This window comes from Bufo bufo, chromosome 3 (assembly GCF_905171765.1).
Source record: "Bufo bufo chromosome 3, aBufBuf1.1, whole genome shotgun sequence".
In the NCBI taxonomy this organism is placed as follows: Eukaryota; Metazoa; Chordata; class Amphibia; order Anura; family Bufonidae; genus Bufo; species Bufo bufo.
In genome coordinates, this window is record NC_053391.1 from 546,081,694 (window position 1) to 546,658,409 (window position 576,716).

Genomic DNA, 576,716 nt, shown 5'->3' on the forward strand with positions numbered 1-576,716 from the left:
AGGTGAAATATTTTGACTCAAATTTATGACTATCATGAAGTACAATGTGTCACGAGAAAACCATCTCTGAATGACTTGGATAAATAAAGGCGTTCTAAAGTTATTACCACATAAAAGTGAGATATTTCAGTTTTGCAAAATTAGGCCTGGTCAGGAAGGGGGCAAATGGCCCAGATGGCAAGTGGTTAATATTTGCTATATGTTCTGAGACATGTTTTTTCAAGGTCCTCTTTGTCCTGCCTACGTACAGTTTTTGACATGGGCACTCCAATACATATATTATAGCTGTTGAGCTAAAGGAGTCAAAAATTATTTTATTTTTTGTCTATAGGAGTTTGATTTGCATATGATTTCTGAGGTTTTCTTTTGGAATGATGTAGTCCTGCAGTTTGACATTTTCCGCACCTAAAGAAGCCTACTAATTTCACCCATTCTTGGCCTTAGGTTGTTTGATAGTTGGTGCAATTTTTAAACCCAGATTCGGAACTTTGGTAAATGTTATCTTAGGTTTTGTGGGGATTAATGATCCTATTATTTTGTCATTTTGTACATGGTGCCAATGTCTATTAATTATGTTCAGAAATTTTTCTATATTCTGCATTATATGGCAGAATAATTCGCATTTGGTCATCTTCTTGTGTAGTTTTACTTTCCCCTTTCATTGTAAAAAAGGTTATTCTCTCCATTTCGCGTACGTTGTTTAAAGCAGTGTTCAATACTATTTCTGGGTATTTTTTATTCAAAAACTGCTGCTTCATATGAATAGCTTCTTGTTCAAATTGACTCTCGTCTGTACAATTTCTCTTAATTCTACGGAACTGTCCCTGCGGTATATTGGAGAGCCATTTTGGAAGATGGCAACTTCTGTGTAGTATACAGCTATTCTTTGCTGTGTGTTTTTGAAAGGGTTTTTGAAATGGCTCTCCAATATACCACAGGGACAGTTCCGTAGAATTAAGAGAAATTGTACAGACGAGAGTCAATTTGAACAAGAAGCTATTCATATGAAGCAGCAGTTTATGAACAAAAAATACCCAGAAATAGTATTAAACACTGCGTTAAACAACGTACGCGAAATGGAGAGAATAACCTTTTTTACAATGAAAGGGGAAAGTAAAACTACACAGGAAGATGACCAAATGCAAATTATTCTGCCATATAATGCAATAAAATTCTTAACATAATCAATAGACATTGGCACCATGTACAAAATGACAAAATAATAGGATCATTAATCCCCACAAAACCTAAGATAACATTTACCAAAGCTCCGAATCTGGGTTTAAAAATTGCACCAACTATCAAACAACCTAAGGCCAAAAAGCCGACTATCCAAGAATGGGTGAAATCAAAACTGCAGGACTACATCATTCCAAAAGAAAACCTCAGACATCATATGCAAATCAAACTCCTATAGACACAAAATAAAATAATTTTTGACTCGTAGCTCAACAGATATAATATATGTATTGGAGTGCCCATGCCAAAAACTGTACGTAGGCAGGACAAAGAGGACCTTGAAAAAACGTGTATTTTCGAGTTTGATTCCACTATACCCAGAGGCCTCAATGCGGAATTTGAACTCTTTAGTTTTCTGTGAGGTTTTTGGGTGGGTGCCACTCACTGACGGATAACCCGGCTGTTATTATTACCAGTCGGGTTTTCCCTTGGTGGAGGGTTCCCACCCTCCCATATACTTCTTGAATTTCTCAAATGATTCACTCACCTAGAAGAAAAATGAAATAAGAAAGAATTTTTTCAGCAATTTTTTTTCAAAATCTTTTCACAAAAAAATATAAAAATTTTAGATGATTTTTTTTAGGGAGGTTTTGAAAAGTTTTTGGAGTAATTTTTTTTTAGAATTGTTTAAAATCTTTTAAATTAAAAAAAACATACTCCTGATTGGAGTCGGGAAGGAATTTTTTATCCCCCTAAAGTGAGGAAAATTGGCTTCTACCTCACAGTTTTTTTTTGCCTTCCTCTGGATCAACTTGCAGGATAACAGGCTGAACTGGATGGACAATGTCTTTTTTCGGGCTTATGTACTATGTTACCTTTTTGCACTTTAGAGAAGATTTTCAATAATTGAGAAATTTCCTTATGAATGAATCATGAGGATGAAATATAGGAAGAAATCGCATGTAAATCGCACGAAAACAACATAAAAACCGCATATAAGCAAAATGTTTTTATTTATATATTATAACTTTATTACTGATTACCAATTTTTTACTATATTTTTTATCTATCCTTTATGAATTATCATCTATTGCATGATGTTACTCTTTGTCAAACCATGTTTTATATCCTGTATGAACTAAGCCAACCCAGATCCACATTTTCTAAACAACTTTAGATCTTAACAACAGATCAGGTGAACTATATTCAGTTGTTTAGAGTTGATAGACGTACCCTATATAAGCCAACATGGAGTGTATAGCCCCCACTCACTGATTAAGGGACTACAGGTCCCGAAACACATTTGAGGAAGTTGGGGACTAACCTTTTTGCTTGCAACCAGGATAAAGAACTATTGGACTCTATTCTCAACCCCACAAAATACAAAGTGGATTGATGAATTCATGTGAATAATTGTACAGAAGCACTATACTCAATCCATTGCATTATTTCCTGGCTACCATCACTTTAGACCGTTACTACGCCGATCACGTGTAGTGGGAATCCCAGTGAGGTCAGCGCTGACGTCGGTACTACGCTGAATTACGCTTCACAAACAGAGCCTACGAGCGCTGCCTCACCCCACGTGGAACGCTGAAGGTCTACACACAGGCACGTACAGCAAACGGAACCTACGGGACTGCGAAGGGGGAAAGAAAACTTCTGGAGAGGTAAGCGCCGAGTACCGAAGAACGCGCGGGACGCCGCGTCTAGGTACAACGGCCTAAAACCCACCTACCCCTGCATGTAAGTCCTTCATTAATTGTTTGTTGCTGATGCTTTAAAAGTATCTCATCACTGGATATATGGGTGAATTGACTTCGCTATACCCCATAAGTGCTGGTACCCTTATTTTTCAACTCCATTAGGCTACTTTCACACTTGCGTTCGGAGCGGATCCGTCTGGTGTCTGCACAGATGGATCCGCTCCTATTATGCAAACAATGGTATCCGTTCAGAACGGAGCCGTCTGCATTATATTTCACAAAAAAATCAAAGTGTGAAAGTTAGTCAGACGGATTCGTCCAGACTTTGCATTGAAAGTCAATGGGGGACGGATCCGTTAGAAAATTGCACCATATTGTGTCAACTTCAAACTGATCTGTTCCCATTGACTTACATTGTAAGTCTGGACGGAACCGCTTGGCTCCGCACGGCCAGGCGGACACCCGAACGCTGCAAGCTGCGTTCGGGTGTCCGCCTGCTGAGCGGAATGGAGACCAAGCGGAGCCAGACAGGCATTCTGAGCGGATCCGCATCCACTCAGAATGCATTGGGGCTGGACGGATGCGTTCGGGCCGCTTGTGAGAGCCTTCAAACGGAGCTCACAAGCGGAACCCCGAACGCAAGTGTGAAAGTAGCCTTACAAAGTCGATGCTGATGCTATACAAATTTCTGCCTAATGGGAAGAATTGATACAGTTTTTTGGGGTGATAACCATACTGACCTCACGGGCCACTACAGTCGCCCTTTAACTCGGATTTCCTTTGATGCTGACTTTACCAATCTTGTTGTTACAACTGTCCTATGGACATTGATTCAACTCAGAGCTCCATATATGTGTTTTTAAAGATGGCAGATTGATAACTCCAGATTGGTAACTTCATATGACTATTGCTGCTATAGAGACATATGAATGTCTTAGTGGATATCAACCTTAGTTCATATATGCTGCTACGATCTACTTTTTTTACTTTATTTTACTATATTTATGTTGTGTGAATTTAACATTTTATTTTAGTCATTAAATACGTACTCCATATGTAAGAGTGCCTGCTAATTATTTGTTTTTTTAATAGTCACTTTTTATAAAATTTTAACAAAAGGCATTACAAACACACCATTGAAAGGCAAATCACACAGAAGCAGTACATAGATCAGCATGGGATTAATCACGACAGTGTTCTGTTAGCCCATTGCACAGGTCATCAGCGGATAATAGCAAGATATTGTGAATAGCACCCATCAGAATATGTCTTGAAATAATATAGAGTACTGCATACACACACTCACCTTCATCAGCCAGAACCCAGATATCGCAGCCACCTAAGGCATCAGCGTTTGGGTACTAATCCAGGGATCCCAGATTTTCATAAAACGGTCTGGGGTTCCTCGACGTTCATAAATAAACTTGTACATCTCAAGGTCAGCATTGATTATTTGTATCCATTGCTGCACCGTAGGACTCTTAGGGGGTTTCCAATTAAGGAGGATGGTTTTCCTTGCATAAAACAAGAGAATCCTGTATAGTTTCCTGACGGATTTGGTGGGAACAACCTCATTAGCTATCCCCAGCAGACTCGTCAGCTGAGTACAGACATTGGGAAAGCCCAGTTTGTCGTTAATATAGGCATGGATCCCTTCCCAGAAGCTATATATGACTGGACACTGCCAGATCATATGTATTAGGCAGCCCTTTTCATGCCCACACCTCGTACATTGCGGATCTGGTAATTTACCCATTTTGAATAGTCTCTCAGGGGTATAGTATATCCTATGGAGCCACTAAACTTGAATCAATTGATCCCTAGCGTTTACCACAGTAGACCTTCATGTATGACCAATTTCCTTAATATGTACATCATCTAGAACTGCTACGTCTCTTCTTCACTTGACCAATGAATTATCAAGGGGAGAATCCTGCAGCATCATTAGTGACGCATAGAGAGCCGACACAGGATTGACTAGAGGAACCCTCCTGATTGCTGCTTCTATCGGGCCACACTCCAGTTTTAGAGGTTCTCTACCAAATTGCGCTTGACAAGCATGTCTGAGCTGAAAGTATCTGAACAGACTATGTTGGGGAAGATTAAATTCTTGCTTCAAACTACTAAAAGATCTAAACAAGCCTTTCTCGTATAATTGGGTGAGGTAATGCACCCCCTTTTGAGGCCAAAATTCGAACTCTACTAACGAGCGCAATTCCGGCAGGCCTCTATTTTTCCATAGAGGCATACAGGGTGACCAAGTAGGAATATTCTCTCTAGAAATGTTCACCGGACTCCATTTGACCCAGATCTTCACTACCGCAGCCATAGATTGGGTATAGTGTTCTGCCGAGCCCGCCCCTCCCCTGTATGCCAAATTTGTAAGTGCTTCAAAGGATCCCATCAATGCTGCTTCCAGCACCACCGCCGGATTGCCCGAGTCTGCCCGCACCCACCAAGCCATGTAGCTCAACTGTACAGCCACATAGTACATGTACATATTTGGCAAAGCAAGACCTCCCTGTAGGAAGGGTTGCCTGAAGGGTGTGTTTCGCTATTCTGGGAGAGGATTTGTTCCATAGAAAAGGGGTAATTGCTTTATCCAGTGTAGTGAAATGCTTCTTGGGGAGAAGCATCGGGGTAGCCCTATACAAGTATAGCAGCTTTGGGAGGAGAATCATTTTTATAATGTTGATACGCCCAATAAGGTTCAGAGGTAAGTTCTCCCAAGCCTCTATTTTCTTAGTAAAATATTGCATTGTAGGAACAACATTTAGGTCATAAAACTTCGTCACCTCTTTGTGAATGACAATCCCCAAATATGTAAATTGCTCAACAACCTGAAGCCTAGAATACAATGAGATATGAGTTGGAACAAATCTATCAATTGGGCAGAGACTTGACTTAGCCCAGTTCACACGAAGTCCCGAAAAGCTACCAAAATGGTCCACAACCTGTAGAAGGGTATCTAAGGACTTCCCTGGATCAGCCAGGTATACCAACATGTCGTCAGCATATAGCGAAAGTTTTTCTGTAATCCCCATTTCCCAACCTTCTATATTTGAGTCAGAAGAAATGAGTATCGACAGAGGCTCCATTATTAATGCAAATAATAAGGGGGAGAGAGGGCAGCCTTGTCTTGTGCCTCTACCTAAAGGGAAGGGATCCGATGTATACACATTCACTCTGACTCTTGCTGAGGGGGATCTATAAAGCATCTGTAGCCAGCGTAAAAATTTCCCAGGGAACCCCATGCGCTCTAACACTGCCCACATAAAGTCCCACTCTACTGAGTCAACTGCTAATTATTTGTTAATTTATGTCCTATTCTTGTTCATTTTGCGGACAAGGTTATTACATTTCTAAAGGATTTAAAAAAGAAATGGTGGCATGCTCTTGGCTGGTATCCATGTTTTGCAGATCCGGTATTTGCAGACCGCAAAATGGATACGGTCGTGTGTATGAGCCCTAAGTTCATATGCATACATATTGGTACAGCTTCTCATAGCAAGAGTATGGTGGTCTAGTGCATTTCTGTAATAAAATGGTCAAACTTTACAAAACTATTAACAATTATTGCAGTGTTTGCTGAGAGAAGTAGGATTTTCACATTCTGGGTCTTGTAGAGACCATGGATTCAGATTTTATTGCCAGGCAAAAAAGTTTCATTGTTCAGAATTTTGAGGTTAATTGATTTAAAGTATAATTGTTCATGAACCAAACTTCACTAGAGTTCTTCCATGACAAATACTCCTCAAAACAATGTGTCTTTATGGACTGTGTTCAGGGGCATAGTCAGGCTGGAACTGGTAAAGCCCTTCCATTAACCTATTGCCATAAAGGTTAGAAAAATAATAGTTGTCTAAAATATATCTGTATGCTGTAGCACTGACATTGGCCTTTACTTGACATAAGAAACCTGGCCCAAACCTTGAAAACTTGCCCAATGCCATAATTCCTCCTCAACCAAATTTACAATAGGCACTACGTATTCTGTTAGGTACAATACATTTCTTCTGGCATTGGTGAAAACTGGATTAATCCATCAGACTGTCAGATTTGAGACTTGATTCATCAATCCAGAGGAGAAGTTTCAACAGCTAAGAAACCACTGCAGCCAACTCTTGACATTGCACATAGCAATCTTAGGCTTGTGTGCAGCTTATTAACCGTGGACATCCACTTCATGAAGCTTCTGATGCACAAGTTCTTGTGCCGATGTCCCCTCGCTGTAAGTTTGCTTAGTCTAGTGCTTCATGACTGAGCTTTCCGTACCCCTAGATGCTTATGCTTCATAAGAATAGAACTTACAATTAAATGGGGCATCTAATCGTAGTTGTGCATTCAGCGCGACCCATACTATTACCAATTATTATTATTAAATATTTATTATAACCAATGATTCTGTGTGTTGATTCCATTGCTGTGTGATTGACTTTAGACACTTGTTTGCACTGGGTGTGGTTGAAACATATAAATGCAATGATGAGGTGGAATGTCCACATACTTTTGGCCATATAGTTTATTAGGTTTTTAATTACAGCAGCACTGTTGAGTTTTGGCATTTTAAAAGGTTTGATGCACTATAAAAATAAAATACACTTCATGTATCTATATTAGCATTAGTATCCTGTAAATTTAAGAAGAACACCATCTGAAGTTTGTTCATCTGGATGGAAATGTCAGAATAGAAACATAGAATGTGTCGGCAGATAAGAACCAATTGGCCCATCTAGTCTGACCAATATATCTGAATCCTATTAATAGTCCCTGGCCCTATCTTATATGAAGGATAGCCTTATGCTTATCCCATGCATGCTTAAACTCCTTCACTGTATTTGCAGCTACCACTTCTGCAGGAAGGCTATTCCATGCATCCACTACTCTCTCAGTAAAGTAATACTTCCTTATATTACTTTTAAACCTATGCCCCTCTAATTTAAAACTGTGTCCTCTTGTGGTAGTTTTTCTTCTTTTAAATATGCTCTCCTCCTTTACCGAGTTGATTCCCTTTATGTATTTAAAAGTTTCTATCATATCCCCTCTGTCTCTTCTTTCTTCCAAGCTATACATATTAAGGTCCTTTAACCTTTCCTGGTAAGTTTTATCCTGCAATCCATGTACTAGTTTAGTAGCTCTTCTCTGAACTCTCTCTAGAGTATCTATATCCTTCTGGAGATATGGCCTCCAGTACTGCGCACAATACTCCAAGTGAGGTCTCACAAGTGTTCTGTACAGCGGCATAAGCACTTCACTCTTTCTACTGCTTATACTTCTCCCTATACATCCAAGCATTCTGCTGGCATTTCGTGCTGCCCTATTACATTGTCTTCCCACCTTTAAGTCTTCTGAAATAATTACTCCTAAATCCCTTTCCTCAGATACTGAGGTCAGGACTGTGTCAAATATTCTATATTCTGCCCTTGGGTTTTTACGCCCCAGGTGCATTATCTTGCACTTATCCACATTAAATTTCAGCTGCCAGAGTTCTGACCATTCATCTAGTTTTCCTAAATCCTTTTCCATTTGGCGTTTCCCTCCAGGAACATCAACCCTGTTACATATCTTTGTGTCATCAGCAAAAAGACAAACCTTACCATCGAGGCCTTTTGCAATATCACTTATGAAGATATTAAACAAAATTGGTCCCAGTACAGATCCCTGTGGAACCCCACTGGTAACATGACCTTGTTTTGAATGTTCTCCATTGACTACAACCCTCTGCTGTCTGTCACTCAGCCACTGCCTAATCCACTCAACAATATGGGAGTCCATGCTCAATGACTGCAGTTTATTGATAAGTCTTCTATGTGGGATAGTGTCAAAAGCCTTACTAAAATCTAGATATGCGATGTCTACTGCACCTCCACCGTCTATTATTTTAGTCACCCAGTCAAAAAAAATCTAAGATTTGTTTGACATGATCTCCCTGAAGTAAACCCATGTTGTTTTTCATCTTGCAATGCATGGGATTTTAGATGTTCCACAATCCTATCCTTTAATAGGGTTTCCATTAATTTGCCTGCTATTGATGTCAGACTCACTGGTCTATAGTTGCTCGATTCCTCCCTACTACCTTTCTTGTGAATGGGCACGACATTTGCCAATTTCCAATCTTCCGGGACGACTCCTGTTACTAATGATTGGTTAAATAAATCTGTTAGCGGTTTTGCCAGCTCACCACTAAGCTCTTTTAATAATTTTGGGTGTATCTCATCAGGCCCCTGCGACTTATTTGTCTTCACTTTAGACAGCAAACTTAGAACATCTTCCTCTGTAAAGACACATGCATCAAACGATTTATTAGTCATCCTTTCTAGTGGAGGTCCTTCTCCTTTTTCTTTTGTAAAAACTGAACAGAAGTTTTCATTAAGGCAGTCGGCTAGCCCTTTATTCTCTTCTACATACCTTCCGTCCTTTGTTTTTAATTTAGTTATTCCTTGTTTTAATTTGCTTTTTTCATTTATATATCTGAAGAATGTCTTATCCCCTTTTTTCATAGACTGAGCTAGTTTTTCTTCTGCCTGCGCTTTAGAACTTCTTATAACTTGCTTGGCGTCTTTCTGCCTAATCTTGTAGATTTCCTTATCTTCATTGCTCTGGTTTTTTTTATAATTACAAAATGCTAGCTTTTTATTTTTAATGATTTGGGCCACTTCTGCTGAGTACCACAGTGGTCTCTTCCTTTTTTTGCTTTTACTGACAAGTCTAATGCAATTTTCTGTTGCCTTCAATAATGCACCTTTTAAGTAGTCCCATTTCTCCTGGACTCCATGTAATCCGTTCCAGTCTGATAAGGACTCATTTATGACTAATTTCATTTTTGAAAAGTCTGTTTTTCTAAAATCTAAAACTTTTGTTTTTGTGTGGTGGGACTCTTTCACAGTTCTTATATTAAACCACACTGACTGGTGATCACTAGATCCCAAGGTTTCGCCTACAATGACATCATATACCGAATCCCCATTTGTGAATACCAAATCCAAAATGGCCTCCCTCCGGGTTGGCTCCTCAACCACTTGTTGTACAGATAACCCCAGTAGGGAATTTAGAATATTTGTACTCCTGGTAGAACTTGGGCACTTGATAACTGCTAGCGGACTGAAAAGAATCTTTCCCCAAAGCACGAAAAATCTTCAGATAAACAATTAAATGCATTGCTAAATTCACAGAGATTTATTTGTATGTTTTTTTTTTTTATTTCTATTATGCAGCACATTCTAACTTTTGTGGGGTAAACTGATGAAAGCACAGGCCAGAAGAGAATACCGTTTTTGATCTGGTGCTCAGTTACAGGCCGCAATTATGTAAATACAAGGACGATGCCTGGCTATATACCAAGTTGTTTGAGCTTTTTTTTTTTTATATCAAAACTATTGCTTGCATGACCTATTTTGGAGATTTAGGGGCCTTTCAGCATTTGTAATCATCATATTACTTCTACTAAAATGCCATGGAATCGGAGACATCTCTCCTACCTTCTACATTGACTGTTATCCATATAAACAAACTGCAAATCACTGTGGTACAGGGAAACATGTTACAAACATGAGTACAGACTTTCACCATTATATAGCTCAGCAGAACAAATTCACCAGTGGGGAGGAAAGTGATACAGCTGCAGTACAGGTAAAACGCGAAAAATTTGAATATCGTGCAAAAGTCCATTTATTTCAGTAATGCAACTTAATGCAGCTTAAAATTAGAATTTTGCGAAAAGGTTCAATATTCTAGGCTCAAAGTGTCACACTCTGGTCAGCTAATTAATCCATACCCCCTGAGCAAAGGGTACCTCAAAATTGAGACTTTGGGGTTTCATAAGCTGTAAGCCATAATCATCCAAATTATAATAAATAAAGGCTTGAAATATCTCGCTTTGCATGTAATGAGTCTATCTCATATATTAATTTCACCTTTTAAGTTGAATTACTGAAATAAATTAACTTTGCACGATATTCTAATTTTTCGAGTTTCACCTGTACTTGAGTGGTCGAACCTAGTAAGAAAACCGAGCCCGGCTAAGAGTCTAACGTGTAGGGGGAGCTCCGGACTCTTCCCCGACGAGAGAAGGATCAGGCAAACAATTCTTCGCCCAATACATTAGTTCTTCTGGGAGATAAGCCGCCTTTGAAAGTGTCTGGCAGCACTTCTCTACTCTCTGCCGTCAAGAACACACACGCTCGGCTGAATCAAGCATGTAAGCATGCTGTTGAGACCTGTCGGTGGAACGATCTTTAGGCTGACAACTACTGAATGTGTATGGCCAGTATTACATCACACCAGGATGTGTGCAAGCAGGGAGAGAGCTTACATTTACAGAAACCATCAGAGGGAAGAAAATTTGGGTGTAACTATATCTAATACATGCACAGTATATAACTGCCTAAGGAGAGTCTGAAATGTTTTGTAATTGTAGCTATGACTGTTTGTATAGTGTGTATTGTGACAAGTAACACAGTAAATGCAAACTCATGAACTGAAAATATATTGTAAGTACAATAATATTTATTGGAAAACATTATTTTCAAGTATTTAATATAAAATTTGTGAACAATGCAGTTGAATATTCTGATGCATATATCGGAATATATTACATACCAATACAGAAAAAAAAACAATATTTTGCTCCATATTTACATCAGGAAGATAAATTTACAGTATATGCTGTCTTACTCTGGTCTGTGATTTGTATTAGAAAAATAATAAATTTTGTTTTTCTTTCAAGCAGTAGGCTCACACTGTTTAATCTCTCCTGGCAATACTAAAACCTGCTGAAACACCAAGATAAAAAATCTGAACTGAATATGCCTTATCATTGGCCTGTATATGGTCTGCAATTTTGGGCAAATGGTCAAATCTTAAAAGGCTTGGACATGCCAGATGAGAATTGTTTCACCCTACAATGACACATCAGGGTTACGTCGTTAAAGGGGACATGTTAAGAGCTACCCTAACCTATTATAGGGCATTCTGCCAAGTAACACAAAAGCAGGTGCATCTCGGTAAGGTAGACTTCAAGTATCTTCTCTGAAGGTCAGAGGTAGACAATCTGTAATTTATCTGTTTGCTGAACGCTTGGGTTCTATGTGGTGTATGGCAGAATGCCGGTTAACAGTGTCTTCTGTAACATCTGATAAGCTACAGGTTGCCTAAATGTGTGATAGAGTCTTAGGACAATTAAATAGAAAAAAAAAAACTGTGTTACTGTTCAATTTCCAAATTGTATCAACTTAAAATTCTTATGAGAAGAGGCTTAAAACCATTTCTGGGCCTATAAACTAATGGTCTACTGTGTACGTCACTTTCAGTAGTTGTTTGTCCTTCTAACTCTTCTATGCAACCATTAATACGGAACTACACATTTTCAGAGCTATCTAGATTTAAATGAAAAATCCAATGTAATTACCTGTACAGCAAAGAGTTCTATCACAATTCGGAAACAAAAGCGGAGGGACTTGCACAATGACATCTTCAATCACAAGAGCACATCACAGATGTAACTAAAGTTCAAGTTCATCGGCCTTGCAAAATGTCCACTGCCTAAGGAATACTTTATAATCTGCCATGCTACAGCATTTAGCTAAATGTCTCTACAACCATGCGAAGTCAAGTTGTTTTGATTCCCTCGAAGGCACAGAATTTCCATCGCTTTTCCAGTGTGGCTCCTACACCAGTGAATTCTTGTTTGAACATTTGAGGTAACCTCATGAGTAAAGACTCAATTTCATTAGCCGATATCTGTAGAAAGAGGAATACAAATTATTAACTGCAAATAGTATAAAGAGGGGAAGGCTAATTCTTACTCCAGGGTCTGTTCCATAGTGGTTTCATCAACCTAAAATTTTCAAAAACTACTTAAAATGGCATAAAAGAATAAAGTAAGAAATATTTTACCAATTCCTGCTGCTCCCATTTCAACGCTTCTCTGTATACTCCCTATAGCACTAAAATCAGCGGTGTTGACACATCACTGCTATGGGTAGAAATTAGATGCAGCCGTCTTTTGTACATGGTCTTATGCCATCACTGGAGGCCATTTTACAGATATAGGCAGGGACAAAGGAGGCACTGTAACGGGTGTGGCAAGGGATCTGTAAGATTATTTTTACTACTTTTATTATTTTATAAGTAGTTGTTCAAACATTTTGCGTAGCTGCACAAGCACCAGTATGGCACATACATGTCAGAGGTTGCCATGGAAAACAAATCACAAAGTGCAACTGTTGCTGATTTATTACATGATCGGCCGTTCCTATATATTTATCTGGTGATCTCCAGGAGAGATTTGATTTACGAAGGAGTGGTCTTCATGAGACAGCCACTTTAACCCAAATATTAACCTTGTCCATCTATGACCTTTTCATCAACAGGGCTGAGCACTTCTTCTGTGATCTTGAAATATATAATGCGTGCCCTCCTATGCTATGCATTTAAAGGGAATCTGTCACCAGCAACCTCCCTATCAAACTGTTTGCAGAGACACATAGCTATGGTTCACCTAATTAAAACGCTGTTTTAATTGTAAAAATTATGTGACACTGGCAGCAACAGTATTTAGGCTCCTGATGAGGTGGTTTCCACCAGAAACGCGTTGAGCCAGCGTTTATCTATATCCAGCTTTAGTAGACGACTAGAACATGTATTGGGCAGCGACAAATATATTTTATATGAGTCAGTGGTTGAGCATTATAGTTGAGCATTATACTAGGGCTGTTGGAGGATAATAGGTTGCTAATGAGTTACACTGAGGGTGAGAGCAGTGTTTATCAGTAGTGATTAAAACAGCCTATACCTCTACCCCCCTTAGTATATCATATAGGAGCAACAGTGTTGATACATTGTTATAGGTGCCTAGCTAGATCAACTGTCTGCATCACAGGCTGCTCCCAGGTTTAAATGCATATGGGAGCAACCGTGTTTGTATATACATTAGGGTTGTGTCGGGTACCGAATTTTCGATACCCAGTCGATACTTTTGCCTGGTATCGACCTCGATACCAGGATTTGCCTTTTTCCGATACTAGGCTTCGCTATTGCGCAGTCTAGTATTAGAGAACGAGGAGTGGGCTGCTCTCAGTGTGCTCCGTTTTCTCCTCAGCAGCACAGGGGAGAAGGAAGCAGTTTCTCCCTCCCCCTGTGCCGCTGCCACCAATGAGGAGAAAGGGGCGGGCGCACTGTACTACCAATGAAAGTAAATGTTTAATACATATCCCGGTAAGGTCGGGGAGCTTCGATTAGCGGCAGTTAACCTCTCAGGTGCCGCACCCACCTCCTGTATTAAATGTTAATTATATCATCATTGGTGGCGCAGTGTGCTCTCCTTCCCCTTCTCCCCAGTAGTAAAATCAATGGTGGCGCAGTTCTCCCCCTTCCCTCAACCCCCCCAATATTAAAATCATTGGTGGCGCAGTGCGCCCCCTCCCCTCAACCCCCCCAATATTAAAATCATTGGTGGTGAAGTGCGCCCCCTCCTCTCAACCTCCAGTATTAAAATCATTGGTGGCGCAGTGCGCCCTCTGCCCTCAACCACCCCCCAGTATTAAAATCATTGGTGGCAGTGGCCACAGGGTCCCCTCCCCTCCTCATTGGTGGCAGTCCTGGGGCTCAGATCAATTACCATGGCAGCCAGGACGCTACTCAAGCCCTGGCTGTTATCGTCAGCTCCCTGCTGCTGTGTGTACTACTTCACAGTGTGAAGTCCTATTCACCCTAATAGAGCTCTATTAAGGTGAATAGGACAAGGGATGAAAATATCCCAGGTGCTAGCCCCTAAGGGTGGGAAATAGTTAATAAAAAGTAGTAAAAAAAAAAAACAAACCCCATCAAAATATTAAGTACAAATCACCCCCTTTCCCAATTTGAGTGCCGTAACAGAAAAAATTTATAAAAACTGCGCGATTGTCCATTTTTTTTTTAGTCACCTTGTCCCCCCAAAAAATTAGGATCGGACTGTTCTATTATGGGCCGGACGTTTCATAAAATGCGGAATGCACGGGCCTTTTTTGGAGTTTTATTTTTTTTGCGTGGTATCGAGTATCGCAATACTTTTTTATGGTATCGAAACCGAATCAAAATTTTGTTATCGAAACAACTCTAATATACACATATGCACTCAGCAGTTAGTACCATAACAGCTCCTAAGTATGGTATGGTGTTGTTTATAGTAGATTAGAAGTGCAGTCTCCCCGATTTTAAGTAAAGCAATTATTTATTATGCTTGCATTTTACTCATTTTGGGCTAAAAAGCATTTTTTCAATTGATCTTTATTAAAAATATTAAGCCACTGTGTCACAAAGGGTTAACCGTTTTGCTAGCTGCATGAATGGTATTTTTTTTTACTTTCACTTTGTGCCAGTCATCTAATAAACCTCATCTCTAAATTACTAAAAAGCTCATAAACACTTATTTAAGCCACATTCTTAAGGAGGATAAGAACTGAGCTATAATTAGTATTTATAAGGTCAGAGAGCAAAGATAAGGAGCCCCTCAGGTGAGGTGGCTGACCGAGCAGAGAGAAAATTCAGATCCTGCTACTAGAGAAACTCAGCCCTGTACAGTGAAAGGGGCTCAGAATTTTTAATAAAGACCAATTGAAAAAATATAATTTTTTTTTTAGATTAAAATGAGTTCAATGCAATAACAATAAAAAAAAAATTGTCCCAAAGGTTTACATAGCCTTTAACTTAGTTTAAGAAATACTGGTACTGTAGTTTGTTGAAGACCATGTCTATAGTTTGGTGGCAATTTATTCATAAACTTCTAGCAGGAATAAAAATGGAATGGCACAACTTAAGAGTTATAAGATTAGATGCTCCAGAATTATCACATAAAGAATGTAAGTAGTTACTAAAACAGACATTGTGACAGGTCCTCTTTAACCCTTTCAAGAGCGGGTGATTTTCCCTTTTTTTTTTCATTTTGTATTCCCAGCCCTCCCAAAGTCATAACTTTTTAATTTTTTCATTCACATGGCCGTAAGTAGGCTTGATTTTTGCAGGACAAGATGTACTTTCTAATGGCACAATTTATTGTTGCATACAATGAGGTGGGAAGAAGAAAAAAAAAATACAAAATGGGGTGGGCTTATAAACAATAAAAACACCATTCCGCCACAGTTTTAGTTTATTTTTTTTCTTTGCACAGTTTCCTATGCGGTATCACTGACTGTTACTTTTATTCTGTGGGTCCTTATGATTACAACGATACCACGTATCTAGTTTTTCTTCTGTTTTAATTCTGACAATAATTAAAAACTTTGGAATGGCTTACATGATGACCATTAAATAAGGAAAAAATTGAGAAGTTTAGAGAATTTAGCCTTGGTTAAATGGAAAAAGGTCTTCACAGTCCAGAAACAAGTCTGTTCAAATTCACAATGTGCTTGGACAGACTGGCTAAATCAGGGCAAGTGACTATGCTACAATAAAACACAGTAGACAGTGAAATAATTGACATTATATCCAATAAAAAGATTTTTACCCTGGAGTCCAGTTGTTGAAGGTACGACCACAAGTATTCTATATTTGCTCCAAACGGATGGACATTTAGAAATGTTGAAATGATACCTGAAAGTCAATGGAACATATAGATTTATATAATGATGTATAGCCCTGCAGGAAAAGCTGGCACTTACTGAATATTTACATCAGCTGTTACACAAGGCTACATGTCCTCAGCTGGATTGGCACACTGGTATTTGGAGCCCAGCAAGAACAGCTGGTGAGCCACAGGCCGCCAATTTATGTCTTGTTTTAGAATAGTTCCAAACCGGAATATAACCTTGGAAAATTACATATGGCTGGCATCACAGACAAGATGAAGGGTTAAACAATGACCAAAATTGCTTCTACTAATTCCAATAATTCACAGGAGTGAACGGCTCTGCAGCCAGGTGACTGAGATAAAACAATGCAGAACAGTGTTTTTCCAATTCAGTCTGCTAGAAGCGCATTAACCATCCATTTAATGCTTGATTTGCCAATACAAAATTGCAGCTACTGGAATAAGGCAATTATCATTTTTCTTTCGTGTGGATGTTCCCTTGAGAAAATATTTTATAGAGATGTGTCAGGAAACACATTGACTTGAAGTTTCCCAATAATTACACTATTCATAGTCATAAAAACTATTTAATTCCCATTACAGCTAAATGGTCTTGTGAAGAAGGTGCGGTCCCCCATCAGGTAGTTACTTATAATGCACATAAACCATCAGATTATAAGGAATGTCAGGATTCCCAAAATATAACACAAATTCTAAGGAGACTAGTGGTGTAGATGTCGCCATAACAGTCCTCATGTAAGTAAACACTGCAGCACACATCAGGAAGGTGGAGCAACTTTTATGAACGTAACCAAAAACTGGTTATTTAAAAGGGTTTTCTGGGAGAAAGACAGTGTTGGCCTATCCATAGTCAGTGTTAGGGCGGATTCACAAGACCGCTCGTATGTCGGCCGCATCCCCTGACTGTATCATAGTCATTTATAATATAGTCAGTTCCTGATGGCGGGTCTATTTATACTGTGCTCACATCATCATGTGAGTACAGTACAACAGATCCACAATTAGGAACTCACGTTATCATAAGCAATGCCATAGTCGACACATGGCCTGAGTTTCCTGGACCAAGTGTGGTTGTGTGAATCAGCCCTTAGGGCCACTATACATATAACAAATGAAAGCAGCACTGTGGCTTGGTGAGAGTTGCACATCGCTAGCATCTCAACCTTGTAGTCCCTTCAGTGTAATAATAAATAAAAAAAAACAAATAAAAAAACTGCAGCACTGCAAAACTGAAGGAGTCGAAACGTTTCAGCATATGTGTGAAAAATTTACACTTCTGGTTGGGATTGGAGCAGCTTGCCCATGTTTGGCTGTGCCTTGGATAGATTAGTAAGAGCACCACGGACACCAATTACTGACAAGCAGGAGTCAGACTAATCAAGGATTAAAACCTACTTAGAACAGACCATTAATACTGTACTAGAAAAACCCTTTTACTTTATATTTCCCTTTGAATAGGCCATATGTGAAACCACAGAAAAAGTTAACATTATTGCATAATGAATTGCCTTCTTGGCTTTCTATGTCATTGGCTGCATGTCGGTTCGGTTCTTAAGAATCAGTGAGGTCGGATGGGGGGGCAGGTGTTGCAGCAGTACTATAGGTTTTATAATGTAGCTGTATTATGGACCTGTTAAAGGGCATCTGTCACCTATGAAACTGGCTGACCTGCTATACATGTGCACTTGGCAGCTGAAGGCCTCTGTGTTGGTCCCATGTTCATATGTGCCCGCATTGCTGAGAAAAATGATGTTTTAATATATGCAAATGAGCCGCTAGGAGCAACGGGGGCGTTGATATTACACCTAGAGGCTCTGCTCCTGCTGCAGTCTCTGCACTTTGAGAGAGGGTCAAACAGTGAAAACATTATAATGCCTGTTCCTGTGAATCAAAGTGCAGAGGGTCTGGCAATTGCAGAGAGAGCAGAGCCTCTCGGTGTAACGGCAACGCCCCCGTTGCTCCTAGCGGCTCATTTGCAGATGTTAAACCATCATTTTTCTCAGCAATGCGGGCACATATGAACATGGCACCAACACAGACGTCTTCAGCTGCCAAGTGCACATGTAACAGGTGCGCCAGTTTCATAGGTACAAATTTGCTGACAGATGCCACAGTGTGCAAATTGTGGTCCACTTTGTGAATTTTGTAATGACAGGCTTTGCTTCTATTTGTGAATTACTTATCATATGTGGTCTCTGCACACGTTCTAAAAACCGCAGTGAATGGAGACTTGGGTCATTGTTTCAGTACTGTCTTACCTATGAGCAAGGCTTCTTTCTCTGACTTCAGAACCTGTCTTTGTTTTTCGGAATCCTTCTCTTCATCATGATTTAACACCGCGACAGTGACAGTACCGTTTTCCTAAAAGTACAAAAGAGTTGCAGGTTTTGAGCAGTTCTTCAGCTTTTACTACAACATTTCTCCATGACATATGTGTGTGGCTGGCTGTTTATTTGTCCCTCTTACAAGATGAGCTGAAAGAAACTTTATTAGCGGAGGTCTGTAAATCTTACCGACATGATGTAAATGGTGTCTGGCTTGAGCAGCCACCTTTCATGGCGCTGTGAATTGGCAAGGAATGTTTTGCTACATTAATTAAACTGAAATAGGAGGCTCATAAACATAAGGGAGATTTATGCTTGAAGAGAATGAAAGGAAATGTAATTGAAATTTAAAAAATGAATTTCTCTATTGGAAATGCTTTTTACTCATTAAATTAATAATAGAACATCACATCCATTGTGCTAATGCAAATGGTATGCAAATAAGACAGTTAGTAGGGAATACATGAAACAAGAGTCTTTCAACAGAAGTAGGAAAATACAACCGCCATAATATATGCACAGTGACTGATGCTTTCTGTGGGACTTAGTGGAGGCAATGTCCATTGTCCTGTAGGTTTCAGTAGTGCAAACGGCAACAGATAAGGAAAACGCAGCCGTGTGGTGAGCACCTCCATCTTGGCAGAGTTTGTATGTTCTCTTCCTGCTTCCTCCCAAACCAACACTGAAATGGTTAATTGACTTGTTGTAAAAATGTGTTTGAATTAGACCTTAATGCATATGACCGCGGTGTGTTTTGCGGTCCGCAAATCGCGGATCCGCAAAACACAGATGGCGCCCGTGCGCGTTCCGCAATTTGTGGAACGGCACAGACCGCCTTCAATATAAATACCTATTCTTGTCCGCAAAGCACAGACCAGAATAGGACTGGTTATATTTTTTTTTAGCGGGGCCACGGAACGGAGCAACGGATGCGGACAGCACGCGGAGTGCTGTCCGCATCTTTTGCGGCCCCATTGAAGTGAATGGGTCCGCATCCGAGCCACTAAAACGGCGGCCCGGATGCGGACCAAAACAACGGTTGTGTGCATGAGGCCTTAAGGAGATAAGATTGTTGGTCCTGGACTTATGGTCCCTTTACACAGGACAACCATCTAGCAGATTATCGGGAAGTTAGAGTTCCTTCCCGACAATCTGCTGATCGCTAGCGAAGGAGAGCAGTGCATTTACATGCACCGATCTCCTCCAGAGTATGAGGAGGAGTGATCTCTAATGTTGTCACTTTTCCCCACTGAATCGTTGTTTCCCAGAGCCATTTGCTTGTTTCTTCGGGTAATCGGCGGTGCATTTACACTGCCAGATCATTGCTAACACTGATCAATTGTCAGTCCATGTAAAGGGCCCTTACAACCTCTATGTATATTGGATGCCTCAGGGAACATTTTAGTAGATAAAGCTGGCTATACATAACATAAATCTCTCTCCATTCCCCCATACGTAAGATCGGCTGAGCATGCATGTGATATGAATGGGAGATACATATGGTCGTGTCCATGAGCCCTTATACTGATGGCCTATCCTCTGGACCCCCGCCGATCAGTTGTTTGAAAAGGCACTGGCACTTGCAGTAGCGCTACAGCCTTTTTGCGGCTTAGCCTATGCCAGTGACGTCATGTTCGTTTGTCACATGGCCCTAGCAGCTCAGCATAATTTAAGTGAATAGGACTGAGCTGTGATACTAAGCACAGCTGCTGTACAATGTACTGTGCTGTGCTTGGTGGGATAAGAGAAGGTCGCGGCACTACTGTGAGCACCAGACCCCCACCGATCAGATACTGATGACCTATTCAGAGGAAGTGTGACAAGCCACCTGAGCTTCAGCTCAGGAACTCCCATAGAAATGAATGGAGCAGCCGCTCCAGACATTTCAGGGGAGCAGCATGGGGCCTGCAGGGGCCCTCGTACTTGTGATTGGTGGGGGTCCAAGCAGTAGGAACCCCGCTGATCTGATAGTTATCACCTATCCCGTGGATGGGGAATTACTTTTACCTACCGGAATACCCCTTTAAGTTCAATTGGAGATGTAAATATATATGTGTATGTATGCAGTAAGGTCCCCTTAGTGGCGGCTGCAAGTAGCCACAATTTCATCATTTGACTTTTTGGCTGTGTGGAGGGAAGCAGAGTATTTGAAGCTGGAAAAAAAAAAAATATGGGCCTCAACTAAATAGATAAATGATCAGTAAACATACGGATTGGGTAACTGTCAGATTCAATTCAGTTAGTAAATTACAAAATTTTCCCTATGATACACAGTGGAATCAGTGGCTGCACATGATATTGCAAACCATCCGTGTGATATTTAACTATTCAGTTTGAGGTGTTTTCTGGCAGCCAATGCAGGTGCATACAATGAATATCTAGTTGGACATGCAGATCATGTTTAACTCTTTTTGAACTTTTGCTATTGCGCAGTGTTTTCTGACTTCTGTGCTCTAGAGTACGGTCTGAAAACCCAATGCTGTCAAACACTTTCCTGAATCTTAAAGCTAGAGATCAATGCAGTGGATTAGCCACTGAATTATCCGGCAGCTGGTGAGCTCCTCTGTGCCCTGATTTCTTCTTCGCAGTCTTCCTTTGCCTGTTTACACTCCATAGCCATTCCCAGTGCAGCCATATTAATCTGCTGGCAAATGAAGCAATGTGCCTGTGCTGCATAGTTATCTATGGTTGTCCCAGGCCCGTGGCTCGCATGGCAATCAGTCATAAACACTGCATGCATCGTACAGAGTTATTTATCATCATAATCTGTGTGATTAATCATAAGTATGAAAATAATTCAAAGAACCAATGATTTAAAACTAATTACTAATCTGGCTGCCTTAACTAGCCAAAAATGTATTTGCCATTCTCATCATACCAGTCTAAAGTGGTATCTGGTTTCAGCCAATAAGGACACACAGGTTCTCTTCTGTACCTATCCGGCACTTGATTGTCCATCGCATGAATGACCGCAAGCTGACATTTTGAAAACAGGAACTGATAAAATAATTTTTCTTTGCTAAAACGGAATATCCCATTAATATCTTTGGATGCTAATAGGATGATGAGAGTGATGTTTCTTGTGTACTTCTGTATTTTTATTTGTCACGACCTGACAGTGATAAATCATCTGAATCAAATTGATCCTTGGCATAAAATAAAACAGATACCAGCGTGCAGTCTTCAGTGCAGACTGCCCATACCTTGACGTTTGATGACCAGGTCTATCGTGTACTGGATGGATATATAGGGAACTCAAGAATGTGGGGAAAAACTGTTAGGCTACTTTCACACTAGCGTTTGGGGCTCCGCTTGTGAGCTCCGTTTGAAGGCTCTCACAAGCGGCCCCGAACGGATCCGTCCAGCCCTAATGCATTCTGAGTGGATGCGGATCCGCTCAGAATGCATCAGTTTGGCACCGTTTGTCCTCCGCTCAGCAGGTGGACCCCTGAACGCAGCTTGCAGCGTTCGGGTGTCCACCTGGCCGTGCGGAGGCAAACGGATCCGTCCAGACTTACAATGTAAGTCAATGGGGACGGATCCGTTTGAAGATGACACAGTATGGCTCAATTTTCAAACGGATCCGTCCCCCATTGACTTTCAATGTAAAGTCAAAACGGATCCGTTTGCATCATCATGAACAAAAAAAAAAAAAATTATATATATATATATATATATTATTATTTTTTTGTTCATTGTAATGCAAACGGATCCGTTCTGAACGGATCTAAGCGTTTGCATTATAGGTGCGGATCCGTCTGTGCAGATACCAGACGGATCCGCACCTAACGCAGGTGTGAAAGTAGCCTTAGATGGTTTCAATATCTTTATTATTATATGGACATTTACACACTGTAGATAAGACTGAACCAGCCTTTTCATCAAAACTTTACCCATAGTATATAGGGAAGTAGTGTGCTTAGACAGGCTGTATATGACAATCACGTACGGATCATGTGTACATGCTCAAATCATATTTAGTGTAGAGTAAAAGCTATTAAAATTCCCAAAAAGGAAATCCAGTAGAAGTAATCTTCAAATACATCTTAGGCTTCCGATATCTTGGTTGCACGACGGCTGTTGCACTCAAGGATCTCAGGAAGGGTCGCAGTCTAGCACATAAATGAATAGGGTCGCAGTGCAACTTGCATGTTTGCCATGACCCCAAATACCCGGGTCACAGTCAAGATACATGTGCAGGTCGTGCTGCGACCCCATTCATTTCTGTGCGATCCTTTGGAGCAACACTGTCGCACAACCAAGACCACCAAGTAGCCGAACCCTATAATTAGTAAAATCTGTGGACCATCACAGACTTTTAGATTGAAAGTGCAAAACAAAGGGGTGTTTCTCAAGTCCAATCCTCAAGTATCCCAACAAGCTTTGAGGGCATCCCATAAGGAAAGCCCATGACAATTCTGGCAAAGACCTGGAAATAGTAAGGTAACCATAAAAATAAAACCTGTGGACTGTGCAGGAGGCCTGGAGTTGAGGTATACTACTTAATAGGGAACTTGAAAACACTTGTGTCAGCTTTCCAGAAACACAAATCTCAGGAGTGCCAAAGGCTTCTAAGCTCTCTATAGAGCCTTTCAACTGGAACCTGTCATGTTGAACATGGTGTCTTAGGCTACTTTCACACTAGCGTTCGGGGTTCCGCTTGTGAGCTCCGTTTGAAGGCTCTCACAAGCGGCCCCGAACGGATCCGTAGAGCCCCAATGCATTCTCAGTGGATGCGGATCCGCTCAGAATGCATCAGGATGGCTCCGCTTGGCCTTCGTTCCGCTCAGCAGGCGGACATCCGAACGCAGCTTGCAGCGTTCGGGTGTCCGCCTGGCCGCGCGGAGCCAAACGGATCCGTCCAGACTTACAATGTAAGTCAATGGGGACGGATCCGTTTGAAGTTGACACAATATGGTACAATTTCAAACTGATCCGTCCCCCATTGACTTTCAATGTAAAGTCTGACTAACTTTCACACTTAGAATTTTTTCTGAACTATAATGCAGACGGATCCTTTCTGAACGGATCCAAACGTCTGCATTATAGGAGAGGATCAGTCTGTGCAGACACCAGACGGATCCGCTCTGAACGCAAGTGTGAAAGTAGCCTTAGCTGCAGGCAGCATGTTGTAGCAGGAGGAGCTGAGCAGATTGATATATAGTTTTGGGGGAAGGTAGGGGCAAAATCAGAACAGACTGTATTTCATTCTGCTAGACTGGAGGCCACTGTCCGCCTCTGTCCCAAGCAGGCAAGGGCATTACTCCACTCACCGTGTGTGTATTGGGAGTAATGCTCAGTGAACCTCCTTTTAGCACTGCTAGTGGTAATTATTTCCTTTTGCTCCCTGCTTAGCTGCTGACTAAGGTTCCGATCAGTCTCCATATTTAGCTAGGCTGTGAATCCATCCCCTTCCTGAGCTTTAAGGTTATCTAGTCTCTAGTAAACAGTGATGGTGTGATGTCTTGTCCGACTACCCATGTACCGTACCTTGCCTGTCTACCGATTTTGCTCCGCGCCGCCTGCCCTGACCTTGGAACTGCTACCTGGACTATGCTCCCACCTTGGACTGTGTTCCGACTACACCTTTTGCTTGGGTCCTTGGAGCTTCACACCTGTGTCTCTGACCCCCGTGCAACAGCTGTCAGCTACAACAGGACTACTCCAGGAGGTAGCGGCCTGTTTGGTTACCTGCAGCAAAGTCCAGATCCCTGTAAAGGGGTTAAAGGGTGAATACTAGGGAACCACCATGACAATGCCCTTAGGTTTAGCCCAAAGTCAAACTGGTTAGTTGCTACAATGGGTCCATACCCACTGTCCATTACACACATTTAAATTCTGGCACATTTTGGACCTAGGTGATGGTCCCATAAGTGACAGCCCCCCCTCTATGACTGTGAATAAAGAGATAGCTGTCAATCACTGATAGGACCGCCTCCTTGACTTCATAGCCCAGAATGAGCAGGAATTTGAATGTATGAAATCACAAGTTTTACTGAATCTTTTCTCAAACAACTATGTATCAATCTGCTCAGCTCCTGCTGTATAACATGCTGCCTGTAGCTTACATTGCATTTACATGGTGAAAGGTTCCTTTAAATTCTTGGAAGCAGTGGTAGTAGGAGAGTAAAGACTTCAACAATCTGATCTTCTTAGTTAGATGTCCCCTTTAAAGTCACTTATAGGGCCAAAAATCCCTTTGTAAATCAACCAAGTGCTGTCTTCCTACTTTAATGCTCATAATTTATAAGATGGACTTGTCCTTTAAGCTTCAAGAACTTCCGATGTTTTTGTACAGTGTTTTCTCATAGCCACTGCTGATTAATGCTACTCATAACTATGTAATTAATAAACATGAAACTAGGAAACGAATAGAAACCTAATAATTGCATTTCAGAATAATGGATATTTTTGTACAAAGTGTATCAGTGCTACAATGCAGGCAGTTTATCTTCTCCCCCCTGTAACAAATCACAATGCAATGTCTGATTTATTTCCTTGGGTATCCAAAACAATGTCAGTGCAATGTTTCAGATGAGCAAGGCTTGCAAATGACAAACAATGCATATAATTACAGAGTCACGAAAACCATAAGAGGAATTAAAGTGTCAATGGGCAAAACATATTGCAGGAGAGAAGGACAACACCATCATGTGCTGACTGCTCAGGGGCGCCTGGTTTCATACTGAGGGTACTTACTTTGGTGAGGTAGTCGTGGTTATTGGAATCTGCAACTTCTTTGGTGTTTTTAAGCTGGAAACAAATATCAAACACAGGATTATTTTATCTGCACTAATATAGCAGGAATTCTAACAGGTATTACAGAGAAATAATATGCCATACTATATAAGTCTCAGTCTGGTAACCAGTTATATGCTGTATACTTTAGACACACTGGGTCTCAGGCATAAAACTGTTAAGTGTTGCCCAGAGCAACCAATGCATTTCTTCATTTTCTACTTGGTCCTGAAGAGAAGAACAGTGTGAATTTTCTTGTTAGGGCTCATTCAGACGGCCGTATGCTGTCTGTAAAAATGCGGATTTTTTTTTTGTGGATTAGATGCTGTCCCACTCAGTTCTATGGGGCCCTTTTCTTCCATTGCACGGCTCAGCAAAAAAATTAAACATGTCCTATACTTGTCACTGAAAATCAGGACATGGCCCTAATAGTCTATGAATCAGCAAAAAAACGGAATGCAATACTTTTTTTGCGGACATGCTGAACTGTCCGCAATAAAACAGATCCGCATTTTTGAGGACAGCATACGGCCGTCTGAATGAGCCCTTAGTAATGCTTGTAAGTTTTCAAGCATGAGACTCATATGCATGATCCCATGTTAGAAACGCTTCAGAAGGACACATCAGTCACTATGCGGAACTAACAACTCAAAGAAATACTGCACCCAAAGACTATAGGCATTAATCCAGAGTTCCTGGTGTAGTATATGGAGCCGGTGCCCCCAGAAATGTAAGAATTCATAACCATTAGGCTACTCGCACACAGGTTTCCAAACACAATTTTTCTTGCCGCAAAACTGCAGTGTAATACAATACCAGCAAAATGAATGAGATTTGACAAATCTGACAAATATATAAGGAAATCCAAACTCTCTGTCCCAGGAGGCCGTGCATGTTCCTCCTCACTGTGCTGTGGCCAGCTGTAAGCACACAGCAGACCCTCGGATTTCTGTCGCTGGTCTGCATTTTGCAAGCTGAGGATGTGGTGGGGGGGCTCAGGGGCTATCCACCTTGGCTTCAATCGCTTTACGGGCTTAATAAAGAATTCAGTGAATACCCAATTCAACAGTTTCTCCCCTTCAGCTCCAGAATACCCAGCCCTCTTCTTGACGGAAAAAATCTGCCATCATATAAACAGCATCACAGCTTTCCACTAAATACATACAAATTATGGAATGTGGATTTTTCCGCTGTTTGCGCTGTGAAATGTACACTAAAATCCATATAGACACTGTATGAACAAGCCCTGGAGCAGGGCCTCCCCACTCTACCTTTTCTGCAGAAGGACAAAAAGATCAATAATTCTTGCACCATTTACTAAACAACCAAAGATGGGGCCGATCAGAAAGAGATTAACCTGTTTGTTTTCTGCAGGATTTCTACTAAGACTGGTTTTAAATATATAACAAAAGAAGGCGGCTCTCCACTGGTTTTCTGGAGAAGGTGCTCTTGCTCAATTTGACTCACCCTTGTCAATTATAAATAGGTTTAAAATAAAGTAAATGGTGAGCAGGCACTCTATTTATGCGTTCATGGAAGGCAATTTTATTAAATGTTTAAAAATAGAATTATATAAGCATAAAAATATATACGCATAAAACAATGAGATAAAAATAATTCTAGCAGCAATATACACGGCAATTCATAAATAACAGCGATATCAATTGATAAATAGCAGTTGGAGGATAGCAGCGATGATAGCAGCAATAAATAAATAAATAAAAAGCAGGAATATCATTGGATTAGTGGCAATGGTTCCATGGGGATTGTTACATGGAACCATTGCCACTAATCCAATGATATTCCTGCTTTTTATTTATTTATTTATTGCTGCTATCATCGCTGCTATCCTCCAACTGCTATTTATCAATTGATATCGCTGTTATTTATGAATTGCCGTGTATATTGCTGCTAGAATTATTTTTATCTCATTGTTTTATGCGTATATATTTTTATGCTTATATAATTCTATTTTTAAACATTTAATAAAATTGCCTTCCATGAACCCATAAATAGAGTGCCTGCTCACCATTTATTTTATTTTAAGACTGGCTTTACCCAGGTAGAAAGTGCTGCAGATAGAGTAGGAATCTTTTTTTTTTTTTACATCATTTTTAGAACATGGCCATTGCAGGCCAATGCATCAAAATTGTATAATACCAGAGAACTCCATTAAACCAGTTTCCCTTATTACAGTTTTAAAGTGCACTGATAGCAAATATAAACCTTGACAATTAACCTTGCTCAGGACAAGCAGAGAATACTGTACTGGGGACACTTGAACACTTATATAACTATATGTCTCTCTTTAGAAAACACACAGTAAGGAAAGTTATAACAATCACCTTCTTGTTTGTAAAGCAAGAATTCACCTTTAGGGATCTTGTATAATTAAAAATTGCTAATTATGGCAACTATGTATAAATGGAAGCCTTTGAAAAAGAATGAGATGACCAAGATATGGGTATGGTTCAATTCTAGATGGCCATTTTATAGTCAAGTTTATTTTAAGGCCATTTATAAATCCATGAAACATAAAACTGCAACTATCCTTTGCCTTTATGAACAAAAACGTAAAAAAGTTTTTTCAAAGTGCCTCAAGGGACAAATAGGTTAGGTTACCCATCATGTAGAGATACAGGATATACTGCTGCCTGTATCTGCACATGTGCTTGGCATATTTAGTGACCCTCCGGTTTAAGAAAAATTATTTGCATCAACTGGGGAACGAACAGAACACTTACCTGGTGCCCTTCTATTCATCTTTTTAGCTGCAGATCCACCAATTTCCAAGCTCATCATCTTCCATCTAAGACGGCTGCTCCACTTCTCAGGTGCATCCTGTTCACATGAACAGTGCTGGCCAATCCAAGATACTGTAAGGGCAGGACAAGCAGGAAGTGTTTTGGGCTACCAATGCACAGTGTGCATCAGGTAAGTATTCTTGTTCGTTTTTTTTTTTCCTGAACCGGCGGGTTGCTTTAATGTTTGGTGTCTGAGCAGAAGCAGCTGTGATCAGCTAAGGAAGTGGTTATGTGGGTAAATAAGGGGACCAGCACATCGTAATATATATTACCTGGTAGGTATTACCTGGTAGCGCCTCCATGCTCTGGACACTATATATATATCTACACACACTAATTATATATATATATATATATATATATATATATATATATATATATATACACTGCTCAAAAAAATTAAGGGAACACAAAAATAACATCCTAGATGAATTAAATATTCTTCTGAAATACTTTGTTCTTTACATAGTTGAATGTGCTGACAACAAAATCACACAACAAATTAAAAAATGGAAATCAAATTTTTCAACTCATGGGAGGTCTGGATTTGGAGTCACACTCAAAATTAAAGTGGAAAAACACACTACAGGCTGATCCAACTTTCATGTAATGTCCTTAAAACAAGTCAAAATGAGGCTCAGTAGTGTGTGTGGCCTCCACGTGCCTGTATGACCTCCCTACAACGCCTGTGCATGCTCCTGATGAGGTGGTGGACGGTCTCCTGAGGGATCTCCTCCCAGACCTGGACTAAAGCATCTGCCAACTCCTGGACAGTCTGTGGTGCAACGTGACGTTGGTGGATAGAGCAAGACATGATGTCCCAGATGTGCTCAATTGGATTCAGGTCTGGGGAACGGGCGGCCCAGTCCATAGCATCAATGCCTTCGTCTTGCAGGAACTGCTGACACACTCCAGCCACATGAGGTCTAGTATTAGGAGGAACCCAGGGCCAACCGCACCAGCATATGGTCTCACAAGGGGTCTGAGGATCTCATCTCGGTACCTAATGGCAGTCAGGCTACCTCTGGCGAGCACATGGAGGGCTGTACGGCCCTCCAAAGAAATAACACCCCACACCATTACTGACCCAATGCCAAACCGGTCATGCTGGAGGATGTTGCAGGCAGCAGAACGTTCTCCACGGCGTCTCAAGACTCTGTCACATGTGCTCAGTGTGAACCTGCTTTCATCTGTGAAGAGCACAGGGCGCCAGTGGTGAATTTGCCAATCTTGGTGTTCTCTGGCAAATGCCAAACGTCCTGCACGGTGTTGGGCTGTAAGCACAACCCCCACCTGTGGACGTCGGGCACTCATATCACCCTCATGGAGTATGTTTCTGACCGTTTGAGCAGACACATGCACATTTGTGGCCTGCTGGAGGTCATTTTGCAGGTCTCTGGCAGTGCTCCTCCTGTTCCTCCTTGCACAAAGGCGGAGGTAGCAGTCCTGCTGCTGGGTTGTTGCCCTCCTCCGGCCTCCTCCACGTCTCCTGATGTACTGGCCTGTCTCCTGGTAGTGCCTCCATGCTCTGGACACTACGCTGACAGACACAGCAAACCTTCTTGCCACAGCTCGCATTGATGTGCCATCCTGGATAAGCTGCACTACCTGAGCCACTTGTGTGGGTTGTAGACTCCGTCTCATGCTACCACTAGAGTGAAAGCACCGCCAGCATTCAAAAGTGACCAAAACATCAGCCAGGAAGCAAAGGAACTGAGAAGTGGTCTGTGGTCACCACCTGCAGAACCACTCCTTTATTGGGGGTGTCTTGCTAATTACCTATAATTTCCACCTGTTGTCTATCCCATTTGCACAACAGCATGTGAAATTGATTGTCACTCAGTGTTGCTTCCTAAGTTACATTGTGTTGTTTAAGTGTTCCCTTTATTTTTTTGAGCAGTGTATACATATATCTGGTATAGATAATGAATAAGCCGCTTATAGGCTATAATATATATTAACCCTTTCATGACCAAGGGTCATTGATGCCTTAGTGTCCAGGTCAAAATTTACAAATCTGACATGCATCACTTTATGTGGTAATAGCTTTGGAACACTTTTACTTATCCAAGCCATTCTGAGATTGTTTTCTCGTGAAACATTGTACTTCACGATAGTCATATATTTGAGTCAATATATTTCACCTTTATTTATGAAAAAATCCAAAATGTACCCAAAATTTTGAAAAATTCACAATTTTCCAAATTTTTATTTCTCTGCTTCTAAAACAGAAAGTGATACCTAATAAAATATTTATTACTTAACATTCCCCATATGTCTACTTTATGTTGGCATCATTTTGGAAATGTAATTAAATTTTTTTAGGACGTTAGAAGGCTTAGAATTTTAGAAGCAATTCTTAAAATTTTTAAGAAAATTTCCAAAACCCACTTTTTAAGGACCAGTTCAGGTCTGAAGTCACTTTGTGGGGCCTACATAGTGGATACCCCCATAAATGACCCTATTGTAGAAACTACACCCCTCAAGTTACTCAAAACTGATTTTACTAACTTTGTTAACCCTTTAGGTGTTCCACAAGAATTAAAGGAAAATGGAGATGAAATTTCAAAATTTCACTTTTTTGTCAGATTTTTCATTTTATTACATTTTCTTCTTTAACACATTGAGGGTTAACAGCCAAACAAAACTCAATAATTACCCTGATTCTGCAGTTTACAGAAACACCCCACGTGGTCATAAACTGCTGTACGGGCACACGGCAGGGAGCAGAAGGAAAGGAATGCCATACGGTTTTTGGAAGGGAGATTTTGCTGGATTGGTTTTCTGAACGCCATATGTTTTTTATTTTTCTACCGATAGTCTTGTGCAGGGGCTCGTTTTTTGCAGAAAGTGTTGAGGTTTTAATTGGTACCATTTTTGGGTACATAGGATTTTTTGATCATTCATTATTACACTTTATGGGGCAAGGTGACCAAAGAATTGTCTGTTTTGGAACAGTTTTCATTTATTTATTTTTACAGCGTTCACCTGAGGCGTTAGGTCATGTGATAGTTTTATAGAGAAGATCGTTACGGACGTGGCAATACTTAATATGTTTATACTTTTTCTTATTTATTTAAGGTTTTACACAATAATAGCATTTCTGAAACCAAAAAAAATATGTTTTAGTGTCTCCATAGTCTGAGAGCCATAGCTTTTATATTTTTTGGGCGATTGTCTTAAATAGGGTATCATTTTTTGCGGGATGAGGTGACAGTTTGATTGGTACTATTTTGGGGGTCATAAGCCTTTTTGATCTCTTGCTGTTGCACATTTTGTGATGTAAGGTGACAAAAATAGCTTTTTTGGCAGTGTTTTTTTTTTTTTTTTAATGGTGTTTATCGGACGGGGTCTATCATGTGATATATTTATAGAGACGGTCGTTACGGACGCGGTGACACCTAATATGTGTATTTTATTTTTTTATAGGAAAAGGCAATTTCTTTTTTTAATTTACATTTTTATTTTTCATTTTTATTATTTTCACTTTCTTTTTTTATCAAGTCCCTCTTGGATCATGAAGATCCAGTGGGGCTTATGGCTGTACTATACTTTGCAATGCTCTTGCATTGCAAAGTATAATACTATTAGATGCCCTGTAGGTGGCAGCACCGGACGCTTTTGCAAACCATCGGGAGCTGCCATCACAGCGCTGCAGCCCCGATGTTTGAGAGAGGGAGCTCCCTCCCTCTATTAACCCCATGGATGCCGCAACCGCGGCATCTATGGGGTTACAGCAGAGTGTCAGCATAGAGCTGACACTCGCTGCTGATGGCGGCGGCTCAGGAATGGAGCCGCCGCCATCACACACAGCAGGGGGACCGGGGGCAGCGCTGGAAAGGAGGGGGGGAAAGGGGGTACGGCCGCAGATCAGAGCCTGAAACCGGCATTTTTTTCACTGCCGCGATCCGATTGGTTAGTCTGCACAGACTAACCAATCGGATCGATTGTCGGCAAGGGGCCACTCTGATTGGTCCCTTGCCGGCATTACTGGACTGTATGCTGTCCGTGACAGCAGCAGTGCAGGGGCAGAAGCTTTAATCCAAGCGCGGGAAGGGGTTGAGGTACATTTATCAATAATGTAAAGGTTTAGTTGCTCTGCAAATGCACAATCATGTTCTTGTGGTTTAAATATTTTTCCAATCTCCTTTCTACCATCTATACTAAATACAATTAAATATATTATTTTGCCGTCTCTCTTACACAGGATAAACAACAATTATATTTGAGGCTATTATTCACACACTGTGTAATTAGTGCTTTTAGCAGACACAAAATCGATTTGGAAACAATAGATTTGCTGCCTCCATTCATCCTTTTTCAAATGTGTAATCATTTTATTCAACTAGAGAATCAATTTAAAAAGTAATTTTTAACTTTTTTTATGCAAAGAACCAGGAGTATAGTGTGAGTAGAGAGCTGAAGTTTGGAGGAATAAACCATGGTAGTCGCTGGAACATACAGTTACTCTTTATTGAACTTCGAAACCATATACACTAATTAGCTTAAAAAAAAAAAGGATTTTTTGGACTATAGGATGCACCTCTAGTTCCCACTAAGCCACGCCACGATCTGGTTAGGCCACGCCCCCTCCACTCCTGAGCCAACAGGGATTGAAAAAATAAAGGTAAAAATCAACTTCTGTCAACTGTAGGGGTAGGAGGGAGGGTGACTTTCTCTCTGCAGATCACACTCAGAACGCACAGTGCTGCTGCCTTAGAGTGAGCTGTTCAAAAGGACACCGCCCCGATTCAGTAAAGCCTACTGTCAAGGGGGTGGGCCCCTGTGGAGGTCACTGTCAAGGGGGTGGTATGCTATGAAAGTCATCGTTAAAGGGGAAGGCTGCTATAAAGTTCAAAGTTAAGGGGGTGGGCAGCTGTGAAGGTCCAATTTTAAGGGACGGGGCACTGTGGGGGGGGGGGGTGTCAGTGTTAAGGAGTGGGGAGCTGTGGAGGTCACTGTTTTGGGGGCGGGGTGCTGTAGATGTTGCTGTTATAGTGGATAGTGTTGATATCTTTTAACGACACACAAACATTAAATGAAATAGATTAAATATACCCGAGTGAAGCCGGGTCCTTCAGCTAGTGTATAATATATACAGAACAGACCAAAAGTTTCTACACTCTTGGCATTCTCTTGATGAGCTTCAAGAGGTAGTCCCCTGAAATGGTTTTCACTTCACAGGTGTGTCCAAACTTTTGGTCTGTACTGTAAATATATATATATATATATATATATATATATATATATATATGTATATATACAGTACAGACCAAAAGTTTGGACACACCTTCTTATTCAAAGAGTTTTCTTTATTTTCATGACTATGAAGGCATCAAAACTATGAATTAACACATGTGGAATTATATACATAACAAACAAGTGTGAAACAACTGAAAATGTCATATTCTAGGTTCTTCAAAGTAGCCACCTTTTGCTTTGATTACTGCTTTGCACACTCTTGGCATTCTCTTGATGAGCTTCAAGAGGTAGTCCCCTGAAATGGTTTTCACTTCACAGGTGTGCCCTGTCAGGTTTAATAAGTGGGATTTCTTGCCTGCGTTGAGGAGAAGTCAGGTGGATACACAGCTGATAATCCTACTGAAAAGATTGTTAGATTTTGTATTATGGCAAAAAAAAGCAGCTAACAGTCTATTCAGTAGGATTATCAGCTGTGTATCCACCTGACTTCTCCTCAACGCAACTGATGGTCCCAACCCCATTTATAAGTCAAGAAATCCCACTTATTAAACCTGACAGGGCACACCTGTGAAGTGAAAACCATTTCAGGGGACTACCTCTTGAAGCTCATCAAGAGAATGCCAAGAGTGTGCAAAGCAGTAATCAAAGCAAAAGGTGGCTACTTTGAAGAACCTAGAATATGACATTTTCAGTTGTTTCACGCTTGTTTGTTATGTATATAATTCCACATGTGTTAATTCATAGTTTTGATGCCTTCAGTGTGAATCTACAATTTTCAGTCATGAAAATAAAGAAAACTCTTTGAATGAGAAGGTGTGTCCAAACTTTTGGTCTGTACCGTATATATATATATATATATATATATATATATTTATATTTATGTCACTTATAGCAGTCATATAAAAATACTATTCTAAAACTCGCTTATGAAGCAAATGCTCAAAGAAAAGTGACCAGTACAAGCTCCTTTTTTTAATAAGAGCATGTGTAAGATGTCACTGTGAGAATGTTTCACCGCTCATACTAAGTTCTCACAATTAACTTTTGTTCGACATACAGGATAACAGCAATAACAGTTCCATGATCTACAACTGGTTAGAGTGACCCTTCTGCTGTAACAGAACGTGTATGGTATCCATGGTGGAACAGAATATAGAAGCAGGAGTAATGGGCAGCCAATTAGTGAATGTTGGTAAACCTAAGAACTATGGGTTATATTTATCTCAGTGTTGTCTCAACAGTTAGACTAAATTGCATGAAAGAATACACATTTCCTATTAAAACATGGCTTTCAGTGACTGTCTTGTGTGTTCTATTCATAGCAGACATGCTTATGCATAAAACATTTTTACTTTAGCAGAGATCTATTTCTGTGTGCCATAAGCTCCATTATCTTTCACAGTAGGTAATGATATTAGAGCACTGGCGTACCTACCGCCCATAGAGGCAGACTATTCAGTTGCTATGGGGCCTGTGAGTTGAAGGGGCCCGGCCAGGCTGAATGGCCACGCCCCCTTTCTGACCTGAGTACACTGCTCCCTTCCTCTTTGCCCCTGCCTGCCAAATCGTGTAGTCCAATTTACTCTGCTGCTTCTCCTGCATGATCCACCGGTCATCATTACAGTTTGAGCAGCAGCAGAGCCCTGAGAGAGAGAGCGGCCCCGGCAGGGTTAGCAGCGCTTACTGCTCTGACCACTGTGACCTGCAGAGCCCGGCCGGAAAGGTATCTCCAGCATCCCACAGACACAGCAGACAGTCCGCACATGTGCTACAGGGTGGAAGGGAGGGGGACACAGTGAGTTTACACTGGGTCATTAGTGTGTGTATATATACACTCACCTAAAGAATTATTAGGAACACCTGTTCTATTTCTCATTAATGCAATTATCTAGTCAACCAATCACATGGCAGTTGCTTCAATGCATTTAGGGGGGTGGTCCTGGTCAAGACAATCTCCTGAACTCCAAACTAAATGTCAGAATGGGAAAGAAAGGTGATTTAAGCAATTTTGAGCGTGGCATGGTTGTTGGTGCCAGACGGGCCGGTCTGAGTATTTCACAATCTGCTCAGTTACTGGGATTTTCACGCACAACCATTTCTAGGGTTTACAAAGAATGGTGTGAAAAGGGAAAAACATCCCGTATGCGGCAGTCCTGTGGGCAAAAATGCCTTGTGGATGCTAGAGGTCAGAGGAGAATGGGCCGACTGATTCAAGCTGATAGAAGAGCAACGTTGACTGAAATAACCACTCGTTACAACCGAGGTATGCAGCAAAGCATTTGTGAAGCCACAACACGCACAACCTTGAGGCGGATGGGCTACAACAGCAGAAGACCCCACCGGGTACCACTCATCTCCACTACAAATAGGAAAAAGAGGCTACAATTTGCACGAGCTCACCAAAATTGGACTGTTGAAGACTGGAAAAATGTTGCCTGGTCTGATGAGTCTCGATTTCTGTTGAGACATTCAAACGGTAGAGTCCGAATTTGGCGTAAACAGAATGAGAACATGTATCCATCATGCCTTGTTACCACTGTGCAGGCTGGTGGTGGTGGTGTAATGGTGTGGGGGATGTTTTCTGGGTACACTTTAGGCCCCTTAGTGCCAATTGGGCATCGTTTAAATGCCACGGGCTACCTGAGCATTGTTTCTGACCATGTCCATCCCTTCATGACCACCATGTACCCATCCTCTGATGGCTACTTCCAGCAGGATAATGCACCATGTCGCAAAGCTCAAATCATTTCAAATTGGTTTCTTGAACATGACAATGAGTTCACTGTACTAAAATGGCCCCCACAGTCACCAGATCTCAACCCAATAGAGCATCTTTGGGATGTGGTGGAACGGGAGCTTCGTGCCCTGGATGTGCATCCCTCAAATCTCCATCAACTGCAAGATGCTATCCTATCAATATGGGCCAACATTTCTAAAGAATGCTATCAGCACCTTGTTGAATCAATGCCACGTAGAATTAAGGCAGTTCTGAAGGCAAAAGGGGGTCCAACACTGTGTTAGTATGGTGTTCCTAATAATTCTTTAGGTGAGTGTAGATATATATATATATACACACACACACACACATACATACACAGAACACTATTCACTGCTTACCACACAACAACCCCCCATAGACATGTGCTTTAAAATCTGGAAGGGGGGTTCACCCATTGCCTAATTACTAATAGCCTATTTCTAAGAAGGCAATGGAAGATAGGAGGTACTGAACCCCCCCCTTCAGAATTTGAAGCATATGTATGTAATATTTTGTGTGTGTGTGTGTGTATATATATTTATGAGAACCACTTACATAAATCTGGTACACTGTCCCACATTTACGAATGTTATTCCATCTAAACCTTGTCACAAAATGCGCCAAAGTCTGGCACAATTTGGGGCAAAATCCCCTCTATCTAGCTCACCAAGGGGGAGAGGCTTGAAAGAGGTGAGACCTAAGATGCAAGATTTTGGGTCAATATTTAGCACAAAATTCTTTTGCAAAGTAAGCTAACCAGTAGGGGGCATGAAGTTGGATAAAAGTGTCTAGCCATGCACCAAATTTATCATCCAGCCCAAGTCACTGTGATAAATCTGACGGATCTTTAGACTGCTATATCACCTTTAACATAGTCAGATGCTGCTGCTGCTAAACTAATGTTTCTTCAACACATCATGGACTATCAATATAATGCCACCATAAGGCCTCATGCACAAGACCGTAGGACATGTTCTGTGTGCGTCCCGCATCTGTATGTTCATTCTGTCCAAAAGACAGAACGTCTTATTTTTGGTTGCAAAATGCAAACTACAGATCCATTAAAGTCAATAGGTCTGCAAAAAAAACTAGTGCCATCACACGGACATCTGGATTTTGCAGATTCGCGTTTTGCGCACTGCAAAAGACATAAGGCCTAACAGTGCTATAAAGTCCCCACATAATAGCGCTATATAGTGTCATAAATGTCTATAATGTATTATGCACTAATAAGATGTTGTTCTACCTATTCAATTAATACGGGATGAGATCTGTTAAAAGTTAATCAATCACTGTCAATTAAGTTGAATGTCACCCTCTTCGTCTAGTCCGTTACTGCCCACATAACAAGCTGATAGTAAAAAAAAAAAAAAAGAACATACTCAAGTCAATAATAGAATATGATCCCTCGAGGTTTCATCTGTGATTTCTCTAAGCTCTGGGCAAGTTCTGCATTGAAGATTAGCTTTTTAGCCTACTCCATAAGGAATACGCCAAACTGAGTAAACTACATTATTTAATTACAAAAGTGGCACCTGCCCGGGGTCGGCCTGCTAGAACATGAACCTGCCAAACATCCACAGCACCACAACAAGAATATGTGCAAAAACTCATTTCAGGAGGTGCTACATCGTACTGTTTCTTGCTATGGAAGAGCGACTCTGTGAGTGATAAGCAACCCATTGAAAAAAAAAATGTGTGTAATTCATTGGAAAGATACAGCACATATATCATCATTATGGAACAGACAGTAAACAGGAGGCCGCATTTGACAAACTAATTGAACCTAACACTACGTGATTAAGTAAATTGCAATTGCTATCTTTTATGGTTGCTATAATATTAACCCTTCCATGCAGGGCTGTGGAGTTGGTAAGCCAAACTTCTGACTCCAACGATGGCGCCTGTATTTCATCACAGTCTGACTCCTTCATAAATGGGCAGTTATTTAGCAATATAATTTACTGTAGTTAAATGGCAACGCTGGACTTTTTCTCACCATCTTGTAATTAATCAGGTTACTTAGATGGAACATAAACCATATTTATTGGACTACAAATTCCTAAATTCCTGTAAGTAAATATGTAGTGCACTATGCATTTAATAACTGGAAAGCAATGCTATACACTTAATTAAAAACAAAATCTATGCATTCAATTTGTCACTAGAAAAAGTTAGACTATATGCTATATATATGTATGTCATGGAAATGCAGAGATTCATGTGCAAGTCTAAATGGGAATAAAGGAAACATTTAAAAAGTGTGGTTGCTTTTTGATGCTTGCCTTAAAGGGGTTGGCTGGGAACAAATAACTTGGTGCCCGCAGCCTACCTCCTCTATGGAAATAATCATACTTTCCTGCTACCTCCAGCTCCAGTCCTGTGCACTGGCTCCCATGTGTCCATTTTTCTGGTCTGTGGCTTGTTTACTTCCACTCCGACATGATCATCTGCTCCTCTGCAGCCAATGACTGGATTCAGCTGCGACGTGTCCACAAGAGACAAATCACTCCAGAAGCCAGTCATTGGCTGCAGCAGAGCAGGTGACCATGCGGTGGAGGAAGTAAACATTTACTGGAAGAGAGAGAAACAGGAGCCAGCATGCAAAAACAGGAGCTGAGTGTATCAGGTAAGTATGAATCTTTCCATAGCAGAGGCATACTGTAGGTTCTTGGGAAAGTTACATAATCTCAGATTTCACCTTTAATACCGTCTACCTGTTCTCTCTAGTGGTTCTGTAAAGGACAGGAGAGAACAAGGGAGAGGTGATGGCTGATTTTCTATCACAAAGAGAAGACCCTGCTTATCACCGTTTTTGATAAATAGGATCCTTATGTCGGAGTTAAGCCTCATGCACACGACCGTGGTGTGTTTTGCGGTCCGCAAAACACGGATGTCGTCCATGCGTGTTCCGCTATTTGCGGGAACGGCACGGACAGCCTTCAATATAAATGCCTATTCTTGTCCGCAAAGCGCGGACAAGAATAGGACATGTTATATTTTTTTAGCGGGGCCACGGAACGGAGCAATGGATGTGGACAGCACACGGAGTGCTGTCCGCATCTTTTGCGGCCCCGTTGAAGTGAATGGGTCCGCATCTGAGCCGCCAAGACGGCGGCTCGGATGCGGACCAAAACAACGGTCGTATGCATGAGGCCTTACACCGCAAAACTGTGGCTCCACTTAACAGGAATAAATGATCATTCATCAGGTGAGTTCATCTTTCATGTAGCACATTAAATCATCGTTTCCAGGCAGCAAATTGTGCTGTGTGAATAGCGATCTGCTGCCCAGAAACAATGAGTCTGTATTAGGATGAGAGATGGCAGTAGCGATCGTTCGTCCCCAAACCGTAGAGGCGATTGCTGTGTGTAAATGTAGCACTTCACTGAAGACCAGGCTACTATTGCGAAGGAACGGCCCCTTCCCAATAATTGCCTGCTCAGTTTGTGCATATAAATGCACCATTAAATTACTAATCATAAATATTTTAATGTTTTAACATTTTTAAACTTTTGTAAATTCCTATGAAAGTTATTAAATAAATTACACATTAATAGATAATTTTTTTAAAGCTGGAGTCAGAATTTTCCTATCAATTATGACTCCACAGCCCTGCTTCCATGACTGGGGTGTTTTGAGTCTTCATTCCTAGAGCAGTATTTCGCCTTTTGGAATTATGGAGAAATTTTTATTACTCTACCCCAAGAAATAGTCACGAGACCCAGTGGCAAGAAATACAGTAGGCCAAAACAACTAAAACGGATGACTATTGTATTTAGATTTCTTTTTTTTTTTTTGTACACATTATGTAATTATTTTATTTTATTTACTTATGGGGTCACGTTAGGGCACACAGTGAATTCAAGAAATATTATCCAGAAAACCATCAACTCAAATTTTTTTTTTTAATAAACAAAATTCATAGGTTGTTAACACATGATAAAAAATTGTGATGGTGTCGCTTTAGGGTACCTGCATATGATGCGGATAACATGGCGTTTTTCTGCACAGGTTTTCGTGCAGAAAAGCCACAGAATAATAGAGGACCAAAGAAGTGAAAGAGAGGAGTCAAAGACATGCTTTGTTTCTGTGCAGAAATTTACGTGCCGTGGGGATTTTGAAATCTGTAGCATGCTAATTGTAAGATTCGGCACCTTATGCAGAGTGGATTTCCCAAAAGACTTCAATAAGGTTGTTAACATACAGAAAATCTGCACCAAAACCTTGATAAATAGTGCAGATTTGTGTCATTTTTTTGGTGCAGACTTTCTGCATACAGATCTGCAACATGTGTAACCACCCTTAAACCTACCACTTGAATCATAGTGTACATAGTGTGCTACTAAGATTTACAGGATTTCATGCTAATGACCCATGATCTGAACCAAAAAAATTGACATGTTGGCTAATCTCTCAATTTTTAAAATCAGTTTTAGGGTTTAGTAAGACCGCAGAGTGCACCTGTCTTTGCTATTATTTTGTTATATTGATTATTACAGCCACATAATTGCTATCTTGTGTAGGATGTCTATTGTGGTACTTGTGGTTTGCTGCGGCCATCCTCCACCGTATGCATTTTTGCTGGGGATCGTCATTAGCAACGGGTCACAAGCTCAGGATTTGCTCCCCTGTATATATATGCACAACTGCATGTGGGTTTGAGCACTTCCTGCCTGTTTAATACCACGCCATTCTTTTTAGTTTGTATTTCTAGAGATGCCTGGAGGTGTATAAACTCCAATTTAAATGTGCCTGTTTTCCATCCACAGGCTATATTTAGGTGCACCTGTGAGGCCTGGGCCATATCAGCCAGTCTTAAGTGGGACTCGCAGACTCCTCCCTCCTCCCATTGCTAGCATGGTTACATGCTGGAGGTAACTGGTGAGTTGTTTGTGAGTCGGCCTTATGCTCCTGTAATTTGCCCACTGGCTCCTGGTATTGCCCACATGGCACAGGTAGGTGAGTGTTAGGTCCCGAGCTACTTGAGAAACCTTGGCGCGGTGCTCGGGCTCAGACATGTCCTACACCGTAGGACATGTTGGCTAATCTCTCAATTTTAAAAATCAGTTTGAGGGTTTAGTAAGACCGCAGAGTGCACCTGTCTTTGCTATTATTTTGTTAAATTGTTATATTGATTATTACATCCACATAATTGCTATCTCGTGTAGGATGTCTATTGTGGTACTTGTGGTTCGCTGCGGGCATCCTCCACTGTATGCATTTTTGCTGGGGATCGTCATTAGCAATGGGCCACAAGTGCAGGATTTTCTCCCCTATATATATGCACAACTGCATGTGGGTTTGAGCACTTCCTGCCTGTTTAACACCACGCCATTCTTTTCAGTTTGTATGAAAATGTTTTAATTTCCATCATATCTCATGGTTGCTTGTTTGATGTCTCAATGATGAATATTATCCCATATTTAATTCAGACACAGGTTTTTAAGCCTCCCCTTCACACATGAGAAGATTCACTATCATTGTTCCAAGTCTTTATTTGTAGAGGATCACTTTACAATGAGCTATAAAATGTCATTGTTATGTACTTTGTTAAGATCTTCTGGAAGCCTCTTATCATGGCACAGTATAGAAAGTTTGTGATGGTTGCAGAGCTCAATATATGGTGAAGATCAGATTCAACAGGGAAAGGCTAGATGATAAGGATGCTAATACAAATACTGGCCCAGATTTAGTAATGTGTCTGCATCAAAAATCTGTCCACAAAGTGGTGCATCTAGAATTCCTACACTTTTTCTGACAGCTTGACAAGAGTCTGGCTTTAGCAGAATGGGATGGGGCTTCATGGAAAAGATGTGCCACAGCTGCATCACAATCCTGGCATAAAAATCTAAGTAAGCCAACCAACAGTTGTATAGAGTCAGAGATAAGTGTCTATCCCTGCTCCACATTTATCATCCAGCCTGATCCACTTTGATAAATCTGATGCAGGTCTAGACAAACTCTCTAAGCTTCCACCATCTATTGGATTAGTAAATCTGGGCTACAGTGTCTTTACTCATGTCCAATTTCTTTAACATCACATTTTGTCTAAAGGACATAAATCATTTTATGTGACAAATTTGTTATAATATTGGAATGGGGCACTTCTTTTATTTGTTATACTAGTAGCAATAAATCTCACAATATGAATTAGTGTTGGTACATTATCTCCTTAGCCATGAGGGCTGCAGTTTACGAAAGTTTTATTGTTGAAAGAAACCGAATCTAACGAAACCTTAAACAGGAACTCCAGTGCATTATTTTTCAGATACATATTAGAAATTGTGTTGTGCTTCTAATTGTTTGTTTCACTTGTGTTTTATATTTTTTCCTTGAATTATACCATTCATTAAGAGCCCTACGGTAGTTACGCTTGGCAGCGCTGGTAAAGCTCATGTGCCTGTTAACGCAGCTGGCATGGCATTCTAAAGCAACACATTGGTAATAAACCAAAAAACGGGAATTATCATAATTTAACAAATGTGAATTCTGAATAGAATTTAGAAATAAACTTTACAAAGCCACTTTCCCAAAAGAATGTACATTTTTTGTACACATTTTTGCTTTTCCTTTATTATTTGTAAAAAATATAAACGTGTGAGGGGTGAGACTTAATCATGGACAATGGGGGCATATCGCTAGGAGGTGGAACCCGCACCTATATCGAGAACGGATCCCCGCAAGTTGGTGGCAGGAGGACTCCGGTCCGGCCACCACCAAGCCGGCTCCCCATAGAAGAGAATGGAAGCGTACCCCGCATATGTGGCCCCCCGCTCCCATTCATTTCTATGGGGCCGACTGAAATAGCCGAGCGCTCGCCAGCCCCATAGAAAATTAATGGAGGGTGGCTGGAAACCTTTAACATTATAATTTTTTCCAATTAACTCCTATGGACTGCATTGCTAGCAACAATAGAAACAGGTTTAATAATTATACTGAAACTGGAGTCTCCCATTAAAGTTCTCCAAAATGATAAATAGCTTCTTTTTTCACATTCTGTCCCACTATTAGCATAACATTGATTGTGTAGACTTTAGCATAAGTCTCTGGCTGGTTTTGACTCACCTGCTCCTTGAGAACATTCACGAGGGCATTTGCATGTGTTTGTTCCTCCTTGGCTTTCTCTAGCTCACTCTTCTTGTTGTTTAACTCCTCCTGCATGGCTACTAATTGCTGCAAACCAGAACACAAACAGAAAAGTCATTACCGTTTTATGCAAATTCATGCAACACTTTGCTAGTTTCTTAAATTGTTACTTATTCGCTTCACTTAAGTTCAATTCAAACTATTTCAAGTGTGCTTTTTAATACAAGTGAGAGACACAGCACTCTGCACTTCAGTCCTCTGGCGCGAAATGTATTTATCATTAATACTTTGCTGCAGTCATACACACTATACAAAAGAAATGCATGGGAACGATAAAGACAACATCAGATTTGGTTAAAGTGAACTATGTACCTCATGCATCCCTTTTTAAGGCTACAGACACCTTTGACTGTCTTTTCTTATTCTTCATTTGCTTCTTAAATGCAAAGTTAAGCAACTTTCTACATACAGTCTTCCTTTTAGTCCTGCTACCTCTGACTAACAATACTGTGCAAGAGTTTTAGGCAGGAGTGGAAAAAAAGCTGCAAAGTAAGGCTACATGTACACGACCGTATGTGTTTTGCGGTCCGCAAATTGCGGATCCGCAAAAAAAACACGGATGACGTTTGTATGGCATCTGTTTTTTTTTTTGCGGATCCATTGTAATAATGCCTATCCTTGTCCGCAAACTAGAAAAAAAAAAGACATGCACTATATTTTTTGTGGGGCTACGGAACGGACATACTGATGTGGACAGCACACTGAGTGCTGTCCGCGTTTTTTTGCGGACCCATTGAAATGAATGGGTCTGCATACTATCCGCAGAAAAAACGGAACGGACACGGAAACAAAATACGTTTGTGTGCATGAGGCCTAACGCTCATGTATATGGCCGAGGCCCCTCCTTTTTCTCAGTATAAGAGAAAGCAGCAGGGAGGGTGAACAGGTTATACACGGAGAGGGTCGGTGCATTTCAGTTTTCTGGGAGGGCATAACACAAATATTCTGCTGCATCAGTGTAGATAGGGAGGAAAGCAAGCGCAAGAGATATAGGGCACACAGGCTGTGTATAAGTGTAAAGACAGATGAGAGGACTTGTAAAATTAGAAATTGGCACAGATATTTTACTATGGTAGTGCATGAGGAGCAGATCAAGGATGTATTACTGTGAAAGACATGCCCAGATAAGTCTACTTTCACACTTGCGTTCAGAGCGGATCCGTCTGGTGTCTGCACAGACGGATCCGCTCCTATAATGCAGACGTTGGGATCCGTTCAGAACGGATCCGTCTGCATTATAGTTCAGAAAAAATTTGTGTGAAAGTTATTCAGATGGATCCGTCCAGACTTTACATTGAAAGTCAATGGGGGACGGATCCATTTGAAATTGCACCATATTGTGTCAGCTTCAAACGGATCTGTCCCCATTGACTTACATTGTAAGTCTGGACGGATCCGTTTGTCTCCGCACGGCCAGGCGGACACCCGAACGCTGAAAGCTGCGTTCAGGTGTCCGCCTGCTGAGCGGAACGGAGGCCAAGCGGAGCCAGACTGATGCATTCTGAGCGGATCCGTATCCACTAAGAAAGCATTAGGGCTGGACGGATCCGTCTGGGGCCGCTTGTGAGCCCCTTCAAACGGAACTCACAAGCGGAACCCCGAATGCTAGTGTGAAAGTAGCCTAAGTCTGAAACAGAAGAAGGTTGCAAACTGAGTATCAGTGGGGGTATGAAGGAATAAAAATTGCAGCCTGAAAATTAGTGCAATCTTTTTAACTTGAGGTAACCACTAACATACGGTATGAGGAGTAATCTTTCCATGTCAAAGTTGTCCATAGCTTTTAAAATTGATGAATCTAGAGGCATTCCAGTGCTGTACTATCATTTTCTACTTTTGTTTGTGTGTATTTAAGCTGGTCATAGATACAGCTGGCCTCCAGATATTCCAGAAGTTTTTTCCCCAAAGAAAATTGCTTTCAAGGTGTCATTGCCAAGTATCTATTCTTATCAAACGTCAATCTAACAATATAATCATTGTGTTAACAAAAAGTGAGTGTAAAACATTTTGTACTAACTAAAATTACAGTTTTATAGACCAAAACCGATGTTTTTTAGCCCTAACAATTATATCATTGGCAAGCATGAAATTACTTAGATTGTAAACAATATGTGTTTAACCTAAAGCCACGTTAGAAACATAGCTGTATAGTATTTATAGTACAATATTCAAAAAACTGTGCCATTTTTTGCAACCGGCTGTACAATGAGTTACTGCAGCTCTCAACATCACTTATACATGGTGCTTAAAGAATATTGATATAGTATACCGAAATAGGCCATCGATATCAGATAGGTGGATGTCTGATGGCCACCAGACCTATAAGCTGCTTGAAGGGGCTACAGAGCATTTAGAAGGGTCTGCCGTCTACATGGTAAAGGCAGTGCAGGGTAATCGCAGCTTTGACTATTCAAGTGCATGTACACAAGACCAACTACCCCGTACACTGAAGAGCCCCTTCAAAGAGCTGATTTCTAGGGGTGCCTTCAATATTCCAAAGTTGGAAGAAACCTTTAAACAGACTCAACTGAGGGTGACAGCCCGCTTTATAGAGGCAATCCTTGAAGTCAACAGATGATTCACTACGTCAGTTGTTATAAGTATAATCGGACAGCTTTATCAAAGGTTATACAACACTTTTCTGGTGTAAAAATAAATAAACTGCCAAGCCACATTTAGACCATAATTTGTGTTTTTTCCACAGAAAAGTTGGCACGTTTTAAGGGGAAGGGCCAGCCATGGCCTAGCGTATTGGTGTATATTGTAGCTCAAAACGATGCCAGCTTACAGCTGGTGTAAGCTTGATTTCGACAGCCTTTGGCTGAAGACTGCCATAGGAAATCAGAGTCTTCGTAACATCTGCCGCAGTATCTATTCCTACTGTCGTTAGGTATTTTATGACTAAAATGAATATAGGCAGTAATATATACTGTATCTATGCATTGTAATAAGATGCCCTTTTCTATTATTTACAGGTACTCTCTATAATAGTGCATTAGCCATAATTAGGAGAGTCAACAGGGTCAAAACTAACTGAAGATCTAGAAGCAAGAAACAAGTATAGCAGATTGTCAGATCCAAAGGCACGTCCTCCTCTCTAATACCTAAACTTATTTATCCCAGAGAGCATCCGCTTTAGCAGACAGCTACCCATCCACTTCTAACACGGTTTCTCAAGTGTTTGTGCATGGCCTGAGCAGCAGGCATCACAAAAGAGCATGACCAGACGTCTGGAAGGAAAGCAGAAGTAAGCCAGTAACAATCCTCTAGCTTTTGATAAAATATTGAGTCACAAGCTATTCTCTCAGTGCTACAATGCTGACGAAGAGGGGGTACTGCAATCACCACAAGCCTATTCCAACAAACGTCAAATGTTTTTATTTCCATCCAAGCGCTAATTATCCGGTACCAACTGTCTCTATATGAAACCCTGCTGAATTCTCTGATTAGTATTCATTTTGTTTCCAAGAACTGTATACAGAACTACAAGCAAGTCTCTCCAGATAAAATATGTATACTCTGCAGCTCATACACACAGACAGCTATCAAGTCCATTCCCTTGTTGCCCCATTTGGGCATTTATGTCATATTGATCGATATGTCATACATGGCTGATAGGTGTGGTGCCTCTTAACTCAAGAATGTGGACGCATTGTGAATGGAGGGGTGGCTGTGCAGCATCCTCTCTACTCACCGCTATGGGACTATGCAAGGGTGCTCTGCTAATTTGTGAATTCTCCTTGAGAGAACATCCTGCATGCACGACCACCTGCTACAGATCAGTGAGTGTGAACCCACTGTACCAACTAACCGGTTTGGCTTTAGGCTAAACCTTAAGGGGATTATTCCAGCTCTCCCCTGGTATTCACCCTTCAACTCAGGGTACAGAAAACGCATCAAGAACATAGGAAAACTGCAGGTATAGTCTGAACAGTCACCAAGACTAGAATGCCATCTTTGACTTGAATGGGGCTGAGCTGCAACTAGGCGACGTGACTGACGTACGGTGACATCACTGGCCTAGGAAAGGGACCTGCAAATAAAGCTGCCATTTAAAGAATTTCACAGAAATGTTTGTTTTCATAGGGGAAACTTAACAGGAAGGGAGAAACTTCAGGTAAAGCTCCGTATATTAGAAGATCTTCAGTGGAAGGTAACAAACCACCAGCATGGTTTTATTAACATGGCAACCTATATAGATTGCTTCACCCCAGAAGGAAATGACTTGGATATTTACAAGACTTTTCAAGAAACCAATAAGAGTAAAAACATGCTGTGGGAGATTTATCAAACTGGTGGAAGGGAAACTAGCTTCACTGCCCCATAGCAACCACTCAGCTTCCACCATTTTCCAAAGGAGCTCTGAAAAATGAAAGGTGGAATCTGACTGGTTGCTATGGGGCAGCTAAGCTAGTTGTCCTTTATATGTGCTTTTATAAATCTACCCATCTTTTTTTTTATTACATCTTGATTCAATACTTAAAGGGATTGTCCCATGAAAAATATTCTAGTGTTTTCAAAATACTTATGTAATCAAAAATTTAGCATAGCCACTGAGTTATTCAGTGATATCTATCTGTATATAAATGCAGCATAGGTCTATCAATACCTTGAATCCCTGTAGGGGTCCCTAACCAATGTTAAAATTTTTACTTTATTATTTGTTTGAAAACACACACTACAAAAAGAAAAACTCTATTAAAATTATCAGTGTCACAGTATAATATGGGATTTGATCGGAGTGGTGTGATGGCATTCACAGGGTGTGATTATATGCACAGTATTATTGTTCGGATCCCTTTATAGGGTATACCTCATCCCACCAATTGATGTGGGATAGTATTAACGCTGGCAATTGTTGGACAGATTAGTAGCCGTGGATCACAAAGGTACACTGGTGAAGATGTCTCTCCTGCCAAATTCCTCTATAACTGGTCCCTATCTGCAAGGTTACCAGCAGCTAACATTGTTGCTATTTTCTTATTGTAGCTGTTTGTATGACCGTGGGGCTATCAATGGTTCACCAGTCTCCTTTGCCACTGTCTACCCTCCTCTCTGGACTCTGCCAACACTGCACTGCGTCCTCTGTAACTTTCTCATAGGAGGTATGAGTAACTGCTGCAATCTACATTCCTATAGCCTCACAATCTCTCCTTGTATGCTCAGCTGCTCATCCGCAGCGTATTCACAGTAATTGCCCTTTAACTGCTCACTGTTTAAAAGTCGCTCTATACCACCCCTCCCGACATATTTCGCCACACACTGTGGCTTCGTCAGGGGATGCGGGGTATATGGGGTATACCCCGCATGTCGGGAGGGGTGGTATAGAGCGACTTTTAAACAGTGAGCAGTTAAAGGGCAATTACTGTGAATACGCTGCGGATGAGCAGCTGAGCATACAAGGAGAGATTGTGAGGCTATAGGAATGTAGATTGCAGCAGTTACTCATACCTCCTATGAGAAAGTTACAGAGGACGCAGTGCAGTGTTGGCAGAGTCCAGAGAGGAGGGTAGACAGTGGCAAAGGAGACTGGTGAACCATTGATAGCCCCACGGTCATACAAACAGCTACAATAAGAAAATAGCAACAATGTTAGCTGCTGGTAACCTTGCAGATAGGGACCAGTTATAGAAAAATTTGGCAGGAGAGACATCTTCACCAGTGTACCTTTGTGATCCACTGCTACTAATCTGTCCAACAATTGCCAGCGTTAATACTATCCCACATCAATTGGTGGGATGAGGTATACCCTATAAAGGGATCCGAACAATAATACTGTGCATATAATCACACCCTGTGAATGCCATCACACCACTCCGATCAAATCCCATATTATACTGTGACACTGATAATTTTAATAGAGTTTTTCTTTTTGTAGTGTGTGTTTTCAAACAAATAATAAAGTAAAAATTTTAATATTGGTTAGGGACCCCTACAGGGATTCAAGGTCTTGATAGACCTATGCTGCATTTATATAAATATCCCGAGGGTCTCTAAAAGGGACTTTGAATAAATATCTATCTGTATAGCAACACCTGCTATTTGTTTTCTTATTTCTTTGGGTCACTGAGAAGTTTGCACATGCTCAGTTTCATCCTTTAACTGCCTCCTGAGCTGTGATAGGGAGAGAGCTGCAGCAGAAAGGGCACACCCTGAGCTGTGATAGGGAGAGATGAGACGCGCCTCCTGAGCTGCAGCAGAAAAGACACTCCCCTCGAGCTGCCAGCTTGATATCAATCTAGCAGAGAAATGAATCAGGAGATCTCTGGATCCATGTCAGGTACAGGACTGGTTCTAGCTTTGTTAGAAAGGGATTGTCATGTACTATATGAGGTCTGATTTTAATTTTTTACATTAGTCATGGGAGAACCCCTTTAATGAAGATGATGGCCGTTTATTTCAGAACACTGACCACTGAAGAACTGTCTTTCACATTTTTATAATACCCATTTGCTGGTAGACACTGTAAACTAATATTAGGTGCAAAATTATTTTAGTCCATAGTACTTTTGTGTACCCAACTGTCTTTCAAGCCCCAGCCTGTCATCACTTCACTGCCTCCGAGCTACCCTAGAGTTCAGTTAAGGCACATGGACTCCCGGAGGATGAGCCTAATTTATGACGAGGCCTGCACATTGCAATAAATTAGGCGCATTCTCTGGAAGTACAGGGGATATTATGGAGCAGTGTAAAATGCTAGTCTATGATAAATTCCCCCCATATTGCCAAATAATAGTGGCCAGAGGAAATAATTTAGTGGACCATACTACCATCCAGAGACATAGAGGGGCACTTATCAACCTGCCTACGTCACCATTGTGGCATTAAAAAGTAGCAAATTATGGAGCATGCCATGACACTTTTCAAAACTAGCAAGAAAAGAGAGCAGGGCTTAGCAGGAAGGATGGGGCCTAACACGACCCACGGGATTTACTATAACTTAATAAATTAGGTGCATCTTACTCGAGTGCACAGGGGATAAAAACTGGCATATGGAAATCCCAGTATTGATAAATCTACCCCATTGACATTGTGCACAGGATCAGCCTTTCAGGACTTTTGAGGCCTGCCCCTTATGAACTTAAAGGGGTTATCCGGGAATTTATATTGATGACCTATCCTCTGGACCCCTGCTGACCAGCTGTTAGTAGAGGCCGGCGTGTCATTATCACCATGGCCTCTTCTGAGGTCATGTGACATCACTGTACATCAGTCACATGGCCTAGATGCAGCTCAGCCGCATTCAAGTCAATGGGGGCAGAGCTGCAATACCGAGCACTGCCACTATACAATGTACAGCGCTGTGCTTGGAAAGGTGCCAGGATCTGGCTGCACTCGCCAGAGATCTGGAGAGCATGGCAGCTCCCTGAAACAGCTTATCGACGGAGGTGCCAGGACTCGGACCTCTGACAATGTGATAATAATGACCTATCCTGAAGACAGATCATCATTATAAATTCCTTGATAACCCCTTTAACCATGCAACAAGAAAGGTCTCTTACTGAAACAGGACAACATGTCTATGTTACCCCAGACTACGACTTCATCAATGAAGAGGATCAACACCCCTTTATTTTCTTGACACCTGTTTGTGTGTCAGTCCTGTATGAAGCTTCATGGCCCGAGATTTCCCCTTCCTCAAATCCTCCGTCATCCATCACTGTCTATGATGTTTGACAGACGTCCCTGCGAGACTGTTAGTGTAGCATGCTGTGTGATATACAGCATAGGGACCCCCTGAGCTGTATGTTACACTGACTATTCTTTTTATTGTGTATGCCTTCTTCTAGTGTTATGCGGTTCAGAAAACTTCTTTGATCTCAATGGCGGACTTACCGGTATATTTAATATCATGTAACATTAATTATTTCCTACTGAGTAACTAGAAGGGGCCACCATTATAATGGAACAATATAAGGGCATCTTTAGGCTATGCCAGGCCTCCACGAGGCAGAAATCTTTTCATTAGCACAGTCAAACACAACATCACAACTTTACTTGCATTTATGCTGCACAAAAAACTATGTCGTTTTACCAGCCATTTTAACGAAAAGATATGTTGGAAGGCAAAACAGAGAAATTACTAACAGAGAATTTAATTTTGTATCGTAGTGCAAGTAAAAGATATTACACATTAAATTAAAAAATCATATTTCTATACATTATTAAGTATATTCAGAGTGTTAACTTGTGGTTTGAATCTAATAAAATCACAATCTAAAAAATAAATAAATAAATGTTACTGTATCAGCCAAAGCCATAAAAAGTAATAAATGGGAACAATTAGTAAGAAATGCAAAAACGTATTACATGTTGGTAGTTTTTCTTTTTAACCTCCTCAGAGCTTGTTTGGTATTACAAAACACAAATGACTATGACAGTATGTGAAGCAAAAAACACAGTACCCTTAATTAGAATCAATGACCGAACGCAAGAAACAAACAAACAGTAGACGGATCAGCTAAATTCCAGCAGAGCGCACCCTGCAGAGTAAAACTGCAATATGCATTATTAGCCACTGGTTATTCAGTGTACAAATGGCTTATAACCGGCTCTAGTTTAAGTTTTGTGGCTACTTGCATATCAAACACAGTACGTGAAACCTGGAGGATAAAGCAGCGGTACAATTCTGAGTTACAATTAAGCTTGGACCAAAGCTGCGGTCTCCAAACAAAAGAAACGGAACACCAATGCCTAAAGAAATGTACTGCACACTTACCCAGGAGAATATGTTCTGCTTGATTTCGATTTTTACCCAAGAAACTGGTCTACTCTTTTACAATGGAAAAATCCCTTGGAGTCTTCATATGAAGTTTTTCTCCCTGGATATACAATATAAGCTATAGTCTTTGAACACCTACCTCAAGTGAGCTGTCCTACTGTATATTACAGGGAAGCAAAGGATGGAAGGGGCAGCCGAGCTCAATATATACAGTTGTATACTACTTAATTATGTATTTACTATATAAAGCCGTATCGATACTTATTTGGACTTGCAGAGTAGGGGTGCATTAACAAGACCGTGTCCTTTTTGTGGATCCTCAAGACACAGACATCAGCCGTGTGAATCCCGCATCATAGTCCGGTCCTATTTACATCAATGGGTCCACGATCCGCATGATGCAAACAAAGATAGGACATGTCCTATTTTTTTTGCAGCGCAACCACAAGGACATGGAATCTTTGGCTGAAACATGTGGATCGCGGACCACTGAAGTCAAAAGGTCTGCACCGTGATGCGGGGTGCACATGGCTTGTGTCTAGGGTCTGCAGATCTGTGGTCCGCAAAACAGAGACAGTCGTGTGGATGCACCCTAAGGGTTCATGTCTTCATGTCTAATGAAAGAGGGTGGCCAAGATAAAAAAATGGGTAGAGATAAGGTTTTTTTTTTTGTTTACATTACCCTGTCTGCTGCTCTGTGCACATATTTTTTTTGGTCAATCACTCAGTTTGGGCAGAGGAAGCCAGAAGGCAGCATAATAAACATAACAGGATGCAGAAATTTTATTAACTTTCACTGATTTTCAGAGTTGTACAGCAAAATCTTGGAAAGGAAATTCTCAGCATCTACTAGCGTTCAGAAATCTTTTCTTAGAACACAATGTTGTGCCAATCCCGCTTTTCCTGCTAGAAATGTATGCACTGAGTACATGTCCTTACACATTCTGACCTGTCTAGTGCTTACAGTGTCTGTTTACTGACAAGAGGAATAATTTATCCATACATTTCCAGGAGGAATGGCACAGTGCAGAGTTCTACTAAAAGGAAATCCATGACCATTCACGGGAAATACAAGTATTTAGTAAAACAAAAAAGGTCATGAGAACTGGTAGGTACGCCTTGCATAAAACAGAGCTCACCAAGAGGGGGAGAGAGTCTTCAGTAAAGTTAATTAAAAACTAATATGCCGCTTCTGGTGCAGAACCAGCGTTTCACAAGGTTTATTTTTTATTTTTTTTTCTCAAGAAAACCACTTATGCTTCTTTTCCTCATTCAGAAGGAGTGTTCTTTGTGGAAAGAACCCTATTCAGTACCTACAGGTACTCAAAATCAATGTGCCTACCAACTGAATACATAAAAGAGAAAGCACAGGAGATCTGAACAAACTGCAGCTGAGATCTGGAGTTCTGGTGGTCGCTAAAGAAACAATGGCTTACTGGAGTGTAATAAAGTATAATTCTTTCATTTAATTTCAGCATCTTATATCTATTTCAGTAAATACTTATATTCTTCATAAAACAACAATTCTGGAGCATGGCTACATTCTTCTGCTATGTTATTCATACTAGAAATTTATGACTAAAGAAAAAAATCAGTGGCTCACCTTTGACCGATATATAGAAAAGGGCAGTGATCAAACTGACTGACTTGCCGAATATCAGTTAAAGAATTGATAGAGTGATCTGTAACACACTGTTGGCACTGCTCCTTGATTGCTATAATTGACATTAAATGTGAAGGCCCCATGCGTTATCGATAGATTACCATTAGGGTAGGGGATTAAATAAATACAATACTTAAACAGAACTAAATAACTGAGTTTTAGGGTGCATTCACACGTCAGTATTTTTACCTTTCCAGATAAACGTTCCTGTTTTTTGCGGATCCGAAAATCTGGATGACATGAGGATGCTTTTAGCATGTCATCCGATTTTTTGACGGATCCATTGACTAGAATGGGATGACGGAACGCAAAATCGGACAAATAGTAGGACAGGGTATATTTTTTTTCCAGGATCCGAATAACGGAACCCACGGAACGGAATCACGGAATCGGACACCACCATGAGTGCTCTCCGATTATTTGCGGATTCCATTGAAACTGAATGGATCCGCATAACGTTCCGTTTTTAATCGGAACGGATGCGTAACACACAAAAACGGACGTGTGAATGGACCCTTATAATTATCTTTATTTTATTTGCAAATGTATAAGAATAAATATTTGGTAATACAATAGGAATCCCTACTATTTATTGCCGGTGAGGGAGAATGCCAACAGTGCGTTACATATCATTCTATAAATTTATAAATAAATTGACATTAAAGGGTTTCTGTCACCTGAAAAATGGGTATTAAGCTGGCTGATGTTAGCGATGTGCTAATGTCGGCTGAACATAACTATATTAGTGCCATCTCACTGCCTGTTACACTAGATTGTCAGGGGCAGACATCGTTGGTCTCCTATTTCCCTATCTGCAGTGTAAATCTTGCGCCGTTCAGTATTCTGCGCATGCGCAGTGAAGAAGCTGGCAGTCGGCGAGCCCTTCACTCACTGCGCCGAATACTGAACGGTGCGAGATTTACACTGCAGACAGGGCTGGAAATAGGAGACCAACGATGTCTGCCCCTGACAATCTAGTAATGCAGGGCGTGGCCAGAGGTGGGAGAACGGAGCCTCTAGGAGCAGGGGCAATGCCCTCCGATCCTAGAGGCTAATTAGCATATTATAAAAGTTTGTTTTTCTCAATAACCGCAGCAGGCAGTGAGATGGCACTAATATAGCTATGTTCAGCTGACATTAGCACATTGCTAATGTCAGCCAGCTTAATACCCATTTTTCAGGTGACAGAAACCCTTTAAGGCGACACCAGTTGGGGGTGTGTCACTACATACTCATATTGTCCAATCAGTGCTGCCAGTACAAGACTGCAGAGTTACACAACCATTATTGCATATGGAATGCAAATATTTTCTAAATCCAACATATCAGGTGGGCTGATACAGGTCTTCTTTAACCTCTTCACACACTCTGATATAACTGTATGTCAGCAGTGTACGAGGGGTGTATGGAGTGCGTTTACAAGCTGATCCCATTCCACAGACGGCGGGCGCTGGCTGTGTGACATAGCTCACACCCAACTACAATGACCGGATTGGAGATAACGCCAATCCTGGTAATTTAACCCCTCATATATGTGGCCAATAGTAACAGCGGTATCCGAGACGTTAGACAGAGATAAGGTGATCCCCCTTTGTCCTCTGATCAGAACACTCATGGCAAAATTTTGTGGTTTTGATCAGTTACTTTGGCAGCGTGGGCCTTGTGAAGGCTCCCAGGCCTGCCCTAGGAAACTGCAGTTAAGCACTGCCTACAGCAGGGCTTAACAAGCTGTCAGTGAAAATCTCAGAGTGCGATAGTATACCCTAAGCAACCAGAGTCGGGCAGATTATTAGGGATGAATAATGACTTGTTCCTCACAATCTGCCCATCTAAAGGTGCGGCCGATTACCCAATGGACAAGCGAAATGCTTGTTTATTGAGTGAAACTGTCATTCGTGTAGGCAGGTAAATTATCGTTTCTGGGCAGCAGATTTTGGTGTCTAAACAGAAACAATGCATCTGCATGACAAGGGATCGCAATAGAAATCGCTCGTTCTCATACTGTTTGGGGGATCGCTTGGGGCAGGGCCGTCTTTAACAAGGGGCAAAAGGGGCAGCTGCCCGGGCCCAGTTGCTCCTGTGGGGCCCAAGGCAGCTGCCTCTTGAGCCCTGCTAACCACTGCCCCGAGTATCAAACTATCAGCTACACAGGGGGGTGCTTCCATGCCATGCCTGCCTGCCGGCACTCCAGGCAGCGTACTGTGAGAGCTGTGATTTTCTAGGACCTTAGATGACATCATCACCATGTGACCAGTAACCTAGCAATATTACTGGTCACATGGCTATGATGTCATCACAGGTCACCAGGAGTGTTGCTGCAGGAGAAGTTTCCCATAATTGTGGAGCTTTTTTTGAGAAGATTACATCAGGAAAAGGTGACAGGGGCTGTAATGCTAATATACTATAAGCTAATGTATAGTGGAGTGCTATAATGCTCTACTGTATACTATGGGGGTGCTGTATACTGTATATTGTGGGGTGCTTTATACTGTGGGGGGCTGTATATTTTGGGGTGCTGTATACTGTGCGGTACTGTATACTGTGAGGTGTGGTATTCTGTATAGTTTGGGGTGCTGTATACCGTGAGGTGCTTTATACTGTGGGTTCTGTATATTTTGGAGTGCTATACTTCTGTACTGTATAGTGTGGGTTGCTGTATAGTGTATAGTTTGGGGTGCTGCATAGTGTATAGTTTGGGGTGCTATATACGGTGAGGTGCGGTATTCTGTATAGTTTGGGGTGCTGTATACTGTGGGTGCTGTATATTGTGGAGTGCTATACTGCTGTACTGTATAGTGTGGGGGGCTGTATACCGTGAGGTCCTGTATACTGTGGGTGCTGTATATTATGGAGTGCTATACTGCTGTACTGTATAGTTTGGGGTGCTGTATACTGTGAGGTGCTGTATATTGTGGGGTGCTATACTGCTCTACTGTATACTGTGAGGTGTTGTATACTGTTTATTGTGGGGTGCTATACTGCATAGTGTGGGGTGCTGTATACTATAGGGTGCTACACTGCATACTGTGGGTTGCTGTATACTATAGGGTGCTATACTGCATACTCTGGGGTGCACTGTAACAATAGGGTGAACCGAGCCCCGGTCTTCTTCCTGCAGAGCGGTGCCCACTTCCAGCCTGAGCCCAGCTGCCCAGAGCACTGATCCTGAGCCGCTGGAGTCTTCAGAACTGGAAGTATTTATATCACTGTACTCTACCAGGTGTGTGGATTTTGTGTGTGTGTGTTGTGGTGGAGGCCGTGATTGCATGCTAGGGTGTGGGAAGGCGGGATCCAGGGGGCCCAAGTAAATTTTTGCCCAGGGTCCAATCAATATTAAAGACGGCCCTGGCTTGGGGGATCGCATGTAAATGCAGGGCTGAACAAGCAGTCAGTTCTCCGGAAGGAACACTTCCTTCCCAATAATCGGCCGCTTCTCAGTCCGTGTAAGGGTACTTTTACACTTGCGTCAAGTGGTATTGAGTTCCTGATCCGTTTTTCCGGATGACACCGGAGAGACGGATCCGGTATTGCAATGCATTTGTGAGACTGATCCGCATCTGGATCAGTCTACAAATGGTTTCCGTTTGCATACAAATTGCCGGATCCGGCAAGCAGTTCCGGCGACGGAACTGCCTGCAGGAATCCAGCAACGCAAGTGTGAAAGTATCCTAAATCCACCATAATGGTACTAAAAAGTACTGTGAAACCAAAATAGCAAACATTTTAAAAATTCAAATTGCCCTCTCTCAATTTTACATGTAAAAACAAAAAAGTTAAAATAATTGGTATCTGCACTTCTGAAAATGTACAAACTAATAAAAAAAAATATTTGCATAGTGAATGCTGTAACGGAAAAAAATAAAATAAAATCGACAATTTGTTATTTTTTTTATCGCCTGGCCTGCCCCTTAAAAAGTTTGAATAAAAATTGATCAAAAAGTTGTATGTTCCGCAAAATGGTAGTAATATTAACTGCAGGTTGCTCCAGAAAAAAAAACAAGCCCTCACACAGCTCTGTAGACAGAATTATAAAAAAAGTTAGGCTACTTTCACACTCTCGTTTTGGCTTTCCGTTTGCGAGATCCGTTCAGGGCTCTCACAAGCGGTCCAAAATGGATCAGTTTTTCCCTAATGCATTCTGAATGGAAAAGGATCCGCTCAGAATGCATCAGTTTGCATCCGTTTAGTCACCATTCCGCTCTGGAGGCGGACATCAAAACGCTGCCTGCAGTGTTTTTCTGTCCGCCATATGGTGCGGAGCAAGACTGATCCGTTTTCTCTGACACAATAGAAAACGGATCTGTCCCCCATTGACTTTCAATGGTGTTCATGACGGATCCGTCATGGCTATAGAAGAAATAATACAACCGGATCCGTTCATGACGGATGCATGCGGTTGTATTATTGTAACGGAAGCGTTTTTGCAGATCCATGACGGATCTGCAAAAATACTACCGTCACGATTATACAATCGTCTGCATCCGTTATGAATGGATCCGGTTGTATTAGCTCTAAAATAGCCAAGACTGATCAGTCTCTAAAACCATTTTAAGTCAAAGGGTGACTGATCTATTTTCTTATCAGAGAAAATGGATCCGTCACCATTGATTTACATTGTGTGTCATGGCAGATCTGTCTTGCTCAGCATCCCAGGACGCACTCAAAAACGCTGCTTGCAGTGCTTTTCTGTGTGTCATGGGAACGCAATAAAACGGAACGGAATGCATTCTGGTGCACTCTGTTCAGTTTTGTCCCCATTGCCAATGACTGGGGACAAAACGGAAGCGTTTTCGCCCGCTATTGAAATCCTATGCCAGAGTCATTAAGTCTTATGGGTGTCACAACATGGGGATGGAAAGAAAACAATATAAGCTAGACAAATTTGGTATTGATGTAATTGTACTGACCCACAGAGTAAGGTTCCTGTGTTAATCGTGTTAATTTTAGAGCACAGTGAATGCCGCAAAAACTTAACCCAAATAAACACAAATGGTGATTTTTTTACATGGAAAATTAAATTAAGGGATGAAAAAAAATAAAACTTGTCTTTCAAAAAACACGCCCTTATCCAGCTACTATGTGATCAAACAAGTAAGACATGATGGCTCTTAGAAAGCAGAGAGGAACAAAATTGGCTAGGTTCTAAGGGAGTTAAAACTTTACATAAAATCGGAAGCACAGTTTTCGTACTTCTTTTTTTAACAAATATCTTTTTATTGACATTTATGTATGTTATTCACAGGTTTATGAAGAAAAACAATGAAGAACAGAGATAAACAGATGAGCATACGCAGATGCTCCAAATGCAGTCCTACAACAGAAAAGGAATAGACAAGCTCTCTTCCTTACAGTTTTGGGTAAATATATACTGTCTCTGACTCCTTTAAAAAGAGAAAGTGGGAATAAGAACAAGAAACAAGAACCCGTGATCGATTATTTAAATGAAAGATTACATTCAAAGAGCTAAAATGGGTCGCTCATAGCCCTGAAACATTAGGCCAATCCCAGGATCTCTCCAATAGTAATGGTGAGGAGTATGATTGTGTGCTGTTATGATAGTTATCATAAGTATGAGAAACTAAGTGTTAGATCCCTTGCTAGAGAACTACAACAAACAAACGTTCCCAAACAGTTGGAGCAGTGGCGTAAGATATCCACTCATACGTCCAGAACCGTATTTCTGAAAGCCTTCCACGGATCCGATACACATTTGAATTTGGAGTGAGATCTGTTTGCCCAACTGGCCAATTCTTCCATGAGGCAGAGCTGATCCACCCTCTCTCGCTACTGGTTGAGAGAAGGGGGTACTGTACTAAGCCATAGGGTAGGTATCAGCAGTCTAGCTGTCTGCACTAACAATGTAGGGAGGTCATTGGCCTTCGGGGTCCAGCTCTCTGAGGGAAGCCACAACAGAACTGAGGAGGGTGATAGATTGATATTAGTGTGACATATAATATTTATTGTGCGTTCTATCTGGTCCCAATAGCCCTTAATCAGAGGACATGACCAAAAAATGTGATACAATGAGCCCTCCCCATCTAGGCATCTCCAGCAAGAACCTGTCTCTCTAAGTCCCATTTTAAAAAGCTTCCTCGGGTCGTTATACCAGCTGGTCCTGGTCTTATAAGAGTGTTCCTGAATTTGAATGCACCTTGAGAAGCAATGAGATCTAAGGTGTATCTGGTCGATCTCTATTACGGAGAAAGACCTACCCAGATCTTTCTCCCAAAGTTTAATGTAGGCCGGAGTGATCCCCTCATTCTCAGACAATAAAGTTTTATAAAAGAGGGATATGGCATGTCTGGGAATTTTGGTACTGCATATCAATTTCTCAAACCAAGTCATTGCAGACCTTGTTGCGCACCTAGATCGAAGGGATTGACATGATCTTTTGAAATCTGACTGGCTAATGAAATCGCCTTCCTTTATGTATTGGGCGCTGAAGTTGTTGTTTTTGTACGCTTTGATTGTTTTTGTACGCTTTGCTAATTCGGAGATAGTCGTTTCTTTGAGCAGGCTCCAGTAAGAGGGATGATTGGTGGTGTTGGGGTAAAGTAGAAAGGGGGTCAGAGATGAAGGCAAATTATGAATAGAGTCAGAAAAGAGTCCTGCTGGTGTGAATGGCATTGATGGTGTTGTATACCCCTTTTGTCAAACCTCCCATATTTGTTTGAGAAATCTGAACTCCCCAAAGGCCCGCTAATTGCCTGTCCGAGATATTAGCTAATTCTATACTGGAACCCAAGATCCTAAATTTTGGAACACATATTTGAAGCCATCTTTTCATCTGGACTGCTTTATAGTATGTTTTTATATCTAGAAGATTAAAGCCTCCGTGGATGCGATCCTTAACGATTCTATCATATGCTAATCTTGGTTTTTTACCCTTCCATAGGAAAGAGGTAAACAGGCTGCGCACCCTTGCAAAAAAGGAGTGAGGCAGGTATATAGGGACCATTTGAAGTAAAGAAATTTTGCCATAATATACATCTGTAACAGGTTTTTTCTTCCTAACCATGAGACATAAGGTAGAGCGAGAGAGTTCAGCTGATCCTTGACCTTTTGTAATAAGGGAGGGTAATTGGCTTGATATAAAGAGGAGAATTTTCTGGTTAGAAAGAGCCCAAGGTATTTGAGTTTTTCCGGTTGCCACTTAAAAGGGGAAAGAGGAGTTCAAGTGTTTTACCTGTCTTGTTGGTAGAGTTATATTCAATCCCTCGGATTTTGAATAATTAACTTTGAAGTTAGCTAGTACACCAAAGTTGTCAAATATATTCATAAACAGTGGGAGAGCTTGTGTGGGATTTGTAAGCATTAATAAGTCATCGGCGAATGCGGCACACTTATGCTCCTCTTCCCCAATTCTCAGACCCCCTGTATCTGGGTTGTCTCTTATTTCTTGCAACAGCGTTTCCATTACAATAATAAATAATGTCGGTGAGAGGGGACACCCCTGTCTAGTTCCATTACTAATGGTAAAGGGTTCCGAGAGCAGGCCATTAACACGGACTCTTGCGCTGGGGTTGCGGTAAAGAGACATCACCGCTCGGACAAAGGGTTCAGGGATCCCAAATCGAAGTAAAGCCGTTGCATAAAGAGCCAGTTGACGCTATCGAACGCTTTTTCTGCATCCATTCCTACGAGGATGAGGGGGAGCTTTTGTCAGTAGCTATTTTAATAGCATTTATTACCCTGCAGGAGTGAAAATTTCCCTCCCTACAGAAAACAAAGCCCGCTTGGTCTGGGTGTATAATCTTAGCAATTATCTTGGTTAGCCTAGTCGCTAACAGTTTGGCCCATATCTTCACATCCAAGTTCAAAAGAGAAATATGTCTGTAATTGCCACAGATGCTTTCATCTTTGCCCTCTTTAGGCAGTATGTTATTGTCTTCTCTAAAGCTTGCTTTGGAAGATGTTCTCCTGCAAGTAAGGCGTGACACCAGGATGTGATATGTGGGAGGAGGATTGGTAAACACTTTTTAGAATACCCGGCAGGACCTGGGGCCTTCCCTACTGGCATGGAGGTGATAATCTCTGAAATTTCATCTGAGGAGATTGGAGACAAAGTGTGAACCTTCCAGTTTTCGTACTTCTGTAAAATAAACTCAGTGGCGGATTATACCCTATGTAAAAACAGAATATTCTCGTCTATCCCTGCACAAAAGGTTAAAAGCAATGATGAGCCAAGAACAGAACTTAAAAGGGCTGTATCCCGCACTTTTGAGGTGTTCTGAGGGGAGCCGTGCTGTAAGAAAAGTGAAAGTGACAATTGCTTGCATTGATTCAACTGGATCACATACAAATATGTGACAGTGAAAAATGAATTTGGAAGATGTGTTTTGCATAACCAGCTTTAGCGAGAAAAATTAGATGCAGAAAATGCATTGTCTTTGAAATATTCCCTATGAAAATGAATTATAGCCACATTATGATAGAAGCACATTTTTGGACTTCTTTGATTAATGAGTATGCAGTCTTCCGTGAAGTAACATGAACAAACATTAAAATGGCCACTGCTGCTATCCCTCTACAGTATTGTCAAGCTGCTTTGAAAATTACCATTGCAGGGAGTGGGATTGTATAAGCTGTGGGCAAGTCTCAGAGTGATGCTAAATTCTAGTGGTGGGGTTTGTTATGAGCAAATAATTTCAAATTGTACACTCAGCAAAATAATCTTAAAAAGCCTACAATAGCATTAGTTTGCTTAAGGTCTCATGCACACGACCGTATCAGTTTTGCAGTCTGCAAATCGCAGATCCGCAAAACACAGATTCCTGCCCTGTGCATGCCACCATTTTTTTCCTCAAATTTGCTTAAAGGGGTTGTGTCACTTCAGCAAATAGCATTTATTGTGTAGAGAAAGTTAATACAAGGCACTTACTAATGTATTGTGATTGTCCATATTGCCTCCTTTGCTGGCTGGATTCAGTTTTCCATCACATTATACGCTGCTCGCTTCCATGGTTACGACCACCCTTAAATCGAGCAGTGGTGGCCGTGCTTGCACACTATAGAAAAAAGCACCAGCCTACGTGTGCTCCCTCGGTCTGGACCACTAGAGAGGCTGGCACTTTTTCCTATGGATGATAGATGGCAGGGTGGTTGTAACTATGGAAATGAGCAGTGTATAATGTGATGGAAAAATGAAACAAACCAGCAATGGTCTATCAGCAGGATAATGCACATAAAAATTCTTCAGGAATGGATTGAGGAAAATGGGAAATAGTGTTGGCTTGATCTCTAAATTCTGCAGATCTCAACTGAATTAAAGGGGTTCTGCAGCTGATGTCTTTACATGAGATCCCACAGGAAATCTTCAGGCATCTAGTGAAGTCCATGCCTCAAAGGGTCAGAGCTAGAGATGAGCAAATCAATTCCTGAACAGAGAGACTCCCCCCTTCTCCTTCGAGTGATGGGGCCAGACATCTCGCCGGGCCAGAAGTGTAGCCACAGATGCACAGTCAGCATCTGTGTTGCTCCGATAGTAGCTACAAAGGCTGTGCGCTTGCACCGCTACTCGGAGCAACTGCAGAGGCACGAGATAGACAGAGCCAGGCAAGATGTCTATCCCCGACAATAAAGGGGGACCGCCTTGAGCAGCGGGGCCAGCCCCTCACTATTCAATTCTATTTGCTCATCTCTAGCGAGAGCTAATTTGGTGGCATGGTGAGGGACCAACAGAATATTACGCGAGTAATTTTACAAGCTATAAGCCATGTTTATGAACCATGTTAGGAAAGTACAGATAAGGATACAAATCTAGCCAACATGGCAGCTCCCTAACTTATTCAGTGTGAAGCAGAGAACCTGTAAGGCTACATTCACACGTCAGTATTTTTCTATAATCCGATTTTCTGTCCGTTTTTTGCGGATCCGTTGTTCCTGAAAATGTTTCCGTATGTCATCCGTTTTTTGCGGATCCGCAAAAAACGGAAACATGTATAAATTTCAATAAGCAAATAAAGTTGTTTGGATTTCTTGAAAAAAAAATAAAATAAAAATAATATTAAAATTTCATTTCCAGGAACGGATTCCGTATAAAACAGATGACATACGGAATGACATCCGTATGTCTTCCGTTTTTTGCGGATTTATTGACTTTGTATTGTACCAGGATCCGATTTTTCAGGAAAAGAATAGGACATGTTTTATATTTAAACGGACATGCGGAACGAAACAACGGAAACGGACAGCACACATTGTGCTGTCCGTTTTTTTCCAGGACCCATTGAAAATGAATGGGTCCAGATCTGTTCCAGAAAAAACGGAACAGATCAGGAAAGAAAAAACGGACGTGTGAATGGACCCTTAGTCTGAAAATGCACTGAAACTGAAGGCTGTAGAAGAAAACTTTTAAAAGACCGACTGAAAAATATTATGATTTTTAGCCCAAAATAAGTAGAATGCAATAACAGAAAAATGCAACCAGTGGTGTCCATAGCCTTTAGTGCTGATGTGGGTTTAATTGGTATTTTGGTGGCAGACGTTCTTTACAGAACCGCTGACATGACCAGTACCTTAGGCTCATATATAACACAGAGTTTTTTAGATACATATTCCAAATTACAAGAGATTATCTTTGAGTAAAGGTTGAATCAAGAAGTGACATTTGGTTTTCCTAGGTGTTCGTGGGGCTGTATCCTGCCAATGCATTGTAGATCATTTATACCAGCACAAAATAAAGATTCACGAAATGTCAGCCAGCATATACAGTTCATGCTGAGAAGTAGTATGTATAACGCAGCAGCATTTTAAATGCCAGAATAAAGATAAAAGCACAGGTGGCTAGCTAACATAAGGAGCATTTCATCATAAAATAAAATTATCACAGGTAAACAAGAACATGTAGTTCTTTACTGTTAAGTTGTAAAAACTCAAATCAGTTTTTATTTAAATGGGGGCTCCAGTAAGAAAGAAAAGTTTTATGTTAATTTTTCATTTGTGCACACTGGCCCACATTTATTTAATGTGTCTGCACCAAAAATATATCTAAAAAGTGGCGCAAATTGGCGCAATCTGGTGTATCTTTAGAGACTTATTAGAGATCTCTGCCTTTTAATGAGTGGAGCTTCCCTGTATAGAAATTAGACACATGACTAGGATTGGGCGATATACCGGTCTTGGCGATATACCACAGTATTAGGAAACATCGATATGGCAATATCGCTGTTTCCTAAAAAAAACGCTGTATTTTGTGACGTCATAGAAGCGGTCATGTCCGCTGACCACTTCAAAACCTGCGTCCGCAGTTGCCCGCCCCTGAATGTTTGCATACCACCAGTACAATTACTGCCCGCAGTGGCCGCCCCCGGCTCCTCTTTGCTCCTATAATAAAGTCTCCGCCCACCGACATCTGACGTCGGAATCAGATGATGAGCGAGGCCACTGAGCAGCACAGGACAAGAGCGAGTGGCAGGAAAGTCTCTCAAGTTACTTAAAGACCGAGTCTGACCCCCACAGAGTTCACACCTTCACCTGCGAGTGGAGAGAGAGACCCTAATATATATTACAGCCGCCCCGACCCGAGTGGATAAAGGTGTAATGTCTGCCTACAACGGTGACCATGTATGTGTTCTGCTGCGGCCCTATCTGACTCTGGCCTACTCCTTCCTGCCTGCAAGCTGCACCGCACTACTGCACATTGAAATAGCAGGCATTAGGGAATGAGTCCTCATGAGTCCCTCCCCACTCCCATACATGACATGACCAACAAGAAGACATTACTGTATGGTGGCCACAAGACATTGTTATATTGGGGGCCACCATATGTCAGTTTAATATCACCTTGCGCCTGCCCCATACAGTAATGTTTCCTTGTGGCTTCCCCGATACAGTATAATGTTTCCTTGCGGCTGCCACATACAGTAATGTCTCCTTGTGGCCGCCCCACACAGTGCCCCATACAGTATAACGTCTCCTTGTGGCTGCCCCCATACAGTATACCGCCTCCATGTGGCTGCCCCTATACAGTATACCGCCTCCATGTGGCTGCCCCCATACGGTATAACGCCTCCTTGTAACTGCTCCGATACAGTATGATGTTTCCTTATGGCTGCCACCATACAGTATAATGTTTCCTTGTCGCTGCCCCAGACAGAACCCCATATAGTATAACGTCTCCTTGTGACTGCCCCCATACAGTATAACACCTCCGTGTTCCTTCCCCCACACAGTACAACGTCTCCTTGTGGCTACCTAAATACAGTATAACGTCTCCTTGTGGCTACCCCCATACAGTATAACGTCTCCTTGTGGCTACCCCCATACAGTATAACGTCTCCTTGTGGCTGCCCCCATACAGTATAACGTCTCCTTGTGGCTGCCCCCATACAGTATAACGTCTCCTTGTGGCTGCCCCCATACAGTATAACGTCTCCTTGTGGCTGCCCCCATACAGTATAACATCTCCTTGTGGCTGCCCCCATACAGTATAACGTCTCTTTGTGGCTGCCCCCATACAGTGTAACGTCTCCTTGTGGCTGCCCCCATACAGTATAATGTCTCCTTGTGGCTGCCCCAATACAGTATAACGTCTCCTTGTGGCTGCCCCCATACAGTATAACGTCTCCTTGTGGCTGCCCCCATACAGTATAACGTCTCCTTGTGGCTGCCCCCATACAGTATAACGTCTCCTTGTGGCTGCCCCCATACAGTATAATGTCTCCTTGTGGCTGCCCCCATACAGTATAACACCTCCGTGTGGCTGCCCCCATACAGTATAACACCTCCGTGTGGCTGTCCCCATACAGTACAACATCTCATGTTTCAAGTAATGAAGCATGACAAATCCTCCTTTTTATAAAAGGCACAATACCTATTAAAAAACATTCACTTGTTAACAGTAATGAATAATCCATCTCTTGAACCCTCCATGGAAGTTTAAACTGTTGATGAGGTCAAAATTGACTGGATTGTCTGTGTGTGACAGATCAAATTCCCAGTTTACTTGCATTATATAGTTGGAGAATTATATGTTACATTCTTTTAAGATGACTAATAACTCTTGTCAAAACAGAGTTGCTCCGACAAGATCTTCAAGCTTCCTTAAAGCACAATTCAACTTGCAAAACTGCCTCTAATCTAATAGAAATAAAATGGCTCACACCATGCTGCAGGATATTTAAAGAGCAGATCTCTCTTCTGCATGTTCCTATGATATGGCTTATGATAACCCCTGTCCAAATGCTTTATGAAGTCATTATGTATGTTAGAGTGTAGAAATAGTAAGTTAGTGGGCTTTCGCTCTGGCAGACCCAGCAAGTCCATGTATTACATGTCCAGCCATTTAGAGGTTGGAGTAAATGTATGATCACCAGGGGCTCCAGCAGTTGGTCCTGCCACATACAGTATAACGTCTCCTTGTGGCTACCCCCATACAATATAACGTCTCCTTGTGGCTGCCCCCATACAATATAACGTCTCCTTGTGGCTGCCCCCATACAGTTTAATGTCTACTTGTGGGTGCCACCATACAGTTTAATGTCTACTTGTGGGTGCCATCATACAGTTTAATGTCTCCTTGTGGCCCCCATACAGTATAATGTCTCCTTGTGGCCCCCATACAGTATAATGTCTCCTTGTGGCCCCCATACAGTATAATGTCTCCTTGTGGCCCCCATACAGTATAATGTCTCCTTGTGGCGAAGATTTCTTTTTATTTTAAAAGGGTATTTATCGAGAAATATATTGTTATCGCGATAAATTTCTTAATATTGTTATCGTGGGAATATTTTTGATATCGCCCAACCCTACACATGACCCCAGCATAAAATAGAGTACGCTTTTGTCTGAATCCACATTAGAATGGGGAAACCTGAGTGACTTTGAATAAAGCATGGTCATCTCTGCTAGGCTAGCCGGGGACAGTATTTCAAAGGCTACCAACTTGTAGGGTTTCCTCATGCAATGGTGTCAAAAGTAAACAGACAATGGTGTGACTAAAGAAAAACATCCAGTAAAAGGGGATACTGTGGATGTAACTCGTCGAAGAAAGGGGTCAGAAGAATTGTTCTGATGAACAGGTCAGTGCATAATCAAGCAAATTGCAGCTCAATACAACCTTAGTGCTCCAAGTAATGTGCCTGAATACATAACTCATTGTTCTTTTGCATGGATGGACTACAGGTGAAACTCAAAAAATTTGAATACCGTGCAAAAGTTCATTTATTTCAGTAATGCAAATTAAAAGGAATTGCATTAATGCAGCTTAAAATTTGAATTTTGTGAAAACGTTCAATATTCTAGGCTCAAAGTGTCACACTCTAGTCAGCTAATTAGTCCATACCCCCTGAGCAAAGGGGACCTCAAAATTGTGACTTTGGGGTTTCATAAGCTGTTATCCATAAACATACAAATTATAACAAATAAAGGCTTGAAATATCTCGCTTTGCATGTAATGAGTCTATCTCATATGTTAGTTTAACATTTTAAGTTGCATTACTGAAATAAATGAACTTTGCTCAATATTCAAATTTTTTGAGTTTCACCTGTATAGCAGTAGACAACCAGTTGAAGTGCCATTGCTGTCTAAAGGGTGCTTTACACAGGCAGAGAATTGTCCAAATAACAGCTAACAAGTGTTTGTAGGAATGCTCAGATTATCTGGAGGTGTAAAGGTGGCACAGATTACTCAATGAATAAACGAAACGCTTGTTCATTGGGTAAATGCATCTTTCACACGCTCACCTAAATTGTTGTTTGCTGGCAGCAGATCGTGCTGTCTAAACATGCTCTGCTGTTGGCAAACAATGATTCTGTATGGGGATGAGCGATGGCATTAGAGGTTGCTCCTCCCTATATTGTGCATACATGCACATGTAGCAGTCTCCCCAACTGACGAGCAAGTGCTTGTCGTGAAGGAACGCTTCCTTCCCAACAATCACCTGCTAAATTGTCCCGTGTAAATTGACTAAGGGAAGCAGAAAGTCAAGACTCCAGTGGGCAAAAGAATGCAGAAATTAGATCAGTGAGCAGTGGAAAAACATTGCCTGCTCAATTAAATCCAGATTTCAGTTGCACAAGGCAAATAGGAGAATCAGAATTCGAACTGATGAACCCTTCCCTATCTGGTGTCAACCGTTCAGGCTAGCAGAGATAAAGTAATGGTGTGGGAAAGTTTTCTTGACATACAGGACCTGGGTCATCTGATACCTGAACAGTAGGGCCTACATAAGCGTTGTGGTCTACTAGGTTCACCGTTCAGAGCAACTGTTTACCCTATGGCTGTAGGACACTTTCAGCAGGACAATGCACCATGTCACTAGGGTTGTTTAGTCATGGATTGGTTCCAGGAACATGATACTGAGTTTTCCTTGATTTAAATACTATAGCTCATCTCTCGGACAAGGTGTTGGGGCTATTCAGAGCATGTCAGCACCTCCATATAATCTGCATAAACTGAAAGAAGCTACTATGTCCACATTGTCCAATATTCCTGCAGAATGATTTCAAAACCTAGTGGAATGTATGGACAGAACAAACTGATGTGGTTCTGAAGGCCAAAGGAGGTCCGACGTGCTACTAGATAAGGGTATCTACTAAAGTGGCCATTCTGTTTGTGTGTATATAATACACAATACCTATTAAAATACATTCACTTGCTAACAGTAATGAATAATCCATCTCTTGAACCCTCCATGGAAGTTTAAACTGTTGATGAGGTCAAAATTGACTGGATTTTCTGTGTGTGACAGATCAAATTCCCAGTTTACTTGCATTATATAGTTGGAGAATTATATGTTACATTCTTTTAAGATGACTAATAACTCTTGTCAAAACAGAGTTGCTCCGACAAGATCTTAAAGCTTTCTTAAAGCACAATTCAACTTGCAAAACTGCCTATAATCTAATAGAAATAAAATGTCTCACACCATGCTGCAGGATATTTAAAGAGCAGATCTCTCTTCTGCATGTTCCTATGATATGGCTTATGATAACCCCTGTCCAAATGCTTTATGAAGTCATTAGGTTAGTGGGGCTTCCGCTCTGGCAGACCCAGCAAGTCGATGTATTACATGTCCAGCCATTTAGAGGTTGGAGTAAATGTATGATCACTAGGGGGTCCAGCAGTTGGTCCTGCCACAATCAGCTGATTGCCAGGCTGGGTTTACACGATCAGGTTTTCTGAACGTGCAAACCCACAGAGTAGAGTAGATTTACTAATCCAGTCTAATATTTACACAGTGTAAACTTAAGGAGTCTAAAGATCATTAGACACTTTTGTCTATCTTTCCAACACCTATTGAATGGTTTACTTGGTTAGCACCTGTGTGGAGGAATCTAATTTGATAATTTGATGTTTGATTAATTTTCTTTACCCTGGTCTGGGGTCTGAATTTATTTAGGAGTCTGGGTGATGGGTTGTGGAAGTGAGGGACAAAAGATGTTTTAGCAGGGAAGTCTCCAGTCATCAAGAGAAGCTGTCACTGAGGTCTGGGATGGAGGGAGAAGAAAAACATAACTGCATTAAGAAAATATGTCACCTGTGAGTTATAGGAGGACCTGTTGGATCTCCTGACATGTCTGTATTAGTAAGTACTTTGTACTTCCAATGAAATAATTCTGAGACATCTTTACTCAAAGCTTTATTAATGTTGCGACGTTCCTCCATTATGAATGTATGATGAAGGCCTGGTTTATGTGACAACATTTTGTTAATTGATTTCAACTATTCGTATTAAGCTACACCCATAGAACTAAGAAATAATCTGAATTCCATGGATTTTTGTGGGCAGCATTTGGTCATTCCATGATTTAAATAAGTAATCAGAGCTAAAGATAAAAGCAGTAGTGTTATAAAATGTCTGTGTAGCTCTAGTTGGTGGGTAACCATTCCCCTTGTCAATAGGATGTATCCCTACCCTATCTAAAATTATCAGCAATCAATTGACACTGTCAGACTCATGTTACGTAGCCCTTTGACCAGTGTCAGAGTAACACCTAGCTGTACATTCATTAATATATTTCTGGGAGGACAAACAGAGGAATGGCACAACCCAGAGTGCTCCAGAATTGTTTTGGTGCAGATGAAAAAGCAAGTTTATGCCTTTTCTTGACAGTGTGATTAGAGGTTTATGGATATATTCACACTAACCTGTCACTGATTCAGCAGTGGAAAACTACCTTTTTCCACTGCTAAATCCACATTCAAAACTCACCAACAGTTTCTCCACTGACTGTTAAAAAATCCACCCTGTACACACAGTGTAAAAAGATAGTTTTTTCAGTAGCTGATTTGAGGGGGGGGGGACTTGAGAAGTGACATGTTACTTCATAGAAGATTTGATTGTGGATTTAATAGACGTCAATGGGGTAGCAGAGAAACTCTTCTATTAAAAAAATAAATAAAAAAATCCTCTAAGGTAATATCCTTGTAAACACTCCTCTAAAATTGTCACCAAATTAGAAATCTGACACCAAAAACGGCCTGTTTCAGCCAGTAATCTGCTACCGATTTTTCGGTGTGACTTTTTCTTCTTGTGTTGACAGCATGGTTTAAATATTTAAGGGTAGCTATGGGGGTGACCAAAAAAAAACTACATTTTCTGCAGCTCACATTGAGTGCAGATAATTTTTCGTCATTTCAATCTTGGATCCATCCCTGGGACAAAAGCAAAATCTTTATGTTCTATGGCCAGACTTAGGCTACTTTCACACTAGCGTCTTTTCTGGATCCGGCAGGGTTCAGCAAAAATGCTTCTGTTACTGATAATACAACCATCTGCATCTGTTATGAACGGATCCGGTTGTATTATCTTTACAGGGATTCTGTCACCTCTCATAACACAAATTCAGATTTTAAACCAGGCATGCTCCACAGCTTACCTTGAATCGGCTGTGCTGTTCTATATTGTAATCCGTCCAGTAGTTTTGCAGAAAAACTACTTTTATAATTATGCAAATTAACCCTGAAGGTGCCCAGAGGGGCGTTATGTTCCCCTTTGTGTGCCCAGTAACGCCCCTCTTACAGTGCCCAAAACGCCTTCCTCCAGAATCCCTAACCGCCCACAGCGTCTCATCCCTCTCCTCCCCCTCCCTGACGGCCGAGCGAAGTCTCACGCAGACGCAGTACCCACTGAGGGCTGCGCCAGTGCGATTTGCTGGAGACTGAGGGAAGAGCGAGCATCGGACGTCACTGGGCTCGGCGCATGCCCAGTGACGACGATGAAGCTCCTGCCCTCAGTCTCCAGCAAATCGCACTGGCGCAGCCCTCAGTGGGTACTGCGTCTGCGCGAGACTTCGCTCGGCCGTCAGGGAGGGGGAGGAGAGGGATGAGACGCTGTGGGCGGTTAGGGATTCTGGAGGAAGGCGTTTTGGGCACTGTAAGAGGGGCGTTACTGGGCACACAAAGGGGAACATAACGCCCCTCTGGGCACCTTCAGGGTTAATTTGAATAATTATAAAAGTCATTTTTCTGCAAAACTACTGGACGGATTACAATTTAGAACAGCACAGCCGATTCAAGGTAAGCTGTGGAGCATGACTGGTTTAAAATTCGAATTTGTGTTATACGAGGTGACAGAATCCCTTTAACATACCGAAGACGGATCTGTCATGAACTCCATTGAAAGTCAAGAGGAGACGGATCCGTTTTCTATTGTGTCATTGTGTCTATTGATCCGTCCCCATTGACTTGCATTGTGGGTCATGACGGATCAGTTTTGCTCCGCATCCCAGGACGGAAAGCAAACAGCAGCATGCTGCGGTTTTCTCTCCGGTATGAGAACCTAACGAAATGCATTTTTGAAGCATTCCGTTCTGTTCAGTTACGTTTTCTCGACATTGACAAAAAATGGGGACAAAACGGAAGCGTTTTTTTTTCCGGTATTGAGACACTATGACGGATCTCAATACCGGAAAATATTAACGCTAGAGTGAAAGTAGCCTTAGACTTTAAAAGGCTAACTGATCTACACAGACACTGTGTATATAGGAGATACTGCATTACTCTTAATATGCATGGTATATGGAATTATTAGACTATGTAACAAGGCACATAGTACAGTTTGTTTTTACATTTCAAGGCTTACCTGTTGCATATTTTGCATTGCTTGTTGTAAAAACTGCAACTGCTGATCCTTGGTCAAGCTTTCTTCTGTTCGTGCATGATGTCCTTTTTCTTGTTTCAGAAGTTCAACTTCGTTCCTGTAGGCGTCTAATTGCCACCGTAGACTGTCATTCTCTTCCTTTAATGCATACGCTTGGGCAGCTAAAGCTAAGTTCACAAACAAGAAGAGCAAAGTTTAAGACAGAGGACACTTAAGAAGAGATGCTTTTAAGTCATTTCTACTGGAGTTCCAGAGATAGTGGAGCGCTATACCTGAACCTCCTATAAAAAAAAAAATAATGGACCAGCCGCTCTGTTCATTTTGTGGAGCTACATGGGGTCCCCATTCTCATGATCAGTGATTATCCCAGCAGTAGGACCCCCATTGATCTAATAGTTATTCCCTATCCTGTGGATAGGGGATAACTTTACATAATCGGAGCCTTTACCTGGTGTCAGGTGTTCCCCAAAAGCTAGTTTAGGTTGCCTTGATTACACTGTAGTCCACAGATTTTATAGCCTCTACAATGGGCTGGTAGCAGTAATTGGCATGACTAGGCTCTAATTTTCTATCATCAGTCAGTACACTGATGGGGTTTATATCATTGTTCTGAAGCATCAGTCAACAGTGGGCGCTCCTCTCCGGGAGAGAAGCGGAGCTGCTGGGAGGATCACAATGTAAGTATTGTCTTGTCCCTGTACAACCATCTCTCTTCTGCCACAGCGCAGGCACCATTACACAGGGTCATTAGTGCTTTCAATCAAAGGGGAGGAGGAGTGTAGCAGTGCTCCAATAACCACGCCAGCCCCTCTGTGCTCTTTTTTTTCTCTCATAAATATAAAAACTAATATATCACTGCAGCAGTTGATCCTATAAAGAAAAGACATATCAATTTAATCAGCATGATCAACCGTACCACGCAATATACCTCGTTTAATAAGGTTGATGATGTTGACAGAGGCTCTTTAAAGTCAACCTTTTTATATTAAAATATTGAAAGTGCCACAATGCCAGTAAAATAGCTTCCAGTTTATTTATTTTTTACTAGAGCTCCAGAGTCGAAGAAATTGTACAAAAGAGCACATTCTACGGCTCCAATTTTTTAATCCATTCCTGTGTGACTTTTTAAAAACTTTTTAAATCTATAAATATCTCACCCTCTTCAATCAAAAGGCGCATCTACCATAAAGTAGACAATATAGTGTATAATCAAACTGTTAAAACACACACATTTGTTTTGTAATGTTGCAGCACAAAGGCCCAGTCACAGAGGCCACTGTTGTGAAATGTACACACCTAAGGCTTTGTTCACATCTGCAATAATTGGATCCGTCAGGCTTCAGTCATGGGGACTGGCATTTTGCCAGAAAAAAATAGCCTGTTCAATTTTGTTTGTCATTTTTGGGGTCTACGACAGAGACTCAACGTAGATGTGAATGAAGCCTATATAGACGCTACAAAGCAAGCCATTAATGCATATAATTGCTTTAAACGTGTGTACACTATGGGGGTCATTTACTAATCTCAAACACGCCTAAATTAGGCTCATTTCAGGCGCAGATGGCGGCTCAACGGTTAGATGTGTCACTATCTGAGACTTTTCCCCGCTCACACCAGGTCTAAAATTGTGGGCCCCTATGCCTTTAACCAAAACTTGTTACAAGTTTTCATGTGTACAGATAATAAGAAAAGAACTTGAGATAAACTTTTATAAGATCCATCCGAGAACAAGTATTCTTCAATCTCTTTTATTTTGCTTTTTATATGATTGTTTTTCAGAACTATATTGTTTTTACAGCAGTCTGGATTTAAGAGAACCATTAAAAATGCGTACTCGTGCAGACACTTTATCTTTTCTTAGTACCAATAGCTTTAAGGCAGTCACCAGTTGAAGGAGAAATATAATGACTAAAACTGTATAAAAATGTAAATGCTGATATGAGAAAGTGTGGTGGTAACACAAGAACATTACCGCATTAGTAGCATTGAATGACACTTAAGTCATTTCCCTGGGATGCTCCATTTGGACTGTTTTCAATTTAAAATGGCATTTTTATTACCGTAACTGATAGCAGGTGTTTGTGAGAAAATCGATTAGTATGCAGGGATGGAAATTACTTCTCCCAAATGAATTGTGCAGTCTGTATTATAGGACAAAAATTGAGTGGCAAAGAGCAAAAGGCCATAAAATATGTCCCAGCGACACTATACATATAAATTATCTTGGTTAAGAAAACATATAGGAGATTGTGGTGTCGTTTCCAGGGACTGGGCTTCTTGCACTGTTATTTAGCTACTGATTATTTTCATGCAGTCTATCATTTTATAATACAATCTTGTGTTCCTTGGAAGACAGAATACCATTATGAAGAACAGATGTTCACAAAAGAAATACATTCGCTTCTTCTCACATTCTTTTCTTGAACAATGCCTCTGATTTCAACTTTGGATGAAGTCATCTCTTTTTCATGAAACACTCCAGCAAAGAATATGACCTAATAATTGATTGGTGGAGGAGTTCAAATTTACTTAGTCTCAGAACTATTTTCTGAACCAAAGATTTTAATAAACTACTCACAGTGACAAAAATAATAACGCATTGCTACAAAACTAGGCAAGTATTTTATGTCTCAGGTAGATATGTAAATGATTACAGGTGTGGTTTAATTAAACACCGGGTCTTGCCACAAGAGAGTGTATAAATGCTTCCTCAGTTGCCATAAAAAGGCCTCTCAGAGGCTACTTTTAGGTAGTGTTCCTCTTGTTGAGAGTTCGTTGACTACTATACATGGCTATAGAACACTCAGACATTTTGCCCAGTTGACAGACTTTGAAAGGAGCATATTACTGGACTGAGACAAGCAGGGTGGACGTTTTGACAAATTATCCGCCTTCTAGTCCATTCTGGTTAGAAGGTGTTGGGAGCAGTGGTTATGTGAGGGCGCACACATACAACCACGGTGAACAGGCTCCAGACGGACACCAGTAGAGAGGATCGTCTGAACTACAGACAAGCAGCGGTTCCCATAGGTTCATTGTCCACCATCCAGACACAGGTGGGACCTTTATTATACCCCCCTCCCCCCGTCTTTGCCCAGACCATTTCCAGCCACTGTCGCCTTTGTTTGCAGTGGTGTTATGAACAAGAAACCTGGATTGCTATGGACTGGAACAGTATCATCTTTAGAAATGAATCCAGGTAACGGTGACATTTGAAAATGAAGGGCTTCAACCCTGCCTTTGCTGAGGAACGACACCCTGCCCCAAGTGCTTGCTCATCTTATCACCCCTCTGCGCCTAATTAGGCCATTTATTGATGCCATGAGCCAGACGTTTACCAGCGTCCCTATCACTGAGCCAAATAAGTCGCACCAAACACACCAGAAACGTCAATAATGTTTACATTTTACACTGTCGCTATCTGGTCCATTCCCGATGAATAGACTAAAATATACAAACCGCTTCTCTAGCAATCCCCATTAAATGCTGCAGTAACCACAATAATGATTATGACTAGAGAGGAATATCTAATATATTTCAGACAGGTGGGAAAAAAAATTCTTCAGTCAGGAAAGACATGTTCACTCATTGACTATCAGTATGAACAATTCTTTTAAATTACCGTAGTTTATTAAAAAGAAAAAGAAAAAAAACAAAACACACACAACTGTATTCAGCCACTTTTCAGACAGGTGTAATACAGAGGCTTTTTTGTGCCCATAATATAGATACAACACTCAGACCTCCCAAGGTTAATAAGAACCAGGAGGTATACTCTAATTTTCTAATGAACTACAAGAGGTTTAGCTGTTCGGTCCATAATACAGGAGGATTAAACCACCCATATTATACCAGTCTAAAGGTTTACTAATTGTTTGCTGTATACAGTATATATTTTACACATATGTGGATGATGACCATATATTACATGGCTTCTGTTCCATTGTGTTTAACATAAGCTCTTGATTTATAGACTTGTGGCATATAACTTGTGCACATCTGTTTGGATGTGTGTTTTAGGTACAAAATTTGTTTTTTAGGTGCATTTAAAAAAAAAAAAAATTCCTGTTTGCCACAAAGTAAGGCCTCATTGCACACGACCGTATTTTTTCACGGCCGGCAAAATTGGGTGGTCCGTGATCGTTTTTTCATCCGTGGGTGCAGCACCTGAGGGGTTAATTGTGCGGATCACAGCCCCCTGTAAGAGATCGGGTGCTGCCAGGCAGTAGGGGGCAGTCATGTACACAGTTCGTAGTATATTCTAACTAGAAGCGTCCCCATCACTATGGGAACGCCTCTGTGTTAGAATATACTGTCAGATCTGAGTTTCACGATGTAACTCAAATCCGATGGTATATTCTAATATAGAGGCGTTCCCATGGTGATGGGGACGCTTCAAGTTAAAATATACCATCGGATTGGAGAAAACTCCGATCCTATGGTATATTAACTCCTGACTTTACATTGAAATTCAATGGGGACGGATCCGTTTGCAATTGCACCATATTGTGTCAACGTCAAACGGATCCGTCCACATTGACTTGCATTGTAAGTCAGGACGGATCCGTTTGGCTCCGTACGGCCAGGCGGACACCAAAATGACTTTTTTTTCATGTCCGTGGATCCTCCAAAAATCAAAGAAGACCCACGGACGAAAAAACGGTCACTGATCACGGAAAAACGGAACCCGTTTTTGCGGACCACAAAAAAAAAAACGGTCGTGTGCATGAGGCCTTACATGAAGGTAGATATGGCTGTCCACAGTCTGTTAAGGCTTTTCAGGAGTCAAGGACTGTAATCCCCATATTTTAGGTTACTTTTTTTTTCTCATTACCAGCTTAAAACCAAATTTTTGGTCTTTCCAGTTCTGGTGATTTTATGAAGATATGTACACATAAATGTAGGCATAAAAGGTATGTATGGACTCATGTTGAATATTTATTCTTTAGAGGTGTGGACCTTATAAGCGTTATGAAAAATTACACTTTGATGCAAAGTCGCATGAAGGTGTATGTGTGTATAAAGGGCAGAAGTGGTATTTTGACAATTGCTGGGTGTCTAGAAAATATATGGGTATGGGGGTTTAGTATGATTTATTCAATATATAATTTGGATGTTATTTGTACATGTCAAAACTGCAGAAATTGTCCTGGCTGCCAGAGGTGCAAAATGTCAAAACAACCCTGGCAATAAAAAGGATAAAGCACATAAGAGAACTTGGAAAACCAAGAATAATAACCAGGAATTATCAGCAGATATCTCTACTATGTTGCAAGATAGGCACCTTTAAAGGAACACATCAGGCTGGTTCCACACGACTGAGTTCAATGTGCTGAACTCGCAGCGTGTGTGAGAGCTTCAGTCCTGACCTACGTAGCACTGATAGGATCGTGTATCATTATATTGATCTATTATGCTATGTAACCCTTAGAGTTCTGGAATGTATTGAATAACACTGTATTTCCACTCTATTTTAGTAAATGAATGGAAACATGGAAAAATGATTCTAAAAAATGTGGGTTCTCTTGATCTTGTCTAGGAAAGATTCCCAAGTGGCAGATTCTAAATGATGTGTATACTGAAAATGTAAAGCCCCATCCCAACTCCAGCCATTGCTGCTAGTACTATTGCCATTATGTTATAGGCTAGGATGCTGTGGTGTAGCTATAAATGACTGGGCCCCACAACAAATCTTTGAACGGGGCACCCCAGCAACTTCTTCACAACCTCCTTCTCCCGTGCAATCCCCACTCCTGTGGCTAGTTAAGATCGCTCTCTCAGATGAGACCCAGCAACCGCTCAGTCCATTTCCCACAGTGTCTCTGTATATGTAATTTTATAATACTGTTGAGGGGCCCTGATGAACGTTTCTACGAAGGTGAATGGTTGTTCATCGAGTGAATTCATCTTTCATGCGGACACCTCAAGTACGGTTTCTGGGCAGCAGATCATACTGCGATCTGCTGCCCAGAAACAATTAATTTGCAATAGGATAAGTGATGGCAGTAGCTGTTGCTCGTCCTCATACAGTGGAGGTGATCTCTGCCTCTGAATACAGCTCTTCACCTCTAATGACGAACAGGCAGTTGTCGGGAAGAAAATGCTTCCTTCCCAGTCACTGTCTGCTGGTTGACGCAGTGTAAGAGCACCTTAAGTAGTATCAAATAGAAGATTAATCGATCCAGCTCTACCAGATAAGGAAGTTAGGCTACTTTCACACTAGCGTTTTGGCTTTCCATTTCTGAGTTCCGTCATGGGCGCTCACACGCGGTCCAAAACGGATCAGTTTTGCCCTAATGCATTCTGAATAGAAAAGGATCCGCTCAGAATGCATGTTTGTCTTTGTTCAGTCACCATTCCGCTCTGGAGGTGGACACCAAAACGCTGTCCACCTGGCGAAGCGGAGCCAAACGGATCCGTCCTGGCACACAATGTAAGTCAATGGGGACCAAGATGGATCCGTCATGGTTATAGAAGACATAATACAACCGGATCCGTTCATGACAGATGCATGCGGTTGTATTATTGTAACGGAAGCGTTTTTGCAGATACATGACGGATCCGCAAAAAAACGCGAGTGTGAAAGTAGCCTAATCTAGATATCCGCAACATAAAAACTTTGTGAAATGGAACTACTAGAAATGGGGTGATTGCAACATGCATTCAAGTACCCGTCATGACATCAGTGGCTTGGATAAATATACTGCTGGAAATGAAAAGATGGCGGTATTGAACAGCAGCAGAGCAGAAGTATAAGAATTACTGGTTTTCAGCATCATCAACCATAATTATAATGTGGATTATGCAGATTAAATAATCCTGGGGCTTCCTTAGTTCAGTTCACACAAAGACATAAAATTGCTGCATTCTGCTGCTGCCTCATTATTAATACTCACATATATCTGACAGCTCTATGACATTAGACGGAGTAGGAATATTATAATGTCCAGCAAAATGATGAAGCTGAATAGATAATGGGATACATGTCGGCCTCATTTCTAGAAAAAATGAATTACATTATCTTTTGGCCAATAATTTTAGTAGCAACTGGGTTGGAAAAAAAAAATACAAAAGTTCAGCGGGTTGTACTCCTGCAGCTTACTACTCTGCATATAATTACCACTAATGGCTTTTTTTTTTTTTTTTTACTGATATGGATTCAAATCTAGTGGAGAGTTGTAGCTCTGCCAGTAACAATAGCCTCTCTCTCTCTGGTTCCCAGTGGCTATAAAGATTATGTTCGGGAATAGAAGAATTAGAAGCTTTCCACTGTAGTAATATTACTATAATCGGTCCCTTTACAATCTTGCAACATGCTAGAAAACGGGGAGCTTATAGTTCACTTTCAATAGCTCTATAAAGGGGCCATATACAACACTCACAGGAGGCTGTTGATTTGTTGTAAGCATGTATAACAGCGTCTATCACCATATAGACAGAATACAGGCTGCCATAACATGTACTAACAGTTTTGTGGGAAAAGATTCAGCAAAACTTGCCTTTGGTTCATTCTGATCTTAACAGTCATGCGGATGGCAGGGTGACTTTAGGAAAAAGGTTAAAGCCTGACTAATCATGTTTACTGATCAATAAAAGAAATTCATATTCCTTGTAACTTGTGTTTTTCTCATGGAAAGCTGATAACCTGGGCCCTATGTCCTGGCGTGTAATTCACCATATCATCCATTAGTGTTTTGTGATAAGGAGCAAAATGGGAATTGCATGAAAAATATCATCAAGCACTGCTCAGTAACAGATGTAGCCGTACAAGACCAGACTCATTTTTCATAATGTACTGAGAAGCTGTCACTTTCAAACAAATCTCATTCTTACATAAGCAGCGGATGCTAATTTCGCTATGACTCAGTGATATGGTAGGCTGCCAATGTAAATAGTAAGGTGCCAATAGTCATTTCACTTTTTTTTTGCAGAAAGCTACGTTGATAAGGCATGGCAATGCCTTATTAAATATAACGAGCTGTGTGACAGCATGCTTCCCATTGCCCTCACTCGTCTTAGTATAGATGCATTGTAAACTATATTACATGCTCCAAATCTCATGGCCTAGTTTGCTGGGGGGACCTAGTGGTAAGGAGGCGAATCATGCATGTGGTGGGATCCACTCAGTAATGACAGCTCTCTGCAGCAATGGATGCGGAGTACAGAGTAGAGAATGTACATATACTGTTTCAGGGCAAGATGGGTCCTAGACAGATTTTAGGGACTGCAAGTCTAATAAAAATATATTAAAAAAATCCTTACTTGTAATGAAAGATTGTGCAATTAAGGGACCACAACAAGAGAGACAGTTCCAGGAACACTGCTAGGCAGCATTAAGTGCCTGCCATTATGTCTGGCTTTTCAATAACTATTTTGAAGCAAGCAGTTCATATTGGTAAACTATGGAGTTTATTTTCCATCCAACTACCCATTTTGCAATCTGACCTTGCAAAGTTACATCAGTGACACCTGCATTTTACAACACCAGAGGAGTGCTAGTTACCACTACAAGATATCGGAAGGTAATTTCATGCAATTTTCTCAAATACATATTGTTGGGCTCAGAGAGACTGCAATGGCGGCTTCACAAAAAGAACACTCTGCCTTTTCAGGCCGCTGGCCCAGTGAGTTGCATGTGCATTTTTTTCCTGTAATGCACAATGTACTTTTAACCCTTTCAGGACACAGCCTATTTTAATGTTTTTGTCCCCCCCCCCCCCCCATCTACAGCCCTTAGAAGTTATCTCCAATCCAGGTTCTTGAGACTGGGTGTCAGCTGCATTACACAGCTGGCACCTGCTCCATACATTCACTGCGCACCAGCGATGTACAGTTATTTTGTAGAGCGCGTAAAAGTTAATGCAGCATTATCAGTTTTATTATTCCTTCTGTTTTTTGTCTGGACATCCTGTGGTATGGTATGTGCACCTTTAAACCTTTTCTAACATGTTAATGAGAAAAAACAGAAGATGTTATCAGTGGCAGTATATGAGCCAAGGTTTCTTTTATTTCCTTACTCACTACAAATGTTATACATTGTTTTGTTCCTTATGCTAGCTCTTGGCTGGCGTGCATATACACAAATATACTGCGCCCAAAGCCTTCATACGAGGGGTTCTCTGGGTTCAGGACTAAACCCAGATATAAGCTTTTTTTTTATTCTTTTAATATATACCTGTGGAGCACCGAAGTATTTTCTTGCTCCGATGCTCCCCCTTGTCACACTGCATCGCACAGCGCAAGGTCTGTTTGTTTACTGCCGTTGACGTATCGGGCTTTGCATCATTATCCTAGGAGGTGAAGTCTTCCACCTAGCAGTGAGCCCGGTGATGTCACCATCACAGATGAGCGGTCTGGAGGGCTGCCAATGGCTGTTTTGGAGGCGGTACTTTTCAAATTTAGTCTCCGCCTAGCATAGTGATGAGAAGCCCGGTACATCACCAGCAGTAAACAAACAGACTTTGGAAATGCACTGATGCTCTACTCATACATCGTAAAAGAATAAAGAAGAGCTTATATCCGGGTTCAGCCCTGAACCTGGAGAACCCCTTTAAATATATTTGTTGCATTTCATAACTGCCTTTTTTCTAGATACTTGCACATCATGTAATTTCTTTTTTTGTGACAATTAAAAGGGGCTGTCCAGCCTTGGAGAAGACAGTCCCGTCTGGATCTGTGATCCTTAACATCAAAAAAAGGAGGCTCGTCTGCCCGCCACTGCTCCATTCCCTGTGACTGCTATAGACAAAGACCTCAGGAGTTATATTGAATTAAACATTGCATTACAGCTGTTATGTTCTGTTCAAGCCGATGTGACTGCTGAGGCCTGTGATTGGCTAGTACGGGAGCCAGCTGCTTCCTGGCACCGTGTGGTCTGGAAGTGTCTGGAAATAGAACAGCGGTGGGACTGTGGGCAGATAAGTCTGCTTTTTTTATGTTGCGGTGCACAGGGGATTGTTGGCTCCAAAGCCGGACAACCCTTTAATATATGAATTGTGTAGCGTTTTGGTGCCTTTTGGGCCTGAGAACCTGTCCTATGTGGTCTTGTTAAAGAAAAGAACGAATGCCATTTCAAAGTTTTATCCGTGTGCAAGAAAAATAGGATCCACTTTCAGAAAGATAATAATGCTTTTTCTCGGATCAAGAATGTAAGGAAAAAAAAGAAATGATCATTGTACTTTTAACACCGTCACTACCAGCGCTGTACATACACGGCGCTGGTGGGGTCTTTAAACATGGCGCCCGACCCACGTGCAGCGGACCCTACAATAAACCCGCTACTGTTATGTCAAAACTGTTTACATAAGGTCTACAGTCGTGGCCAAAAGTTTTGAGAATTACATAAATATTGGAAATTGGAAAAGTTGCTGCTTAAGTTTTTATAATAGCAATTTGCATATACTCCAGAATGTTATGAAGAGTTATCAGATGAATTGCATAGTCCTTCTTTGCCATGAAAATTAACTTAATCCCAAAAAAACCAAAAAGGGACAGATTGATCTTCTGCAGAAAGTATGGTGAATGGACTGCTGAGGACTGGGGCAAAGTCATATTCTCCGATGAAGCCTCTTTCCGATTGTTTGGGGCATCTGGAAAAAGGCTTGTCCGGAGAAGAAAAGGTGAGCGCTACCATCAGTCCTGTGTCATGCCAACAGTAAAGCATCCTGAGACCATTCATGTGTGGGGTTGCTTCTCATCCAAGGGAGTGGGCTCACTCACAATTTTGCCCAAAAACACAGCCATGAATAAAGAATGGTACCAAAACACCCTCCAACAGCAACTTCTTCCAACAATCCAACAACAGTTTGGTGAAGAACAATGCATTTTCCAGCACGATGGAGCACCGTGCCATAAGGCAAAAGTGATAACTAAGTGGCTCGGGGACCAAAACGTTGACATCTTGTGTCCATGGCCTGGAAACTCCCCAGATCTTAATCCCATTGAGAACTTGTGGTCAATCCTCAAGAGGCGGGTGGACAAACAAAAACCCACTAATTTTGACAAACTCCAAGAAGTGATTATGAAAGAATGGGTTGCTATCAGTCAGGAATTGGCCCAGAAGTTGATTGAGAGCATGCCCAGTCGAATTGCAGAGGTCTTGAAAAAGAAGGGCCAACATTGCAAATACTGACTCTTTGCATAAATGTCATGTAATTGTCGATAAAAGCCTTTGAAACGTATGAAGTGCGTGTAATTATATTTCACTACATCACAGAAACAACTGAAACAAAGATCTAAAAGCAGTTTAGCAGCAAACTTTGTGAAAACTAATACTTGTGTCATTCTCAAAACTTTTGGCCACGACTGTACATTTCCACATTTAGGAAAAGCAGCACATTTTAATTAAAATAATATAAAATCAATTCATCTTTTGCTATCCTTTTATGGCTGCATACAAAAGTGTTAAGCCAAGATCCAGGTAGCCACCAGTTCAGCTATATATGAGGAAGGTGCCATAATTACAGTAAAAGGCAATTTAATTGTAAGCGATGGCCGTCACTCCAATGTTCCTATTGTCATATAGATGATTACAGTAAAATTAACCCAGATCGACCAAAGAGCGTACACAACATACAGTTATGCTAGACATGCAACAATCTTAACCCAATAGCATTTCTTCAAATTGCTGCTTGACTACTTTTATGTCCTTCTGTATTATTTTATTTCACTCATATGCCCTAAAAAAATCATTACAGATACTCTATATCACAGTGTGACAAATAGTAACGCTTAATAACATCACTATGGATGAATTGGTTCCTTGGAAACTTCAAGAGTTTTGTTGTTGTTTTTTTACCAGGAAAGATGTATTAAACATTAGTATAATGTTTCTAAGCTAAGAAGTCTTTACTTAAATAAATTACATCAAAGTGTCCCATAGGCCACGATTATACAATGTGCTGTACCTATTAAAAGTACAATCGACCAGAATAATAGTGTGGAAGAGGCCGAATGGAAATGAGAAAAAAAATAAATCATCAATAGATGCCATTGCAATATATCATCAACATATGACCACTTTTCATCACTACCTTACTAAATATAAATAAAAATAAAAAATAAATAAAAGTTGTGAGTTTTACACAATTTGTAGGTATATTCATTCACATGTGGAAGATTTGTTGCAGACATTTGTGTAACTAAAAATCACCATCTAAAGAGGGTTGCTTTTGCAGTATGCACGTGGATTTCTCCAAGCCTCATTCAGATGTCTGGGAAAATTGCAAAAATTTCGGCAAAAAATCTTAAGCATGTGGATATACCACAAGACACATGGATGTAATAGAGGGAGAACTTAGGTCATCCAGAGAAATAAGCAATAGAAGTCTGCATGCCCCCTACATAAAAGAGTAAACACTTTGTTAACAATTATTATTTTTTATACACTAAAAACTGAAAAGTTTTGTGCATCAATAAGACAAAAATCATGCCCTCCCGCCCCAAAAAAATATTTAAAATAAAAAATCTCGATTTTGTAGCGTTTGCAGCTGGCAAGATTCACTGAGTGCGCAGCAAGATCACATTCAATATTAGGAAACAATAAAAAGTTGTGGCAGGCAAAAAGTTCTGCAGTCTGGGTGACTGGAAAGCCTGAGGGAGTAATGGGAAATGCATTTAAGGTTTTTACATAATCATATTAACAAGCCTGACTATGCCATGTTGTTATTGTGTAGCTTTTATTCAGCCACTGCAGCCAACTGCTGTACCATTATTAATGGGTTTTATGTAGAACAGAAGAATGTGACAGATGAACACGGACCTATCACATGGTATTTTAGGATTACTTCAATGAAACTATATAATTAGGATTTGCTGACTTTCTTTGCAAGATAACAAGGATTTCACACTATCTACTCAACAACACTGTTATGTGATCTAAATTAGATATGAAAAGTTGCTATTTAATATTTAGGTATAATTGTATTCATATTATTCCTTAAGGCGAGCTGTGTAGCTATCTTTTTCCATTCCCATTACTCAAGAATGAGCAAGCTTTTAATACAGAAATAGCTGTGAATAACATTCACTATGTAATATATATATATATCTACAGTGAGGAATAGAAGTATTTGAACACCCTGCAATTTTGCAAGTTCTCCCACTTAGAAATCATGGAGGGGTCTGAAATTCACATTGTAGGTGCATTCCCACTCAGAGATCGAATTAAAAATAAAAATCAGGAAATCACATTTTATGATTTTTTTTAAAGAATTTATTTGTCTTGCACTGCTGAACATAAGTATTTGAACACCTGAGAAAATCAGTATTAATATTTGGAACAGAAGCCTTTGTTTGCAATTACAGAGGTCAAACGATTCTTGTAGTTCTTGACCAGGTTGCACACACTGCAACAGGGATTTTGGCCCACTACTCCACACAGATCTCCTCTAGATCTGTCAGGTTTCGGGGCTGTCGCTGAGCAACCCGGAGTTTCAACTCCCACCAAAGATGTTCTATTGGATTTAGGTCTGGAGACTGGCTAAGCCACTCCAGAACCTTGATATGCTTCTTACGGAGCCACTCCTTGGTTATCCTGGCTGTGTGCTTCGGGTCGTTGTCATGTTAGAAGACCCAGCCACGACCCATCTTCAATGCTCTGACTGAGGGAAGGAGGTTCTTGCTCAAAATTTCATAATAAATGGCCCCATTCATCCTTAATACAGTGCAGTCGTCCTGTCCCCTTCGCAGAAAAGCACCCCAAAGCATAATGTTACCACCCCCATGCTTCACAAGTAGGGATGGTGTTCTTGGAATGCAACTGATCCTTCTTTTTCCTCCAAACACGACGAGTGAAGTTTAGACCAAAAAGTTCTACTTTGGTCTCATCTGACAAAATTACTTTCTCCCATGCCTCCTCTGGATCATCCAGATGGTCATTGGCAAACTTCAGACGGGCCTAGACATGTGATGACTTGAGTAGGGGAATCTTCTGTGCAATGCATGATTTGAAACCATGACGGTGTAGTGTTCTAAAGACAGTGACCTTTGAAACTGTGGTCACAGCTCTCTTCATGTCATTGACCAGCTCCTCCCTTGTAGTTCTAGGCTGATACCTCACCTTTCTTATCATCAGTGATACCCCACGAGGTGAGATCTTGCATGGAGCCCCAGTCCGAGGGAGACTGACAGTCGTCTTTAGCCTCTTCCATTTTCTAACAATTGCTCCAACAGTTGATCTATTTTGACCAAGCTGCTTGGCAATTGCCCTGTAGCCCTTTCCAGCCTTGTGGAGGTCCACAATTTTGTCTCTGGTGTCTTTTGACAGCTCTTTGGTCTTGCCCATGGTAGTAGTCTGACTGACTGTGGGGTGGACAGGGGTCTTTAAAGAGCTCAGACAGGTGCTACTAAGTTAGATTAATGAGTGGAGTAGAGGTGGACTTTTTAAAGGCACAGTAACAGGTCTTTGAGAGCCAGAATTCTTGCTGTTTCTCAGGTGTTCAAATACTTATTTTCAGCAGTGCAAGACAAATAAATTCTTTAAAAAAATCATACAATTTCCTGAATTTTTTTATTCTGTCTCTCAGAGTGGGAATGCACCTATAGTGTGAATTTCAGACCCCCCCCCCCATAATTTCTAAGCGGGAGAACTTTCAAAATCGCAGGGTGTTCAAATACTGCTGTTCCTCACTGTATATGAACCAAGTTAGGTTTGACACAAAACACAAACTTTTCAAATCAAATAAGATGTGTAAAAACAAAAACTATCACTGTACAGTGATCCCTCAAGATACAATGGCCTCAGGATACAATATTTTCAACATACAATGGTCTTTTCTGACCCATCCTAAGTTGAAAATAGACTGAACATACAATGTCTCAGTCTCAGATCCAACCAATCAAGGTCACTTCTCTAGTAAAATAGCTGTATTAGTTGCTAATTAGCAGCTATTCCTGACTGTTATATGTAAGGGCTTGTTTTATCTGTTGTAGTAATCTGCTTATTTTTCTTAAATCTTCATTTTATCTCATCTTGTATGACATTTTGGCACTTTGGAACCGATTACTCAACTTACAATGGTTTCAACATACAATGGTCGTCCTGGAACCAATAAATATTGTAACTTGAGGGACCACTGTATTCTTAAAAACGCTTTTCAGGTCACTAGAGCTGAAAACACAACCTCTTAATATAAGGCTACTTTCACACCTGTGTTCGGTGCGGATCCGTCTTGTATCTGCACAGACGGATCCGCACCGATAATGCAAACGCTTGTATCCGTTCAGAACAGATCTGTTTGTATTATTCTTTTTTTTAAAAGTCTAAGTCAAAACGGATCCGTCGTGATTTACATTGAAAGTCAATGGGGGACGGATCCGTTTTCAAGTGCACCATATTGTGTCAGTGAAAACGGATCCATCCCCATTGACTTACATTGTAAGTCAGGACAGATCCGTTTGGCTCTGCATCGTCAGGCAGACACCAAAACGCTGCACTGCTATCTCCTGGTTCTCTTCCTATTTCTCTGGTCACTCCTTTAGTGCATCATTGGCTGGCTCTATTTATTTTCCCCTTCCTATTGATGTTGGGGTTCCTCAGGGTTCAGTCCTATGTCCTTAACTCTTCTCTCTCAACACAGCCCCATCAGACAGACTATCAGTAGATTTGGCTTTCAGTACCATCTCTATGCTGACAAAACCCAACTATACACTTCATCCTCTGATATCACTCCTGCTTTACTCCAAAACACCAGTGATTGTCCGGCAGCTGTCTCTAAGATCATGTCCTCTCTGTATCTAAAACTGAACCGCTCAAAAAACGAAACTTCTTTTTCCCATTCTACTAACCCACCTAAACTTGATATTTCGATTTCGTTCTGTGGTACTATCAACTTCTGGGCAGCGAGCCCACTGTCTTGGTGTCATGTTTGACTCTGATCTTTTCTTTGTTCCCCCTATCCAGTCACTTGCACGCTTTTGTCATCTGCACCTCAAGAACATCTCTAGAATCCACCCTTTTCTTACAGTGGAAACAGCCAAAACTCTTGTTGCCTTGATTCATTCTCGTCTTGACTAGTGGAGTTTATTACTAATTGGTCTTCCTCTCACTAAACTCTCCCCTCTTCAGTCTGTCCTATATGCTGCAGATAGGTTTATCTATCTGTCCACCCATTATAGTGATGCTACTTGCCTATGCCAGTCACTTCACTGGTTGCCCAACCACCACAGAATACAGTTCAAGCTTCTTATCCTCAGCCACAAAGCTCTCCACAGTGCTGCCCCCTCCATACATCTCCTCCCTCATTTCCATCTACCACCCTACTTGTGCTTTCCACTCTGCCAGTGATCTAGAGATTAACATCCACCATAATTCGTACCTCTCACTCCCGTCTTCAAGACTTTTCTCAAGCTGCACCTGCTCTCTGGAACGCTCTGCCCTGGAATATCAGGTCAATTCTCAACTTCCCTACCTTCAAATGTGTCTTAAAGAAGAACTCCCGGCAAAAATGTTATTCTCTGACCTGTTAGAAAGTTACATAATGTAGTCTGTAATGAATGTAATTTTCTTACCAGTGGCTGTATTTGTGAGTTATCCCCTCCCTTATGCATCTCATCTGTGTCATGTGACCAGCAATCAGACTCTCCAACTGACACAGCATCTTATGTGTGGACAGGAAGACTTTCTCTAAGTATTCCTACGGAAGCCTCATTATCAGTCTCATAGGAATGAATAAAGAAGTAACTGACTACCTGCCCTGTGTCAGTTGGCGACCAGAGAGTTGGTCACATGACATCTCGCTTCCTAAACGGAATCTTCCTCCAGTAGAACCTCGCTCCCAAAAAAAAAAAAAACTCTTCAGACCTGAACTTGATCTTCTGACAGTCCTACCTCCAAAGCACTAGCACACGCAGATCAGCCTACACCACTCCTTTCAGTACAGAGATGTCTGGACTACTTAATATAATAATTAACTATCTTTTGTGTCACCCCCTCCTCCCTTTATAGATTGTAAGCTCTTGTGAGAAGGGCTGGGGGAAGAAAACAGCTGATAACTAGAGAACAAGGCATTTTTCTCCAATACGTCACAAAGTTTCATAGATATGCCTATACTATTGAATTATGCAAAGTTGTGTGAAACGACAGTGAACAATTCAAGAATAAGTTTGATTAACAGATAAATGATTAATTAGTATTTAGTTACTGAATATAATAAGTAAAAACTTAAAGGACCATGATTACATTATTATAGAAGAGAATACTGAGGGTTTCTGTCTACACAATGTCTTGGAATATTTCCACTTTTTTTGTATTTGCTGATTATTACAGGATAATGTAATATAGCTATGAGCACCAATTGGCTCCTAAATAAAGAATAAGAGAAGAAGAGGCTTATGATATATTGCTCTTAGCTGACTTCAGTTTGGGTGGACTCTTTTGGACCCAAGACTGTGTTCATGATCCAAGTAGTTTTGGCAGTCTCACACTGGCATCTGTTATTTTACTAGCAAGGAGAGCTTCAGAGAGAGAATTTCTTTAAGCTCCACACACAAGGCTACAAGTCAACGATGTACACGTTTTACATGGCATACACATTAGATTGGTGGCGGATCTATTGTGAAACTAATGAGATGGGAGAGGCATAAACTTCAGGATTCAAAAAATATATCATGTTGTATAGTCTGAGTGATTTATCATCACAAACTAAACAGGCCCGGTCTCTCTTTTTCAAGATGTAAAAGAAAGGAATTTATAGTGCAGTTGACTGAGCTGGAATGTAGGCCAAGAAGACTTGTGCAACTATAAAGGATATAGTATGTTATATCTATGCTGTATTTGCTACATAAAGAAAATATAAAGAATCTGCTAAAAAGTACAAAGCAGAACACTTTCTGTATAAATGTAATATAGAGCTTTCCCCAGAGTTTATTAGCGAATCTTATCCCTCATTCCAACTATATCTGGAAATGCATTGACTTTATAAGAAATAAAAGAGATGATACAAGAACATACAGTAGTATTACAGCCTATTATTGAATGTCAGAGTGATGCAGATCCCTGGGGTAATTGTATTCCTCAAGAAAACATTTCCATCTAGGAAACAATTTCATCCTCTCTCTGAACAGTGGTCTGCAGATAATTTAGCACCAGAGAGCACCTGAAGGCACACAAAATATAAATGGGGCAATACAAATCACAGGACATTCAGCAAAAAGCTAATTCTCTTGTACTTTTATGCACTCGTTCACATTACTGCAGTGGCCTAAGGCTACACTACTAGCATGTTATTTGGTAGGCAAGTTTATATAGCTGCTTCACTTATTCAGCATTTTTTTAATAAAACTGCACTTACTGACCTAATGTCACAGAATGTCACATAGTGAGGAAATAACTAACAGCTTTTAAAGGGGTTGTCCCATCTCAGACAATGGGGGCATATCGCATAGTGGGCTTCTGTCACCCCACTAAACAATTTAGTTTTTTTTGTGTACTTATAATCCCTATCCTGCCATATTGCCATACATTATGTTATTAATCATTTTCGTTCAGTAAATTTAGCAAAAAACGTACTTTTATCATATGCTATTTACCTTTCTACCAGCAAGTAGGGCGTCTACTTGCTGGTAGCAGCCGCAGAAAACCGCCCCCTCCTTCTGTTGATTGACAGGGCCAGCCGCGATCTCCTCCTCCGGCCGGCCCTGTCAGCATTTCAAAAATTGCGCGCCTGTGTTGATTCGGCGCAGGCGCTCTGAGATAAGGAGGCTCGCCTCCTCAGCACTCCCTCAGTGCGCCTGCGCCGATGACGTCACCGAAAGAGAAGACGTCATCGGCGCACTGAGGGAGTGGAGCCTCCTTATCTCAGAACGCCTGCGCCGAATCAACACAGGTGCGCGATTTTTGAAATGCTGACAGGGCCACCGGAGGAGGAGATCGCGGCTGGCCCTGTCAATCAACAGAAGGAGGGGGCGGTTTTCTGCGGCTGCTACCAGCAAGTAGACGCCCTACTTGCTGGTAGAAAGGTACTTAGCATATCATAAAAGTAAGTTTTTTGCTAAATCTACTGAACGAAAATGATTAATAACATAATGTATGGCAATATGGCAGGATAGGGATTATAAGTACACAAAAAAAAAATATTTGTTTAGTGAGGTGACAGAAGCCCTTTAACCATGGATTCCTCCGATGGAAACATTTAGGCTACATTCACACAACAGTCTGTATTTTGCGGTCCGCAAAAAATACGGATGGTGTCCATGTGACATCCATGTTGCATCTGTTTTTTTGCGGATCCATTGTAATAATGCCTATCTTTGTCCACATAACGGACAAGAATAGGACATGCTCTATATTTTTGGCGGGGGTACGGAATGGACATAAGAATGCGGACAGCACACTGTGTGCTGTCCGCATTTTTTGCGGACCCATTAAAATGAATGGGTGCTCATCCAATCCGCAAGAAAAATAGGAATGGACACGGAAACGAAATACGTTCGTGTGCATAAAGGCCTTATGCAAGGATACATTATCTACCACTTGCATACGTAGGCAGGTTTCCCATTCAGGGCTTCTATGACAGACATATCATTGGGTCTGTAAGGTTCCAGTAATTTTGATTGGGAAAAATAGAGCTGCAGCCTCGAATATCCTTATCATCAAAAATCAAGCGAACCCTGCTGGAACAGAGCCTTATATCGTTGGAGAAGTTTTATTGTATATTACAAAAATACTACATTACCATGATATATGTACAGCAGCAGCAAATCACATTATATAAAATGAAAGAACTTGCTGTGCTATTTATATATAATCGGTTAGCAAATGCATTTTTTTTATGATCAACTTTATTTTATTCCTACCGCAGTAACAAAATATATATAAAAATCCCCGAGTGCATCATAGTCGCACTGCAATTGTGCAGCTTTTGTCACATATCCTGATAATTGTCACAGCTATCTATGGTTATGCTGCTCGTACGCGTATTGTGAATGTGTATATTGTGCCTCCAGTACAACAGTATTTTCTCCATTACAATGCACTGATAATTTTACTCTGGGACAGCCCAAAAAAAAAAAAAAAGTATATTTCAACAGCATGTCAAAATGAAATACTAGGAGCGTTGGTAAAATGACAGTAAAATAAATGTAAATTTAGACTGCTGTCACAAGTGGCTGCCTGGCTCTGGGAAGATGTTAGGTTGCTATAGCATTTCCCATAGCAACTTGGTCGCTTATTGCATAAAAAAATGCTTCTGTATTCTAAAAGCCTGTTAAGAAAAAGGGATTACATCAATCATCCTATGTAATGATCCCACATAAAACCTTATCAGTCTAAAAACATAACAAATGTAATCTATATAATAGCATTGACGCTGCAGAATTAGAACACTGGATCCGGCTACCTCCCAATCTCAGGGAAATGGGAGCGATGAGACTTTCACTGCTATTCTTCTCAATTGCCTCATTGCAAGAGTCATTTTTGTAATGTGTGAGATGAGCTCAGTGTATTATATATAGGCTGCCGTATCACACATTATCTGCACTATGACTTTGAAAAGTAATTAGATGACTGCATACAGTTCCTCCAAAGCCATTGTGAGAAGGTAATGCACTTGGTAAGGTATTGCAAAGCCATATTCACACCATAGTAACTTTCATAAAATAATCAAATACAAAGGCCTTGCAAGGGCAAGCAACGTATCAGCGCTATGTAAGATACTCAATGACGCTCTCAATCAACCCCTCGAAAGGACAAATAAATTAAGTGAAGGAAAATGTTTAACTTCGACAACTTTATATCCCAACTAGAATACATTAGCTATAAAGTATGATGGTGTATATTGTTCTTTGATCTGGTCCAGGATAAAGGCACTATTATTTCAGATATCTGATAGGGCAATAAATATCACATAACTCACAACTGTGACATAGACAGAAAAGAAGACATCAAAGTGAAACTAAAGAAAGGCCAGGGTGTGTGTTCTAGAGCAGTATAGAACAAAAGTACTAGGTTTGTCTACAGAAAATATTTTATTTCCCTGGTACTGTTAAGTGTTTTAGTTCCAGCCTGTGAGTGCAGCTTAACGCTTGGTTTAAGGGCATATGTCAGCAGATTTGTACCTATGACACTGGCTGACCTGTTACATGTGCACTTGGCAGCTGAACACATCTGTGTTGGTCCCGTGTTCATATGTGCCCGCATTGCTGAGAAAAAGAAAGTTTAAATATATGCAAATGAGTCTTTTGGAGAAAGGGGGGTGTTGCCGTTACACGTGGAGGCTCCATTTTGTGTAATGGCAATGCCCCTGTTTCTTCTAGAGGCTCATTTGCATATATTAAAGCTTTTTCCTAGCAATGCGGACACATATGAACATGGGACCAACACAAATGCCTTCAGCTGCCAAGCGCACATACAACAGGTCAGCCATTGTCATAGGTACAAATCTGCTGACAGATGCCCTTTAACCTCTGCATCCCCATTCCCCTTCTTGGTCATATGAACAAAAAAAACTAAAATCACCACGATGCCAGATCATTACAATATAGACACTGGCAGTGCCCTATTGACAATGGTTTCCCATTGGGTTCATGCCATTTTACCAGAAAAAAAATAACACTGCATTCTGCACTAATTATTTTTTTAATGAAACCTCCGACACAGATGTGACACTAACCTAAGTTGGCCACAGACTTCACGTTCAAACACTCATTTAACATTTGCCATCGAGGGAGTGCCGATAGGCCTCCGTACACATTAGATGGTTGGTTTGTCGGCCAGTCCCGCTGATGGTTTGGCTGACATTAATCTTATGTTTTTGGCCAGTTCTATACCTTATTCAGATATTGTTAAAGGGCACATCCAGATGCAAGGACCTTCCTCTTCAATGACATTACTGAAGAGCTACAATTTCCTTGTGTTTTACTGTAACCAATAGCAACAGGAGGGGCGTGACAATGAGAGTGCACCCCTACTGCCTGACAGATATGAGAAGGAAGTAGAGCTTAGGAACACGGTAATGCAATCACACAAGCGGGAGAACAGACTGAAGCTCTGGAGACAAGTCCGACACCTACTGTCACAGGACTGGAAGAAACAGGAGACCTTTGGAGGGAAAGATTTTACACTTATTCTGGAGCAAGGTGAACATATTTTAAAGGTGTAGGTATGCCTCAGATAATGTATTGCAAAACTTTTAATTTTTTTATATTACTTTATGTAGAGTCCATTAACTCCATAGTAATGTATATACTGTATGCTGGAGTTTCTCACCTGACTCTTCCACTCTGGCTTTCTTGTTAGGGATATCACTGCTCTCATCGTCAGACATTTCCATCTCCTCTTCTCGTCGGATGCCCATTAGCTGCTCGCTTTGTGCATTTCGCAGTTCCTGCAAGAAATGATAAAATACAGGAACAAATAATAAATTCACATCATTGACTGTCAGACGAGCGTTGTGATGGCTGATCCTGAAAGTTTACAATTATCACCGATTTCATTCCTGAGCACTACAAACAACTACACATTAATGGGATGGGAAAAAGCGGGTTAGCACAACGTCAACTCTCATCAATAAGATCAACGTAAGGACGATGCGTTTCCATATAGCATATAGACAAATACAGAATTGAAAGACGTGCTATTTTAATGCAGACGCTTTACGAAAATAATCTCTCCCGAACGGTTAGCAACTGTTGATAACATGAAAGTAATAGTGCTAGGAAATAAGATAGCAGAAACTTTTTGTCTGTTGTTCAATTTAGCATGCAAATAAATCTAAATATGACTGATGATTCCACCTTTCATTTTCCAAAGCAACTCTGAAAAATGAAAGGTGGAATCTGATTGGGTGCTATTAGCAACTAAGTCTGTTTTCCATTACACCAATTTTGATAAATCTTCGTTACTATCTACTGTCTTAAACATATACATTACATTATTCTACAACCCGGGAGGGAAATTTTAGTATATGGGATTTTCGAACTAAGGATGTATTGCTGAGATATGAAAAATGGGTCTCATTTATCAAATCTATCAGAAAAAAAAATGTACCTTTGATGCATATGGCAACCAATCACAGCTCCTCTTTCATTTTACCCGAGCTGCTTAAGAAATGAAAGAGGAGCTCTGACTGATTGCTATGGGAAAATAAGACTTTTTTTCCCCCCTTTTGGGCAGTCTTAATAAATCTGTGTGTGTTTTGTGCCCAATATTGCAACTTCATGTGAATGGGGAGGACAAAAGTGGTGCTATTTGTAGGGGGGGGGACTAAACAAAAAAAAATTTTATTAAAAAAAAAACATTAAATTATTTTAAACCCACTTACAAATTGTGCCCAAAAGTGAAATCAAAATGTGATGTCTAATATTACGTCAATAATGTGTATAGTCCACCTGTGAATAATATAGTAGTAGATAAAAAATAAAATAAAAAAAAAAAATAAAACTAAATAGCCCTAGAAAAGCAGCTACCCTTTTAAGGCACAAATTCGGAGGACACAGAGTTCTCGAAGTAGTCTCCTGTCCCAGTGATAGACCTTAGATGAGTAGCCTCGTCCTTGTGAGAGAAGTATCACTGCTTTAGAGGGATGCAGTAAGACACATGAAGTGGACTGTGAGGAACGCGGTCCATAAAGCAAAGCAACAGGGCAGACATAATGTAGTGGCTTCACTTTAGAAGGTGCAGAGACACAGAAAGCTGATACCATCTCATTTGCTCCTAATAATGCTGCCAGGTTTAATGTAGGAATGCAGCATGCAGCTTTTCACCTTGTTGACATCTAATTTTTCTCCTGACAAAGGCCTCGCTCCCCAGAGAGACTTGCAGTTTGGCGTCTTTTAAGTCACGTGAGCAGAATCCCAATACGCTCCACATATAGCTTTTATTATGTGACAAATGTCACAGCAATTCCCATGAAAAATGCAGAAGGTGCTCCCACAAGACTTATTCCTGTTATTCGGTGAACACTGCCAGAGAAGGCTCTAATGAATGTTCAAAGGCCTATTAAATGGCATCTTGAGGCACAGTGGCCTGAAGCCCTAGCCTTCCTAATATAAATGTAGCAAACAGAATTTTCCTGAAATACCAGCCCATCTTATTTGCTGAATTCCCTTCAAAGGAAAATTGAGATTTAATAATTAATAAGTGACTACAACGGTGCATGCAAAGCTGGAGCGGAAGGGAGAAAAACACCAACGTGATTTCGTATATGTATTTTCTTCTATACTCCATTGTCAATAAAAAGATTGTATAAAGAAAAATACAATATGCACCTTTCTTACCATTTTAATGAGAAATGGCACGGTTTGGGCAACTTATGTGTCTTTTTATGTTCATTACTATCTTACGTTGATGTCCTTACTCATTCTATGAATATTTGATACTCTATAAATTCATGGATGAGAGCTGTTCAATGTGATGCCATGTAAAGATTTTTTTTTTTACGTCCCCCCCCCCCCCCAAAAAAAATAATAATAATCCATTAATGTAGAACAGAAGGGTGGTATAATAGCAATAAACACACTGAACATAAATAAAAAAATATTGTTTTCTAGCTCTCTACATAAAGCCAGCAATGTATAAAATTCACTTTTTCATTCTGGTTATAATGTCTACACCCATGAGCTGAAGAAACTCAAAGGCCAATTGAAAAACTTCGGGCTTCGTGATCTACTCTTGGTCAGTTAAAGGGGTAATCCAGTGTTCATTTCTTTATAGAACTAGAAAACATAATTTTTTCTGATATCCATGTATTTAACATTCTGCTCACATACCTTTTTTATGAGTGCAGTTGACCACACAATAGAATGGTTTAGCCCAAGGACCAGCAGTCCTATGTAAGGCATCCATGGGCTAATTCTCAGTCAACACATCATTTGACCCATGGATGTCAGTGTGTCTGTGTTACTGGATCAACACATAGGACATATCTATGTGATGACTAAATGGGACTAATAGTGAAATAATGTTTTAGTTTTTTTATTGTGGGATATGGCTAGGATCAGTGTGGGTCCTATCAGCCCATTACAGTTTTAGCACAGTGCCAGAACAGCCACTGCTTTGTGCAGGAAAAAATTCTGAAGGAGTTATAGTGCTCCTCAAGGCTCTTCAGCATCTTCACGCTAGCAATTAGTGGGGTCTGAGATGTCGGACCCTCACTGATCAATAAGCGACAGCATATTCTTGTGATAGTTCTTTAAGAGGACATAACTGATTACACCTTGTGTTCAATTAAACCAAAACAAATATCAGAGAGGTAAAGTGTAAAAACTATTTAATAAAGCCAAAAGACATTGTACTTACCTGTTAATATTCGGGTTCAAAAGTAAAAGCAGTTGCTGAACAGCAAATGGAAACTGGGTGACCGTAAAAAGTAAAGCGTATAACGAAATACACTCAAATTTATCAATGTGAAGGCTAATTAAACCACATGCATTCACAGACATATGCAGATGAAACACTGTAGATACAGAATAACCACGACAATCATGCATAGAAAGTTTCAGGCATAACAATGTGGTGTGGTATACAATAGAAGGATAATAAAGAGAACCTGTCACCACCATATCAGCCCCCTCCCCCAACTGCCACAAGTACCTTATAGTTTTTTTGCTCAAGTCCTCAATGATGTTAATTGTAAAGTGCTGTTTTTATTTTTGTTGAAAAACGTTTATATATCACGCGTGCCCCTCGCAAATTGTGATGGAGGTCAAGGGCATGATGGTGCTTTCACTACCAAGTCTCTTCACTGTTGCTGTCAGACAAGCTGCAGTCTCTTTGGCTTCAGAGGCTCACTGAGCAAGCACCACATTCCAAGGTGTGCGTGGTCCCGAGATGTGGCGCTTGCGCAGTGAGCCTCTGAAGCCAAAGAGACTGCATCAGGACAAACTGCAGGAACCAAGAATAATTGCTAACAGTGCTTGTGCAGGATTTTGGGTGTCTCACGTCTGATGTCTGCTGGTTTATAGATCCAGCAGTGAAGCAGCTGTCCGGGGGCATGGCAAGCTTGACTTGTGGTGGGAGCTCCACCCCCCCCATACCTTTAAAGGCACAATTTGCATATGGAACACAAATTTACAATTAACATGAATGGAAACTTGAGCAAGAAAACCATAAAGGTATTTGTGACGGGTTGTAGTTGCGGGCTGATGTGGTCCTCTTTAAACAAGAAGTGTATCGCATTTTTTTTTCTAAGAAATAAAGACAATTAATTGCTGATTTGGGTATAAGTAAATAAAAACAGGTGAGATTGCTCATTAAGAATCTGCATATGTTTGCATTTTTATCATACAGCATTTTACCAGAACTTTATAGAGTACTGCATAACCATTCAATATCAGGCATACTGTAAAAAGCTTAATGGTGGTCTCACAAACCTGCTTGGCCTCCAGAAGTTTAAGTTGAATGGTCTTCACGTCATCGTCCAACACAGAAAATACATCTCATGTCATGATAATGTGCAGAGCATTAGATGTCTTAAACCCACCTTCTTTTTCCTAGCGGACCACACACTCTCCATTCACCCCAGAAATGTTCACTTTGTGATGAAAGCGATGGATATAATGGTAACAAAGACACCCACCTCGCAGTGCTTCCGCCACATGTCAATATTCTTGCGCTGGGCTTTGGAGAAATGGTCCCATGCTTTTTGTCTGGAGGAAGCGTTGAAAACGGCCACAATCTGCTCAACTTCAGTGAACAAGGAAGTCAAACAAGACAAGCAATTTATGTTGTGGTCATTCCAGAGAAAGCAAAATAAAGACACATGCGGGTCCTATGGATCAAACACGTAAAGACTTCATCCATAGTCACCCAGTCATGTGTCTTTTGTACTTACATGGTTTTATTGTTGAAACTGAGTCCCTCAAGCGTCCAATACTTTCATTTACATACACTTAAACACTTCACATCAAAATCTTCTAAGTGATTAGTTACAGAAGAAAGTCTCAATTAATAAGAGTCAAGTGTAGTGACATTCATTTAATCAGTACTTTTCATGCTACTACACTGCCAATAATGACCCTCAGTAAATCAATTGTTTCTTTTATTCTCTGAAGATATTTAATGCTAATGTGGTTTTAAGCATCACCCACTTTCTACCAACACCCAATGTAGTAATCTACTACTCCTCTCTCAGCCCCAACCCACAGCTTCTTATTATAAAAACCTAACAACACTATTCTAGTGCAGTTTTAAGAGGGAAAATAGCTGCCTTCTGGTCTACCTCACTTCAAGGGGTTATCCAGGAATTAAGAAAATTAAAATACTTAAATATTACTTAATTATAAATATATTCCCAAATACCTTACATTAGTTATAGTGGTTTGTTTTGTTTAGGGAGCAAATATTAGGAAAAACAAAATGGCCACTGTTCTATTAGTACACACAGAACCTGTCCCAATCACACAGCAGGTTAAGTTACTTCACAACACTGAGCTATAGAGCTGCCTCATCCTCTATACTTGTCAGGGATTATTATCCTGAATACAGTTTAATATGGTCATCAGCTGAATCTCTGTAGGAATGGAGTTCATAAGCAGATGTGGCTAAATAAGCAGCAGCACTTGTATGCAGTCTCCATTACCACACTTTGTCCTGTCCATCCTCTGTACTTCATGTCTCCTCATGAACTCCATTCCCACAGAGATTCAGCTGAAGATCTTATCAGCTGTATTCAGGATCATAATCACTGACAAGCAAAGCAGAGAGGAGGATGAGGCAGCTCTTTACCTCAGTGTTGTGAAGTAACTTGTCCTCCTGTGTGACTAGGATAGGTTTTGTGTGCACTAATAGGACAGCGGCCATTTTGTTTCTCCTAATCAATGCTCCCTAGACAAAACGAGCCATTATAACTAATGAAAGGTATTTGGGAATACATTTATAATAAAGTAATATTTACTATTTTCATTTTCTTAATTCCTGGAGAACCCCTATAACAAGTGACTGCTTACGATACTGTGAAAACCAAGTCTTTTAAAGTCATGAGAGATCTTTTGGCTTAACAAGATGACTGGCACGAGGAACATGGGATCAAATTTTACCTGACACTTGAACCACATTTGTATATTAACTATTTGTTCCCTTAGGTGCTCTGCTTTCATTAGACTTCCGCTCTACTATCATCCAGGACTTTGGGGAGAGGGTTTTACACTAGTGGAGTGAACAGATGAGAGTGTTCTGCTGTTAATCATACCAATGTATTGGTGAAAAAAGACTGGTATACAGTACGCTCGTCTAGTTACTGTATGTAGCGCTCTGGGTACAACACCTTGGAAGCAAGCAACACTGTGAGAAGTAGAATACAATCGATTCAGGTTGATCTTGTCAAGGGCATTAGGTCAAGTATGTATTGTACATCAAAACAGATGCAACTTCCCCAGATTGCAGTTAGACATAATATCCTCTCACTGTTAAGGCCCCAGGAGAAAAACTATCTAGCTCAACATATGAGGCAGAATAAATATTGTAGATCATTTTTATTAATATGACATGGCCACCATTGCTCTATTCAACCTTCACGTTAATGCGTTCACACGCTTTAGCCATATTCATTGTTTGCATACTACACTTTTCATTCTTAACAGTAAAGGCCTGTCTGAATAAAGGTAAAAACATACCAAAAAAATCTGAAATTATCATTAATTTGCAATGATCTTGTCATCAGATAAAAACGTGGGGTGCAATAGGGCTTTATGTTGATAGACATATTCTCCAGATATGCATACATACACCAGATGTGTTCCTCTCTGTTTTCTTTTTTAGTATGTGTCGAGATGTGAAAATTAGATGCCAAGTATCATGGTGGAAGGGACAGATTTGAGAGAACGAAATGCAACCAAAGCTGTGAAATGCGTAGGTGCTTTACAAACAGCTAGCTAATACTTAGTAGCATATTCCAGAAATCTTGCCTTCTAACAAAAAAAACCAAAAAGAAAAACACAGAACCCTTATCTATGCTTTTTCATAGCAATTTTTGTATCAGTAATTTGGGGCTAAAATCTACAAACCTACATTTCTCCTAGACTAGCATTGCAGAGTGATGACCTACATGAGAGCAGACATATATGTTAAGCCCCTCCAGGGCTGTAGAAAAAGAACAGCTGCATGAAGCAGACGGTAAAAGTTCTTGGTACACAGAACAGATTTCTCGTTAACACAGGAACACGTACGACCATTTTTCTGAATGTGAATGGTATTTAAACTTTCCAATATGTTTTAAAGTTTAAGTACTTAACTGAATAGACAATTAGCAATTTCCTCACTGGTAGAAACCTAATGAATCTCAGTTTAACATTTCTGAAGGACTATGTGCAAGCTATGCAGATGTTTCACCTGCCTCATTTCCATTTGCTGCACCCAACTGACAGGCTGTTCTAGGTGGGAACTTAGGATCTAGGTATACGCAATGTGGTAATCATGTATTCAAAGGAGGCTCTTGTCTGGGAAATTGCAAGCAGTAAAGTATCATCTAATGGGCACAAAATGATCATTTGCCTCCCAGAGAGGACTTGTTTAGAAGACTGCTTAACAGCATTATTAAAGCAAGATATTAAAACCCAGAAAATAATTTAGCAATGTTTGACCCTTGAAACATGATGTATTGCCGTAATTTATTTCTATGTCATATGCAGCTCAACTCATCAGCTTTTTCTTGAGTGATACTTACGAGCATTCTGTGAAACTGAAACTGTCTGAATTTACATATTCCATTTGAGTACCAATACATTTAAATAGCAATTTGCTGCATATAAGAGACCAAGTGATATACTTGTAAACATTATCAGACATGGCCAGAATCTGAGAAACTTGGCACTATATACAGTATGTGCAAAAATAAATTCACTTGCTCACTTGTTACTGGCTATAATATAATCTATGCGGCCAAGAGTGGTGGTGAGCTGCATGGCTGGAGTATGCTCGGGTGTGCCACTCTCCAGATGTCTATCCATGCCACCTCACCCATAACTCTCGCTAGTCTGGCTGGAGTCCCTAGCACCTGAGGCAGCCAGATGAACCCCAAACGTATCCATAGAGGGATCAATGAGCAAGTGTTGGTGGCATAACTTGTTGGTGGGGCTGGCTGGCATGGCATTAGACATGGGTGCCTATGAAATACTCTGGCCAGGGAATTGAGAGAAACTCAAGACACTAGTTGACATTTCCCATCTCTTGCAACTTGCCCCTGAACTACAGATATGAAGAAGAATTCAATAGCTTTACAAGTGTATATGACAAATGCAAAAGCTTCTACAATTCCTTATATGCCATCATTATTCCTCATGTGTGTGTCCTGTAGACAGATAAGGCCTTGCCATTCTGTTAGCGACCCCTCAGAATAACCTTATCTATTCTTATGACCCAGTTGTAGACGTCTATTTCGGAAAAGTAAATGCCTTTTTTCTCAAAGCACAATTCAAAAGGAACAGAACAGCCTGTCTCCAGGGCGAGGATCAAAATATCTAAATATTATTTTCCAGAACAGACAAGGCAAACTGAGAGATGAATAATTTGATTCTGGCATTAATGCAAATTCCTAAGACTTTGAGATTGATGGTTTCAGGTCAATTTTACACAGCATCATTTTCTTGCCTTTAATCAGGTTTCCTTTCAGCACAAACATGTTATATTACGTTGAAGCATCCTTTGGCTTAATTATGGAACTACTACTCTAGTCAAGTGGATGAGGTTATCTTTTGATTCCTTCAAAAACATATTAGGAAAAAAAAGTTACTGATCATCAAATCCAAGGCATATACAGTTGCAAGAAAAAGTATGTGAACCCTTTGGAATGATATGGATTTCTGCACAAATTGGTCATAAAATGTGATCTGATCATCTAAGTCACAACAATAGACAATCGCAGTCTGCTTAAACTAATAACACACAAAGAATTAAATGTTACCATGTTTTTATTGAACACACCATGTAAACATTCACTGTGCAGGTGGAAAAAGTATGTGAACCCTTGGATTTAATAACTGGTTGAACCTACTTTGGCAGCAATAACTTCAACCAAACGTTTCCTGTAGTTGCAGATCAGACGTGCACATCGGTCAGGAGTAATTCTTGACCATTCCTCTTTACAGAACTGTTTCAGTTCAGCAATATTCTTGGGATGTCTGGTGTGAATCGCTTTCTTGAGGTCATGCCACAGCATCTCAATCGGTTTGAGGTCAGGACTCTGACTGGGTCACTCCAGAAGGCGTATTTTCTTCTGTTTAAGCCATTCTGTTGTTGATTTACTTCTATGCTTTTGGTCGTTGTCCTGTTTCAACACCCATCTTCTGTTGAGCTTCAGCTGGTGGACAGATGGCCTTAAGTTCTCCTGCAAAATGTCTTGATACACCTGGGAATTCATTTTTCCTTCTATGATAGCAATCCGTCCAGGCCCTGACGCAGCAAAGCAGCACCAAACCATGATGCCCCCACCACCATACTTCACAATTGGGATGAGGTTTTGATGTTGGTGTGCTGTGCCTCTTTTTCTTCACACATAGTGATGTGTGTTTCTTCCAAACAACTCAACTTTGGTTTAATCTGTCCACAGAATATTTTGCCAGTACTGCTGTGGAACATCCAGGTGCTCTTGTGCAAACTGTTAACGTGTAGCAATGTTTTTTTTGGACAGCAGTGGCTTCCTCTGTGGTATCCTCCCATGAAATCCATTCTTGTTTAGTGTTTTACGTATCGTAGATTCACTAACAGGGATGTTAGCATATGCCAGAGACTTTTGTAAGTCTTTACCTGACACTCTAGGATTCTTCTTGACCTCATTGAGCAGTCTGCGCTGTGCTCTTGCAGTCATCTTTACAGGACGGCCACTCCTAGGGAGAGTAGCAGCAGTGCTGAACTTTCTCCATTTATAGACAATTTGTCTTACCGTGGACTGATGAACAGCAAGGCTTTTGGAGATACTTTTATAACCCTTTCCATCTTTATGCAAGTCAACAATTTTTAATCGTAGGTCTTCTGAGAGCTCTTTTGTGCGAGGCATCATTCACATCAGCCAATGCTTCTTGTAAAAAGCCAACCCAGAACTGGTGTGTGTTTTTTTTATAGGGCAGGGCAGCTGTAACCAACACCTCCAATCTCATCTCATTGATTGGACTCCAGTTGGCTGGGAGTTGTAGTTTTGCAACAGCTGGAGGCACACTGGTTGGGAAACACTGGTCTAGGGGTTCACATACTTTTTCCACCTGCACTGTGAATGTTTACATGGTGTGTTCAATAAAAACATGGTAACATTTAATTATTTGTGTGTTATTAGTTTAAGCAGACTGTGATTGTCTATTGTTGCGACTTAGATGAAGATCAAATCACATTTTACGACCAATTTGTGCAGAAATCCATATCATTCCAAAGGGTTCACATACTTTTTCTTGCAACTGTATATGCTATAGTCTGACATGGCAGCATCATGCAGCATGCAGCATAAAGGTAAAACTAAAGGTGGCCATACACATTATATAAATGTTGGCTGAACATGCTGATTTCAGTGTGACCAGGCGACCATCTAATAGGTGATAGTTGGGCCACCCTCAAACACAACGGAAGATGAAGGCTCAGGCATTTTTCTTTACAAAGCTGCAATCAGACAGAACATCAACAGGTTTGTTTGTTAGTACCATCTCTATGCTGATGACACCCAATTTTATGTCACGACCCGGAGGCTCATATTGCAATCTCATTCTTTACTGAAATCCACAGCAGCAAAGAAAAAACCCACAAAAAATAAACCAACATACCATCCCAACAAGGGGTAACCCCTCCCACAGTCCAGTCCATAAATAGAACCTCGCACCGAAACTCTTCCTCTTTCTTTGCTGCTGTCCATGGCAGATAAGTATAACGTTATGGCACAGACCTATCGTTTTTTATACCCCATTTTTATTGCTTTTTTCCGAGGATTTTGTTACTTCAGGGGGGTTTGGGTTTTAGTTCCCATATTTTTCCGGTATTTCTAACTGTATATTTATATTGTTTTATTGCCCTTTGTTTCTGCTTTCTCCCCCTGGTTTTTCTTTATCCCCTGGGGTTAATTCCCTGGGCGGGATTTCTTGTATCTGGCCGCTTCCCCCCCTTCCTTTGTCTAGCTTACCTCGGCGCCTCCGGCGCCATTGCTTCTTGGTTCAAGCTCCGTGCGCTCCTCTTCCCGAAATCTCGCGAGTTGCGAGATTTCGGCTGCTGCTCCCGTCCTCTCGGCGGCTCCGGGATTCTCGGGCGCCATCTTGGTCATCTCTTCTGCGCGGCTTCATAGTGTTTGCCGCGAGGGGGGCGTGGTTGTCCTTGTTCCCGCGAGCGCCGGGGGCGGAGTCTCCTCATCGGCGCTATCTTACCATCAGTTGCTAATATCGCTGCGGTCATTCCGGTACTGTTTATCTCCTGGAGTGACTAACTCCCACCATGTCTTTGCCTGCGCAGGTCTCCCCCTCTGTGCCTTCCTCCTTGCAGGTTTTCTCTGCTTTGGTGCCTACCCCTGCCCCGGCAGGTACCATTGCCAGCCCCTCTCCTGCTCTGCCCCAGTCTTCTGCCTTGCAGCAATCTATTGCGGATGCTATTAGTAATGCTATGGGCTCCATGTCCTCCATTATCACCCAGTCTATCTTCCAAGCACTAAGGTCTCAGACCCCTGCCCCTATCCCTCCTGCCACTGATGCCTCCAGAAATACTAGATCTGATAGCTTAGCTCTATCAAAGGATGGCGTGCTTAGTTCACGCAAAAGAGCCTGCCCGCACCAGGCGGAAAAAGCGCGCCCCTGGAAGTCCGCTCGGGCTCAGCCCGTCCCTAGTTCCGACTCAGAGTTTGAGTCCGAGGAGGAGGCTTTGAGTGACGGCCAGAGTGCCTCTGATGTTGACCTTGAGGGGGTCCTAGTGGAAGATGAGGATTTCGTATCTGAAGCCCCTCTGTCACGCCCGTCAACTAGTGCGGCCCTGGAGGCCAATGTGTCGGCTCTTACTTCCCTTACGGACCCTTTGGGCGAACCCTTATTTGACCCAGACAGCTTACATCACCCGAGGTCAGCGGAGTGGTTGCCCACCCCACATGTGGCTCGTTATTTGGAGGACAGGGTTAGAAAGCCCCTGTCTAAGGAGACACGTAACAAATTGAGGGCGGAGTGCCCACGCCCCCTTGTCCCAAACAAGGTTTGTGAAACCCCCAATGTGGACCCTAAGATGGTCCAGTTTTTAACCCAAACTGGCTTTAATCCCCGCAGGGGCCTGGATTCAGCGCTACGTGCCTGCCAGGACAAGCTCTTGGATAGCTTAGGTCCCTTGACCAAAATTTTTGAGTTGGCTGAGACAGCCAGATCGGAGGGCACCCCCATTGACCCAGATGAGCTTCGTGGCTGGACCCAGCGCGGCATCTGTATGGTAGGAAACGTGAACTCTTCACTTTCCATTGAACGGAGGAAAGCTATCCTCATTAAGATTGAACCGAAGTTAGCTCCTGTTTGGTGACACCTTTATCAAAGACCTGGGCAAATTTGTTGGTGCTTTTACAGCCTTGGATAAGGCGCAAAGTTCCATGCGGAAGATATTTCATGGGAGAGTCTCTTCCAGGGCCGGCAGTTTCAGGGGCAGTCTGTCCGGCCGTGCCCACTTCCAGACCCATGGCAGCGGTCGAGGCCCTTTCAATCAACGCCCGGCGTTCCAGGACCAAAGACAACAGTCCTCGTTCTTTCCATCCAGAGGATCCTCCGGAAGATCCAGGTCCTCTCCGGGTCTCTCCGTCTCCTGGCGTGCAGAGTGTCGGGGAACAGTGGGACGTCGCTGGAATATCGGGGACGACTAGATTCCTCTTGGAGAACGCGTGGGCCCCCGGTACTAGACGGGCATATCGATCAGCTTGGGGTATTTTGTCTCGCTGGTGCGTGGGACGGAGTCTGGATCCCCTTTCGGCCCCTGTGACTGATGTCCTACAGTTTTTGTCCTCTCTGTTTGAAGAAGGTAAGGCGTATAGGACGATGAATGTCTTCAGGTCAGCAATTTCCTCGCCACCGGGGTTTTGCTGGTTGCCCAGTCGGTCAGCATCCTTTGGTTTGCCGTCTCCTCAAGGGCTCTCGCCTTTCTCGCCCTCCTAGACCTCGTTTCTCCACTTCTTGGGATGTCAGTTTGGTCCTGGTTTTCTTTTCTCGGTGGTCTCCCAATTCGGATCTATCGCTTCGTCAATTATCAGCAAAATTGGTGTCCTTGCTCTGTCTTATCTCTTGTAAAAGATGTTAGGGCTCTGGACTTCGATGCTCTTTCCTTTCCCCCGGAGGGGGTTTCCTTCAATATCTCCCGCCGCACCAAGACCAGCATAAAATCTGTTTATTATCCGGTGTTTCCCAGCTCTCTGCCCGGTGGAGTGTCTGAGGGAATACTTGTCTCGTACATCCGCTCTATGTTCTGCTCCTTCACCTCAGTTATTTATTCCCTTTCGCATACCGTTTCGCCCTGTCACTACTGTCACCCTGTCCTGTTGGGTGAAATGGATCCTTTCCTTGTCGGGTGTTGACACTTCGGTGTTCACGGCCCATTCGGTCAGAGGGGCCTCTGCGACTTCCATGGCGGTCGCGTGTGCTCGCCTGCAGGATATTCTGAGGTTGGCGGATTGGTCCAGGGCGTTTACATTCAAAGAATTTTATTTTAGGCCTCCTCCGCATGCCTTCGCTTCAGTGATTTCTACGCTTTAAACTTGCAATATGAGCCTCCGGGTCGTGACATAAAATTGCATGATTTTCCTAGTTTATGACGTAAAGTCATGATTTTATAAACGACACGGAGGCGAGTATTGCCCCTCCCGATTATTTATTTATTTAATAAAGAATTTTATACCCTCCCTGGTTTTTGCTGATATGTCCTTTTTCTCTCCAAGACACTGTTATTACTGAGTTTGCTTGCATTAACGCTATGTTTTTGTTATTTATTGCCATTAGTCCTTCTTCCGTTATCCTTTGGATTTGGATCTGGTCGATTACCATATACCTCTGTTTTTTCCCTTCCTTTTAGGCTGATACCCTGAGCTACTAATGCCGAGTGGTTTCGAGTTGCTGTTCCTTTCTTCCGGCTGTTATTGGTTCCGGTGGAGTTCCTGATTGGATTTTTCGTTCTGGTCTGTTCTTTAGAGTTTTCCCGTTGGAGCATGTTGGTGGGAGCCGTTCCAGCCCGGTTATGGAGAATGGAAGGTTCATCATTACAAAGAAAGAGTTAGAGTTCCGGTGCGAGGTTCTATTTATGGACTGGACTGTGGGAGGGGTTGCCCCTTGTTGGGATGGTCTGTTGGTTCATTTTTTGTGGGTTTTTTCTTTGCTGCTGTGGATTTCAGTAAAGGATGAGATTGCAATACTCGCCTCCGTGTCGTTTATAAAATCATGACTTTACGTCAAACTAGGGAAATCATGCAATTATATACCTCATCCCATGACATCACTCCAGCAGTCCTACTAATCACCAGTGACTGCCTGGCAGCTGTCTCTAAAATCATGTCCTCTCTCTAAGGCTACATTCACATGAACGTATTTTGTTTCCGTTCCGTTTTTTTTTTGAGGACCCATTCATTTCAATGGGTCCACAAAATTGTCCTGCTGTCCACATCCGTATGTCCGTTCCGTAGTCCCGCAAAAAATATAGAGCATGTCCTATTCTTGTCTGTTTTGCAGACAATGATAGGCATTGTTACAATGAAACCGCAAAAAAAAAAAACGGATCAACGCGGATGTCAGACGGACGTCATCAGTATTTTTTGCGGATCTGTATTTTGCGGACCGCAAAATACATACGGTCGTGTGAATGTAGCCTAACTGAAATGGAATCTCTCAAAAACTGAACTTCTCGTCTTTCCCCCATCTATTAACCTACCTTACCTTGATATTTTAATTTCAGTCTGTAGTACTATCATAACTCCTGGGCAGCATTCCCACTGTCTTGGAAATGTGTTCAACTCAGATCTTTCCTTTGCTTCCCATATTCAATCACTTGCATGCTCATGTCATGTGCAGCTCAAAAACATCTCCAGAATCTGCCCTTTTAACACAGCGGAAGCACCCAAAACTTGTTGTTGCTTTGATTTATACTCATCTTGACTACTGCAACTCATTCCCCTGACTAAACTCCCCCCCCCCCCCTTCAGTCTGTCCTAAATGCTGCAGCCAGGCTTATCTTTTTTGTCCAACCACTACAACAATGTCTCGAGCCTGTGCCCTCACCAAAAAGCTCTCCACAGCGCAGCACTTATGTACATATTCTCTCTTATTTCTGCCTACCAACCTACTGGTGCTCGCCATTCTGCCAATGATTTAAGATAAATATCCTCCATAATTCGAACCTCCTCTCACACCTGTCTTCAAGACATTTCTCAAGCTGCACCAGCTCACTGGAATCTACTGCACGAGACAATCAAGTTAATTTCCAACTTCCATAGCTTTAAATGTGCCTTAAAAACACATTTTTAGGCAGGCTTGCAATGTTCCCTAAACTGACACTTTCCCATTTACCACACAACCCCCTCACTCTTCAGAACCAAACACCATCATCCAACACTATTTCCCACACTCGGTGCACTAGCTCATTCAGCTCAGTCTGCACTACTCTATTTTGTACAAAGATGGCTGGAACACTTTAGAAAACAATCAGTTTTACCTTCGGTGTCACCCCCATTTCCTCATAAATCTTAAGCTCTTTCGAACAGGGCCCTTACTCCTATTATTTGAATTGTACATTAACTATTAATTCTGTGTTGTCTATTTTGATTTGTACGTGTACAAGCTCTACGGAATATGATGGCGCTATATAAAGTTTATTTTTACTAGCAGTACATGGATTTTAAGACTGCTTTGTGTATTTGTATAAAATGTCCAGCTGGAATATTTTTTTGCCTATTTCCCACAGACTTCAAACTACTGGGATGAAGCCAAATTCATTTCTTGGAGCTCTAAAGCGTTAAACATCTGTTATTGATGTTACTACTGACACCTAGCTATTTCCTGTTGTTGTCTGGAAACTGTTGTAACATATAAATGTTCACTATAATTTTATGTAATTTTTTTAAATTTGCTGTTTGTATATTTTGGTTACTTGTTATGCAAAAAAAAAAATGAAAGTAAGGGGCAAGAGTTTCCATCTCATCTTCACAGTGCTCGCTCTAAACACAGAAAACTCTGTTTTCTCAAGCTTTAATGTCCAAATGGTCACGTCCAAACTTAACATCCAACAACGAAAACGTTCAAGCAAACTTTATTGCATGAAAATTAGAGACCTACTATTACACTGCACCACTTGCTGAAGAACACAAGTCTAATTTGCAGTGATGCTCAAGCTCTTTTTCTACAGAAAAATACTGCAATCTGATACATCGGATACTTCAGCGAGAGATTCATAAATCAATAGAGGCCTCAAACTACTTTATGCCGCCAGTCAGATGCTTTTTAGTCTTATTAATGTAAAAGCAGAGCATCTAAAAGCTTGTTCCAGAAATTGCATTCACAGCATTATTATATTGATCTAACGTCAACTGGGAAATTAAAACTCTGCTATTAGAACGTTCAAGGCCATGTGAATGCAGTTCATAAGAGCTTTACCTTTTTTGAGAGGCAGCATGCAAACAATTACTAAAATTCCCAGGGAAAAAAATCCATAGAATTGCTAAGCTTTTGTATTGTTAAGCACATGTATTGTTTTTCATGTTCAATTTAGGGACGAAAATCAAGCAATCTAGTTGCCAATCTATATGCCCCACTAGCTTATTTTGAAAGAAAAACAGTGATGATCATTTAAAACATCTGATCTTGGCATGTGGGTGAAAGCATTTGCTTTGGGTAAATTGTGGGCCTTTGCAGCACCCCTCTGACTTTGGGTTTTATTCTAGTTTTCTATATATTGAGCTATGATCTGGTCCTATAATGGGTGATTTTTATAAGGTCACCTGAGCTACATTAAGCTTGCTTAAAGTAGTGTACATAATTTGAAGGTCACTTGATTGAGACTCTCACAGAAACATGACTTACCTTAATTCTGTTGTCCATCTTGATGTGGGCCCAAGTTAATTACAATTACTTACCCAAAAACTTAGAAAAGAAGCAAAAGAGGTACTTACATTGAGTAAGAATTCCTAGGAGCTCAGTTTTATAGATTTCCTTGGCTTCTTCCAGCTTTTCCTCATGTGTTGCCTTCTCATTTGTCAATCGTCGAACATGACTGTTTGCTGACTGGACCATAGAGTAGAACTGGTTTGCTGTCCTTCGATTCACCTCTCCTCTGTCTATCCAAGTTAGGAGAATAGAAATGGCTTCTAAGAATTTGTTGTCATCTGGAAGAAAAGGAAATCTTTTAGATACTTGGCCTAAGTTAATTATCTTCATACTGTATTGTGCATGACAGGGGTTAAACAATAGTTAAAGTGTTTTACACACAAATTGTATGCAATGTAAATGTGAAAGCCACAAAGACAAACATATGACACAACTATCTATATAAGTAATATTACTTTGGGGAGGTTTATCAAAACTGGTGTAAAGGAGAACAGGCTTAGTTGCCCATTGAGACAATGACACTCCACTTTACATTTTTTTTAGAGCTCCTTTGGAAAATGAACCAAGCTAGTTTTCCTTTATACCACTTTTGATAAATCTCCTCCTGTGTCCATAGTCTATATAGTTGCCTAAAACATAACATGCAATGAATTTAAGCCTAGCGTATAAGGGTGCCTGGAAGACTTCACACTTGCATCTTAATACACATCTAAGTATTGTTTATGTGTACATTAATTCTAGTCTAATTAAGATGTGATACTCCTAGAGCTGGGGGAATGAGAGGAGGACACCCAGTGTAGTACAAGGTGAAAGGTTCTAGATAATTTTCTAATGTTGTCAGGAACACACCACAATGTTCAGCTGCACTGATGCCTACAGAACCTAGACACCAGGCACTGGAAATTGAGAATAAAAGTAGTCAAAAGTTGCAGTCACAACACTATTTTTTTTTCAAAAGTATCTGTGACTTTTCTGTATAACCTGTATAGCTCAGCATCCACATCACTTTTCTAAATTAATTGGTGCTGACTTAGGGCCTGTGACAGCAACGTTTTGTTTGAATATGTGTGTATACTCATACACCTGCCAGTATCATAAGTAGAATATAGTGGGAGATAAAGTAATGTGGGTCATTCGAAAACAGTCAGCAATCAGGACTAGTTATATTTAGTGGCTTTGGCCTCCAGGTTTCATGGTGCTTATTCCCTAAATATATAGAACCTCTTTAAATTAAGTCTACAATTTATTTATAACAGTAGACATAGGTAAAAAAAAAACACAAAAAAAACAAACCACAAATTATATCTTAGAAGACATTATTTTATCATGACTTTAAAGGGGTTCTTTAACTTTTTCTTACGGATGACTTATCCTTTCAATAGGTCATCAGCATCTAATCAGCAGGAGTCCAACACCCGGGTCCCCAGTCGATTAGCTGATTGAGAAGTCTGTGGCGCTCGCAGTAGTGTCGCAGCATTCTCATTGCTTCCCGTGGGCCAGTGAAACACACAACTATGTCACGTGCCTTGGGCGCAGCTCAGCCCCATCAACTTCAAAAGGTAAAGAACTCCTTCAACTTCAAGACAAAGAAAATAAACCTATTTCATAAAGTGTGATGCCAGAGAAGGCTCCTCACATATTTCCTGCTGCTGTGCTTTTATTCATTGTTTTATTGTTAAAATAGTGAAAAAACGAATTCAAAAGAGAACAGTTTCAATTTAAAAGTATATTTTATGCCAATAGTGTTGGTGGCAAACAAGCTGCTGACACAAAGAACTGTTAAAAAACAAGATGAATTAAACAGGTAAAGTGCAGATTTAGAAGAGAGATGGAATGAAATCGTACAATTGATGTACATGAAAAAATATTTGCATTTTATTCTTGAAATGCCCTTCAAACAGCCACCTTTTGATGAAGATGAAAATGCTTTTTCTCATCATGGAATGGCTTGAGCTCTTCCTGCCTGGAACAATACGCTTGTAATGTGAATCCAACAGCTGCTCCATTATCTGGCACATATATGGGATTGCCTAATTAATTGAACCAAAACTAGGAGACAACTCTTTCTCTTGAAATTTACTTGGGCTATAAAATCCAGCAAAAGCTTCCTTCTGGGAGTCACTAACCTTCTTAAACTAGGGGAAGTAGGAATCTGAATTACATGAAGATAAGCAATGTAACTTTTCCATTTCTGATGGCAAAATTCTCAAATGAATGACCTGGGAAAACTGGGACGTATGGGAGTCTTAAGTACGTAGCCTTTTGCTCATTCATTGAACAGCATGGCCATAATTCAAATGTGAGGATAATGACGGTATATTTTACTAAATCCAATTTAATGTTTATCATTGGTTATCCAACTATATACATTTTAAGTTTCACAGACATCCTTATAGCTTCATCACTGCACTAACCAGTGTAAAAGAGATCTAGACATAAGGAAAGAAATATTAACCCTATAAAGATAACTGGTCTTAAACCAGATGGTCATTTTTTACAGTTTCTACAGAGATTAAAGGGGTTGTCCGGGCTTTTACTAGATCCGCCAATTTGATATTGATGACCTATCCTGAGGATAGGTCATGAATAGTAAAAGCCAGGACAACCCCTTTAATAGGGTTTGTGCAAAGGATAGGTTATCAATATCAGCTCTGCGGGGGTCAGGCACCCCTGCGATCAGCTGTTTGGGTTGTGGCGCTCGTTTACATGCACATCGTCTCGCTTGTAGCAGAAGTGCACTGTAATTGCAACCACTCATCCCATTCACTTGAATAAGACAAGCAGCTGTAACTAACCTGCACTACCACTACAAGGGAATTGGCGTGGAGTAAAACTTAGAAGAGGACACAGTGCTCGCATGAGTGCCACGACTGCTTTGAACACCTGATTGGCGAGGTTGCCGGAAGTCGGACACCTGCCGATCTCATATCGATGACCTATCCTGAGGATAGATCATCAATATACCACTACACAACCCCTTTAAACTACAGAAAAGGTCAAGTAAAACTGCATTGCTTCTATTGATCTGGAGTCAGAACCTGTTAATCCAGAGCGGTGTTACTACTGAGAATGGTCGACAACTTTAGATAGACACAACTCTGACAGTTTAGTTGACCTGTAATGTAGTAGAATAGATCGTATGCATGGGGAACTTGGGAGTGAGCTCCACCTTTATCAGCCACAGAAGTCCAGAATGCAAGAAAGGTCCAAGACATTGCGAAATACATTTTTCAATGATTTATTGCAGAGTATAAAAGCGCATAATCATGACATTTCAGCACACAATCCTCATCGACAGTGAGAAAGGCCTCTTTTACATGGGCGAGTTTTCCGCGCGGGTGCAATGCGTGAGGTGAACGCATTGCACCCACACTGAATCCGGACCTATTCATTTCACATGAAGGGTGATTTTCACGCATTACTTGTGCGTTGCGTGAAAATCGCAGCATGCTCCTCTTTGTGCATTTTTGACGCAACGCAGGCCCCATAGAAGTGAATGGGGCTGCGTGAAAATCGCAAGCATCCGCAAGCAAGTGCAGATGTGGTGCGATTTTCACGCACGGTTGCTAGGAGACGATCGGGATGGGGACCCGATCATTATTATTTTCCCTTATAACATGGTTATAAAGGGAAAATAATAGCATTCTTAATACAGAATGCATAGTACAATAGGGCTGGAGGGGTTAAATTATTTAACTCTCCTTAAACCACTTGTCCGCGCAGCCCGGCTTCTCTTCTGTCTTCATCTTTGCTGTGCAGTAGGAAAAGGACCCGTGGTGACGTCACTGCGCTCATCACATGGTCCATCACATGATCCATCACCATGGTGATGGATCATGTGATGGACCATGTGATTAGTGCAGTGATGTCATCAAAGGTCCTTTACCCAGGTCCTGAAGAAGAGAAGAGAAGTCGGGCTACGCGACCAAATGGATGAGGCGAGTTAAATAAATTTATGTTTTTTTAACCCCTCCAGCCATATTTTACTAAGCATTCTGTATTAAGAATGCTATTATTTTCCCTTATAACCATGTTATAAGGGAAAATAATACAATCTACACAACACCTAACCAAAACCCGAACTTCTGTGAAGTAGTTCGGGTCTGGGTACCAAACATGCCGATTTTTTTGCACACGCGTGCAAAACGCATAAAAATGTTTTGCAGTCGCGCGGGAAAATCACGCATTTTCCCACGACGCACCCGCATCTTATCCGGCCCCAAAACATGACGCCCATGTGAAAGAGGCCTAAGACCTGAGTACCAAAACCTTACAATATCTTCAGTGCTCCACAGTAAAGCATTGAAACATTTATCTGGTGGTGTCTTGAACCCTTCTTGTGTTGCAGGACACATTCTTTCTTTTTCCTACATCCTACTAGGTTCTGTTGTTAAATGTCTCACAATATGATCACATAGTAAGTTCTGTAAAGACACTGACTCTGCACTGAAGTTCTGAAGGATGCAGAACTGTGAATACAGATCCGGGCTGTCATACAGATTGCAACTCGTCCTCAGATAGCATTGTGGTAGTTGCTCTGCCACAGATGAATAAACCCAACTATGCTACATTTGCACATGCATTATAAAAATGGACATTCATAAAAAAAAATATATATACTAATTAACAATTTGTCCAACAAGATGTACCCGAAAAGTCCCGAAATAACTGACCACGAGTTCCAATTACAAACAATTGGTGGAGGAGAGTTGTCACCAAGACGAAAATGTCTTCATAAGGTACAAAACCATTTCCCCTTTTAAACATTTATGCTAAACCCCCATCATTCTTAGGGATACAACCAATCAAATTGATATTAACATAAAAGTTTTGATTTAAGAAAATTCTATTCCCTTCAGGATGTATTCAAATCTAAAATACTTAAGGTGATAATTCTTGCAGCCTAAATTGTAAATGAATTGAACCTATGTTTAAACATTTGCATAAATAGACCAGTGAAGAACATAATGTTACACAGATAGCCTTATAAAGCTCCTGGGGCTTCCCTGCAGAACAGCGAAGATTAGAGAAAGCTGTCCAGTCAACTGAGATGATCAGGACTAAAAGCAGATGATATTATTTGTGAAATGTACTTTGTGAGGCACACGCATCTCTAGTCAAAGCACAAGGGAAACGAGCAAGGCAAGAGATGCTGAGGGCAAGAAAAGAACCGCTCATAACGTAATACGTTAAGATGATGGATTCTGAAGGAGAAGAAGGTTTTGGTCCTTCTCCTGGGAAATGTTGTACAAGTATGGCTAGGCACAAGTCTTTAGCTCATTGACGTCCATGTACTAATATAATAATTCATGCCTCAGTATCTTTGTGTCAACGAGGGCTGAAAATATGTAGTTTGTCCCTTTTTTGGCTATGTGGAGTAGCGTGTAGATTCAGGTGCCTTTTCAAATTTGAATCCGTTCAAAGGAGCCGTCTTGCAAGATTTATTTGGCCAACAGGCTGCACATATACAAGAATGCCGTGCAAGAGGGTTGCCCAATGAGAAGGTAATCCCTAAGCTCTGTTAATGCATTACTGCTGCTATTAAGAATTAACTTCCATTAAAGAAGTGAAAAGCTGAACTAATGCTTTAAAAAGATATTGCTATCTAATAAAGTGGCGGCATATCACTAGGATATGCTATAATTTTATTAGATGCCAATACCCCTTTCAAAGCATGTGTTATCACTTTATGATGGGTGGGAGCTCAACTTCTGAGACCCACCTATCCTGAAAAGGAGGGAGCCACAGCGCTGGTTTAGCTCCAAGTTCCCTTGTAAGTTTTGCCTGCACCCTAGCACTCCCAAAAAAAGTGAAGGGGACACAAGGCTAGACCAGTGCTGTGTACCCTTCATTCTGAGTATTGAAGGGGCCCCAGGGGTCGGCCCCCAACAATCATAAAGTGATAGCATAATTTAGTGATGGGTGTGTCCCTTTAAGAGGTGGGTCCACCTAAGGAGACATCAGAAGGAAAATTGTATTCCGATTAGCATTTCACTACTTGGGTTTGTCAACCTATGATTTTTTTCAAGTTAAAAGCTGCATGTCCACATGTCCTAGTTACCTTTTATTATATGCTATCCATATAGGGTGGAATTTAGCCCTAGCATTCTGTAGTAACTTAACTTACACACTGCTTTTACATATAGTAGTCCCCCACAAAATAACCCAAGAGCATTTTTAGAATTAGAAAACATAAATGGAAAATAATGTTCTTCTTGTAAAACAGCAGCTCTTCAAATAATCTCCACTTGTTGTAATAATTCATACTGCAGTGAAGAATACTCTTACTTTACTGAACTTAATGACAAACAGACATATGACCATAATGAACCAAAAAAATGTTCTTAAGGGTCCATTCACACGTCCGCAAAATGGGTCCGCATCCGTTCTGCAATTTTGGGGAACGGGTGTGGACTCATTCCTTTTCAATGGGGCCGGAATGTGCTGTCCGCATCCGCATTTGCGGATCCGCACTTCCGCATCCGCAAAAAAATTGCGGACAAGATAAGGCATTTTCTATTATAGTGCCGGCGATGTGCGGTCCGCAAATTGCTGAATGCACATTGCCGGTGTTCGTGTTTTGCGGATCCGCAAAACACTTACGAACGTGTGAATGGACCCTAATAGTTAACTAAAATAGTTTCAAAATAGTGAGCCAATAGGTGCTGCCAATGTACAAGCACTTACCTTTAAGCTTCTCAGCAAGCACCGTGGCTTCATGTTCAGAATAATGCATGATTGAGGGCGGTGATGGGGGCCCAAAGTAATCTACTTCTAGTTTGCGCCGATGACGCTCTTCCCTTGCAAATAATCTCTGTTGGCATTCCCATTCATAAAAGTCATCTCTTGCTTGGGCAAAATCTACGTGTAAGCGACCAGAGTCCTTTTTGTCTGTGCTTGATCCTAGTCTCATTCGGTAACCTTTGAACAGCAAATTTCACACTTACAATGACATAACAGAAATGGTTTGATGTACATCATAACAGAATGACACCATTTTTACCAGCTTTGTTAAAAAAATTACAATACATTATACAATTCAGTTGAAGGGGTTGTCCAGGATTTGAAAAACCTAGCTACTTACTTATATAATAAAAAGCACCACCCCTGTGTCTCTGGGTTGGGTCTCATACTGCAGCGTGGCTCCTTTGGTGACTACGGGACAGAGCTGCATTCTCACACACAGAGGTGGTACTGTTTTTCAAAGAAAGTAGCTATGTTTTACTAATCCTTGACAAACCCTTTTACAAAATTGTCAACATTTTCATGAACAATGATTTTTCTGCCATAGTGGTCCTGATCAAACTTTATGGCCTGAAGCATTACACACTGGGTGCACAGGACATACCAAAATATATGTAAGTGCTGACTTTTCTTCTAGCAATTTGAAGGTTTTAGACAACCGCTTGCTCTTAGGCGTGCACTGGTATATTTTTAAGAAGGTGCTGGGTACCTATTCCTTTTGACCTAAAAACATTACTTTAAAAAAGATAATATAGCAGCAGACTTAAAAAAAAAAAAAAAAATCTTTTAAATGAACATCATTGAAATAATGTACAAGACATTAGTAATGGTGCAAGAACTACACCCATTGTCATGTAAAATTAATAGACACCGAGGTATCAGTTGAGTCTAAGGCCTTATTCACACAGTCAGTGTTCGTTCAGCGATTTCCATCAGTGATTGTGAGTCAAAACTAGGTGGGTCTAAAGATTGAACAGGTTAAGATATTTCCATTATACCTGATCTCTGTGGTGGCTCCAATCCTGGTTTTGGCTCGCAATCACTGATGGAAATCTATGACATGTGAATAAGGGCTAACCTTGGGCAGTAAGCTGGGCTGCCAAAGTCTGATCAAATTATGTGGAGAGAATTTGTCGAACCCTGCATTCCAGAATTCTGGCTTCAAAAGTTGCAAAATTAGATTTTTCAGATTATTTTTTTTTGTTTGTTTTGGGAAACTGGGTATGGTTATGTCACACACAGGGGCTGGGGTAGTGACCACCCTCACCCCTGTCCCTGCCTACTTGCCTCGCAAGTCCTAGCGACAAGGGACAACTGGTCGACAAACCCTTAGCTAGGATAGTGCAGGGAAGACAAAGAACACAAACAGAAAGGTCAAACAAGCCGCGTCAAAACCAAGAGAGCAGAAAAGGTACCGGAGGAGCAAGCAGAGAATCGTCAGGACAAGCCAAAGTCAAACCAGGAGAGCACGCCAAGACCAGAGGATGAGACGGATGGGAAATTGGAAGCCAAACAGAAACAAACAAACTAGGTGAGTATCATACAGGAAGGAGCTCCATAACAGGCAATCTGTGGCCAGCAGATTTAAAAATAGTGCACTAGTGGAGTCATGTGACGTGGCCACGTCACGTGACTTCCGAGTTCCAATGCAGCCTATACAGCCGAGCGATCAGCTCGGCACTCAGCCCCAATGAATGGGAACGGGCTACGCTGGGTGCGCTGATGACGCGGGCGTGCCTCAGCCGTCCCCGCCTCCTGGAACCACGTACAGAGCTCATCGTGACAGGTTAGCTTGTTTCTATAAGTTGTAAAAGTTGTCACAATCTTTTGCCAGTAAAGGAGTGGCATAGAAAGCTGACTAACATTCCAAGATAGAAGTGATGGACTAAAAAATGCAGTTATAAAAAATCTTGCAACACTTGATACATTTGGCCAATTTATAGCAATGTAGACTCTTGGAAAACTGACTTTTAAAATATCCCTTATGACAAATCTCCTCTATGTGTTTACATATACTCTAAACATACTTCTTTTAAAAAATCAAGCATTTGCAGGCTTGGAACACCGAATGATAAATCCTGAAAGCGCTGGAAACATATTGCAGGATTTGGGGAAAATTAGGTACATTTACAAATGCTTTAGATTTAGTGCAAACTTACAATAGTCAGACTAAAAATTGGATGCAAGGGGGTCTACAAGTCTAAGTTTAGACCATCTCTTAGGTGGCTAACTCGTGCCAGAATATTGCGCCAGATATTTGGTGCAGTTCTGGTGCACATTAGTACATCTTAAGCCACGGCCCTTTCAGCTAAGTCCCACCCTACTATAGGAGGTGGCAAAAAAATAAAAAAAGCATCTGAAGTTGTTCACTCCTTTTATATTGATAAACCATCAATATCTGAATGGAGTGGGTTCAATACCCTGGACATCAGCTGCTTTGCAGCAGCTCTGGAAGTTGGCACCAGAACTACACAGTTTACCACCATTGTGTAGAGGACAAAGGCGCCGCTCCTATTCACTACATTGGACAGAGCTTTGTAGTCCAGGTGCCGGAGCTAATCCAGATGTGGGCACGGTAGCTATGCCTGGCTGATCAGTGACAGGAGACTGGCATTTCCCCCATCAAGCCATTTATCGTTGTAAAAAACAAAAAAAAAGGTAATAAAAATAAAATAAAAACAACATTTGACATTGACAAGTACATAATAACTGCCTCTATAAAAATATCACATGATCTACACTGCCAGATGAACGCATTAAAAAAGTAAATAAAAACTATGCCAGAAATGCCATTGTTTTGGTCACATCGCTTCCCAAAAATCATAGTATCAAGTGATCAAAAACTCATATGTACCCTAAAATGCTACTAATGAAAACAATACCCCATTCCACAAAAAACAAGCTCTTACACAAGACCATCACCAGAAAAATAAAAAAATATGGCTCTCTGAAAATGGTGACACAAAAACATGATTATTTCATGATTATACTCCGCAAATGTGAGGTAGCATCCAAAAACGATTCCTTCAAAAGCTAAATGGTCCTCCTCTTGTCGAGTCCTGCCATGTACAGCAGTTTACAACCAAATATGGGATATTGTCGTGTTGGAACTACACTTAGGACACCTTCCCACTAATATAAGATATAACTTTTATTAATTTGCTTTAAAATATAAGCTTAAATCAAGCCCAGATCAAGTGGGTCTTATAGTACATACAAATAGTACACTTGTTATCCCAAATAATAGAACAAATCATGTCATTGCTATTACGCACGGTTAGTTGAGATCTCGGCACTTTGATACAGATATATGTTGTCGTGTTCAAGACAAAATGCATAATAAATTGTGGAGTTTTTTTTTTCTCCTGTTACCCCTTGTGAAAGTGAAAAATATGGGGCTTATGCAACAACTTATTGGAAGAAATTACATTTTCTAAATTCGCATTATACGCATGTGGGGTGAAAGCACTCACTACACCCCTAAATTTCCTTGAGTGGTGTAGTTTCCAAAATTGGTTCACTTTTGGGGGGGGTTTCCTCCATAGGGTTATCTCAGGGTCGAATCAAATGTGACATAGTACCCGAAAAACTTTCCAGCAAAATCTTCCTTCCCTTCTAAGCCCTGCAGTGTGCCCAAACAACAGATTTAGACCACACACTGTATGGGGTGTTTCTGTAAACTGTAGAATCAAGGTAATAAATACTGGAGGTTTGCTTTGCTGTTAACCATTTCTATGTTACAGGAATAAAATGATTGAAATGGAAAATCTGCTAAAAAAAATTGTAACCTCTATTTTTCTTAAATTCTTGGGGAGCCTAAAGTGAACACCTACAGTTTCTAAAATCAGTTTTGAATAATTTGAACGGGTATAGTTTCTAAAGTGACTTTGTAATTGAATTGGCCACTGAACTAAATTTTGGAAATTTTCTTGAAAAATTGCTTAAAATTCTGAGCCTTCTAAAGACCTAAAACAAATTAGAATTTATAAAATGATGCCAACATAAAGGAGACATATAATGAATTGTTAATTTTATGATGTGTCTGTCTTAAAAGCAGAGAAATTTAAAATTAATAGATAGCGAATATTTCCAAATTTTCTGAAAATGTGGCAGTTTTCCTTTTTTAAAAACATATCAACTCAAATTCACCACTGACATGAAGTATGATGTGTCAGAATCAATTGGATAAGTAAAAGCATTCCAAAGTTATTACCCCAAAGTGACGCATCAGATTTGCAAAATTGGACTTGGTCAGGAACGCAAAAAATGGCTGCCTGGAAGCAGTTGAAAATTTTGGCGCAAGGCCCGCGGGCCAGAATTCTGCTGCTTTTGCAATACTTGGTTGTGAGTGGCCCACAATGAAAGAGTGTGGGGAAATATCCTTATAAAAAATAACCTTTATATGATATACATTAAAATTTACACCTGAAGATGCATCACAATACAAAACATATAGTCAAGGGGTTCTAGGTGGATACCCCACTGCTGGTAGAGAAAAAAGACAAAACTTAGCACTGATACGCATAGGTGAATGCTAACAGTATAACCCAACCAACACAAGTATAACATGTATTGGGGTTCCAGACGGATACCCCACTTCTGGTAGGACAAGAATATTAAATGTAACTGCTGCGTCGGTGTGGACACAGACAGTCTTACCTGACCGACCAGATGACTAGGATCAGCGTGGTAGGGGAGTCAGGCCTGACGGAAGGGAGTGTAGACAGGAAATACAGTCATGAGAGTATGGATGCTGTGCCCTATATCACCCTATATACTTGGTAGGATTGGGGCCTGCTCCCATGCTGCCTGTCTACACAGAGCACTCGCCCTGAAAAGAGCGACCCCGTCCGGATACCTGTCCCTAGTTATGGACCTGAACCCTAGTCTAGTGAACAAACATAAAGAACACAAAGCGACTACAGGCCTCCCGACGTGGCACGTTTCTGTCGTGTCGACTCCTCAGGGGGATAAAATGCATGTAGAGACAAAACGAAAAGTATACCGTCTATGACCGCAAGTAGCAGTCAAACATATGCTGCAGTTGGACGGTTACATGAAAGACTAGACCCAAGGTTCAGAGTCAAAGTCTAGGGGCAGGCATCCATGGTGCAGGATTGCCGTGCTACAGAGGAATAAATGCTTCTCTGCTCCTTGGTGTGTAAGGATCTGGTGGTCCTCACTAAAGGTAGTATCCCTAATGTTAAGGGGGTTCATCAACCTATACCAGCCACACTGACACATACCTTCATGGTGTTTAAATAGATCCCCAGCGCGCCTCTTCCAGGGAGACCGCCCTGTCAGCATCGGCGTCGGCGTGTGACGTCATGCGCATGCGCCGTGACGCACCAGGCGCCGCCGCCGATACCACATGATTACGGCGACCAATCGGATCAGGAGGCGGAGGGAGAGAGCGGTTACCACGGAGAACATGTCAACACAAGGTAACCTCACAGTACGTCCCACGATGGAGGCGTCCGTGACAACGCTACAAAGCAAGATCGTAGCAAATTGAAACTGACATTTCTTGCAGATTCGCAGCATCAAGAACTAGATAGAAAGAGCTGGACACAATACCAGGTTGTTTTGGAAAATTGTGAATTAGTAGTATGTCTCCTATATGTGCATCCCTTCCAGAGGAATAGGATGCCACCATAGGATTGAGCATTACTATAGTTGAGGAGTAAGCTTAACCAATATCTATATAAAGCACCCATAGTCCAGCCTTTCATTCAGGCCCAGGGGTGCAGATGTTTTAAGGTGGAATATCCATCGGGATTCTTGCTGAAGCAGACATTTGTCCCAGTTGCCCCCTCTCACAGGCGGTTTGACCACATCAAAACCGAGGAACTTCAGAGAGGCTCTACCATTGTGCACAGTATGGACGTGTTTAGAGATTGGGGTATCTCTTTTGTGTGAGATGTCCCCCAAGTGCTCCCCTATCCGCCTCCTGAATTCCCGTATCGTTTTGCCTACATATTCAATTCCACATTCACACTGGATCCGATATATGACCCCTCTGGATTTACAGTTAATGAAATGCGGGATTGAATATGGCTTGCCTGTAACATTGCTCACAAATGACTTGCTAACCTGTATGCGTTTGCACGCTATACAATTTCCACATCTATAACAACCCACAGTTCTACATCGCAACCAGGTGGTCTTGGTGCGATCGGGTGCATAGTGACTATGCACTAGCTTATCACGTATGTTCGGCCCCCTACGATAGGTTATTTGTGGTTGGTCACCTAAAACGTCTTTTAAGTCAGGGTCCATTTTGAGGACTTGCCAATGGCGCCCCAAAATCTGCCTGACTTGTTTAGACCCCCTATCGAAGTTGGTGATGATTCTCATGACCTTAGTGGGTGGAGTGGATAGTTGATTGGAAGTGAGCAGTGAGCATCTTGGTCGGGACAGGGCTTTCTGGAATGCCGATCTCAACACAAAGTCGGGGTATCCCCTGGACAAAAATCTCGTCCTCAGATCAGCTGCTTGGCGAATAAAATCATGCTTGTCTGAGCAGTTGCGTCTCAGACGCAAGTACTGACCTCTAGGAATTCCACTCCTGAGTGGGAGAGGATGGTTACTCTCCCACCTCAGGAGGGAATTCGTAGAGGTGGCCTTCCTATAGATCGACGTGTCCAGTTCACCCTTCGCGTTCCTGGAGATTTTAATATCCAGGAATGGCAAAGTCGTGGGGTGCGACTCACAAGTGAAGTGCATGCCAATATTGTTCTGATTGAGATGCTGGACGAAGGCTTCAAAGGTCCCCTGATCTCCATTCCAGAGTATGAAGATGTCATCGATGTATCGCGCCCACAAGCCAATTTCATAAGTGTCAAGAGCCTCGTCTTCCTTAAAAACGATGGTCTCCTCCCACCAGCCCAGGAATAGATTAGCGTACGATGGGGCGCAGGGACTCCCCATCGCAGTACCCCTGAGCTGGTGGTAGGTCCTCCCATCAAAGGTGAAGAAATTACGTGTTAACGTAAACTCAAGAAGACGCAGGACAAATTGGCTGTGGGCGCGATACTGACATCCCCGTGACCGAAGGAAATGTTCTACTGCCCTGAGGCCCAAATTATGTGGTATCGAGGAATAAAGGGCCTCAACGTCAATACTAGAAAGGAGACAGGTCTCCTCCAATGTCAGACCCTCCAAACGCTTAAGGAGGTCGGTGGTATCTCTGACATGGGAGGGGAGAGCCGTGACAAACGGTGCCAATATCCGGTCGATGTAAATACCCAGATTCTGGTTAAGATTGTCCACCCCCGAAACAATGGGTCTCCCCTTCAGAGGACTAACCCCCTTATGTACTTTGGGGAGACTGTAAAATGTAGATTTACGGGGATGCAGGGGAAAGAGAAAAGCAAATTCCTCAGCATTAATGATATTGGTAGCTTTCGCTTCATCCAAAATAATTTTAAGTTCACGCCTATATCCCTCGGTGGGGTCATTATACAGAACTTCATACGTCCCTGTGTCTGATAGTATATTCCTACACATATTCTCATATTGCGCCGCGTCCATGACCACGACATTCCCCCCCTTGTCAGCGGGTTTGATGACTATGTGGTGGTCATCAGCTAATGAAGAAATAGCAGTGGTCACGGACTCGGCGCAGTTGGAATGATGCGTGGACACTCTGAGATCCTCTAGATCCCTGGTGACCCTGTTTAGGAATACATCTATACATGACACTTCGTTCGCAGTGGGTGGCATCTTGGTACTTTTCACTTTTAGATTAGTAAATGGACCGTTACCCTTGGTAGTGTCCTCATTGGAGTTCAAGGACTGTAATAGTTGTACATCCTTAAGTAAGTCAGTAGGAATCCCCAATTCAAGACATTGGCGACGGTCCATTAATCTAAAGTGTTTATGCCACCTTAACTTGCGAATAAATAAATTAATATCTTTGACAGATGCAAATTTTTTTTTTTCTCTACCAGCAGTGGGGTATCCACCTAGAACCCCTTGACTATATGTTTTGTATTGTGATGCATCTTCAGGTGTAAATTTTAATGTATATCATATAAAGGTTATTTTTTATAAGGATATTTCCCCACACTCTTTCATTGTGGGCCACTCACAGCTTTGAAATCTTGAAATATCAATGGGATTGTTGTCACAAATAGTCTCAATCAGATATTTTGCAATACTTGCTTAATTGTGCCATAGATGCTTTGGTCCCTTCTCAATCAGCTACAACCCATCAGTTTCAATAGGAACCAGTCATGTTCTAGTGACCTATTTGTTCCTCAAGATTTAATTGCAACTAACAAAGTCCAGGGAAAGTACAATAAATGTTGAAACCTAAAAATTGCAATATACAAGAAAATAATATTTTTCCACATCTTACAGGCACAGTGTTATCCAAGATTTTTGTTTCTTTTAAATTGCATTTTTTTTTATATAGCTTGACAATGTCCAAGCTAAATGAAATTCTGAGACCATAGCGTGAGCGATGCTGCTGCACATTTTCGGCTGTTCTTCTTCACAGTGCCAGCATCTTTACAGTTTGTGCTTTTAGTTATTCTGGCAACTGACCTTTCCACAAGCCACTTATGTTTTATTGCAGTGATATAATAAATGGTTTTCTTGGAAAAGATAATACAAATATATAAATAAAAGCCTTAAGACAAAATGTTGCTACAGGGCCATCAGAACTCATTTTTCCAATATTGAATGATACAGCATAAACAAATATTACCCTTTATTGCCAAACTTGTTCTGTCCTTTATGATACTAGACAGACAGCTGTGAGGTCCCACAGGGAATAAAAGCATTTTCTGATAACATGACCCGAGTGGTAGAAAGGACACAACTAATTTATCTCTACAATGTGTTGCCTTAAAAATAATAGCAATAGGTTTGGAACAAACCTTAAATTTGTCAAGACATTCTCTGCTCAATCAAGTGACAAGCCTCTCGGCATCCTAATGACGGCGTGATGGCAGCTGGCAGGACTAGGAGACTGGTATGCTTAAGCTTGATAAGTGGATCAGATGAGACTGCACATGGTTTGATAAACTCCGTAACACTTATAGAAATAACTTGCCGATAGGTTACTAATTGCATTTTCTACAGTCTCCAAGGCGACCGCACAATTCGGTTTTCTCCGAAGCATCACAGATTTTTATACATTAATTCAAGAAATGTGCCTATTATAACCTATGGAGACATGACTTTCCTTCCAGTCCACTCCACAGACAGCAAGGTCATCATTGACACCCCTGGTTTGTAAGAACATACAAATGGCTGCCTGAGAGATAAATTGCAAATTAACTGCAAATGCATTGATCACAGTACAACAAATGTAGGTGGCAAACTGGGGTTTCAGTTATGTTCCTTTCCTCTAGGTAACAGAAAGGTAGGAAAACATGAAGTCGCCTTAAAAATCTATACGACAAAGAAAATCAAAGGTTGCAGATGTTTCTCCATCATCCCTATTTATCAGAAGACTAGGAATACAGCAAGATAATCTTTTATAACATGTGGCATCAGAATGCATGCCCTTGCCACAGAGCAGATTTGATTTCACTAAAAGTGTGGCATCGCTCCAAGCACTACTGGGATGATATGTTTATAGAGAGATGCCAATCGAATATAAAGCCAGTCAAAATCCTAAATATGCCAACCTGGAAATGCTTCATTTCATTATACTAACCTTGACAAACCGATGTCTGGTGTTCCCTGCTCCAATTCTCTTTTGCACTAGCGTTACCATTTAATTAAAGGTTTACATTTATTCCAAATTACATGTGGGTGGATTTTTCTCCAAACGGAAACTTTCTGCCCAATAGAACAATCTGGTCTTTAAAGAGGTTATCCTAGATTTTCATACTGATATCCTATCCTCAGGACAGGATAGCAATACGAGTTCAGCTGGGGTTCAACTCCTTGATGAACAGCTGTTAGAGGAAGCCACAGTGTCCACCGGAGCTAAGGTAAGGACCATGGCCTCCTCACAGCTTATCAAGCAGTGCACCATCCATTGTATAGTGGCTGTGATTGGTATCGTAGCTCAGCCCTATTCACTTGAATGGGGCTGAGCTGCACCGAGGCCACATGACTGATGTACAGTGACGTCATTGGGCTAGAAAGAGGCTAGGTTCTCGAAGTGCTGCGGCCTCGTCACACAGCTGATCGTCAAGGGAGTTGGACCCCTGCCAATCTGATATTAATTCAATTATGCTACACTGGAAGGTATGGTGTTGTCCTCTGTTTCTCCAGTTGGATCTCATGAATGGGGAGGATGTGTACTGCCCCCTATAGATGAACTTTGAAGCCTCCAGATGACACTTCAAAAGCTGCATTTACAAGAGACGATAATCGGCCAGATTATCAGGAACGGACGTTCTTGTAAACTGTCGTTTGCGACAATCAGCTCGTGTAAATGTGCTGCTGATCACCCGATGAACGAGAAAAATGTTCATTCATTGGGTGATCCTGTCCTTCGTGCAGGCACCACTGATCATAAGTTCTGTGAGGCAGATCTTCGGTCTTAACAGCGATCTGCTTCCCAGAAACAATGATTCTGTATGAGGAAGAGGGGTCGCAATAGCCAACCCCCGTCCTCCCATGTAAATGCAGTAGTCTCTTTCACTGAGCAAACAGCCGACTGTCGGGAGCAGAACCATCCCGTGTAAATCCACCTTTAGGTGTAGATGTGAAGCTGTTCTACAATGGCTGTCATTATAATGTTTAATAGTGGTTGGACTTGAGACGTCCCTGTTAAAAAGGACGATCTTATAGTTGAAGTTTGTGAACATCATGAATCTTAATTGCATAGAATTATTATGTAGACATGGGATAGCACTTTCAATAGAATCGTTGACATATAGATACTGTATGTTGATACCTTCAGTAGTATATTATTTTTGTAGTGTATGGTGATAGCAGCACTTTATAGCTTTGTGATTTAAGCAACTGTATTGAAGTGTTATTTGGCCATTATGGCATTATTATTTGGGCACTACATTGCCAGCACTATTTGTTATGGTTACTTGTACATATGGGGATAGTGGGAAAACAAAGTACTGCAGAGGCCATCAACCAAGGTAAGGCTAAGCACGGTCTAAATGGTATGTCAGATGAAGTTTAAAAGTGCACATACTTATTTGCTTTACTACAGATTTGCTTGTATGCCTTGTAGAACTGCAGGGGGAACTAGTACTATGTCTCTGGAGAAAGATCGGGCTGATAGTATTCCTGATTGGTGTCCTAATTCTTCTAGAAGGAAGCATGTCCTACTTATATCGACAGGAGCATGTTGTAAATATATAATATGCATATAATAATATAAATAGCAAGAATTTATTATTTTTGTCTTTTATGTGATAATTATAATGTACAGAAATTCAGAAGGAACCCCTAGGGATATAATATGTTAGTGTTTCTTATTCACAGGAATGTTCTTTGTATCCATACAGAAAAAGCACAAAGCAAGCTTGGCTTCCTCATTATTGTCTGGAAAATTACAAAGATCTATTACAGCTTCTAAAGACAAATACTGAACCTCAGAGTCAGACACCTTTTGTAAAATGAAAGGAACAGTGAGACCTGCAACAGTTAAGGGCAAATCAAAACCTCTCTATAAAAAATGTGGTTAAAAATAAATAAATAATAAGGGGGTTAAAGGGATTGTTCAGAGGGTAAATACTGATGACCTATCCTCAGGAAAGGTCATCAATGTCAGATGGGCTAGGGTCCGACACCCAGCAACTCTCCTCCCACGATCAGCTGTTTGAAGAGGCAGCGGAGCTTGAGTGAGTGCCGCTTCCTATTCCAGATTACACTGTGCGTTGTCTCGAATGTATTGCCGCTGTGGTGTGATTACAAGTGATTCCACGTACACTGCTAGGCTGAAAATTGGTTTACCAGAGCTTCTCCTAGCAATAGTTAGTGAAAACCTCTGACCAAACACACATGCCATTCGCGTTGTGTCAGTAGTTTTTCACGAACCCTTAGATTTCATTGGGAATGTTTGGTCTGGCCCAAAGTAGTGCATGTCTTCATTGTTTTTAAAAAAAAGCACTGATGTGTGAATATGCACATTAATATCAGCGGATACACTGTTGTCCATGGAAAACACAAACGGCACTCATCTGTGTTTTAATGAAGTGCAAATAAGGCCTTAATGTGAAGTACTGGGAGGCGGCAGTCACATTGGAAGGAATAAAAATAATATAAAAAGGGAATCTGTCATCAGAAAATTACCTATTGTTTAAATCATGTGTTTATGTTAAACTTTTTTTTTTGTTTGTTTAAAATTTTTCCATACCACTATCTACATAAAAGAAAAATGTATATAATCCTGCAATTCAGTGTAAAGCCTAATGCCCACAAACTTATGTATTTAGCAAAATACAGTTCCAGTCATTGTGCCGTCTGGTCCTTAAAATTAGGTCCAAGGACCCACTGAAGTCAATGGCTCTGCAAAAAATGCAAATGGAACAAGGACAGCATCAGTATTTTGCAGACCACAAGATACATACGGTCACATGTACAGTTGTGTTCAAAATAATAGCAGTGTGTTTAAAAAAGTGAATAAAGCTCAAAACCCTTCTAATAGCTTTTATTTCCATACACACAAATGCATTGGAAACACTACACATTCTATTCCAAATCAAAACATGAAGAAAAATATATCAAGTTTGTGTTGTTCCTCTAAAAAAAATTTGAAGAAAAGTGAATATTAGACTGTTCAAAAAAAATAGCAGTGTCCGTCATGGATCTGCACTGATAATACAACCGCATGCATCCGTTCAGAACGGATCCATTTGTATTATCTTTAACATTGCCAAAACGGATCCGTCTTGAACACCATTGAAAGTCAACTGAATTTTTGATGTCACCCCACAAGTTTTCTATTGGATTAAGATCCGGGGATTGGGCTGGCCACTCCATAACGTCAATCTTGTTGGTCTGGAACCAAGATGTTGCACGTTTACTGGTGTGTTTGGGGTCGCTGTCTTGTTGGAACACCCATTTCAAGGGGATTTCCTCTTCAGTATAAGGTAGCATGACCTCTTCAAGTACTCTGATGTATTCAAACTGGTATGCGATAAATAGGCCCAACACCTTAGTATGAGAAACATCCCCATATCATGATGCTTGTGCCACCATGCTTCACTGTCTTCACAGTGTACTGTGGCTTGAATTCAGAGTTTGGGGGTCTTCTGACAAACTGTCTCCGGCCACTAGACCCAAAAAGAACAATCTTACTTTCAGTCCGTTCACAAATTGTCTCTTTAGGCCAGTCAATGTGCTCTTTGGCAAATTATAACCTCTTCAGCACATGTCTTTTTTTCAACAGTGGGACTTTGCGGGGGCTTCTTGCAGATAGCTTGGCTTCACATAGGCGTCTTCTTATTGTAACAGAACTCACAAGTAACTTTAGACCTTCTTTGATCTTCCTAGAGCTGATTGTTGGCCGAGTCCTTGCCATTTTGGCTATTCTTCTATCCATTCGAATGATAGTTTTTCGCTTTCTTCCACGTCTTTCAGGTTTTGGTTGCCATTATAAAGCATTTGCGATCATTTTTAGCTGAGCAGCCTATAATTTTCTGCACTTCTTAATATGTTTTTCCCTCTCCAATTAACTTTTTAATCAAGGTACGCTGTTCTTCTGAACAATGTCTGGAACGACCCATATTCCTCAGAATTTCAGAGAGAAATGCACTGTAACCAGCATGTACAACATTTGCTGCCTTCCTTCCTTAAATAAGGGCAATAATTGCCACCTGTTTTTCAAAGAATGAATGGTCTCACTCGAACTCCACACTGCTATTATTTTGAACATGCCCCTTTCAATAAGTGATTGAATTAAAGAGAGACAGCATCATGCAAGTCATGACTGTTGGGTCTGTTGGGTTTCTATTACTCTACTACACCTGCTAGAAAATTATTTGCCATGTAGAAATATAATTCTACCAAAAACAATGATTGATCAGGTTAGTGATGTCTGACTGCTATTATTTTGAACACAACTGTATGTAGCCTTATACGTAATCCAATTATTTCAAAAAAATACTGTAAAGTATGTTTTTATTTTACTGTATCCCTCTGTACAAGAAAGTTCAACAGACTGCAATTTCCTATACAGTAAAGAAAATAAAAAAAGAAGGATCCCGACACATATCGGCCCAACTTATGCTAAATGGAGGCTCTTTTGTCTTATGCTGGGTGCATTAAAATGAGGTGCCCGGAGGTATCCTAATGCAAACAACAAATGGGAAGAAACATTTTCAGTTCAGTTGTGGGCTTTAAAATTATATTTTCACTAGAGGATATATTTAGTATATTTTATTTTAGAGCGAACTGAAGCAGACAAGTCTAAATGACAAGGGCCCTCTGGGCCTGCACTAAAAGCTTGGAATATGTACATTTTAAAGGAAAACATCCCTATTGCTGAGACTTGCCATGTAACAAATCTTATTCTGCAATTTGCTCCTTAGCTACAAACTACAGACTGTCACAAAAAAAAAAAAAAAGTAGTCGTTTGCACTCTGATATGTTAAATGCGGTGTCAAATCTTAAGGGAAAGAAATATTTTCTTTGCAAAGAATAAGTGAAGGACAGGGCGGTGCTGCGGGCATGTATGAAATAAACCAAGGTCATTAGCAGGACAAAAATGAATGTAAGAGGGAAATATAAATTAAAGAAAGTTGCCAGAAATAGAATGTACTGTACCAGATAAGTAAATGGCTTTATCAACCATGAACTCTTCAGCAAATCGAATGTGACAGAAATTCTTCTTGCTTTTACGAATTGCTGTAATTTCTCCACATTGCTCAAAGACCTCCAGAATAATCTCATCTGAGGAATTTTCGGGTAATCCTCCAACAAACACAGTTTTACAACCTGGAGGCCGCTCTCTTGTAGAAGGTGGAGGCAAATCTATAGAGGGAAAAAAATTAAGACATGAAAGTTTAACTGAAAGGGTATAAATCATTAAGGAAAAAAATATGACCATAAAATCTAGATGTATATAAGATATAGTGCAGCCTGAAATTTACAAAAGCTGCATATTTCCATCCTGTGCTGGTTTCCCTTCACGTAATTTTTCTCTCTTCATGCCAGCTTTATAGACGTTTCATATTAGCCACCTATTATCTGTTTTACATCTGATTATTTATTTTTTTTGGGTGACAGATTGTGTCTCAATATATTGTTCGCAAATAGTAGTTGAATTTGGCTTTATCAAGATTTTGAAAAACTGTAACAAAACCACAATAGGGTTATCCAGGAAGTTGATACTGATGACCAATCATCAGGAGGTTAGAGTCCGGGCACCCCTGCTGTTCACCTGAATGGGACTGAGCTGTGCCTAGGCCAAGTGACTGATGAATAGTGACATCGCCACTCTAGGAGGAGGCCTAAGCACTCTTGGGAGCACTGCAGACTCTTTGAACAACTGATCGTCAGGATTTTCGGAAGTTCAGTGCCAATCTGACATTGATAACCTATCCAAAAGATAGGTCATCAATATAAAATTCCCAGATAGCCCCTTTAAACACAGTGAGTCTACAGACAGGGAAATACAGACCAAAGGCTGCGGAAAGGTGAAGATGCCACTTTCCTATAATAAATTACATTTGAAAAGTTTCATAAATTCAGGTATTAAGAATTGTAAGTACATAAGTAAACCATTCAGTAATAGAAAATAAGCTACTACATATTCCATTTACATTCACCAATGTACACATTACTTTTCTAGGATGTCTGTCAAACTGCTAATGACAATAGGGGAGATTTAATAAGGTTTAAAGTGTGAAAAACGTACTGCCCCAGTACAAAGGGCAATTACGGATGACGGATGGAAAATTCGGTGCATCATTAGGCTGTCCATATACTCTGTTTATACCACCTATTAGTTGATTCACTTTGTGCCACAATTTTGCACCAAAATTCTAGTGCAATTTGCAGCATGGTGTCACATCGTTAAGGGGTTGACCGACCTCAATAAAATAAAAAATTTGCTGATAGACCAGAAAAGGCATCATAAAAGAACACTCATTTTTATAAATTACTGTTGTTCCAGCATTGTGGCTCCCATCCACACAGGACCAGTGATGATGTCCTGCCCCATAATCACATGACTGCGGCAGTCAACCACTACCCTCACAGGTGAAAATTTTTGATTTAACAAGTTTCACCTGTTAAAACTGCAATATCGGTAAAAATGCATGTGGTTTTTTCAATACGGATTTTGTTGGCACCATGTAAACTCAGCCTTAGTCTAAACTCGAACGTGTGCGCCCCGTGGCCGTGCTGTGGCCCGCAATGCACGAACACCCACCGTGGGGCAGCCGCAGCGGATCGCGGACCCATTCACTTTAATGGGTCCACGATCTGGCCGTTTCACAAAAAGATAGGACATGTTCTATCATTTTGCGGAACAGAAGTACAGGACGAAACGCCATGGAAGCACTCCGTAGTGCTTCCGTAGGGTTCCGTTCCGGGCTTCCATTCCACATCTCCGGATTTGCGGAAACATTGAAGTGAATGGGTCCGCATACGTGATGCGGAACGCACACGGAACGGTGCCCATGTATTGCGAATCCGCAATACGGCCTGGGAGCACACAGGTTTGTGTGCAATAAGCCTCACTTAAAGAGGACCTTTCAACTGGCAAAAAATTGTTAACTAAGTATCATGATATATACAGCGGCGCCCAGGGATCTCACTGCACTTACTATTATCCCTGGGCGACGCTCCGTTCTCCTGCTATGCCCTCCGGTATGTTAGGTCACTTGGTTATAGTAGGAGGAGACTGCTCTTGTTCTCCCAGGCTGTGAGCTCTGCACTGCGATTGGCCAGCGCTACAGCCTGGGAGAAGGAGACGCCGAGGAGAACAAGGGCAGTCTCCTCCTACTATAACCAAGTGACCGAAGATACCGGAGGGCATAGCAGGAGATCCGGAGCGGCGTCCAGAGATAATAGTAAGTGCAGTGAGATCCCTGGGCGCCGCTGTACAGATCATGACACTTAGTTCAGAATTTTTTGCGAGATGAAAGGTCCTCTTTAAATAATCCAATTCTGTATCGCCAAATGTATGGTAATTTGATTGTGCCCTATGCATTAACCATCTATGTAACGTTCCTACTTCTGTTTAATTTGGAGGAAAATAAATTGTCTTCTATTCTCACATGTATTTTCAAAGGGGCATTATAGCAACTAAAGGGCTTTTCCAAGACCCATAGACAAGGTCATCAATGTCATCAGCGAGACTCCACTATTTTTTGCCTGCGAAGTTTGCTGCAGATCTGCCACAGATTTCACAAAATGTTGTGGATTTGAAAATCTGCATCATGTCATAAAATCTACATAGATGTTTCTGCTCTTCATGTGAAGGGGGTTTTGAAAGCCATATTCACATTTACCGTACTTTTATTTTATTGTGAAATTTCAGTGTAGAATCTGCACTGAAAAACAAATTCACTGTGACTGAACAGGTTTTCAAAAGACAGAGAAAACGACTGATATCAAAGGCAAAAGTGAAACTCTAAAGGCAAACAATCCATTAATAAACAGGGCAGCTATAACAAATAACACATAATGACAGTATTTCACAGAGTTTTTTTGGGAACAAAACATATTGTGTCAGCTGTAAATTTTTGCTTCCTAAACATATGCAAGAACAGGTGCAATTTTCTTCTTCTTCAACAACTACAAGAAAGCACATCTAAAAGGGGAAAAAAGCAGAACCAAAAAAAGAAAATACAAAGCTCTGACATTATGATGAAAAACTCTGCTGGTTATCGCCGCTGTCTTGTTTCAGATAAAACAACACAATGCTAGAACAGAGAAAAACATAACCTAACAACAGAAATGTACGTACTTGTCCTCGAGTGCCATAACATACATTTAGGTGAATTGAAAGGTCATCATTCATAAAACTACTTTTTTTTTTTTTTTAAAGAAATAAGGTGACTAGAGTTGAGCGGACACCTGGATGTTCGGGCTCGACCGAACTTCACAAAAAAGTTAGAGTTCGGGACTCGAACTTGACCCCGAACCCCACTGAAGTCAATGGGGAGCCGAACTTTGGAGCACTAAAATGGCTCTAAAAAAAGTCATGGAAAGGGCTAGAGGGCTGCAAATGGCATCAAAATGTGGTTAAGAGCATGGCAAGTGCTCTGCAAACAAATGTGGATAGGGATATGATTTAAAATAACACAAAATACATAAAAATAAAAAATAATAATCTGGATCTAGGAGGACGAGGTCCATACGGAGTAGGAGGTTGAGGAGGCGGTGTAGGTGGAAGCGGTGGTGGAGGAGGAGGTAGCCAACACTGTTTTTTGGTTTTAATAAAAAAAAGATTTTTGGTTTAAATTAGGATACACCCCAAAACAATGGGAAATATAACCTGTTATAACCCCCTCCAGCCGTGCTAAACTAACGTTCAGACAATACACTGGCTGCAGGTCAGACCAGCACCTCCAAGGCGTAAAGGGCAAGCTCAGGCCATGTGCCCAATTTGGAGACCCAGAAGTTGAAGGGGGCAGACCCATCAGTCAGTACGTGTAGGCGTGTGCATACATACTGCTCCACCATGTCGCACATCCCCGTGATGTCCACGATCCAATTGGATATCTGCTCTATCAACTTTCGATGTTCTTTTCTGCGCCTACCATGTTGATCACGGTTAGCAGCGAATCAGGGTTCCACGCCGGAGAGGGAGTGTGATAAACGGAGACCACAGCCAAGGGAGGTCAATGTATGAAATTAAATGTGATCGAGTGGAAATGTGAGACAAATTATTAAAGCCGAAGCTTCCAAGAAAAGGAGGGGGGTGCGGCAATTACCCACTCCCGACTCAGAGAGATAGTGACGATAAAAAACAATACAGGACTCTTAAGATGCCCTGTTATTGTAATAATTAATAAAAAATTATAGGGAATGTCACTGGGGTATATTGGATTTGGAAACGGGAGAGGCCCTGCTGCCGCTTTGCTAGATAACTTCTGCCTGATCGCACGTCCACGATCCATTTGGATATCTTCTCTATTAACTTTCGATGTTCTTTTCTGCGCCTACCATGTTGATCACGGTTAACGGCGAATCAGGGTTCCACGCCGGAGAGGGAGCGTGAAATACCACATCCAAGGGAGGTCAATGGCTCCAATCTGATCGAGCGGAAATGTTGGACAAGTTGTTAAAGTTGAATAATCGAATGAAAGGAGGGGGCGCGCGTCAATTAAATATGAATTTTTGAAATTTAAATCCCTGTCACCTATGCAGAGAAAAGGTTTTTCATCGCCAAAAATGGGTTCATGTCACCCACCAATGGAACAGACTATTTTAAAAAATTTCGGTCCCTGTCACCTATGCAGAGCAGGGGTTTATTCACGGCAAAAATGGTAAAATGTCACCCAAGAATGTAACAGACGAATTAGTGAAATGTATTTCCTTGTCCACTAGGTAGAGAAGGGGTATATCACAGCCAAAAATTTGTGAATGTCACCCAACTATGTAACAGAAAAATTTGTGAAATTTATTAACCTGTCCACTAGGTAGAGCAGGGGTATATCACAGCCAAAAATTGGTGAATGTCACCCGACAATGTACCAGACAAATTAGTGAAATTTATTAACCTGTCCACTAGGTAGAGCAGGGGTATATCATAGCCAAAAATTGGTGAATGTCACCCGACAATGTACCAGACAAATTAATAAAATTTATTACCATGTCTACTAGGTAGAGCAGGGTATATCACAGTCAAAAAATGATGAATGTCACCCAACTATGTAACAGAAAAATTTGTGAAATTTATTAACCTGTCCACTAGGTAAAGCAGGGGTATACCACAGCCAAAAATTGGTGAATTTCACCCGAAAATGTAAGACAAATTATTGAAATGACATAAAATAAAATACGTACAAATTAAAATAAATAGTCTTGATGTATGAGGTGGAGGTCCATATGGAGTAGGAGGTTGATGAGGCGGTGGACGTAGCGGTGTAGATGGAAGCGGCGGTGGAGGAGGACGAGGTAGCCAAAACTTTTTTTGTTTTAATTTATTTTAATATATTTTTTTAATTAGAGTACACTCCAAAAGAGTGGGAAATATAAAAAATACAACAATGAGCGATTGCGCTGTAGTATAACAATGGCTGGGTAAGGCTGGTATACATGTCTATTCTGCACAAGGTACGGACAAGTCCTGTGGGATACATGCCTGGTTCATTTTAATGAACGTGAGCTTGTCCACATTGGCTGTGGACAGGCGGCTGTGCTTGTCTGTGATGACGCCCCATGCCACGCTAAACACACGTTCAGATAATACACTGGCTGCAGGGCAGGCCAGCACCTCCAAGGCGTAAAGGGCAAGCTAAGGCAATGTGCCTAATTTGGAGACCCAGAAGTTGAAGGGGGCAGACCCGTCATTGAGTACGTGTAGGCGTGTGCACACATACTGCTACACCATGTTGGTGAAATGCTACCTCCTGCTAAGACGTTCCATATCAGCTGGTTGTTGTGGCTTGCTGACAAAGCTTTTCCACATTTCGGCCATGCTAACCCTACCTTCTGAGGTGCTTGTGGTGCCCCAGCTGCGTTGGCGACCTCTTCCTCCTCCTCTGCCTTCGCCTTGTGCTTCCACTGTGCCCCCGCTGTCAGGTGGCAATGCCACCAGCAGCGCGTCTACCAGCGTGTGCTTGTACTCGTGCATCTTACGATCACGTTCCAGTGATGGTATTAAGGACGGGGATCCAGCAGGGGATCTAACTGGGATCCAGCAGCGTGGACACCCAGTAATCAGCACAAGTTAGAATGTGGCCAACTCGGCGGTCGTTGCGGAGACACTGCAGCATGTAATCGCTCAAGTGTGCCAGACCGCCCAGAGGCAACGACAAGCTGTCCTCTGTGGGAGGTGTATCGTCTGTGTCCTCTGTATCCCCCCAGCCATGCACCAGTGATGCCCATGAGCTGGTTTGGGTGCCACCCTGCTGTGAACACGGTTCCTCCTCCTCATCCTCCACCTAGTCATCCTCCAGCACTGTGCCCTGGCCGGACAATTGTGTACCTGGCATTTGTGGGTGTAGGAACCCACCCTCGGAGCCATTTGTGAATGACTGGCCGGAAACCATATGAAATGATCCCTCTTCCTCCTCCTCCTCCTGTGCCACATCCACTTCCATCATTGCCAGAAGCGGTTTTTCAAGGAGGCATAGAAGTGGGCTAGTAACACTGAGAACGGAGTTATCGGCACTGGCCATGTTGGTGGAGTACTCGAAACAGGGCAACAAGGCACATTGGTGGTGAAGTGGTGCTTTTCCGCAGAGCGACTCATCCGTTCGTGCTGCAGCTGAAACTCCACTATCGCCTGCTGCTGCTCGCACAGCCTGGCCAGCAGGTGCAAGGTGGAGTTCCACCTTGTTGGCACGTCGCATATGAGGCGGTGAGCGGGAAGCCGAAGTTACTCTGCAGCCTTTCAAAAAGCGCCATTAACTCACCGAACCCGAACTTTTACTGAAAATTTCGGGTTCGGATCTGGGGTACAAAAATCCTAAAGTTCGGTACGAGCCCGAACTTTACAGTTCGGGTTCCCTCAACCCTAAAGGTGACGTCACACACAGCTATTTTTGTCAGTTTTTGATGCTGGTTTTTGAGCCAAAGACAGAAGTGGATCCATTAGAAAGGAGAAGTAAAAGTCCTTAATATTTCTTATTCCTTTCCAATCCAGTTCAATCTTTGGCTCAAAGAACTACATCAAAAATTGCCACAAAAAGCTATGTGTGACACCTCTCAAATGTCATCGTAAGGCTAGGGCTACATTTGTCATGTGACTTCTTGGCGCAGAAAGGTCGTGCAACATATTTATAATGATTGTCAATGGTGTCGCACTGTAACATGCTGCAACTGCAACACGACAGTCGCAGAAAATCCATCCAAGTTGGATTTTTGTGCGACTGTCGCATGTTGCAGTCGAAGCATGTCGCAGTGTGACACCATTGCCTATCATTAAGAAAAATGTTGCGTGACATTGGTGTGACATGAATGCTGTGCGACATATGTTGCAATGTAGTTGTACCCTTATCATCGTGCAACACATTTCGCCGTGTAGCCCTAGCCAAATGGGCAGTATTGCTCGGGGCACATACACACTTTTTGCAGCCTGTTTTTGGTAAATAATGTTTTTTTCTGATGCATTAGGACAAGTCCTCTCCTTTTAAGCAATATAGACACAATAGACAGTTGTCCCCCTTTTTTAAGCCAGAATCTCCGGCTTTGGAGTACTCATATACTCAAACTGAAGTACTCATATACTCAAACTGAAAAAAAAGTAAAAACCTAACATGTGATTCTAATTTTGTGATATATGTATTGTCTTGCCCATGCAATTTATTGTATGTTGGCGAGACTTCAACTGATTTAAAGACCCATTTAAATAATCATTGATACACATTGATACGCAAAAAACGTTTTTTTACCTTAAACATACTGAAAGGGATTTGAAATGTTGGATTATTGACCATGTGCCCATGCCCAGAAGAGGGGGAAATCGATCGAATCTTCTGAAGAAAAAAGAATTACAGTGGATCCATGTGCATAATTGTTTAAAGCCACATGGTCTTAATGTTGATTATAAAATTGGGAATGTTATGTGATAGGATAGTTTGCCCTCTATCCCAATTGGGTTTATCACCAACTCCTGCAAACTAGGTAGTTTTTTTTTTAGGACAAATATAGGTATTTACATTATGTAAAAAAAAAATTTATGTACTTTTCTATTTTTTGCAGTCAATACGCTGAGGAGAAGTGATGGATGAAGATGGAAGTTGGATATGCCTACCAGATGTTTTTTGGCGATAATTAAATTAATATTTTTATATGTATATGATCTACTTACCATACCCAGGTTGTGGCATTATTGTTAATTTGTTTTGTTTTGGTTGTTTTCGTAGTCATATTATTTACATTTATGGAGGAGATCCCTCTTGGGCTGATAAATAGGATCTTTGGAGGGACCGATTGCGGACTCCGCATTGGCGTGCACGGGTCTGTAAGATTTTTCATCCTAGTGGGAAGGTGATGCGTCCTTGATAGGATATATATCTCCTTCCCTGGGATCCGTTTTTGTATTAGCAGCCCGATTTTTGGACTCTGTGTGCTCCTCATACACGTCCCATACATCTTTGTAAATATGGACATAATATGGCCTACTGCCAGTTATAAACATGATGACAGTCAGAACTTCAAAAGGTAGCTGGACCATATGGAAACTAGTGTAACCATGGCACCTAGCAGGGCGCTGACCAAAAAACAATAATGAACATATATCAGAGAGACTTACCAAACAAGTAGTGTATCCGATCGGGATGGCGGTACACCAATGCGTGTTTCGGCGTGCCTTCGTGTTTTATTCAGGGATATTGAACATATTCATACAGGAGACTCTGCTATATACCACAGAGATTTGCGATTGGCATATATACAATATCACTATTTTTCATGTAGTGTACCACCGGGATGGTGTTTTCTTTCTGCTGCTACTTCTTTTTAACGGAACGTCTTATAGGTATGTAATCATGTTATTCAATAAAGCTTATACACTTTTTTGCATCTGTACCTTTGGCTTTGATTCTTGTAGGTTGTTGTTTTGTTAAAGGAGCTGGTACCTTTTTGTACTCTATAATAGTTGATCCCCTTTAAATTGCCGCAACATGTGTTGTATTGACTCATTGTAGTTTTGGTATGGGAATCAACGTTGGTCTTATATCGGTATTAATTTCAGTTATAAACATGGCGTATTTGGTCTAATGACAGTGGGCGCATGCACCTTTGACATTGAGGCCTTTTTCCTTTTTCTAATATGGCCGTCGGGGGAGAGCTGCCAATGTGCGCATGCTCTACAAGTGGTTCCCGTGTAAGTAATGTACGCAACCTCGGGCATGCACAGTGGATATGTTGACACGCTGAGTTCAGCGTATACATGAGGTCGCAATTCATTTGGTCGGTATGTTTAAGTCCACCTTTTCGTTACTCTTTTTAGCATATTTGAAGAACTTCACATGGTATTGCACAGGCATTTTATTGGATAATCATGTATGGACTATGGGAGATAATCATGTTCACATGTATTTTATGCAGAAGTAATGAATTTATTATGTACTGGTATCTAAATTATTTCCCTTTTTGAGGCTTTTTGTCATGTTTTTAGGAGATAATTAATGGACTTTTGTTCTTCAACAGTTTATTATCACTATTATGTTACTATGTTAGCAAGTGTACAAATTACCATGTGTTTTAGATTTAATGAACAATTATGGAATTTAGTAATTGGACACTTGTTCTTGGGGTATATACAATCACCTAAAGAATTATTAGGAACACCTGTTCTATTTCTCATTAATGCAATTATCTAGTCAACCAATCACATGGCAGTTGCTTCAATGCATTTAGGGGGGTGGTCCTGGTTAAGACAATCTCCTGAACTCCAAACTGAATGTCAGAATTGTAAAGAAAGGCGATTTAAAGGGCTTCTACCACCAGATTTTGTCCTATTTAGCTGACTGACACTAGCGATGTGCTAGTGTCAGCAGTCCATAACAGTGTTCTTACTTATCATCTGTCTGCTGCCGTTCACCTTAAAAACGTACTTTTATAGATATGCTAATGAGCCTCTAGATGCTATGTGGGAGTCATTAGCACCCCTTACCATTTCAGCCGCCCATCGCGTCCCTCCAGCCCGCCCCGCTCCTGTTGATTGACGTGAAACTTCTCAGTATCTCGTACCTATTCCCGCGCCTGCGCCGTGCGCTTCTGTATTCTCCCGGCGCCGGCTTCCTCACTGCGCCTGCGCCAACTACGTTACAGTGAGGAAGCCGGCACCAGGAGCGGGGCATTCACTCACTACGCCGAATACAGAAGCGCACGGCGCAGGCATTGGTACGAGATACTGAGAAGTTTCACGTCAATCAACAGGAGCAGGGCGGGCTGGAGGGACGCGATGGGCGGCTGAAATGGTTAGTGGACGGAGCCCTCTAGGTGCTAATGACGCCCACATAGCACCTAGAGGCTCATTATCATATCTATAAAAGTAAGTTTTTAAGGTGAACGGCAGCAGACAGATGATAAGTAAGAACACTGTTATGGACTGCTGACACTAGCACATCGCTAGTGTCAGTCAGCTAAATAAGACAAAATCTGGAGGTAGAAGCCTTTTAAGCAATTTTGAGCGTGGCATGGTTGTTGGTGCCAGACGGGCCGGTCTGAGTATTTCACAATCTGCTCAGTTACTGGGATTTTCACACACATCCATTTCTAGGGTTTACAAAGAATGGTGCGAAAAGGGAAAAACATCCAGTATGCGGCAGTCCTGTGGGCAAAAATGCCTTGTGGATGCTAGAGGTCAGAGGAGAATGGGCCGACTGATTCAAGCTGATAGAAGAGAAACGTTGACTGAAATAACCACTCGTTACAACCGAGGTATGCAGCAAAGCATTTGTGAAGCCACAACACGCACAACCTTGAGGCGGATGGGCTACAACAGCAGAAGACCCCACCGGGTACCACTCATCTCCACTACAAATAGGAAAAAGAGGCTACAATTTGCACGAGCTCACCAAAATTGGACTGTTGAAGACTGGAAAAATGTTGCCTGGTCTGATGAGTCTCGATTTCTGTTGAGACATTTAAATGGTAGATTCCGAATTTGGCGTAAACAGAATGAGAACATGTATCCATCCTCTGATGGCTACTTCCAGCAGGATAATGCACCATGTCACAAAGCTCAAATCATTTCAAATTGGTTTCTTGAACATGACAATGAGTTCACTGTACTAAAATCGCCCCCACAGTCACCAGATCTCAACCCAATAGAGCATCTTTGGGATGTGGTGGAACGGGAGCTTCATGCCCTGGATGTGCATCCCTAAAATCTCCATCCACTGCAAGATGCTATCCTATCAATATGGGCCAACATTTCTAAAGAATGCTATCAGCACCTTGTTGAATCAATGCCACGTAGAATTAAGGCAGTTCTGAAGGCAAAAGGGGGTCCAACACCGTATTAGTATGGTGTTCCTAATAATTCTTTAGGCGAGTGTATCTTGCTCACTTTGTCTGGGTTGTTTGTTTGAGAAAGGCTCTATTGTTGAGCCGAAACATTGCTGTACCACATGGGTGAATAAACTTTTTTGATCTATGCAGGGCTGTTTGTTTTTCTATTTATATATTGTATAAATTTATGTAGTTTGTAAGATTATGGATTTTTTTTAGCACGTAAATAATGTTGACATTTTTACATATGAATTTTGCACTTTGGAGATCACAATTATTTATAGATGTGAATCATGTATATGTAATATGATTATGGATATATATACACTTTTGTAACTTATGAATTGTTTTTAGCACTAATTACATGTATTGATTAATTAATTGTAATACCCCTTTATATACTGGTTTGGCACCATTGTTTTGTATCACTGCTTGAAAAAGGTTCCATGGAGAGAACCGAAACGTCGCATTTTTGTGAATAAAGCACATGTCACTTTAATGGATGTGCCACGGTACTCTTATTATATATATATAAATTAAAGATAGTCTCTCACCAATCAGGACTGTTTAGAATGGTTCGGATGTCTGTATAGCTCTTCCAATGTCATTTACAGATATACCTTTATGTTCTTACCAATCTTTTCAAGCTGCTGAAAAACAGATTTTATATAGTTATGCAAATGAGTTGAAAAGAGCACAAGGGGCTGTACTTATCTGTGCTGGAGCTCATCCACACCTTTCGAACGAAGCCCCACTCCTCCCACCCTCTTGTTCTCTTCACCTTCCTGCTTCAGCGATGTCATCATGAGGCTGCTGGAAATCTCAGGCAGGTGCACCCTTTTGTGTGCGCCTGTACCGTCTGTTATCTGCTGCTTGCTGCGGCTCAGGTGTACTGTGCATGCGTCTGCCTGAGATTTCCAGTAACCTCATAATGACATCACAGAGGCTGGGAGGTGGAGAGAACAAAAGGGTGGGAGGAGCGGGGCCCCATTTGGATGGGTGTGGCTGGGCTCCAGTACAGATAAGTAAAGCCCCTTAGGGTCTTTTAACTCATTTGCATAATTATAAAAACTGTTTCGGGGGCTAGAAAAGACTGATAGGCACGAAGTCATAAAGTATCTGGAATTGACATTAGGAGAGCTCTACTGACATCCCTACCATTACAAATGGTCCCGATTGGTGGCACACTGCCTTAAAAGGGATTTCCAGGATTATGATATTGATGGCCAATCTGTGGGATAGGTCGCCAATATTTGAACAGTGGGGGTCCGACTCCAGACACCCCGCCGATCAGCTGTTTGGATTGGCCATGGCTCTCCGGCCTCATCCCAGCTTACCAAACATAGCACCATACATTGGATAGCAGCTGTGTACGGTACTGCAGCTCAGGCTCATTCACGTGAATGGGACGGAGTTGCCCCTAGCCGATGAACGTGATGTCACTGATCTAGGAAGAAGCTCACCGGAGCACCGTGTTCTTTTCAAACAGCTGATTGGCAGAGGAGGGCTGGGAGTTGGACCCCCATGATCAGATACTAATGTCCTATCCTGAGGATACGCCATCTTTTAAACTTTCATTGCTTTAAAGGTCCCTTCAATTCCTGAACTGGTGGGTCTGTGCTTGCATCTTCTGATATCAAACATATGTTCTATAAGCAGATGGGAGTCAAACAATGTCACGATTATGCCAAGAGCCTTAGAAATATAGACAGGATACATGCTGCGGCAATGGGCGACTGTCAGATACAATGCTGCATCCCTAGGCAACAGCTGCGTGGCATCCTTCAATCTTGCTTCATAGAAAACAATGGAAAATTACTTGCAGAGCAACGAGAAGGCAGTAATTACTGTATCACCAGCCATCACTCTCTGTCACACAATGACAGGCACTGGGGTCCATTCCAAAGACGTAGCAAGTTGTAAAGTTCACTGGCATCTACACATAACAGTTCTATGAAACGTGAAGCTTGTGGGAGAGTAGGTTTGTCATGAATTAGTCAGCCCCTGTTATTATGTGCATGAGACTGGTAAGAGATGATATCATTAAAGGATTTTATACAGTGTAGCAACAAGGGTATAATAAAAATTCACATATACCCTTGGCTCCCATTGATATTCCCTGAAGTGGTTGTACTTAAAATAAGTTTTCAATCTCTGCCCGATTCTGACAATTAAGTCTTCCCTGGAATTAGAGTTTTCTTATGAATACAATTTGTACGTAGAATTGGGGAATCTACATCTGTAGTCTTTGCACAGAGCTTTTATACTTACTTTGATGCCTCTTCATTGGAATCACTAAGAATTGCAGAACCCCAGTGAGAGATTTCGTGGTCACATCAGAATAATAGGATTACAAAAAGCCTCTGGTTTGCATTTGAGGGGAACCAACCGTATGTCTACAGCGCTGCATTACAATTAGTGCTAGGGTCCCCCAGTGATGGGAAATTTTTGACATGTCTGACAAACACATCATAGAACCCACTATAAAGAACTTTTGGATGAATCATATTATTTTCCCCATTTTCAAAAGGCAACTGCTGGAAATTACCTAGGGTGTAACATGTGTTTCTTCTTTTTCGGAGAATGGAAAAAAATGGCTAAAGGGAGGCTACGTCCTAAAATAAAAAAAGAACCATTATTTTACTCTTCTCCAATGCATTACCGCTGGTGGTCCTCACCAGCAGGCTCGGACTGGCCCACAGGGGTACAGGGGAATCCCCCGGTGGGCCCCTGAGCAAGGTGGGCCCCTAGTCTCCCACCCCCTGCACAAGTGGCACATAACACAGTAGACTTACTGCACTACATATATACAGTACAGACCAAAAGTTTGGACACACCTTCTCATTCAAAGAGTTTTCTTTATTTTCATGAGTATAAAAATTGTAGATTCACACTGAAGGCATCAAAACTATGAATTAACACATGTGGAATTATATACATAACAAACAAGTGTGAAACTGAAAATATGTCATATTCTAGGTTCTTCAAAGTAGCCACCTTTTGCTTTGATTACTGCTTTGCACACTCTTGGCATTCTCTTGATAAGCTTCAAGAGGTAGTCCCCTGAAATGGTTTTCACTTCACAGGTGTGCCCTGTCAAGTTTAATAAGTGGGATTTCTTGCCTTATAAATGGGGTTGGGACCATCAGTTGCGTTGAGGAGAAGTCAGGTGGATACACAGCTGATAGTCCTACTGAATAGACTGTTAGAATTTGTATTATGGCAAGAAAAAAGCAGCTAAGTAAAGAAAAACGAGTGGCCATCATTACTTTAAGAAATGAAGGTCAGTCAGCCGAAAAATTGGGAAAACTTTGAAAGTAAGGGCTATTTGACCATGAAGGAGAGTGATGGGGTGCTGCGCCAGATGACCTGGCCTCCACAGTCACCGGACCTGAACCCAATCGAGATGTGTTAATTCATAGTTTTGATGCCTTCATAGTCATGAAAATAAAGAAAACTCTTTGAATGAGAAGGTGTGTCCAAACTTTTGGTCTGTACTGTATCTGTACGGTGGGCCACCGGCTGGAGGCAGAGGAGGAGGTAATAATAGGAAAGAAGTGCAGGCCAGAGGGCTGAAAGAGGTGTGTTTTTTCTGGGCACATCGGTGAGGGGTCCTGGGCACTTGCGGCATTAACGCCGCCCCTTGGCACTTGCAGAAGCTCATTAGCATACGTTTAAAAAGTGTATTTTTCATGATCTCGACGAGGGACACAGAAAAGAAAGGTACCATTGTAATGAGGGTCAAAGGAGAGTACAACCTGAACTGAGCGGTCTAAAAGGCTCAGATTAGGTGACAGACTCCCTTTAAGAGCATACTTTGAAAATAATTCATTAGAATCCCCTGACATACCATACACCTCTGACCAGGGGCTGTAACATACATCACTGCATAGGCATATGGTGAGAGGCCAAAAACCCACACACTAAAACGCTCAGATTAGGTGACAGACTCCCTTTAAACAGATCAATGCAAATAAACTGTTAAACTTGCATGACATATCATAATACACTCCCCAGCTGCTGTAGAACATCGGAATCCACACCTCAGCTATTGCAGAACCTCATAATCCACACCTCAGCTGCTACAGAATATAATACACACCACAGCTGCTGCAGAACATTATTACACACACCTCAGCTACTGCAGAGCCTCATAATCCACACCTCAGCTGCTGCAGAACCTCATAATCCACACCTCAGCTGCTACAGAAAATAATACACACCACGGCTGCTGCAGAACATTATTACACACACCTCAGCTACTGCAGAGCCTCATAATCCACACCTCAGCTGCTGCAGAACCTCATAATCCACACCTCAGCTGCTGCAGAACATCGGAATCCATACATGAGCTATTGCAGAACCTCCTAATCCACACCTCAGCTGCTACAGAAAATAATACACACCACGGCTGCTGCAGAACATTATTACACACACCTCAGCTACTGCAGAGCCTCATAATCCACACCTCAGCTGCTACAGAATATAATACACACCACGGCTGCTGCAGAACATTATTACACACACCTCAGCTACTGCAGAGCCTCATAATCCACACCTCAGCTGCTGCAGAACCTCATAATCCACACCTCAGCTGCTACAAAATATCATAATACACACCACAGCTGCTGCAGAACATTATTACACACACCTCAGCTACTGCTGAGCCTCATAATACACACCTCAGCTGCTGCAGAACCTCATAATCTACACCTCAGCTACTGCAGAGCCTCATAATCCACACCTCAGCTACTGCAGAGCCTCATAATCCACACCTCAGCTGCTACAGAATATAATACACACCACGGCTGCTGCAGAACATTATTACACACACCTCAGCTACTGCAGAGCCTCATAATCCACACCTCAGCTGCTGCAGAACCTCATAATCCACACCTCAGCTGCTGCAGAACCTCATAATCCACACCTCAGCTGCTACAAAATATCATAATACACACCACAGCTGCTGCAGAACATTATTACACACGCCTCAGCTACTGCAGAACCTCATAATCCACACCTCAGCTGCAGCAGAACCTCATAATCCACACCTCAGCTGCTAAAAACTATCATAATACATACCACAGCTGCTGCAGAACATTATTACAGACACCTCAGCTACTGCAGAGCCTCATAATTCACACCTCAGCTGCTGCAGAACCTCATTATACACACCTCAGCTGCTGCAAAACCTCATAATACACACCCTCAGCTACTGCAGAACATCATAATACACACCTGAGCTGCTACAGAACATAATACACCCCAGCTGCTGCAGATCATCATAGTACAATCCTCAGCTGCTGCAGAACATCATTACATACACATCAGATTCTGCAGAACATCATAATACACACCTCAACTGCAGTAGACCATCATGCGGCAGTATATAATACACTCCTTAGCTGCTGCAGAACATCGTTATAAACCTCTCAGTTCCTGTAGAAAATCGTAACACAGACCTCACGTGCTGCAGAACCTTATAATACACACCTTCAGCTGCTGCAGAACCTCATAGTACATACTTCTATATTTCATGTGTAAATACAACAGATGACAATCCATCTCAGTTTTGCTGTAACCGCTGATGAACGGACATGCTATGCAAACACCAAAATGTACATATAGAAACACTCCAGCATGCAGCGTAAGTAATAACACCGCATTTGTTGTTAATACTGGATTTTATAAACTGTTCATGAAATCCTACAGATTTTATTACTACTTTCTCTGGATGCTGGACTTTTTCCTCAACATTACATGCAGGTATATATTTTACACAAGCATATATACATACAGTGGACTATTATTAAGACCAGCATTTTGTACACCAGTCTTAAAAGGATTCTCCAAGATTTTGTGAAAAACCTCTTATGTGCTTAAAGCGAACCTTTCACCTGCATTTCACTTAATAAACTATCAAAAGTACCTTATAGATCATCCTCATTGTGTTATCATACAGTCTTGTCCCGCTTTTCTGAGATGTATATGCATGAAAAAAATCGCCTTATAAAGTACTCTTCTCCAGCTCCACAAGTCATGTTAGAAGTCAAGGGGGTAGCCCTTCCCTCACTCCAGGCTGTAACTCCCCTGCCCTAACCCTGCCTCTATGCAGTCTAATTGACACCCGGCTCAGTCGCCGGGACCGCGCTAGTACAGGCGGCGCATGCGCCGTCGGACTGAAGCGTGATCCTGTAACTGAATCGCGCATTCGCCGTCCCCGCGCGCGTGAGGAAGAGAAGACAGGCAGGCATCGGGGACGGCGCATGCGCGATTCAGTTACAGGATCGCGCTTGAGTCCGACGGCGCATGCGCCGCCTGTACAAGCGCGGTCCCGGCGACTGAGCCGGGTGTCAATTAGACTGCATAGAGGCGGGGTTAGGGCAGGGGAGTTACAGCCTGGAGTGAGGGAAGGGCTACCCCCTTGACTTCTAACGTGACTTGTGGAGCTGGAGAAGAGTACCTTATAAGGCGTTTTTTTCATGCATATACATGGCAGAAAAGCGGGACAAGACTGTATGATAACACAATGAAGATGATCTATAAGGTACTTTTGATAGTTTATTAAGTGAAATGCAGGTGAAAGGTTCGCTTTAACTGTGGAGGGAAGTTAGTTGCTCAGTACTTAGCCTCTGTCGTGACTCCACTATGGTTATGTGACCACTGGGCCTAGATGCGGGCTCTTCTGCACAGGTCCGTACTGGATGTGTTCCTTATTCTTTCTGTTCAGCTACACACTGTAAATGCAGCTGAGCAGAACGACTCAGGAATGCAATTGGCCAGTAGTCACATAAGGCAGTGGAGACGGTGGATTTGGCGGCACGATTCAGAGGTAATTAATGAGTAGACTATCTTCCCTCCACAAGTTCGCACACAGAACAATTTTCAGCAAAGCCTGGAGAACCCAGTCTCCATTCTCAAAATTATAAGGCAGACAGGGTCATCTCATGGTGATGTGTCCTCAAGTGGCACGTGACCCTGGGAGGGGGGCCCAGAGGACTAGACACAGCAGCTGGAGAGAGGAGTACAGAGGACTGGAGACAGCAGCTGGGAAGAGCAGTCCAGAGGACTGGGGACAGCAGCTGGGGAGAGGAGTCCAGAGGACTGGAGACAGCAGCTGGGGAGAGGAGTCCAGAGGACTGGAGACAGCAGCTGGGGAGAGGAGTCCAGAGGACTGGGGACAGCAGCTGGGGAGAGGAGTCCAGAGGACTGGGGACAGCAGCTGGGGAGAGGAGTCCAGAGGACTGGGGACAGCATCTGGGGAGAGGAATCCAGAGGACTGGGGACAGCAGCTGGGGAGGGGGGGTCCAGAGGACTGGGGACAGCAGCTGGGGAGGGGGGGTCCAGAGGACTGGGGACAGCAGCTGGGGAGGGGGGGGGGTCCAGAGGACTGAGGAAAGCAGCTGGGGAGGGGGGGTCCAGAGGACTGGGGACAGCAGCTAGGGAGGGGGGGTCCAGAGGACTGGAGACAGCAGCTGGGTAGGGGGGTCCAGAGGACTGGGGACAGCAGCTGGGGAGGGGGGTCCAGAGGACTGGGGAGAGGAGTCCAAAGGACTGGGGAGGGAGGGCAAAGGACAGGACATGGAGGATAGAAGATGGATGGCAGCTGAGGAGGGCAGAGGTCAGGAGGTGGAGGACAGCTAGTGGTGTTCCTTATGTATTACTTTCTGTGTCACTGTGCACCGTGTCCCTTCCCTCCTCCTGTTAGTGCCGACTACAGACCAGTCTCTTTAGCAGGAAGCTGACCTGCACTAACACTGCAGGAGAGGGAGGGGAGACAGGATCTGCCTGAAGCACAAAGCATAGAACCCTGGCTGCACTAAGAACCAGCGAGAACTAAGAAGTAGCTCCATTCATGATCCATGCTGGTGGTCAAGGCTTATCTCACTGCTCTAATATTCTGAGAATCTGGAGCAGTTTAGAGGAGGGGGTGTGCACCAGGCCAGTAAGACATTGGATGCAATCTTGACAATAGTGAGTGTGTGTGTGTGTGTGTGTGTGTATGTATATATATATATATATATATATATATATATATATATACACACACAGACACACACATACACACACACATACACAGGTACATATATGTATTTGCAGTAGCCATTGATTAAACAGTAAACCATACTACCCAGAGATTAAAGGGTTACAGTAGCTCATGAATACTTGAATGAGATGCAGTTGAGTGGGGCTTAAATCACCCTGAGAAAAGCAAAGACTGCATCAATGAATATTAAACTGGAGCCAAGGCGCTCCGTCTGAAGAAAGACCATCTTGGCTCAGTCAGACTGTGACGGATGGAGTCAGCTGGCAGGACTGCATATCATGCAGAGGGTACAGGGACAATGAAGGAGTGAAATAATTTTATCTCACTTTGCCCAAGGGAAAAAAATAGATTCTGGTCTCTTAGCAAAGGATTCATGGCACTCACATTTTATGTACATCTCACCAGACAGCATATGAATAAAAGAATGTAGCAAGACACGTAGGAGTTATCGAATGCTTTGTCTCCTATATACAGAATATTCATACTATGCAAAGTACACAGACAAAAAACATAAATGCACTCAGAAATGTTGAATTTCTGCAAAACTCAGCATGCAGTTATGTAAGTTATTACAGATGTGGTCTGATAAGACACTTGCCACAAAAGGACATAAAAGTTCTTCCCTCGCTGCCTCTCACAGGCTATTTTTTAGTGTACCTCTTGGTAAGAGATCGCTTACTACTAAACATGCCTCTACAACACACTCAAAGACATTTTGCCCAGTTGACAGACTTTGAGAGGGGGGGCATCACTGGACTGACAGAAGCAGCATGGTTCTTTTTACGAACTGGCCGATATCTAGGCCGTTGTGACCTAGCTGTTAGGAGGTGTTGGGAGCAGTGGATACGCAAAAACACACACATACAGCGAACAGGTTCTAGAAGGCCCAAACAGACCACCAGTAGAAAGAATTGTTTGAGCAGATGTTTTGTTGTCCAGCATCCAGACAGAGGTGGTGCCTTCTCTACCCGGACCTTTTCCAGGCATTTAGCAGAAGGAAATATGGTGTCAAGGTGTCGTTACGTTTCCTGCCATTGACAGACAGCTACTGTTGCCTTCATTTGCAGTGGTGTCATGAACGAGAAACCTGGACTGCTACAGAGTGGAACCGTATTGTCTCTAGAGACCACGTTTGCGCGGCCGCCACTCCCATTCACTTCTACGGGGCCGACAGAAAGAGCCGAGCCAGTGCTCGGCTATTTTTGGCAGCCCCATATAAATGAATGGAGGGAGTCTGCGCGTGCGCCCGCCACAACTTTGGTGGCTCCGTTCTCGGTGTAGGTGCAGGGTCCCAGAGGTGGAACCCGCACCTACCAGACAATGGGGGCATATCCTAGCAATATGTCTAAGATGGGAAAACTCCTTTAATATGGTAAAGCAAAACAAAATTATTATTTTTTGTTTTTAAATTTGAAAACACAAGAAAAACTATATAAATGTGGTATTATTCTAATAGTACTGACCTGGAGAACAGAGGTAACAGGTCAGTTTTAGGATAGGAAACAAAACCCATAAAACTGTGGCAGAATTTTTTGTTTTTATAATTCCACCCCATTTAAAAAAAAAAAAATCCAGCTTCCCACTACATTGTGTGCAATAGTAAATGGTGCCATTAGACAGTACAACTTGTCCCGCAGAAAAAAAAAAAAAAGCTGCATACATAGCCCAATCTTCTGTAAAACTAGTACAACAGTGCAGTCTGTAGAGGTATTAATTATAATATTAGTTAAATGCATCATCAGTAATTTACTAATATTACTACAAATACTACAAATATAGTAAAATAATGAAAATATGGAATAGATACATTGATTACAACAGCAGGTATTGTGTGAATACAGAATACGGAAACTATATTAGGGAACAGTCTCTTAACAGGAACCTTAGCAAAAAAAAGACTAGTGTGTCTACTCAATGTGTATAGTCCCTAAAGGTGTTGCTTGATTTAGAAAACCCAATGTCAAGATCCTTATTAAGACACTGCTCGTTAATAGTGGAAGTGTCTTAATCATGACCTTCATCAAATAGCCAGAGTGGAGGAGGACTACAAAGGACATCTCTCTGGAGGACCCAACATTTCTGTACAATACACACAGGCAGGTCGTTCAGTTCAATGGGCACCATGGAATGCTTCATCAATGGGCACTATGTGATGCTTTCCCCTTTGGTGGCGTGCCTGTAGGGCACCATATGTCCAACCTATTTTGAACAGCACTTCAACAAAAAAAAAAAGGAAAGTCCAGTTGCACAAAAATAGATTTGAGGGTACATTCACACAAACGTAAGCCGCCCATGCTGTGGACTGCAAATTGTTGGTTGGTACTTACTAGGATTTTGAGGAAAGAGGGTGCAGCTTTTACAGTGTATAATTTCTTTCACAATAGGCAGCTGTGTTGGTGGAGGTGGTAAGAGACCCATGCCAGCCATCATTGGATTGATTGGAGTTATGCCAGTCATCATACTCAGGCTTGGATCAAAGCCTGGTACGCAGAGGGAGTCTGCAAACAAACAGAATAGCAATACACCTTAGAAATAAAAGACGACATAATGCATAAGATTTAATGTCTCAGCTTAGAACATTTGGGAAAGTGCAGGCCTCCCAGTGTGTTATAAGCCATTTACTCATTGGGGGCAGAGCAGCTTGTAAATGCTGCATGCAGGGAAATCAAAGGGGATGCAATGTAATTAAAAAAACGTAACAAAATCAAATCCCTGCTAGAGACATCAGAAACTAGACACTGAGAACACATCAGCTTCTCCTCAACAGTTGTTTGGATTGGCACAGGGTTTCTCAAATTGTCTCACAGTTTCTTTACCCTGAATGCCCTTAGAGGAACACACTTGTAGCACCAAGGTGTCCAGTTTCTGCTCTGCCCTGAAATGCGTAACGAATGTTTTATGTGAGGAGGACCCACCAAGACTTGATATGCTGATACTTGAATATGAAATTCTAAGCTAGAAAGCTATTCAGCTTTACTCACATAACAGTTAAGTACATAGTATCACCCGCCGCTCTCCACTAAAACATTTCATGAGGCTAGCTTGCATTTAACTCTGCATTAACGGTGTGAGGAGGCAAGATACCAGCATCAAAGGTTATTATGATTCAGAAAACTTCTGAAGTACACTTGATCTGAAGGTCAACTGATTCATCTTCAACTCCCACAGTGGTGGTTACTAAAGTTAGTCACAGGGATTTACTCAAGCAAAACCTAATCTGTACGGATTGTTATCCAGCATTCTGGAAAGCAGACAAATGGACGCACCGCTATCCATGCCTTTCTAGCATGATCATCTTGATCAGAAGATGCTGAGTGGATATTATTCAAAACTTTTCTGGAGGTGTCAGAACACTTGGTCTTAAAGGGATTTTCCACCTTATAACTTATCCTCCAGGTCCTAAATAACCATTCGGTGGGTGTTTAACAACCCCACTGATGACCTGTTTCTGGCAGCATAAGAATGGACAAGCTGCTGTACTGCAGCTGAGCTCCCATTCGAGTGAATGGACCCCCACAATCTGATTTTGATTACCTATTTGGAGGATAAGTGGAGACACTTTCAGCTGAGCAATATGAATAATGTCTGTGTGCTGTCTATTGCTCTTGCAATCTCATTCACTTGAATGGCTGAGTCTTGCAGAAATATCAAACGTAAATGGGGCATGCTGCACATGTGAATTGGCTCACTGACCATAATGTGGACAGCTCCCAGATGTCAACATCGCTCATTTAAAAAACCCTTCGCTTACAAGCTGCCACATTTCCAGTTGTCTTCTACTTTTCCATACAGAGAGTACAAGTGAGCCGCACTAGGACAGTAGCTACGCTGTACTATCAGTGAGCACCATGCTTTGCCGAAAGCTGCACTGAGATTCCACACTTGCAAGCCATTTTAAACAGTGGCCAGATTTGTTAATGTGTCTGCGCCAAGTGGCGTAAATTGGCACCTCTATGGTTTCTACGCTCTTTTCCAAGATATTTGGGGCTTGGTGGTAAGGAGCGGGGCCTAAGATATGCCATTTTGCACCACAATTAAGACATAAAAATCTGTCTCAAAGTAAAGCCCCCAGTCATTTGAAAAATGTCTCCCTCTAGACCACATTTATCATCCAGCCCCTGTGATAATTCTGGTGCAGGTCTAGGCAGTTTGTCTGAGATTTCCGACATTCGTAAATTCGTAAATATGCCCCACTATATTAGCCAACAGTATTTGTAATTTTAGCCCGACGCAGGTTTTATGTTTTATGCATACAGAGGTTTAACACTAAAAGAAGTAAGCAGCATAAAAAGGCTCAAAGTATAATAAACATTTAAAATCTTTCTTCTAAGAAATGTTACTTAATCATACTCCTTAAATACGGTAATTAGCATTTAGCAGTTAGCAGTATTTATATAAAAACACAGTTTAGTCTAGATTATACTTATTACATTCGGGTTTTAAATTATGACTGAAAAGTGTATGGGAGGGCATACACTTCAAAACAAATTAACCTGTGAAGTTAAAAATGACTAACTACAAAAGTGAAATTAACAAAAAATAAAAAGCTGTCAGTAAAGCCTTACTGCTTGTGTGCATGTTGTGGCACTGTGCACAGACGAGGCTTACTGAGTATTCTGCATATTAGGTTCAGACTCCTTTTATCCCTACTAGGGAAGAGCGAATCAAATTCGTATGAAATATCTGAAGTCTATTTGCATAAAACTTTGTTCTAATACTGTACAGAGCAGGAGCTCCGTAGAGTATTAGAATGTATTGGCTCCGATGAGCCAAAATGATTGCTTTGCGAAGTCTCGCGAGACTTTGCACAATAACTTCATAAATTAATTTGTACTGTAAAAAAACATTTCCCGAACTTGGGTTCGGGTCCAAGGTACCACTTGGAACCGAACCCAAGTTCGGGAAATGTTTTTTCACAGTACAAATGAAGTTATTGCGCAAAGTCTCGCGAGACTTCGCAAAGCAATAACTTCGGCTCATCGGAGCCAATACATTCTAATACTGTACGGAGCTCCTGCTCTGTACAGTATTAGAACGAACTTTTATGCGAATAGACTTCAGATGTTTCATCCAAAGTCTATTTGCTCCTCCCTAATCCCGCTCATTTGGGCACATGCCATCCAAAGGTAGACATTGGACATATCCATAGGGTACAGTATAGCAACAAAAGTGGCAGAATACTCTTTAAAGGGAAGACGTCACGTTGAACATGGAGTGTGCTGCTGCAGGTGGCATGTTATAGAGAAGGAGGAGCTGAGCAGATTGATATATAGTTTTGTAGGAAAAGAGTTGGTAAAATCTGTATCTCATTCATTTAAATTCCTGCTCATTGTGGGCTTTGAAGTGAAGACGACTGTGATTGACATCCTTCCCTCTATGACTGTATCAGTGACTGACAGAGACAGCTGATAGGACCGCATCCTTGACTTCAAAGACAAGAACGAGCAGAGATTTAAATGAATGAAATACATGTTTTATTGAATCTTCTCCCACAGAACTATATATCAATCTGCTCAGCTCCTCCTGCCCTTTAACAAGCTGCCTAAGACTAGGGGATACACAACAACATTTGTCACGCAACATTTTGTCGCACCAATGTCGTGTGACAATGTTTATAATGATGGTCCATGGTGTCGCAGTTTGAAATGGATTTTTCTGCGACTGTCGCAGCATGTCACAGTGCGATACCATGGACCATCTTTATAAATATTGTTGCGCGACACATGTTGCAGTGTAGTTGTGCCTTATTGTCGCGCGACACATGTCGTCGTGTAGCCCTAGCCTAAAGATTACTTCACATTTTCATGGTGACAGGTTGCCTTTAAATAAACCTAAAGCAAAACTGTCTCTATAATGTTCCACCACTTGCTGTAGGTATGTTAACAGCCGCTCCCTCCCTCTCCTTGATTGACAGGGCCAGGCGAGATGACTATGTAGGAACCTAGCACTGTCAAAGAAAGGGCGGGGCTGACAGAGGAAGCAGGAGGAGCAAGGGTGCACAGACTGGCTTGGGCCCGCCCTCGGGGCATGTAACTGTTCATTTGCATATTGATTGAAAGCACTTTTTCTCCAGAATGAAGCAATGGTTTGGTAAGTGAAAGCTATCATTACATTCAGCTGAGCTAGTCCTACAAGGCATTGAGCCTTCTTTACAGTGAATTTCATGGTGACAGATTCCCTTTAACACTCTTAATAAACATGAACAGGTTGTGATACTAGCAGAGAACACTACCATACTCCACCGTTTTCACAAAATGACTCCATGGAGAATGTAAATGCAGCACACGTAGCATAGCTATCATAGATCAGCAATGCAGAGCATTATCTGGCTGGCTGGGGCAGGCAATGACTGCTTTCATACATAAGGCTCACTGTCTTTTACCAAGGTGCTGGGATACAATTTTCAGCCATACTAACTGTCTAGTGACAATAAAGCCAGCTTGTTTAATGCATCACCCTACAGAACGTGCAAGCATCTAGGCAAAGAGAGGTCGAATGTGTTTCAACAAGTGGAACATGTAAAGGTGAACCTTCAACAACTACCAATTCATTTAGGCCTTATACGGCAGTGACCGTGCAACTGTGACAGTCTATGGTCACACGTCCGTTTTACAAATAGATGCATTTTTCATGCGTGTGAAGAAAAACTGAGGAATAACACTTAACTGAACTTAAAGTGGCCCTGGAAAAAAAATCCTAAAATAGACCTCATGTTGTAGGAGGTCCACATTGACAGAAGGAGAGCAACACAAATAGGCAGTCAGCAACACCATAGCACAAAATACCGTCCCATCAGAACTGTATACCACAGAGCTGCACAATATATTGCCCCAAAAGCTGTCCCTCTGTGGTGGCCATCAATAGATGCCATGTTCTGTCCTCCTCCTCCAGTTGTCTCTGATTAAAATATGACACAGCTGAATTCAGGAGGGCATATGTGGTTGTTGGCCGGGTACATGAGAGCTCATTATGTACCCTGCCAGTGGCAGAGAGCAAGGCTTGGTCGGCTCCTTGGGCATTGGCCCACCGGGAAATTTCCTTGTGAAGTCTATGGCCAATCCTCCCCTGGACAGGTGACTGTGATATATGGGACTTATCGGGATGCTAATTGGCAGTTATATTGTTTTGACCCTAGTGCTAAGTTTTAGTAATACTATGACACTCCGGCATAAGGGTACTCAGGGCTGCCACCAGTTTGGAGACTTCAGGGCAACAAGTGGCTTCTGAGCACTGATCTAAAGGAAGGAAAGAATGTGGCCGAACATACAAATTATGGCTGCACACCGAATCATGCAGGTACACGGTGAGACAGGGTTTTATGGCAATTTACATGACTACTTAGTGATTCCAAGGCTCCATCAGAAAGCCTAACATAAGCAACAAATGTAACATTTCTCAGGGATAGAATTTTTCAGAAAATGCACATGTAATTTTAGCGTTAAACAGTTTATATGTATTCTTCATGTGATCGCTATACTAACAGCTGTGTCCACATACAATACAAATAACTGGAGCGGATACAAATCAACAGGATGCAGTTTCAGTGGGTAGATACTGTAATATCCATGGACACGTCTTAGGGAAACAAATATACCAGTCTGCATTGTCTGTCACTAACTTTGTTGGCACAGATAGAGAGGAACCCCTCATATCTAATAACAGGTATAAATTTCATGTAATGTTCGACTTAGTAACGCTGCCTATAAATAAAAGGACATGCCCCATGTGTGCTCCAGAATTACCAGTAACATTCCACCTCCCCCTCCCCCCACTGTGTCCCAGCAGTCATAACTTTTTATTATTTCAATTTAGCTCTACGAGACCTTGAATTCTGGAGGCCGAGTTGTTTTTTTTTTAGCAACCATTTTGGGGTAAATATATATAAAATCAAATCATAAATTTTTAAGGAGAAAGATAAAAACAAAAATGCAATTTGAATGTTATTTTGTGGAATTGTAAAAAAATTTTTTTACAGCATCCACTGTGTGGTAGAAATAACATGACATAACTTTATTCTGTGGGTCACTACAAATATGAAGTTGGAAATGTTTTTTTTTTCCAAATGTTTTTTTCTCCTATAAAACAGGCTGTAGGCTCCACCACTGCCCCCGGCCTCTCATCACAGCCTGCTGAAGGGGGAGGGCTGCAGGATAGCTCATTAGTATCAGATCCGTGGGTTCCAACACCCGGCACCCTGCTGATCATCTGTTTTAAGAGAACGCAACGCTCTCGTGAGAACTGCATCCTCTTCACTACTTATCTTTTCGCTGTCAACATCCTAGCAGCGAGAAGGTGTAATCACAGCCCCTCTCTCCCATTCACCTGCCTGGGAAAGAACAGTTGTAGTTAGACACTGTCGCATTCAAGTGAATGGCACAGAGGAGCTGCAATTACACTGCTCTCACCTGAGATGTCGATGGCAAACAGCTGATCTGATATTGATGACCTACCTTGAGAACAGGTCATCAATATAAGAAACCTGACAACCCCCTTAACATTCCTTGGCCCTCTCCTGGCTTATACCTCACCACCGAACAGCTAGTGTATATATTTCACTCACACACCACTTCCTCATTTCACCTCATTTCAGCTCTGTCCTAGGACCCCTGTCGCTACAGCATGGGGCAATTATTATTTTCTTAAATCAAAATCATTTTTATTGGTTATTAATAAAACTATTAATAAAATACTAATTTGTATACAATGACCAAGAACATGGGGCAATTTATCATTCAGTTTGCTCCAGAAAAGTAGCAAACACATGTTTGTGACTTTAAAAAAAATAAAAATAGCAAGGGCAGGAAGACAGGAGGGGGCAAGCCACCGCAACAAATGTGTTTTCGTTTACACCAGTTTTTTTTTAGGCGCATCCTCCGGCAGAGCAGGGGATATCAAGACCGGTGAAGAAATCTCCTCCATAGAGTCCAGTGGCTTTTAATACCAGTTCTGTGCTAAAGGCACTCACATTTATCTCCCTGGCCCATATGTATATTCAGAATTCCAATATCTTTATACTGGTACTCGGTCTCACTAAAAGCTCATTGCACGACACCAATGTGCTGTCAGCCTTTAGTGGAGCGGGAGCAGACAGGAGGAGCCCCTGCCCTGTGCTCGCTCCTCTAAAAGCCTTGCGTACCACATCAGTACAGACTTTTGGCAGTGCAGAATGAGGGCAGGGTGGGAGCTCGTATAGCACATCACTATGCAATTTAATGGATTAAATTAACATTAATGTTGCTCTGCATTTTAGCTAGCCATACAAATAAGGCAATTGTCAGCCATTTGAAAATGAAACCGTATATGACCCTTTGCAATGGCTGATGGCAGACTTCTGTCCATAGTAACATAGTACATAAGGCCGAAAAAAGACATTTGTCCATCCAGTTCAGCCTGTCATCCTGCAAGTTGATCCAGAGGAAGGCAAAAAAAAACCTGTGAGGTAGAAGCCAATTTCCCCCACTTTAGGGGAATAAAAAATTCCTTCCCGACTCTAATCAGGCAATCAGAATAACTCCCTGGATCAACGACCCCCCTCTAGTAGCTATAGCCTGTAATATTATTACACTCCAGAAACACATCCAGGCCCCTAAATGTGATTTTGCTTTTTTCCACCTAGTTCTTGTTGAAAGTACAATTGTTTGGCATGCTTGTTTAATTCAGCTGATCATTTGCCACTTTGTGCATGAGGATTGGGATTTTTTTTTTTTTTTTTTTACACTGACTCCTTCATTGCCCACTTTAGTTTTAGTGGGATGGTTTTTAGAAATAAACCCACAAACGATCAAATAGTCGAATTCTAAATCTCACATATTTGGTCAGCTTTAGGCCTCATGCACACGATACGCAAAAAACGGAAGCTGTCCGTGTGCCTTCGGCAATTTGCGGAACGGGCGGCCCATTGTAGAAATGCATATTCTTGTCTGCTAATTATTTTTATTTTTTGCGGGGCCACGGAATGGTGCAACGGATGCGGACAGCACACGGAGTGCTGTCCGCATCTTTTGCGGCCCCATTGAAGTGAATGAATCCGCACCAGAGCCGCAAAAAATGTGGCTGGGATGCAGACCACAAAAACGGTTGTGTGCATGAGGCCTTAGACTGACAGTCAGTGAATGCTAGAAGGGCAGGTAGGTTTCATACACCATAAGTGTTATATAAAGTAGGCTCTCAGATTAATATTTGCAGTTTAATGATCTCCTTATGGCCACCTCACATAAGTTCGGACACCCGGTTTAGTTGCCCTCTGACGTGAGGCAGAAAACACCAGAGGGGAACTGAAGCCAGAACTGATGCCACAGTGTTCTCATACATCCGCTGCACCAGTTATGATGAGGGATGTCGCACAGCGGCGGACAGAAAAACGCTGCATGCCGATGCACGTCCGGCACTATCAGCATATAGACAAAGTGCAGTAGACATACACTCACCTAAAGAATTATTAGGAACACCTGTTCTATTTCTCATTAATGCAATTATCTAGTCAACCAATCACATGGCAGTTGCTTCAATGCATTTAGGGGGGTGGTCCTGGTCAAGACAATCTCCTGAACTCCAAACTGAATGTCAGAATGGGAAAGAAAGGTGATTTAAGCAATTTTGAGCGTGGCATGGTTGTTGGTGCCAGACGGGCCGGTCTGAGTATTTCACAATCTGCTCAGTTACTGGGATTTTCACGCACAACCATTTCTAGGGTTTACAAAGAATGGTGTGAAAAGGGAAAAACATCCAGTATGCGGCAGTCCTGTGGGCAAAAATGTCTTGTGGATGCTAGAGGTCAGAGGAGAATGGGCCGACTGATTCAAGCTGATAGAAGAGCAACGTTGACTGAAATAACCACTCGTTACAACCGAGGTATGCAGCACACTTTAGGCCCCTTAGTGCCAATTGGGCATCGTTTAAATGCCACAGGCTACCTGAGCATTGTTTCTGACCATGTCCATCCCTTCATGACCACCATGTACCCATCCTCTGATGGCTACTTCCAGCAGGATAATGTACAATGTCACAAAGCTCGAATCATTTCAAATTGGTTTCTTGAACATGACAATGAGTTCACTGTACTAAAATGGCCCCCACAGTCACCAGATCTCAACCCAATAGAGCATCTTTGGGATGTGGTGGAACGGGAGCTTCGTGCCCTGGATGTGCATCCCTCAAATCTCCATCAATTGCAAGATGCTATCCTATCAATATGGGCCAACATTTCTAAAGAATGCTATCAGCACCTTGTTGAATCAATGCCACGTAGAATTAAGGTAGTTCTTAAGGCAAAAGAGGGTCCAACACCGTATTAGTATGGTGTTCCTAATAATTCTTTAGGTGAGTGTATATACCGGTGTTCAGCTCCTGGCCTAAAATATCTGTCCAGGCACAAATGATATATGTAAAGTGGGCTTTAGAGGTGATTGCATAAATAATGAGCACCATCTCAGGCAAGAGATTCACTGGATACGATTGTTAGGAGAACTGAGGCATGAGGCTGTCAATAATATAACGTGGCAATCAATGGAGCACAGTGGGACTCCAGTAATAATTCTACACAAATACATCCGATATATTAGTCTCTTTCACATTTTTGTCCATTTGTTATGCTACAATTTGACTCTGAGGGTTTAAGCTGTCAGGTTTCTTATGAAAATGCTATACTAGCTGAAGACAAAAATGTCAAGTGCAAATTCCACGATGAATACAATCCCCAGATTCATACATTTAGCTTCCTCTTCAAGTAAATAAATGATTCATCGCCAAATGTATTTTATCCCGCACATCACCATTTCTGAACTTAAAAGGAACATCCATACTGTTCTATGTAGCAGCCACAGAATATTAAAACTTAATGTGAATCTTGATTTTTATTTTGGATATAATATGGAGTAAGGGTACTTTTACACTTGCGTTAAAGTTTTCCGGTATTGAGTTCCATCACTGGGGTTCAATTCCGGAAAAGATCTGATCAGTTTTATCCTAATGCATTCTGAATGGAGAGCATTCCCTTCAGTATGCATCAGGATGTCCTCAGTTCAGTCACTCTTACAGCATGCCGCGGTATTTTCTCCAGCCAAAATTCCGGAACACTTGCCGGAATGCCGGATCCGGCATTAATGTCCATTGAAATATATTAATGCTGGATCCGGTATCAAGTGTTCTGGAAAACTGGATCTGGTTTCCCGATCTGCGCATGCGCAGACCTTTAAAAATGTGAAAATAAATAAATACTGGATCCGTTTTTCCGGATGACACCAGAGAGACGGATCTGGTGTTTCAATGAATTTGTCAGCCGGATTAGAAAACAAATGCTATCCGTTTGCATAAGGATTTCTGGATCCGGCAGGCAGTTCCAGCGACTGAAGTGCCTGCCGGAATCCAACAACGCAAGTGCAAAAAAATATTTAAGATAATTTTTATTTTACAAAGCAGCAAGTACTGTATAGACATTTCATATAACAAGGACACTACGCAACAAGGACTGAGTATTGCAAATGCCACAATTATTTACAGTCATAGGTTGTGCAGGATTCTACAAGACAATTCTGTTGAATGACAGACAACACTGAGTAAATCCTGTACTTTCACACTAGTGTTTTTCTTTTCCGGCGCTGAGTTCTGTCCTGGGGCTCAAATCCGGAAAAGAACTGATCAGTTTTATCCTAATGCAATCTGAATGGAGAGTAATCCGTTCAGGATGCATCAGGATGTCTTCAGTTCAGTCTTTTTGACTGATCAGGCTTTTCAGAAAACCGTAGCATGTTGTATTTTTACCTCCGGCCAAAAATCCTTTGACTGAACGCCGGATCCGGTCTTTTTCCCATTGACTTGCATTAACGCCGGATCCGGCTTTTGCATGTTAAACCCGAAAAATGTGAAAAAAAATTTAAGTCCATAAATGGCGGATCCGTTTTTTCCAATGCATTTTTTCATTGTGATCAAAATCCTGATCAGGATTCCAATGTAATCCGTTTTCACACGTTTTTCCAGATCCGGCGGGCAGTTCCGGTGTCGGTTGTGTGAAAGCCAAGAAATACTAAATCAACTAAATAAAAAATGGCACTTTTTCCTTTTACACTACAGTAATTCCTAGATAGCAAACCAGCAGGTTGTGAATCACCGATCACGGACAGGTCCTGAGTAGATTACAATGCCTCAGTCCACAACCTTAAAGTCAAAGGTCATCAAAGGTCAAGGTGAAGGATTTGAATAAATAACTGCTAATTGTTAACACCATACTCTACAGCGAGCGCCTCAGATTTAATTTACATGCTCCATTAGGGGGGAAACCTTTGCAGGCATACAATGTGCAAAAAGTTAAAATCATTATGTCGACATGGCGAATAATTAAAATAGGTCACACAATGTATTAAAAACATCTAGTACACCTTATATAGCTAAATTATTGAGAGTTGTTGGTATATTTTTGATTGTGTACAGACATCTTGCCAGAGTAGCTGTAAAAGGAGTTCAAACGATAAATGACTTACCACAGGCACCTATAGAGTCTACAAATGCATTGATCTCTATGGGAGTGTTATGAAATGAAGTCACTGTCCAGAGAGGGGGAGGATGTGATTTGTACCCACCACCTACTGCCAACGCTGTGATCCTGTATTATCTACCTCTAGCTTTATAATAGAGCTTTTGACTTTTATTGTAGGTGGACTCTGCAACTCCAATAGATATGCCACAAAAACAAAAGTTTGGAATACCCTTACATTTTCTGCAATGCATGCTACAGTAGCTCTTTTGTAGTAATGAACCAGACAACCTAGCCATTGTATCCACATCTATAAAGAAGTATTATTATGGTATTCTACCTTGGGCTAAAACTATTTTCTAACTGGTCTTTATTAAAAGTTTTCCCCTCTACAGCTTTCAGTTTCACTGTATACGCAAATTGTTACATCTCTTTTTAAGGGGTTGTCCAAGTTATATTTATTGATGACCTATCCTCAGGATAGGTCATCAATATCAGATCGGCTGGGGTCCGACACCCGGCACCCCCGCCGATCAGCGCTGCCTCCTCTTCACTTTTTACCTGCTAGACGTTGCATCTGCAGCGGTGAGCAGGTGTAATTACACTTGCATAGGAGCGATCCTTACCATTGAAATGAATAGGGCGGCTTAGGTGTAATTACACCTGCTCACCGCAACAGCGAGCAGGTAAACAATGAAGAGGAGGCAGATCTGGCAGCCTTCTCTTCAAACAGCTGATCGGCGGGGGTGTGGGCCCCCCGCCGATCTAATATTGATGACCTATCCTGAGGATAGGTCATCAATAAATATAACTTGGACAACCCCTTTAAGTAAATCCTGCTCTGAAGGCTTGGTCTATAGTACCATAAACACTACATGCACACGACCGTATGTGTTTTGCGGTCCGCAAAAAAACCCCAAAAACATTGTAACAATGCCTAAAACTGAAAAGAATAGAACATGTTCTATTTTTTTTTTTGCGGGGCTATAGAACGGATATAGTGATGCAGACATTTTTTGCGGACCCATTGAAATGAATGGGTCCGCATCCTATCAGCAAAAAAAACTGAATGGACATGGAAACAAACAACGTTCAAGGCAATGTAAGCCTTAAGCTAAGGGCTGTAGTACATTGGCCGATTGTTCAGCTAATGAACGCTCGTTAGTGATCCTCTTGTAGTGTAATACTGCCGCCGATTGCCCAATGAACAAACATCTGGCAATTGTGATTTTTAAGCATGCTTACAAATCAGCACTTGCCAGCGGCAGATTGTGCTGTCTAATAGCGATCTGCCGCCGGCAAACCACTAGCCAGCATGGGGACGAGCGATGGCATAGCGATCGCTCCTCCCCATGCTGCATAGGTGATCGCTGCATGTAATAGCAGCGATCTCCTTTCGCTAGCTAGCAAGCAACTGTCGGGAAGGAAAACTTCCCGCCCGACAATCGCTTTCTCAATCAGCATTTGTAATACAGGCTTAAATTCTTAATAGTTTGACAACAGAATGTTGAATTCTTTGTGTTAATAAATACAAAAGTATTATGGGAGTGATACCTTTTTTTGGCTAGTCAAGCCAGCAAAAATCATATTGCAAGCTTTCAGAGCACAGGGATTTTTTAGGCAAAATCACAAATGAACGACAGAAATAGGCACATCATTTAAGCCTTATTAGACCTAGCGATGCTACAGACGATTCCTTCCTGACAATTGCCTGCTCCAGCGGAGGAGACCTCTGCTATTACATGCAGCAATCTCCACCACAGCATAGGGGGAAGCAATTGTTAGGCCATCGATCATCCCCATGCTGTCTAGTTGATTGCTGGCAGCAGATCGTGATTAGACACCACAATCTACCACTGGCAGATTGTGATCTTTTAGCATGCTGAAAGATCAGGACTGACCAATGAAGGAGCGTTTGCTCATTCTTCGTGTAATCGGCGTCAGTATTACACTGCAGGATGATCGCTAATGAGCATTGTTATAAAACGCTGTCAGTGTAATACAGCCTAAGGCCTCTTTCACACGGCCGTTTTTTTTTTTCGTTTTGCGGGCCGTTTTTTGCGGTCCGTATACGGAACCATTCATTTCAATGGTTCCGCAAAAAAAACGGAATGTGTTCCGTATGCATTCCGTTTCCGTATTTCCGTTCCGTTTAAAGATAGAACATGTCCTATATTTGGCCGCAAATCACGTTCCGTTGCTCCATTAAAGTCTATGGGTCCGCAAAAAAACGGAATGCATACGGAAATGCATCCGTATATCTTCCGTATCCATTCCGTTTTTTTGCGGAACCATCTATTTAAAATGTTATGCCCAGCCCAATTTTTTCTATGAAATTACTGTATACTGTATTTGCCATACGGAAAAATGGAACGGGAAAACGGAACGGAAACGGAAACACAACGGAAACAAAAAAACGGAACAACGGATCCGTTTAAAACGGACCGCAAAACACTGAAAAAGCCATACTGTCGTCTGAAAGAGGCCTAAAGGTACTATTACACCAGAAGATGTCATACAGATCACGATAAACAATCTTAGATGTAGTGACTCGTTAACGAAAATTTTCGCTTATTATACACATAGATAACTGTTTGTACTGTCTGCGGCCGTTACTCATTTGCTTTTAAATCGTCCCTTGTAATTAATTACATGTAAAGACAGGGGACAGATGCTTAGTCAAAAGGCATGTATGAGACTGTTAGCGAGTAGACGACTACATATTATACAAACCAATCTATTAACAAGGGGCGATAATTTTTTTAGTGTGCTTAAAGATCACAATGGACGTGAAGAGAGTGTTTTGTTGCTAGTCTTTGAATAGTTAATACTTATTACATCACACGATTCTCGTTCATATTCGCTCGCATGCACGAGAATCTGTACGATATTCGCTCCGTCTAATAGGGCCTTTAGGGAGGGTTACAAGACATGTAGATGGGGAAATGCATAATTAAGAAAGAGCAATATACTCTGTAGTTTTGTTACAACTGGACAAGTGTAACATAGGTGATGAGTATGTAGATTAGGGATTTGGAACTGCACCGAGGGAGGTGTGAAACTTGTTTATGTAATGTAGCAGCTCATAAATCCAGGTGTTAGATTTATACCTTGGGTTAATGACGGTAATGTAGTCATCAGCTAAAGTTTTTCTGTGACCATCATTCTTTGAAGAAGTGCCAGTCTCTGATGGTAAAGAGAGGGCACTTCTGGCAAGGAGATTCCTTTTTATGCCAGAAGAGGTAATTCTGGAAACATTTCTTTTATTAGTTTGTTGTCTTCGCTGAATATAGGGTGGAGATCCGTCGCAATCTTCCTTAGGATCCTCATTTGGAGGCTGTATATGACTACTCATGGCACACTACTATTGTCCTCCTTTTGGCGCTATGTATTTGCTCATCTATAACCAGTGGATGATATCCCTGTTGCAGGAATGTATTCCTTAGTGACAGCAGGTGTTGCTTTCTGTCCTCACTGTCTGAACACATATGAATATATTGTGAGGCCTAACTGTAAAAGATCCCTTTACACGGGACAATATTACAGCAGATTGCCGGGAAGTAAGTGTTCCTTCCTAACAATATGCTGATCGCTAGCGGAGAAGAACGATGCATTCACATGCAGCAGTCTCCTCCAGAGTATTGGGAGGATCGATCGCTAATGCCATCACTCTTCCCCCATAAGGACTCGTCGTTTCCCGCAAAAGACTGTCCTTACATGGCATTATCTGTTGCCGGTAAACAATCATTTTTGCGTGCGCACAAACGATCCGAGTTTCGCTCGTTCATCAGATAATCGGCGGTACATTTACAACATGCAATTATACAAGGAATAAGCCTAGTACAGGCCATGGGTTATTACTTCAATGGAACGCCTTCCCCGATCTCCACCCGGGGGAGGCATTCCTGCCCTACAAGTGCACGCTTCCGGTTTTCAGACTCTCAGATGCCAGGGTCACATATAACACATTTGGAACTGAAAATAGCCAAGTGCTATTTTCTTTTCTCCCACTGAAATGAATGGAGGACGGCTGTGAATGCCTGGTGCGCTGTCCTGAACTTTGGCTGCTCTCTTCTAGAGATAGATACGAGTCCCGGAGGTGGGAACGGCACCTATCTGACATTGGTGGCATATCCTAGCAAATATGTCACCAATGTTTGAGGAGAGACAAATCCTTTAGGCAGAGGGTGGTATTTTTTGTCTGAGAGTTGCATGCTTCTTAAACATGATCTGATGTGTTCATAATCACAGGACCACCTTTATCTTCTAGTTTTATGATATCTTTATTGGATTTCAATGATTTTATTGCTTGCCTTTCTTCTACTCTGAGATTAGGTGTTACGGTCTGTTTGTCCAAAATATCAGATTTAACTTTTTTGTCAATGGGGACAAAATTGAACTGAACAGAATGCTCCAAAATGCATTCCGTTCCGTTTAGTTGCGTTCCCAGACCGGAGAGCAAACCGCAACATGCTGTAGTTTGCTTTCTGTCCTGGGGATGCGGAGCAAGGCAGATCCGTCATGACCCCCAATGCAAGTCAGTGGGGACGGATCAGTTTTCTCTGCCACAATAGAAAACTGATCCGTCCCCCATTGACTTTCCATGGAGTTTATGACGAATCCGCCTTGGCAATGTTAAAGATAATACAACTGGATCCGTTCATAACGGATGCAGATGGTTGTATTATCAGTAACGGAAGCGTGTTTGCTGAGCCCTGCCGGATCCAGTAAAAACGCTAGTGTGAAAGTAGCCTTATCAAAGAATTCTTTCAGTCATATCTGCAAAAAAAAAATCTTCCTTGTTGCAAAACTGAGTCTCATCAAGTTTTTTGTGGGACAAAATCTCAGTCCTTTAGATAACAAGGTTCTCTCTGTTGTGATAGGTTCATACTTAAAAAGGTTCACACCAGATTAAGGCGTCTCCAAATTCTTTTGTGCATTTTACTTTATTTCTGGTAGTTCGAGACCAGCTGTCATGCTAAGCCTGTTGAGTTTCTCTTCCTTGATGATGAGTGGATGCTGTAATTTGTGGTGGAAATTGCACAGTTCTTCTTTGACTAGATTAGAACCAGGTCCCTGTATTGTGTCAAATAAGGAATTAATCTCATATTGGATGGTTCTTATGGATTCTTATTGTAGCAAAGATCCAATGAGGATGTTTTGAAGTCTTTCAGATGATTTGTAACATAGTCACTGTGAAAAGTGAGTGTTGTAGGTATGTCAAGTTGGATTCCTAATCATAAGGCATTAGGGCTGTTTCACACAAGCACGTTTAGTGTGGAAATCCCACTGAGTGTGATTTCCGCACTGGACATGCTCGTATGAAATAGCTCTTAGGCAGGGTTCAGACCTGAGCGTATTTGATATGCGCGTTTAACGCGCGTTTTTGTTGCGCGTTTTTTGCAATAGTAGACGCGCGTTTGTGATTGACTGCAATGTCCTATGGCCACAAACGCGCGTCAAAACGCCCCAAAGAAGCTCAAGAACTTGTTTGAGCGTAGGGCGTTTTTCAGCCTGTAAACGCGCTGTAAAACGCTCAAGTGAGAACCAGGGCCATAGGGAAGCATTGGTTTTCATGTGTTGAGCGTTTTACAGCGCGTTTGAACACGCTGTAAAACGCTCAAGTGTGAACCCAGCCTTAGGCTCAGTTCAGACCTGAGCGTTTTACAGTGCGTTCCTACGCGCTGTAAAACCCTCAACAAGGAGAAACCAATGCTTCCCTATGGGAATGGTTCTCACCTGGGCGTTTTACAGCGCGTACGATCGCGCTGTAAAACGCCCGACGCTCAAACAAGTACATGAGCGTTTTTTTGGGCGTTTTTCGCGCGTTCCCGTACATAGACTTTCGGGAACGCGCGACAATGTGTGTTCACTTGTCTCTGTATGCGCGCTTGTAAACGCCCGTACAATCGCGCATACAGAGCGCTCCTTTCAGAACGCTCTGGTGTGAACCCAGCCTTAGGGATTAGACTCTCCTTTTGCATTTGGATAGGAAGAAGATTTTGTTTTTCAGTTTCACCAGTGTCTTCAGTACATTATCAGTTTGACAATAATTTTACTTAAATGACTGTTTATGAGCTGCTCGGAAAGTATAGATAAAAGGATACAGATCAGGTTGTCTGCAGATGCAGTAAACCGTAGGCGACAAACTGAAGAAAATATGTAATAAAATGCAAATCTATTTTTAGTCCAAGAAAAGTCGGCCGCGCTCCAAACCCCAGCACGGACCCCACAGACTTGAAAAAGGAGTGTACCAACTCTGAAACGCGTTGTCTATCAATAAAAGACCCCTTTATCTATCCACTGAGGTCGTGTATTTGCGCCAGAAGGTATCATTTGGTGCACCATCAATCTTTTTCCTATTGCAGTCCAAGAAAAGTATAATGCAATAATAAGACAAAAATTCCCCAAAAGGTTTGCATGACCTATAAGTGCTGCAGCAGCCACAAATATACTAACTAAAGGTATAAAACTACCAAAAATATTTCTGTAAGTGATGATCAATTCTTAAGGGCCCCTAGAAAGTCTTTCAAACAGTGAAAAGTAAGTCTGATTCTATATTGGATCAAATGCACAGATAGTATGTGGGCAATATAAATGTAAAACAGAAAATATTACAGATTGTTCTCATTTATGCATCCACAGGAGAACATGTTGAATTCATATATCCACTTGAATTAAGTGAGGAAATTCTTTCTGGTCACTGTTCCTTTAACATAGGCTGGAAAAAGGTAAAGATGATCTAGATTTTTCCAGAAGAGTGTTGGAGAGAGAAATAGAGCTAATAATAATTCAGAGCACAGGAGGAGATGAGACCATTAGCTCATATGTGATTGTTTTTCTTCCAGTTCAGGATGTTGGCAGGTGCAGGGCAGAAATAGCTGGGAACGCCAACAGCTCTCCTCTTGCTCATTGAGGCTTTTGGGAGATGTAGAAGATAAGAACAGTGTGCCACAAAATGCAGCTCTGGGGCACATCAAAATACAGAGGGCAGACCTAAGACATAGGACAACCAATTCTGCTTGGGGATTACTAGCCTGCACGCATTCTCTGGCCTGAATGCAATCACAGCTGGTAATACAGACCCAGAGGCTACAGCCAAGGTTAATGATAGAACAGAACTTACTCCCACTATATAACATTTGCCTTAAAGCAAAAATGTAGGATTACAAAAATATGAAGCCAGAAATGGACTAAATATGACAAGCTAAAACTGCCCCCTCCCTCATAATCTAATGGTTAAAAGTACTACGACAATATATCAAAACTACTAGAAAACAAATCCATAAACACTAGCCAATAACAGCAGGTGTTAAAGAGGTTTTTACAAGCAAAAATATTAGAACCATTATTTTCAGTTTTAGAAGATGCAATTTTTCCCCTAACAGTGGGTGGAAAATGGCAATGCATTTTACAAAGCAAATACTAATGAGTGCTTTCATTAAAGCATTTTACCGCTAAGTGGAGACAGCCATTTTTGCATAAGTGACAACAGGAAGTGGAGCAATATTTGTTATCTCTTTTGAATTAGTATCTCAGCTTTTGACAACCAATCAACTTGCGTTTTGTCAGTATATTTAAGCAATAACAATCTAACAATTTTTCCATCCATAAAATAAGAACTCAAAAAGGTAGATACCATCTTTAAGCTCTTATATGGTATATACAATGAGCTGATCTGTGAAAATTAAGCAGCCCATGGATATGCGTACTCTTTAATAATAGGGGGGGGGGGGGGGGGGAGGGAATCAGTAAAGAGGCAATTTACCAGTGGTCATCTAAGCAATTTAGTTCTCCTCTGGAAGAATAGAAAAGCGCCTCACTAAAGTCATCTACAGGTAGTTACCCTGTAAGTTAATATCTGACCTATTCAAAACTTTGATATGTCTATTCTTTGGCATATGACTAGACATTTTAGCAAAGTCAAAGTTTCCTCCAAAAGGAACAGACCGTTCAAAACTATTTAATAGGTCCAACATCGACTTGCAGGGTGGCAACGACACAGTTTGCTTCCTTAACTGTTCCCAAGGAGCACTGCCTGTAAGACTTCCTATACCAGCTGGTGGTCTCCGCAACTATAGGGCATAGTCTTGTATGATAACCAGCCTTACATACAAGTTGTGTTAAAGGGAACCTGTAATCATCTTTATGCTGCCCATACTAACGGCAGAATATAGTAGAGACAGGTGAGATGATTCCAGAGTTCTGTCATTTAAAAGTTAAAAGTAAGTGGTTGCCGAGAACCAACATCACAATCATTGCAGACTGGGCCTGGAAAGAGTCCCGGCCACCTGAGAAGAGTCCTGGTTATCCATGAATTCCTGCTCTCCTGCCCACCTGCTGATGACTGACAGTCTTCTACCTAGTTTTCTCCCTTTCTCTCTAGGAGAGAACTGCCAACCATCAGCAGATGGGGGAGAGCAGGAGATTATGAATAACCATGACTCTTCTCAGGTAGATTTGACTCTTCTCAAGCCCTGGTCTGCAATGATTATGATGCGGGTTCTCAGCAACCACTTACTTTTAGCTCATAAGTGACACACCGCTGAAATCAGCATTTCTGTCACTATTTTATGCTGCCCTCAGTGAGATTACCATAATGTTGATGACAGGTTATTATAAATTAGACAATTTAGGAAAATATACTCATTGAAAAAATGCACAATATTTAACAAGACTGGTCATTATTTGAAGAAACGCATATATCCTGTGCACGTCTTGTACAGCTACTTGCATATCTTCATTATACAGTATTTTGGCAAGAGGTCACTCATGTTGACATCAGCACTCTGGGATCCTGAGTAAAACAGATCTAAAGAGTGACAGTCACAAACACTGCGGAATCCAGTTCATACTATATTTAGTATTAGAAATAAGAAACACCGGGACTCGAGTTCAGTAAAGCATTGGCTACTTGTGTGTCATTTGGGTAACAGCAGAATGGCTTCAAATTTGAATAGGGTTGTCACTTACTACATCTTCTTCAAACACTGGCTGCTAGGACATCTCAAAACAAAGGCAGGTTTGTCAGACTGTTCGTATATCTTTTAAGGTCACTAATATGAACAAAGCATCACTGCCTCAGGCCTTTAACAATGCATACTCCTGTCCTAGGTGTGAAGCTAAAAAGGATTATCAGGATATAGGCGCTGTATACTGGAAAATCTGTACCCTGTTAAAGGGGTTATCCAATTCCTATAATGACCCCCAGAATTACCGGGCCCCTTCTCTAGAGCAGTGTTTCCTAACCAGTGTGCCTCCAGCTGTTGCAAAACTACACCTCCCAGCATGCCCGCACAGCCAATGACTGTCCGGGCATGCTGGGAGTTGTAGTTTTGCAACAGCTGGAGGCACGCTGGTTGGGAAACACTGCTCTAGAGCATACTTGCCTGCTTTCTCGGCACCCGTGTCCCTCCGGATCCCTGCATGGCTGCTGTTGCATCTCCCCATCGCGCAGATCAAAACATCCGGGGGAGCAGCCAATAGCAGACGGCCATGGTGACCAGCCTCCCTAGCATCGCATGTGACGCAGGGGAGATGCAGATGCTGCCGTGCAGGAATCTGGAGGGACCCTGGTGCCGGGCATTGTGGGGGTCATTATAGGGATTGGATAACCCCTTCAATTGCACCAGGAAGATTCCAAAAGCCTTATTTACACGTCAGTGATTGTGAGCCAAAACCAGGACTGGAGCCTCCATAGACATAAGGTATAAGGCCCCTTTCACATGGGCGAGTATTCCGAGCAGATGCGATGCGTGAGTTGAACGCATTGCACCCGCACTGAATACCGACCCATTCATTTCTATGGGGCTGTTCACATGAGCGGTGATTTTCACGCATCACTTGTGCGTTGCGTGAAAATCGCAGCATGCTCTATATTCTGCGTTTTTCACGCAACGCAGGCCCCATAGAAGTGAATGGGGTTGCGTGAAAATCGCAAGCAAGTGCGGATGCGGTGCGATTTTTCACGCACGGTTGCTAGGAGACGATCGGGATGGGGACCTGATCATTATTATTTTCCCTTAAAACATGGTTTTAAGGGAAAATAATAGCATTCTGAATACAGAATGCATAGTAAAATAGCGCTGGAGGGGTTAAAAAATAAATAAATAATAATTTAACTCACCTTAGTCCACTTGATCGCGCAGCCCGGCATCTCCTTCTGTCTCCTTTGCTGAACAGGACCTGTGGTGACGTCACTCCGGTCATCACATGATCCATCACATGATCTTTTACCATGGTGATGGATCATGTGATGACCGGAGTGACGTGACCACAGGTCCTGTTCAGCAAAGGAGACAGAAGGAGATGCCGGCTGCGCTATCAAGTGGACTAAGGCGAGTTAGATTTTTAAAAAAAAAATTTTTTAACCCATCCAGCGCTATTTTACCATGCATTCTGTATTCAGAATGCTATTATTTTCCCTTATAACCATGTTATAAGGGAAAATAATACAATCTACAGAACACCGATCCCAAACCCGAACTTCTTCTGGGTACCAAACATGCGTGATTTTTCTCACGCGAGTGCAAAATGCATTACAATGTTTTGGACTCGCGCGGAAAAATTACGGGTGTTCCCGTAATGCACCCGCACATTTTCCCGCAACGCCCGTCTGAAAGAGGCCCAAGGGAAAGATCTGCACATGTTCTGTGTTTAGAACCACACCTACTTTTGGCTCAAAATCACTGACCGAACTCAGACTGTGTGAATAAGGCATTATAAAAGGTGGGCAATGGGAATATATCAGAGATGGCAACTTACAGCTATCCCTGAATGCCCATACAAAAAGGGTGTATATATAGATTTATTTTCAATGTCAGGTTCCCATGTCACCATAATATAATTGTATGTCACAGATTGGCTTGCATTAAAGTGGTTCTCTGGTAACAATGCCATTTTACCAAGTGCCAACAGCCTGCCCCACCAATCTGATCCTCTGCACTGCATCTGTTGTCTACATTTTCCAGCCCCCCACTGTATTTTTTCCAGCACTACATGAGCATGGTCACGTGCTCAACTGCAGCCAAAGACTGACTTCAGTGGTAATTTGGCCCAAACCAGCATGTCACTGCTGAAGTCACTCCTTGGCTGCAGTGGATTATGTGGGCATGCTCATGCAGCGCTGGGGGGAAAAAAAACACATTGGGGGGACAGCAAGATGGAGACCCTGAATGTAGCGCAAAGAAATGGAGTGGCAGAAAGCAGGTCAGTATGAATCCTTAGCTTAGTGGGAAAGGCTGCTGGTACTTGGTAAAATGGCACTATGACTGGAGAACCACTTTAAACTTTCATGACATACAGTTACACAGTGGTGATTGTGTGAGCACAAGAGCTGTGCCAGCTTGATCACTGAGAGCTTGGCACTAATTTACAGCCAGGTCAGGCTGTAAGGGACGGCATTGTAGATAACTCATCTAAACCCCTAGATGCTGCAGTTGACATTGGCTATGGCATCTAGGTTGTTAGATAGAGGTAGGGGGCTCCCTCTGCTCTCACCATACCATGGATGCCAGCAGTGGCACTCAGAGCCCTCTCTCTGTGGGCACCCACACCCTGGAAAAAGTCTAAGGTCTACCAATATTCCTTAGACCTTTCCTGCCATTCATCAGCGCAGGGCGCACCATGAACAGCACAAGCAGCACCCTCAATGTAGGCAGGCCGTTATAGCCAAATGATAACGTACATGGAAGATATACTATATTGGACTGTAGTATTCAGGCTAAATTGCAGTGTTGGCACTTTGCTATAAATAAGTGGGTTTTGGGTAGCAGATTGGGCGCTCGGTCTCTAAAAGATTTTCCATCACTGCACTATACCATTGGGAATGTTGATAACAGGGTGCCTCCAGTGGGCACTGACAGATGCTTTGGTATACTGAATATACCAAAGCATTATATAAATTTTGTCTCTCTTAAAGTAGTGACCTAAAGCAACATTTTAATAGAATGTGTAATTCTTTTGACAAAGTATTAAAAAAAAAAAACTATTTTGCATTGGCATAAACTGTACTGAGCCCAAAACAAAGCCATTGAAAAATAAAACTCATCCCACAAAAAAGTGAACAAAAAAAATAAATAAAACGTTATTATTCTAACATAGATGAATAAATTCTGTGGGCATTAATGCAAAAATAGGCTTGGTGTCAAGAAGGAAGTTCAAAACAAGGAAAACAACTGATCATAGCACATGCACGCCGAGAGTGAATAGGAAGAAGATGGCACTCCAAATGCACTGGTGACATTTTGCAAAGCTTCTGTATATGCGCCAGGATTCCCAAGACAGCTGTTTCCTTCCAACTAGAAATCTCTTATCACAATGTTGTTTCCCTATAATTCACACGTGTGCTGAATCCAAGTCAACACGAGGATGAATTCCAGCAGTAGGTGGTTGTTGGTGTATTATGATTTTCATATTCTGAGCAAAGTTGAAATCAATCTAAGTTCCACTTTAAGTCTACGTATCTTAGGCTACGTTCATACTCACGTGGCACATGGGGTACTTCACCGACTTATACTGAGGTCTCCTAGATTCTGCTGCAGGGTCTCTCATTTGCCAGAATAAAAAACAGTGCTGCGTGAAACTCTCTCTCTCTCATCATAAGTAATGGAATATGAACAGAGCCTTATAAATGCTTAAAGAGCTGTGTATGTTATACCTGCTTTCCGAAGCAGGCTCCCGGCTTCTTTCCTCTTCAGCCTACCTTGCTCCGCTTGGGGCCCTGAATGTAAACTTCTGGTTTGCCGCAAGCCAATCGCTGGCCGCAGTGGTGACCTGCTCCCCTTGCGTCTCGGGACTATTTCATGTGACGGAAGGGGTGCAGGTCACCACTGCAGCCAGTGATTGGCTGCAGCAGTGCCTAGCCGGAAGTTTATATTCAGGGACACGAGCAGAGCAGCAAATTGCCGGGAGCCAGTGTTTCGAAGCAGGTAAGCAGGCTTCCATTGGCAGGTCTGCCCAGGAGGGGAGTTTTTGACAAACAAGCACAATCCCTTTAATGTAAAGGAACTACATGGATGCAATTCCCTAAAATTTTAATTAAAGGGAATCTCTCACCAATGTTAAATTCACGATTAAACCAGGCACACTGACAAGTAGGCCTAGCTCAGCTTTGTTTTGGAGAAAAAGCACTTGCAAATGAGCAGTTAAGTGCACCAAGAGTGGGAAAATCTGCAGCAATTCCGCAACATGAACATACCCTAAAAGTATGGCCACACAGTCAAGTTCCTGCATGCAGTTTTGGAGGCTAAAACCAGGAGTGGATTAAAAAAAGAGAAGTCTCATCTGTCCTGTATACTTTCTCTCCTTTTATGATCCACTCCTGATTTTGGCTTCCAAAACCGCAAGTAGAAACCTGACCGTGTGGTCATACTCTAAAAGTACCTTTTCTCCAGAATGAAGCAATGGATCGCTAAGAGACATTCAGCTGAGCTAACCATATGCAGGCCAATCATGAGGGCAATTATAGGGAAGGATTGCGCCTTCCCAATAAAAGCCCTGTGCAAAGGTGCCGCCACCAATCAGCCGAGTAATGACCAAACACTCGTTCATCAGTTGAAAGCATCGCTGGTGCAGTCACCCAAATCATCATTTCCGTGCAGATGATCTGCTGCTCAGAAACAATGAATGTGTTGGGGGATCAGTGATCCCTCTAGTGATTATTTGTCCTTCTACAGCAGAGGTGATTGCTGCATGTAAAGGCATCTTTCATCTCCTGTAACGAGCAGACAGTTATCAGGGAATGAACGGTTCATTCCCAATAGTTGCCTGCTGCTGTCGACCCATGTAAAGGAGCCTATAACCTCTAAGAAGAATTGAGAAACTGCAAGTAACGTTAAATAAGTCAGCTATCTATAGTCCTTTTCACATGGTTTCCTGCACTATATCAACAAAGGAACTGCAGAACAGTTCATATACCCATAACTTCACTTTGCAGCTTTACAGTATAAGCTGTGCTGCTGACAACTCAAACTCAAAAATCTGGTTCACTTTCACTTGGAAATCCCAAGCACCTAGCTTTCTAACATAAATCAACTGCACATTCCCAACTCAAAAATTAGATTGCTTTTGTACATTGCCAGAATGGCCGTAATACATTTTTGGAACCTTCCCCTATCTGTGAAAAATGACTGCTGAGAACATTGAACCTTTCTAGCATTCAACTGGCATTAGGAAGATGTATTCCTGAGCCAAAAATACAAACTAGTGGAGGAATAGATTGGATAATATAATTACAGTATAAATAATAGGGCAGACAGATCAACTTTTTACAGCCAAACAATTTCTCTTCCAAACAGTTTCCCTATAAATTTTTCTTTTTTAATTCCGCAGAAACATTTCAGCTCGGGTCGCTCCGGGGCTGGGTCCTAGCTCACCAATTGCGTGCCCTTTCCTCAACCCTGTTCACAAATACATCAATAAATTGGTCTATGCTCCATGTACTCGTAATATCGCAGAATTTCAATACAATAGCAAAAAAGGCAAAAGGAGCAAACATTTTCCCATCTAAGTAGCTACTTCTGATCAGCACGTTCAAATTCTCGACTCCCTGCCACTAACAAAATTAATATGGTTTATGAATTATTCACTGTACAATTAAAATACCATTTCAAACTACAGAAGGGTGCGACAAACCACAAAACCGCGGCAAAGTCAAGAACACAAAGGTAAGGCTGTTCATCTTGTATTTGCTGCTGTTCACAAACAGCCGCCCTATTTTTCATATGCATGGCGGCACTTTGATCCCGTTGCCACATCGTCTCGCGTCCGGCGTTTCAGGGCTGCTGAAGTGTTACTCAAACGGCTCTTTTCAAACAAATCCTACTATGACACTTAAGTAATATTTCAGTCTGTATTAAATCCACAACTACTTTTCTGCTTAGAATCAAGGCTCTAGTTACTAAAACTGTGTCCTCCCATTACGAATGAATGAGATATTCGGAAGCGACAGCATCAAATGAGAGGGCAAACAGTGGGATGAAGGACGGTATTACAAGTTCCTTTCATGCACTGCAAATTAATCATCTCCATACATATCTTCTATTCTCAACAGTTTGCCGTCTTATTTCTACACACACATTAAGGGAAAGGACCCTGGTAAAATATTCCACATTAAGATCCTCATTACACACTGCCCATCACTGACTGTGATCATCTGAATATAACACTAAAAATAGCTAATTCATGCGATTTTTCCCTCTAATGGGAAATATATATTTTTTTTTTTAAAGTTGTAAGTTTAGGACCAAGACCTGATTGATTCTGTTTTCTACTTGCGGTTTTGGAAGCCAAAATCAGGAGTGGATCATAAAAGGAGAGAAAGTATACAGGACAGATGAGACTTCTCTTTTTCATCCACTCCTGGTTTTAGCCTCCAAAACTGCATGCAGGAACTTGACTGTGTGGCCGTACCCTTAGGGTATGTTCATGTTGCGGTTTAAGACCAAGACCTGATTAATTCTGTATTCCCAACCAACGTACCCCAGCTGTGGCATCGAACCACCCAGACGCCAGATAACCTGTAGCCTACTTCAACAACCCTCCCCTTTGGCTATGTCCACATGTGAGCAAAATTTCTATGGCAAATCCGCAGCGTTGAACCAGCAAAGCGGATTTTAAGAAGTCTCATCCATATGTTACGTGAGAAAACAGGGGTGTAAAGTGACTAGCGGTGCAGATTTCAAATCTCCAGCTTGTCAATTTATGCTGTGGATCTCCACAGCATATAATACATGTGGAACTGAGGCAAAACCACAGCGGACATTTCCACTGTATTGTCAAGTGTCACGGATCAGCGGATGTGAACCCACTGTGCCACTGACTGGCTATGCTCTGGAGGGGCGTGACTAAGCAACTACCTGGTATTCACCAGAGCCTCAGATGGTGAGGATGGACTTGAGCCGTTAGGGTAGTTGCCAGGGGCTACTCCAGAGCAGCCACCAAGTCAGTGGCAGCTGGTCCAAGCAGACCAGAGGATACCTGGGTAGGTAACGCAAGTACAAGCGTAGTCAGGTGCCAGAGACTTTACCAGGAGCGACGATGCAGGACCGAAGGATAAGGCAGAGACGAAGTCAGACAGGCAGAGGATCAGGGCATGCGGCACAGTAACAGGTCAGGCAATCCGAGTCGGCAACAGGAGAGACGAATCAAACAGGCAGGGATCAGACGATAAGCGAAGTCCAGAAACAAGGTACAAGTCAGGAGCACCAGTGGTTGTCAGGCTCTATAGCAAAATACAAGGACCTTAAGGCCTCTTTCACACGGGTGTCACGTGTGAGGGCCGGATAGGACGCATGTGCGATTTTGCCTGCGAGTGGGGTGAGTTTGGTATGCGATTGAGTTGCGTTCTTCAGTTTTTTCCGCACGAGTGCAATGCACTTCACTGAAGTTCGGGTTAGGTATTCAGTAGATTTTAATATTTTCCCTTATAACATGGTTATAAGGGAAAATGATAGCATTCTTAATACAGATGGACGTCACCTGTATTCACGTCACCAAAGGTCCTTTTCCTCCTAGGTCATCAAAAAAGAAGAAAGACGACGAGCCAGGCAAGCGCGAACAAGTGGATGAGGTGAGTTTATTTATTTATTTTAACCCCTCCATTCCTAATTTACTATGCATTCTGTATTAAGAATGCTATTATTTTCCCATATAACCATGTAATAAGGGAAAATAATAATCGTGTCCCCATCCCGATCGTCACCTAGAAACCATGCGTGAAAATCGCACCGAATCCGCACTTGCTTGCAGATGCTTGCGATTTTCACGCAGCCCCATTCACTTCGATGGGGCCAGCGTTGCATGAAAAATGCACAATATAGAGCATGCTGCGAATTTCGCCCCAACGCACAAGTGATGCGTGAAAATCACCGCTCATGTGCACAGCCCCATAGAAATGAATGGGTCCGGATTCAGGGGGCGGGTGCAATGCGTTCACCCCACACATTGCACCCGCGCAGAAAACTCGCCCATGTGAAAGGGGCCTAACACTGAGGCGTCTGGGAAAAGGGCTGAACCACTTAAATACCTGCAGGAGAGCCAATGTTGGTCAACGAGGTCACCTAACCTAACCCAGCCCGCCCAGGGATGATGCGTGCCGCCGCTAGAGCAGGGTAACATGACCCCAGCCGAACTCAGGCTGTGTCCAGGGCTGAATAGAAGCTGTGGAGCGGAATCCTCAGAAGCAATACTCGCTCTTTACTCTCGTGTTGCATCAGTTCTTGGAATACAATACTCTGGACAATCAGATGCATTACCAATATCCACAGTTTTCAGCACACCCTATATAAACCAGCGTGGCCCTAGTGTATTAAGTTTGTTACTCGCTGATGTTTTTCGCTTGTACATAGTGTGTACAGTGATGAGGAATGTTACAATATATACAGATGACAATACACATTACAGAGTTGTCAGCAGATCCCACCACTGAATTTTGATGGAACTACTACTGTGTAATTGGGCTAGAGCACCTGATGTTTCCATAAGGGGAAGCACGAGTAGAATGTGTGCGGGATGAGTCTGACAACCACTTATTTTCTTCCACTCATTGAAATAAAAAGCTTGCTAAAGGAGATCTATAGGATTTAACAACTGTATGACCTATCCCTAGGATAGGTTATCCAAATCAAATAGGCAGAGGTCTCACCACCCGCTGAACAGCTGTTCGAGAGTTAGGAGCCAGAACTACACAGCTCTACCAAGTGGATGAAGGAGGTTACTACAGCACTGCTCCCACTGAAGAGAAACAAAACAATTGGCAGCCTGACACCTACTGGGTCCCGTTACTGCCAGATTACAGGACTTTTGTACTTTTATGCAGACGTTAATTTTTTTGAATATATACAGTATAATATGCATGATAAACTTTGCAGGTCTATTGTGTCCCATTTATCAAAATTGTCAAACAGAAAAACTTGCTTTAATGACTGCAGTAATCAATCACAACTGATAATAGCAATAGGCAAAAAAGCCAGCCAGACATGCAGTTAAACAGTTGTAGTAAAGGAGGTCCATTATTTGTCTCATGAGGGGGATCTCTGCTTGTGACTTGACTATTAGCCCATGTAAGAATGGATCCCAGTCTAGTACGTCCATGAATTACATGGTTGGCCATTCCTTTTAATTAGAGGTCAGTGAATTGCTCAAAATTCGATTTGAGTTCAATTACGCTGAATCCGTTGACCGATTTGCTTCGGGTCCAAAACTATTTTGCCTGAACGGAGAGTGCTTCAACTGGCCAGAAAATTTGTGCATTACACACTGAAGTCTCCTATGACTAGGGCTGAAACGATTCGACACAAAAAAATCCTTGGTGCAAAGTTTGTCATGTGACCACGGAGTGTGAGTGAAGCGCTTGCTATTACTCCCGCTCTGTGGTCTCCAGCTGCGCTCGGAATACTCACCTATCTAGCAGGGGGCCTCTGGACACTCCACAGCACGTCCATGGTCAATCGCTGCACTGACCTCCTGATGTATGCACGCCGTGACCCGATGCGCTGTGTGATGTCAGGCGCCGAGCAGCACGGAACGATGGAGTGTCGGCGGCGGCCCTGCTGGAAAGGTAAGTTGGTGCTACTAAGGCCGGGCGCCTGGAGTGCACAGAGTCATAGCAACCAATGAGGCTGTGCACTCCGGGTGTCAGGTGGAGCGCTGCTGGCACAAGGAAGGGGGGGGGGGGGGAGAAGAGAGCTGCCGGCACAAGGGGGAGGGGAGAAAGCTGCCGGCACAAGGGGGAGGGGAGAAAGCTGCCGGCACAAGGGGGAGGGGAGAAAGCTGCAGGCACAAGTGGGGGGGGGGGGGGGGGGGGGAGAGCTGATGGCACTGGGGTGGGGGCGAGCTGATGGCACTGGGGTGGGGGCACTCTGTACAGTAATTAAATGCAGCAACAACAACAAAAAACAACAACAACAAAATTGTACTACATCAAGAAGTTTCATCTAACCTGTCATGGACGGCAGATGCCAAATAGACATCTTTTTGACATTAATTAGCCCACAGGAATATATAGATGCGTTCAGTGTATGTGCTGCAAGATTTACTGTATGACATGGGTAAATAGAAAGAGCATGGAGTATACAGATTAATCCTGATTGATGAAAATTACACGACTCACCCCTAACGGAACCCCATATCAAAAACCATGGTAATGCATGGCGTTCTTATTTATCAAATACGCATGTCCACAAATGTGAGGGGGAGAAAGCTCAGTGAATACACATGCCGCATGTCAGGCATGAGCAATAGGAAGTGTATGAAAGTGTCGGCCATCTTGTATGTGCTAAAAAAAGAAAAGCAGATACTAAAATAGCGCATGTAAGACATGCGCAACAGAGCATATAACATGTGACAGCCATATTACACTGCAGGCTTGCGAAGAAGCTTCTAAAAGCTGGGCCACCATTTAAAGAGGGAATAATGACCACTCACACATATGAAGGCCACTGTGATCTTCAGTGCAGCAGAAATGTTTTAGTACCCTTCTCTAGATTTGTGCCTCCACACAATCCTGTGTCTGAGCGCTACAGGCAGTTCTTTCCTCCTAATGGCCTGGTTTTTGCTCTGATATGCAGTCAGCTGTGAGATCTTATATAGTCAGGGCTGTGTCTTTCCAAATAAAATTTGCAAAACATTCTAAAATTCTGTTTTCACTTTTTTTTTTATTATGGAGAATTAAGTGCAGATAAAATTTGATTTGATTTTAAATTTAGTTGACTTGACTTGAGTGATTGGGCATCAACTTGGCAAATGAGGTTCAATGTGGATAAATGTAAAGTTATCCATCTTGGTAGTAATCTCTGTGCTTCATATGTCCTAGGGTAGTGATGGGCAAACTGCGGCTCTCCAGCTGTTGTAAAACTACAAACCCCATCATGCCCTGCTGTAGGCTGATAGCTGTAGGCAGACTGGGCATACTGGGAGTTGTAGTTTTACAACAGCTGGAGAGCCGCATTTTGCCCATCCCTGGACGGGGATGTAACACTGGGAGAGTCACTTATAGAGAAGGATTTGGGTGTCCTTGTGGATGGTAGATTAAATAACAGCATACAATGTCAATCAGCTGCTTCTAAGGCTATTGTCATGCATTAAACGAGGCATAGACTCGCAGGGCAGGGATGTAATATTACCACTTTACAAAGCGTTGGTGCGGCCTCATCTGGAATATGCAGTTCAGTTCTGGGCACCAGTACATAGAAAGGACGCACTGCAGCTGGAAAAAGTACAGAGGAGAGCGACTAAACTGAAAAGGGGCATGGAGGGTCTTAGTTATAGAAGAAAGATTAAAAGAAGTTAATTTATTTAGTCTTGAGAAGAGATGTCTAAGGGGGGACATGATTAACCTATACAAATATATACCATAAATGGGCCATACAAAAAATACTGTGAAAAACTGTTCCATGTAAAATGCCCTCAAAAGACAAGGGGGCACTGCCTCCAACTGGAGAAGAAAAAGTTAAGTCTCCAGAAGCGTCAAAGCTTTTTTACTGTAAGAACTGTGAATCTGTGGAATAGTTTCCTCACAGGTGGTCACAGAAGGAACAGTGGACAGTTTCAAAAAGGGTTTAGATTAATTCTTAAAAGTAAATTACTAATATTTATGAAAAGTCATTTCCTTCTGGGATTCGCATCGTATATGGAAAGCCATTGCTACACTTCACTTTGGTGATGACACAAAGAATTAAATACTTGCTTTCCATCACAATTTACAGATGATTGCTGAGGATCCTAGTTTATTGTCAGGGAACCTTTTTTAACAAAAAAGTACTGCCCAAATCGGATAAATACTTTAACCCCTTCACTACCAGCACCCTACATGTACAGCGTTGTAGCGGTGGGCAACCATGGCACCCGCAGAAAGCGTCATATCTCCGCTGTTTCAAATAGAAGAGCTCTGCGGCTAATTACCGCGAGCGGCAATAATGCTGATTGCGGTAATTAAAGCCTTTAGATGCCGTGATCAAGGGAGTGGAACAAAACACGTAAAGCAGTGGTGGAATTGCGTTTTATTTCCAATGCCACCCCATTTTAAATTTTCTTACTGCTTCCCACTACATTGTATGCCATATTATATGAAAAAAGTACAACTTGTCCCACAAAAAATAAGCCCTCATACAGCAGTGTGAACGGAAAAATAAAAAAGTTAGGGCTCAAGAAACATAGGGAGGAAAAATAAAAACACTAAAAAATAATCATAATAATAATTACGGTATCCTATGGGTTAATGTATGTTTGTACTAAGGAGAGCAGGGATAGAAAATATTCCGGTATAAAAGCTAAAAAAAAAACAAGAGGTTTGGCAAGATAATTCTTGACAATATTTGACACACTAAAGGAAATCAAAAATGTATCCTCTGGATTTACAATACTTCTATGATACACAAAAGGTCAGTCTGCATAGATCTCCTCAGGGCATTACATCTTTGGCCCAAATCCTAATTAAAAGGCTGTAGACAGACATGCCATATAAAGCCAACAACCCTGTGCCTTATCAAAGAACCAACCCTGCACACCAAGGCTTTATTCCAGAATTTGGCACATTCTGGTTTCATTCTTTTTTGTAGTTAGTAAGCAGAACAGTGTAATACAGGATAACCATGGGGAATCAAATATTACATGATACAACTTATCATATTATAGTCCTATACATAGAAATCAGTCTGTAAAACAGGTTCAGTTATACAGCTGTATGCTATTTAGTCTACATTTCAAAACGCTGCCATTTGTTTTAAAGTCATCAAAATGCTGTTCCAGAATGTTTTGTCACACATCATTCTAAAATGTTATAGTGCAATGTGAGCGATTTCTTTTTCTCTTGTTGTCGCCTGGTAAATATTCATTAGGGGTCCAGCCATTGCCTTCTTGGAATATCTTAACCGTTTCCTCACTCTGCTTTCCTCATCTCACATAGATTTCCTGACACATGGCCATTTCTTTCAGAATTTGGGATCGAGAACCCAGCAGTAGACACCCCACCATTTTGTCTTATGGTTTACACTTCAATAGTTCCTATGCAGACCTATATGTTTCCAGACTACACAGTCAGGTTGCACCCACTTACTACTATCCCTACACATCTGGCGCATAGGAAGAAATAAAGCTAGCCGTATGCATCCAATGTATGTCGGCCAAACCTGCTTAATTCGCTGAGGCCATAATGTCAGTCCACCTGGATCTGGAGGCGCCAGCTGCTTGGAGGATCATGGGGTGAGAATCCTCTCATACCTGTGCAGTCCTCTCTCCCTTGTCCTGATGCTCCTCTGCCGGGACCCACATGTAATCCACAGCAATAAGTCATTCAGCATTATAAGTGGTTCCACACCGCTGGACCACCAATCACTAATTGTTACATTGTAAGACCACCACTCAAGAAGCTTTAACATATGGACGATATTGGGGTTATTTGAATACATGGCTTGACAACATGCATGCCTGGTTTAATGGGGTTGATCATGGTGAAGAAGCTTTTTAAGGCATTTTTCAAAGTAAAAAACAATTAGCGGAGTGGGAAGGGAAACAGTTGATAACATGAGAACTAGATATTTCTCACTAATAACAATTACTACAAATTTTCTTTTGGCCGCTTGCACTATTGGTTTAGGCAAAGTTGTGTGAAAAGCTAGTAAATATTTAAAAAGCAGTGCAAAAGTTAAAGCTTAATATTTGCAAAGTTCAACTTTTTGTATCTGAATTACGGTATGCTTTAAAGTGGCTCTAACTTAGGATAAAGCAGCCATATTAATAAATTCATGAAGAGCTTTACAATTTTTGTCAGAAACTAGGTGCTACAACTCCTTATATTTACATTCAGCACACTACATGACTTCCACCGGCTCCAAAGGACTGATATCCTTAGCAAATACACAGTAAAGGTCCTTTTACACATATAGATGATCACGCAGATTATCCGGAATGAAGATGATGCTCCCGATATCTGTCAGATCATCAGCAGAGATGAGGGCTGAATTTACATGCAGCAATCAAATCCATTGTATGGGAACAAGTGATCGATATAGAGTTCACTTGTCTCCATAGAGAATTGTTATTATTGCGCAGCAGATCTTTGTTTTGACGATCTTCTGCACAGGAACGATGACTTTCCATGCCGGCAAAACAACACAATAACCCAATGAAAAGAGGTTGTCTCATTTCAGCAAATGGCATTTATCATGTAGACAAAGTTAATACACGGCACTTACTAATGTATTGTGATTGTCCATATTGCCTTCTTTGCTGGCTGGATTGATTTTTCCATCACACTATCCACAGCTTGTATCCAGAGGTTATGGCCACCGCTGCAGCGCAGAAACGAGCTGGCCAGGAGGGGAGCTGCTCCCGTGGTCTCGCCACCAGAGAAGGCAGTGCTTATTCCTATAGTGTGTAAGCACGGCCGCTGGATTACATAACCCCTGGATACGAGCAGTGTATGGACAATCACAATACATTAGTAAGTGCCTTGTAATAACTTCTTTGACTACAAGATAAATACCATTTACTGAAGGGAGACAACGCCTTTAGTTTTGCCCAATTATAAAATAGAGAGTTTATTCAAATACTTGCAGAACAATACTTACAATACACGAAGATGAGAGATGCTCATTTAGTACTTATGTCTTGTTGAACCCTCCTTACGTTCTTATTTATTTGTCTTTATCTATTTTACAGAACACAATTACTGAACTCGCATAAAACACCGGAGCAATGTTATTTAGGATTTGTAGATTAGCATGGCCTTAATGCAATTCTCCATAGACAGCCTGAAGTAATATAAAGCCTCCTTGCTTTTAGCCATTATGCATCTGAATTTACTTCTCTGAAATTCTTTCCCCAGGGCATGTGGAGTTTCAGCAGAGTTCTCCTTCATGTTGTGAACTGAATGCGTAACAAGCCCGGCACAGCTAAGCCTTATAGTACTGCTGATACAAAGGCATTTAAACAGCATTATGCAAGATGCCATTTGATAAACTGTGGAACGTCTGCGTTAGTGGCAGTAGTGGCAACTATGGAAAAATTCCACATGCCAAATTACCTGTGGGATTATCATTATAAGAACTGATTTAAAGGGAACCTGTCATCAACTTTATGCTGCCCATACTAACGGCAGTATATAGTAGAGACAGGTGAGATGATTTCAGCGGTTTGTCATTTATAAGTTAAAAGTAAGTGGTTGCCGAGAACCAACATCACAATCATTGCAGACTGGGCCTGGAAAAGAGTCCCGGCCACCGGGCCACCTGAGAAGAGTCCTGTTATCCATGAATTCCTGCTCTCCTGCCCACCTGCTGATGACTGACAGTCTTCTACCTAGTTTTCTCCCTTTCTCTCTAGGAGAGAACTGCCAACCATCAGCAGATGGGGGAGAGCAGGAGATTATGTATAACCAGGACTCTTAAGTAGATTTGACTTTTTCCAGGCCCGGGCTGCAATGATTATGATGCTGGATCTCAGCAACCACTTACTTTTAGCTCATAAGTGACACACCGCTGAGATCAGAATTTCTGTCACAAATTTATGCTGCCCTCAGTGAAGTCAGCATAAAGTTGATGACAGGTTCCCTTTAAATACCAAACTCCTTTACAGAACCTATGCATTATATCAGAATGCCATGGTTTAATACCTAATGCTCATACAAGACTGTGTGCTCGCCTGTGTACAAATCTAAGTTGCATAAAGACAGAGGTGTATACCAGAGAGGCTAATGTAAGAGACCTGGTGATTGTTATTTATTTATTGTATGCACTATTCCCAATGGAGCTCAAAATCTACGGTAAGTTCCTTATTAGTATGTCTTTGGAGTGTGGGAGGAAACCGGAGTACCCGGAGGAAACCCACGCAAACATGGGGAGAACATACAAACTCCATGCAGATGTTGTCCAAGGTTGGATTCAAACCTAGGACCGCGGCACTAACCACTGTGCTCCCTGTGACTAATGTAATGTTTAAATATGTTTGAAACATACACTTTATTATATAGTTTTATGTATTTCCTATCCTCAGCACATGATGACAAAGAAAGGTATAGAGTAAAAATCAGATTGCTATATTGCAAATCTCGGGGCAGATTGACTTTGTTCATCTGCTAAAGAGGCCTTTTCAACAAATTTTGCGTTAACACTTATCTGCTCATGTTCATGTCCCACCCCTCAATAAATATATATACATACACGTATATGACACACTTCAAACACTGGGATAAAAAGAATGAACTAGGAAATCTGAACCCGAAAGGTGGCCATAAACATTAGCGAGAAGTTGGTTAATGGTCGAACAGCAGTTAATCATCTAATGAACGATCACAGGCGTCACAGGACACAGCCATACACATTTTAGTCCATATTGGCCGTTACTGTTCAAACTGTCCATACATGTTCAATGAAATCGAGAGATGGTTGAAAGATCATTTTAGGAACGTTCTTTCAAAGAAATGATTTTTTCTTCACGAACAGTCTTTCTTTGAACAAAATAACTTTCATCTATCGAACAAAAATACCAGAAGTGGCCGTCTCTTTTCAGACAATAATGGTCTGTCTTTAGCTGGCTAAAACTATTGTTCGTTGACCGACAACCGATGAAGGTTCGCTTTCGTCAACTTTAGAATAATATGAATAGGTACCTTAAAGGCGCCATTACACTGTCTGATCCTTTACCATCCATCAGGACTCATTTGCACTGCCCGACTACCGCAGACATTCCTCCCTCATTTAGTTCTGTTGATTATCGGCAATAGATCCCTGATTACACAAGAAGATGTGTTGCAGATAACTGGGCATCTTTTATCCTGATAAACAGCTAATCGATTGCTTGATTATATGGGCCAATTTTTGGAAACAAAAACGCTTGTTCCCGATAATTGGTAAAAAAAATGGTGCTGTCTAACAAGGTCCTAAACCCATGTTTTTATAACTTGCATTGCATCTCAGCTCATTAAAACCAAGTGAACACTCAGGTGGAGTCTGCATTCCTAGCTGTGTGAGGGCTGTTATGTGGATGTACCTGATAGACATGGAGAGGGTATAGTAGGGGAGAGAAAGCTGGCCTGATCGGTATTTACTTGTTTGCATTTTTGGGCTACAGGTCTGCATATACTACTATATTGGCTGTCTATGGATGCACCTTCCCATTAACCAGTTCCAGAAGGAATAGCTGCGCTGGAGCACAAGCTGCTGCATTAACAAGTGATGCACTGTGAAGGAGAATGTGAATATTCATGACCACGTGTAAGTTTAATTATTTGTGCTCGAATCTTCTTTACGGTCAAAGCAGAGAAATTATCCAGAGACGCTGGAGATAGATCGAGTACAGTAAAGGAAATACGGCATCGCAATAGTCAGCAATCAGAAAAGGGGAATTTTACAAGTTTAAATTCCCAGGGTTAATGAAGTTCTCGGCTGTGAAATTCACTGCAAAGCTGCAGAATTTAATCAATACCCAGCACACAGCTACACTTCACTTAACCTGGAAGGAACAATTACTATTCAGAGTCAAATGCTTTGTCAGAAACATGTCCTCTGTCATTCAAACTTTCTTTTCTACTTGCTTTCCACATCAATGAAGGTTTCTTCCACAGTGGCTACTTTGAAGCCTTCAAGAATTATATTCACATTCCTGTCACAAGGCACCAGCTCCTAAGGAACGGATCCATTACATGTTAATGTTTTTATAATCCCAAAGCTCTTGGTGTCAGGCTGAATATTCCTGAGGTTTAAATTATTTTCTGGTGTGAAGACAACGTCCCATGTGGCTCCCTGCAAGATCCGCATTACAGAATCAGCTCACAGGAGAGCAACGCTTTTCACCTTCTTATGCGCTGAAACTATTTAAAAAGTTAGCTGGTCCAAATACAACTAGACCAAAGTAATACTGTATATATTATAATCTAATAATCAAGAATGATCAATTCAGGAAACATAGATGGCTTTTATAGTTATAAGATTAGAAGTGAAACTACAACAGATGTTTAGTCAATCGACCCCACTAATCAGACATTGATGGCATATTTGCTATCAAAATGTCTTGGGCTGGAAGTACAGCTCCAGTTTTCATGGTCAATGACTGTGTATTGTCTTTAAATGTAGGTAGTATCCTGACTCAATGGTTAGCTAATGATTGGCTGAGCATCATATGTCCATGTGGACAGGGAGGGAAGGGGGCTGTGGCAAAACGGGAGCAATAGGGGATCATAAGGTATTTCTTTTTTTGGCATTTTATTAAACATTAAGTGGTGGGAAAAACCTTATAATGGCAATTGGACTGTCCTAAAAAAAAACAACCCTAAAAAATTATTATTGGGAATGGGCAGTGGCATGCCTAATTAGGATTCAATGTTGACTGACAATTCTTAGGGCCAGTTCACACAGAGTTCTTTGGCACTGCTTTTTCCCCATTCTGCCTCAAAATTGAGCCTTAAAAAATGCCTTAAAACACCCTCTAATTCATTTCAATGGGAAGCAGAACCTGCTTTGTTTTCGCCTGGAAGAAAAAAGCAGCATGCCCTATCTTGGGGCGGAATACATGCTGAATGTCCCATTAAAATTAATTGGAAGCCTAAAAAAAAGGCTACGTACATGTCGGTGCACTTTTTTTTGTGTGCGTTTTCCGCACCAAAAAGCAGGAGCTGAAAATGCAGTTTTGTGTTTAGACAACAATGTTATAAAATACACAAAAATATGGAAAAACTGCATGAAAATTGTCAACTTACCCTTACAGCTAAGCGTAAAGGGAGTCTGTCCCTATTAAAACGCAGGGTAATCTGCAGGCAGCATATTCTAGAGTAGGAGGAGCTGAGCAGACTGATATATAGTTTTATGGGGAAACGTGTAATTTATTAATTTAAAACTCTGCTCTTTCTATGCTTACATGTTACGTGGACAGTGGTACTGAGCGATTGACAGCCTTTCCTGTATGATTAGTCAATCACTGATCGAACTGCCCACTGGACTCCTAAGCATAGAAAGAGCAGGGGTTTAAATTAATAAATTACGCGTTTCCCCATAAAACTATATGCCAATCTGCTCAGCTCCTCCTGCTCTAGAATATGTTGATTGCTCTGCAGTTAAATGGTGACAGGTCCCCTTTAACATTATTATGAAAGATAATTCCTTAAAAAAGGTTTTCCACAGTGGCATACATTGCATCACGGCTTTGCTTGGTATCACGCTCAGCCCCATTCACTTCTATGGGGCCGAGTTGGGCTTAGGTCACATGACAGACGAACGTGTCGTTACTGGCCTAGGAAAAGCGCTGCTGCCTTCTCGAACAGCTGATCGGCAGGGATCCTGGGTGTTGGACATCCGCCGATCAAAAAAAAAAAAAACAACTCAGAAAACCCCTTTAAGCTGAGTGAAGTAGTAATCTTTCCCCCATAGGGAAAAATAAAGGCTGCTTGACACTGACTTTTATGTTGCTTTAAGAATATTCCCAGCACAAAGACAATCACACTATGAGATGCAAAATGCAGTGACTTTACATAACATTTTTCCCAAGTTGAAAAAGGTCCCCTTTTGTATCATTGAATAGTTATATTTCTGTGGAAGGACAAGTGAAATTGAGAGCACAGATTCCAGCACACATCTTCTTAATAGTCCTGGGTTAAATGTCAACACACAAAATCATGGCTTGAAATGGAAAGTTTAAAGACTTTATTATTGAGCAAGTGTAACAGTTCAGACGCTAATGAAGATGAATAGGCTTTCACTGATGATAGTGTTTAGTAAGCAGACACCACACAGCTGGCATCCAAGTTTTAGAACTTCATTTCCTCATTTCTATTGATGTCAATGGGTGACCAACAAAACATCATGTAAATGTAAATCAGTGGCTCTTGAATACAAAGTCATGGGCAGACTGGGAATTAAGGCTACTTTCACACTTGCATTCGGTGCGGATCCGTCTGGTATCTGCACAGACGGATCCGCACCTATAATGCAAACGCTTGCATCCGTTCAGAATGGATCCGTCTGCATAACTGTTTTTTCAGATCTGAGTTTTCACATCGTGAAAACTCAGATCCGACAGTATATTCCAGGCATCCTCAAACTGCTGCCCTCCAGCTGTTGCAAAACTACAACTTCCAGCATGCCCAAACAGCCAACAGGTATCCGCCTACAGCAGGGCATTGTGGGAGTTGTAGTTTTACAACAGCTGGAGGGCCGCTGTTTGAGGATGCCTGGTATATTCTAACACAGAGGCGTTCCCATGGTGATGGGGACGCTTCAAGTTAGAATATACTAAAAGAACTGTGTACATAACTGCCCCCCTGCTGCCTGGCAGCACCCGATCTCTTACAGGGGGCTGTGATCCGCACAATTAACCCCTCAGGTGCCGGACCCCCCTCCCTCCACAGTTTTAAATTCATTAGTGGCCAGTGCGCCCCCCCCCCTCCACTATTATAATCATTGGTGGCCAGTGAGGCCCCCCTCCCTCCCCAGTATTATATTCATTGATGGCCAGTGCGGCCCCCCTGCCTCCCTCCCCAGTATTATATTCATTGGTGGCCAGTGCGGCCTCCCCTCTCTCCCCGCCCCCCCATCATTGGTGGCAGCGGAGAGTTCCGATCGGAGTCCCAGTTTAATCGCTGGGGCTCCGATCGGTTACCATGGCAGCCAAGACGCTACTGCAGTCCTGGCTGCCATGGTTACTTAGCAATTTTAGAAGCATTATACTTACCTGCGCTGTCTGTGTCCGGCCGGGTGCTCCTCCTACTGGTAAGTGAAAGGTCTGTGCTATAAGCAATGCGCCGCACAGACCTTTCACTTACCAGTAGAAGGAGCGCCCGGCCGGACACAGGCAGCGCAGGTAAGTATAATGCTTCTAAAATTGCTAAGTAACCATGGCAGCCAGGACTCCAGTAGCGTCTTGGCTGCCATGGTAACCGATCGGAGCCCCAGCGATTAAACTGGGACTCCGATCGGAACTCTCCGCTGCCACCAATGATAGGGGGGTGATTTTAATTAGGGGGGGGGGGAGAGGGGAGGTCGCACTGGCCACCAATGAATATAATACTGGGGAGGGAGGGGGGCCGCACTGGCCACCAATGAATATAATACTGGGGAGGGAGGGGGGCCACACTGGCCACCAATGAATATAATACTGGGGAGGGAGGAAGGGGGGCCACACTGGCCACCAATGAATATAATACTGGTGGAGGGTGGGGGGCCGCACTGGCCACCAATGAATAATACTGGGGAGGGAGGGGGGCCGCACTGGCCACCAATGAATATAATACTGGGGAGGGAGGGGGGCCGCACTGGCCACCAATGAATTTTAAACTGGGGAGGGAGGGGGGTCTGGCCCCTGCTACCTGGCAGCACCTGATCTCTTACACGGGGCTATGATACGCATAATTAACCCCTCAGGTGCGGCACCTGAGGGGTTAATTGTGCGGATCACAGCCCCCTGTAAGAGATCAGGTGCTGCCAGGCAGCAGGGGGCCGTTATGTCCACAGTTCTTATATATTCTAACTTGAAGCGTCCCCATCACTATGGGAACGCCTCTGTGTTAGAATATACTGTCGGATCTGAGTTTCACGATCTAACTCAAATCTAATGGTATATTCTAACATAGAGGCGTTCCCATGGTGATGGGGACGCTTTCAAGTTAAAATATACCATCGGATTGGAGAAAACTCCGATCCGATGGTATATTAATAGGGACTCCTGACTTTACATTGAAAGTCAATGGGGGACGGATCCGTTTGCAATTGCACCATATTGTGTCAACGTCAAACGGATCCGTCCCCACAGACTTGCATTGTAAGTCAGGAAGGATCCGTTTGGCTCCGCGCGGTCAGGCGGACACCAAAACGCTGCAAGCTGCGTTCGGGTGTCCGCCTCCTGAGCGAAATGGAGGCGGAACGGAGCCAAACTGATGCATTCTGAGCGGATCCTTATCCACTCAGAATGCATTAGGGCTGTACGGATCCGTTCAGGGCAGCTTGTAAGATCCTTCAAACGGAACTCACAAGTGGAACCCCGAACGCAAGTGTGAAAGTAGCCTAAAAGTTGCACAATGTTGTAGGCGAGTCCAAATTGACAGAAGACAGGGCAACACAAGTAGGCAGGGCCAACATAAGTAGGCAGTGGTGGGAATACCATAGTGAAACAACAATATACCACACAAGCAGAACCAAATGCCACAGTGCAGCACAAAATACTGTCACTTGTTGCACAGTATTCAACTGTATCACCATCCTGAGGACATAGATACAGTTGAATTCAGGAGGGCAATTGCGGCCACTGTCTATGTGCATTGGAGAGAATCAGATCATTATGTACCTGGCTGGCGGCCGTGAGGTGGGCTTGGACGGCCCCCCAAGGCATCAGCCCACCAAGAAATTTCCTTGTAGGGTCTATGGCCAATACGCCCCTGTACGAAGTTATATTGTATTTGTGACATGGCTATATTAACATGAACATTTACATGTACAGTTGTGTAAAAATAATAGCAGTCAGAAATCACTAATCTGATCAATCACTGTTTTTGGTAGAAATTATATTTCTACATTGCAAATAATTTACTAGCAGGTGTAGTAGAGTAATAGAAATCCAACAGACCCAACAGTCATGACATGCATGCTGCTGATTCTGTGTAATTGAATCACTAATTGAAAGGGGCATGTTCAAAATAATAGCAGTGTGGAGTTCAATGAGTAAGGTCATTCGTTCTTTGAAAAACAGGTGGCAATTATTGCCCTTATTTAAGGAAGGAAGGCAGCAAATGTTGTACATGCTGGTTACAGTGCACTTCTCTCTGAAATTCTGAGGAAAATGGGTCATTCCAGACATTGTTCAGAAGAACAGCGTACCTTGATTAAAAAGTTGATTGGAGAGGGGAAAACATAAGGAAGTGCAAAAAATGAATGTGGACTTTTTGGGTCAAGTGGCCGGAGACAGTTTGTCAGACGACCCCCAAACACTGAATTCAAGTCACAGTACATTGTGAAGACAGTGAAGCATGGTGGCGCAAGCATCATGATATGGGGATGTTTCTCATACTACGGTGTTGGGCCTATTTATCGCATATCAGGGATCATGGATCAGTTTGAATACATCAGAGTACTTGGAGGTCATGTTGCCTTATGCTGAAGAGGAAATGCCATTGAAATGGGTGTTCCAACAAGACAGCGACCCCAAACACACCAGTAAACGTGCAGCATCTTGGTTCCAGACCAACAAGATTGACGTTATGGAGAGGCCAGCCCAATCCCCGGATCTTAATCCAATAGAAAACTTGTGGGGTGACATAAAAAATGCAGTTTCTGAGGCAAAACCAAGAAGAAGTAGCGAAGAACTGTGGAATGTAGTCCAATCATCCTGGGCTGGAATACCTGTTCACAGGTTCCAGAAGTTGGTTGACTCCATGCAACACAGATGTACAGCAGTTCTCAGAAACAGTGGTTATACAACTAAATATTAGTTAAGTGATTCAAAGGAAAGCTAAATCTTCAAAAAAAATTCTGTTTATATAGTGAATGTTTGAGTTTGTAAAGAATACAAACACTGCTATCTTTTTGAACAGTTAATATTAATTTTTCGTAAATTTTTTTTTATAGAGGAACAACACAAACTTGATATATTTTTCTTCATGTTTTGATTTGGAATAGAATGTGTAGTGTTTCCAATGCATTTGTGTGTATGGAAATAAAAGCTATTAGAAGGGTTTTGAGCTTTATTCACTTTTTTAAACACACTGCTATTATTTTGAACACAACTGTATCTGCTTTTACTGCAGACATCGACTTCTAAATAATAATAATAAAATGTATTTATATAGCTCCACCATATTTCGCGGCGCTTTACAAGTTGATAGGGTTCATGTACGAAACAAAAGTAACTTGCTAATATGCAACTGAAACACTAGGAGTCAGAGCCCTGCTCGCAAGAGCTTACAATCTATGAATCATACAGTTATTAACCTCCTCAGGACCGCCGTACGCAGGATTGCGTCTTTGCGGTGGGCCTGCTCTTCTGGGTGGACGCGCCGGCGCGTCCTCTCGCGAGACGCGAGATTTCCTGTGAACGCGCGCACACAGGAGCGCGCGTTCACAGGAACGGAAGGTAAGAGAGTTGATCTCCAGCCTGCCAGCGGCGATCGTTCGCTGGCAGGCTGGAGATGTGATTTTTTTAACCCCTAACAGGTATATTAGACGCTGTTTTGATAACAGCGTCTAATATACAGTGGGGGAAATAATTATTTGACCCCTCACTGATTTTGTAAGTTTGTCCAATGACAAAGAAATGAAAAGTCTCAGAACAGTATCATTTCAATGGTAGGTTTATTGTAACAGTGGCAGATAGCACATCAAAAGGAAAATCGAAAAAATAACTTTAAATAAAAGATAGCAACTGATTTGCATTTCATTGAGTGAAATAAGTATTTGAACCCCTACCAACCATTAAGAGTTCTGGCTCCCACAGAGTGGTTAGACACTTCTACTCAATTAGTCACCCTCATTAAGGACACCTGTCTTAACTAGTCACCTGTATAAGACACCTGTCCACAGAATCAATCAATCAAGCAGACTCCAAACTCTCCAACATGGGAAAGACCAAAGAGCTGTCCAAGGATGTCAGAGACAAAATTGTAGACCTGCACAAGGCTGGAATGGGCTACAAAACCATTAGCAAGAAGCTGGGAGAGAAGGTGACAACTGTTGGTGCGATTGTTCGAAAATGGAAGGAGCACAAAATGACCATCAATCGACCTCGCTCTGGGGCTCCAAGCAAGATCTCACCTCGTGGGGTGTCAATGGTTCTGAGAAAGGTGAAAAAGCATCCTAGAACTACACGGGAGGAGTTAGTTAATGACCTCAAATTAGCAGGGACCACAGTCACCAAGAAAACCATTGGAAACACATTACACCGCAATGGATTAAAATCCTGCAGGGCTCGCAAGGTCCCCCTGCTCAGGAAGGCACATGTGCAGGCCCGTCTGAAGTTTGCCAATGAACACCTGAATGATTCAGAGAGTGACTGGGAGAAGGTGCTGTGGTCTGATGAGACCAAAATAGAGCTCTTTGGCATTAACTCAACTCGCTGTGTTTGGAGGAAGAAAAATGCTGCCTATGACCCCCAAAACACCGTCCCCACCGTCAAGCATGGGGGTGGAAACATTTTGCTTTGGGGGTGTTTTTCTGCTAAGGGCACAGGACAACTTATTCGCATAAACGGGAAAATGGACGGAGCCATGTATCGTGAAATCCTGAGCGACAACCTCCTTCCCTCTGCCAGGAAACTGAAAATGGGTCGTGGATGGGTGTTCCAGCACGACAATGACCCAAAACATACAGCAAAGGCAACAAAGGAGTGGCTCAAGAAGAAGCACATTAAGGTCATGGAGTGGCCTAGTCAGTCTCCGGACCTTAATCCAATCGAAAACTTATGGAGGGAGCTCAAGCTCAGAGTTGCACAGAGACCGCCTTGAAACCTTAGGGATTTAGAGTTGATCTGCAAAGAGGAGTGGACCAACATTCCTCCTAAAATGTGCGCAAACTTGGTCATCAATTACAAGAAACGTTTGACCTCTGTGCTTGCAAACAAGGGTTTTTCCACCAAGTATTAAGTCTTTTTTTGTTAGAGGGTTCAAATACTTATTTCACTCAATGAAATGCAAATCAGTTGCTATCTTTTATTTAAAGTTATTTTTTCGATTTTCCTTTTGATGTGCTATCTGCCACTGTTACAATAAACCTACCATTGAAATGATACTGTTCTGAGACTTTTCATTTCTTTGTCATTGGACAAACTTACAAAATCAGTGAGGGGTCAAATAATTATTTCCCCCACTGTACCTGCTACCTGGTCCTCTGGTGGTCCCCTTTGTTTGGATCGACCACCAGAGGACACAGGTAGCTCAGTAAAGTAGCACCAAGCACCACTACACTACACTACCCCCCCCCCCCCCCGTCACTAATTAACCCCTTATTAGCCCCTGATCACCCCATATAGACTCCCTGATCACCCCCCTGTCATTGATCAACCCCCTGTAAAGCTCCATTCAGACGTCCGCATGATTTTTACGGATCCACTGATAGATGGATCGGATCCGCAAAACGCATCCGGACGTCTGAATGAAGCCTTACAGGGGCGTGATCAATGACTGTGGTGATCACCCCATATAGACTCCCTGATCACCCCCCTGTCATTGATTACACCCCTGTAAAGCTCCATTCAAATGTCCGCATGATTTTTACGGATGCACTGATAGATGGATCGGATCCGCAAAACGCATACGGACGTCTGAATGAAGCCTTACACGGGCGTGATCAATGACTGTGGTTATCACCCCATATAGACTCCCTGATCACCCCCCTGTCATTGATCACCCCCCTGTCATTGATCACCCCTCTGTAAGGCTCCATTCAGACATTTTTTTGGCCCAAGTTAGCGGAATAATTTTTTTTTTTTTCTTACAAAGTCTCATATTCCACTAACTTGTGTCAAAAAATAAAATCTCACATGAAGTCACCATACCCCTCACGGAATCCAAATGCGTAAAATTTTTTAGACATTTATATTCCAGACTTCTTCTCACGCTTTAGGGCCCCTAGAATGCCAGGGCAGTATAAATACCCCACATGTGACCCCATTTCGGAAAGAAGACACCCCCAGGTATTCCGTGAGGGGCATATTGAGTCCATGAAAGATTGAAATTTTTGTCCCAAGTTAGCGGAACGGGTGACTTTGTGAGAAAAAAATTAAAAATATCAATTTCCGCTAACTTGTGCCAAAAAAAAAAAAATTCTATGAACTCGCCATGCCCCTCATTGAATACCTTGGGGTGTCTTCTTTCCAAAATGGGGTCACATGTGGGGTATTTATACTGCCCTGGCATTCTAGGGGCCCCAAAGCGTGAGAAGAAGTCTGGTATCCAAATGTCTAAAAATGCCCTCCTAAAAGGAATTTGGGCACCTTTGCGCATCTCGGCTGCAAAAAAGTGTCACACATCTGGTATCGCCGTACTCAGGAGAAGTTGGGGAATGTGTTTTGGGGTGTCATTTTACATATACCCATGCTGGGTGAGAGAAATATCTTGGTCAAATGCCAACTTTGTATAAAAAAATGGGAAAAGTTGTCTTTTGCCAAGATATTTCTCTCACCCAGCAAGGGTATATGTAAAATGACACCCCAAAACACATTCCCCAACTTCTCCTGAATACGGCGATACCACATGTGTGACACTTTTTTGCAGCCTAGGTGGGCAAAGGGGCCCATATTCCAAAGAGCACCTTTAGGATTTCACAGGTCATTTACCTACTTACCACACATTAGGGCCCCTGGAAAATGCCAGGGCAGTATAACTACCCCACAAGTGACCCCATTTTGGAAAGAAGACACCCCAAGGTATTCCGTGAGGGGCATGGCGAGTTCCTAGAATTTTTTATTTTTTGTCACAAGTTAGTGGAAAATGCTGATTTTTTTTTTTTTTTTTTTTTCATACAAAGTCTCATATTCCACTAACTTGTGACAAAAAATAAAAACTTCCATGAACTCACTATGCCCATCAGCGAATACCTTGGGGTCTCTTCTTTCCAAAATGGGGTCACTTGTGGGGTAGTTATACTGCCCTGGCATTCTAGGGGCCCTAATGTGTGGTAAGGAGTTTGAAATCAAATTCTGTAAAAAATGACTTGTGAAATCCGAAAGGTGCTCTTTGGAATATGGGCCCCTTTGCCCACCTAGGCTGCAAAAAAGTGTCACACATCTGGTATCTCCGTACTCAGGAGAAGTTGGGGAATGTGTTTTGGGGTGTCATTTTACATATACCCATGCTGGGTGAGAGAAATATCTTGGCAAAAGACAACTTTTCCCATTTTTTTTATACAAAGTTGGCATTTGACCAAGATATTTATCTCACCCAGCATGGGTATATGTAAAAAGACACCCCAAAACACATTTCCCAACTTCTCCTGAGTACGTAGATACCAGATGTGTGACACTTTTTTGCAGCCTAGGTGGGCAAAGGGGCCCATATTCCAAAGAGCACCTTTCGGATTTCACAGGTCATTTTTTACAGAATTTGATTTCAAACTCCTTACCACACATTTGGGCCCCTAGAATGCCAGGGCAGTATAACTACCCCACAAGTGACCCCATTTTGGAAAGAAGAGACCCCAAGGTATTCGCTGATGGGCATAGTGAGTTCATGGAAGTTTTTATTTTTTGTCACAAGTTAGTGGAATATGAGACTTTGTATGAAAAAAAAAAAAAAAAAAAATCAGCATTTTCCACTAACTTGTGACAAAAAATAAAAAATTCTAGGAACTCGCCATGCCCCTCACGGAATACCTTGGGGTGTCTTCTTTCCAAAATGGGGTCTCTTGTGGGGTAGTTATACTGCCCTGGCATTTTCCAGGGGCCCTAATGTGTGGTAAGTAGGTAAATGACCTGTGAAATCCTAAAGGTGCTCTTTGGAATATGGGCCCCTTTGCCCACCTAGGCTGCAAAAAAGTGTCACACATCTGGTATCTCCGTACTCAGGAGAAGTTGGGGAATGTGTTTTGGGGTGTCATTTTACATATACCCATGCTGGGTGAGAGAAATATCTTGGCAAAAGACAACTTTTCCCATTTTTTTATACAAAGTTGGCATTTGACCAAGATATTTATCTCACCCAGCATGGGTATATGTAAAAAGACACCCCAAAACACATTCCTCAACTTCTCCTGAATACAGAGATACCAGATGTGTGACACTTTTTTGCAGCCTAGGTGGGCAAAGGGGCCCATATTCCAAAGAGCACCTTTCGGATTTCACAGGTCATTTTTTACAGAATTTGATTTCAAACTCCTTACCACACATTTGGGCCCCTAGAATGCCAGGGCAGTATAACCACCCCACAAGTGACCCCATTTTAGAAAGAAGAGACCCCAAGGTATTTCGTGATGGGCATAGTGAGTTCATAGAAGTTTTTATTTTTTGTCACAAGTTAGTGGAATATGAGACTTTGTAAGAAAAAAAAAAAATAAAATCATAATTTTCCACTAACTTGTGACAAAAAATAAAAAGTTCTATGAACTCACTATGCCCATCAGCGAATACCTTAGGGTGTGTACTTTCCAAAATGGGGTCATTTGTGGGGTGTTTGTACTGTCTGGGCATTGTAGAACCTCAGGAAACATGACAGGTGCTCAGAAAGTCAGAGCTGCTTCAAAAAGCGGAAATTCACATTTTTGTACCCTAGTTTGTAAACGCTATAACTTTTACCCAAACCATTTTTTTTTTACCCAAACATTTTTTTTTTATCAAAGACATGTAGAACAATAAATTTAGAGCAAAATTTATATATGGATGTCGTTTTTTTTTGCAAAATTTTACAACTGAAAGTGAAAAATGTCATTTTTTTGCAAAAAAATCGTTACATTTCGATTAATAACAAAAAAAGTAAAAATGTCAGCAGCAATGAAATACCACCAAATGAAAGCTCTATTAGTGAGAAGAAAAGGAGGTAAAATTCATTTGGGTGGTAAGTTGCATGACCGAGCAATAAACGGTGAAAGTAGTGTAGGTCAGAAGTGTAAAAAGTGGCCTGGTCTTTCAGGGTGTTTAAGCACTGGGGGCTGAGGTGGTTAACCCTTTCATGACCACGGGTCATTGATGCCCCAGTGTCCAGGTCAAAATTTACAAATCTGACATGCGTCACTTTAAGTGGTAATATCTTTGAAACACTTTTACTTATCCACGCCATTCTGAGATTGTTTTCTCGTGACATATTGTACTTCATGACAGTCATAAATTTGAGTCAATATATATCACCTTTATTTATGAAAAATCCCAAATTTACCAAAAATAAATAAAAATTAGCAATTTTCTAAATTTCAATTTCTCTGCTTCTAAAACAGAAAGTGATACCTCATAAAATATTTATTACATAACATTCCTCATATGTCTACTTTATGTTGGCATCATTTTGGAAATGTTATTTTATTTTTTTAGGACGTTAGAAGGCTTAGAAGTTTAGAAGCAATTCTTAAATTTTTTAAGAAAATTTCCAAAACCCACTTTATAAGGACTAGTTCAGGTCTGAAGTCACTTTGTGGGGCCTATATAGTAGATACCCCCATAAATGACCCCATTGTAGAAACTAGACCCTTCAAGTTACTTAAAACCAATTTTACAAACGTTATTAACCCTTTAGGTGTTCCACAAGAATTAAAGGAAAATGGAGAGGAAATTTCTAAATTTCACTTTTTTAGCAGATTTTCTATTTTATTAAATTTTTTTCTTTAGCACATTAAGGGTTAACAGCCAAACAAAACTCAATCTTTATTACTCTGATTCTGCGGTTTACAGAAACACCCCACATGTGGTCGTAAACTGATGTAAGGGCGCACGGCAGGGTGCAGAAGGAAAGGAACACCGTATGGTTTTTGGAAGGCAGATTTTGCTGGATTGGTTTTCTGAACGCCATATGTTTTTTATTTTTCTACCGATCGTCTTGTGCAGGGGCTCATATTTTGCAGAAAGAGTTGAGGTTTTTATTGGTACCATTTTTGGGTACATAGGATTTTTTGATCATTCATTATTACACTTTATGGGACGTGGCAATACCCAATATGTATACTTTTTCTTATTTATTTAAGTTTTACACAAGAATAGCATTTCTGAAACCAAAAAAATGATGTTTTAGTGTCTCTATAGTCTGAGAGCCATAGCTTTTTTATTTTTTGGGCGATTGTCTTAAATAGGGTATCATTTTTTGCGGGACGAGGTGACGGTTTGATTGGCATTATTTTGGGGGTCATAAGCCTTTTTGATCGCTTGCTGTTGCACTTTTTGTGATGTAAGGTGACAAAAATAGCTTTTTTGGCACTTTTTTTAATTTCATTTTTATGGTGTTTATCGGACGGGGTCTATCATGTGATATATTTATAGAGACGGTCGTTACGGACGCGGTGACACCTAATATGTGTATTTTATTTTTTTATTTTTTTATGGGAAAAGGCAATTTCTTTTTTTAATTTACATTTTTATTTATTTATTTTTACTTTTATTATTTTCACTTTTTTTTTATCAGTTCCCTCTTGGATCTTGAAGATCCAGTGGGGCTGATAGTTGTATTATACTTTGCAATGCTCTTGCATTCCAAAGTATAATACTTCCAGATGTCCTGTAGGTGGCAGCACTGGACGCCTTTGCCATGGCAACCTGGACGCCTTTGCCATGGCAACCTGGACGCTTTTGCAAAGCGTCCGGTTGCCATGGCAACCATCGGGTGCTGCAATCACAGCGCTGCAGCCCCGATGGTTGAGAGAGGGAGCTCCCTCCCTCTGTTAACCCCATGGATGCCGCAACCGCAGCATCTATGGGGTTACAGGAGAGTGTCAGCATAGAGCTGACACTCTCTGCTGATGGCGGCGGCTCAGTAATGGAGCCGCCGCCATCACACACAGCAGGGGGATCGGGGGCAGCGGGGATCGGGGGCAGCGCTGGAAAGGGGGGGGATCGGGGGTACGGCCGCCAATATTGAGAGAGGCTGGGGCAGGAGAGACTGAATGCGTGGGGCGGGGAGGGGGCGGACCGCATCAGGGCAGCTGCCTCTAGGAATTAGCTGCAGGCAGGGGGGGCACAGCCACAGATTGGGGGCACAGATCGGGGGGGGGGGGGGGGAGGTATTACGAAGACCCTACCTGATTTCATGCTCTGATCTGCAGAGCGCAGATCAGAGCATGAAACCGGCATTTTTTTCACTGCCGCGATCCGATTGGTTAGTGTCATGGTCTTACCTTCTTGCTGTTCTCCTTCGTTTGACATGTGCTGGCGGCCATCTTGGTTTCTGGGTTTCTTGTAGCCTCCCACCCTGCGGCTCCTCCTTCCCACTGGGAGGAGCTGGATGCCTAGCTCATATATATAGGAGGTCTGTGGCTTCAGTTCCTTGCTTGGTCCTCCTGTGTTCACATGCTTCTAGACTGCTGCTGCTTCTGGTTCCTGATCCTGGTTTCGTCCGACTACCCTGCTGGTTCCTGATCCTGGTTTCGTCCGACTACCCTGCTGGTTCCTGATCCTGGCTTTGTCTGACTACCCTGCTGGTTCCTGATCCTGGCTTCGTCTGACTACCCTTCTGGTTCCTGACCTCTGGCTTCGCAAAGACTCTGCTTCGGTTTCGCCATCCGTTTGGACTTTTGCTTTACAGCTTTATTTTCAATAAAGCCTTCTTATTTTCACTTATCCCTTGTTGTACGTCTGGTTCATGGTTCCGTGACATTAGGACCAAGCCATGAATTCTGACGGTACAGGGCCATCCTCGCTACCCACGCTGGTTGCCAGACTTGATCAGCAGGATCACCTGTTGGGTCAGTTCGCTGTGGCGTTGCAAACCCTGCTTGAACGCACGGCTCATTTCGCTCCCGTTGCCGATGGGTCGGTTGTCGCTCCTGGGCCCGCTCCTACTGCCGCTCCGGTTGTTGCGCCAGAGTCTACCCCGACACCTGTTGTTGCACCTGCTGTGTTTCGGGGCATGACCGGTTCTGCCCCTCTTCCACAGCGCTTTGGGGGAGAGCCAACTCAGTGCCGAGGTTTCCTTAACCAGGTGGGCATTTATTTCGAGTTGCTGCCACATGCCTTTCCCACTGAGAGATCAAAGGTGGGCTTCTTGATCTCGCTGCTCTCGGACAAGGCCTTGGCCTGGGCCAGCCCTTTATGGGAGAACAACAATCCGGTGGTTGCCGAGTTTTCCGGTTTTGTTGCTTCTCTTCGGAAGGTATTCGATGTGCCGGCTCGTGCTGCCTCTGCTGCGAAGCTCCTTATGTCCATCAGACAGGGTTCACGATCCGTAGCTGAATACGCCATTGAGTTTCGTACCCTGGCAGCAGAGGTGGGCTGGAATAATGAGGCTCTGGTCGCTGCTTTCTCTCATGGTCTCTCGGATGCCTTGAAGGATGAGGTTGCAGCTAAGGACCTACCAGTGGAACTCGAGTCTCTTATTTCTTTCCTGATTTTGATTGACACCAGACTCAGGGAGAGACCTTCCTTTAAGGAGAGCCTGCGGAGGTTTTCTAACAGATTGGCGCCTACGTTTGTTGTCCCACCCGTGCCTTCCTCTCCTCCAACGCCTCCTGGGGATGACTTGTCTGGGGGTGAACCCATGCAGCTGGGGTTTGCTCGCCTGTCCGAGGGGGAGAGGGTACTCCGGAGACGCGAGGGCCGATGCATGTACTGTGGTCTCGGTGGGCATTTTCGGTTGGCATGTCCGAACCGTCCGGGAAACGCTCGCACCTGAGATCCTGTCGGGGGCAGATCTTGGGTGGAGTCTCCTCGTCCCCGGTTTCCCGTGTTGACAAACCACTGATCACTGTTGTCCTCTCCTGGCTCGGGGGCTCGGTGACGACCCAGGCGTTGGTGGACTCTGGTGCCGGTGGTTTGTTCATTGATAATGTGTTCGCTGCCGCCAATTCCATTCCTCTGCAGGCTCGAGGTTCCCCACTGGCTCTTGAGGCGATAGACGGCAGACCCCTTCTGCCGCCACACGTGACTCATGAGACCCTTCCAGTGGGGATAGCCATTGGTGCCGTTCACAGAGAGTCGGTCTGCCTCCAGGTTATTTCGTCTCCACACTACTCGGTGGTCTTGGGGTACCCCTGGCTCCGGAAGCATAATCCGACTTTCGATTGGAGATCGGCCGAGATCCTCTCGTGGTCACCGCAGTGTGGGGCTAGTTGCATCCATGGGTCTGTCAAGTTGCTGTGTACTTCCTCGGACTCTCTGTTGCCTCCTGAATACGAGGAGTACCGGGATGTATTCGATAAGGTGCGCGCGGTTGCCCTACCTCCGCACCGCCCATACGATTGTGCCATAGAGTTACAATCTGGTGCCGTTCCTCCTCGTGGCAAAGTCTATCCACTGTCGGTAGCGGAGAATGAGGCCATGGAGGAGTACGTGAGGGAGGCGCTTTCACGCGGACACATTCGCAAATCCTCGTCCCCGGCAGGGGCTGGATTTTTCTTTGTGAAAAAGAAGGGCGGTGAGTTGAGGCCTTGCATCGATTACAGGGGTCTCAATCGCATCACGATCAAGAACGCTTACCCGATACCCTTGATTTCCGAGCTGTTCGATCGCCTTAAAGGGGCCACGGTCTTTACCAAACTCGACCTGAGGGCGGCATATAACCTGGTAAGGATCAAGGCGGGCGATGAGTGGAAGACCGCGTTTAACACCAGGACCGGTCATTATGAATCCTTGGTTATGCCCTTTGGGTTGTGCAATGCGCCCGCAGTCTTTCAGGAATTCATCAACGATGTTTTCCGTGACCTGTTGCAGCAGTGTGTGGTGGTCTATTTGGATGACATCTTGGTATATTCTGAATCCATGGAGGCCCACATTCTGGATGTCAGACGAGTGTTGCAACGGTTACGAGAGAACAAGCTGTTCGGTAAGCTTGAGAAATGCGAATTTCACCGATACCAGGTAACCTTCTTAGGTTACATCATTTCCGCTGAGGGGTTCTCCATGGATCCTGAGAAGGTTTCGGCTGTCTTACAGTGGCCCCAGCCCAGTGGTCTTCGTTCCCTGCAGCGCTTTTTGGGCTTCGCCAATTATTATCGGAAGTTCATCAGGGACTTTTCCATGCTAGCCAAGCCTCTCACGGATCTGACCAGGAAGGGCAGTAATTCCCAGGTCTGGCCGCTCGAGGCCATCCGAGCTTTTGAGGCTCTAAAGTCCGCCTTTGTGTCGGCTCCCATTCTGTCGCATCCCAACCCTGGGTTGCCCTTTGTCCTCGAGGTGGACGCGTCTGAGACGGGAGTAGGCGCCCTTCTGTCTCAGCGTAGAACACCAGAGGGTCCTCTGCTTCCTTGTGGGTTTTACTCCCGGAAACTGTCTTCCGCGGAGTGCAACTATCAGATTGGTGACAGGGAGTTATTGGCCATCGTGCAGGCCCTTAAAGAATGGAGGCACTTGCTCGAGGGTTCGGTGGTTCCGGTCCTCATCCTGACGGACCACAAGAATCTGACCTACCTTTCTGAGGCCAAGAGATTGACACCACGTCAGGCCAGATGGGCTCTGTTCTTGTCACGTTTTAATTACGTGGTCTCCTACCTACCCGGTTCCAAGAACATCAGGGCGGATGCCTTATCACGGCAGTACTCCGAGCTGTCCAGGGAGGAGTCGATTCCGACTTCGGTCATACCTCCGAATCAGATCTTGGCCGCCATTAGCACCAGCCTGACCTCTCCCCTGGGTGAGCAGATTTTGGCGGCTCAATCTGGTGCTCCCTCTGGGAGACCCAACGGCAGATGTTTTGTGCCTGAGGAGTTGCGCACTCGGTTGTTGCGAACCTACCATAACTCCAAGACCGCGGGGCATCCTGGAAAGAATCAGCTGTCCTGGGCTGTTTCACGTCTGTTCTGGTGGCCTTCCCTACGTTCCGACATCGCCGCATAAGTAGCGGCATGCTCCGTTTGTGCCCAGAGTAAGTCCCCTCGGCACCTTCCGTTGGGCCTTCTGCAACCCATAGCCACCGGGGAGCGCCCATGGTCACACCTGGGGATGGATTTCATTGTGGACCTCCCTGCATCCCGAGGCCATACGGTCATTCTCATGATTGTGGATCGGTTTTCCAAAATGTGCCACTGTGTTCCTCTCAAGAAGTTACCCTCTGCACAAGAGTTGGCCACGATTTTTGCCAGGGAGGTCTTCCGGTTGCACGGTTTGCCCAAGGAGATTGTGTCGGATCGGGGGAGTCAGTTTGTGTCCAGGTTCTGGCGCGCCTTTTGCTCCCAGTTGGGGATTCATCTCTCCTTCTCCTCGGCCTACCACCCTCAGTCCAATGGGGCCGCAGAACGATCCAATCAGGCCTTGGAGCAATTCCTTCGTTGCTATGTCTCCGATCACCAAGACAATTGGGTTGACCTCCTGCCTTGGGCTGAGTTTGCCAGGAACACGGCGGTGAACTCTTCCTCTGGGACGTCTCCCTTCATGGCCAATTATGGGTTCCAACCTGCCGTGTTACCGGAGGTATTCTCTCCCCAGGATATTCCGGCTGTGGAGGATCACCTTTCCGTCCTACGTGCTTCTTGGGTACTGATCCAGAAGTCCCTTGAGGTCTCTGCGCAGCGCCAGAGACTCCAGGCTGATCGCAGACGAGCGCCTGCTCCTTGCTACCAGGTCGGAGACCGTGTATGGTTGTCCACCCGCAACCTCAACCTTCGAGTGCCCACTCCCAAGCTGGCGCCTCGCTTTGTTGGTCCCTTCCGAGTGCTTCTCAGGGTAAACCCGGTAGCCTATGCCCTTGCGCTTCATCCTGGCATGCGGATCTCCAACGTGTTTCATGTCTCCCTGTTGAAGCCACTGGTGTGTAATCGTTTCACTTCCTCGGTTCCTCGGCCTCGTCCGGTCCAAGTGGGTAATCGTGAGGAGTATGAGGTGAGCAATATCCTGGACTCACGCCTGGTCCGCGGTCGGGTGCAGTTTTTGGTCCATTGGCGTGGTTATGGTCCAGAGGAGCGTTCCTGGGTTCCCTCCGCAGATGTCCATGCTCCTGCCTTGCTCCGAGCCTTCCACGCACGCTTCCCTCAGAAACCGTTCTTTACTCCGCGGAGGAGGGGCCCTTGAGGGGGAGGTACTGTCATGGTCTTACCTTCTTGCTGTTCTCCTTCGTTTGACATGTGCTGGCGGCCATCTTGGTTTCTGGGTTTCTTGTAGCCTCCCACCCTGCGGCTCCTCCTTCCCACTGGGAGGAGCTGGATGCCTAGCTCATATATATAGGAGGTCTGTGACTTCAGTTCCTTGCTTGGTCCTCCTGTGTTCACATGCTTCTAGACTGCTGCTGCTTCTGGTTCCTGATCCTGGTTTCGTCCGACTACCCTGCTGGTTCCTGATCCTGGTTTCGTCCGACTACCCTGCTCTATAAGGCACTTGTATTGAGATTGCCCATGCTGCCTAGTTTGCAGGCTTGATTCATTTTTCCATCAAATTATAAATGGCTGTGCTTGCAAAAACTGCCAGCCTTAGAGAACTCCCGCAGTCTTGGCAACTTATTTTCCTAAAGTGAACAAGCACAGCCACTGCTGCTGGATTGCAGGGTGCTCATAACTAAGGATGAGCAAATCGACTTTGGATGCTTCATCCGAATTCGATTTGCATAAAACGACGTTTTAATATCAGTTCCAAGGTACCACTACGGTACAAAGGTCTTTTACAGTAGAAATTAATTTCCTAAGTTATTACACGAAGTCTTGCGAGACCTTGCAAAGTAATAACTTCGGCTCTTCAGAGTCAATATGTTCGAATACGGTACAAAGTGCCCGCTCCTCACAATATTAAAACAAAGTTTTAAGCGAAGTCGATTAGCTCATCCCTAGTCATAACCCCTGGATAAGAGCAGTGTATAATGTGATGTAAAAATGAATCCAGCCACCAAAGGAGGCAATATGGACAATCACAATACATTAGTAAGTGCCTTGTATTAACCATGTGTACATGATAAATACCACTTGCTGAAATGAGACAACCCCTTTAAATAGTACATGCACATTTGCATGATATTTTTTTTTTTAGCATGTCAATTTTGCATCTACAGCTCCAATACAAATCTACGAGTCTCTGCACAAATAACCCTAATCCTGCAGTTGTGCTACACTTCCATGACTGCAGAGATTACATTGCAAGCCCCACATTGTGGACATATGAAGCATGCAGAAAGTATAAAATAATATCTGCCAGCAGATGCTAAATTACTATCTGCACATTATTAAGCGGTACAAAAAAATTATCTGTCTTTAGAGTACTGGACTAATTAAGGATATCACTGTTAAATACTTGATGCTGCTGAAAATAGCAGAATAGATATTTGTATGGGTGCTAAGGGTGCCACATTTTACAACAATTAAACAGTAAGATAATCTCATAACTCCAGCAACCATGCCCAGCACCTACTATATCTCAATAGGATTTCCTATTGAGTTACTGACACATCCAGACCTAGGAATTGTATTCTTAAAGTTAGTGTTATCCCAAGAAAGAGTATAATATTTAAGCAAGAGGGACTGTGAAGTCTAGAGCCCAAGGTGGAAATCACTATTCAAATACAGCACCATACCCCCAGGCTCTAAAGCTCTAAGTCACAGTGGGGAAATATTTCAAATAGGATATGTTGCATGTTACGGGAATATGCTAAGAACAAAACAAGAAACTGCAAACATAGGAAGTCTGATGTACTTAAGACACTGGCATAGCAGGCTGTCTTGGTTAAATTCATACACCGATGCAGTGCAAACAGATAGAAGAACAATGTGGGAGTAAAAATGATAAGAGATGCAGGAGCATTAGTAATGGCATGTCTCAGCCGGCGGGGCTGTTCTGCTTATTCACAGATTGTATATTAGGGGGAAGAAAAGAAAAACTAGTATAAAAAAATCTCATGATCAGTTAATAGATTTATAATGGTACCACATATCGGACCTGCAGGTGCCAGTAATACTGTAGCACAGTGACACTACTAGCACTCGTCTTCCATTATGTTTTTATGACACTACTGTATAGGGATCGACCGATATTGATTTTTTAGGGCCGATACCGATACCGATAATTTGTGAACTTTCAGGCCGATAGCCGATAATTTATACCGATATTGTGGGAATTTTCATTTTTGAGAAAAAAAAAAATTCCTACACAAATCTGCTGAAAATTAATATGTTTATTGTTAATGTGTATTTTTTTTTTGTTTATTGTTAATGTGTATTTTTTTTTTATAAATCTTTTTCATTTATACTTAATATTTTTGTGTTTTTTTTTTACTAACTTTTAACCCCCTTAGGGACTAGAACCCTTGTCCTATTCACCCTGATAGATCTCTATCAGGGTGAATAGGATCTCGCACTGTCCCTGCTGCTCTGTGCATAGTGCACACAGCAGCATGGAGCTGAACATGGCAGCCAGGGCTTCAATAGCGTCCTGGCTGCCATGGCAACCGATCGGAGCCCTAGGCTTACACAGCTGGGGCTCCGATCGGAGGAGCAGGGGAGAGGGGATCCTGTGGCCACTGCCACCAATGATTAATACTGGGGGGGCGCACTGCGCCACCAATGTTTTTACTATTGGCCGGGATGGGGGTGGGGGGCGCACTGCGCCACCAATGATTAATACTGGGGGGCTTGGGGGGGCGCACTGCGCCACCAATGAAGATAAGTCTATCGATCATTCATATACAGGAGGCGGGAGCTGGCTGCAGAATCACATAGCCGGCTCCCGACCTCTATCAGCGGTAGCTGCGATCCGCGGCACCTGAGGAGTTAACTACCGCGGACCGCAGCTATTGCTCATAGAGGTCGGGAGCCGGCTATGTGATTCTGCAGCCAGCTCCCGCCTCCTGTATATATGAATGAATGAAAGGCTTATCTTCATTGGTGGCGCAGCGGCCACAGCCCCGCCCCTCCTCTTATGTTCTATCCCCTCATTGGCGGCAGCGGCAGCAGCAGCACAGGGGGAGGAGACACGGCTTCCTTCTCCCCTGTGCTGTGGAGGGAACACAGAGAGCGCTGTCAGCAGCGCGTTCTGTGTTCCCCATACGTTATCGGTATATCGGCAAAATAGATGCCGATACCGATAACGTTCAAAATCCTCAATATCGGCCGATAATATCGGCCAAACCGATAATCGGTCGATCCCTACTACTGTATATACCCGGCATGTACATCTATCTATATAAATATTTTCTCAGACTTTTTTTTACCTAGAAATACTCATTTTATTTTAGAGAGGTAAAAGAAAACATCCATCATTTGTTACTTTAAAGAACCCGATACGGTGGGCGTACAATGTCACCAGGTACTAGGTCGTAGGCAGGGAAAAGGGAGCTGGTCACCTCCTAAAGCTTCCCTAAAATAGCCCTAGTCTCCTGGCTGTATGAGCCGCCTTCAATGGTAAGGGGGCTCATACCCACAAACCTAGAAGTCTAGGAATCCCTGCATCGCCCTCAACATCGTGACAGGGCAGAGACCTTCTGTTCATCCATCACCACGGATGAAAGGCGTCTCCAGCAGCCCAGTAGCTGACAGGGAGAAAGACAATGCAGCAACTGCCGCAGCAAAGATGGAAAAACCACACCAAAACAACCTGGACACCCATGCGGACACCGAAGCAAGGTGGCTCCAGGCAAGGCTGCTAATGTCTTTAGGTTCACCCCTCCGGGAAACCAATGGGACCCACTTTCAGAGGAGAAGATTAACAGGGGAAATGTCTAGCAGACATGCTGGACACAACATCAACAGACCAGACCCACACCAAACAGACACATAAGGATGGGTGGAGAAATGGAGAAGACATAGGGATGACATTGCTAAAAGACCTTGATGTCCAACAAGGTGGCCCTCAATGACTGGGCAGATGGAATAGCCACAGAATGGAGCATAGCTTCCAGCCCAAAGCAAGGCTAGAGCACAACTAACATCCAAGCTACAAGCAAAGGCTAAATAGCTAGAAGAGACCACACCCTGATCTAACCAAGTCAGGATATTAACCCCACACACACCATACAGCAGGGAGACACAACTTCAAGGGGATGTGCACGTGCAAACCGAAAACTACTCGCTGCCCCTGGCAACCAGTCTGCGCGGCAACCGCGTCATGGTTAAACCATACGACCGTGACACTGTCCTAGAATGATGGCAGGCCTGACTGCAACCACTATAATGGGGGTTGAGGTTCACTACTCTGCTGTACAATAGATGGTAATGATGCGATCCTGCCTATGATATGTCATCATGGCTGAGCAGCCTGACAGGAAAACTCATCAATATGTAGTATATGTAAGTGCCAGAGCGTTGTGTGTAGTGAGGCCTAGTCCCCTCACCGCCCTAGGTAGCTTGGCAAGTCCAGTTCACATTTTAGGACAGGTTGCTGGCAGCCATTTTAAATCACTCCTGGAGAACCCCTTTAACTGCACTTGATTAAAGGTTCTGAGATCATACTCAAACTTCTACTCTGCTGTATTAACAGCAGTTCAGCGCTATGCCACATTGGCAGAGGATACTGGTGTCTGGAAATGACCCACTGACATCTATGGAATAGTTTTTAGGCATGTTCTGTCACCTGTGCATGTAAGGAGAGGAGGGGAGATGTGACCTATATCTATTGTAAATGGAGCATCCTGTGTTATCTATCCATCTTGAGAAAGGCTCTATTGCTGAGCTGAAACGTCGCAAAAGATGAATAAAAGACTTTCTTTTTTACATTTATTGAAGTGTGCTACTTTTTTGCACCTTATACATTGAGATTTAGTCAAGTACCTTTGGGCTTGCACCTCGATTTTCCTTTTCTTGTTGCTGCCATTTTCTGCATTCTATCTATCCATCTATATAAAGCAAAAATCTGGCAGCACTACATCCAACTTTAACAAAAAAGGGTGCATGCCCGAAAAAGACTAGACTATTGCCCAATACACAAAGTAGCAAAAAGGCAGCTCTCCAAAATCAGTAAAAAATGAAGAAAATGCTTTTATTTACCCATGTGGATACGCAACTTTTCGGCTCAACACTAGATCTTTTCTCACGCAGTTATGCATGTGAACAGATCATATATATATATATATATATATATATATATATATATATATATATATATATACACATACATACATATACATAAATACACACACAAAGTGCATGTGCAATGAATCATGAATCAATATACATAATTAAACATAAAAAACAAAAGTAAAGTGCCATAAAAAGCGCATGGTGCCATAGTACATCATAATGTATTCATACAAATGTGCACATAATTATCATATCCCTATACATAATACAGTGAGTACACCAAATCCCATAACACCATGATTAATATGCATTACAAAACAGGATTACACCTGTATACTTCATATAAAAATGATTATTAAATGAATAGATCAAAAGATTAGGCTCACCAGGGAACAAACCACATGTGTGCACGCTGATAACGGCCTTCACCTGGCGCCAAGCGCATGTCAAGGAAAAATAGAGGAGGCATTTTTTTCTAATTTGGCACCGACATACGCTAATATGTATATGAGACATCTGGAGAAGCACGTCATCTATGTTTCCCACCATTTCTCCCACGTTACATTGATGACGTCTTCCTCATTTGGGTAGGATTTCTTGAATCCTTACTTTCCTTCCATACTTTTCTTAATGATATCAATCCTCGGGTCAAGTTTACTGTTGTATATTCTTTCAGTCATATAGAATTTCTCGACGCGACTGTAAATATACTGAATGGCAGATTACAAACTGAATTATTTACCAAACCTACTGATAAGAATTCTTTGCTTAGATATGACAGTTGTCACCCTAGAAATATGATTCGACATTTACCATACAGTCAATTCTTACGTGTGAAACGAATTGTTTCTGATGACACGATCCTTATGAGTACTCTTGATAATATGGTTCACAAATTTCGGAATAGGGCTTACCCCAATTCAATATTACAACCACAGAAAACCAAGGTACTCGCTCTTGATAGACAACAAACATTACAGAGGACAGTTAGACCCCCCTCTGGATCCAGGATTCCTTTTATTTCTACTTAGAATGAGCAGAGTTTGCGCATTAATTCTATCATCAAACGCCATCGGCCTATGCTCTCTAGGTGTGTAAAGGGTGTTCCTGAATGTACAATTCCTCCTTTATTCTTTTATCGTAGGTCCAGGAATCTTAGGGACCAACTGGTATCTGCTGATGTATCATATAATGTGAGCCCTACACAGACTTTATTGTCCATACGGAAATCTGGTTTCTTCCCTTGCTTGAGATGAGTCAACTACCGCCTGATTATCAAAAGGCAACCGTTTCACACATCCAGTCACGGGAGAGACATTCCCTATCAAGCATTTGTTGACATGTAACAATGATCACGTCATTTATGTACTATCTTGGCCCTGTAATTTACTTCATCTGGATGAGACTACCTTTGATTTGAAAACTCGACTCATCCAACATCGCTACACTATTCTCAAAAAGCATTAGGATTTACCAGTGCCCAAACATTTCTCTGAACACAAACCTAGTGAACATCAGCTGCGGTTTCAGATAATTGACCACGTCTCTCCCATTAAGGAGGGGTGACAATGGATCTTTAAATTACACACTTCGAAACTCACGGGACTCAATGTAGACTTTAAATTGAACACAATAACACGCTGATCTCCTTCACTGTAAACGTATGGTGGATGGCTTGTCCACCACTCCTGGTGCTCTCTCAATCAGCACTAATGTGTTAGCAAGTTTTTTGCAGTATATTTATTATAATTTTAAGTTAAACTTATTGTCTTTTTTTTTTCAAATATCCATGATTAATAATAATTTTTTCTTTTCCATCTGTTTTAGATGCGCCTTGACAACATTTGACTTGCCGGGGACGGACATAATTTTTATATTTAATGGATCTTTTATATATTTTTTTGAGGTGACATTTCTTGTCTGTAATGCATGAGGTGGCATATCTTTACGTATTTGTTCTATGGGTGGTGTGACATTGTGGTGCAAGCTAGGTATGAGTGTCTACTGGGGGGGCCTATAAGGGGGGTCGCTCCACACTTGTGGGGTTCTCCAACCATTTGGTTTTCTGACAGTTAGGGGCCGTCTCTCCAGTTTTGGAGTGTTGACCTCTCTCTTCACTTCTCTAGTAACGCCACATTATTTACACACCGTTACCATTTTAATGAGGAAACCCCTCTGTTTCTGGTTGACTTAAGAACCTAAGTATCCAGTATTATTTTCTATATATTCGTCTCTTTCCTATATTTAGTTTAATTTAAAATATGCCAGCCCAATTGCTCTACAAGCATGTTTGCACTTTTTCAAATAGGGTGTTAGCGCCATAGTAATAGCTAGGGCGCTTGTCAGTGAAATTGACTATAGAACAATTTGCCCTTTTGTTCTCCCTTTCCCAAGATGGCTGCTGCCCATTCCAGAGTGGCAGTGTGCATGTCAGACATGCTCAATACACTTGGGTTTCCTCTGCATCCTCTATTTTTTCTTTCTATTGGATTTTTGTTGCTTTTTGATTGCACTAGTAGCATAGTTTCATGCACTATTCTTCCCTAAAAAATAAAAATGAAGACCCATTATTAGTAACAAGTCATAAAACAACTATGAACAAAGCCTTATACATACGACTGAATCCCCAAATGTCTATTTAAATCTGTATGAACAATATGATCTGGTCACTAAGATCTTGCAGCAACCAAAGTTTTAGTCATATACAGTTGTGGTAGTGTGTGGGAAGGGGTTGAGGGGGTATCATGCAACATACAAGAAGAAAGGACATAAGATGGCCAGGATGCTCAGACTAACTTTTCACACATTCACCATAACCTTACAAAATGCCAAACACATGTATGTGCTATTTATCAATAGCAAATAATGAGGCAAGTTTTTTATGGAATTCTTATGAATCTAGCACATGGATGTTTGCTATAATGATTCTTAATGATATATTGTTAAAATATTTTGAAAAATAAGGAGTAATTTTTGGGCTTATTCTTGAAAATCCACTGTAAGTAATCGCATTGTAACCTCACAAGATCAAGCATAAAGTGAACTGAGAATACCCAGATGAAAGTATAAAAAAAGTGACACTTTAATGTCTCCTAGGAAATACAGTTTTATTAATTTTCAACCAATCAGGAAGATATGTGAGATTGTATCGGCTGTGGAAAATACAAATTGACAGCACTTTTTGATAATAGAAACACTTTCGGCGAACGGTGTGTCTGAGGTTCAGATACAATGTTTATCAGCATCATTCATCTGCACTGTCTCGCGGTATAAAAACATTGTACATTCTTATGAATATGATTAAATCCTGCATCTGCCTGCGACTTTTGCCCAAAAGAGCATTAATCACAATACTGATTCTCAAGCTGTGATTTTTGACATTCAATTTCTGAGCCAGTTCACTTTTATGCTTTCCGCATCCCCATTTCTTCCATTTATTAACTGAAGAGATGGAGAATTTCCCCTACTCTAGACACAATGCTCTGTAGTAGAAGGAAGAGGGTCAGATACACAGTGCTTCTTCTGTCTGGCTATCTTTCAAACCTATTTAATGCGGCTGTCTGTTACTATAGTCAACTCTGGCAGCTGAATTAATAAAAGGTGTCATACTATGGAAACATCTCCATATATTTCATGTATCATCTATGTGCAATGCCATGCTATGTTGGAAGGTATTTGCCTTGTGAGATGTCTAAAGAACTACGGTACATTAAGGTGGATTCAACCTCCGCTGTACAGGTATAATTTAGGCAAAAAGCACTTTCACTGGAGAACTTTTAGTTTTTTCTAATAGAAAAATTAGTTAAAACATTTAAAAAAAATCACTTATCTAAAGTTCTTTAAAGTAAGTTGCATAAAGGCCTTATACGGCCACATGGTCTGGTTTCCAGTTTAGGAAGCGATAACCAGTTGTGAATTCATGAAATTGGAGAAGTTGTATCTGTCCTTTATACCAATTCTCCTCTGATGATCCACTCCTAATTTTGGCTTCCAAAACTGCACCAGGAAACCTGAAGGTGTGGCTGTAACCTAAGCAATTTAAAGAGAACCCGTTGCGTCGTCATTTTTAGATTTCATAATTAAGTATTATATATAATAACAAATTATAATACCTAATAATTATAAATAATAACTAATCTGCGTTCTTGCCATATGTAAATAATCTTTTTCAAGTCAGTATTACAGCACCCTATTCCAGCCTCCTGCGCCACTATTCCACTCTCACGTCTTCCTGCTGCGTCCAGAACTCTCGTTCCAGTCTCACTCGGATTCCTCTGGTGCACCTTCTCTTGGGAGCGATGTTGTCAGGTGGGGGGACATGTATTTTTAATGCACAATTTTAATTTTCCATGACTTGTATCGGAAAATGGGAAAGAAATTGGGGGGGGGGGATTCCACAGTTCCGCCAACTTTTTGGGGTTTTGATATTTTATATTGCTTTCACTGTGCGCTAAAAATTACACAACGTCCTTATTCTGTTGTTCAATACGATTACGAAGATACCAGCTTTGTATAGTTTTTATTTCACTACTTTAAAAAAAATAAAAACCTTTGAAAAAAAAATCTCATTTTTCAGTGGATCATCATTTTCTGATAGTCATAACATTTTTTAATTTCCATCCACAGAGCTGTAAGTGGGCTTGTTTTTTTTGGCACAAACTGTCGTTTTTATTGGCACACGTATACCTTTTGATCACTATTATTCAATTTTTTTTGGAAAGACAAGGTGACAAATAATGTCAAACCGTGTTTTTATTTTTTCTCCATTACGGCATACACCAAGCAGGGGTGATATGAATTTTTTAAATATTTTTGCATAACTTTTAACCCCCTTAGCGAGGAAGAACCTGCAAACTTCTGATCGCTTGTCCCATAGACCATAATGGAGAACTATTGGATTCTGACGCTCTGCCTGCTAAGCTGTGCCTTGTGCACAGCTTTACAGGCAGTTTACCATGACAGGCCTGGGAACCTTCAGCAGGCCTGAGGCTATTACGGTAACCAATCGGAGCCCCACGATTTCACTGCAGGGGCTCTGATCGGGACTAACTCCACAGATGCTGTGATCGTTATTAACAGCAGCATGTGAGGGGTTAATGGGAATGTGTCATCAGAAAATGACCTGCTGTTTAAATCATTTTTTATGTTTAACATATTTCTAAAGAATTTTTGATGTTTTTAATTTTCCATGTATTCCATATATTTACACAAAAAGATAAAATCCTGCAGTTTACGCACTGGCCACCATGTCTAATAATTGGTGACACTTCTTGGCTTGTACAGATTACTTTACTCTAGTTAAACCATTCTAATCCTGTCTGTAATTATTAGGGGTGCACCGAAATTCCGGCAGCCGAAAATATCGGCCGAAAATGCATCTAATCCACTTCGGCCGATATTGTTACATATCGGCCGAAAATATGGGGTGTGGGATTTGTCACCCACCATCTGCGGGCGGGCGGTTTACTTTGTCACTGCATCTTTATTTTACCTTACAATCGTGACGCTCCAGTAACTAACAACTCTGCAGGCAGAGCGGAGGCCGGCGTAACGTCACTTACTCACGTGACGCGCCTGCTCCGCCTCCTTCATTCATAAAGTGGGCGGAGCAGGTGCGTCACGTGAGTAAGTGACGTTACGCCGCCCTCCGCTCTGCCTGCAGAGTTGTTACTGGAGCGTCACGATTGTAAGGTAAAATAAAGATGCAGTGAGTGATGCTGTGAGCAGCAGGGCTGGGGCTGTCATGGGTAGGGGGATCGGTCTATGGCACTGCTATGGGGAGGGGGGATCTGTGCACTGTTATGGGGAAAGGGATCTGTGGACTGTTATGGGGAAAGGGATCTGTGCACTGTTATGCCCATAACAGTGCACATATCCCCTTTCCATAACAGTGCACAGATCCCCCTCTCCATAACAGCGCCACCCACAGATCCCCCTCTCCATAACAGCGCCACCCACAGATCCCCCTCTCCATAACAGCGCCACCCACAGATCCCCCTCTCCATAACAGCGCCACCCACAGATCCCCCTCTCCATAACAGCGCCACCCACAGATCCCCCTCTCCATAACAGCGCCACCCACAGATCCCCCTGTCCATAACAGCGCCACCCACAGATCCCCCTGTCCATAACAGCGCCACCCACAGATCCCCCTCTCCATAACAGCGCCACCCACAGATCCCCCTCTCCATAACAGCGCCACCCACAGATCCCCCTCTCCATAACAGCGCCACCCACAGATGAATTTCATTCATGAAAAATAATTATTAATAAAATCATTTAAAAAAAAGTATTTTAAAAGTATTTGGGCAAAAAGGCAGTTTCGGTTTTCGGTCAAGGGCATCCTGAATTTTCGGTTTCGGTTTCGGACCAGAATTTTCATTTCGGTGCACCCCTAGTAATTATATCACCTCTGTGTATAGATAAGACAGGATCTTCCATTCACAATAGGTGATTGTCAAATTTTATCTATTCTTTCCTGGTACAATGACCTCTGCACAGGTCACAAAGCATGCCTAGAAAACTGTCCCATAGAAGTCAATGAGGTCTCCTCCTGACCATTGTGTCTATGGACCATGGTGACTGCTGTAAAGTATTTATCTAAAATGCTGTTTAGATGACGGCCCCCAAATCAAGTTCAGGAAATCTAATGAAAAAAAAAATCTACAATCAGAAAATAAAAACTGATTACAATCAGTGATGGCCAGTTCGCAGTGTTCTCCAACGAACACATGCGGGCTGCCATCTTTAGTAAGGTTAGACTCACCCGTCCGGCGATGCACAAGTAAGCCCTTACCTGTGCCAGTGCCTGTGCCGGGAGCCAGTCTGAAATCAAATGCGGTCACCGGCAGCAGGCAGTTCCGAGAACAGCCCAATGAAGGCCCCCGGCGGCTGTTCTTGGAACTGCCTGCTCCCAGTTACCGCATTTGATTTCAGACCGGCTCGCGGCACAGGTAAGGGCTTACCTGTTCATCACCGGACGGGTGAGTCTAACTTTACTAAAGATGGCAGCCCGCATGTGTTCGTTGGCGAACACTGCGAACTGGCCATCACTGATTACAATAAAAGATGTGTGTCAGTGTGGTTTTAACTGGAAAAAAATATAAGCAACACATTCCCTTTAATTAGTGTTTGCATCCCATAGCCCAAAAAAGGAATTCATTATAAGTTTAGGAAACAGAATGGTGGCACTATGCAAATAGCGTTTTCAAAATGAAACTTTTTTTTTTTTTTAATCACTTGCGCCCAGGCTCGGACTGCCACCCTGCCCGGACCCCTCAGGTTTCGGCTCCATCGTGGTTTGGCCACACTCTCTCGCCGTCTATCGGTCGCAGCGTGCCGTGCGTCATCTCCAGGGCAGTTAAAAATGGCGAAGCCTTTACCGGAGCCCGGCCGATACTTATGTGATAACTGTCCGGCAGACACCTGAGCCCATGTCCCGATGAGAGAGCCTCGGCAGGGGAAGAGCAGTTAGTGCAGGGGAGGCAGAGCGGGAGCACAGGTAGCGGCGCTGCACTCGCTGACAAGTGGATGAAAGACAATCAGCCCATCATCATTCCTCCTGCTGTATACAGCAGGGGACATGATCGGGCAGCGCAACATCCCAGGACACCAAGTGCTGCCAGGTCCCTGCACGGCCGGCTCTGCGGTGGTAAATGATGCGCTCTGCACTTATCCGCCAGGCTCAGAGTTTGTAATGGCTGCCAGCTGCAGCCAAGTTGGCCTCGAGCACGGCCATGAACCCAGCGGGGAGCTGCATACCTGCTGCCGTCATTAGGCCGGAGCTCCTGCTAGCCACAACTGGTGGCCATTCCTGCACCGTGCTCCATCCCTGCAGTTACCATTCGGCCATTTCTTAGTCCTTTCTAGGAAAGCTGGGTGACAGCCTGTATACCACACAGAAACCCGAGTGGCAGCTCCTAGGAGAGCTGTGTGGTATACAGGCTGTCTGTCACCCAGCTTTCCTGGTCTCCTGAAGAGAATATATCTCAGTATAGGAAGATTTAGATACGTTATCATATGATTTACCCATTCAGGAGTCTTGGAAAGCCGGGTTGCAGCTCCTATGAGAACTAAGACTACTGAATGGCCAAATCATCTGATGACTTCTCTATATGTTCCCGTACTGAGATATATTCTCCTCAGGAAAGCTGGGTGACAGGCTGTATACCACACAGTTCTCCTAGGAGCTGCCATAAGACTCCTGAATGGCCAAACCATCTGATGACTTCTCTATATGTTCCCGTACTGAGATATGTTCTCCTCAGGACTAGGAGACCAGGAAAGCTGGGTGACAATCCATGAGAGAGCTGGAAGCCCCTCAGTATTCCTAGGGTAATTCCAATGGAAATATTTTCCACAGAGGATTACCTGTTGTGGATTTATATCAGACTCTACATGTAGCGGGTGGATTTGCTGTGGAATTCAGCCACGATCAGTTACACGTGGTAAAATCATATATTACCACGGTGCGGATTTGAAATGTGCACAGTAGGTTCATTTCCGTGTGGATTTTATGAAGTGTGAGGATTTTTGGTAAAATCTTATCCATTTTGCTGGTATTTGCTGCAATACGCTGTAGATTTCATAGCTGCAGTTCTATGAGATGAATGATGAGCCCGGACCAAACATCCTGGGGAAGGGATCTCAGTTCTGTCAGCTGCAGCGCAGGGATTATACACACAGTGACGTCACAGCGCAGGGATTATACACACAGTGACGTCACAGCGCAGGGATTATACACACAGTGACGTCACAGAGCAGGGATTATACACACAGTGACGTCACAGCGCAGGGATTATACACACAGTGACGTCGCAGCGCAGGGATTATACACACAGTGACGTCGCAGCGCAGGGATTATACACACAGTGACGTCACAGCGCAGGGATTATACACACAGTGACGTCACAGCGCAGGGATTATACACACAGTGACGTCACAGAGCAGGGATTATACACACAGTGACGTCACAGCGCAGGGATTATACACACAGTGACGTCGCAGCGCAGGGATTATACACACAGTGACGTCGCAGCGCAGGGATTATACACACAGTGACGTCACAGCGCAGGGATTATACACACAGTGACGTCACAGCGCAGGGATTATACACAGTGACGTCACAGCGCAGGGATTATACACACAGTGACGTCACAGTACACGGATAAACACTGAAGAGATGCGGCACACAGTGACGTCACAGTACACTGATAATAAACAATGCCCATGTTGTTTGATTCTAGACTTCTTTATATGTTAATTTAAGAGGTGCTATGTTTGTCGCTGAAAATAAGGCTTTAAAAAGGTAAAAAAAAAAAAAAAAACGGCTCCTAACTTTTTTAGCTGGCTCCTAGAATCCAAGGAAATTTGTCAAGCCCTGTGTTAATGGTTATCCTATTTTAAGCAAAAACCATGAGGAGACCTGCAATATTTTAGGGCTGGGATCACGTTTTTGTGCAGGAGCAGAATTTCTAACACTTTATAATCTTGATCTACGTCTCAACATATATTTGGTATTATGACTGATATAGCTAGATATTCTTCAGTGGAATCGCTGCTGGTACTGGAATTGCTCAGGGTACTGAGGAGAAGGTCCCCGTCATGGCTGATTGAGCTTGATAATATATCTTACATTGTAGAAAGCAGGCAGCCATCAGCATGTGCACCATTAGGCACAAGTCAAGGAAAAATTTCTGCACCAGAGGTCTGCCACCTGTCGTGAAATCCGGCTCGGCAGCTATTCCTTTTACTCGTGTCTTTATTAAAGCAATGTATATTAGAAAGAGTCCACACCTCTGGTTTAGTCTTACCAGCACAAAGCCTTGTGATCATTACAGTGGAGAAGACAATACAGTGAGAAGGCAATGAGCATGACCTTAATATACACTTTCCAGACAGAAGAAAATTATGCACCGGCATAAAGGTCAGGTGGATGCTGGATCTCCTATTTACAATTTAAATAACCCAGCTCATTTCAGCCTCCTGCATGCACAATACATATTTATATACAGCAGCGAGGATCATACATATGTGGATGATACATATACAGACAGTGTGAGCGGGCGAGAGATTGTTTACTGAAGCTCAGTACATTTCTTCCCTGGAGACAGAACTTAATTTGGAAGTCGCTGTACCAAGTCACCTAATGAATATACAGCGTGAAACAGAATCCTCTTGTTACCTTTCGTCACTATATATGTTCCAGGAACTCAAAATCATCTCCTAAACAATAACTGTACAAATACTATAAAGACAGTCAATGAGTATAGCGTTGAAACACCAAATAACTGCTAATTGAGAAAATAATGCTTCTTTCAATGCAAGATGTCCAGTTTATTTGAGTCCCTTGTTATCTGGATGTGCTTTCACGCCAGCATCCGAGCTCAATGCTCCAGCTCCTGGCAGGAGGCTTCAGCCAATGGCCGCATTTTGCTTCTTCCAGCATGCATAGAAATGTGACTATAAAAGGCTAGTCGCCTTCCCCATATCCTCCCTTCCCGAGCGTCTTCCCTCTCCCCTAGTCCGGGGATACAGATTGCTTTTCATAACATTGTGCCCTGAAGAACTGTGCCTGACTCACTGGGCTGCGTTACAGCGGGCGCCATTTATTATCCTACAGTATCCCAGCCGTGAGAGCGCAAAAGTAGAAAGAAATTAAATGTCACTTTGTAGAGTCTGATCCCTTATATGTCAACTAGATTAGGATACTCCGTCAACAAGCGAGAAGTCTTACCTGAAACTAGCTGCTGCCCAGCCAGTCCTACAGGGACCATCCCGAGATTATTCATCGCAGTAGCCCACGCTGTGGGGTCGGTAACGGACATGGTGAGGTGGGTTGCATCAATAGATAAACTTCCCAGAGCATCAGCTGCTGCAGACAGGGAGAGAAGACACAGACAACATAACTGGCACGGGAGAGACGAGAGTGAAATCTATTTTGGCAAATGTCTCATGCACTGTGCACCGGCTTTACAGGTATTATGCACACTGTTCAGATTATTTATATCACGTGCATGAGCAAAGTGCTAGATGTGAGCAGTGTGCAACAGGATTAAGAAGGTCCAACAAATCCTGGAAATATAAAAGTATTGGAAATAGGCAGATATCTCTGCATGAACGACGAGAAAACCCTGCGGGACTATTATAGCGTCCATGGTGGTCATCATCTGTCTTTCCCAGAAACATTATTAACGTTTATTTCATAGTAACTTTCAGAGGGGATTAAATACATAACATATGAGCGTAGAATGTGCGTACTGAGTGACAGACTGGTACAGACGGAGACAGCTGTGGTATAAGGGCAGGTCTGTGGGTGTTAATATCTTATGTCCTGTACTCTGAAGGTACTGAGAGGTCCCCCTGAAGTAACAGAATGGGGGTCACTAACAGGTCTATGTCACTGGCACCTTAGGGTACTTTCACACTTGCGGCAGAGGATTCCGGCAGGCAGTTCAGTGCCAGATCCGTAAAAACGTATGCAATCCTGATCCGTCTGACAAATGCATTAAAATGTCGGATCCGGCATTTATTTTTTTTCACATTTTTTTGCGGTCTGAGCATGCGCAGACCGCAAAAACAGATCAGTTTTGCCGGAACACTCAGGGCCGGATCTGGCATTAATGCATTTCAATGGGAAAAATGCTGCGGTATTATCTCCGTCCTGAAAAGGCAAAAAGACTGAACTGAAGACATCCTGATGCATCCTGAACGGATTGCTCTCCAGTCAGAATGCATTAGGATAAAACTGATCAGTTCTTTTCCGTTATTAAGACCCTAAGATGGAACTCAATGCCGGAAAAGAATAACGCTAGTGTGAAAGTACCTTAGAGGAGGCTTATTGGTGTGCAATTAGATTATACACCCACCACTCATGGATAACAGGCCTGCGAATGGCATATTTCGCACTGGCGCAGACTTTCCCTGTCTAATATGTAGATAGTGTAAATTTAGACAGTGGTCTATGCTGGATGATAAATGTGACGCACCTTTAGACCTTTTTGTCTGACTTCATACCACCTATTAGTTGGCTAACCAATAGGTTTGCAGCATAATTTTGTGCCAAAATATTGGTGCATCTTACGCTACGCCCTCTTGTTGAGTGAGATGCAAAATATGTCTAACACACACAAATGTGGTGCAAAACTTTTACACTATTTTTAGTAAATCTACCTTATTGTGGCTTGAGGGCATCCCTTTGGGAACTGGTTCTTTAAATGGGTTGTGCAGTGCTGGTATATTGATGACCTTTCCTCAGGATAAGTCACCAATACCAGATCGGCGGAGGGGCTGACTCTCAGTCGGGGCTCTCACGTGAGCACTGCATCCTCTTCACCGTTTCACAGCATACCATCTAACTTGTAGTGGCAGCACAATGTAACTGCAACTGCTCGTCTCATTCAAGTGCTACACTGCCGCTGCAAGTTCGACAGCATGCAGTGAAACCACTGATTGGCGGGGATGCTGGGAGTCGGATGCCCGCTGATCTGTTATTGGTGACCTATCCTGAGGATGTCAAATATACTAGCTTTGCACAACCCCTTTAACTTAGCCTTGCAAGAATGGACTTATTCTATGATACGCTGTATAAAGTCATTTTGATCCCATTTTCCATCATTTCATTTGGGTGATAAAGAAATAGCAAAGAAGAAATGATGTATATGTTGTGTTCTTAGTCACACAGTAAATGTACAGAAATGTACTATATAACAAGGATGTTACGAGAGTGTATGGGATATGTTCTTATAACAAAAGAAGTAGCAAAGTCAGGTATTCATAAAACTGGATGAAAATCATGTATGACCAGAAGTGAGCGAAGGAAAATTATTTTCTTTACAGACTTAAAGGGGGTTGTCCCACTTCAGCAAAAAAGAAAGTTAACACAAGGCACTTGTATTGTATTGTGATTGTCCATATTGCCTCCTTTTCTGGCTTGATTCATCTTTCCATCAGAATATACACTGCTCATTTCCAGGGGTTACAACCACCCTGCAATCCATCAGCACCGCCCGTGCTTGCACACTTTAAGAAAAGGTAATGGCCTATGTACACTCTCACGGTCCCAACCACCAGAGGCCTTTTGATGGATTGCAGGGTGGTCATAACCACCAAACAAGCAACGCCACTTGCTGAAGTGAGACAACTCCTTTAAAAACAGTTCACTTTGCCCATCAATACCTCCGACACAGGAAGCCCCCTCTTTAGCTTTTCAAGAGGTCAGTTTGAAGTAAATTATAAAAAAAAAACAAAAAAAAAAAACTTTGTAGGTGGCAAAGGCAAGCAGTGATCAGTGACAATCATGTCAAAGTCACAAGCATATGATGGAACAAGTTTTAGACAGGCTCAGATCACAGTCATGCAAGTGACAGTAAAGAGAGCCATCTTGAGAAAAGTGTAAGTTACAAATTTCAGTGATGCATGTGTTTTCTTAGGTATTCTGATGTGTCTTCACACTTGTCAAAACCTAGCTATCCTAAATTTAGTGAGAACAGCTCATCCACAGTAATCTGCCGCAGAACGCAGCAGTCCCTTGGCCTTTGTATTATATTGTTACAGTCAGTTGGATTCGTTTTTATTAAACTGCGGTCTCTCTTTTACGGCCATTGTTATTTTCCCTATCCACATCTTAGAGAGGTGCACATTTTAATAGTACACAAGGGTGCCATATCCCCTATAGAAATCTACAATGAATTCTGCTGCATCTAACATGCACTCTTCTGTTCCCTCATAGGAATAAAAAAATGGAAGTCGATAATGGATCTCCAAATGACAGACACCAATGACGCCTGATAGGTCCCAATGACTATAAAAAGGTTTTCAACATGGCGTCCAGCATTTTTGACAAAGTCTATGATGGAAGCCCCTAATGGAGACTCCAATACAGATGTGAACGTAGCCTGAAGTATATGGCTGAACTCAGAACACATACAAAAAGGATCCTCAACATGGTATCCATAATATTCTGCTGATCTATAGTGTAGAGCCGCGTGCCCCCAACATTCCGGTCACTGATACCGTTAATTCCATGAGTAAAAAAAATTAGAAATGCTGAAATGCTTCCACTATTACAGCTGCCATCTTTCCTTAGAAGCACCATATGAACTGGAATGCACATGATCAGGATTGCACACTGATTTTCCGGGCGGATTTGCATGCAGTAAATCTGCACTGTAGATCATGCACAATGTATTCTATGAGAATTTGAAACTCTCATATACACGATGCAGATTTATTCAGTGCGGAGTTTGACCTGCAATGGGAAGAAGAAATTCTGTATGCGGAAAATCTGCACCAATTGATGCAGATTGTCTGCACGGATTTCCCTGTGTACATCAGCAGATTTCAGTGCGGATTCTCCAGACATAAATCCTGAACGTGTACATTTAGGTCCCTTTCACACGGGCGTTGCGGATTGGGGCCGGATGCGTCCAGGGTACGTTCAGGGAAAATGGTGCGATTTTGACACTAAAACAAGTCAGTTTTCACTGCGATTGCGTTCTATGTTTGCGTTTTTTCCCGCGCGGGTGCAAAACATTGTAATGCGTTTTGCACGCGCGTGAGAAAAATCGGCATGTTTGGTACCCAGACGGGTTTGGGTTAGGTGTTATGCAGATTTTATTATTTTGCCTTATAACATGGTTATAAGGGAAAATAATAGCATTCTTAATACAGAATGCATAGTACAATAGGGCTGGAGGGGTTAAAAAAATAAAAAAAATAATATAACTCACCTTAATCCACTTGATCGCGCAGCCGGCATCTCTTCTGTCTTCTTCTTTGCTGTGCACAGGAAAAGGACCTTTGATGACGTCACTTCGCTCATCACAATGTCCGTCAAATGATTCATCAACACAGTGATGGACCATGTGATGAGTGCAGTGACGTCCTCAAAAGGTCCTATTCCTCAAAGAAGAAGACAGAAGAGAAGCCGGGCTGCGCAAACAAGTGGATTAAGGTGAATTATACATTTATTTTATTTTTTGAACCCCTCTAGCCCTATTGTACTATGCATTCTGTATTAAGAATGCTATTATTTTCCCTTATAACCATGTTATAAGGGAAAATAATAATGATCGGGTCCCCATCCCGATCGTCTCCTAGCAACCGTGCGTGAAAATGCACAGCCCCATACAAATAAATGGGTCCGGATTCAGTGCGGGTGCAATGCGTTCACGTCACGCATTGCACCCGCGCGGAAAACTAGCTCGTGTGAAAGGGGCCTTACCCCAAGAGGACTGCAGTGGAGTAAGTTGGTTACAGGTACTTTTAAAGTAAACCTGTCGTCACTTTCTAAGCCTATTTATCCACTCACTTTTCTATAAATACTTTTTAATACATTAATAATTATATTAAAATCAATTCTGAACGAACAGTTCAGAGAAAAACCTAAAATAAATGTTCCTGCCATATATGTAAAAGCACCTTAGATGGGTCCTGTCTCCCCCATGCTTCAGTGATGAGTCCAGCGTTCTGACTCCTGGAGTGCAGCCATGCCCATAAACGAATGACACCCCCTCTACGATTGCTCATCTCCACCCCTTCTCTTCCAAGTCTCACAGCTGCGCAGTATACATTAGATGATCAGTGTGAGATGAGAAGTGAGGTGACTGGTTCTGCACATGCGCGGGAGGAGGGTAGGATCTTTAGATTGGAACGGAAGGTGGGGTTAGGAATGGGAAGTGATGAGGTAAGCATTTAAATTACATAACTTGAAAAAAGAGAACGTGGACTGTAAAAGAAGTACTTGGAGGTTTTTTTAAAAAAAACCCTAGGCTGATTAGGGTGGGGGAGAACTATCTCAGGATGCCGATGATTCCTATGGTTAAAAACTGGTGACAAGTTCCCCTTAAAAGTAATTGTATTAATAGTACAGACCCTTTACAATGCACATGACATCAGTGCTGTTTAGGTAGTACAGCTTTCATACTTCGACCCAGGAACTTCATCAACCTGGACGCTATTCTGGCGCACACACATTTATTAGAATAGTGAATCACGCCCTGATTTCTTACCTGTAGCCATGGTTTTTGCAGGGTCTTTCTGCAGCTGTTCAGTGCTTTCAGCTATGGATACAGCTCTTAGTGCATTGTTATTACTTTGAGACATGAAAGCCTTTTTGTTAATTCTAGAGTCCACCAGCAACGTGTCAAGTTCTAAACGGAGAAAAAAAAAAAGAATAGAGATATGAAGCAGTAAAATGCGTTACGTGTTTAAACAATAAAGCGGTGGCTGGACCATCTGGTTAATTTAATGAGAAGGTCAGAACAGTGATACTTCTGGGACATTCACTTTCCCTTCATTTCAAGCTACTGTTCAGCGGCCAGTAGCTGTCTTACAGCGGATTTAGCTGTCACTGCGTCTGCCTTTGACCTGAAGAGAAAACGTAGTCACCTGTAATTTTATAACAAGACTATAATGGTGCCGCAGGGTAAATATTATTTTCTACTCCAAACAATCACTATTATGCGGGGGGGGGGGCGCGGAAATCAATAGTCATTTGTACGACTAAGATACCATCGGCCCACCAGGGAATTATTCTGAAGTCTCATATCTATATAGAGAAGGCGCATTCCCACTTTTAACTGCATCCTAATCTATGCAATTATCATCATATATACAAATTATATAACCATAATAGATTACTTGTGAATTGCCTCTGGAAGCAACTGACAAGTTCCAAAAAGTGCTGTCCTGCACAGATTTTAATTATCACGTCAGAACAGATCCCTGAATATTTAGATGGGCCAGTCCGATTCTACACAAGACATTCGCTCCATATCAGATAAAGGAACAGGTACAGCCAAAGGAGCTCCACAATCTGAATGCCACCAAAAAAGTCCCCATATGTAAAGGAACCTTTAGACCAGGGATCAGCAACCTTCGGCACTCCAGCTGTTGTGAAACTACTACCCCCAGCATGCTCATTTCACTTCTGTGAGAGTTCAGAGTACTACCAAGAAAGTGTGCACAATGGGAGATGTAGTTTCACAACACCTGGATTGTCGGAGGTTGCTGATCTCTGCTTTACACTAGGGTTGTCCAGATACCAAAATTTTGATTCGATTTCGATACCATAAAAAAGCATAGCGATACTCGATACCATTCGATACCACGCAAAAAAAAATAAAAAACCGTGTGCATTCTGCATTTTATGGAACATCTGGCCCATAATCAAACAGTCCTATCCTATTTTTGGGGGGGACAAGGTGACTAAAAAATGGCGAATAGCGCAGTTTTGATTTTTTTTCTGTTACGGCGTTCACCGCATAGGAGATTTTTTTTTATATTTTAATAGTTTGGACTTTTTGGACGTTGCGATATGTAATATTTTATTTATTTATTGTTTATATATTTTATATGTAAAATTGGGAAAGGGGGTGATTTATACTTAATATTTTGGTGGTGTTTTTTTTTTTTTTTTTTACTTTTTATTTAATAACTATTTCCCCCGTAGGGGCTAGAATCTGGGATCTTTTGATGCCTTGTTCTATTCAACCTAATAGAGCTCTATTAGGGTGAATAGGACTTCACACTCTCCCTGCTGCTTTGTACACACATCAGCAGGGAGCCGACTATGGCAGCCAGGGCTTCAGTAGCGTCCTGGCTGCCATTGTAAGTGATCAGAGCCCCAGGATTACACTGCTGGGGCTCCGATCTGAACTGCCACCAACCTGTGGCCACCAATGATTTAATACTGGGCGGGGTGGGGGGGGGGGTTAGCAATACCATAGTGCAAAATACCATATACCACAGTGCAGCACAATATATTGCCGTCCCTCTGTGATGGCCATCAATAGCTGTAATTTTCGGTTCTCCTCCTCCAGTTGTCTCTGATTAAGATATGGAGCAGGTGGCTTAGGAGGCGAGATGCGGGCCATAGTTAAAATTCAGGAGGGCATATGCCATGGATGGCCAACCTGCGGCTCTCCAGCTGTTGTAAAACTACAATTCCCACCATGCCCTGCTGTAGGTTGATAGCTGTAGGCAGTATGCTGGGAGTTGTAGTTTTGCAACAGCTGGAGAGCCACAGGTTGGCCATGCCTGGCATATGCGGTCACTGGCCGGGTACATGAGTACCGTAATTGATTCTAGCAGCATTAATTACCACTGAGAGCTCATTATGTACCGGGGAGGCTACCTGGGCATCGGCCCATCAGGAAATTTCCCTGTATGGCCAATCCGCCTCTGAATGATGCCCAGTATACATGAATATATATATATATATATATATATATTCTCTATTCTGCAAGTTTACATTCTATTAAACTGGTCTCCGAGATTGAATCTGTAGCAATACAGGATAACATACAGATTTACTAACCCAGTCTAAGATTTAGACAGTATAAACCAGCTAGTTATGCCACAGTTTATACATCTATTAATTATGGTACTTTAATGCAGAATTTGCACTTTTTTGTGCATTTTGTCTAACCTTATGCCACGCTCCGTTTCCAGTAAGTCACCCCCCCCCCCTTTACTGCTAAGAAGAGTTGAAAAAGTAGTCTAAAACACTTGATAAAGTGCTGCAGGTTATGTACTGTACACCGGTGTCCTGCCAAAACTAAAAGTGGGACCTACATAGAGGTTAGGTGTAATGGAAAGATTTTTTTTCTGTTTTTGACCGTCCAGAGTTGCAATATATTTTTAGGGGTAGCTACATCATATGTTTTCCACATGTCAAATATCTGGTAGAAAAATCTCACCAATAATGTTAAAAAAGGCCCATTCTAGTGTAAGGGATAGTGACATTTTAAAGGTATCCTTTTTCTGCAGTGAAACATGACTGCTAAGGAAAGTGAACATTTAGAGAAGTATAATCCCTCGTTAGGGACATTTTAAATTTGGTCCATGCATAGTATTATACTCACAAGACATCTTCAAGTTGCTTCCTCTCTAAGAGCATAAGATCTTAATTTAATGTCTCAATTTAGAAAACTCCTTTTAACTGGTTGGTGGTGTTACATCTCAATCGGGAGAATGGTGAAAAAATTCCCCAACAATACGTAGGATACAGTAGGTGCCACATCAGACTTCACAAACCGCTATTTGTAGACATCCATTTCCAACAATCGTGTTATAATATAGTGTAAGACCATGGACACAGTCTGACCATGAAATACTGAATCTACCATAAAGTGCTAGAAAGAAAATAATCATGTTTTCTGGAGCCACTAGGGGTCATAAAGTTTGCGAACAGAACTACATGGGAAAAAAACATTACTGACTAAAGGAAAAAGGATCATTTATATAACAAATTTCCACAAGAAAAGGTTGTTGGCCCTTGATTGCTCCTTGTCCCTACTTAAACTACTTTCTGTCTTTGTAACATTCTCTACAATTTACTGACCCTCAAAGCACTTTCTCTGCTTGTACTAATAGGAAGCTACCAAAAACTTCACACAGTATTACCGAGCGCTTGACACGTTTCATCCATGGGGATGTGTTTCGTTCCCCGCATCTCATTTATATGTAGGAAGTAGGGCATTAATTATCTGCATAAATGTGTGCTCTTGACTTGTAATTATGATATATTCAATCTAAAGTCCTGACCCGAAACGCTCAGGGACCCAACAGCAACATACATTATAAAAAAATCATGATAAAAGTAAAGCTAATGAGGTAATTTATGAAAAAAAATTGCTAATTTACATTCATATAATGTGACAACTTTTTAAGTGTGATCTTTTTTTTACATTGCATAAGCACTATAATCTAAATCACACTGCAGAGAAAAGTTTCTTGGGTTTATTTGTTTGCTAGAAATGTGGCTGATGTGTTGTAGATGCAAATTTACTGTGCTTTAAGTGAAACGCAAGGGGATTGTTGCCATACCAAGTTGAAGCCAATTTATTGTCTTTAGGCTCAAGGTAATCACTACTTGGATATAACACATGGCTTTGTTGCCTAAGGGTACTTTCACACTAGCGTTATTCTTTTCCGTTATTGAGTTCCGTCTTAGGGGCTAAATACCGGGAAAAAAACACTTCAGTTTTATCCTAATGGATTCTGAAAGGAAAGCATTCTGTTCAGTATGCATCAGGATGTCTTCAGTTCAGTCCCTCTTACGGTATTTTCTCCGGCCAAAATTGCGGAACACTTGCCGAACGGCGGATCCGGCATTCATTTCCTCTGAAATGTATTAATCCCAGATCTGGTACCTAGTGTTGCGGCAAAAAAGATCCGGTTTCCCGGTCTGTGCATGTGCAGACCTTTAAAAATGTGAAAAAGATAAATACCGGATCTGTTTTTCTGGATGACACCGGAGAGACGGATCCGGAATTTCAATGCATCCGGATCCGTGTACAAATGATATCCGTCAACGGAACTGCCTGCCAGATCCTCACAACGCAAGTGTGAAAGTACCCTTAAGCTATGAGTTTATAGTCTAAGTATAACTTAACTTTTAATAATTTGTCTAAAAGGTCAGAAAGCCCCAATGTAACCATGAAGCCACACCAATTAGACAAAAAGTATCACAAAATCCATATCAGACACGTGTACGTTGAATACTTAAATCCACCCGTATTCCATAATATACACACCGCTTACCCGAATAGATGTATGGGTAGAGGTAGGCAAAATCAACGTCCACACCATTTAATTTCACGTCCTCACAGATGAATTGGGATTATGTTATTTTCACAATCCTCAAACACGTCACCCCTTCATTGTCTAATTAAATAGTGTATAGTTTTTGAGGGGACAGTAGAGACGGTTAAGAATAGGACGCACGTACAGAACCCTATCAATGAGAATTCAAAAGGGTGCTAAGAAACCTACCCACAGGTGCTCAGATAAATAGAAAATAATGTCCCTGTTCTATTTATCTGAGCACCTGTGGGTAGGTTTCTTCGCACCCTTTTGAATTATCATTGATAGGGTTCTATCTCTTTACTGTACGTGCGTCCTATTCTTAACCGTCACTTACTAAAAGCTGTGATCACAGCATTACAAGGAACCAGATGTGCAACCATGTCCAGTAAGAATACCTTGTCAAAAATATACACAGATTGCGTATTTTATTAGCATCCTAATATTTTGCCAGAGGGAAAACGGTGCTGTCTATGGTGGGCTGTCAATCTCCTGAGACCCCACCACAGGCTGATATTTCACCCGTGTATGGAGCCAAAGAAATTAACCTGCAGCATCATCAAGTTTGGACACACCAAGGTTACTGGCCGATTGGAAGTCTTATTGATAGTGGGAAATAAAGTTTACTTCTCATTTAACCGGAGACTGTATTGGTACAATAAAGTACATTACCAGTCAGCTTAAATATGTATACACCCCATTACCAGCACAGCAGGGATAATTTCTAAAAAGTTATAAAGTAAAAAGCTCTGCCTTCCAAGGGAGCACATTAATCTAACATTCTGGATAGTAAATGTTACTGCACATAGCTTCACATGACACGGTGGTATATGGATAGCATATACTATCACTATAGGTGGGTGTCTGACTTCTGGAGCACCAACAAGGCCGTATTAAGGGGGAATTTACAACAACAGATTATCTGACCAATCATTGGGCAGATGGCCGTTCACACACACAGATCTTTTGTAATACACACCAACTATTGGTCTGATTGGACAGAAATTGGTCAGATAATCTGTTGGTGTTAAGTCTTCCACCCGCTGAGTGAGATATTGGTGCTTACTGAATAACATCCCACTGTAGGGGAGCGCTGGTGCTTTATGATGTTCTTTTTCTGGAAAAGCCACAATTCCCAAAAAACGGCAAGCAGTAGAGATGGAGACTGTAAATGCAAATATCAACCCAACGCAACTAATGGTCTTGTGAGGCTACTGCCCTGCCTGTATTGTGGTCAAAGAATTTAATTTTTTTCCAAATACATGATTTCTGGTAAAATAATGTATACTTTTATTTATTTTATTTTTTACAATGGAGGCCAATGTATTCAACCGTATGGCATACATCGAGCGACATTTTCCACACATGGATCAAGAACACTTGGCGTATGCACCATACATAAAGCGTATTGAAATGGGTACAACTACAGTACTTAGACACAAATTTTCCACACCCTCTCAGTTATTAATCTGTTACTGTAACTCTACAAGTTCAGATTCTATAAAACTGAACAATCTGAGTCATTTAACACCGTGAAACGTAAAAGCCGGCGTATGTAATCTATTATATAAATAAAAGGGAGGGGGGGAGAGTTCTTTAGAACAGCCTCCATGACCTTTTGTTTTGCATACTGTAGCTCCTATGATAGCTGGCTGCTAACTTGTATATGGACATAGTAAACTCCAAAGACATACTGATAAGGACCTTAGATTGTGAGCCCCATTGGGGACAGTTGGATGCTAATGTCTGTAAAGCGCTGCGGAATATAGTGGCGCAATATAAGAGCATACAATAAATAAATAGTAAACAGCAAATTAATAAAGCTACTATTACATACTAGTAAGACTGTTCCGTGTCCATTATATGCCATGATGAAAAGGTTTTCTCCGGATCTGTTCTACATGTATTTCTTACCCAAGATCAGACTTGGGCTGTGGTTTATTCCGTCCAGGTCACAGCAGGATTTGGAGACACCACTTAATCTATCCGCAGGCACAGACTATTGCCACCTCACAGTGTAAAGCAAACCTTGCAAAGAAGGAAATCTCGAAAGGCTTTCTGCCGTGAACCGGTCAAGTGTCATTAAGACGCCTGGGTAAATCAGTGACATATTCGTGTGAACAAAGTCAGCTTTCCTACTCTATTAGAGAAAATTTACCTCGAAGGAAACACTCAACAGAGTGTAACCAGTGTAAACCAGCTGCAAATTACCATTTAACATATGTACGCGGATGGTTACAACCAGAATGTGTTACTTTTTAAACACAAGTAACTAGTGAAGTAGCTGCAAGAGGGCCTTCAGGTAATTAAGGAGGGGTAATAGCGTCCCTTTATTCATACAGCCACTACTTCAGGCCATAATAAACATTACAGAAAGTAAAGCATCATTGTGCTGGTTATAATGGCCTGTAAATAAGGCTAAGTTCACTGCATCATAGGAGGCTCCATTCAGGTCCATCCCATCGTCCTTCCAACTGTCAAAAAGGTTTGTTCCTACATACTGTGATCCATCTATCTAATCAGTACCCCCAACATCAGACGTAAGCTATTGACAAGAGAAACTGTGGAACTCAGTTGTCAAATTATGTATACATTTCCAGTAGGAATAACACAGGAATTACACCATGCACAATTCTAAGGGTACTTTCACACTAGCGTCTTTCTTTTCCGGCATGGAGTTCCGTCACAGGGGCTCTATACCAGAAAAGAACTGATCAGTTATATCCCCATGCATTCTGAATGGAGAGTAATCCGTTCAGGATGCATCAGGATGTCTTCAGTTCAGTCGTTTTGACTGATCAGGCAAAAGATAAAACCGTGGCATGCTACGCCGGATCACACTGCCGCAAGTTTGAAAGTAGCCTGAGAAAACATGCTCCTGAACATGTAATTAATATTAGGGTAATTTCAGACGAGCGTGTCCACTGCTGGAAGCATGTTCCATGTGGGAGCGTGGTTTCCCATTATGGACACTGTTCCTTTCACAGGACTGTATGGCATTATAATGATTTATAATACTGTGTGTTCCATCTATTACATCGTACTAACGGCATTATGTCCACACAAGTCAGTAGATGCAAGGTGGGGCAGAGACACACAGCATTATAAATCTTTATGATGCCATGCAGTCTTGTGAACGGAGAAGCGTCCATGATGGGAAATCGCGCTGCCACACAGAACGTGTTCCCCACAGTGGATAAGCTTGTCTGAAATTAACCTTGGATAGGGGAAAATTTACTAATAAATGTCAAACTTTGCTATGTCACCATACGAAACCCATTCTTAATAGTAGCCAAATTTCTGATTCAGGTTCATGGATTTTTATAAATTTGACGTACCGTAAATCCTGCTCCAGATTTACAACAGAATTCTGCCCCTGCCCCAAAAATCTGTCCAGGTGCGAGAATTTTGCACTTGCTAAAATTTTGTCCAAGTTTCACAGTTGACCTGTGGTATTTTTAACACTAACTCAGGAGACCGCAGGGAAGTCTGCATGGAGATTACAAACTGTCTAAAAGTAGGACAGTGTAAACTTAGACCAGACAGTTTTTAAAGGCTATGTACACCTTCTGAGGCAATTTTTGATGATTTTATGATTGCATTTTACTCATTTTTGGCTAAAAATCAGATTTTCAATAGGAGTTTATAAAAAAATGTTGAGCCGTTCTCTCACAAACGGTTAACTGTTTTTCTAACTGTGTGACTGGTACTTTCACTTTGTGCCATCATCTAATAAACCTCATCTCTAAACTACTAAGAGGTCATAAACACTCATTTAAGCCACATCCTTATCGGCAAGATAAGAACACTTTATATATAAAGTGTTTATAAGGGCAGATATCAGAGATAAGGACCCCATCAGCTTCCCAACTGACGGAAAAGAGAGAAAATCCACAGGCTGCTACTAGAGCATTTCAGCTCTGTACAGAAAAAAAAAGTTCCATATATTTTTTTTAAATAAAGACGAATTGAAAATATGATTTTTAGCTCAAAATGAATACAATGCAATAATAAAAAAAATTGCCCCCAAAGGTTTACATTTATCAGTGGATGATACAGGCTAATCAATCGGTCACACTTTTCGATTGTCAATGTTTATGCCACCTAAACACTTGCTTAGCTTTACCCCAAAAATGTTGTCCCATTTTTTGGCACATTAAGATGGAATTATGCCATGACAAATTTTACACAAGGCCACACCTTCTGACAAGCCATTCCCCTTTGTTGAACTAAGTATAAAAAGGTTAGAAAAGTGTCTCAAACACTTGATAGTGGTAAATAGTAATTTTATTAACACAAACATATTTCCAGTCTGTGTGCACATGGACCAGAGGCAGAGCTTGGCTATTTTTGGCAGCCTGATAGAAACCAACAGAGGACGGCTACACAGGCACGGCTGCTCTCCAGTCACTTTGGGGGTCCTATTCTGGAGCTAGGTGTGGGTTCCAGAGGTGAGAGCCTCACCCATTTCACATTGGTGGCATATCGCTAGGAAATGCCACCAATGTCCCAGGTGAGACAATCCCTTTAAGCATGTTATTGATACCTTTCTGCATAACATTTTACTTTATACAGAAATGAAACTATGAATCTGTAAGAAATGGAGGGTTACATGTATAATATGTATTCCTCAGTCATACTAGTCACTCTTCTGTCCTGTTTTCATCTGCTACTGTCAATATGTCAAACTGTTCTGACAAAGTTGTAGCTGTGTATTGCAGTAGAACTTTCATGTCAGCCAGCAGTGGCCGTGCTTTGAAGCCAATACCATCTCGCTTGCCTCTTGCAGTCTACAAAAAGCTTTACTTTTATGAGCATGAAATATAATTCTTTAGATACCTCTGTTTTGGTTCCTGTGCCAAGCGTGTAGAGGCAGATTGCTGGTTCCAAAGAAACAAAGCAGAAAGGACACCACACCGTAAGCCATTGTACAGAGCACAATGATGGAGGTCTCCTGCTAATTTGTACAACGTGGACAAACTGATGTGAGGTTATCTGCGCAATGTAAAGAGTGACTCTTTAAGGACGTAACATCAAACTAAATAAAGGCGCAGACAAAGAGCAGCGATAGGGAAACATGTCCAGGCAATTGAAACAGGAGAACATTTAACTCCTTCTCTGCAAGACAAATCAGCCTTGCAATGGCTTTGAAAGGCGAGAGAATACATTAGGCACATTTACTGGTGCTAGAGTTTAGATTAATCCTCCTGTCACATAGTGTGCATCTGTTATGGAAAGTAAAACAGGAGCGGATAATCATTTTAAGTCTTGTTGGTTAAACATATACATCGGGTCTGCTGCAACCCATGCATCCCAATTTGACACTTAATCAAGCAGAACTGTGTAAAGAATGCTTTTCCATTAAGGAAGAACAAACAATTGCTCCAAGGCTCCTCCACCTTTACCATTCTTTTTTATCTTCAACATGTTCCTGTCCTTATAAAACCTTTTTTTACACACTTGAGAAGTGCAGCAACTATGAATGGCCTTCTGCAGGGATTTTCGTATTTTGGACTCATTTAATTCTATTGTTTTAAAGGGGTTCTGACCTCCTGACCACCAGCCGTCAGGGAAACAGCGGGGCGTGTCTGCGCTTGCTGTTTCAGTAGCTCCCACTGCGGTGCCAAGTTTGGGAAACACCATAGCTTGCTGTGCTATGCGCGGTCTCCGTAGCCCCCATGCATTACAAAATAAGCTATTGGAACAGTAGTGCTCCTCTGTTTCCTGGTCGGCTGGTGGTCGGGAGTGTAGCTCATCTCCTTGGTAATTAAATAGGCTCTCTCACTACCCAGGCTGAGATGGGGAATTACACAACCTGGCTGGCTCGAAACATGTCGGTCTGACCAGGGACATGGAGGGACCTCTTTCACTGCACAGTGTGTACATTTGGAATATATTAAATAAAGAACATGCACGATTTTCTCTCCTTCGTGCTGGAAATCTGTTTATTTAAATGAACAACCTGATTGCTGCCAGGTTGTTTTCCATTTCTTAACTGTCAGCAAAGTGCCAAGCCAGTTTTAGATGAACCTAAATTACTTGAGCTAAATTGCTAGAAGCGCATTTCTTGGGATAAAGCTACAGCTTTCCATAGTTTACCTGATATCCAGCTCACAGGGGCTCTCTCACAAAAGCAAACCCATTCATATGTAACTGGATTGCCCTGGGTCCTGCTCCTTGCATGCGGTCATTCAAATGCACCAAAGCAGGGGTCACTCGTATGGCGCGTCCGCAATAGGGCATGGACAGGGCTTGGATTTGACTATGCCTTCCATCAATTTTTTATCACTCCAATGCATCTCAAAGGCAAAATGAAGAAAATCATCTTTGTTAAAAAACAAAAAATTGATGAATGTAGACTGCCTGATTTTCAGGAACGACCGTTCATTCCCAACAATCCTCCCATGTAAATGTGCCACTTGTTCATCAGGTGATCCTGTCGTTCGTGCAGGAACCACCAATCATTTCTGGCCAGCAGATCGTGTGGTCTAAACAGCGATCTGCTGCTCAGAAACAATGATTCTGTATGGGGACAAACTATTGCAATAGTCATCGCCCCTCCTCATACAGTGAAGGGGATCGCTGCACTGAGCGAGCAGCCGACTGTCGGGAAGGAACGCTTCGTTCCAGACAATAGGCTGTTACAATCCTGTGGATTAAACCCACCTTACAGTTTTCTGTCTCTAGCTCCCAGGTAGATCTATATGTTATATACATTCATGGTGACCCACAACCACCAGTTGTTTGGCCTGATTCTGCAGCTATACTTTTTGCTAATATAGGAACATTTAGGGGACAGTTAGAATGGAGTGTGACTGAAGGATCAGGTGTTACTATAGAGATGAATAGGTCTGTATGGGACCTGTAGAACACAAAACTGCAGGAGATTTTTTTTAAAGAAAACTACCAGTATTTGGAAAGTTGCACAAATTTGTATTTCATTTGACACACTGGAATAAGAGTTTTATAAATTGAATGCAGCAAAGTACATGGTCTGTACTGGGTCCAAATAACCTAGCAATGCCTTGTAACCCTAGTGAAAATAATGAGAACATACAAACTGTAAAACAAGTCTATTCAAAGAGATCACCCGTTGGGAAGTAAATACGAGTACTAAGTGCTGACTTTCCAGCTTTCTCAAGAACAGGGAACAAGCCCCTCCATTGCTAATATCCAACACATTATAATAAAGAAATCCCAGCTTTATTTTCTATGAATATTGAGTTTATAAAATACCCCTTTCTGACAGAAGTAACCCTTTAAAGCTCTGTTCACATCTCAAGTTGAGCCTTTGTGGATTTGAGAATCTCCCAACATAGTCCTCGGAAGGAAGGTTTCAACTCTGTCCCTCTATACAATAACACAGACTTACTACGTAATGGGCCACAGATGATACGGGAGTTCACATGGTGTGAAAATCCTTCTCATCTACTGCTTCTGTGCATTTTCTTGGGTTATTTTAAACTGAATTCTATAATTGTAGAGATTACTGCTACTGATTGAGAAAAAGTTTCAAGCAGGAGTAATCAGCGTAACAAACGATGGTTCGGTCAGAAGTAATCGTTTCTGCTTCAACAGATGCAATGATTATCCTTAACAATCTAGAAAGCATTATGTCTATGGCCAGCTAAAGAGATGTGAAGATCCTATTGTGAGATACCATTAAATGAACGTTAATAGACCTTCTTAGGCTGCTGCCACACAACCGGATTTTTTGATGCAGTTTGTGAAGCCAAAACCAGGAGTGGATTCAAACAAAAGAGAAGTTGTACCTGTCCTTCATGTTTGCTCTCACTTTATGATCCACAGTTGATTTTGGCTACAAAAAACTGCATTAAAAAAAAGCTGACCGTGTGGTGGCACCCTTACTAAACACAGATCTAATGACAGCAACGTACCTCCTGCAGTTTTCTCAACTTCATGATCTGGGGGGCTAAACCGTGACACCCGAACCATTGCAACGATTTGCAGGGAAGCAATGGTCTTCACTAGGCAGCCCTTTGATTATAGCCCTCTTATATACTGGACGTTCTGAGGGTTAACAGGGTTGCTTGTGCCTGTCAGATCTGGATAATTCACCTACTTTCTTGCATGATTCTTGTGAGTTTAAACAGTCCCCACACACCGTGCTCCTTGAACGGAGGGCAACTGCAGCACCTCCTCCGTGAGACCTCCCTCGGGCAGCTGAACACAAGAAAGCATTGCAAGGTTAAGGACACCAGAGATCTGCCATGTCCATACTGAGGAAATGTCATCCTGTAGCCACGAAGGCTGTGAGATGTACAAGAAGCTTATACATGAGGGTCATTTAAAGATTACGTGGTCCCACTGTTGAACACTTCCATAACTGCAAAACCCAGCATTTTCATGTTTCTGCAGCAATCTGCTTACATGGATGACAGGGTGCTACCAGGGGATCCCAGGATTACTGGAGACCTATATGTAAAAAATAGACTCCCTTGAATATTAAAAAGATCTCTGCTCATATAATGATCCTCTGGGCCAGAAGGTTCATGGACACTATGCCCCAGTCCTCAGGATTCACTCCAGATAAAGTGGATGCACTAGGGGAAATGAACTACTGATGCACTACGTGGTAGTGTCTCCCTCAGAGCTGCATGTGCCACCTGCATCGTGCCCTGTAAACACGTACTCATCTTAAAACGAGGCCCCATGCACAGGCCTGCATTTGAGATCTGCGTCTGATCAGCATTTTTTGCAGACGCTCTTCACATTTATTTCTACGGGGTCAGTGCATCAGTGTGGCCATTCTGAAAATGTTCTATTCTTGTCCATTTGGTGCACAAGAATAGGTATTTCTACTGATGGGAGTGTGAAAATGCGAAATACACACAGGCAGTATATGCATTTTTCGGATCTGAGGTTGGTAGATCGTAATACGGATATGGTCACATGCATGAGGCCTAACTCTGAGCACCCACCCATTAATTACTGTGTGTACCGGAAAAGTCAGCAGTACCAAAAATTGTATCGCCAGCAAAATGCCAAAGTATCCCATATATTCGCCCCAGAAAATTTTTTATTCATAGATAAATCTGTCCCAATGTCATAAGTCTGGTGTATGGCCCGGTCATGTGCCCCCACCCTCTCAGGACATATACTGTTTTGACCCAAGTGTTTCTATAACCAGTTATGTTAGGATGTCATATATTCCTTTATACACATTATCTGGATTATTTTCTTTTGTTTTTCTAGTTGTATATTACATTGCAGTCAATGTACGTAGTATTTTATTACGTTCCATAGAAATATGTTACACTGATGTGACATGCCATCTGGATCACAGTACAGCAAAGTTTTTTGGGCTCAGAGTTAGCAATCTGAGGGACCATGTGGAATATGAAGCGCAATTTGTCATCTGCAGCTTATGGAACATGGTCATAACATGAAACACCATAAAGTCATGTGGGAAAGAAGTCATGGATAGGAATTGCATTATTATTATGCATAATAGTGGCGTTTGCATGATTACATCATAGTATAGATACATAGCGTTCGAGCATCTGTGACCACTGAGGCCTGTGATTGGCTGCAGGAGATCAGTCATGCCTCCTCCTCCTCATTGTTCTGGCTGTAAGACAACTAGTTGAGGCAGGAGCCTCCGCTTGGCAGTCCCTATGGAGAGCACGGTACGTCACCGAATCTCCTGAAAATGCCTTTGCCCTGAGCTGAAATGCTCATAACAGGGGGCTGCCTGGGTGAAATTGTATCCTTTAATAAGAATACAGCAATTTTCGCATAGACTGCAATTGTAAGCCATAGAAAAATAAACATCATTGGTGTCGACAGATTTGAAAATGCCTAAACTATTAAAATCAAAGTATTTAATCACTTTTGGTGAATGCCTCAGTGGAAAAAAAATATTAAAATGACTGATAGTTTTGCTGCCCCCAAATATTTTTTTTTGTTATAAAAAGTTAAAAAAAAAAAATCATACATACCCCAAAATGGTAGAAATAAAAATTGCAGATTGCCCGGCAAAAAAATGGACCCTTAAACAGCTCTGTAGGTGGAAAAAAAAAGTATTGGGTGTCATTACATGATATATATATATATATATATATACTGTATATACACACACACACACACACACACACAGGCACATCCTGATCTCCTAAGGCTCTTTCACACTTGCGTTGTCCGGATCAGTCGTGCACTCCATTTGCCGGAGGTGCCCGCCGGATCCGTAACAACGCAAGTGAACTGAAAGCATTTGAAGACGGATCAGTCTTCAAAATGCGTTCAGTGTTACTATGGCACCCAGGACGCTATTAAAGTCCTGGTTGCCGTAGTAGTAGTGGGGAGCGGGGGAGCAGTATACTTACAGTCCGTGCGGCTCCCGGGGCGCTCCAGAATGACGTCAGGGCTCCCCATGCGCAAGGATGACGTGATCCATGCGACACGTCATACATGCGCGTGGGGCGCCCTGACGTCACTCTGAAGAGCCCCGGGAGCCGCACGGGCGGTAAGTATACTGCTCCCCCGCTCCCCACTACACTTTACCATGGCAACCAGGACTTTAGCGTCCCGGCAGCCATGGTAACCATTCAGAAAAAGCTAAACGTCGAATCCGGTAATGCACCGAAACGACGTTTAGCTTAAGGCCGGATCCGGATTAATGCCTTTCAATGGGCATTAATTCCGGATCCGGCCTTGCGGCAAGTGTTCAGGATTTTTGGCCAGAGCAAAAAGCGCAGGTTGCTGCGGTATTTTCTCCGGCCAAAAAAACGTTCCGTTCCGGAACTGAAGGCATCCTGATGCATCCTGAACGGATTTCTCTCCATTCAGAATTCTGATCAGGATTCTTCCGGCATAGAGCCCCGACGACGGAACTCTATGCCGGAACCAAACAACGCAAGTGTGAAAGAGCCCTTACTGTTGTACTTTGAATAATAAAAAAAAGCATACTGTGGGCGCCAGCAGAATAATAAGAAAAAAATCTGCAATAACGCTTCCTTTATATATAAAGAGATAATGATAAACCAACTAACATAATATTAAATACACCCTAAACAAACTAAATAATGATCAAGCAGAAAACAAAAACATTAAATAAAGTTTGTAATGCGGGTTGTTTGTAGCAGGTGTTGAAGAACTTTAGTTTAGTTTTTTTTTCCCAGCTCAAACCAATAGTTCTTTGGTTTGACGTCTCAGGATTGTGAGAATTGATTTTGTGTCACCCATGTCTGTGGATTTGACAGCTTTTTCTTAGTCATTACATCTTTGGAATATCCATTTTAGCCAAACCGGAGACTGTTGCAATATTCTACAAGTAAAAAAAAAAAAAAAAAAAACATCTTGTGCATCCGAAGGATAGGTCATCAATATTTATCTATTTATTTTATGCACTTATATAGCGCTACTATATTCCGCAGCGCTTTACAGACATAAGCATTGTGCTGTTCCCAACGGGGCTCACAATTTAAGCTCCCTATCAGTATGTCTTTGGAGTGTGGGAGGAAACCGGAGTATCTGCAGGATAGGTTATCAGTATCTGATCGGTGGGCATCCAACACCCAGGTCCCCCATGATCAGCTGTTTGAGAAGGCACTGGTGCTCTTGTAAGGGCCACGGCCTTCTCTCAGCTTTTCCTAGGCCACTAATGACGATCATCAGTCACGTGACCTAGAAGCAGCTCAGCCTCATAGATGTATATGGGGCTGAGCGCGATACCAAACACAGCTGCTATACAATGTACAGAACAGCACTGTGTTTGGTAAGCTGAGAGAAGGCCACGGTGCTCACAGGAGCACTGGTGCCTTCTCAAACAGCTAATCGGTGGGGGGTCCCAGGTGTCGGACCCCAACCAATCAGATACTGATTAATTAAAATGTTGGAAAACCCTTTTAATGACTCTGGGTGCATGTAGCCGACATTGGAGGGAGCTTAAAACTTGCTGCATATTTTATTACAGAGTTCAACTAATTTTTTTCAGTATATTGGGCCAAATGGTTCTTATCTGCCGACACATTCTATGTTTCTATATGCAGTAAGCCTCGCACAACATATACTATAAGGGCCCAAGTTGGACTCAAGGGCTAAGTGGAGAATGAACAGAGGTGGCCGACTCTATCCATTCTATGGCACATTTACAGATGGCAATTATCGAGGACAAGTATACAAACGTTAATTTCCAGTAAAAATGTCCTGATAATTTTTCCATGAAAATGGGCCCTACTAGTACTGTAACAGCGGCTAAAAAGTAATCATACATCTGCCGCATCCATAGAGGCAGTGATAAAACAGAAAACATTAAATATAATATAAAAAAATCAACACAAGAGCATTTTGGTACAAATATTTCCACTCAGATATATGGAAAAATTATCTTATGGCATTAGTAGGCTTAAAAAAAAAAAACACAAAAAAACCCAAAAATACTCCCATGAGTTTTTTCAGACTTGCATTTTAAATACATAATAAACCTCCTTTACTAACAGTTACATTTTTAGATTCTTAGTTTATATAGAAATCAAATTTTCAGTTACTGCATCGTGTGACTTCGATAGGACTAAGCATTCTGTCCTTATACCTGTGTGTTCCCCAGGAATCCCGTTTCTATCCTTCCTGTGCAGATTAAAACTACAAGCAGAGACTGAAGGAAGCCTGTCATCTGCCATCTCCTCAGCAGCTCTTCATTCCTCCCACTACAGCCCCCACCTGCTCCTTCTGCACACCAGTATAGAATGATTAGAATCCCTAAGGTCTGTTTCACATTTGCATTACGGCTTTCCGGTTTTATGATCCGCCAGAGGATCTCAAAACAGGAATTAAACGGATCAGTGCCATTTAATACATATGGATGCATGCGTTTCGGCCGGATCTGGTTGAATTAACTCTAAACTGAACCAACCTGATCAGACATGACAATCATTGTAAGTCAATGGTGTCGGATCAGTTTTCCGCTAAAAAAAAAAAAAAAACATCGGGCACCATTGACTTACATTGATTTTCATGCCAGATCTGGTTTGTTCCATTACGCAGACCAGACACAAAACAACCGCTTGCAGCGGTTTTGTGTGTGGTCAAAAAACGCAACAAAACGGAATGGAATGCATCCTGACCGGTTTTGTTCCCATTGACAATTAATGGGGACAAAACTGATCCATTTTGGCCTGGTTTTGAGATCCTCTACCGGATCTCAATACCAGAAAGCCACAATGGTAGTGTGAAACAGGCCTAAGCTTCAAGGACCTTTCGTGTGACCAGATCAAGTCACATAGGTTACACTTAGCAGAAAAACTAAACAACCAGCAAATGCATAGATCTATGTTAGCTACTCTATATGCCCCTTTATAATACAAAATTAAAAAACAATTTTATCAAATAAGTGTTTTGATGTTTCCAAGTCTAAAAACAGGGGTCACATGACCAAGTGATATCATAGGTCCTGTCAGGACGATGAGAATGCAGACTTGCCAGGAGGAGGATCAGGGGGTGGAAACATTATGGAGGAAGCGACCACCCTCATTTACACGCTCCACCTTAGGGCAGCAGTATTCTGGGACTTGTAGGCAAGATTGCAGCAACACGTGAAATAATTTTCACACAGCAGCAGCCATTTTTAATGAACATAGTAGAGAGGCGAATAAAGACAGCGGACCCGCACAGGAAAAGCAGAAAGGAGACTTGTAGCGGGGATGATGGAACAGTAAATACGGTTTTGACATACCTGTAGAGAGATCTTTAGGTTTAGAAAATAACATGGGAGTGATTCTTTAAAATTCATGTCAATGCTAATGAGTGAAGAATAATGTACAAATGTACAAATATCAGGCTATGTGACCCGTAAATTAAATCCAGTCCTATCTACCTAATCTACGTATCCAGTATCTCTTTGTATCTACAGGGTGGGCCATTTATATGGATACTTCCTTAATAAAATGGGAATGGTTGGTGATATTAACTTCCTGTTTGTGGCACATTAGTATATGTGAGGGGGGAAACTTTTCAAGATGGGTGGTGACCATGACGGCCATTTTGAAGTCGGCCATTTTGAATCCAACTTTTGTTTTTTCAATGAGAAGAGGGTCATGTGACTCATCAAACTTATTGGGAATTTCACACGAAAAACAATGGTGTACTTGGTTTTAACGTAACTTTATTCTTTCATGAGTTATTTACAAGTTTCTGACCACTTATAAAATGTGTTCAATGTGCTGCCCATTGTGTTGGATTGTCAATGCAACCCTCTTCTCCCACTCTTCACACACTGATAGCAACACCGCAGGAGAAATGCTAGCACAGGCTTCCAGTATCCGTAGTTTCAGGTGCTGCACATCTCGTATCTTCACAGCATAGACAATTGCCTTTAGATGACCCCAAAGATAAAAGTCTAAGGGGTTCAGATCGGGAGACCTTGGGGGCCATTCAACTGGCCCACGATGACCAATCCACTTTCCAGGAAACTGTTCATCTAGGAATGCTCGGACCCGACACCCATAATGTGGTGGTGCACCATCTTGCTGGAAAAACTCATGGAACGTGCCAGCTTCAGTGCATAAAGAGGGAAACACATCATCATGTAGCAATTTCGCATATCCAGTAGCCTTGATGTTTCCATTGATGAAGAATGGCCCCACTATCTTTGTACCCCATATACCACACCATACCATCAATTTTTTTGTTCCAACAGTCTTGGAGGGATCTATCCAATGTGGGTTAGTGTCAGACCAATAGCAGTGGTTTTGTTTGTTAACTTCACCATTCACATAAAAGTTTGACTCATTACTGAACAAAATCTTCTGCGTAAACTGAGGGTCCTGTTCCAATTTTCGTTTTGCCCATTCTGCAAATTCAGTGCGCCGATCTGGGTCATCCTCGTTGAGATGATGCAGTAGCTGGAGTTTGTAAGGGTGCCATTTGTGAGTAGCTAATATCCGCCGAAGGGATGTTCGACTAATGCCACTCTCCAGTGACATGCGGCGAGTGCTACGCTGTGGGCTCTTGCTGAATGAAGCTAGGACAGCCACTGATGTTTCTTCATTAGAGACAGATTTCATGCGTCCACATTTTGGCAAATCCAACACTGAACCAGTTTCACGAAACTTAGCAAGCAGTTTGCTAACTGTAGCATGGCAGATGGGTGGTCTCGTAGGGTGTCTTGCATTGAAATCTGCTACAATGACCCGGTTACTGCATTCACCAGACATCAACACAATTTCTATCCGCTCCTCACGTGTTAACCTTGGCGACAAGTCAATGGCTGTAAACAAAGAGAAACTTGTAAATAACTCATGAAAGAATAAAGTTAGGTTAAAACCAAGCACACCATTGTTTTTCGTGTGAAATTCCCAATAAGTTTGATGTGTCACATGACCCTCTTCCTATTGAAAAAACAAAAGTTGGATTCAAAATGGACGACTTCAAAATGTCCGCCATGGTCACCACCCATCTTGAAAAGTTTCCCCCCTCACATATACTAATGTGCCACAAACAGGAAGTTAATATCACCAACCATTCCCATTTTATTAAGGTGTATCCATATAAATGGCCCACCCTGTATAGCTCTCTCTTTATCTATCCTATTTAATCTATATATCAATTAAATAGATAAGCTCTGAATTAAGAAAATATACAATAAAATGTGATTGGGGTTCCATAAGCTTCAGTACTGTAAAAAGTCCTTTGCAATCCGAGTTATGTATCTGGCATCACACAAGGCAGCTATGTAAAATAGTTATTACATTTTATGGCAATCTCCTAAAACATGACATGCAGTTGATCTAAATGTCACGGAAACTTCCTTTCCAAAGTCATGTCTTCACAAAACTTTCCAGTGAGGAGACAAGCCGAAGTGAAAAGGACAATCAGTAAGTGACACCGCAACAAATATATATCATCTGTTGTCAGCTTCTGGAACACTTCAACCTTCTGTGATCTTTTTCCGTGGATAAAGCTCCGCAGCTGCAGAAATCTACGTCTGAAAACAAATATCCTGAAAAAGTAGATATTTTTCCTACATTAAACTTAGATCAATAGGTCCCCATCGACCAAACCTTGCTTCAGATCAGAATCAGGTTAAATGAGTGACAGGCCAATCATACTGTGATAGTGGTTATCAATAGCCCATGTGGCTTAATGATGCCCACATCTTATCACAATGTGTTAACATTGTAATACACAAATATCTAATCAGCGTGCAAGGATATGGGGCATTCATAAAAGGTGCGGGAGAGCTGGTATCTACAGTATACCCAACAGCCAAGACAGGGAAAGAGCAACAACACAAACCAAGTACATTAAAAGGGAATGCATCACTGGAAAATGACTGTTTAAAATCTTTATGAAAAATATTTTCTTTGTAATTTTTGGTGTGACTGCCCTTCCCTTTTCACACTTGCCACTAAAGCAGACACAATACAGTGACACTTTTTCTGCATCTCTTCAATGTGGGCAGCAGCTGCCCATTTACACAAGATTTGTGGCCCAGAAATTATGATTTTTGGTGCTACATCATCAATACTTTTAGCAGATAAACGGGCATTTACTGGTCCATTGGGTGATGGTTTACACCAGGCAATTATCAGGAGCGAGCATTCATATGTTCGCTCCCCATAACCTGCCAGTGTAAAGGATCCCTTAAAGAGAATCTGTCACCAGTTTTATGCTGCTAGATTGTAACCGCTCCAGCACATGCCGTGTTCCCATATTCATGAGCTCACGGCTCTCCCCGCCCACCTGCCTCTGATTGACAGTTTTTTCCCCCATATGAATCAGCAGCAGGTGGGCGGGGACTGCCAGGAGCTCAGAAATATTCGTGACTCATCATTAGGGCTCATGCACACGACCGTATGCCCTCCGAGACATACGGTCCGTGAGCTGGCCATATGTCCCGGAGCAGCATACATCGTGCGCACGGGAGCGCACGGGAGCGCACAGCATCATAGGTTACTATGATGCTGAGCGCATCGGGCCGCCCGCGGGGCTATTGTTCCGCACTCATAATATCATATGAGTGCGGGACAATAGTCTGGCGGGCGGCCCGATGCGCACAGCATCATAGTAACCTATGATGCTGTGCACTCCCGTGCGTACGATGTATGCCGCTCCGGGACATATGGCCCGCTCACGGACCGTATGTCTCGGAGGGCATACGGTCGTGTGCAAGAGCCCTTATGCATTGGATTTTAGCAGAACGGCTGGGTCAAGTAAAGAAAGTGACCTAGCATTTTGCTAAGGGGATCTGCTACTAGTTTATGTTGCCCTTAGTTAGGACAGATTCCATTTAAGACAACACAATATACAAACAGATAATACTCTATTGGCATACCCCTAAAAATCCCTAGTCTCTGGGGAAGAGAGCAATACTCCTTCATGTCCTGTTTGTAATAACTATGACACTCTGTCAATTAGGTTGAATAGTATATACCGTATGGGGACACCTTCATTGCATAATTCCACAAATCAACTTTGCCAGTAGTCATTTTGTTAAATAATTTCATTGGTATTAAATATACAGTAGGGTACACGTACTAAAAAAATAATCGGAAACATCTTGAAGTGTTGAGTGAACAGATATATTTAAAAGAGTAACTATTAATTTAAGCAAAGCTGATGAATGTCTTGTGTCTTGGGAAGGAAATTCCTAAAGGTGTCTCAAAAATCTATAAACTTTAATTATTTGCTTTTCTTGGCCAGGGTAGAGCTTGATCTCTCTAAATGAAATAGATTTTTTTTCCTCTGAGAAAACCAGATCACAATGGTACAAAGTGGATTATTTTCTCTGTCGCCTATATACAATAACTGAAAAAAATAAAAAAATAAAACGCACCAAGGAGGAGTTGTTGGAAACTAATCGCACGCGGACCCACTTATTTCTATGGGGCCACAAAAACTCTGTGTGCTGTCAGCATCCATGTGGCCATATATTCGTGACGTGCAAAAATTTTGACAAAAATGGGAATTTCTACAATAGGGTGGAATGTGTGGAACTGGAAAGAGCAAGATGCACACGGACAGTATCCGTGTTTTGCGGGCCACAAAACACAGACAATTGTGTGTATTAGGCCTTATTGTATATGAATGTAGTAATGATCACAATTTTCAGACCCTTTCACTTTTTTATGTTGAGGCTTTGTTCTAAAATAAAAAGTACCCCCCCCCCCCCCCCCCCCCATTGCCATTAATCTGCACTCAGTACCCCATAATTAGTAAGTGAAAACAGAATTTTAGAAATTTTTGCGAATTTATTAAAAAGATAAAACTAAAGTATGGCATGGACATAATAAGTATTCATACCCTTTGCTATGATACTTGAAATTTAGCTCTGGGGGCTCCCATTTCTTTAGATCATATTTGCAAAATTTCTACACCTTGATTGGTGTCTACCTGTGCTAAATTCAGCTGATTGGGAATTATTTGGAAAGACAGGCGCCTGTCTATATAATGTCACAGCTGACAATGCATATTAGAGCAAAAACCAAGCCTCGAGGAGGAAAGCACTGCCTTTATTGCTCAAAGGCAACATTGTGTGGATGCACCGATCTGGAGAAAGGTACAAAAAAAAATTTCTGCTGCACTGAAAGAGCCTCCATAATTCATAATTCTTAAATGGAAAATGTTTGGAACAACAAGGACTCTTCCTAAAGAGGGCCTTACCACCAAACTAAGTAAGTAGAGGCCTTGGTAAGAGAGGTAAACATAAACTGAATGGTCACTCTAGCTGAGCTCCAAAGATCCTGTAGCAGATGGGAGAAACTTTCAAAAGGTGAACTATCACTGTAGCACTCCACCAATCTGGGCTTTTTGGTACAGTGGTCTGGAGGAGCTATATGTTTGGTTGGTGACTTGATCACCAGTAGTTAGAATGTATGTAAACAAAGTGGTAATGGTGATTTTAGGTTAAAACATAACTTTTAATATATACAAGATTAGAATATGTCCCTAGATGCTATGATGAAAGGTAAAGAAAAAGTGCATGATGGCACCAGGGATACAAATGTGCTTGGTGCACGGCGGCACCTTTAAATGCAAAAAATAATAATAAATGGGTGCACGGCGGCACCTTAGATAACCAGTAGGTCCTACCGTTGTGGCCGTGGTCCTCTGGTCTCTGGAGATGTCCAACGCAAGAAGGTTTTGCTGTAGAGAAGAGCGAAGGGGGCCCGGCGGGGATATTTAGTGGGTAAGGGGTACCTGGACAGCCCTAAAATAAGGGTGCTATCTCGCCCCTAGCATCCTAATACGGAGCACCCCTTCTGAAAAGAACGACCCCGTCCGGAACCTGGCCCTTTTTCTACTTGGCCCTATTGTGCCCTAGTGTAGCTAGTCCCTACACGCATGTTTCATTTTTGCTATAAAACTCATCAGGGGAATGTTAGGCACACATAGAGGGGCAATATAATCTAATGACATATAGTGTTGGTAACTTGTGATCAGTGAACAACACATATGTCATATATAATTAGGATGAAAATATGACACAAATGATACTGAAACGTATTGGCCTTTAGTGAAGGCTCTAATCGAGTATCAGGGCTGGGTACTTGCCTAAGATATAGAGACAAGATCGAGGGGGTCACCTGGAGATAGTCCGGTCCCTCTCTTAGAGCGCAGCGGCGTGTCCAGAGGCCGTGATGAAGCCTGCTTGCCGGCAGTCGCCCGCTCCTATTTGAACACCAGATGGCCTCAGAACGAGGCTTGAAGCGCAGCGTGATGACGTCAGCGGGACCGTCGACGCGCTCACGCATGCGCTATCAGTGCTGTGAGAAAGCACAGAACGGCCTCAGAAGGAGGCTTGAAGCGCAGTGCCGTGACGTCAGCTGGGCAGCCGACGCAACCGCGCATGCGCTGCCCATGCTGAAGAAAAAGGGCCAGGTTCCGGACGGGGTCGTTCTTTTCAGAACGGGTGCTCCGTATTAGGATGCTAGGGGCGAGATAGCACCCTTATTTTAGGGCTGTCCAGGTACCCCTTACCCACTAAATATCCCCGCCGGGCCCCCTTCGCTCTTCTCTTCAGCAAAACCTTCTTGCGTTGGACATCTCCAGAGACCAGAGGACCACGGCCACAACGGTAGGACCTACTGGTTATCTAAGGTGCCGCCGTGCACCCATTTATTATTATTTTTTGCATTTAAAGGTGCCGCCGTGCACCAAGCACATTTGTATCCCTGGTGCCATCATGCACTTTTTCTTTACCTTTCATCATAGCATCTAGGGACATATTCTAATCTTGTATATATTAAAAGTTATGTTTTAACCTAAAATCACCATTACCTTTTTGGTAGAGTGGCCAGAAAGAAGTCTCTCCTCAGTAAAATACACGTGAAAGCCTTTCTGGAGTTTCCAAAAAAAAAAGAAAAAAAAAGCACTGTAACGACACTCCAACTATGATAAACAAGATTATCTGTCTGATGAAATCAAGATTGAACTTTTTGGTCTCAATTCTGGAGGAAATCATGCACTGCTCATTACCTGCCCAATACTATCCCTACAGTAAAGCATGGTGGTGGCAGCATCATGCTGTGCGGCATTTTTCAGCGGCAAGGGCAGGGAGACTTGGTCAGAGTTCAGGGAAAGCTGAATGGAGCTGAAAGTACAGAGATTTTTTTATGAAAACCTGATCCAGAGTGCTGTGGACCTCACACTGGGCCGAAGGTTTACCTTCCAACAAGACAATGACCTTAAGCACACAGCCAAGACAATACAGGAGTGGCTTAGGGACAACTCTGTGAATGTCCTTAACTGTTCTGCAGTTTCTTTCTGACGATCTATCCCCAGCATCTTGTGTGAGAGCTCTGCATCCTTTTCAGTGTTTTTCTGCACTTCGTCTACATTGTAGTTGTGGTGCAGTGTAATTACAGCTGTTCGTCTTAGTCAAGTGAGACAAAAAAAAATGTAATTACCCTGCACCACAACTGCAACGTACATGGTGTGCAGTTAAACACTGACGAGGACACAGCACTTGCAGAACAGTCAAAGCCTCTTCAAACAGCAGCACAGATCTAGTAATGTTAAATACACTGCTCAAAAAAATAAAGGGAACACTTAAAGGGTTTCTATCACTTCGTTTCACCTATTTAGCTTTCAGACACTAGCGATCCGCTAGTGTCTGCTTTATCTAACCATCCTAATATAAGAGCTTATTGTCCTGCCGTTTAGCTAAAAAAATAACTTATATAGATATGCAAATGAGCCTCTAGGTGCTATGGGGGCGTGATTAGCACCTAGAGGCTCTGTCTACCTTCACAAACTGCCGCCGCCCAGCGCGTCCCTCCAGCCCGCCCATCTCCTCCGGAATGCGATGCTCCTCGTATTCGGCGCATGCGCAGTGAATGTCTGATCGCTTCCCTGCTCAGACATCTCCACTGCGCCTGCGCCGATGACGTCATAGTGCTCCGAGGAACAGGCGCAGTGGAGATGTCTGAGCAGGGAAGCGATCAGACATTCACTGCGCATGCGCAGAACAGAGACGCGCACGGAGAGGATCGCTTCAGCTGGAGATGGGCGGGCTGGAGGGACGCGCTGGGCGGCGGCAGTTTGTTAAGGTAGACGGAGCCTCTAGGTGCTAATCACGCCCCCATAGCACCTAGAGGCTCATTTGCATATCTATATAAGTTATTTTTTTAGCTAAACGGCAGGACAATAAGCTCTTATATTAGGATGGTTAGATAAAGCAGACACTAGCGGATCGCTAGTGTCTGAAAGCTAAATAGGTGAAACAAAGTGATAGAAACCCTTAAAACAACACAATGTAACTCCAAGTCAATCACACTTCTGTGAAATCAAACTGTCCACTTAGGAAGCAACACTGAGTGACAATCAATTTCACATGCTGTTGTGCAAATGGGATAGACAACAGGTGGAAATTATAGGCAATTAGCAAGACACCCCCAATAAAGGAGTGGTTCTGCAGGTGGTGACCACAGACCACTTCTCAGTTCCTATGCTTCCTGGCTGATGTTTTGGTCACTTTTGAATGCTGACGGTGCTTTCACTCTAGAGGTAGCATGAGAGAGTCTACAACCCACACAAGTGGCTCAGGTAGTGCAGCTTATCCAGGATGGCACATCAATGCGAGCTATGGCAAGAAGGTTTGCTGTGTCTGTCAGCGTAGTGTCCAGAGCATGAAGGCGCTACCAGGAGACAGGCCAGTACATCAGGAGACGTGGAGGAGGCCAACAACCCAGCAGCAGGACCGCTACCTCCGCCTTTGTGCAAGGAGGAACAGGAGGAGCACTGCAAAATGACCTCCAGCAGGCCACAAATGTGCATGTGTCTGCTCAAACGGTCAGAAACAGACTCCATTTGGGTGATATGAGGGCCCGACGTCCACAGGTGGGGGTTGTGCTTACAGCCCAACACCGTGCAAGACGTTTGGCATTTGCCAGAGAATACCAAGATTGGCAAATTCGCAACTGGCGCCCTGTGCTCTTCACAGATGAAAGCAGGTTCACACTGAGCACATGTGACAGACGTGACAGAGTCTGGGGACGCCGTGGAGAACGTTCTGCTGCCTGCAACATCCTCCAGCATGACCGGTTTGGCATTGGGTCAGTAATGGTGTGGGGTGGCATTTCTTTGGAGGGCCGCACAGCCCTCCATGTGCTCGCCAGAGGTAGCCTGACTGCCATTAGGTACCGAGATGAGATCCTCAGACCACTTGTGAGACCATATGCTGGTGCGGTTGGCCCTGGGTTCCTCCTAATGCAAGACAATGCTAGACCTCATGTGGCTGGAGTGTGTCAGCAGTTCCTGCAAGACGAAGGCATTGATGCTATGGACTGGCCCACCCGTTCCCCAGACCTGAATCCAATTGAGCACATCTGGGACATCATGTCTCGCTCTATCCACCAATGTCACGTTGCACCACAGACTGTCCAGGAGTTGGCAGATGCTTTAGTCCAGGTCTGGGAGGAGATCCCTCAGGAGACCGTCCACCACCTCATCAGGAGCATGCACAGTCGTTGTAGGGAGGTCATACAGGAACGTGGAGGCCACACACACTATTGAGCCTCATTTTGACTTGTTTTAAGGACATTACATCAAAGTTGGATCAGCCTGTAGTGTGTTTTTCCACTTTAATTTTGAGTGCGACTCCAAATCCAGACCTCCATTGGTTGAAAAATTTGATTTCCATTTTTTTATTTTTGTGTGATTTTGTTGTCAGCACATTCAACTATGTAAAGAACAAAGTATTTCAGAAGAATATTTAATTAATTCAGATCTAGGATGTGTTATTTTTGTGCTCCCTTTATTTTTTTGAGCAGTGTATATGCTTTCCCTATGTTTGGGTGGGTTTCTTCTGCTTTCTCCAACGGTAAAAAAATAAAAATACTGAGATAAACTGGCCCTACGTTGTGTATGAGATATGGACATCAGATCGTGCACTCCACCAGAGGCAAGAGCGTACGGCAAAGAAGAACATGCTGCGTTATTATAAGGAACTTTAATAAAATTTTTGTACTTTTAAAACAATTTCAATAAGGCCTCTTTCACACGGGCGTTGCGGGAAAATGTGCGGGTGCGTTGCGGGAACACCCGCGATTTTTCCGCGTGAGTGCAAAATATTGTAATGCGTTTTGCACTCGCGTGAGAAAAATCGTGCATGTTTGGTACCCAAACCCGAACTTCTTCACAGAAGTTCGGGCTTGGGATCGGTGTTCTGTAAGATTGTATTATTTCCCCTTATAACATAGTTATAAGGGAAAATAATAGCATTCTGAATACAGAATGCGTAGTAAAACAGCGCTGGAGGGGTTAAAAAATAAATAAATAATAATTACCTCACCTTAGTCCACTTGATCGCGGCCCGGCATCTCCTTCTGTCTCCTTTGTTGAATAGGACCTGTGGTGAGCATTAATTACAGGAACAGGACCTTTGATGACGTCACTCCGGTCATCACATGGTACGTCACCATGGTAAAGGATCATGTGACGTACCATGTGATGACCGAAGTGACGCCATCAAAGGTCCTGTTCCTGTATTTAATGCTCACCACAGGTCCTATTCAACAAAGGAGACAGAAGGAGATGCCGGCTACGCGTTCAAGTGGACTAAGGGGAGTTAAATTATTATTATTTTTTTAACCCCTCCAGCGCTGTAATATTATGCATTCTGTATTCAGAATGCTATTATTTTCCCTTATAACCATGTTATAAGGGAAAATAATAATGATCGGGTCTCCATCCCGATCGTCTCCTAGCAACCGTGCGTGAAAATCGCACCGCATCCGCACTTGCTTGCGGATGCTTGCGATTTTAACGCAACCCCATTCACTTCTATGGGGCCTGCGTTGTGTGAAAAACACAGAATATAGAGCATGCTGCGATTTCCACGCAACGCACAAGTGATGCGTGAAAATCACCGCTCGTGTGCACAGCCCCATAGAAATGAATGGGTCGGTATTCAGTGCGGGTGCAATGCGTTCACCTCACGCATCGCATCCGCGCGGAATACTCGCCCGTGTGAAAGGGGCCTAAAAGTAATATACAGTCTTAAAATGTAGCTGGAAAAACAATGCGCTGTACATTTTACCCAATAATTAATGTTGCCTACACACTGCGACCTCCTGTAGACAGCAAACAGCTGCGATATAGGCCAACACTTGTTTAACCGCAAGACATATTTGATACAGATAATACCTGCGCACCCGTAACCAACTTAACAGGCAAGGAAGCAGAAATAATTATTCAAGTCCAAGAAATAAAGTGTTGCTCAAGCTGCTGTAAAAAGAATATATTTAAAATCATAAAGATGGCCCAAGGGATTGATGCTGTGAAAAAGATGATTTGGTCTGTAAAGTTTTAGTCAACCATGTGTGTGATATTACAGAGCGATCTGGGAAAATGCTAGAGAGCAGCAAAATTAGTCTACAAAAGTGTGTATGTGGGATAAAAAAAAAAGGCTATGCCTGATTTTTATCGAAATATAGAAGAAAGTGTATTTTCCTTAATTTCTCTCAGATTAAATTTTAATGACATTGAATCTGTGGAATTGTGATGGATGTGGTCTCTTTGGGGCTTGACTAGTGTTTCTGAGATCTGAAGCATTTTCTATGTGTGATTTATAATGTCACAAGTAAAAAAAACATCAATTAACTAGCCATTTATTAGAACAGTGTGAAAAAATAGCCAAAATAATGTGGCTTACTGCATCATTTCTAGCTCCATTTTAATATGCGCCTACAAACATACAGGTAAATCTTGGATTTCTACATAACGGAGAGAATCACATCTTTGCGGATGAGTTGGTTATTAGCAGATGAATTCCTCATTGCTCCTTCCTTACACATTCAATACAAATCCAAACAAACTAAAGGGCCACGCAATTCAGGCAGGGGTGGTACCATTTTGTATTTTGTATATAATTAAACTGACGCTCCAGATTGGAGCATTTCCTAATGTTATGGCATATCATTAGGATATGTCATACACAAATAATAAATACAATGGGACGCCCCCTACCGATTCAGAAGACCCTGCCAATTCATCAGTTCTCACGCACAACTGCTCTCTTGCCTGACTCCATGTGAAAAACTATAAAGGACCTGCAGCCTCTCACTAACATGGCAGCTCCTTCATTCTGAGGAAAAGTGGAGGCTCTGACAGTCGGATCTCCACTGATCAGGAGGTTATAGCAAATCCTTTTCATAAGTCATCATTTCCTATGTTAGGAAAATTGGTTTCAATGGGATGTCTCATCATAACAACCCCTACTTGAAAAGAAGCTGACCAGGTAACCAGCTCATCGCCTCAACCAGCAAGAGAAGATGCAGCTAGTCACACAATGCCCCTACAGCAGCCACATCAGAAGAAATGTAGTACTACTTGGTGGCTATTCATGAGGTTCTCCACACTGGCTCATTGGGGGTGTGTGCAGGGAATACCAAGAAGAGATTCTACTCTATGATGTCCATACAGCCTAGGTCAGTGATGCCGAACCTTTTAAAGACCGAGTGCACAAACTGTAACCCAAAACCCACATATTTACACGGCAATTAAACCTAAATACTACAGTCCAATACAGTATATCTTCCATGTACTTTATCATTTAGCTATAACCTGCATACATTCAATGCTCTGCCTGTGCCGTTCATAGCACGCCCCACATTGATGAATGGTAGGAAAAGTCTAAGGTATATTGGTACACCATAGACTTTTTCAAGGGTGCGGGTGCCCACAGAGAGGGCTCTGAGTTCCACCTCTGGCACCCGTGCCATAGGTTTGCCACCACTGTCCTATGTCATGAGGAAAAGAGTGGTCTTTGTGAGACAACTTTAAAGATATTACAGAACCTCTTTAATACTTGCTAACATAAAGTTAGCAAATTGATTACATTAGGGAACTGCTGGATATGCCAGGTACTAAACATAAAAATTCACTGAGTGACGCAAAAGAAATTCCAAGGGAAGACAATGACAGGTCCTCATTCATCCTGCAGTATTGTACAGGGCCCACAAAATTGCAACAATCTTATATCCTCCTAGATCATACTTCTAGGGGTTGTATTTCCACAAAATGTCGTTAACAGTAAAAACAAGGGGGTAGTTGAACAATTTTCTATGGCTGCTTCTTTGCAACCAGCACTGACCTAAAGAAGCTCATCACTACCAAAATGGGTACAGAAAAATTGAGACTGCTTACTCAATTTGTTCATAGAAGGATTTATCATATAGATGAGTGATCTTCAATCTGTGGCTCTCCGGCTTTAACAAAATTACAACTCCCAACATGCTGAAAAGTCCACTGGTTAGAGACTGAGTCAGTCCCCTTTCAATCCAACCAATGCAGCCAGATATCATGGCCATTGAGGTGGATGATGTAATAAAAAGAACAAGGACAATTTATTTTTGTTTATTCCGTTAGGGATAGATTATACTTTATAAAATGGGGAAATAAAAGAAACAAGGCGAGACATTAGTCTCCAAGACTGATTATATAACCAAATCATATTCTTGACATAATACAGCTCATCCTGCAAAGAGATATCACTGATTTTCATCAGCATAGATAGATGCTACTAATATAGGAATATAAGCACGTCCACTTTAAAGCTTTAGATTAAATTAACACCTACTGCTTCAATTTGTTTCCTATCTAATTAAACTAAGCTACTCGAGGCAGGGGACTCCTCAGTTTCTCTGGTTACTGCAGTAGCAGAAGCCTCCCTGCATAGTATATAGCTTGCTTATCATTCTCTGAGAACTCAGTAATGAGCTATACAAGGGAAGTGCATCTAGAGTAATATGTGTATAAGGTCTAACATGTTCTATAATGCTAGATTTATGTTATTCATTCATTCGCTTGATCTGCTGCTATTAACAGACAAGGCACTTTTCTTTTCTTGCTCTCAGGTGTATTGACTGCCTTTCTTGCCATATACAGTATTTATCATCTATCACTGATTCGTCCAATGATGAATGTCTTTAAATATGTAACTAGACATTAGGTAATCATTTCTCTCAAAGTCTTCCAAACAATAATTTTTCTTAACTCACTTGGCTCATCCATAAAAAAATTGTCCCTGGGATCATATTATGTTGCTAGTTTCTAAACCTTTTTCTGCATAATATACATCAAAGGTGTTATCCCACTTCTGGTCCACCAATCAGGAGTGCGCCACTGACCCATCTGCAAGCCAAGGCGGCTGACAGACTATGGACTGTAGGGAGACTCACAGTGAGAGGTGGTACCTCTACAGTCCCAGATGTTTTCATAACCCTCAGACTTCAGAAGAGTGAGGTCACCCCCTGGGTGCGGCCTGGAATCTTGGCTTGCAATACAGAAGAACAAAAAAAATCCTTGTTTTCTCGAAAAGTGGACGATAAATGTGGAGCTCACATTAAACATTCATAGCAAATTCTGTGAGTATGCCATAAATGTAACATGTTGCATGGGGTTTATTTAGTTTAATGCACTTAGGCTGAAATACAATGCACAGAATGGAAAGCATACCCATTAATAATCTATTAACCCTTTCACGCATTTGGACGTAACTGTACATCCAAATTGCAAGTGACTTAAGCAAATTGGACGTGACTGTACGTCGAAATGCAGTATCGGGGCTGTGGCACTATAAAGTGTCACAACCCTGGAGTCTCTGCTCTCCCGGAGAGCAGAGACACCAGGAAAGCCGACAAGGGACCAGAGTGGTCCCTTGCCCGCATGCGCTCCGATTGGTTAGTCTCTGCAGACTAACCAATCAGAGAGCTTTAGTGTTAAAATGCCGGTTTCAGGCTGTGATCTCCACGCTGGAGATCACAGCCTGAAATCAGCTATGACCCCCAATGTGCCCCTGATGATTACACTGCCCCTATATGCCACAATTGCCACCTATTGTTCCCCATCGCCCCCAGATGCCCCCTGCAGCCTGATCCTCTGTGCGGGCTCATCATAGAGTGTCTGCTGTAATTTACAACTGAAACTCTGCTGCTACGGCCGATCTCAGCAATTTAACCCCATAGATGCCGCGGTCAGCAGCCGCCCGCGGCATCCATGGGGTTGAGAGGGAGGGAGCTCCCTCTGTCTTCCACCGGGCAGCCGCTGCTGTGATGACAGCGGGCCAATGGTTGCCATGGCAACCGGACGCCTAAGAAAGGTGTCCGGGCTGCCATGTACCTAAGGCTGACCAGACCCCGAGGGTCTGATCAGCCATAGTGTAACTGTAATAGACACTATACAGTGCATTGCAATAGATGACTATTGCAATGCACAGTATAGCCATCAGGCCCACTGGATCTTCAAGATCCAGATGGGTCTTGATAAATAAAAGAAAGAAAAAAAAAAGTGTAAAAACAATTTGAAAAAAATAAAATTTTTAATAAAAATAAAATAAGAATGGTCTTTTCTAATATCTGTTCATTTATGTTATTAAAAAAATGAAATAATACACATAATTGGTATTGCTGCAACCGTAACGACCTGATCTATAAAAGTATCATATTACTAATCCTGTGCGATGAACGCCATAAAAAAAAATTTTGAAAAAACTTTACGTAATTGTTGGTTTTGTCACCTCAGGTCCACAAAAAAATAAACAAGTGATCAAAAAGACATATGTACCCCAAAATGAGACCAATAAAAACTACAGCTCGTCCCGATAAAAAAACAAGCCCCCACACAGTTACATTGGTAAAAAATAAAAAAGTTATGGACTTTAGCATATGGCGATGCAAAATATAATTTATTTTTAACACAAAAGTGATTTCATTGCTGAAAAAGTAGTAAAACAAAAAATCTACATAAATTTGGTATCGCCATGACCGTATCAACCCACAGAATAAAATAGTCATATAATATTTACCACAAGAAAAGCCCCATAAAAATAAAAAATAAAAACACTGACAGAATTGCCATTTTTGCCCACTTCACCTCCACAAAAAAAAGGTATAAAAAGTGATCAAAAAGACATATGTACCCCAAACTGATACCAATAAAAACTACAGCCCGTTCTGCAAAAAACAAGCCCCCACACAGCTACATTGATGGAAAAATACAAATGTTATGGGCCCTAAACAAATTTCAGCAAATTACATGTTAGAAAATCCCGATGCCGCTCATTCCCTTCTGAATTCTGCCGTTCCCCCAAACAGTGGTTTATGGCCATGTATGAGGTGTTAACGAATTCAGGAAAAAATGCATAACAAATTGTGGGGTGCATTTTCTCCTGTTTTTGTGAAAATGAAAAATTTGGGGCTAAAGCAACTTTATATTGGAAATAAAAGTTAATTTTTTTTATTTTCACAGCCATCTGTTTCTAAATTCTATGAAACCCTTGTTGGGTCAAAGCATTCACTTCACATTTATTCCTTGAGGGGGGTAGTTTCCAAAATGATGTCACTTTTTGGGGTTTTCTTTCTAGAAGTACCTCAGGGTCTCTTCAAATGCGACATGGCACCTGAAAACAATTGCAGGAAAATCTGCCCTCCATTAACAGTATTGAGCTCCTTTCCTGAGCCCTGCAGTGTGCCCATATAGCAGTTTACAACCACATATGGGGGGTTTCTGTAAGCTGCAGAATCATGGTAATAAATTGAGGTTTCGTTAGCTGTTAACCCTTGATGTGTTCCAGGAAAATTTGATTTAAATAGATAACCTGCCCCACAAAAATAAAATTTTAAAATTTCCCCTCCATTTTGCTTTAACCTCTTCCAGACCCATGATGTACCGGTACGGCATGTTGTCCTGGAACTTAAGAACACATATACGTCATGTATAGTTCCGATCACTGCCGCCCGGTGATCGTAACCCGGTGCCTTGGCTAAATGCGCGGGACCCCCGACCGTCCCCCCCCCCCCCTCGCCCGTGTCGGCGATCGCCGCAAACCACAAGTCAATTCAGACCTGCGGTTTACGGCTTTTACCTGTGGTTGCGGCAGTGATCGGGTGGTGCCATCGGGTCCCTATGCGGCTGTAGGGGGGACCCTGTAGGGGGGACCCGATGGCATGGAAGGCAGCGCGATGCCTTCCTTAGGCATCTGCGCTGCCTTCTGGTGATGAGCCCTGCATTGGCTGTATTACTCATACAGCCAATGCATTCCAATACAGAAGTATTGGAATGCATTGTAAAGGGATTAGACCCCAAAAAGTTGAAGTCCCAAAGTAGGACAAAAAATAAAGTGGAAAAAATAAAGTTTCCCCCCCAAAAGATTAAAAGTTTCAAGAAAAAAAATAAACAAAAACCTAATTTTCCCCAAATAAAGTTAAATAAAATTGGTAAAAAATGGGGGGGGGGGGGGAGAAAGTATACATGTTAGGCATCACCACGTCCGTATCGACCGGCTCTATAAACATATCACATGACATAATCCCTCAGATGAACACCGTAAAAAATAAAAACTGTGCTAAATAAACCATTTTTTTGTCACCTTACATCACAAAAAGTACAACAGCAAGCGATCAAAAAGGCGTTTGCCCACCAAAATAGTACCAATCTAATCGTCACCTCATCCTGCAAAAAGTTAGCCCCTACCTGAGACAATCGCCCAAAAAATAAAAAAAACTATGGCTCAGAATATGGAGACACTAAAACATTTTTTTGTTTTAAAAAAGCTTTTATTGTGTAAAACTCACATAAATAAAAAAAAAGTATACATATTAGGTATCGTTAAGTCCGTATCGACCTGCTCTATAAAAATATCACATGACCTAACCCCTAAGATGAACACCGTAAAAAAAAAAAAACTGTGCTAAATAAACCATTTTTTGTCACCTTACATCACAAAAAGTGTAATAGCAAGCGATCAAAAAGTCATATGCACCCCAAAATAGTGCCAAACAAACAGTCATCTCATCCCACACAAAATTTGACCCTACATAAGATAATCGCCCAAAAACTGAAAAAACTATGGCTCTCAGAATATGGAGACACTAAAACATGATTTTGTTTTCTTCAAAAATGAAATCATTGTGTAAAACTTACATAAATAAAAAAAAAGTATACATATTAGGCATCACCGCGTCCGTGACAACCTGGTCTATAAAAATACCACATGATCTAACCTGTCAGATGAATGTTGTAAATAACAAAAAATAAAAACGGTGCCAAAACGCAAAAAGTGTAATATAGAGCATATGTACCCTAAACTAGTGCCAACACAACTTCCACCCTATCACGTAGTTTCTAAAATGGGGTCACTTTTTTGGAGTTTCTACTCTAGGGGTGCATCAGGGGTTCTTCAAATGGGACATGGTGTCAAAAAAACCAGTCCAGCAAAACCTGCCTTACAAAAACCGTATGGCATTCCTTTCCTTTTGTGCCCTGCCGTGTGCCCGTACAGCAGTTTACGACCACATATGGGGTGTTTCTGTAAACTACAGAATCAGGGCCATAAATATTGAGTTTTGTTTGGCTGTTAACCCTTGCTTTGAAACTGGAAAAAAAAATATTAAAATGGAAAATCTGCCAAAAAAAGTGAAATTTTAAAATTATCTCTCTATTTTCCATTAATTCATGTGGAACACCTAAAGGGTTAACGACATTTGTAAAAATCAGTTTTGAATACCTCGAGGGGTGTAGTTTGTAGAATGGGGTCATTTTTGGGTGGTTTCTATTATGTAAGCCTCACAAAGTGACTTCAGATCTGAACTGGTCCCTAAAAATTGGGCTTTTGAAAATTTCAGAAAAATTTCAAGATTTGCTTCTAAACTTCTAAGCCTTGTAACATCCCCAAAAAATAAAATATCATTCCCAAAATTATCCAAACATGAAGTAGACATATAGGGAATGTAAAGTAATAACTATTTTTGGAGGTCTTACTATGTATTATAGAAGTAGAGTAATTAAAACTTGGAAATTTGCAATTTTTTACAAATTTTTGGTAAATTTGGTATTTTTTTATAAATAAAAATTTATTTATTTTTACTTAATTTTACCAGTGTCATGAAGTACAATATGTGACGAAAAAACAATCTCAGAATGGCCTGGATAAGTCAAAGCGTTTTAAAGTTATCACCACTTAAAGTGACACTGGTCAAATTTGTAAAAAATGGCCTGGTCCTTAAGATGAAATAAGGCTGTGTCCTTAAGGAGTTAATTCTCGCGGAACACCTAAAGGGTTAATAAAGTTTGTAAAAATCTGTTTTGAATAATTGAGGGGTGTAGTTTCTAAAATGTGGTCATTTATGGGTGGTTACTACTATGTAAGCCCTGCATAACTGAAATGGTCCTTAAAAAAGTGGGTTTTGGAAATTTTCTTAAAAATTTGCTTCTAAACTTCTAAGCCTTCTAACTTCCTAAAAAAAAAAAAATTACATTTACAAAATGATGCCAACATAAAGTAAACATATGGGGAATGTAAAGTAATAACTAGAGATGAGCGAATTTCAGATTTTGAAATTAGTTCACGCTTCATTTGGTGGTAAAAGCAGAATTGCGTTATGGATTCCGTTACCACTGACCATAACGCAATTCTATGACGGAATTCCTTTAGAGGTATTCCGTTATTCATTCCGTCATAATAGAAGTCTATGGGCTGCAAAACGGATCCGTCCTGTTTCCGTTATGCAGGAGAGGACTCCCCTGCATAACGGAAACGGGACGGATCCGTTTTGCAGCCCATAGACTTCTATTATGACGGAATGAATAACGGAATGCCTCTAAAGGCATTCCGTCATAGAATTGCGTTATGGTCCGTGGTAACGGAATCCATAATGCAATTCTGCTTTCACCACCAAAAACGAAGCGTGAACGAATTTCATAATATGAAATTCGCTCATCTATAGTAATAACTATTTTATGAAGTATCACTATTCGTGTTAAAAGCAAATACATTTTTATTTTGAAAATAGCGAATTCTTCCAGATTTTCTGCAAATTTGGGATTTTTTTATGCATAAAAGGTAAAACGTATCAACTCAAATTCACCACTAACATGAAGTACGATATGTCACGAGAAAACAATCTCAGAATGGCTTGGATAAGAAAAAAAGTGTTCCAAAATGATTACCACATAAAGTGACATGTCAGATTTGAAAAATGGGGCTCCGGCATTTGGTCCAAACAGGCTGTCGGTTGAAGGGGTTAAATGTCTTCTGTTTCTAAACAAACTACAATATAAGGATAACTATCAAATGTTGCTGTTCCTTAGTGCCTCTGTTCATATATAATTCATGTTTTAATTTCTTTTGTATTTTGATTGGCTTGTTTTACTCACCCAATATCTTTACACGCTATTAAAACTGTTTAAAACAGAGCTGGTAATGGGGCAAAAGAGCCATCTAAGGCTACTTTCACACTAGCGTTGTTTGAATCCGGCGTTCAATTCCGTCAGCGGAACTGCCCGCCGGATCCGGAAAAACTTGTGAAAACTGATTACATTTGAATCCTGATTTTGATCAAAAACGGATCCGCCATTTATAGACTAACTTTTTTTTCACATTTTTCGTGTTTAACATGCAAAAGCCGGATCCGTTTTGACGGAACACACGGCGCCGGATCCAGCGTTAATGCAAGTCAATGGGAAAAAGGCCGGATCCAGCGTTCAGTCAAAGTGTTCCGGATTTTTGGCCGGAGGTAAAAATACACCATGCTACGGTTTTCTGAAAAGCCTGGTCAAAAAGACTGAACTGAAGACATCCTGAACGGATTTCTCTCCATTCAGAATGCATTAGGATAAAACTGATCAGTTCTTTTCCGGATTTGAGCCCCTAGGACGGAACTCAGCGCAGGAAAAGAAAAACGCTAGCGTGAAAGTAGCCTAAGGAGCTTGTGCTAGCTTTTCTCTGCCTGGCGTGGGCTTATTGACAGATCTCTTTCTATATATAAAGACGCAGAGAGCTGTCAATCAAACAAGCCCCAGACAAGTTTCCTTTTAAGTTAAATGCTAGGCAATCCGATTATTAAAGCAGCTATCTCACAAGTACCACCCCATCAAATGGTCCATTCCAGCCTGGCTTCAGAAACCACAGCGATTCGCTGTTAACACCAGAGGATGATGTGGACCGACTGAAAATTGACTTTAGTGGCTACTACAGGGGAAATGTAGAACTACATGACGATGTATGACCTCCATACAGATACGTAGATATCAAATGTTTTACCAACAACTGCATTCGAGTCATTTAAGGGGGTTATCCGATAATACTGCCATTATCCAAGTGCCAGCAGCGTGTCCCACTAAGCTAAGGGTTCACTTAACTGCTCCCCACCACTTCGGTGTCTCCATCTTTTGGTGCCCTGCACCGTTTTCTTCCAGGGCTGCATGGGCATGGTCACATGCTCTACTGTAGCCAATGACAGTGACGTGCTGCTTGCGGCCACTTCGCAATGGCTGCAGTGGAGCATGTTACCATGCAGTGCCAGAGGAAAAAAAGTGCTGGGTCCGGTATATGGAGACACCGGCAGCAGCGCAGAGTACAGAGGCAAGTGGTATTTGTTTTAAAACTCAATATTCATCAAAAACAATTTATTTATTTATTTTACAATTTCTGACCGCTTTTCCCATTTATGTTGTCAGTCTTATGCCACTGAAAATTAAATACAAAATACTATATTGCTGTAGCAGTCAGCACAAAGAGCTAAACCTACTATGTAGGCAGGAAACCCTTTGTCAGCTGACTGCTGCTGTGAGAGGAACGTTTCTGTTAATATACATGTAATAGTAGATGTAGAATTGAGATTACAGTATTGTTCGCTTGAAAGGGCTAGATAATATCTACAGAAGAGCCATGCACTTATCAGTGTAATGTGTGATGCTCTATTCACTACAGGAGGCTCTCTATGGTTGCAGAGATGGTCCATCTGAGACAAGTGAGGCTGTTTGCCACGTTAAAAAAGAGCCAGGACAGGAAGTGAATTAAATTAAAATGAATCAATTTTGTAAAAATAAATAAAATAAAAATACATACAATATTCAATGATAGGCTATTAACATGCAAGACTAAGCCTAGGTATTGTTGAGGTTAGTTTGCTATGTGAACTGCTTGTTTTCTATTGTAGGCAAGACAAAATAATTTGTCAAGAGTTAACAAATGTGAATATACAATACTTTCACCACTCACGGTATAAACCAATCTTACAGAAATGATGGCAGTATTTGCTTCTTCAAGATTCCCAGATGATCCCTGCCTGTGGCTGTAAGGAACATTAATGTGAGCCTATGAGCAAAATGGGTGTTAAATATAGCAATAACCAACAAGTTTCCCTTTTAAATATTTTAGATGGCACTATAACTTCATGTTGCACATATCAGTAGTAAAATGCAGACACTGGTAATGCTGTGTGTCAAGCTACAGCACTGGAATCTGACAACACTACATACCCAAGTCTCGTTCATAACCCTATTTTTTATTTTATTCACCAAAAGTAATGGATTTGTACATCATGATATTCAAAGAAAAACTCTTATTGTCTGTTCATAATTCATGCTGTAAACTAAACGACTATATCCCAGCAAAACTAAGTACTTTGGCTAATAAAAATGCAAATGATTAGAATGAGCTACTACTGTTGTGTTCCATTTGTAAATGTATAATTAATAGAAACTTAACTGTTCTGGGTTTTGACGCCTTCAGCAACACATATCAAAGTGAAAGAGGAGAATCTGAAATGAGCTCCCACTTTCGATACAAATACAGATAGCAGGGTAATGTTTGTGCATGCTCGGCTGATTTTTACAGCATCATATTCAGCTTGCAGACCATAGTTATTATCACACTACAAGGTAGAGGGGAGCTCCAGACATATTGTTCGAATGAGAACAATTACTGGTGTAAAGGTCTAACATTCAGGAAAGGCAGTCACTGGAAACACTGATTTTGCTGTTTTTTCCCCCAAGCAATATCTAAATAATGTATAATTGTAAGGTTCTGTTCGCACAGGCGCCATGGCTTCTGTTTTTATTGAATCCAAGATGTATAAAACTGAGCCGTCTTCTAATAAACACTTAAAGATCCTATTGATATGAAACCCAACAACCAAATAAGGTCATGTTCCCACAGCACAGTGCAAGTGGATTTGGTTTTCGAACCTCCTTTCACGTATTGTGGAAGCAAAGAGGGGGATTTACCATTGTAGGCTTGTTTGAAGCTATTTTGTAGACTGGAGTTGCTTTGCACACCTGCACCAAATTTATGAAGATGGTGCTCAGTTTTATTAATTAATTGATGCAAGTGTGATGGGGTTTCACCACTGTCAGTGGAAGTACGCCAGGGGGTTGCCTGTAGTAGAGATGTGCAAGTTGCACATCATAAACGAGACAAACAAAATTGTTCTAACTTGATCCCAAGCAAATTTTCACTCCACTTTTTAAAGTGGTAAAGCTTATGAAAAGTCCGAAAAAATTGTATAATATGTCGAATGCGACATTAATTATGACATTTTGACATCACAAAACTGCCGTACAGTCCCAAAAATATTTAGGGCTTGTAGACTATTTTCAATGCACCAGCAGAATAGAATATGGCGCTACAGATTGCTTTTTATTTCTGAGAAAAGCTGAAACGGACTCAGGCTATTTTCACACTTGCTTTTACATTTTCCGGTATTGAGATCCATCACAGGAAGTCCATACCGGAGAAAACACGCTTCCGTTTTGTCCCCATTCATTGTCATTGGGGACAAAACTGAACAGAATGGAGTGCACCAGAATTCTGTTCCTTTTGGTTGCTTTCCCATACCGGAGAGCAAACCGTTTTCTTTCAGTCATGAGATGCAGCATGTGACACAATGCAAGTCAATGGGGACGGATCCGTTTTCTCAGACACGATAGAAGACAGATCCATCTCCCATTGCCTTTCAATAGTGTTCATGATGGATCCGTCATTGCTATATTAAAGATAATACAACCAGATCCGTTCATAACGGATGCAGATGGTTGCATTATCAGTAACGGAAGCGTTTTTGCTGATCCCTGCCGGGTCAGGGAAAAATGTAAAAGTGTGAAAGTAGCCTCATTCGAAAGCTCAATAGCAGTGTTGTGCCCATTTGCTCTGCTTGGCTCAGCGGCCATTTTTGTAGAAAGAAAAAAGGGGAGTTTCAGAGGTCTCAGAGTCAGAAGTCTACAAAACATGAACAATTTACATATCCTAACTGTTCTTCTCAACATATAGTGATATCAAGTATGCAGGAATCATGTCATCGTCATCAATACAGTATATAAAATGTATTTTCCCCTTGCATAATACCCTATTAAAGGGGTTAGCTGTTTAAAATCCTTTTAAAATGCCTCTGCATGGTTTAAAATAAGTCAATGAACCTACCAATCCCTTGCCACTCCCGGTCAGATGTGTCATTGTCACCCACCGGTCTCGATGTCTTCCTTCCTCTTGACATACAAGAAAATTATTGCTAAGCCAACCACTGGCCAGAGCAGTGATTTGTCTCAGCCACTGATTGGCTATGGAGTCATTTCCCACATGTCGAAAAACATCAGGAAGCTGAGACCAGCGAAGAATCAGTAGGGTAAAACTATTTTTTACATTATGGAACCTGATTGAAAGAATTTTGAATGACCAGACAACCCCTTTAGAACATTAGAATCAATGCCTACAGCATTGGGATTAATAGTCATCCTGGCCCAACTACTGCCACATTCTCTACCTATAGCTAAAGGGGCGAATGTCGGACAAATCACTGCTAACAAGCGTCCTATTAGCAATTATCTGCAAGTGTAAGGCCTCCTTCACATGGGCGTCACGCTTTGGCTCAGGATGCGTCCCGGTTGCATTGCGGCAAACCCGCGAGAGTAGGTACGCCACTGACTGCGATTGCGTTCCGTTGTTTAGTTTTTATTGCGCGGGTGCAATGCGTTTTGCACGCGCGTGATAAAAAACTGAATGTGGTACCCAGACCCGAACTTCTTCACTGAAGTTCAGGTTTGGGTTCAAGGTTGTGTAGATGTAATTATTTTCCCTTATAACATGGTTATAAGGGAAAATAATAGCATTCTTAATACAGAATGCTTAGCAAAATAGGGCTGGAGGGGTTAAAAAAACAAAAAAATAATTAAACTCACCTTAATCCACTTGTTCGCACAGCCCGGCTTCTCTTCTGCCTTCATCTGTGAGGAAAAGGACCTGTGGTGATGTCACTGCGCACATCACATGATTCATCACCATGGTGATGGATCATGTGATGTACCATGTGATGAGCGCAGTGACGTCACCACAGGTCATTTTCCTCACAGATGAAGGCAGAAGAGAAGCCGGGCTGTGCGAACAAGTGGATTAAGGTGAGTTAAATTATAATTATTTTTTTTAACCCCTCCAGCGATGTTTTACTATGCATTCTGTTTTAAGAATGCTATTATTTTCCCTTATAACCATGTTATAAGGGAAAATAATAATGAGCGGGGCCCCATCCCGATTGTCTCCTAGCAACCGTGCGTGAAAATCGAACAGCATCCGCACTTGCTTGCGGATGCTTGCGATTTTCACACAGCCCCATTCACTTCTATGGGGCCTGCGTTGCGTGAAAAACGCACAAAATAGAGCATGCTGCGATTTTCACACAACGCACTAGTGATGCGTGAAAATCACCGCTCATGTGCACAGCCCCATAGAAATGAATGGGTCCGGATTCAGTGTGGGTGCAATGCGTTCTCCTCACGCATTGCATCTGCGTGGAAATCTCGCCCGTGTGAAAGAGGCCTAAAGGTTCCACCGATTACCCGATGAACGAGGGAAATGCTCGTACATTGGGTAATTGGATCTTTCATGCGGGTATCGCTTGCCGGCTGCAGATTGTGCCGTCTAAACAGCACTCTGCTGACGGACATATGATTCTTAATGGGGATGGCATTAGCGATCCCTCCTCCCCATACAGTGAAGGAGATCGCTGCATGTAAATGAAGCGGCTTCCTGCATGGGCGAGCAGATGATTGCCAAACGAGCCCTCCACCCAATACTGAGATACATGCAGCGGTTTCCTTCACTGACGATTGCTGGGAAGGAAGCCACAATCGTCTGCTCAATGGAGCCATGTAAAGAGGCCTTGTCGCTGCTTAGTTTCATGACAAACCAAGTTTAGGTGAGAAAATAGGGCAATCCCAAGTGTAGAACATAAAAACCACTACTGTCTGCACGGCTCTTTCCTTATTCATTCTGAAGAAGCAGCTTTTATTCCGTGTTTAGAGGCGTAACAATCCTTTAAACAGTAACATCAGATTTAGCAGTCTCCATAGACTTTGGCAGCACCAGCAGAATTAATGCATTTTGATTAATGCTTTGCTAAGTAACGCCACAGCTCAGCATAAACCCCCTCGCATATACTTGTACTAATGTTTATGCAACTGTTTAACAAATTCTGTATTTCACTAGTGTTAGGAGTACATGATCATTACTAGGATAATGAACCCTAATCATATGGAGTTACCGGCGGCTCAACTTTACTTGTTGCAGGGCGTTAATTACATCATAGGGAGGGCTGCCTGTCGAGCGCTACATGTCATTTTTCATTTGAGACAAGTTTGCGTTTAATTCACCCAGGTAGCGTGCCTTAGTACTACGGCAAACCGGCTGCACAAACAAAGTCAATGTTTATTTTAATCTGCTGATATGCAGAATAATGAATATAATGCTGCTGCGGGTGTACTAAGCCAGCAAGTCATTTAGAAAAATTAACATTTTAAAGCCGACTATGTGCTCTTTCACACATTATTAACTTACTGTATATCTCAAGTCAAATAAGCTCATAGCTGGCAAAAAGTCTATTCCAGTAAAGTGATCGGAAGCATAATACGCTTAATCAGAGATAAATTATATTAGCCAGCCATGTGTAGCGCATTGTATTTGCTCAGCGCAGTTAAGTACAGTTTTTGTTATCTGGTGGAAGGGAGCGACGCTAGGCAAGAGCTCAGTAAATAAGGTTTCCGTGTGGGAAGGGTTGTATTACAGGACAGGTTCGCATCACCGTTCAACTTTCCATTCTTCTGACCCGTCAGAAGAACAATTTTTGTTTTAAATCGATTCCTTATTTTGAGTATCAGTTGTGCTCAGTTTTCATCAGTTTTGGTCATTTCCGTCAGAGATCAGTTACTTTTGACACAGTCTCTTTGGACTGATGTCTGACGGTACTGACAAAAACTGATGCAAACTGAACACAACTGATGCTCAAAATAATGGATTTTTTGTTTTTTGTTCTTGTGAAGGATCATCTAAACGGTGATGTGAACTCGCCCTCACAGAACCTACTACATGACCAGTTCTGGCACTAGGTTAGAATCTGTAATACTGCAGCTTTCCTCCCAGACAAATTAGACAGGAGTAATATATACTAACAGTAGACGGCAGATGTTTTGCTGGAAACTTAAAGCAGGAACTATCTGTGCAAAGAATATATGAGTCATTCTTAATAAAGTTTAAGGCAGATTAATGGGCTGTGGGGCTGAGATACAAATACATCATTTTTTCTGAATGCATTTATATATGCATTTTTTTTATTCCCTAAAGAGAAGCCTAAAAAAAAAGCCACAAATAAGCACATTTGCAGTGTGTTTTATATTTTTCTATCGACTTGCAACTAACATTGGATGGAATGTTTTTATAAAGAAAAGAACTTGGAAAAATGCTGCAAAAAAGAGAAGAAAGTATCCCCCCCCTTCCCAAAATGCTATATGTGGAAATACGTAACGCAAGAGTCCTGAAAACCCCTTAAATAAGATGGTTAGCTATAAAATCAATCACTACATCACTGATTTAAAAAAAAGTCCTTCTCACAGCTTCATTAACCATAGAGATTTTTAGCTCATTAGGAACATGGCAGGTTTCACTCGTTTGCAGTTCTCATTTTCAGGTTGAATCAAATGTTACTTTAAAATACATGCAAATAGTTTTCACTTAGAACATGTGCAGAAAGAGAGCACACAAATACATGATGTACTGGGTCAGATAATCCAGAGCTGTATTCACAATTCTGTTAACAGCCTTGTCTAAGATGCTATAATACAATGCTCTTAGTCTTCAGGGTCCGCCAGATAATCGCTAATGAGCGTTCATAGGAATGCTATGAGCGTGTCCACTGCAAGAGGAGAGTCTGTTCTGGACTTGGAGCGCATGGCCTTATCATGATTTATAATGCTCTGTGCCTCTGGTTGACCTTCCTTCTACAGGAGCTTTATGTCAGTATGATCCCGTAGAAGGAAGGTCAGAGGCACAGAGCATTATAAATCAGTATAATGCCATGCGCTCCTGTAAGACCAGAACGGCGGATTATGCTCACACACGGAGCGCAATTCCCTCAGTAGACATGCTAATGTGAAACACCCCCTACAGCAGTGGTGGCGAACCTGTGGCACTCAAAACCCTCTGTGGGCACCCATGCCCTGCAAAAAGTCTAATGCGTACCAATATGCCTTAGACTTCTCCTGCCATTCATCAGCACAGGGCGCAGTATTAACGGCACAAGCAGCACATTGACTGTAGGCAGGCTATTATAGCTAAATAATAAAGTACATGGAAGATATACTGTATTGGACTATAGTATTCAGGCTAAATTGCAGTGTTAGCACTTTGCGATAAATAAGTGGGTTTTGGGTTGCAGTTTGAGCACTCGGTCGCTTAAAAGGTTCGCCATCACTGTCCTAGAGTCTATTTCAGGTATGGAAACAGTTGACGGCTGCTAGCTCGATTCTACCCCCCTCCCCCCGAGCAAAAACATTCCCTATAAACTTCAAATTTACCAATATCACATATACATTCACATCTCCTTTTATAGTAATAGTTTTATTTCACATCAGTTATAGATAAATCACATCAAAAAATGTGTGAGCATCTGATGAGAACACTGAAAAGCATCAGCCATAGCCAAGTAGTGGTTTGTCCCTTCGTCGTTTTTATTTTTTTGGTCGATTTGCATTTTGCTGTAATTGCTAGATTTCCTGTCAATTCACTGAATTGGCTTCAAGCAATTTGCAGAATTGCTTTTTTTTTTTTTTTTTTTGTATGTATCAAAATGTACAGGTGAAATTGCTAATTTATTTTGGCTGCCATCGTGAATACATCAATCTTCCCGCCCTCTGAAAAGATCACATAGTAGCGCGGTTACATCTACCATACGTTTAAAGCAGGATGCGCGGTTCACGAATGAGCCGTGCTAGGGAGAATGCTGAATATTGATGTTAAATTAAAAGTTCAACCGAGCAAAACAAGCAGTTTGTCATGTATACCAATTCTTGCTTCTAGGTTACACATTGAATTTCTAAGCATTCATGGATTGCAAACGAGTTTATATTTTCCAGCATTTACTTTATGAAAAACGGCATAAATTTACAAAAATATATTTTAAAACTATATACTTGATATTAAAGGGGTTTTCTGGTTATAATGATTTTTAAGAAGGGCCCACGGGCCTGAAACAGAAGATGCATACTTACCTGCTCCGCTCCTCCGCACCGCCTACACCTTCCTGTCCTCGCACTGTTTATATCAGGTGGCGCATGGGCATGATCATATGTACTGCTTGTGGCGACATGTGAATCTATCCATTCAGATTGGAGAAACCGAGCGGCCTGGAGCAAGTATGAATCTTCTCTTTCAGGAGGCAGGCTATGGACACTTGCTTAAAAATCTTAATTACTGGAAAACCCCTTTAAGCTATGCTCTACTGTAGATTCGATACTTGCAGCAGAGTTTCTGAAGTGGTGAACGTGGAACCAGACCTTATATGCATGGATTATGACACGGAGAATAAATACTGATCGCTCCATCCGGTGTCTGTGCACCTCTGCTTATACACCCAGGGACACAGAGGGGTTTTCGCAGGACTCATGGTGTGCAGCACCACGTGCCATATAATATGTGTGTGCTCCCCTCCTGAAGCACTGCTCTACTGCTATCCATGCTAACAAGCATCAATTAACAACTTTTTGTCTACCATCCGCTGCTTTTCTCCCTCACATCAAAAGCACATTACCCATCAATGATGGATTATCCTGTTTGCAAACTCCTTTTGTTGACATTCAGAAAGACCTCAAGCATGGTTCTGTCTGGCAGCGACAAATGCATCTTGGGTTGTTTGTAGTTACTAACAATCTGTACATAATGTGTAATTACAGCTCTTCTGCACGGAAGCAAATTGTACATTTTTTCATACAATGTAGCGCAAGTTCACGTTTGCAAAATGAAAAATATTTACACAGCTTGTTATGCCGTACCTATTCTTCTTTCTCACAGTATTTATGCGGTGCCATGTATTCACCTCTTCAAATCATTCTTATGGAAAAAATTGTGACGCGAACATTTGCCAGAGAGAAAAACAGGAAATAGATAGACATTTGCTGTTTTTAAGCATATCAAATGCACATTAAATAAGGAATCTGATGCAAAGTCTATATTGGTCAAACTTCCCAAACATGGGACTACTCATGTATTACTTGAGATTCATGGTGACAGATTTAGGCCTTGTTCACGTTTCCGTTCTTGACCGACGTGTGCTGTCCGTGTTTTCTGTAGACAGCACGCTTACCCAATGATTTATATGTGTCTGTTCACATTTCAGTATTTTTTTTACTGACTGTGGGTCAGTAAAAAAAATATCACGGAGACATGCACTACTTTGATCCGTGATGCGGACCAAGCACGCCCATTGAAGTCTATTGGTTCGGTGGCATCTGTGTTGCTTCTGTTTTTCACTGAAGACTAATAGGAGAGTCTTTGGGGGGAAAAAATTCAGCTGAGCAACTTCACGGACATTTTTTTCACAGACATGACAGGGAAATGTGAACGAAGCCTTAAAGGGACACTGACAGGGCCAAAAAGCATATTAAGGTATATATATGACCGTACAGGTCTTATAAAGTGTATAAGAATCATGTAAGTATCCCCCCTGTCCACCTTATAACTACAGTAATGTGAAGTTTTATAACCTGCTGGAATCGGGTTCAATCTGCCCAAGGGGCGGTGCTTCACCTCAGCTTGCGCCCAGCCAGCCTCGCCACAACTGCCGTTTGAAGCGCCGCCCAGCTCATCAATATTCACTTCGCTGGGCGGCTACTAGTGTCCCCGGCTATCTTCAGCGCATGCGCCCGGCACCCTCACTGGCCGGGATCGCATCGCGCCTTCGCACAGTCTCATTCTCAGAGGCTGCGTCTGAGAATGAGACTGTGCGCAGGCACGACGCGATCCTGGCCAGTGATTGTGCCGGGCGCATGCGCTGAAGATAGCCGGGGACACTAGTAGCCGCCCAGCAAAGTGAATATTGATGAGCTGGGCGGCGCTTCAAACGGCAGTTGTGGCGAGGCTGGCTGGGCGCAAGCTGAGGTGAAGCACCGCCCCTTGGGCAGATTGAACCCGATATCAGCAGGTTATAAAACTTCACATTACTGTAGTTATAAGGTGGACAGGGGGGATACTTACATGATTCTTATACACTTTATAAGACCTGTACGGTCATATATATACCTTAATATGCTTTTTGGCCCTGTCAGTGTCACTTTAAGGTGCAATGGTGATGCCCGCGTTACTCAAAGCAGGCAATTTGAATAAAATAAAAATGTGCAATGGTGCAGTGGGTCAAAATATGTTGTAATCAGATGGCAAAGTCATTGGATTAATATGCAGGTAAGTGGTGACAGATTCCCTTTAAAGGGAACCTGTCACCTCAAAAACACATTTTAAACAGACATCATTACCTTACTGTAGCCCCCAGAGTGTTCCTAATCATGTTTTTTTTATTCCTCCACTGGTTGTTGTATACTTTATAAAAACGCTGTTTTAATCAGTGTTTTCGCTATCCTTAGCCGTCCTCCCTTCACTGTAATTGACATCGTTGATCGTGGTGCGCTCCTTGTCACTGCGCGATCCAGTCTCCGGCTCCCGCACTCAGCCGGCCGTTTTCCTCTCTCTGTGCATGCGCCGGGCTTTTCCATCGTGTGCGAGACTTGCACGATTCCAGCCTCACAGCAGGATGTCAATCACAGTGAAGGAAGGACGAGTAAGGGGCAGGCTTAGCTTAACTTGAAGCTAGGAGGCCGCTGCCCCCTTGACTTCAAGCTGACTCTGAGGATAGCAAAAACACAGATTAAAACAGCGTTTTTATAATAAAGTATACAACAACCAGAGGAGGAATGAAAACCATGATTAGGAACACACTGGGGGCTACTGTAAGATAATGAAGTCGGTTTAAAATGTGTTTTGGAGGTGACAGGTTCCCTTTAAATTAGAAGATGCTTTCTATCCCTCACTATTGTCATCAAAGAATATTAGTTCTAGCAACAGAGATTGATGAACTCCATTCATAGTCATGGATTGTCAGTGGCGTACCTCTAAGGCTACTTTCACACTTGCGGCAGAGTGATCCGGCAAGCAGTTCCGTCACCGGCAATCTGCATGCAAACGGACAGCATTTGTAGACGGATCGGATGCGGATCCGTCTTACAAATGCATTGCAAGAACGAATCCATCTCTCCGGATGTCATCCTGACAAACGGATCCGTTATATATTTTTTTTAACATGCACAGACCGGAAGGACTGATCCGGCATTGCAGTATTTTTAATGCACGATACGGCACTAATACATGGATGTAAATGAATGCCGGCATTCCGGCAACTCATCCGGAATTTTGGACTGAGATAATACCGCAGCATGACCACATCCATAGTTCCGTTCCGTGGCCCCACAAAAAAAAATAGAGCATGACAAGAATAGGCATTTCTATCATAGGGCCGGCCATGTGGGATCCGCAAAATGAGGAACACGCATGGCCGGTGTCCGTGTTTTGTGGAACCGCAAAACATTACGGTTGTGTGAATGCACCCCAAGTCTTCATTCACATCTCTGGTGAATGGTACCTGGTAGAGAACATCCTGCCAGAGTTCGCCAGATGCGGCACTGCTGGATTCCGCCCTTCACCAGTAGAACAGTTTTTGTCAGGCCGAAACCCTTCTGGAAAGTGTCTGGATCCCATTGTAGTCTATGGCAGGGAAGTTCAACCTGCAGTCCTCCAGCGGTTGTAAAACTACAACTCACAGCATGCCCTAATAGCTATAGGCTGTGCAGGCAGTTGTAGTTTTGCAACAGCTGTAGGGCGCAGGTTGGGCATCCCTGGTCTATGGGGTCTGGCAGTGAAAAGTAGAATCTAGCAATGCTGGATCTGGTGAACTGGCAGGATGTTCTCTGTCAGAACCGCCTGCTGGATACAGTGACCGGAGATATGAATGAAGCCTTAGGCCGCATTCACATTACTGTTTAGATTTCAGCTCTTCTGATCGGACAGAAGAGATAAAGAAAACACTGATCCTGTATTTTAAGCATTTGTTATGCTCAGTTATGCACATTTTGCATCCTCTTTAGCCATTTTTATTTTTTTTAGATGGAAAAAAAAGTTCTACACAAAGTATCTAGTTTTTTTAGTCTAAGATAACTTATCACAGTCGGAAATGCCTAAAACGGATGCAAAATGTGGATAAATGAGTATAACGGATGCTTAAAAAACAGGATCGGATTTTTTTGTTTATTTTTTGTTTCTTCTGACAAATCAGAAGAACTGAAAAATGACAGTAATGTGAACGTGGGCTTGGACGGTAGTGCTATATAGTACATTATACCTACTAATGTCACCCCTTGTGTACATGTTGTTTCGCAAGGACCTCCCAGGTTATAAAAAACAGTAATACTGTGTAATGTAGCACCAATGTACCTACAGTTCATGGGCAAGGGAGGGGGAGGGGCTGGGGCAGAAGGTTGTTGGGACCAGGGTTGGGTAGTCAGAGGGGCTTGGGAAGGACCATGGGGCCCAATTCAGACTCCTGCTATGGGGCTCAATGAATTCTATGTACCCCCCTGTGGATTGTCACAAGAAAGATTGGCAGCCAACTGCGGCAGGGACCAGGATTAGGGACTACATTGACTGCAAAGTCCTGCAGAAGTTTTCACCACATAACTAATGCAGAAACAATAACGTATACAGGTCTACATTTCTTACTTGAGCCATTGGGTCATATAGAGACCCTGGTACATCCGTAACCCCACATGGAGACAAACCAATACAGAGCAACTGAATGGGAGTTACGGTATATAAATCCAGTAATAATCACAGAGTCAAGATTTGACATTCTCTCACAGTAAACCCATAAAGTCAAGCAGGTTGTTTTGGGAAATGAGAATATTTCAGAAAGAATAAAAGGTTTGCAGGAGCCTTTTCAAGGTAAAACAACATTGCTTGTGCATTGTTGCCATTTGCATGTACTGTCACACACCAGTACCTTCTCTGAAAACATGAATACATTTCCAGATCTTCTATACATGCAGGCAGATAGTGCTACACTCGGTTATCACTTCAGAAAATACTATTTGTGCCTTTCTATGAGAAATTAAAGCAACTGCATGTCTTTTTATACAAATGGAAAGTGAAGTGTCCCTTTCCCCCAAAACAAATCACTGAGCTTTCAAACAGCATTTAAACATGATTCATATGATGTTTTGTTAAATTGGGAATTGTGCCTAATTATATAAGTAAGATGTCTCAACTAATTGCTGGAGTCAGGAAGGAAAAAAAAAAAGTGCTGAAACCAAGTGTGAAATCATTATTGTTTAGCACTGTGTTTATTTGGCACAGGACTGCCGTTAGAAAATGAGATACTACCGTAAATCTGGTCTTTGCCGCTTCCAAACAGAATAGGCTGTCTCCAACAGTAATGTGCTGCCTGCTGGTGTGCAGACTACATATAACGACAGAAGAGTGTCAGCATCGCTTGTTCCCTCAATAATCCTTCCTAGTCAACATGTCACCAAATGCTCAATACTTAGAAACTCCACATACGCAACCGCGACGAAACAAGGCCAGCATCACAGCCCAGATGTCCTGCCATGACCTCAGGAGAAATCTATAAGCAAACTGGGAACACAAGTAGATCACATCTTGGATGGAGAGAAGGTGTAGTACAGAAGAAGAACAGAGTACATGAATTATATCCAAACACCTTCATCCAGAAAGGCTCTGCCAAAATGCAGCCGCTACTTCATGTTCTACAGCGTGGAAATACGGTCATGAAAGATTTTCATCCAGGCCGGCGACTATTTAAAAATAAATAAAATAGGGACAATTTACTAAACTAATGCACAATTATTCTTGCTCAAATGGCACCCAAATAGGGCGTAAACAGCTTGGGCCAGATTTGCCACGTTATAGACACCTTTTGCACCACATTAGGAAGGGATAGAGTTGGCTTAGGAAAAGGGTTTATCTTAGCTGAAAAGAAGGTGTGGCTTAAAATGCGTCAGATAAAAACTTAGCTAAAGCAAACCAACCCAGGGACAAAAATGTCCAAATGTATCATACAGCATAAACCACTGTGATTTCTCACATCTACACTAGTTCTGACTAAGTTTAAAGGAGTTGTCCATGTATTTTTTATTAATTTTTTTCACTTTTGGAACCTGCCAGGGCCTGAAAAATAAGAAAAGCACATACCCTCACATTCCCAAACACCTCCATATTGTTGTGGCTGAAGCAGTGACATTGCGTACACTGCTACAGCCAATCACTGTCTTCGTCGGTCACGTGCCACATACTGCCGATGCCAGTGATTGGCTGTAGCAGTATATGAGACATCACCGCTGCAACCACAGCAATGTGTCCCTGGCTGCAGCATGGAGAGAGGAATGGTCGGAGGGGCCTCTGATGGCGCTCCCAGGGAAAATAAATAATGTGGACAAGCCCTTTAAGAGAGAATTAATAAATTTGCCGCACTTTCATTTGGAGATATGGGATAGGTGGTCACAAAAGAAACACAAACACATTCCCCTCCGCTGCCTACAGTACATCTGCACCTGAAGCCTTCAAACCGCAAGACTGATCCTTTTTATGTGGTTCACTGTATATTCATATTTAGACTAGTTACACTTGTTAATAATTTTAATGTTAACAATGTACACTTCATTTTTAAAAGCCAATCCAGAACATCTGTTATTCTTCACTGTCCTGTAACATAGTTACAGCATATCAGTCTTTGCAATTGAATTTTTAGAATATGTAGTCATGTGTGCACATGAGGACTGGAGTTGAGCGTAGCGAGTTTTGGATGCTTCATCCGAGGTCACTTCATTCAAAACTTTGGAACAATACTGTACGGAGATTCGTCTCTGTACAGTATTAGAATGTATGTATGAATGTATGAGCCGAAGTTAGTTATTCACGAAGACGAGCGTGACTTTGTTGAATAACTCTGACAGTCGATTTTTAAAGTGGAAAACCACTTTAAAACTTGAAACCCAACTCTGCTTCGGTTCCGAGGTACTAGTCGGAAGCGAAGACAAAATCGGCTACCAAAGTTATTTAATTAAGTCACACGCGATTTCACAAATAACTTACTTTGGCCTATCGGAGACCATACATTCTAATAGTGTAAGGAGAAGAATCTCCGTACATTATTCCGAAGTTACAAACGAAGCAACTTCGGATAAAGCATTTGAAGCTCGCTTCGCTCAACTCTAATGAGGACCAACACTATACCTGGCCATTATGTGACTTCTATCCTGCATTTATCACCAGTGCTTCTTTCTATCGACTTGCTAGAGCCAGCAGCCGTATCTATGTGTCACAGCAGCTCACTACTCCGCCTCTCTATAGACTTCGATGGGCAGAATTTAAGCTGCCAGGTTTCTTAGGGCTCTCATAGTCCAACTTTTCTCTAAAGACACACTTTTGCAGTGACTTGAGAGTCAGAGGACAGTACAAGAAGTAAGGGAGGGGGGGGGTGAAGAAGTGGCAGAAGTGCAGACTGACACATTTTCTTTACTAAGCTATACTACAGAGTATCTTAAGTTCACTTGTACTATTGATTTAAGAAAAGTTTGTTGAAATGACAGCGCCCATTTTAGGTTTATCAAACTTTAAAAGAGATTTCAGCTATTCTTTGCAATCTTCATACATAAAAGACACATCTTTATCTTTCTCTCTGGTGAGTATTATTTAGCAATGATTTCAAGCATTAGAATGACAAGTCACGTTACTACCTGTAATGGAGACTACTGTGAAAGTACTGATATTTCTTAACAGTGACTATCTACCTACCTTATGACATTTTATTGGATTACTTACCAAACGTACTCCGTCATAAGTATAATTATTAACTTATCTTCCATATAAAAGAACGTGTCTACTACAACCTCACATTCAGATTAGGAAAAGTGAAAGCTTTCACATTTTGCATAGCACAGATGTCAAGAAATCTATCAACAGTTTTAAAATGATGGCCTTATCAGAATGATGGCCCTCAAAACCGAAATCATTATTCTTATAGCTTTGACAGCAAACCAAAATTGGAAGTGCAAATACAGAGATTTAAAACCTCAGAAGCAAAAATGAGCATTTCATTTTATCTGTATTACATAGCAGCAAACTGTAGTAAAACTGGGACTTCATCGTGATGGAAGAGGTATAATGGCCTCCGACTGAATGTCAGGCGCCCGACATTATCAAGAAGGCAACTCAAGATCAGTTTCACTTAGTATTGCTTAGTAATGTTAAGTAATGTGTATATATATACACAGTATATGGTGTGTGTGTGTGTGTATAGGCAGATGTGGAAAAATTGCTGCAAAGTAAGAGTGCTTCAATATATTCAGCAGCAGGGAAACGACCCCTAACATATAGCTAATGTCATTAAGAACTGTCTTCGGTGTAAAGAAGAAGAAGGAGTCCTGGAGGTGATGATATGGCCCCAAAAGAGCCCTGATCTCAACATCATCAAGTCTGTCTGGGATTACATGAAGAGACAGAAGGATCTGAGCAAGCCAACATCCACAGAAGATCTATGGTCAGTTCTACAAGATGTTTGGAACAACCTCCCTGCAGAGTTCCTTCAAAAACTGTGTATAAGGCCTCATGCACACGGACGGTTTTTTTTGCGGTCCGCAAAAACGGTTTCCGTTGTTCCGTGATCCGTGTCCGTTTTTTCTTCCGTGGGTCTTCCTTGATTTTTGGAGGATCCACGGACATGAAAAATGAAAAAAAATTCTAAGTCAAGTTTGCCTTTAAAATGATAGGAAAAAACGGACACGGATGTGGATGACAATCTTGTGTGCATCCGTGATTTTTCACGAACCCATTGACTTGAATGGGTCCGTGAACCGTTGTCCGTTAAAAAAATAGGACAAGTCATATTTTTTTCACGGACTGGAAACAGGGATGTGGATGCCAAACGGTGCAATTTCCGATTTTTCCACGGACCCATTGAAAGTCAATGGGTCCGCGGAAAAAAAACGGAAAACGGAACAACGGCTGCGGAAGCACACAACGGTCGTGTGCATGAGGCCTAAGTCTACCTAGAAGAATTGATGCTGCTTTGAAGACAAATGGAGGTCACATCACATACAGATTTGATTTAGATTTCTCTTTTGTTCATTCACTTTACATTTTGTTAATTGATAAAAATAAACTATTAAAGGGTTTCTGTCACCCCACAAAACTCTTTTTTTTTTTTTTTGGATAGTTAGATTCCTCATAGCGCGATATAGGAGAATATAATAGTCTTACTTACTTTCATGCGGCCGATTCTTTATAAAACGAAGTATTATAATATGTAAATGAGGGCTCTACCAGCAAGTAGGGCGTCTACTTGCTGGTAGCCGCAGCAGAAAACCGCCCCCTCGCCGTGTTGATTGACAGGGCCAGCCGTGATCTCCTCCTCCGGCCGGCCCTGTCAGTAATTCAAAAATCGTGCGCCTCTGGTCATTCGGCGCAGGCGCTCTGAGATGAGGAGGCTCGTCTCCTCAGCACTCCCTCAGTGCGCCTGCGCCGATGACGTCTTCTCTTTCGATGATGTCATCGGCGCAGGCGCACTGAGGGAGTGCTGAGGAGACGAGCCTCCTCATCTCAGAGCGCCTGCGCCGAATGACCAGAGGCGCGCGATTTTTGAATTACTGACAGGGCCGGCCGGAAGAGGAGATCACGGCTGGCCCTGTCAATCAACACGGCGAGGGGGCGGTTTTCTGCTGCGGCTACCAGCAAGTAGACGCCCTACTTGCTGGTAGAGCCCTCATTTACATATTATAAAACTTTGTTTTATAAAGAATCGGCCGCATGAAAGTAAGTAAGACTATTATATTCTCCTATATCGCGCTATGAGGAATCTAACTATCCAAAAAAAATAAAAAAAGTTTTGTGGGGTGACAGAAACCCTTTAACGCTTCTATTTATGAAAGATTTGCAGTATTTTACTACACCTGCCTAAGACTTTTGCACATCGCTGTGTATATATTTATAGAAATCTGATGGCTGATCTCCTTGACTAAGGGCCCATTCACACAAACCCTATTTAGGAGTCCGCATCTGCTCCACAATTTTGCAGAACTGATGCGGACCCATTCATTTCAACGTAGCCGCAAAAGATTCAGGCAGCACACTATGTGCTATCCACATCCGTTCTTCCGTTCCATGGCTCCACAAAAACGATAGAACATGTCCTATTCTTGTCCGCAATAGACATGATTTGATCTTGGAACAGGATCCGTTTCTCTGCATTTTGGAAGCGCAGACAAAAATGCTACAAAGCTGCGTTCTTGTCTGCGCTTCCAAAAGGCAGAGAAACGGATAGTGTTCCAAGATCAATTCATCTCTATGGAGTAGGATCCGTTTATAAAGTGTGCATTTTGGACAGATCCTGACTATTGCGTTTTGGACGGGTAGCGTCCAAAATGCAGATGTGAAAGTACCCCAAGATGTGTCTCCGCATGTTCATGCAATGCGCCTTCACAATACAGCAGTTTGAAAAGGAGCAACTGGCCACCACTACTACATGGCCGCGGTGGCCGTAACTAGGGGCAACAGCCTGACTGAAGTGTGTGGGACAATGGATATACAAATAGGCAAATCTTCTAAACGGTACATTTTAGGCTACTTTCACACTCGCGTTTTGGCTTTTCGTTTGTGAGATCCGTTCAGGGCTCTCACAAGCGGTCCAAAACGGATCAGTTTTGCCCTAATGCATTCTGAATGGATAAGGATCCGCTCAGAATGCATCAGTTTGCCTCCGTTCCGTCTCCATTCCGCTTTGGAGGCGGACACCAAAACGCTGCTTGCAGCGTTTTGGTGTCCGTCTGACGAAACTGAGCCAAACGGATCCGTCCTGGCACACAATGTAAGTCAATGGGGACGGATCCGTTTTCTATGACACAATCTGGCACAACAGAAAACAGCTCTGTCCTCCATTGACTTTCAATGGTTTTCAAGACGGATCCGTCTTGGCCATGTTAAAGATAATACAAACTGATCCGTTCTGAATGGATACAGAAGGTTGTATTATCTGAACGGATCCGTCTGTGCAGATCCATGACGGCTCCGCACCAAACGCGAGTGTGAAAGTAGCCTAATATAAATACATTCTATTAGTAAAAATATTGGTATGGCTATACCCAACTACATTTATGAGATGGGAGTAAGGACATCACTTCTGCCTGAAACATTCTGCTAGCACATGTGGAAAGGCTACTGGTAGTGAGAAGCAACTTTATTCCTTTTTCTTTTAGTGGTTTTAAATTCATTCCATATGAAACCTGGGCTCCCATAAAGGTGCCTCACTGCTCACATCAAGAACCAGGGTCCAGTTCTCTGCTGGGAAGGAAGGACGGGTCTGAGACACTGGGCCCTTTGTGTGTTACCAACTTGTTCTATACAGCATTTACTTATAGCAGGTACTACGCCAAGATAAGCATCTGATTGGTGAAAGTCCAGCCTCTGGGACCCCAAAGGATAACTAGACCAGATACAGTCAAGTGCTGTATTCAGGTATCTCATGTAGTCCTATATATAACTCAGGGAGGGGCAGCACACATGCCCAATCAGCAGCTGCATTCATACTGGGGATGGGGGACACAGGACCACCATTCGCATGAAAGGTGGGGGTCTGAGGAGTCAGATCCTCAACAATCAGATGCTGCAGACTAAGTTAATATCTTGGCATAACCCTGATATTTGGCTTTTTTTTTTATTTACACTTCGGTTGTGTCACTTCAGCAAGTGGCCTTTTATTATGTAGAAAAAGTAAAAACAAGGCCCTCTACTAATGTACTGTGATTGTCCATATTTCCTCCTTTGCTGGCTTGGTTTATTTTTCCATTACATTATACACTTCTCCTTTCCATGGTTACGACCATCCTGTGATCCAGCAGCGGTGGTCATCCTTGCACACTGTATGAAAAAGTGGTCACGGCCATCAGAGAGGTCAGAGGTTTTTTTCCTATAGTGTGCAAGCACGACCACCACTGATGGATTGCAGTGTATAATGTGATAGAAAAAGGAATCTAGCCAGCAAAGGAAGCAATATGGACAATCACAATACATTAGTATTAACTTGCTCTACATGATACATGCCATCTGTTGAAGTGTGACAACCCCTTTAATGTCAGCCTACTACACTCTTTATATGGTAAGGCAGCTGTCCACTTAATATGCAGTACATGAAAGCAGAATATCACATCTACCAGATTATACTCCTAGTAAGCAAAATAGTATAAAAATGTTGTGCCCTTTGGCTACTAGGAGCACTGAAAGCATATACCAGACAAAGTGTATGAGTTTGGGGTATTCACGAAGAGAGCGCCGGGTGGTGACGGACAGGTTTATGTTGATAAATACAATATGGTGATTTGTTTTATTTTTTCCATGTCACCATCTATATAAAATCCTAAAATTGTGCCTAAAATGTATCAAGACTTTATTTTCTTTGAAAGCCGCCTCATGGGCTCTAGACGCAATGGACAGGAGGGAACCTCATTGAATGTGATATCAACCATTAGGAATGGTGGATGCTGTGTTATCTATACAGAGGAAAAATGCATGATTGCATTCTGCTTATGATAACACGATCGCTACTGAAAAGCTACCTGTAAAGAACAGGAAATATTGATCCATTATTAACCTAGTGGCCAGTGAAATAATTACAGGATTGTACACTTTTTTTTATTTTTTTATTTAGAGGCAGAGGCGGACTGGGAAGATGAACGGACCCTTGAAAAAGGAGATAGACCAACACAAAGCAAGTATGTGTGAAGTGAAAAGAAAAAAGGCTACAATTTTCAAACTTTTTAATAAAAAAAAAATCTGGAAAGTGTAGCGTGCATTTGTATCCATCCCCCCTGAGTCAATACTTTGTAGGACCACCTTTCACTGCAATTACAGCTAGAAGTCTTTTGAGGTATGTCTCCACCAGCTTTTCACATCTAGAGGCTGACGCTTTTGCCCATTCTTCTTTGCAAAAAAGCTCAACCGCAGTCAGATTGGATGGACAACGTCTGAACGGCAATTTTCAGGTCTTGCCACAGATTCTCAATGGGATTTAGGTCTGGACTTTGACTGGCCCATTCTAACACATGAATATGCTTTGATCTAAATCATTCCATTGTAGCCGTGTCTGTATGTTTAGGGTCGTTGTCCTGCTGGAAGGTGAACCTCTGCCCCAGTCTCAAGTCTTTTGCAACCTCTAATGGGCTTTCCACCAGGATTTCCCTGTATTTAGCACCATCCATCTTCCCATCAACTCTGACCAGCTTCCCTGTCCCTGCTGACCACCACCATGTTTCACAGTGGGAGTGGGGATGGTGTGTTCAGGGTGTTGTGCATTTTGAATTTTGAAAACCATGTGTCATGTTCTTTTCACCTCACACATCCTTGCTGCTTTGTGTTGGTCAATCTCAATAAAATACATTTAAGTTTGTGGGTGTAACGTGAAAAAAAGGGGAAAAGTTCAATGGGTAAGAATACTTTTTCAAGGCACTGTATACACACACAGAATGCTATAATCAGGATAGGTTATATATCCAGTAACTTCTCACAATAAAACCTATAATAAGACATATATTAACTGTCTGGAAGAAACAAAACATAGTTAACAATTCATAATGCAGTTTATCACTTGCCTCTGCAAACACTTAGAAGTTAAACTCTTTTCTTCAACGTTGAAATGAAGCCAAGGAAGCTGAAAAAAATAAAAGAACAATATCTACGTTTTTTTCATAAATTAAGAAATAGCTTTAGTACGAGTCATACGTTTTAAAGGATTAAAGGACTTAAGGCTGAAAAGAATAAGCCTCTGGTATCCTAATAAATATACAAGCATCTGTATTGCTGGTTTAAATACATTGTTACACAATGGGCTATCACCAATTTGTACAAAGAACCGGGTTTTATATTCTCCCAACAAACACAGGTCTTATTGCATTGAATAACTTAAAAAAATAATTCCCCCATTGTTTTTTGGGTTTTGTTTTTAGGGTGTTCACCGTGCGTTAAAAGTGACATAATAGCATTCACTGCAGTCCAATTACGCCAATACCAAATTTACATAGGTTATTATGTTTTTCTACTTTTGCACAATAAAAACTCTTTCTTAAAAATAAAATTTTTGTATCACTGCTTTGAACTCCACATAACATTTTTTTTTATCAACAGAGATGTAAGAGCGCTCGCCTGTTTGCATATTTTTCTTTTTTGGCCACTTTGGAATACATATATCTTTTAATTACTTTTTATTGCAAATTTAAGGAGGTAGAACAAACAAAATACTGCATTTTTGGCTAAAACAGTTTAAACTGTTCCCTATGGGATAAAAAAAAGTAATAATTTTATTGTATGGATCATTACGGACACAATGATAACTACTTTTTAAAAAATATATTTTTATATGAACACGTTTGCAAGCAGATAAAGGGTTTTTTTTTTGTTGTTCTTTTATTGATTTTTTTTTTACAAACTTTTTTCTTTTTTCTTCTATGCTTCACTAGGGAACATGCTGCTCTCCTACAAGGCTGAGGTGCTTCACCGTTACATAGCATTGTCACGATACCACAATTTTAGTGGTTAAGCACAGAAGAAGAAACTCCTTGCAAAAATAACCTGCAGCAGGGTAATTTTGCAGGAGGAAATGGAGTAGGGATAGATAGAGCCAAAATAATGCCAGTCATCCGGTTTGGAAATGAGAATGTGATGTGAATACAGATATTATTTTCAGACATGTCCATATAGATAGCCTATAAATGATAAAAGTGCCAGGACAGTCTTTTCATTGAATTATATCAAATCTCAATCACTCTTATGGACTACAACTTTTAGTAACTGTTTTACACTGATATTACATCAGCACATATTAGACAACAAGCAATGACAACCAGGATTTACTGTAAGTTTTGGTATGGCAGGATGAATTCCCTGGATAAATCACTGCTATTCCCGTACCGGAAAATAACATCGGATCCAGTTTAAATCAATGTCATACAAACTAGAAATCATCATTCATAACATGGCTATGTAGGAGTGAAGACCCACAAACTGTCCAACTAAGTGTAAAGAACAGAAAACTACTTCAGTTACCTGAGAACAGAAATACAAGAAAACATGCTTAGAAACTACTCGAAAATCTCCAGCAGTTCACACAGCTCCAGTACTACATTGTGTGCTGTCCGCATCCGTTCCGTAGCCCCGCAAAAATTATAGAACATGTCCTATTCTTGTCTGTTTTAGGCATTGTTACAATGGATCCGTAAAAAATAAATAAAGAAATAAATCGGATGTCACCCGTTTTTCTTTTTTGCGGATCTGAAATTTGTGGACCGCAAAACACATAGTCGTGTGCATGTAGCCTAACTTGGATTACCCTTTTAAATTGCATACAGTAGTTCCGTAAAGGGTTGGCCTGACCTCACAAGATGATCATGTGTCACTTATCTATTCTCATTACTTTTGCTAGTCAATCCTTTTATCCATATTTGTTTTTTTAATGTTTCATACAGTTAAAACCTCAATAAAAACATATATATATATATATATATATATACACACACACACACATCCTGTGCCACCACCCAATGCACTCTAATAAATGAATCCATTTACATAAAACAGATAATCAAGGATTAAAGAATTTCTATCTTGTCCATGGGAACAAAATTACATCTTTTGGAAAATGCTACTCTCTGGGGAGAGTGTGATGGATTTACTGTTACTGATACATAAATGAGTTAGCAAAAAATATCTAGATTTCCACTGTTAAAAGCTGTTGACGGTACTGAACTGAGCTTTCCCTGGAATTTTAGCTCAGTCAATGGCAGGGGGGCCTGTAAGAAGTTCTGACCATGTTAAAGGGAATCTGTCACCAGCCACAGAGTTTTGTGGGGGGGGGGGGGGGGGGGTTGTTTGTTGATCCGAGGCTCTATTCCTGAGTTATGATACTTTTGCTTAATGTCCAAATTAGGTCTTTGGTGTAATGAGCGCGATTGCTCTTGTTGCAACCAAGCTCTGCTCTTTTCTGTTGGCAGCCCCTCTCTGGCTGCTATAATTGACAAGGCAGTGGCAAAGCAGCCGGGGAGGGGCTGGCCACAGAAAGTAGAAGAGTTTAGGTGCAACAAGAGCAATGGTGACGCCCTCATTGGGCCAAAGTCCTAATTTGCACATTAAAGAGTAACTAAACCTTTATATGAACTTTTCATATGATGTCCCTAATACCCTAATAAAATTCTCTGTAATATACTTTATTAATCAATTTTCTATTTTTATGACACTTTTCCTTGCCTAAAGCGCACCATTCCCTGTGTGCTTAAAACTCAGTTCTCTGCACCAAGGTGTGATGAATGCTTGTCCTGACGAGTTTCCCCAGTGTCATGTGAGCTGGTTCATCAGGGGACCAAAGATAAGTAAGGCTTTATTACATCAGGATGCTATTACCATGCTGCCAGTATCATTAAAGCCTATTGGATTATTTATCTTTGGTCCCCTGATGAACCAGCTCGCATGACACTGGGGAAATGCGTCGGGACAAGCATTCATCACACCTTGGCAGGGCCACAGTAGGTGACAGCGAGGGCTTAGCCACCGAGAGGTGGGGTCACCCCTCTCGGGGAGGGAGCTCCACCTTTAGACAGGGGTAGTGTTTTGAGGGAAAGAATCCCCCCCCCCCCCCCCCACTCCTCCCGACCTCATTTCTCATTTGCCAAAGCATTCAAGCCCTTGGTCTTCAAAACTGTAAGTTGTTGCATCTTTAATTACTTGGATGATACTATCCTTGACCACGTCCAAAGTAAGGCTCTGCTTTTCATATGTGGCACAATACGTTATCAATTATTTTACACATTGTGGGGTATTATTTTAATATCAAGAAGTAAAAGTTAAGTTTTATATGAAAAGTCATTATTTTCTCAGTGATAATTCCCCATTTATCAATAACTATCAGAAAGCTTCCCTTCTTCCAGAGGAACGAGACAGAGCTGCCCCCTGTCGCCGCTCCTGTTTGCCTTGGCGGTCGAGACTTTGGAAAATAAGGTTAAGAGGCAGTAACAATATAATTGGAGTAACCCTGGGTGAGAGAGAAGTCCGTATAGGATTATATGCAGATGATATGATTTTATATTGATCATCGCCAGACACATCTCTCGGCAATGCAGTGGCCCTGATAGACGAGTTTGGGGAGTTCTCGGGCCTGAGAATCAATTGGGAGAAATCTGTATACATGCCATTGGGCAGGGCAGACTGGACAGATCCCTCTCATGTGGAACGACTACAAGTGGTGGATACATTTAAGTATCTGGGAGTACATATCACCAAAAAATACTCTCAAGCCCTGTCACTTAATATTCATCCCTTAACTGAGCATATTAAGAGCAAGCTAAAACTGGAAGACATTGCCGATCTCAGTAGCAGGACGCATTAACTTAATCAAAATGATTATTCTCCCCAAAGCTCTATATGCCCTTCAACACTCAGAGGTGCATGTACCCAAATCGATATTTGAAGAAATAGACTCCTGCTCTAGAACATTTATATGGGGCAGATTTTGCGCTAAACTAAGCATGGATACGCTAAAATGCCCCAAAACGGAGGGAGGTATGGCTCTACCGGATTATTATATTTATTACCTGGCAGGCCAGTTGAGGCTTATCAATACCTGGTATACATCTGGAGACCTACCCACATCAGAGTATTTTTTAAAACACTACCTGAATTGCTACACACTATGGTCCATCCTGGAACTGCGCCCGAAATTCCAGAAACCACTACTGCTGCTGCATAAATTGGCACAGACAGTCTGGAGGGAAGCTAAATTATTGACCCAATTTACGGATATTGTCTCCGAAATAACCTTGTAGGCTAATCAATCGTTGCCGCAAATGCAGGTAGTTATGGGGGCAGACAGATGGCAATCGGCAGAGGTCAAAACCCTTGGAGATATATATGACCAGGGAGTGTTAATGACGTTCGAGTCGCTATCTCATTAGTACAACATTCCCCGTACCCATTTTTTTCGTACTTACAACTTAGATCAGCTTTACAGAGTAAATTACTGAACATCAATACCAGGGTATCAAAGTACCCACTAATAGGAATTGTTAAAACCCAGGGACCTAGAGGACTAGTTTCGATAATCTACTCATATCTAATACAAGCAAGGGTAAGAGCCAATCCCCTCACGGTCATAGATAAATGGAAAAGACTGATACCCACACTTACAGAAGAAAATATATCAGATTTATTAGAATTGCACTTACAGGTGTCACCAGCGGTCAATAATAAAGAAATTAAACTATACATTATCCATCAAACATATCTCACACCAACTAGACTATATAGAATGGGTAGGGCGTCATCCACTGCAGGTCCACGATGTGGGGAGCTGGAGGCAGACTTCTAGCACACGATGTGGAGATGCAGCCCGATTGCTACATTTTGGGGGGAGGTGACAGCTTTTCTCTCCAATCTACTACCAGCTCCGGTGGCCTGCACCCCCGAAGTCTGCTTGCTGGGAATACTGGAAGAGGATAATTGGGATCACTATATGACAACATTTCTGAGGGAGTCGTTATTTATGGCTCGTAAATGTATTGCTTTGAGATGTTACAACCCCAATACGCCGAACTTGTCCATGTGGAAATTACAAATAAACCATATTCTACCGTATATAGTGCTGGTGTTTAAACACCGCAATAAACCTCAAACATTTGACACGGTTTGGGGCCTATGGTGTGGGTCACTACACACGATGTACTCCACCTCGAGACTGCGACAAGCATTATCAGCAGCTCGAGGATCCATGGTCTACTCGGTGGATGGGTTCCCTTAATGTATAATGTATTTTGCAGTGCAAAGTCAGTCACGGAGATGAGGATCCACAAAGGCGCAGTGGATGACTGAAGTAACTAGACAAAAGACTCAGTGTATCTGTTTGTATTATAATATTTTACAGGAATGTACGATATTAATGTCATTTCTTTTCTGTTCATAAAAGAGTTTAAAAAAAAAAAAAAAAAAAAAACTGCTTACAGTCTCAGTGCCACTTAGAATTAGGGCATTCTGGTGTATTATCTGGACCCAGCTTACATCTGGAAACAATTTTGGGTATATGCAATATTATCAGAGTAGCAATATATACAGTTATATCATCTGGGTCAGCCAGCTGCATCAGTGTGAATATAAATGACAGACAAGCCTAAGAGCCATAAGATATAGTAATATACTGCCTTGTACTTTTCCCGTGCAGAAGGTTAACGGCCCTGTGCTACTTTCGCTTATAGCTTTTTTCTTTCTCTAATAGGTTGCAGGCTTAGTGCAATGTCAAGGCTCGTTTTCAAGAGTGAGGATATATTTTATGTTCCCGACATCCTGCTTTGCTTCTGAATACCTATTGCCATTCTGCTACTTACTTACTTTTAGGTGGCCTTATATTGATTAATGCTATCTACACATATTATGAAAGCACTAAACATGATTTATTCATTTAGGCATAGTTTACAAACTTCCACTTTTCATTTCAACATAAATGCCTTAGCATTTTGCTTGGAAAAATTGAAAGTGTTGGGTTTTATCAGAAGACGAGGCAAGGCACTAAGCAAACATAACCGAAAGTCATAAAAGGTTGTATATGCAAAAACTCCATCACGATGCTCAAAGTAGATGCTGAAGTATATTTCTTTGAAAGTCTACTCATATGATATAGGGGCCTGTTGAAGGGTTTGACTTGCACACTCTGTTCCACCCTTCAGAGTTTTAATGTAATTTATAAATTGAGGAGTGCATAAGCTCTCGGGAGAGATGAATCTGTGCCCATCTGTTGGTTACTCTATATATCCAGCTTTTGGAATAGCACTGGTATAAAGATCGCTGGTGAAGCTTACTAAACCCTGTTCTGCGGTCGGAGCTTCACGTACCTCTCCTATTGCATCAGCTGTATGTATCATCTATCTCCACGTTGTAATGTGAATATATTCTTCAGTCCCTTCTACTCAAATACTCACAACTTGCATTATAACAAATGTAAAAACAGATTTTTACTGTCCCGTAATTTCAAAGGCTCATCATGTGCTCCAGCATTACAAGGGTACTCCTGGCTTTAACAAAAAAAACATCTTCAGCCCTTAGGAAGGAAGATCGTTTAATAAATACTTACCAATCCCTCACTTTGCGGATGCTGCCGTCTGCACTGCGGGCTCTTCTGCCCGGTTCCCCGACAGGATGTGTGCGCTTCTTTTCTTGTTCAGTTGGCATTGGTGGAGCAAGGGATGGGTAATTGCTTATTAAACGATCTTCCTTCCACAGGATTGAAGATAAAAGGATATTTAAAAAAAACAAAAAAAACTGGAGAATCCCATTAAATACACCTCTACAGTAGAGCAACCACTATAAATTCAAGCTAAACCCAGAAGAAATGCAGCTTATTCCCAGAGCAGGGGCAGTCTACATACCGAAAGAAGGCACAAAGGTACGTTTACGTGAACATGAGTAGACTTCCTATATAAAGTAAAAATTTTATCTTTCTTTGGTCGATAGTGGCTTGCTCCGTCAATAGACTTAACAGCAGGTGATGGAATCTGGGAATAGGAATGACATCACATTACTGATAACCATCTTGTAATGTTTTCCTTCTCTTCCATATGAACTCTTAGGCTACCTTCGCACTAGCGTTTTGGGTGGATTCGTCATGGATCTGCAAAAACGGATCCGTTACAATAATACAACCGCATGCATCTGTCATGAACGGATCCATCTGTATTATCTGTAACATAGCCAAGACGGATCAGTCATGAACTCCATTGAAAGTCAATGGGAGATGGATCTGTTTTCTATTGTGCCAGATTGTGTCAGAGAAAACGGATCCGTCTCCATTGACTTACATTGAGTGTCAGAACGGATCCGTTTTGCCTCCATTCCTCCAAAGCGGAATGGAGACGGAACGGAGGCAAACTGATGCATTCTGAGAGAATTATTTTCCATTCAGAATGCATTAGGGCTAAACTGATCCGTTTTGGACCGCTTGTGAGAGCCCTGAACGGATCTCTCAAACGGAAACCAAAACACGAGTGTGAAAGTAGCCTTATTGGTAAGGCGAGGTTCACATCTGCGTTCAGAAATACGGTAGGTTCTTCCAGCAGAGGAACAGCTGAATCAGGCATGGCCAGATAATGCTGTAAGCCACCAGATCCCCATGGAATCTGACCAGTTTCTGGACATGCACATCCAAAAGCTGACTATTTCTGCCGGAAAGCAGCCAGATCCCTGTCGGCTCCAATTGTAGTTAATGGGGATCCAGAGGTTCGCAGCATTATTGGGCTATGCTGGATACGGTGAACTCAGCCGGGCTGCTTCTCTGCCCGAACATTCTGCCTGATTCTTGAACGAAGATGTGAACGCACCCTTAGCCTGATGTCACAGCGGTCTCTTTAGTGTTACAGGATAATAAAATATCGAGCAGAATTTGACGGGACCACTGCAGGACAACAGTTCAGGAGTGCGTTTAGCAAACCTGCATAGCCCCGTTGTCACCTCCTCTAGGCCGCTTCCTCTTTTCTGTAAGGGCCCATGCACATGACCATGTTTTTTTTGTCTGTATCTGATCAGCGTTTTTTTTTTTTTGCAGATTGGATGTTAACCCATTTGCTTTAATGGGGCCGCAAAAGATAAGCAAGTCGGTTTCGCGGCCCCACAAAAAAAATAATTATTGAATATGTCCTATTATCTCTATCCATTTGAAGACAAGGATAGGACATTTGTAACAGACTGCAAAAAAGGAGGGAAAAAAAGAAGAAATAAAACGGCGGCAGGCTATCAGTTGGTATACGTGTTTTACGGACTGCAAAAACATCTGTGTTCATGAGCCGTTAATGATACAGCGCTGTCCAGAAATCCATGGCCTTTACTGCAGCAAGCTGAAGTTTGCACACTCACTGTTACATGACTGCTTCTTCAGCATCTCCTGTGCCTTACATTTTAGATTCTGCTCACAATTTGGCATGATTTATATTACTTATCTTCTGATCAATGTGATGCCAGTAGATTTGCCAATGATGTCATGCCAATGGATGTCAATGGATTTAAAAACTTGATACAATATGCAATCAACCCTGAAACAATGTTTCATAGAGCAGGTAAATATTTTATGTAAAGAAACAAAAACATATTGATATGTGTTGCATTGTACTTTAAAGGGGTTCTGCAGTTAGTTTTAAATGATGATCTATCCTCTGGATAGATCATCAGCATCTGATCGGCGGGGGTCCGACACCCGGGACCCCCCGCCGATCAGCTGTTCGAGAAGGCAACAGCGCTATAGCAGCGCAGCGGCCTTCTCACTGTTTACCGCTGGCCGATCAGATGCTGATGATCTATCCAGAGCATAGGTCATCAGTTAAAACTAACGACAGAACCACTTTAATGCAAATCACCCTAAGGCTACTTTCACACTTGCGGCAGTGTGATCCGGCGAGCAGTTCCGTCGTCGGAACTGCCTGCCGGATCCGCCGATCTGGATGTGACTGAAAGCATTTGTGAGACGCATCTGGATGCGGATCCATCTTACAAAAGCATTGCAAGAACAGATCCGTCTCTCCGCTTGTCATGCGGACAGACGGATCCGGCACTAATACATTCCAATGGGGAAAAATGCCGGATCAGGCAAGTCTTCAGTTTTTTGGGCCGGAGATAAAAACGTAGCATGCTGCGGTATTATCTCCATCCTGATCAGTCAAAAAGACTGAACTGAAGATATCCTGAACGGATTGCTCTCTATTCAGAATGCATGGGGATAAAACTGATCAGTTCTTTTCCGGTATAGAGCCCCTAGGATGGAACGCTATGCCGGAAAAGAAAAACACATGTGTGAAAGTACCCTAAAAGGCTGGAAAACCTAGACTATAAATGGGACAGATTTTCTGAAACGGGTGTTTGCTATGCCAGTTTTCATATAAAATCCAGTGGAGTGAATGCCCCTCTTCATTAATCTGGTACATGTTCTGCCAATCAGGGCACCGAAAAAAATAAATAAATGATGATATATATATATATATATATATATATCTCAACTGTACACAGCTGGCGCAGGTTTAAGCTACAACTTATGTCGGTTTCTGGACATAAGTTATAGCAAATCTGCAGGGCCATGTCTCGCTCTGCTTCTACCACTAAGCCCCAACCATTTTCCCTCTACTTCTGAAAAGTTGCCTGAATGATGGGGAGGAGGTATGCACATTGGGGGGTCATTTATCAAAGACCGGCATTTTGCTGCCATATGATGTTCTTAATTTACGAGGACGCACAGGCCTCGTCACAAACTAGGCGCATCCTCTCATAGGCTGTGCGCCTAGATTGAAATCTACTCCAGCCAGATTTCAATCGTCAGTGGAGGGGGCGCTGTTAAAACGCCATGTACACCTACATTTAGGTGCATGGGTGCTCACAAAATCTGAAAACGGGGCAGTGAAACTCTTTTACACCAGTTTCTGGCAAAGGTGGTCATAATAAATGACCCATTTTGAGTGTGCGCACTTATATGTTTTCACATCCGACAAATAATATCATTTTCTAATTCAACATGAATACATGAAAGATAGATGGCTTAGGCTACTTTCACACTAGCGTTCGGGGCTCCACTTGTGAGTTCCGTTTGAAGGCTCTCACAAGCGGCCCCGAACGGATCCGTCCAGCCCTAATGCATTCTGAGTGGATGCGGATCCGCTCAGAATGCATCAGTCTGGCAGCGTTTGTCCTCCGCTCCGCTCAGCAGGCGGACACCTGAACGCTGCTTGCAGCGTTCGGGTGTCCGCCTGGCCGTGCGGAGGCAAACGGATCCGTCCAGACTTACAATGTAAGTCAATGGGGACGGATCCGTTTGAAGTTGACACAATATGGCTCAATTTTCAAACGCATCCGTCCCCCATTGACTTTCAATGTAAAGTCAAAACGGATCCGTTTGCATTATCATGAACAAAAAAAAAATTTTTTTTTTTTGTTCATGGTAATGCAAACGGATCCGTTCTGAACGGATCTAAGCGTTTGCATTATAGGAGCGGATCCGTCTGTGCAGATACCAGACGGACCCGCTCTGAACGCAAGTGTGAAAGTAGCCTTAACTATGGTACTTTACAAGTACAGACGTGTTTGGACAAACCACTAATTTCTATTGTCTGACATGTAAAAAACAAGCAAGCCCTGACATGCCGTGAACAGACTTCTACACGAACAGCAGATGTAAAATGTTAACTCTGATAAACAAGGCTTAATATAGAACGTATGGGAGAAATACACAAGTCTGCAGCACACATGCAACTGCTTTACAAGATTATGGAAAGCTTTTAATGTTTACAGTCTGTAAATGACATGAATACAGACAAGGAACGAGGTATTTTAGGCAAAAAGAAACCAGATGAAGTATAAGGCTAGGTCGACACGACGACAATAAGTCACGCGACAGGGCACAACTACACTGCAACATTTGTCACGCGACATTTTGTTGCACCAATGTCGCGTGACAATTTTTATAAAGGCAGTCTATGGTGTCGCACTGCAACAGGACAGTCGCAGAAAAAATTATCTCGAATGGATTTTTTGCGACTGTCGCGTCGCAGTATGTCGCAGTGCGACACCATAGACTACCATTAGAAAAATTGTCGCGCGACATTGGTGCAACAAATGTCGTCGCGTAGACCTAGCCTAAATGTTTCCATTATAAATTGTGCCTTGTGGCTTCCATTCCAGGGTTTTGGGCATAAAAATCTCCACCGTTTGAATGATGCCTGTCTAGCCGGGTAATGGCTAGATTGTCGGCCCAAGTTGTCTATTTCAGATTTAAAGGGGTTACACAGGATAGGTGACAAATGTATGATGTGTGGTGGATCAACCATTAGGACTCCCACTGAACATGAGAACAGGAGGTTTGGGACCGCCATTCTAGAGGTATCTGAATAGAATGCAAGAGCCCTGAAAGGAGTATTTGACTATCCTGGTCAGCCCCAATGACTTTGAAAGGAGCGGCAGGGCACACGCATGACCCAGAATGGATAACTCAGGACCAGTATGTTAGAGATCGTGAGGGACCCAACAGTTGGATCCCAATGATCATACATGTATCACCAATCCTTTGGATGTTTGTTACAGAATAACTCTTAACCTGGAAATCTGACAAAGCTTACAAATCAACCATTTTTCATGCTTGAAGTATGTGGTTAAAGGGAATCTGTCACCATGATGTTGAATATCACATAAGAAGTCCACACCATTATTTTTTATTTTCCTACTGCCCCCTGTTCCCACACTATCGGTGCTTCAAGCTACTCTGAAATACAAAGTCTGGACTACTGTGCCAGGCTAACATAATGAAGAGGACTCCTTTACACATACACAAGAGTCCTGACAATGAATATCACCGGGGAACGGAGCAGCAGAAAAACAAAATGTGATCTGGACACTCCTTATCTGCAGTAAAACTCATTTATCACTGCAGATAAGGGTCCAAAATCGCAGTGACCGATTCCCTTTAAATCATGACTCTTCTCTGTCAAAAGGGGTTGTGACATTGGATGTAATATGACCACAAGGGATTTTCTTCCTAAAATATTAAAATGTCTACAGATCAAGATTTTTTTTATTGGCAGCACTGGCATAGTCTGTTTTCCATCTGTATCTCGGACACGCAGAAGGATAGCTACCAACATCCATACCCTAAGACTTTAAAAAGCATGGGCAGAACAAAAAAGGGTCCCAATAAATGTAATGGGGAAACTAGTGCAGATGAAAAACATTGGCTGTCTTACTTCCAAAAACTTCAACACACCTGTCCATAGGTTATCTGGTTTTGCAGCTCTGCTCTACTGAAGTGAATGCTCAGCTGCAATACCATCCACAACCTGTGGACAGGTGTGGCACTGTTTTAGGCCTCATGCACACAACAGTGTTTTTCATATAGCATGTGTGCGTGCTGTCTGCATTTTACTGCTCAATTCATTTCTATGGGGCCATGCACACATTCATATTTTTGTGGATCCATGTGGCCATTCTGCAAATTAAAGAGCAGGTTGTATTCTTGTCCATATTGTGAATGAGCATAACTCTTTATGTTGATGGAGTGAAAAAACTAATATGAAGTGTACCCGGATGGTATCCTTATTTTCTGAACCGAAATATGGACCTGGCATGTGCATGAGGCCTTAAGGGGGAACTCCCTTTTGAGCAAGTTATCCCTTATCCATAGGATAGGGGATAACTGTTAGATCGGTGGGATCCCCATCGATCCCAAGAACAGGGGCCTGTACCCCCTGCAGCCCCCCTGAAATGAGCGGAGCGGCCGGTTACACATGTGCGTGGCCGCTCCATTCATTTCTATGGGAGTTCCGGAGATAGTGGAGCACTGTACTTGTCTATCTCCGGAATATCTCACGTTCTTGTGATTGTTTGGGGGTCCCATTGGTAGGAACTCCACTGTTCTAATAGTTATTCCCTATCCTGTGTTTAGGGACAAACTTATAATCTAACCGGAGCTCCCCTTAAGCAGGTGTATAAGTTTCTGTTCCACTTGGGGACATCTTCCTATACAACGTCATATGCATATCCCAGATGTATGCAGCATGCTTACTGTGATGTACAGTGGCATACACCTCCCATTATACAAAAGCATTTTCTCTTGGCATTCGTCAACACAGAAGTCTATGGATGCCGAGCGTACACATTGGTTCTGTTTTGGGAACATGTCTTTCAGTGGGGTACAGTCACTGCAGTGACCTCAGGAGAAGGAACAGCTTTAGGTGGATTCTTAGGCTACTTTCACACCTGCGTTCAGGGCTCCGCTTGTGAGCTCCATTTGAAGGGGCTCACAAGCGGCCCCGAACGCATCCGTACTGCCCTAATGCATTCTGAGTGGACGCGGATGCGCTCAGAATGCATCAGTCTGGCAGCGTTCAGCCTCCGCTCAGCAAGCGGACACCTGAACGCTGCTTGCAGCGTTCGGGTGTCCGCCTGGCCGTGCGGAGGCAAGTGGATCCGTCCAGACTTACAATGTAAGTCAATGGGGACGGATCCGTTTGAAGATGACACCATATGGCTCAATCTTCAAACGGATCCGTCCCCCATTGACTTTCAATGTAAAGTCTGGACGGATCCGTTCAGGCTACTTTCACACATAGAATTTTTTTTAAACTATAATGCAGACGGATCCGTTCTGAACGGATCCAAAAGTCTGCATTATAGGAGCGGATCCGTCTGAGCAGACATCAGACGGACCCGCTCTGAACGGTAGTGTGAAAGTAGCCTTAGAAAGAAGTAGGGTTCCCAAGTATCAGCAGCTTATTTATTACTCCATATTCATATAGCATTCTTGTGATGATGAAAACTATGGACATGGATTAATGAAATGAAATAAATCATACCCATCTACTTTAATGAAGCAAATGAAACATGATTATATTTCTAATAGTTCTGCCGATGTACCCATGAGATGAATGGAACCCCTGCTGAGATTTACAATAATACAAAAGAAATTAAAAAGTTTTTCTAGTAAGATAAGAGCCACACGTCTATATTCTTGTTTCATCCCCTACAGTGGTACTAAGTACAAAACAGTAGGGCGATCCTATTAACCGTATATGAATCAGTTGCAGCATTCCTTCAAAGGCTACAGTTTCGGGACACCATTGATGCCATTTACAACAGCAATGCTGCCAGTGCTTGCTGTAAAGATAATCAGCACTGTCCCCCACATTTGCTAAACTAACTACCATTTGTGTTTAATCAGCGGTACGTTATTGCAGTACAGACGTATTGTAAGAATACGAAGTATATCTGCAAAAAACGAGTCAAGGCACTTTACTGGTGCCTCATCCTTTATTTCATCCTGCCTTGGTGAAATTAAGTCTACACCCAGTAGGGATTTTCCGAGACTTACATGCTGATGATCTATCCTCTGGGTAAGTCATCAGTATCTGATGGGTGGGGGTCCGACACCCGGGACCCCCGCCAATCACCTGTTTGAGAAGGCACCAGCACTACTGTGAACGCGGCGGCCTTCTCGCCACTTTCCAAGCACAGCGCTGTACATTGTATCTCGGCTGTGCGTGGAATCGCTCTCAGCACCATTCACTTCGATGTGAATATAATATACAGCTCTGTGCTTGGCAAGCTGCGAGAAGGCCGCGGCGCTTATAGGAGTGCGGTGCCTTCTCAAACACCTGATCGGTGGGGGTCCTAAATGTCGAACCCCCACCCATCAGATACTGATGACATCCTGAGGATTAGGATTTTTAGGCAAAAGTGAGTAAAATGCCATCATAACCAAAAATTGCCTCTAAAGATGTACTTGGCCTTTAACCCTGTAAGACAAGAACCGATGAAAAAAAAAAATACTTTTAGACCAAAATGAGTAAAATGCAATCGTGACAAAAATTGCCCCCGAAGGTGTTCATGTACTTTAAAGGAGTTGTCCGGGGGTTCAGCGCTGAAACTGGACACACCCCCATTTTCACCCAGGAGCACCCCTAATATGAGCATCGGTAAGGCATTTTTTGGACATCCGTTGACGTACCGGGCTCTCTATGGGGACTGCTAGGAGGCGGCTTCCACCCAGCAGTGTGCCTGGTGACGTTACTGGCACTGATGGGCAGCGCTAAAGCCGGCCCATTAGTGCCAGTGACGTCACCGGGCTCACTGCCTCCAGCTAGCAGTGTACAAAAGTAAACAAATAGTCCCTTATCCTCCGCGATCCAACGCAGGGCAAGGGAGAGCATCGGAGCATGACATTCTCCGATGCTCATATCACAGGGGCCCAAGGGGTGAAAATGTGGGTATGTCCTGGTTCAGCTCTGAACCCGGACAACACCTTTACATTTTTCTCTTTGCATCCACACCTGCACTTAGCTTCAAAACTGCATTTTAAAATCTGATTGCGTACTGGCAGCCTTATAATAAAATAATGTGGCAACAAAGCCGTTTTGTACTCCAGAAGTACCCCTTTAAAGCACCGTTAGGAGCCTACTTCACAAGGTTACATGAACCATTCTAGTATTATTAATGACAAGGCGGCAAAACAACTGAATAAAAGAGGATGCTCTTGTCAGCATAGTCACACACCAGACTGGACTGAACACAATAACTTGCTTTTACTGCATTCGATCATTGCTGCTTACCAGGAATTCATATGGAAATGGATAGGCGCCCACACAGTCTGCCAAATACTGTACTAAACATATGCATCTCTAGTAATGTCAGAAAATGCACTGTGCTAAATACATAACAAATACACATCATACAAAAAACATAACTAATACAGGTCAGCGCTGTATGTGCTAAAAGATGTAGATATCTCTATTCAACGTGCTCAAACTTCCAGTCCACTGAATGGCAGGATTATATAGGTGAAGGTCCATATTCCCGTGCACAGGCACAGTATACTGGCATAAAATACGTACTAATGTGTGATGTGTCGTTTAATCTAAATCCCTATGTAGAGGAAAACAAGCATTTTATTTTTAAATTAAGTAATTCTAGCATCGAAATGGGAAAATAAGATCATCAAGCTTCATTAAGTATTCCATAAAATTAATCATAGGCACAGGACAATCACTGCTTACTTGTTTCAGATGTGACATAAAAGGGACCTCGAGCTGCATTTACATGAGATGACTCACCACCAGAAAGATATCCAGATACTTAATACATATGCAGAGAGGTTTCACCATTAGGGGAACAGAAAAAAACTCTCACTGTACTAAAGTAAAGCCCATTACTTCATAATTTAAGTAAACCAGAAAATAATGGCACCCAAAGTACATCTGAATGAAGTGGGTTATTTTCATACAGGATTCCCAATGTCATCCTCTTGATAAAAAGAGGTGAACCACCACTGAAACATATATTTCACCAATTAAGCACTATGTAAAATGCGTCGCATGCATCTGTTTGCCAAAACCAAAGTAACCAAAGGAAACCTGCACACAGGAGCGGGATTAGAAACAGAATATCGGCATGGATTTCTGCACCGAATCCTAAACAAAATCTGCATGGGTAAAGGATATTGTTGTGGATTTGATGCAGTCTTGCGGTGGATCTAATCGCTTGCATCACGAAGGGTAAAAAGTGCACACAAAAATCTGAACTACCGACATGCTGCGGACTTGAAAGACTGCACAACAGGTCAATTTCCACACCGAAGATAAAAAACGGAATGTTCACAAGAGTAGTAACGTCTCATTCACTTAGTTGGTACTGCATTACGATGCAGTTTTTCTTCCATGTGTACAGGTAACCTAAAGGTGTCCTCACACACAGGTTATTTCTGGTGATATTTGCTGAGCTTTTGCTGTAAAAACACCAGCTATGGAACCATTACCATAGCCCTTCAATTTGTAAAGAAGACATTTTAAATAGTTGTACATATCAATCTCTTATGTTGCCGAGTTAAAGGGGTTATCCCATTAATAATATAAAAAAAATTAAAATCAGACATCATATAGTACATGAGAATCTCTTTCTAACAAAGCTAGAACCAGCCCTGTACCTCACATGGATCCAGAGATCTCCCCATTCATTGCTCTGCTAGATTTATATCAAGCTCAAGGGGAGTGTCTTTTCTGCTGTAGCTAAGGGGGCGTGTCTCAGCTCTACCTATCACAGCTCAGGAGGCAGGGGAATGATGAAACTGAGCATGTGCGGCCATCTCAGTGAGCAGGACAAAGAAATAAGAAAAAGAACAAACAGCAGGTGGAGCTACACACATAAAATTTATTGAATAGTTCAGTGGCTATGCTAAATTTTTATTTACATGCAATTACAAAAGTATTCAGATCCAGGTGCTGGTTTGAAATCTGAAGAATATTTTTCATAGGACAACCCCTATAAGTGATTGGTTCTAGTCCGCTGTCTAATGACACCTCCCTTTCCTGCTACAGCCTGATAACCTGAATCCTACAGCGTCTGCTGCGGGGACTAGAAAGAAGTCCTTCTGGGTATTCCAATAAGGCTAGGTTCACAACATAGTTTCATTTTCCGATCTTCTGATCCGTCAAAAGAACAAAAAACTAAACTAAAAAAAATAAACATTATTTAACACTGACAAATGTAAAGTTATGCACATGGGAAGGAATAATGCAAGTCACCTGTACATACTAAATGGTAAAACACTCGGTAACATCGACATGGAAAAGGATCTAGGAATTTTAATAAACAGCAGACTAAGCTGCAAAAACCAGCTTATGCCAAGGCCAATAAGATAATGGGTTGCATCAAAAGGGGCACAGATGCCCGTGATAGGACTATGTTCTTACCACTTTACAAATCGCTAGTCAGACCACACATGGAGTACTGTGTACAGTTCTGGGCTCCTGTGCACAAGGCAGACATAACAGAGCTGGAGAGGGTCCACAGGAGGGCAACTAAACTAATAACTGGAATGGGGCAATTACAGTACCCTGAAAGATTATCAAAATTAGGGTTATTCACTTTAGAAAAAAAGACGACTGAGGGGAGATCTAATTACTATGTATAAATATATCAAGGGTCAGTACAGAGATCTCTCCCATCATCTATTTATCCCCAGGACTGTGACTGTGATGAGGGGACATCCTCTGCGTCTGGAGGAAAGAAGGTTTGTACACAAACATAGAAGAGGATTCTTTACGGTCAGAGCAGTGAGACTATGGAACTCTCTGCCTGAGGAGGTGGTGATGGTGAGTACAATAAAGGAATTCAAGAGGGGCCTGGATGTGTTTCTGGAGAGTAATAATATTACAGGCTATAGCTACTAGAGAGGTGTCGTTTATCCAGGGAGTTGTTCCGATTGTCTGATTGGAGTCAGGAAGGAATTTTTTATTCCCCTAAAGTGAGGAAAATTGGCTTCTACCTCACAGGTTTTTTTTTTTGTTTTTTTTTTGCCTTCCTCTGGATCAACTTGCAGGATGACAGGCCGAATTGGATGGACAAATGTCTTTTTTCAGCCTTATTTACGGTTTATTTTGAGCATCCTTTATGCTCATTTTGAATATGTTTTAGCCTTTTCCATTTGAGATCCGTTATTTTATATGAACATAAGCATAAAAGCTCAAAGCAATAAAAATGAAGGATCCTTTTTTTTTCTCATAGGGTGTAAAGAAGGACTGACTTCAGTAATCTACAAATGGAGAAGGGGGAATTTTTTCCCAGATCGCTTTATTTTTTGAGTGAACACTATCCGCATAAGCACCTTTAAAATTGATCACAGCATTAAAAAAAGAAAAATGACAGCTGTTTAAAATAAATAAAAATATGAAGAAAAAAAAAATATATGTCTATAAACTTTAGCTTCAACAAGTTCTAATAGTATATATCACCTCTGTGCAACAACTGGACGTTCAATGGTTAGAAACCCATTTGTCACGAGAGGTACAGTCAGGTCCATAAATATTGGGACACCGACACAATTCTAACATTTTTGGCTCTATACACCACCACAATGGATTTGAAATGAAACAAATAAGATGTGCTTTAACTGCTGACGTACGGCTTTAATTTGAGGGTATTTACATCCAAATCAGGTGAACGATGTAGGAATTACAACAGTTTGCATATGTGCCTCCCACTTGTTAAGGGACCAAAAGTAATGGGAAAATTGGCTTTTCAGCTGCTCCATGGCCAGGTGTGTGTTATTCCCTCATTATCGCAATTACAATGAGCAGATAAAAGGTTCAGAGTTCATTTTAAGTGTGCCATTTGCATTTGGAATCTGTTGTTGTCAACTCTCAAGATGAGATCCAAAGAGCTGTCACTATCAGTGAAGCAAGCCATCATTAGGCTGCAAAAACAAAACAAACCCATCAGAGAGATAGCAAAAACATTAGGCGTGGCCAAAACAACTGTTTGGAACATTCTTAAAAAGAAGGAAAGAAGCTCAGCAACACCAAAAGACCAGGAAGACCACAGAAAACAACTGTGGTGGATGACCGAAGAATTCTTTCCCTGGTGAAGAAAACACCCTTCACAACAGTTTGCCAGATCAAGAACACTCTCCAGGAGGTAGGTGTATGTGTGTCAAGGTCAACAATCAAGAGAAGACTTCACCAGAGTGAATACAGAGGTTCACCACAAGATGTAAACCATTGGTGAGCCTCAAAAACAGGAAGGCCAGATTAGAGTTTGCCAAACGACATCTAAAAAAGCCTTCACAGTTCTGGAACAACATCCTATGGACAGATGAGACCAAGATCAACTTGTACCAGAGTGATGGGAAGAGAAGAGTATGTAGAAGGAAAGGAACTGCTCAAGATCCTAAGCATACCACCTCATCTGTGAAGCATGGTGGTGGTAGTGTCATGGCGTGGGCATGTATGGCTGCCAATGGAACTGGTTCTCTTGTATTTATTGATGATGTGACTACTGACAAAAGCAGCAGGATGAATTCTGAAGTGTTTCGGGACCACTTATCTGCTCATATTCAGCCAAATGCTTCAGAACTCATTGGACGGCGCTTCACAATGCAGATGGACAATGACCCAAAGCATACGGCAAAAGCAACCAAAGAGTTTTTTAAGGGAAAGAAGTGGAATGTTATGCAATGGCCAGGTCAATCACCAGACCTGAATCCGATTGAGCATGCATTTCACTTGCTGAAAACAAAACTGAAGGGAAAATGCCCCCAAGAACAAGCAGGAACTGAAGACAGTTGCAGTAGAGGCCTGGCAGAGCATCACCAGGGACAAAACCCAGCATCTGGTGATGTCTATGAGTTTCAGACTTCAGGCTGTGATTGACTGCAAAGGATTTGCAACCAAGTATTAAAAAGTGAAAGTTTGATTTATGATTATTATTCTGTCCCATTACTTTTGGTCCCTTAACAAGTGGGAGGCACATATGCAAACTGTTGTAATTTCTACACCGTTCACCTGATTTGGATGTAAATACCCTCAAATTAAAGCTGACTGTCTGCAGTTAAAGCACATCTTGTTCATTTAATTTCAAATCCATTGGGGCGGTGTATAGAGCCAAAAATGTTAGAATTGTGTCGATGTCCCAATACTTATGGACCTGACTGTACCTTAGGTTCAAGAAACATGATTGCACCTTTGCTTGACGGACTTGACAGCTCACATGCAGCAGTGCCCCGTCTAAAGCAAAAAAAAAAAAGGGAGTGCATAAACACGATCTGTAATATCTGCTTTGTAAAATTCTCCATGGAGCGGGGAAGATAATTAAGTTTGAAGATAAACACAGGTATCCTTCAGTGATACATTATTTTAATGAGCGGAGTGCTGCGCTGGAATGTTGACGAGCGCATTAGTATTTTGATTTGTTTAACTGTATTTTGTGGCTGCTTTCAAAATGACTGTCATTTTTCTTCAACTCTGGAGTAATGAGCATATTTTAATGAAGGAATTCGGCAGGTACTTCCGTGATTACTTGCACGATCAGCTGTGCTTCATTTTTTTGCCCACTATACCAAACCCTAGAAGGCTATTCTAGACAGGGAATAGGTAGCATTTAAACGCGACAAGCAGCTGCTTCTAGTGACAGTCCTCACCTGCCTGGAAGGCAGAGAGATACAGATCACTGATCTAATTTCTCCAAGGGGACAACACAATGATCCAAACAGCGCAGAATTTGAGCTTGTACTTCAAGATTCAGCGACACGATCGATAGAATAAAACAGGTTCATGTTCCAGCACTTACCTTTAAGAAAATCTGTAAGCGAAGGTAAAAGTCAAAGAAATCAATCACAAAACAGGGAGTGACACAAGCGGCGCTCTGCTGGAATTTACATAGTGTTCAAGGCAGAAAGATGCATTCTGCTTGGGTGCTCTGGGCGTCCCTCACATAGGAATGATATTCCCTACAGAGGTTTCTGGATAAAGACATGTTTAAACGCTGTACTAATACTGTAAGCATTTACACACTGCCTGCTTCCTCACACTGTACAAAGACATACAGGTAGGTGAAATTATTTTTTATTTAAAGGGGTTGTCTGGTTTAGAGAAAAAAAAAACATGTTTGGACATTGGAGCTCATCAATAAGCCAGCTACAAAGAATGTTTCCCTATCCTGCGAGTTTGAATTGTCTGTGCAACACATAATCCAGGGCTCGACAAATCCCAGGCGCCAGGTCGCCATGGCGATCAGGAATTTGGTCCTGGCGCTTGGGTATTTGTCAGCCCGTTTTCAAAGGTGCACGGGCGACGGATGCGGAGCGCCGGAGGGGGGCCCGTTCTGTCCGGAGGCAGCAAGAGTGGAGATGAGCGCCTCCATTGTGGAAGCGCTCTTCTCCATATTCATCTATATCGCCATCCTCAGGACAGCGATACAGATGAATGGTGCGGAGGAGCAGGGGAGAGGCATCTCCCTTGCCCGTTCCTCTGATAGGCTACAGGCCTAGTGCCTGTAGCCTATCAGAGGCCGATGCAGGCGGCACAATGGCGTCATTGCGCCGCCTGAGCCGTACAGTGCGGGACACAGACCGGAAGAGGCCTGCATCGCATCACTGACAGCAGCATAAGGTAAGTATATGAGTTTATTGTTTTTATTATTTATAGTATACTGTGGCAAGAAGGGGGGTGGGGGCCCTATATACCGGCGGCACCATATGGGGGGGTGGGCACTATGGAGAAGAGGGGAAGCACTATGGGGCCCTATATACTGGCACAATATGGGGAGGCACTATGGGGGCCCTATATACTGGCGCAAAACCGGGGGGACCTATGGAGAAGAGGGGGAAGCACTATGGTGGCCCTATATACTGGCACAACATGGGGGGCACTATGGAGAAGAGGGAAAGCACTATGGGGCCCTATATACTGGCACAATATGGGGGGGCTCTATGAAGAAGGGAAGCACTATGGGGGCCCTATATACTGGCACAACATGGAAGGCACTATGGAGAAGAGGGAAAGCACTATGGTGGCCCTATATACTGGCACAACATGGGGGGGCACTATGGGGGCCCTATATACTGGCACAATATGGGGGCACAATGGAGAAGAGGGGAAGCACTATGGGGGCCCTATATACTGGCACATTATGGGGGGCACTATATACTGGCACATTATGGGGGGTACTATGGAGAAGAGGGGAAGGAGCACTATGGGGGCATCTACTGGGGGATTTATGACGCGGCTCCGCCTGGCTCCTAACTTTTTTAGCTGACTCCTAGATTCCAAGGAAATTTGTCAAGCCCTGACATAATCAGCATATTGATTTCAATGGGTACCATGTAGTCCTTAAAAGGTGTTCTCCAGGAATTAAGAAAATGAAAATTCTTAACTATTGCTTCATGATAAATATATATCCAAATATTCATTAGTTATAATGGCTCATTTTGTCTAGGTAGCAATCATTAGGAGAAACAAAATGGCCGCTGTCCTATCAGTACTCACCAAATCTGTCCTAATCACACAGCAGGACAAGTTATTTCACAACACTGAGATAAAGAGCTGCCTCATCCTCTCTGCTTGTCAGGGATTATGATCCTGAATACAGATGATACGATCTTTAGCTGAATCTCTGTAGGAATGGCGTTCATAAGCAAATGTGGCTAATGAGCAGCAGCACTTGTATGCAGTCTCAATTACCACAACCCCACATTACCACAGTCTGTCCTGTCCGTCCTCTCTGTACTTCATGTCTTCTCTTGAACTCCATTCCCACAAAGATTCAGCTGAAGATCTTATCAGCTGTATTCAGGATGATAATCCCTGGCAAGCAGAGCAGAGAGGAGGATGAGGCAGCTCCTTACCTCAGTGTTGTGAAGTAATTTGTCCTCCTGTGTGAGTAGGACAGGTTTTGTGTGTACTAATAGGACAGTGGCCATTTTGTTTCTCTTTATCATTGCTCCCTAGACAAACTACTGATCAGGCATATCCCCATGCATTCTGAATGGAGCGTAATCAGGCAAAAGAGAAAACCGTAGCATGCTACGGTTTTATCTCCGGCGAAAAAAACTGAAGACTTGCCTGAATGCCGGATGCAGCATTTTTTTCCATAGGAATGTATTAGTGCTGGATGCGGCATTCAAAATACCGGAATGCCGGATACGTGATTCCGGTCTGCACACGCGCAGACCTTTAAAAATGAGAAAAAAATAAATACTGGATCCGTTTTGCCTGATGACACCGGAAAAACGGATCCGGTATTGTAATGCATTTTTCAGACTGATCAGGATCCTGATCAGTCAGAAAAATCCCTGATCAGTCAGAAAAAATGACATGCGTTTGCGTTCAGGCAACGGAACTGCCTGCCGGAATCAAACAACGCAAGTATGAAAGTACCCTAAGTATACAGCTGGTGAGGGACCGACCCCCCGCATCCCCGCACTGGAACTAGAACTTTGAATGCAAAAGGAAGTACATCTCCGTTCAAAGTTTAGTGGCTGTGCTACAACTCAGTGCCTATTCAATGGCAATTGAGCTGCAGAAACCCAGCAAGACCACTACACTTTGTATGGAGCGGTCTACTTCCTTCTCCATTCAAGAGCTAGTTCCAGCATCAATGACTGCAGAGAATAGCTGATCGGTGGAGGTGCAGGGTTTCAAGATGCTCACGTATTGGATATAATGACCTATCCTTAAAATGGGTCATCAATATCAGGAGCCTGGAAAACCCCTTTAATTTCTCCTACACTCAAACTGAGCATACTCAGTGATCAGTATATGTTATTGATAATCTTTTAGCCAAAAAACGATTGCCCAAAGACGACAATCCTTTTTAAGCTAATGGACACTTCTATGAAAAGTTTTCTTTATCTGAATATTATATGTACATTATTTCACATGGAATTATTTTATCATTTTCTGTCCAGAGTCTCTTCTTCTAATCTGTCTGGAAATTTTGGCAGAGCAAAGAATCTCACTAAACACTCTCCTTCAGACCAAAAGTAAGACCAGAGTGAGTAAGGGATGGTTCTCCTTTAGACCAAAGTTAAGACCAGAGGGAGTAAGATGGTTTTCCTTCAGACCAAAAGGAGTGAGGGATGGTTCTCCTTCAGACCAAAAGGTAAGACCAGAGGGAGTAACGGATGGTGCCTGAAGAACATAGAAGGTGCATGCGGCAGGTGAGGGAGCCTGATGCCATGTAGAGGGTGCCCAATGCCTTGCACGGCATTGGGACCTGCCTTCTACGGAGGTCGAGGAGATCCAGCCCCAGGTTATTACTTTGTGTAATACACAAACAGGCAATGCATTACAATACAGATTTATTGTGATGCATTGCAGAGGGGATCAGAAGTTGAAGTCTCAGAGTGGGACAGAAAAAAAGATTAAAATAAAAAAGCAAAAAGAAAACAATTTGCTCTATAAAAATGTCACATAACCTAACCTCTCAGGTGAACGCTGTAAAAATAAATAAATAAAAACTGTGCCAAAACAACCTATTTTTTCGGTCACCTTGCTCCATAAAGTGTAATAATGAATAATCAAAAAAAATCATGTTCCCAAAAAATGGTACCAATAAAAACGTCAACTCTTCCTGCAAAAAATGAGCCCCTGCACAAGACGATCGGCAGAACAATAAAAAAAAGGTGTTCAGAAAATGAGACCCAAAAATGCTTTATGTAAAACTGAAACAAAAAAGTACACATGTTTGATATCATTGCGTCCGTAACAACCTGCTGTATAAAAATAGCACATGATCTACCCTGTCAGATGAATGTTGTAAAAATAAAAAAATAAAAACTGTGACAAAACAGCCATTTTTTGGTTACCTTGCCTCACAAAAAAAGTAAAACTGAGCAATTAAAAATCATATATACCCCAAAATAGTACCAATAAAACAGGCACTTTATCCCCTAGTTTTCAAAATGGGGTCACTTTTTGAGAGTTTCTACTGTAAGGGTGCCTCAGGAGGGCTTCAAATGGGACATGGCATCTAAAAACCAGTCCAGCAAAATCTGCTTTCCAAAAACCATACGGCGCTCCTTTTCTTCTGCGCCCGTACAGCAGTTTAAGACCATATGTGGAATGTTTCTGTAAACTGCAGAATATGGGTAATAAATATGGAGTTTTGTTTGGCTGTTAACCCTCAATGTGTTAAAGAAAAAAATTTATTAAAATGGAAAATCTGCCAAAAAAGTGAAATTTAGAAATGTAATCTCCATTTCCTTTAATTCTTGTGGAACAGCTAAAGGGTTAACAAAGTTGGTAAAATCAGTTTTGAGTAACTTGAGGGGTGTAGTTTCTACAATGGGGTCATTTATGGGTGGTTTCCACTATGTAAGCCCCACAAAGTGACTTCAGACCTGAACTGGTCCTTAAAAAGTGGGTTTTGGAAATGTTCTTAAAAATTTTAAGAATTGCTTCTAAAACTCTAAGGCCTCATGCACACAGCCGTTGCCCGGCCGTGGCTGTAGTGCGGCTCGCATTCACTTGAATGGGTCCGTAATCCGGAGCTGTGGTGCGGAACAGAGGCACGGAACCCCACGGAAGCACTATGGAGTGCTTCCGTATTGTTTCTGTCTGTGCCTCCGCACCGCAAAAAAATAGAACGTGGTTTTTTTTGGGCGGTGTGGACGGATCATGAACCCATTCAAGTTGAATGGGTCTCAATCCGTCCTGGCCGCCGCATGGATGTTGCCCGTGCATGAGGCCTTAGCCTTCTAACGTCCTAAAAAAATTAAATGACATTTACAAAATGATGCCAACGTAAAGTAGACATATGGGAAATGTTAAGTAATAAATATTTTATGAGGTATCACTTTCTGTTTAAGAAGCAGAGACATGAAAATTTAGAAAATTGCGAATTTTTCTAAATTTGGGGTAAAATTTGGAATTTTTTCATAAATAAAAGGTGAAATATATTGACTCAAATTTATGACTATCATGAAGTACAATGTGTTACGAGAAAACATTCTCAGAATGGCTTTGATAGATAAAAGCATTCCAAAGTTACTACCACATAAAGTGAAGTCAGATTTGCAAAAATGGCCTGGGCAGAAGGGCGAAAACTGGCCCGGGGTAGAAGGGGTTAAAGAGGAACTGTCACCATTCCTGAGATATCATTTTACTAACTACTTGAATTCCCCATGAAATAATGACTCTGGATCATTTTCTTATAACTACGGTATATGTTGTGTCATTCCTCTATTGTTCCAATTGTCAACTGGGTGTTACCATTCACTGGTCAATTGGGGTGTGTCTGGTAGTAAAAGCACGGGGTACACAATGTCAGACTGTGCAGTGACACCCCCCCCAACAGGTATCACCCAGTTGGCAGTTTATTCATAGACTTTTAGCAGGAATAATAGAGGAATTGCACAACATACATTTATAGGAACAGATGTTGCAGACTGGGCATCATATGGTAGGAGAATTTATAAAATTAGGCTTTGACCTGTGAAGGAAGGTTAAAGCTAAGAGCTGTTCCACCTTCTCTTGAAACCTTTTGATATTATATAGGAATAAGACAAAAAAAAAAAATATGTCTCCAAAAGCATTAACCCTAATTTATCACCACATAAAACGCGTCCCACATGATGTTTTTCCTGTAGGCAAGATGAGAATCTATGTGCATGAAATTAGACCAAACTACAACTCCCAGCATGCATACTTGCTCTGTTCTTCTAAAAACTCTTATAGAATTGAATGGAGCATGCTAGGAATTGTACTTTCACAACCGCTGGAGTGCAGAAGGTTGCAGACCCCTGAAGTAGACAGTGCTGCTGCCATCATGTGGTTAAGCCATGGCCACCAGCATCAATGGCTACCGTGGGTGGGCACGGCTTGGCCCCTTGTGGCCACATCATCCAGTCTTATCCGAGATATAGAGAATCATAATTAGCTGCAAAAAGGATGTAGATTTGTGGTAGTTACTCATTCTGTGGTGGATACACTGTTAATTTCCCGGTTAATCAGTTAGGCCACTTTCACACGGGCGAGTTTTCTGTGCGGGTGCAATGCGTGAGGTGAATGCATTGCACCCGCACTTAATCTGGACCCATTCATTTCTATGGGGCTGTGCAAATGAGCGGTGATTTTGACGCATCACTTGTGCGTTGCGTGAAAATCGCAGCATGTTCTATACTGTGCGTTTTTCACACAACGCAGGCCCCATAGAAGTGAATGGGGCTGCTTTAAAATCGCAAGCATCCGCAAGCAAGTGCGGATGCGGTGCGATTTTGACACATGGTTTCTAGGTGACAATCGGGATGGGGACCAGATTATTATTTTCCCTTATAACATGTTTTTAAGGGAAAATAGCATTCCTTATACAGAATGCTAAGTAAATTAGGGATGGAGGGGTTAAAAAAAACGAAAAAAAAATATTAAACTCACCTCATCCACTTGTTCGCGCTGCCCGGCTCGTCTTTCTTCTTCTTTGATGACCTGGGAGGAAAAGGACCTTTGGTGACGTCACATGGTCCAACACCGTGGTGATGGGCCATGTGATGAGCGTGGTGACATCCCAGGTCATCAAAAAAAAAAGAAAGACGACGGGCCGGGCTGCGCGAACAAGTGGATGAGGCGAGTTTCATTTATTTTATTCTTACAACCATGTTATAAGGGAAAATATTAAAAATACAGAATACCTAACCCAAACTTCAGTGAAGTAGTACGGGTTTGGGTCTGGGTACCACATTCAGTTTTTCCTCACGCACATGCAAAATGCATTGCACTCGCGCAGAACAAACTGAAGAACGCAATGCAATCTGATACAAAACTCACCCCACTCGCAGGCAAAAATCGCACGATTTTCCCGTGACGCCCCTATGAAAGATGCCTTAGACATGTGTGACTGCATGGACGCCTGCAGGCAATTCACAGCCAGGTAAACGTAATTTCCAGCACCAGTAACTGCCAACCACCAATAAACATCTATTTTTCACATATCCCACATGAAATACTCTAAGTTCTCTACAAAACATTGCTCCATTTCCCGTTTATTTCTGAATCGCCCTATGTAGGATCCCTCAATTATGGTGCAGCGACTCTTTATATCGTGGAGCTTCACTGCTAATGGGAAACATTGCCCGGATGTTTGGGGTGCAGGCGGGGCGGTGAAGGGCAATCACATCAGTCCGGGGCTATCGATGGGTATACGCTCTTGGAAGTCTGGTAAATAGTTTCCAGCTTTCAATTCATCAGTCTCTTTAAAAAAAGAAAGGGGGAAAAAAAAAAACATGGCTACTTCTTGAAAAATCAGGATAATCATGAAGTATTACAGCAATTTTCTGCAATTTAATTCAACATCCACAGTGAAATGGGTCAGCGATGTGCGAGGCAGATAAAGCAGGCAAGATCAACCAGAAAAGGTGAATGTGCTTTGTTTTTAGAGCTGCCTTTCATGTTCAGACTCAAACCACAGAATGCATTATGGTAAAAAGGACTGTACAAAGTACAGTACATTAGGAATGACATTATTTCAATAAAAGGCCAATTTGAATGAAAGAACGGTTTAGGGAGTTTTCAGAAGATGTTTGAGATTACAAATCAACTGAAACGACTAGATTTTAGTTTTTTTCCATGAACAGTACTATACACTCTTACAACTAATCATCCACTATTAAAGGGCATCTGTCAGCAGATTTGTACCTATGACACTGGCTGACCTGTTACATGTGCACTTGGCAGCTGAAGAAATCTGTGTTGCTCCCATGTTCATATGAGCCCGCATTGCTGAGAAAAATGATGTTTTAATATATGCTAAATGAGCCGCTAGGAGCAACGTGGGCGTTGCCATTACACCTAGAGGATCTACTCTCTCTGCAACTGCCACATCCTCTGCACTTTTATTGACCGGGCCAGGTGTGATGACATTTACACTGCCTGGCCATGTCAAAGTGGAGAGGGCGCAGCAGTTGCAGAGAGAACAGTGCATTTAGGTGTAACAGCAACACCCCTGTTGCTCCTAAGGGCTCATTTGCAGAAATGCGGGCACATATGAACATGGGAGCAACACAGATGCCTTCAGCTTCTTAGTGCACATGTAACAGGTCAGCCAGTTTCATAGCTGACAGATACCCTTTAAAGTAACACTAATGCCCTGGACTCGTAACGTGACTATGCAGCAGCTCCTGTCCTGACCTCCCAGCTCGGACGGGGTTGCATAGCATTACCTTACAGTTCTGGAATGTATTGTATAACACTGACAGCATTATGTAGAAAAGTATAATACAAGTAGTTGCCTACATTCTCAGTCTGCAGAAGTTTCTAAATCTTAAGGTACGTTCACATATGCAGCAGCATATCTCGCAGGGAACAGACTGCCAGAATTGACGGATTCTACAGTTCACAGGCAGATCTCCGTTGACTATTATGGGGCACAGTGGTGATCTGGCCGCTTTCCGGCATAAATGCCAGGTTTTGGAGACGGACAAAAACCATTGCAGGCAATGTTTTTTGCCCGGCCAACAGTTGGCATTTGTGCTGGATCAGGAATACCACAATGTGGATCGGATCCGGAAACCAAATATGGTTGTATGCCTTTCTTAAATATATTTAAATGAGGTGACCCCGTGAGCCAAAACTATTAACCCCCAGTATGCTAGACCCCCAAAGATAATGACCTTGACCCCTCAACTTTATTAAACCACCAGGGAAGATTTAATTTAAGTAGAATTATTTTTTTCTGTTTTCTAAACCTTGGGGGGAAGGGGGGCCTCTTATACTCCCGTGTGTCTTGTAGTCCGAAAAACACATTAATATTTATTTTTATATGGGTAACATTTCTCTGTAAATGTTATTCTATGACCGTACACAGAGCCATTGTACCATGCAAGTGGTAATCACTGGACACTTTAATTACAGCATTCTTATCTACAAAGCAATAACGATACAACTCCCTACACTAGTGGTCACCAATCTGCAGCCCTGCCATGGGATCATACGCTGCAAACTGTAGTCTTTAAAAAAAAAACTATGGAGACCACTGCCATAAACATACAAGATAGTATTTTTAACACATTAGACCTAACAATATTAGTCAAAAACAGTTAAAAAAAAAAAAAAAAGTCACTGTACTTAGATATGAAAAGCACCAACAGGTTAGTGGTATTACAGGGGTTATCACCGGTGGTAATCCACAACACCAGAAAATCCAAATAACGGGTCATTTTTATTCTGCAGTTGCTGATAGCTCTAGCAAGAGGTACACAGAGGGCTGAAAGAATGATACGGAAACCTTTGTGTATGACTGGCTATGTTTCACTAGAGCTGTCCACCCACTCCAGAAATTGAGGCTGCTGAGAGAAGGTATTCATTAGTGCACTTCTTGTTTGAGGAATGCGGAGGAATTTACAGGGAGCATTCTGCATGGAATTTAATACAGATGAACCGCCGATAGTTCTAATGCAACCCGAGCAATAATGAACACGACAAGGAGAATAACTCTAAAAGGATACAAAAAAAAAAGCATGTCAAGCTTGACGACAATTGGTATTTATCTCTGAGCAATCTTTTTTGTGTTAAATGTGCAGACAAAGAGAAATGTTTTTTGTTTATGTATTTTCTTTTCTCTGCAGATATTACATGGTTTAGTATAAAAGAATGGAATTATTTATCCTACCACACAAAATACAACCCCCAATTCCAAAAAAGATGGGATGCTGTGCAAAATGTAAATAAAACAGAATGTAATGATTAGGGATGAGCAAATCGACTTCAGGTGAAACATCCGAAGTCGATTCACATAAAACTTTGTTCTAATACTGTACAGAGCAAGAGCTCCATACAATATTAGAATGTATTGGCTCCGATGAGCCGAAGTTATTGCTTCACGAAGTCTCGAGAGACTTTGCGCAATAACTTTATAAAATAATTTGTACTGTAAAAGAGACTTCGCGAAGCAATAACTTCAGCTCATCGGAGCCAATACATTCTAAGGCCTCATGCACACGACCGTTGTTTTGGTCCGCATCCGAGCCGCCGTTTTGGCGGCTCGGATGCGGACCCATTCACTTCAATGGGGCTGCAAAAGATGCGGACAACACTCCATGTGCTGTCCGCATCCGTTGCTCCGTTCCGCGGCCCCGCTAAAAAAAAAATATAACGTCCTATTCTTATCCGCGGTTTGCGGACCGCAAAAAACGGCACGGTCGTGTGCATGAGGCCTAATACTGTACAGAGCTCCTGCGCCATACAGTATTAGAAAGAAGTTTTATGCGAATCAACTTCGGATGTTTCATCCGAAGTCGATTCGCTCATCCCTAGTAATGATCTGCAAATCTCATAGACCCATATTTTATTCACAATAGAGCATAAAACACACGTTAGACATTGTAAGACATTTTATTATTTCTTGATTTTTTTTTTACTCATTTAGAACTTCATGGCAGCAACTCATCTCAAAAAGGATAGGATGGGGGGAAAAAGGCAGGAAAAGTAAATAGCACTGCATAGTTGAGTCACATTATTAATACCACCTGCTAATATCCAGAATAACCGCTGTGTGCAGCACAGCCAGCATCTAGAGTGACTCAATAAGGTCCTGGTAGGTTGTCACAAGTATCTGGAGCCATGATGGATGGTGCAGGAGGGAAAATCGATAGAGCGGGCACAACAATCGAGGTGGTCCCACAGATGCTCAATTGGGTTCAAGTCTGGTGAATTAGAGGGCCAAGGTAGAGTCATGCTCTTTCAACGAATGTCGGACATTTCCAGCCATGTGATATTTCGCATTGTCTTGCTGGAAGATTCCATCCACCCCAGGGAAGACAACCATCATATATGGGTGTACGTGATCTGCAAGGATGGATTTATATCCAAATCAGCTCACCCTTCCACATGGATGAGTGGATCCAGAAAATGCCACAAAAACAATTCCCCAAGACCATAACGATGCCGCCACCTCCACCAGCTTGTGTTCTTCCAACAATGGTTGCAGGGTATTTGTTCTCCTATGTTTCTCGCCTGACACGCCAATATCCATCCGTTCGATGAAGCAGAAAACGTGACTCAACAGAGAAGACAAATCCTCTGACAATCAGTGGAAGCCCAATTCCAATATTGTCGCAAAAATTGAATCCTTTTCTGCCGATGGAACTCCGTTAGTAGAGGTGCTGTGACCATAGGTCTGCTTTAGAGCCCCATATACAGTAGGGTTCGCTGAACTGTTGTTTTAGAAACATGTCTGGTAGCCCCTGGTTCATTTCAGCGGTGACATGCTTCACTGTAGCGTGTCGGTCCGCCCTTGCGCACTTTCGTAGTGAGCTTCATGAGCTACTCTACGTCGTCGACAGTAGGACATGATCATAATAATGTGACCTAACCGTCTAATAAACAGCTGGAGGAGCAATTTAATACTAAGTATATAAAAAGAGCATTTTAGAGAGGCAGAGTCTCTCAGAAGCAAAGATGGGTAGAGGATCATCAATCTGTGAAAAACTGCGTCTAAAAATTGAGAGACAATTTTAGAAAAATGTTCTTCAATGTAAAATTACAAAGATTCTGAATATCCTACTATCTACAGTATACACTGCGTGCAGAATTATTAGGCAAATGAGTATTTTGACCACATCATCCTCTTTATGCATGTTGTCTTACTCCAAGCTGTATAGGCTCGAAAGCCTACTACCAATTAAGCATATTAGGTGATGTGCATCTCTGTAATGAGAAGGGGTGTGGTCTAATGACATCAACACCCTATATTAGGTGTGCATAATTATTAGGCAACTTCCTTTCCTTTGGCAAAATGGGTCAAAAGAAGGACTTGACAGGCTCAGAAAAGTCAAAAATAGTGAGATATCTTGCAGAGGGATGCAGCACTCTTAAAATTGCAAAGCTTCTGAAGCGTGATCATCGAACAATCAAGTGTTTCATTCAAAATAGTCAACAGGGTCGCAAGAAGCGTGTGGAAAAACCAAGGCGCAAAATAACTGCCCATGAACTGAGAAGAGTCAAGCGTGCAGCTGCCAAGATGCCACTTGCCACCAGTTTGGCCATATTTCAGAGCTGCAACATCACTGGAGTGCCCAAAAGCACAAGGTGTGCAATACTCAGAGACATGGCCAAGGTAAGGAAGGCTGAAAGACGACCACCACTGAACAAGACACACAAGCTGAAACGTCAAGACTGGGCCAAGAAATATCTCAAGACTGATTTTTCTAAGGTTTTATGGACTGATGAAATGAGAGTGAGTCTTGATGGGCCAGATGGATGGGCCCGTGGCTGGATTGGTAAAGGGCAGAGAGCTCCAGTCCGACTCAGACGCCAGCAAGGTGGAGGTGGAGTACTGGTTTGGGCTGGTATCATCAAAGATGAGCTTGTGGGGCCTTTTCGGGTTGAGGATGGAGTCAAGCTCAACTCCCAGTCCTACTGCCAGTTTCTGGAAGACACCTTCTTCAAGCAGTGGTACAGGAAGAAGTCTGCATCCTTCAAGAAAAACATGATTTTCATGCAGGACAATGCTCCATCACACGCGTCCAAGTACTCCACAGCGTGGCTGGCAAGAAAGGGTATAAAAGAAGAAAATCTAATGACATGGTCTCCTTGTTCACCTGATCTGAACCCCATTGAGAACCTGTGGTCCATCATGAAATGTGAGATTTACAAGGAGGGAAAACAGTACACCTCTCTGAACAGTGTCTGGGAGGCTGTGGTTGCTGCTGCACGCAATGTTGATGGTGAACAGATCAAAACACTGACAGAATCCATGGATGGCAGGCTTTTGAGTGTCCTTGCAAAGAAAGGTGGCTATATTGGTCACTGATTTGTTTTTGTTTTGTTTTTGAATGTCAGAAATGTATATTTGTGAATGTTGAGATGTTATATTGGTTTCACTGGTAAAAATAAATAATTGAAATGGGTATATATTTGTTTTTTGTTAAGTTGCCTAATAATTATGCACAGTAATAGTCACCTGCACACACAGATATCCCCCTAAAATAGCTAAAACTAAAAACAAACTAAAAACTACTTCCAAAAATATTCAGCTTTGATATGAATGAGTTTTTTGGGTTCATTGAGAACATGGTTGTTGTTCAATAATAAAATTAATCCTCAAAAATACAACTTGCCTAATAATTCTGCACTCCCTGTATAATGTCATCAAAAGATTCAGATCTGGAGAAATCCATCTGTTCTCTGGTCTGATAAATCAAAATTTTAAATTATTTTTGGAAATCAGAAGAGTAGAGGAACCATTCAGCTTTTTATCAGTGCACAGTACAAAAGCCTGCCTCTGGGTTGCATTAGTGCCTATTGCATGGACAGATTATTATTACTGCATCTTTAAACGAAAAATTAATCCAAGATGACGCAGAACTGTTGAACAGCTAGAATCCTAGATCAGACAAAAACGGGAGAATATTCCTCTCCCAAAACTCCAGAAGATTATCTCCTCACTTCCCAGACGTCTACCAACTGGGGCCCTGCCCCAACTTTGAGATTTATTTCAGCCCTCAAGTTCTAAATGAGTTATTTTTAATTAAATAGTAAAATGTCTCACTTTCCACATCTGATATGTGTTCTACGTATGATCTATTGTGAGTAAAATATTGGTCTATGAGATCTGCAAGTCATTGAAATCTATTTTTCTTTACATTTATGTAAACTTTAAGAATTGGGGGTTGTAGAATGTCACATATGAAAAGAATGTAAATTTTAGTTTATTGGGCAGTTCAACAGACCAAAAATCCAAAGCTTTTTTTGCAAACATAAATAAGCTGGATGTACAGATGCACACTACTACACTCAATGAAGGCCATTATACGGCAATATATTCCAAATTAGAGCATCTTTGGAGGTCTCTAGTTTTTGGCTGAACTCGCTAGAATGTTGGGGAGAAGTTAATTAGGAAGGGAGTATATTCTGTGGAGCAAAATCCAATACGAGCAAGTCTTCCAAAGATGCTGCCAAAAGTGGCGACTCAGACAATGTATTGCATATCAGAAAGGCAAGAGAACCAATGGGGACTTCCTAAGGGGTAGAATACATGGTTTTCTGCTTTTATGCCTCAACAGGGAGTGTCTGCCTTTACACAAGAAAGAGTCATTGCAATGAAAGCGGAACACCGATGGGTTTAAAAATGTGTACACATTTTCTAGCAGACAGTAATGCACGTGTTCAGTCACAGCATTATTACACTACTGAAATAAAATGTATGCGCTGCCAAACACGACATAAAAAATAAAGAGAGGACCTATCACCCTCAGCCCAGACTATGATTCTATTTAGTGATTACTATGAGATGAGAATAAGAACACTGACTTTTTTTCATACAAATAGGTGACCAATTAACTCTAAACAAAGGGAATACTAATGTACTAGCAAATGATGGGGTCTTCTGGGAGTACAATATTAAAGTTCCATCTTCAGCATTGGTGATCCTTCAAATGAGTAGTTGCCCGACTCCTGGCACTCCTACCGCTTGAAAGGACTGCAGCACGCCAAAGCGCTGTGCCTCCGCCCAGCATAGCGCTGTACATTGTATAGTGGCAGTGCTTGGTATTGCAGCCCACTCACTTGAATGGGATTGAGCTGCACGTAGGATATAAAGTCTGTATTAGGCCTCTTTCACACTTGCGTTGTCCGGATCCGTCGTGTACTCCATTTGCCGGAAGTGCCCGCTGGATCCGTAACACCGCAAGTGAACTGAAAGCATTTGAAGACGGATCCGTCTTCAAAATGCGTTCAGTGTTACTATGGCACCCAGGACGCTATTAAAGTCCTGGTTGCCATAGTAGGGGTGGGGAGCGGGGGAGCAGTATACTTACCTTCCGTGCGGATCCCAGGGCGCTCCATGCGCATGGATGACGTGATCCATGCGCGTGTTGGCGCCCTGACGTCACTCTGAAGCACCCCGGGAGCCGCACGGACGGTAAGTATACTGCTCCCCCGCTCCCCACTACACTTTACCATGGCAACCAGGACTTTAGTGTCCTGGCAGCCATGGTAACCATTCAGAAAAGGCTAAACGTTGGATCCGGTAATGCGCCGAAACGACGTTTAGCTTAAGGCCGGATCCGGATTAATGCCTTTCAATATTTTCTCCGGCCAAAAAAAACGTTCCGGTCCGGAACTGAAGACATCCTGATGCATCCTGAACGGATTTCTCTCCATTCAGAATGCATTGGGATAATCCTGATCAGGATTCTTCCGGCATAGCGCCCCGACGACGGAACTCTATGCCGGAACAGAACAACGCAAGTGTGAAAGAGCCCTTAGACAGGCAGATTTTCTGCCGGAAGATCGCTAACAAGTATTTGTACTAATGCTCGTCAGCGGTCATCTGGCAATGTAATACTGCCGACCATTAGCCAATGAAAGAGCAGACACTCGTTCATCAGGCAATCCAAATCTTTTGACATGTTTAACCCTTTCAGGCCCAGGCAATTTTTTCAATTTAAGTTTTCGTTTTTCACTCCTCGCCTTCCCATAGTCCTAACTTTTTTATTTTTCCGTTCACATAGCCTCATGAGGGCTTATTTTTTGAGGGACAAGTTGTACTTTTTTAATGACGCCATTTACGGTTGCATACCATGTAGTGGGAAGCGGAAAAAATTTCCGAATTGGGAAAAAAAACAATTCTGATAAAAGGTTTTTATTTTTTATTACACTGTATACTATGCAGTAGAATTGACCTGTTATCTTCATTCTCCAGGTCAGTACGGTTACAACGATACCACACTAGTATAATTTTTCTTGCGTTTCAATAATGAAAAAAAAAAATTAAACCCTTTAAGCAAGAACAAAATACATGTTATAACCATATTCTGACCCCTATAACTTTTTTGTAGTTACCGTATGTGTATTGGGTTGCGTGAGGGCTAATTTTTTGCGGGACGATCTATTTGCAGTGTGTGCAACTTCTTGATAACTTTTTATAAAAAAATAATAATTATTGGGTAGTTGAGGAAAGGGCAAATATTTTACTCACAGAAAACCGCTTAAAGACTAAAAGTCCATCAATAAACGCACCAGAATCCTATTAAAGGTTCCCATTTCTTTGGTGTATTCTACTAATATAGTGCTTTATGCATCACATGGAAAAATACAGTTTTATGGTACCGTAGTTCTCGTGTAAAAAGGCAATTCTTCACAGAAGAATATCCCCAAGGGTGTACATGAAATGAGCCATCATTGTCCTATCAAGACTTCCAGATTTTGAGCTTGGTTGATTTCTAGTTTATATAAACTCCGTGACATCAGGGCTGCTCTGTAATTGCAGGCACAAGTCCTTAGCTTGATATATCTTCTGACAAAGCCACATAAAGCCAAAATGCTGACCGCAGTGCTTACTGTGCAGAGTGGTCAGTAGCGATCAGGGCGTCCGTCACACATTTAAAGTGTAATTGTTTTTGGGTTTTTTGTAATGTATAGGTGCAGTGATAATGAACATTTTTGTAATTAGAAAAATAGCTCTAAAAAGTGGCCCATTTTGTGCATTAGCAACACTCCACCTTCTGTTTAACTGTGGAGACACGCTCAACACTGACTGCTATTGCCCTTACTAATATATATATATATATATATATATATACACACACACACATATATATACACAGAGGAGAGAGAAGTAGTGAGAGCAGCAGCAGTCAGTGTGGAGCATGTCTCCATCCACAGTTAAGCCTCATTTACACGTCCGTGCTCAAATCCGTGAGCAGGTTGTCAGTGATGCATCCATGAAGCTGTCAGTGAAGGGTCCGTGTGTGTGTTTTTTGCTGTCCATGTGCCACCCGTGTTTCACTGACATTGAACAGCTGAAAAAATATTTTCAAAGCATCTCTTCTTAACCACCTCAGCCCCCAGTGCTTAAACACCCTGAAAGACCAGGCCACTTTTTACACTTCTGACCTACACTACTTTCACCGTTTATTGCTCGGTCATGCAACTTACCACCCAAATGAATTTTTCCTCCTTTTCTTCTCACTAATAGAGCTTTCATTTGGTGGTATTTCATTGCTGCTGACATTTTTACTTTTTTTGTTATTAATCGAAATTTAACGATTTTTTTGCAAAAAAATGTCATTTTTCACTTTCAGTTGTAAAATTTTGCAAAAAAAACGAGATCCATATATAAATTTTGCTCTAAATTTATTGTTCTACATGTCTTTGATAAAAAAAAAATGTTTGGGTAAAAAAAAAAATGGTTTGGGTAAAAGTTATAGCGTTTACAAACTATGGTACAAAAATGTGAATTTCCGCTTTTTGAAGCAGCTCTGACTTTCTGAGCACCTGTCATGTTTCCTGAGGTTCTACAATGGCCAGACAGTACAAACACCCCACAAATGACCCCATTTCGGAAAATACACACCCTAAGGTATTCGCTGATGGGCATAGTGAGTTCATAGAACTTTTTATTTTTTGTCACAAGTTAGCGGAAAATGATGATTTATTTTTTTTTTCTTACAAAGTCTCATATTCCACTAACTTGTGACAAAAAATAAAAAGTTCTATGAACTCACTATGCCCATCACGAAATACCTTGGGGTCTCTTCTTTCCAAAATGGGGTCACTTGTGGGGTAGTTATACTGCCCTGGCATTCTAGGGGCCCAAATGTGTGGTAAGGAGTTTGAAATCAAATTCTGTAAAAACTGACCAGTGAAATCCGAAAGGTGCTCTTTGTAATATGGGCCCCTTTGCCCACCTAGGCTGCAAAAAAGTGTCACACATCTGGTATCTCCGTACTCAGGAGAAGTTGGGGAATGTGTTTTGGGGTGTCATTTTACATATACCCATGCTGGGTGAGAGAAATATCTTGGCAAAAGACAACTTTTCCCATTTTTTTATACAAAGTTGGCATTTGACCAAGATATTTATCTCACCCAGCATGGGTATATGTAAAAAGACACCCCAAAACACATTCCTCAAGTTCTCCTGAATACAGAGATACCAGATGTGTGACACTTTTTTGCAGCCTAGGTGGGCAAAGGGGCCCATATTCCAAAGAGCACCTTTCGGATTTCACTGGTCAGTTTTTACAGAATTTGATTTCAAACTCCTTACCACACATTTGGGCCCCTAGAATGCCAGGGCAGTATAACTACCCCACAAGTGACCCCATTTTGGAAAGAAGAGACCCCAATGTATTCGCTGATGGGCATAGTGAGTTCATGGAAGTTTTTATTTTTTGTCACAAGTTAGTGGAATATGAGACTTTGTATGAAAAAAAAAAAATCATCATTTTCCACTAACTTGTGACAAAAAATAAAAAAATTCTAGGAACTCGCCATGCCCCTCACGGAATACCTTGGGGTGTCTTCTTTCCAAAATGGGGTCACTTGTGGGGTAGTTATACTGCCCTGGCATTCTAGGGGCCCAAATGTGTGGTAAGGAGTTTGAAATCAAATTCTGTAAAAAATGACCAGTGAAATCCGAAAGGTGCTCTTTGGAATATGGGCCCCTTTGCCCACCTAGGCTGCAAAAAAGTGTCACACATCTGGTATCTCTGTATTCAGGAGAAGTTGAGGAATGTGTTTTGGGGTGTCATTTTACATATACCCATGCTGGGTGAGAGAAATATCTTGGCAAAAGACAACAACTTTTCCCATTTTTTTATACAAAGTTGGCATTTGACCAAGATATTTATCTCACCCAGCATGGGTATATGTAAAAAGACACCCCAAAACACATTCCTCAACTTCTCCTGAATACGGAGATACCACATGTGTGACACTTTTTTGCAGCCTAGGTGGGCAAAGGTGCCCAAATTCCTTATAGGAGGGCATTTTTAGACATTTGGATACCAGACTTCTTCTCACGCTTTGGGGCCCCTAAAATGCCAGGGCAGTATAAATACCCCACATGTGACCCCATTTTGGAAAGAAGACACCCCAAGGTATTCAATGAGGGGCATGGCGAGTTCATTGAAAAAAAATAATTTTGGCACAAGTTAGCGGAAATTGATTTTTTTGATTTTGTTCTCACAAAGTCTCCCTTTCCGCTAACTTGGGACAAAAATTTCAATCTTTCATGGACTCAATATGCCCCTCAGCGAATACCTTGGGGTGTCTTCTTTCCAAAATGGTGTTATTTGTGGGGTGTTTGTACTGCCCTGGCATTTGAGGGTCTCCGCAATCATTACATGTATGCCCAGCATTAGGAGTTTCTGCTATTCTCCTTATATTGAGCATACGCGTAATGAGATTTTTTTTTTCCGTTCAGCCTCTGGGCTGAAAGAAAAAAATGAACGGCACATATTTCTTCATTCGCATCGATCAATGTGGATGAAAAAATCTCTGGCAAAAAAAGAAAAAGGAGGGGAAAGGCGTCTGCCAGGACATAGGAGCTCCGCCCAACATCCATACCCACTTAGCTCGTATGCCCTGGCAAACCAGATTTCTCCATTCACATCAATTGATGTGGATGAATAAATCATTGCCGGGATTTTTTTTTTTATATATATACAAAGTGTTTGCCAAAGTATATGAACACCGCCACCTCCTCAGCTCATATGCCTCGGCAAACGTATCTTTTACTGCAGAGGAGAAATCTCGTCTTGCAGCGCCGCATACACAGACTTGCGTGTAATCTGACAGCAGCGCAATGCTTCTGTCCGAATGCACATCAGTGCTGCAGCTAGTCGATCGGTTGGTCCACCTGGAAGGTAAAAAAAACAAAACAAAAAAGAAAAAACCAGGCCGCAAAGCAATAACTTTATTAACTTTAGAACAGAACATATTAACTTTTTTTAACTTTTTTACTTACCGGTAATTTTTTTTTTGTTTAGTATTTTTTACCTTTATAGAACAATACCTCTCCTTCCCCATGGGACAATGTGCAAAGCGCAAATCGCCCAAAGATGTGGCGAAGTACGTTATGTACTTTATCCCAGGTGAAAGGAGAGGTTTGCAGCAGCTGTGAGAGAAAGGGCCCTAATAGCCCTGTGTGCCTGTCCTGGTGAGATGTGATCCCTATGCTAGGTGTACCTGTGTGTGGTACTTCCGGAAACACTCACCATAGCATAGGGCAGGGTGGTCCGGACAGTCAGGACAGAAATAGCGAGTGTCACGCCTTATTCCACTCCTGCTACAGACACAACATTTTTTTCGGGGTGGCGGTTGGGTTGAGGTACCAGCAACGACACTGGGGAAATGTCGCTCGTGTAGACGGCTAACTACACTGGTGGATGGGGCCACGGAACCTCCCGGATAAATGAGGTTCTCGATGATCTCTTCCTGGAATTTGAGGAAGGATCCTGTTCTCCCAGCCTTACTGTAGAGAACAAAACTATTATAGGCAGCCAATTGAATTAAATATACAGACACCTTCTTATACCAGCGTCTGGTTCTGCGGGAAACTAAATAGGGAGCCAACATCTGGTCATTGAAGTCCACCCCTCCCATGAGCGCATTATAGTCGTGGACTGAGAGGGGCTTTTCAATGACACGGGTTGCCCTTTCAATTTGGATTGTCGTGTCTGCGTGAATGGAGGAGAGCATGTAAACGTCACGCTTGTCTCTCCATTTCACCGGGGGCAGTTCTTCGTTACACAAGGCAGCCCTCCCCCCCTTGCAAGACGGGTGGTTACAAGCCGTTGGGGGAAGCCCACGCGACTAGTTCGCGCGGTGCCACAGGCGCAAATCCGTTCTAGAAACAAATGCCTAAAGAGGGCCACACTTGTGTAAAAATTGTCCACATAAAGATGGTACCCCTTGCCGAATAAGGGTGACACCAAGTCCCAGACTGTCTTCCCACTGCTCCCCAGGTAGTCAGGGCAACCGACCGGCTCCAGGGTCTGATCTTTTCCCTCATAGATCCGAAATTTGTGGGTATTGCCTGTGGCCCTTTCACAGAGCTTATACAATTTGACCCCATACCGGGCACGCTTGCTTGGGATGTATTGTTTGAAGCCAAGGCGCCCGGTAAAATGTATTAGGGACTCGTCTACGCAGATGTTTTGCTCAGGGGTATACAAATCTGCAAATTTCTGGTTGAAATGGTCTATGAGGGGCCGAATTTTGTGGAGCCGGTCAAAAGCTGGGTGGCCTCTGGGACGGGAGGTGGTGTTGTCGCTAAAGTGCAGGAAACACAGCATGGTCTCAAATCGTGTCCTGGACATAGCAGCAGAGAACATGGGCATGTGATGAATCGGGTTCGTGGACCAATATGACCGCAATTCATGCTTTTTAGTTAGACCCATGTTGAGGAGAAGGCCCAGAAAAATTTTAAGTTCGGAAACTTGGACTGGTTTCCACCGGAAAGACTGGGCATAAGAGCTTCCCGGGTTGGCGGATATAAATTGTGTGGCATACCGGTTTGTCTCTGCCACGACTAAGTCCAAGAGCTCCGCAGTCAAGAACAGCTCAAAAAATCCCAGGGCCGAACAGATTTGAGCCGTCTCAACCCGAACTCCAGACTGGGCAGTGAAAGGGGGAACTACAGGTGCGGCTGAAGTTGGTGACTGCCAATCAGGGTTTGCCAGCACCTCAGGGATTCTAGGGGCTCTACGGGCCTGTCTGCGCGGTGGCTGCGACCGGGGTAACTACTGCACGTGCCACCGTACCAGCTTCAACTGCCCTTCTGGTGCTCGCTACTTCACCAGGTTGTACGGCAGTGCTGGTAGTAGGTCCAGGAAGGGCTGCGCTGCTGGTGTATGCCTCACCACGTGATCCGGCAGCGACAGCCCCACTCTGCTGCTCTTGAAGCGGATCCTGCATAACCTGTGGTCTAGCGACACGGGGCCGGGTACGCCTGGTGCTGCCAGGGACCTCCACCTCCTCGTCCGAACTTTGGGTCAGAGAGCCACTGCTTTCCACAGGTTCATATTCTGACCCGCTAGATTCGTCAGATGAGGGTTCCCACTCCTCATCCGACTGGGTCAGAATCCTGTAGGCCTCTTCAGAAGAATACCCCCTGTTTGACATTTTGGACTACTAAATTTAGGGGTATTCCCTGAGACTACCCAAGAAAAAAAGCAAGCCTGTCTTACAAAGGGGAGGCTAGCGAAGTACCGGAGGCCGCTGCGGTTGATAAAAAATATCAAAACTGATTTTTCTATCGCCGCAGTGCGTGTAAAGTGAATGTGCAGTGATCAAAAAACAAATTTTTTTTTGTCACTGCGGTGGGGCGGGCGTGGGTGAACGCACGTGTGGGCGACCGATCAGGCCTGATCGGGCAAACACTGCGTTTTGAGTGGAGGGCGAGCTAAGGTGACACTAATACTATTATAGATCTGACCGTGATCAGTTTTGATCACTTACAGATACTATAAAAGTACAAATGCTGATTAGCGATACGCTAAACAGTGAATAAAAGTGACTGCGGTGGGCTGGGCGCTAACTGACGCTAAACTACCTAACCAAGGGGCCTAAACTATCCTAAAACCTAACAGCCAATACTAGTGAAAAAAAAAAAGTGACAGTTTACACTGATCACTTTTTGTCTTTCACTAAGTGATTGACAGGGGGCGATCAAGGGGTTAATTAGGATGATGGGGGTGATGGAGGGTGATCTGGGGCTAAGGTGTAGTGTTGGTGGGTACTCAGTGATCTCTGCTCCTCTGCTGGATCCAACCGACGAAAAGGACCAGCAGAGAAGCCATATAACAGATCATATTTACTAATATGATCTGTTATCTGGCTTCTGATTTGATTTTTTGAAAATCGCCAGCCTGCCAGCCAATGATCGTGGCTGGCAGGCTGGTGACTAAATACTTCTTTAACTTTTGCCGGCCCGTGATGCGCATGCGCGGGCCGGCAATGCACGAAATCTCGCGTCTCGCGAGAGGACGCACGGGCGCGTCCACCCAGAACAACAGGACTGCCGCAAAGACGCAATCCTGCGTACGGCGGTCCTGAGGAGGTTAATGATCCGTGAAACACGGATGCAACAAGGATGGCATCTGTGGTTTTCACTGACCCATAGACTATAATGGACGTGATGGATCATGTTGCATGTATCCGTGCTAAAAACACTGACCCACGGATCGTACTAAAACACTGATGTCTGAATACACACATTAAAATGAATGGGGACGTGTGCTGTCTGTGGAGAACATGTTCAGCACACGTCCATGTGAATGAGGCTTTAAAGCGGATATCTGGGAAATGATAATGATGACTTATCCTCAAGAAGGGCGAAAAACAAGATTGGCACCGGCAGTATCTCCCATCATCCAAATTTTATTGCGACCTCAAGACATAGTACGATAAATACAGCAACGTTTCGGCTGCTACTCAGCCTTTGTCAAGCCTAATGACATCATCATAATCACACATATATATACCCCACATATAAAAGCACACCCCCTCACGGTCACCAATGATAATCGCTGGTCTCACACCCTTAGGTCTCTACAACCATTTGGCCTTAATATAGAATTTAACGTCACCTCCATTGATTGAGATGAGTTGGTAGTATGTCCCTTGGATATTGGGACATCTTGTTTTTATAATGTTACATGTAAAATAATTTTTGATGATTCATCCCCCACTCCCTGAGGTGACCATAGGTCTTTAATCAATCCGGTGTGTCAGACTCAGTGAATAGGGGATGTATACAATGTATTGATGGCTTCTACAATGCCGTTGATGTAAATAATTCGTTGTATGTATCAAATGCTATATGACCATGTAGACTAGGCGTTTTTTTTGGCTATGATAATCGGAGTTGCTCCATGCGATTTACAGATTGGTTGATCCAAATGGATCCCTCCTGCTATAGCTGCGATAATAATTCAAAGAGAGTCATTACATCTAGGATGTGTCCCCGTTACCATGACACTGTGGATGCTGCGCTGTAATGACGCCGTGCGTGAGTGCCGATCACGTGCTATGGTCATCGGACGCGCAGTTGCACATCTTGATGACGTCAGCGGGCGTATCACATGATCGCGTGCGCCATGATGTGATTAGAACAGCCGATTGGCTGTAGGAACTAGCGCCGTCAGCTACCATGAATACACCCTATTAAGTGCAGCTGTGCGCATTTGCGCACATCACATGTGACAACGCCGACATAGCTAATACCGCCACACCATGCTTGTGATCAGGTGAAAGGTAATAACCTATTAGGCTAATACATAGGAGATAGCGATTGGCAAATGACATGACCAGCGATTATCATTGGTGACTGTGAGGGGGTGTGCTTTTATATGTGGGGTATATATATGTGTGATTATGATGATGTCATTAGGCTTGACAAAGGCTGAGTATCAGCCGAAACGTTGCTGTATTTATCGTACTATGTCTTGAGGTCGCAAAAAAATTTGGATGATGTGAGATGCTGCCGGTGCCAATCTTGTTTTTCGCTTATCTCATGGCCTGCTGGATCGTGTGTGTACATCGACCAAGGACCGTGTGGTGCTGCTTCTACTCATGTTCTACTGCTTATCCTCAAGATAGGTCATCATTATCACATCAGAGGGGGTCCAAGTACCAGCATCCCCGCCAATCAGCTATTTCAGGGAGCCGCTGCTTCCACCGCAGCTCTGTTGAGCAATGCAGGCTCCTGACATCTTTCCAAGGACAGCACCATGCATGGTATAATGGCAGGCAGTGCTTGGTATTGCAGCTGAGCCCTATTGACTGAATGTGGCTGAGCAGCAACTAGGCCAAGTAACCGATGTACAGTGATGTCACTGGCCTAGGACGAGGCTGCAACACTCAAGGCCTCTTCTAAAAGCTGATCGGTGGGGGTCCTGGATGTCGCATCTCTGCAGATCTGATAATGATGACCTATCCTGAGGATCACTCAAATATGTTTTCCTGGATAATCCCTTTAAGTAAACAAGATGGAACGTTGCTAAAGCACTAAATGGGCCACTTTAGAGTTATTTTTCTAATAGAAATGTACGATTTTAGTAATTAACGTATATTACAAAAATGATCAGCATCACTGCCCCTACACATTACAAAAAAATAAAATAAAAAAATGAAAGCTACACTTAAAATTCTGATACAATTTGCCTATTTACAGGTCCTTCTCAAAAAATTAGCATATTGTGATAAAGTTAATTATTTTCTGTAATGTACTGATAAACATTAGACTTTCATATATTTTAGATTCATTACACACAACTGAAGTAGTTCAAGCCTTTTCTTGTTTTAATATTGATGATTTTGGCGTACAGCTCATGAAAACCCAAAATTCCTATCTCAAAAAATTAGCATATTTCATCCGACCAATAAAAGAAAAGTGTTTTTAATACAAAAAAAAGTCAACCTTCAAATAATTAAGTTCAGTTATGCACTCAATACTTGGTCGGGAATCCTTTTGCAGAAATGACTGCTTCAATGCGGCGTGGCATGGAGGCAATCAGCCTGTGGCACTGCTGAGGTGTTATGGAGGCCCAGGATGCTTCGATAGCGGCCTTAAGCTCACCCAGAGTGTTGGGTCTTGCGTCTCTCAACTTTCTCTTCCCAATATCCCACAGATTCTCTATGGGGTTCAGGTCAGGAGAGTTGGCAGGCCAATTGAGCATAGTAATACCATGGTCAGTAAACCATTTACCAGTGGTTTTGGCACTGTGAGCAGGTGCCAGGTCGTGCTGAAAAATGAAATCTTCATCTCCATAAATCTTTTCAGCAGATGGAAGCATGAAGTGCTCCAAAATCTCCTGATAGCTAGCTGCATTGACCCTGCCCTTGATAAAACACAGTGGACCAACACCAGCAGCTGACATGGCACCCCAGACCATCACTGACTGTGGGTACTTGACACTGGACTTCAGGCATTTTGGCATTTCCCTCTCCACAGTCTTCCTCCAGACTCTGGCACCTTGATTTCCGAATGACATGCAAAATTTGCTTTCATCCGAAAAAATCTTCTCTGTAGCCCAGGTCAGGCGCTTCTGCCACTGTTTCTGGTTCAAAAGTGGCTTGTCCTGGGGAATGCGGCACCTGTAGCCCATTTCCTGCACACGCCTGTACACGGTGGCTCTGGATGTTTCTACTCCAGACTCAGTCCACTGCTTCCGCAGGTCCCCCAAGGTCTGGAATCGGTCCTTCTCCACAATCTTCCTCAGGGTCCGGTCACCTCTTCTCGTTGTGCAGCGTTTTCTGCCACACTTTTTCCTTCCCACAGACTTCCCACTGGGGTGCCTTGATACAGCACTCTGGGAACAGCCTATTCATTCAGAAATTTCTTTCTGTGTGTTACCCTCTTGCTTGAGGGTGTCAATGATGGCCTTCTGGACAGCAGTCAGGTCGGCAGTTTTACCCATGATTGTGGTTTTGAGTAATGAACCAGGCTGGGAGTTTTTAAAAGCCTCAGGAATCTTTTGCAGGTGTTTACAGTTAATTAGTTGATTCAGATGATTAGGTTAATAGCTCGTTTAGAGAACCTTTTCATTATATGCTAATTTTTTGATATAGGAATTTTGGGTTTTCATGAGCTGTATGCCAAAATCATCAATATTAAAACAAGAAAAGGCTTGAACTACTTCAGTTGTGTGTAATGAATCTAAAATATATGAAAGTCTAATGTTTATCAGTACATTACAGAAAATAATGAACTTTATCACAATATGCTAATTTTTTGAGAAGGACCTGTACATGTCCTAAAGACAGTTTTATTGTACAGATTTACAACTGCTCGTTACCAGCAAATTCCAACATTGTGTCAAGGATTGCAGTCAGCACGCCTGAAACCCTTTACAAGGTGTTGATGGGAATCTCCTTAGCACGGCTGGGCAGGTAATGGCACTTATTTAATTTCTTCTGTCCATTCAAGCATGCAGGCCGAGACCAGGTAAAGTGACAGTTCCTTCAGCTCCAGCATATTAATTGAGATACAAGTGATCGGGGGAGAGGGGGTAGAATCAATGGATTTGTAAAGCTTGTTACAGGTTATCGACTTTCTGTTACTATAGTGCGATCCAGCACTACTTCTCTGCCGCATGAATCTTAATTTATAATGTGCCCTACTGAGTGCTGTTTATTAAATTGCACCCCGCGGTTTTTAGATGTCTCTAATCAACATTAGGCCTGGAGTTTATTACAGCAAAGATGGGTTGTTTGAAGGTTATTCATTGCATTGTCAATGATGTCTCATCAAACACACTGCATAAATGGAAGATTCTTACTCTCTTCAAGAAGGAGTGGCTGGGAGATTTATGAAGAGATTTTTCAGAAAGTTATTATGTTGAATCCAGTTCCCCTGGAAGACTGCAGCAATAGACGGCACTCAGTCTGTCTGCGGGCTGCTCTGCATTTAGGATTACTGAAAGTACTGCATTACTGTGAAATGACCAGAACAAGTATTATTAGAATATCCATGCAGCAAAAATACTGTAAGGTTAGTTTCACATGTGCGGCCGTTCCAGCACAGAAAGAATTGGCCAGACAAAAACCGCTGCGATTCCTGGCATATTATCTCCCCATTAGGACCCATTCACACGTCCGCAAATGGGTCCGCATCCGTCCCACAATTCATTCTCTATGGGGACAGAATGGATGCGGAGAGCACACTATTTGCTCTCCGCATCCGCATTTCTGGAGCGCGCCCCCCCCCCCGATCTTCTGGTCCGCAGCTCCATAAAAAAATAGAACATGTCTTATTCTTGTCCGCAATTGTGGCCAAGAATAGGCATTTCTATGGGGGTGCTGGTCGAGTGTATTGCGGATCCGCAATGCACTACGGACGTGTAATTGGACCCCTAGGCCCCTTTCACACGGGCGAGTATTCCGCACGGATGCGATGAGCGAGTTGAATGCATTGCACCCGCACTGAATACCGACCCATTCATTTCTATGGGACTGTTCACATGAGTGGTGATTTTCATGCATCACTTGTGCGTTGTGTGAAAATCGCAGCATGGTGATGGATCATGTGATGACCGGAGTGACGTCACCACAGGTCCTGTTCAGCAAAGGAGACAGAAGGAGATGCCGGGCTGCGCGATCAAGTGGACTAAGGTGAGTTAATTTTTATTTATTTTATTTTTTTAACCCCTCCAGCCTGTATTCAGAATGCTATTATTTTCCTTTATAACCATGTTATAAAGGAAAATAATACTATCTACAGAACACCGATCCCAAGCCCGAACTTCTGTGAAGAAGTTCAGGTACCAAACATGCGTGATTTTTCTCACGCGAGTGCAAAACGCATTACAATGTGGATGACGTCCGTGTGCATTCAGTTTTTTGCGGAACGGAACAACTGGCCCCTGATAGAGTACTAACTGAACAGTACTATCCTTGTCAGTTATGCGGACAATAGGACATGTTCTATATTTGAACGGAACGGAAAAACGGAAGGTATACGGAGTACCTTGTGTTTTTTTTGCGGATCCATTGAAATGAATGGTTCTGTATACGGAACGCAAAAATCGGAATGTAAACGGGGAAAAAAAACTTGTGTGCAAGAGGCCTTATATTGAGATTATTGTTATATTATTATTGTTGGCGGATGGTTGGTCTCTGACATCATTCTATTTGGGCATGCATTATAGTGGATATGTTTAGGGGTCTAGTACAATTAATATTGCACAAGCGTTTTCTAACAATATCACATATATAGAGTTGGAGTTTAGTGGAGTATATCATCCATCATAGCACTTACCTGCAATGTTTTTATGATTGTCTTTGGTATTACCAGTGCATGTCTAATTGTGGACACTTAAAGGGAACCGGTCACCTCCCAAAACCACCCCAAGCCGCGAGCAGCGCGTTTCTGATGATGCCTTTCTTCCTGAAGGCAGATGCAGTAAAAGTACTGAAAATGTTTTTTCCCTTGTCCGGCGCACTTCTCCACACATGCTTGAAGTCACGGAGGCAGCGGCCTCCTTGCTGCAAGTGACGGTAACCACGCCCCCTTCCCTGCCCCTTCGCTGTGACTGACCGCCGGCTGTTCGGCAAAAGGCAGCCGAACTCTCTGCATGAGCACTGTGGTGTTTTTGAATAGGTTTTCATAGTAGAAACCACCCAAAAATGGGCCCATTTTAGAAACTACAACCCTCGAGTTATTCAAAACTGATGTTAAAAAGTTGGTTAACCCTTTAGGTGCTCCACAAGAATTAAAGGGAAAAATTTCAAAATTTCACTTTTTTCACAGATTTTCCATTTTAATCAATTTTTTCCTGTAACACAGCAAGGGTTAACAGCCAAACTAAATTCAATATCTATTACCCTGATTCTGCAGTTTACAGTAACACCCCATATGTGGTTGTCGACTGCTGGGCGTACGGTAGAGCTTAGAACAGATAGAGCACAATATGGCTTTTGGAGGGCAGTTTTCACTGGAATAATTTTCAGGCGCTGTGTCACATTTGAAGGTACCCCACATTGGAAATCCCCAAAAAGTGACCCCATTTTGGAAACTACACCCCCTCCCAAGGAATTCTTCACAGGGTGTAGTGAGCACTTTGGCCCAATATGCTTTTTATAGATTTTAGAAAACCTTGGCTGTAAAAAAGAAAAATTACATATTTTAATGAAAAATGTCACTTTAGGCCCAAGTCTTTCATTGTCACAAGGGGTCACAGGAGAAAGTCACCACAAAATGGGTTACCCATTTTATCCTAAATACGGCAACACCCCATATATGTGGTTGTCGACTGCTGCATGGGCACATGGCAGAGCTTAGAACAGATGGAGCACGATATGGTTTTTGGAGGGCAGATTTCACTGGAATCATTTTCATGCGCTGTGTCGCATTTAAAGTTACCCTGAGGTACCCCAAAATGTAACTCCATTTTGGAAACTACACCCCCTAAAGTATTCATCTAGGGGTGTAGTGAGAATTTTATTATTTTACAGGATTCATCTAGGGGTATATTGAGAATGTATTTTTACATTTTGGAATTTGTCTAACTTTCCAAATAATTATTAGCTAATAATAGAATGAAACGTGGAGTGTTGAAAAACCGTGGATTGCATAATAAATAAAAAATGGACAACAGTGCATAAAAAGTAAAAAAAAAATAAATAAAATGTATTAACTTAATATTCTAGGGAAGTATAGTAAATGCAGAAACACTGCTTAAGGCAGAATGCACACAGCCGTGTTCCGCGGCCGTGAGCGGTCCGTGGTATGCCGGCCTGGATTCCTGCTGAGAGCAGGAGCGCACGGCGTCAGTGGTTGCTATGACACTGTGCGCTTTATGCCGCCGCTGCTGTACAGTAATACACTCGTATGATCTATACGAGTGTATTACTGTAGTGCAGCGGCGGCATTAAGTGCACGGCGTCATAGCAACCAATGACGCCGTGCGCTCCTGCTTTCAGCAGAAATCCAGGCAGGCATACCACGGCCGCGGAACATGGCCGTGTGCATTCGGCCTAAAGCTAAGTCCAGGCTTCCCTGGATAGGTGGCACATTGATATATGGTATCCCGCCATATCCCATTCTCGTAACAGACCCTACATCTCTTTTGGGCTCTGCTTTTTTTTCGCAGTCGGGGGCACATCTGATGGGAAATGTTGCCCTGGGATAGTTCTGCTGGCATGACTAGATGACGCTATCCCACTGGCACTGCTCTCCAAATATAATTTTTTTTTATTATTTGTTCTTGAAAATCAAGATATGTTCCTTAGTTCCCTGCTTTTTGGAACATGACAAAAGAATTATACAGGGCTACTCATTTCAAATGGGTCCACAAAAAAAAAAAACGAAGTTACTCCATGTGCATTCCGTTTCTGTATGTCTGTATTTCCGTTCCGCAAAAAAAAATAGAACATGTCCAATTATTGTCCCCATCACGGACAAGGATAGTACTGTTCTATCAGGGGCCAGCTGTTACGTTCTGCAAAATACGGAATGCACACGGATGTCATCCATATTTTTTGCAGATCATAAAATACATACGTTTGTGTGCAAGAGGCCTAAACCTGTATGCAGACAGGTTTACAGAGGGTGGTATTTGTGCCGCGCACAGGAACAGGGCTGTTACTGTCTGGATGTATAGATGTCATTATGAGGACATATTTTTTGTCTCGATATTTTACAAGTAAGATATCCCCATTGTAAAGGCTCTTTATTTCCCTAGACTTAAATTTTTGGTTCACAAAAGGCTTGGGCAGGCCTCTTTGATTGCGGCGAATGGTGCCACATGCCACGGTCTTTCTGACTGAAAGGCATCTGAAAAGGGGTACGCTGGTGTAATAATTGTCAAAGGAAACAAGTGGTACCCCTTATCTAAAAGAGGGTACAAGAGATCCCACACAATTTTACCTGCCACATTGAGGGAAGGGGGCATTCAGGAGGGCAAAACTGGGTATCTTTACCTTCATACATGCTAAATTTATAGGTGTAGCCAGATCCACTCTCACAGAGCTTATAAATTTTTAGCCCAAATCGTGCCCTCTTCCTTGGCAAATATTGGCGAAATTGAAGCCTGCCTTTAAAAAGGACAAGTGACTCGTCTATAGTCAATATTTTTTTCTGGGGTGTAGGCCTCTTTAAATTTTTAATTTAAATAATTTCTAAGGGGCCTAATTTTATAAAGCCTGTCATGGCTGGGGTCATCACGTGGGGGGCACAATGTGTTGTCAACGAAATGAAAAAAATCCAAAAAAAAAAAATCGCAGGATTGTCTCAAATCGCTGTCTTGTCATTACTTCCCTGTACACGGGGGTATCGTACAAGACATCAGATGACCAATAAGATCTCAGTGGTTTTTTTTTATGAGACCCATATTTAGGAGGAGGCCCCAAAAGGCCATTCTTTGTGTAATATGAGGTGGGGTGACTAGCGATGAATTGAGCCTGTGACAGAATTTTATTCTGGAACAGACGAAGTATATAACTCTGTGGGCATCCATTCGGGGTCAATGGCGCTAATGCCAAGCAAAGAGTCTCGTCTGCGACTTTGCTGTGGCACGTCATCACTAGTGTTAGCGGACGATGACGAAATTTGAAACTGTTCCGTCTCGCTTGCACTTTCTGTATCAGAACAGATAAATGCGTATGCCTCCTCTGCCGTATACATACGCTCAGCCATTTTATATGATGCATATAATGCATATATATATTTGTGTGTGTATGTATGTGTGTATATATATATATATATATATATATATATATATACACTGCTCAAAAAAATTAAGGGAACACTTAAACAACACAATGTAACTCCAAGTTAATCACACTTCTGTGAAATCAAACTGTCCACTTAGGAAGCAACACTGAGTGACAATCAATTTCACATGCTGTTGTGCAAATGGGATAGACAACAGGTGGAAATTATAGGCAATTAGCAAGACACCCCCAATAAAGGAGTGGTTCTGCAGGTGGTGACGACAGACCACTTCTCAGTTCCTATGCTTCCTGGCTGATGTTTTGGTCACTTTTGAATGCTGGCGGTGCTTTCACTCTAGTGGTAGCATGAGACGGAGTCTACAACCCACACAAGTGGCTCAGGTAGTGCAGCTTATCCAGGATGGCACATCAATGCGAGCTGTGGCAAGAAGGTTTGCTGTGTCTGTCAGCGTAGTGTCCAGAGCATGGAGACGCTACCAGGAGACAGGCCAGTACATCAGGAGACGTGGAGGAGGCCGTAGGAGGGCAACAACCCAGCAGCAGGACCGCTACCTCCACCTTTGTGCAAGGAGGAACAGGAGGAGCACTGCCAGAGCTCTGCAAAATGACCTCCAGCAGGCCACAAATGTGCATGTGTCTGCTCAAACGGTCAGAAACAGACTCCATGAGGGTGATATGAGGGCCCGACGTCCACAGGTGGGGGTTGTGCTTACAGCCCAACACCATGCAGGACGTTTGGCATTTGCCAGAGAACACCAAGATTGGCAAATTCGCCACTGGCGCCCTGTGCTCTTCACAGATGAAAGCAGGTTCACACTGAGCACATGTGACAGACGTGACAGAGTCTGGAGACGCCGTGGAGAACGTTCTGCTGCCTGCAACATCCTCCAGCATGACCGTTTTGGCATTGGGTCAGTAATGGTGTGGGGTGGCATTTCTTTGGAGGGCCGCACAGCCCTCCATGTGCTCGCCAGAGGTAGCCTGACTGCCATTAGGTACCGAGATGAGATCCTCAGACCCCTTGTAAGACCATATGCTGGTGCAGTTGGCCCTGGGTTCCTCCTAATGCAAGACAATGCTAGACCTCATGTGGCTGGAGTGTGTAAGCAGTTCCTGCAAGATGAAGGCATTGATGCTATGGACTGGCCCGCCCGTTCCCCAGACCTGAATCCAATTGAGCACATCTGGGACATCATCATCGCTCTATCCACCAACGTCACGTTGCACCACAGACTGTCCAGGAGTTGGCAGATGCATTATGTTGTGCCTTTTCATAGGTAAATGCATTGATATCCAATTCATTATAGTCAAGATGGATGTTCATTGCCTTTAAGAGCCATGCTCGACTATAGTTACAATTTTGTATGTCTTGAGTAGGCCAAATTAAGGTCACACAAAGGTTTATACTCTTCAGTGTTATTCTTCTCATGAATGTACCAGTCTGAGAAGATGCCTCCTTGTTTACTTACTTAAATTTATGACGGGAGATAAGATAAGAAGCAGCTGGTGATAATTACCTATACAATTAGGCATTTATTAATGAAGCAAAATATATAATATGTATGTATTCATTTAATGAGCCTTAGTTAGTCCTTAGCATAAGGACATATATATATATTTGTTTATATCATATTGTTATATGTTACGAAGACAACATGTATTCCGTATATTGTATATATTTCTCATTAGAAGAGTGTCTGTGAAGATGTGTGTTTTGTAACAATTAATCACATCTTTGGTATGACAGAGGAGGTACTGATATCTCTGTGAGAAAACAAACCATTTACGATCCATAAATTAAGTGTGAGACACATTCAAAAGAGACGCCTAGAGGTCTGTCTCTAATTGCTACAAGTGTCAGAATTAATCCCTATGGCTTTGAATTAAAGCTTCTAAGGTCAAAATGTATATTCAGACTTATATAAGTTAACCATTTATACTATGATGCAGATAGCTTATACAGCAGTGCCACCTAGGTATCAGTAGGTGACATTACAACAGTAGCAAAAGTGCATTCTGGGTAAGGTTATGATGTCACAATTTTTATCAATGGTCACGCCCATCCGACAATGATTGGAAAGATCCAAACTAGGAAGGTGTGTCTAACTGATAAATTTCTGATCATAAGCCATACACAGTAAGAAAAGAGGAAAAGGTAAGAGAGAGAGAGAAAGAAAGGGAGAGAGAGAGGAGAGGAGAAGTTGAGGTCTATCAAGATGAAAGCCATGGTGAGATGTGCTATGATGGACCACCCAGCTTTCCTAGGAGCAGAAGTGAGATTCCTACTAGGACTTGGTAAGAGACACAGAAAATGATATTTCATTTTATTAAGACTAATTTGATAGTGTGGGTGAAATTATACCATATAGATTGGCGAATAAATAAATTATTAAATTAATTGATTATCTCCATATTGAGATGTAGTCTTAGGATATTGTGAGGCTTCATTCTACCTGCAGAAGAATCTAGACTCATAATCTAGCAAAGCATTAAATGATTGCGCATATATATATATATATATATATATATATATATATATATATATATATATACACATATAAATATATATATATATATATATATATATATATTGATAGAACATTCTTCGCCAAGCTAAGTGATGGATTCCCACCGGAAGGACTTATTTCAAATCCTTCCCATTTAAGATATGGTCTAGCAAAATCCTAGATATCGGTTATTTGTCTTAATAGTCTTACCAAAGTTATATGTGTGAAAATAGTCCAGGATGGGGCGGAAGGATACAGTTATCTCTTCTAAGTTATATCCTTGAATGGATTTGCCCATCTTGAAGTCATGTGATGTGTAGTTGGTTAGGGGGGCAGAATGTATTTAGCATTCTATAATGATGTCTAGGATTAGACATGCCCATCCTGATATCATGAGGTTTTCTCTGAACAGAAGTGATGTATATAACTTATGTTCCTACTTTGATATCCTAACCTAATAATAGCTTGTGTATAATGTGACAAGTTATTTCCACTCACATGTATTGTTAAGCTTGTAATGCTTTATATTAACGCTATATATATTAATTTGCATGTATCATTGTGTTTATTTACTTATATATGTTTATAATCTTGTAACCAATAAATCTGCATATTTTTATAATACCTGTGTATTATTGTATAATGCAGAACTACATTTTATCATTAACGTCATCTCACGTCAAAAAGAACTTATTTATCTGAGGAAATAGTCGGACTCAGATGTGAATTGTATCAGTTAGGTTGTCTACAATTCACCAGGTCATGATTTTAAGAATTTATGACAAATTTTATAAATTTTATTTTTTTATGGTTAATAATTTTTATAACCATAATTAATAATTCTTAATTGAATTATTACCCACCGACAATTAGTCCATGTCTGGGAGGAGATCCCTCAGGAGACCGTCCGCCAGCTCATCAGGAGCATGCACAGGCGTTGTAGGGAGGTCATACAGGCACGTGGAGGCCACACACACTACTGAGCCTCATTTTGACTTGTTTTAAGGACATTACATCAAAGTTAGATCAGCCTGTAGTGTGTTTTTCCACTTTAATTTTGAGGGTGACTCCAAATCCAGACCTCCATGGGTTGAAAAATTTGATTTGCATTTTTTTTATTTTTGTGTGATTTTGTTGTCAGCACATTCAACTATGTAAAGAACAAAGTATTTCAGAAGAATATTTAATTAACTCAGATCTAGGATGTGTTATTTTTGTGTTCCCTTTATTTTTTTGAGCAGTGTATATAATTTAATTTTTTTTAAACCTCTTAACCTAACACTACTATGAACTATTTCTATCTAACTGCCAGTACTCAGGCTAACTAACTACAGCTAATTACCAGTGATTTTCTATATATTATTTTTGTATATTTACTTTCTTTTTTTTCCTCAAATATCTAAACTATTTTTATCTAACTGCCAGTACTCAGGCGAACTAACTAAAACCATCTAAATACCAGTAATTTTTATATATTTTTTTTTTAATTATATATAAAAAAAAAATATATAATTTTTTATTTTTTTTTGACAAACGCCTAACTCTAACACTAACCAACTATTTTAAGCTACCTATTGACCTACATACTACACTATTTTATAAAAATAAAAATAAAATAAAAAGCACCACACAAGTTCTGTGGGGAGGAAGGGTGGTTGGAGGATGGGGTGTCAGGGGAACAATGTATGTTTGGGGCACTGTGGGGTGTTTATTCGCTTGGGGGCACTTGTGGGCACTCTTGACAGGAGATCAGGGCAGCGCAGCTCTGATCTCCTGAAGTGTAACTGTCACAATGAAGAGATCGGAGCTGCGCTGGATGATTCTTGCCTGCCGGCAAGCAGGACGGACTGAGATTGGTCACTCAGATCAGAGTGACCAATCACAGAGATCAGGAAACAGGGACCGCTGTGATTGGTCCCCTGACATCTTTGCTGTCCGTGACACCCGTTAAGGTGCTGGGGTCACCGGTGACACTTTCATTTCATGACGTACTGTGCACATCATGATGAGGTAACGAACACCATATCATGACGTACATAGTACGTCATTCGTCACAAAGGAGTTAACTTCAAATCTTCTGATATTCTGGATTATAAAAACATTTGGCACGCTATATAGTGGCAGATCAAAGAAATATTACTGCACAAGTACAAAGAGCTACATGATAAACATTTTAATACTTTTTTTTTTTTTGTTCTAGAGAGCTTCAAAAAAAGAGTACATCAGAATTTCAGGAGATTATTAGTTACTACTTGCAAATAGGAAAGAGATAGGTGAAATGAGGCAAGTTGCCAGTTAGTCAGGTGATGCTGTAGGTTCAGTCCAATTACATTATATTTAATATTTCATCATACAGAAATAAAACCCAGAGGCAGACACTCGCACAGTTTCTAATGCTTAATAAATTTCCCATCCCTCTCAATGCTGCAGTTATTGGGATCCATGAATCAGGCAGATGGCAATAACACCATGCCAAGAATTTCAAATATCTATTAGGCAAAAAAAATGTTTAAGAAATATTTAAGTTTCCAGAGGAGAGAGACATAAAAGGGAATGAAGATGATACCTTTAGAAGGCACACTTGTGACTATATTTAGAGTATGAATTTTGAGAGCTGTTTAAAGCAGAAATGTAATACAGCTTTGACTTTTTACCATTATGTAGAACAGGCATGGGAGATTCAAACTCCATTCTATAGGTAGCATACCAACCTATACAAGTCAATGGGGCTAATCTAACATCCATTTCTTTAATGAATCCATGTGTTCCATCTCGGAAACTCATTGAAGGTCCTAATCTGATCTAACAGAGCTAAACCATTTAATGGGAAGGGGGGGGGGAGAAAAAAAAACACATGCAGAAAACGTCTGCATGCCATCAGTTTCTCACGCACTCGTTTAAGTGATTGAGCTCTTATCCAAACTTTTGGTACACTTTCAGAGTGGCTGGACCATATTTACCTGGTCCCCACCTCTGGAATCTGACTGCATCACTCCGCGGCCACCTCGGCAGGCCGTGGGTCTATGGAAATCAACATCCTGTTGACAGGTGTCATGTGACTGCTACAGCGGTGGCCTGAGACCACAGACCTGCAGAGGTGACCATGGAGCAATGCAGCCGAAATTCAGCGGTGGGGATCAGGCAAGTACGAACCCCTCCACAGGTTAAGCCACCCTGAAGGGGTCTGTTGAAGTTTAGCGTTGGATAACCCCTTTAAGCTTTGTGCCCATAGTGTTCGAGCCTTTCTTTGAATGTATGTGCACCCAAAGTCTACTGTACTGTATAATAGTGTGGTCTGCTGCGCAGGTGAATGGTGGTCTACGGATATGTGTCATGCACATGCCAGCTGTTCCCCATGCAATGTTAAATTTAGGGCTCTCACACAATGTGTATAGAGTCTTTGATCCACTGTTTACTAACCTTCAGCCTAAAGGCCTCCATACACATTTATTTATTGTCAGCTGAACTAGGGTTGGTGCGGGTATCGAAATAGCGATACCCAATCGATACTTTTGTCTGGTATTGACCTTGATACCGGGATAGGCCTTTTTTCGATACTAGGCTTCGCTATTGCGCAGTCTAGTATCAGAGAACACGAGAGAGCTGCTGTCAGCGCGCTCATGTTCCCTCAGCAGCACAGTCACTCGCTCCCTCCCCCCTGTGCGCTGCTGCCAATAAGAAGAGAGCGGGGCGGAGGAGGGGAGAGAGCACTGCGCCACCAATGAAAGTTAAAGGGAACCCGTAACCTACAAAATGCCTCCCAAACCACCAGCATTACCTTAAAGTAGCCAGCAGTATGTTTGTAAAGATCCTTTTCTTCCTCCGGCCAGATGCACCAAAATCTTGAAAAACTAACTTTAATCCCCTGCACGCGCTATGTAACAGAGGAGTTCTAAGTCAAGGGGGCAGCTGCCTCCTTGCTTCAAGTCAAGATAACCACGCCCCCTTTCCCTGCCCCTTCGCTTTTAATTGACAGCCAGCCGATAGTTTTCCGCTGTACAGCCAAGCCGTCCGAAGTCTTACACATGAGCCCTGATGTCTCTATTAACGTGCCTGCACATTGCTGTATACCGCTGTTAGGTAGTTTTCAGCGGCTCAATTCGCAGGCTCCCGGGTGTGAGTGCGCGGCAGAACGTTCACATGCGTGGCTGTCAATCAGAGGTGAAGGGGCAGGGAAAGGGGGCGTGGTTATCTTGACTTGAAGCAAGGAGGCAGCTGCCCCCTTGACTTCAAACTCTGCTGTTACATAGCGCGTGCAGGGGATTAAAGTTTGTTTTTCAAGATTTTGGTGCATCTGGCCGGAGGAAGAAAAGGATCTTTAGAAACATACTGCTGGCTACTTTAAGGCAATGCTTGGGGTTTGGGAGGCATTTTTAGGTGACAGGTTCCCTCTTTTAATACAAATACAGGTGCCGTCAGCAGAATCACATAGCCGCGATCAGCGGCAGTTAACTCCTCAGGTTAACTGCCACTGATCGCAGCTCCCAGCTATGCGATTTTGCTGCCAGCACCTGTATTAAAGGTTAATTATCATTGGTGGCGCAGTGACACCCCCCCCCCCCCCCCCCCCCATATTAAAATCATTGGTGACAGTGGCCACAGGGTCCCCTCTTCATTGGTGGTTTGGTGGTACAGTGGCCACAGGGTCCCCAGCTTCTGATCGGAGCCCCGGCAGTGTAATGGGGCTCAGATCGGTTACCATGGTAACCATGATGCTACTGAAGCCCTGGCTGCTATGGTAAGCTCCCTGCTGCTCTGTGTACTATGCACAGGGCAGCAGGGACAGTGTAACGTCCTATTCACCCTAATAGAGCTCTATCAGGATCAACAGGACAAGGGATTAAAAGATCCCAGGTTCTAGCCCCTAAGGGGGAAATAGTTATTAAATAAATTGTAAAAAAACAAAAAACTAATTATTAGGTATAAATCACCCCCTTTTCCAATTTTACATATAAAATATATAAACAATAAATAAACATATCACATATTGCCATGTCCGAAAAGTCTAAACTATTAAAATATTTTAAAAAAATCTATGCAGTGAACGCATAGAATGCTTGGAATGCTGTGAGGAGACAGTAGTGCTTAGGCGGCTTTTAGAAATGATCCGGCATAAATGGCAGCTGGTGTGTTTTATCTGCACATTAAATTAAAAGTTATATTTTATTAAGTATAGTCCCCCTCTCAGTGGGCCCTTAGGTGCGGCTGGATCACTGCCAGATCCCATTACAGTCAATAGGGATTCAGCTGTGATCTGTTGCCTCAGGCAATGTCAGATCCTGAACGTAGAGAACAGCATGCCAGAAACGGGGATAGGTCATCAGCAGTGTACTCTCCAGGAGAGCCACTTAAATTTAAAGTTTTTTAGTTTTTTACTTTAAATACAATATTTTTGTGAGATATTTTGTGAGGCTCAAACACACTAAATGAGACATCAGATTATTAAATCTATCTTCTATCTTCAAAGATAGTATTAGATAACACTGATTATTGTAAAAAATGACAGCGTATAAAACACACATATATTAGTGCCCAAAGTAACCATTACCCATGTAAGTTTTTGCTCTGTTTTGAGGGTCATTACATATTCACAGTAGGACTTGGGTATGAAAACTGTTCTAAGGAGTTACTGAATGACATTGGATTGAGACATACTTATGATAAGGTGTCAGGTTTCGTGAAAAGTATGTGACAAAACTAATTCCTCTAGTTAAGTCATTTATATCAGATACACAGTTGACTTCCTTGCCACATCTCTCAGGCAGCTGTGATTAATGACATTCTGAGACTGCTGGGAAGTTTCTTCTTTCATTCATAAAGTGTATTAGCTTGTGAAAAAGCATTGTATGAGTAAAGACTTGTTATAAGTCAGTGAGTGTGAACCCACTGTGACTACTAACTGGTTTTGAGTATGGCTAACCCTAAAGGTGTTATTCCAACTCTCCCCTGATATTCGCCCTTTAAACCCTGTACAAGGATCTAGACTTTGCTGCAGGGAAGCAACCAGGCAGTTACCTCCTGGGATTGTCCTGGTGTACTTGCCAGCTGACCCACTTGAGTCAGGAACACTGGCACAAGAACCAGAGGATCCAGGCACAGAAAATGCACCAAAACCACAAGTACAGTCTGGACAGTCACTTATACTGATTATGTGGTTCTAGCAGAACTTGACTATAGGACACAATTGCAGAAGCAATCTGGACGGTCTCAATACTAGAACTGCTCAAACTGGCTGCACGGAACAAGGCAGGCAGGAACCAATAATGTAGCATGGACAGGGCAGACAGAATACAAGAACTTAAACATAGACTTGAACTGAAAGCTGAACTGTGAAGTCAGGACTACACAGGCAGGATTGGTACACAGCCGGAACACAGACTGGATAATACAAGAAAATCTCCGAAGCACTAAGTCGTCCAAATAACGTTTGCTGATCACAGGGAACCTTAAAGGGGTTGGCCACTTTCTTTTTACTGTTGACCAATGTGTTTGTAAGATGATAATATGATATTTACTAATATAGCCATTGTTAATGTAAATTCTGTGCCATTCTCTATATTTTATAAGATATGTCCCCTTGTTTACCAAGTCTTTTGTGCTATCCACACAGATGTCTTGTCCATAAAATGGCTGCCGATTGTGGGGGGGGGGGGGGGTCATGTGACCAGGCAAAATGTCTTTATGTGAGGTCTCCTCTGTTGAAATACACTGCACCTGCCCTCTGCTTGCCTGATCGCATGACCTTCCATCAGCAGCCATCTTATGGACAGGACCTCTATGTGGACAGCACAGAAGATTTACCTAACAAGAAGGCATGGCTCATGAAGCATAGCAAGAGGCACAGAATATCAACAGTGGCTATATTTGCATTTGCAATATGGTCATTTTACATACATATTGGTCACAAGTAGCCACAAAGCAGCCAACCCCTTTAAGGTTCAGGCACCATCTGCCAGGAGATTGCCTTAAATTCCCAGGGACCTAGAATTTATCTAGTTTACTTTTAGCATTCATTTCAAGGTTTTGTGTTCCTTTAAAACTTTCAAAAAGGAATCTTTCCTAAATAATAATGCCATACTAGATGAGTTTTAACACAGAAATACTCAACGATATAATATCACCCTTTATGAATACAGTAAATCAAGACATTCTGCAGTGAAACGTTGTTCACATTTCGAGGTGGACATTTTATAGACAGAATTTAATGTTCAAACCTTAAAATGAAAAAATGTACATCAGAAGCACAATGACCACCGCAGACTTTACATTCTGAGCAGATCATTGGAGCTGCTTTGCTGATCATACTATTTTTCATGCTAATGGGATTAGCGCATGATTGCGAGCTACGTGATTTATGGTCTTCAACCGCCAGGTTTTATTAAAACGTTAAGTGGCTGCAACTATTTCAAGCATCATATAAGCTTGCTTGGGTTCCATGCTACACTGATCTCTACATGGATCTCGGTTTTATTCCCATTAACACAACAGATGTACTGTTCCTATAGAGAAACCATATGGGCAGCAATTGTGCTGCTTACACCAAATATTTCACTTAAATCAGTGATGTCTTGCACGAGTCTAAATCGCTCTGAAGATCAGGAGGTTTGTTCAAGCTGCTCGGGGTCACACATCAAGATTAATGCTTGGGGACCCTTAAGCAGAACGTATTTTCTATAAGTCATTACTACTGAAATACTAATTAGATGGTGGCATCTAAAAGTGTTAAACGTGTCTGGCTACAGAACCTGGTTAGAGCAATGAATAATTATAAAACCACTTAATGTGTCGGAGCTAGCTTAACCCCGAGTACAGTGAGGGAAAGTTCAGAATTTATTTAGCCAATTATCAGAGAAAACTGTAAATTCAATTCAGTCTAAAGAAAATGCGAGAACAAAGAGAAATATCACAGATTATCGGTTGGCCACAGTCAGTTTTGGAAATCAACGAAACAAGTGAAAAGAAAATACAATACAGCATTAGATATGAAGAAAAATAACATGCTTTCCTGAGTAATTGTTCTCATAATCGTATTGAGCATTTCATTTTCTTAACATCTAAAATGATTATTTTTCCCAAGTAGAATAATTATATATGCCCATCTCCAACTGCTAAATTAAGTGAAGCAATGACAGCTAAATGGAAGTGACATTGGATGGTGTCCACTATAATAACCCCATTTTTTGAGACTTTGCCAACATAATTCCACGCAGGAGGCTGGAATCCTTAACTATGGAGAGCCCACTGCTGCATACGATTTAAACTAAGGATTCAGAACTCTAGAAAAGCTTATGATCTTTTATATACAGTATGTGCTTGTTCTGAGAATTCCTGCAACTTGTGTAGGTTTTGAAAAGTAAGCAGCTAAATGGAACATTTACCTATACTGAACCTGCACAAATCTTTTATGAAATGTAACAGCCTCATATATACTTAGAATAATGTCACTCTTTCAAGTGCCAAATCACTTCTATAACTGGAAGCCACAGGGAATCTGTCCTAGCATACGTTCTATAATAAAAGTGAAATTGTGGTACTCCATGTAAAAACTGCTGATTCATATACATACCATGATTATGACACTTAACGATTCTGGTAGATGGTATGCTTTGTTGACCATAACACGCTGCATGCAATTGTATATGCAATACTTACCTCAACGATGCACCACCACTCCTGTTCTGATTCACAGACCCTTTCAGCACACAGGAAATGACTGCTCAGCCAATCACCGACCACAGCAGATGCCCGGCTCAACCAGTAATTGGGACCAGGAAGGAGAGACTGGGGACTGACTAATAGTAATCATGGTACGCAAAACTGCTATAGAGGAATGCCCATAGACAAAACTAAAACTCCATGTTCTCACGACGGTGGCTGTTCCCAGTGGTAAGATATCCACCAGTAAATGTATTATGAACTGTGATCAACCCTATTAAGCCAGGCATATAGCCTGGTAGGGTTGATTGTGCTGATCAACACCATGGTTATGTATTTCCTATGATTATGTATGTTGTCCTATTCCTGAGAAAAGCATGTTTTTTATTGATATGTAAACAAGCTTACTGGACCACCAAGGGGCCAGCCAGAGCCTTGGAGCACCAGTTAGGAACACCTCTAAGGCTCTAGTCCCTCCCCCTTTTCATTGTTTTCTTGCATCTGTGCCATGCCTCCTGCTCTCCAAAAAGCACAGATTCCAACTGAGCAAGCCGCGAGACCGGGAGACACGGCGCATGTACAAGAAGATGGGGCTTAGTGCTAGAATGGATCCAATACACAAGCGCAGAGAATGGGAGACACGGCACAGGAAGACAGACCTAGACAATATGTCTAGCCCTGTCAATCCAGGGAAAGGGACTAAAGCTGTAGAGGTGTAACTAACTGGTGCTCTAAGGGCTCTGGTCGACCCCTCGATAATTCAGTAGACTCATTTACATATAAAAAAAAATGTGCTTTTCTCTGGAATGGGCCAACAGAAATATATAATCAGTGGTTTGTTTGGATCAAATGAATGCTCATAAATAGTCTATATTTTTAGTCGATTCTTTGCCATGCTAAAAGCTGACATTTCAATGCTGAACAACAGCAACGCTGATTGGCTGGGGGATCTAATGTAAAAGTTCTAAGCCAACTGACAAACAATACTGGACCAATCAAATGAAAGACGTCATACAAATTTATACTTGCAGATGTTCTTTACAAAGTTACGTCTATAATGAGAATAATGCAATAAGAAGAAATCGCTGAAATAAGTAGTAGACTGATTGGAGCTGCACTAATGCGAGTCTCTGAGGTCTCCCAGTCTCCAGTGCAGTACACACAATTGCTTGAGATATATTCCAGCACAGAAGATTTAATGCTTACAACAAAAATACAATTCTTGTTTGATGAAAAAAGTTTATGCTCATGGGATGCTTAGACAGCATTTTTGAGACACTTCCATGTTTCAGAGTAATGTTTTCTTTTCCATTTTCTCATGAATGCTAGCTTGCAACACAACAGTTTTAGGATGAATTATTAGCAGCACATATCATAGTGACATCTATCGCACTCAGTGCCTCGATGTATCACTTATTGTAACTCATTTTGCTTCACAAATCCTAACAAAACCTCCCGTAGCTTAAACTTTATCGGTAGATCAATGGATTAAATGTAAGCAGAGGTCACGGTGAAACAAATGAACATAGACATACAGTTAAGGAATTGATACAGGCTCTAAAATAATACTAAATAGCCCTATGATCATTATTACTACACATAACTGTGATGAAGAGCCTTCACTACTAGCATCAGAATAAATAACCCACCTTATATGCATCGATCAGAGGTCCCTAACCTTTTCTACCTTGTGAACAAAAGTCAATGATGACTGAGGGCCACATTCAACATGAAATAAAGGGACCATATTTTTCACCCTATACAACGCACCAAAAGTGGGGGTGGGAAATGTCAGTGCATCTTATGGGGCAAATACTAATGTGCGCTTCAGTTATGGAAACACTCATTAGTACAGGAGGACTGGGGAGCGGTGAATGCAGCTCTCCCTGTGCATGCTCTGTACTCACCACTTCTTGGTCTTAATATGCCAGAGCCACATGCAGTGCTGGACGTCAACACGCTCTCTGACCTCACATTGTGCAATTTCAGGTCATAGCAAAGCGCGGCAGGAAAAGCATTGGGGCGGCGTCCAGAACAGGAGAGGTGAGTTGATTTATTGTTTTGTCTGATTAGGAGTCTTATTAACATTGGGAGTCTGATTAGGGCTCCTATTAACACTGTGGGTCAGATCTGAGGTCTGAATTTAAAAAAAAATTCCTCCTATAAAACCTAGGTGCGTCTTATGAGCAGTTACGACTTCTAGGGCAAAAAATATGGTACAATGGAGGGGGGAGTCAGTTTTTCTTGAGTCTGCATTGGAGTACTTTATGCAAAATTTCTGAAACCGCACCTTGTTAAACAGGATTTGGAATTCCATGCAGCAATAATCAGCAGCCTATAAACTGCAGAGCGGCTTCTCATTGAAGACAATGGGGGGGGATTCAGAGAGGAAATTTGTCACATGAACAAACCTAGTGTGGTCCACTGCACGTTCTGCATAACAATTACTACTAATTTCCAAACTGCAACTGTATTTACCATTGCTTCAAACATTAAGTGCAGATATGGATTTGCAATGAGCAGTAAAGTGCATTGTGGATCCCAAGGCTGGACCGCACTGAGTACAGGCACCCTAATTATAAGTGTTTTTAAAGTGGGAGATGTAAGTGAACACCCTTCTCTTAGCAAGTACACACATATGAGAGGTCAGGAAAGTGACTTGCTCTAACTGATATTAAAGGGGCTAGCTGAGTCTTTAAAGGGGGTTTTCCAATTTTTTATTTTATTTTTACTGATGACCTATCCGGCTCTGGCTCATTACATGCACAGAATGCTTTCCCCGATCTCTGCTGAGGGAAAACCATTAGGGCTACACGACGACATGTGTCACGTGACACATAGGGCACAACTACACTGCAACATGTGTCTTGCGACATTTTGTCGCACCAATGTCATACAACAATTTTTATAATGACAGTCTATGGTGTCGCAGTGCTACTGTCACAGTCGCAGCATGTCGCAGTACAACACAATAGACTATCATTATAAAATTGTCGCGCGACATTGGTGCGACACATGTGTAGCCCTAGCCCTCTCAGATGGCATGGTCACATTAGACAAAGGCATTTGTGGGTTTAAATGTCCGCGGTCGGCATTACCGCCAATCGCAGACATTAGCCCCTGGTGCCTGCTGTATGAAACAGCAGGCACCCAATGACTGTGGCACTCACTCCGCTCCAGAGCGGGTAACATCTTTAAAGACCCGACATCTGCCAGCAGGGATTAATACTTACAAGTTATCCTCAAGATATCATCGCTATCTAATCTTGCTGATCAGCTGTTTGAAGAGACTGCGATACTCACTGAAGGCCTGGCCAGTGATGTTACATTCATCATTCACATGGCCTAGGGACAGATTAGTCCCGTTTGAATGAATGGGCCTGAGCTCCAGTACCAAGCACAGCCGTTATCTAATGGAAGGCACTGTTCTTGGTAAGCAGTGAGGAGGCCATGGTGCTCACCGAAGAAGTGCAGTCTCTTCAAACAACTGATCAGCGGTGGTGCTGGGAGAAGGACCTCCATTGATGACATACTGAAAACCTATCCACTCGGGCAACTCCTTCAATTCCATAAAACTGAGAATTTTTGGCTCTTATCCTAGAAAAGTCAGTCTAGGGAAAGGACTCAGACCCTCTTTCTCCCAGTCCCTTAGGCTTCATGGCCTATTCTGGGATTCTCTTCATTATAAATCTAGTATTTTCCTATGACATATCACTGACGGATTACCTAACATGGCAATTGTGCTAATAATTAATAAGCTGCTGCCAATTGTGTTTTCTAGCTGCTCAGATAGCAGGGAGAAGAATACTGGTGATTGTCACGCAAATGTGCTCCATGTCCCTGGGTGCTTGGTGCTATGTGCCGGAGTGCAGTGAATTGCCTAATTGTGTAAACAGGTGCTTTCTGTTGCTAAGTGATCATAATTAAAGTTCTTCTGGAAATGCCGCTAAGTGGCTGCACCTGCATGAAGAGATTGTGTTCTCCGCCATCTGATCCACACAGACAATACGCAGCCCACCTCCACCAAGGAACCCAATGTCATCTCGCCACAAACACTTTTGTCAGAACACAGTACGTTTTGTCAGAGGAGGTCACCTTCTGTGTCGGTTTCCAGAGTCTCGCTGACATGTCTCTTCTGTATGCTACAGACTTCTGATTACCAAGGTTTGTATGCAAAACAGGCTGAGTGAGGATGCAATTAGCTGCATTTCCATATTTGACAATGTAATTACTAATTAAATCAACTAACATTTGGCAGATGCTAAATATAAAAGAGAAAAAAAAATGAATTGACATTGCCACATTTAAATAACATTACTAGCGCGCACATGACCCAGCAGACATGGGGCTCGTATCTTCCATTTACCGAATATTCTCAAAGGTCTTTGTTTTACCTCATCTATCCTATAAACCACTGAGAGATGGCCTTTTTTTTTTTTTGGTCTCAAGTCGATAAAGTAAATTGTTAGCCCAGCAGATTCATATCTGTAATTTACCTTCACAATTCGGGGTTGTACTAGTATTTCATCTTAAAGGGAACCTGTCACCGGGATTTTGTGTATAGAGCTGAGGACATGGGTTGCTAGATGGCCGCTAGCACATCCGCAATACTCAGTCCCCATAGCTCTGTGTGCTTTTATTGTGCACAAAAGCACATGAAAATGAAATTAGTGATGAGTGAATTGGTCCGTACCTCTATGTATGAATCCGATTTGTTGATCACAGTAATTAAGCCGTAGTAGAGGGACTGTCTCTCAAGCGCCATTAAATTGCATTGTTCACAAGGGATCAAAATAAAATCGTAATCTCGTGCATTCACAGTTCCTCTGCACAAATATACTCAATGACAAATCTGAACCCATATTCGTAATTGACTGTAGCACATTCCACAATCCTGGCTTAGGGTTCACCATTGCGTTTATGTGCGTATGCGCTGCTACTCAGTGCATGAACAAGATTAAGATTTTCTTGCAAGACCAGCGGACATTTTATTTTGATCCCTTAGTGAACAATGCAATGTAACGGCAGTAGAGGGACAGTCCCTCTGCCACAGGTTAATTACTGTGACGAGCGAATCAGATTTGTACGTAGCGGTACAAAGCGATTTGCTCATCACTAAATTAAATGAATATGTACAGTGGCGGAAATAATTATTTGACCCCTCACTGATTTTGTAAGTTTGTCCAATGACAAAGAAATGAAAAGTCTCAGAACAGTATCATTTCAATGGTAGGTTTATTGTAACAGTGGCAGATAGCACATCAAAAGGAAAATCGAAAAAATAACTTTAAATAAAAGATAGCAACTGATTTGCATTTCATTGAGTGAAATAAGTATTTGAACCCCTACCAACCATTAAGAGTTCTGGCTCCCACAGAGTGGTTAGACACTTCTACTCAATTAGTCACCCTCATTAAGGACACCTGTCTTAACTAGTCACCTGTATAAAAGACACCTGTCCACAGAATCAATCAATCAAGCAGACTCCAAACTCTCCAACATGGGAAAGACCAAAGAGCTGTCCAAGGATGTCAGAGACAAAATTGTAGACCTGCACAAGGCTGGAATGGGCTACAAAACCATTAGCAAGAAGCTGGGAGAGAAGGTGACAACTGTTGGTGCGATTGTTCGAAAATGGAAGGAGCACAAAATGACCATCAATCGACCTCGCTCTGGGGCTCCACGCAAGATCTCACCTCGTGGGGTGTCAATGGTTCTGAGAAAGGTGAAAAAGCATCCTAGAACTACACGGGAGGAGTTAGTTAATGACCTCAAATTAGCAGGGACCACAGTCACCAAGAAAACCATTGGAAACACATTACACCGCAATGGATTAAAATCCTGCAGGGCTCGCAAGGTCCCCCTGCTCAGGAAGGCACATGTGCAGGCCCGTCTGAAGTTTGCCAATGAACACCTGAATGATTCAGAGAGTGACTGGGAGAAGGTGCTGTGGTCTGATGAGACCAAAATAGAGCTCTTTGGCATTAACTCAACTCGCTGTGTTTGGAGGAAGAAAAATGCTGCCTATGACCCCCAAAACACCGTCCCCACCGTCAAGCATGGGGGTGGAAACATTTTGCTTTGGGGGTGTTTTTCTGCTAAGGGCACAGGACAACTTATTCGCATAAACGGGAAAATGGACGGAGCCATGTATCGTGAAATCCTGAGCGACAACCTCCTTCCCTCTGCCAGGAAACTGAAAATGGGTCGTGGATGGGTGTTCCAGCACGACAATGACCCAAAACATACAGCAAAGGCAACAAAGGAGTGGCTCAAGAAGAAGCACATTAAGGTCATGGAGTGGCCTAGTCAGTCTCCGGACCTTAATCCAATCGAAAACCTATGGAGGGAGCTCAAGCTCAGAGTTGCACAGAGACAGCCTCGAAACCTTAGGGATTTAGAGATGATCTGCAAAGAGGAGTGGACCAACATTCCTCCTAAAATGTGCGCAAACTTGGTCATCAATTACAAGAAACGTTTGACCTCTGTGCTTGCAAACAAGGGTTTTTCCACCAAGTATTAAGTCTTTTTTTGTTAGAGGGTTCAAATACTTATTTCACTCAATGAAATGCAAATCAGTTGCTATCTTTTATTTAAAGTTATTTTTTCGATTTTCCTTTTGATGTGCTATCTGCCACTGTTACAATAAACCTACCATTGAAATGATACTGTTCTGAGACTTTTCATTTCTTTGTCATTGGACAAACTTACAAAATCAGTGAGGGGTCAAATAATTATTTCCGCCACTGTATGTACTCTTTCTGGAAAATGCACGTCACAACACAAAGTGTGTGTCAGGGCTCAAACACACAAGTTAAAACAGACAGCACCAGCAGTAAAAACTGACCCATTAAACTCAATAGAGGTCATTTATTATAGTCATCTATGCCTGAATGCGGCATAAAAAAGTTGTAAACCCCTGGTTTTGCAACTTTTTAAACACCATTGCACCTAAATTTAAGTGCAAGCGGCGTTTCTATGCTGCCCTCACCACTTTCTGAAAAAAAGGAGGGTTATGGGCATGGTGCGGGCAAGGCCATAATTTCTGCCGGTTTACTGCAGTAAATGACGACTGAAGTCTACTGTAGCTAGGAGCAAGGGCTGCCGCAGGATGTGCCTAATTTATGAGGAGGACTGTGTCTTTGGGCATCTTCTCTCACACAAGATTGTTCTTTGTGAAAAAACATGCAGCATTTTTAGCGTTTACATGCAAGAAGAACCCCACAGACATTAATGGGTCTGCAGGACCTGCCCATTCAAGGCAATGGGTCAGTGAAAACAAAACGGAGCCATACTGAAGAATTATCTATTTTTCATCAGTGCAGAAAAAAGTTACAAGAAATTAACGGAATCGCAAAAAACACTGAAGCAAACAAGATGGGAAAAGTCGTTTTTCTCACTGAGTGAACTTCAGCGAGTTTAACATTACTCGTGTGCATAGCCCTCAGGTAGGCTATGTTCCTCCGGTATAGGCTTGCTGTGTGTACCAGGAATGTTCCTGGACTTACTGTACACTGACCATAGTCTATAATTATTAGGGATGAGCAAATCGATCCGAAGTCTATTCACATACAACTTCATTAGAATACTGTACGGAGCGAGTGGTACCTTGGTACCGAACCTGAGTTTGGTAAAAGTTTTTTTACAGTAGAAATTAATTTCTGAAGGTATTACCTGAAGTCTTGCGAGACTTCGCAAAGTAATAACTTCAACTCATAGGAGCCAATACATTGTAATACTGTATGGAGCACTCCCTCCGTACAGTATTCTAATTAAGTTTTATGCGAATCGACTTTGGATGTTCCATCCGAAGTCGATTCGCTCATCCCCATCTATAATGCCTCTGATGTGGTAAAACGATTGTCTGAGTGGTTGGAGTATTTTTTGCATCGAGTATTCGTTTGTATCATGTGACCACGGAGCGTGAGTGAAGAGCTTGCTGTTACTCACGCTCCGTGGTCACCCGCCAGCCCGCACCGCGCTGCACTGTATTGTACCCCGACACACCGTATGGTCGTAGCACGCGCTATGACCCAACGCTGTGTGACGTCAGCACCACAGTGCAGCGCGCCGAGAAGACGACGGAGGAGCTGTGCCCCTACAGGAGAGATGATGGTCCGGGGGGCTGATGGCACAGAGCTGACGGCACTGGGGGAGCTGATGGCACAGAGCTGATGGCACTGTGGGAGGGGGATGATGGCACTGGGGGGCGCTGACGGCACAGAGGACTGATGGCCCTGGTGGGCGCTGATAGCACAGAGGACTGATGGCAGTGGGGTAAGCTGATGGCACTGGGGGGAACTGAAGGCAAAGGGGAGCTGATGGCACTGGGGGCAACTGATGGTAAAGAGGACTGATAGCACAGGGGTCTGATGACCTTTTATAAAGGAAAATGCTCTTTTAATTAGTTATTTCTTATTAATGTACTCTAAGTAATCGATAGAATACTTGATTACTAAAATAATCGATAGCTGCAGACCTAGGTGGTTGGCATACCCTTTTATCCCCACTGCATTGAAAAGCTTAGTAGACTACACTTTTTAATGCAGGGAATTCTGTAGAAAAATGTATAACATGTGGTATATGTGTTTTAACAATGTGTGCTAGGCTAGGGCTACACTGTGACAAGTGTTGAGCGACATGTAACGCAATGATGCTGCAACTACGACACGACAGTCGCAAAAAATCTATCCACCATAGATGCGACACCATTGACTGTCATTACAAAAAATGTTGCGTGGCACATGTTGCAGTGTAGCTGTTCCCTTTTTGTTGCTAGCCTTAATGCAAAGTTTGCAACTGATGGCACCCACTTAGATATGTCAGGGTTATACACATCAGGAATAATTCCCAGTGTATACACTAAATGCAGACGGGAAAAAAAAACTATATCTGAACAGCACCCTTAAAGATTTTATAACTGATGATTTATCCTCTGGATTGGTAATCAGTATCTGATCAGTAAGGGTCTGACACCCGGGATCCCCCCGCCAATGAGCTGTTTGAGAAGGCACTAGCGCTCCAGTGAACACCGCGGCCTTCTCTCAGCTCAAAGCACAGCTCTGTACATTGTATAGCAGCTGTGCTTGGTATTGTGCTCAGCCCCATTCACTTCTATGGGGCTGAGCTGCACCTAACCAATGTGACCAATGAACGTGACGTCACATGGCCTGGAGAAGGCTGAGAAAAGGCTGTGGCGCTACTGTTCGCGCCACTGCTTTCTCAAACAGCTGATCGATGGGGTTCCCGGATGTCGGACTCCCACGAATCAGATACTAATGAGCTATCATCCATTATAAAGTATTGGAAAATCCCTTTAAAGAGTTTTTCTGAGATTACTAAGATTATGCTCATATTGTACATCTTCCGCATACTTTCTTTTCCAATCTGCACTCTCCTGACCCGTTTTCACCATATAACAAATGACTCTGGTTTGTTTTCATCCTGTATGTAGTACTTTCACCAGCTAGTTTATAGCTCCTCCCACCCAGTTATATAGACACTGTCCCATCACTGTGCCTAGTGCTCCTTTGACACGCCCATGGACATAACATCACAGGAAATAAGAGCTGCACGGACAGGGTCATGTGACCACAGTCCAGAACAGAAGATGGGAGTGATAAAGGAAACACAAATACATTACAAAATTACAGCTACCTTCATAAATGAGTATTTTAAATAGGAAAAAAAAATCCTTTAAGGTGTTAGCAATTACCATCTGTGTACATCACTCTGGAATATGGCAGCCCTAGTGGGGGCTTATGCTTTTATTTTCATTAATTAGATGTAAGTCCTTTCTATCTTGGTGCCCTTATCATATGTGTCTGATCTGCAGCTAGTTTGTATCAACAAAACGCTGTCCCCTGATGAACCATTTGGATATCTCCACTTGGGGAAACGCGTCGGGAAGATGATCATTTCAGCAGGGACATTTAGGGTGTCTGAGGGTTTAGCCACCGAGAAGTAGGGTCACCCCTTTCGGGGCGGGTGCTCTGCTTTTAGGCAGGGAGAGCCAGCAGGGACTACTTAGGGATTTTTGATCTTTCCCACCCCATGGTCCTGGATGCTGACCCACAGACAACCCGATGATGTGTTTACCTGGATTCTCTCTTAATCATGAGATTACCTGTATGCAAGTAACCGTGAGTCTTTATCAGATAGATCACTGGTTAATATGCAAGTCACCGTGAGTCTTTATTAGATTACTTCACTAATGTGTGTGGATTTATAGAGTCCGCCAAAATACAGATGCGAGACTGCTTACCGCTCTTTCCTTGCTGTTATTGTGTGTTTTTCATTGTGCTGATACCTTGTTTTCAGCACGGACATCGGATATAGGTCATCATACCTGTGTTTATTTAGATATAAGTTGGGGTTTATCCATTTATTTTTATTTCGTATATCATTAAAAGTTATATTTTAGGGGTTTATTTTGCTCAGTGATATATATATATATTTTTTTAGATGTAAGTCTAGTTTTATATAATTATAGCTATGCATCTCTTATTACTTAAAAACATCCCTGAGGGCAGCCATATTAGAGATACACTTCCTTCAGGTATTGTCTGTATAGGCAGGACAGCAGACTGTGTGTGCTTTATGGTGGCTAACCTGACAGAAAAATTACTACGAGCTCCACAATGTGATGAGTGAGTTAGTACAGCCCCCTCCCCCACAGAATGATAGGGGTGATGCACACAGTCTTATCTGTGAGTACTGCATTAGTATAGGGCCGTCATTAACCAGTCCACAATATAATCATATTGAGATGATACCACTCATTCTCTCCCATTCTATACAGCAAAGCCGACAAGTACAGATGCAAAAGTCTACTCTGCCTGCTCTAGTAGTCTGTGGGAAAAGTGGAATCGTTTGTTTGGGTAATTTACATGAAAAGGAAAACATCAAAACGTTTAAAAATGTTTGATTAAATATTTTTGCTTCTTTTTGGTGATACATAGCTGTATTCTGATAAAACATAAAGAGCTATCGATAAAATATATAAAAAAGCGGAATTCAGATTTTTAAATTTTCCTACTTAATTGCACATAGTGCAACTAAACTAATATTTACGTTGCATAAATACAGTTAAGGGATGCTGGAGGAGAGACTAGAAGATGCAGTGTAGGCTGGTAGGGGTGTTCTTTACTTTGTTTATGCCTGTACTTATTTATTTTCGTTTTACACATTATTCTCCCTGGCTGTGATGCTGTCCAATCCAACCGCTCCCCAGCCTGAGAGAAGGAGAGTTGTTCTTGTGAGATTTGGTAAATCTCAGGAGAAAAGGCTACCCAAGTAAGGGGTGGGTGGGTTAACATCAGCGTTATGTATTCCATTATGGCTTTCAGTTATAACGGAAAATAACGGAATCCATAAGACGGAAGTAAAAACGGAAGCCTTTAAAAGGCATTCAGTTTTGATTTGTCATAATAGAATTCTATGGGAATCACAACGGATCCGTCTGGTTCCCGTTATGCAATATAGAAAACAAAGTCCTGTCGACAGATCCATTATGATTCCCATAGACTTCTATTATGACGGAAAGCAAAACTTCTTTTAAAGGCTTCTGTTTTGCATTCAGTCATAATACAAGTCTATGGGTAGCATAACGGATCCATCCTGGTTTCCGTTACGCTGCCCATAGACTTGTATTATGAAGGATCAAAACAGAATGCCTCTTAAAGGCTTCCGGGTTGATTTCTGTCTTATTTTTATTTTATGCACTTATATAGCGCTACTATATTCCGCAGCGCTTTACAGACATTAGCATTGTGCTGTTCCCAATGGGGCTCACAATCTAAGGTCCCTATCAGTATGTCTTTGGAGTGTGGGAGGAAACCGGAGTACCCGGAGGTAACCTACGCAAACACCGGGAGAACATACAAACTCCATGCAGATGTTGTCCTTGGTCATATTCGAAACTAGGATCCCAGGGCTGCAAGGCACCAGTGCTAACCCCTGAGCCACCGTGCTGCCGTCTTATGGATTCTGTTATTTTCTGTTATATCCATAACGGAATATATAACGCTGATGTGGACCCACCCTAAGTACTATACTCTTGGCTTACCCTAGACCAGTGATGTCACGCTTACCGGTAAAATGGCCAGGGAATGGGACTGAGCTGCAATACCAAGCACAGCTGCTATACAATGTACGGAGCTGTGCTTGGTGATCTGCAAAAAGGCCACAAAGCACACTGGAGCTCCGGTGCCCCCTGGTGTCAGACCCCACTGATCAAATCCTGCTGACTTATTCAAAGAATGGGTCATCAGTTTAAAATTTTTTGGAAAACCCCTTTAATACGTCTGCAAGTAGTCCATACAGGGACAACTTATGGAAGCCTGTATTCTGTGCATCGTCTAGTATTGAAAAATGATAATAAAAACATGATAGGAGTCGCCACTCTGAAAGCAGTAGGATGGAATTGTTCTGCAAAGTAAAGGAAGTGATTGTGGAGATAATGGATTTCTTGTACTGTAGTTCATTAATATAACAGTTACAGGAACTTCACTTAGCATTGGAAATAAAGTAATAGGTGCAGGAACTTGACTTGTTTGGCCACGGATGCCTCTCTCTCTGGGAATAGTCTGTAAAGCCCAGTTGCGCTGCAGGACTTATTGCAATGATTCCCAGAGCGCACACTTTTATGAAGCAATCCTATTTCAGAAATGTGATTTTTAATCATCTGTGAAGAATGTGGTTATTGCTCAATCTGTGCCGCGCTCTCAGGACACATTGCTTTTCTCATGGCGTGTGGGAGATAATTGTAAGTGCAAGATATTATCTGGGTCTGACTACAAGAGAATTATTTATTTGGGGATAATGGATCCGCACTGGTTAAATTAGTTCTAACTAAAGTGTATGATTAATGAGTGGGATTGAAGCAAGGACATTCAAAAAGTATTCAGCGTAAAAGTATAGACCTTTCCAAAGCGATATTCATTCAGAGCTTGTTACAATGAAGACATATGAACAAAGGAGGACCTAAATAACGTAGGACCCAACCACGGGAACCATACTCACAACCTGAAATATCCGCCTATACATTTTCTCACACATTTTCTCTCTGCCCTACTTTTATTACAGAATTAAAATTTATAAAGTGAGTTATTTCATAAAAATTGGCACAATTACAGGTAACACAGCCACTTTTCTATTGCCTCCTGTTCAGGGATAGTTCATTGTTGTCTGTGATCACCAACAAAAAGCTGATAGCAGGTAAATATATTGGCATTATTTATATTTACCCGGGATTTTATATTATTTTATTATTTATTTTTTGTATCTACCTCTTCTTGGTGACCATGATAAAGCACTGAACTAGTGTCTTACCCTTGTATGCGTAACTATGGCCTTTTTCATGAGATATCTTTGCTGAAAGATTTGGATTGCCCAATGAACGAGTGTTTGCTCGTTCATCGGGCAGTTGGTGGCAGTATTAGGGCTCGCGCACACGACCGTATGTATTTTGCGGTCCGCAGAACAACACGGATGACGTCTGTGTGCATTCCGTTTTTTGCAGAACAGAACAGCTGGCCCCTAAACAGAACAGCCATATTCTTGTGGATAATGCAGACAATAATAGGGCACATTAAACTTTTTTTCAGAACGGACATACAGAAACAGAATGCACGCGGAGTACCGTTTTATATATATATATATATTTTTTTTTGCGGAGTCATTGAAATTAATGATTCCGCATACGGTCCGCAAAAAAAAAAAAAAATGGACACGGAATGAAAATGCGTTCATGTGCATGAGCCCATGTAATAGACCATTTATATCCTTTACAGTGAATTAACATAATGACATCAGTTTCAGGCCTCATGCACATAACCGTATTCTGCATCTGCGTCCAGTAAGCATTTTTGTGGACTGCACACAAACTGCTTCGTTTCTGTGGGTCCACGGAGAGTACATGGATATCACCTGTGCGCTGTCTGTAATTATAGAACATGTCCTTTTTTTTCAGAACAGTAATATATAATGATGGGAGTGAGAAAAACGTGGTTGCATATGGAAGGTATCCATATTTTGTGGATCCGTGGTGTCAACCTGCTATTCCTCTGTTGATACATAGAGGATGACATGTATATTATGTCCAAGAGCTATTCTTTACTGAGTGCATGTCTTTCATATGTACGTTTAAAGGGAACCGGTCACCGGGATTTTGTGTATAGAGCTGAGGACATGGGTTGCTAGATGGCCGCTAGCACATCCGCAATACCCAGTCCCCATAGCTCTGTGTGCTTTTATTGTGTTAAAAAAATAACTATTTGATACATATGCAATCTCATATATGCAGACTCATCTCAGGTTAATTTTTATATGTATCAAATATTTTTTTTTACACAATAAAAGCACACAGAGCTATGGGGACTGGGTATTGCGGATGTGCTAGCGGTCATCCAGCAACCCATGTCCTCAGCTCTATACACAAAATCCCGGTGAGAGGTTCCCTTTAAACAAACTGCAGAACCCCTTTAATAGGCAACTATTCTCTATGTCAAGATTGTTACCATCAAAACATTTTCATAATGAAAATTATTTCCAAACCAAATATAATGGTAAATCATTTGAATATTGGCCTAGTTGAGTAAAGTGGAATAGCAAATGCTAAAAATAACAATGCGTAAGAACTGAATGCATTAATACAAGAAGCTAAACAAAAACTGCTTACATGAAAAATGAGTTTATGGGAGCAAGAATAAAAATAGACCACAATGCGAGCACTGCATACATATAAAATAATGAAGAAAACAATTCAATATTGAGCTTTGCAATGCAATTTCTACAGGGAAAAAGGGAAACAAAATATCACAACACCTTCTCCCTTGGCCCGCTAATCCCACAGGAGATGGTTTTATAACAAACCTTAAAATGATTATAGCTTCAGAGCTCTGAATACACTTTTACTTTACAGATTAAACAAAAAAATAATATAAATAAATAAATAAATAAAATAAAAGCTGCAAATACAGTCCCCCCCCCCCCCCAACCCCCCCAACAAAGAACATACAATAATATTTGAAGGTGAATTGAATGGCGCAGCCTAATTCTTCACAGCAGGGCTCAACAAATCTGCTGGGCAACAGATTTGCTGAAATATGCAGTGCCTATTATTTTCCCTCAAAGAGACTTCGCTGCACAGCATATTCCTACTATACCTGAAAAACTAAAATAAGTGGTCGGCAGCTGGAAATAAAGTTACCTGCTTCTAATGGATGAGTCTTCAGCAATTTCACACTCCAAAGATCAGATTAATCTGAAAAATGAGAAAAATAAATAAAAATCATTAAAGGTTTCTCAGAAGCAAAGTAAGAATACGTGGCAGTATAAATGTTTTGTATTCACATCAGTGTCCTAGAATAGACTAGTAGGCACTCTGTGTGCCACCATATGGCCATCTATAAAGCATAGTATTTTTTCTTTTGTAATATTACATATGATTGAGCATGGCACAATTTTTTTTTTCTCACGGATTCTCATAAGCACAGTAGGTAGAAAGTACCCTAGGTCGTGTTCATACAAAGCAGTGTAGTACAGTTTATTTTTTCCTTTTAACCAAACCCTTTATGTATCCTGAAGGGAAGAACATAAAAAAAAAGAACGTCTAAAGCACTTTGTGCAGCAGAATAAAAATAATAATATTGTAGAGACATAAACCAGCACCCATAAAATGGATGTAATCATTGACAGTAGTGCCCAATGATCCACCAGACTCCAGAACACGAGTATGCTCGTTCCATTTATTGAGGATAAAGACTTATTGAAAACCTATTTCACCCATGTCAAAAAGTAACTGCCCTCCTGAACATAATAACTGGTTGTTCCACCCTTGGCTGTAACAACTGCAATCAAACGTTTCAATAACTTGTGACAAGTCATTTACGTTGCTGTGGAGGAGTTTTGGCTGTCTCTTCTTTACAGAACTGTTTTAAAGGGATTATCCCATGATTAATGTAAAAAAAAAAGTAAAAAAAAATTTAATCAAAAGATCATATAGCCCATGACAACCTCTTTCTAACAAAGCTAGAACCAGCCCTGCACCTCACATGGATCCAGAGATCTCCCCATTCAATGCTCTGCTAGATTTATATCAAGCTGGCAGCTCAAGGGGAGTGTCTTTCCTGCTGCAGCTAAGGGGGCGTGTCTCAGCTCTCCCTATCACAGCTCAGGAGGCAGCTGAAGGATGAAACTGAGCATGTGCGGCCATCTCAGTGAGCAGGACAAAGAAATAAGGGGAAACAAAAAAACAGCAGGTGGCGCTATACTGATACACTTTATCCAATTGCTGGTTTAAAACCTGTAGAATATTTTTTGTTGGGCAACCCCTTTAATTTGGCTACATTAGAGGATTTTCGAACATGGTTCTGCCACAGTATCTCAATGGGATTCAGGTCAGGACTTTGACTGAACCACTCCAAAACATTAATTTGGTTTCTTTTGAGCTATTCAGAGGTGGACATGATTGTATGATTCTTCTCATTGTCCTGCTGCATAACCCAACTTCAGTAGAACTCATGGTTCAGTAGAATTCATGGTTTCAGGTATGATTTCAAGTTGTCCAGGTCTTGCAAAAGCAAAGCAGTCCCTGATCATCTCACTATGCGAACTGTTGGTATGATATGATGCTATTATAGTGGAATGCAAGGTTAGCGTTACACCAGATGTAACTTGAACACTTAGTCCACAGATTATCCCCGATATGGTGGGATTATTTTAAACATAATTAAAGGGTTTCTGTCATGAGAAATAACATTATGTAGCTGACTGACATTAGCGATATGCTAATGTCCGCAGTACATAACAGTACGCTTTATAACTCCCTGCCTGCCGCCGTTCTCTTATAATACAATGAGCCTCTAGGTGCTATTAGGGCGTTGCTTCAGCAGCTAGAGGCTTGGTTTAAGCACCTTTTGGCACGCCCAGGTCCAGTTGATTGACTTTCGAGTTCTCCTCATCGTCCCGTTTAATATTTGGCGCAGGCGCAGTGAGTGAAGGAAGCGCTCCTGCTACCGGCTTCCTCACTGCGTCAAAGGAAGCCAGCAGCAGGAGCGGGTCCTTCACTCACTGCGCCTGCGTCGAATACTAAACTGGACGGCGCAGGATTTACGGGACACTGAGGAGAACTCGAAAGTCAATCAACTGGACCTGGGCGTGCCAAAGGGTGCGTAGACCAAGCCTCTAGGTGCTGAATCACTGCCTTAATAGCACCTAGAGGCTCATTAGCATATTTTAAAAGTCTTTATTTTAAGAGAACGGCGGCAGACAGGGAGTTATAAAACATACTGTTATGTTCTGCGGACGTTAACACATCGCTAATGTCAGTCAGCTACATAACGTTAATTCTCATGACAGAAATCCTTTAAATTTGGATATAGCTAGGGTGCAATACTTTGTATGAAAGGTAGATGGCAACAGAGGGGACCTAGTGTTCAGATGTACACTATGAGGGTATATACATACGTCACACTCTGCTAAACCACGTCATATTCCTATTGGCTTATTTGTATTTTTAGGTTGTACCAGTGACACTCAGGTTTTTCACTAATAAATGGTGTCTTCTGCTGTTTGCGGTTGGATGAGCTGGAGGAGGATTCACATATCACCATGTCTTCTCATTCTTTTGCCCCTAGACTACATTTTAAGATCTGGAGCATTGCAGACATGGTTAGATCCCTTGTTTAGGAATCATACAAAAATTGTACCACAACATCCCTAAAGTCTTGGGAGTATCTAGGTGTTTTTTGTTTTCTATACACATGTAAGATGAGCCTTTGTGTTCTTTTTGGTCATCAGTGGATTGCAACTCCCCCATGAATGTCATTTTAGTCCACCATCTGTCTTATAGTAGAATAATGTTCAATGACCTTAGCTGAGGCAAGTGAGTTACTGATGGGCTCTTGGTGACATTTTGATAGGCTGGCCACTCCTAAAGAAAGTTCACCAAGTCTTCTACATTTGTGAATAATGGCTCTCATTGTGGTTTGCTGGAGTCCCAGAGTCTTGGGAATGGCTTTGGAATCCTTTCAAGACTGGTAAATTTCATTGACTTTGGTTGGCATCAGTATTTGAATCCCTTCAGAATGTGGCATCATGTGCTGCTTTTTGAGACCTTCTAGTTTACTTCACATTGGCAGACAGGTTTTATTTAAAGGGGTTGTCTCATTTTAGACATTAGTGGAATATTGCTAGGATATGACATCAGTGTCAGAAAGGTGTGGGTCCCACCGATGGGACTAGCTCCTATATTTAGAGCAGGGCCTCCAAAGTGAAGAAGGGTGCAAGCGCGCCACTCTCCATTCACTTCTATGTGAGTTCCGAAAATAGCTGAGAGCTTACTTCGTTATTTCCAGTCCAATAAAGAAGTGGCTGTGCATGTGTGGTTTGCCCTCCACTTACTTCTATGAGAGTTCTGAAAATAACAAAGCGCGCTCATCTGGCTATTATCAAAACCCCCCAAAAAATGAATGGAGAGCTCACTGTGCATACACTGCACGCAATCCTTTGTTTTATAGGCCCCCGTTCCATCGATGCATTGTACTTATTTTGAGCTAAAAATTATTTTTTCAATTGGTCTTTATTAAAAATATAAAAATTCCTTGTGTGTACATTGCTGTATAGCCGCCTGTGGATTTTCTGTCTTTTCCGTCATCTGGGGAGCCGACGGACTCCTTATCTCTGCTCTCTGACATTTTATTAACACTCATCAAAATGCAATCCTTATTTTACTGCTAAGAAGGTGGCTTAAATAAGAATTTATGACTTCTTAGTAATGTAGAGAAAAGGGTTATTAGATGATGGAACACAGTGAAAATACCAGTCCCACAGTTAGAAAAACAGTTAACCCTTTGTGACAGAATAGCTCAATATTTTTAATAAAGGCCAATTGAAAATATGATTTTTAGCCAAAAATAAGTGAAATGCAATCAAACAAAAATTGCCTCCAAAAGGCATACATAGCCTTTTAAGTGATGTTTAGATTCAACAGGTCTGTCAGTAATCATGCCGAGGTGTGGCTTGTGAAGTTGGACAAAACTTGGCTGCCTGGTTGATGAATTAGATAAGGAAGCAATCTCCTTCAAAAAGGGCCAGGAAGGGCTGAACAGTATTTTATCTTCCATACATTCATTTATTCCTTAAGCTCTGTAGTAGGGAGCTGCAGGAACTCTCCTTCATAAAGCATTCACGTATACAGCTCCGAAGCCTAACAGGAACTTGTGGCCAAGAACCCAATCGGCAGCCTTTTCATTGCATCAGTCTCATCCAGTTCTGAAGACAAGTTGGGTAAAATGGATCTTGCAGTATTCTAATCTTGGGTCGAGCTAGTCAGGTGTCAGAAGAAATAAGAACATGAGATGATTGTGGCTCTAAAGCCACATTGTGGTTACCTTGGATATAGAGCACCTAAACAATCAAATTGTGCTCCATCCATACAATACAGTACTTACCACTATATATATATATATATATATATATATATATATATATATATATATATATAGAGATAGATATAGTGATCCTTTCCAGGAATCTAAATATTCATGGCCAGCAGCATGCAAGAGCACAGATAAAGCCTGTGTCCCTTTAAGCCAAGTAAAATGTAAAGCCTTATATGCCAAGGCTGAAGCTATTAGCGAGATCAATATTTCTTCCACTTCCCTAATAAATCATTATATTACAGCACTAATGCAGGATGAGAATATCCCAGCTAACCATGCAAAGCTTCCATATCGGTAGGAAAGAAAACATTTAAATTACAGCTGCCTAATTGGTGTACAAAGAGGAGCTGCAGGATACTGTTCCCTGCGCAGCATGACATGCAGCGGTTTCAAATCAATATCTGTAGAAGTGGGGGGAGGGGGGATTGAAAGAAGAAATAAAATGTGTCAAAACAGTTTTTTTCTCCTGACCCTTCCAAGTCATACACAAACATGAGGAGACGAAGAGCTACACCTCTAATGATGATGAAAATTATTATCCTGGGGTAAGATACATTCCACTCCACAACACTCCAGCCTGGATAAATGCTTTGAGACGTATTCTGCAGAAGGAAGTGCATCCCAAGTGAAACACAATTTCCACATATTGACGTCTTAATGCAAATGACTGTGCTTGGATTTATCAAGTGTGGCATATATATATCTGCTCGGCCTGGCTACTGCTGCTGAGCTTTGTTTCACACTCACTAAACCCAAGCAGAAATATGCAAACTATACCATTTCAGTATACGCCATGGAATTACTACTGCCAGGGAGTACGTGATTCATGTACTTATTTCTCTTCACAGACATCTATATTACTATCAACACTACAATAAGTGGATGAGAAGTGAATAGGTAAAGTATTATAGTAAAGGCCAGTTATATAGAGGAACAGCATAGTGCCCATACTGTATACCTCAATTTAAAGGGGTTGTCCAGCACAATATTGAATTTTTTAGATAAGGGGGAGAAAGGAGTTTACAAAAAAAAAAAAGGTTTCCCCTCACCCCACTGCCAATATGACACATAACTGATCCTGCTGGTCCTAGTTTCCTGGTTTGGGCTTTACATGGAGGAGATGGCATAAGATGCCAGTGATTGGCTGAGTGGGGATTTCCTGTCGGGAATAGGAGTCAGAAACCACCTCTGGACAACCCTTTATAGGGGTTTCCCAATCTTAGACATATATGGCATATCCTGTGGTAATAAAGTAATAGCAGGGATTTCCACCTCTAGGTTTCTCCTTAGGGCTCATGTACACAAACGTATTTTCTTTCCATGTACGTTCCGTTTTTTGCGGACCATATGCGGAACTATTCATTTCAATAAGTCCGCAAAAAAAGAAATATGGAAATTACTCCATGTGCAATCCGTTTCTGTGTGTCTATTTCCATTCCGCAAAAAAAAACAGAGCATATCCTATTACTGTTTGCATTATGGACAAAAGATAGTACTGTTCTATTAGGGGCAAGCTGTTCCATACCGCAAAATACGGAATGCACACAGACGTCATCTGTATTTTTTGCGGACCACAAAATACATACGGTCATGTGCATGAGCCCTTAGCCTAAGAGTGGACGCCCCGACTGATGCTTTCTCCAGACATAGAATATACAAGCCTAAGTCTAATAATAGATGTGGCACATCTATTGTGATCCCCCACTCACAATAGGTTATTGTCAAAGCTTATCTATTCCTTCCTTGCACAATGACTTCTGCACAGGGCATAGAGCATGCCTAGAAAACTCGGACATAGACGTCAATAGGGTCCCCCTGACTATTGTGTCTATGGACCATGGGGCTGCCATAAAGAAATGTTCTTAATAATATGTAAATGCTGCTAAGAACAGCTCAGGAAAGATGGCCGCCCCCATAACCATGTTCAGGAAACAGAATACAAAAATCTGTAATCAGAAAAGAAAGAAAGATTAGAAAAAATGGAGATGTGTGTTACCATCTGGTTTTAACTGGCAGAAAAAAAAACATTTGAGTGACCCGTTTCCTTAAAGGGCTATTATCTGCAGTACTACATTAGTAGTAGGAGGCCAGATTGTTTCATTTCATATTGCACCCCGCTACCTCTCTGCACGCTGGATTAGTCCAGACTGCTGAGCTTGTGCTCAGAATGTCCTCTCTGCTATATGTGCAAACTCAGGTGTCCACACTATGCAATCCAGCGCAGCTCCGCAAGCACACAGCGAGGGAATGAGGTGTGCGGTATGAAAATAAAACATTCTTCTAGAGTCCTTATTTGAGGTGCCCGACTCCCTGTAAATTATGCCAGTAGCTGTCATAAACACTAACTTGTAGAAATTGGGGTAGTGACCTATATTTCAGCAACTGAACTTGAACATTTTTGAAACTATTTACAGAACTTCAAAATGAAAATGCATTAAAAAGTGAAAGCAGTTGGAAAGTCACAAATGTAAGACAATGTTTTAGTTATTTTATATATTTCTGTAACAATCTATTCCATAGAGCGCGTCATCCCATCCATCGGTCCATGTATACATTAGGGATCAGGATAAATACAATGTTGATTCAGCACCACTTTATTGGGGTTTACATTAAAAGTTCCTGTACCATGATGCTGGGTACTACCAATGCATTTCAATCAGAAAACAGATCTTACTCATGGTATGCATTGGAGCTCACAATCTCAGTCTCAATCAGTATTTTCTTGGTGTGTGAGGAAACCCATGAAAACATAGCGAGATCATAAAAACTCCATACAGAATTATCCCTGGTCAGGTTTGAATCCAAAAGCTCTGCGATACAAAGCAACAGTGCTAAACCCTAAGACACTGCGTCAACCACATGATCATTAAATGGGCTGCCACTCCTTTACAAGAGATGGGCCACCAATAAATGATCGGAGGAGTAGCTCTGGGAGTTGGCACCAGAACAACTGCAGCACTGCTCCTATTCACTTCAAAGGAAGGTGCAGGAGCTGCTGCAAAACAGCCGACCTAAGGCTAGACCATCTCTTGTAAAGGAGGGGCAACCCTTATAGGGGGCCTGAAACTACAGTCAGTTAAAAGGGAAAGTCAGGAGAAGTTTATAGGCATTTGAAAACTATTGATGAGAGTTTACATAAAGTATTACAATATTAGAAGAGGCTAAGATGTCTGCAATGATCAACTGATGCCAAATTATCTTTTTCAATTTTATAATATGAGGGGGGGTGATAAAAAAAGAAAAAGGAACAAATGACACTGGAGGGTAAGGCTACATGCACACGACCATATGTGTTTTGCGGATCTGCAAAAAAAAAAACAGATGACATACGTAAGCCATCCGTTTTTTTTTTTGCAGATCCATTGTAACAATGCCTAAAACAGACAATAGGACAAGTTCTGTTTTTTTTGCGGGGCTATGGAACGGACATACTGATGCAGACAGCACACGGTCTGCTGTCCACCTTTTTTCCAGACCCATTGAAATGAATGGGTCTGCATCCTATCCGCAAAAAAAATGGAACGGACAAGGAAACAAAATACGTTTGTGTGCATGAGGCCTAAAAGGAGTAGTTTAAGCGAGCATAATGCCCTGGCTTCTGATGTCATTTTATTTTTCTTGCATTAGAAGGAAGTAAAAGAGAGGTCTGCGTTGGATATTGCCAAGAACATGAGAAGATTCATACGTCTATGACAGGAGGGCGGCTGAAGTGGGATTACTCTTCTGCAGGCAATGAAATTAACACTAAATGAACAAGAAAAAAAAAGGTGTTTAATGCTTGTTCTTGCAGAGCCATCAATACCATCAATTCATGTGACATCCCATTATACTATTCATTGTGCGAGTCAACTCACTGCTGCTGGTAAACAATGATGGAGTCATGATTCGTGCAGGAAATTATGATGGATCGCTCAAACATTTGATAAGGGATTTGTAAGCATAAGGATAAGATATGAAAAAGAGCAACAGTCTTGTCACTGACAATAGCACAGACAAAACACTGAGTGTCTGCACAGATAAACCCATGCACAAGTCCCCCCCACCGCATAGAGCGCTGCTTACTAGAGTCATTGCTCATGGCCACCTGGCGTTGTACTCTGACTAGATGTATAAAGGTGTAGTCTGGAACCAAGTCCTTAAATTAACATTTTACTAACTGTAGTAAGAGCCACTATGACTAGTGTTGAGCGAACTTCTGTTTTAAGTTCGGCGTCTAAAGTTCGGCTTCCGGTTAGCGGAGGATCCCGATATGGATTCCGAATTCCGTTGTGGTCCGTGGTAGCGGAATCAATAATCGGCCATTATTGATTCCGCTACCACGGACCACAACGGAATTCGGAATCCATATCGGGATCCTCCGCTAACCGGAAGCCGAACTTTAGACGCCGAACTTAAAACAGAAGTTCGCTCAACACTAACTATGACTTGATGTTGTGCAGTTTTTTTTATTCTTCCTGCTAGAAGCTATAAATGAATTGCTTGCAGATTGCCATAAAAGGTCTAGCTAAGCGTTACCAGTTTAGGTGTGTCCCCCTGCACAGTCTGGGATGATTCCATCAGTGCTGCCTGTGTCAGACTGTGCAGGGACACACCATAAACTGGTAACAGTCATCTGGATCTTCATTGCAAATTGCTAGCAATTAATAACTTCTAACAGGAATAATAAAGGAATGACACAACTTAGGCTACTTTCACACTTGCATTCAGAGCGGATCAGTCTGCTGTCTGCACAGACGGATCCGCTCCTATAATGCAGACGTTTGGATCCGTTCAGAACGGATCCGTCTGCATTATAGCTTAGAAAAAATTCTAAGTGTGAAAGTAGTTCAGACGGATCCGTCCAGACTTTACATTGAAAGTCAATGGGGGATGGATCAGTTTGAAAATTGAGCCATATAGTGTCAAATTCAGAGCGGATCCGCATCCACTCAGAATGCATTAGGGCAGTACGGATGCGTTCGGGACCGCTTGTGAGCCCCTTCAAACGGAGCTCACAAGCGGCGCCCCGAACGCTAGTGTGAAAGTAGCCTTAGTCATAAAAATAGATGCTCCAGAATTATTACATGGGGAATGCAAGTATTTACTACAACACAGTCCTCTTTATAGAGTCACTGTACTTTCACACTACTTTACACAAATCAATAGTACAAGCGACCACTAGAAACTTTGTGATATGTTTTATTAGAATTAATGTCTAGTTTTCATCATCTCGATGTTTACCTCTACTCTTCCCCCCTTGCTAATTGTTTTTCATGTTTTAAATTCCATCTCCCGACAGAAGCACCACAGAAGGATCATATTACATATGTCTATACAAGTCTATGGAGAGGGGAGGGGGGAGAAGAGAAGCAGGATGAATGAGATGGCACTCAAAGAGAGACACTACAGAGACTGCACAGCTACAGGAGATTTTAAATCAAATCAAATAAGCTTTATTGGCAGGACTAAATACATTTTAGCATTGCCAAAGCAAGTGGGAAATAATTGGGTAAGGTTGGGGGATGGGGACATATACAGGGTGGGGGTATAGGAGTCCATGGTATATCAGGCTCCTCTCAGTCTATGGCAGGCAGTAATATATTGTGCTGCTGTGGCCAGTGTGTTCTCCTCTTCCCCCAGCAGTATGGAGAGTCTCTCTTCCTCCTCCATAGAGATGAAGTCTGGGCAGAGATCAGACAGTCTCCTGAGGTGAGTCTCCCTCAATGCTGAGTATTTGGGCCACCGCAGCAGGAAATGAGCCTCATCCTCTATGGCCTCCTGGTCGCACTGCTGGCACAGTCTGCTCTCCCTGGGCATGTACCTCTGTCGGTGATGCCCGGATTCAATGAGCAGGCTGTGGGCGCTCAGTCTGTACCAGGTCAGGATCTTTCGGTCTTTTGGATTGGGGAGTTTCTCCAGATATGGGGCCAATTTGTACTCCCTCTGCAGGCTCTAGTATACTGTCAGCTTCTGGGATGTTCTTATGTCGTTCCTCCAGACGCTAATATACTCCTCTTATATAGAGAGAGATTTATATATCTTATGACAAGTGCTAAATTCACAACCAGTACAGGTCTGTACCTCTCTTCATTATCCTGAAGCATACTTTTAAGTAAAAGGAGCTTCTCCTCTACTTCCTGTGTGTGCAGGAAGGCAGCTAGTCTCCAACCACCATGTTTGCATGTTCAGAATGTGCAGAGAAAAACTGCTAAAATGCCAGATACAACTGATATACTGGAACAGAACTTGTGTTATTCCCCATGTACACACACTGCACTAATGATTAATGCAGAGTTTGTTGAAAGGTTAGGTATGCTTCAAAGAACATGTCCATTGTAGCAAATACTTGTATTCCAAATGAAACTGCATAAAAACTAAATGTCACCAGAAAAAATCACATGATTTGTTTTAATGTTCAGGTCAGTAGCTATATTTACAAAAAACTAAAAATAAAATTGTGATGTTTTTGCACCGACCACTAGGCCTAATTATATGTTGATACTTCCTGTTCTGTACAGGTAACTTTTCAGTAGTCATCTCAATAGCATCAGAGGCAGAATTACAATGACAGATATGACAGTAGTATAGATAACACAGAATCCACCGTATCACATCTCGTATATTCTCTCCTGACCTCAGCACAATTGCACAGGTCACAGAGCATTCCTAGAAAAGTTAATGAGGTCCACTCCTGACCATTGTGTCCATGTGGCTGCTTGCTAAGAACAGGGAGTCTTGACAGATTTTTTGGCTTGGTGACCAGCGGGATTATGATATTATATAAATGAAACATGGAAAAAAAATAAAATGTAAACATAAAAATTTCAACAAATTCTCAATAGGTTATTTTGGCTCAGATTTACTAACCCTAAAGATAGTGTTCGCTTAGAAAGGCTGTCTAGACCTGAACAGTGGCTCAGGCTGGATAATAACATGTGATGCAGGATAGACACTTCTCAAAGACTCTATACCAACTATTAGCATTTTGAGACAGATTTTTACACCAGAACTGCGACAAAATGTTGGTGAAAAATTGTGCATCGTAGGCCCAGCCAGCCCTCTTTCCCACCCGCTATCTGTTAAGTCTGCCTCCTGGTGGAGCATGTTGGGGGGGGGAGAGTATAGAAACCTTAGATAGAAACCTTAGATGCTCCAAACTGCATCACTTTCTCAGATAGATGTTTGGCGCAGACAGATTACTAAATCTGGGCTCTTGTGTTTTGCCATTATTATTTCTACTGAAAACTAAGAGTAAACTAATAGCTGCGTCTCACCATTCATCTCAACAATGAGGTGTGCTCCTATAAACTAAGGTCCACACACTCGTCTAAAGCTGATCAAAACAGACAATTTCAACCAAAATGATGATTCGTGAGGCGAAATTTAACAAGTGATTGTTTTAGCCCATCATCGTCTACAAAGAAGTCGTCTGCGTTTAAAAATTTGGGTTGATAACTGGACAAAAGAACAAACCCAGAAAGATGTTTCAGCCCTCGTCCAGTGTCACTGAACATGTATAGCAAATAATGGCAAAGGCGGCGAGAAAGGCGCTCATACGGTAAGTACATCAATTAGCATTGCCCTCACTAAGGGGAGAGAGTTTGCTCATCTATTTGTGTTACACCAGATTGGGCACAAACCACAATGAAGGCCAAATGAAGGAAGTTACTGGTTTGTGCAGCCAAACTTGTCCGATAACCTTTGGGCGGGAGCCAAGCCGCCGGTCGGGTAAGTAGTAATACTAAAGACACGCTGGACCATAGAAGTCAAGCGAGCAAGAGGACAACACGCGGCGCAGAACCACAACCAGGAGTCAAATGAATTCCAATTTATTCATAGACATAGGTCTATGAATAAATTGGAATTCATTTGACTCCTGGTTGTGGTTCTGCGCCCTGTGTTGTCCTCTTGCTCGCTTGACTTCTATGGTCCAGCGTGTCTTTAGTATTACTGAACATGTATGGCCAGTTTGGACAGCAGCAGTGCCCAACATGGACTTAAATGTGTTGTATGAATCTCCAAACCATCATTCACTATACGTGTATGGCCACCTCACACCGATTGTAAGGCAGGGATACCCATTATTGACATGAGAAACGGTAATGCCTAGTTATCAATGTATTCATACATTTCCGGGAGGAATAACTGAAGAACAATACAGAGGAGTCTGACTAGAAACGGTTAATCCTCGCCACTGTTGTTTTTTTTTCATATTTATATAAAGTATGCACGATAATATAAACTTCATATCGTTTACTTTCCAAATGAAATTTCCTTCTTTAAAGTGGGGTTGTGTCATAACACCTCACTTCTACTTTGCCTTTTATTCCTATATTTTGCTTTCCATTAACAACATTTTCTACCGGGAAAACATATAATCTACATAAGTGTCGCCATTGTCCGCAATTGTTAGGAGGTTCTCATAGCTCTTCCACACTGAACTTTATACCATTTTCGTAAAAAAAATAAAAAATAAAAAAGAAGTGCTGTTGCCTGGCTTCCCATATCAACAGAATAATTTTGTTCGGAAGACTGACATTTCTGGAAGTAACCTTTATACATTAGTACAAGTAAAAAGTTTGTGCAGGAAGACACAGAAAAATAAAACCAGAAAAACTACTGCTTGTCCAGAAACCGCTCAAGATCGTATGTACAGTTACTCAAATTGTTATATGAATTATAGCTATACCTAGATACAATATGCCTAAAACAAACAAAAGCCCTTCCATATAGTTGCTAAAAATTCTCTTTAGAGATCTATTTAGGCTCTGTTCACACTAGCACCATAGCTTCAGTTAACAGCAGAGCTATTTCAGCCAATAAAGGTGTATTCCCATCTAAGACATTGATGGCATATCACTAAGATATATCATCAATGTCAGATACGTTCAGGTAATACACTGGGACAGGCCCCTATCTAAAGAACGTGGCTCCCCCAAGTGAAGAAAAGCACACCGTGCATGCGTGGCATGCTCTCCATTCACTGGTACGGAAGTTCGGAAAATAGCTTACTCTGCAATTTTTGGAAGTCCCAAAGCAGTGAATAGAGAGCACACCACGCATACATGGCCACCTCTCTATTCACCGCTATGGGACTGCCAGAAATAGGCTGTTTTCATGAACTCCCATGGCAGTGAATGGAGGGTGGCTGTGCATGCATGGCTGCTCTCCCATCACTTCAGAGGGTCCTGTTCGGGAGAAAGGTGCACGTCCCAGAGGTGGGACCCACACCTATCTTCCCTGATGGGAATAACCCTTTAACCACCTAATGCCTTATGCACACGACCGTTTTCCGGGTCCCCACCTGAGCCGCAGTTTTTGCGGCTCGTGTGCGGACCTATTCACTTCAATGGGACCGCAAAAGATGCGGACAGCACTCAGTGTGTTGTCCGCATCCGTTGCTCCGTTCCGAGGCCCCGCAAAAATAATATAGCATGTCCTATTCTTGTCCGTTTTGCGGACAAGAATAGGCATGTCTACAATGGGCCGCCCGTTCCCTTCCACAAATTGCGGAAGGCACACGGACGGCTTCCGTTTTTTGCGGATCCGCAGTTTGCGGACTGCAAAAAACGGCACGGTCGTGTGCATGTAGCCTAACTGTTTTGCCGGAGTCCAGCTCCGGCAGTGGGAAAAGTAGCTAACTGGAGGGGGAGGGCTGCTTTAGATGCTGCCATCTCCTGAATGGTTGCAGCTAGAAACATGCAACTGGTCTTGTTTGAAAGCGGACCTTCCAGGCTTTCATATAAGACCAGAATGACAGCTAAAGTCAAGCAACTGAGGCGAAATCACTGTTAAAAATAGAGTCAGGAATATTTGCGGGTAAAACCTGTTTTTACTTTCACTTTCAGCTGCATTCACAGCTGTCATTCTGGTATTCTGAATGTCAGCTTTCAAACAAGACCAGTTGCATGTTTCTAGCTGCTACCATTCAGGAGATAGCAGCATCTAAAGCAGCCCTTCCCCCCTCCAGTTAGCTATTTTTTGCACTGCTGGAGCTGGACTGGGGCAAAATCATCTAGGGTTTCAGGCTACTTACACATAAGTGTTTTTTCTGGATCCGGCAGGGCTCAGCAAAAACCCTTCCGTTACTGATAATACAACCCTATGATGGATCTCAATACCGGAAAACATTAAAGCTAGTGTGAAAGCAGCCTAAGAAAGCCATCAATACAGCATTCACAGAGATTACCATCCAAGTCTGCAAGAATGAATTTATCACTTTTGTTACTCCCATTCCTTTGTCCCTTCTTATTGCTAGCCTGCAGGAAGTTAGAAATTGCAGATGGAAGTTATTAAAGGTGTTTTATGAGATCCAAAAAAAAAAAAGTCTTTATTGGGGCTGGAAATTATCCAAGATTTTAAAATTAGACTCACTCAATGCTCATTCTTTCGCCATTCCAGTAGCGCCAAAGGTCCCAGCAGTGCTTGTTTTCAGCCCAGCAGTGACTACTCTATGTGACTGCTGCAGCCAGCCAGTCACGAGCCTTGGCAGTCACAAGAGGGAGCCAGGCACGTTAAGGATGTAGCAAGACCAATGCTGCAGCAATGACTATCCCTACTACCCCAGCTGACCACTGAGGCCATCAACTGGCTGCAGAAATCATATGAAGTAGGTGATGTCATCACATCAGCACCAGAAACCAGCAATAATGAGACCACCACAGCAGCGCTCTTAGGCTACTTTCACACTAGCGATTTTGCTGGATCCGGCAGGGTTCAGCAAAAAACGCTTCCGTTACTGATAATACAACCATCTGTATCCATTATGAACGGATCCAGTTGTATTATTATTAACATACCCAAGACAGATCCGTCATGAACTCCATTGAAAATCAATGGGGGATGGATCAATTTTCTATTGTGTCAGAGAAAATGGATCCGTTCCCATTGACTTGCATTGTGGGTCATGACGTCTTGCAACCCAAGACGGAAAGCAAACCGCAGCATGCTGTGGTTAGCTCTCCGGTATGAGAACAGAATGCATTTTGGAGCATTCCGTTCTGTTCAGTTACGTTTTGTCACTATTGACAATGAATGGGGACAAAACGGAAGCATTTTTTCCCGGTATTGAGACCCTATGACGGATCTCAATACCGGAAAACATTAACTTAAGTGTGAAAGTAGGCAAAAAAATTTTTTTATTTAGATCCAAGATTTCTGCGGTTCCAGAAAACCCTTTTAACATACTCTATATGACTGCAAAGTTTAGTTTGTTTGTAAAAAAAAAAAAGGCAACATTATCATTTGATAACTTTCATTTGATACAGAAAACTGTTGCACAGCTGAACATGGGCTTTAAGACAAAAAAAACACACAAAAAAACCCACAACAACAACCACCTTACAAATGAAACATCAAGTAAAGAGAAAAAAACGCATCCACTGCAAATCTCTTTTAGGAAGTCCAGGATGAAGCCTCATTACAAATGGGTTTCAGGCCTTCATCTCAGGAACAGCAGGTCATAACCAGTGTGCTTGGTTGCTTGCCTAAAGCCTAGCAGATACTGTGCTTCCAACTATGTCAATATAATGCCTTCATCAGAAAGTCCTCAAAGCTCTATGGACATTGCAGCTTAAATACTGTCCTCAATTTCCAGTCCACTTGATAAGACGTGCAAAGTAACTTGTGACCTCAGGGATACTTTGGTAGTAAAAATTTGTCAGCATGCTGTAAGCTTTCGGAAACTAGGTATTCACATCTCAGTTACAGACCGAGGGACATTTATATGCTGTATTCGGACAGGTTAGAAGAACACTGTAAAAAGTAGAGCATGGGGCACTGTCATCACATTCTAATATAAGAATACTAAAACGTATTTCTTCTTTGTCCTTACATGATGCATCTGCTTCAATCAAGACACTTGCACGGTCTCCTTTCTCCACAAATTCTCAGGTTTTTATCTTCACTTTATCATGTACACTGTCAATTATAAAGGGTTGGCCCATCTTGCACATTGGTGGCTTATCGCTAGGACATGCCACCAATGTCAGATAGGTGGGAATCCCAGAGGTGGAACCAGCACCTCTCTCTAAAATAAGGCCCCCCAAAGTGAAGGAGAGTGCACCCCGTATGCATAGCGCCTACTCCATTCACTTCCATGAGCGTTTTGAAAACAGCCGAGCACTGGCTTGGCCATTTCTGGAACTCCCATAGAAGTGAATGGAGAGCGCACCGCACAAGAGCGGTCACCTCTCCATTCACCTCTAAGGGAGTTCCGGAAATATCCGATCCGATGCTTGGCTAATTTGGACACCCCCATAGAAGTGAATGGAAGGTGGCCGCGCTTGCGCAGTGTATGCCCTCATCTAACATTGGGGGCATATCCTAGTAAGTCCAGAGTAAGCAGGAATATAAATTAATAAATTGCAAGTTATTATGAATCTGCTCAGCTTCTCCTGCACTATAGCATGATGTCTCCAGCTCAGACACCATGCTCAACATGTTCCCTTTAATATACTAGTGGTGCACAGAGCAGATATACAGCCATGTGCATGAGCCCTTACTTTGGAGAAACCCAGGCCAAATGAATTTGTCATCCAGGCTACAGTGCTTCAGAGAAGCCTTCATCTTTTTACGGGCATAGTGCAGACACTACACAGTGTGTTCTCATAGGGAATATGAAAGGGGCAGTGAGGTGGGACTGGAACCAACAATCAGCAGTGCTCAAGGATGTCCTTGAGATGGAGCTTTTAGGAAATGTCACCGATTTCAAGTTTACCTTTTCACTCACGCCTGAAGTGCACAGGTTATAATATAGCCAGTACATTATTACAGGAGCTTAATTAATATATTGATGTGTCTTGTAAATGGTAAACTGCCTTAAGATAGGAAACGTATTGGCTACTTTGTAAAATAAGGCATTCAAGAAGGTCATTTGATGCTTTAATCATGTACTAGACCCTTGAAAAGCTAAATCCAAGAAAATGGAAATTACAACACTGGAGATCAACCTTATAAAAAGCTCTATGGCTTCAGTACACATTATAAATGCAGGGAATATCACGTTTAATACTAGTTTTCAGCAATGCCGCAAGCCTGTCTAAGTTATGTAAAGGAGTCTCCCCCCACCACCCAATCGAAGCCCCTCAGGCTCAGTCTACACACTGCAAAGGTCTCGCCTATGGTGTGTAAATCAGAGCAAGAGAAGCGGTTTCCTTGGGTTATAATAAGGTTGACCTATGTATAAAACAGGTTAATGTCTAGGTTTTGTAAAAAAAAAAAATAATAAAAAATTCTGGCGATTCAGACAAGAAAAGAAGACCAGGATGAATCTTATGCTATTAACGCTTGCACCCCCATGAGCTATATGTTCACTGCAAGCTGTGCACAGTACTGGATACCAGTCACTAGGACCAGTCAAGCTGCCTCTAGGTGTCAAGTAGATGGGATTACTCTCAGCACCATCGCTGCTGAATAATACAAGGACCAAGACTAAGTCTAAAAATAGTTTACCACCATCATTGCTTCATTTGTCGGACAATTTCATTAACGCCCTTTTCTGTCAAAGCTCATCTTTAGCTACACTGCAGATACATCCCAGAGCAAGAAATCTGCTCTGCTTCATATCACGAGATAAGCTAATCTCTGCATTAGCAGCAGAGACAACACAGCCAAAAGAACCCGTGAGACACCCCTCCGGGACTCTCTACGCCAAAGCAAGCCGATAACTTTATTAATACTAATATACTATACAGCCAAAGGTGTCTGATGTCCAAAAGGTACCTGCCAATCGGGGAGGCCCACTTAAGGCAGACTCCTATAGCCAACGCCTTACTGCATTTATTTAATTCTTCTACACTTTTCTTTCATTTTAAGCTATTTTCTCAGCCTTTTGTAGGTTTAACTTGCGCGTCTGCCTGTGTCTAACCCTATATCAGATTGACAGGACCAGGGCAGCGCTACTCTCCTCCCGCCGGCCGTGTCTGCAGTGTAAATCTAGTGCCATTCAGTCAGCAGCTGCCAAGCGTCCTTCCCTCACTGCGCCTGCGCCGTTCAGTTCAATACTGAACGGCGCGAGATTTACACCGCAGACACGGCTGGTGGGAGAAGAGCAGCACTGGCCTGGCCCTGTCAATCAAGAGGAGAAGGGCGTGAAAAGAGGTGGGCAAACGGAGCCTCTAGGAGCAGGTACAAAGCCCCCCCCCCCCCCCCCCCCGCTCCCTGCTCTTAGAGGCTAATTAGCATATTATGAAAGTTTGTTTTTCACAATAAAGGCTTTAAGCAGCGAGATGGCACTAATATAGTTATGTTCAGCGGACATTAGCACATTGCTTATATCAGACAGCTTAATACCCATTTTTCAGGTGACAAACCCTTTAACCACCTCAGCCCCCAGTGCTTAAACACCCTGAAAGACCAGGCCACTTTTTACACTTCTGACCGACACTACTTTCACCGTTTATTGCTCGGTCATGCAACTTACCACCCAAATGAATTTTACCTCCTTTTCTTCTCACTAATACAGCTTTCATTTGGTGGTATTTCATTGCTGCTGACATTTTTACTTTTTTTGTTATTAATCGAAATTTAACAATTTTTTTGCAAAAAAATGACATTTTTCACTTTGTTGTAAAATTTTGCAAAAAAAACGAGATCCATCTAGAAATTTTGCTCTAAATTTATTGTTCTACATGTCTTTGATAAAAAAAAATGTTTGGGTAAAAAAAAAATGGTTTGGGTAAAAGTTATAGCGTTTACAAACTATGGTACAAAAATGTGAATTTCCGCTTTTTGAAGCAGCTCTGACTTTCTGAGCACCTGTCATGTTTCCTGAGGTTCTACAATGGCCAGACAGTACAAACACCCCACAAATGACTCCATTTCGGAAAGTACACACCCTAAGGTATTCACTGATGGGCATAGTGAGTTCATAGAACTTTTTATTTTTTGTCACAAGTTAGCGGAAAATGATGATTTTTATTTTATTTTTTTCTTACAAAGTCTCATATTCCACTAACTTGTGACAAAAAATAAAAACTTTTGAGAACTCACTATGCCCATCACGAAATACCTTGGGGTCTCTTCTTTCCAAAATGGGGTCACTTGTGGGGTAGTTATACTGCCCTGGCATTCTAGGGGCCCAAATGTGTGGTAAGGAGTTTGAAATCAAATTCTGTAAAAAATGACCTGTGAAATCCGAAAGGTGCTCTTTGGAATGTGGGCCCCTTTGCCCACCTAGGCTGCAAAAAAGTGTCACACATCTGGTATCTCTGTATTCAGGAGAAGTTGAGGAATGTGTTTTGGGGTGTCTTTTTACATATACCCATGCTGGGTGAGATAAATATCTTGGTCAAATGCCAACTTTGTATAAAAAAAATGGGAAAAGTTGTCTTTTGCCAAGATATTTCTCTCACCCAGCATGGGTATATGTAAAATGACACCCCAAAACACATTCCCCAACTTCTCCTGAGTACGGAGATACCAGATGTGTGACACTTTTTTGCAGCCTAGGTGGGCAAAGGGGCCCATATTCCAAAGAGCACCTTTCGGATTTCACAGGTCATTTTTTTACAGAATTTGATTTCAAACTCCTTACCACACATTTGGGCCCCTAGAATGCCAGGGCAGTATAACTACCCCACAAGTGACCCCATTTTGGAAAGAAGAGACCCCAAGGTATTCGCTGATGGGCATAGTGAGTTCATGGAAGTTTTTATTTTTTGTCACAAGTTAGTGGAATATGAGACTTTGTATGAAAAAATAAAAATAAAATAAAATCAGCATTTTCCACTAACTTGTGACAAAAAATAAAAAATTCTAGGAACTCGCCATGCCCCTCACGGAATACCTTGGGGTGTCTTCTTTCCAAAATGGGGTCACTTGTGGGGTAGTTATACTGCCCTGGCATTTTCCAGGGGCCCTAATGTGTGGTAAGTAGGTAAATGACCTGTGAAATCCTAAAGGTGCTCTTTGGAATATGGGCCCCTTTGCCCACCTAGGCTGCAAAAAAGTGTCACACATGTGGTATCGCCGTATTCAGGAGAAGGTGGGGAATGTGTTTTGGGGTGTCATTTTACATATACCCTTGCTGGGTGAGAGAAATATCTTGGCAAAAGACAACTTTTCCCATTTTTTTATACAAAGTTGGCATTTGACCAAGATATTTCTCTCACCCAGCATGGGTATATGTAAAATGACACCCCAAAACACATTCCCCAACTTCTCCTGAGTACGGAGATACCAGATGTGTGACACTTTTTTGCAGCCTAGATGCGCAAAGGTGCCCAAATTCCTTTTAGGAGGGCATTTTTAGACATTTGGATACCAGACTTCTTCTCACGCTTTGGGGCCCCTAGAATGCCAGGGCAGTATAAATACCCCACATGTGACCCCATTTTGGAAAGAAGACACCCCAAGGTATTCAATGAGGGGCATGGCGAGTTCATAGAAAAATTTTTTTTTTGGCACAAGTTAGCGGAAATTGATATTTTTAATTTTTTTCTCACAAAGTCTCCCTTTCCGCTAACTTTGGACAAAAATTTCAATCTTTCATGGACTCAATATGCCCCTCACGGAATACCTGGGGGTGTCTTCTTTCCGAAATGGGGTCACATGTGGGGTATTTATACTGCCCTGGCATTCTAGGGGCCCTAAAGCGTGAGAAGAAGTCTGGAATATAAATGTCTAAAAAATTTTACGCATTTGGATTCCGTGAGGGGTATGGTGAGTTCATGTGAGATTTTATTTTTTGACACAAGTTAGTGGAATATGAGACTTTGTAAGAAAAAAAATAAATAATTCCGCTAACTTGGGCCAAAAAAAATGTCTGAATGGAGCCTTACAGAGGGTGATCAATGACAGGGGGGTGATCAGGGAGTCTATATGGGGTGATAACCACAGTCATTGATCACTCCCGTGTAAGGCTTCATTCAGACGTCCGGATGCGTTTTGCGGATCCGATCCATCTATCAGTGCATCCGTAAAAATCATGCGGACATCTGAATGGAGCTTTACAGGGGGGTAATCAATGACAGGGGGGTGATCAGGGAGTCTATATGGGGTGATCACCACAGTCATTGATCACGCCCCTGTAAGGCTTCATTCAGACGTCCGGATGCGTTTTGCGGATCCGATCCATCTATCAGTGGATCCGTAAAAATCATGCGGACATCTGAATGGAGCTTTACAGGGGGGTGATCATGACAGGGGGGTAATCAATGACAGGGGGGTGATCAGGGAGTCTATATGGGGTGATCACCACAGTCATTGATCACGCCCCTGTAAGGCTTCATTCAGACGTCCGGATGCGTTTTGCGGATCCGATCCATCTATCAGTGGATACGTAAAAATCATGCGGACGTCTGAATGGAGCTTTACAGGGGGGTAATCAATGACAGGGGGGTGATCAGGGAGTCTATATGGGGTGATCACCACAGTCATTGATCACGCCCCTGTAAGGCTTCATTCAGACGTCCGGATGCGTTTTGCGGATCCGATCCATCTATCAGTGGATCCGTAAAAATCATGCGGACGTCTGAATGGAGCTTTACAGGGGGGTAATCAATGACAGGGGGGTGATCAGGGAGTCTATATGGGGTGATAACCACAGTCATTGATCATGCCCCTGTAAGGCTTCATTCAGACGTCCGGATGCGTTTTGCGGATCCGATCCATCTATCAGTGCATCCGTAAAAATCATGCGGACATCTGAATGGAGCTTTACAGGGGGGTAATCAATGACAGGGGGGTGATCAGGGAGTCTATATGGGGTGATCACCACAGTCATTGATCACGCCCCTGTAAGGCTTCATTCAGACGTCCGGATGCGTTTTGCGGATCCGATCCATCTATCAGTGGATCCGTAAAAATCATGCGGACATCTGAATGGAGCTTTACAGGGGGGTGATCAATGACAGGGGGGTAATCAATGACAGGGGGGTGATCAGGGAGTCTATATGGGGTGATCACCACAGTCATTGATCACGCCCCTGTAAGGCTTCATTCAGACGTCCGGATGCGTTTTGCGGATCCGATCCATCTATCAGTGGATCCGTAAAAATCATGCGGACGTCTGAATGGAGCTTTACAGGGGGGTAATCAATGACAGGGGGGTGATCAGGGAGTCTATATGGGGTGATCACCACAGTCATTGATCACGCCCCTGTAAGGCTTCATTCAGACGTCCGGATGCGTTTTGCGGATCCGATCCATCTATCAGTGCATCCGTAAAAATCATGTGGACATCTGAATGGAGCTTTACAGAGGGGTGATCAATGACAGGGGGGTAATCAATGACAGGGGGGTGATCAGGGAGTCTATATGGGGTGATCACCACAGTCATTGATCATGCCCCTGTAAGGCTTCATTCAGACGTCCGGATGCGTTTTTCGGATCCGATCCATCTATCAGTGCATCCGTAAAAATCATGCGGACATCTGAATGGAGCTTTACAGGGGGGTGATCAGGGAGTCTATATGGGGTGATCACCACAGTCATTGATCATGCCCCTGTAAGGCTTCATTCAGACGTCCGGATGCGTTTTGCGGATCCGATCCATCTATCAGTGGATCCGTAAAAATCATGCGGACGTCTGAATGGAGCTTTACAGGGGGTTGATCAATGACAGGGGGGTAATCAATGACAGGGGGGTGATCAGGGAGTCTATATGGGGTGATCACCACAGTCATTGATCACGCCCCTGTAAGGCTTCATTCAGACGTCCGGATGCGTTTTGCGGATCCGATCCATCTATCAGTGGATCCGTAAAAATCATGCGGACGTCTGAATGGAGCTTTACAGGGGGGTAATCAATGACAGGGGGGTGATCAGGGAGTCTATATGGGGTGATCACCACAGTCATTGATCACGCCCCTGTAAGGCTTCATTCAGACGTCCGGATGCGTTTTGCGGATCCGATCCATCTATCAGTGGATCCGTAAAAATCATGCGGACGTCTGAATGGAGCTTTACAGGGGGTTGATCAATGACAGGGGGTAATCAATCACAGGGGGGTGATCAGGGAGTCTATATGGGGTGATCAGGGGCTAATAAGGGGTTAATAAGTGACCGGGGGGGGGGGGGGGGTGTAGTGTAGTGTAGTGGTGCTTGGTGGTACTTTACTGAGCTACCTGTGTCCTCTGGTGGTCGATCCAAACAAAGGGGACCACCAGAGGACCAGGTAGCAGGTATATTAGACGCTGTTATCAAAACAGCTTGTAATTTTGGAGCCTTTTGCACAACTTTTTTTTGGAGTAGAACGATAAATCTCTTCAAAAACTCTAAAAGACTACGTGAATTGCGAAGCTTCTTCAGTACCAACCGTAATTTTCACTTTATAATTACTGAAAGACAATTACAAACCAGATGAACAGAACAAGAGAACAGTCCATGTCAGGAGATTACCTCATCAGTAATTTTCCCAATTTGAAGAGCATACCATCAAGAAATCCAATCTTCTTCAAAATGTGAGCAATCTCTTGAGCCCCTGCTGAGTATCTTATTAGAGTCTAGCCTAGACTGTTGGGTGGTCTTAATGTATATTAGTAAAAAGTACAATTACCATAGGGTAGCTGGACGTGGTTCCCTGCAGACTTGATGGGCAGGTCGTTCTGCTGCGATCTGACATAGCAGCCGGTTATGAAAAACTGTAGACTTCTTGAAAACGTTACATGGTGTGGGTTGTTTGGAGGTTAAATCCCTTGCTATAATCCCTGTATACCATTTGCCAGTGCAGGGAAAAAATAAAGCGGTGACTTAAAGAAGGCATCCCCCCTTCCCCCATTGAAAATTGACTGCCTTATGCCAAATAATGGCTCGAGACAGTTAGTGAGAGAAGGCAGGGTAGACTTCATTTTGTTTCCCCCATTTTCTAAAAACCGGAATATTTATGTGCATGTGATGGTTTTCAGAACGGCACTGGGAAGGTAAATATTTCCAGCTCCGAGTGCTCCCTCCATAAATCAATGTTCTATCAGTGTAACGTGCTTTCATTTTGCCCTAAGCCTCCAATGTTTCGCATGAACTATGTGTAATGCATTTGGTAAAACAGCAGTGTGTGCCTGTCACATTAAAGCTGAAGAATGCCCCTATCAACTGTATTTCAGAGGCACAGGAAGAAATGTGAAGTCAGAAAATCCTCTAATCCTCCCTGGAAGTTGTGTGGCTGTGTGAGCATGGTGCGCCGCCTGGACGGGGACGGAAATCAATAGGTGCGTGTATTCCCATCTGTAAGAGCTCCCACGCTGCGGAGGAGAAAGCTGGCAGCACCACCGTTTGTTATACAAATGTATAGGCCCCAGTGAACGATTTGTCTTCATTTTCATTGGTGGCTTTGGTTTACAGTAGAAGGATGTGGTAGATGGCATGTCACAAATGGTGGAGGCAGATGACAGCAAACACCAGGCGATTTTCCCCCTACGAACATTTACAGTCTGGAGGCTCAGCTGCCTCGTGTAGTAGACTCCTTGAAGAGCCTGGCGGAGCTGGAGGCCTCGTACTATGGACAACATGTGTCTTACACCACATGTGCAGTTATAAGGCCTTTGGGGCAGACAACAGTATTCATCTGGAAAGAAGCTTCAAATGTGCAGTCAATTGTGCTACAGCTCATCTCATCTTTACAGGGTCTGAAATAAAAGCATTCAATACAACTGTACGAATTATCATAAAGGACGACCTTAAACATCAATGTGAACTGTAAATGAATACTTGTATGGAAATACAAATTACTGCCTGTCTCCGCGGTATCTTCTGTAGAAGCCTTGGAGATTACAATGGTAAGAGTGGAGGCTTTGCCTTCTCTCACTGTTAAAAATTAATTTGTAACCTTTGATTCCATTTAAGTTTGCGAAAAACACACTGGAGGTCATAAAAAAAAAACTGGCGGTGCTAATACTCGGCAGTAAAATTGATGTGTTTTCCTGATTTTTGTATTAATTTAGAGACGCCAACTTCTCTATGCGGGTCCATATAGTGTCAGCTCAATGTAAATATCACATTTTTCTAGAAATTCTGCAATAATTTCAATCCTTGTGATTTAGGATTTATTTAGGAAAAGTGTAAAAGTACTACAGCAGAACTTAAAAAATATTAAAAGCGGGGTCATTCAACTACTGCTCCCCACCTCCACTATAGAAGGGGTTTCTCAGATGCAATGACATTTTATACACCATACTAATATAGCAAGTGCACTTACCTGACAAGCGCATGCTACATTAACGTATCATTCACACATACCTGGGGGGGGGGGGGGGGGGTTACCTATTCCTTTTCCAGCAGTGGGTAAAAGCTGGGACTCTCCGGTCTCCATCTGCGTCAGGTTACCCACCACTCCAGGGGGATGCTGCTCCTTGATTCAAGCAAGTAGTTGGGGAGCAATGGCAACTGGAGGCCCCCAATCCTTTACCAGTGAATCAGCTTACATCCTATGCGTACTGTACTGTTCCTGACTCTGCTATGGCATAGGACATTATGAGCTACTCAACGGTATTAAAGGGGTGGTAAAAAGTGAAAATGGCTGAAAAGAAAAAGAATTGTCACCTCGCAATCCTCTGCCACTTCAACCGTGACATCCCCCTTTTGCTTGTAAAATGTTGCATTACTTTGTTACTGGAATCTGCTACTTTGGACTCTGGTTCCCGTTGTGACAATGACAGTGGGACATTCCCATATACAACAACCTCCTACCTTTGTGGGAATATAACCAACATTTTTTTATCTGACCAATGAGTTTTAGAAAGAAACTGAAGTCCATAAATTGAAGGGTGTTGATCCATCACAGTAAGATGGGGGGTGGGCTTCCATTAACAAGAGCACAGGGTCTCGAGCATCTCTCCCTTCTGTGTAATTATACTGAAGTTACTAATTCCAGCAGCCAGGCCCCACTGGCTCAGTGTGTGAGAGACCAACAACAGGGACCTGTCCTGAAAACAAAATTACTTTAGAGGGGTTGTCCAAGGTCAAATTTAGGGCTGTAGCTGGATGACGGCTACAGCGGTAACATGCAGTATACGGGCAGATCACTGCTGCAGTCAAAACACTATGCCATAGCTGCAGCCCCGTAAAGTACAGTGTGGCAGTGGCGTTGGTTCAGAGGAGGCTTGGGAAGGCGGCTTTAATATTTTTTTTCTTTAAATTACTTTAACTGCCTCTTTGCAGGGAACTCTGAAAGAGATCACCAAATAAATTAGCGAAATGCTCGTTCATCGGATGAAATGATCTTTCATGAGGACACCAAGTATGGAAGAGCGAAGAGCTTCAGATCCACGATGCTGTACGGAGATCCGTCTTCGTACAGCATAAGGGTCCATTCACACGTCCGTAGCGCACCGCACATCAATGGCACTAATAGAATATGCCTATTCTTGCCCGCAATTGCGGACAAGAATAGGACATATTCTATTTATTTTTTTGGGGAACGGAATTACGGACCCGGAAGTGTGGGTCCGCAATTCCGTATCCGGGCAGCCCATAGAAATGAATGGGTCCACAATTCCGTTCCGCAAAATGTGGAACGAAATTGCGGACGTGTGAATGGGGCCTTAAAGTGTATGGGTTCTGGCGAGGGAAATTCTTTATCACCGAAGTTTCACAGGACTTTGGTGAATAACTTCAGGAATTGATTTTTGACTCGATAAACCATTTTAAAACTTGATTCTGAAATCGGCTTCGGTACCAAGGTACCAGCCGGTACGGCAGCAGATTCCAGTTTTAAAATGGTTTTCAAGTTTAAAAATAAAATTCTGAAGTTATTAACTAATTTCAACTCGTTGGGGCCCATACATTTGGATACTGTAAAGAGACGCATCTCCATACAGTATTCAAACGAAGGTTTGAGCCTAAGCGACTTCAGATCTAGGATCATCGCTAGAGAAGAGCGAATTTCATATCTTGAAATTCGTTTGGTGGTAAAAGCAGAATTGCGTTATGGATACCGTTACCACGGACCATAACACAAGTCTATGACAGAATGCATAACGGAATGACTTTAGAAGGCATTACGTTATTCATTCTGTCATAATAGAAGTCTATGGGCTGCAAAATGGATCCGTCCCGTTTCCGTTATGCAGGGGAGTCTTCTAAAGGCATTCCGTTATGCATTCCGTCATAGAATTGCGTTATGGTCCGTGGTAACGGAATCCATAACGCAATTCACCTTTTACCACCAAACGAAGCGCAAACTAATTTCATAACATGAAATTCGCTCATCCCTAATCCTCAAGTATAATTTCTGCTGCCCAGAACAATGAAAATGAATTTGTATAAGGACGAGTGATAGCAATAGCCATCGCTCATCTTCATACAGTGGACGTGATCGCTGCCTGTAAAGGCAGCTCTTAACCTCCACTGTCGAGCAGGCAACTGTTGGGAAAGAACACTTCCTTTCTGATAACTGCCTGCTAGCCTGCACAGTAAGAAAATTGTAGTGCCTTGGTTCTTTATGAAAAAGACCCTCTAGACCAGTGTTCATTAAAGGGATTGTGCACTTTGTTTTAACTGATGATCTATCCTCTGGATAGATCATCAGCATCTGATCGGCAGGGGTCCGACACCCAGGACCCCCGCCGATCAGCTGTTTGAAAAGTCAGCGGCGCTCCAGCAGCGCCACGGCCTTCTCACTCTTTACCGCAGGCCCAGTGACGTCACGACTAGTAACAACTAGCGTGGGCGGGGCTAAGCTCTGTTCACTTGAATGGAGCTTAGCCCCGCCCACGCTAGTTGATACTTGTCGTGTAGTCCCTGGGCCTGTGGTAAACAGTGAGAAGGCCGTGGCGCTGCTGGAGAGCCGCTGCCTTCTCAAACAGCCGATCGGCGGGGGTCCCGGGTGTCAGACCCCCGCCGATCATCAGTTAAAACAAAGTGCAGAACCCCTTTAACTCCAGTCCTCAGGGCCCACCTAACAGTCAGGTTTTTCATGATTTCCATAGTATTCAGCAGGAGATATAATTAGTGTCAGGACCTACCACGGGTGGGATATTCTGAAATCATGACCAGTAGGTGGACCCTGAGGACTGGAGTTGGGGAACTCTGCTCTAGAACAACTCATTTTAGCATTTCTTTCATTATGATCATATTCATTCAGTCTAAATCCCAGCATCTACTTCCCATGGAATTCGTTATATTGACAAAGGTAATCTCTACCAGCAACTGTAAGCTAATTTTTAGATGGTTTTATAAATTCATGTAATGTTCCTATTACTCTGTCAAGAGCCACTTACCTAATATTCTAATGAAGAAATTTTCTCTGCAGCATTGCCCATGTTCCATTATACGTTGTAATAGTGATACTAAAAGATTTAACAGATTCATTGCAGGCTTTTCAAATGAAGGAAAAGAGGGAGGATTTATTAAAATGTACGGCCTAGCCTGCTAAATTGTCCGATCTGTCATCCAGAAAATGCACCTGGGATTTTCATGGCAGTAAAATGAGGCTCTGGAAATGCAAGCCACCACACAGCACCAGCAATGGATGAATGAGTATTTCTGCAAATGTCACAGACATCCTTGATCATCTTTCTTGCAAGAAGTTCAGAATGCTTAACCCAGACTTGCAGTAGACTGAACAGTATTACAATCTGAAACATTAACGCACTTTCCTGACGCGATACTGTTCTTGCCGATGTTTACAAGATAAGTGGAAAAGTCCAAGCTAGGAATATCAATGATACAAACAATTAACTAGAACAAAAATTAATTGATGCAATAGTTGAATTACTGCTTAAAACCACTCAACGGATTACATTATCCTCGAGATGATCAATTAGGCTTTAGAAGAATACGCCCGAAGCTGAAGAGTATAGGAGCATTCAATCTCTATCAAACGAGGAAAAGATTTCTCGTAAGGATATTAGGTCTGAGGAATTAACAATGAATCAACAAATGAAGAATAAAAAATAAAAGTGGTGCTGTTGCCTTTCTTATAAAGAACCGCATCAATCAAAATAAGCATCAAATTAGGATTCAAGAACCAAACCAACTGAGTAGTTAATTCAAATTACCAGTAGCTTCTACAAGAAAATTCCACCAAAGTTCATCTTCCTACAGGGTAAATTAGATTAGATTAGTAGATTGTGCCAAAGGGTTTCAGAAACTTCATACAACCCATCAAATAAAAAAGATCTCAGAATGTTGGGGGGGATCTATGGGATCACCGCTGCTCAGCAAGCCTGGCCCGACCAGTGTTGTTGTGTAGCCCTAGCCTTACGGAACCCATGCACATTAATTCACAGTTGATCAAAATGACCAATTTCAACCAAAATGATTGTCCGGTGAAATTTAACAACAAACAATCGTTTCATCCAACCGAAGATACTTGTCAACACATGGAAAGAAGTCAGCTGTGCTTCACATTTTTGGTGGAAAGTTGCCAGTCAATGAAGAATCTTTTCATGAACTGAACATGTGTGGTCAATCTGCACCCCTCTGATGGCCAATACGCCCTAAAATGCTTCAGTGTAATGACTGTTCATTCAATCGTCAACCTACTTCTACCTAATGTGCATGGCTACCTTTAGTCAGCTGCGCCATAAGAAACTATTTTAAGACATCAAGTGTCTCATACGAACACATTTCTTCATCATACACATAGCAAAGCCTATCATCTGGCATCTGCTTATTTGATAATGTAAGACCACATTCTGCCCCTGGTTCCCATCCTGCAACATATGGACTCAATCAAGAAGCTGGGACTGATTTGCATATTTGCCAAGGAGCCATTATAAAGGAGCAAGCAGAAAATACCACCAAAGAAATCAATTTCTACATATAAATTACAAATCCTATGAACAGTATTAATCAGTCATACCCACCATTAATAGGCACATTTCTGACATTCTGTATCATTAGGGACATACAGTAGGTACCCAAGACCAGCCCAAAATAGACAAAAACATTAGGAACTAGGCATACGTCAAGATAGTACCCAAAGACATCAAACAAGACCCCAAACTATTTCTGCATGTTTATAGTCCAAGATAGGACTGGGATATTAAGCTCTGTTCAGATACGCATCATAGCTTCCCTGTATAACAGAAGGCACAATTATGTGATGGAATCACGCTTCGGACAACACTGCCCATCAGACCCCAGTGACTTATAACATGTCCATCAGGTTCCGTCATTTCACTAGGAATAAACTGTGCTGCATGCTGTGCTATTACTGGCTCAAACATCGCAAACACAGACAGGAGTAATGGGGGTAATTTATGCACAATAGGGGGAGATTCACTGCCTGAAAAGTGGTGTTAAAAAAAAATAAAAAATTGCAAACTAGGATTTTTTTTTTTTTTTTTAACTGTGACTTTTAAAAGTCGCATCTCACAGTATTTACACCACCCTTATCACTTTTCCTAAAGGGGGCATGGCAAAGGCAAAAAGAGGGCATGGCCAGCAGCCACGACTATGCACCCGAATTGAAGGCTACGTTAGTGGTCTTGGTCACAGGTTCCGCTAAAAATACGGGACAGGATGCTACACTATTCTGTCTGGTAAAATGCCAGAAAACCCATTATTTACTCTGTTCTGCTGCTATAACAGAGCAGAACAATGGAAAATGATGATGTGAAAGAATCTTTATGGAAAACCGAAAACTGTGCTCTAATAAATGGTGCATAAAAAGTAGAAATCAGACCTCATATAGTAGATGGCTCTCTAACCAAGCTAGAACCAGCCCTGTACCTCACATGGATCCAGAGTCACATTCATTGATTCAACTGCTCTGCTAGATGGCCCTCAGTCGGGCAGCTCAGGCAGCATGTCCTTTCTGACACAGCTTTCTCTATAACAGACAAGGGGGCCATGTCCTATCTGCTGCAGTTCTCTCCCTATCACAGCTCAGGAGGTGTGCACTTTTTCATGGGGTGTATCCTCTCTGCTGCAGCTCTCTCCCTGTAACGGTCACAGCTTGTAACAGTAGATCTGTCTGCTGGCAGTTTAAGGATGAAAATGAGCATATGCGACCACTTCAGTAGATAGACGTGCACATTACTATACAGATTAAGCACCAGAAGGCGCCATTCTAATGAAACAGGAGCATTTTTGTAATGGAAAGAAAATTACAAAAGTAACTTATTTTTCATAGAAAATTATGTATAAAAATGTTTTAAAAAATACATTTAATGGTGGCACAACTTCTAAGGGCTCTTTCACACTTGCGTTCTTGTCTTCCGGCATAGAGTTCCGTCGTCGGGGCTCTATGCCGGAAGAATCCTGATCAGGATTATCCCAATGCATTCTGAATGGAGAGAAATCCGTTCAGGATGCATCAGGATGTCTTCAGTTCCGGAACGGAACGTTTTTGGCCGGAGAAAATACTGCAGCATGCTGCGCTTTTTGCTCCAGCCAAAAATCCTGAACACTTGCCGCAAGGCCTGATCCGGAATTAATGCCCATTGAAAGGCATTAATCCGGATCCGGCCTTAAGCTAAACGTCGTTTCGGCACATTACCGGATCCGACGTTTAGCTTTTTCTGAATGGTTACCATGGCTGCCAGGACGCTAAAGTCCTGGTTGCCATGGTAAAGTGTAGTGGGGAGCGGGGGAGCAGTATCCTTACCGCCCCGTGCGGCTCCCGGGGCGCTTCAGAGTGACGTCAGGGCGCCCCACATGCATGGATGACGTGATCGCATGGATCACGTCATCCATGCGCATGGGGCGCTCTGACGTCATTCTGGAGCGCCCCGGGAGCCGCACGGATGGTAAGTATACTGCTCCCCCGCTCCCCACTACTACTATGGCAACCAGGACTTTAACAGCGTCCTGGGTGCCATAGTAACACTGAACGCATTTTAAAGACGGATCAGTCTTCAAATGCTTTCAGTTCACTTGCGGTGTTACGGATCCGGCGGGCACCTCCGGCAAATGGAGTACACGACGGATCCGGACAACGCAAGTGTGAAAGAGCCCTAAGAAGCAATGCTTCAAGAATCTGTAAAAGAATGGAGGAATAGTATGGACCCATATAATTGCATGGGGATTACACTTTGGAATACAGCTGTGTGCATGAGCCCTCAGCTCTACAAGACTAAAGACGGCGGTATTGCAGACGTCCACATGTGGCAGGTGTAGAACGTGGCCACATTTGTTAGGACACGGGTAGTCCAAATGTCATAGTGAGCAGGGAGAAGAAAAAAATGTCTCGATCAAGCATGGGACTTTAAAGATAGGTCTGACAGAATAGCAGTGGTCCATGTATGTGGATGAAGATGAAATTGTATTACTTGAAACCCAGTTAACACGGCTACACATCATCTGCCTATGTAGCTGGGCTTTCTTTGGGTAATTATCACGTTATTTCTGAGAATTTCCTTCAAATGATAACTTACTGAATCAGATGCCTCATTGTTAGAGCAATCTCCGTTACCATTTCCAAGCCAACCTTACAGTCACACCTTTACATCTGGGAAACGTAAATTATGCATTCCTCTAAATTTTTAGGAGCACACTGGGACAGAAGAGAATTTCAGCAGTGGTGAAACATAAAGCATTCAAGCAAGAAACAATAACTTTGGTGGCATTAACAGCTTCCCGAAACGCCAAGCCTCCCAGTCTGGTCAAGGCAAGCACACCCGGCAATAAAACAGCACAGCAGGCTAATGGCTGCAAGTGACAAGGACTTGCTGAATGTCACCACTTCATACTGTTCACGTTCTTATCTCTGTGACCTCTCCCTTCATGTTACTCGGAATTAGCATCTCTGCTTAAGGGCCGTTGCCACCGGGAAGGCCGCGTGGTTACATTTCTGCCGGTGCAGATGAAATGCCACTTTAGACGCCGTAAAGATTACCTTTTCAGAGAAGAGAGGCTTCCTGAAGCACTGGGGCGTGGACCACTTTCATTAATATCAAACCGGCTTAAACACAAAGTACAGGCTCCAAGCCTTGTACGGTTCACAGTTTCCCAATAACATTTATAATTGGTATGGATGGCTGCAGTTACTGCTACAATTACAACGTAAACTACATCAGTTTTAACGCACCATTGAAACAAGGTTGATGCTCCTCAGACATCACTGCTCCTCCAGATGTAAACCTGTACAGGATCTCGTACGATGCCGGTCTATAATATAACTAGCACAGTGCAAAAAGGCAGAAATGATCTGCAGATTACAGTTCGAAATATATCAGGCCTTCAGTTTGACTAGCAGGTAACAGGAAAATATTAGAAATCTATCAAAATGTCTCACACTCCAAAGTTTCATAATTTCCAGGAGTTATAAAATGTACACAGATGAGGAATTTCCAGGAGCAGCTCCAGAAAGAGCTATCTGCGCCCCTGACTTGCCTATTTCACTAGCTGTATTCCCCATACAATTACAGCCTGGACCATCTTTTCTTAGAACTCTGTATTTTACCAGTCAATTGTTGTTCCTCCTGGAAAAAGCATAAATAAACTAACAGGGCATTGACATTCCCCGTAAAATTTTAGTAATATTGTTAAGGGAAAGGTAACATCTAGTTGTTAAAGAAGCACTCCCACAAACATTTATTTTATTCTCTGGCACATTAGAAAGGTACATAATGTAATCTTCTTACCAGTGACTGTGAGTTATAACCTTCCTTCTGATCCCTAGCTGTGTCATGTGACTGATACTGCCTCTCCAACTGACACAGGAGAGGATAACTGGGGTTAACTGCCGTGGATAGATAGAGGTCGGGAGCCGGCTATGTGATTCTGCAGCCAGCTCCTGCCTCCTGTATATGAATTAATGATAGAGCTATCTTCATTGGTGGCGCGTGGTGCAGGGCGCCCCCACCCCAGTATTAAAAACATTGGTGGCTTACCATGGCAGCCAGGACGCCACTGAAGCCCTGGCTGCTATAGTCAGCTTCCTGCTGCTGTGTGCACAAAGGGACAGTGTGAGATCCTATTCACCCTGATAGCGCTCTATCAGGGTGAATAGGACAAGGGTTCTAGTCCCTAAGGGGCCTAAAAGTTAGAAAGAAAAAAAGAAAAAAAACACCAAAATATTATAAGTATAAATGAAAAATAAAGATTTAAAAATAAAAAAATACACGTTAACAATAAACATGTTCATTTTCAGCAGATTTGTGGTGGAATTTTTTATATTTTTTTCAAAAATGGAAATTCACAGAATATCGGTATAAAATTACCGGTCCACAGACCGTGGGGCAGGGCACTTTAATGGGGTCCGCGATCCGCATCAGACGGTCCGCACCGCAAAAAAATAGTGCATGCACTACTTTTTTGCGGTGCGGAGGCACGGCCATAAACACCACGGAAGCACTCCGTAGTGCTTCCGTGGGGTTACGATCAGTGCTTCCGCACCGCATCGCCGGATTTTTGGACTTATTCAAGTGAACGGGTCTGCATCCGTGATGCGGAATGCACACGGCAGGTGACCGGTGTATTGCGGAACTGCCGTATGCGGTCCGCAGCACGGGCACGGAGACCTACTGTTCGTGGGCATGAGCCCTAAGCCTCATTCTTTATTTGCAAAATGACGTCTACTTTAATATGGATGAAATTAATTAAAAAGCGAGTTTTACTATGATAACTTTCAATAACGGGTATCTGTAAAACTGCTGACTGCTGCTACAATGAACAGACCAAACTCAATGAAAATGTAGGCTCTGTCCTGCCAGGTATATTTGGCTTTCATAATAGTGAGATTGCAGAAGCTCAATGACCTTTTTAGCACAAAAAGTCTATTGCAAGGCTGTTGAAAAGGAAGTGATAATCTCTGCAGTACTTGATGGATAACTATCAAGAACCATAGTAAAATAAGAAATACCAATTTGCTGCTTTACACCGTATTATTTAGAATAGCTGTGTAATTTCATGTGATTCAGCTCATTTAATTTATATTGTTGAAATTCTGTGTTAAAGGAGTTGCCCAGCCAATCATTATTTTTACTCTTCTTAAAGGGAACCTGTCACCGGGATTTTGTGCATAGAGCCTGGGACATGGGTTTCTAGATGGCCGCTAGCACATCCGCAATACCCAGTCCCCATAGCTCTGTGTGCTTTTATTGTGGAAAAAAAACTATTTGATCCATATGCAAATTAACCTGAGATGAGTCAGAGCTTGAAAATATGACTCTTCTCTGGTCACACAAGTAAGATATGACTTATGTTAATTTGCATAAAAGGTGGGAAATACAAAAATGCATAATACTTATTGAATTTGTCTGCAAATTACATTAAAAGTGTAATTTATATGTTTAGGGTAACACAATGAACATTTAGAAACGCTCAGTGAGGGTAGCATAGTAGAGGTGACAGGTTCCCTTTAAAAGCCCAGGGGTCACACAAAAAAAAAAAAAAACTCCACCGATCCCTTGCTGCTCCCATTCTGCCACTTCCCAGGTCTTTTCTTCCAAATCCTTCTCAACACACAATCCGTAATCGCTGCAGTGACCCACCTCTGCCTGTATGACGAGAGGGACCAGAAAGGAGAGGCCATCGGGGACAGAACGGCAGTGGTGGAGGTCAGTAAATGAACAAATACATAGCCACCTCAGACAACCAGTTGACATATGACATTAGAAATGTGGAATTGGGTTGTTTCTCCTTTAGGTTCATTCCAATTCTTAAAGGCCTGTCCAGGGTAAAGAAACCAATACACTGTGAAGGTGATGCCATGTAGAAAGTGTCAGTACACAGCTCCTTCATAGAATCAAGGAGTATGAACCATAGAAGCAGACCAAGTGACTGCCATAGGGCACGTGGGCAGAGGGGGAGAGTCCTGCTAGGTTCCAACGCCTTTGCTATTAGGAACCTATGCAGGGCTCTCCAAAGCATCTGCATGGTTAGCAAACACGTGAGAAAGTGGATGGGTGGGGGAAGGTGTAGGTCCTTCGGGACTGCGTGGAAAGACCTGCGATTGGCTGCTGACCGTACTGAGGGTAGTATAAATTAGTGACAGAAATGCTGATTTCAGTGATGTGTCACTCATGAGCTAAAAGTAAGCGGTTGCCGAGAACCAGCATCATAACCATTGCAGCCCAGGCCTTGAGAAGAGTCCTGGTTATTCCTAATCTCCTGCTCTCACCCATCTGCTGATGGTTGGCAGTTCTCTCCTAGAGAGAAAGGGAGAAAACTAGGAGAGAACTGCCAACCATCAGCAGGTGGGCAGGAATTCATGGATAACCAGGACTCTTCTCAGGTGGCCGGGACTCTTTTCAAGGCCTGGGCTGCAATGATCATTATGCTGGTTCTCGGCTATTTTCACACTGGCGTTTTGGCTTTCCGTTTGTGAGATCCATTCAGGGCTCTCACAAGCGGTTCAAAACGGGTCAGTTTGCATTCTAATGCATTATGAATGGAAAAGGATCCGCTCAAAATGCATCAGTTTGCCTCTATTGGGTCTCCATTGAGCTTGCAGCGTTTTGTTGTCAGTCTGACGAAACTGAGCAAAACGGATCGGTCCTCCATTGACTTTCAATGGTGTTCAAGACAGCTCTCCCTTGCCCTGCACCGTTTAGCGCAGGGCAGGGGTTTTTTGTTTACATTCTCGCACTGCTGGTCAGAGGCTTCCACCTAACAGCGTTCCCGGTGACATCACCCGCACTGATGGGCAGGCTTTAGCGCTGCCCTAGCCGTTTTACAGGTGATGTCACCGGGCTCACTGCCAGACAGAAGCCACCACCTAGCTTGCCCATGGAGAGCCCGGTACGTCACTGGATCTCGAGAAGAAGCCCTTTCCCTGTGCGATTCAGCGCAGGGCAAGGGAGAGCATTAAAGAACGAAATGCTCTGATGCTCATGTCAGAGAGGCTGAGTAGGGGAAGAAGGGCATATGTTCCGGTTCAGCTCTGAACTCGACAACAATTAATAAGGTTACAATATTAGGCAAGTTCTTAACTACAAGGGCCACATATTTCAACCCATACTCCTCCAAAAATGAGGTATAGCTTAACTAAGCAAAAAAGAAATGTAGCAAGGTCAGTGTGGAGTCTAGTATTGGAGTGAAGAGGCCCATTCGTGCAGCTGATCTTTGAAGATCCTGATGGTCCCAAGCATAGCCTATCAATGTTATTTCCCCAAAACTTTAAATATGCATGCACCAAGTTCATGGCCCAGAATTACTAAGCCTGTAGATAGTATAAACTTAAACCGGCTGTCTAAACCTGCACCAGATTTATCACAGGGGCTCAGGCTGGATGATAAATCTGGTGTAGGGATAGACACTTTTCTCGGACTCTGTGAAACAATTTTGGTTCAAAACTTTGCATCTTTGGCAACGTCCCTTTGCAGCAAAGCTCCACACCAAACTGTGCTACTTTTTAGACAGATTCTAGGCGCAGAAGCGTTATTAAATCTGGGCCCATGAGTCAAGGGACTATTCACCAAAGAGCAGGTACTCAAAATCTTGTAGTTAACTTCCAAGATTCTTCTACCACCCTGCTGATTCATGCATTTTATAGTCTCCTTAATTCTGCCTAAACCATCAGCACCTGCCTGTGCATATATAAGGATCGTTCACACTTCTATTCTGTTCCATTGCCAGAACAGTAGTGTAACATGCTGCACCATTCCATCCAAGGTAATATGTAAGTTGATAGGATCCACTAGGATCATTCACATCCATCATGACAAAAAACAACCCCCCCCCCCCCCCCCCCCCCCCAAAAAAAAAAAAAAAAAAAAAAAACAGAAGCCAAGACCCAGATTGAACAGAAATCGAGTACTTACACAGTAATCCCAATGTAAATGCATATTCTTTGAACACAATATATACTGTACATCACTTCGAATCAGAGACTGTAATCCTGATGTGGCGGGGTAGAACGAGCTCATAAAGAGAAATCATTTGGCACAGTAGGAGATTTCTGAGTCTCACTTGGTGTATGCTATCTGTATATTGCAGAATAACGAGATGCAAAGACTTGAGAAGACTTAAAAATGCCCAATTAGCAGCACATAACCATTACCGTGAAGGAAGACAGGACTGTGGAGCAGAAACACGAGGTTAACTCTTACATTTCCCTTAGATTGCTCCTAAACACTGGAGTTAGGCTGCTTGAAATGATATATATATATATATATATATATATATATATATAAAGGCTTGCGACTGTTGGACACATTTCTCCTCTACATGCCTTGTAATAAAGGTAAGTTCTTTCACAATGCAGCTTTTCAGCATTGAAGAACGGGGACTAAGGAGCCCATGATCTGTCCCTCACGGTCATTACAACAGCAAAAGCAACGGAGCCAAAGACAATGATTACATCCACTTTTGTGAACATGCTGTTAGCAAAGTCTGCTCCAATACATAAAGAGTCTGGAAAAGGAAAAAGCAGCTAAATGCTTCCGCCCAAACAGGAAAGGCTGATGGAAACACAAGTGTGCCCGGGCGCGGCTCCAAGACAATCGGAGCCTGTATGGACTGTCGATATCTATTCACTAAGCTCAGCACTAAATGGGTCCAGACTTCTGACTATTCACCATAATTAGGTGGAATAAAGCAGGTCTGAAGCAGTCATCACAGACAAGCCAAATATCATGGATTAAGTTCCACCTATGGTCACTACTCAGGCCTAATGCACATGGCAGAGAGGTGCGCAGGAGGTTATAAAGAGGCACCTGCAGTCCCTGTCAGTGGTATTTTTTATTTTCTCCAGAAAAATGACGATATTTATGCCAGAAACCCAGCAAACTCTATTATATTGAATGGGACCTGACAGGTGCCAGGAATATGATGCATACGGCAATACCAGTATTGCTCCTATGCCCAAATGGAATGCCAGAATTTCAAACGCTGATGTGAACTAGGTTTGATTCAATTTCTATACCATAAAAAAGTATTGCAATACTCAATACTACGTGAAAAAAAGAAACCACCAAAAAAGACAGGTGCATTCCGCATTTTATGGGACGTTCGGCCCATAATCAAACAGTCCGATCCTATTTTTTGGGGGGACAAGGTGACTAAAAAGTGGCGAATCGCACAGTTTTTATAAAAAAAAATTCTGTTATGACATTTACAGAATAGGAGATTTTTTTTATATTTTAATAGTTCGCACTTTTTTGGGCGTAGCGATATGTAATATGTTTGTTTATTTATTGTTTATATATTTTATAGGTAAAATTGTGAAAAGGGGGGATTTATACTTAATATTTGTGTTTTGTTTTTTTTACTTTTTATTTAATAACAATTTTCCCCCTTAGGGGGCTTAGGGTCTAGAACCTGGGATCTTTTCATCCCTTGTCCTATTCACCGTAATAGAGCTACCTAAGACAGTCGCCCAAAAAAAAAAAAAAAATATGGCTCTCAGAAAATGGCAACACAAAAACGAGATTTAATTCTGTTCAAAAATGCATTTACTGTGTAAAACTTAACAAAAACGATAGACCTATCAAGTATCGTCACCTCCGTAACAACCTGCTCTATAAAAAATATCACGAGATGCCCCCTCACATGAATGCCGTAAAAAAATAAAAAATATAACAAACTATGCCAAAACCTTGCCTCACAAAAAGTGTAATACCAAGCGATCAAAAATTCTTATGTACCCCAAAATGGTACCAATCAAACCGCCATCTCATCCCACAAAAAATGAGAATCGCCAGAAAAATAAAAAAAAAAATAGGGCAGTCAGAATATGGCAACACAAAAACAAGGTTACATTCTGTTCAAACTGTGTTCATTTACTGTGTAAAACGTAGCAAAAATACATTTTTCAAATTTAAATAAATAAATAAATATTGGGTATCGCCGCATTCGTAACAATCTGCTCTATGAAAATATCACATTATAAATACAGGTAAAAAAGTTTTAAAAAAACCTGCTAAAAAAAGCCTTTTTCACCTTGCCTCACAAAAAGTGTAATACCAAGCAATCAAAAAGTCTTATGTACCCTAAAATGGTACCAATGAAAAGGTCACCCCATTCCACAAAAAATTAGCTCCCACATAAGACAATCACAAAAAAAAAAAAAAAAACAATGGCGCCCATAAACCAATCCATCAAAATCAGTTTTGAATAATTTGAGGGGTGTGGTTTCTAAAATGGGGTCATTTATGGGTGGTTTCCATTATGTAAGCCCCTCAAAATCACTTTATACCTGAATTGGTGCTTAAAAAAATGGCTTCTAAACGTCTAAGCTATCTAACGTCCTAAAAAAATAAAATGACATTTACAAAATGATGCCAAAATAAAGCAGACATATGGGGAATGATGACTGATAACTATTTTATGAGGCATTACTATCTGTCTTAAAAGTAGAGAAAATCAAATTTAGAAAATCGTGAATTTTTCAACATTTTTTGTAAATTTGGGATTTCTTTATAAATGAAGGAGAGATATATTGACTCGTGAAGTACAAAGTGTCACGAGAAAACAGTCTCAGAATAGCTTGGATAAGTAAAAGTGTTCCAAAGTTATTACCACATAAAGGGACACATATCGAATTTGCAAAAAATGGCCTGGGCAGGAAGGTAAAAACTGGCCTGGGGTAAAAAGGGTTAAAGGCTACATACAATTTCAGAGGCAATCTTTTTTTTTTTTTTGCATTTTACTCATTTTGGGCTGCAAATAATTTTTTATATTGGTCTTTATTAGTGCCTTATTTAATAGTGAATTAGAGATAAGAGTTAAGAGGTTATAAACACTTAAAGGAAATGTGTTTACTGTATTAAAATTTTCAGTTTTTATTTTCTGATAGTAGATTATTTTTTTTTTCTGAACATGATTATGGGGGCGGCCATCTTACCGGAGCTGTTCTTAACAGCATTTACACAGCATAAAAAGACCTCATTGACTTCTATGGAAGAGTTTTCTAGGCATGCTCTGTGACCTGTGCAGAAGTCATTAACCCCTCAGGTCCTGAGGGGTTAATTGCGGCAGATAATGGCGCGCAGTAATAGAGGCCAGGTATGGGATATGGCCGGCACATGCAGAGCTGAACCCGGACATATCCCCATTTTCACCCAGGCAGCCCCCCCTGACTTGAGCATCGGAGCAGTTCATGCTTCGATGCTCTCCCTTGCCCTGCGCTAAATCGCACAGGGCAAAGGCATCTTTTGGAGTTCCGGTGACGTACCAGGCTCTCCATGGGGCTGCCAGACAGAGGTTTCCGCCCAGCAGTGAGGCCGGTGACGTCACCGGCACTGATGGGCGGGCTTTAGCGCTGACCTAGCCTGTAAAGCGGCTAGGGAAGCGCTAAAGCCCGCCAATGAGAGCCTTCTCCTCTGCACACAGGCTTCCGCCTGGATGAGTGCACTTCTTTTCCTGTTCAGCTGCATAATATTAAATGAAAGCAGGAAAAGCAGCCCAGACATCCGGCAGGGAACCCCGCAGCCTGTGTAAGTGCAACAAGTCAGGCTGCATTGGTGGAGGGAGGGACAGGCATGTATAACCAAACAATCTTTCTTTCACAGGTTAGAAGAAAGGCCTGGATAACCCCTGTCACATTTACAAACCTGCTAGAAACAGAGATACAGCCAGCTTACTAATGTATTAATACCCACTTCTGTACGGACGCCAGCTCAGATGTAAGCCGCTGATGGAGGTTCATGCGACTAGCATCTTTCATTGAGTAACACTGTGCACTAAATGAGTAAGCAGCGCATGCACACTACCATGCCCAGTGTTACTCAAGGAGGCAGGTGATGGATGGGTTTAGTCACACGCCCATTCATCAGCGGCCAATTCGAGTCAGGATTGCAGTGCTTATATCAGCGTCGGCGGGGCACAAAGAGGATGCTGCGCAGCGGGGCACAATGAATTACACATTCATATTTGTAAATGTTAATATAAAGTGGATAACACCCCTTTAAGGGCCTTAGGCAAATGATTATCGGGATAATCGCTTTAATCTGCATTTCAATGCAACTGAAATCAAATCTTCAATTCTCAAATGGAGGACAGTGCCTTCACTTGTGTGACTGGCGCTATGCTTATTAGTGATTTATGTAAGGCTCTTTAACGCAGGTAATGGCGCCAAAGGCTTTTACGTGGAAAGATGCATTAGTGCCCATATGAAATGGCACTTAGGCAGAACCATTCTTAAAACTAGATGAGGCATCTGACACACGGTGCAAAGGTGTATATGCTCATTTAGGACATTAATGTATAAAATGCAGCACGGATGCGAGAAAGATGGGCCAGAGATGGAGCACTCCATTATTGTAATACACAAGGCAGGTGCAACGGCTCGAGCGCTTCTCACAGTAAACAGGTTTCCCTCTCTTTTGGGATCATCCTTTAAAATGCTTGATGGAGAAAATCCATGACAGACTATAGCACAAGCGGTGGGAGGGGAGAGCGGCCAGCCAGACACTATAGAGCCTAACTACTCACGTGGGAGATTTCATTTACTGGCGCTAAGCAGATGTCAGGGAAAGGATTGGAGGAACCTTTTCCAGATGGGATATGGGGAAGACATCTTGCTGCTAACTTTATTGCTTTCACATGACTGACCTATTTCTCACAAATCCTTTTCCAAATAGCAAATAGAACAAAAGATTTACTCAACAATGGGAACTCCGCGCCATTCTGTAGGGACAAAACCCTTCCAGGAATGAGGGATGTATATGACGGCGCACTGAGACTCTCTAAATCTCTGACGGTAAGAGTATTTTCACTACCTAAGGATTATTCATTCCAACTAATGCAACAACCGTGGAACTGTCCAACAAATTCTACACAGCAGTCTGAAGAAATCTCTCCGGTTATTAGGTCACTCACCCGCGCGCTCAATGATCCTACATAGAGATGAGCGAAGCAAGCTTCAGATGTGACATCCGAAGTCGCTTCCTTCATAACTTCGGATTAATACTGTACGGAGATCAGTCGCCATACAGTATTAAAAAGGTGTGGGCTCCAATGAGCCTAAGTTAGTTATTAACGAAGCCACGTGTAATTTTGTTTAATAACTTCGGTAGTTGATTTTTAAAGTGGAAAACCACTTTAAAACTTGAAACTGAACTCTGCTTCGGTTCCGAGGTACTAGTCAGAACCAAAGCCAAGTTCGGTTTCAAGTTTTAAAGTGGTTTTCCACTTTAAAAATCAACTACCGAAGTTATTCAACAAAATCACATGCGACTTTGTGAATAACTAACTTCGGCTCATCGGAGCCCATACATTCTAATACTGTACGGAGACAAATCTCCATACAGTATTTATCCAAAGTTATGAACGAAGCAACTTCGGATGTAGCATCCATGCTCGCTTCGCTGATCACTGATCCTATACTTAGGTTTAAAGGGGTTGTCCGGGTTCAGAGCTGAACCCGGACATACCCATATTTTCACCCAGGCAGCCCCCCTAATGTTAGCATCGGAGCAGCTCATGCTGCGATGCGCTCCCTTGCCCTGCACTAGATCGTGCAGGGCAAGGGCTGTTTTGTTTACAATAACACACTGCTGGGCGGAGGCTTCCGGTGACGTCATCAGCACTGATGGGCGTGCTTTAGCGCTGCCCTAGCCGTTTTACTGGCTAGGGCAGCGCTAAAGCCCACCCATCAGTGCCAGTAATGTCACTGGGCTTCCTGGCATCCCCATGGAGAGCCCGGTTCGTCACTGGAACTCCTGAAAATGCCTTTGCCCTGCGCGAATCAGCGCAGGCAAAGGAGAGCATCGGAGCATGAACTGCTCCGATGCTCAAGTCAGGGGGGCTGCCTGGGTGAAAATGGAGGTATGTCCGGGTTCAGCTCTGAACCCAGACAACCCCTTTAATCATTTTCAAAAGACAGGAGATATTACTGGTCATTTAATCAAAGACCGGCATTTTACAATATCCCTTGCGCTGCCAGAGGATGTGCCTAATTTATGAGGCACAGGCCTTGTCCTTAAAGGGAACCTGTCACCGGGATTTTGTGTATAGAGCTGAGGACATGGGTTTCTAGATCGCCGCTAGCACATCCACAATACCCAGTCCCCATAGCTCTGTGTGCTTTTATTGTGTAAAAAAAACGATTTGATACATCAGGGACAGGACTCATCTCAGGTTAATTTGCATATGTATCATATAGCTTTTTTTACACAATAAAAGCACAGAGCTTTGGGGACTGGGTATTGCGGATGTGCTAGCGGCCATCTAGCAACTCATGTCCTCAGCTCTATACCCAAAATCCCGGTGACAGGTTCCCTTTAATTAGGCACATCCTCTGCAAGATTAAAATCTACTCCAGACCCTTTTACATCAGTGCAGAGTTTATGTGCAGAGGCCAATGTTCCTGCTATTCCACAGTGGTGAGGGTAGTGCAGAAAGGCCACATGCGCCTAAATTTAGGCACATGGGCGCTCAAAAAGTTTTTTTTACACCAGTTTCTGACATAGAAGTTCATAATAAATGTCCCTCAGTCTATATTATATTAGAAGATAGCCTTCACGGATAAATGAAGTCTTTCCACAGGTAGCTATAAGCATTAGGCTACATTCGCACGACCGTAAGTGTTTTGCAGTCCGCGGAACGGAACAATGGATATGGACAGCACACGGTGTGCTGTCCGCATCTTTGGCGGCCCCATTGAAAGAAATGGGTCCGCACCCATTCTGCAAAATTGCAGAACGGATGCGGATCCATTTATACGGTCGTGTGAACGTACCCTTAGATGAATCAGTCAAACCAGCAGACTCAGAGGGAACAGATGACCAACTGATGTGTATGGTGGTGTCCCATCTCTCCTCTGATGGTTATGCTCTCCATGCATGCTCATGTATGACCGCTATCTAAGGTCTATTACCACTGGTTCTTCAATGGTCAAACCAACTTTCAGGTTTTTGTGATGTCAGGTTTCCAAGCAATATTTCAAAAGAGCGCAGTCATTTTGTAGTAAAGACCCATCACATTAGTGTCAACAAGTATGACAGCGCCATACAATTTTATAGTAATATCTAGTTAATGAAACGTTTAATGTCTATCATACACATCACAACAGAAATAATCAAATACACATTTCATTGGGGTTTTATCATTTTACAAAATCCAATGCAAAAAGGCTATTATGTTTATCTGGTCCCTACTGGTTTCAGAAAATCACATACAAAAGACAATTAAGGTATAGGAAATATATTCAAAAGGTGAAAATTTCAGCAGTAAAATCCAAATGGCTTTATTTCAAATCACATTAAAAGCAGGTACATGGTCTCTTGTCTACATGTTTCGAAACAAACTTTCTTGTTCACGACTAGATGAACCCCATAAAACATCTGGTTTAAAAACAGCCCCAGACCAATCATCTGTATTCACAAAAACACAACCACTAAGTGAAAATGAAAACGTTTTCATTTTCAATTCGGGGTGGTGTTTTTAGGGGTTTAAAGGGGTTATCCAACCCCTATAATGCGCCCGCCCGCCGCTGCATCTCCCGTCGCACGGATCAAGAGATCCGGCAATTGGGGAGGGGGAGGTGATGTGCAGCCAAAAGCAGGCTGCAACGGTGATAGGTTTAAGGATAAGACAAATTTATCAAAGAAAATGGAACATTTTATAAATGTGGCATAAAGTACGCCAACACAGACTCAAGCAAAACTGACCTCAATATTCCCCTTATTATAAATTCCCCCAATGTCTGTAAAGTGCTACAGAATAGGTCAGCGCTATATAAAAGGAAAATAGGTACAGTAAGTCTTCCAGCTCAGGGAGCGCTGCTGCATCTTTGTGCTGGATCTTGTATTGCAATCCCAGGAGATAAATACCTATTACTTCTGTATGAAGCATAAGCTTAGAGCCATTGACAGAAAGGGGAAACAAGCCCCCTCCCCAATTTTCGAGTCTGAAAGGGCTTTTCACAAATTCCTTTCACGTACAAATAACATTGTGATGCGGTTTGATTTTTTTCCACTGCACCAAGATGTTGAGTAACAAATGTGGATACACGCCAGGTGTGAACTTGGCTACGTTTTTGCACATAAGAATGCAGTCCGCCACCCATCTGATGCCCTATGCCCTGTGCAGCCAGTAGCCTCATTTTCCTTCACAGACCATTAGTAGCTTTCCATCTGACACAGAGAGTGAGCTACAGGGCATCCCAACCGTGTCATACCAAAAGTTTTATGCTGCATGGGGGCACCTAATGATCAATCTGGTCCCGAAATGCTGGCATCTCAATAAAATCAAGTACTATGGGAAAATGTAGAAGGATAAGTTCCATAGGGAAGAATCAAGCTCATTCTTCTTTATAAAGAGACTCAATAGGTCTTATAAGAATCTTTGAAATCACCAGGAATAAAAATATAGTAAATTGTATGCTTCAGATGCATATGAGAGCCACAGGGGGGACTGCTGCCAAGTACTCCAGAACATGAAGACGTTGCGTCCTGTGTGTGATCACAAGCCACTATCCACCACATACTTTCTGCATTTGTGTATTAGTGCCGGGCTTCCAGATTTCAACAGCTGTTCCAGGCCAGACATGCAGAAGATTAGGGGCTCCCTGGCATCTAGTCCTGATAAAGCCCACTGGAAGAGCAAGCACAGGATGCCAAGAATATTCTCAAACATTTCTTTGCAGATGCTAAAACAACACTACATTCTCCGCGGGTCTCCGCGCTATCCAAATAGAACTCTAATATTAAATTACAAAGTGTGTTTTCATGTAACGCAATCTAGTTTACTGCTTTGTGTAATTAAACGCTTGTCTAAACAAGAAACAAAAATCCTATTAAATGACGTCAATGATTTTAGTTTTGATAAAGAGTTGCATTACCCCGATCAGGACCACGTGCCATACATGTATGGCAAACTATCAGGAGCAGGTCAGGTCCCCAGCTGCCAAGAGAAGACAGAAGTGGTTTATAACTCCTTTCTCTTTTCCAGCATGGTGCCTATACCTGTTAACTTAAATTGAACGCAGTGATCATTTTCCGGTCACAGCAGAGCTGCTGGGCCTTAGCAGACCCAGAATAATTCTGTCACAGTAAAATGCCATTCAGTGGCTGTTTTTCCCCTGTAAGAGCTCATTCACACGGCCGTTTTTTCAATGGGTCCGCAATCCGGAAGGTCAGAGTGCTTCTGTGGTGTTTCTGTCCGTGCCTCCACACCGCAAAACAATAGAACATGCTCTATTTATTTGCGGTGCAGACGCATCATGGACCCATTCAAGTTGCGGTCCCCAATGCACGGATCGGCGGAACAACGGCCATGTGAATGAGCCCCAACTTGGAGTCTTATAGATGTCCCAGTTAAAGTGAAAAAGTGCTAAACTTAAAAAATAAAAATAAAAAGTTGGATAATGGACATACATGCCAGAAATGTATAAAAATTAACAAAAATAACACTAAAAAGGAAAAAGCAATTTTTTTTCCAACCATATGTGTTACGAAAATAATGTTAGAAAAAATATTTTGGTAGTACAACAACTTAAGCGGATAAGGATAACCATCACATATGCTAAATAAAAAAAATAAAAGATCTGGTTGTCATTAAAAGGGTTAAGGGATGAATGGATTACTATTAGGGCTCATGCACACGAGCATGTGTATTTTGGGGTCCGACAAAAACAGATTCGCAAAAAATACGGATGACGTCCCTGTGCATTCTGCATTTTGTGAAATGGAACAGCTGGCCCCTAATAGAACAGTCCTATCCTAGTCCGTTATGCGGGAAAAAATAGGACATGTCTTTTTTGCGGAGCAGAAATACGGAAAAGGAATGCACTCGGAGTAACGTCTGTTCTTTTTTGCGGACCCTTTGAAATGAAAGGCTCTGCATACAGTCCGCCAAAAAAAAAAAAAAAAAACACGGAAAGAAAATACGTCCGTGTGCATGAGCCCCTAGTTTGTGGGGATCTGACGAGGATGGCGGCCCTGTGCCTGGAAATGAATGGTGAAATTGGCTGAGAGTGCGCAGTGCTGCTCCATAAATTCCCTATGGGATGACCGGAAATAGCTTCTTCAAAGCTGCGCGGTCATTACAAATGTGATTTGTAATTTAAAGGGCATGACAACTCTATTTTGGAGCATTATCTACAGTAATACATGAGTAGTAGTACAGATATGGAGTCCAGATCACTATTTTTATTTATTTTTTCCTACTGCTCAGAGCTGCATTGAAATACATTGTCAGGACTGCTGTGCATGCGCACATGAGTCCTCTCTATTAGGTTAGCACAGCAGTCCGGACTGTATATTTCAGTGCAGCTTTGATTGTGAACAGCGGTGGAACCAGGCCAGTAGGACAATAAAAACTAGTGATCTGGACTCCTTATCTGCAGTAGTAGTACTGAAGTATTACTGTAGATAATGGTCCAAAATAGAGTTGACATTCCCTTTAAATTACAACTCACATTTTTAATGACCACACAGCTTTGAAGAAGCCATTTCAAATTTGGGGTGACAGATTCCTATTAAGAGCATATTTTAAACGATACATACATACATACATACATACATGCATGCTTCTGGAAAAAAGACAATTCTCAAATAGAGTTCAGTCGTTTTGCCAGCCACAGAATAATGTCTCCTGCTACATTCTATGGAGGAAATTTATCATCCCCCCATGCCAGTTATCTGGCATCAATAAGTCGTAAACCTTGTGTTTCAACGCCGCCCTCGCCATGTTCCCAAGAGAGGGGTCCAAGTTATTTATCTTCTTTTATGCCACCTAGTGTAGATTTCACTTTAGGCACATGAACAGACTGCCAGTGCCGCACCACAAATGAGGTGCATCCTCTGGCAGCACAGGGGATACCATGGACGGCATGGTGGCTCAGTGGTTAGCACTGGCGCCTTAAAGCACTGGGGTCCCAAAATCCAAGAAAGGACAAAATCTGTATGAAGTTTGCAGGTTCTCCCCGTGTTTGCGTGGGTTTCCTCCGGTTTCCTTTCACATGCCAAAGACATACCGATAGGGATAGATTGTGAGCTTCACTGGCGACAGCAAGGATAATGTCTGCAGCGCTGAGGAATGTCAGCGCTAAAATAAACATCTTGTATTGCTACCATAAACCAGCTGATCTATGACAAACCCCCCCCCCCCTTTGTGTTTAAGGCACAAGGAGATAAAAGCAAGGCTTCATCAAAGCGCAATGCCCTGGATTGTATCTTTCCTGTCACTGGCTTCAATTGCCAGCATCACAAAATCCATGTTTCATGCAGGAAGTGTGCTTTGATCCCTGCCATGATGACTCGCCCTAAGTCATATAGTAATAAGAAGCAATGCTGGGATTCGCAGGAAGCGTCCTCAACACGGCGGCGCAATAATGTCACACTGTCAGACACACAGACGATATTTGCATCTACAATAAGGCTTCCTTCGCACAGATTATTTTTGGTTTTTTTACAAGCCAAAAAAGCACATAAAATGTATGCTTTGTACTAGAGATTTTCAGGTGTTTTTTAATTTTTATTATTCACTCAATTTTTAACAAATGCTTTTTCAGATGTCCTATATAACGTATTTTTCGCCCTATGAGACACACCTAGGTTTTAGAAGAAATATTTTTTTTTCATTACACCTCAGGTCACAGCCCCAATCAGACCCCCAATGTTAATAAGACCCCAATAAGAGCTCAGATCAGACCCCCAATCAGACCTCAGCTCAGACCCTAATGTGAATGACCACCAATCAGACCTCAGATAAGAGCCCTATGCCTCTCAACAGCCCCCCATATGCTTCTCAACAGCCCCATATCAGCCCCCATGCCTCTCATCCCCTACATTGCCTCATGCCAGATAAAATAAATAAACCTCTTACCTCTCCTGCTCCCGGACTCCGCCACTCCTCACCGCCCGCGCTCTGTCTTCGCCCTATAAGACATTGGTGCATTTTTCCTCCACTTTTGGGGGGAAAAATGCATCTTATGGGGGGAAAAATACGGTAGAAGCCTAAAGGAAAACGTCACATATATGTAGTAATGCAGTTTAAAAAAAAAACAACAATACACCAAAACAGAAGAAAAGCACCGACCAAAAATATTGCTTCACTTGCTTGTAGTGAGTCAGACTTTCATGTAGCAACTGGTTGCCACATTTTTGGCTAAACACCAGGAAAGACATTATGTGGCAAACTACCCTAAAGTCTGTATACTAACAAATTTTGCCTACTAAAGAGTCCCACCCCAGTAGTTAAAGGGGTTGTCTCACTCCAGCAAATGGCATTTATTATGTAGAGAAAGTTAATACAAGAAACATATGTATTGATTCTCCACATTGCCTCCTTTGCTGGCTGGATTCATTTTTCCGTCACATGATATACCGCTCATATCCAGGTGTTACGGACACCGCTGCAGCGCAAATATGAGGTGGCTGGGATGGCGACTGCATGTCTATGTGCAATCCCACAGTCCCAGCCACCAGAGAGGCCGGCGCTTCTTACTATAGTGTGCAGCGAAATGACTCAGGCCAGCAAAGGAAGCAATATGGACAATCACAATACATTAGGAAGTGCCCCTATAGAATAAATGCTAAGGTGAGAGAGCCCCTTTAAAAGGGGCTGTCCCATGAACTAATATTAATTTACACTGTTATATCAGGCAAAACATTTCTCAATAGGAATCACAATAAAACATTGTCCTGTGTATAATAAGATGGCATACTTGTTATGGTGCCTGATGTTCGTTTGCTTCTCTCGCAGGACATCCATCTAATGTGTCCAGTTCAGATGGTCACACATGCTCAGTAGCTTTTGAGATACCTGCAATTTTGCAGACCAGCCAGTAAGAATCAGCAGGAAGTGTCACCTTCTCACCAGCACTGGCCAAATTAAGGGAACCTTTTGAGAAGACGGCAAGGGCACCATAACCAGCTATCAAAAGCAATATCTAGACACAGGCATATATTTTCACCTCGATAACCTACAAGGTGGTTTTAGGATGTGTAAAGAAATACCATACAAAAGAAAATGAGATGTAAAGACTAAACACATTACATGAATGTCAACACACCAGTTAACCTATGTTTAATGGTGCCGGTCTCCCGACTGCAAATGTCCAATATTTTGTTCTCAAGTGACATAAGCTGCCGCCAGAGGTGTCTTGCAGAGGGTTACTCCCCTGTAACTAAGGGTACATTCACACGACTGGGTGTAATCCTTTCCGTTTTGCGGTCCGCAAATAATTGAACCATGTGTCCGCATTTTGCGGACAAACGACTTCCGTTTGTGTTCCGTATGTCTTCTGTTTTTTACAGTCCGCAAAAAATGGAAGGAAAAAAAAAAAGATATAAAAAAAAAAAATTATTAAAGACTTAAATAATACGGAAACGGATCTGCAAAAAACAGATGACATACGGAAACCATTCCGTATGTCATCCGCAATTTGCGGATCCATTGACTTGAATGGGGCTGCGGACCAATCTGTGCGGACAATAGTACGACAAGCTTCATATTTTTGCGGACTAGAAATGCGGAAACATGGATGCGGACAACATACTGAACGTTGTCCGCACATTTTATTCACCTATAGAAATGAATGGATCCGCATCTATTCCGCAAAATGCGGAACGGATGCGGATAAAATTATACGGTCATATGAATGTACCCTGAGGCGAACACAAGCATGATCAGTAGAGCCGTGTGCATGTCTATGGAAGGGTTGGGAGGAATAGTCATGGACTGACAGCCATGGTCAGGGTGAACCAGTCACCTCTATGCTGCTCTCACACGGTCTGTCATTTAGTACTTTTATAGTCCTGACATGCCCAATGCTGCAAGGGAGGGGAGTCCGAGAAGACTAGCTGCCCTTCCCCTCCCAATGCCTCCTGACAATGACAGTCAGGTTTCTTACCTATGCAAAACAGTAGGTGGGGGGAGGTCGGGGGCAGTGGGTCTCATCAGACTCATCTCCTTTGTAGCGCTGGCGTACACTGGAGGGTTTAGCAGGTCAGTAATATAAAAGTACTGCATGCCACCCCAGAAAACAGCAAAAGCAGCGTAGTACAGGTAACAGGTTCTCTTTAAGAGCCATAGCCAAAGGCATTTTTTGTCTTTTTTTTTTTTTTTATCTTGTTGCAGCTGCCATTTTTGGAAAAGTGACAACAGAAATTGAAGCCGTATTGGGTGTCACTTCAGAATTAGCTTCTCAGCAACCAAAGACCAACTGTTACCCTGTTGTTGATGGAACATCCTGAGAATATGACAGTTGGTGTCAGTAGCCGAATAGAAAAATGCCAATAACTGAAGTATAAAAGACATAATTAACACCGGCCATATGGGTAAAAAGCTAAAAAGAAAAGTTACTAGAATTAAACGGGTTGTGCAGTCAGTATAAATTGATGAGCGATCCTCAATATATCGGCGGGGGTCCAGCACCTGACACCCCAGCCGATATAACAGGCGTAGCGTAATGAAAAGGAAGCAGCTCTCATATGGAGCGCCGCATCCTCTTCAAACAGCTAACCAGTGGGGATGCACTTAAGAAGCAGAACTTGGTAGAATAAAAGTTCCTATTCACACCACTCCTGATAATAAAAAGACCACAAGAAAACTGTTTTCTACTGCTATCTCAAGCCTCTACCTAGTGCTGCCAGCAATTCAGCAAGGTCAAAACTGCTGACCGATTCCTTTCATGACCAGAACATAAACCTCCCCAACAGTAAAGGACATTCACTAATTCAAGTAAGCCAATACATGGCATAAAGTAGCATTTTATGCTTAATAGAGATGAAAAAAGCTTTTCATTTTTCTTTTGCTCTGAATAAAGCAATCTCCTATTTCAAGCCAATATGACTATGTTAACCACGATATCAACTTGAAACATCACAGTAAAATTGCTCTCTCTTGTGTGAGATGCACTATTAATAATTAATACAGGTATCCATCATTATTAAACCCTCTCAGGAAATTTAGATGCCCAACATCACATGAATCTCACAATGCTAGCAGCATTATTAATGTCCAGAACGGCTAAGGAAATTTCATTAAATTAAATCTAATTATTTCTTCTATTGTAAGCTTCTAAGATCTATTTTAAGAGACAAAGGGCAGGACTTAAAAGGGACACTAAATATGCTACTGAATGCAATCTGCAGTTCATTCTTAACCATTTCAGACTGGGAAGAGACTTAAAGGGGTTGTCTCACTTCAGCAAATAGCATTTATCATGTAGAGAAAGTGGCTGGATTCATTTTTCCTTCACACTATACAGTTTGTTTCCATGGTTACGACCACCCTGCAATCCATAGGTGGAGCCCGTGCTTGCACACGATAGGAAAAAATGCCGACCTCTTTGGTGAACGGGACCGTGGGAGTGCCCACAGGCCGGTGCTTTTTCTATAATATGCAAGCACAGCCATGCTGATGGATGTTTTCATGGTTACGACCCCCCCTGCAATCCATCAGCATGGCTGTGCTTGCATATTATAGAAAAAGCACCAGCCTATGGGCACTCCCACGGTCCTGTTCACCAGAGAGGTCGGCATTTTTTCCTATAGGGTGCAAGCACGGGCTCCACTTACGGATTGCAGGGTGGTCGTAACCATGGAAACAAAAAGTGTATAATATGAAGGAAAAATGAATCTAGAGAGCAAAGGAATCAATATGGATAATGACAATACATTAGTAAGTAGCTTGTATTAAGTTTCTCTACATGATAAATGCCACTTGCTGAAGTGACAAAACCCCTTTAAGGGCCCTTTACATTGACCTACATGGCAGGCAATTATTGGGAACAAACAGTTCAATGGACATGAAGTGAAAGCTGCATTTCCCTGCAGAACTCATCTGTTGTTGTAGGGACAAGCCATTGCTAGAGTAATTGCTCATCCCCATACACTTTAGGTGACCTAATCACCCGATGAACATGCATTTGCTTGTTTATTATGTGATCTGCAGCATTTTTACACAGGGCAATTATCGAGAAGTAGCATTCCTAGGTAGGCTGCTTCCGGTCAATTGCCCCAATCATAGGCCTCAACTGTAGACTTGACTTGACTTTACGTTTCTTCTATTGATATGTCCTAAAATGATCATACACATTATTTTAACGTTGATCAAAATCGATCATTTCAACCAAAATGATTGTTCATTGGGTAAAACTGGACAATGATCATTCAGCTGACCGATCACAGACCATCCTTATAGGAAAAGAAGTTGGCGGTACATAACGTTTATGTCTGATAATGGAGATTTTTCATCAAAAGTGCGGTTTCACTGAACACGTATGGGCAGTTTGAACAAAGTAACAGCCAATACAGACCTAAATAGTCATGGCTACATCTGCAAAATGATCGTTCACCAGATTGCTGCTCAACCATCAACTTTTACCATGGACACCTTTACCACAGTCAAGGGCTACATTCACAATTTTGCAGAGCAGCAATCCATGTTGCTCAACGTTTGCACAGAGCAGCGTTGATGATTTGCATTCTGGGAAGTGGCATCTTTACAATGGGTACTGTACAAAAAAAAAAAGAAAGGAGGTAGGAAAGACTAAAAGGCGAGTTTACACCGCACGATGTTAGAGCCGACTGTCGGTAAGGAAGCGTTCCTTCCCGGCAGTAGGCTCCTCATTCAGTGGAGGAGAAGATCTGCATGTACATGCAGAGCTCTCCTTCACAGTATGATGATGAGGGATGACTATTACGATCCCCATACAGAATTATTGTTTCTGGGCAGCAGATCGCTGTTTAGACAGCACAATCTGCTGGCCAGAAACGATGATTGATGAAGCCTGCTCGAACAACAGGATCACCAGATGCGTTTGGCTCACTTATCGCGTGATCGGCAGCACATTTAAGATGGGAAGATTGCCAGGAATGAGTGTTCGCAGGAACAGTCGTTACTGATAATTTGCCCGAAAATCAGGCCTTTACTCCCCACTCTACAAGAGCGAAGCAGAGATTTTAGGTGTGTGTTATTAGTCACAAATTTGTCAACTGCTTGGTTGCAAAAGAAAAAAAAAAAAAGATTGAAAGCAATAGGACTTACAGGATCCAATTTGATTCAGACCTAAAAATTCCCAAAAACTCCAGCCAGACTTGCCAATGACATTAGGTGGTCTTAGTATAAGCTTTTATAAACTGACGGCGTTCGGTTTACAGGCCTTTTAACACATACAAGCCGCTCACATCTAATGCTGTAACATTCATTTTCATTTTTATGGTTTGCCAGCAATCAAACAACGTTACAACATATTTGGATGTACATGAAGACAGACATGTGCACTCATTACACATGGCGTCGCATCTGCCGTTCCCGTTCTGTGGCTTCACAAAGCATCTCAGTATGCCTTCCATAAAAACCTCTGCAAACACATCTGGAAGTATGTATTGGTAAGACAATAAATGGAATGAGTTATGGCTGTGCTAAGAGGTTCCCAGTGCTAACATTTAGCTGAGAGCAGATTCTGAGTACCTGGATTCAACACATTAAAATGCGTCTGCTCATCCTCCTCTAGATATGAACACAAAGTTCAATCACATACATAGAAATATAGATGCTATGTTGTGCTCATTTAGAAAGGACATCTAACCGAGGCCAGAGTTGTAAGATGATGGTCACATGGAAAAATCGAAAAAAAAAATATATATATAAAAAAATATTTGCCCTACTTATTCACCTGTTATTCCTCCTGGAAATGTACAAATGAATTTAAACCTGGATTTTTCCATTCTTCTTGTCCACAGGGTACGGCCCTACACAGTCTGACACTGTCAGCACTGCTTGAGTAGTGTCAGCGTCTAGGGCAGGGGTCAGCAACCTCCGGCACTCCAGGTGTTGGGAAACTACATCTCCCATCATGCAAACTTGCTTGGCTTTTCTCTAAACTCCTACACAAGTGGAAGGAGCATGCTGGGAATTGTAGTTCCACAACAGCTGGAGTGCCGAAGGTTGCTGATCTCTGGTCTAGGGACAGAAGTAGGGTTGCACCGGGTATCGATTCGATACTGGGATTTGCCTTTTACTGATACTAGGCTGTGCTGCTATCAGAGCGCGCCATGTTCCCTCACCAGCACAGGGGAGAAGGAGTCACTGTCTCCCCTCTGTGCTGCCAACAATGAAGGGAGAGAGGGGAGGGACTGTGGCCAATGCGCCACCAATGATAATTAATGTTTAATACAGATACAGGAGGCGGGTGCCGGCTGCAGAATCACATAGCCGGCAACCTGCCTCCATGACAGGGAGCTGCGATCAGCGGCAGTTAACCACTCAGGGTAAAATATATAAAACAATAAATAAACAAAATATTACATTTCACCATGTTTGAAAAGTCCAAACTATTAAAATATTTGTAAAAATCTATGCGTGAACACAGTAACAGAAAATAAATAAATAAAAACAGCACAATTCACCTTTTTTTTTGTCACCTTGTCCCCCAAAAAATGATAAGATTGTTCAATTATGGGCCGGAGGTTACATAAAATGCGGAATGCACACAGCTTTTTTGGTGTTTAATTTTCTCTGCGTGGTATCGAGCATCGCAATACTTTATAATGGTATCGAAATCGAATCAAAATTTTGGTATCGTGACAACCCTACTAGGAAGAGCATTATACAGCGTTGTAAATGCTCCAAAACGGCTGTTACATGGGGTGTACAAGTGTTTACCGAGACAAGCCAGGGCAGATGTAGGGACTGGTGCTTGTGTATCCATATTACATTCTATTTTCCCTGATCATCATAAACAGAAAGACAAAAAAAATAGTTTTTTGCATCTATGAAATTCTAGAGTGAGCCTTGAAGGGAACAAACAGACAGCAAATGACGTAGTGTTTAAATCAAGTTATGGTAAACAGTTTTTAAACTTTTTGATGTTATTTTTTCTCATCTTCATCTAAAATCTTGCAAGTTTTCACAATCGGCTGACACTGTTCTGGAGAGATCATTTGTCAGCAGTTATCGTGTTAACAATGAAATGAAAGCCAACACCCGTACATAAATGATCACCAATGTACAAAAGGCGATGGACAATTTATTTACCCCCACTCCCTTCACGTTTCACAGTGCACGTCCAAACAACTCTTTCATCAATGGACGTGGTCCATGAGGCTGATAAAGCTAAATTTCTTTAAAGGGTTTTCCAAGATTTCAGAACTGATAACCTATCTTCTGATCAGCCATTTGAGGAGGCACCGTTGCTCGCAGTAGAGCCACGGCCTTCTTGCAGCTTTTCCCGATACGGAGGCAATCTAATTCCATAGATGTCTGGATGTAGGATGCACAAGACAAGCGGATTCTATGGATACCTAAATCTGAAGTGCACAAGGTACAACGCTAGCAACACCACAATCTAATAGGGACATCAAAAACCTCCATTATACCAAAGAAAGACTAATAAAAACCAACCTATAGCTAAAGTGTTAAAAGTGACTCAATTGTATTAATAATATTCCATATCAACCCTAATACAGAGAATCCAGTTCATACATAACTGACAGACATGATTATAATTATACCGATATAAGTGTTCCACAGAAGATTTACTGTAGAAAAAGAAAGTGACAAGTGCAAGAAAAAGGGACATGTGCTCTTCATAATATCCACAAAAAGTAAAAATTAACGTACAAAACACAAATGTATAAATGTATGATCAAACCAAAAAAAGAAAAAAAAAAAGAAAGCTGATTGGCGGGGATCTGAAGCCAAGATCATCTCCAACATATAGGGGAAAAAAAGAAAGAAAATAAGTTGTTTCACTGCCTGGTTTTAATTCGTACATAATACTGGGTAATACAACAAGTTTTAAAGAGGCATCTTAAAGGGAACTATGTGCATAGCATTTTCTGCTGCCGAGGATTCATACTGAAGATGGTCAGAGACTTATCCTGGAAACAGACTCCAGAAAGCGGGTAAAGAAAAAACGCTGATACATCTAAAGCTGGATTTACAAGATCCGATGTTTGGGACGATTATTGGGAACGAATGTGCCTACGAATGCAGATTCCCGATAATAGTGAAATGATTGGAGTGATAGACAACGATTCTGTACCGGGACGAGCGATAGCAGCAGCGATCCCGACAATCAGCTGTTCCTCGCAGCATCTAAATGCGCCGTTATTCGACATGGTCAGAGGTTATCAGATGCTCCTCTGACCAACAGGGATGTATACAGGTTAATGCTGGGGGAAGGGAAGACAAATGGGGCGATAATATCTATAGACATTATCTGTATTTTATTACTAGAAGCAGCGCTCACAAATGTACCCTTTGAGAGTAACAGAGCACATACCAGAAGTCGTGCTGCTGGAGCACTTGAAGCCTGCCATGTAACAGAGCCATTATTTTTGATTAATATAATGCATCTGACGAGGGAGAAAACCGTTTTCCATGTCTCCTGGTTATTGATGCATTGGAATATTAGAGAAGGCATCCTATACAGACGCTGCTGCACACATTCAGATTACTATGACTTATAGATTCACTTCTACCCAGAATTGTTCTATTGTGAACAATGAGAACAAGATGGCTCTAGTCCAACTGACTATTTTTCGTGACAGGTTCATTCATTTCCCCTTTATACCCCTCCGAAGTCCAGCTTGCTACAAAGTGGCAACATTTTAAAAGAAAATGTTTCATCTGAGATGAATGGTCTTCGGGGAGTAACATGAATCGGCGGCACTACAAAGCAAGGAGGCTGCAAGCAAAGCGGTGGCAGCGGAAAGATGCTTTAAGGAAGAAAAAAAATAAGCTAATTAGACCAACGTAATAAGCCCCATTGGCATTTTCCACTGATGGGATGACATAATTTAAGAGAACAAAGACTAAACTTAAAAAATAAAACACAATACTTCAAGGAGCTAGGATTCTTACACACGCGGTAGTGTTAAAAAGCTAATAAACGCTTGCAATATAATGAGCCCTAAATGTCGCCTTCTCTCATATACTCAAAGCTTATTAGTGAGTACCAGATTATTGTCTATTGGTTTTACACTTACAGCACTTAATGTCAGCTTTAATCTGCTATGAGATTATATTTATGCCAACTAATGAGAATTAGCTTACGGTTATTCTTGTTTATGCATATCCCATACAAACACGTGCAGGCACAACGTAGCAGAGCAATGTTTGTCAACTGGCACGACCCATAAACCTAATATAAAATTGCAAAATGATCAGAATGTAAAAGTAATGCAGCTCTAGGCATTTCAGCTCTGCTACATCTATATGACAGCCCCACCAAAGAAAAGTTCTTTCCATCATTAATTCATACAAACATAGTCTATAAGGCAGACATAGGCAAAGGCAGACATAGCAGAGTTGGAGATGGTTCAGAGGAGGGCAACTAAAGTAATAACTGGAATGGGTGGACTACAGTACCCTGAAATATTATCAAAATTAGGCCCCTTTCACACGGGCGAGTATTCCGCGCGGATGCGATGCGTGAGTTGAACACTTTGCACCCGCACTGAATCCTGACCCATTCATTTCTATGGGGCTGTGCACACGAGCAGTGATTTTCACGCATCACTTGTGCGTTGCGTGAAAATCGCAGCATGCTCCTCTTTGTGTGTTTTTCACGTAACGCAGGCCCCATAGAAATGAATGGGTTTGCGTGAAAATCGCAAGCAGCCGCAAGCAAGTGCGGATGCGGTGCGATTTTCACACACGGTTGCTAGGAGACGATCGGGATGGGGGACCCGATCATTATTATCCACCTCAGCCCCTATGGCTTAAACACCCTGAAAGACCAGGCCACTTTTTACACTTCTGACCTACACTACTTTCACCGTTTATTGCTCGGTCATGCAACTTACCACCCAAATGAATTTTACCTCCTTTTCTTCTCACTAATAGAGCTTTCATTTGGTGGTATTTCATTGCTGCTGACATTTTTACTTTTTTTGTTATCAATCGAAATTTAACGATTTTTTTGCAAAAAAATTACATTTTTCACTTTCAGTTGTAAAATTTTGCAAAAAAAACGACATCCATATATAAATTTTGCTCTAAATTTATTGTTCTACATGTCTTTGATAAAAAAAAATGTTTGGGTAAAAAAAAAAATGGTTTGGGTAAAAGTTATAGCGTTTACAAACTATGGTACAAAAATGTGAATTTCCGCTTTTTGAAGCAGCTCTGACTTTCTGAGCACCTGTCATGTTTCCTGAGGTTCTACAATGGCCAGACAGTACAAACACCCCACAAATGACCCCATTTCGGAAAGTAGACACCCTAAGGTATTCGCTGATGGGCATAGTGAGTTCATAGAACTTTTTATTTTTTGTCACAAGTTAGCGGAAAATGATGATTTTTTTTTTATTTTTTTCTTACAAAGTCTCATATTCCACTAACTTGTGACAAAAAATGAAAACTTCCATGAACTCACTATGCCCATCACGAAATACCTGGGGGTGTCTTCTTTCAAAAATGGGGTCACTTGTGGGATAGTTATACTGCCCTGGCATTCTAGGGGCCCAAATGTGTGGTAAGGAGTTTGAAATCAAATTCTGTAAAAAATGACCTGTGAAATCCGAAAGGTGCTCTTTGGAATGTGGGCCCCTTTGCCCACCTAGGCTGCAAAAAAGTGTCACACATGTGGTATCTCCGTACTCAGGAGAAGTTGGGGAATGTGTTTTGGGGTGTCATTTTACATATACCCATGCTGGGTGAGAGAAATATCTTGGCAAAAGACAACTTTGTATAAAAAAAATGGGAAAAGTTATCTTTTGCCAAGATATTTCTCTCACCCAGCATGAGTATATGTAAAATGACACCCCAAAACACATTCCTCAACTTCTCCTGAATACGGAGATACCAGATGTGTGACACTTTTTTGCAGCTTAGGTGGGCAAAGGGGCCCACATTCCAAAGAGCACCTTTCGGATTTCACAGGTCATTTTTTACAGAATTTGATTTCAAACTCCTTACCACACATTTGGGCCCCTAGAATGCCAGGGCAGTATAACTATCCCACAAGTGACCCCATTTTTGAAAGAAGACACCCCCAGGTATTTCGTGATGGGCATAGTGAGTTCATGGAAGTTTTCATTTTTTGTCACAAGTTAGTGGAATATGAGACTTTGTAAGAAAAAAAAAAATAAAAAATCATCATTTTCCGCTAACTTGTGACAAAAAATATAAAATTCTAGGAACTCGCCATGCCCCTCACGGAATACCTTGGGGTGTCTTCTTTCCAAAATGGGGTCACTTGTGGGGTAGTTATACTGCCCTGGCATTTTCCAGGGGCCCTAATGTGTGGTAAGTAGGTAAATGACCTGTGAAATCCAAAAGGTGCTCTTTGGAATGTGGGCCCCTTTGCCCACCTAAGCTGCAAAAAAGTGTCACACAAGTGGTATCGCCGTATTCAGGAGAAGTTGGGCAATGTGTTTTGGGGTGTCTTTTTACATATACTCATGCTGGGTGAGAGAAATATCTCGGCAAAAGACAACTTTTCCCATTTTTTTATACAAAGTTGGCATTTGACCAAGATATTTATCTCACCCAGCATGGGTATATGTAAAATGACACCCCAAAACACATTGCCTAACTTCTCCTGAGTACGGCGATACCAGATGTGTGACACTTTTTTGCAGCCTAGATGCGCAAAGGGGCCCACATTCCTTTTATGAGGGCATTTTTAGACATTTGGATCCCAGACTTCTTCTCACGCTTTAGGGCCCCTAGAATGCCAGGGCAGTATAAATACCCCACATGTGACCCCATTTTGGAAAGAAGACACCCCAAGGTATTCAATGAGGGGCATGGCGAGTTCATCGAATTTATTTTTTTTTGGCACAAGTTAGCGGAAATTGATTTTATTTATTTTTTTTCTCATAAAGTCTCCCTTTCCGCTAACTTGGGACAAAAATTTCAATCTTTCATGGACTCAATATGCCCCTCACGGAATACCTTGGGGTGTCTTCTTTCCGAAATGGGGTCACATGTGGGGTATTTATACTGCCCTGGCATTCTAGGGGCCCTAAAGCGTGAGAAGAAGTCTGGAATATAAATCTCAAAAAATTTTTACGCATTTGGATTCCGTGAGGGGTATGGTGAGTTCATGTGAGATTTTATTTTTTGACACAAGTTAGTGGAATATGAGACTTTGTAAGAAAAAAATAATAATTTCCGCTAACTTGGGCCAAACAAATGTCTGAATGGAGCCTTACAGGGGGGCGATCAATGACAGGGGGGTGATCAATGACAGGGGGGTGATCAGGGAGTCTATATGGGGTGATCACCCCCCTGTCATTGATCACCCCCCTATAAGGCTCCATTCAGATGTCCGTATGTGTTTTGCGGATCCGATCCATGTATCCGTGGATCCGTAAAAATCATACGGACATCTGAATGCAGCCTGACAGGGGGGTGATCAATGACAGGGGGGGTGATCAATGACAGGGGGGGTGATCAATGACAGGGGGGGGTGATCAATGACAGGGGGGGTGATCAGGGAGTCTATATGGGGTGATCACCCCCGCCGGAAGGCTCCAGGGAGACGCCTGTATGTGTTTTGCGGATCCGATCCATCTATCAGTGGATCCGTAAAAATCATGCGGACGTCTGAATGGAGCTTTACAGGGGGGTGATCAATGACAGGGGGGTGATCAGGGAGTCTATATGGGGTGATCACCACAGTCATTGATCACGCCCCTGTAAGGCTCCATTCAGACGTCCGTATGCGTTTTGCGGATCCGATCCATCTATCAGTGGATCCGTAAAAATCATGCGGACGTCTGAATGGAGCTTTACAGGGGGGTAATCAATGACAGGGGGGTGATCAGGGAGTCTATATGGGGTGATCACCACAGTCATTGATCACGCCCCTGTAAGGCTCCATTCAGACGTCCGTATGCGTTTTGCGGATCCGATCCATCTATCAGTGGATCCGTAAAAATCATGCTGACGTCTGAATAGAGCTTTACAGGGGGGTAATCAATGACAGGGGGGGTAATCAGGGAGTCTATATGGGGTGATCAGGGGTGATCAAGGGTGAATAAGGGGTTAATGAGTGACAGGGGGGGGTGTAGTGTAGTGGTGCTTGGTGCAACATATTACTGAGCTACCTGTGTCCTCTGGTGGTCGATCCAAACAAAGGGGACCACCAGAGGACCAGGTAGCCGGTATATTAGACGCTGTTATCAAAACAGCGTCTAATATACCTGTTAGGGGTTAAAAAAATCACATCTCCAGCCTGCCAGCGAACGATCGCCGCTGGCAGTCTGGAGATCCACTCTCTTACCTTCCGTTCCTGTGTGCGCGCGTTCACAGGAAATCTCGCGTCTCGCGAGAGGACGCGCCGGCGCGTCCAGGAGGAATGAATCAACCACCTCCAGGACGCGTCTGTGCGTACAGCGGTCCAGAGGTGGTTATTTTCCCTTATAACATGGTTATAAGGGAAAATAATAGCATTCTGAATACAGAACGCATAGTAAAATAGGCATGGAGTTGTTAAAAAAAAAAATAATAATATTTTAACTCACCTTAATCCACTTGCTCGCGCAGCCCGGCTTCTCTTCTGTCTTCTTTTTTGCTGTGTGCAGGAAAAGAACCTGTGGTGACGTCACTTCGGTCATCACATGGTCCGTCACATGATCTTTTACCATGGTGATGGATCATGTGATGGACCATGTGATGACCGGAGTGACAACACCACAGGTCCAGTGGCGTAGGGATCGCCATAGCAACCATAGCAGTGGGCCACTGGGGGCCCGTCCGACCGCATTCAGTTTTTTTTTTTTATATTAACACACACACAGACACTACACACAGGCAGCCAGGAGGTGGTGTAACTACCGGGGAAGCAGCTGCTTCGGGGCCTGACAGTTTATTTTCAAGTTAGTTAAATATCGATTCATGTTCAGGGCCCCCTTCACAGCAGCAGTCTTAATGTTCAGGCCCCCTCGCTAATGTGATCTAATCTAAAAGGTGGCATTGCAACTGATTGAAAATATATGATACTTCTACTGTTATAGCTGGCTAAGTGTACATCTATACACATGACAGCTGCCCCAACACACCCAGCACTGCTATATCTCTATATGACAGCTGTCCCAGCACACTCAGCTCTGCTATATCTCTATATATGAGCAGCTGTCATGTGTATAGATGTACACTTAGTATAGATAAGACACGGCACTCGTGTCTATTTAGACTGTGGTGCTAGTTGTGCTGGCTTCCCAGCCAGAGTCATACATTCAAAGAAAAAACAACCGCACTCAATACAAGAACTTTTGTTCCGGTTTGTTTATTTTTGTGGCAACTTCACCAATTTGTGACGTTTCGGTCATAAGACCTTTATCAAACACTGTGATAATGAAAAAATATTCCATAAGTATACATAATAGTGGCAACATCAACTTAAATATATATCAATGACATCTGTTATCATCCAGTAGTGCTGACACCTTACATACTGAGTAATAATCAAATATAATAGCAAAAAACATCAAAAAAAATGTCAAAAATTAGGAAAAAGGAAAAAATTTGAGCGGTACAGAGACTTCATGTACATAAATCTAGCTATCTATATATACTCTATTGTTTTACACTTATTGTCGGAAAACAAGAAACAATTGAATTGTAGCAGTCAAATGAAATTCCATATCTGTTAAATCGACATTCAGGATAAATATTGGATTATACTATACATAGAGGAGTGTATCATCTACAATCTGCGATCCTTTGATATAGGCAGCAGCCCATACAGTCTGGGAGCGACTTAAGCCCCAGAGTGACATTAGGAAAAATAGAGACATTTAGATGCATATATGGCTATTGGGATAGAACCGGGTGCCCCCATCAGGACAAAACAACACTTACCAAGTTGCCGTAAAGAAGAAACGTACATGAACATGTACATGAAGTCTCTGTACCGCAAAATTTTTTTCCTTTTCCTAATTTTTGACATTTTTTTTATGTTTTTTGCTATTATATTCGATTATTACTCAGTATGTAAGGTGTCAGCACTACTGGATGATAACAGATGTCATTGATATATATTTAAGTTGATGTTGCCAATATTATGTATACTTATGGAATATTTTTTCATTATCACAGTGTTTGATAAAGGTCTTATGACCGAAACGTCACAAATTGGTGAAGTTGCCACAAAAATAAACAAACCGGAACAAAAGTTCTTGTATTGAGTGCGGTTGTTTTTTCTTTCAAAAGATGTACACTTAGCCAGTTATAACAGTAGAAGTCTCATATTTTTTAAGTCAGCAGCAAGGCATCTCTTATGGCTGTGTGGTTAGGTGCTTTGCCTCTGATACAGAAGGTCGTGGGTTCGAATCCCAGCAGAAACCTTTTCTGAAATACAAGCACTGACTCCATATATGGACATACAGGGCGGGACACAGGAAGAGGCTGCATCGCATTGCTGACATGGAGGTAAGTAGAAGTATTTTTTTTTTTTTAATACCCGACTGTTACTGCCATTGGGGGAGCGGGGGGGCACTTGATACTGGCACATGGGGGAGGGGGGTTGGCACCTGACCTGATACTGGCACATGGGGGGGGGGGGGGGGGCACCGGATGGCACTATTTAGGGGAAGGGGATCTGTGGATGGCACTATTTAGGGGAGGGGGATCTGTGGATGGCACTATTTAGGGGAGGGGGATCTGTGGATGGCACTATTTAGGGGAGAGGGATCTGTGGATGGCACTATTTAGGGGAGAGGGATCTGTGGATGGCACTATTTAGGGGAGAGGGATCTGTGGATGGCACTATATAGGGGAGAGGGATCTGTGGATGGCACTATATAGGGGAGAGGGATCTGTGGATGGCACTATATAGGGGAGAGGGATCTGTGGACGGCACTATATAGGGGAGAGGGATCTGTGGACGGCACTATATAGGGGAGAGGGATCTGTGGACGGCACTATATAGGGGAGAGGGATCTGTGGACGGCACTATATAGGGGAGAGGGATCTGTGGATGGCACTATATAGGGGAGAGGGATCTGTGGATGGCACTATTTAGGGGAGGGGGATCTGTGGATGGCACTATTTAGGGGAGGGGGATCTGTGGATGGCACTATTTAGGGGAGGGGGATCTGTGGATGGCACTATTTAGGGGAGGGGGATCTGTGGATGGCACTATTTAGGGGAGGGGGATCTGTGGATGGCACTATTTAGGGGAGGGGGATCTGTGGATGGCACTATTTAGGGGAGGGGGATCTGTGGATGGCACTATTTAGGGGAGAGGGATCTGTGGATGGCACTATATAGGGGAGAGGGATCTGTGGATGGCACTATATAGGGGAGAGGGATCTGTGGATGGCACTATTTAGGGGAGAGGGATCTGTGGATGGCACTATTTAGGGGAGGGGGATCTGTGGATGGCACTATTTAGGGGAGGGGGATCTGTGGATGGCACTATTTAGGGTAGGGGGATCTGTGGATGGCACTATTTAGGGGAGTGGGATCTGTGGATGGCACAGGGGGGGGGGGGGCCCATACATTTTTTTTGCTATGGGGCCCATGCATTTCTAGCTACACCCCTGCACAGGTCCTTTTCCTGCACACAGCAAAAAAGAAGACAGAAGAGATCCCGGGCTGTGCGAGCAAGTGGATTAAGGGGAGTTAAAAAAAATATATATATATTTTTTTAACCCCTCCAGCCCTATTTTACTATGCATTCTGTATTCAGAATGCTATTATTTTCCCTTATAACCATGTTATAAGGGAAAATAATACAATCTACAGAACACCGATCCCAAGCCCTAACTTCTGTGAAGAAGTTCGGGTTTGGGTACCAAACATGCGCGATTTTTCTCACACGAGTGCAATACGCATTACAATGTTTTGCACTCGAGCGGAAAAATCGCGCATGTTCCCGCAACGCCCGTGTGAAAGAGGCCTTAGGGTTATTCACTTTAGAAAAAAGACGACTGCGGGGAGATCTAATAACTATGTATAAATATATCAGGGGTCAGTACAGAGATCTCTCCCATCATCTATTTATCCCCAGGATTGTGACGAGGGGACATCCTCTGCGTCTGGAGGAAAGAAGGTTTGTACACAAACATAGAAGAGGATTCTTTACGGTAAGAGCAGTGAGACTATGGAACTCTCTGCCTGAGGAGGTGGTGATGGTGAGTACAATAAAGGAATTCAAGAGGGGCCTGGATGTATTTCTGGAGCGTAATAATATTACAGGCTATAGCTACTAGAGAGGGGTCGTTGATCCAGGGAGTTATTCTGATTGGAGGCGGGAAGGGATTTTTTTCCCCCTTAAAGGGACACTGACAGGCCTTCTGAGCATAATTAGCTCTTTATATGCCCCCCCTAGGTCTTATAATAAGTTCCCAATTCATATAAGTATTATCCCTGTGCGCATTATAAAACGTTAAAAATAAACTTTATAATCACCTCTCCTTTCTGCCCAAGGGGCGTTCTTTGTGGCGCATTTGTGCCCAGCCGCGTCCCAACTGCCGGGTCCTTAGACACGCCCATCTCATTAGTATTCACTTGGCGCAATGTAATCCCGGCGAGCGAGGGTGCCGGGCGCATGCGCATGATCTCCGAATGTCGGGGACTGAGAAATACCGCCCAGCGAAGTGAATACTAATGAGATGGGCGTGTCTAAGGACCCGGCAGTTGGGACGCGGCTGGGCACAAATGCGTCGCAAAGAACGCCCCTTGGGCAGAAAGGAGAGGTGATTATAAAGATTATTTTTAACGTTTTATAATGCGCACAGGGATAATACTTATATGAATTGGGAACTTATTATAAGACCTAGGGGGGCATATAAAGAGCTAACTATGCTCAGAAGGCCTGTCAGTGTCCCTTTAAGTGAGGAAAATTGGCTTCTACCTCTGTTTTTTTTGGGCTTCCTCTGGATCAACTTGCAGATATAACAGCAGCAGGTGAGACCCCAAGAGAGAGCAAAGAGTCTGTCAGCCTCAGAGTGTAATCCAGCAATGAAACCACTATTGCAATATGTCCACAGAAACATTATTAGCACCCAGGGCACGATGCCCCCAGATGGGTTACTTACAAAACCTATATAGTATAGGGGCAGGATAAGAAGTCAATTCATGTCAGTACCGTGTGTGGCACGCCGACTCTGCAGTCGCCTCCTCCCAACGCCGTTTCGCCACACAGGCTTCTTCTGGGGAGGCGACTGCAGAGTCGGCGTGCCACAGACGGCACTGACATGAATTTACTTCTTATCCTGCCCCTATATAGGTTTTGTAAGTAAACCATCTGTGGCCATCATGCCCTGGGTGCTAATAATGTTTCTGTGGACATATTGCGATAGTGGTTCCATTGCTGGATTAGACTCGGAGGCTGACGGACTCTGCAGGTCCCTCTTTGCTCTCTCTTGGGGTCTCACCTGCTGATGTTCTATCTACAAGTTTTGTATAAATTAAATAAAGTATATATATATATTTTCAATCTTGATGGAAGACATTTTTCTTTGCGCTGTTGGATAGACTTGAGTTCTTCCTACTTATGTATTCATTGACGCCCTGGTCTATAATTTTATGTACATCTATATGATATAAAAAAGGCAAAGAACACATCGAGACTGGTGACTGCCGGCCACACTGCTCCATACAAACAATCTGCATACACGTTATCAAATTTAATTATTGTAGATAGGAAGGAAAGTCTCTATTCTAAAAGGATTATGGAGGATTATGTTTTATTCCATCCAAAAACAAGACTCTAGGGGATTAGACCATTAACCCTTAGGCCCCTTTCACACGGGCTAGTATTCCGCGCGGATGCGATGCATGAGTTGAACGCATTGCACCCGCACTGAATCATGACCCATTCATTTCTATGGGGCTGTGCACACGAGCGGTGATTTTCATGCACCACTTGTGCGTTGCGTGAAAATCGCAGCATGCTCCTCTTTGTGTGTTTTTCACGTAACGCAGGACCTATAGAAATGAATGGGGTTGCGTGAAAAAAAAAAAAAAATTAAACTCACCTTAGTCCACTTGATCGCGCAGCCCGGCTTCTCTTCTGTCTCCTTCTGTGCTGATTGCAGGAAAGGGACCTGTGGTGACGTCACTCCGCTCATCACATGATCTTTTACCATGGTGATGGATCATGTGATGGACCATGTGATGGCCGGAGTGACGTCACCACAGGTCCTTTTCCTGCAATCAGCAAAGAAGGAGACAGAAGAGAAGCCGGGCTTGCGCGAACAAGTGGATTAAGGTGAGTTTAATTATTATTTTATTTAATTTTTTTAACCCCTCCAGCCCTATTGTACTATGCATTCTGTATTCAGAATGCTATTATTTTCCCTTATAACCATGTTATAAGGGGAAATAATACAATCTACAGAACACCGATCCCAAGCCCTAACTTCTGTGAAGAAGTTCGGGTTTGGGTACCAAACAAGCGCGATGTTTCTCACGCGACTGCAAAACGCATTACAATGTTTTGCACTCGTGCGGAAAAATAGTGCATGTTCCCGCAACGCACCCGCACATTTTTCCGTAACGCCCGTGTGAAAGAGGCCTTACTGTCACAGACCTTATTCTCTGAATGAATGTCCCCTTAGCTGTTCAGAGTCCTATTCAACAGCCAGCTGATCATCTAGGACATTTAGCAGCAGGCCTCCCAAAAAGCATCACTTTACTATTGCTCTCTCCTGAAAAGGGCCACTAAACCTGAAGCCCGCAGCGAAGTAAAGTGCATATTACAGAGGGGCTTCTCATGTAAAGGTTTCTAGAGGCTCTTAAACCTGGAGAAAATATAGTGGTCATCAAGCAGGGATTTCTCTGGACTTGTAATAAATAGATCAGTCATTCCCTCCCTGAAATCATGAAGAACAAATTGTAATCACATTTGGGATATATGGTTCAGATATACATTATAAATTGCTTCCCTCCCTCCTTTTTTTGGTCTAAGGCCAGACACGCACAAGTGAGTTCAATGTGTGATACTCGCAGCGTGTGTCAGCGTGAGTTCCCATTCTGGCCTCCACTCCTATGACAGGATCGCACACAGCGATTTATAAATCCTCATGCAGACGTCCGTGGAACACGGTCTTTGAGATACCGGACTGGCATTGCAGGAGCGCACTGCGTCATTGGTTGCTATGACGCCGGGCGCTCCTGCAATGCCAGTCCGGTATCTCACAGACAGTGTTCCACAGACGTCTGCATGAGGCTTAATACTGTGTGACCCTGCTATTGTATTACACTGACAGCATTATGTCAGTGTAATTCAGTAGATTCCAGGGCTCTCAGGAGGGTCACACATCATTATAAATCAGTATAAGGCCTCATGAGCAGAAACATATTTTCTTTCCGTGTCCGTTCCGTTTTTTTTGCGGACCGTATACGGAACCATTCATTTTAATGGGTCCGCAAAAAAACGGAACTTACTCGGTGTGCATTCAATTTCCATATGTCCGTATTTCCGTTCCGCCAAAAAATAGAACATGTCCTATTATTGTCCACATTACGGACAAGGATAGTACTGTTCTATTAGGGGCCAGCTGTACCATTCCGCAAAATACGGAATGCACACGGACATCATCCATATTTTTTGTGGACTGAAAAATACATACGGTCGCGTGCATGAGGCCTAAGGCCTTATTCGAACAGTCAGTGATTTTGAGCCAAAACCAGGCGTGGCTCTAAACACAGAACAGGCACAGAATTTTCCATTATACCTTACCTCTGTGGAGGCTCAAGTCCTGGTTTTGGCTCACAATCACTGATGGGAAAAATCCCTGACCAAAACACTGACACGAGAATAAGACCTAATGCTATGCAATCCTGTCAGAGGAGCGGAGGTCAGAACGGGACCTCACACTGACACACACTGCAAGTTTCACGCACTGAACTCGCTCGTGCGTGTACGGCCTAAAAGGTAAATTGCTGCAGATCATCTGCCACGGAATTGTGTACAAAACGTCTGCGGTGTTTTACAGTACCAGTGAAGTGAATGAGATTTTACTTAATCTCATCCACATGCTGCAATAAAAAAAGAAAAATGTCAATTGGAAATTGACTTGTGTTGCACTTTCAAATCTAAAGCATGCCAATTTTTGCTGAAGATTTTAATTGTAAATTTAACCTTTTGCAATGCATAGGTTAGGGGTCTAATCTGAGGCTCATGGGGGTGTGAACTAAGGTTCATGAGGGTCTAATGGAGGTTGGTGGGGGGCTGATCTGTGGCTGATGGAGGAAAGAGGTGATGAGTTTGGGGATACGACGAGTGTTTGATATAGCCTGGGGTCAGAATTTTGGGGTCTGATGAAGATTGGGGGTATGATCTGAAGTGCGATGAAAGATTTTTTTTTTATTATTATTTTCCTCCTCTAAATGCTAGTGCGTCTTAGTCTGTAAAATACAGTAGTACATGACAAGCTCTCTCTAACAAAGCTAGAATCTGCCCTGTACCTCACATGGATCCAGATATCTGCACATTTGTTGCTCAATTGCTCTGCTAGATTTATTTTAAGCTGAAAGCTCACGAAGAGAGAACTCTCAATGGGCATGTCCTGGGATTTTCCATTTTTGTGTTTTTGTTTTTCTCTCCCCGCATTGGCATAGTCCTAACTTTTTATTTTTCCATTCACATAGCCTTATGAGGGCTTATTATTTGCAGGACAAGTTGTACTTTCTAATGGCACCATTTACGGTTGCATACCATGTAGTAGGAAGTGGGAAAAAGAAATCCAAATTGGGTAGAATTGGGAAAAAACTCAATTCTGATAAAGGTTTATTTTTTATTTACACTGTACACTATGCTGTAAAAATTGACTTGTTATCTTCATTCTCCAGGTCAGTACGGTTACAACGATCCAACACTTGTATAATTTTTCTTGCGTTTTAATACAAAAAAATAAAGAAATTAAAACCTTTGAGGACAAAAAAAAAGTTTTTATAACCATATTCTGACCCCTATGACTTTTTTCTAGTTACGTGTATGGGGCTGTGTGAGGGCAAATTTTTTGCGGGACGATCTGTTCTTTTTTATTGAATTTTTTTATTTCCTTTAAGGAAGGGGAGGTGATTTGAACTTTTATTTATTTTAATTTTTTTGTATACTTGTAAAGACTTTTTCTTTTTTTTTTTTTTTTACTTTTTCTTTTTTTAAGTCACCTTGGGTGACAATAACTATCAATCATTGGATTGCCCATTGTGTTCATTGATGGCTATATAGCCATCATTGAACACTTCATTTGGAATATAAAAATATAATTCTGCCACCTAGTGGCCTGTATTGGTATATTCCTGAAATAGGCGCCGAAGCCTGCTTGAGGCTTTGAGCTTCTTCAGAGATGCAACAGGTTCCCCGATCGCAGTCGAGGAACGATGTTACTGGAGCGGAAGCGCAAGACTTCCGCTTCCGGAGTGATCAGATGCCGTGGTCACATTTGACCACGGCATCTGAAGGGTAAAATGTATGCGATCAGCCTTGTGGCTGATCACATACATGTGCCCCGGGTCTTTGCTATTTAAAACAGCACAAACCTGGTGGCTATGACACCAGCTGCACGTGCAAACGGGCGCAATGTTTAGGGACCTGACTTCTGCTGTGCATATACGGCGGAGATCCTTAAGGGGTTAAGGATGGAACTGAGCACGTATGTCAACCTCAGTGAGCTGGACATACAGCAAGAGGCGCTATGCAGATAGATTTCAGTGAATATTTGTGGCTATACAAAAGTTTTAATTACATGCAGTCACAAAGGTATTCAGATCCAGGTAATGTAGAATTTTCTTTTGGTGGGACGACCCCTTTAAGGATTAAATAAAAGTTGTGGATCTCTATCCTAGTGGGCAAACTAGCCATGGTTTGGCATGGATTCATGCAATTTGCTTTGACCAAGCCGGTGGGAAATAAGAATGTATTTTATATACCTTCCATTGGACAAGCTGTTCATGAACAAACCTCATTAATTCCCACTGTAGTATTTATCTGCTGGATGGTAAGCATGTGCTGTCATAGTGGTTGCCCTGCAAAATGCTTTTCTTGCATTAAGAAAATGTTGTCGCGAAGCAAAAATGGCGAATAAGCTCTCAAAAAGAACAGTCCTCAAAGAGAACAAGAACGTAGTGAAAACACTGAACAAGGTCGCAGTAAGGCAACTAGCATTAGAGATTCTCTGCATGAGCAGTTCACAGATGTCTAATGAACCATCTCAAAAAGGAATGTCATTTTCTTACCTGGATCCATTGCTTCTCAATTCTCTGGTGGAATATTATTTTTATTTAACACAAAAAAACAATAATCAAGTAGGAAACCTCAGGAAGTCTGTCACTGCTATCTTCTCAGGAGATAAGCCTTCCTTTGTAGGAGTAAATACACGCCACAATATATGAAAAACGATGCACAAGAATTATCACCAGAGCCACAGCTTGGCCAAACAAACTTCACCAAAAAATAGCATGGCATGACTAGTCTACACAAAAAGTCAAAAAATCAATCCATTGAAATATAAGCTGCATAGAACAGAAACCAAATACAGATGCAAAATGATGCTTAAAGGGGGTTTCAAAGATTTTACTACTGATGACCTATCCTTAGGATAATGGTGTAAAAGGAATGGCCGGCACTGCTCACCTGGTTTGTTTGGCGGTGCGCGTGTCAACGGGCAGGCATCCCAGTAATAATGCTGTAAAGGAATGACCGGCACTTGCGCTTGATTTTCAAATGCAGAAATTTAATTCAAGTCACTTCTTTTCCATTAGTGACGCGTTTCAGCTCTCACATGTGCTTTCATCAGACTATATTCACACATCCTCACAGTATAACAAAATGAAAGAAACAAAGGACCTGACGTCATACCACTGACTCCTCCCCCTGATCAGATACTCAGATGGGGAAGCTTCACCTGTTTCCACTCGCTTCAATGAAAAAAGTTCCACAATTAATTCCGCTGAAAAAAACTAAATAATTTTAAATCTCAAATCAAACTACTTATATTGTATTCGCGGTTTAGGCCTCTTGGCTCCATCGTTTGTAAACGATGGATCCAATATGCCTCTTTCTGCGAAAGTAATTTATTGCGATCGCCACCACGGCGAGGTAGTGAAACACCTTCCATCACCTGGTAACGCAACTGCGCTATAGTATGTTTTTTCTCATGAAAGTGGTATGGTACGGGGAGCAGTAAGTTACCCTTTCTAATGGTGGATTTGTGTTTGCTCAACCTATCCTTTATTCTCATAGAGGCCCAGAAATCCTTTTAGAAAAGGTATTGACCCCTCTGACCCAGAAATCACCATCATATATACGTGATACAGGTCACTTCTTATCTGAAATCAATCTTTTGGCAATTGATAGGGACTGCATACTGGTCACTTTTGACGTATGCAGCCTCTACACTTCTATAATGCATGAGAAGGGACTTGCAGCGGTCGCAGAACTGTTAGAAGCTAGTTCGTATGAAGTAAAAGAAAAATATTTTTTCCTATCACTCTTGAGTATAGTACTTGGAGAATTATTTTCTATTCCAAGATTCTTTTTATCAACAGCGCCGCGGGACCGCCATGGGATCGAATGTCGCACCGCCGTACGCAAATAGCTATATGTCATATTTTGAGAGTCATTTTGTTTATTCTGACCCATTGTACACACAGCATTGTATTTTCTGGCGTCGTTTTATTGACGACATTTTTTGCGTATGGCGGGGCAACATTCGATCCCTCACAGAGTTTGCTATCCACCTGAACTCTATCTGGGCGGAGCTTCAGTTTGTCATGGATTATGACATGGATAACATTTCCTTTTTAGATACATGGGTTCTGAAGGGGGAAGAGGGTGGATTGTACACTGATCTATTTACAAAGGAGACGGATCGCAATAGCTTACTTGCTTTTTCAAGTAGCCATCCGGTCTCTACAAAGAAATCCATCCCTTCTCTCAATTTCAGAGAGTCAGGAAAATAGTCAGCAATACGGAGGTCCGTGAGATTAGGTTACAGGAAATGGAGTATAAGTTTATAGCCAGAGGTTACCCGAGGCGACTTTTACAAGAGCAGAGGGAAAAACTAGACACTTCAGGAAGCTTTAGGACAGAGAAGCCACCGCGCATCCCATTGGTGGTCAAATATCACCCATTGACTCAACAACTAAGGGGCATTGTCAATAAACATTGGCATACAGTTCCTAAATCATATCCTCAGATTGAGGAATTTCAGAGACCCCCTATGTTATGCTTTAAAAGGGCAGATAATATCAAAGATAAAATAGTCAGGGCCGACATTGGCAGTAATAGACGAGATGTGTTGTCCTCTCCCAGACAGGGTACATTCCCATGTCTGAATTGGGTAAATTGCTCAAGCGTGATCAGGGGGACTTGTTTCTCACACCCGCATTCAGGGGAAAGAATTCCCATAAAAGGCGTATTCACGTGTGACAGCAGATTTGTTGTTTATATTTTGAAATGTCTGTGCGGATTATTATATGTGGGGGAAACCTCTATGAGAATAAAGGATAGGTTGAGCAAACACAAATCCACCATTAGAAAGGGTAACTTACTGCTCCCCGTACCATACCACTTTCATGAGAAAAAAACATACTATAGCGCAGTTGCGTTACCAGGTGATAGAAGGTGTTCCATTACCTCGCCGTGGTGGCGATCGCAATAAATTACTTTTGCAGAAAGAGGCATATTGGATCCATCGTTTATAAACGATGGAGCCAAGAGGCCTAAACCGTGAATACAATATAAGTAGTTTGATTTGATATTTAAAATTATTTAGTTTTTTTCAGCGGAATTAATTGTGGAACTTTTTTCATTGAAGCGAGTGGAAACAGGTGAAGCTTCCCCATCTGAGTGTATCTGATCAGGGGGAGGAGTCAGTGGTATGACGTCAGGTCCTTTGTTTCTTTCATTTTTTTGCTATTTAAGACATACTGTGAGGATGTGTGAATATAGTCTGATGAAAGCACATGTGAGAGCTGAAACGCGTCACTAATGGAAAAGAAGTGACTTGAATTAAAATTTCTGCATTTGAAAATCAAGCGCGAGTGCCGGTCATTCCTTTACAGCATTATTACTGGGATGCCTGCCCGTTGACACGCACACCGCCAAACAAACCAGGTGAGCAGTGCCGGCCATTTCACTCATTTCACTAACTATCCTTAGTATAAGTCATCAGTATCTGATTGGTGGGACCCCCACGATCAGCGCCGCGGCCTTCTCTGTTCTTACCAAGCACAGCGCCATGCATTTGATAGCGGCTTGCCTTGTTATTGCACTCAGCCCCATTCACTTATATCGGACATGCTCAACCTGCGGTCCTCCAGCTGTTGCAAAACTAAAACTCCCAGCATGCCTGAACAGCCTACAGCTATCAGCCTACAGCAGGGCATGCTGGGAGTTGTAGTTTTACAACAGCTGGAGGGCCGCAGGTTGAGCATGCCTGACTTATATGATATCAAGCCGAGCAGCTATACAATGTAGGGATCGACCGATTATCGGTTTTACCGATATTATCGGCCGATAATCAGTATTTTCACAGTTATTGGTATCGGCATCTATTTTGCCGATATTTCAATAACGTTTTGGGCACACAGATTGCGCTGCTGACAGCGCTCTCCGTGTTCCCTCAGTAGCACAGGGGAGAAGGAAGCAGTGTCTCCCTCCCCCTGTGCTGTTGCCGCCACTGAGAGGAGAGAAGACGAGGGGCTGTGGCCACTGCGCCACCAATGAAGATAACTCATTCATTAATTCATATACAGGAGGCGGGAGCTGGCTGCAGAATCACATAGCCGGCTCCCGACCTCTATGAGCAGTAGCTGCGATCTGCGGTAGTTAACCCCTCAGGTGCCGTGGATTGCAGCTACCGGTCATAGAGGTCGGGAGCCAGCTATGTGATTCTGCAGGCAGCTCCCGCCTCCTGTATACGAATTAATGAGAGATATATCTTCATTGGTGGCGCAGTGCGCCCCCCAAACCACCAGTGTTAATCATTAGTGGCGCAGTGCGCACCCCACCCCCCACCCCAGTATTAAAAATATTGGGGGTGCAGTGCGCCCCCCCAAGCATTAATCATTGGTGGCAGTGGCCACAGGATCCCCTCTCCCCTGCTCCTCCGATTGGAGCCCCAGCAGTGGAATCCTGGGACTCCGATCGGTTACCATGGCAGCCAGGACGCTATTGAAGCCCTGGCTGCCATGGTAAGCTCAATGCTGCTGTGTGCACAGGGCACAGAGCAGCAGGGACAGTGTGAGCTCCTATTCACCCTGATAGAGATCTATCAGGGTAAATAAAACAAGGGTTCTAGTCCCTAAGGGGGCTAAAAGTTAGTAAAAAAATAAAATAAAATAAAAATAATAATAATAATAATAATAATAATAATAATAAAAAACACCTAAATATTAAGTATAAATGAAAAAGAAAGATTTACAAAAAAAAAAAAACCCTACACGTTAACAATAAACATTAATTTTCAGCAGATTTGTATAGGAATCTATTTCAAAAATGAAAATTCCCAGAATATCGGTATAAATTATCGGCTATCGGCCTGAAAGTTCACAAATTATCGGTATTGGCCCTAAAAAAATCTATATCGGTCGATCCCTAATACAATGTTTGGCACTATGTTTGGTACGCTGCGAGAAGGCTGCAGCGACGGTGCTTTCTCAAACAGTATCCGATCTGTGGGGATCCCGGGTGGCAGACCCTGATGACTTACCCTGAGCATAGATCAACACCTCCTATCAGGTGAGTTAGGATGCTGCAATACACATTAGATGGTCAACCGGTCCAGCCAACATTTATCCAAAGTGTCTGGTCTGCTTCAGTCAAAACAAGTGTTTTAAAACATACATTTGATGATATCTGTAAGTATTAGGCTAGGGCTGCGCGACAATTTTTATAAAGATAGTCTATGGTGTCGCACTGGGACAGCAGCAAAAAATCCATCCAAAAATCCGCAGTATGTCGCAGTGCGACACCATAGACTATCATTATAAAAATTGTTGTGCAACATCAATGTCGCGCGACACATGTAGCAGTGTAGTTGTGCCCTATGTGTCGTAGCCTAAGGGTTTATTCACGCGTCCGTAAGTGTTCTGCGAATCCGCAAATTGCAGATCTGCAAAACACGGACACTGGCAATGACATAAAGGTCTGCATCACAAAGCTACTACTATTTCTAAATGGCTTAGAACTTCTTTGAGAACAAAATATGTTTGCAAGGATGTGTCATCCAACTGCTGAGAGCTGCTCTAATCGCCAGAAAAAAGGGGCCAACACTTTTTTCTGTACAGTGCCACCATGGAAACCCCACTGTGTTAGGCCTCATGCACACGGCAAACAGCGGGTCTGCAATATGCGGGCACCAGTCATGTGCTTCCCGCTTCAAGGATGCGGATCCATTCACTTGAATGGGTCAGCAATTTGGAGCCACAGTACAGAATGGAGAATGTCCCTGCCTCCGCGCGCACACTTTTTTATGGTGCGAATGGATCACCGACCCATTTAAGTTGAATGGGTCTGGATCCGTCGTGTTAGCCGCACGGATGGTGCCCGTGCTTTTGGGACCACAAATTGCGGTCCCCAATGCACGGGAAGGCTGCACAACGGCAGTGTGCCCGAGGCCTTAGTAAAAAATCTCAGCAAGTGTCCTGAGCTGCATCATTCCTTTCCTTTCATGATTAGTGGGGGTCTCCGTGATGCCATATTCTGGAAACATGGCCTCTGTGACAGGAGTAGCCACTTAAAGGCGTTATAGAAGACTTAAAAACACCTCAGACAGTGGCTAATCTATGGTGGGGTTCATAATTACCTTGAATCGGTTCCTGGACGCAACGTTGACCTGTCACCTATGCAGCATGTGACGAGTGACAGGTCACCGCTGAGTCCAGTGATTGGCTGCAGCGGTCACGTGGCGACTGTCAATAGAATGTTGATGCCACAGCATCGCAGAGCCGCAGAGACAGCCAGGGAGCAACGGAGCCAGAACCCAGCAGCAGGCACCAGGTAAGTATGAACACCACCATGGGTCGGCCACACGTCGAGGTATTTTTAAAAGGTAACTGTCAGGTGTTGATTTAAAAAAAAAATTAAAATCTGTTTTAGCATAGGTTACTGCTGCAGCAGCATTATGCATAAAGCAATCTTTAGTTTCTTCACATACCACTGTTTTCCATGAGTTTTTCCCTTAGTTACGGATGTTTAAACATTTACCATCTCAATATGGCTCCTCTGCCAGTTCTCTGAGGCCAAAACTGCTTTCCCTCACTTCACATACAAACTTGCTGTAGCCAGCAGCTCCCTGCCAGCCAATCAGATTGGATTACTGAGAGACACGCCTCCTCACTGTGAAGCCTAATGCAGGCATGCAGTGTGGAAGACCGCCCCTGTTTATACTAAAAGGAAGACAGACAAACCCTAGCAACAGTCTTTTAAGGGAGCAGTGGAAAGAGACAAAGGACATTCATGAAAGCTGTTATTATAAGGTAATTACAGATCTTTTGACAATCATTGACAGACTAACTCAGGCATACATGCCTAGCTCTAATGAACTAGTAAATAAATAAAAAATATGACAGTTACCCTTTAAGTACTGAATAACCCCTTTAAACTTTTGACATTTCAATATATTTGTTCTTGAGCCTCCAGTTCACACTTAGGAAACATTGTGATCTTAAAGCAGATAAACCATAGCAGTGACTTCAGTAGTTTGCATTTTGTGAATGACAAGGTAAAACATTACATAGATATATTTTCAGATAAATATACTTCATCAGGTAGACATCTTTTTATTAACAAAACACTTTCATAAAATCGAATTGCAGTTTAGGTTTTCGAGCAAACCGCAAATTATGGATAAGGAAGGCAAGAAACAGTACATTACTAAACAAGGGGTGCCAGTCTATGTGACAAAGCGGGCAACTTAGTATTTTACTTTTCTCATTATTCTAAAGCAAGTAGATACTGAACAAAAGGCAAACTGTGAATACAAATAAAATTTAAAGATGTCCTCAAACTACGTTTATTTTATTACAAACATCTGAATAAAAATAAATGGTTATAAATTGCAAAAACAATACTCACCTACTTAATTTCCCACCGATCCAGTGCAGGAGCTCGGGTGGTCGTCCGTGGCTTTGTTTACATGCATCCAGCACGTGACGACTGCAGTCAGTGTCCTGAGCTGTCATGTGCCATACTACTGGCATTTAAAAAAATTTTTTAAAAAGTCCTCCCCCCCCCCCCCCTAAAAACATCCATCCTAATCCACAGGATGGGCGATTAATGTACTGTATGATCACTAGGGGCTCCACTGCTGGGACCTGCACAATTCAGCAGATTGGGGGTCATGGACGCGCCCTGTTTACAGAGCTGTAGACTAGGGATCGACTGATATAGATTTTTTAGGGCCGATACCGATAATTTGTGAACTGTCAGGCCGATAGCCGATAATTTATACCGATATTCTGTGAATTTTCATTTTTGAAAAAAAAAAAATTCCTACACAAAGCTGCTGAAAATGAGTATGTTTATTGTTAACGTGTATTTTTTTTTTTTTTGTAAATCTTTTTTTTTTTTATACTTAATATTTTGGTGTTTTTTTACTTTTTTTTTTTTTTTTTTTTACTAACTTTTAGCCCCCTTAGGGACTAGAACCCTTGTCCTATTCACCCTGATAGAGCTCTATCAGGGTGAATAGGACCTCACACTGTCCCTGCTGCTCTGTGCTTTGTGCACATAGCAGCATGGCGCTTACCATGGCAGCCAGGGCTTCAGGAGCGTCCTGGCTGCCATGGTAACTGATCGGAGCCCCAGGCTTACACTGCTGGGGATCCGATTGGAGGAGGAGGGGAGAGGGGACCCTGTGGCCACCGCCACCAATGATTAATACTGGGGTGGGGGGGGCGCACTGCGCCACCAATGATTAATACTGGGGGGCGCACTGCGCCACCAATGAAGATAAATCTCTCATGAATTCATATACAGGAGGCGGGAGCTGGCTGAAGAATCACATAGCCGGCTCCCAACCTCTATGAGCGGTAGCTGCAATCCGCGGCACCTGAGGGGTTAACTACCGCAGATTGCAGCTACCGCTCATAGAGGTCGGGAGCCGGCAATGTGATTCTGCAGCCAGCTCCCGCCTCCTGTATATAAATGAATGAGACGGTTATCTTCATTGGTGGCGCAGTGGCCTCCCATCCTCTTGTCCCCTGTCCTCTCATTGGTGGTGGCAGCAGCAGCAGCACAGGGGGGAGGGAGACACTGCTTCCTTCTCCCCTGTGCTGCTGAGGGAACACGAAGAGCAATGCTGGCCCCCAGCGGGAGTGCGTCTTATAGGGCGAAAAATACGGTACTTACTGGTAATTTCCTTTCATGAATCCTCCATGACGGCATACCATGAGAGATGACCCGCCTCCAACCAGGTAGGGACAGGAAGAATAAATTTGACCCTCCTCCGGCTACTCTTCAATGTGTTTCTGAACCCACAGCCTAGAGAGTCTTTTCCTCTTTTTTTTTCATTCATACCAACACATACCTTCACCTATATACAATCCCATTGCTATACATAGAAATTTATTTATTATTACATTTTTTTGGGGGGGGGGGGGGGGGGGACCATGTAGTCATGGAGTATTCATGAAAAGGAAATTACCGATAAGTAATATGGTTTTTCCCTTTCATCCTCTCTGACGGCATACCATGAGATATAACAGATTAATTTTTATTTAGGGAGGGACTATGGCCTGCAATACCTTCCTGCAAAAGGAAAGCTCCTGACTAGCCCTAGTATCTACCCTGTAATGTTTAGTAAACGTGTGAGGGCTTGACCACATCGCTGCCCTACAGATCTGCTCTAACGAAGCACTTGCTCTTTCAGCCCAAGATGGTGCGTCAGATCTTGTAGAGTGGGCTGTCAAAGACTTAGGTGGAGATACCCATAAGGACCAATAGGATTCCAATATGGCCATTTTTATCCATCTGGACAAGGAATTCTTTGTGGTCTTATGACCTTTATGTGCCCCACAGAATTGTACAAACAAGTAATCAGTTTTTTTGAAAGGCTTTGTGGTCTCTAGGTAGAACAAGATAGCCCTATGCATGTCCAGTCTTTGAAACTTCTCTTCCCCTTCTGATTTTGGATCTGAACAAAAAGATGGAATAATAATAGATACGACTTTAGGAAGGAAAGAATTATCCTATCAAAAAACCATCCTGTCTGCGAAAACTATGCAAAATGTTTCCACTATTTTTAGAGCTTGGATCTCGCTTACTCTACGTGCTGAGGTAATTGCTACTAAAAATAGGGTTTTTAGAGAAACATACTTCAGCGAGGCTTCTGAAAGGGGTTCAAAAGGGGAGGATTTGTCAGACCTGATAGAACCAAATTAAGATCCCAGGGAGGAACAGTAGGTCTTAAAAAGAGTCTTAATCTATCGGCCCTTTCAAAAACCGGATAACCCATAGGTGGTCCGCAATTTTTTCATCAAACACCGAACTTAAAGAGGACCTTTCACCGATTCTTACCCTATGAACTAACTATACAGATATGTAGAGCGGCGCCCGGGGATCTCACTGCACTTACTATTATCCCCGGGCGCCGCTCCGTTCTCCCGCTATGCCCTCCGGTATCTCCGCTCACTAAGTTATAGTAGGCGGAGATACCAGTCCCTAAGTTATGGTAGGCGAAGTCTGCCCTAGCGCTGGCCAATCGCAGCGCAGAGCTCACAGCCTGGGAGGTTATTTTCTCCCAGGCTGTGAGCTCTGCAATGCGATTGGCCAGCGCTAGGGCAGACTCCGCCTACCATAACTTAGGGAACGGAGATACCGGAGGGCATAGCAGGAGAACGGAGCGGCGCCCGGGGATAATAGTAAGTGCAGAGAGATCCCCGGGCGCCGCTCCACATGTCTGTATACTTAGTTCATAGGGTAAGAATCGGTGAAAGGTCCTCTTTAATGCTGATATATGTACTCTTAAGGTATCTGGACGCAACCCTTTCTCAAAACCTGTTTGTAAGAATCCCCAAATTGCCTGGATGGAAAATCTCTGAGAAGAGTTCCCCGATTGAGTACACCAACTACAAAACCTTCTCCAGATCTTAGAATAAATCTTAAACAATGATAGAAATGGCTGTAGCTCTCACCTCTGACTTTAATCCACGGAGCACGAAAAAAAAGGCCAGAACTGGGCCTAATAGAATATCCAATAGAAAGAGAGAATCCAGCTTCTTGTGGAGTAAAAAATAGTTCTTTATTGGCTCATCGTATAAAATCCACCAAAATCACAGGAAAAAGGTGTACAATAACATGTTTCGGGCTACAGAATCCAGCCCTTCATCAAGACGTCTTGATGAAGGGCTGGATTCTGTAGCCCGAAACATGTTATTGTGCACCTTTTTCCTGTGATTTTGGTGGATTTTATACGATGAGCCAATAAAGAACTATTTTTTACTCCACAAGAAGCTGGATTCCCTCTTTCTATTAGAATAAATCTTGGAAGCAACTTCTTTCCTGCTAGCCGCCATGGTCTCAATTATGGAATCCGATAAGCCCTTTGACCTCAATGTCACCCTCTCAGGTTCCAAGCTGCCAGATGTAACCTTTCCACTTTGGGATGATACTGGACCCTGTGACAACAGATCTTGTCTCCAGGGAAGAATCCATGGGCTCTGAATTGACAGGAGCTTCAGAAGAGGGAACCACTGCTTTTTCGGCCACAGAGGGGCTATTGAAATCACATGGGCCTTGTCTAGGCGGATCTTTTTAAGCACCCTGGGAACTAACTGAAGAGGAGGAAAGGCATATGCCAGCGCGTCTACTCCTATATTCCCATCGAAGGGGTTTCTGCTGAGGCAAACAGATCCACTAGGGGAGTACCCCATAATTCTGTAATCTGGAGAAAAACTTCCTTTTCTATGTTCCATTCTGTTGAAGAGTCCGCTTTTGTAATTAGGGATCCTTTTAGGTGTGCTGCTAGGGAAATTTTATTTGTATCCCTAGGAAATAATTTTTTCGAGTCCGAAGCCTTCTCTAAGATGCTTTCTAAATCCTGGCCAAACATCAAATTCCCATGAAAGGGCAAACTACATAGTTTCATCTTGGAACTGATGTCGCCCGTCCAAGATTTTGATAGGGATAAATCTACTTTAGGACAGGACGTAAACAATGTCTCGTCTTCATCACTACATGGAAGGCGACGTCTCATCGTTTTTTGGAATAAAAAACTTCCTATCCGGAGTCTTCCATTTCTTTTTTATTAATGCCTGCATATTTTTGTGGACTGGAAAAACTCACTTTTTCCTCTAGACCTTTTCATCCGAGAGATCCATGGTCGTCCTGACAGCTTTGCTTAACTCCTTTGTATCCTCAGAGGAGAAGAGAAACCTTTTAAATTCTGAATCAAATCCAAAGGAATCAGAAGAGACAAGGCCCTTTGAATCGGAGTCTTGTCCTGACTCTGAGGACGTGAACTGGGGTAACCTAATTTAGATTCCCTATGTTTTGACGCAGATGTACTAGGGGGGTAAGGCATAGGATTTTTAGAAAGGGCTGCCCGCATTTCTTCCCTGATTACATCCCTTAATTCCTCTCTAATAGAAGGAACTAGATCCTTTGCCATATTTGTAGTACATTTTTTGTTGAGTTTTTTTTGTATATAAATCAGGTAATTTTACTGAACATATAACACATTTCTTAGTTTTTGGACTAGTCTTAGCTCTCTGAGCCCTATCCTTATCACTCTACAAGCATACAGGAGAGGGAGACAGAGGTACAAGAGGGTTAGCATAAGTAAAAATATCCAGCATTTCCCCAAGAGACTTTCAGTAACTTACAATAGTCGGCCCCTTGGAGGTCTCCATTTGGACTGTACCAGGCTCAGACATGTTTTGCCACTTTATCTCTGACCCCTTTAAACATTCTTATCTGCAGACCTCAGATTAGCGGATGACATCCGCCCTGATCCTGCACGCCAATTTTAGCTCCACCCCGTTAGCGTGCATTCCACAGACCGGAAGTACCTCCTGGAACGCACCCGACTTCCGGTGACATCATCGCAAGCGCCGAAAGGTTTTGGGCTGCGATGAGGAGCTTGAACACGACCGGAGGGTCTCCCTAAGTGTCCAGTCCGCACATGGACCTCCACGCCCGACGCGCAGAGCGGGAGGTAAGAAGCAGTGATCCCAACGCTTACTAGCACCTCAAATACCCAACTAGGCACGGGTGCTGCCTGCTTCCCTCAAGTGGAAGGCATTCCATCTTCTTATCCCGCCTCTGACTGCCTTACACAGAAGTGTCCTCGCAGCAAGTGCCATGAGGATAATCCGTCTCCACCTGTAGGGATAGGAAGACATTGAGGAGGAGCTGGAGTAGGGTGAAATTTATTCTTCCTGTCCCTACCTGGTTGGAGGCGGGTCATATCTCATGGTATGCCGTCATGGAGGATGAAAAGGGAAAAATGTATTTCTCCTATCAAGTTGTGATGATAAGATAAGACCCTGCTCAGAAGGTAATCCTAAATACTGAACGAGGCAAGCTTTCTGCAGCCATTTTTCTCCATGAACTCTACCAGTGTGCCTGGCCAAAAATGTGTTCGCACTGTAATTATAAGTCTGTTTCCATGGAAACAGGTTTCCTATAAGACTGACTGCTACAGGGACATGGGACATTCTGAACTACACCGCACATAAGACGCATTTCCTAAGCCAAAACGTATACATGTTATGATTCTTCGTGAAAGTAGATTTAGTAAATGTAATGGCTGTGGCGTTAGAAATCTCCAGTTCCGGTGAGACTATATGGTAGCTGATGAAGACAAAACATAGCAGCCAAAGCGTTCTCTCACATCTGCATGGAATATTTCTCAGTATAAATTTTGGCTAATATGGTGCCTAAAATTAGTTGATGACATGCAAACACGAAGCAATACTCCCCTGCTGCTTCCAGGGTCAGGCTCTGGTCAGAGCGGACATCCATGCTTACCAAATAAACTTGTAGCCGAACCCTGGTGTCACTTGACTGCAGCGGTGACCTGATGTGCACGGGACAACACCCGGGAAAACAAACATGAGAATGCGGCAGAGGAGAGAAGTGGCAAGTATCACTTCTTATTTTATCACATTTACTGTTGCTGTGGGGGTTTTATTCAACTTTCACAACCCCTTTAAGGCTGCATCCACTGCAGTTCTGAAACCCAGCAGGCTGTTTCGGCAGAGGGCTAGCCTGTTGGAGTACACCTTATCCAAATAATGCTGGGAACCGCCATTGACTAAAATGGGATCAGTCGTGGATCCGTCCACTTTCCGGAATAAAATAAATTGCGCATGCACAACTTTCTGTCCATCCGAAAGCCGACATTTATCTAGTCAATGGTAAACCGGTAGTTCCTGGCATTATGTAGCCATTCCTGGTGAACTCAGGCATTTTTCCATCACATTATACACTGCACCTATCCAATCCAGCAGCAGTGGCCGTGTTTGCACTCTATAGAAAAAGGTGTCGGTCTAGGCACACCTCCGAGGTCTCAGTCACCAGAAAAACCAGCACCTTTTCCTATAGTGTGCAAGCATGGCCACCACTATTGGATTACAAGTAAAAAAGAGAAGGGTCCAGCTTCCAAATAACGTGGAATCTTTTAATTATCCAGTGCAGTAAAATCATAAACATCCAAGTCTACGTGTTTCGGATCTTAACAATATAGATCCTTACACATCAACTATTGGATTACAGGATGGTCATAACCAGTGGATATAAGCAGTGTATAACGTGATGAAAAAATTAATGGACAATCATAATACATTACTAACTGCCTTGTATTAACTTTCCCTACATGATAAAATGCCATTTGCTGGAGTGAGACAACTCCTTTAATGCTCATTAAATGCATCCCAATTGTCTCCCACTCCACAGCCAGACTGATCCATCTCTGCCAGAGATGTTTGTTATTGCTGGAACATGGCCCACTTACGTCACAGCTGAGCCACAAGGTCAAGACAACATGTAAATTTTACCAGTAAAATGTTCTGGCGTATGTGCACCTACAGTAATATACAGGGTAACGTCCATACAGGCACATAGTTGCACCGCAATTTTTAAGGGAGCAGAATCTGGCCCTAAGGTATGCATACATACTCGTCTAAAAAGCTGATCAAAATGGACATATTTTAACCAAAACAATCAATCATTGGGTTGAATTTAGCTGTATGAAGAGAACACCGTGCTCGTACAAGCAGTGTAATTACAGCACCTTTGTCCGGCGGAGTAACAGACTGCGGGATTTCACTGTATCTGGCATAGCCGAATACCACCATGCGCCGCTGGATCTCTATTCACTGTAATGGGATCAGGCCACTTTCCGGCTTATATCCCGGATACAGTGAACAGATCAGAGTGCCGGAGATCACAATGTGCAGATGTGAACCCAGCCTTCTATATACAAAAATAATTTTTAACTGACAAAGAGAATAAAAATGGAATTAGGAGATAGCAGGTGGGCTGCATAGTGAGTACCCACCTACAACACTGCATATTGTTTTAAAAGCATATTTGGTTGTGGTTATAACTAGGATTACATATATGAATAGTAAGTAGTTAATAGTAGGGATGAGCGAATCCCTGTAAAAAAAACAGTACCACTTGGAACCAAACCCAAGTTCGGGAAATGTTTTTTACAGTATAAATCAATTTCTTTAGATATTATGCGAAGTCTCATCGGAGCCAATACATTCTAATACTCTACAGAGTGCTCGCTCCGTTCAGTATTGAAACAAAGTTTTATGCGACTCGACTTCGGATGTGTCATCCGAAGTCGATTCGCTCATCCCTAGTTAATAGTCTTTGGCGCCATAGATACAAAGCCGATGACTGATTTCTGCTGTCCACAAAATGTGGTTGCTGCGCTGTGTGCCGTCTCTTGCTATATATAAGTTCATAGTGATCATATAGAAACCAAGGGAACACAACATCACATAAGCATCAAGGGAGCTACTGTAAATCTTTCCGAACGCACATTTGGTCTTTTTCTCTAATAACGCACAAGGGATATGTATTAATATGCATGTTTATTAAGCAGATTCATTACCTGGTGATAAATTGTTTTCCACAGCCAAAGCTCCTTCCATGCAGCGTTGGGATGCAGCATAAAACCTGGTGAAATAACAAGAAATTATTATTTATTTATGGAGAGGTAATATGTCCCCAAGTGTTGGTCCATTAGTACACACAAGCAATGCGCCATTCTGTAGAAAATTCGAAAAATTACTGAACATGATCCAAAGTCAATTAGTACGGTATTCCTATCAGCATATTTAAAAAACTATTTAAAAATCGCAATCCGAAGTGGGCTTTGGTATCGAGGTAACAGCTGGTACCAAAAACCCACTCTGGATTCCTATTTTAAATTACCGTACTAATTCACCGAAGTCTCACACAACTTCAGGTGATGCCAAGTTTGCCTACACGGAGCCAATACATTTTAAAGCAGTACGGAAAAAGCATTAAAAACAAAGTTTTTGAACATATCAACTTCAGATCTATAATCCAAAGCTCGATTCGTTCAAGCCTAAAAGTAATGGTTTGTATTAGGCTTCATGCACACAGCCACCTCTGTATTTTAGTCCGCAAACAATGGATCTGTGAAATATAGATTACTTCTGTGTGCATTCCACATTATTCTCACTCCCATCAATAGTAAGGACTATTCGCGTCCATAAACGCCAGCCAGAGTAGAACATGTTCTATAAATTGCAGAACGGCCACACGGATCTTCTAAAAGATCTGCTAAAAATACAGATGTGTGCATGGCCCCATAGAATAGGTCAGTGTGCTCATGCACATGGATAAAAAAAAACTGTAGTGTGCATGAGGGCTTACATGTATTCAGGCAATGACAAATTACAGATGTTTGGTAAGAGTTTCTACGTGGCAACAATACATTTGTAACACTGGACTCTATGCGTTAAAGGGATTGTTCCAGTAGGGCATATGGACATCACGCGGGGGGGGGGAGGGGGGGGTCTGTTTAGGACCCCCTATAACAGCGACTATGGAGAGTTGTTCTGTATAAGCTTATCCTATTCTAGTGGACGCTAGCTGCCCTTGTATTACACCTTGTATTCACCTGTGTCAAAGAAAACGACAAACAACTCTGAGGAACTTGAAGCACCTCATTCAATTGAAGTGCAGCCGGTGTGACTCGTAACGGATCTGCACCGTGTCAACAGAAGCCATGATGCAGACGTGAGGAGAACTACAGAGCAATTGCCCGGCTAGTCAAGGTTTCCACAGGCAAAAATGGTGGTGGTGGGGGATCGTCTCGGATGAGCTACCCATGGTGGTGGTGAGGGATCGTCTCTGATGAGCTCCCCATGGTGGTGGTGGGGGATCGTCTCTGATGAGCTACCCATGGTGGTGGTGGGGGATCGTCTCTGATGAGCTACCCATGGTGGTGGTGGTGGTGGTGGGGATCGTCTCTGATGAGCTACCCATGGTGGTGGTGGTGGTGGGGGATCGTCTCTGATGAGCTACCCATGGTGGTGGTGGTGGTGGGGGATCGTCTCTGATGAGCTACCCATGGTGGTGGTGAGGGATCGTCTCTGATGAGCTACCCATGGTGGTGGTGGGGGATCGTCTCTGATGAGCTACCCATGGTGGTGGTGGGGGATCGTCTCTGATGAGCTACCCATGGTGGTGGTGGGGGATCGTCTCTGATGAGCTACCCATGGTGGTGGTGGGGGATCATCTCTGATTAGATACCCATGGTGGGGGGTTGTCTATGATGAGATACTCAAGTGAACCCATAGCACTATGAACACATTATCCAGCCCATCCAAGCAGAGAGCAGCAGTGGAGAACAGAACTACTTATTCACACAAACTGAGTTCAAATTTCCACAAACGGCATCAAATTAGTGGATCGGGAAGTCATGTTCTGTAATATAATAAATTTGGAAATAGAACAGGACCACCTCAAAAATGCAAAGTATGGTTGTACAAGATGAAAGAACCATAATCTGTTTAGGACATATATACAGGATACTTCTTTTTGATGTTTTGAGGAGGTTATTTTTTTGCAGTGCTCTTCCTGGTTGTTGTTTTTTTAAAACTGTTTTGCTTTTGCAGCAAAAGCCACAGCAAAAAAAAAACTAAGCGCCAAAAGTGAAAAAAAAAAAAAAAAAGGGTACTGTCAACTTTGAGGTTCATGTGCCATAATAATCAAACAAAACTATGGTGCCTAGTTTGTTAGTGGTATCAATATTCCACATTATCACCTTCTATAAAGATATTAAAATGTATATATTATATCAGGGCTCGACAAATCCCAGGTCGCCATGGCGACTAGGAATTTTGTCCTGGCGCCTGGGTATTTGCCCCTGCTTGAAAATAGGCCCAGCACACCAGCAGCCGGGCGCAGCCACTGGAGGTTTAGGACCGCGAGCAAAATGAAACTTTTTTTTTTTAATCACTTGCGCCCAGGCTCGGACTGCCACCCTGCTCGGACCCCTCAGCTTTCGGCTCCATCGTGGTTTGGCCACTCTCTCTCGCCGCCTATCGGTCGCAGCGTGCTGATGTCGCCGTGCGTCATCTCCAGGGCAGTTAAAAATGGTGAAGCCTTTACCGGAGCCCGGCCGATACTTATGTGATAACTGTCCGGCAGACATCAGAGCCCATGTCCCGGTGAGAGAGGCTCGGCGGGGGGGAAGAGGAGTTAGTGCAGGGGAGGCAGAGCGGGAGCACAGGTAGCGACGCTGCACTCGCTGACAAGTGGAGGAAAGACAATCAGCCCATCATCATTCCTCCTGCTGTATACAGCAGGGGACATGATCGGGCAGAGCAACATCCCAGGGCACCAAGTGCTGCCAGGTCCCTGCACGGCCGGCTCTGCGGTGGTAAATGATGCGCTCTGCACTTATCCAGAAGGCTCAAAGTTTGTAATGGCTGCCTGCTGCAGCCAAGTTGGCCTCGAGCACGGCCATGAACCCAGCGGGGAGCTGCATACCTGCTGCAGTCATTAGGCCGGAGCTCCTGCTAGCCACAACTGGTGGCCATTCCTGCACCGTGCTCCATCCCTGCAGTTACCATTCGGCCATTTCTTAGTTCTTTCCCTTTCTAGGAAAGCTGGGTGACAGCTTGTATACCACACAGAAAGCCGGGTGGCAGCTCCTAGGAGAGCTGTGTGGTATACAGGCTGTCTGTCACCCAGCTTTCCTGGTCTCCTGAAGAGAATATATCTTAGTATAGGAACATTTAGATACGTTATCATATGATTTACCCATTCAGGAGTCTTGGAAAGCCGGGTTGCAGCTCCTATGAGAACTAAGACTACTGAATGGCCAAATCATCTGAAGACTTCTCTATATGTTCCCGTACTGAGATATTTTCTCCTCAGGAAAGCTGGGTGACCGGCTGTATACCACACAGTTCTCCTAGGAGCTGCCATAAGACTCCTGAATGGCTAAATCATCTGATGACTTCTCTATATGTTCCCGTACTGAGAAATGTTCTCCTCAGGACTAGGAGACCAGGAAAGCTGGGTGACAATCCATGAGAGAGCTGGAAGGCCCCCGCAGTATTCCTAGGGTAATTCCAATGGAAAGATTTTCCACAGAGGATTACCTGTTGTGGATTTATATCAGACTCTACATGTAGCGGGTGGATTTGCTGTGGAATTCAGCCACGATCAGTTACATATGGTGAAATCATATATTACCACGGTGCGGATTTGAAATGTGCACAGTAGGTTCATTTCTGTGTGGATTTTATGAAGTGTGAGGATTTTTGGTAAAATCTTATCCATTTTGCTGGTATTTGCTGCAATACGCTGTGGATTTCATAGCTGCAGTTCTATGAGATGAATGAGCCCGGACCAAACATCCTGGGGAAGGGATCTCAGTTCTGTCAGCTGCAGCGCAGGGATTAGGCTACTTTCACACTAGCGTTCGGGGCTCCGCTTGTGAGTTCCGTTTGAAGGGGCTCACAAGCGGCCCCGAACGGATCCGTCCAGCCCTAATGCATTCTGAGTGGATGCGGATCCGCTCAGAATGTATCAGTCTGGCACCGTTTGTCCTCCGCTCCGCTCAGCAGGCGGACACCTGAACGCAGCTTGCAGCGTTCGGGTGTCCACCTGGCCGTGCGGAGGCAAACGGATCCGTCCAGACTTACAATGTAAGTCAATGGGGACGGATCCGCTTGAAGTTGACACAGTATGGCTCAATTTTCAAACGGATCCGTCTCCCATTGACTTTCAATGTAAAGTCAAAACGGATCCGTTTGCATTATCATTATTTTTTTTTTTCATGCTAATGCAAACGGATCCGTTCTGAACGGATCTAAACGTTTGCATTATAGGTGCGGATCCGTCTGGGCACATACCAGACGGATCCGACCTAAACGCAGGTGTGAAAGTAGCCTTATACACACAGTGACGTCACAGCGCAGGGATTATACACACAGTGACGTCACAGCGCAGGGATTATACACACAGTGACGTCACAGCGCAGGGATTATACACACAGTGACGTCACAGCGCAGGGATTATACACACAGTGACGTCACAGCGCAGGGATTATACACACAGTGACGTCACAGCGCAGGGATTATACACACAGTGACGTCACAGCGCAGGGATTATACACACAGTGACGTCACAGCGCAGGGATTATACACACAGTGACGTCACAGCGCATGGATTATACATACAGTGACGTCACAGTACACTGATAATAAACAATGCCCATGTTGTTTGGTTCTAGACAGTTCTTTATATGTTAATTTAAGAGGTGTTATTTTTGTTGCTGAAAATAAGGCTTTATAAGGTAAAAAAAAAAAAAAAAAACGCCTCCTAACTTTTTTAGCTGGCTCCTAGATTCCAAGGAAATTTGTCAAGCCCTGTGTTATATTGATCTATCTATAGCCGGAATGCTTATTTGTGGGAACTTTGAACACCACATTTAGGTTGGTTTTATAGGACACTATTGATCCATGATCCCTATCTTCCCATACAAGCTGCAGGCATGATTGTTGAAACGAGAAAGGTTCCTCGTACAAACACGACAAACTTGCAGGAGAGCACAGATCTGCAGTCTGTAAATGTTGCTTCTGAGAATCCCTCCAGGGGAACTGATGCATCGCAATTCAACATATGTCATATTTCTACAATTGTAGAGGAATTTATCTTATCAGGGCGTTAATGAATCCATTGTATAACAGGGCTGCATCGTTTGCTGGAGCTTAAAGCAGATATATAGCACACACAGTGTAAAACAAATCACCTCCGTGACAGCAGCAATACCAAAAACGATAATTATTATGAGACAGGCAGTCAATGGGAAAATCAATGCATTTTAATAGCACGCCAGGCAGCAGATGGATTTGCAAGGTGACCCGGCCTCCAGCATTTCTCCTGGACAGCCATGTCTTGATCTACCTTTTATCACCATCCAGAGGGTAGGAAGGTGTTCTGGTTGCCTCACTTTTCATGTACAATAAGCAGAACATCAATAATAATGTCACACAGCAATTTACATAAATGAACATCCATGAGCAGCGATTCTTCAAGGTCGCTCTGCTGTTAACCTTATCAGTGAAATTGCCAGGTTTACGTAACGCTCAAAATCCCTTAGAAACAGAAGACACACGAGATTATCCCACCCCGACTATCGATTTAAACAAAACCTGGTATACACATCCCTTGCTACCTGGAAAGAAATCTTGTGGGGGTCTCAGCTCTCTAGGATGTACCGTTCCTGAGAGATTCCCAAAAAATGACCTACATTAGCCAATACAAGCCTACAAGTCTTTCTCTTCATATCCCAACTGCCATACACAAGGTCACATGTCCCTTGTCAGCCAATAGAAGCTCGCAGGCCCTTAGTCTCCACATACACACAGTTTTACTCCAGGTTTTCATAACAACCCAGCCATTTTTCTTCACTGCTGTAGGTCAGCTTTAGGCTAGGGCTACACGACGACATGTGTCAAGCGACAGATAGGGCACTGCTACATGTGTACAATTTTATAATGATAGACTATGGTGTTACACTGCGACATGTGACATGCTGCGACTGCGACACGACAGTCGTGTCGCAGGCAAGCATGTCACATGTCGCACTGCGACACCATAGACTATCATTATAAAAATTGTTGAGACAAAATGTTGCGCGACACATGTCGTCGTGTAGCCCTGGCATTAAAGGGGCAGTGCGCTGAGGAGGTCACTTAAGGGTGCAGGGGCCACTATTAAAGGTCACTGTTAAGGTAGCAGGGTACTGTGGAGGTCACTTAAGGGTACGGGCCCCTGTGGAGGTCACTGTCAAGGGAGTGGCGTGCTGTGAAACTCGCTGTTAAAGGGGCGGGCTGCTGTGAAGGTAAAAGTTAAGGGGATGGGCTGCTGTGGAGGTCCCATTTTAAAGTGGCGGGGCACTGTGGAGTTCACTGTTAAAGGGGCGGGGTGCTGTAGAGGTCACTGTTATGGGGGATACTGTCGATATCCTTTAACGACACACACAAACATTAAATAAAATAGATGAAATATACCCGTGCGAAGCCGGGTCCTTCTGCTAGTTTTCAATAGAATATCGGAGTGAAGGGATCTGGGAACATGAGCATTGTGCAAATAGAAAAAGTAAGACAGCACCAACCTATAAACAATACTGCGGGTGCAAGCTCAAAAGGCCAAGCTTACCCAAAAATCCAGTCCAAAAAATAGAGCAGCACTCCAGGAAAATAGTGGTTTATTCATCCATTGGTGATGCAACGTTTCGGTTCCAACATGAAGCCTTTCTCAAGCTTGAGAAAGGCTTCATGTTGGAAACAAAACGTTGCGTCACCAATGGGTGAATAAACCACTATTTTCCACATTATCCTGGAGTGCTGCTCTATTTTTTTGACTAATATATATACCGTATATACTCGAGTATAAGCCGAGGCCCCTAATTTTACCCCAAAAAAATGGGAAAAATTATTGACTCGAGTATAAGACTAGGGTGGGAAATGCAGCAGCTACTGGTAAACAGTATAAAAACAGCATAAAAAAAAGACTTTGAAAAAGAATGCCAACTATGTTTGCATAGAGCAGCCTGTGTTGGGGCTCATACTATACACGCAGTGTTACTGCATGCGCTGCGTTACGGCCGGCGTGCAGGAGAAAAGAAGAGCGGTGATATCAACAGTCATTGGACCACCGACAGAAGCTGCAGAGGATGAGTGGGAGAGACTCCCATCAACTGGGCATTTTTTTTTATTTTTATTTTTTTTATATTTATCAGGTTGTTTATTTATTTATTTTTTGTTCCCCCCCCTCCCTACTTCATACTGGGCCAGGGAGGGGGGGCTGTCCAGGGGGAGGGGAGGCTGTGCAGGGGCCGGTAATTACTGCCGGTGTAAATCTCGCGGTCTGCTCCCAGTGTAAATCTCGCGGCCCGCGTGTCTCGCGAGATTTACATTGGGAGCTTAACAGAGGTGCCGCGCGGACGTGCTGGGAGCTGACCGGAGCAGCTGTAAAGGTAAGTAACAGCTTCTCCGGCCCCCAACATGTCATGGTCTGTATTATGGCAATGTAAGTTGCCATAATACAGACCTAGACTCGAGTATAAGACGAGGGGGCTTTTTGAGCGCAAAAATATGTGCCAAAAAACTCGTCTTATACTCGAGTATATACGGTATATATGGCCTGCACGATATATCGCCAAAGCAATCGTATCGTGATAATAGACGATTGCGATATGGCGATTTGGCAGACCCAAAAATGCTGCGATTATCTATACACAGAGGGAGGAGGGGCTGGGGTCCGGCATCTGTATTAGGAATGACAGCGGGGGACCGGTGCAGTCCCTGTATTCTAATGCACTGGCCCCGCTCACTGTTGTATAATATTATCTAACATGTAGGCATTGTTAAAATATAATAATCCTGTATAAATCAGCTGTATTACTTACAGCTAAGTTCCGTAGAAGAGAAGAGGGAGGAGGCAGGCAGCGAGGGCGGCGCGTCATTCACCAAGTCATGCACCGGCGCCGCCCACTTTATGAATGAAGCAGCCCGTCCTCACGACCCGCCTCCCGACCCATATTAATGGGTCTGTGTTTTCGCGCTGCGTGAAAAAACGCTGCATATTCTACATTCTGCTTTTTTCACGCAGCCCTGGCCCCAGAGAAGTGAATGGGGCTTCAGTGAAAAATGCATCGCAGTCTGGATGCAATGCATTTTTCACTAATGGTTGCTAGATGTTTTTGGTAAATCTTCAGGGTTTTTTTTTTCACGTGCGTGAAAAACACCTGAAACACTGAACGCCATTGCAGACAAAACTGACTGAACTTGCTTGCAAGATGGTACGAGTTTCACTGAACGCATCCTGACAATCCGTAGCATCTATTTGAAAGTGGCCTTATACAGTCAGGTCCATAAATATGGGGACATCGACACAATTGTAACATTTTTGGCTCTATACACCACCACAATGGATTTGAAATGAAACAAACAAGATGTGCTTTAACTGCAGACGGTCAGCTTTAATTTGAGGGTATTTACATCCAAATCAGGTGAACGGTGTAGGAATTACAACAGTTTGCATATGTGCCTCCCACTTGATAGGGGACCAAAAGTAATGGGACAATTGGCTTCTCAGCTGTTCCATGGCCAAGTGTGTGTTATTCCCTCATTATCCCAATTACAATTAGCAGATAAAAGGTCCAGAGTTCATTTCAAGTGTGCTATTTGCATTTGGAATCTGTTGCTGTCAACTCTCAAGATGAGATCCAAAGAGCTGTCACTATCAGTGAAGCAAGCCATCATTAGGCTGAAAAAACACAACAAACCCATCAGAGAGATAGCAAAAACATTAGGCGTGGCCAAAACAACTGTTTGGTACATTCCTAAAAAGAAGGAACGCACCGGTGAGCTCAGCAACACCAAAAGACCCGGAAGACCACGGAAAACAACTGTGGTGGATGATCGAAGAATTATTTCCCTGGTGAAGAAAACACCCTTCGCAACAGTTGGCCAGATCAAGAACACTCTCCAGGAGGTAGGTGTATGTGTGTCAAAGTCAACAATCAAGAGAAGACTTCACTAGAGTGAATACAGAGGGTTCACCACAAGTTGTAAACCATTGGTGAGCCTCAAAAACAGGAAGGCTAGATTAGAGTTTGTCAAATGACATCTAAAAAAAGCCTTCACAGTTCTGGAACAACATCCTATGGAAAGATGAGACCAAGATCAACTTGAAGCAGAGTGATGGGAAGAGAAGAGTATGGAGAAGGAAAGGAACTGCTCATGATCCTAAGCATACCACCTCATCAGTGAAGCATGGTGGTGGTAGTGGCATGGCGTGGGCATGTATGGCTGCCAATGGAACTGGTTCTCTTGTATTTATTGATGATGTGACTACTGACAAAAGCAGCAGGATGAATTCTGAAGTGTTCCGGGCAGTATTATCTGCTCATATTCAGCCAAATGCTTCAGAACTCATTGGACGGCGCTTCACAGTGCAGATGGACAATGACCCAAAGCATACTGCAAAAGCAACCAAAGGGTTTTTTAAGGGAAAGAAGTGGAATGTTATGCAATGGACAAGTCAATCACCTGACCTGAATCCGATTGAGCATGCATTTCACTTGCTGAAGACAAAACTGAGGGGAAAATGCCCCAAGAACAAGCAGGAACTGAAGACAGTTGCAGTAGAGGCCTGGCAGAGCATCACCAGGGATGAAACCCAGCGTCTGGTGATGTCTCTGCGTTCCAGACTTCAGGCTGTAATTGACTGCAAAGGATTTGCAACCAAGTATTAAAAAGTGAAAGTTTGATTTAGGATTATTATTCTGTCCCATTACTTTTGGTCCCTTAACAAGTGGGAGGCACATATGCAAACTGTTATAATTCCTACCCCGTTCACCTGATTTGGATGTAAATACCCTCAGATTAAAGCTGACAGTCTGCAGTTAAAGCACATCTTGTTTGTTTCATTTCAAATCCATTGTGGTGGTGTATAGAGGCAAAAATGTTAGAATTGTGTCGATGTCCTAATATTTATGGACCTGACTGTAGCTTTAGTTCTTACAGAGGTTTGCAGGTGGCAGGGCTTCATAAGAGAATGGGGAATCTGCAATAAACTGCAATAGTAACCGATTGCGATGTGAGGCAGAAGTGGAAATGGCTATGAAATTCACCCTCTCCACTGCAAAGGGTGAAATCTGTGGAAGAGTACTGCAGCATAAGATTACATACTGCAGATTACAAATCCGCATCACAGGATTAAAACGTCATCCACTTTGCTGGTACTGTACAACGCTGCGGAATTGCCACCTGAAAAATCGCAGGTATTCAGTCATGTGTGGATACAGCCTAAGAGAGGTTGTCTGATCACAAAGAGTCCCTTCCACATCTTGGCTGTCCTGGGCCCGGCTGCAAATACCCCCAGTAAATAGCCGACTTTACCCGGGTGGTCGGACTTTCCGTAAGATGCTCTAATAGGTACCCAAGGTCCTGATGCAACATGGGCATCTTCAGACAGTACTATATGCCATGGCCCTTGAGACAGCAGTCACATTTTTTATCAGTAATATGCTGAAAAGCCAACCTCTGGGCCATATAGTCTGGGGTCCTTAATAAAGAACATTACACATTAGTAACTATCTTTACATAAGTTGCTAAAACCACATTTTAAGCACATACATGCAGCTAGTAATAGGTGTTACTCAACCATTCACACAAACCATGTTTACTATTAGGTCTTCTTACCCGTTTGCCGATGCTACAGTCTTAAAAGGACCACTGGGTCATGTGACCAGTCCCATCCATCCTCTGTTCACTTACACTTGGAGGCTGATGGACAGGACTGGTCACATGACCCTCCATCAGTGGCCATTTTAAGACTGTAGCATCGGCAAACAGGTAAGAGGACCTAAACATAAAATAGGCATGTTAATCCTGGCATTGTTAAACCACTAATGGTTTCATAAGCTTAGTACTAGCTGTGGGTATGTGCAACTGGTAATGCACAGTGGCCTTAAAATGGGTACTTTTTATCTTCCCAGAGTACCCCAGTTTTGATTTATCAAAACTGGTGTAAATGGAAACTGCCTGAGTTGCCCATAGCAACCAATCAGATTTGTCCTTTTTTTTTTTTTTCAGTGCTCCTTTGGAAAATGAAAGGAGGAATCCGATTGGTTGCTATGGGCATCTAAGCCAGTTCTACTTTACACCAGTTTGATAAATCTCCCCCTTGATATTTTTGCCCCTTTGTCAGCACCTTCCTTCCCCTGTTCTCAGCATCACTGCGCCCTGGCAGGATGTTTACATGGCTTACTTCCTGTTTGCATCATCTTCTGCTTAGTTTAACAACCAAACCCAGCATGCTTTGCTCTGTACGGACCCCTCCACATGCTGCAGAATTTTCAGAGAAATCCCTTCCCTTCCTGTGTATGGGGCTGTTGTGGCAGGAAGCACATGAATTTCTGAAAGCCCCATTCAGAGGAATGGAACTGATTTTCAGTCGCAGAAAATTCTGCAACAAAATCTGCCATCTGTGAAAGCACCCTCATGTTTCACAGGGCATGCTCTGCCTGCCACCCTGTTCTCTCTGCCGCAGTCATCCCCCTCTCCATGTTAGGTAAGTATTCCGCCCGTAGAACTAGATTGCTAAATGGGAAGCCGGTGAAGCCTCAGGCGAAACAGCATTGGGAACATCAAACGGACAGATTGTTACATATTGATATGATGTCCGATATGTCCGGGGGAATGAGACAGGTATTAGAATCTGCTGGGAACTCTAGAATAAATTATTGACCTGGCCTCCTGAGGGGGTTAGGGGATCTTGGTATTATATCTGGGAGAGACCTCATGCACACGACCATTGTACGTTTTGTGGTCCGCAAAACACGGACGGCGTTAGTGTGCGTTCCGCAATTTGCAGGACGGCACGGACAGCCTTTAATATAACTGCCTATTCTTGTCCGCAAAGCGCGGACAAGAATAGGACAGGTTAGATTTTTTTTTGCGGGGCTACAGAACGGAGCAACGGATACGGACAGCACACAGAGTGTTATCCGCATTTTTTGCAGCCCCATTGAAGTGAATGGGTCCACATCCGAGCCGCCAAAACTGCGGCTCGGATGCGGACCAAAACGGCCGTGTGCATGAGGCCAGATAATGATTATGTTGTGAGCAGGGAAGTAAAGCACTGACATGAAAAACATATATGGGGCAAAAATATGTTATCACCTATCCACAGGACAGGCGATAACTATTAGGCCCCTTTCACACGGGCGAGTATTCCGTGCGGATGCGATGCGCGAGTTGAACGCATTGCACCCGCACTGAATCATGACCCATTCATTTCTATGGGGCTGTGCACACAAGCGGTGATTTTCACGCATCACTTGTGAGTTGCGTGAAAATCGCAGCATGTTCTATATTCTGCGTTTTTCACGCAACGCAGGCCCCATAGAAGTGAATGGGGTTGCATGAAAATCGCAAGCATCTGCAAGCAAGTGCGGATGCGGTGCGATTTTCACGCACGGTTGCTAGGTGACGATCGGGATGGGGACCCCATCATTATTATTTCCCCTTATAACGTGGTTATAAGGGAAAATAATAGCATTCTGAATACATTATGCTAAGTAAAATAGCGCTGGAGGGGTTAAAAAAAAATATTTTAAAAAAATTAAACTCACCTTAAGGCTGCATTTACATGTCCGCAAATGGGTCCGCATCCGTTCCGCAATTTTGCGGAACGGGTGCGGACCCATTCATTTTCTATGGGGACAGATTGGATGCGGACAGCACACAGTGTGCTGTCAGCATCCGCATTTGCGGAGCGTGGCCCCGATCTTCAGGTCCGCAGCTCCGCAAAAGATAGAACATGTCCTATTCTTATCCGCAGCTTGCGGACAAGAATAGACATTTCTATAGGGGTGCCGGGCGGGTGTGTTGCGGGTCCGCAACACACCACGGACGTGTGAATGGAGCCTTATCCACTTGTTCGCGCAGCCGGCATCTCTTCTGTCTTCAACTGTGAGCAATAGGACCTTTGATGACGTCACTACGCTCATCACATGATCCATCACCATGGTGATGGATCATGTAATGGACCATGTGATGGACGCAGTGACATCAAAGGTCATATTGCTCACAGTTAAAGACAGAATAGATGCCATCGGCGCGAACAAGTGGATTACTTGTTACTATGCATTCTGTATTAAGAATGCTACTATTTTCCCTTATAACCATGTTATAAAAGGAAATAATACAATCTACAGAACACCGATCCCAATGCGCGATTTTTCTCACGCGAGTGCAAAACGCATTACAATGTTTTGCACTCGCGCGGAAAAAACGTGCATGTTCCCGCAACGCACCCGCACCTTTTCCCGCAACGCCCGTGTGAAACCAGCCTTAGATCCTGGGGGTCCTACTCACTGTACTCGGCCATCTCCGGAACGCCCATAGAAATGAATGGTGTGCTCGCACACATGCCTGGCCAGCCACTCGTTTTGGGGGCTGCACGTGGGTAAGAGGGCCGCGTTGTCATGATTGGCGGGGGTTCCAGCAGTAGGACCCTCCTCTATCCTGTGGCTAGGGGATATATTTACATAACCGGAATACCCCTTTAATCATTCTGAACAGATTGAACCAATGAATTCTAAGCAAAAGAAGGGCACATCTTCAAAAGTCATTAAGACCACCTCTTTAGGGCTCATGTACACTAACTTATTTTCTTCCCGTATGGGTACCATTTTTTTAGACTGTATGCGGAACCATTCATTTCAATGGGTCTGCAAAAAAAAAAAAAAAACACATAAGTTACTCCGTGTGCATTCCCATTCCGTTTCCGTATCCATGTCCGTCCCACAAAAAAAATAAAAATAGAACATGTCCTATTAGGGGCTAGCTGTTCCGTTCCGCAAAACACAGAACGAACATGGACGTCAATCGTATTTTTTTTGCGGAGCCATGTTTCGTGGATCACAAAATACATACGGTCTTGGGCATGAGTCCTTATCCAGACAAGATATCCCGTTAGATTTTCAGTTCAACCATATATTATACAAACTTCTTTGAGAAGACCACCCCTCTAGAAGACCAGTATTCATTTCAATATCGCCTAAAAGATTCACAGTATTTCCATGAACATTACAGAAACCCCCGACTGTTCTCTCTGCACAGAAGCAATAGGCAAGGTCTTGAATGACTTTGTCTATATACATTGACAAGAATGATGCACAAAATGATCTAAGTGCAACATACAGTGCATTTCTAAAGACAGATTTTATGAGGCTTATGCATGACCTCATTAAAATATCTGCGGCATTATATCAAGATTCACATCTGCTGCAGGGAATTGAAGCGTTTTTCTATATATTCTATCTGGCTGCACATGAACATCAAATCAGAATTTATAAAGGTTTCAGGGTTTGGCGCATTAAGGTTTAACACATAGAACATCTTACGGAGAATTAACCTTACGCTTCCCCAATCTACAATCAGCATCTACTATATATATATATATATATATATATATATATATATATATATATATATATAGTGTGTGCAGGGAAAAGGGGGCGATGGGAGTAGTCTGCTGGAAATGTATGCTTAAAAATAAAAGCCAGTATTACCACTTGTGTCCGCTATTGTAAGGCCATGTGCCGCCGAAACAAAACACTGAACTTTTGCACATGTTGTGCCAAATATAATAGGTGTTTTATTTTTGTTTGTTTTTTACACTTTTGCTGTTAAATTTTTTTTATTTCTTGGCGGTGTACCACTTCTTGCCGCAAAAGTAAGGAAGGAAAAAAATTGTAACTAGCATGATTTTACTATACAGCTTACGCTAGTGTAATAAATTTGGTGCAATTTCTGCCTTTCTGGTCTAGATTTAGGACGATTGTCAGTGGAGAATAAAATTATATATATATATATATATATATATATATATATATATATATATATATATCATGGTTTACCTCTACCGATCCCCGGCCGCTGCTATTCCCGACAGTCTCTGCACTTCCTATCCCAGCTCGACGTGCCAGGAACATTAAGAAAAAGGCTTCTCAGCTAATCGGCGGCATTAGCGGTTCCCGCCAGGGGTTGGCTAAACAGGCATTTCCTACCACATCTAGTGTGTTGGACCAGAGCAGGAGTACAACACTCACTGATACACATCTGCTCAATAGATTGGATGCTTAGGGGCAATAAGGCCCCTTTTCTCCTGAGGCAGCTTAGATACGTGAAGGCCTACATATTAATACAGACAACAAATATACTTAAAGGGGTTCTCTGGGAATTAAGAAAATAACATTACTGAAAATACTTAATTACTTCATAATAAATATATTCCCAAACATGTATCATTAGTTATAACAGCTCGTTTTGTCTAGGGAGCTATCAGCGGAAATAAACTAGCCACCGTCCTATCAGTACACACAAAACCAGTCCACATAGGAGGACACGACTTCACAACACTGAGCTAAAGAGCTGCCTCAGCCTTCTGTCTTCTCTACTTGTCAGGGATCCAGAATACAGCTGATAAGATTTTCAGCTGAATCCCTGTAAGAATGGAGTTCATGAGGAGACATGAAATTGGAGGTGGTGAGGATGTGGCTAATGAGCAGCAGCACTTGTATGCAGTCTCCATTAGGGTGTCACGATACCAAAATTTTTATTCGATTTTGACATCATGAAAAAGTATTGCAATACTCGATACCATGTGAAAAAAAAAAAAAAAGCCAAGTGCTTTCCGCATTTTATGGAACGTCCAGCCCATAATAGAACAGTCCTATCCTAATTTTTAGGGCAACAAGGTGACAATTTTTTTTTGAATTGCTTGGTTTTAAATTTTTTCTGTTAGTGTTCACCGCATACAAGATATTTGTTAATATTTTAATAGTTTGGACTTTTTCAGACATGGTGATACCCAACATCTTTATTTTTTTATTGTTTATATATATTTTATATGTAAAATTGGGAAAGGGGGTGATTTTAACTTTTAATATATTGGGGTTTTGTTTTAATTTTTATTTTAATTAATAACTATTTCCCCCCCCTCAGGGGCTAGAACCCTTGTCCTATTCACCCTGATAGAGCTTTATTAGGGTAAATAAGAGTTTACACTGTCCCTGCTTCCCTGTGCATAGTGCACACAGCAGCAGTGAGCTTACCATGGCAGCCAGGGCTTCAGTAGCGTCCTGGCTGCCATGGCTCTGATCGGAAGCTGCCAAAGTGATACATGATAGAGTTAATGTGAGGCACAGGTCCAACCGTTCCTAGTAGGGTTGTTTCAAATATACCAAAATTTTTATTCAGTTTCGATACCATAAAAAAGTATTGTGATACTCAATACCACATAAATTTTGTTTTTAAAAAACACGTCCCAAAAAGCCACGTGCATTCCGCATTTTATGGAACGTCCGGCCCATAGATGAACAGTCCTATCCTATCTTTTGGGGGGACAAGGCGGCTAAAAAAATGGCGAATCACAAGGTTTTTCTTTTTTCTTTTAGGCTGGGTTCAGACCTGAGCGTCTTTAATATGCGCGTTTGACGCGCGTTTTTGACGAGCGTTTTTTGCAATAGTAAACGCGCGTTTGACGCGCGTTTGTGTGATTGACTGCAATGTCCTATGAACACAAACGCGCGTCAAAACGCCCCAAAGAAGCTCAAGTACTTGTTTGAGCGTAGGGCGTTTTACAGCGCGTTTTTCAGCGCTGTAAAACGCTCAAGTGAGAACCAGGGCCATAGGGAAGCATTGGTTTTCATGTGTTGAGCGTTTTACAGCGCGTTTGAACGCGCTGTAAAACGCTCAAGTGTGAACCCAGCCTTACGGCATTCACCGCATAGGAGATTTTTAAAATATTTTAATAGTTTGGACTTTTTGGATGTGGCGATATGTAATATGTTTATTTATTATTTATATATTTTATATGTAAAATTGGGAAAGGGTGTGATTTATACTTAATATTTAGTTGCTGTTTTTTTTACTTTTTATTTTAATCCCTTGTCCTATTCACCCTGATAGAGCTCTATTAGGCCCCTTTCACACGGGCGTTGCGAGAAAATGTACGGGTGCGTTGTGGGAACACGCGCAATTTTACCGCTCGAGTGCAAAACATTGTAATGCGTTTTGCACTCGCGTGAGAAAAATCGCGCGTGTTTGGTACTCAAACCCGAACTGCTTGGGATCGGTGTTCTGTAGATTGTATTATTTTCCCTTATAACATGGTTATAAGGGAAAATAATAGCATTCTGAATACAGAATGCATAGTAAAATAGCGCTGGAGGGGTTAAAAAAAATATATATATAATAATTTAACTCACCTTAGTCCACTTGATCGCGCTGCCCGGCTTCTCGTCTGTCCCCTTTCTTGAACAGGACCTGTGGTGAGCATTCATTACAGGAACAGGACCTGTGGTGACGTCACTCCAGTCATCACATGATCCATCACCATGGTAAAAGATCATGTGATGACCGGAGTGACGTCACCACAGGTCCTGTTCCTGTAATGAATGCTCACCACAGGTCCTGTTCAACAAAGGAGACAGACGAGAGGCCGGGCAGCGCGATCAAGTGGACTAAGGTAAGTTAAATTATTATTTTTATTTTAACCCCTCCAGCGCTATTTTACTATGCCTTCTGTATTCAGAATGCTATTATTTTCCCTTATAACCATGTTATAAGGGAAAATAATAATGATCGTGTCTCCATCCCGATTGTCTCCTAGCAACCGTGCGTGAAAATCGCACCGCATCCGCAGCTTGCGATTTTCACGCAACCCCATTCATTTCTATGGGGCCTGCGTTACATGAAAAACGCACAAAGAGGAGCATGCTGCGATTTTCACGCAACGCACAAGTGATGCGTGAAAATCACCGCTCATGTGAACAGCCCCATAGAAATGAATGGGTCAGGATTCAGTGCGGGTGCAATGCGTTCAACTCACGCATCGCATCCGCGCGGAATACTCGCCCGTGTGAAAGGGGCCTTAGGGTGAATAGAATCTTACACTCTTCTTGCTGCCCTGTGCATAGTGCACACTGCAGCAGGGAGCCAACTATGGCAGCGTCCTGGCCGCCATGGTAACCAATCGGAGCCCCGCGATTACACTGCTGGGGCTCCAATCAGAAGCTGCCACTGCCGCCAATGAGAGGAGGTGAGGGGACTCTCTGGCCACTGCCACCAATAATTTTAATAGAGGGGAGGGCGCACTGCGCCACCAATGATTTTAATACTGGGGAGGGGGAAGGGGGAGGGCGCACTACGACACCAATGATTTTAAGGCCAGGTCTACACGACGACAATCAGTCGCACGACAGATAGGGCACAACTACACTTCAACATTTGTCGCGCAACATTTTCTTGCACCAATGTCGCAATGCAACATGCTGCGCCGAGACAGTCGCAGAAAAATCCATCTCGAATGGATTTTCTGCGACTGTCGCGTCGCAGTCGCAGCATGTTGCAGTGCGACACCATAGACCGCGCGGCATTGGTGCAACAAAATGTCGCACAACAAATGTTGTCGTGTACACCTAGCCCAATACTGGGGTGGGGGGTGCGCCACCAATGATAGTTAAAGGGAACCTGGTGTCCTAACTAAGGGCAACATAAATAAGTGACTGATTCGCTTAGCAAAATGCTGGGTCACGTTCTTTAATTGACCCAGTCAATCTGCCAACATCTTCTATTGAAAAGCTCCAGCTGATAATGATGAGTCATGAATATTCATGAGCTTCTGACTCTCCCCGCCCACCTGCTGCTGAATGACAGTTTGTTTCCATATGAATCAGCAGCAGGTGGGCATGGGAGTGGCTATAGCTGTTAATTAAATAAACGCTGGACTCAATGACATCACGCCAGACTCAAATCAGCTCATTAGCATGCGGCATCTTTGTGTGTATATTATGAGATAACCATCTGTCACACCAGTAAGTGAATACATCTAAGGTACTAAGGTTAGATTATAATCAATGATCCACATGGTTCCCTTTAATGTTTAATACAAATATAGCCGGTGGCAGAAACACATTGCTGGCACCCGACCTTTGACAGGGAGCTGCGATCGGCGGCAGTTAACCCCTCAGGTGTGGCACCTGAGGGGTTAATTGCCGCGGATCACAGCGCCCTGTCAGAGGTCGGGTGCCAGCAATGTGTTTCTGCTGCCTGTATTTGTAATGTATTAAACTTTAGTTGTCATTGGTGGCGCAGTGCCCTCCTCTTCGTTTCCATTGGAGGCAGCGGCACAGGGGGAGGGAGAGACTGCTTCCTTCTCCCCATGCTGCTGAGGGAACATGGCCGCACTGAGAGCAGAGCGATCCATGTTCTCTGATACTAGCCTGTGCTACTGCACAGCGTAGTATCAATAAAAGGCAAATCCCGGTATCGTATCGATACCGGGACAAAAGTATCTATTGGGTATCGAAAATTCGATACCCGAAACAACCCTAGTTCCTAGTGAAAACCCCCATGTGCCTCATAATAACCCTATCAAGTATCCATATTCTTGCATAATAGGCAACATGGGGTTAATGCATGAGCTACATGAACAGTCACTTGCTATTGGCACAGTCAATTCATGTGCCTCATATTAAGGGTCCATTCACACGTCCACAAATGGGTCCGCATCGGTTCCGCAATATCAGGAACGGGTGCGAACCCATTCATTCTCAATGGGGCCGGAATGGATGCAGAGAGCACACGGATCCGCAATACACTACGGACGTGTGAATAAACCCTAATAAGTGGCCTGTATTCTGTAACTGACATTAACCCCATGTTGCCTATAATGTGAGATGGAACTTTGGGGGGTCACTTACTATTAACGTGAGGCACATGGGGTCCAGTCCAAAAGCATGTGCCCAGCCTGACATTAAAAATAAGTGACCCCCCAATCATGTTTAAAACATGGCAGTGGCAAGATTGGGGTTAAAGAGTCACATTAACCCCAATCTTACTGGCTGCCTGATACATGTTTATTTATTTTTTTGGCCTACCTTTATTTTGAGGCAGGCTAATCACTCTGGGGAGCACAGGACAGGACACTCAGGAGGAGGAGAAGGCTGCTGCTGTTCGCCTAGCTCACTTGCATAGATGGCGCAGCAGTTTATTCCCTCCTGCTTTAATTAGCCACACATTCATTGGTGCGGGCAGCTTCAGAGCCCGCTCTTTTCACTGGTTTCAGAGACGGCCATGTCATAGGAGGGAGGGACTCCCTCCCTCCCTCCCTCCTTCTCCACTGTCTGGCCAGAGAGAACATAGCGCGCACCGAGCGCGGCACACGCCATGTTCTCTTATAGGAGGAGATACTAGACTGCGCTGCAAATCCTGGTACCGAATTGCTACTGACACAAAAGTATAAATTGGGTATCGAAATTTAGATACCCGATGCAACCCTAGTCTCCATTACCACAGCCCCACATTCGCACAGTCTTTACTGTCTATCCTCTCTGTACTTCATGTCTCCTCATGAACTCCATTCCTACAGGGATTCAGCTGAAGATCTTATCAGCTGTTTTCAGGATCCCTGACAAATAGAGCAAAGAGGAGTATGAGGCAGCTCGTTAGCTCAGTGTTCTGAAGTAACTTATCCTCCTGTGTGATTAGGACAGGTTTTGTGTGTACTAATAAAACAGCAGACATTTTATTTCTCCTAGTGATTGCTCCCCAGATAAAACAAGCCATTATACCTAATGAACACCCCCAGCCAATCAGCTCCCTTCTCTCGGCTTTCCCTAGGCCAGCAACGCACTTTCACGTGACCTCGGAGCAGCTCAGCCCCATAGAAGTGAATGGGGTTGAGCTGTGATACTAATACGGCACTGTGCTTGGAGAAGGCCACAGCGCTCACAGGAGTGCCAGTGCCTTCTCAAAACTGCTGATCAGTGGAGATCCTGGGTGTAGGACCCCCATGATCAGCTATGGATGACCTATCCTGAGTAAAACCACGTTTAAGTATTATCATTTTCTTAATTTTCAGAGAATCCCTTTAAATTGGAGAATGAAATAGCAAGCTATCACCTCACCGTAGTTGTCAGGCAACACGTTACATGATGATAAAGGAGCAAAGCTTGACATTTTCATGGTTGAACAGCCCAGCCAATTGTAATTGCCAAGCATGTATTCTGACAATTTCCCTTCAAAATACAGTTTACCTTACAGAATAACCTCCCCTGCCACTTCTGCTTAACTTTCTTCACAGCCATAAACCCAGACACTGCCCCTCCAACCTCATTACTCTCTAATGTGGCCGGAGAGTAAGAAATAAATGCCTGTTAAACTACATTAGCTTTCCATTCAGTCACAGAATATCTGGTTGTGATGATGCTGTACCAAAACTTGTGTTCCATATAGTATATATGTAATAGGGAGCCCATAGGTGCGGACTACCAGTGACCACTGAGCATCCCGTGCTTACAAATAGAAACCACGGCAACTAGCGGTCAGCCACGTCTACAGGCGCCTTTAAGGCGTCAACAATCCCACTTTTTCACTGCAGCGCTCAGTTGGAGAAATCTGATTCTGAGAAAATGCAACATTACATGTTGGCCATCAAAAAGAATGGCCACCTATATAATGAATGGGCCCTTCCAGAGAGGAGCAATATGGACACTCCTTAACTATTGATGGACGATCCACAAGATAGGCCTTCAATATCTGATGGGGGGGGGGGGGGGGGGGGGGAGTTGTACAAAGTCTTTACTGCAGAATAAATCTGCATGGATTTAAGGACATTTAAAGAGTCACTTTACTTTCACACAATTTCATTTAATAGAGAACGGTGTAACTAGCAAATTTGCAAAACACTTCAATTAAAAAATCTGCCTGCATCCACCTGAAAACAAGCTGTAAAGTCATGGCCACTAGGGGTCTCACTTCCACAGTTGCAGTCCACAGCCTGTTGTCAGGCAAGATCCGTCCCTAGTAACAGAGACTCAGAAGACATCTTAGAGGAAGTGGGAGCATGTCAGAGCTACCTGAGATACTGAGTCTGATAAAAGAACTGCTCCTACACAGCTTCTGAAGATTATAGGAGCCTCCTGTGTGTCTTTAAGTGTGATTTATCCCTCCTTATCTGTTCTGTTAGCTCCAGAGCTGAAAAAAAGCATAGTGGGAAATAAGAGAAAATACATCACAGCAGTACGGTGCTGGCAGATTCCACAGAAGGTAGACACCCCTAGATTCTGAGAGAAATGCATCTAGCTGTGCAGCTGAAACAGGAAATATGGCTAAGGGCTCATGCACACGAACTTATTTTCTTTCCGCTTCTGTTCCGGTTTTTTTGAGGATCGTATGCGGAACTATTCACTTCAATGGGTCCGCAAAAACAATGGAAGGTACTCCATGTGCATTCCGTTTCCGTATTTTCGTTCCGCAAAAAAGTAGTGCATGTCCTATTGTCCGCAAATCACGGTCCGAGGCCCCATTCAAATCAATAGGTCCGCAAAAAATATGGAACGCACACGGAACACATCCGTATGTCATACGTATTTTGCGGATCCATACTGTAGAAATGCTATGCCCAGCCCATATTGCTCATGTGTTTGGTGATTATTAAGTTACTGTTTCCGATTCGCAAAAAAAGAAACGCATACGGATATGTTTTGTGGAATAACGAAATGGAAGAGGATTTAAATCGGAGAAACAAAAAGCTCATATGCGGAACAACGGATCGGTGACAAACAGACCGCAAAACAACAACGGTCGTGTGCATGAGCCCTAAAAAAAAACAAAAAAAACAAACATTAGGGCTCTTTCACACGAGCAGATGCCGTGCGGGTGATCTGCTGCGTGAAAGAGAGCAAAGCCCTGTTCCGGACAGCATGATTGATAATGCACTGTGCCTCTCTGTGACCTTTTTGCTACAAAATCACAGTGACAACTTTATCTCACTAACTGCTCCTTCACAGTTATGATTGTACAAAGCAGCACAGCCATTAAGAAACCTTTGTTTTTTTCCATTTTAAACTCAGGTACACTTTAAGGCTACATGCACACGACTGTGTGCCCGCCGTGGCAGTATTGCGGCCCGCATACAGCAGGTGCGCAATACACGGGCACTGGCCGTGCGCATGCCGGAGATGCGGAACGGAGGCACGGATCGGAACCCTTCCGTGGTGTGCTTCCGTGGGGCTTGTGGCAGTGCCTCCGCACCGCAAAAAAGTAGCGCATGCACTACTTTTTTTTGCGGTGTGGACCGTCGAATGCGGATCGCGGACCTCATTCAAGTGAATGGGTCTGCGATCCGCATGCGGCTGGCCCACGGTCTGTGCCCGTGCATTGTGGACGGCAATTTGCGGTCCACAGCACAGGCACGGAGCTCTTACGTTCGTGTGCATGTAGCCTAAGGCTTTCTTATAATGATAGATTACAGGATGATACCCAAAGGACCCCATTATAAATTAATTCATCACAACTTAAAGAGCATCTGCCACCAGGATTTACCCTATTAAACCAGACTCATTGCCTGCCTGTTGACCATGGTTACTAAAAGTAGCCCATTCTCCATCTGCAATCAGTATTACTGAAGCAGAGAAATTCTGCGTGATGCACGCGGCCGGTATCCGTATGAGATTCATGGTTTGCGGATCTCATGACAGCAACAGCTGTGTGCATGAGGCCTAACATCCAGTATAAGCCCACGTGGCGAAACCACAAAAAGTGCCTTCAGCACCACAGCACACTACCTGGTGTCACACAGTTTTTTTTTAATTTATTTTTTACATTATTTAGGCTTTTTGCATTTTCGGTGCATTTTTTTAAAATAGTGGTTTCAGGCCAGTGGTGGCGAACCTATGGCAGGGGTGCCAGAGGCAGCACATAGAGCCCTCTCTGTGGATACCACCACCCTGGAAAAAGTCTATGGTGTACCAATATGCCTTGGACTTTTGCTGTCATACGTCAGGGCAGGGTGCACCATGAACAGCACAGGCAGCGCACTGAATGTAGGCAGGCTATTATAGCTAAATGATAAAGTACATGGAAGATATACTATATTAGTATTCAGGTTAGGATTACCATGTTGGCACTTTGCATTAAATAAGTGGGTGTTGGGTTGCAGTTTGGGCACTCGGTCTCTAAAAGCTTCGCCATCACTGTTCTAGGCAAACGCCAAATCCAGATGTTGCATGGAACTACCAAATGCAAATCACAAAGGCATTATTTGTGACGCCATTTTTTCATACTTGAGCCGCATTTTTGGGTCAAAGGCTTTTATTGCAGCATGCTCTGGGTCAAGGGCATTTTTCCCCCTTAGAAATCCATTGATCTTTTCGTCCCGTTTGGAAAAACACAAAGGAGCACATTTATTAAGACCGGAGTTTTGAACACCGGTCTTAATAAAGGGCTATAGCTGGCGGTGGACCCGCTGAAGTTCGGTCTCATGCACACAAACGGTGGTTTGGTTCGGCATCAGAGTCTCATTTTTTTTGTGGCTCGGATGCGGACCCATTCACTTCAATGGGGATGCAAAAGATGTGGACAGCACTTCATGTTTTGTCCTTTCCATGGGGCCACAAAAACAATAGAATGTGTCCTATTCTTGTCCGTTTTGCGGACAAGAATATGAATTTCTATGATGGGCGGCCCAGTCCGTTAATTGCGGAATGCACACAAGCAGCACTCGTGTGCATGAGCTCTTATGAAGAGGCACAGGCGTCTCCATAACTTCGGCAGATCCTCCATTAGTTCTAAATGTAAAACAGCTTAGAAAATGGTAAATGAGATTGTGGGGTGCCAATTTGTGCGAAGGCTGCCTGGGGTCTGATGTAGGCCCCAGACCAGACTTCAGTAATTTCCAGCAGGCTGAGCCTCTCTGGCGCAGTCTGCTGGTCAATGTTAGAATAGCATTGCCATTAAAATTCAATGCACTATAGGGATACTGCATTGCATTTTAAAAGCAAATCAAAAAGCTGTCTGGTATAGTATTGAAAAAAAAATAAAAAAATCTGTCATATGTTTGATATTGCCGCGTCCGTAACGACCCGGACTACATAAATATGATGTAAATTATCCCCTACAGTGAATGCCGTAAAAAAAAAAGAAAAAGAAAAAGAAAAAAAAAAAACACAGGATTGCTATTTTATTCTTAGTTGCCACCGAAAAAACTTAATAACAAGCGATCAAGAAGCACCATTTACTACAAAAATGATACCAATGAAAAATAAAAGTCGTCCCGCAAAAAACAAGCCCTCACACAACTCCATACAAAGAAAAATAAAAAAAAGTTATGGGTCTTGAGAAGCGGCAATGCAAAAACATTTTTTCTTAAAAAAAAAAAAAAAAAAAGGGGGGGTTTATTACAAAAAAGTATTAAAAACGTAAAACAAAAAACTATATGTATTTAGCATCACTGTAATTGTACTGACCCAGAGAATAAAAGATATTGTTATTTATGCCGAAAAATGAACGTTGTAAAATTAACGTAAAAACGCAGTGGCAGTATTTCTTTTTCCCATCTCCCTCCCAGAAAGAGTTAATAAACGTTAATCAGAAAGTTATGTGTACCCCAAAATGGCAATAAAAACTACAACTTGTCCCGCAAAAAACAAGCCCTCATATAGCTATATGGACGTAAAAATAAAAAACGTATAGCTCTTGGAACGCGTCGATGGGGAAAAAAAAAAAAAAAAAAAAAAAAAAAAAGGAAGAAAAACGCTTGGTCAGTAAGGACCGAAACAGGCCGGTCACTAAGGGGTTAATAAATGACCCCCAAAGTGGCAATGTGTGTTGTGTTTTTTTTTTTTTTTTTAAACCAACACATTTTATTTCCTTCTGCTCTACAGAGGAAGTAACATTACAGTGCGGTACATGTTTTTCTAAATAAAAATGCAGGGCAGGCAAACAAAAAAATTAAAAAAAATCAGGCATTAACACATACTTGTCAAAAAAATAAAAAATAACTTTCATTTAATAAAACTGTCTAACATTAAATTGTCTTAGTTGCCCATAGCAACCAATCCGAGGTCACTTTACTTTTCTTTTTTCGGAACACTAAGAAATGAAAGGTGAGCTCTGATTGGTTGCTAGCCAGTTTTCCTGTTAGACATGTCAGATAAATGAGGCCCTTTGTGTGGCACCACAAAGCCTCTGTACAGCCGGTGCTGCCCTCTGCAGGAGTTACCATGTAATATACATAGACATGGTGACTTACCGCCTGAGGTAACCAACTGGCAGACCTACACCTCTAGGACATAAACAAGGCGCATCATTTGACTGAATTGTCTCCTCACATTTCTGCAGAACTGATCTGTAACCCAGTACCTATCGCCAACAGCAACAAATGCTTGCCCCGGTAAGTGGCTCCACACAGGAGCACATATCGGAAACTGAACTTTCCACTCCAGCCCCTGCACTACAGGTGAGCCGCCATCTACCGTAATGCTGACGAAGCGGGATACTTACTCCTACAACCTACCTGCACTTCCTGCCACCACTTCGCAGCTACTACTGAACACCCGGAAACCGCCAGCTGATAATGGTAACACTACCAGCCTTACAGTCCTACCGCACGTGTGAGCACTAGAGGACGAATTTTCTGTTCTGCTAGGCTGTGTGCTTCCTCCTGAGTCGCCATCTTTGTGTCGCTTTTCAGACAGAAAGGAAATGAGGTCTCCATAAAAATGTCCGGAGAAAGTGAGCACTGTACTGAACGGTCACTTATTAGACGTGTAGGAAGAAGCAGCTCCCGCCGGCGACGTGTTGGTACATTCAAAATACAGTGCACATGGTTCACATACCTCCCAAGTGTCCCTCTTTTGGAGGGACAGTCCCTATTTTTTTTTACCCAAGTCCCTCTTTGCTCCTTAAATGTCCCTCTTTTTGATCCAAGGTATAGATTCCCATGATTACATTGACAATATTGACCCAGAAAGTGTTTGTGTGGTTCCTCTCTGTATATTAGACCCGCCTTCTATATTATTTCATTATTTGATACAATTTGTATTGTAGAAATTTCTATATTCAGATCATTTTTGAGCAATTGCGGACTAAGACTAAAGTACTAAAGTGTATAGATAATCAGGAAAAATTGATATTTTAAACAATGAACCATAAGTGTCCCTCTTTGACCATCCAAAAAGTTGGAAAGTATGGGTTTATACATAGTGCGGCTGAAAGGGTTAAATGTCCGCATTCATGCATAATACGGCTGAGAGCGTTACATGTCCACGTTCATACAGTACATAGCACGGCTGAGAGCGTTACATGTCCACGTTCATACAGTACATAGCACGGCTGAGAGGGTTAGATGTCCACGTTCATACAGCACATAGCACGGCTGAGGGTTACATGTCCATGTTCATACAGCACATAGCACGGCTGAGAGCGTTACATGTCCACGGTCATACAGTACATAGCACGGCTGAGAGCGTTACATGTCCACGGTCATACAGCACATAGCACGGCTGAGAGCGTTACATGTCCACGGTCATACAGCACATAGCACGGCTGAGGGTTACATGTCCATGTTCATACAGCACATAGCACGGCTGAGAGCGTTACATGTCCACGGTCATACAGTACATAGCACGGCTGAGAGCGTTACATGTCCACGGTCATACAGTACATAGCACGGCTGAGAGTTACATGTCCACGGTCATACAGTACATAGCACGGCTGAGAGCGTTACATGTCCACGTTCATACAGTACATAGCACGACTGAGAGCGTTACATCTCCACGGTCATACAGTACATAGCACGGCTGAGAGCGTTACATGTCCACGTTCATACAGTACATAGCACGGCTGAGAGGGTTACATGTCCACGTTCATACAGTACATAGCACGGCTGAGAGCGTTACATGTCCACGTTCATACAGTACATAGCACGGCTGAGAGCGTTACATGTCCACGGTCATACAGTACATAGCACGGCTGAGAGCGTTACATGTCCACGTTCATACAGTACATAGCACGACTGAGAGCGTTACATGTCCACGGTCATACAGTACATAGCACGGCTGAGAGCGTTACATGTCCACGTTCATACAGTACATAGCACGCCTGAGAGCGTTACATGTCCACGTTCATACAGTACATAGCACGGCTGAGAGCGTTACATGTCCACGTTCATACAGTACATAGCACGGCTGAGAGCGTTACATGTCCACGGTCATACAGCACATAGCACAGCTGAGAGGGTTACATGTCTGGTCTCATACAGTACATGGCACGACTGAGAGTAGGGCTGCACGATATGGGAATTTTGTGCGATTGCGATTAGGGCCCTAAAAATTGCGATAACGATATGCGATGCGCTATTTTAAGGGAATTGTGCTAGAGGTCTATTTGCCTGGATTTTCAAGGCAAAAGCACACAGAAATGACTGATAATGCTGAAATGTAGTTATGCTTAACTCAAGAACTGAAATGCACAGTGTTTTTCAAAATAAAACATCTTTTACTAAAGTAAATAACATATTTGCATTACTGCAAAAGAACAAAATACAAAACTTGCCGTTTTCTTAATAGCACTGCACAGAACAGATAAACAGAATAAATAGAAGAACATTTGTTTATTAAAATAACGTCTTGCCTCCAGCCCCTCCCCCCTCCCCGCACTGTAACTGATGTATCGCCGGCCGCGCTGTGCAACACAGCGGCCGACGATACATCCGTGTCAGCCACGTAAAAAGTCAACCATCGCTTTATAAGACGCACTGCCATTTTCCCCCCACTTTTGGGGGGAAAAAAGTTTGTCTTATAAAGCGAAAAATATGGTAATACAATTGCAGCATTTTTGGGTCGGCCAATTGGCGATTGCGATATGGCGATTAATTGCGATTGCTTTGGCGATATATTGTGCAGGCCTAGCAGAGGGCGTTACATGTCTACTTTCATACAGTACATAGCACGCCTGAGAGCGTTACATGTCCACGGTCATACAGTACATAGCACGGCTGAGAGGGTTACATGTCCACGGTCACACAGTACATAGCACGGCTGAGAGCGTTACATGTCCACGGTCATACAGTACATAGCACGGCTGAGAGGGTTACATGTCCACGGTCACACAGTACATAGCACGGCTGAGAGCGTTACATGTCCACGGTCATACAGTACATAGCACGGCTGAGAGGGTTACATGTCCACGGTCATACAGTACATAGCACGGCTGAGAGGGTTACATGTCCACGGTCATACAGTACATAGCACGGCTGAGAGCGTTACATGTCCACGGTCACACAGTACATAGCACGGCTGAGAGCGTTACATGTCCACGGTCACACAGTACATAGCACGGCTGAGAGGGTTACATGTCCACGGTCATACAGTACATAGCACGGCTGAGAGCGTTACATGTCCACGGTCACACAGTACATAGCACGGCTGAGAGCGTTACATGTCCACGTTCATGCATAACACGGCTGAGAGCGTTACATGTCCACGATCATACAGCACATAGCACTGCTGAGAGGGTTACATGTCCACGTTCATACAGTACATAGCACGGCTGAGAGCGTTACATGTCCACGTTCATGCATAACACGGCTGAGAGCGTTACATGTCCACGATCATACAGCACATAGCACTGCTGAGAGGGTTACATGTCCACGTTCATACAGTACATAGCATGGCTGAGAGCGTTACATGTCCACGTTCATACAGTACATAGCACGGCTGAGAGTTACATGTCCACGGTCATACAGTACATAGCACGGCTGAGAGGGTTACATGTCCACGGTCACACAGTACATAGCACGGCTGAGAGCGTTACATGTCCACGGTCATACAGTACATAGCACGGCTGAGAGGGTTACATGTCCACGGTCATACAGTACATAGCACGGCTGAGAGGGTTACATGTCCACGGTCATACAGTACATAGCACGGCTGAGAGCGTTACATGTCCACGGTCACACAGTACATAGCACGGCTGAGAGCGTTACATGTCCACGGTCACACAGTACATAGCACGGCTGAGAGGGTTACATGTCCACGGTCATACAGTACATAGCACGGCTGAGAGCGTTACATGTCCACGGTCACACAGTACATAGCACGGCTGAGAGCGTTACATGTCCACGGTCACACAGTACATAGCACGGCTGAGAGGGTTACATGTCCACGGTCATACAGTACATAGCACGGCTGAGAGCGTTACATGTCCACGGTCACACAGTACATAGCACGGCTGAGAGCGTTACATGTCCACGTTCATGCATAACACGGCTGAGAGCGTTACATGTCCACGATCATACAGCACATAGCACTGCTGAGAGGGTTACATGTCCACGTTCATACAGTACATAGCACGGCTGAGAGCGTTACATGTCCACGTTCATGCATAACACGGCTGAGAGCGTTACATGTCCACGATCATACAGCACATAGCACTGCTGAGAGGGTTACATGTCCACGATCATACAGCACATAGCACTGCTGAGAGCGTTACATGTCCACGATCATACAGCACATAGCACTGCTGAGAGGGTTACATGTCCACGTTCATACAGTACATAGCACGGCTGAGAGCGTTACATGTCCACGTTCATACAGTACATAGCACGGCTGAGAGCGTTACATGTCTGGTCTCATACATAGCACAGCTGAGAGCTTTACATGTCCATGTTCATGCATAACACGGCTGAGAGCGTTACATGTCCACGTTCATACATAGCACGGCTGAAAGGGTTACATGTCAGTGAGGAAGCCGGCTGTCGGCGAACGTCCTTCCCTGCCTGCGCCGAATACTGAACTGGACGGCGCAGGCGCGAGATTTCCCCGGCAAACAGGAGACCAACGCTGGCTTGGCCCTGTCAATCAAGTGTAGAAGGGTGTGGAAGAGGTAAGCGAACGGAGCCTCTAGGAGCAGGTGCAACGCCCCCACCCCCTGCTCCTAAAGGCTCATTTGCATATTAGAAAAGTTAGTTTTTCTCAATGACGGTGGCACACAGTGAGATGACACTAATATAGTTATGTTCAGGTGACATAATGTCAGCCAGGTTAATGCTCATTTTTCTGATGACAGAAACCCTTTAAAAAAAAAAAAAAGTAAATACAAAAGAAAATAATTAGCATGTATTGCCTGAAGTAGTGACTTGCATACAACATTTTAAAGGGGTTATCCAATCCCTATAATGACCCCCAGAATGCCCGGGCCCCTCCTCTAGAGCGTACATACCTGCTCCCCGTCACCCGTATCCTTCTGAATCCCTGCACGGCCGCTGCTGCATCTCCCCATCGTACAGGGATCCGGAGAGACGCAGGTGCCGGGGAGCAGGTAAGCATGCTCTACAGAAGGGGCCCGGGCATTCTGGGGGTCATTATAGGGATTGGATAACCCATTTAAGCCCACCAGTACTCATTCATTTTAATGCACAATCCATATAACTAGTTCATTTTTGGCTTCCCCCATCAGTCAGCACTCGGTCACTAGTCGTCACGCCTGCACCTTTTCTACAGACACATGCATGACATCACAGCCGGCCTGCAGAGAGATGTGGACGTCCATTGCTTTCCATTTCATCCAATTATTCCACTCCTCATGTGAGTATTTTCTCATAGGGCATCAGACGTCATGCTATAAATGCACATAAAGTCATTTATTGTCGCATCCTTTTTTTGACAATAACCTGCACATTTATTTATGTGCTTTCATTGCAGACAGAAAGAAAATCACTCAACCATAATTCAACTGCAATCACTGCTGTAACAATTGATTCCGCTAAGCTGCTCCTAACACTTCCAGCTCCTGGTGTGAAATACAGCATCCTAGAATTAACTTTTCCCCTCTGCTTAATAAAGCATGGCTTCATCCTGTCATCATTATGCTAGACCTGGTGTCATGGTCAGGGGAACAAAACGATTTGCTTTAGAGCACCCCCTCCCAGGTAATGAACTAGGGCTTGATGCAAAAGCCTTCTTCAGTGACCTTTGTGCTCGAACTCCATACTTTATTTCAAATAGCTTGGTATGACTTTTACTTGGGCCTCGTTCACATTTCCCTGTCTGCTTTTAGTCCTTGGAAAATCCATCAGTGTTTCACCCTTGAAGAGTCCGTATTTGATCCATGTGTCCGTCTTTTGCCCTCCATCCGTATTCTACTGCTCAGCTGAGAATTAATTTCCAGAACATCTCCTACAGTGAAACACTGACAGAACATGGATGCCACCCCTGTTGGGTCAGTGTTTTTTTTACTGACCCATAGACTTCAATGGGCATGTTTGGTCTGCATCACGGACCAAAGTAGTACAGGTCTCCATGGTTTTAGAGTCAGTGGAAAATCATCGATGTGTTAACACACACATTAAAATCAATGAGTGCGTGTGCTAGGAACATGAATGAGGCCTTAGAAAAGTCTTTTGGCCTTTTTTATTTCTTAGATGCAGTGGCTCAAAATGATAAGAGGGTAAGAACGGTGAACTATGCGCAGTAGAGCCTGCATTTTTCTCAGCTACATTTTTAGCCTTCACATCTATTAGAATGTTTTTGTTCTCTTTGCAAAATTTAGCACAGGTTGGCAGCCTGTTGCGCGGCTCAATCTCTCGAACCGGACTGTTCTTAGCACATAGCATTCATCGTTTCACCATTGTGTGCTCAGAGGAGTCCTGTCCAGCCATAATCTGCAGGAATACTTGGCCTGCTGAACCTTGACAGCACTGGGGGCCACCAAGTTGTTGGTTTGGTCATCATGAACTACCATATTAGGTGCCAAAAGGGTGGGGAATGGGAGGGCTAAAAAAGCATGGGAAACCTGACAGGTCTTCTTTATTATGAATAAGCACTTATGTTACAAATGGACACCCACATAGTCCCAGGAGCTGAGAAATAAAAGCATTCTTTACTGCAGATGTGAAATATTCAAGACAGGAAGCTTACACACACATTGCGGCTCAGACTCCTTAGTATGGGGCAAGTATTCCCCATAGATAAGAACCATGTCTAATGTGTTTCATGATACAACAAACCATTTAGTTACATGTCCTCACCTCAAAATACTTTATCGTCTGCACAACAGTGTAGTTACAGAAAAATGTATGATGTATCCAAGAAAATGCTACATACTGTAAGTTATTTGAGCTGTAAAAAAAACTAAATCAAAGTTTCCAATTTAAAAGAGTCTCATGGGTTCTTCTCAATGTAGTCTGACTGTATTACAACTTGCTCTTACTCACAGATCACAGCACACTGGGTGCTGGAAGAATTGAAAAAGCCCACAAGGAATTTACTTCTTTAAACAACTGGGGCATACTATTATTTAACAGGAAAAACTAAGTAATTGTAAAAAAAATATAAAACACGACATCAATCAGAGGTTCAAAAAATATCACAAAAGAACATTTTCCGTTTATAATTTGTTAAAAAAGGAAAATATGTTCTAATTTATGCCATTTTCATATTTCTCAGTAGATACTAAACATCAGAACTATAGGAATTTTTGGGGCAAAGAAGTATGGACAATTTTCAAACCAAATAAATCTTGGAGTAAGCAAAACACTTAAGATACAGCCACACATGGTGGAAATGCTGCGGATTCTGGACAGCAATAGTTGCCGCAAAGTGGATGAGATTTCAGAAATCTCACCCGCATGCTGTGGAGGAAAAAAAACAAAAAACTCACAGCGTAAACTGACTTGCGCTGTGGGTTTTCAATCCTCATCATGTCAGTTTATGCAATAGGCCGCGTTCCTTAGGTCTGAAGTAACAACTGCACACTGAAGACCTTTAGGAGGAGCCAGAAATCTAGAACACATCTAGCATGTAACAAAGAGGTTAGCTCCATTGAATACATTGAATTAGGGTAAGATGTGTCTTGCTACTACCACCTGTCTTTGTAACGAATGGGCGTTGGCCAGGTGCCATGTTAGCAACTGGTTGACGTGGAGCTCGCTCATTTGTCCGTGACTTTGGTGACTGTTACTTACCTCTGTATGGTATCATTTGTATATATATATATATATATTTTTTCTATCATCGTTTAGTAAACGTTTTCTGCACCTTAGCCATGTTAAGCCTATTTATTCCCAGATCTCAGAATTCACAGTAATACACTAGGCTATATGGTACTACTGTAGCTGGAAAAATTTATACTGATGCCTAAAATAGGGCAGTATATTACAGCTGCGGGTTCAAACGTCTATGAGCCAAAGCAGAAGAATGTGCAATTTGGTGAAAAGGATCTCTGAATCAAGAAGAGAAGTACTCCCTCCACCCCTCAGGCCAGTGATATATACATCCACAGCAACCCGTCAGTCACCTCAGAAGGGTGCATGAAAGATGAAGTGAGTGCTCCCCTCATAAATAGACCGGAACCAGAAATGATGGGCTTTAACATAAACCGTCGGCATATGCCTAGTCATAAATTTGGGACAGCCTTTGGCAGTCCATGCACCTAAAATGAAAGCTACACAAGACCCAGGGTCACTGGCCCCACACTCACCCCCTTTTCTGAAAAGTGGCAAAGGGGAAAAGAATTTCGCAAGTGGTGTTTAAAAAGTCCCCAACACATTGTTTGTTACTTTTTTACACCAGAAAACTGGCATAAAATAATGATAAACCAGGCCCTATGTGTCGCTTTCAGTGCTCCTATTAACCAAATGACAGTACGCTTTGTTGTGTCATTTTGGCTATGTATTAATCTGACCTGTAATATACTGCTCTTACATAGGACAGTATATTCAGCTGATAGATCCACTTTATTTTTTGCTCCACCAGTTAGGACCTCCGCCATCAAGTAGGATGTAGAGGCCTCCACCAGAACTGCAGGCTTGGACTGATTGCCCCTGCTGAACCTGCAGTTGTCAATGCTTTGAAGGAGCAACAAGGCAATGAAATTACAGAATGCGCTGTTTAGTTCTTTAGGAGTTATAAGAACAGCCAAGCAAGTGTATATGCTGGGAGTTGTAGTTTCACAGCAGCTGGAGTGCAGAAAGTTGCAGATCCCTGCACTAGAGGATGAATAGGATAAAAAGGAGAATGCTGCAGCTATACCTTTTGGTCTGATTTCCCAGCAAACTAAAGAATCCACGTAACACTCAATTTTAATTCACAGCAGCAGATTCCGCTCTATTGTGGACACGACATTGCCACCCCATTTCGCCTTATCCTAACTTTTCAACAGATATCTGTTGATAAATGCCTGTAGAAAAATGTCTTTAACCCCTTAAGGACCGGGCCATTTTTAGCCTTAAGGACCAGACTGATTTTTGCAAATCTGACATGTGTCACTTTATGTGGTAATAACTTTGGAACGCTTTTACTTATCCAAGCCATTCACAGATTGTTTGTTTTCTCGTGACACATTGTACTTCATGATGGTCATAAATTTGAGTCAATATATTTCACCTTTTATTTATGAAAAAATCTTAAATTTACCAAAACTTTTGAAAAATTCTCAATTTTCTAAATTTCTATTTCACAGAAAGTGATATCTCATAAAATATTACTTAACATTTCCCATATGTCTACTTTATGTTGGCATCATTTTGTAAATGTATTTTTATTTTTTTGGAACGTTAGAAGGCCTCGGATTTTATAAGCAATTCTTAAAATTTTTAAGAAAATTTCCAAAAACTACTTTTTAAGGACCAGTTCAGGTCTGAAGTCACTTTGTGGGGCTTAAATAGTGTAAACCCCCATAAATGACCCCACTGTAGAAAATACACCCCACAAGTTACTCAAAACCGATTTTGCAAACTTTATTAACCCTTTCGGTGTTCCACAAGAATTAAAGGAAAATGGAGATGAAATTCCTAAATTTCACTTTTTTGGCAGATTTTCCATTTTGATCAATTTTTTTCTTTAACACATTGAGGGTTAACAGCCAAACAAAACGTAACATTTATTACCCTGGTTCTGCGGTTTACATAAACACCCCACATGTGGTTGTAAGATGATGTAAGGGCACACAGTAGGGCGCAGAAGAAAAGGAGCGCCATATGGTTTTTTGAAGGCAGATTTTGCTGAACTGGTTTTTAGACACCATGTCCCATTTAAAGCCCCCCCTGATGCACCCTTACAGTAGAAACTCCCAAAAAGCTACCCAATTTTGGAAACTAGGTGATAAGGTCCAAGTTTTATTGGTACTATTTTGGGGTATATAAGATTTTTAATTGCTCTATATTACGTTTTTTGTGAGGCAAGGTAACCAAAAAATGGCTGTTTTGGCACTGTTTTTATTTTTTACAACATTCATCTGACAGGGTAGATTATGCTATTTTTATACAGCAGGTTGTTACAGATGCAATAATATCAAATATATCTACTTTGTTTGTTTCAGTTTTACATATAAAGCATTTTTGAAAAAAAAAATATGTTTTTGTGTCTCCATTTTCTGAACGCCATATTTTTTTTATTTTTCTGCCGCTCGTCTTGTGCAGAGGCTCGCTTTTTTGCACGAAGAGTTGCCGTTTTTATTGGAGCCATTTTTGGGTACAGATGATTTTATGATCATTATTTCTCTTTATGGGGCAGGGTGACCAAAAGATTGGTTGTTTTTGCACAGTTTATATTTATTTATTTTTACAGCATTCACCTGAGGGGTTAGGTCATGTGACATTTTTATAGAGCAGATTGTTACGGACGTGGAAATACCTAATATGTCTACTTTTTCTTATTTATTTAAGTTTTACAAAATAATAGCATTTTTGAAACAAAAAAAATGATGTTTTAGTGTCTCCATAGTCTGAGAGCCATAGCTTTTTTATTTTTTGACCGATTGTCTTAGGGTCTCATTTTTTGTGGGATGAGGTGACTGTTTGATTGGTACCATTTTGGGGGGCATACGCCTTTTTTATCGTTCGGTGTTGGTTAGGTCATGTGATATTTTTATAGAGCAGGTTGTTACGGACGCAGCAATACCTAATATGTCTTTAACACAATAATAGCAGTTTTGAAGCAAATAAATCATATTTTAGTGTCTCCATTGTCTGAGAGCTATAGTTTTTATTATTTTGTGATTTTCTTATGTAGGGGCTCATTTTTGGTGGGATGAGGTGGCGGTTTCATTGGTACCATTTTGTGAGACAAACACCTTTTTGATCACTTTGTGTTGCACTTTTTGTGATGTAAGGTGACAAAAATGGCTTTTTTTGACATAGTTTATTTATTTTTTTATGGTGTTTTTTGGACGGGGAGGATCATGTGATATACTTATAGAGCCGGTCGTTACGGATGCGGCGATACCTAATGTGTGTTTTTTCTTCTATTTTTTATTATAAAATCTGGGGAAAGGGGCTTTTTTTCATTTTTTACTTGAAACTTTTTTTTTTTATTAAAAACTATTTTTTTTACTTTTTTTAACTTTATTTCTGTTCCACTCTGGGACTTTACTTTAGGAGTTCTGATCCCCTCTGCAATGTATTACAATACATCTGTATTGTAATGCATTGCCTGTTAGTGTATTACTCTGTATTACTGTAATACACTAACAGGTTGCCAAGGAGACGCAGCCTGAGGCTGGATCTCCTTGGCACCCGTAGAAGGCAGGTCCCGGTGCCGTGCAAGGCATTGGGCAGCCTCTGCACAGCATCAGACTGCCTTGTCACACATCGGGTCTCCGCCACTGCAGCACAGGGACCCGATGGGCTGCCTCACCTGCAGCAAACCCCCTCTATGTTGCAGTCAGCGCTGACGGCGGCATAGAAGGGGTTAATCCACTGGCATCGCTGTAAACAGCAATGCCGGCGGATACAGCAGGGGCCCGGTTATCAGGAACTGCCGGGCCCCTGCAGTGATTGGGCGGGCGCAGCTCCTGCACCCGCCGGATCAGCCCGCCGTTCATGTACGGCGGAATGTGTTCTGGCACAGCTTCCCCCGCCGTTCATGTACGACATTTTGCGTTAAGGGGTTTTCTAAGCGTTCGATATTGATCGATTCAGGGGTGCCAGGAGTTAGAAACCCACCAATCAGATATTGATGACCTACGCTGAGGATAGGTAATCAATATACAAGTCATGGAAAACCTCCTTAATTTGAAGCACTGTTAAACAAAAACTACAGATGTACTCGGTATATGTTTCTCATGTGCACTAACATTTAAGATCATAAGAAGACTCTCAACAACCTTATGTTCCTATTGTCTGTGCATACGGTGGCAGCAGATGGGAATGAACTGAAGCAGCAAACAGGTACTATTGTACCTGCTGGCATCCCTACTAGATGAGCAATACCTAGAACAAGTGTAATGGTAATCAGAAGCTTCTGAAGAGGGAGCTTCAAAAATACTAAATGATTTTATTTCATTTGGCAACATTTACATGAATCCAAGGACTGCGACGGCCATGATTTGCTTGATGGAAAAATAAATATTTCCCAGGTCCTGAAAACTGTATACCAAGTTATTAATTATGTAGAGTGTGCTTGCCCTGGTAAAGAATGAAAATAATGAGACTTATCGCAGTTTATATTTACCTATAAATATATACGTATAGGTGTAGTATATAAACGTAACCATTTAGTCTACTTTCACACTGGCGTTTTGGCTTTCCGTTTGCGAGATCCATTCAGGGCTCTCACAAGCGGTCCAAAACGGATCAGTTTGCATTCTAATGCATTCTGAATGGAAAAGGATCCGCTCAGTTTGCATCAGTTCAGTCTCCATTCCGCTTTTTGGTGTCCGTCTGATGAAACTGAGTCAAACGGATCTGTCCTGGCACACAATGTAAGTCAATGGGGACGGATCCGTTTTCTATGACACAATCTGGCACAATAGAAAACTGATCTGCCCCCCACTGACTTTCAATGGTGTTCACGACGGATCCGTCTTGGCTATGTTAAAGATAATACAAACGGATCCGTTCAAAACGAATGCAGACGGTTGTATTATCGCACAAAACGCGAGTGTGAAAGTAGCCTTAGAAACAACTAATCATTCAATTATAGATATTATAGGGTATGTTCACATGTAACGGATGCGCTGTAAATTTCCACATGGCAAATCAGCAGAGTTTCACAGTACCAGTAAAGAGAATGAGATAAATTATCCTGTATAGTTGATATAAAATCTGCAGCGTGTTAATTTATGGTGCGGATATTATGGTGCGAAAGATTTCGCGTTTAGTGATGCATTCGAGGCGAAATCCACTGCAAATCCACAGCATAATTTTTAGAAAATACACTATGTATGACCATACCCATACGTTCTTTTTATTTTTTTTATCTAAGCATCTAAACTACATATGCTACTTATCTGGTATTTCATCAGTTTTACCGTCAGCAGAGATAAGATAACTGATACATCATCAGAATATTCAAAGCAGAAAGCTACGAGCAAGCGGATGCTGTGGGAGGCAGTGACCTGTCTATTCATATGGTTATTATTGAGGGTACGCTAATTGAACATAGCATGCATGTGTACTGAAGGGGGTGAAAGCTACTGCCAGATGACTGTCTCCAAGAACAAAAGACTGGGCATGTTGCAATCCAACTGTCCAACACCTTCTTTCCCCTGACTTCTCACTTTTGCAGGAGTCAGCAGGCCACCATACATGAGACTAAAACATGGAGTAGTTTAGGCTTAGTGAGCCAACCGTGTAGTCCAAAATGGAAGAGCCCTTGGGTGGCCGTAAACAGAAAGACGTCTCGACATCAATGGTCAAAAACCCATTTTTGATTCTCCAGTGCATCATCACCATAGCTCTCATAGATACGATGGATACAGAGAGTGAACATTTGTTTCATTCCTATGTCATCACACCGTGTGGTGAAGGTGATCAGGACAGAATCAAGACAAACTAATGAGATGAGTATGTTCTGGATTAAGGCCGGTGGATAAGATTGATAAAATGGAGAGGACAATGATTTAGAGATGAAGTAAAGGTCAGACGCAAGATAAGAGGGAAGCTGCAGACTATATCGTAAAAAGACACGAGGAAGAACAGTCAGTGAAATGATTAGAGGTACAAACAGAATACGTAGAAGTGTGAGAGACATTAGCCCGTCATTAGATTTGGAATGATGCAGATGATAATACCGTCATTTACTGTTCAGTTTAGTCCAATCAAAGTATTGCCTGGTGTGAAAATAATTCAGTTATGTACTTAATGTATTTGGCATTAAATGGACAGCAGTATGCAGGTAGTTGTTCACCAAAACCTCTCCAAAAAATCTCCAGTGAGAAATACTGGAGTTAAAAGGGGTTGTCTCACTTTGTCAAAAATCAGTTATCATGTAGAAAAAGTTAATAAAAAGCCACTTACTAATGTATTGTCATTGTCCATATTGCCTCCTTTGCTGGCTTGATTCATTTTTCCATCACATTATATACTGCTCAAATCCAGGGGTTATGTCCACCCTGAAATCCAGCAGAGGTGGCCATGCTTGTACACTTTAGGAAAAGACGTCAGCCTCTCTGGTGGCCGGGACCGTGGGAGTGCACATGGGCAGGCACTTTTTAGTTAGTGTAAGGTATACTGTATCAGATACAGTGTATCCGATAAATATACAGTATTAAAACCCTCCAGTTGTTATCACATAGGGCAAAATTTATAATCCCCTCTGGCGCCAAAAACTTGAAAAGTGTGGAGTCCGCAGCCCTTGTTTTAGACAGGGTCCACTACTTTTCAAATGGCAAGTGGTGTGGGGCCAGCTTTGGCACATGGACATGCACAGATGCACTGTAGATATTAAGAGGCATGCGCCTCTTAATAATGCTGGCACGTACGTAACATGCCAGTGGGGAGAGATTTAGGGTCCAGATCTGGACCCATTCATTCTCAATGGGTCCTGAAAAAAAACGGACAGCTCAATGTCTGATTTTTTTTCAGGACCCATTTAAAATGAATGAGTCCAGATCTGTTCCGCAAAAAACGGAACAGATCAGGAAAGAAACAACGGACGTGTGAATAAGGCCTAAGACCGGCTTGTAAACCGCTGGAATTGATAAATGTCCTTCATAGTGTTTAACCATGGTATGTTCCAGGTTCGGGCACATTCCAATGTTGAGGTTAAAGGGGATATCTCACCTCAGACATTGGGGGCATTTCGATAACATATGCCACCGGTCAGACAGGTGAGGGTCCCACCTCTGAGACCCACTCTTATCTCCAGAATGGGACTGCCGAAGTGAATGGAGAACAGTTGCGCATGTGTTGCTTCATTCATGAATTTCTATTGGACTTCTGAAAATAGCCGCGCACGCTCTCTCGGCTATTTTCGGAACTCCAATAGAAGTAAAAGGACAGGACGCCGCACATGTACTATCCACTCTCATTCACTTTGGGGGGCCCTTTTCTAGAGAAAGGTGCGGGTTCCAGAGGTACGACTATCCTAGCGATATGCCGCCACTGTCTGAGGGCACACAAGCCCTTTACATTTCCATTGCGCCATACAGACTCAACGTACCAAATTAAAATTGTGTCTTGGACCACTCTGCCCATAAATAAAATAGCTTTTTTTTTTTTGTACAGTTTCAAGCACAAACTTTCACAAATTTGTAAATTGCTCGTAGCTTCTCCATATAGTTGTAAATAAGGTAAATGGATCAGTTCTCTCCCTTTGCGGTTACACTCGCACACAACTAAATGCTGCAAGAAATATTGACCTTGCGTTGCAAACAACATATCGATCTTCATTCAAGCTGCGTCAGCTTTTCCAAATTGTAAACACTGCACTGCAGGCCTGATGTCCTGGTTGCCGTCAGGCAGGGTCTGCTAATTACAGACATCTCTCTCGCTTTGACAACAGCATATTCTGACCTGTGAATCTGGAAGAGAAAACGGAATAAAAAAAAAAACCTATTCCAAAGAGAAACACAGGCCGATACATGAAAGTCGTAAAGCAATGACAATACAATCGGCTGTAAGGTACCCGTTCTAACAATGCCCACTATTTTTGCTACAAAGATATGCGAGCTGTTTTATCTGACCTACTGTACGGATGAACTGCAAGGCAGCCCGCCCAGTTTCCACTGGAATATTTGCGCTAGGAATGACTGTGCCTTAAGGGATACAAGAAAAATGGTAGATGTTTAAGAATTAGTTATTTAATGAAAACACCAAGGGTTGATTAAAAATGAACTGTTTATTCAGCCCTACATCAAAATGTTCATGATTCTGCATTAAGCAGAACAATTGCCTTCAGACAGTAATCGGACGCTTAAGATTTCTTTCTGCAAAATACATCCCTTTGCATCAATGAATCAAGCTGCATTAATTACACTTCCAAATGATTTCTCTCTTTGCTTTCCATTATGGATTAAAACTGCACTCTGGTGATCTAGATGTGAGATACATCATCGTATGAGATTAGAAGCAGGATCAATATATTGTATAATTAGGCATTTCTAAGCAAAGTGCACTTGCCTCCAGGGACAAATATGGTATAGTTTTCTAATACGACCCCTTTGACAGCCTTCATTTAAATACAGTATGGTTTTAACCTCAGCTGTGTTTGCCGCACAAGCAAGTTAGGCATGCAACTAGGGTAGGATAGTTAAAGGGAACCTGTCACCGGGATTTTGGGTATAGAGCTGAGGACATGGGTTGCTAGATGGCCGCTAGCACATCCGCAATACCCAGTCCCCATAGCTCTGTGTGCTTTTATTGTGTAAAAAAATCCAGATTTTATACATATGCAAATTAACCTGAGATGAGTCCTGTCCCTGACTCATCTCACGTACAGGACTCATCTCAGGTTAGTTTGCATATGTATCATATCTTTTTTTACACAATAAAAGCACACAGAGCTATGGGGACTGGGTATTGCGGATGTGCTAGCGGCGATCTAGCAACCCATGTCCTCAGCTCTATACACAAAATCCCGGTGACAGGTTCCCTTTAAAGGACAATTCCACCCACAGCTACAATCTTGCTGCATGCTGTACAGCACAAGGTGGTGCTAATTGTGTCACTTAATGTTTAATTATAAGATGGCTTCTTCACTGTACAAAGAAAATAAATGCAGGGAGGTAAGATCTTCACTATATCATCTCATCAGATGCGAAGCAGGCAATTATCAGGAAGGCACCATTCCTTCCCGGTAATTACCTGCTCATCAGTGGAGAAAAGAGCTGTCTTTACATGCAGGGATCACCTCCACTGTATGGGTACAAATGATGGCTACTGCCATTACTGGTCCTCATACAGATCCACTGTTTCTGGGCAGCAGATAACTGCTCACACAGCCCGATCTGCTGCCCTTAGGTGTCTGCAGGAACAATCAATTTGCTCGTTCATCGGGCTATCTGTGGCACTTTATCGGGAATGAGCATTTGTACCAACTTTTTTTATGATAACTGGCCCGAAAATTGCCCCTTGTAAACCCGCCATTACAGGACAGGTACAAGAGACCTGTTATTCAACATAGCTACAGAATAATTTACAGTTTTCAGTAGTGATACATCCCAACTTATATTGATAAGCTCTAGTAAGGCTACTTTCACACTAGCGTTTTAGTTTTCCGGAATTGAGATCCGTCATAGGGTCTCAATACCGGAATAAAACACTTCAGTTTTGTCCCCATTCATTGTCAATGGGGACAAAACTGAACTGAACAGAACAGAATGCTCCAAAATGTATTCCGTTCCGTTTAGTTGCGTTCTCATACCGGAAAGAAAATTGCAACATGTTGTAGTTTGCTTTCCGTCCTGGGATGCGGAGCAACACGGATCTGGCATGACCCACAATGCAAGTCAATGGGGACTGATCCGTTTTCTCTGCCACATAATTAATTATGCTGAGAAGCAGTTAGATAAAAGCATAGTATTGAGGATGTGCGATCCAGTTCTTTTTCTTATATTTTACATCTCTGCCACAATAAAAAACGGATCCGTCCTCCATTGACTTTCAATAGAGTACATGACAGATCCGCCTTGGCTATGTTACAGATAATACAACCAGATCCGTTCATAATGGATACAGATGGTTGTATTATCAGTAACAGAAGCGTTTTTGCTGAACCCTGCCGGATCCAGAAAAAACGCTAGTGTGAAAGTATCCTAAAACAGATGGGGCTTCCAGCACTGCACAGTAGTTACATTTTACCATTCCTTTTGAGCAATGTACTTAGGAGTCTGTTATTTGTATTTCTATAGTGTCAAAAATGCTGAAACATGTCGATTTTCTTCCAAAAATAGCACCACACCTTGTGAAAGAAATTATGCAGCGTTCCAACAAGAAACACTGCACAAGCGGCCTAGTGTTTCAGCGATGTTTGTTATATTTTGCATACAATAAACTGTGGATGTTATTCATCATACTCTGTGCCAGATCTTCAGCTTCTTTACATGTCACATCACCCAAGCTCCAGGTGATTCCATTGCACAAGAAACAGATACTGCAAGAGTGGGGAGCTGCCTATTTTTTATTTTTTTTTATATATATATATATATATATATATATATATATGTTTTTTTGTTTTTTGGGGGGGGGGGGGGGGGGGTTAATGGTGGAGTTGTAGTTTAACAAAGTTCTATTTGGTTAACCTAAAAATGGACATATATCTGGGGTCTCTGCCCATGAGACAGTTTTATGCAGCCAGCAATACCTCAATGTGTGGGGGCGTGCTATTAACTACAGTGGAAGTGCTCATTAGTACAGGGCAGGAGGGCCATGGAGCAGCGAGTATGGCAGCATTAGCGCCTGATTCCTGGTTCTCTTTACCCAGCGCTGCCCTGGGTCCTGACGTTCAGCTTCAGGGCATAGTGCACGGAGGCATGCACTATGACACGACTCTATGCATATACTATGCATATACTCTGTATACATTTTGGGTTTGATCTGGGGGTCTGTATAAATTTGGGGTCTATGAATTTATTCTGGGGTCTGTATGAAATTGTGGGCTGATCTGGGGTTTAACAATTTAGGGGCCGATTTGGGGTTTAAATAATCTGGGGTCTGAATAACATTGTGGGCTGATCTGGGGTCTCTATGAATTTGGAATTTAATTTTAGCTTCTGGTCTAGGGGTCTGTTTTAATTCTAGATTCTGGTATTCATTTAGGGGTCTCCTCTTGGGTCTGTAGGGAGTATCATTCCAGCAGTGAATAATTTATTTTTGAAAACTAATGAGAATGTCACAAAAATGTGATGATACCTCTCTCATCCCACTGTTCTCACCACTAGAGGAGCTCTTCGCATAATTCCTGGGTGTGGCCGGCTTAGGGTACTTTCACACTTGCGTTAAAGTTTTCCGGTATTGAGTTCCGTTACAGAGGCTCAATACCGGAAAAAAAATGCTTCAGTTTTATCCTAATGCATTCTGAATGAAAAGCATTCCGTTCAGTATGCATCAGGATGTCCTCAGTTCAGTCCCTCTTACGGTATTTGGCCAGAGAAAATACCGCAGCATGCTGCGGTATTTTCTCCGGCCAAAATTCTGGAACACTTGGCAGAATGCCGGATCCGGCATTAATTTCCATTGAAATGTATTAATGCCGAATCCGCGTATTAATGCCGGATCCGGGTTCCAGAGAGACGGATCCGGTATTTCAATGCATTTGTCAACCGGATCCGGAAACAAATGCTATCCGTTTGCATACAGATTTCCGGATCCGGCAGGCAGTTCCGGCAACAGAACTGCCTGCCGGAATACTCTAACGCAAGTGTGAAAGTACCCTTAGGTGAAGCTCAGGGGCGGCGAGTGTGACACATATGTATTGTATCATATTTGAAATGCATACGGTCCATAAACTGAAAAAAAAAATTCCGTGTGTGGCCCATATGTCCAGCTGAGTTTGAGACCCCTGGCATATCTCAAAGATGCATGTGCCACCACATAAAACACAATCAAAGTCACTAATTAAATACAAATCAGTGACAACTTTATTAAATTACTCAACTAATATAATCAAGAACAAGGAAAGTATAAGGGCTGTTTAACAAAGAGTGATTTCGTTGTAAAGAGATCACAGAGAGGCACGGAGCATTATCAGTCATGTTAATGCTCCGTGCTTCTGCAGTCTGCATCGGGTCTTGGCACTCTTTCACGGAGCGGATGCCACGCACGGCATCCGCTCGTGTGAAACAGCCCTAAGGCTGCGTTCACACGGGCGAGATTTCCGCGCGGGTGCAATGCGGTAGGTGAACGTATTGCACCCGCACTGAATCACGACACATTCATTTCAATGGGGCTGTTCAGATGAGCGGTGATTTTCACGCATCACTTGTGCGTTGCATGAAAATCGCAGCATGCTCTATATTCTGCGTTTTTTACGCAACGCAGGCCCCATAGAAGTGAATAGGGTTGCGTGAAAATCGCAAGCATCCGCAAGCAAGTGCGGATGCGGTGCGATTTTCACGCACGGTTGCTAGGAGACGATCGGGATGGAGACCCGATCATTATTATTTTCCCTTATAACATGGTTATAAGGGAAAATAATAGCATTCTGAATACAGAATGCATAGTAAAACAGCGCTGGAGGGGTTAAAATAATAATAATAATAATTTAACTCACCTTAGTCCACTTAATCGCGCAGACCGGCATCTCCTTCTGTCTCCTTTGCTGAACAGGACCTGTGGTGAGCATTCATTACATGAACAGGACCTTTGGTGACGTCACTCTGGTCATCACATGATCTTTTACCATGGTGATGGACCATGTGATGACCGGAGTGACGTCACCAAAGGTCCTGTTCATGTAATGAATGCTCACCACAGGTCCTGTTGACCAAAGGAGACAGAAGGAGATGCCGGTCTGCGCGATCAAGTGGACTAAGGTGAGTTAAATTTTTATTTTATTTTTTTTAACCCCTCCAGCGCCGTTTTACTATGCATTCTGTATTCAGAATGCTATTATTTTCCCTTATAACCATGTTATAAGGGAAAATAATACAATCTACAGAACACTGATCCCAAACCCGAACTTCTGTGAAGAAGTTCGGGTTTGGGTACCAAACATGCGCGATTTTTCTCACGCGAGTGCAAAACGCATTACAATGTTTTGCACTCGCGCAGAAAAATAGCGGGTGTTCCTGTAACGCAGCCACACATTTTCCAGCAACGCCCGTGTGAACCCAGCCTAACAGGGGAACTACTATGCACCAAGGGGCGACATATCACCAGGATGAATATATAACAATAAAGTGCCATTGCTAATACAATACATAGGTCACTGGGGCTCATGCACACAAGTGTAATGGCCCAGTACCGCGCCCGTGCATTGCGGACCGTTATTTGCATACACAGTATGGGCACGGAGCCATTAAGCTTGTGTGCATGAGTCCATATAGGGGTTTTCCGAGACTAATACTAATGACCTATCCTCAGGATAGGTCATCAGTATCTGATCAGTGGGGGTCCAGTAACATGTTCATCGTTCACGTGGCCTAGGTGCAGCTCAGCCCCATTCAAGTAATACCGCGATACCAAGTACAATGTATGGCGCTGTGCTTGGTGAGCAAGGAGAAACCTGTAACTTTTCCATTTGTCCTCATTCTGGCCTTTGAAGTCCAGGAGGCGGTCCTATCAGTGATTGACAGTCTTCCCTCTATGACTGTGTATACAGAGATAGCTGTCAGTCACTGATAGGACCTCCTCCTTGACCTCAAAGACCGCTGCTGCTCAGACACCATGTTCAATGTGACAGGTTTATTTTAAGAGACAAAAAATAAACTGGGTACCATTGTTTTAGTAATATCCTATCTTCCTGACCTCACCATTATTCAGAAAAATCTGTAAAAGGAGGGAAATAAAAATAAAATAAAATCTAGTCTACTTAATCCAAGGTCTGAGATACCAATCTGTAGGCCGTTTCAGTGGCGGCGTATGTTTGAGCAGCTTCTCAGGAACTATTGGTACTTCCCCTTTTAGAAATATTGATTACCGTATACTGGTAGAACCAACATTCCCAATACAGGTTAGAAAATCAAAGCAAATGCCACTGATGCTGCATATTTTTACAAATCCGGTTTTGATAAAAGATAAAATCAGGCCCATGAGGCATATGTTTGTGCAGACAATCCTGATTTACTGTAACAAACCTGTGGCTTTTCCTGTTGTTTTTGTAAAAAAAAAAAAAAAAACGTATCTAGCGGTAATGCATTATTGTAAAAACTTTACTCTCATCTTCTCAGCTTTTCTGTACTTTTCCTGTGCTGCAATAATAGTGGTTGTATAATCTGTGCGCACAATTTTCTGGTACATTATTGTGACACACAGCATAAATACCGGAGCTGGCGACATAAATAGAAACAGCAGGAGTGGGATATCCTACCCGGCAAAGCGACTGCGGAACGTCAATGTACGGGTGTATTGGGCAGATAGTTTAGGTGTGTTTCCTCAAGACGTGTGAGGGCAAAAGTGGGAGATTTGTCACAGGGAGGAAAGCTTATAAAAAAAAAAGATTACAAATAATAAAATAAGCTTTCAGTCAAGTTTTTGTTCTTGAAATAATTCACTGTATGACATCCAGGGATTGTGAAGGAGATAACATCTACAATGGAAGAACAAATTCAATGCAATATCAGAAAAAAGCTTGAAAGCACACATAAATGTACTTCCATATAAATGCTAAAGATGAAGGTTGACATAGGACAATCATGGTAATGGACCAGTAGTGAAGAGTGCAAATTTGGAACTGTGCTTTAGGCCTCAATGCACTCAATGCACTCAATAATATTTTTGGTCCGTGTCCGATTCAAATTTTTTGTAGATTGCACATGGACCCATAAAAACGGACAGCACACAAATGTCGTCTGTGTGCTGTCTGATCTACTGTAGATCCAGGCATTTACATCAATGTATAAATGAGACACCTACTATAGGCTGTTAAGATGAAAAGTCCATAGTCTGCTGACAGGCTTACAGAGAAGCCATAGGAAACCTAAGCTCCCTGTAGCTGCTCTGTTGCGTTTGCAGATCACTCCTGCTGCTTGTAGATAAAGTGTTGTATATTAAGTGAGTTAATGCAATAAACAATACTCTCCTACATATTAGCAGCCTTACATCCTCCTAGGGCGCTTTTGTGTTTGTCTCAAGGTTGCCAAGGCCCTTAGAATAGGTAAAACAGTAGTACCTCTGTAATGGAAAAACGTACTGCATCTAGGAAACCTGCTTACTGTACACAACTAGATGTGTCCCAATAAACAGTGCTGTAATGGAAATCAGTAATGAGAGAGCTTGTGGTGGGCTTGCACATATGAACATGCAGTGTAAAGCATGGCCAAGGGACAGAGCAAATGCCTGAGCCACTGATACAATATGAAATCTAACTCTTGTTGTAAAAGAGACCAATTTAGGCTCTTTCACACTTGCGTTGTCCGGATCCGGCGTGCACTCCACTTGCCGGAATTACACTCCGGATCCGGAAAAAACGCAAGTGTACTGAAAGCATTTGAAGACGGAACCGCCATAGTAGGAGCGGGGAGCGGGGGAGTGGTATACTTACAGTCCGTGCGGCTCCCGGGGCGCTCCAGAATGACGTCAGAGCGCCCCATGCGCATGGATGACGTGTCCAATGCGATCACATGATCCATGAACTTGGGGCGCCCTGACGTCACTCTGGAGCGCCCGGGGAGCCGCACGGACGGTAAGTATGCTGCTCCCCGCTACACTTTACCATGGCTGCCAGGACTTTAGCGTCCCGGCAGCCATGGTAACCACTCTGAAAAAGCTAAATGTCGGCTCCGGCAATGCGCCGAAACGACGTTTAGCTTAAGGCCGGATCCGGATCAATGCCTTTCAATGGGCATTAATTCCAGATCCGGCCTTGAGGCAAGTGTTCCGGATTTTTGGCCGGAGCAAAAAGCGCAGCATGCTGCGGTATTTTCTCCGGCCAAAAAACGTTCCGTTCCGGAACTGAAGACATCCTGATGCATCCTGAACGGATTTCTCTCCATTCAGAATGCATTAGGATAATCCTGATCAGGATTCTTCCGGCATAGAGCCCCGACGACGGAACTCTATGCCGGAAGACAATAACGCAAGTGTGAAAGAGCCCTAAAGCTATTTTAGGCTACTTTCCCACTAGCGTTTTTCTTTTCCGGCATAGAGTTCCGTCACAGGGGCTCTATACTGGAAAAGAACTGATCAGTTTTATCCCCATGCATTCTGAATGGAGAGTAATCCGTTCAGGATGCATCAGGATATCTTCAATTCAGTCGTTTTGACTGATCAGGCAAAAGAGAAAACCGTAGCATGCTACGGTTTTATCTCCAGCCAAAAAAACTGAAGACTTGCCTGAATGCATCCAGCATTTTTTCCCATAGGAATGTATTAGTGCCGGATCCGGCATTCAAAATACCGGAATGCCGGATCCGTCCTTCTGGCCTGCGCATGCGCAGACCAGTAAAAATGTTAAAAAAGATACAAGACGGAGCCGTCTGTCCGTATGACAAGCGGAGAGACGGATCCGTCCTTGCAATGCATTTGTGAGACGGATCCGCATCCGGATCCTTCTCACAAATGCTTTCAGTCAGCGGCAGATTGGCGGATCCGGCGGGCAGTTCCGACGACGGAACTGCACGTCAGATCACACTGCCGCAAGTGTGAAAGTAGCCTAAATTATTTTTTAAAGAAGCATCGCACGGTGATAATGACAGAAGACATTAGATCTATAACTTGTATCCTCTACCTACTATCAGCTGATAAACCTAGCCAGGTACACACACGTTCCTTATGACATTGTGCTTCCCACTGACATGGCCAAAAAAAATCTCACACTGAAATTTATCCTTACATTTAATTATCCATACTTGCAGTATATGATTTATATTTTCACATTGAAGTCTAAGGACCTCTTTGGGGAATTTTGTACCATTGCATTTTACTCTCTTTGGGCTAAAAATATTTTTTTCACTTGGTCTTCATAAAAAAACTACAGTTTTTGTTCTATAGCTTTCACTTTGAATGTATCTGCAGAACAATCCTCCAGGGAGCTGCTCTGACAACGTAATGTGTAGCCCTTAACTCCTGAAAGCTCAAACACTTATTGAGGGTCCATTCACACGTCCGCAAGTGTTTTGTGGTCCGCAAATTGCAGATCCGCAAAACACAGACACCGACCATGTGCGGTCCGCATTTTGCGTTCCGCACATGGCCTGCACTTTAAATAGAAATCCCTTTCTTGTTCGTGTCTGCGGACAAGAATTGGACATGTTCTATTTATTTGTGGCATGTAAGTGCGGATGCGGGCAGCATACTGTGTGCTGTCTGCATCTTTTGCGGCCCCATTGAAAATTAATGGGTGCGGATCCGTTCCGCAACATTGTGTAACGGATCCGGACGTGTGAATGGACCCTTAAGGGTACGGCTGAGGTGTTGCACGACACAAAACGGTATGGCTACATGGCGACAAATTTCATCTAATGTATTTAAATGTGTTGCAATGCGACATGCTGCAATTATGACACAACAACACAGAAAATCCAAAGTGGATTTTATTTTTTTTGCGACTGTCACATCGCATTATGTCAGACTGCAACACCATTGAAATACACTGTGTGACACGTGTTGCTGCGTAGCCGTACTCTAAGGCCTAGTTCACACGACCGTATGGCTTTTATTGTTTTTTGCGGTCCGTTTTTCACAGATCGGTTGTTCCGTTGTGTTTCCGTTTCCTTTCCGTTCCGTTTTTTCTGTATGCCATGTACAGTATACAGTAATTACATAGAAAAAAATTGGGCTGGCCATAACATTTTCAATAGATGGTTCAGAAAAAACGGAACGGAATACATACGGATGCATTTCCGTATGCGTTCCGTTTTTTTTGCGGACCCATTAACTTGAATGGAGCCACGACCCATGATTTACGACCAAATATAGGACAAGCTCTATCTTTCAACGGAACGGAAATACGGAAACGGAATGCATACGGAACGCATTCCATTTTTTTTGCGGAACCATTGAAATGAATGGTTCCGTATACGGACCGTATACGGAACACAAAAAAACGGCCCGTACACTCGCAAAAAAAATGTTCGTGTGAACTAGGCCTAAGTCACATTCTTATCATTTTGAGAAGGAATTAGCTATAATGACTATTATAGCTGTCAGGAGTTCAGAGATAAGGGCTACAGATTGAACCGGATTCAGTGTAAAACAGAACAGAATATTCTGCAGATACACCGTTAAAACTGTTGAAAAGTTTAAATACAGACCAATTGAAAAAATGTTTAGTCCAAAATGAATAAAATGCAATGATAAAAAAATTGCGGTGGAATTTGATCCAAACTTCAGGATAAATTTGTTTCGCCGCGAAGCTCAATTTTCCTGTCCTTTGTGGTAGCAAATCAATTTAACCTGAAATAGTGTAAAAAAACAAAAAAAAAAATACTTACCCCCTCCATTTGCTTGCGCTGGGCTGGCCGCCCGTCCATCTAGATTGAAGATCTCGGCTGAAATTCCATGCGTGGAATGCCGGCTGGCGTAATGACGTAATATCGGGACGTGCAAGATTTTGCGCCAGATCTTCAAGATGACGGTGGCCGCTTCGTCGCGAGCAAATGGAGGCGGTAAGTTAGATTTCATTTTGTTTATGTTAATTTCACACTCCATTTTTACACTCAGATGCCACGATCATGTATTAACACGGCATCTGCGGGGTACAATGATGGGGAGCGGCGCTATCGCAGCTCTCTATCATTGCACCCGCTACTTAGAAAAGAATGCGCTTTGTGACGAAGTAATTCGTCACAAATTGAATTTTTTTTGTAAAATTCAGCGAAGCAGCAAAATCGCATTTTCTAAAACTTCGCTCATCTATATTAATAACCTTTATACGTGGATGAAATGCAAGTGCAATAATATAAATCTAGATACATACGGTAAATCGTAGCATTTTTGTATGGAATCCTAGAATATATATTTTTAAAAACTGCTTTTATCATATGCATTTGCCAAGTCCCAGCTTGTATCAGAAATGGGTAACGACCAGATGATTTAACTATAAAGATGCAAATAGTTCTACCAGGAGCAGACTTTCGATTCCTTACAATCCGGGAGGTTTTTTTTTCCGAGACTGTAGGGATTTCTTAAGTATCAGTTATGTTATGTAATTTAGTCTCTGCACGTGACTTTTATTGGCTCATATTGCAGAGGTAACCATCATTTTGATTATGAATAACTCAAGCAGAGAAACGAAAAGAATCTTCTTGTGAAAGAATATGTTAAACATAATCTAACTAGTGAATAAGGACATCATGTTCCAACCACTTAAGAGTTTTTTGGGGCTAGTGAAGACATGCAGCAGATATTTAGATTTGGATAAATAACGGTTGGAGTAGTGCTTGAGCTTCATATCAGTGCCTTCGAATATCTTCTCAAACCTTTCATGCCTTTCATAATTCACAGAGGGAGGGATCTTATATTTTCAGATTTGATTAGCTTCAGATTTATACATCCCCATTTTGGACTCAGCCCTCCTGAAGCTGGCTGCCAACATCTACTCTGCCCACAAAGCCATTACCCACCATTACAGAGTTCTGCAGCAAACTCAGTGCAAAGGCCCCGCTGCCAAAGCTGCAACCTGTGTCAGTGATTAAAGAATAGCAGGATTTTCACAAGCAGTAATTTAGAGAGGAACTTCAAGCATGGACGCTGTAGGAGATGTCCAGCTAATTATACGAACTGGTAATATGCTGGGATTGCCACATAAAGGATTGGAAAAACACAGAAATTGCTTCTGTGCTACACAATTCTTTTATCAGGACTTAAGGCAAATTTTTAGAAGTGTCAGTTCTCGAAGGAAAACTACAATCTGAAGTCATGCTAAGTGCCGTTTTATGTAACATACTGTTTGCAGAAAATTATTATGTGCATTAGTGGCTCTGCAGAATGCAATGAAATCCAGCTTTTTCCAAACTCAAGTTCTAGATATACTCAGGCTACCACAGCTTTCAACTATAAATTTAGATTCCCCTGCAACCTATAATTGGAAAAAAGTAGCCAGGAAAATATGACATATCACATTAGACTCAAAATATAGAGTTTATTCACCCAGGTGACTTGTTCTCGTGATCAGTGGGGGTCCCAGCAATCATACATTTATCAACTACCTTGTGGACAGGCGATACCGTATGTAAAACAACAGATGACATCCGTGTGACGTCTGTGTTGCATCTGTTTTTATGCAGATCTATTGTAACAATGCCTGTCCTTGTCCGCAAAACAGACAAGAATAGGACAGGTTCTATTTTTTTGCGGGCATACGGAAACGGAATGCACACAGAGTCATTTCAGTTTTTTTCGAGCCCTATTAAAATGAATGGTTTCTGTAACGGAACGCCAAGCACCCCGACCGGGTACCTCCATCGATAGTTGCTCCTAGTGCTTCCAGAGGACTCCAAGCACTCCACTTGACACAGTCAGCACTGCAGACCCCACGAACCGCCGAAGCTTGGTGGAGGTCTCGCCGTCTCCTACCCACCCTGGACCTACGACAAGGCTCCAGGCTCCAGTGGGTGACCCTCTCCTAAATCCAGAGACAGGAACCAGGAGCAAGCTCTTACAAGAGCTTATACTCAGGGGAGTATTGTGATATAGCAATCCCCAAGAGTGTAGTTATTCCATCCCCCAAACATGAGCCAAGACTTCATGAAGGTATAAAACAGGAACTCTTTATTGAGGGCTACCCACCTGTATTTATGCAGGTCCCCATCTGGTGGACACGCCCCTAGGGGACCAGAAGGAAGACTGTGACACAGGACAGATACGTAGCACTCAGGATACACAGACACAACACATCCCCACAATGCATCATGGTTTCCTCCTCTCTGCCCTGGATAGAATTACCTCACACTGGGTTGATGCAATCATCACAGGCAGGCGAATACACAATATCCTCTGTCCTGGAGACAACCGAGAAGTAATTCAATTATCTCTCAGGACAAAGGACATCGCCAATACACACAGAAAGACAATGGAACAGACCTCCCTACTCAACGTATACAATGTCCCACCCTTTTCAATACACATAGACATTTAACATCCCAAAATGGCACGAATTAGACCAGGGTTCAAGTTAGTCCAAGTCCTTTGTGAACAAATGAGGCCTGGCTGATGAGAGGGCCTATAATCCTGGGGCAAGAGGCTAGTAGCCAGGTCCCTCCAAAACCCAGTGGCGAGGTTGGTTTCGCCACACATCTCCCCCTCTCAGGGAAGACTAACCAGATACCTGACCTCACGGTCAGTACCTGAGTTAGTCTGGCAGTCCACCCACAACCCAATACTGGACCTGTTGAATTTTGGGGCCTGGCTCTGTTCTGTATGTCCCCAGCTGTTGGGTGGGCATCTGCGACTCCTTGCTTCCTTGTGGTTCTCTAGCTTGGAGCTGTAGGTACTTGGTGGGCAGAGGCCGACTGCGCTCTGCCCAGATGCCAGCTCTTCCGCTGGGGTAGCCTGTGGGAAGTCCGGCTCTGAAGAAGGGGATAGGGGAGGGCAGAGGCCAGCGGCGCTCTGCCCCGATGCCAGCACTTCAGCTGGGGTGCATAGTGCCAACTCTTGCTGGGTAGTAAATGAACGGTTAGGGCAGAGGCCAGCGGCGCTCTGCTCTGATGCCAGCTCTTCTGCTGGAGAGGGGTCAGTGGGGTTTAAAGCCTTACCCACTACCCTCAGTATTGGGCTGGGAGAGAGCTGTGGAGGGGGGCTATCACTTACCCCCTCCTCTGGATACCCCATCTGCCGCTGGGGAGAGAGACCAACTGTCTCCTCTTCCTGTAGAGTATACTGCCGCTGGGTAGTGAGACCGGCTGTCTCCACTACCAGTGATTCTGGTTGTTGCAGAGATGAGGGACCGACAATCTCCTCTCCCTGTACTCCCAGTGGCAGTTGGGGATTTGGGCCGCCTGCCCAGCCACCCTGTTGGGACGGTGGAGTGACTACGGTCCCATCTCCACCTGCCGACTGGGGTTCCTCCCAGTACCAGTCTATGAAGTCCCCTACCTCCACAGTTGGTGAGGAAGTAGGGGATACCTCAGCTGTGACTTGCCAGGGGTAGAGCTGCAGGTCTGGGCCTGGTATCCAACTGTCTTGTATCTTGCGCTGGGCTTGAATGGAGCGAAACAACTGTTGATAATCTTGCTCCAGTTCCCACTCCCTTTGGACCAGAAAGGTCAGATCTGCCCTCACCCCACTAGTTGTAGGCCAATTGTGCAAGTCCCACCTGTAGTCAGTAATGTCCCAAAATCTAGACTATTCTGTGCTCCCAAAGTCAATGTCTTCAAAAGACTCCCACAATAAACCAGGGCAATTATATTCCTCACCTTCGGGCTTGGCGTACTCCTCCATCCATGGAGACTGTCGTACTGTATCCCACCATAGTGCTTGGTAAGTGTTATCCAGCCAGGTTTCCTGCCATACCAGTGTCTCAAGCTCTGACACCCACTCCATCAATGGTTGCTCTCCCAGTAGAGGTAGTCGCAGCGCCAATCGCATTCGCAATCTCTGCTCCTCACTGGGAAGACTCACCCCTCCGACGCTGCACGTCCTCCAGGGCCTGGTGCCATACGCCTTTCCGCTCGGCATCCCTGTAATCCGGGTGATCTTCCTCATGGAATGCTGTGCAGGAACCAACGGCATCCATATTGCTGTAGCCAGGGGCGCTGTACGGATACTAGCGTTGCCCTCAATATTGTAAATCCACGAACGGTGTCTCCGAGCTACTTCTCCTCACACTAGGACGCCATCCCACCACTTGCCACCAATGTAACGGAACACCTAGCACCCCGACCGGGTACCTCCGTCGATAGCTGCTCCTAGTGCTTCCAGAGGACTCCAAGCACTCCACTTGACACCGTCAGCACTGCAGACCCCACGAACCGCCGAAGCTTGGTGGAGGTCTCGCCGTCTCCTACCCACCCTGGACCTACGACAAGGCTCCAGGCTCCAGTGGGTGACCCTCTCCTAAATCCAGAGACAGGAACCAGGAGCAAGCTCTTACAAGAGTTTATACTCAGGGGAGTATTGTGATATAGCAATCCCCAAGAGTGTAGTTATTCCATCCCCCAAACATGAGCCAAGACTTCATGAAGGTATAAAACAGGAACTCTTTATTGAGGGCTACCCGCCTGTATTTATGCAGGTCCCCATCTGGTGGACACGCCCCTAGGGGACCAGAAGGAAGACTGTGTAACACAGGACAGATACGTAGCACTCAGGATACACAGACACAACACATCCCCACAATGCATCATGGTTTCCTTCTCTCTGCCCTGGATAGAATTACCTCACACTGGGTTGATGCAATCATCACAGGCAGGCGAATACACAATATCCTCTGTCCTGGAGACAACCGAGAAGTAATTCAATTATCTCTCAGGACAAAGGACATCACCAATACACACAGAGAGACAATGGAACAGACCTCCCTACTCAACGTATACAATGTCCCACCCTTTTCAATACACATAGACATTTAACATCCCAAAATGGCACGAATTAGACCAGGGTTCAAGTTAGTCCAAGTCCTTTGTGAACAAATGAGGCCTGGCTGATGAGAGGGCCCATAATCCTGGGGCAAGAGGCTAGTAGCCAGGCCCCTCCAAAACCCAGTGGCGGGGTTGGTTTCGCCACAGTTTCATATACAGACCAGTATATAAATACGTTTGTGTGCATGAGCCCTTATTCATCATATTTTGAATTTGTTTCCTACTCCATTTTCAAGTCCTACATGTGTGCCTACATCTGGCCATAGACGTGAATATTCCTCCTAACAAACAACCAGTTTAAGGGGGCGTGGACACGACCGTATATATTTTGCAGTCCGCAAATCGCGGATCCGCAAAATACAAATGGCATCTGGGTTGCATCAGTTTCTTTTTGCAGACCCATTGACTTCAATGGGTCCGTGATACGCATTTTGTGGCCAAGTACAGGAGATGTTCTATCGTTTTGCAGAATGGACGTATGGGTGTGCTCCGCACATGGATGATAAGTGTGCTTTCTGTATCCGTATGTCTGTTAGGCAAAGAATAGAACATGTTCTATTTTTGACCACAATGCAGACCACAGACTCAGAAATAATTCCGCAAAGACGTCATCTGTATTTTGTGAATTCACATACTGCGGACCACAAAATACATACGGTCGTGTGATTGTACCCTAATACTTTTGGTATAGAAATGCTCATTGGGAATATTTGTTTCCTTGGAAATCTTTTGTATTTTATAGAAAATATTGCATCTTTGCATTGTGCCATGTATTTCCCTTGAATGATTGTAAAGTGATTGCTATAACTGGAAACTTTCAAAAACATTAGAAACAGATTAGGGTCCATTCAAACGTCCACAAAATGGGTCCACATCCGTTCCGCAATTTTGCAGAACGGGTGCTGACTCACTCATTTTCAATGGGTCCACAAAAGATGCGGACAGCATACAGTGTGCTGTCCGCATCCGCACTTCTGTTCCGGGGCCCCGCAAAAAAATAGAACATGTCCTATTCTTGTCCGCAGCCACGGACAAGAAAAGGCATTTCTATTATAGTGCCGGCCATGTGCGGTCCGCAAAATGCGGACCGCAAAACAGTTGCGGACGTGTGAATGGACCCTTAGAAACAGGTGCCTCAACCAATAGAGCAGATTTCTACTGGCTGAAAAAAAAGTTTTATCATCACTGACACATACACTCACCTAAAGAATTATTAGGAACACCTGTTCTATTTCTCATTAATGCAATTATCTACTCAACCAATCACATGGCAGTTGCTTCAATGCATTTAGGGGTGTGGTCCTGGTCAAGACAATCTCCTGAACTCCAAACTGAATGTCAGAATGGGAAAGAAAGGTGATTTAAGCAATTTTGAGCGTGGCATGGTTGTTGGTGCCAGACGGGCCGGTCTGAGTATTTCACAATCTGCTCAGTTACTGGGATTTTCACGCACAACCATTTCTAGGGTTTACAAAGAATGGTGTGAAAAGGGAAAAACATCCAGTATGCGGCAGTCCTGTGGGCGAAAATGCCTTGTGGATGCTAGAGGTCAGAGGAGAATGGGCCGACTGATTCAAGCTAATAGAAGAGCAACGTTGACTGAAATAACCACTCGTTACAACCGAGGTATGCAGCAAAGCATTTGTGAAGCCACAACACGCACAACCTTGAGGTGGATGGGCTACAACAGCAGAAGACCCCACCGGGTACCACTCATCTCCACTACAAATAGGAAAAAGAGGCTACAATTTGCACGAGCTCACCAAAATTGGACTGTTGAAGACTGGAAAAATGTTGCCTGGTCTGATGAGTCTCGATTTCTGTTGAGATATTCAAATGGTAGAGTCCGAATTTGGCGTAAACAAAATGAGAACATGTATCCATCCTCTGATGGCTACTTCCAGCAGGATAATGCACCATGTCACAAAGCTCGAATCATTTCAAATTGGTTTCTTGAACATGACAATGAGTTCATTGTACTAAAATGGCCCCCACAGTCACCAGATCTCAACCCAATAGAGCATCTTTGGGATGTGGTGGAACGGGAGCTTCGTGCCCTGGATGTGCATCCCTCAAATCTCCATCAACTGCAAGATGCTATCCTATCAATATGGGCCAACATTTCTAAAGAATGCTATCAGCACCTTGTTGAATCAATGCCACGTAGAATTAAGGCAGTTCTGAAGGCAAAAGGGGGTCCAACACCGTATTAGTATGGTGTTCCTAATAATTCTTTAGGTGAGTATATATATATATATATATATACACACACACACAAATATAAAAACCATTGTTATGTCAACAGCCATCATAAAGAAGTTTTCCATGGATAGATCATCCATGTGTGACCACCAGTGTTTGGACTCTGAAACCCCCCCCCCCATGATGAACAGAATGAATATGCTCCTTTACGGTTTTGTCAGGCACATTGGTGTGTCCATGCCTGGTACTGTAGCTCAGCCCTTCAGCCCATCACTTAAAAGGGAGTCTGTGAGCAGTTTTGACCATGCTGTACTGAAGCTACTCAATTTACAGTGACATTTTACAGTGAAATTTTACAGCGCTCTTTTACAGTGAAATCCTGCCATCTGGACACATAAAGGACCAGAGTCAGGCAGAATAAAAATACTTACACTACTACAGAAGCGAAAAGCTCCTCAAAAAGGTATGTTTGTACTCTCAGCCCCCACTAGTGCTGTCAGTAGTTTAGCATGGTCAAAACTGCTGACAAACTCCTTTTAATCATATTGATAGCAATCAAATCAAAACAAACTGATCAATATCAGACAAATGGGCATATGCAAATACAGCCTTATACAAACCAAGTGGGATTCATAGTTGTCTTTTTGGACCACACTGTACATTCAAGAATTGTTATGTACATGAATGCTCTGCAAGATTTCCAAAACCTGGTGTATTTACAAGAAGTGTTAAAAAAATATATATACATATAATTATATATACAGTGTGTGTGTATGTATATATATATATATATATATATATATATATATATTATTTTTTATGTGGCCAGAGTGCAATAGAGAGACTGGTCCCTTCAGTGTAGGTCATGAGGGTCTCTAAGACCTCACCTATGGTTCATTACCTTATAGCAGATGGGCAATAGGTTGCTAATGGTGGTATATATCATAAATAAAATATGAATAAAACTAGTTGTCTATAGCAGAATTAGGCTACATTCACACGTCCGTGGTGTGTTGCGGACCCGCAAATTGCGGGTCCGCAACACAGCAGCCCGTCACCCCCATTGAAATGCCTATTCTTGTCCGCAAGCTGCGGACAAGAATAGGACATGCTCTATCTTTTTGCGGAGCTGCGAACCCAAAATCGGGGCCGCGCTCCGCAATTGCGGCTGCAGACAGCACACTGTGTGCTGTCCACAACCATTCTGTCCCCATAGAGAATGAATGGGTCCGCACCCATTCCGCAAAATTGCGGAAAGGATGCGGACCCATTTTGCGGACGTGTGAATGGAGCCTTACTCATAGGCCAGTTATATACCTTCTGCTCATGAACAGATAGATACCTTGGGATAGGAATGAAGAAGCTCGTTTTTAGCAACCTCATTCTAAGAACTGTAAAGGAGATTTTTTTAGCCTGAGCTCATAGTAAGGCCTCTTTCACACGGGCGAGAATTCCGCGCGGGTGCAAGGCGTGAGGTGAATGCATTGCACCCCCACTGAATCCGGACCCATTCACTTCAATGAGGCTGTGCAGATGAACGGTGATTTTCACGCATCCCTTGTACGTTGCATGAAAATCGCAGCATGTTCTATATCCTGCGTTTTTCACGCAACGCAAGCCCCATAGAAATGAATGGGTCTGCGTGAAAATCGCAAGCATCCGCAAGCAAGTGCGGATGCGGTGCGATTTTCAGGCATGGTTCTAGGAGATGATAGGGATGAGCAACCCCATTAAAGTCTAATCACTTTATTATTTTCCCTTATAACTTGGTTATAAAGGAAAATAATAGCATTCTTAATACAGAATGCTTACTAAAATGTGCCTTGAGGGGGTTAAAAAATAAAAAATTTAACTCGCCTCATCCACTTGTTAGTGCAGCTGGCATAGTCTTTCTTCTTCTTTCAGGACCTGCAAAAGGACCTTTGATGACGTAATCCTGGATCAAGAGAATGCCAAGAGTGTGCAAAGCAGTAATCAAAGCAAAAGGTGGCTACTTGAAGAACCTAGAATATGACATATTTTCAGTTGTTTCACGCTTGTTTGTTATGTATATAATTCCACATGTGTTAATTCATAGTTTTGATGCCTTCAGTGTGAATCTACAATTTTCATAGTCATGAAAATAAAGAAAACTCTTTGAATGAGAAGGTGTGTCCAAACTTTTGGTCTGTACTGTATATACTGATGCCCTCTGTGAGGCTACCAACTCCTGAGACAACACGTCTCCCCTTCAAAGAGATAACCCCTTTATGGATTTTGGGGAGGCTGTAAACACAAGGGACCACCGGATGTTTGGGGAGCAAAAAGGAGAACTTAGAATGATTAATGAGATTTTCCCCAAGGGCTGTAATTAGAATATTCTAAGTTTTCTTCTAAAACTGTCAGTTGGATTGGTTTCCAGCACTCTACAACAACTATTGTCATTGAGGATGTTCAGACACATGGCCCTGTATTGTTCCCATCCCATGATTGCGATGTTCCCTCCCTTGTCAGCTGGCTTAATAACAATGGAGGGATCGAGCTCAAGGCATAGTAGGGCATCTCAGATCGAGAGAGATTGAACTTCCCAGTTCTAGACCCCTTTAATGTCCTTAACTAATCAGTAGTGACTGTGAGGAATATGTCCATTAGTGTATTGTCCCCCAGGGGTGGATTTTTGGTGGATGGGAGTTTGAGGTCGGTGAAGGGCCCTTCACAAAGATTCCTCTCACCTTCCTCCAGCAGTCCCGCTAACAGACATACTTCCTGCAACTCATCTGGGTCAATTCCAAGATCTACACACTGCTGTTTATCATGTGTGGCAAAGAATTTCCTCCACTTCAACTTCCTTATAAAGAGGGTCAAGTCCTTGACCCACTTGAAGAGGTTAAACTTACTGGTCGGGACAAAAGATAGACCTTTTTTAAGAACCTGTATTTCCAGTGGATTAAGGGGTCTGTCAGATAGATTTATAATATGCAGGTCATTGGAGGGTCCAAACTCACTCGGTGTCCTCCATACCATACCTGACCTGCTCTGCCCTACGTTGCATGCTGGCATTATTGGTTCTTTCTGTCCCTGAATGCGTATGTCGGCGGTGGTGTCCCTAAAAAAAAAACCACATTGACGTGATCTTCTTCCTCTGTCCCCCCTGCCCCTAAATCTTCCCCCGGATGTAGAAAATATGGGGAAGGTTGTGGTAGTGTGGGAGGGACCCTCTGGTTCTATCTCCCCTTCAGAGGATGAGGGTTCAGTTTCTCCTTCTATAATCCTCCTAGTTTTTCCTGCAAAGTCAAAATGCGATCTTCCTTGAAATCAGATGTGTCACGTAAATATTGAGAGTGTTTGCGTGTCTTGAGTTGAGACGCAAACCGCTCAATAATTTGTTGTAAAATTAATTCCTTACGGGCAAACTCAGGATTGTCAGAGAAATTTTTTATAGCTTCAACTTGCTCATGTAATGTACGAGTATTTTTCTCATGGGCCACTTTCTCCTCTTCTAGGAGTAACCTCATGAGACGTAATGAGCTATCTATGGATTCTCTCTCCCACTTCTTGTTAAATGCTGGTGACTGAACCCTAAGCGTCGGGAGGAATGGAATACGCAGGCCTCTCGGTACAATTTTGTTTTTAATGTATGTCTCTAGGGTCTGCGTCTCCCACCAACCCCTCACGTGATCTTTGTAAGTGTTTGTTAGCTGTTTAAAAGAACCAGATAAACTGAGGGTACTAGCTTCAGGTGGTAGCTCTGCTTCAGAGAACACTCATTTAGCTTCCTCACCCTATTTGTCTGTGCTAATGCCTGCCGACAGAAAACCTGCCATACCTGATACAAACACAAAATAAAGGAAGTAGATACTCAGAAAAACACTGCAAGGTAATGAAAATTTACGTTTCACAATTGTAATAGGGTCACAGCTAAGAGAAACGTTGTGGGTAAAGTAAAAGTAAACATACTGCGCTACAGCATTTCCTACAGGAATTATATAAGTTTTAGGGTACCATCATTTACACAGCGTTTAAGGCTACTTTCACACCTGCGTTAGGTGCGGATCCGTCTGGTATCTGCACAGACGGATCCGCACCTATAATGCAAACGCTTAGATCCGTTCAGAACGGATCCGTTTGCATTACCATGAACAAAACGGATGATAATGCAAACGGATCCGTTTTGAGTTTACATTGAAAGTCAATGGGGGACGGATCCATTTGAAAATTGAGCCATATTGTGTCAACTTCAAACGGATCCGTCCCCATTGACTTACATTGTAAGTCTGGACGGATCCGTTTGCCTCCGCACGGCCAGGCGGACACCCGAACGCTGCAAGCTGCGTTCAGGGGTCCGCCTGCTGAGCGGAGCGGAGGACAAACGGTGCCAGACTGATGCATTCTGAGCGGATCCGCATCCACTCAGAATGCATTAGGACTGAACGGATCCGTTCGGGGCCGCTTGTGAGAGCCTTCAAACGGAACTCACAAGCGGAGCCCCGAACGCTAGTGTGAAAGTAGCCTTAAATGTACATGTGGTTGGTCAGTAACTAGTACAGCCACTGTGTTCCCACCAGACACACAATGTTACAGATACTGGTGGGTTTTGGTTGCATCCTATAATCGTTTGGTGACCAAGCACATTTCTATGTGTATATGTTTATTTAGGGATTCACACTTCTTCCCTTATTTTTAATATCCAATAAAACATTGAAGTTTTACTTTACCCACAACATTTCTCTTAGCTGTGACCCTATTACAATTGTGAAACCTACATTTTCATTACCTTCCAGTGTTTTTCTGAGTATCTATGTTCCAAAACTTCCCCGATGAATATTTACTTATGGGAGTATGCAGATCTTAACCGTACAGACCTCTACCAAATATAAATTTAGTGTGGGCTGCGTTGGTCAACATTTCAGCTAAAAACTTGAGAAATACAGAGAAATATTGTGCAAACTCAACTAAAAGCATCGACCACAGGCAAAGAAAAGTTTTAAAGTAGAGGCTAAATTACTACATTTACCCTTGAGTTTCCTGGGAAAAGTCAACTGTATATAATGAATACCTTGATATAAAATGTGAAAAATGCGGCAGCCTTCTACTGGAATATAACTGAGCAATCACTTGACATGAAGGGTTGCTGAGAGTGAAAAGGCTGAACTCTGTAATTGCTTGCATTGTGTAGAAATGGCCGCAAGAGAAACTTTATTAGTAGTCAACGTTAAAATGAAGTATTGTAAGAAACCTCTATTCATCTGTCACATGGTGAAACTGCCCCTGAATACACAGTACTTGGCCAATCAAGGTTTTTAAACTTGCCATTCTTGAACATATGTTTATTCCAATGACGACTCACATGCTCCCGAGGGCTGCCGAATAACAGCTTTATAAGCACCCACTGCTGACCAAGCGTCAGAGGAGAAGCTAGTCTAGGCACCTGCTATTATAGCATGCAACTTTAATAATATATTTCAGTCTCTGTGGTGGATTTATGAATCACAACGGCAATATCTACTGTAGTTCATGCTGCCCCATACAAACAATGCTCCACGCTGACAGCAAAAAGCAACATAAAGCAGGTAGGCCAGGGCGATTCAGGGCCAGATTCGAGGACAGTGGGATCGCTCTTAGGCCTCTTTCAGACGACAGTATGGCTTTTTCAGTGTTTTGCGGTCCGTTTTAAACGGATCCGTTGTTCCGTTTTTTGTTTCCGTTGTGTTTCCGTTTCCGTTCCGTTTTTCCGTTCCGTTTTTCCGTATGGCAAATACAGTATACAGTAATTTCATAGAAAAAATTGGGCTGGGCATAACATTTTAAATAGATGGTTCCGCAAAAAACGGAACGGATACGGAAGACATACGGATGCATTTCCGTATGCATTCCGTTTTTTTGCGGACCCATAGACTTTAATGGAGCAACGGAACGTGATTTGCGGCCAAATATAGGACATGTTCTATCTTTAAACGGAACGGAAAAACGGAAATACGGAAACGGAATGCATACGGAACACATTCCGTTTTTTTTGCGGAACCATTGAAATGAATGGTTCCGTATACGGACCGTATACGGACCGCAAAAAACGGACCGCAAAACGGAAAAAAAAAACGGTCGTGTGAAAGAGGCCTTATGCTAAGAAGACACCAGTTGGATTATCAGTAACGGGGTATCGTATAGTCAGGACCAATGGGAACTTACCCAGTCTTGTAATTTTTTATCATCTTTGATCCCCTATATTCAGGTACTACTTCCATTTTAATATATTAATAAAGGTTATATTTTAGGGAGGGTTTTTGTTTTCTTTTTTTCTGTCAAATACTTTCCCACTAATAGAAAGGTGGCTCATTAAAGAGGTAGGGCATAACTAACTGATCGGTGAGGGTCTGGCTGATAGGACCCCATTGATCCCGAGAACAAGGGTCCTGCGACCTCAAGAATGGGGGTATAATTTTCCCATCCTAATGGTGCAGCAGGCCAAGTATACACGCAGCCACTCCATTCATTCTCCAAAGTACTGCTGAAGATAGCTCAGCGCTCAGCTTCTTACGGAAGTCCTATAGAGAACAATGGGGCACATTTGACCTATCACTTCACTCTGAAGGGACAATCCCAGCTAACTGTTGATAGGGGATAACTTTTATACTTGGCACAACCCCTTTAAAAAGTTATAAGTCTTTGTAGTCAATTATTGATTCTATTAATTTAAGGCCTCTTTCACACGACCGTTTTTTTTTTTTCCGTTTGCGGGCCGCTTTTTGCGTTCCGTATACAGAACCATTCATTTCAATCGTTCCAAGAAAAAAAACAGAAGGTACGCTGTATGCATTCCATTTCTGTATTTTCGTTTTTCCGTTCCATTGAAAGATAGAACATGTCCTATTATTGCCCGCAAATCACGTTCCGTAGCTCCATTCAAGTCAATGGGTCCGAAAAAAAACGGAACACATACGGAATGTACTCCATATCCGTTCCGTTTTTGCGGAACCAACAATTGAAAATGTTATGCCCAGAAAAAAAAATTCTATGTAATTACTGTATACTGTATATGCCATATGGAAAAACGGAACGGAAACAAAAAACGGAACAACGGATCCGTGAAAAACGGACCGCAAAATACAGAAAAAGCCATACGGTTGTGTGAAAGAGGCCTAACGGTGCTTAAATGTTCTAAGGCAGGGTTCACACATTGTGCTGCTGCATGCGGCTGAAACTCTGACCATCCGCAGCAGCCAAAACCGAGGTATTACCTTAAAGAGGACCTTTCAACAGTTTTGACTTTATAAAAGCAATACCTCATACTGTAGGCCATGTTCAGGAGATGCCATCTCGCTAATTTATTTCATGATCCTCTCGGTTGCGCTGCTGTGCCCTCGTTTGGTTTTGGCGCCTGATATGCTAATAGCATGAGTACAGGGAGGAGGAGACATCAGCTTTTCTCAGAGGGCATCTCCTTCTCCCTGGCTGTGACGTGGTCCAATTGCATTGGACCTCTTCATCTTTGATACATTTCGCGAGAACATGCTTGCAAGCATAGAACTTGCTGTACTCTATTATATATCCTGTTCTCATGTGATTTACCAAATCTGATAAGAACAAATCTCCTTCTCCCCGGCTTTGACTGGACAGAGTCACTGCCAGGGAGAAGAAGACGCCCACTGAGAAAAGTTGATGTCTTCTCCCTGTACCAATGTTATTAATTAACATATCAGGCACCAAACTGGGAGTACAGTGGATCATGAAAAAAAATTAGCGAGGTGGCATCCCCTGAACATGGACTAAAGTATGAGGTATTGCTTTTATAAAGTGCTCGGCTATTTTCGGCAGCCCCATAGAAATGATTAGAGGACGGCTGCGCATGCGCAGTGCACCCTACACATCTTTCGGGCCTCCGTTCTCAGTGTAGGTGCGGGCATAGCGATATGCCCCCATTTTCTGAAATGGGAAAACTCCTTGAAGTTATTTTCAGTCACAGAAAGTGTCTGCAACCGTGGGTGGGCGTGGTGTCGGCCACATGGCAGTCGCAGCCTGTAAACCCAACCTAATGATCTATCCATCTTATAAGCTATCTATCCATCCATCTATTAGCATGTACTGGCAGTTCAGGACATAAGCAATATCCACTGGATAGCTGGAACCAACATTGGTATTTTTGTAGTTGAGTAGTGTACCTGTCAGACCTTTTACAAAAAGGCTTGTTCGGTATAAAATAATTAACAGCATGCTGCCTTGCAGTGCAAAAATGATGGTTTCTAATAGATTAAAGGCTCTCCATGCAATTGTAGTACTAAACTAAAAAAAAACTAAAGTAAAATACAGAATAAAAAAATGGAAATACAAAATGATGTGCTGAACATCCACCATTAGTAACAAAAAGAAGCACACCTGTGAAAAAAATAAAAATAAATCAATTGTCTGTGTTCTAGTGCCTTGCTAAACAGCACACATTAGTTTTTCATCTCCCATTATCTTACATGAACTCTTGCATGAGGGCAGAGCCGTCTCCTTAGGCAGTACATAAAGCGTGGGCTGTTTCTTTAAAGCGATATAAAAATAAGCATTAGTTAACAAAATCATATCCACAGTCATCAGCGACATGCCACAAGGCCTAACATCTTCCTACAGTCATTAAGACATCCAGCTTTCCTTTTAAAGCCTGACTTCTCAAACTCCTGCACATTTTCAATTAATATAATGGCAAATAATTACATGTAACTGGATGTCAGCACATGTTCCAGTGAGGATGGAAAAATGTAAGGGAATATAGACAATACTATTACCAGAAGTCCAAATGTACAAAGAAGACATTTTGTTACATTCTGTAATCGAACTAATGCAAAATCTATCAGGTGGCGAGCTCTGTGATATATTGGTTTATATCAGTTCTATCTTTATGCGCAACGGATGCGCAACTTCTTTTTTAACAAGTTCTATCTTTTTGCGCAACGGAAGCACGGAATGGAACCCCACGGAAGAACTCCGTAGTGCTTCCGTTCCATGGTTCCATTCTGTATCTCCAGATTTGCGGACCCATTCAAGTGAATGGGTCCGCATCCGTGATGCAGAATGCACACGACTGGTGCCCCGTGTATTGCGGACCCGCCATATTCGGGCCGCAATACGGCCACGGGGGACACACGGCCGTGTGAAAGAGGCCTAACAGTATGTACACAGAAGACTGGTAATTATCCGGTGTGGGCGGGGTAATCGGGACTCTCATTGTTTCTTCTAGGAGTCCGATCAGGATTTACTCCAATTTTTACTTAAAAATCCTGCCCTGAATCATATAAACCTACCATATAAACCTTAATTTTTCATAGACCGGCGTTTTACACAGGTCTATTATATCCTCTGTGATGCCAAAGAATGCACTTAACTTATGATACGGCTCACGCCTCCTCATAGATTAGAAGCATCCTCCGACAGTCTGTGCGCCTAAATTAAAACCTACAGTAGCTGCTAAATGCTGTAGATTTCAGGGTTTTTGTTTTTTTTACACCAGAAAACTGCCATAAAAAAAACTACATTTGCGGGGCCCACTGGCCCTGCCCGCTCCCTGCTCTCACCATTCCAATTTATTTGGGAAAGTGGCAAGGGCAGTGTAGAAACGCCACTTGCGCTTAGATATAGGTGCAGTGGCATTTAAAATATCACAAACATGAGGTTTACAACTTTATTTACGCCACAAAACTGGCATGGGGGGTAATAAAATTGCCCCAATGAATTGTTAAATATGTTTATATTCATTGAGAGTAAACATTGTTCGTCTTCCCTGTTACTACTTACAGCACTGTGTTTTACAGTAGTTTCAAACAACAGCGATCTGGATGAAATGAGAAAATTGTTAAAAAGTATGAAACCGTTCTTTATTTGCGACAAAAAACGGTCACTTGATAAGTCCGTAAAGGGTTCCAACTAGCCCAGTAGAAGAAAATAGATTGGCTTATTTGGTGAGCTCATTTTGGCATAGTTTGTAGTGTATTTTTATTATAGTTCAGTTGCTCCTTAGGTTTGCCTATGTTGGTATCTATGTTGTAAAAAAATAATATAAGGAGTTGATAAAAATATACAATAGTCAAAGTTTTGGTCAGCTTTTGTCTATGTAATAAACAACATAAATATTTTCACATAGAGAAAAGGGCTGTGGGGGTGAGGCAGGAAATTCAACTTGGACCAGAAGCCAAAACCAATTTCAGTCAAAGGTGAAATAGAGGGGAAGAAGACTTGAAATTGAGATGAGTTCTATTCTCACTCAGTGTAACTATATGCTTTAGGCCTCATGCAAACCGCGGATCCACAGAACACGTACACTGGCGATATGTATGCTGCCATCTCGACCTCTGTTCCGTTTTTTTTTTTTTGCGGATAGGATGGGGACCCATTCATTTCAATGGGTCAGCAAAAAAATGCTGATAGTTTATCCGTTTCTGTTCCGTGTCCGTTGTCCGTGTTTCCCTTAAGCAAAAAAAAATAGTGCATGTCCTACTTTTTTCACATTTGCTGACAAGGATAGGCATTTATTACAACTGTCGTGTGCATGAGGCCTAAAGATGTGAACATTTTCCCATGCAAATAGTTCTTGGAGCATTTCCAAGAAATTACAGGAAAAAAAATAAAAATAAACATTAAACTTTCATTTTTCCAGCGATTTCTGCTCTTGATTTCCATGTTCATCGCTTATAAATATAATCCCATTAGTCAGGCAGCCAATAGTCATAAACAAAACAACATTAAAGGGGTTGCGCAGTGATTTATATTGATGACCTATCCTCAGGATAGGTCATCCATATCTGTTCTGTGGTGGTCCGACACCTGGCACCCCCACAGATCAGCTGCTTGAGGAGGAGGTGCAAGCACTGCTTCCTCTTCAATACACTGCACTTACTGTCGGAAGGGCAGTGTAATACAAGTACTTGCTCCATTCAAGTGAATGGAGCGAGTACTTGCAATTACACAATGCCACGGCTCCACTGGAAACGAGGCATAATGTAATGACGAGGAAGCAGAGCTCGCATGGAGCACCGCCTCCACGTCTCACAGTTGATCAGCAGGGATGACGATGATAGGTCATCAATATTAACGGCTGGACATCTCCTTTAATGTCCTCAGTTTGTTTGACATCTGTGCATACACACTTGCTTAATTGCACTATAAATTTCCTTTTAGTAAACTGTATTTTTCTAAAATTACTCTTTACTTCTGGTACACCAAGCCAAAAAAAAAGAAAAGAACTATGGCTATAAATATGTGTGAAACCTGATATTCCATCACTCACCGTTTGTTCATACACCCCAAGAAATCGGTATTGTTCCAGCAGGCCATCTGTCAAAATCTATACTGGTTTTCCATGAGTATTATTAAATCTACAGCGCTCACGTGGCACGTATCGTACCATGACATGGCAGAAGAATCGTCATCATCCCCTCTCACCCTTTCCTAAGTGTGGAATGTGTACGTAATGGTCCAGATAAACATGGCTTATAATTTGAATATAATCAGTGCTGGCAAACACATTTGTCATCACCATGCCGCAGGCCAATCTGGCACAAAATAAAAATGTACACTCTATCTGAATTTTAATCTGCACTCATCCTCACACCCCATGGGCTTTCACTAAGTGAGGCATCTCAAGGTTGTTTGTTGTGCTTGGCATTTAAGATGTGTGACATGTTAAATTGCTGATCTTCTGCTGCTAATGCAGAACGTGGATCTGCAATGAAACCCAAGCCCAAGATATTTAGAGTAGGGATAAGCACTGCATATTTTGTGAATATCTGGGTGGTATTTGTATAATCTCACTCCAGGAGGTCTCTTCAAGCATACTTTCTTTCTTTAGCATGGTGTTGTATTTCAGTCCACTAAATCTGACTTCATGTATCACAGAAGAAATCTGGTTTCCATAGGAAACCATACTGGATCATGAAAGCAGTACATAGACCAGTATGGGCAAGGAGACCACTTTTTCCTTGAGATGCCACTTACACCAGAAGTGGGTTTTCTGGGATTTTTTAACTGATGGTCTATCCTCTGATCAATGGGGGAACCCAGGACCCCTGCCGATCCACTGTTTGAGAAGGCACTGGCGCTCGCATTAGCGCCGCAGTCTTCTCTCAGTTTTCCCTAGGCCATGTGATGTCATGTTCATTGTTCATGTGGCCTAGGAGCTCAGCTCTATTGAAGTGAATGGGACTGAGATGTTATACCAAGCACAGCCGCTGTACAATGTATGGCACTGTGCTTGGTGAGCTGAGAGAAGGCTGCGGTGCTACTATGGGCGCCAATGCCTTTTCAAACAACTAATCAATGGGGGTCTCTGGAGTTCGACCTCCACTAATCAGATACGAATGTCCTTTCCAGAGCAAGAGATTAATTCAATTACTACACAGGGACATAAAAACAAAGCTTTCTGAGGACAAGGAGTTGCCATAAACAGAGCTACATCAATGCTGGCTTCTTTCCATACAGAATCCATCTGTCTCAGATCCCTTCTGTAGGAGTTTCCTACTTAGTGTAGGAAGAGGAAGTTAGAAGTAAGCCAATATGTACCTAGTAGAGGAGGACAATTTGGAATGAGGGAAAGTGGCATGTGAACAGCGCTATTATGGTGGACACTGTGGCATCAAAGGAATAGGCAAAGTATCTGTGGCTGATATCTGTGGCGCCGGGGTTGTTAGTAACTCCAGTGATATACTCAATTTGCTAACTGTAGATATGGTTCAAGAGAAGTTAAATAGGGTAAATGTGAACAAAACTCCGGGTCCAGATGGATTACACCCAAGAGTGCTTAAAGAGCTCTGTTCAGTCATTGCTGTGCCCCTGTTTATAATTCTTAAGGATTCTCTAGGGACTGGTACAGTACCAAGTGATTGGAGCAAGGCAAACGTAGTGCCCATATTCAAAAAAGGATCAAGGTCCTCCACAGGTAATTCTAGACCAGTTAGTTTAACTTCTGTTGTGGGAAAAATGTTTGAAGGAATCTTAAGGGACTATATACAGGAGTATGTGACTATAACTAATATTATAAGTGATAACCAGCACGGGTTTACCAAGGACAGAAGTTGTCAGACTAACCTGATTTGTTTTTATGAGAAGGTAGTAGTAGTCTGGACAGAAGGGCGGCTGTGGATGTAGTGTTTCTGGATTTTGCAAAGGCTTTTGATACTCTCCCTCATAGATGCTTAATAAGTAAAGTAAGGTCTATTGGCTTGGAAAGTATAGTTTGTAATTGGATTGAAAACAGCATATTACAGCACACAATGTCAATCAGCTGCTTCTAAGGCCACCATGATATTGTCATGCATTAAACGAGGCATGGACTCGCGGGGCAGGGATGTGATATTACCACTTTACAAAGCGTTGGTGCTGCCTAATCTAGAATATGTAGTCCAGTTCTGGGCACCAGTACATAGAAAGGATCCACTGCAGCTGGAAAAAGTACAGATCAGAGCGACTAAAATGTTAAGGGGCATGGAGGGTCTTAGTTATGAAGAAAGATTAAAAGAATTGAATTTATTTAGTCTTGAGAAGAGACATCGAAGGGGGGACATGATTAACCTATACAAGTATATAAATGGGACATAAAAAAAAATACGGTGAAAAACTGTTCCATGTAAAATGTGCTCAAAAGACAAGGGGGCACTGCCTCCGACTGGAGAAGAAAAAGTTCAGTCTCCAGAAGCGTCAAAGCTTCTTTAGTAAGAACTGTGAATCTGTGGAATAGACTTCCTCAGGACGTGGTCACAGCAGGAACAGTGGACAGTTTCAAAAAGGGTTTAGACGAATTCTTAAAAGTAAAAAACATAAATGCTTATGAAAACGTGTAGAAATCTGAGTCTAACTTCCTTCTGGGATTCGTGTCCCCACCTATACCTTGGTTGAACTTGATGGACATTTGTCATTTTTTCAACTGTATTAACTATGTAACTATAATACAAAACACTAGATGCTGTGAAAAATTCTGTTCTGTCACTGAAAAATACAAAACTCTCCCTATCCTCTTTCTCTTCAACAGCACATACCTTCATTATACAAAGCTGCACAACTCTCATTTTGATCACCCTGAAATATTTCAAATATATAAACACTATGGAGGGATTTATCAAAACTGGTGCAAAGGCAAACTGGCTTAGCCTAGTTGGCCATAACAACCAATCAGATTCTAACTTTGGAAAATGAAAGAATCCATCTGATTGGTTTCTATGGGCATCTAAACCAGTTTTCTTTTGCACCAGTTTGATAAATCTCCCCCATATTGTATACATAGGTGTTGGCTAATTACTGTGTGTAAAATATCTCACACTGATATTTCCAGCTATTACAAACAATATTTATATCACTGGTATTAAATGTCATTATCCATAAATAGGATTTCCACCTATTGATTTTATTGGATACCATGTAATACTTATTTTCTCCTGTGGTGGTGCTGCAAGAAATGTTCTCAGTTTCTGACAGATTTCTCTATGGATTACAGTTGATTGCTGGAGGTCCCATCAGTCGGACCCTTTTTTATCTGACTAGAAGACCGAATAACATAAGGGTATTCTCCAAAATATACAATCCTTTCTTAATGGAATCTGTTTTGACCATTCTAAACTGTTGACAGCACCTAATAGTGGCTGGGGAGCACAGTACAAACATTTTGTTGTGTTTTCATTATAAGGAGTAGTGTGAATATGAACTGATATTATGCCAGATTCTGCATACTGGAGGTGGAGCTTCATTGTGAAGTGCTCTGTATATTGAGCTGCTTCACGGCCACTCCTCTCTGCTCTGAGTGACATTGGTCTTCTGTTTGGATCCTACACCTAGTAATCAGAGTATACGGGAGGAGCTGAGAAGCAACTCAAAGTAGACAGCATTTCAGGGTGAAGCTTTGCCTCCAGAGCTTTGCTAGAGCAGAATCTGGCAGAATAAAACTTCATATTCACACAACTCCTAAAAATAAAAGCTCCACAAAATCTGTGTTTGTACTGCTCTCTCCAGCCCCTAACTAGCGCTGTCAACAGTTTAGCATGCTCAAAACTGTAGTACTTAATGGGGATAGTTCTGGGTTCCCACTCAGGTACCACAATTTTTCATTTTTAAATTTCTCCTATTCATTCTGCTAAACGTCTATGATCTAAATGAAATGCTAATAAAACACTGTTATGTTATAGACTGGCAAGATTGCTTTCTTAAAGTGCCAATCTTATATTCTTTTTGATCACACATGAAACTGCATGGGTCTCTCCGCAGTATGGATATCTGAAATAGCAGCTTACAGATATAGCTGCTGCAGGAGATCTGTCCTATGAGAGATATACACCAAACGTCTATTATTAAGACGATTGGTTTAGTACATATCTAGAATACATTTTACAACCACATTGAGGCAGCACATGGCAGGAATTTTAGTTGAGCTCCAACTGTTCAAATGGTACTTTGATGGAGAATATGTGTCTGCATAGATCGTCATATGATCTCCAATGTTAGTCTTTTTGGAAGCTGAACATCACCGACTGTACAATAAAAGTATAAGGGGATCAATTCTAAGCATGTTTTAGAGAAGGAAGGGAAGATAGAAACCTGTTTTCCTGGCTCTTTTTAAAGGCTGCCATAAATCAGGCGCCGCATATAATTCATAGTAAAACATAGGCGACAACAGGAAAAGAAAGTAAGAGGGGATATGCATTTCTGTGAAGCCTGGCAGGCTAAATAAATGAAAGCGCCATGACTTCAATCTAAGAAAAGACTGCCATAACTTCCTAAACTCAACTAAAAGAGGGCAGCATAACTAGATGCCATAGCCAGTAACTTGTATTAAAGGGGTTGTCTCACTTCAGCAAGTGGCATTTATCATGCAGAGCAAGTTAATACAAGGCAGTGACTAATGTATTATGATTGTCCATATTGATTCCTTTGCTGGCTTGGTTCATTTTTCCATCACATTATACACTGCTTATATCCAGGGGTTATGACCACCCTGCCATCAAGCAACAGTGGTTGTACTTGCACATAGGAAAATATCAAAATGGATAGGAAAATATAGGAATAGGAAAATGTGCTGGCTTCTCTGGTGGTGTGCGGGACCATGGGAGTGTGCATAAACATGCATGCACAGCAGCTCCTGTCCTGGCCATTTCATATCTGAATCGTAGCGGTGGCCGTAATCCCTGAAACTAAAACCAATAAAGGAGGCAATATGGAGAATCACAATACATTAGTTAAAGGGAACCTGTCACCGGCATTTTGTGTATAGAGCTGAGGACATGGGTTCCTGGATGGCCGCTAGCACATCCGCAATACGCAGTCCTCATAGCTCTGTGTGCTTTTATTGTGTAAAAAAAAAAACGATTTGATACATATTCAAACTAACCTGAGATGAGTCCTGTATGTGAGAGGAGTCAGGGACAGGACTCATCTCAGGGTAATTTGCATATGTGTCAAATCGTTTTTTTTTTTTACACAATAAAAGCACACAGAGCTATGGGGACTGGGTATTGCGGATGTGCTAGCGGCCATCTAGCAACCCATGTTCTCAGCTCTATACACAAAATCCCGGTGACAGGTTCCCTTTAAGTGCCTTGCATTAACTTACTGTCCATGATACATGCCACTTGCTGAAGTGGCCTTTCTTGGCCAAGTGTGCATGTATTCTTGGTAGGCAGAGAAGAATGCCAGAAACTGTTGTGCCTTATCTCTCTCGAAATCCAACATAATGGTGCGTTATTTCCCATGATATATGCAGTCAGAGAATATTTGAGAGACCAATGGATTTCAACATGCCTGGCCTTTTCCCTCTGTCTGCTGTTGGGAGGCCCCACTGAAATCAGCAAGTTTGGCTGACATTCACCTAATGTGTATGGCCACCTTAAAAGTTCAACCCTGCAGAGGACCATATCTGCTGAATTGTAAGGAGACATTTTTGGTACCTTGCAATCCTCTCCATAGTACCAAGGACTGAGGATTCAGGTTTTAGGCATTCATACTCCTGCTCATAAATTAATTTTTCTCACATGCTTGTGCCAAATGCTACATCCAGGGGCGGACTGGCCATAGACCCTACAGGAAAATTTCTCGGTGGGCCAATACCCAGGGGGCGCACCCGACCCCTCCTTATGGCCGCCAGCATAATGATATGATGCTCTCAGCATTAATTAATGCTAGGTAAATCAGGTACTTATGCACCTGGCCTCCTGAATTCAAGTGTGTCACCATTGTCAGGATGGTGATACAGGTGAATACTGTGGCGAGGGTGGCAGTATTTTGTGCAGCACTGTGCTATTTGTAAGGCAGTATTTTTGGCAGCACTATTGTATTGCTGCCCGCCTACATCTGTTACCACTGCTTACGTGTGTTGCCCATCCTTCTGTCAATTTGGACCTGCCTACAACATGAGGACACTAAGGCTTTTTTCCAGGACCACTTTATATTCCCAGTCTCCCCTGGCTACATCATAGTGTTTCCTTTACTTTCATGGCTGAGAAAAGTCAGTGTATGGCAATTTCTAAAGATAAGAATATTAAAGGCTATTTACACCTTTTTTATGATTGCATTTTACAGATTTCTTCAGTTGGTCTTCATAAAAAAAATATTGAGCTGCTCTGTCAAAAGGGGTTACCTGTGTGAATCACACTTTTTATTTTCACTTTGTACTTGTAATGTCAGAGACATTGCCCCCAAAGGTGAACATAGCCTTTAACATCTATGGCCAGTTTGACAGCATCACCTGCTTAAAAGAAGCCCATACCCAACATCCATATATTCTGACTCCAGTCTCAGATTGCTGTCAGAGCAAATGAGTCTGAAGTCAGAGTGAAGGATCCCTCGAAACACACAGTCCTGTAGGTTCCAGGCCTATAGCAATGCAGTGGCTGTAGTTATATAAAAGCTGACCACTGATCCCTGGTGACAGCTTGCTGATCAGTTTTTGTTCACTCGCTGTTTCAACCCCATTAGGAAATACTATTTCTCTCTAGCAATTAACTGATGCCAAGACTCGAGGAGCAATAGAACATTACACGCTCAATGCTTTCACCACTACTTCTTGTACCTGTGCACCTAATCTCATGAGAATACATATTTCCCAACATTCATACTTTCACTGGTATGGATGGCTTTAATACACTGTTCTCACGTTCCTAGATAGCAAAGTGTGTCAGATCTAGACAAATAGTCCAATAATAAAGCAAGTCAGTACATACAATAAAAATGTTGGTTGACTTGGACAGAATGCATTTCTTTTTCTATAATCCCCTGCTTTGTATTTTCATTGGAAAGTAAAAATTAAAGTTTTATCCCACAAATTTAAAACTCTTATTCACTTATCTGGATGAGATTCTTTCCTTTCTGTGAATGGGCAGTAGCTTACCAAGCACCTGCATCTCCCAGGACGCACTGCAATAAATTATTGTTAAATGCTTCCTCCCAGCATAGAAAATAGCCCCAGAGATACATATGGTATGCATTGCCACCACAAATTCTAGTCTAGAAAGAGATATAGCAATTAGGAATCGACCGATTATCTGCTGATATTCATGATTTTCAAAGTTATCGGTATCGGCATCTAACCTTGCCGATAATGCATCCAGTGCGCTATCAGAGAACATGAGCGCACTGCTGTCAGTGCGCTCATGTTCCCTCAGCAGCACAGGGGAGAAGGAGTCACTCTCTCCCTCCCCCCTGCGCCGCGCTGCCAATGAGGAGAGACGGGAGGAGGAGGCGCGGGCGCACTGCGACACCAATGATAATTAACGTCTAATACAAATACAGGAGGCGGTGCCCAGCCTATATGACAGGAAGCTGCGATCAGCGGCAGTTAACCCCTCAGGCAGGGCGACGGCTATGTGATTCTGCACCGACAAACCCGCCTCCTGTATTAAACATTAATTATCATTGGTGGCGCAGTGTGCCCTCCCCAGTATTAAAAAACATTGGTGGCACAGTGCGCCCCCCCCCACCCCCAGTATTAAAAACATTGGTGGCGCAGTGCGCCCTCCCCCCCACCCCCCAGTATTAAAATCATTGGTGGCGCAGTGCGCCCCCCTCACGCCCCAGTATTAAAATCATTGGTGGCGCAGTGCGCCCCCCCCCCCCCCCAAACCTCCCCCCCAGGATTAAAATCATTGGTGGCAGTGGCCACAGGGTCCCCTCCCCTCCTCCTCATTGGTGGCAGTGGCAGCTTCTGATTGGAGCCCCAGCAGTGTAATCCCGGGGCTCCGATCGGTTACCATGGCAGCCAGGACACTAGGGATTAAAAGATCCCAGGTTCTAGCCCCTAAGGGGGAAATAGTTATAAAAAAAATTAAAAAAAGTCTGAAAAAAACCACCAAAATATTAAGTATAAATCACCCCCTCTCCCAATTTTACATATAAAATATATAAACAATAAATAAACATATCACATATTGCCACTTCTGAAGAGTCCAAACTATTAAAATATTGAAAAAAATCTCCTATGTGGTGAACGCCGTAACAGAAATTTTGTATTTTTTTTTCAAAAATGAAAATGCACAGAATATCGGTATAAGTTATCGGCTATCGGCCTGAAAGTTCACAGGTTATTGGTATCGGCTCTAAAAAATCAATATCGGTCGATCCCTAATAGCAATATACTAGAAGTAGGGCTGAATGAAGGAAAGTTGTCTGGGCCTCTTCACCTGCCTGACTATGAGATCACTATGTGGGCACTGAGGGAAGGTACCGAGTGTGTAAGGCTACATTCACATTTGCGTTAATTTCGGTATTGGGATCCGGCAGAGGATCTTAACACTGGAATTAAATGGACCCGTTTTGATTTTGAACCTCAGGATGCATCCAATCTGTTAGGATACGGTTGTGTGAAAGCAAAAAACGGAAAAAAACAGATCCATCACAAAATACATTGAAAGTCCTGAAAAACGGATTGTTTTCAGTGACGGATCTGATTTTATGAAAGGGACACAAAACTGAATGCTGACGGAATGAAAGACATCCTGAACGGATCTCTTTCCCTTCAGAATGCATGAGGACTAAACGGAAACGTTTTTTCCCAGCATTCGATCTCAATAACGGAAAACAACTCAAGTGTGAAAGTAGCATTAGTTCCCCACTGAATGCACAAGAAGGTGGACCAGAAGGATAAATAGCACGGGGCACTACCAGAGAGGAAAATGTACATTAAAAAAAATAAACTATTTTTATTGCATGTATTTTCCAATAATACTTTATTTGAAATGTCCTATTCATTGCATTCGTGGAATAATCCATTTAATGTAAGAGTACGGACTGTAATATAGTAAGGGAATATGTATTTAATTTAAACTTTTCTAACAATATGCCAGCTATCTATGGACACACGTATGTCTTTCACACTGTTCAATATTAAATTGATTAGAAAGTTTATCTTTGGAGCATTTTGCATGCTACGTTTAATTCACTATTATAACTATTAGTCATGCAGACTTGGTATAATACCGTATTCTGAAGATATGAGTATCTCCAAATCCCCAGCTGCAAAAACTGGAGGAAGCAACTGCATGACATTTGTACTATAATGGTCCTAAATATGTAATGGAATTCCCAATCTTAATAAACATGGTTACTAAGTTTAGCCTACCGATCCGATTATGGTGTTAGCAGTCACTTTTCTAGATAAGCAAAGCCCATACTGTATATAAGAGCTTAAAGGAAAATTCATTTTAATGGGAAAGAGAAGTAGTAAAACTACTGTGGTCACAGCACAATTTACACACATGGAATGTCATTTGTCAGGACGTTGATGTGCAGGGTCAATGAATCACTGGCCACAGACCTCCAAGCCGAATACAACAACCCTATATTTTAGAGGCCACTATGGCAGACTATGTCTGATCAGCAATAAAGAATACCCCCAGATAAAATACATGGCATGCTCCACTATCCATTTCCATGCAGCGGTAAATCACCAGTGCCATTGACTTCGATAATGATAATAGTTTTTTTTGTAAAAACAAATTATTCTTATTATTCAGAGTACATAAAACCGATATAACAATGAGGGCCTATTAATTATATGCCATATAGGTGTATTACAAACTATAACCCCTACAAGAAATTACCAGCCGGTACACCACACAAATAATCTTTATTGTCGGCATAATCCATACACAAACAAAAACAGACTTCACGCTCGCGTTGTGGCTTTCTGTTTGTGAGATCAGTCTTGGGCTCTCACAAGCGGTCCAAAACAGATGAGTTTTGCCCTAATGCAATCTGAATGGAAAAGGATCTGCTCAGAATGCATCAGCTTACATCTGTTCAGTCTCCATTCCGCTCTGGAGGCGGACACCAAAACGCTGCCTGCTGCGTTTTACTGTCCGCCTGATGAAGCAGAGCCAAACAGATCCGACTTCTCTGACACAATCTGGCACAATAGAAAACGGATCTGTCCCTCTTGATTTTCAATGGTGTTCAAGACGGATCCATCATGGCTATAGAAGAAATAATACAACCGGATTCGTTCATGACTGATGCATGCGGTTGTATTGTTGTAACGGAAGCGTTTTTGCAGATCCATGACATATCCGCAAAAACACGAGTGTGAAAGTAGCCTAACCCTCCTCAACATATACGGTCAAAGGTATAACATACCACACAAGATAATAGTAAAGGATCCCAAAGTATGGGATGGCAAAAAGAGGAAAATACTCTCTATTCTATATAGTAATCGCAGGCTAAAAAAAGCCTATGCAGCAAACACCATAATGCCACCTCAAAGATAAAGCCCACAATACATGCATAAAAGTAATAATAATACCGACCAAGGAAGGAGGGGAGTCACACCCTGAGGCACGTTTCACCTTGGCCTCTTCTTAGTTCTCAGTCTGATCAGGTATTTGTGTGATGAGCTGGAAAAAATGCAATGGGTGCCCAACCTCACAACTTACATTTCTGCAAACATCCTGGTGCCACCTTCAGAAGTTTTGTGCAAACCATGCCTCAAAAAGAGTCCGATTTTTTTTTTTGTGCCATGAGGAGGACCTACATAGTATTAGGCAGGTGGCTGCAATGCTATGGTTGCTCAGTGTCTATACAGTGGCGGAAATAATTATTTGACCCCTCACTGATTTTGTAAGTTTGTCCAATGACAAAGAAATGAAAAGTCTCAGAACAGTATCATTTCAATGGTAGGTTTATTGTAACAGTGGCAGATAGCACATCAAAAGGAAAATCGAAAAAATAACTTTAAATAAAAGATAGCAACTGATTTGCATTTCATTGAGTGAAATAAGTATTTGAACCCCTACCAACCATTAAGAGTTCTGGCTCCCACAGAGTGGTTAGACACTTCTACTCAATTAGTCACCCTCATTAAGGACACCTGTCTTAACTAGTCACCTGTATAAAAGACACCTGTCCACAGAATCAATCAATCAAGCAGACTCCAAACTCTCCAACATGGGAAAGACCAAAGAGCTGTCCAAGGATGTCAGAGACAAAATTGTAGACCTGCACAAGGCTGGAATGGGCTACAAAACCATTAGCAAGAAGCTGGGAGAGAAGGTGACAACTGGTGCGATTGTTCGAAAATGGAAGGAGCACAAAATGACCATCAATCGACCTCGCTCTGGGGCTCCACGCAAGATCTCACCTCGTGGGGTGTCAATGGTTCTGAGAAAGGTGAAAAAGCATCCTAGAACTACACGGGAGGAGTTAGTTAATGACCTCAAATTAGCAGGGACCACAGTCACCAAGAAAACCATTGGAAACACATTACACCGCAATGGATTAAAATCCTGCAGGGCTCGCAAGGTCCCCCTGCTCAGGAAGGCACATGTGCAGGCCCGTCTGAAGTTTGCCAATGAACACCTGAATGATTCAGAGAGTGACTGGGAGAAGGTGCTGTGGTCTGATGAGACCAAAATAGAGCTCTTTGGCATTAACTCAACTCGCTGTGTTTGGAGGAAGAAAAATGCTGCCTATGACCCCCAAAACACCGTCCCCACCGTCAAGCATGGGGGTGGAAACATTTTGCTTTGGGGGTGTTTTTCTGCTGAGGGCACAGGACAACTTATTTGCATAAACGGGAAAATGGACGGAGTCATGTATCGTGAAATCCTGAGCGACAACCTCCTTCCCTCTGCCAGGAAACTGAAAATGGGTCGTGGATGGGTGTTCCAGCACGACAATGACCCAAAACATACAGCAAAGGCAACAAAGGAGTGGCTCAAGAAGAAGCACATTAAGGTCATGGAGTGGCCTAGTCAGTCTCCGGACCTTAATCCAATCGAAAACCTATGGAGGGAGCTCAAGCTCAGAGTTGCACAGAGACAGCCTCGAAACCTTAGGGATTTAGAGATGATCTGCAAAGAGGAGTGGACCAACATTCCTCCTAAAATGTGCGCAAACTTGGTCATCAATTACAAGAAACGTTTGACCTCTGTGCTTGCAAACAAGGGTTTTTCCACCAAGTATTAAGTCTTTTTTTGTTAGAGGGTTCAAATACTTATTTCACTCAATGAAATGCAAATCAGTTGCTATCTTTTATTTAAAGTTATTTTTTCGATTTTCCTTTTGATGTGCTATCTGCCACTGTTACAATAAACCTACCATTGAAATGATACTGTTCTGAGACTTTTCATTTCTTTGTCATTGGACAAACTTACAAAATCAGTGAGGGGTCAAATAATTATTTCCGCCACTGTACATATACCAAAAGGGTTTTATTATTCATAAATGCTGCCCTAAGCAAGTGACGTATTACATGTTAAATGTGTAACAGTCTACTAAATTTAGGTTTTGTTGCCTTGTAAAACAGCTCACTTAGTTCAGTCAGTTCTGTAAGTGCCATTTATCATCATTAACTCACGTGAAACTGCTGATAGTCCATAAGTTCCAATTCTGTTAATTTTCTACAACTGTAGCGGTATTATTTACTGATGAAAACCATAGTGAAATCAATACACAATATAAATGTTATATTTTCAATGCGGTTACGGATTTGTAATGTTTTTGAGATATTGGAATACATCCCCTCATGATTGTAGCTAGAAAGTTTAAATTCACCGAGTTCCCAGGTTCTTGAATACGAGAACAATTCAATTATTGCTAATAAACATTAGGATATACTATGCGGGTCACGTATTATAGCTCTGCACACAAGTGCCGATTTGTGACACAATCTGCAACTTTTTCAGCTTCTTCCCAACACCTTTTTCACGTTTCCAAAAGGTGGTCAGAGCTTGAATGGGGGTAGGAAGGCCACGGCCAGGATCTCCACAAACCGACTCATTTAACATGTGTACTAGATAACTGGTGCACATTACACCAGAAATCTGAGGCCCCGTGCGCACTACCGTGGTGCTGCTGTAAAATAGGACGTTTTCTATCGTTTGCAACGTGGAGGCATGGGCCTGGAAGCCCACAGAAAGGCATGGACCTGGAAGCCCACAGAAACACATGGAAGCCCTTCCGTGGGCTTCCGGGTCCATGCCTCCACACTGCAAAAGATAGAACATGTCCTGTCTCACGGATCAATGGGGCCACACCGAGATGTGGAGTGCACACAGCCGATGCCCATGTTTTGCAGAACCACAGTTTGCGCTACGCAACACGTTCATGTGCATGGGGCCTTATCCAGCTCATAGCTGGAGTAGATTTCAGTTCTGAAACGTGACAGAACTGAAATGCAACACATTTATTACGAAGCCCAGCCCCTACCAAAACATAAGACAATCGTCCATATTTACTACTTCTTGCACAATGTGGCATATAGTTTTCTAGTTTTAGAAAAATCCACCTAGTGTGGGGCGCAGCTGAATAGAAAAGGAGCGTGACGTCCATTTTACAATTCTGTGTAATAGTAGCTGGTATAAAATTGTCTAGCCCTGCACCAAATCATATTATTATCATCTGGGTTGAGCCCCTGTGATAAATCTGGTGCATGTCTGGACAGCCTAAGTTGATGCCATCTACAGGATTAGTAAGTATCTCTCAATACATATGGACATGGAAACAAAGCTTCATTTCATCTCTTTCCTTTATGCTCCTATGGACATTTGGGGAAATTTATTATGACCAGCATTTGATAAGCTAGTTTTAATAAAGAGTCTGCTGGAGTAAGAGGCAACTCTGCACCTTCTGACTGTCTGTACACCATCTTGCCTATAAGTTACACCAGTTTGTGGTATAAATTATAGTAAATTTGGTGGGTCATAGCAGGACACGTCCCTCAGCTAAGCCTCACCCACTTTTCAGGAAAGTAACGAAAGTGGTAAATGTTGCACAAATGAGACAAGCCAAAATTTGCAATTCTGCAGGCCCGTTTTCTGTCTTAAAGCCAGCGATAAAGTCCCCCCCCCCCATAATTTCTAATTATCTACTTACACCTCACCCGATCCCAGACCCTTTATACTTTACCTACACTCCCACATCCTAATGAACAAACTAAAGAGAAATCAGAGGTGCTATGACAAATACACAGGTAAGAGGAGGACATTTCAGCTTGATAATTCATATACGGAATTTGTGGGAAGATGGGCGACAACCCTCATGGGCATTGGTATGGCTGCCATTGGTGCATGTCACTTGGCATCTGTAGCAATGCAGGAAATTAAGATGTACTTGCAACATGCAGCAGTGGCCGGTGAAGTGCACGTTTCCACATACCAAGCAGGAAAATAGTCTAAAAACAACTAGACGTATACCATTTGAGGCACTGACTTATGGCTGCTGTGGAAACTCCACATTATTACATTAATAAAAGGGCAGCAAGCCAAAGCACAAGGCACTTATGCCCCTTCAGTGAGATGATACAAATGTCCCTGCAAAATTGCTTCGGCTTACTTTTATGTTTCCAATTGCAAAATGTTGGGGTTGTAATACATTTCCTATGTACGTTATATTGGGAAATGCTTGTTCTTATCCACTTCTAGTGGGAATAGGAAGAAATTGAGAACATAGTTCTTGGCTTACAGTTAAAGACGTCTAGTTCTCACAGAGATGGTGGAGGCTGCAGAGCAGTGACGGGTAAGACTACTCAAGCAGAAGATTACACAGCAAGAGTAGACTTCTCATCCGGTGACCCCGGAGTGTTAGGCCTCATCCACAAGAACGTATTTTTTTTTCAGTGTCCGTTCGTTTTTTTTTTGTGGACTGTATGTGGAACTATTCATTTCAATGGGTCTGCAAAAAAAACGGAAGGTACTCCGCGTGCATTCCATTTCCATATGTCTGTATTTCCGTTCCGCAAAAAAATAGAACATGTCCTATTATTGCCCACATTATGGACAAGGATAGCACTGTTCTATTAGGGGGCAGCTGTTCCGTTCCGCAAAATACGGAATGCACACGGACGTCATCCGTATTTTTTGCGGATCTTTTTTTTGCAGACCGCAAAATACATACAGTCGTGTGCATGACGTCTCAGGAAAATCTTTCATAGGAACTCATCCCCCATTATGAGAAATATCTCCCAATACAAATAGACGGATCAGGTAGTTAAACATTTCGGTAAGCCCCGGCGGCTGCCCAGTGATTTTCTCATGTACACAGAGGCAGAAAATGACACAGATAACCTTGCAGATGAAGCCAGATATAAATCAACCGTGTTTCTAATGTACAGAGCGGTGTTAAGGCAGCAATTGAAATTTCAAGCTATCATTTCACATGTAAGAGAGAGAGACATCCTTCTGCTAAGCCGCTGGATCTTCCCCAGCATCTGCACAAAGGAAAAGATCAGTCTGTAAAAACAGAAGAAAGCAAGAGGACAGCATGCGGTTTAACTAGAGAGAATAATTGTAGCCTCCGTTATTGCTCTCTTCTTCCTTTAACGTGTGTGTCCTGTTATCATAAAAGGCTCGGCCATTGCACCAGGTATGAAAACCAGCCCGGCCTTCTTCCGAGATCAGTATTTAAAGGGAACTGCAGCGGCAAACTAGGGGAGGCCGAGTAAGAAAGCGTCTGTTAATGGAATAAATATTATAAAAGAGCAACCAAGTAGAAAGTAAGCTGCTTATGAGCACTCAGAAAATCCACTGGGGAAGGATTTACAGCAAATATTTCTTCCGGAGCTGTAACAGCCATATAAACCATTGCAGAATGCAGTATTAGAGGAAAGGGAGTTAACGTTTTAATTGTGCTGTATGCATTTACACATCAATGAAAGGTCACGGCGGTATAGGAAATTAATTTGGCATGAATTCATGAAGTGGCAGCAGACGACATAACGCCTGCGTTCTGGAGACGGACGTGGCCCTGGATTTAATTAGCAATCAGTCTTATAGCATAATATACCGTTATTCTTTCGGTATACATCGGGATATCGTTAGATCAACCACTGCCCACACGTTCAGATACATAATACATCCATTGTGGGATCTACAAAATACAAATCTCATTATTACGGTACATATATTACATTCAGCTGAGAACCAAGCTACAGCTACAGGTCTTTTAGATTGTGCTATTCCATGTCCACATCCATTTAGAAATAAATAACAATAAAAAACATTGCATGGCATTTTTTTTTTTTTAACATGGGCACTTATATGTGGTAAATTGAATTGCACTCAGTGACATCTGGTAAACACACATATCCGAGGTTCCTACCAAATCACTGAAGTATGAACTAGGCCTAAGGCCAATTTCAGTTGACTTCCATCATTACATTCAATCTCCAGAGATTTCTATACAGCAACTATTATCATGTTTTGAATTGTAAATTATTCACGTCTATGAAAAATCTGTCTGTTCATTTTCCAGAGCGTAAAATATAGAGGTCACAATACTCAAATAATACTTCAAATACACAACAGAGGCTTGACGTGCCATTCAACCCCTAAGACACATTTTGAGGGAAAATTCTTAAACCCAAGGAAAGTCTTGCTGTGATTTCCATTTTCTTCAAACACCTATGTAACTCCCTTCTAAAAGGAGAGATGTCTTAACACAATTTCTATTTGTGAGTTATTTATCAAACCAACTGTGGCTGCTTGATATATAAGCTGTCACAGTCCAGTGTCTCCGAGATAAATTTATTCAAACTTTCGGGAAATGGCGGAAGCCAGCAATGAATCACCAGTGAGCTGCCACTGGCGCTTGGAAACAAAGGTCTAGCCTCTTTTTTGATTCATATTGTTAGGGAGATTTACTAATAAAAATGTTCTAGAATTCTGTTGCAACTTGCACTGGAATATCGGACAATCCTTTACATCACATTTACTGTTCTAGATCATTTCCTGTGGCTTGTTTGAGGGGGAGTGGCTTACAGAGAAATGGGTGTGGCTGTCAGAAAGGGGCATGGCTTGCGACTCGACAATGTGTGTAAAAAAAATTTGCACCAAAATTTGGCCCCACAATTCTGCTATAAAGTAAGCCAACTAATAGGTGGTATAAAACGTACACTAGACAGTCTAAAGATGTGTCAGATTTATCATCCAGCTTCAGCCAGTTTTGGACTGTCTACTCCGTTTAAACTGATCTGGCAGGTTGTTCTCTGCTTTTCACCGGGATGCTGCCATTCACAGCCAGACTCCATTGACTATAAAGGGGAACCAGCGGCTTTCTGGCATAAATGCCGGTTTTCCCCCGGACAAAATCCGTTGCATGATAAATGCCCCGAGTTTCAGAGGTGTGAATAGCACATTTACATTTATGGGTCCTCGTAATGTTTGCTGTACAGGTGGACAGCACATGGATGTAAATTACATTCGTGTGAATAAGGTCTTACTGAGTCAATGTCAAATACTCCGGGATACAGCACAAATAAATATATGTAAATGAATCAAATAATAATTTCAAAACTCCTGCCTTCCTCTGCTCCAAACATCTAGAAAACTGTAGTAAAAATGAATCTTTTATGGCCAATATGTGGACCATTGTTCTTTGCTGTTCAGCGAGGTCATTATTTTATTTTTATTTTTTTGGGGGGGGGAGGAGGGGTCCCCATACAGCCAGCCATCCATTGCAGTTTCTCTCCGGCATGGTACCGAAAGGCCTGAGGGAAAATGATTTCAGAACTGATCCCATTGTTTTCTTACGCAGCGTTGTCTGGCATGCAGCATATCCAGTTGTAATCCTGGATGTCTCCCTGCGGTGGACAGAAAAACACAGCATGCAGCGTTTCCTGCTATGGATACCGGAGAGGTGCGCAAAACTCATTGGCATTGTCCAGCTCAGGCATACAACTGATGTATGTCAATCAAGCCTATGCAATGTAAAACTGTAAAGACGACCAGTGTGAAATAATTCAAGCCCGTCCTCATTCCTGGATCACTGCCTATAAACCTGCATATGATATGTAGTAAGGTTCGGTAATTTAAGCTGTGTATCAAATCTCTTTTCTAAGGTATATTTGATTGTAGTTTGTCCCCATTATGTATATTTCCTACTCATACATTATGCTTTAGTGGTCACAGACAAGGTATGATAAATAGAATTTTTGGTGAGAAACTGTACTGTATGCATTGTATTGCCATTTCTTTTGTTCGCACTTCATTATACCTAACCTTTCATCCAACACAACAATAAAGTACCTGCTGCTGAGCGAAGTACCACTTGGTCATTTGCTGAACACTATTAATGTCAAGCTCAGGTAATAGCATGTGTTGTAACTCACTACGCAATAGGCCATGCTTTTGGCTGCTGTCAAAAAGATTGCAGCAATGAGGAAACAGCATTATTATATGCGATTGGTCCTGTACATAGAGGGGACAAAGGAGGAGGAGGAAGGTAAAAAGTTGACGATCACTTATGGGAACAATAATGCAGTACTAGGTGTGATCTATGCCTTTAGACTATGCCATTAGATTTAAAGGGCATCTGTCAGCAGATTTGTACCTATGACACTGGCTGACCTGTTGCATGTGCACTTGGCAGCTGAAGGCATCTGTGTTGGTCCCATGTTCATATGTGCCTGTATTAAGTTTTTACTATATGCAAATTAACCTCTAGGAGCAACTAGGGTGTTGCCGTTACACCTAGAGGATCTGCTTTCTCTGCAACTGCAACACCCTCTTGATTGACAGGGCCAGGCAGTGTAAACATCATCACACCTGGCCTTAATTCTCCTAAAGTCAAAGTGCACGAAGAGCAGAGCCTCTAGGTGTAACGACAACGCCCCCGTTGCTCCTAGAGGCTCCTTTGCATATATTAAAACATTATTTTTCTCAGCAATGATGGCACATATGAACATGGGACCAACACAGATGCCTTCAGCTGCCAAGTTCACATACATCAGGTCAGCCAGTTTCATAGGTACAAATCTGCTGACAGATGCCCTTTAGGGTGGTCATACACACTAGACAGAAGTTGGTTGATGGTTGAACAGCAGGTGAATAAACAATCATCTGGTGATCGTTCATTTCACAGACACGGCCATACACATTTTAATCCATATTGGCTGTAACAGTTGTTCAAATTGGCCACACATGTTCAATGAAACCAGGGATAAAAAAGATATTTCCGAGAACGTTCTTCCAAATAAAGATCTTTCATGCACGAAGAGTCTTTCTTTGAACGAAAAATCTTTTGTCCGTCTATTGGCCAAATATTTCAAATCTGGACGGCTTCTTTTCAGGCGATAGCGGTCGGTCATCAGTTGGCTAAATCGATGATTCATTGTTAAATTTCAAGAGACTAACAATCGTTTTGGTTGAAATTTCCCCTTTTTGTTCAAGTTTAGACTAAACTGCATAGCTACCATTAGAGACAAGATTTGGAAAGTCATAACGGCTTCAATGATATGTACAGTGCTGTGCGAACAAAGTTACTTTATATGCTTTTTTTCCATTGAAGTCATTGCAGAAAAAAAAGGGTCATAGAATCTGCCTGAAGGAGAACACACATGGAACGTGCTGCAAAACTAAAGACATCACTACAGAAGTGTGTGAATAGGAAATGCTTAAACTTTTATTCACTTATAATGCACATTTGTCTATCTGGTAAAATACGTCTGAGGCAAAGTCTCCAGGAAAATCTCTTTGTAGCTCAGCCTTTGTTGAGAATGGAGCCATGACAGCTATGCTGGATCTGTCGTCAAATGAGTTTGGACATATCCTGAAAGACTCTATTGACTTATAACGGAATGCTAAAAAAAAGGCTAATGTTAATAGAGCCTTACACACTGCGTCTTTTTGACAAGTCTAGTCCAAAAGTACAGTAAAAATCACAAATCACAGCAGAAAAAGTGCACAAACTGGCACATGTTGATGCATTGTTAAGGAACTAATATGCCTACAGACCTGTGTGTACAATGTTTATAAGCAGTGGCATTGAGTTTGGAGTTTTTTTTTTTTTTTAAACGTGTAAATAAAAAGTGTTCTTATTCTAAATCCTTTAGAAATACTGTAGACATTCTTGAAATGTAACCAAAGCAATGATAGACTTGCATACATGTAGCATATGTTATTTCACATGAATTTCTCTTTACAGACAATCCCAGCTGTGTCATGAAGCAGAGATGCCATATATATACAGTATACATTCATCCTAAGCCAGTGAAAAGGCTGTTCACGTCATGGCCCTGCTGAATCATGCAATTCCATCAGAGCTGCCACTCTACCTTCAATATATGGAGCTGGTAAAAGACAAGCCGTAGATGAACAGCAGCTGCACACCGCTCGCACAATTATCCCCTACGTGCAACTGGTATAAAATATAGTTTTCAAAGGAGTATTAAAAAACACATGCCAAAGCACAATTACACAAAACACAGCCACTACCAAAATATCCACAGCTAAAGAGGTTACACCATGCTTACATAGGACATGTCCAGCAATTATTAGCAAGAATTATTTGGAAATAACGTAACTTTCATAATTTAACTTTTACACTAAACAAAAATATAAACGCAACACTTTCTGTTTTGCTCCCATTTTGCATGAGCTGTACTCAAAGATCTGAAACATTTTCTACATACACAAAAGACCCATTACTCTCAAATATTGTTCACAAATCTGTCTAAATCTGTGTTAGTGAGCACGTCTCCTTTCCCGAGATAATACATTCCACCTCGCAGGTGTGGCATATCAAGGTGCTGATTAGACAGCATGAATATTGCACAGGTGTGCCTTAGACTGCCCACAATAAAAGACCACTCTGAAATGTGCAGTTTGCACAATGCCACAGATGTCACAACGTTTGAGGGAGCATGAAATTGGCATGCTGACTGCAGGAATGTCTACCAGAGATGTTGCCCGTGCAATGGATGTTTATTTCTCTACCATAAGCCGTCTCCAAAGGCTTTTCAGAGAATTTGGCAGTACATCCAACCGGCCTCACAACCACAGACCACGTGTAACCACACCAGCCCACGACCTCCACATCCAGCATGTTCACCTCCATGATCGTCTGAGACCAGCCACCGGGACAGCTGCAGCAACAATCGGTTTTCATAACCAAAGAATTTCTGCACAAACTGTCAGAAACCGTCTCAGGAAAGCTCTTCTGCATGCTCGTCATCCTCATCAGGGGCTAGACCTGACTGCAGTTTGTCGTAAACTACTTGAGTGGGCAAATGCTCACATTCGATGGCATCTAGCACATTGGAGAGGCGTTCTGTTCACGGATGAGTCCCGGTTTTCACTGTTCAGGGCAGATGGCAGACAGCGTGTGTGTTGTTGTGTGGGTGAACGGTTTGCTGACATCAACATTATGGATCGAGTGGCCCATGGTGGCGGTGGGGTTATGGTATGGGCAGGCGTATGTTATGGACAACGAACACAGGTGCATTTTATTGATGGCATTTTGAATGCACAGAGATACCGTGACGAGATCCTGAGGCCCATTGTTGTACAATTCATCCACGACCATCACCTCATGTTGCAGCATGATAATGCACGGCCCCATATTGCAAGGATCTGTGCACAATTCCTGGAAGCTGAAAACATCCCAGTTCTTTCATGGCCAGCATACTCACCGGACATGTCACCCATTGAGCATGTTTGGGATGCTCTGGATCGGCGTATTCGACAGCGTGTTCCAGTTCCTGCCAATATTCTGCAACTTCGCACAACTATTGAAGAGCAGTGGACCAACATTCCACAGGCCACAATCAACAACCTGATCAACTCTATGCGACGGAGATGTGTTGCACTGCGTGAGGAAAATGGTGGCCACACCAGATACTGACTGGTTTTCTGACCCCCACCCCCAGTAAGGCAAAACTGTGCACATTTCAGAGTGGCCCTTTATTGTGGGCAGTCTAAGGCACACCTGTGCAATATTCATGCTGTCTAATCAGCACCTTGATATGCCACACCTGTGAGGTGGGATGGATTATCTCATCAAAGGAGAAGTGCTCACTAACACAGATTTAGACAGATTTGTGAACAATATTTGAGAGTAATGGGTCTTTTGTGTATGTAGAAAATGTTTCAGATCTTTGAGTACAGGCCAGTGTCGGACTGGGGTACCTAGGGCCCACCAGTAAAATTTATTTTGGGGGCCCACCATACAGATACATTCAAATATAATGAATAATCTAACAAGTTTTTTATATGAACATAGGCTGGTTGAGGTGCTGTACATTGAATATATAGTACAGACCAAAAGTTTGGACACACCTTCTCATTTAAAGAGTTTTCTTTATTTTCATAACTATGAAAATTGTAGATTCACACTGAAGGCATCAAAACTATGAATTAACACATGTGGAATTATATACATAGCAAACAAGTGTGAAACAACTGAAAATATGTCATATTCTAGGTTCTTCAAAGTAGCCACCTTTTGCTTTGATTACTGCTTTGCACACTCTTGGCATTCTCTTGATGAGCTTCAAGAGGTAGTCCCCTGAAATGGATTTCACTTCACAGGTGTGCCCTGTCAGGTTTAATAAGTGGGATTTCTTGCCTTATAAATGGGGTTAGGACCATCAGTTGCGTTGAGGAGAAGTCAGGTGGATACACAGCTGATAGTCCTACTGAATAGACTGTTAGAATTTGTATTATGGCAAGAAAAAAGCAGCTAAGTAAAGAAAAACGAGTGGCCATCAGTCAGCCGAAAAATTGGGAAAACTTTGAAAGTAAGGGCTATTTGACCATGAAGGAGAGTGATGGGGTGCTGCGCCAGATGACCTGGCCTCCACAGTCACCGGACCTGAACCCAATCGAGATGGTTTGGGGTGAGCTGGACCGCAGAGTGAAGGCAAAAGGGCCAACAAGTGCTAAGCATCTCTGGGAACTCCATCAAGACTGTTGGAAGACCATTTCAGGGGACTACCTCTTGAAGCTCATCAAGAGAATGCCAAGAGTGTGCAAAGCAGTAATCAAAGCAAAAGGTGGCTATTTTGAAGAACCTAGAATATGACATATTTTCAGTTGTTTCACACTTGTTTGTTATGTATATAATTCCACATGTGTTAATTCATAGTTTTGATGCCTTCATAGTCATGAAAATAAAGAAAACTCTTTGAATGAGAAGGTGTGTCCAAACTTTTGGTCTGTACTGTATGTATGAAGTCCAGTAAGTCTACTGTATTATATGCCACTTGTGCAGGGGGTGGGAGACTAGGGGGCCACTTTGCTCAGGGGCCCACCGGGGATTCTCCTGTACCCCTGTGGGCCAGTCCAAGCCTGAGTACAGCTCATGCAAAATGGGAGCAAAACAGAAAGTGTTCGCCTTTATATTTTTGTTCAGTGTATATACCACCATTATGTCTCTGAAACAAGGCCAACAAGATATTATTTAAAGGCTTTGGAGGCTTTTTTATTACTGCATTCTACTTATTTTAGGCTAAAAAAACATTTTATTCAGTTGGTCATTATTAAAAGGGTTTTCAAAGATTTTAATACTGAGGATAGGTCATCAGAAACTGCTCTGACAACTGGAACCTCTGCCAATCAGCTATTTGAGACGCAACTGGCGCTCCTAGCGGCTGTAGTTAGCATAGTGCTTGGTATCGTGCTCAGCCTCATTGACTTCAATGGGGCCGAGCTGCACCCAGGCCACATGACAGATGAACATGTCGTCACTTGGCCTAGGAAAAGCTGTGGAAGGCCCCGGTGCTCACAGGAGTGCTAATGCCTTCTCAAACAGCTGACCGGCAGAAGGTCCCGGTTGTTGAACCCCCATCGATCAGATAGTGATGACCTATCCTGAGTATCGGTGATCGGTATTAAAATCTCGAAAAACCCCTTTAAAAATGTTTGCCCATCAAAGAGCTGCTCTGAGGACTCAATCTGTAGCCCTTCTCTCTACTTTTATGACAGCTCATGAACACTCATTTAAGCTACATTCTTATCAGTTTGAACAAGCGTCTCTGGATTTCACTGAGAAGGAGAAGCAACTGTCTGCAGATGCAGCAAAATTGAAACCTGTAGAGGAAAAACTGTTTGATAAAGAAAATAAGAAAAATGTTTTTAGCTCTAAATAAGAAGAAAGTGCAAAAAAAATGTCCCAAAGGTGTCCATAGCCTTCAAGTGTAGACTTCAGATTAGGGGTTTAATAAACATATAACCCTTTAGGAATTACTGCCATTTTTTACAAAGGCCCTCCACAAGCTCCAAAGTAATTGGACAGACTAACATAATAATAATATAAGGATTATGTTTAATACTTGGGTGCAAATACTTTGCTGTAAATGACTGAAGTGTGTTTTGGTCATTATCCATCTATATTGTGAAGCGTTGTCTTAAGCCTTATTAACACATCAGTGTTTTGCATCAGTCATTGGGGACCAAAACACAAAACCTGGCAAAAAAGACCAACGTGTGAATAAGGCCTTATTACATTTTTAGCATGAGTAAATCTAAGCAGAATGTATAGCTCTATACTCTTCAGAATTCATTCTCTTCCTACAAGTTAGAGACTCCATCAAGTCAGAAACAGCTTTTATAGTACAGTAAACCGTGAAAAATGTAAAGAAACCTGCACTGTGATCTTCAAGTTTTATCTTAATACCCCTGTTCCCATGCTCTGCGCCTGCAAAGTGGCCATGTAATGCATTGAGATGACTCCTCTTGGAGCCCCCCCAATTATGTCTGGAAAAGAGGGCTTACAGATCCTGATGCAGCTTTCTTTACAATATTCAGTTTGCTGTACTTTACAAGCTCTTTCTGATCTATACTATACTGATCTATACTGATACAAGTATTGAGCATTCCCATGAACATCTACCAAATGTAAATTCAGCACTTGGAATAAACTCCAGATCCGTTATTACCTTAACTTTCCATGAAATAACAAGAGAACAGGACATGACACTGCTCATCGGTCAGCTGTCCAATTACTTTTAAGCCTCTTGAAATGGTTATAATTCCTAAATTGGTAATGCAATATTTTTGTTATATGTCTTTTTATATTCTTTGTTTAAATATATACTTATATCATATGTCCGTGGTTTTGTTTCAGATCCAATGTGGTGGTATACAAAGGCTAAATTATGAAGATTATGTCGCTGTCTCAATATTTCTGAGCCCAACTGTATATACTGTAGACTTGATTGCCCTCCACACTGTCCATTTTAATACCAGAACTTGTATTTACATTCAGCATCATTTTCAAGGTCTCTGCCTCTTGTCAGTGACTGAAGAATTTCTTACATTCAGAGGTCGTAAACTGTCTTGACTCATACAGTTGATGGGTTCATTACGATATATATAGGCAAAGCTCTGTGAGCTAAATACAGGAACAACACAGATCTGTTCTGGGCTACAAAGCAGTTACCTGAACTGACACATTGAAACAATGCAAGCAGTTGTAGGAGCCAAGATACAGTAAGTCAGCTCAAATTTTCAGGTTCAAAATGGTAAGGAACTGAGAGGTTCGTTATGCAATAAATATATATTACTTACAAAACAGTTGACAACCAGCTTAAAGGGTTTGTCTGGGCTTTTACTATTGATGACCTATCCTCAGGATAGGTCAATATCAGATCAGAGGGGGACCCGGCACCCCCGCTAATCACCTGTGTGAGGAGACGGTGCGCACAAAGACAGCTGCTGTGGACATGAAGGGAGATGGCCAAAGGCAGGTCTGATAGAAAGTTCGCTATGACAGGCCCCACATCCTTCAGAGGGCCGAAGGCTTCCCTAGCAACCGAACAGTTCCCTTGATCTCGGCGTGGGGGAGCCATTCTATCCTCGGGAGCACAGCACTCGCGAGAAAACACCATTCTGATGCCATAGTCGCAATTGTCCATAGCATGTAAGGGGATTAAATGTCTGTGATTGGCATTATCGCTGATCACGGACTCTGCCTCTGGGTGTCTGTTGGCACTCAGTGGCAAAGTCCCAACTTGAGCTGTACATGTACAGCGCAAGTCTTGAAGGGGTTAAAGATCTCAGATAGTCATCTTCTAAACAACTTGTCGTTCTTGATTACTATGTGAAGGTTGCAATCTTGGATGATAATACCAAGTGAAAATAACAAATCAGACAAAAATGTCCAATCGCTGCAATCTGTGCTCTGGTCTAGGCACCTACTGATGGGATGCAGATATGTTGTTCAACATAAATGACTTTTTAAAATTCAACACCGTAGATCCAGTTTTCAAGAAATATCTCCGTCATCTGTAATGCTTATTTGTGTCAAGAAAAGGTGCTGATGGTTGTCAAAAAATGGAGTAAGGGTACTTTCACACTAGCGTTAAAGTTTTCCGGTATTAAGTTCCGTCAATGCTTCAGTTTTGTCCTAATGCATCCTGAATGGAAAGCATTCCGTTCAGTATGCATCAGGATGTCTGCAGTTCAGTCCCTTTTACGGTATTTGGCCGGAGAAAATACCGCAGCATGCTGGAATCTGGCATTAATTTCCATTGAAATGTATTAATGCCGGTACCAAGTGTTCTGGAAAAACTGATCCAGTTTCCCGGTCTGCGCATGCGCAGACCTTTAAAAATGTGGAAAAAATAAATACCGGATCCGTTTTTCCAGATGACACGGATCCAGTATTTCAATGTATGTCAGACAGATCCACAAACAAATGCTATCCTTTTGCACACGGATTTCCAGATCTGGCAGGCAGTTCCGGCAACGGAACTGCCTGCTGGATTCCTCTAACGCTAGTGTGAAAGTACCCTAACACTGCCTTTTTGGCCAGGAAAAAGAAAAAAAAAAAAAAAAAAAAAAAACACTATTGTATGGCCACAATAAACTGAAGAAAGGTTTGGGGCCACTAAACCACCAGCATGTGGTTACAGATTAGGATGGCGGGTTCGGCCGACTAGCTAATGTGCAGGGAGCTTCCGACTCTCCCCTGGCAGAGATAAAAAGTATTGCGCAAAATCAATATTTTCACCTGATCCTTTTGTTCTCCCGTTAGTTAGCGTCTGACAGAGGCTTTCGCCACTCTCCCCAGCTACATCCTGAAAGTATGGGTATGTCCCTTTATAGGCGTTGATACCTAGCTCATATACCAAAAGGAGTATGCAGATTAGAAGAATGAATACAATGCTGAGCCAATCCTTAAAAAAAAAGATAAAAACCAATAAAATGCGAAAAGGTCTATGTACTCTTCATAGGAGACATCAACAGTGCAAAGGTCAGCGTTCATAGTTCTTCAGCGAGAGCAGCTGTTTTCTTAATAGAAATTCCATATGGTAGTTTGATATGTTTGTTAATATAAAGTATAATATTATATTTCCTATTGCACCTGTTGAAGACGCGCACTGTTTATACACAACTTCATCTCCCTGTGCATTTCAGCTTCTTTGGAGCGATGGGTTACTGGTGTACATGCATCTACTGGACTTTTACCAAATGACTGTATTAATAATAAATACATGCAGCCTTCCAAGTCTGTGGTATGTGGATTTTTAATATGCCACGAGAAGCACTGTGGCGTCATATCTTTCAAAACATAGGATAACATGTCCGCTAATCCTGTTTACAGCTAAAAATATGACAGTCCCTAGTGACCGGAGTCATTCCTTGTAAAACCTTGTAGTAAATACACTCCAGGAGGAACTTGCATACAATCAATGTAAGGCTAGGGCAGGGATGCTCAACCTGCTGCCCACCAGCTGTTGCAAAACTACAACTCCCAGCATTCCCTAATAGCTGTAGGCTTTGCAGGCATGCTGGGAATTGTAGTTTTGAAACAGCTGGAGGGCCGCAGGTTGGGCATCCCTGGGCTAGGGCTACATGGAGACGTGTGTCGTGCGACTTCTTGACGCTGAAAAGTCGCGCAACATTTTTTATAATGATAGTCATTGGTGTCGCACTGTGACATGCGACTGCGACATGACAGCCTCAAAAAATCCATCAAAGTTGGATTTTTCTTCGACTGTTGCGTCGCAGTCACAGCATGTTGCAGTGCGACACCATTGACTGTCATAATAAAAAAATGTTGCGCGACATTGGTGCGACACGTGTCACCGTGTTGCCCTAGCCTAACTTCCAAAAAACAGAGTCATGTCATAGACAGGTCTAGTTTTATTGTGTACAGGATAGCATTATTCTAAAAAAAGTTGCCTCATCTGAGAATTCAGTGCTCTGAACCACCAGATTAAGGCCTCATGCACACGACCGTTGTGTGCATCCGTGTCCGTTGGTCCGTTTTCCGTGATTTTCTGCAGACCCATTGGCTTTCAATGGGTCCGTTGAAAACTCGGAAAATGCACCGTTTGTCATCCGCGTCCGTGATCCGTGTTTCCAGTCCGTCAAAAAAATAGGACCAGTCCTATTTTTTTGACGGACAACAGTTCGCAGACCCATTCAAGTCAATGGGTCCGTGAAAAAACATGGAGGCACACAAGATTGTCATCCGCGTCCGTGATCCGTGTCAGTTTTTTTTCCTATCATTTTCAAGGCAAACTTGACTTTTTTTTTCACTTTTCTTGTCTGGTGATCCTCCAAAAATCAAGGAAGACACACGGAAAAAAAAAACTAACACGGAACAACGGAACCCTGTTTTGTGGACCGTTCATTCAGCGTTATTATCAGCACCCACAAACTGACGTGTTTTATCATTGGACACCCCTTTTTTGGAATAACACATATAGAATCTACAATATCAGACATTGTATTCCCATATTGCGCTCACGTTTTGTTGATTTGTTTTGTGAAATTGTATCCACAGTGCAGCATTTAAGGGGTTTTACAGGAGTACAACATTGATAAGTTATCCTCAGGGTGGATCATCAATATCTTATTGTTGGGGGCCTGACTCCAGGCACTGCTACCAATCCGCTGTTTGAAGACTGTAGCTGCTGCCTCCTCACAAGATACCAAGCATAGCGCTGTACACTGTATAGTGGCTGTACTTGGTATTGCAGCCCAGGTGTGGCAGGCACAGCACTACGAAGTGCCTTTGCGCTGTGGCATTAGAAGAATTTTGATATCTCTGGACTTTTTAGTCTAACCAGAATGTCTATTACTCTGTAATTCCTCTAGCACCGTTCTATGGAAGCAGTAGGTTTAAAGAGCATACGAAATGCTTGAAATAACTTCTTTATTAACTTCAACTTTTCTTCATATATAACACTGCCGCCTCCGCAGCAGATAGTCCATGTACTTGAATAAAGTATCATAAAATGGCGGTATGCATAAGATGGTGGCTCAACTGTTCAATCTTGTCATTTAACATAAAATGGTGGATATATTTCTCTCTTGAGTATCTGTACTCTCACTTTAAGTTATTTAAGCACTTTATGATCTCTCTGAGGTTAACCAATAGTTCACTTGCTCTACTTGGTTTGCAGTTTGCTCTATACAATTGCTTCTGATCTGGCATGAGCAGTTCGCATTTGTAAGCAATTTGTTTGGATTGTATGATTGTATGGCTCAGTAGTTCTTTGTATGGTGGAACTGTAAGTAAACATAAATATAACCAGTTCAGTATACAGTTCTAATCACTATATTAACAATAGGAACTTATATAACTGTTTTAATTACCTATTTTGACCTCTCTGCTTCCATAAAACACAGCTCTTAGTGGAGTGTGTGTCTGTTCAGCTCCTCTCTCTGGTGAATAATAATTCCAGCAGCTCCTGCTAGGGGAATTTCCCACACAAGCTGTGTGTGAGGCTGTCTGTAATTGGTCAAAACTCCTGCTGTGTGTGAGGCTGGCTGTGATTGGTCAAGACTTCTGCCCATTAACAACAGTTTAACTCTATGCTTTCTGTTGTTTCTGCTGTGTCATTGAGCTTACCTTACATTATATAATGAATCTTAAAGGCATACTATCTTTTCTGCTTCTGTGAACACAATATATATGACAGTTATATGACATCCAAACATGAAGTCCCTGTAAATAACTCTGCTTTTGTCTTTAACACACAAACATAGGAACTGTATTAAGGTTATTGGCAGGTCTAGCTCCAAAAAAAAAAGGTTTATTAGTTTATGGTCATTAAAAAGAGGGGTATAAAACCCAAATCGTTATAGGCCCAGTGGAGGTGAATAAACATTGTTCACAATTGACTACATAGGTGTATCTCAGTAAAAACTCACGTGAACTGTTCCTCTGGGTGTCTATCGGCAAGCCCACTCTGAGCCGTAATTCAAACAGACACACAGATCACTGCTGCAAATATTGACTGATACTGTCCATGCACACAGTGGACTATGTAGATGTTGCATAGACTAGCACTGCGCATCAGTTGGTAGCCATCAGTCAATAAGATCAATATGCTAGCAGCGAAAGTATCCACAATAGGCTCAGTCAGACAGCTTTGCGGCCGTCATAGTGCCGAGGTTCACACCAGAGTCCTTTGTTAGTAATGCCGGCTTTCAAACTAGAGGAGTGTGGCGTTAGGCAGACTATTCAATTTGTGTTTAAGAAGTTTGCTCCTGAGGAAGTGCGCAAATGGGATGCATGGAAACACGTAGAGCATTTTATCACTCTTGCCAGCCATCGCTGATGTTTGGCTGTATATGAGCCATATCAGTGTGTCACCATACTGGTTCTGAGTGAAGCACTAATAACTAGGAGTCCTCGGTTGCTGTCTAAGTGCACGGCCAGCATCTGAGTGACTCTCTTGTATCCATTTGCAACACTGTTGCTCTGACCAAGCCTATTGTGGATACTTTCGCTGCTGGCATATTGATCTTATTGACTGATAGACCAACTGAGGCGCAGTGCTAGTCTATGCGACATCTACATAGTCCACTGTGTGCATGGACAGTATCAGTCAATATTTCCAGCAGTGATCTGTGTGTCTGTTTGAATTACGGCTCAGAGTGGGCTTGCAAATAGACACCCAGAGGAACAGTTTACGTGACTCACACACATGCCTATGGTGTGCAGTGTTTACTGAGATACACCTATGTAGTCAATTGTGAACAACGTATATTCACCTCCACTTGGCCTATAACATATAACGATTTGGGTTTTATACCCCTCTTTTTAATGACAATAAACCTTTTTTTTGTTTTTGAGCTTTTACCATCCTCTATGATATTTGTTTGAGGTACTAAGAAGTTGGACGCATACCTTCACATACCCCCTTTCTATATTTGTATTTTATTGGCAGGTCTAACTGTATGAGACACACAAGCTATGTTAGCAACCTAGGACAGGTCTTAGCTGGCCAGCTACACCAGGCCTACTCACTTGAATGGGACCGAGCTGCACATACAGATGTAGTAGAGTTAACAGACATGCTTTAGGAGACGTGTTATCTAAACTAAATGCGTTAAGAAACACCTTCAATTGCTTTTCAATGGCTTTTGTTTCAAGATAACGCGATGAGTTAAGAAATTTGAGTTAAGAGTTTGTGTGTTAACCCTGCTACATCTGTAGGCCATGTGCCCGATGAACGTGATGTCAATGGCCTAGGAACAGGCTGTAGTGCTCACCGGAGCACCAGAACCTCTTCAAATGGCTGATCGGGTACCAGGTTTAATACCACCACCGATCAGATATTGACAAATCTACTTCGGATGCTTCATCCAAAGTCGATTCACATTAAAACTTTTAACACTGTACGGAGCGTGCGTACTATACTGTGGCCTCTTCCTAGGCCGATTGGTGAGGGTGCCTGCTGTCAAATTTCCACCGATCATTGATGACTTATCTTGAGGATAGGTTTATCACTGTACTTAAAAAATAAAAATAAAAACTTTAACCTCTTACGTTTTAACGCATGCAGCCATTTTTCATATGAAGAGGAAGTTACGTATAGGCAGCTGCTAACTGGCTGTTCACATGTAGCAACAGCAATTGATTCTCCAGATTAGCTGCATTTGGCCGATACCATGTATAGTGTATAGTGCATGGCTTGGTTATAGAGGGAAATCTGGGTGGCACTGATACATGGAGGGACTGTGGTTGGCACTGTACTAGGGTGATGCTGTGGAAAATATTCTGAAGTTCTCCTTCTGCAGAACTGCAACTGCGGTGGACTCCTGATATACTCCTAAAACTGCAGTCAGTATTATGCAAAACTTTGCAATCTACAGTTGATGTGGGTGTTTAACATAAAGCTCCCCAAATCCTTAAAAAAAGGTTCTGCAGCAACTATAGTTTGTACTCTGCAGAATTTCAAAATATATAGCCAATGTCGACTCCTGGCATGAATTCCTCGGACAGATGTTCTGCCATGGCTGTAGTCTGTATTATGCAGGACATTATAATATACAGCTGATGTAAAAATGAAGCTCACTTCTCCCCTTCAAAATTAGGTTCTACATTAGGGCTCGTTCACGCAAACGTGTGCGCTCTGTGGCCGTATTGCGGACCACATTTGCGGATCCGCAATACACGAGCACCGTTCTGTGTGCATTCCACATCACGGATGCGGACCCATTCACTTCAATGGGTCCACAAATCCGGAGATGCGCAATGGGGCGGAACGGAACCCTACGGAGTGCTTCCGTGGGGTTTCGTCCTATACTTCCGTTCCGCAAAAAGATAGAACATGTCCTATCTTTTTGTGATCCGCTGCGGCTGCACAGCATGGCCTTAGGGGCAGTCTGTATTACACAGCTGAGAAATGCATTAGAAGACTTGCTGCCTGATGCTTTAATATGCTGACCATTATACTTGCCATGATTTCACAAGTGAAGGCTCACCAAAGGTCAGTAACGAGAAGCTTATTAATCATTCCTTATTAATGTATACATCCTAATTCTATGAAATGTAAAGTCAAACACATCTGGAGCGGCAGCTTTACTAATATGATACAATGACCAGGTCACTAGCTATTAGGGCTGCACGATATGGGAATTTTGTGCGATTGCGATTAGGGCCCTTAAAATTGTGATAACGATATGCGATGCGATATTTTAAGGGAATTGTGCTAGAGGTCTATTTGCTCGTTGGATTTTCCCGTACGAGCCGCTGACATCGCCACAGGAGCCCCTGCCGTGACCCATCACCCAGGTACCATATTTTTTGCTTTATAAGACGCACCTGATTATAAGACGCACCTAGGTTTTTGAGGAGGAAAATAAGAAGAAAAAAAAGATTTTGAACCAGAAGGTGTGCTTTTGGTGGATTTTGAACTAATGGTGGTCTGGGTATGACATGGTTATGGGGGATCTGTGGATGGCACTGTTATGGGGGATCTGTGGGTGGCACTGTTATGGGGGATCTGTGGATGGCACTGTTATGGGAGATCTACGGATGGCACTGTTATGTGGGATTCTTTGGATGGCACTGTTATGTGGGATTCTTTGGATGGCACTGTTATGAAGGATCTATGGATGACACTGTTATGGGGGACCTATGGATGATGCACTGTTATGGGGGATCTGTGGATGGCACTGTTATGGGGGATCTGTGGATGGCACTGTTATGGGGGATCTGTGGATGGCACTGTTATGGAGGATCTGTGGATGGCACTGTTATGGGGATCTGTGGATGGCACTGTTATGGGAGATCTGTGGATGGCACTGTTATGTGGGATTCTTTGGCTGGCACTGTTATGTGGGATTCTTTGGATGGCACTGTTATGACGGATCTGTGGATGACACTGTTATGGGGGACCTGTGGATGATGCACTGTTCTGGGGGATCTGTGGATGACACTGTTCTGGGGATCTGGGGATGGCACTGTTATGAGGTATTCTTTGGATGGCACTGTTATGGGGGACCTGTGGATGACGCACTGTTATGGGGATCTGTGGATGGCACTGTTATGGGGGATCTGTGGATGGCACTGTTATGGGGGATCTGTGGATGGCACTGTTATGGGGATCTGTGGATGGCACTGTTATGGGGGATCTGTGGATGGCACTGTTATGGGAGATCTGTGGATGGCACTGTTATGTGGGATTCTTTGGATGGCACTGTTATGTGGGATTCTTTGGATGGCACTGTTATGAAGGATCTGTGGATGACACTGTTATGGGGGACCTATGGATGATGCACTGTTCTGGGGGACCTGTGGATGACACTGTTCTGGGGATCTGTGGATGACACTGTTCTGGGGATCTGGGGATGGCACTGTTCTGGGGATCTGGGGATGGCACTGTTCTGGGGATCTGGGGATGGCACTGTTCTGGGGATCTGTGGTTGGCACTGTTATGCGGATCTGTGGTTGGCACTGTTATGCGGATCTGTGGTTGGCACTGTTATGGGGATCTGTGGATGGCACTGTTATGGGGATCTGTGGATGGCACTGTTATGGGGATGACACTGTTCTGGGGATCTGTGGATGACACTGTTCTGGGGATCTGTGATTGACACTGTTCTGGGGATGGCACTGTTATGGGGATCTGTGGATGGCACTGTTATGAAGGATTTGTGGCTGACACTGTTATGAAGAATTTGTGGCTGACACTGTTATGGGGGATCTGTGGTTGGCACTGTTATGGGGATCTGTGGTTGGCACTGTTATGAGGGATTCTTTGAATGGCACTGTTATGGGGGACCTATGGATGACGCACTGTTATGGGGGGGATCTGTGGATGATGCACTGTTATGGGGGATGTGTGCTATGACACATAGGGCCATGAGGGGGGCCAGCATAGGATGCTATATGTGTGAATGAGACACATATAACATATTATGCTGGTCCCCCTCATGGCCCTATGTGTCACAGCATTACTTTATTAATGTCCCCTCATGTGTCCTAAACCGCACACATAACTGTCTTTGTATGCAAAGCCTTTCTTTGGCCTCATGCACATGGCCGTTGTTTGGGTCCGCATCCGAGCCGCCGTTTTTGCGGCTCGGATGCGGACCCATTCACTTCAATGGGGCCGCAAAAGATGCGGACAGCACTCAGTGTGCTGTCCGCATCCGTTGCACCGTTCCGTGGCCCCGCAAAAAAAATATAGCATGTCCTATTCTTGTCCGTTTTGCAGACAAGAATAGGCATGTCTACAATAGGCCGCCCGATCACCAGCCTCTGTACTCACTCTGAATGCACTGCAGCGAGCGGGCCGGCCAGTGCATGACATTAATGAAGCAGGAGTGCGACTGACTGAAGTCATGCGCCGGCCCGCTCGCTGCTGTGCATTCATAGTGAGTACAGAGGCTGGTGATTTTATCAATAGGAGAGCGATTGTTTCAGCAGTAAAGAAAGACTTTGCATACAAAGACAGTTATGTGCGCGGGGCCCGCCGCGACTTGCCTGCAGCCCTTCCCCGCACTGTAACTGATGTATCGCCGGCCGCGCTGTGCAGCATAGCGGCCGGCGATACATCAGTGTCAGCCATGTAAAAAGTCAACCATCGATTTATGAGACGCACTGCCATTTTCCCCCCACTTTTGGGGGGGAAAAAGTGTGTCTTATAAAGCGAAAAATAATTGGAGCATTTTTGGGTCGGCCAAATCGCCATATCGCAATCGGCGATTATCACGATATGATTGCTTTGGCGATATATTGTGCAGGCCTACTAGCTATACGCGGGTGGTATTCCTGCAAGAATCAGATGCAGAGTTTAGTAAGCAGGCATTGAGATGGGAGGAGGTCATAATACACAGTCCTGTAGAAAAATATCTTAGTTGAGGTGTAGGAAAGCGCATATAAGTGGATCCGGCTTTAAAGATGAAAGGAGAGCGTTGTATGTCATTTACTGCTTTATAGGGAAAGAGATTGAAGGATAAATTGCTGTGTGCAGATGAAAGGCTGGAGACCAAGACGTTGAAGGTTACAGCACTTCTAGCATTAAAGGTTACACAATTTAAAAGGAGAGTAGTACTAGATTCCTTGCCAGACAACTGTATTTTTTTTATTTTGCACACATTAAAACATGGATCACACAAAACTCTTGTCAAGGAGGAAAAATGCCAAAGAAAATCAAAACCTTACATACCTAATGACCTGGTAAATCCCCAGCAGAGGCCAGTGACTGGCTGCAGGGGTATTGTGCCTGAACAAAGCCCAGGGGAGAGTGGCGGCAGAGCTGATGAGAATTACCGGGTAGGGCTCAGTTCAGGCTTAAGTGATCTCCATCAATGATCCAAAACCAGGTGCGGGTCAAAAACACAGAACAGGTACAAATCTTTCCATTGTGATTTATTTCTGTGTAGGTTCCACTAGTGGTTTTGGCACACAATCACTGACGGCTTTAGTCCTCTTTCACATAAGCGATACGGATTGTGTCAGGCAGGATCTGTTCAGAGAAAAATTGATGGTTTTGCAGGCAAGTTGAATCAGTTTTTTCTGCAACTGCATTCAGCGTATGTGCCTTTTCCGTATGGATTGTATCCATTTTGTGTGCTTTTTTCTACTAGCAACCATCAGTGAAAACCGCATTGCATCTGGATGCCCTCAGTTTTTCTTGTAAGCCCCATTCACTTTCACGCAGTCAGTGCTATAGAACATGCTACGATTTTTCCTAAATGCAAAGATGATGCGTGAAAAACGTGTACATGTGCACAGACCCATTGAAGTGAATGGGTCAGGATTCAGTAAGGATGCTATATGGTCACTACACACATCGCATCCGGACGGAAGACTCGCTCATTTAAAAGAGCCCTAAGAGTAAGGCCTAGTTCACACGAACGTATGGCTTTTATAGTTTTTTGCGGTCCGTTTTTCACGGATCCGTTGTTCCGTTTTTGAGTTCTGTTGTGTTTCCGTTTCTGTTCCGTTTTTCCGTTCCGTTTTTCCGTATGGCATATACAGTGTACAGTAATTACATAGAAAAAATTGGGCTGGGCATTACATTTTCAATAGATGGTTCAGCAAAAAACGGAACGGAAATGGAAGACATACGGATGCATTTCCGTATGTGTTCCGTTTTTTTTGCGGACCCATTGACTTGAATGGAGCCACGACCCGTGATTTACGGCCAAATATAGGACAAGCTCTATCTTTAAACGGAATGGAAAAACGGAAATACGGAAACGGAATGCATACGGAACACATTCCGTTTTTTTAGTGGAACCATTGAAATGAATGGTTCTGTATACGGACCGTATACGGAACACAAAAAAACGGCCCGTACACCCGCAAAAAAAACGTTCGTGTGAACTAGGCCTAAGGCCTCTTTCACACGGGCGTCGCAGGTGAGGGCCGGATGCGTTCAGGGTGCATTGTGGCAAACCCGCGCGAGTAAGCACACAATTTCATTCACTTTTGTCTGCGATTGCGTTCCGTTGTTCAGTTTTTTCCATGCGTGTGCAATGCGTGGTGAGCGCTGTGATGTCAGCGCAGGTCCTGCTGAATGAAGATAGAAGGATTTTCTATCTTCATTCAGCAGGACCTGCGCTGACGTCATTGCGCTCACCACGCGGTGAGCGTGATGACGTCATCAAAGGTCCTTTTGCAGGTCCTGCAGGAAGAAGAAAGAAGACGATACCGGCTGCGCGATCAAGTGGATGAGGCGAGTAATTTATTTTTTATTTTTTAACCCTCAAAGGACATTTTACTTAGCATTCTGTATTAAAGAATGCTATTATTTTCCATTATAACCATGTTATAATGGAAAATAATAAAGTGAATGGACCTCACCCTATTTATTATCATCTCCTTAGCAACCCTCCATGAAAATCGCATAGCATCCGCACCTGCTTGCTGATGCAATGCGATTTTCACGCAGCCCCATTCATTTCTATGGGGCCTGCGCTGTGTGAAAAACACAGAATATAGAACATGCTGCGATTTTCACGCAACGCACAGGTGATGCGTGAAAAACATCGCTCATGTACACAGCCCCATTGAAATGGTTGGGTCAGGATTCAGTGCGGGTGCAATGCGTTCACGTCACGCATTGCACCCGCGCGGAAAACTCACCCGTGTGAAAGGGGCCTAAAGCCTGCTGAACTTGTCAAATTTGGCAGGACCAGCCTACGATCTCGGGTGCCAACTCTACACTGACAGATAATAGCAGGAGAAAGATGGATCAAGCATGCTACATTGTATACCTTTTGCTCTCATGAGTGGCTGTGGCTAGAGGTGTTTGGCAGTAGCTCACCATTGAAAACACATTGGATCTCATCTTGAGAGCTGACAGCAACAGATTCCAAATGCAAATAGCACACTGGAAATGAACTCTGGACCTTTTATCTGCTCATTGTAATTGGGATAATGAGGGAATAACACACACCTGGCCATGGAACAGCTGAGAAGCCAATTGTCCCATTACTTTTGGTCCCTTAACAAGTGGGAGGCACATATGCAAACTGTTGTAATTCCTACACCGTTCACCTGATTTGGATGTAAATACCCTCAAATTAAAGCTGACAGTCTGCAGTTAAAGCACATCTTGATTGTTTCATTTCAAATCCATTGTGGTGGTGTATAGAGCCAAAATGTTAGAATTGTGTCGATGTCCCAATATTTATGGACCTGACTGTAACTCTTTGTGACAGAACAGATGAATATGTTTTAATAAAAACCAATTGAAAAAAAATTATTCTTAGTTCAAAAGGAGTAAAATGCAATCATACCCGTTAAGCCCTCTGTTCATGCACATGACTGTTGCCCGTTTTGCGATCTGCAAATTGCCATTTCCGTTGTTTTTGTGGCCTCATTTTTCTGCATACAGGGCACAAAAAAAAAAAAACTGAACGGACACGGAAAAAAAATATGTTCCTATGGATGAGCCCTTAAGATAAGCGGCACAAGATGTGACTTAGGCTACTTTCACACTCGCGTTTGGTGCGGATCCGTCATGGATCGTCACAGACAGATCCGTTCAGATAATACAAACGTCTGCATCTGTTCAGAACGGATCCGTTTGTATTATCTGTAACATAGCCAAGACGGATCCGTCGTGAACACCATTGAAAGTCAATGGAAGACGGATCAGTTTTCTATTGTGCCAGATTGTGTCATAGAAAACGGATCCGTCCCCATTGACTTACATTGTGTATCAGAACGGGCACCAAAACGGTCCCCCTCCAAAACAGAATGGAGACTGATCGGAGGCAAACTGATGCATTCTGAGCGGGTCCTTTTCCATTCAGAATGCATTAGGGTAAAACGGATCCGTTTTGGACCGCTTGTGAGAGCCCTGAACGGATTTCACAAATGGAAAGCCAAAACGCCAGTGTGAAAGTAACCTTATCTGTACTTCCATCATAGAAATTCCAAGCATGTTTACCCAACTGGAACATTCACAGTTATATCTATGGCCAGCTTTAAAGCTATGCTTCTTTCTCCACTTTCAGAGCAGTCCAAATTAAATAAAAAAAACTATACAAACATCCCATACATAAATGAACCACAACCTACATTCGATAAGGTCACTGAGAATAATACAGTCTTTTTCTAGCTACATTTACAAGGCGATACCATAAAGCTATTAGGTTTCAGTGTGTTTTAGGAAGACTATGATTAATGTGTCATCAAGTGACACATATAAAAGCACACCTTCAATCAAACACTAAAATATAACTAAAAGGCGCAATCAACCCAACACAGTGGTCAATGACTGACAAAGCATAAAACATATTCATCAACATGTCAATGTAATCTGATATAACTCATATATGCTAAGGACTATTGCGTAACAACCCCCATATGATATGTAATGAGGGGCCATATAAATCGTTAACCAGCTTTCCCAGAAACCAGTATAAGGCCGCTTTCACACAGTCAGTGTTTGGTCAGTATTTGATCAGCAACTGCGAGCTAAAACCAGGTGCAGGTAAAAAGCACAGAACAGGTGGAAATCTTTCCATTATACCTTTTCTCTATGTATCCTCGAGTCCTGGTTTTGGCTCACAATCAGAGTTGAGTGGACCTGCCTTTTTATAGGTTCGAGTTTTAAGTGAATTACGTAATGGATTCCGTTATCAAGGAACCCATCACTTAATTCAATGCCAGAATGCCACCTAATACAAGGGTATGGCCAGGTTCCGTTCTCCTGGCCATACACTTGTATTATAACGGCATCCCAGCATTGAATTACGTGATGGATTCAGTGAGAAGGGAATCCATTACGTAATCACTTAAACCCTGAACTCGAACCTGCCAAAACGCAGGTTCACTCAACTCTACTCACAATCCTTGATGGAACTCACTGATCAAACACTGATGTGTGACAACTGCCTAACAAAGAGATGGCTCAACAGAATTGTACAAGCCCAGGGGCCCACAGTATATTTATAAGTGTTTTTATTTTATTTGACATATCACATCTACTGATATGTCTGTTGTAGTAACTACTTGCATTCCCTGTGTAATAACAAATATGGAACATCTATTCCTATGACTGTATTGTGCCATCCCTCGAATATTCCTTCTAGAAGTTATGAATCAATTACTAGTAGTTTGCAATAAAAGTCTGACTGGGAATACCAATTGGGGAGGTGTCAGCACTGATTGATAGTGTCAGACTGGGCAGGTCCTATAACAGACCGGTCAGGGGAGGTGATAGGTTCCCTTAAATGGGCCGTTAATCTTGCTTTTATTACAGTGCAAACATTTATCTTAGTAGAACTAATGTATGACCATTACACACATACACATCAATTCCAATGCCCCAGACATCTGTAAAGCTTACAACACACAGAAAATATCAATTTATATCTTTGGGTAGGCTTACGTCTCCGCTTAAAGTAATCTGGTATTCTGTTCCAGAAGAGGAAAAGGCTACTGGAGTTACCGCCATGCACCACTACATCCCTATGCAGCGGTATTTGCCCAGCAGAAAGCCAGCATTTATGTTGGAAAGCCACCGGGTCTCCATCGGGTACCATTATAGTCACTGGGGATCCGTTGGTGTCCAGCTATGCCGGATATAGTAACTCCAGTAGTCTGTTCCTCTGCCGCAACAGACTACCTTTTAACGGAGATTTGAACATAGCACAGTACATGTGTAGCGCATAAAGTGTACCACCAAGCATAACTCATCCATTGACTTCAGGGGAGTAGTTAAAGGCTCATGGGCCCTGGTGCAAGAGTTCAGCTTAGGCCCCCCTTCCCTCAGGGCTTTGTGGCCAGGGGCAGGGAAGCACATTGCCTGAAACAAAAGTTGAAATAGCACCCTCTCATGCCAAATTCTTGACCTAACACCCCTTCCCTCCAGCCAGAGGTGTAACTTGACCAGCATGCACTTTCTATAATTCCGGTGTCTTCTTATGTGGCACAAGGGTCTTTGGGCCCCCTCAAGCTCCGGGGTCCAGTAGCGACTGCTGCCTCTGCACCCCCTATAGCTATGCCCCTGATTGGCCTCAAGAAAATAGATATTTGACAAAGTCATCATATACTCTAGAGTTGTGGTCTAGATTATACCTAACTTATCTGACGGCATAGCAATTTGAGACTAATAGAAGGCTGCTCCATTAGTAGGACAATTCAGCTAATTGATCAAATGAATACAATTCTCAAGATACACATACAGATTAGTGCAAAGAAAGCCAAACCTGTCGATTTTGGTGGTGATGGTTGACTATTTTACATGTATTTAAGATGACTCTCAAAAACAGCAGATGTATGTAGGATTTCAACTCCAGGTAAGTTGTCACCGGCCCAGAAAACAGGTTGGTGACATTTTTTTTTGGGGGGTCTTAAACCTGATGACAGATTCCAATTAAAAGGTTTGCATTGGATTAAAAAAATTTGGCTGCTTTCTTTCATAACATCACTTGTGTTGTGTCTGAATTTGCAGCCCAGACTGAAGATAGTTCTGTTACTAGTTCTCTGGATAAAGTAGCTAAAAACAACACAGAAGAGCCTAATGGAGTGACAAAGCCATCGACACATGTCAGGATAACACATTTAAAGGGTTTCTGTCACCCCGCAAAACTCATATTTTTTTTTTTGGATAGTTAGATTCCTCATAGTGCGATATAGGAGAATATAATGCTCTTACTTACTTTCATGCGGCCGATTCTTTATAAAACGAACTTTTATAATATGTAAATGAGGGCTCTACCAGCAAGTAGGGCGTCTACTTGCTGGTAGCTGCTGCAGAAATCCGCCCCCTCGCCGTGTTGATTGACAGGGCCAGCCGTGATCTCCTCCTCCGGCCGGCCCTGTCAGTAATTCAAAAATCGCGCGCCTCGCGTCATTCGGCGCAGGCGCTGTGAGATGAGGAGGCTCGTATCCTCAGCACTCCCTCAGTGCGCCTGCGCCGATGACATCACCGAAAGAGAAGACGTCATCGGCGCAGGCGCACTGAGGGAGTGCTGAGGAGACGAGCCTCCTCATCTCAGAGCGCCTGCGCCGAATGACGCGAGGCGCGCGATTTTTGAATTACTGACAGGGCCGGCCGGAGGAGGAGATCACTGCTGGCCCTGTCAATCAACACGGCGAGGGGGCGGATTTCTGCAGCAGCTACCAGCAAGTAGACGCCCTACTTGCTGGTAGAGCCCTCATTTACATATTATAAAAGTTCGTTTTATAAAGAATCGGCCGCATGAAAGTAAGTAAGAGCATTATATTCTCCTATATCGCACTATGAGGAATCTAACTATCCAAAAAAAAAAAAATGAGTTTTGCGGGGTGACAGAAACCCTTTAAAGGAAATGTGTCACCCAATTTTTTATCTGCCTGTTAAAACCAGATAGCGACACACATTCTTTTTTTGTAATCAGTTTTTCTTTTCTGATTGCAGATTTTTTTTATTCTATTTCCTGAACATGGCTATGGGGGCGGCCATCTTTCCTGAGCGGTTCTTACCAGCAGTTAGAAAGCATTAAGAAAAATGCTTTACGGCAGCCCCATAGACACAATGGACAGGAGGAGACCTCATTGACTTCTATGGGAGAGCTTTCTAGGCATGCTCTGTGACTTGTGCAGAGGTCATTGTACAAGGAAATAATAGATAAGATCTGACAATCACCTATTGTGAAGGGAGGATCCTGTCGTATCTATACACAGAGGTGATATCACTACAGGCAGGATTAGAATGACAGATAAGAGGCAACTGCAGTAAAGTGATCTGTGCAGACAAGAAGAGACATAGGTTTAGGCTGGGTTCACACCTGAGCGTATTCGATAAGCGCTTTTTACAGGCGTTTTTATCGGGCGTTTTTGGGGCGTTTTTGTATTTTGGAAACGCGCGTAGTACGCGCGTTTGTGTGATTAATCCAATGAAAAACTGCCACAATACGCGCGACAATACGCCCAAAAGAAGCTCCTGTACTTCTTGGGGCGTAGGGTGTTTTACAGCGCGTTCGTACGCGCTGTAAAACGCTCAGGTGAGAACCATGCCCATAGGGAAACATTGTTTTTTGCCTGTTGAGCGTTTTACAGCGCGTAGGAACGCGCTGTAAAACGCTCAGGTGTGAACCTAGCCTTAGTGGCCAGTGAGAAAACTGTTTGATTTTATGTTTTTTGTTAAAATATAAATATTGACATGGAAAATTAAAAACATCAAAATTCTTAAAAAATATATTAAACTTAAAAACATGATTTAAACAATAGGTCATTTGCTGATGAAACATTCCATTTAAGTGAACTGCCAAAACATACAGTAAATGTAAGTAAAAAAATAAATGTGTGTTAAGAGTGGAGAAGCAAATACTAGTACGAAGGGCACTAACATAACTATCATAGACTAGTAGGTCAGGAATGTACAAAGGTCTGTAGTCCTAGTCAGGTGCTAAAGGAGTCACCTACTCAAGGCTATAAAACACATTAGAGAAAAGTTGGGGGAACCTGCTGATTTCAGAGGGTCCAACTGATTATCTCCACAGGTAGCTGATGTCGTCAGGTATGTCATACCAGGTCCTTTTGTTCTCAGGGGAGAAAAGCTGCTGAAGGTGTCCAGCACTGGCTTCCCCCGTACTCTCCAGTCATAACGCATGCACGCTCAGCCGAGTATGAATGTGTATGGGGAAGTGGGGGGGTTGAGATGAATAGCTGTACGTTTATCACCCCCCCCCCCCACACACACACACACACAAAGAGACTGCACAGCTACATAGCACAGCACAAGTGCTTCATTCACAAACATACAGGTCAGTACTTCTCTATAATGTCCATTACATACTTCTGAGTGAGTAAGAGACTGTTAGGAAACAGATTCTCCTCTACTTTGTGTGTGCAGTGGATGGCAGCCAGTCTCCACCAACCATGTCTGAGAGAGCTGCAAACTAGACATTCAGATACAAGTTATATAATCACCGGAAATAATGATATTACTCATGTACTCACTGTACTGTCGGTTAATGCAACATTTGTTAAAAGCTCAGGGACGCTTTAAGTTCTTTCCAGTATTATCACCTTAAATCTGAATTCTGTGAGAAAAAAGATGACAGAGCAGTGGAAATCTCATCCATTTACTGAAAAATGTCATGTTTTTCTCTGCGGATGCTCATTATCTTCTAAGTTGCTTGACTTCCTTTCCACTGTCTAAGTATCCCTTTGTACCAAATCCAGAGCGAGAAAAATAGTTTTGACTATCTTAAAAAAAAAAAAGATTCTGTCCTTATACACACAGATATACATGTTTTAGAACAACTCTTGCAAGAATAGGAGAATATGGATCTGCTAGACATAACATGGAAGAGTCTACGTCTCTGGCCTACGGCGCTCTCTCAGCAGTGACTGCGTCGGTAGACAATAATGACCACAACAGTCATTTGTGATACTTGAAAAATAGTATTGTAAAATATTACATTCCAGTTCTGTAATTATTCCCTTCATTCCCAAATGCTTGCAGTTTTAAGAACGTTGTAAATAAGTCAAAGTCCTCACAGCTTTGAGAAGCCTGTCGGGAAGTAAACAGGATGCAGAATGGCCATTGCTTCTAAGTATCTTGGATCATGTCCATGCACTGGTGGGATCATGAAGCCACGTCCAGCATTGTGTTGTGGAGACCTGCACTTATATTTTCAGCATCCTCTCACTGCAGAACAGCACTCGACACACAGGAAAAGAAATGTTTGCAAAATTTTTCACAGCAATTCAATTATGTTTCAAATAGCTGCACAGGTCAGAGGCATAGCTAGAAGAGCAAGGCAGGGTATTGGCACACTAACAATTCATCTCATTTCCAATTGCTTGGTTCTGAAGAAATCAGGGAGCCTTGTGGAAAGGTCAAGGATTGAATTGATGTACTTTGTCATTAAAGGTAAAGGGGGCTACCTTCTAGAAGGTATTCAGTACAAGGCAACATGTAGTGACAAAATTGAAATAGTCTGACTCATAACAGCGGCAGATTTCCATTTACAGGGTCTTAAAAGGACTTAAGTAATGTGACTTGTCACAAATATCAATTAGATGGGCGTCTGTCTCCTGGCACCCCTGCCGATCAACTGTTCAAATGGTGCAGTGAAGTTCAGACGAGCGATGCAGCCTCGTCATAGTATACCAAGCACAGCGCCGTACATTGTATAGTGGCTGTGCTTGGTATTGCAGCTCAATCCCATTCACTTGAATGGGATTGAACTTGAGAAGGCAATGTCACTGACGGACGTGAAGTCACAGGCTGAGGAAGAGGCTGCAGCACTTGCAAAGTGCCATGGCCCCTTCCAACAGCTGACTGGCAGGGTGCCAGGAGTCAGACCC

At 42.4% G+C, this 576,716-nt stretch overlaps 1 protein-coding gene across 3 annotated transcripts; it reads right to left on the reverse strand.

Moving 5' to 3' along the window:
- Positions 1 to 11,372: 11,372 nt before the first annotated feature.
- On the reverse strand, positions 11,373 to 487,142 carry ENOX1 (ecto-NOX disulfide-thiol exchanger 1). Of its 3 annotated transcripts, none has more exons than XM_040425425.1 (18): positions 487,048 to 487,142; positions 460,727 to 460,791; positions 372,863 to 372,916; positions 293,369 to 293,427; positions 232,537 to 232,677; positions 227,262 to 227,399; positions 154,927 to 155,097; positions 133,234 to 133,440; positions 118,480 to 118,713; positions 111,858 to 112,070; positions 99,366 to 99,472; positions 95,057 to 95,174; positions 72,835 to 73,019; positions 43,344 to 43,451; positions 25,473 to 25,526; positions 18,708 to 18,810; positions 16,366 to 16,451; positions 11,373 to 12,623 (listed from the first exon to the last, which is right to left on the reverse strand). In XM_040425425.1, exons 5-18 carry the CDS (start codon positions 232,628 to 232,630, stop codon positions 12,492 to 12,494), a joined length of 1,950 nt encoding a protein of 649 aa, XP_040281359.1. In that variant the 5' UTR covers positions 232,631 to 232,677; positions 293,369 to 293,427; positions 372,863 to 372,916; positions 460,727 to 460,791; positions 487,048 to 487,142; the 3' UTR covers positions 11,373 to 12,491. The 3 variants fall into 3 exon arrangements, with proteins under 3 accessions (XP_040281359.1, XP_040281360.1, XP_040281358.1); XM_040425426.1 differs by having other exon boundaries at positions 12,486 to 12,623; positions 227,262 to 227,396; XM_040425424.1 differs by lacking the exons at positions 293,369 to 293,427; positions 372,863 to 372,916; positions 460,727 to 460,791; positions 487,048 to 487,142 and adding an exon at positions 247,078 to 247,139 and having other exon boundaries at positions 12,486 to 12,623.
- Between the last annotated feature and the right edge of the window lie 89,574 nt (positions 487,143 to 576,716).

What these genes read in the sequence shown, in the direction of transcription:
- ENOX1 (XM_040425425.1), bottom strand. Translation starts at nt 232,630, where the DNA reads ATGTCTCAAAGTAATAACAATGCACTAAGAGCTGTATCCATAGCTGAA. An exon ending in GCTTGCTGAGAAGCTTAAAG is followed by an intron (nt 112,071 to 118,479) that starts GTAAGTGCTTGT and finishes CTTTTCTTCCAG; the next exon opens with ATGACAACAAATTCTTAGAA. An exon ending in TGTGGCGGAAGCACTGCGAG is followed by an intron (nt 95,175 to 99,365) that starts GTGGGTGTCTTT and finishes CATTTCTTGCAG; the next exon opens with GAACTGCGAAATGCACAAAG.